This window comes from Cuculus canorus, chromosome 3 (genome assembly GCF_017976375.1).
Source record: "Cuculus canorus isolate bCucCan1 chromosome 3, bCucCan1.pri, whole genome shotgun sequence".
NCBI lineage: Eukaryota > Metazoa > Chordata > Aves > Cuculiformes > Cuculidae > Cuculus > Cuculus canorus.
This window is the reverse complement of record NC_071403.1, coordinates 48,162,832-48,739,547: the sequence shown is the minus strand read 5'-3', so window position 1 is coordinate 48,739,547 and position 576,716 is coordinate 48,162,832. Positions and strand designations below refer to the sequence as shown.

Below are 576,716 nucleotides of genomic sequence, written 5' to 3'. Positions count from 1 at the left end.
CAGAGTGTAAAAGGTAAGGGAAAGCTGCTCCCCTTCCCAGCAGTGCAAAGCGCAACTTCTGCCACAGAATTACCCAAGGGTAAAAGAAAGATTTTGGGGTAAAAAATAATGGGTTAAGAGATCATAGTTCTTCTGCCAATTCTCCAATTCTGCTTTTGACACTTCCAGAAGAAAAAGCAATAGAGAATTTGGTGCAGCCTTTGAACAAAATCCCTTGCCAACTAGTAAGATGTGATTAACATTACCCCAAGTGGCTGCTAGGGAAGGATGAAGAGCATTAAAAATGCCAGCTTTAGGCTCAGCAATACTGAAAAATTTGCAACAGCCTTCTGCTTAACCTCTGTGTGATCTCTAACTTCCCAGTCAGGGTACACACAACCAACCCCTTGCTGAAGCTCTCTCCTTAACAATACAACTCCCCTCCCCAGTGCTACCAAAGCATCACTTACATTTGTTCTACTCTCCTCCACATGGTCCTTGTCTCAACTAAAATATATGCACATCAATGCAAAAATTCAGCTTTTTACCCATAAATACAGCTACTATATGAACATTTCGAGGCATGGCAATATATCAGTAACAAAATAAGAGGCACCAAAGTGAGAACATACACTCATGTCTAGAAGAACTCTTGGTTTCCAGTTCATTCACATGCCTTCCCAGGGTGCACAAAACTGTCCCTCATTCAACTCTTCCACCAGTGCTGCAGATGAAAGGAAGGAGAGCCCAGCACAGCCTGATGCACTGACCTCAGCCACAAGAAAAGTGCCATGGATCCCACCAGGCCAGCAATTCCTTGGTGTGTGGCCCAGAAGCTTGTAGGGCTACCTGCAAGGGGCACATTGGAAGAAGATGCACAGTGGCAGGCTATTTGTCTTCATGGGTGTTTTGCTTACGTTTTTGTGCAGAGGAGTCTCTGGCTTAATGGGTTATTCACAAGTGTTAGCATCCCACATTCATGTCTCTGGAAGAGTGTGACTCAAAAGTGCCATTATACCTTCTCTTCTCCCTTCATAGTTAACTTGAAGACAACAGCTGAATTTCTGCTGGCTGAAAAGCATGGGTTTGTCCACAAATTCCTACAACGCTGGTTCTATTCCTCAGTAGACCAGGCTTTATTCTCTTTAAATATTGCAGTGATAACATTTTAATTGGTAATTACACACAAAACAGTGTCATAAACTCCCTCTAAAGTGAGTCCCTCTGACTGGTACCGAAATAATAGCATACACCTGTGGTATGGGCAAATGTCTCAACTCTACTGTCTCTAAGGTGCTACTTCACAATGTTAAACCTATAAAACTCAATCATACTCTAGCCTGGGAGAAAAATTCTGAAAAAACTCTGGAAGAGCCAATTTATTTGGAAGTTAACCAGACATATTTCAATCTCGATTGGACAACTTGAGACACAACATAAATTTTTATATAGGTTATTTTATTCTCACACCTCATAAATTAAATAGAATGATCTCTGATACATCTAATGCCGGGTGGTAAAACTGTGGAAGGATGGATTTCTGGTACATTTGATTCCAGTGCCCTGCAGTGAGGTCCTTTTGGGCATCAGCTAAGGTTCAGCCTGAAATGAAGGGCAGTGATAAGTGACAGTTTCAAGTCCTGAGTAATTTGCAAAGGAAAGTCAGCTTGCAGGGACCAGCCTACCAGCCCCTCCGCATAGGACAAAGCTATTGGTGAGTCAGGTATTGTTGTCAGACTCTGCTAAAAATTACCCCAAAACCATAGAAAGCCGGAGCTTTACTTGGCAAGTTGAAAGTACATATTCCAGGAAAAAATGTTTTCATAACACAGCTGGATGACTAATTTATTACATTAATTTCTCTCATCCAAAGTCACTCACAACTTTCCATGTATTTGCTGCTTGAGTGAGCCAATACTAAAGTTTTGTTTTAAGCTGCAAATATTGTGAAAATCCAGTTAAATTGTATCTTGCAAATGTCTCTATTGAATATAAAGTGGGCTAGCCATTTAAATCCCATGGTAGGTTTTTATGTCTTTAACCACACAACACAAAGTGATGCATCATGTCACCGTTCAGAATTTGACCTACATTGACTAGCTGCAGGGTTCATCCAGTCAGGAAGAGAAATAATGCTGCTTATGGATTTGTGGTCCATAACCAGACACAACCTGCATGTGACTAATCATGCAAATACATTATTTGTGTATCTGAATGGTTAAAACTATTTTCAGTAAAATCCAAGATAAAGCACAACTTTTATGTAATTCCGCAAGTACAAGTCATGTTCCCAGGAAGCAAATGCCATCAAATGAAAATTGATATGTACTATGGCTACAAATAATTCTTTTAACAGGAAGATTAATTTAACTCAGAAGCAGAAATTTATGGCACTGTGCTACATTAAGTATATAATAGCAGTGATATCTTTTACACAATACCAGAGATATTATGGAGGAAGTTATACTACAATCAGAACAGGCATATGTCTCATATGCAATAACAAGGCTCATAGGTGTCCTGAGCAGTCTCGTAAGTCATACTGATTACCACTAGCAAGACACGTCCCTCTTAAGTATAATATTTTGGCCCTTTATTCACATTTTTTAGGTACTCTCTTACTTTCTCCTACTGTTTCTCATTTTTTTACTTTTTTCCATCCCCTTTCATTTTCCTTGTTTTTGTTCTTCCAGCCCTAATTTTCTTGTTTCTGAATTTGCTTCCCGTCAGCAAGTCCCACTTTTTCCTTTAGCAGTTTCATTTCTTTCTCTACTCGTTATCAAACTAGTCTTGACCAGTCATGTTATAGTAAGGCTATTATAGTGACAGTAGAAAAATGCATTTGTTCATGTCTATTCCAGTCTTACATTTCTTTCTTCTTTGCTAGCTTGTTTGACAAATAATTTTCACAGAGATTTGTGTCATTATTGGCCTTCAGAGTGAACACCTCAGTGCAGTGCAATGCAGTTCAAAAGAGGAAAAAGTGAGAAGGAATTAATTTTTCCCAGAGCTCTCATTTAACATAAAGAAGGTAATTCTTTATCTGTTATGCTTATCTTGCTTTTAAAGGTTGGCTTTGTAGCCAGGTGGGTGAGCAGCATTTTATTTTTAAAGTAAGCATGTTTTCAAGCTTCGTGTGACATATGGCCCACAAAGAAGTACAACTCCAGCCTATGGGCAGGGTGTTCAAGACCTCTGCTCCAGGCAGCTGTGTGCAGTTCTGGATTCTCAGTATGTTTTTTGGAAATGTGTTAATTTTTATGCATTCTAATTTGATTTCAGTTCCTTCCCTTGGCAACTGGTCATTGTCGAACTCTTTTCTGATCAGCAGGAAACTAATACAACCTGGGAGCTACAGCCCAGGCAATGGAAAACATTACAGGTGCAATGGAGGACATATTTGCAAAGAATATCTTCTGCACCTGGACTCTATTTATTATAAAGTTTGCAGAAAGGAGAGCTCCTGCCAAGAAGCCAGACACTCTGACCTTGTTTGAACCTGCCTGCTGAGCAGGATCTGTAGTGAGCGGAGTGAAGGAGGGCCATGGGGCACACTGTTGCTCCCTGGAGACTTGCAGCAATATATGGGGAGTTTATGTTCGCAAAGTGTTTTATTTTCAAAGCCTGTGTTCTTTCATCTCGTCACAGGCTATAACTTTGCTATTGAGCTATATTGCTGTGTCTAGTCAGGGTGTGTGTATGCTGGTGTCAATCATTTCTTTTCATACCCTTCATCGGCTGCAGCTCGTGGAGTGGCAGGTGGTTCTTACTCTCCACTCTATTGATGGTGCTTGGTTTTATTACATCATTTCCCCCCCTCCTCCTCAAGGTTTATAACCTACCAAGGTCTGAAGTCTCTAACAAACAGAAAGTTAAAAGGGGAAAAAAAATATCCTAGCACACAAAGCTAATACAGCTTGGATTCAATACCCAGCTCATCTTCAGCAAGGCTCTAGTTTTCCAACAACGACACAAAACTGAACGTATCCCATAATGTGGTTCTCATTTAGGATTTAAAGATGTTAACATTCCACGCAAGTCTTGATGATCATGCTTGGCTCTCAGACACTGCAGAGATAAGTGTCTTGCAAATAGCTAAGCTGCATAGATAGGATACTGTTTTCCCTAATAAAAGCAAGATCCTCTGAAACAACAAATTACCTAACCAGAGGATTATCTGTCCAAACAAATAAGATATTTACTTTTACAAAAGGGGGAGGAGGGGAGGGAACCCACAAGAACAACAAAAAACCTCTCCTTCCCAGGATAACCGAGTGTCTACTACTTAGAACTGCTCCTTGCAATCTGAAAGCAGCACAGTACTAAAGAGGAAGCTTAATTTGATGTCTGCTGCACAGCTTTATTTAAAACCAGGCATACCCTTAGGCATCGTGCTGACTGGGGACTTTATTCAGTGCATTTAACACCCCAGCCTGGCACATTTTGACTCTTTATAAAGCCACTGCTGGGGCTTTAGCCCACTGGGACTCAGCCACAAGGCTACAGGGGAGAAATAAGTCCAGAGGGGAAGCGGAGATCAGGGGAGCCACAATCCATCCTGGTTGGCAGTGCCTTGGCAGAGGGTGTCAGCGGGTGTCAGTGAGGGTGATGAAGGTATTATTTGTATGAACATCTATCCATTAGTAGGAATAGGGACAAGGAACGTCCCACTAATTTTACACTCCATAACACTGGCAGGTTGCCATCCCAGGCTCTTTGTTACCACTGAACAGGTTTGAATTTTAACAGGTTAGGAGGAAGTGAAGTACTGTCCAGTAATTAGTCTAAACAGGCTTCCAGCTCCAATTGTATCTACTTCAGCTATCTGATACTAACTCATAAAATTTGTACACACTTTTAACTTCAGAAAAGAAAAGCGAAGGAAAACTTGACACATTGTTCAGATGTATAACGACAAAAGAAAACAAAATAGGTTTATTTATTCAGGACTTGCGGTAGGTTAAAAACAGTGTCATTAAGAGCATAGGTAGTTGAACACTCACGCTAGTATGACCTGGAGATGTGGTAGGGAAAAAGCCCTGACATCAGGGGACAGGCTGGTGCCCTGCAGAGTCTCAGGGCTGAGGTCAGCCCCACTCCAGCACTGGTGACTCCCCAGCCACCACAAGGGGTAGCCAGTGGTGGCCAACCTTCCCCAGGGCCATCAGCGGCAGAGGTATTTTCTCTGGGGACCACCCTTCCAGAGCCATTGCTCCAAACCAGCGACCTGCGGCTGCCCCCTTAGTAGAGCATGGCTAGTGCAGGTGAAAGACAGTGATTTCCATCTGCCAGAGGCTGTCAAAAAACTGGTGCCACTCCTCCCGGCATTGCTGGATAAGTGGATGGTTTGCTTTATGAGCATGAAAGGGATAGGGTGCAGGAGAATTTGGTAAACTGATAAGAACAGACTGGAGATCCCACAATAAGTTGACATAACGTTTCCACATTTCTGTTTTGCTATGTTGGTTTAGGCAATAAAACAACCCTCCCAAAAATCCACCAATATCTCAACAAGCTAAAACAACAGCAAGGGATACTTTGTGTTAAGTTGAAGCCAGTCACTGGGTGCATATGCCTTGACTCAGGGCAAGTGGTTTGTTTGTGGTAGGATAGTTGTAATTCTGCTCACACCCATTCCTGGAAAGAAAGAAGCAGAGGAGAAAGATTGCAATGATAGCCCAGCTTCCTACTGTACTGCTTCCAGGAAAATGAGGCAAGATTTAGCCAGTCTGAATGCATTTTTGTGCCCAGAACAGTATTCGATAAAATTTTAAAAACCCTCTCAGTTTACAAAATCCAGCTCATCTTCTTGAACATTATGTCAGCAACCAAAAGATAAAAAAATATGTTAACACGCTGCATAGAACAGGAAGAAGAATTCATAAGTCAAAACAGACCAACAGAATTACTCACAAATGGTAACCGATCTGCTCATTTGAATGCATTCATTAACAAAAGGAAGCCCATTTGATTTTACTGGACTTTCTAGATCATTTTAAAAGATTAAAATTGTGTTCTACTGCAATATAAATATTGCTTTTACTCATTACAACTCAGATACATTTATTTGCATAAGGAAGAAAAGGGTATTGTCTTTTGCTCAGGGAAAATTATGAATAAAATTAAAAATTTATTGAAACAATTCTTCCTAAGTAAACCAGGAAGAAAAATCAGGGGAGGGAATCTGGTAAAATTAAATGTTATTAATCTTTGTTTTCTAATAACAAAAAAAAGGACTCCTTTCTTGCTGAAAATAGGCTTGGGGTAGGGGTATAGCAAAAGATCAATATTCACCACTTTTTAACTTGGAACAGTTCACAATACACAGTGACTGCCAGCCTCTGGCAAAAGATGACAAAGACCTACTAGGCCTGTACACATTACAGATGTTTTAAAATAGTAAAGGTTTCCACCAATGAATACTACTTCTTCCTAAAGCTATAGGGAACACCCAACCCTATCCTTACCATCTGTGTTTCTCCGGTGACTAGTATTTTGTCATAAGCAGTTTGGTTTGATCTCACAAGAAGCAGAAAAATCACAAGCAGCTTTTAAAAATTCAATCATTTTTTTCAAATAAAGCTCAGTGTTCTGTTTCACTGGTGTCCCTGCAGTTTGGCACAACTCTAAGAGCTGTATGATCAGTAATATAAGGAAAAACTTCATAAATATTGGTTAGAACAAAGATCTATAACATTATTAGCACTGTAATGATAACTTCATTCCCAAGCAATAACAAATATTCTGAATGCTTCAGATCGCTACATATAAACTGCAGGCTGCCCAGTTATGGAGCAGGGTTAGTATCACCAAAGTTCAGAGACTATTCCTATGCCATAAATATATACCATCAACTCATTACAGCAACTAATTATTTCATTAACAGTTTATTTATGCCAACAAAAAAAATTAACAAATCTAAACAAATCTCAAAGTCATTTGTGGATAAGCTGTAAGCCAAAAAAAAAAAAAAAAAATTTAGTTCATCAAACAAAACCAGTCCTGGCAAGTAATTCAGGCAGCTCTGCTCAGAGGTCAGGTTTGTTGAGAACAATGCTGTAACACATACAGGTATCCCAGTTAGCAGTCATGGTGATCAGAAGCTGCCGATGCTTTCAGACACTTCAGGCATGCTCAGATTTAAATATGCCCTAGCACAGGCACACCAATTCTCTGTGTCATTTGGTCTGGCACAGTCATTGCCTTTCTCATCTATAACTTCCTAGCTACTCATCTGTCAAGTCTTCATAAAAGAAGTAATGGGGTTTTTTTTGGACTTCATCCTCATGACCAATTATGGCTTTCAGTATTGACTAAGTTTCTTGCAGTATTATATAATTTCTGTTAAAATGGATTTGTTCCAGTTATACGTGTTAGACTGGTATTTGTTCAGTTTTGTGTAACTAAAATCTCTTTGTGAAATCTGTCTTTCTTTAAGGTCATTTTCCTTATTAACAGGGAAGGGAGGAGTTGTCTTCCTCTCTTGCTATGATTTTCCATAGATTCTAACGAGCTCAAAAGCTGCTGAGCATTGAAATTATCTGGCATTATTTACAGCAGGTTTTGTTTGAATTTGAAGGGCAGTTCAGAATAATTTTTATTTTACTTTAATTATTCCTTGTATCACAGCAGATGCACAGTACTTGGATACTATCAAACAAAGATTTCCTTCAAAAACACTCAAAAACATGATAAAGAATTTGAGGGGAAAACTAAGGAACAGAAACAGTGACAGGAAAGATAATTTCTGAGAAGTTCTCAGATCAGTTCTGTCCCTGCTTTAGTCTAGGTTCCAAAAGTGAATTTAAAATTCTGCTCAAAACAAAACCTTAAGGGCAATACTCAGAAGTAATCATCCAAGTCAGTAGGGTTCAGTTTGGCAGAGTAAAACCACTAGAAAATATTTGCATCCTGCAGGTGAAACAGGTTTGAGAGTCTTTCTTGAAGTATGTTTCTGTGCAGTTAAGAAAAGTGAAAACAGGTCTGGAGGAAGAAGGCCAGTAGACTAGACTCAGAAAAAAATAGTATCCACAAATCTAGTAGACAGGTTAATTCTGTATTTACAATATTAGAAAATAAGTATGTTATTGACTAATGATAGTGTTCAGTGAGAGAACTAGCTGATGTGAGTATTAACAAATATCTGTGCTGATAAAAGCAGAGAGTGATACCTGATCCAGAAAGGTGATGTGATATCTACAGACATTCGTTCTAAGTACTTTTTGTGGCAGGAGATGCTGCTGAATTACATGAATTCACCTTCCTAGTGTAAAAACTGTAAGTTTCAATCATCATCTGCAGGTCATTAAGAACACAGATCATTAATACTAGTCCAAATACTCTCTTCCTCAAAGATGAAGGAGAACATCACTGTGTGTTCAGGCCAGCAAGCACAGGGAGAAGAGACCAGGAATCTAGCAGAGCACTTTTGCTTCTGCTTGGAAGGAGGGAAGATTTACAAGCCCAGAAGCAGTAGGGCTCTCTGCTGCCCCACCATGCAGACCAGGCACAGGCAGAGAGCTCCAGTGAGCCTGGGATGGCTCAAGGAGCTAAGCGTGCTTAGGCACACTAACAATGCAAGATTGCCACATAATATGATGCTCCAGAGTTTAAAAAAAAAAAAAAAATACCTAAATTTAGGTGGGTAGAGGCACACCAGATAAAAAAACTAAGTTGCCTAAGCATAGGTGTCTCGCTGTGTGAGCTGACCTTGAGTATTTGACACATCTGTACAGAGCTTGAAAGATGATGCAGGCCTGCAGAATTCCCATACATTTCTCAAGCAGGATATCCCACAAAGCCTAAAATTACCTTAAACATCCTCTATGGCAATGAGATCTCATTGGTGCTACCTTGACTTCCATTGTTGCAGACGGCGAACTAGTCAAGTCATCCAAGAGGAGGAGACCTTAGACACCTAGCACACATGTAAATCCTCGCATAAGGGGTCTCAATCAGCAGCTCAGACTCCTACACCCTATCCCCGTTAGTGACAGCCAGCTTCTTGCATCTCACCATCATCAACCTCCCTGCACCTGCAGCAGCATTGGCATACTCAGTCTGGTATGCAAGTGACATGCCTGTAGCGAGTCTTAATAGTTAGTGTCCATGCCTGGAGAAAACCAAGCACTTTCCAGAGCAAAAATATAGTATAACTAATTAAGTGCGTGTGAGATGTATTTCAAAAAGTATTGAGCAGAAAGCTATGCTACTAAAAAATTTAAAGGGCTGACTTAATTCCCCTAAGGCAACACTTTCAGCTTTGAAAGAATGTAACTTTTTAGTCAATGGGTTCTGAAATACCTCTCAAAGTTACTTAATTAGTAAGTTATAGCTGAATTTAGCTTAAAAGGGGGGCTATGGGTGCAGTCATTGAACAACTATGATAGGCGTGACTATGCAAAAGTAATGCTATAATGCTGATACAGGACAGCCTCCGGCTAGTTTGTGTGTAAATTCTCTAAGCGTGCTTGTAAAGAGCTAGATAGTTTCAGATAGCTAAGAAGAGCTGAGGTTATATTTGCACCTGAGCACTCTAATAAAAATTGTACATTGTCTCTCTTGAAAATCTAAATTCCAAAAACCTGTCAAATGCTACATGGCAGATTCTCATGTGGTGTAAACTAAAGTGGCTTCTTAGCCTGCCACAGAGTTTTCCTAGTTTACATCACCTAAAAGATGTGGTCAAGTGCCAAGACAATTATAAAACAGATTCTTTTCTTCTTCGGTTTCATTTTCATATATCTCTGCACTTCCTTTTCTCAGTTACAGACTAGAAACAGAAGAAACAAAGTGCTCAGGATTAAAATATGCATTTGCCCTATTTCCTCATTAGCAAAGCAGCAGAAATTTTGTGAGCTAGCCAGTCTTCTGAGATTTTCAGCCCAGTTTGGCAAACTCCTGAGGTTTGGATAATAAAATTATGAGACAATTCCCACAGGTATATTTTTCACCTTTTTAATATCTTTTATATGCTCTATTACTTTCATGTGCTGTTTCCCACAGCTCTGCTCTGATGAAATGTAAAAAATACGTTGAGTAACAGTCTCCTTACAAAAGCCAGCACTGGCACAGCGTACATCTGCTAAGGATGAATCTGAGATCATCTTTCATTTAGTAAAACAGTACAGAAATACAAAGTGTCATTTTTAGACTCTACAACCTAAGACTTTGAAAGTCTACATCTTGCCTGCTGGAAACTACTCCGCTGTGGTCTATCTTGCAAACAAGCCTTGAAAAGTCCCAGACCCTGTTCACCAGATATTTACATCAGTATGCACTGGGAACACCTTTGTTGCATTCCTTGACACTAAAGCATGTGGGCTCGGCAGAAGGCCACATCTGAAAAGCTTGATGTTTCCAAAAGAGCAAAGACCTGAGGACTGGTACAAATTCATCTACTTCTGTCAAAGGTATGTGCTAGAATATCAGAATGAAGGAAGACAAACTTATTTCTCAAAACATTCATATATCCTTGCAATGCACACTCTCAAGGTGACCCATCCTAGAGGCAGTCTGCCAGGTTGACATTAGTGTAAGCATTGCATAAGCATGTGGGCAATAGAAAGGGAAACAACACAGCTTGAGTTGTTGCAAAACTAGACAGGAATGTGAGCAAAGGCGCAGCTGGCTAGCTGAAAAGTGAAAAAAAACATAGCTTTTTCTCCCCCTGGCCCTTCAACATAGCTCAGACAATTTTCTACCCAAGACATCTCCAGGAAAAATTAAAAAAAAAAAAGAAAGAGTGACATAAAGCTTACTATTACTTTCTATGAAAGCTTAGAGATCCTCACTCTCATATATGGTCTCCACTTCCCGCACAAGCAAACCTGGGAACGTCATCCTCTATAGCCACCAAGGAAGCAGCAGAGCCGGTAAGGCAAGGCAACACAGGTCATTACTGGAGGTCTTGCAGTGGGGTTGCCTAGTCGGGAGGCATTAGGAGAGCAACAACAGTCTTGGAGAGTGACTTAAAGAGAGGACATGCTTCTGAGAAGTGGGAGAGTAAAGCAGGTTAGTGCATTTGTTCCTCAAATAAAACTAGTAGACGGATAAGAGAGCTAAAAGAAAAGGAAGTTCTATTCAGTTGTGTTGGATTTCCTGCATCTGCCCTTACTCACATGTCCAGATATGCGTAATGTCATATTACAATTCAGCTGACCTATCTATATTCTTCATTTTTCACAAGCAATTTCACTTGTTTCTTCCTGCTCAAATGTGTCTTTAAATAGTTAAGCGAAATGGAGAACATTTTCCAACCTCCAGTGTATAAGTAACCTTTTGCATTAAATTATACTGCCATTAATTATTAAATGAAGATTGTCATTGAATATTACAATGAAGAATATTATCAATATTGCTGTTGTCACAGATGAAAAAGCTACATATATGGATGGATGTAATCTGTTCATTGGTTTATGAACCCAGGGTTCCCTGTAGAGTGTCACTGATGACACAATATTCCCAAATGCGGGATTTTGTATGTGAAGTATCTGAAAGATGTGCAAAAACAGATGTAACCAGACAGCTCCCTTTGGTTACATACACAAGGAAGCTTCACAGAGCAAGTTATTTTAGCTAAGGCTGGCAATAATTTATTCTGAATAAATTGCCTCTATATCTGTTTCAGGCAGCAGCAACATAGGAAGAATGTGAATTTTTTTGTTATATCAACTCATTTTGAGCCAAATTATGCTTCAAGTATCCGTCACTGCAAACATAGAAGACATGTGGATCTAGATATTAGCACCTTCTAAAAGTTGGCTCAATAAAAGCTGTTCAGCGCTTAAACATGGAAGCTGTTGTCAGCTTCACAGATGAGTAACTCATTCCAAGTTTTGGAAATGGAAATTCTGATCTGGTGTATACTTCAGGCTTATTAAGAAACTCTGTTTTCTAGGCCACAATTCAGTTAAAATTAACTTCAGCTCCCACACTGTCACAATCCACACATGATCATGGAAGTCATAAAAAACGAACTTGATGTGGGTCCTTCTACCAGAAAGGGAGGAAAAGACCCTTGCAGTCCAGGCTCTTCATTCCAGTGATGCACGAGACAGAGAGAACAGCTAATCACACTGCCCTTGCTTGGAAATATGATTAAAAAGAAGAATGTGTTACTCTTTGTCCTAAGAAACAACTTTCCTTTTTTTCTGTAATGCCACTGAACACTGCAACAGACATTAATATGGAGACATCATTGTGTGTTTGTTGATTCTGTATTTTTTTCTGTTCTCTAGACTTTAAAAGGGAATCTGAAAGAAGAGAAAAAAAAAACAAGCGCAGTGGACATAGCTTAAATCTAATTCAGATGCTTATTTCTGGGATATTCAACTTGAGAGTCTTTTTAATATAACTTCTTTTCATATAACTTCAATTTTTTTCTTGCCTCTTGAAATCAGGTCTGATGTAATAAAACACATTTAGTAAAACACAGTACAGAAACAAAAGTGTCATTTTTGGTTATTTTGAAAATGCTATTCCTCCCTCCATGTCTTCTATTGGTCCCAAAATCAATTATTTGTACTTTCATGTAATCTTATCACCACTGACACAAGGTATTTTTCCTAGTCACATCAATTGGAACAGTCTTCCTATGTTTCTCTTCAAATCTTCCTCTCTGAAATTCCATCTGCAGAAATGTCTCTCCTGTTAGGTTCTTGTAGTTTAGCTCTACATCTCCTTCCTGTTTTTGAGTTCAATATAATCCTAATGAAGTCAACCAGAAGCCTTTCCTTTGGCTTGAGCTGGACTGTGTAAATTCACACCAAAAACTAAGTTACATTAGTGACTAAGTATTAATAAAATAGTTTTCCACGCTATCAATAATTTATTTATGGCTGCCAATCCCATACTGTTCTGCTAATTTGCTCCAGAACCGTGCACATTTTGGTGGACCAGGGCTAGGACAGAAAACAAAAAAGAACAAAACAAAACCCATCCCTCCTGAACCCTCTGCCCTTTCCCCTCTGAACACAGTCATGGTCCTCTCTCTGCTGGGAATCAATGTTCACAGTGTGACTAAGAAAATTGTTCAGTCCTGAAAACCACCACGTGGTTTAGCAAAAAAAAGGGCTGACCTCCCCAGCAGTGGCAGCAGCAATACCAGCCGCTCTTGAAATGTCTAAAAGGCAAATGCATTAGTATGTTCAGCCACCATGCTGGCTAATGACTAGACATTTTTGAACATATGGGATCATTATTCCAGCATATCATCAGTGAACTTTCCAGAAAAGCTAATTAAAGGGCCCTTTAAATGCTTACCACAAAGTTGGGTTTTATCACAGCTCCTCACTTGCATTTGAAGAATTAGCAGTTTCATCTCCCATGCTCTCACTACCTTTCCATTTCCAGTGATCACTAAAGATGAGTAAACCTAATTAAATGGATCTTTAATTTTTTAATCATAACTTACCTTTCTTTTTATTTCCTATGCAGAAAGATTTCACTTCCCACTGACACAAAAAGGATTTAGAATGCACTGTGGCTAGAGCCCACTGATGGCTCATCTTCTGAGCTACCTTCCTTCTTATACATCTCTTCCATAACTGTTTCTGTTCTTTAATGGTTATTGCAAATGACATCAAAAGGTAATTTATAGATTGCAGGAAAGAAAAGTCATTTTCCTGGCCAATAGCTACTAACAAGGGGTGAATTCTCTGGACTCTTCCTGCTGGTCAGAGTAATTTACTAGGAAATGTGTAGATGACCAAAATCCCCTGCAAGACTGAATGAAGAAACGAGCTTTTTCACTTCCTTGGGAAGCAAATTTGCTTTTAGGGATGTGTCTTCACAAGTAAAAACAACGTGCAAACACAAGGAAGGTGAAAAGACTCTTAACTACTTTGCAAATCTAAATCTGAGACAACTTTAAGGAGAAAAATCTCTCGGGACTTCATACTGTGAATGTAGCATGGCTGGTGTTGTGAGATCTAAGTCTACAGAAAATTCTCATAATGGAAGTGCGAGTTATTTAAGTAAGTAAACCGATAACTTCAGCAGAAGCATATATTCAGTTATTGAGCTTGTTGGATGCCCTGGAAGGCACTAGGGTGGGCTGCACAGAGGATGGCAAGTGTGCCTTCCTCACTATGGTCTCAGGAGAAAGGGCTATCAGGATGACTGATAAAAAAGTTTCAAAAAAACAATATTATTTTAATAGTTCCATCAACATATTTTGATGAGCCTTTCTACATGCTAATAACTGCTTCCTATGATACGCATAATTTGACATGGCTACTCGGTGTAACACAGCAAATTCCAGAGTAAAATCTGAGCTCAATTGCACAAAGAAGAGATTGTGATCCTGGGGTTTCCCACAGCACCCACGTCTGCTGCAGGTGGGTAGTAATGTGTAGCAGGAGGCAACTGCCACCATGTCCTCAGCAGCATGCATAGGCACATCAGGCCATTCGCATTACAAGAACAACTCTGATGCTGATGGTCAGGTCTGGGGACAGTAAGTTCTGTGTCCTGGGAAATAGGCCACGGTATGGTATGGCAATGGCTGGGCTGAACATGGAGGGAGTGTGGCATCAGCAGAGCAACACACAGCTCCCAGGGCACTGCCGCATAACCTCAAACCACAACTGGCATCACCCATGGAGCCACGCTAATGAGTGCACAATGCTTCACAATGGAGTTTCTCCAGCAACAGAAAATGAGATAACAACAGGAACGCTATCTCTCAGAGTAGTGGAGAAGTATACATAATGCTTGCACTCATCATTCAGCTATTAGCAGAGATATAGTTTAAATACCTTGCAGCTAGATCTCTCTCATCACATTTTTTAAGTGGTAATAACTGGGCATATATATTGGAAGTAGAAGTAACCACTAAAATATACAAATATGAATGCTTGAACAAAAAATCAGTTAGCCATTTATCTAACACATTTTCTCTAGATTTTAGTTTTTGACAAATGTAGTAGTTTGGGAAACCCTGATTCTCCAAACATATATATATATATAGAGAGAGAGAGAGTCAGGAAAAACCCACACTTTTTTCTTTAGTAATGCAATTTATATGAATCAATCTATGCACATGCTGAAGTGTTTATGGAACTGGGGACGAGATGTGCTATAAAGAATCCGAAATGGTGGCACATGTGCACCAGAAGATTTCATATGTATTGCATCCTGTGGAATAAACATCTGTGCGAGGCACTGCCTTGCAGAAAGCGGTGCTTGGCTGATGGCAAGTAGACTGGAACATAATTCCCTCATCCCCACCCACATGTGCCTGGTAAAACAACTACACTGGCATCCTTCCTACTTCCACTTCAAATGGCTGTGATTACTCAGTACAAATGTCAGTCTTTTTCCCCTCCAAAAGATCTAGCTGCAGATTGGAAGATATTTTGACAAGAAGTCAAAATAAGTGTAGTACCAGTCATAAAGTAAACACTAGGAAACAAAACCTCTTCCTCCTTGTGTTGCTTCTTTGACTGGTTTGTTTCCCTCCTGTTCTCAGTCCTGTCTGCTATGGCTTAGCCTGTCTCCTCCTGGGGCACAAAGAGCCATGGAGGTCTGCCCCTCTGGTGCTGGAGAGATTATTCTGATGTGCCTGCTCGCCCAATGCCTTTCACATCCCCTCAGCATCAGACATGAACCTGTGTATGTCACTGAAGATGCACAGAAGGCCAAAATGTTTTGCTTCTTGTAAATATAAAAGTATAACCTATTCATGACAGGTCACCTAACAAATGAACGAGCCACAGCAACACTAGGCAATATCAATACAGATCATATGACAGAAAAAAAATTATAGGAAAATACAGAATTCCTCAAATCTGTGCCTGGATATAGATAAACAGAATAATCTCACAGACTCAGCAGTCAGAAAAGACATAATCAAGGGAAATTATTTTCCCTGTGGATTGTCACACATTTTTCTCACCTGTCAAATATCAAATACCTGCTGTTTTCTGATAAGTAGCGAGCACGCTTCCTGATAGGGGTGATGTTAAAATCTCTATTACTTTGCAATGATCTGTGAATAATATGACTTTGCCTCCCAGACCAGAAGATTTGCTCCCACCTGGAAATGGAAACATGGTAATTCCAAACTACCCAGTCCAATTTGGATGCAGGGTAGCTCAGTATTTTTGTACTTTTCAGAGCAGACTTCATCCAAGTTAGAAAAATGCAAAGTTTCTTCAACTTCGCTTACCCGTAATAAGGTTCTAAAACACACATAAACATAAATATAAATAAATGAATTCTGGAAAATATCCTGACAGCTCAGCTCACAGGTCAGGAGGATCCCAATGTGCTGTCCTAGCCTCTACCTTCAGGGAGTTCGCCCTACACACCATTCATAAAAAGCTTCCCATGTCCCTCTGATATTCAGTAGCCAATCAAATATTCATTTGCAAATTAAATGATGGCTTAAAATGTTGGAGCTAATCCAATTCATGCCACCTGAGGACTGTGATCACTAAATGACTGAAAAGCAGGGAAGGGATTAAAACAACAGAAAATCCAGACCATGGATCATGAATGTGAGTGTGGACAGGAGAAGGAACAGGGTGTCTGCAACCACATAGACACCTGAATGCCTTTTTGCCTGAGAGCTCCAAACTAATACACCTACATTTCAGTGTTTATATGAACGGTGCTACAAACACATTATACGCTTGACTGAGTTAATCAAGGACAGGCACTTGGTACCAGTTGAGATGCCTGGAAATATAGGGGCTCCAGCTGGGAGTCCAGAAGGGCAGAGATCTCCTATAGATATGATGGCTGCAGTCTGCAAAGGTCTTAGATACCTAGAGCATTTCAGACCAGTTCAAACTCCAGACCATGAGGAGAGTAGTTACCTCTCAATCTGGATCACCAACATATCTGCCTGTCTGTGTGCCTTTAAGCCAGAAGCATCATCCTGTTGCCTACAGTACATTTGGTGAGAGAATATTAAAATACTCACATTAGGTTTAATGAAGAATGAAAGTCCTGTTACTTTAAGTTGTGTGTATTTGGCAAAAATATCCGCCAGCTATGAGAAACTAGTAAGCTGAGTGACTTCCTTTACATTTGCAATTGTATTCAAGAAAGAAATAGGTCTTCTACCTTTAGGGTGATAGGGTTTTGTAACCAGGATACAAATCCTTAAAACTTTTCCTAAATTCTTAAAATTTAACAGAGAATATGACTATATGAACTTACAGAAAAATAACTAGGTCGATTCATGTCCTACTTATTTTAAGTATATTATGGACATTGTCCTTTGTCTCTATTAATCACCTATAATCAATAACTTCTTTTGCTTAGGGATTTTTACATTGTTGCAGGACAGAAAAGAGATACAGACCCTCAGTAGCATATATATGCTGTTCAAAGCCTTAGGTATCTGAGATATCCACACAGACTCGGCACACATGACACACAACCAATCAGACAGGGAAATGACGATGACATTAGAGGTTAAATTCTGGTTATATTGATTTCAGTGGCAACTCTCACTGACTCTTGGTAAGAATTTCACCAACACAGCTTTAAATGAACACAATTAGTATGGTTAAGGAGCTTCCTCATTTAGTTGACTAGTAGTTATTTTTCACCCTTATGCCATTTACGAGTAAAATTAAAGAAGATCTTTTGCATAACCTTTTTAGTCCTCCAGCAAGGATTCAGAGTCAAAGGATAAAACATTACCATCATGTCCTACTGATCCTCTGGAAACTCTGCAGTGGAGAGAAGGATACATTAGACCATGGGTCTTCAGTGTCCAGCACCTCCTAAGAACTGTCCAATTACTCCGAACACGCATATATGTATATTCACTTGCTGATATAAATAATACCCAGATCAGCAAGTATTTTGAGCAGGATGTTTTGTTAAGCAGTGATTCCAGCATCTGACTGCAGTCCAGCATGCATCTAAGCCTGAAGCGTAAGAAAGAATGGAAAATCAGTAATGAAAACTTTCTTTTAAAGACTGCTCCACCTCTAGTGTGAGGAGAAGGAAGTCTGAGGGGTAGGAAACTATGAGCTAGAAGCAGATACTGCGTGGAGGTCCTCACCAGTTGGCAGGAACAGAACTATTCCATGAGGCACCTGGTGGGGGTTTTTGTTAAGTTTTCACTAAGAAAATTCCCAAGGAGTGCTTTCAAAGGAAAAATGAGGGACAACAGTGCTCAAAATTAAGTACAAAACACAAAGATATTTTCAAAAGCACAAATAAAGTGCTGAATGCAAGCAAGTAGAGGGGGTTGTGCAGCTTACACAGACCACAGTTCCACTGTTGGAGTTCTTGGCCCAAAATCACTTCTATGAGATTTTCAGTGAGAAATTATGCTCACAAACACATCCAAAACAACACAATGTCTCTCATTCATCTGTCCATCTCCTTCTGGTCTATTCTTCTAGTTTCCAGTGAGGCTCTTTCTTCCTATTTTGTTCAATAGAGAATGACCTATGTAGCCAATAACATAATCAGGTAGAGATGAAGCTTATTGTTAATAATGTGGAGGCCAAATTAATATTTAACTTTTAAATATGAACAATACTTGGCACCAAATATCATTTAATCTTCATGGTTATCAATTACGTTTTGTCATTTCTAGACCTGTGAAAATTTCATTTCTCCAAATGAGCTCAATAACTAACCCTCAGCCACTTTAAAAAAAACACAAAATTCTGTTCTCAGGTTTTTTTAATATAGATTATGAGAACATTAGTTCAATGGGATGTATATGGCCTGTTTGACATTCTTTACTGTTTAGTTGGATTTGAGATATTATTCAAAGATGGGGCTCTTTCCAAATGCTAAAATATTTGCTCTCTGAATAAATCACCATATGTGTGAAAAGATCAGACATGGGTACATCTTTTATATAGTAACTGTTCATTTATAATGCTATCAGTCTTGTGTTATATTATTATTATTTTTGTCACAGTGTGCATTTCATTGCTGTGGATGACAGTGCAATGTTTCAATGCAAAGAGACCTCTAGGAAAAGAATGCAAACATTTCTAAATCTTGTACATTCACCGCCAAACACTCAGGAACAGGAATAGTAGAGAATACTGAGCAGATCAGATTCTTCAGGAGGGAGCTTACCTCTTGGAGGAGGTGCTCCACAGGAAGCTCTTTATTAGCCAGGTCCCATTTGCAAGTTGCGTGGAGGAACAGGCTCCTGTAGGTACTCGTATTCTTGCTTAAAGGTTGGCACGAAACCTTGCAAAGGTGATAAACAAGAAGGTCTACAGCATCAGGTTTATACTCTACTCTGATGCAGCCTCTGGCCCAAAAGAAGCAGCAAAAGACCTGTAGCCCTAAAAAGCCTAGGGCAGATCTTAGTTCCCACCATCCCGCCTTGCCCTGCTCTAAGCAGTAGAAGAAATAGCCCTCAGATGCCACGCAATAGCACAAGCTTCTGCAATTTCAGTCCTTGCTGGTTCCTGGCCCTGGCCTGCCCTCCGACTTTTCACTGGGATTGACTTCCCAGTGCAGCTATAGTGTTGGGCTTCCAGTCCCAAGTCCTGATACACACAGTCGGGGTTTCGGACATTTCAGAGGCCCCAGCTGGTGCAGAGAGGCAATGACTGGTTTTTTCCATCCATGGTCTAAATGAGAAGCTCTGAGTGAATAGCCTGTGCAGCAGCTGTGCAGACTGGGCCATCTCACGAGATGCATTTTAATTTCCCCAGTTCCTCTTCATTCCACCCTCTTGGGTTTTATGTGGGTGGAGCTTTATGTCAGCCTAAATGTTTAAATCTGTTGCCTGAGATATAGGTGCAATCTAAGCTCCTTCCTATATTACGTGTTCAAATTGCTGACTGCAAACACAATAGGTTTTGTGGTGTTAAGGGCCACCTGTTGAAAGTGTTCAAAGGTGCAGTCCATTTGCATTTCCCACTGTCTGTTTTCCTGTCTATGACTCAAGTGTCGCTCTCTGAGATACCCACCCAGTGTGCTGGGCTGCAATCATTGCAGCACTGAACTGTTTCAACATCTTGAAAAGCTAATTAACTTCATAAAAATTTCATATAGGCATGCAAATACTGTGGCCCAGATAAATAATTAACTGAACTCTTTCACACCAGCGCCAGAATGCTCCAAGGCTGCCCTCTCTTGCCAGGCCTGCTCAATAATTATTCAAGACATGTGATGTGGACCGCATTTGATGATTCTCTTCAAGGTGTAAACCTACACAGCAGCTTAATAAACAACATACATTGCACAGTCAACATTGATTTACACATCTTCTGAAGAGATGATGCATGAAATTATCAGAAAAGTCAATAATGCAAGCAAAATGTATGGGCTTGACATAAGTAACAGAAAACAAAATCAATGCCTTCCAGCTATTATCATCATGAAGTAGAGTTCATAATAGATAACATTAAGTTTGAACAAGTTGCATCATTCTAATACCTGCAATCAGCTGTCACTTCTGACAATAATTGCCAGAATGGTATTCATGTACATATATGCTAGCTCTACCTCTGGTGTTAAATGCATTTAGCTGAGCAATCAGGGCGAACAACCTGACAACCCAGATATTTTATTATTCTGACATTAAAAAAAGGAGACTGTGGAGCCCATTAATCATGACCTGTATTGCCATGTACGTACAAATATTGCACTGAAGAAAGCCAAAAAGCTTGCTACAGACATACTGAAATATGTATCAAAGGCAGCTGAAGGGATCACCCTATCACCAGTTCTGAGGGATAAAATTCAGCAAAAGGAGTTAGCTGACACTATCAGGGTACCTGAGCAACAACAATTCAGTCACACAGCACAGTCAATGATACACCTCAGCTTTGTATCCAGAGCTTTACATGAGACTTATCATATGTCTTTACATCAAGGATTTCTGATAGCCCCAGGATGCAATCAATAAGAAAGCAACATAAAAGAAAGCCCTGACCACTGAGGGCTTGTCAACAAAGGGAATCTATTGTGAACAACCAGAGGATGGGAATTCAAAGTACAATGGCTCTGACCATTTTGGAAGCTGATAGTCCAACGTGGAGTAAAGTACTTGCACAAGGTAGTCTGAAGGTGGAAGACATTTCTATACAGAGAGCAAGAGTTTAATATCTGTATCACAATACCCTTCAAATCTACCTTTGAAAATATTTCTCATGGTATTTCAGTAGCAGTTCATGTAACCTATGCCACTAAGTAAAACCAGGAGGAGTTGCCTTTGGCATGCGAGAGAGAGGCTTCCAAACACTGCTGGGGTTATTTGTGGAAGAAATCAGTCTGTTGGGTAGAAGGTAATAACAGAGCCCCTTGTCCCCAGTTAGGAGGATGAATTTGACTTCACAATCCAGCTTTGACCAATTGATAATTATTCAATGGCCATAAAAAATACACTAGCAGTCTCAATCCAGCTCCTAACAGAGCTGTAAAGTGCTCACAAAACCATAACAAACAGATTGTGCCCTTTTGTGAGCAACAGAGACACAGCGGGAGATGTGTTCCTCCTGCTTCCTACAAGGCAGAAGCAAAGATAGAGCCTCGCCAGGAGGTGGTGGTGTGGGGAGTCTATATCACCATAACTGCTTCTATATTTCTTTTCTTAGCTTAGGGAGAGAGAAGGAGAATAAGGATGATGAGGTGAAGGGAGCTTTGGGGAAGTTGTGCCCTGAGTTGCAGTCAATGCAGTGGGTTGATGAATGACGATCCCAAAGAATTCATTTTCTAATGGTTTTGATTTGACCCACGGATGAACAGATGGTTTCAGCTGAGTTCTGTTTTGATTTTTCAGGGAACCATTCATCTCCCAAAACTGGGATCCAAGCTCATAAAACACAAACCCACACAAGCTAAAGCCAATCAGTAGCTTCCTCGAACCCCTGCAAAGCCAAACCATTCAGTGCTGCACTGCTCTGCCAATAATAGTAACAAGTAACACTACGCTCAGACTGTAATTTTTCATATCCAGTGTGCTGTTGTCATATGATTTACTGTGCTAACACTGAGAGACATTGCCCAAGCCCTGTCTCTGCACTCCTTCTAATTTACTTAAATCTTTTTACTTTTATCAGCCACAGGGAATGGGGACACTTACATGTAACAACTGACAATTTGAACAGAAAATACAGAGAAAAGATGTGTAAAGCAAGTGGCTGAGATTATAGCTGTTGACTTCTAATATTATTTGACAGATGAGACTACTGCAATTATCCTCTGCTCATGAGTTCCATTACTGGAACAAGAAGCGCACAAAATAAGGGCAATTTCCCAAACAATATATAGGGCCACTTAACTTTGTCAAGAGCCATTTCTGTAAGTGAAGTCCTCCCTGGTTAGAGATACAAAGATAATGTGCTGGCAACTTCACATAAGCATTTAGTACATTCCACGTTAACTGCCTTTTCAGTTGTTCTTATCCTGCTCTGTTTGAACTAAATAGGATATTATTTCTAAAGATATTTGTTTAAAAAATAACATTCTATTTACTGCTGTTCCCTCTCCCGGGAGCCTTTTCTTTTTTAAAAAAGGAAAGCATTTCAGAAAGTTTGCAGCTCATTGAGATCACTCTTGATTTTTGCCAACTCCTGCATCCCCTACATCATCCTGTCCCAGAGCCCCCCCTATCTCCCTGCACTGGGAGAGAAGGTACCAGCCCCCTACAAAGCTTCCTATTTCTCCTTTTCCCTCCTTCTTTCTTTGGATGCTCTTCTCCAGAGGGTTGTCCCAAGTCCCCCACCCATCCTGCAGCCCCCACCATACCCCTGCCCTGCCCCAGCTCACTGCCTCACTCCCTCTGTCTTCCATTAGGCTCCAGTCGTGGCCAGCACAGCTGGTGATGGAGAATGCCCCGTACCACTGGCGGGGGGGAAGCAGCTGATGTGGCCAAGCTACTGGACAGTCATCCTGGAGAAGGGGAATCTCTCATAGAGGCCACTCTATATGCCCAAAATCAAGCAAGTAGCACCCAACACACAAGTATTGGTGCATAAGCAGATCTCGGAAGAAGAGCGCACGTTCAAGGTTTCCTTAAAGAAAGATACAGCAAAGGCAATAGTCCTCGGAAGACCTCCTGTGTCAAATCTGGCTACTGTATCTAATCTATGGAGTGTGAAAGAAGGAACATTAGTCCTGCTTTAAGATCAAACCTCAACACAATCTTAGCAACAGAGTCACTACTGACGTCTCCATAACGTATATTTAAGGTTGCCCCATTGCTTTGAATTGTGGACCTATTTATAGATCAAAAGGAGCTTCTTTCTCCAGGAGGAAAAAAAAGGCAATGAATTTTCTGAAAGCAAAGGTGAAAAAAATGAGAATGAAGAAAAGAGGGAATTACCTGTGGCCTAGCCAGCAGTTATTAATTCTTCCCTCCAAGGCAATCTGCACTGAACCAGAGTGGGAGTGTTTTTTTTCAGCAGCTTTTCCCAATCTCTCACAGTCAGCCCAGTACCTTCTCTCAGACATGCCTGGGACATGGCACTGCAGACTTAGGTGGGAGAACCCCACAGGACATCACTGCACAACCACTTTGGGCTAAGCTGACGTTCCTGATCCAGCTCAACTGGTGCTGACGCCCTTCTTTGGAGGACAAGGGCATTCATCAGTTTGGAGATTTTCTTTTTGTCCTGTTTAATGTAATTCTGAAAGCTCTCATTGAGGAAACAGGCCTGGCTTTTCCTGAAGTATTACCAAACATTGGGTTTCTGCACTGCCTTGTAGCAATGAGTTTCACAGCTCAGTCAACAGCAGAGTCACAGGCAGTGTCAGAAAAGACAGAGCTTGACTACAGACAGTAGTACACAGTGTCTCTCCATGTCCAACAGTATGACCACTCAGGGAAGAGATCCAGTGAGAGGCTAAATGGGACCACCTTCCAAGTCCACTCTGGAAGAAAGGTCAGATCCCCCTCTCCCCAAAACACATCCCTTGACCTTCACTAAGGCCATCCCGAAACCATCCTTCAGGCTGTACATGAAAAACACTCTTAAATGTCTGGGAATAGACAGTATTTTTTAACATGTTTCTATGAGGTGAATAAGATTTGTGTCAATATTAGAGAAGAGAAAAAGAATCCAGAAGTCAATGGGAGAGACAAAGACAAGATGAGAACATTCAAATTCCAAACTCACAGACTCCAGTATCCTCCAGATAATACCATTTTCCTGTTATTAAATTTACTAACTCACATCATCCAGAATCCAAAGAAGAAAATACGTGCTATTTATAGGATTTTTGCCTTTTACTTTCCTTCCTTCTCCACATCACTGCATTTTTCCAAAATGCAAGGTAGTTCTTTCCTGGAAAGTCACCTTTGTTGGAGGGCAAGCAGATGGCACCAGCCACAGACAAGCCCAGTTCTCTTCCTTGACCATGTGTGACTCAAAAGCCTTGAAGACCTCTGTGCTGGAGACCCCAGGTTTCCTCCTGACAGGTTTCCTCCTGAATATGGGTCACTGGCAGCACAAAGCCCTGCTGAAGGCATCCATGTGTGACACAGACCTGCCAAGGACCATTCCTCATCCCAGGAATATAGTAACAGCCAAGTCCGCACTACATAATTACAATAACTTGGGCTTCAGGGGTTTTTTATTATTATTTCTTGTTCAGCCCCTGAAGTCTTGGTCTCTTTAGCAAGGTTCTCACAAAGGCAACCCCAATACCAGAAAGCCTCAGACTGGCCCTCAGCTCTTCTACAGGCATTGATTAGATGCCTTTTTTCTTTTCCCCTTTTTAAAAAAATAAATCAAAAAAGAAAAGAGACATGATTTAGAACTAAAATAGAAGCAAGAGCATTGTACAAAGGATTATTTCAAGTAATTCTCCTTGAAACTGTAACAAAGGAATATTTCCTGGGGATTAAATGGACTGTCAGGTAATCAGAAAAGTTGTTTTAGGTTTTTCTCAAGAAGAAAAGAAGCATTTTGGATGGATTTTGTTTCTGGTGCTTTGTGACACTTTACAGCTTATTCCCTCATGTCACACCAGTTTATTTCATTATTCATAAACATGTTGAATGCCAAAATGATCTGAGAAGCTATGGGGTTCTTACACACTCAACCACTAAGCTGTTTTCTCCTCATCTCTTTGCACATGCAAGGACCTCTTGCTATTCCTCTATGGGGATTTTTTTAACCATTGCAGACCTTGCTGCTTTGCATTTTATGAGGACAGGATTCCTGGTATTTTATACACAGTGCAAGACCCTGAGATGGCCTTGAAGAAGAAACCACGTTCAAGACAGACTGAATTTGTACCTGGGGTTGAAGCACAAAGATCCAGCACCCAACAAACCATCACGGGATCCTCTGCGCACTTGGGGTGCAGTCCTTATTCCTCTGCAAGGTACCTGGAGTGCTAACAGAAAGCCTCCTCTCACCACCAGTAACAGGATGCCTTTCAGGCCAGTTGGAGCCTGCCCACCACACTTCTACCTTGCTTGCTGTTGCAGGGGCAGACTGCCCTTTCTCAGGGCCAGGGCAGATGCACTCTTTTCCAGCACAGTAGGTCTCCCACCAGACAGATGTATGCTCCTGTCTGCCTGACCTGATACATCATTCATAGGGATGATTAAAATAGCCCAGACCTTTCCTCCAGGCCCAGCGCTCACAATTCCTATGAGCCACCATTCCCTAGACGTTCTAGCCCACATCCACACCTGTGAGCTTAGCCCTTTCCTCTCATCCTTCCCAAAGCCTTTGAGGGAGCAAGTGAGACAACCTGAAGTGCAAATATCTCCCACTTCCACCACTCCACATCCAGATCCACATCCTTTTCATACCAAGTGGAAAACTCCATATCCAGCTCCACACATCTTTTTATACCCACTGCTTGGCCAGGAGCATCCAGTTGCTATTTTGGCCCACAGCATCAATGTCCTTTTGGACTACTCAATGCTACTGAGTGCCCAAGCAGTAAAAGACACCCACATCCATCTGTGCTTAAGCAGCCAGTTCCTGCTGTAGCAGTCAGTCTTTGCTGTTGAAAAGGGTGTGGGAAAAGGGGTTTAAAAAATGTTACAGCTGCACCTGGAATAGGGGCAGGGGTGGCTACTGGTCTTGCACTGGCTTTCCAGACACATTTTGTGATGCCAACCCAGAAGCCTGGTACTGCTCCCTACACCACAAACAGCCTCCACTTCCCGTAGGCTTACAGGACAGGACTCTCCACAGCACGTGTTATGCTGATCCTGCTCCAACCTGGAACAATTGCTCCTTCATTTATGTCTTAATTTTATCTCTAAGTAAGAAAGAGGAAGACTTGATGCTGCTAATGGAAAATTATGTAGGGTTTTTTTTTTTTTACTTTTTAAAATCTAAGAACAGGTTTTTCTTTTCCATGAACTGCTTCTTTCTAGAAGAATTTTTATTCCAATTATTCAGACACCTGCTGGTGTCCCAGCAGCCCCGCTGGCAGTAGTGAACCCTCTTGGGCTGAGCAGCCAAAGGAAACAAAGACGAGAACAATGTTGTACAGGAGAAACTGTACCCACACTAGAAAGCTGGGGAGCACAGCAGCAAATGTTTTATTAGTCTGACATCACAAGGGTCTGCTTGTTTGTTTGCTTTCTGCTTTTATATCCCGACTCTCTCTTGCCATGCCACATGTTGAATTTTTCTTGATTAAGTTGAGACTTTATTATGCAGTGTCCCCGGAAGATTTACAGAGGGGAAAGAGAAAACCCAACTGCATATGGCAATAGTAGTGAGACAGATACTGAATTCTTCCAGCTTGAAATGACAGGCAGTACAAATAAAGCTCTTTCGTACCTCCTTTAAGACATAAGGTGTACAAGCCCTTCTCAGCAAATATAACTTGGGAAAAGCCGAAAGCAGGATCAGAGACGCACAGAAAGAGAAATTTTAAAGTTATCAGTGCAAGTCTCTTCAGATGCAATACGTTTGTACAGTACCGAGCACCATGAGATGTTGATTCTGACTACATAGTAATAATAATTTCTTTATTTTTAACTATTATTATTGGTGGTTTTATTATTACATTATGAAAGCATCTCTCCAAGTCTGTAACTTTAAAAGCAATAGTGGCCACTGAAACTATCCAAGGTCCCCTCAGCTCAGTGCACAGTTAATGAAAGGGATGGACCCTCTGTTAGATCATCAAGGCTACATCTTTCAGCCTTGTTTCTCTCATTCCAGTGAGAGTTTAGTTTTGCAAAAGATGACAGGATTTCCTCACTTGGAAACAGGCTTCAAGCAGATCTGTAAACTCTATTCCAGTTTGCTTTATGGTGCCAGAGCAGCATAAAACAGCTCTAGCATCTGGCCTCAGGGGCTCAATCAGTTCTGTCTGAATACTCATATGATGCAGTTATCATTGGCAAAGCTCATAGCTAAGCGTCTTGCTACCAAGTCTCATGGCTTTGATTTAAGGACCTCCCAGTAATCTGGGACACTACAATTAACATATTTAATAGAGCGACTAATGGGAAAGAAAGGGGGAGGGGGTTAACCTGCATATCACAGCTTATGCTGATGCTAGGGTGGGAAAGGAACAAAACCCACAAGTTTCTAACGACAAAAAGGGCACATGGAAACTGGTTAGTTTCTCCATTTTGTTCTGCACAATGTAAGAAAAAGAAATCAAAGAAATTAAGTAACAGTCAGCAATCTCAGACAGATTGGTTTATCTTTTCAAAGGTAACATACCAAATTTAAACTTTCACCTTGGGATGCTTTGACAAGCCTGCTCATCAAAAGGCAGGTGATCTGCACTTTGTGGACACCCAATCCTTCCAGAATGTCTCACATTGTGGCATTCAAATGATACAGATTTAATTTAAGCACATACCTCTGTTCCCTACCTGCAAGAGATCACAAACCCTGCAGCTGGGTTATTAAGAGTTAAGCAGCGACTAAAGTTTAAATAAAGGTATCTGTAGTTGTTCTAGGTAAGATGGTAATGAAATGATCTCAAGGGTCTTTTCCAACCTGGTGTTTCTATGATTCTATAGATGAAGTGCTTAGGGATATGATTTAGTAGTGGATAGGTACGGTTGGGCTTGATTATCTCAAAGGTCTTTTGCAACCTAGGGATTCTATGATTCCACAGAAATTAACCTAATAGGATATAAAGAAAAGTAGAAGCAATCCTCTAGTTATGAACAGACAGTCTTGTTGTAATTGTGATAAATCAAACACAGGTCTTCTGGTCAGTTGGAGACTTACTGGATTGATTTCACTTGGAAACCAAGACCAGCTTCAGCTAGCCTGGAGAAGGAGTCAACAGTTCATCTGATCAATGTCCAGGTAATAATGATTGAGAGCAGACCTGCACAGAAGGGCTTAAGCGTGCTGATTGATGAGAGGCTTGAGTGTGTGCTCAAAGCCCAGAAAGCCAACTGTATCCTAGGCTGCATCAAAAGAAGCACGGCCAGCAGGTCAAGGGAGATGATTCTCCCCCTCTACTCTGCTCTCATGAGACCCCACATGGAGTACTGGGTCCAGTTCTGGAACCTTCAACATAAGAAGGATATGGAGCTGTTGGAGAGAGTCCAGAGAAGGGCTACAAAGATGATCAGAGGGCTGGAGCACCTCCCATACGAGGACAGGCTGAGGGAGTTGGGGTTGTTCAGCCTGGAGAAGAGAAGGCTCCAAGGATACTGTATAGTGATCTTCCAGAGACTGAAGGAGGCTACAGGAAAGCTGGGAAGTGACTTTTTACAAGGGCACGGAGTGATAGGACAAGGGGGAATAGTTTTAAATTTGATGGGGGAAGATTTAGATTAGACATTAGGAAGAAATTCTTCATGATGAGGGTGGTGAAGCACTGGCAGAGGTTGCCCAGGGAAGTTGTGGCTGCCCCATCCTTGGAGATGTTCAAGGCCAGGTTGGATGGGGCCTTGGGCAGCCTGGTCTGGTGGGAGGTGTCCCTGCCTATGGCAGGGAGGTTGGAACAGGATGATCTTTAAAGTCCCTTCCAACCCAAACCATTTTATGATTCTACGATATTACATACCATAATATTGAGTTACAGTATTGCAATGCTTTAATAACTGCCAGACAAAAACTCTGCGAAGACAGCCATATGACTAAATACATATTTATCTTATACAGTGTCTTCTACATGGTTGAGTAATTATCTCCAAATCAAGTATTCTAAACCTAAGAAATAGTTTCAAATTATATTCAAATGGGTACCTAAATAACCTTAATCCTGCCTTGGTTTTACTGTATGCAGTACACCATGCAGCCCATTCATTGCATATGGTTATTATATCCAGTAAACATAAAATTATGACAAAGTCACTGCAGCAATTACAGTGCCAGATTAAATAAAATGACTCTTTGGGCCACATCTTCCATCTTTCCAATATCATGTCTTCAGATTATACCCTACTGGAGAGTGAAGGCAAGCTGTCCTTAGAGAAGAGATTAAGTCATGTTCAAATGACAAAGAGAAGCAGTGGTCGTTTTTGCTTAAAGCACTCCAGAGTTTTATTCCTTCTAGAAACAATAGAGGAAGGAAGTGACTTTGAGGGATGGCAAGTCTTTAAGGAATTTTCTCCAGCAGAACATGATTTTTCAATGTTGGCAAGAAACTATTTTTGGCAAATAATGACACAAAATGGAATATGATCATATTTCTTTAACAATAACCTACAGACAAGAGTTTTTCCATTACTAAAATAGATCAAACATCAGGTGCTTACAGAATCTGCTTATAATCAAGTTAGTTAATGAATTTACTTGTAAACTTGTACATTATATGAACTATTTAAAGGGTAGGTGTAGCACTCATCTGAGCTTAGTTTGGCCATCTAAGTGTGAGTGAGTCGGCTGGGCATTTTGATTCTCTTACAGAGAACAGAAAGAGCAGTTCAGCAGTAGGGAGCTGGTTATTGGAAAGGACTCTTGCTCTACCAACGTGACCAGTGTCCATATACACACCTGGCTTTTAGCAACATTAGATAAATCCCAACACTATTAATTAAGAGAGGATTACGATGTTTCCAATCCTTTAGCAGCAGCATTGGTTAAGAAGTTTTCATCCCTGCCTCGATCAACCCCACTCATCCTGGCAACATCCCATTCCCAAGAAGGGTTTGTTACCCCTCTCTTTTATACCAGCTCAGCTAATACAGAGCTATAAAATTATCTGGTTCTAAAGAAGCACTTTTTTCCTATTATGCATTTATAATTCTATGGACCTTTTGCCGTAATTTATTTTTTTCTTAACCATCTCATTTTCACCAGCCCTGGACACACCAGCAGTGGAACAAGCACAGAGCAGAGGCAGCAGCCCCTCACATGGGGACAGAGAGGGATAGAAGGTATTTTTTTGATCCGCATTGAGCCACACCCTAATTGTCAAGGGGACAACGCATTTTTGTGTTCATTTAGACAAGAGGCTATGTTCAATACTTGACAGTGCCTAGATTACAGACCCACAACATTGCCTTCACAGGAAGAGCAAGTTGATTGGTCTCCTTCTTCAGCATCCCTTTATCCATCACCTTCAAGTGCAAATGCCTAGGAGAGGGGGAGCACAAAGGCTCCTTGTCCAATTTGCCATCAATGACACAAGTTACTATAGTCCTCTGACCTACTCTGCACCATTCCTGTCTTCCCACTGCTCCTCCTCATTTTTATATCTCCCACCATTCTCCTTCAGGTTGCCCATAAAAGCCATGGGGCCAGGACTTGCACATTCTTTAGCCTTTCTCTATTGCTGCCTTGCTCTATCACACACTACCCAGCTTGGAATTGTGCTGTCCCCCAGACCAGAGGAACAGACCTTCCTCTACCCTTCATGAGCACCCTGCCTTGATCAATGGCCTTCCTATTAGTTTTGTGTGGTCTTGTCCCAGAAAGTTTTATCTTAAAGATTCAGTAAAAAGAGCAAAGGATCTCCTTCATACTCCACTGTTAACTTCAACCGAGTGACTCCAAGGATGAGCTGAGTACTCTGGAAGAGGAAAAACTTAAGCAATGTTAAAAAAAAAAAAATTATCTACAGATATTTAGACACACATACAGTGAGATTTTACAGCTTAATTTCCTTGCGAATGGCACTGAACTGATTCACTGTGGTTGCTACAGCACAAGTGTCCCCTAAACAGTAACTCGGTGCACAGAGAATTATGTTCATTTGTGTATCAACATTTTTGAGTTAAGGTAATTCTTTATTCCTAAGATTGTTGATTAGGCCCCTTTCAAACTCAGTATCCGCTGTCTGTGCTTTACATGAATCATGTTCAGCACAGGGCATTGCTGACTCTCTGTCACAAACAACCTAGGAATAAAAGATCAGCATTTCAGTTATTTTTCCTGCATCTTGTTAAAAAACATACTAGGAATTTTGAAGAAACCTAATGCATAAATACATATTTTGTCTGATTCAATAACATATACAATTCAAATGACACCGCATTAGAAAACCAAGGGGCTGCTGTTATTCACCAACACTTTAAAAACGAGCGATTTATTTCTTTACCTTGACATTATTCAGAGGGCCAAATCAGAAAGTGGTGTAACATCACTCAACTGCCTGCCCCACCTGCCCCCAACCAGCAACTAGAAAAGTACTGACCCCTCTAACACAAAATGCTATTTCTTTAATCTTATCAACCATCACCTTTCTGAGCAGCAAGGACAATAACAGATTGCTATTAGCAATCTCAGCCCTTCTCAGACAGTTGGAGGCTTGCATATCTTAACTGATGTGCCTAATTAGATACAGCAGTGATTCAGCCTTCAGCTGCAGTTCTGTGGTTTTGCTTCCAGTGTGCATCAGCATGATTCGCATCACCCCGTGACTGAGGTGTTTACTCTTCATCACAGTCGCTGTTATCTGTCAGAAGTGATACTGGACTGGTTTCCAAAGAACACCGCTCCTTCACTTATTTATTTGGAAGTACTTTCACCAGAAAGCACAAGTTATCTTTGACCAAATGTTATTCTGGTGAAAGATAATAGCCTGGAAATCTCAGTATCTTCCAGCCCTGGACAGAAATGTCTGCTGAGCTTTGCAGAGCTGTCACGGAGGAGTGCTTTGGCACGTTATTCAGCCTCCGTGCCTGTTCACTCTGCTTAGTGATGGAGAAAGGTCCATCTCGGTGGTTGTAGGCTTGTGAAATCTTACCTGCCATCAACTGGATGAAATCTTTTTTTTTTTTTTTATTAGGTGAAATGACTTTCAGTAGCTAGCAGCGTGAACTAGAGATGAACTGCTGCTCTGGAGGTGAAAAGGTCTGTATGTCATTAACCTTGTCACCCTCTGTTGACACAACAGAGAATGTAAGCAAAGAAACATATCCCAGAGAACGAAAAAACTTGATGCTCAATGTTTTCTCAGGCTTTATCCTTAGTAGATTAGAATAGCAAGAATATTCTCCACCAGACTTCAAAAATGTGAAAGCCGTGGTAGATAACACATTATATTTCCAGATTTAAATAGATTTAAACTAACAGTCTACAGCTAAGAACTGAGGAGCCACATCTTCAGCTGGGGTTAAAAAAAGCACAGCTCTGCTGAAGTTAGAAGACAACATCTACTTATATCAGCCAAGGATATTGCTCCTCAGTATCAAACCTTATAATCACTTCTATTTACCTGTCGATTGCTACATTTAGTGCTCTATTTTATATTGCAATACTAGACCCTTAAGCTAGAAGCTAGAAAACACAATTCTCTCTTAGTGATGTTTGAAACTCTAACAGGAGATGTACAAGGCCCTAAACTCAGCTCTTTGCCAATAAAAAGGCTTTTAATTCACCTTTAAGGAAACAATTAGAGATCATCCAGAGCATATAAATTAATCTGGTTTTCCTTTCCCTCTAGTAAAGCTATTACATATCTCTTTTCTTTTTCTTCCAGGTTGGCTTCTATTTTCTCTCAGGTGCAAATGCAGTTTCCTAAGACCATGAACTGAAAAAGAATAAGCAACATCTGGAGTTATCTGTACTTCTGCCAAATAAAATGAATATGTCTAAAGAGGGCAGTTTCTCAGAATGGAAAGGGAAGTGATGACTGAAAAGGAAACGCAATTTACCAAAACATCTCTTTTGGGTTTTTCTTAAATATACCAGCCTTTTAAGCCTCCTCCACCACCTAAAAGTCCTACTTGGATTACACAACAGTAAGTTTTGTCCAGAAAGAACAAATGTTTGGCAGTTTGGTTAGCTGTTTGGAGGTGAATGCAAGTTTAGATGTCACTTGATAGTATCTGATAAACTGTAGACTCTCCATCTGAGTTAACTTCCCTCAACTCCTTTTCACCAATAGAAAGAAATAGGCAAGGTAGGATTTATCACACTTTTAGACAGACATCCAAAGTAGCTCAGTTGTACTGCACCCTAAAAGCTGCAGTTGTTCTCCTTTAGCTAAAAAGGAAGCTCAGGACAACTAGCTCAGCTGTGGCGTCTCTATCTGTAGATGTCTCCTGTTAAATGAGATGAGGGTCACCCCCAAATCTGTCTTGCAGAATCATCCACCTTTGCATTCCTCCCCATCTTAGCTTCTCCTTAATGTGACTGTCACCCTCTTGGAAAGAAGACCATCATCCATGGACAAGAGGGGCTTTTTGTGGTCCTTAATGAAAAGGTCATATAAACAATAAGTATTTACCTGTTACTTAAGTGTATTCAGCTTAACTTTCTTCTCCAAACTTCCAAGCCCTTTCTCTTAGTCCTCTTTCCCATCCTATTTCTTCTTTTCCCACCTTAATCCCATTCTCTAGGAGCCCCCCTTACGCAAGGCCCTCCAAAAAAAATTATTCCTACCTGGATGGCTACAGTAATCCTGACTTAATGTCCTCACAGTTCTGCCCAACGCTTACTATAACCTTCCAAGTGTGCATCTTCCTTAAACAACAATTATGGGATCTTATCACGTACAAATTGTCCTGTCCCGAGTTTCACTTACCACAGTGAATATGGGCTGTGAATCACTTATCACAGTGGATATCCCTCCTAACCATAAGTACTTGGACGAGACACTTACGTTATGTAATCACTCAAGTTAACAAAGCAACAGTCCCCTCCAGAGGGCTGCTCAGATCTTGTACAGTTTTAATTGCCCCATGAACATAGCCACTTCTTTCACTAGTTGCATAAAAGGAGTCCTGAGCAGAAATATCCCTTACTTTGTATAATGCATTAGATGCCAAAAGATAGGCAGGGTGAATCCACATTTACACAATATCTTTTCCTTTTAAACAAATACATCTTAAGCTTTTTTTAATTCTTGGAAATAATAAGTGCAAACAACTACAGAGGCACAGAATTTGAGTTGCTTCAGGGCAATGTGTCTTTTCTGAAGCCTGTTCTTGCCTTAAGTTTGGCGATTCTTCAGCTACTATTGATATTTAGGGGAGTGCAGCATTGGACAAAATTAGGCCTGTTGGCATTACTGATGAACTTCACCAATCATCTCTGCAAAAAAAGGAAAAAAATGTAACAATGGGAAGGAAAAGGGAAATAAAATCAGGCTTTATACCTTTACCAAAAATCTCTAATATCATACATCTGTCACTACAAAAGCCAAAGGATCTTTCAAATCTGGATATACTCTCTGGAGTGCAATTTTCTTTTCTTTGTTGCTACTGATTCCACTTGAAAGCAATCAAACAACAGCACACCCCTCTGTTGGCCTTCAATACAAACAGGAAAGGGAGACAGCCCAGCATAGAAACATGAGGAGTGCCTTGAGCTGCCCCTCTCCTGCTGGCTACCGGGAGACGTGTGCTAAGAGCAGGGAAAGTCATCGCCAAAGGCAGAGGGGGTTCAAAGTGAGGTGGCAGGTCTCAGTGAGCAAGCCGAGGTCATCCTTTGGCAGCACCTCCGTAGGTGAGCAATGAAGAGCACACATCAGTAACCACCATCCTAAAGCAAGTTTCTAGTCAGAAAGAAGAACAGCTTAACAATTTTGCCCTTCCAGTTTTTTTGTCATTTGAGAAATGCACGAGGAAATCACATGATCCACTTAGCCTAACTTGCATAAACTTAGAGAAGCATGCAGCTTGAATTTTATACCCTTTTCTTATCATTAATATTTTTGTTTCAAACCTCCATGTTTTGTTAGGTTCACAGAACAACACCGAGGTTTGTCTTGCAGTTAATTTGAGGCTTGCTGATTCCTTGTGACTGCAAACAAAATCTGTAGCTTACTGGATAAAGTGTCTTCTTTGTATTTCAAAAATAGTCCACACAAATCCAATTAAAAATGTTTCTTTTCTTTCAAATATTATATTGTTCTGAGCGTTTCTGTGTAAGCAGGGAACCCTGGATTACATTCCTCTCCAGGGGATCCTAAATGTTTATACAAATCACAGTAGGCAGCATTACAACACTTCCAACTTTTGCCACATGCACTTTGTCTAAACTCGAACTTGGTCAGAAATCTGTCAGACTGCAAACTGTAAAAAACGATAAATGAAAGAAAACTGTCTTTGTTCCTTTTGAGGATATAATTCTATTAGCAGTTCTGTATGTCTTTTCCCCATCAATTTAATTACAGATTAATTAATTCTTAGCAGTTTTCTAAAGCCCAGCAAAATATCATCTGACCCAAAACATTTCACAGCAGGGAAAAAAGCCAAGTTAGATAAAGAGAAAATCCGTCCTTTGGAAAAAATGGTGTTTAGAAGAACAAGCAAGAGAAGAAAAAGATCAGCTCTCCCTTTTCCTCAGCAAGTGCATGTCACTGAATGTCTCACACATCAGATCTCATTTCTTTCCGTTCCTGTGCATCATGCCCCAGACTGATCTTAACTACAAACTCGTGATATTGTATCCAAGGACTTGCCATTTTATGCTTTTCCTTGCTTGAAAACATCTGCGTCAAAGTGGACGAGGTACAGGCATGGCCATGGCTTTGCTGTTGGTGTTGTGTCACAGACATAGACATCTTTTTAAAAAGGCACACAAATCCTAAACGTGCTTGGAGCTGCAATCTGGGTGATTTAGGTTGTCTCCAAGTCCGGGGCAACCTGGTGAGAAATAGAGGAGTCTACATTAGAAAAAAAACAAGGTTTGGCAAAGATTACATTTATTGATGCCTGAAATAACCGCAGAAAGGGATCGAGTTTGCACCCTTTTCTGTGAGCTTGTGTGTTGCTTCTACCGCACAGGTTTGGACTGCCATCTGCTTACATTTATATTTTTATAGGGCCTTTTATCACAGGGTTCCCAAAGCACTTAACACACTTACACCTTGATTCTCTGTTGTAACAGGAGGTAGGTTTAAATTAAAATAATGTGCAGGTCATAATCTAGGAATTGGGCTTTAGAGCCTCCTTTTTCACCTCTCAAGTGGGGTTGTTACAAAGCAGGTACTAAAAGCCAGAGCCAGACATTTCAAGCCACGCTATGAAAATCAAGGTATTTCTGAGAATGGAAAAAAATGAAAGATGTAGAAAAACAGAAGCCATGTTTTGCACAGATAGGCGATAAATATCACAAAGTAGGAGAGGAGCACATCTACACCTTTGGTCACTGATGTGCAGGGGTGTAGCACTCTGCTTGCCATGAAAAAAAAGAAATATGGCTCAAACAAGCACCTAATGCCTTGTCCTTACATGCAACTATTTGTCAATAACTACTGTATACAACAAAGGAGCTTGAAGGAAGGAGCAGTCTCCTTAGAGCAAAGAGCTGCCCCATTTCAGTGAGAGGGAGTGGATGTTGGCAGCTGTTGCAGAAGGTCATGGTGACAGGCCATGAAAGGCATGAGACACAACCTGTACACACAGCAGGGTATGCGTGACGTTGCTGTTCTGTTCTCCTGAGGAAGGGGACAGAAGCCAGAGTAGCGCAAGAAGATGAATGTGGGAAACACAGGAATGGAGGACAAGAGTTCATCTTTGGAAGTGCTTCCACAGGGTTAGTGAGTTAATTAGTTGCACAGCACGGGCCCAGCCACTGAGCCATGAAGATTTTTTTATTAAATCTGCTTATTTCTGGACCTACTGTTGCTAGTCTGACTGCCCATGGCCAGGCCAAGAAAAGAGAATGTGGAGCTCCTCTGGGCACAGGTAGATACCCACATAGCCAGTGCTTGCAGCTGAGCCACCCACCCTGGCCTCCTTTACAGATAACACAGAGAAACATTTTCCTTAGGGAAACACTTCCTCTTTCCCTGTAATTGATGGAAAATAGGACAAATGCACCAAACAAGTGCTGATTTCACTCCAGCCTGAAGTCAGAAGGAAGGACATTTCTCGTACTCTCCACTCTGCAGAATAGGCGAGTGGATCCTCTCTAGAAGAGCAATTCTGAAAAAAAGCATTTTTTTTTAAATGAAGATTTGAAAAACAAACAACAAAAAAAGGTAAACCCCTGTGAAAATTAGCACTGATCACACACAACTGGGTATTCAACACAGAGTCATATGTATACTCACCGCTAAGAAGCATAAGTAATCAGTTTACAGCACCACACACCAACTTGACTTCCCAGAACAAAGCAGCTGATCCAGACATAAAGGCTCAGAAACAAAAAAAGAGCTGGGAACAGGAGGTGAGAAGATATGGGGTAATGGATGAGGAGAGGCAGGGAGAGGAGTGGAAAAAGAGTAGCATAAATTGAAAGAAAAAATGAAGGTGCAATATTGGAGACTTGGTTCATTATCAACCCCTTCTCTTCCCACCCCAAGTTAAAACTTTTCCCCATCCTCCCTGACCTTCACTTTTGCTCTTCTGTTGCTCAGTTCATGTGCACATTGCAGCTCAGCTCACTCCTTCACCTGCTAAGGCTCATAGCCATCCCAGAATAATCCTCCAAACATCAACCTGGGGTGCGTTCTGGAGTGAAAAGGAGGTCTGCAACAGCTCCTGCTGACATCCTGCCATTGCAGATAAATAACTCGGCAGCTGCTGGAGCTGGGACTGGAGTCCAAGTCCTCTGGCAGTTTTATGAAACTCTAGTTGTTTCTTGCTTGTGCTTTTCAAAAAGTGCACAAAATAAAATGGCTTGTTTTGGGGTAAATGACACAATGGTGCTAAACAGCATGATTTGTTTGTTTGTTTCATCCCAAGAGAGGAAGAGGAGGAAAGGAATGTATATTTGATCTGATCCAAACAATTTTGCTGCTGTTGTTTTTGCTAAACTCACAAAAAAAAATTTAAAAAAAAAAAAAATCAATGACTCAAACTGCCTTAAACAAAAGAATTTTGAGGGTGAAAGAGAGCGATTAGACCTTGTTTCTCTCTCAAGGCTCATTTGACCCTCTGACACCCTAGATTGGGAGAAACTCACTTACAAAACTCAGCATTAAGAAATACATTTAAAAAAATAGCGCAAGTGGTTTATTGACTTTGTTTTCTCTTGCATTGCCTGTGTGCTTGTGTCAGAGCATGCTTGGAATTGCCCACTGACCTACATTCCCGGGGAAGCAGAGCCGTGCGTCCCTGCTCCAGGGCTCACCAGCACCCCTCACCCTGGCCCTGTTCTCTCTCTTTGACATTGCATCATCTCTACCAGTAACACTATGCATAAGTGGATAATGTCTCAGGCCACCAAAGCATGCTTTTAAATGGATAACCAGCCAAGTGTATATTAATTAAACTTAAAAGTTCTATTTATTGCCAAACACAGGGGGATTACGCAGACAACAAGTGGTGGAAAGTACTCCAAAATGTTCTCACCCCTTTAATTACTGTGCTATAGTTAGCCCAGAGAGCTGATGTATAATCAACAGTGCTACACGCACTGTTTCCAGCAAGCACTCAGGAGAAGCAAACTTCTTACTTCACAGCCTCTCTGAGCAGCTGCGGTGTTTGGAGGTACAGGAGAAACACAGAAGGCATGGAAGCACCCTTTTATTTATCTCCTCCTTGCAACGCTGCTTGCCTTCAGCATCCTGCCATGCTCACCAGCCCTGCGGGCCCCAGTGCCAACCCGTGCCCCCCTCATCAGCACTTTCAGTCCATCACACCAAAGCTCCGGTAGTGCCCAATGTGTGTTGAAATAACAGAGCTGCTATCGTGGAAGTTAATTACCATTGCACCACGCTGCTGCTGGCAGTTTTTAGAGCTGAGTATCTTAGGAGCCTGAATTTATTTTATGCTTTGCTGGTTTGTGTGCTTATAGTCCATGCATTTCACAGGCAAACAGAGCAGTCAAGTAAAGAAGCCAGGCAGATCTAGACCCCCAGGAAGCTGATCCTGTTCCCCTGAGTCTGGCACTGGGACCAGCTCCTTGAATTCGTCACAATCAGTACTAGATCCAACAGTGTGATGATGTTTGGTTCCTCTTAGGGCAGCTTGCAAGCCCTCACCAAAACTGTATCTTCTTTATTAAAAATTAAGATGAAAAAAATGGCAAAATATGGTAAAAATTTAATATCTTAGTTTGAAATAGCCCTACTCTCACTCACGCATACAACACAGAGAGTTAATAGCACTGACCTCTGTGCTCCTCTGTTTCCATACCTCCCAGCAGCGCCTTACAAGCAGTAGCGTATCGCTGTCTCCTGCTACTCAACCTGGCTGACTTCAGCACTGGCAGCTCATTTTCTTCCCTTGAATTCTCAAATGCCCAGTCCATTTCCAGGTGTTTTCATTGCAATACCATGAAGAAGGAGATGCATGCACCCATTAGCAAGTCAGCAAAAAGAAAACTTTTCATCCTCTTCCATTTTCATAACTGATCACAATCCAAACAACAACATGCATTTTCCACGTGACCCTGGGCCGGTGTGTCAAGAGTCACACATGCTCCCAAGTGTAATTTCCTGATCTGGATAACCTGAACAATACAAAGAACTGTGAGTAAATGATGTCATGGTAAGCATGTGAAACAGCTGAGTAAATTACCTTACAGCTCCACAAAATACGTCACTACTACCACCCTTCTTACCAGCAGCCTGAGGCACCTTTTACACTTAGTACCTCCACGCTCATACATTTAGCAGCTCTTTGGACAGCACTCATGTTTAACCTTCACTAAAACAGCCCGTTTCTGTCTGCCACTACCTCAAAGTCTCCCTCACCAGGCTCAGGAGGCTGTTCTTCTGCAAGACAGAAAGAGGCAGGCTATAAACACCCCCAGCTTCACTCTTTGGGCTTCATTGTAAGCACGGTAAGGTCTCTCTGACTGGCTACAAACATCACCTGGGGAATCATCTACAAGGCTAGATCTGCCAGAGTAGAGAGTACTTTGGCCATTGTTACTCACCAGCAACACCACCTGTCATACTGTACCTCCAAAGGCTCTGATGCTCAGACAGATACCAGAATGTCTAAGGATTTCAGGGTGATTCCAGAAAGAGGGAATTCAGCAGCCTTCCTATCCCACAAAACGAACAACGCCAAAGCCTTTTGAAGCAAAGCTGTTCAGAAATTTTCTAACAGAAAAATACCAATTTATTTCTTCCCAAATGGTTGCTGCTTTCTCAAGCTCAGCCAACACCTCAGCTCTCTGGGAACCTCACTCCAGTGTTTGGAGCCAAGCCTTGGGACTTGGGGTGCCAGTTCAGCACTCAGAGTCTCCTTACCTGCAGAGTCGCCCTGGAGCCAGGGATCCCTTTAGCCATACGCAGCAGCTCACTGGCAGGGCTGCATTCCACTGTCCTCCCTGTTCATGAGCAGTGGCAGAGCCTGTGGAGCTGCTGGAAATTTCTTCAGTCTTTCTTTGATTTGCTTGCTTTACTACACATCATATTTCAAAACAATGGTATTTCTTTCAAACTGAAATCCCAATTTTTAGCCAGATTTACAGTCAGTGTCTATATTGATAATTTCTGGGCCAAAAGGCAAAAACTATAACCTTCCAAATTACTTTGAGATGTATTAAAAATGCCCTAAGACAAATAGCTAGCAGATCAGCAAAATAAACAACCCCAAATTACACTGAAGTTCATGAGTATGCATGCATGTGCATGTACTGCCTCACAAACTGACAGCAAATGTTCCCTGTCATAGGAACAATATTGCATAAGTGGTTTTAACATGCAGAATTACTTTGTGTGTGCATCTGGCACAGCTTTGGCTGGACAGATGACTCATATTCATTCTGCTCTTAATTGCTGAGTCTTTTGAAGAAAATTCTTACGCTGTTCTTTCTTTCTGTAATGGGTAAAAGAATAATTTCTTTGTATATGGCAGTATGTTTTCACATATCCCACTGCCAGGTGTTGCTGTGAACCAGGTGGCAGTCTGTCCTGCTCTGAATCTTGACTGTGCTTCACAGGTTTGCTAGGACTGTGCCATGAAGGCACTTTAAGATGTCGGAAGCAAAGCAGTTTGCCTGTTCCTTAGAGCAAATAAAAGTGCGGTCCAAAGAGTTACTATACATGTGAGTGGTGCCATGTGCTAAATGTACTCACTTGTCTCAGGTTTGCCCGCAGTGAGGCTGGGTGTTATCAGCCTCAGGATGTGAGCCCCAGACCTTCTTCTGACATACAGAAAGAGGTTTCACTCCTCAGGCACTGAGCCTGGTCAATACGCCAAAGATAGCAGAGAGGCTCTTTATGCCTCATGCAGGTCTTCTCCCAGGCATGGTCCTGGGACCTTCAAACCCTAACACTGCTATGGAGTTACTCAGGCATATGCACACAGCCTTTAGGTCTGCAGCCCTCTTGTTTCCCCAGCAATAACTGCTCCTGCTGGCATCTGGTTCCTTCATAATCCATCCCCTATCTTTTGTATCATCCTCTGTGCTGCTGCATCAGCCGTGGGACAACAGACAGCTCCTTGCAGAGCCACCCCCAGGCCTTGGATGTTGTTCCTCAGGCCATTACAGAATTGTCACCAACTGGACACTGAGTAAGGCAACATGAGTTATGTGGCATCCAGCAGTGATCCAGCAGTTCCTGTGTGAGTGGCTGGGCACTCTACAGTCCAAATAAATGTGTAAATATAACACACAGTAATGCTGCCACTGATTTGCCGGTAAAATAGCAAAAAGCACAGATGAACTTGTTTTGTAAGATTGAGGGGTGGCTTGAAATAAGAATAAGTAGCTGTTTTATTTCTGGCTTCACCCTTAGGACCAGTGCCCCCTGATAGTGATATTTAAAGCGTGCATTCTTCAGCTACAATCCAGGGTGTGTGGTGTGGTGGATTTTTTTTTTCCCTATGCTGGCTTCACACAAGCTGTGGGTGTCTGGGTGGGTGGGTTGAGTGACATATTAGTGAGGAAGCTTCCTCCCCTTTCAGAGCTACACGGAGAAGTCAGAAAGGCATCGTTTGAAAAAGTGACAGGCAGATCATGTCGAACTATTGCTGATGAAAAAGGGTTTAAATCCATCAAAAATCCTGGATTTGGAACTGTACTGCTACAAGTGAGGGGTGAAGTCAACTTCACTAACCTCTATAAATATTATCTGTCTTTTAATTTCAGAATTGCTCCTTGAAAAGCCTTTCAAACGCACACTCCCTCCTTTCAGCTCCTGGCATCCAATCAAACTAGCTATCTAACAACAAGGAGCAGAGGACGTCTGTCCTTCGTCTCCATTTAGAAGTGAAAGATTTACCCTTCCCTCCCTCCCACCCCCACACACTGGCTCTGAAGGTCTTCCAATTATCTCCTTTACCTGCCGCATTAAAAACCAAAGCATATGAGTTGCCAGAGATACAGAGTCTGAGGACAAGCCACTGTGGCAAAGCCATGACATTAGAACAGATGGAAAACTTCTCAGGAACAAAATGTGCACAAAAAAATGGGTTCTGGCTTTGAAGTGCATATTCACGGTGGGTGCTTTCATGTCTTTTGAAAAGCCCTAGCTCAAATCTGACCTACTTAGGCAACATTCTTATTTATGTCTCCAACTAAGGAGCTGTATATTTAGCAAATGAGAGGAAATCATCCCCCTGTCATGTTTATAGATTGGAGCAAACTTTGCTGTTTAATTCCTCAACAGATTTGTCTCCATAAAAGTGGATGTAATTTAAACACTGTTAAAAAAATCAATAAATCCCAAAAACTTTGGATAAATGGAATCATAATTTCAAATATATATATAGATATTATATATGTACAGACATACATACAGAGAAAGAAAGAAAGAAAGAACATTTATTCAGTGGAGTGCAGCTAAACCATATTTATTTAACCGGATCAAGACTAATGGATAAGTCTGAGCAAAGGTGGAGAGCAAATCGTAAGACTGCCATTTTAACTGATGCTAAATGCTAACAATATTCTGTAAGACACTGAGGAACAGAGAAAATCTTAGCTCTTCATAGACAAGGTAGGCTTATCTGGACTAAAATGCAAAGAAATTAAATTTCTAGACTTGCATCACTCTGGACTGATATCTGTCTAACCTCCAGTGGTGGGCATTTGGTAAGCTTCCAAGCAGCCTATTTCCCCATTTTGCCATTATCATAGAAGGATCTTGCTGGCATCTAAGCTATGTGTCTTTCACTGCAGTTAAAGTCCATTACCCCTTATCCCAGCAGACAAAGAGAATAAGATTATTTCTTTCTTCTTTTCAGTCACCTTGCAAGACTTACCATGATCCTTCTTTCCTCTTTATTTTAGGCAACCCAAATTTGTTCGATCTTCTCTCATGGATCATGTTTCTATTTCATCATAAACGTGCAGTTCTATTGAGTCATACCTCATGTGTAACTTATTCTAAGACGATCAACTCCAAGACCGAGATATTCCTCCTCAGGACAGCCGCTTAGCCAGTCACCTCCTATCCTTGCATTAGTGCCGTTAAGTGTTCCTGCCTCAGCAGAGAGCCTTGCAGCTGCCGGTGCCCCAGTCTGTCCAGTCCACTCCTCCAACTTCTCCAAATTGTTTTCCATTCTGAACCCCTTCTCCATCTTGCTCGCAGACATCTTGCAAACTGATCAATAACTCCCTACTTTCCACCAGCCCAGTCATTAGTGAAAGCACCCTGTTCAAGACCTCCTTCCAGTTTCACAGTTAATCATTAATAAATGCTCTCTGACTATAGCTGGTCATCCAGCTGTGCACTGACCTAGGATAACTGTTTTTTCTCATCCTGGTTTTTTTTCCAGGTTGTTTATGACAATATCTTGTAAAATAGCATCAAAAGCCTTATTAAAATCAGAACACGTGACACCCGCTGCCTTTTTCCTACCCGAAAGGTCTGTTGTCTTGCCTCAGAAGGAAAAGAGATTGGTTTCAGATTATTTTCTCCTGACAAATCCTTGCTGGCTGTTATGCTCATATCCTCATTATCCTCGAGGTACTTACGATCGATTGTTTGATTGTTGTTCCATGTATTGGCAGGTGGCTGACTTGACTACAAATCCCTGGATTCAGTTTTTTCTCCTTGTTATGGATAGGTATTATCTCTGTCCTTTTTCTGTCCTCCAGAACCTCTCCTGTCCTCCAGGACTTATGGGGATAAACACTAAACTTTCTGGGACTGTTTCAGCCAGTTCTCTGTCTCTCTCTACCCTGGGCTGAATTTCGTAAGATCCAATGAATTAAAAAAAAAGTTAGTTTTTCTCAGCGGTCTTTAATCTCATTTTTCTCAACAGTAGTGTGAACTATTATCCTGTAGTCACTGGCCGTGGCTGTATTAAGTCACTGTATTAAGCCTCCAACCATAGTTGATCTTCTTAATGAACATTGATTCAGAAGCTGATAACACTATTTATTTCAGATAACACTCTTTCTTTTGAGGGAATAATCTAGTCTTTCACAACTTTTTCAGGCTAAACATTTCAGAAGTTCTCAGGTTGTTTCACAGCCACGTGGTGCTCAAAGGCCCGTTCAGTCTCCTGAATAGAAAGGAATGCTTGCCATCTTTACAAAACCAATCCCCTAGTTGAGGTTCATACTTGGACAGAAATGGGGTATTTCAAGACAACTGTGATTCTTCCTGATCAAAGCTGAAATGAAAATACCATAAGAATACTTAGCTTGTTGCTGTTCCAGATGAATGTAGAAGGGTCATGGTGTGCAGAAATGGAAACACATTCTCAAAACCCTGCAAAACCCTGACCACATTTTCAGTGACAGCTTCAAACCATGCTTCTGCAACCCAACAAACTGGCCTACTTTAAACTCTGCTTAATTCTCCCACCTCATCTTCACAAGTCATAATCTATTTATACGTGTCTCTTTAATACCTGTTTGAGACTACCTACAAATCTACTGATGAAATTTAAAAACCCAAAAGATACACTCTCCCTTAAAATGGATTAAAATAGTGTCAGCTCCCTTGAAGTTAATGAATGAATACTAGTCATCAGAGCTGGTTTTATTCCTTCTGATATCCTAAACGATGCTGAAGCAGAAAGGGTGAAGTAACTGAAATCCAGATATGTTAGTTTCTGCTCCATTAGGAAAAGGAAAAATCAATTTGGAAAAACATAAAAGTAGAAAATCAATAGGAAAAGAATTTTTATTTTCAGTTGAGGATTAAGAATATATTACAAACAATGGTGAGTGAAAATTATTCATTGATTTGTATAACACCTTTTACAAGCCCAAAAAGTGCTCCAAAGAATTATAGATTATTTAAATCTAAGGATCGCTTACCACCAAAATGGACCTATCTCTGTGGTGGAATGCAGCTGCTATGAAATTGCTCTAGCAAACACTATACCACAGCTTTAAGCCACAGATGCTTATCTGAAGATGCATCAAGGGAAGATGAAAATACAGAATTGAATTAACCAGGCTGGATACGACCACACTGCAAATACATCGATTTCAGTTTAAGCTTAAACTCATGGAAGATAGGTCCACCAGCCCATTAAAAAAAACTTTGTCTCATAAAGTCCCTAAAATGCTCTTTGTCAGAAGCTGGGATAATATGCCAGAGAATGGTTCATTTTGTGTTTGCCCTATTCCTTCTGCTCTTTCCCCGGTCACTGTCAGAAACCTGATGACATTGGACTGGATAGACCTTTGATCTGACCTAGCATAGCTGTTCACAGGTCCTGAGCTAATTTGCTGGGCTGTGAGCTGCAGCAGGGCTGAAGCCAGCACACCCTTGCATCTGTTAACTTAGCGGCAGGGCAGTCGTGTCTGGCAGAAGGGCAGGTGGTGCCACAGACAAGGCAGTCTTTTGTATTCTCCAGCATGAATCACCATACTCATCCGGAGGCATGCTAAATCCTCAATGTTAAGCACACATTAAGTTGTTTCAGGATATGGGCCACATTTATAGCACTGTCATTAGTAGCAAGGGCTCGCACTGCATAAAATTACACAAAGTACCTTTTGTACCTCAAGATGTACTTAGCAAGCAAACTCCTAGGGGCAAGGAACGTACAATCTTCTGTTTCTCTAAAGCACCTCATTCAATTACAGCAATAAAAAAATGATTTATAACAATCTATTAAAAATACAGCTCAAATGACTTATCACTTCCAGGGTCCTGGGAATATACTGTAGAATTTACCATTTAATTGTAAATCAAATCTAGTGGCCAGTACCTTACATTTCAGAGAAAGATGAAAACTAGTGATACACCTCACCAATTGCAAGTGCAGCATGTTGGCTGATACAATCTTGAGAAATCACTCAAGATGTGTCTGAGGGGAATACAAAACATAGAAGAATGTTGCAGACATTTCTGCTTCCTACAGTCTGTAATCCAACCAGTTCTTCCACTGATCAGGAAGCTTCCACTAGTCCAGAGGCTACTGCAGGGCATGTGGGCAGGCACACTGAAAACATCTGCCATGACTGTCATCTTCCAGGGTGTGTGTTTCTCCCTCAGCTTTCCCTGGAAAGGCTTCTTGGGAAGACCGAAGTCCAAAATAGCAGCAAGACAGAGTAAACAGCTTGCCTAAAAGGCCACAAGCTGAACTGGAAAGAGATCCACAGAGCACCTTGCACACATAGTCTTGAGCAACCTGCATTGCATAGGATGACCCAGAGCCCCGTGGGACAGCTGAGGCTATGTGTGGGGTAGAAGAACAGCATGTGCTTCAACCCACCCAATTCAACAACCCAAGTCTACCTGTCCCTGTGCTAAAAGAATGTAATAAGAAAAGACTAAGGAAATGTGGTAAGAAAATCTCAGATTAGAAACCTGGCTCCTCTCTTCTTATCTTCAGAACAGACACAAGCTAGTACAGAAGTCTGCATCGGCACTAAAACCAAAACAGACATTAGGTGCATCAGAGGCATGTTCCAGATCTGATAAAGATAATCCTAATTCTTACCATCAGCAGACAGAGATGGAAACTATTTGTACCCTGGGTCTGCCTGTTGTTGATAAAGCATGTTGATAAAGCTATATTCATAGAATGCCCAGGACAGGAACTGACATATTTGGCCAACAAATTCTTTCCTCTGCTTTTCCTGACTGTCGTACCTAGCAGCTCTTCTCATAAGCTGATAAAGCTGTATCTTGAAAGCATGTTGAAGTAGGTGACAGAGGTTTACTCCTTCCTACAAAGCTACTGGGAGCTATCACAGAGCACAAGGTAAAAATCCACAAAGCAGAGCTCATGAGAGATGCACTCACCAATTAAGACTAACCAGGAACATAATACCTAAGGAAAAATATTTTTCATCTTAAGGTTATGTTGAACAGAAATTATAGATATTTCTGCACATGGAAAATGGCAGGGGCCTGTAGGAATACTTAATTCCTCCTTGTTTTCACACTTTCATTCTACCAGCACTCAGCTTCACCTCTTGTTTCTGTCCTCCACTGCTCCTTCTCCCAGTTAATGAGCTTTGTTCCCATAGTGGGGAGAACTCTTAAAATCTTCCCTTCTTAAAGAAGATTCAAAGGTAAAGGTCACTACTAGCATAAAATATGTTTCTTGCATGACAAAATCAGCAATGTGTTGCTTCCTGTGGGTGTCCTTGCCCAGTTCCCTAGGGTTCAGCACAATACCAGTGACAGGGGATGCTCTTCCCACGGTAGGATTTCTGCACAGGATTACTGTGCAGATCCTTTAGAGCCTAACATTGCCTCACATTGTACCTTTTCCTCAGTGAAGGCACAATCTTTTCTAAATAGCTGCCTTTTTTCAGAGAGCTTTATCTCTTCAGACAACCTGCTCTTTGGTTATATTTGGTTGAAGCTGGCCAACCAGTCCAAAAGCCACTGAGAGGGCAGCTACACACTTCACCTCACCCACAGTGCAACACAGGAAAAACAAACAGTGAAGCCAGAATCTTCTGGTCTCTCACTCCCTATGAATCTAATGTTCACCTTTGTTACAACCTCCTTCTGACATGAATTGCCTTTATCTGTATTTTTTAAAAGCTTTGAGCATATTGCCAGCACTTTAATAATAAAATATCATAGAGAACCATATATCTGAATATTATTATGCAGAAAATATGTGCATGTTCACACAGACAGCAGATGTATAAAAAATATTGAATATGTAATTTAAGGCGGTATTTGTATGTAAGTATGTAGGTCAAACGTGGGGCAAAGTCTTTTCTATTTCACACAAAGCATACAAGTACACTGGACCGAAAGAAAGCATATGCACTCCTCTAATTCTGGATGCTAAAAGGTGCAAGTTCTGACTAGCGCTTGGATGGGTGATTTCCCCAGGGAACCCCAGGTGTCCTGGGCACACGCCAAGAAGTTATTGCTGAGCACTGGGGCTGAGGTTCACCTCACCTAACCTTAGCCATCTGTCTCCCTGTGGAGACTTGGGCACCTCCAGAGGGTGATACCTGGGAGGATGGAATGAATCATCGTACCCAAGTCTCATCATCGACTACAGAGGCAGCCCAGCCTACTCACTTAGATAACCATGTAATTTTTTAATAACTACAGTTAGGTGAGACGAACGCCAACCTTGGTGAATATTAGCCCACAAAAAACAAGTGAGTGGGAAGACTTCACATCATGGCTGGATGGGAATAATAAACCCCAAATTCTCAGCTTCTATGTGGAAGCAAGAACTGGTTCACACCGGGAAACTTCTGCAAGTGCATGAAGGAGCCTTCATAAGAACCAGATAAATATGGCTAAGGCGACTAGCATTAGCATTTTTAATGCATTTGCTGACAATGAAAATTTGAAGTATTGTCCCTATAGTTCTCAGTTACTGGAAAATGGCGATTATTGTTGGAAAATAGTGATTATTGTCAGAAAATGGTGATTATTGCCAGAAAATGGCAAAGAGCAATCTCTGCTTCTGTACTGATTTGCATAACTCCCTTTTAGCTACCATGAAAATCAGAATGAAGGCCTAGACGACAAAAACAAACAAATTCACACAACTTGAGCTGGATTCTGCAGCAGAACACTCCAGTTTCTTTACTACCCCCACATCTCAGGCACAAAAAGGGAACACAAAAGACACACTGGGCAGCTGGCTTAAAAATTGCTAGTCATCCACTCATTTCTGCAGTTGAATTTGTTGGCTTTAGATTAATTTTATTGGCTTCTAAGTTCTACTTCCCATTAGTGCTATCGACCATAAGATGTTGTTAGAGGGGTTTTGTGTGCTCTTTTTTTTTTACCTTCGCTGGCTGGAACACAGCTTATCCCCATGTCCATTAAATATACATTTGAACAGCATTTCCACCTGCACTTTGTCACCTCAGGTTCTCAAGGGGTGTACCTCCACTTGGCTCGGAGCTCAAGGGCGCCCTTGATATCAGCCTGAGAGTACCAACAGGCATGCTAATGCTCATTTGAAATAGCTTTTCCTCTGCCTCAGATGTTTCCATGCACTCAATGAATAAAAGTCTCTGCTTCACTCTGGCTGTGGTGCTGTAGGACGACCTTACCTCATTCTCAGTGAGCTACAGTTGCTTTCAGGCATCTCCTAGACTTTACTTCCACTCCTGGAGTCTGTTGTTCCCCCATACTTTAAGATCCAATTTAGCAAAAGACTGCGTGTATTGATCTAAGCTTACTTTCTTGCAGATACTCAGCCCACCGTTAATACTGCATTTCTTTTCAAAATGTCCACGTTCCCTGGAAAATTAGGAACACCCTGTCATTATGACCTGCTTCTGAACAAGAAAGAACATAAATTGCAAAGTGAGAACAAAAAGCTGAATTTTCTGCAAATGAAACTTTGGCAGCAAAGATAATTTGTTCCTCTGTTGTCAGTAAGAGGTGTCTATATGGGTCACAGAAGAGGATTTTTACTGGGAATAAGTTAAATTCAGCATCTACCATCTTGTCCTGTGGGAGAAGCATGCTATCTCAAATACGCAATACAACCCAAATTGGGTGTCATCCTTTTTAAACTTTCCTTTTTTATGAATAACTTCCAAGTCTTGCGTGTAGGACATCACAACAGACAGTTCCTCAACAAAGAACTGACATGAGAACAAAAGCTATTCCTGAAGAGTTCCCAGAATAAAAGTGAGACAGATGAGTGAGGAAAAGTTGTATGGGTGTTTCTTCAAACGAGAACATGGTCAGAAAAGACATATCAGAAAATATAGATTCATTAAAACCAAAATGCCTCACAAAAATGTCAGTTTTGCAGAAATGTGTTTTAGGCAAAAAAAAGACCAAGAAAGCTCCAACACCATGAATGTGCCAGGTTTCGGCACCTTCAGAGTTAACAGTGTCAGTATTTCATGTCAAAATGACTTCTCATTTTAAACATACTTGTATTTCTTTACTTTCTAGTATTGTATTGCATAGCAAAACCAGCACAGTTGAGTCGAAGTGAATCCTTCCTGGAGTCCTCCTCTGTCAGGAGAAATTTCTAAATTTGGGGCTTTCATTCTAAATTGAACTTAGGGTAAATTTCAAAATCTTGAAATCCTTTGGAAAACAGCATTTCCAATCCTTGTCCAACACTGCTTTAAACCTCAGACCTCTTCAACAGCTAAGTCAAGCTTTGGGAGATGCTAGAACCATTTCGAAAAATTGTTCCTGCTCAGCTTTCATTTTCAATGGCATCTGTTGAGGGCTGCCTGGCTATAAATCTAGACAAAAGCTGCTAAGTAGTTGTCCTGAAAAACTACAAATGGTTAAGTACTTGGCCATATTCTGGGCCCAGGGTAATATCTTTCTGTATAATTTTTTCTGCTGTTGTCATTAGCTCTGGCACTCTCACTATTTATTACCATAGGTATTTCGAGACTCATAAAAATGTGATCTTACTCAGGGCTTAAGCAACACATGAAATAAATCAGCAGCACTGAACGTTGGCTGACACTGGATGAAACCTGGCTGGGAACAGCTGGATTGCTCTCTTGACTAAATATTTACAAAAGCCATGATTATATCACTGAGTGACACTGTGTGAATATAACAATTTATCAATCACCATGTTTAACTCAAATCCCTGCAGGAGGGGATGGCATTCTCACTTAACAATAAGTATCTACTGTATGCTAATTAAGTGACTTATTTTGCAGCTAAGGTTACTTCAGGGATATGTGGGCTTTTTAACTACCCATTTCCTAAGTACCTCAATTACTTCAGAGACACAGAGAACACCAAGTCCAGCTGGGCTGTCACGTGCACCAGTACACATCAAGTAACACAGCTGGAATTACGTGGGGCACGCTCTGGAGCAGGGGCGAGCACTAACCGGCGCACAGTTTATTTTGTTTTCCATGCTTCCCTTGCTGTCCTCCTGCCCAGTGCAGGTTTCTTACAGGCAGCAAGTACTGCAGTGGCTACCCTGCCGTCCCTCCTGCCACCTTGGGACCTGCTTCCCTCCAGTCCCATCCAGTTTGGTCTCCTGTTCTTGCATGCCCTCTTCCAAGTAGCTAGCAGGGCTCAAGATGCTGACTGGAAGCCATGCATCCAAGCTGAAATACCTGTGTCCCTAGGAAAGGATTCGTGAATTTTCTCACCCTGCACTTGCCAGGTCGGGCACAGCTGAGTGTTCATTCACGCTGAAACTGCCTGAAGCTTCACCTCATACCGCGAGGCTCTACAGCACCAAACCCAGCCTTGCCGACAGCATCCAGCTGAGTCTGAACAGTGTGTGCAGAACAACCTGTCTCCCTGCCAACAGTGAACCTAGCACTCTTTCCATCAGCACTGCTCAGCACTGACTGGCTAATCCCAAAACTGTATCTCCTGAAAAGATCACTAGCCACCAAATACAAGTCTACCTGCTGCAAGGAGAGAAGGACTAGAACATGAAGAGGTGAGCTTTGCCAAACTGTGGCATTGACAGGGAACATAAAGATCAAGTTCATACGGACCAGAGCAGCAGGGAGATCTGATCAGGGCATTGGGAGGAGAAGGTTTTCTTGAAGACAATGCCAGCACGTGTCACACTTGTAGAAAATGTGTATTTGAGCACCAGAAACCACCACCACATGGCAGGAGCTTTTATAAAATCTTCCACCTTCTGCTTCATGCCAGATTAACTCTCTTGCATCAGCAATGGTGTGAGCAGTCCAGTCACCTTCCTGCCTCCTTCGGAGCATGGGTAGTAGTGCAATGCAAAAGAAAACATGAATCTCTCCTCTGCCAGTCCCACAGTGCAGACACTTTAAAAAGCTTTTCTTCAAATTGTCCAACAGGTACCTGGCGAGTGCAGCAGGTTTGTGTGGATCCTGGGCTAACATTCAAAATGAACAGGTGGCACCCATAGCTCATCTCTGGAAGCTACTTTTAAACCTTGTCTTTCTTTCAGAAATCATTGTTCAAAAAGAAGAAAAAGTTTGGGGTGATGAAGTCTCTGCTCCCTTGAGAGCTTGAGAAAAAACTTTCCCTCATTCGGACCTTAAAGGTGGACTTTTTTCTACCATTTTTTACATGTTGAGAGTCTGCATAATAATTGTATTTTAGCCTTTGGAGCCCATCTGCCACCAAAGGGGAAATTTCCCCTTCTTCTTTCTGCCTACAGAGAGGTTTATAAATCAGTAAGCACACAGACATGGGAGCACAGGACTTGGTCACCCTTCCAGGAGCACTTAATGGCTCAGACAATCACAGCAAGGACTCTTTTCAGAAACACAGGGAGGGAGAGAAGTTACGATAAATTTAGTTTTCTTTTGAAGTTAATAACCTCCTACAAAGGCTTTTGGTAAAACACAGACACCTTAACATTTTTTTCCCTTTCAAACAATTTTTTCCTCTATTTTTTCCTCAGATGGTAAAATCTGAGGAAACCTGTCTCTTCAGAAGTAACTGCTTTGTGTGAATGACATCAGCAGACCACGAGGTTACCACTGGTAAGTCGGCACCCTGAGGGGGATGAAATGAAAACTCTTATCAGCCTACTTGCTCTTCTTCTTTTCCACATTTGGCGCCTTTTGTAATATGCAAAGCAAAGGAAATGTTTTGCTTCCCTTGATTTTTTTTCACTTTCTTTCTTTTCCCCCTCAGGAGAAAAAAAAATGACAATACATGTGACAAGTTTCTCCAAAGTCTCAGCTGCTGCTTCAGGTCTGTTTGGTACCTTATTTATTTATTATTAAATCTAATTATGTAGACTTCCTTTTCTTTCTGCCTCACATCAGACCTTTTCTCACCCACCACTGGCTTCTCCAGAGATTTGTTTCATGCAGTTTGAAATCCCAAGGAAGCTTGGGTCCAAGTTCTACCCAGGGGAAGAGAACCTCCATAAATGGGGCTGATTTTAGCTTTTACAAACTCTTCTCACCAAGACAAAAGCACTTCTGTCCTGACTTCAAAACCATGGCAGATACAACCTCTTAGCAGTTTCCCAGTGTGGGTACCTTGTCACAACTCTTCTCCTTCAGGTCCCTCTCAGGTCAGAAGGTTTCAGAGGCAGAGACTGTGGGTGTGGAAGAAGGAGGAAAAGGAGGACACAATAGGTGAATATATGGAAAAGTGGCTATAGCACAAGAAGAATCCTTTCTTGTTGGGGATTTCCAACAGGTGGAATCAGAATGGCTACCACCTACAAAAATAGGGGACTAACCTAGGACTAACTCCAAGGGAAGACTGTAAGAGGGAAGGACTAGGGTTCATTGTAGGACAACATCTGAACGGATGAACCTACCACAACTCTCTTCACCATGGAGGTATCTCCTGGTTTACCAGCCATTAGCCCCAGGAGAGGAGACGGGAGGTGAGAATTTTCTCTATATGTGTTTTGTAAGTCTCATGTATCCAGTAAGCATATACTCTCCTGCCTCAATGCAAAGTCAAAAGCTTGTTAAAAGAAGCAACAAGGAAAAGCTACACAGTAAGAAACATAAGAGCCCCTGGGGGAAAAAAAAAAGAAGTCTTTCCTGGAGCTGGCTGTCTTCATGCTAACAACAGTTTAATACTTCCTAAGCTAAGTTTAGAAACAAAGATGCTAAATTATTGCAGGATCCTGAGTCTGGAACACAGCAGGGGAGATTGGATGTCACCAGGAGGATTGCTCATATACCGTCACATGCAGCTCCTTGGCAAGTGAGGGAACGCATGGAACCAGGGGGAGAATGCTAGCTGCAAGCGGAGTGGAGGAGAACTTCCAAAAATCTGCAAGGAAAGATTAAAGGTCAAGGGTTAGGACTATGTACACACACCTCTATTGCTTTTACAAACAGCACACATTTATAAACAATGTTTTAAAAAGTGTGTTTTCATTTTTTAATAAAAGAATAAGAACAATGCGTATTTTCCTTTTGAAGAAGCTATTTCTGAATCACTACACCCACCTAACATCACTCGACACTTCTAGAGTAGAAGACACCTGCATCCCTGTGTGCACCCTGAGAATACATGGCAGTTCCCCCAAGGTGAGGCACAGAAAGCAAAGCCTGGTTTAAGAACCGTCAGCTGGTGAAGGACAAGAAAAGGTGTCAGTCACCTTGTAAGTGTGACAAGAGGAGGAAAGTGGGCTGAGAGGCAAATGAGTAACTTCAGCACATGACAGAGACATGATAGAAAAGCATGAAGGATGAGATAGTGAAGACACTGTTTTTTTTGAGGGCTGACACATTTTAAAAGAGAATAAGTTTGGTTAAATGTTTATCGTAGTCTCTCCAGGAACCTCCACTGTTCATGTTTATTAATTTTAATGGGATGGTATCTGCAGCTCTCAGCCAGAACCAAGGCTCCCCTAACACATGCACAACAAGGCACTGGGGCCCTGCCGTGCACAGTATATAGAGAAGGAAGATAAATATTGCACCAAGAATAGAGCAGCAGGATAAAACTATCTACATGAGGTTTGGAGCCTTTGAGAGTCCAAATTTTCTTTTGCAGGAAATTATTCTGTTCCAAAAAAAAACCCAAAAACCTGTCTTCATTCCAAACAAAGCCAAATACCACATTTGAAATTTTCCAAGCAGAATAAAACCACCAGAGTGTTGATTACAAATATAACATCAAACTAAACACTCAAATTGTGTTCGGAGTAGGTTTTGATTAATCCATGCATCCTGGCTCACCTGAGCAGTTCTACGTATACATACACACATCTGCAGTTTTTAAAAATACAGACATCCCCACCTGTCTCTCTGTTTTGTTGCAGCTGTGTTCTCTTCATTTTCCAAAAAAAATTCTATTTTGACACCAAAAAAAAAATATTCCTATACCTAGCAGCCTGCCTTGAGGCTGTAAAGAAACTCAACAGGAATGAAGCTAACAGTATTCTGGAAACAGTTGGGAGAGGGACATAGGACTTAGTCCTAAAACTTGGAGTGTGCAACTCTTGTAAGCACAGACTGTCAGCTGCCCCTGGTGGGTTCTACTATTTCTGACAGCAACATGAAGGAGGACACGAAGATGTGGGACTGATCTCTAGTTTTAACTCCCTGAAAGCTCAGGCAGCCATAATAGAGGAGAGGACTAGTCATCTGGGTTCCCTTTATACTCAGTGGAGAGAGTGATCCCTCCAGAGAGGGATTCATCCCTTCCTAAGACAGATGCCTATGGCAGACAGGATGAATCGCCCTCTGAAGGGTCCTCTTGCTCAATAAACGGAGTCACCCCACCATTACAGAGAGGACTCAGACTACAAGCAGGGATTTGATGCCTGTTACAAGTCAGATGAGAAGAATTCTTCACAAACAGACTCTTTGAAAGCAGTGTCAGTATCATCTAAGGATGACCCACTCAGTCCTCTATTCCGCCTGTCATAAATGAGCTTTGTAGGATAAAATCCATATTTAGATAGAAGTATTATTTACCAGAGTTCAAATGCAAGGTCATGCTATTATTTAATACATGGGAAAAACATACAGAGGAAAAATTAGGTTAGAATCAATTTGGAGTGATTTCCACAGGGACTGGGGATTCAGAAATGTAAGAGAGATCCTGCAGTCAAGTTACAGGGTTCAGAACGGACACTCTTGCTTTCTAAACTCCTTTTCAGAGAGAAGCCTAGAAGTGGCTGGATACAGTCCTAATCCCAGACCTGGTCAACTGTTTACGGGTAAGAGATACAGAGGGTAAGGGATTATACGTGTTTATATCTGACGGATTATATGTGCATTCTCCATGTCACTTAGCTAAGATTTCAAAGTTCTGTCATACGTTTCCAGAATTCACTTACCTTTCATCTGGACATCAGGTGTTTGCTCCAAAGTTCAGAACCAAGGTTTCACGAAGCAGACTCTCAGGCATTGGATCTCCTAAAATAAATCATTTAATGGAAAGATACAGCAGCATGGTCAGCTCCAGAGAGAGAGGTCAGCACAAACAAAGAAATCACTGGGTAATTATAGCCTTACAGACTACTTTGCCACCCCTCATCTGATGGTTCAGTCAAGTAGTAATATTTGAGCCTTGGGTTCTCTTGTTCCTCATTGGATTCCTTTGCTCCCTTTCAAACAGGTCTTTATCTTGCCTTAGTGCAGCTGGTGTTGATAGTCTGTCTCCACGAAGCCTCTGTACCTTCTGGGTCTTGTTGACTCTGGAGACCCTGTTTTGACTAAGCAGGTTGTACACACTGAGAAAGTTTTAAGCGGAAATTCTCAGCTTGTAGCCCAGTGCTTCAGCAAGTCTGGATATTCATGCTAAGAAAGCCAAGCAAATTGCATACTAAATCATGCAATATTGTAACTCTAAATTAATAATTGTATTTAAAATGTTACTTATGGAAGTTAAATAAGTAATCCCTGCTAAAGAGGAGAATTGCATGGCATGCAGTCCAGCTGCCATCCATGGAGGACACAAATAGGGCTCACCAGCAATCCATCATCAGTAAAAGATCTCGTTGCTTCGAGGAACACCCTTGAGAGGTGTCCCAGCACAAGGGGAGATCATGCAGCCACACTGCCTAGCAGGAAGAGCTCAAGGAAAGCTCACTTAGGCTGCCATACTTAGGGGATAAAAGTGTTGGACTTGTAGTCAAATTGCATACAATAGCAGAAGTATGCACAAGGCTCATTAGTCCTACAGTTTATAAGTGTTCACTGTGTAATTTGTGGGGTTCCTGGAGGAGTTCTTGGCCTGGCTATGGGCAGGCCTTTACCTCCTCTGGAACCTGAGCCAAAATGTTGCTGGTTTGGCTAGGGGCAGTTGAGTGCATCCATCACACTGCCATGTGCCATATCTTTCAGCCTCATTTATTTATATCAGCTGTCAGAGAACAGGTTAGTTCACAGCACTGGGAAGTACAGCGCCTTTGTTCAAAAACCACCTGTGCCAAAACTGCACCTTGTTTTCGCAGGATCAACTATTGAGCTTTTTAGTGTCACTCTATCATCAGGAAGTCAAATTCTATCCCAAAACACTCTTCCACTGTTTAAACCTACAAGACAGCTTCCTAGTTTTAACTCCAAAGTCATGCCCAACCTGCTGAGCCTTGAATGCAGTTTCACCACTTATTACTGTATATCAAGCACTGGCAAATCTTTGTGGTAAGAAGCAAAATCATTCACATTTTTCTCCTGTCCTTCACCATAAGTCTGTCATACATTATGAAATGTTGGCAAGGGATCCAGGGTTGCTGTATTTCTTTATACAGCTGTTAGGGATACATTAAATAACCCAACTTAATTTTACAAGCACCTGTCATATTCTTGGATATTTTCCACTTCAGAGATCATCTAGTTTCCTCAAGTCCAGTAAAGTAATTTTTTTTAATCTTTGAGAATGCCAACAGATTAAAAGATGAATTCAGAGATTTAAAGGCAGGTAGGTATAGTGGACACGGCACTAGAAGAAAAGAGCAGCCCTGACAGTGAGCTGCTCTGTGGCCTCGGACAAATCACTCCACCTGTCTTATACTTCTGTTTTCTCATCAATATTTTTGCCTGCTTAAGTGTGCAGTTTCTGGGGCAACACCTGGGGGTCTGGAGAGTGCCTGTCAGTATAGAATTCCAGCATCAGGCGTTGCGACATCATGATACAAATAAAAAGGACAGAAACTTCAGGGAGTAGACGGATTTGAAAGGAAATTTCTGCAATATTTTTTTAAACCTCTGATGCTATTGGGGTCTTCAGATCTCCAGGCTCTGAAGCTGTAGCAGTTTTTTAAAGGAATAAGTGCCTGTTGTAGATCAAAACAGGGAAGAATGTAGATGGCTATGTTTTTATGACTGGCCTCTATTCTGCTTGACTTGGTTATGTTTAATACCTGTGGAGCAGGTAATTTTAATAAATAAAAAAAAAAATAGAAAAGGAGAAAGTGTCAGCATGAGGCTGGGTATGAAGTTATTGAGAACAGGAGCGTAAATGTGTCGAGGAAATCCCCAGTGATCCAAAAGGGAATGCAAGTAGCTTTGCAAGCAGCAGGAGCAAGCTGGAATAATCGTACACGGGTCTTAGCTTTGCAGAAAGATTTTCATTTTTCAAACTGTAAATCAAACCAAATTAAATCAAACCTACATTTCTATAGCACCTTTCATACAGGGGTCCCAAGGCACTTCACACAGAAGGCAAAGCTACTGAAGTGTTTTTAAACTCAGCCGGTCAGAAGAGCATACCTTGAGCCAAGGCGTAAAGGCTGGGAGTGCAGCAGCACCAAGAGATGGTACAGGCTGAGACTGCCCTGTGCCATGGGGCCAGGCTTGGCACTTCCACACCAATGGCTCACAGCACACAAACCTGTGTGTGAGGTGCGAGGCACTCATAAGCCATACCATATGTTCTCAGGGCAAAAGACAAAGTCATAGAATCATGGAATCACTTGGTTGGAAAAGACCTTTGAGATCAAGTCCAACCATATCTTCCACTACTAAACCATATCCTCATAAAAAAATCCCATAAACTCAATTAAGATGATGACAGAAGAGCTGGTTAACTGCTCCATAAGCATGAACACAGAAAGAGAGGAGAGGTATTTCATCCCTCCTCCATTCCTTATCTACAAGCTACAGCATCGATGCAAGAAAAGGATGCCTAAAACTGCACCAGCTCATGCAGCCTAGTGACTGCAGCCAGCAGCTCTCAAGCAGCAGTCAGGTTTTGGGTCACATAATCTCAGACTGCCCACGTGTACAGCCCACTTATCAGAGCAGAAACTCCCCAGCCCTTCCATTGGCACAGGAAAGGCAGCAGGCTGACATGTCCCATCAACCACATTCAGATATAACGACCCAGGCTGGATGGAAGCACAAGTACCACCCAGGCGGTGAAACTTTCAGCTGCTATGAAACAGCTCTCTTTGCTTGAAGATAAAGAACAAAAAAAAAAAAAAAAGCTCTTGAGTGCAAAAACTGCAAAACCACTGAAATCCTTTCACCAGTGACTGTAGGCAGGCTCACCTTTCTAAGGTAAATTTCATCTCTGCTAATCCTATCAGTTAATATTGAAATCAAATACAATATGGTATTTGACATGACAGTCTCCTCCTTATGAAGTCAGCTTCTGCATTTTGTATTTGCATACGATTTAATTACATTTTCATTCCAGGCCTTCCATTTTGTGTATTATGGGCAAAAGCACATGAATTCTGTATGACTGCAATAGTGGGAGATATTATAAAGCTTAGAATAATGCTGCAATGTTTAGAAACAAGGAAGAGGAGTATTGCTGTTTTAGGCATGAGTCTTCAGGATGACTGGTAAAGTGAATAAGCAGCACAGTACTGTTACTGAAAGATACAAAGCAGCATTTCAGTTGCCATTATAATTTTCAAGACGGTCACAGCTTTTTTTCTGTAAGATACTATACCTTGTTTATAGGGTTGATCTAACCCAGTACTTGAGGACAAAACGTTCAAAAAGAGCAGAACAGCAGGTCATCTCAATTCCAGGCAACATAAAACTATGGCACTGCTGGACTTACTTTCTGTTTCCAAGAGGTAGGCTGTGGGTAAGGTGGTATCTCTGCCCTGAGTTCTCCAACACGCATGTTTGCTTTGCAACACTCCTGCTCCCAGATTAATAAGGCACATTGGAAATCATGAAGATGTTTTGCATAGTCAGAATGGAAAAGATAAAGTTCATAATAAAAGGAAACAGCCAAGCAAACAGTTGGATTCTGTGCATCAGTGACCATTATTTACGTTCACTGATTACGAAAACTTTTAAGACCTCTCAGAGCCAAACGCTTATTAGCTGAAGGCACACACACAACATTCTTGTGCAAAGCAGTATCCCAAGTTGCTTGTAAGAGTAGCACATAATGCAGAATAACTTCACTCTTTGTTGCACCTATTGTAGCTATCAATGGGAGCTTGATGGAACAGCTGCAAGAAAGTGGTGATAAGGAGAAGCCCTTAGTTGCTTTGCACACATGAAAAAGGTTTTCTGTAGACTTGGGATAAAAATCAGATTACCAGATTCAGTCACTTATGTCCTCAAATCCTGACATGAAGAGTTAGTACTCAACTATATTTAAAAAAAAAGTTCTAAACTTGTTTTAGGACATAAACGTTTTTCATTTGTCTATTACATCAGAAACAGTGAAGAGAAGAAAAACACTGCATTCTTACATATTCAGTCAATACAGTGGAATGGACAATGGGAAATGTTTCTTGTCTTCTAAGTGCAGAAGACTTTTTCTTGTTCCTGGATTTTGCTCCTAGTTGAGTTTATGATTTCATAGCATTTACTGCCTTAGTTTACCAATCAGGATGGGTATATAATAGTGCTTCTTCTTAATTCAGAATTTATGTTTTCACAGAAGGTCCTTTACAAATGTAAAATACTGATTATTTTTTCCCCCAGTTTGTACAAGGTCTACAACATCTCCTTGAACACAGCATAAATTTCCTTCTTTTCTGTAGCAAAAGGACATTCAGAAAGACAGAGATTTGCAGACAAAACCAATTCAAATAGGACTGCCTGCCTATGAAGAATAGTGATGAAAAGCCAGTTTTGGTTATTTCAGCATTAAAATGTTTCAGCCATGACAATCCTTGACTTACAGGTGATTGCTCAGCACCTGTTGGATGGAATGGCACAATTAATCTTCTGGTTATGTAGGATAGTAGACACAAATATTCGTTGTGATCATGAAATAATAGGAGACACTGTATTCCCTTTACATTTTAGAAAGAATACAGTGTTTCCTACTCTTTCATGATCACAACGAATATTTGTCTCTACTATCCTACATAACCAGAAGGTGAGCTCATAACATCAAATCCCAATTATTCATCCTTGAAAACAACTTTTTATTCATGCCAGAGTTTAAAATTATTTGAAGTCAATGCTGCACTGTGCAAAGCTTTTAGTGTTAACATTTCACTAATGCTACGTTTCTTCCAATGTTGAAATTATGCATACGTGGAAACAGAAAAGCAGGCAGTATTTTTCTCTGGACTGGCTATTCCTATAATGCACATGAAGGCTTTAAAAAGTTCAGGACCAAATTTGGAAAACTGCTGTTTCCTCTGAGGAGAAGGAAAGAACTGATTAAGACAAAAATGTGGAACAATTCCAATTAATATTGTAGTTAAAAGATGTGAATAGATTTCTAAGTGGTAAGCCGTTTTCTTCTTTGGAAAAGAATTAACGGTCTTGTATTTTTTTAGAATCAGTTTTTCTTTCCATTTTGAACACCTTGCTTTTTTCTTTTTTTTTTTTTTGGAGCTATAATTTCTGCCTTCTACAGAGATAATATCAAGAAACTCCTCATTTCAGAGGAGTTACCTCAGTGAGATATATTCACCAAGCAGATACGTGTTAAACACAGGCAAGGCAGCACAGCCCCCTAATGAAAACACATACACACACAGAGAAATGCTTCAATACAAAAAGTAAAAGAAATACTGATTTTACACAATAAGTTGACAGGCTAAACAGTTCATGTTCATTAATACTTGTGAGCTGGTTTTGCACCATAACTGGAGAGATAGGATCACAGCAAAGGAAGAATTAACTAGTTAGGCACTAAGAGAAGAAAAGCAGATAAAGTCTCACATGTATGGACAAGATCAGCCAGCTATATACTTGTGCTTCATTAATAAACCACTGTAAATAATAAGCTGACCTCCATTAAGTAATTATCTTAACCCCTTTTTCCACACAATGATTTTGCCAGATGAAAGCAAATCAGAAGAACTGGATTTTCCCAGAGCTGCTTCTGTCTTATAACAAGGAATGGTTAGTCTCATCTTTCTCTTTCACTGCTTCTCACACCCCATGGCATCTCTGCTTTTTACTCTAATATTGGCAGAGGGGTGTGAGTAGTTCTTGTAATTCAATCATTAAGCTTTAAGACTGCTTCCCAAGGCTAAATGGAAGCCAAATCTCAAAGCTGCATGCATCCCAGCGCCCACTGGGATCTAAATACAACTAATTTCTGCTGGCTGAACTGTAATAATGAAGATTGTGAGTGCTCAGTGATAAAACTGAGGAGGCCTTATTTAAGACTATGGAAGTTATACCATGTGCAAAACCCTATTCCCCAAACCAAGATGGAAACACTGTTGTTGAATGTTGCAAGGATAAGACAGAAGAATATAATTTATGCATTATAATTGAAATCAAGGAAGCATTTCCTGCTAATGCTGTCATGCCTGCTTTGCAAGGCTAACCCTAATGACCACAATTGTGCTTTTTAATACAATTTCCAAAGCAAGTGGTGGCTAGGGAATAGTCCCATCAGAACACACACCACACATGCCTCCTCTACATTTCTTCATGTACAGTTCACAGATGATTGCTTTGCAAGACCGTGGATGCACAACTTACTCTAGAAGAGTGAAGAGTCCCATCAAAGCATTTACTAATAGACTCCCTGGCAGAAAAATCCACCTCAATGCAGTTCCAAGCCACTCTAAACTTTTTTTTTTAATCACCTAATGAACAGTTTCCATGCACAGGCAGTGTTGGGGAAAAAAAAAAAAAAAAAAAAGAATTAATCCAAATCACTGTCAAAAAATGCAGTTGAACTTTTTGTCAGTAGAGAGTAAACAGCCTGTGGCCTTCCAGTTTACACAGGAAGCAGAGAAAATTAACTATTTCTTTGTATTTCTGACCTGGCAAAAAGCCATAAGAAGAAATGCCCTAAGAAAACCATGCTGTCAAGATTTTCAGATCACAGTTTGCAGGTGCTTCAGCTCAAGGCTGAAGATGTTCAGGCAGAATACTTTCCTTAGGGATAATCACATAGAGCACTAAACCCCATCTCTATTTGATGGAGTACTTCTTACAAGTACTAGGGAGGGTAGGTCTAAAGAATGGGCTCATTCAGCTATAACCTGTACAAACCCTTAAATGTCACACAAACGGGGCTAAAACTGTCTTCTCACTCATCTTTCTAATACTTTCAGGATACTACCAACAAGACTACTAGCTAATGTCGGCTGCATTTGCCTGAGCTCAGGCAAGCTCTCCTCTCCAGCAGCAGGGTCAGTCTAAGGAGGTACATTTGGCCACAAGGACTATCACTGGTAAGAGCCACACCCTCAGATTTCCTTCCTTCTAATCATTTCAATTTAGCCCTTTTTTCTTTCTCCAGCATAACTACTTACAGTGAGAGTATTAGCAAATGATATTAGCAAATCAGTGATAAAAGCCACTGGTCATTAAAACAAGGAGGTATCCTGGATTTAAGCACTAAACAGAGGGCATTAGCACTATAATTACTGCCACATTAGTCCACATTAGTACCACATTCATATCAGTGCCAGCCAACTCTTGGAAACACAAGTCTTCTTCGTTAATTGTTTTTCATGATGCTTTTGTCTGTCATGATTCTCCTGACTGCAAGCCTGGTTAGCCAGGCTCCCCCCTCTCCAAGATCTTATATGGAGAACATATTGGCTACCAGCAAAGAGAATGTGCCGAACACACACAAAAATCCTAAATCTTCTTTAGTTCTTATCTGCCTGAAAAAACACACGAAAGATTCATGGATATATCCATACTAGTGTTGACTTACTATAGAACGCAGTAAGACAGCTAAGAAAAAATAGGTTTTATGTAGCTGTGTCTGCCAAAACTAGAATCTTTTCTTCCTCCAGTCACTAAGGGTCCTCCTAGAAGAAAACTCATTTTTTAATCAAACTAGACTGCTTTTGATTTTTTTCAGTCTGGTATAAGATCCTTCTTGCTCCTTAATGTAAAGATACAGGATCAATAATTGCATCATGGCACTAATTTCTACTCTATGTCAGATAGGAATTGTTGACAGATGATGCTCCATCTGTCACAGTATTTTACAGTAACAAGTCGAAACCGCAAAAAAAATATTGTAAACTGTACCGTTAGGAACTGTCGCAACAGAGCATCTTGAGGTTTTTGTAAATAAAATTTATTATAATGAGAAGTCCCAATTCAGAGCTTGGATTCTGGGACAGGTATAGCTATTTAGCATCTTTACACAAAGGGATTGAAAACTAATAGTGCCTAGCAAGGCACTATTTAAAGTAGATTTACATGGACAGATATCCACACACATGCTCTCCTCCCACTTGGAACTGGGCAGTGCTAGCTAGATCCCATCCAGAAGTCATGCCATCACCCTCACTAGGTGGTAAGCCCCAGCTACCACTTTAGTTACGCAATCATATTCCCCTGGACCAACGTCTAAATGGAGCAGTCACATGATGGTCTGTGTCTACTTATTCCACCATGTGCAGGGCTTCAACAGCGTTGCGCCAATAAGTAAGAGGGCTAGGGATGGCAGATGGTATGGAAACAAAGTAAACTTTGGGAGAGCCAGAGATGTGTGATCCCTGCTGGCACCCAATAGCACCCACTGAGGAGGACAGCCTACAGTTCTCACCTTATCTCTTTCTCCTCCTTTTCTCATTAGAATGGTGCAAGCCACAACAGATTCAGCACCTGGTTCCTCTGCAAGGGTGCACTCCTTGAAATGTATGACTCTGTCTAACCTGAAAGTGTGGCCCATCCTTTAATTTCAGTCTCATTCAAGTTTCTAACCTCCACGTGCTTTCCCAAAACATCAGAAGGTTGAAGGCAGGAAAGACAGATGATCCTGCCCTTGAAATGGCACTCGTTCAAGGCAGCTTTCTATCACATGCTCCCTGCTTAAGCTGTTTCCCACTAAAACACTGAGGCAAGGACAGAAACAAAACAAAGTGCCTGATGCAGTAGAATATACTAGAATACAACACACAAAACAATGATCATTTCAAATTTAAAACTTCACGCATGTCCACACAAACCAGAACTATCCAGTCTTGCACGGTCCTCGATGCAGCTCTCTGTACAAAAAGAAACAGAGCAAGACAGAGAGGGGGAAAAAAAAAAAAAAAAACTACATAGAAAAATAAAAAAAAACCCATCAAATTTGATTTATCTTCTGCATTTGCTGGTATACTCTGGGATTAATTCTTCTTGTATCACAACTGCGTTCCTTCTTTCCACCAAGCCCAGACTGAATGGTACAGCTTCCTCAATGTTTTCTCTGTGTTTGCTGGGTGAGCAAAGCCTTTTCATTTCACACATCATTTACAGCTCACTGCTGCGATTTCAGAAAGTCAGTGGGCTTTTACCAAACTAACAAGTGAGATAAACATTTTGTGTGTCTGTTAATTCTTAAAGTTCTGCAGATTTTCTGACAGTAGGCACCCTGAGCAGTCAGGGAAATTCAGTGGTTTCCATTCGATTTGCACCGCATGGCAAACAAGCTTACCCTGAAGTCAGTAAATAAATCAGGAAGAGAGGGAAATAAAGAACAGACTCTTCAGAGTCCTATCCTATTCCTACAATGCAAACCTAATTCCTTTCAACTTTCAATGTATCTGTCTCATGTGCCTCACTATATTCACTCACTCCTGGTTTGAACCAATGGAGGAAAGGTAAAAATGCCTTTCTGTCTTTACTGTTAGTGAGACAGACCTAGACATATTCATAGAATCATAGAATCATAAAATCACCAGGTTGGAAAGGACCTACTGGATCATCGAGTCCAACCATTCCTATCAACCACTAAACCATGTCCCTCATCACCCCATCCACCCATCCTTTAAACGCCTCCAGGGAAGGTGACTCAACCACCACCCTGGGCAGCCTCTGCCAGTGCCCAATGACCCTTTCCGTGAAAAATTTTTTCCTGATGCCAAGCCTGAACCTCCCCTGGCAGAGCTTGAGCCATTCCCTCTTGTCCTGTCCCCTGTCACTTGGGAGAAGAGGCCAGCTCCCTCCTCTCCACAACCTCCTTTCAGGTAGTTGTAGAGAGCAATAAGGTCTCCCCTCAGCCTCCTCTTCTCCAGGCTAAATAACCCCAGCTCTCTCAGCCGCTCCTCGTAAGACTTGTTCTCCAGTCCCTTCACCAGCTTCGTTGCTCTTCTCTGGACACACTCCAGAGCCTCAACATCCTTCTTGTGGTGAAGGGCCCAGAAATGAACACAGTACTCAAGGTGCGGTTTCACCAGTGCCGAGTACGGAGGGAGAATAACCTCCCTGGATCTGCTGGTCACACTGTTTCTGATACAAGCCAAGATGCCATTGGCCTTCTTGGCCACCTGTGCATTCTACTGTTCTAAGAGAATGACTGTTCACTCAGGGACAAATATTGGATAATGCATCCAGCTGCCCAATGCATCCAAGACAAGCTTCTATTTTCAAGACATGAAAAACACAAGAAACTTGATGTCTAAACTGGACATACAGGGTTTTATCTGCTACTGACCAAATGCAATGGCAAAGCTCCTAATTATTTTAAAAGTTCAGAACCAGAGCCTTTATACGTGCATATGAAAGTGGGCGAGTACACGTGCAAATAATAGTATGATTTACACAGATCATCGTTACACAGAATTTCAAATGTAACTTAGGTGTGCTTTTTATGTATGTCCAGCTGTATGTCCAAAGTTTTTTGAAGTGTGGTTCTGTTTGAACAAAGTGAAACACAAAAAGCCAAATAAAACAGAAAAACTGTGAATCTTTCCAGAGTGATTTTTCTTCCTGTGAGACCTGAGTGCATTCTTCTGTGCAACCAAAGATATGATAATTTAAGGTCAATATAACATCCTATGTTAAAATGGAAAAGAAAAAGCATTTTTTAAAAAAAAGGGTGCAAACATTTTGCTGCCTGGTTTGTTGTGGGTTTTATTTTTTCACTCCCTAGTAGCACCCTCCTATGCACAGCGAGCTTTGGCACCGCAAAATGACTAATTCCTTCTGGATTCTTAGAAAGTTGTCACCATCAAACATCAACATCAAAAATATTAAATGAAAAATTAAATGAAATAATTACATGTCATATTTATTAGCAATGAGAGAAGAAAGGGAATGGTGAAGCATTTCAACCTCCATGCCAGTAATAGACAAGCAAAGGGCCTGATTCTGCTACTTTCATTTAACTTTATTTAACAGCATAATAACGTATGATCATAGCTAGCAGAATTGGCAATAAAATGGCTATTCAAATTTAATCAGTATGAGAGAATCTGAGGACTAAAAAAAGGATGAGAGAAAAAATGGATGGATGCCTTCTATCTGGCATCGCAGTCCGGAGAGACTGGAAAGTGATGATTCTCTCATGGTCCTTATTTCACACGGCAATATGTTGTAAAGAGAATGGAACCAGTCACATATGTTCTGGGCCTGGCTGGGATGCGTCTGTTTTTTACAAGCATGAAAAGAATGTTTCTCCACATTAATAAGAACTTAAGGAAATACATAGCTACATCTTCCAAACCAAAGAAGAGAAAGATAGAGTGAAGAAGATGCAACCTTCTGAAGCAAGGTTATGCTTAAGGCAAAACCGCAATAAATTGGAATTGAGAGGCTCCCATTCGGCCTGTCAGTGTTCAGAGAAATACCAATACTGCAAAGGGAAATCTCTTGTATATACACACCCAGAAAACTAAAGATCTAATTTCGGAAGATATTAAAAATCGCAGACTTTACATGTAGGCCCAAATTTAAGCAAGACCTTAAATGTGTTCCTGAAAGAAGCTCTAGCTGTGTAACTGGTATATTTCAGCTATCATCAACCCTGAATAGCTAAAATTTGAACCATCAGCAATTTAGTTATATCACATCAGAGCTAATTTTTAAGTTTGTCTTTTGAAGGATGCTGACTGCTGTATCTAAAACATCCAAGGTCTTTTTCTTTTGGAGAGAGGAAATGTAGCAGATGAGGCAGAAATGCACAGGGGTCTCTGAATATTTTTGCTGTAGATCGCTGTGCAAAACCAATTATTTCATAAATTTGAAAAAAATGCAAAGCAGGATATTTCAAAAAGGAAACAACCAAAGTAGCACTGGTTTTGAGAGAAATAATCATGTTATTGTGGAATACTATCCAAGTGAGCTTCTTTATATTCCAAAATATTGTTTTATATATGGCATTTTGTATTCTTTTTGGTGTGTTTTTTGAAAGGGACACAATATTTAGGAATTGAACTATTAGACCTCAGAAAGGCTGTTATCCCAGGAAGAGAAGGACTCATTGCAAGTACTAGAGAAAGACAACAAAACCATAAACTAAAAAATGCCTCCAGTGCCAAAGATATTTTTAAGATATCATTTAACAATTTTAGCAAAATTAACACTTGTAAGAAAATAGAAAAAGAGTGAGAAGCAGAACTCGGGCAAATACTAATTGGGGAGTTTTTCAACTTCCTGTTCAGAGAGGCAAAACCAAATGCTGAGAGGAGCTCTTCTGGGATTTGGGAGGCAGGAGCTCTCTTCCCAGTCATTGCTGCCTGAATCCCCAGGTGATATTTCGCGTGTAGAGCCGAGACATTCCATGATCTGCAGAACAAGAGCCATGAACTTTATGGAGCGCTTTGAGATCTGCCATTACAAAACTATGGGTCAGGAAGAGGAATCCCAAAATCTGCAATTAGTTATACCAAGGGTGTCACATAAAGCAGATGAGAGGTTTCTACCAACATATTTTCTTTTGAAATCTGTTTAAAATTTAAGTGCGCAAGAGTAAGATGCCTGAGTCTTGTCTCCATTACAGCCTGGAATCAGCAGGAAGTCCTAGTGGTGATTTACTGCCTCTAATTTTTCATTTTAGTGCATACCAAATTCCCCCTATTTCAGTTGTTCTGAAGGCCAATATAATGATGTTTTTTTAAATTACATTTATATGAAGCCTTTTCTCTCCAATTACTTTCCCAGGTACTCACAAGTTGCACCTCACTACATCTTTGGGAGACAAATAATTGCAATGCCCATTAAAGGGGACTGCACAAATTCAAGAGATGCAGCTTGCCTATATCCCCCAAAATGTTGGACAAGGTAGAAAAGGCTTTCAGATCCCTGAAATTTACAGTGAAAGTATTTGTGCAGCAGTACATTGAAAAGGTCTGTGTCTTAGAGGGAAAAAAAAGTCATTGTGGGTAAATTTGAGGTTGCAGCTGTTAATAGTAATAAATTACACAGGCCTTCATTTACACCATGCCGCTGCAGCTCACGACAGTGGAAGCCATCCACATACCTCAAGGACAGACTGATGTAAAACATCACAGCTTCAAACGCAGAGGAGCTGTTACTGGGCTTCTGGTATCCCAACTGGGCACTCATGAAAAAGTTACCCATAACAACATTTCTGCTGATGTACTCCCTTTGTGCTTTTTATTTTTTTTAATGTGGGCACTTCAAACTTCAAGCAAAATGTACAGGTTAATTTTCCTTCTTCTTACTGGGATCTATAGTAGGTAATTTCTGAGAGTTCACAGCAAGGCAGAGAGAGAGAAATGGTAACTTTAACTTGCAGAAGAAACACTATGTCTTATTTCTTAATGTGAATGTGGCCTAAATGGTGATCTTTAGCTTTAGTGAGAAAGGTATTTTAAAGTTGCCTACAAAAATACTCTGCCTCCCTCCCCTATGGTAGTCTCCATCTCCCTCATATCTTTCCAGCTGCACCAAAGTTATGCATATTAGAACAAAGGTACCACTTATTTCTGGACTGAAAATTAATGTGGGCCCTCTCTCACACATTAATTGCCAGGAATGAGATCAGAAAGAAATACTGAGGTGAAGTCTAGATATAAGAGTGCTAACAATAAATATTCCTCAGCTCTTTTGGCCCCAGACATAAGATTAAACGTCCCTATAACTCATGGTCTAACATCTCAGCCAAACCTATAGCACTGCCACAGGTTTATAGTAAAAGTAGGCTTCTTTTTTTAGTTTCTACTCGTTTTCACCACTCATTAGACTTCGGGACTCTGAAATGGCCTTTGTTCCTGCCAGCAATGTTCTCCCATCATCCAGATTAAGGATTCATGCACTTCCTTTACTCTAATGGGACTTTTTATATCCAGAATAACCTTCTCACAATCGTGCACACTTCCTGTAAAGGAGAAGATATTTTCCAACGTCTCTGTTCTATTATTTGTGTCATCTGTAACAAACTATTCCAGTTTAATTGCAGAATTTGTCTCTGTTGTAGTATGGACAAAATAAAACACAACAGAACATTAACTTAAATAGCAAAACTAATGTTCACAGCAACATAAAAAATATTCCAAGGCTGAGGGTGCTTTTTCAATTTGCTCCATTTGATGAGGTGATTCTTTAGAGAAGACCATTAGACTCATAAACCTAATGCACAGAGGGCTTAACAGGGGAACAAACATGAACATTCACACATTCATAAAATAATGGTCTGAATTACAACACAGCAACTAACTCCACATCGAAGGAAAATGTTCAAGGTGGAGTATTAGATGTTCAGCCATGGACAGAGCAATGTTTATATCAAGTGATTTGGCAAAATCAAAAGGGGTGTCTGTCTAGAAGATGGTACAATTTACATGCAGGGCAGTAGTGTGGAGAGGCTAAAACTGCTGTGGTCCCTTTGATTGCAGTGTGCTCGTCTTTCACCTTGAAGTGAAAAAGGCATCATTTCTGCTTTTCTTCTTCTCTCCAACACCGTTACCATGTTTGGAGACTAATTCTATTGTGACTTCAGCCTGATTTTTCAACACTGGTCAATTTAAGTCTCCCATGCCTTCAACAGCAGCTGTAGAGGAGCAAATTTTGACTGCTACAGAACAAAAGGATTGGGCACACAATGCCCCATATTGTTGATGTGCTTGGCAGGTAGTCTAGACAATATTCTATTTTCATGCACGCGCACACACACACACATACGCACACGTTCTGGTCCTCTCCAAATAATAAACGATTAAGATTAAAGAATATACTAAACAGAACAGAGAAAAAGCTTTTGAAAACACTGCCTTAGCTCTTCAGTGCACCTTCTGTTTATAAAATGGCCATAATCCTTGCATCACATTACCTAATTTTACCTAATGCCCCTCCCTGCAATATCCTGCAAGACCCAGGGATGACAGGGCCTATAAAACTATATTGTTAACCATTTCTCCTATTAATGGAATGCCACTTCTTCTGTTTGTTTCACATCAGCAACCCTGCTGTACAATGTCATGTAAAATATATTTCTATAGCATGTTGCTGAGCAGTTCTCTTCCACTGGCTCAGTCTCACTTTGGAAGGAACAACTTGCCAGAAACCGCTAAGACCGTCCATATGAAAAAGCAGAAATTAAGGCTCTGCAGGGGAGCACATCACTGCCTTACAGCAAGGAAATAAGAAGCAGGGCTGTGGCTGCCCAGGAACCAATGATATTTTATCTCAGTTTAGTCGGCTATCATCACAGCAGCTTTCCTACATTTCCTATTCTTTAATTTCCACCCAGTAAAAGGGCTCCCACAGCTGAGGTATAAGATCCTTGACAATCACGTCCTGTTAACACTGTATTGCAGCCCTTCAGAACTACCCATTGAGCATCTTGTCCTCCCACCACTACCAAAGCAGTAATGGTGTCTCTCTCACGTGCATCACCAGCTAAGGTTAACTGTTATATCTGTTTAATATCTCATATTCTTGCTACCCAGGACTCTCCGCTGGCGTCTGGGGATGAACTAAACTCCTCGCTCGTGTCTCCAGTGTGTGTAAATTAGCATCTACATGATATAATTCCCCATCTGCACACACATTAAAGAGATATGTGTTTCAAAGCTGCTCTTACAGGACATATATTGATTCATACTACACAAAGTCACCTCTCAGGGCAAGGGGATTTGATTTACACATGACCCCATGGTGCAGAGGGAGAGGTCAAGCTGCCATGAGCTATGATCCTGCCTGAATCCTCCACGGATCTGGAGGAGAGGTGCTGGCCATTTCCTCCAAGCCCTGCGCCCACAGCCTGCTGACAGGGAGGAGTGCAACCAAGGTCACAGTAACAAAGCCCCTTCAGGGCAATCCTTGCCATTGCATTAAGGGAAATGTCTCCATGCTTCTCCATCTAAGCAATCTACCCCTTTCTGTCAGACAAGGAGTTCCCTGAACTTTGCTTTTCCGACACAGCAACACAAGCTGCTGCATAGGTCAGTCATCACATGCGCTCCTCCAAGCAGAGAGGTTTAATAGTCCTCTCCTGACATCTTCTTTAATAAGCAGCCTGACAGGTTATGCAGCTTCCAGTTGTTTTATTGCTACAAGCTGGGCAAATGCTAGTGGAAGATGGTGGGCGTAACACTTCATCCTTTCATTTAGAATAAATTCAGAGAGGCCATTAAGGTTCTTTATGAAGCCAGATGTTTGAAACAATAATGATCTCCACCCCAAACATAACTACATGCCATCTCCCGAAACAAAGACACATGTGGACAGAGAGGTTTCACAGGCAATTATGTTGTGAGGGATTGTGCGTGACAGAAACAGCAAGACCAGAAAAGCTGAGGAGGAAGACGAAAAAAAGACTCCATCACTATTCTGAGAAAACAAGAAAGAATAAGCATCTGGATGAGTAAGTGCTGGGGCAGAGAGATCTGACCCTGTGTGTAACAAGATTATCTCCTGCCTGACATCCTGTGGGTTCAAGAGAGACGTTCCTCATGTGTTCTTTGTCATAATACAAGATTTCATCAAGACCACCTGATTTCCTCATTCATCTCTCCTCCAAACAAAAGACCCTGAAATTTTGCTAACTTATAAGTTCAGATGTGCATAACACCTAACCTAAGGGACTTTTAGTAACTATGTTCACAGACATCATCTATTGAGTCAATTAAACTCAGATCATATTTGAGGGGTTGGGTTTTTTCAATCACTACACAAGCTGTGCACACTTCCACTGTCTCCACTGTCCTGCACACACAGTTCAGGGAAAGAGCATCTCGCCCTGGAGGAGAATGAAGTCCAACATGGAAACTTTATAAGTGTTTGGTGACCCCGGTTAATTTGCCGTCACAGTAAAATTTTGCAATTGCTTCCTCAAAACCAGTACGTACCTAATGGCTGATCAGGTGTAATGACCATGTTCCCTCGACAGTAATAAGCAAAGTGTTACCATTTATTTGATAGACATTCATAATGATCACGTATACGATTTTAAGGGGAAAATGTGGACAAGAACGGGGATTGCCATTCTGCAAACATAACTGTATGCTCTTCATAAAATAGTTGCTCTGAATGGCAGTATTTTTCTTAGTTCTTGGACAGATCCACTCCTATTCAGAGCCATGATATGACTAGTTTTATTCTTTCTCTTATTACAGCTCAAAAGAGTGCAGTCACAAAAAAGTAGCACTTTTGACCACTTGTACTGATAACAAAAGAGAGAGCATGACCTAGCTTTTGAGCTAATCACATGCAACAACTATTGACAACCTTTCCCCTGTGTCATCATACTAGAACAGCCACCTTGTGAAATTTCTCCTTTGGTTGCCCCAAAGCATCATGTCTTTCTCAGCCTCTCTCCTACATTAGAGCCTCCACTCCTGCCTATCTGCATGTCCTCCACTTTCTCCAAACAGCTCTTAGGAAGAGACAGAAGATCTTGCTGTCCTCCATTTGCATGTCCTCTGTCTCTGACCCCAACCAGGAACAAACCTTAACCCTTTGCCATTCTCCTCAGACCTAAACTAAAGCTTCCCCATCCCAGACACCATTCCCTCCTGAACTCTCCAGTTGTGTGTGTGTGCATCTCACTGGCTCCCTTCCCCAGCTTCTCCAGCTGCAGCCTGTTGAAAAGGAAGCGTAAGATTTTTGTCTGCAATTGATTTTAATTCTTTCCCTCATGCTGCCCTGCAGGCACCAGTTTGCCAGCCCAGCTGTGACACGGAGCTCAATCAGCTCTCCCTCACGCACAGCCTTCCCTCAATGAGCTGTGACTGATCAGAGAGAGGGACAAACGCACATGTACATTCATATTCATTTGTTCACATGCTCTGGAGTTTTCTTACAGTATGACGCCTATCATAAGAAAACATCTGCTTTGTTTGTCTTTAAGGTAATTGTTTCCTCAGCAGTCCTGGAAATGTAAACATCACAGTGCTCAGCCTACTGCAGGAGAGCCAGAAAGGAGCTCCGAACTGAAAGTGAAACGGATGAGAGCAGCTGAAGTTTTCAAGCAAAATGAAAATACAGAAAGCTTGAGAATAGATAAAAAAATGGTAGCAGGGAAGATAACAGATTTTTTAATATTCTTTTTGTAATAAAGCCCTAATGTCTTGCTTTAAGGAGCTGAAAGGGAGGAACCAATGTGAAATTTTCCTTCCCACCATCAACTTTCTAGAAGAGTCGTGATGAAGCACAGTGAATTTGGCTTGAAAAGGCATCTCAGCTTTCTTCTCTCCTAATGGATAACATTCCCCAAGCGCTCTCATTTATCAAGTCACCTAAGGGGTGAGAAATCCATAGTGGTAGACCATACCTTGTAAAACACAATCATCTAGCATGATCATCTGCACAATCAACTCCAGTCACTCTGTTTAATATCAGAGACTCACATTTTGTGACCCCTGCCCCGTGCCAAATGTTCTGACTTTAAGATTCTTACATCCACTAGTAGATGCTTGCAAGGCTCAGCATCAGGAGGCAAGCTGCAAGTTATGCATCACATCTCAAAGGAGTAAGATACAGTAAACAAAACAAAAAAGTCAGTGTTACGTATCATACTCAATACATGAGATTTTACAGTGAAAATTATAACAGTTATGTCTTCTCTAGATAAGATTTCCAGTAACACCAACACTGTACCAGGACCAGAAAAATATAAGTTATAGGATAAACACACGTGCCATTTTGCAATAAAAAATGAAGTTTTTATTATATGAGCATTATCCACGACAGAAGGAAATTGAGGTTAATACAAGGTGAGAACTCCATTACTGAATTTCTGCTCTCTCCCAGAGCCAGTGTAAGTGCTGTGCCCTGGAAGACTTGCCATTTGGGGACTAACCTGCAAGAGAGCAAGAACCAGGAAATGTGTTCAGGAAATACGGGTCCTGCAGTCCTCTGTGAAGCCAGGACTAAAACAAATGAATAGCAAGACAAAGCCTGGACAGCAAACCCATGTGAGAGCAGCTGAAGGACTACATTAAAAAGCTGTGGATAGATGCATGGATTTTGACAACCTCCTATATATTCTAACACATGATACACAGAGAAGAAAGTCTTGTGCCTGGTGACCCTGAAGAGAGGAGGCCAGGAAAGTGAGTGGAATAGGATAGAGCTTTCTTTTAAAAAACTAATTGGACCAGTGGAGTGATGCTGAACCTGCTTTGTGAAGAATGTAATCGCTGTACCTGGATGTGGTAATTCCCTCATGAAAATCTGTGTTCTGTAGAAACTGATGATGCTACCAGAAAAACACTGGTATGACAACCCATCATGTCCTAGATCAGTCCAAGACCTGGTCTTTTGGAAGCAAATCAAGGACATAGTATTAGTATGTCTCTCTTATACGGATGTCACATCTACCTTCACAAGTTGCTAAATGTTCTTATTTACTGTTGAAACAAGGAGAGATCATATGAGTTTGTGGTATTCAGCATGTGCCGTAATGAGGCGTACACATTCTTTCAGCGCAAACAGTGAGGTCTCCAAATAATGAATATGAACAAGTAAATAATCTCATCTAAGAAAGGGGATCCCATGGAAGGAACCTGCCAGGCACCTTATTCAGCAATTTGTCCAAAGACTCTCAAGAACCTGAAGAGCTTTAAAAAAAACCAAAAAACTTTAAGCCTTATTAAGTAGCAACTGTAGTCATCTTGCACTACTCCTTAGATCTTACTGTTTGAGAGAGAAACGGGGGAGGGACAGCAGAAACAACAATTTGCAAATCTTCTTGCTGAAATGTATTTAAATCACAAATGCTGATATTTTACTGAAACTACATTTTTCCACTAGAGGGAATGTAGAAGAAAGGAGGGTTGGCCCTTCCTGTCTTGGATGATAAATATTAAATCTACTTGAACTCTAGTAATTTACATAAGTTAAAGCAGAAAACAGAAAAGGGCTGGCTGAACCTAAAAGAACTGGAACATTTCTTAGTGCTCTGGGAGCCCTTTCTCAATTCAGTGAGACTCGGTGTCCTTGGCTATATTTTCTAGCTTTCTGAAGATGAAATAGGGAAGCTATTCAGCATTTCGCTACAGTTGCAGAAGAACATGGGAAGAAGGCAATTTAAAATACAGGAGTAGAGATGCCTTCTGTTATTATGCTTACATTCTACTGTCATTTATTCCAATTTCAAAGAGCGGCATTTGGAGCTAAAAGGAAAACTCACTCCAGTGCTTAAAACCAATCAGAAATAAACAGTAAAACATTTTGGAGAAATAAATATACAATCTTTATCAGAGGAACAATTGCCAGCCTTAACTGTGAACAGGGAAGACTGATAGCTAACCTCTCAAATAAATGGCCATAAACCTTTCCTCTGCCGGGAACAGCAATGACTGCTTGAATATTAATTAATTCTGTTGCATGAAACTGAATTTCATGTTTACCACTGCCTGAGAATGAAAAGACAATGCGTCCTTAGCATGTTTATCTATGAAGAAACTTCTCTAACTATGAAGAACCACACAGCAAGCTTATAATTATTAAAGCAAAGGACCAAGTGAGGTGTGGAGTAGTTGTCAACCCCACAGCAGCAATTCACACAGCAGTAATTTACTAAGGGGCACTTCTTAAGTCAGCATGTCCTTCAGGATTGGTCTCTGAATTAGGACACAATATCCTGACATCTTCTGCTGAATGGTTCCCAGGCAATTGGAGCACGGGGATATACGTGTGCTAGGGAGGTAGCTGGTGTGGGAGCATCAGCTTGGTATTCCTCAACTGTGGACTGGAAGGACTGGAATAGCAGTCACTGGCTGGCAGGGTAAAGGAATAAGTGCTTACTCAGGCGCTATCCAAACTCTTCATTCTTATTCTACAGTCATAGCATGCCATACAGATCTGCTACAAACACCAATCTTATTTATGACACATTGTACAGCCCTTGCAGTCAGTGAGGTACTCTGGCCCTCAGTGTTTCAAGGAAAACTGTCTTGTGCTGCATTAGCATGCAAAATGAATGAGACAGGGCCCAGCTCCAACACCTCCCCAAAATATTATGCAACAATCTAATTAAACTTTATTGTAACTATACAAGCGAGGAAACAGAATGAAGGCTGGGTAGGTAAGCTTAATTTTGTAATTTCCTTAGCCTTTGAGTGCTTGCAATTTGATAGTCTTGTCATGTCGGATTTTTAATAGAATTTCTTGCATTTTTAGAAAATAAATTAAATTATGAACTTTCATGCTGTTCAGTTTCTGCTAGGCCAGCACACTAGACCAAGGCAAAAACTTGTGCAAACAATTGGGCAAATTCACTGCTTCCTTCTATGTCAACCTTTCTGTTGCAACTGCCTAGTGGTGGAGCTCTTCCTTCTTCCTCAGTGCCTTATTGGTCAAAGAGAGAGAGATTTCCTCTGCTACAAACAAAAGCATGGTACCAGCATTGTTTGGTACCTAGAAAGCAGAGTCTATATACGTGGAAAACACTCTGTGAACACCAGCCAGAAACAACCAATTGCACCAGATACCTCAGAACTAAACACCAATCCATCCCCACATCCATGAGAACTGTAAAAATTACACAGTTGGAAGCATCGTTTTTTTTTAAGACATCTTTGTTCTTGTACCTATCTAGGCTTACACTTTCCAATTAAAAAATTGTTTCTGGGCTTGATATCAAATGCTTGAAAACGCAGCCAGAAACATAAGCAACTCAATATAAGCCCCTTAGAATGGAACATCTTTCATACTGCTATGCCTGGAGAACTCTGCCAATAAGATGCCTCAAAAACAGGGAGAAAAACTCAGGGTGGGAGTGAAAGGAAGGGGAATTAGACTGAAAAGGAATGAAAGGGAAACTAATGAAAGCGAATCCCATAGGGAGGCAGCAGAAAAGTTCCAGACCTTTTGACAGTTCTAAGAGTTCGTTCTAGGTGGCAAAACAGACACTGACTCAAAGGGGGACTCTGATGAGGAAGGGCTGGGGGCTTCAGGGCACAGGCCCTAGGAGACCTGCAGTAACTCTCTGAATCTCTGCTGTATTGTCTGCTACAGCATATGATTAGCTTCCTGTGCTGTAGTGCATTGTAAAGCACTTTATAACGCAATGAATTACACAGCTGAAGTAGAGTAACCACATGCAAGCAAATACAACAACCATTATGCTCTCAGCAACATCCCCCACACCGCCACAAACATTTGCATTAGTGCCAATTAATCTGAGGTGGTACAAACTCAGTGAGGCATAGGATTTGTTCTTTGGTGTGAAGGAGGAAGGGAGGGTAGAAAAATATCCTTTTGTCTTCAGAGAGGAAACATCTGTAGGAGTTTTCAAGGGCTTTGGTGACTTTGTTTAGCGTGGCGCGGGGGAGCGTGCTATTGAGTACTTTGATCTCACCAGCAGGTGACACTGCTGCAAGTGGGAGCAGCTATAAAAAGTTCGAAGCATTCCAGGGACGAGTCGCACAACCAGCAGACAAATGTGTTTTATGCGTGTGACTCACAGTTGCCGAGAAGTGGGAACATGCCACACAAGCTAGTCTTTTCGTTTCAGCTTCACGTTGTGTACTAAGGTCTTCCTTTTCCCCTCACTAACCCCCCACCACTGCTTTCAAACATCAGGGTGAAGCAGAGTCAGGAAGGACGCTGTCTTTTTAACCCTGCTGCAAATGGAAACTCATACAACTAAAGCAACGCCAGGGAAAACTGTTTAAACAGCTCTACCTCTCGCTGAAGTCAGCAGGAGAGCCATATCCTTTAACGTCAGTGCCTAACAACGAGAAGAGTCTACCAAGCACTAAATGTGGGGTTGTGCTTTTCCAGCTCCACGTTTCAACCAGACGTTCTGCAGGAGAAAATGACGATGGTGTTTGTGAAACGCAGGTTCTCCTGTTATGTTTTTTTATTATTATTATTCCTATGGTTAATACAAAAGAAAGAAGATTAAACACTTGAGAATTAACACATTTACCTCTCTTGTGTCTGTGTCATGACTGAAATTACCAGGAGGACTGACCCTATGTAACCCTGTGTCATTAGGGGCTCAGGAAGATAACCTACTCCTATGTGAAGCTCCAGTATCACTAAAGAACAATCTTCCTGCGTTTGGACATTCTAGTGCACAAGTGTTAACCTACTGAGCAAGGCGTGCTCTGCAGAACCTGGTGAGGTCCATGGCTACTATACAGTGCTAAGGGCAGAGTGAAAGGGCTTTTATTTTTTCAGTTAGTAGTTTCTCAGGTGCAAAGGAGATATAGGCATGCCTGCCAAGTTTTGTTCAGCTCCCTGTGTGATATATTGATTTTGTAAATGGGTTAATGAACTTATTTACCATTTCCTAGACAATTTGCATAAAGCCTTCAGTTTTATTTCCCAGACAAGACATCCTGCTCCAAACAGCAGCAAGGATTTGCTCACAAACCCTTGCTGCTGTGCACAGAAGCCAAGAGTCCTTCTGAGAGAGTCTAAACGCTATTCACCAGAGATGATGGGAGGCTGCAGGGCACTGGCAGGCACAGGCAGGTACCCACATTGGCTTTAATGCCAGAAGCATTTGTAACAGCTTGCACTGTCAGTCCTGCCAGTGCATGGCTGCTCTACTCCATGTTTGGTACAGAGAGAGTGGGTACCTGGTGTTGGTCCCTGGCACAAGGCAGCCAAAGTCAATACCTGTTGTCTTTCTGAAGCTCATACGAATGTGTTAAAAAACAGTTGGAATGTGTCAGCCCATCACAGAGGTGCCAAAAACAGGGTGCTGGGCAAGAACCATGGTCACAGGCAGTCCCAAATAGCTCCACAAAGGCCTGACAGAAACACAAGAATTCAAGACTCAAAAAATGTCTCTAAATTGCTTCTACGTAAGCCAGTTAACCAAGGGCCATGAATAGCCTTTCCATGACATTTTACATACATCTTCGGATTTTTTTACTAGTATCTGATCTAGAATGCTGTATAGCATCAAAAAGATGCTCTCTTTGGAGAGGCAAAAGCAATTTTAAATCTAATCACTTAAAATACATTTGCAGAACTACAACCCCACCTGTAAAAAGTAAAAGTAAAAAGCCACACATTGCCTAAAGAGTGACTGTTCTACTGAAGGTGCTCCCTCATTGAATACAAGATACAGTGATGGATTTCAGAATGTTTAGGTTCCATAGTGCAGATGTACCTTGCAATTTCTCATACGTACACTGAAGTAGACAGGTGAGGTTATATAAGCCCGATATCATAGAATGTTTTGAGTTGGAAACGACCTTAAAGATCATCCAGTTTCAACCCCCCTGCCATGGGCAGGTACATCTCCGTAGATCAGGCTGCCCAAGGCCCCATTCAACCTGGCCTTGAACACCTCCAGGGATGGGGCATCCACAGCTTCCCTGGGCAACCTGTGCCAGGGCCTCACCACTTCATGCAGATTAAACTATCAGCATTACAGAACCGCAGTGGAGACTGCCTAGCTTTTGAGTCCCAGAAAGAAAAAGAAAGGGGCAAACAGCAAAGGGGCCAAGCAGTTTTTCTCTTTATCAGTCTCACTTCCTACATGACAGGCTCACTGGCAAAATTTGCTCCTAAATTGTATTTTTTTTGGAACGACACTCTCTGTTCATGTAAGCAACACTTTATTTTTCCATGTGTAGTTATTTAGTTGCTTCACATTTGAATTTTCATGTCACTTCTCTTCCTCTCTGTAGTTTCTGCTTTTTTAAACAGTGTGAACACATTCTGTAATTATTGCTGACAGCCCAATGTTTAATGGTGTTGAGCGTCTTTTAAGGCACAGTCAGACATTTGCTTGGGAGACAGCTGCCTCTGCTTAAAAAGTCACTGCCCCTAAACTATTTATCGTTGCCCCCACAGCTCCTATGTGGCAACTATCCATACCTGCAAAGCTGAAGTAAAGCCCAATTCCCTTCCTGCTGCAACAGCCTGGAAGAGCCCACGGATTCAGTTACTGCACCTCAGCAGAAGGGAGCAGGAACAAATAGCTGATCAAGCAGCAACTTGTTAAACCGCCACAGCTGTTTCTCAAGCAAACATCCGACTGTGCCCTTGGAAGCAGCACAGCGCATGCGGCGCTGGAAGGGAAGAGGTTCCCAAAGCCAGGAGATGCTGTGGGAACCATCCCACATTCCTCCCCTGCCCCAGCTGAAAGCCAACCGCTGTGCTGTGACCACAGCTGCTCTGCACACTCGCCTGCCCTGTCTCCAAGCCTCCTCCTGGCCTTCCATCTTTTTTCCCTGCAAGCACCAGAAGGATCATAGTGTACTTAAAGCTCCCCTGAACTTTTCTAGCTGCTTTTATCCACTGTTTCACAGGAATGCGGTCGATATGGCATGCTTCCCAGCTGTTTTCACAGAAAACTGGCCCAGGCAAGCATGGCTTTAGATAGGCTGGGTGTGACTGATTACCTGGTACACAAGTGAGGCGGTGATTTGATTGGCTCCAGTCCCGAGTAACGTGAAGTAACAGAGAACTCATCTATCACCATGCGGTGCTTACCAGGTGAACCCTTCATGAAGAAAACTTGCCTGACCTGATAATACAGTATTACCCCCAATAATTACATGATTTAACACAAGTGCCAACTACCCACTGAGGAAGGGGAGGGGGGAGGGGGGAGGGCAATTGCAGCCATCTGTGCTTGTTTGCCTGAATGTTCCCATAAAAACGTTCTCAGTACAGCACACTTGTACATGGTAGTCTTGAGAGGGTATCAGGAACTATTCTTTGGGGCAGTGCTTGGCCACTCCATGTGTTGTCAAACTACGCTGTTGATACTGCCGGTTTGCTGAGAGTATCTTGAGATTCTTGAACATATGGAGTGTGCAAGAAACTCAGTCCCTTCCTTTGCTGAACAGAAAACCCTAATCCCTTGCCACTGCCTTTTGTATTACAACAAAAGTAACTAACACATTTTTGTGTTATCTGTTCCCTTGCTCTGCACTTCAGTGAAGTTAGTTCAGAGCAATTAGTGACTTTCCCATACTGTCTGAAAGAGTAGGCACTTTCTAGTCCTCTTTCATCTTACTTACCAGAATTATTTTTTTAATTAATACCTCCATTGTATGTGCACAGTAGCAAATAAGCCCAATACTTTCACCATTTGTAAGTCAGCACATGATTTTATACAATTTATACAATGCCCTAAGAAATGAAAGCATACCTGCTCACGGTACCCTATGCAAACACTTTGCAGGATTTTCCATTATCATTAAGGCCAAAAAGAACCAATGCGAACATCTTATCCAGTCTCAGCTACCATAAAGATGTGACTTCAGTAAAGGAAGTCTTGACCTAAACAACTCTGATGACAGAGAGCCCACCGCATCCACTGCTGTCCCTTAACATTGAAAAGGCATTTCTTCCACCCAACCTAAAGGAGTGGAGAGAGTTCAGGAGCTATGTTTTCTACCCTGGAAATGCTTTATGCAAGATCATCTTTCCTGTGTGGGAACAGAGGAATACAACATTGCAACAAACTCCTCGCTTCCCTTCTCCTCCCCATCACATTTGCCTCCAATCTTGAACTGGAAAGTGTTAAATCCTTAAGAATTATAATGGATTTCTTTTGACTCAATACTGATAAGAGTTTTGCTGTGAAGAAAATATTCAGCTTTTAAGAAATTGCTCCTAAAATACAGAGATATAAATTTACGCTAGTCTCTCCTCATCTGGCTTTGAATCATCCCAGAGGGTTGTATGGTGAAGATGGCATTTTGCTTTTCAATCTGCAGGATTTTTCTATTAAGTTCTATATAAGATTTTCATCAGTTTGCTATAGCTAGAACCAAACTGCACACATTTCTCCCTTCCAAAGCAAGAAATGATTACTTTTGTTTAAAACAAATTGCCAAAGAAGATGCTAGGAATTCCTCTTAAATATGATCAAATGCCCTAATAACATATACATTTTTAACTGACATTCCATTGTGAAATTTAACATTTGGAGACAATATAATTTTAGAAATAAAATCCAGCAGCAGAACTCTGCAACGAATCATCCTGAAAATCCCAACATTGCAAAATGCTCCAGGTAGGGAACTCATGCTTCTGCTATAGCAATACTGTAGGTAGCATGTGGTGTATATTAGTACCATTCTCAGCTGTGCCTGGGTATTTAGGAGTATTATCACAATAAAATTCACCAGCCCCATCACAGTCCTTTCAAAAAGCCATGAGTTTCACAAAGGAAAAGCTAAAAAGCTCCACGGGTATTCAGTTTATTCAGCAGAACAGCTGATAACTGATCCCGCAGTCCTTATTCAGGGAAGAATCTAATTCCTAAGGAGAATTCAAGTGAGCTCCATTAGCTCAAATGCTCTTCACCAAATAACCAGTAGCCCCAGAAGACTGGAGACAGATGAAAATGTTACTTCCTAAACCAAGCTGCTAAATGGAGTCAGCTGAAAATTTTCAAATGGAATTTCAACAAGGGCTTAAAATCAAAGGTATTTTTGTCTTGAGTAGGACAGCAAAACCACATCTCCAGGAAGGCAAAGAGGCATAACAACTTTTAAAGCATTATTATTATCTTTGTGTAAAAATCTCAGTATTGTTCAAGCCATTCCACTTCCACGGAATGAGACTACGTTTTCACAAACTGTTCTTTGCTGGTCTTGGTGCCTGGTCCAGAAACCAAATACCACGCTAGAATAAATAAATTAAAGGCATTTCTTACTGTGTTATAGACAATGTATTTCTGCAACAGAGGGAAAGATGACAGCAACTGTGTTGGAGGGCATTTAGGTTCTAGTATGGTCCACAAGCAGGCAAAAGGAGGCTAAAGTTCAAACAATAAGATGGTGCAGTTAAGGCAGCCTGTTTCCTGCTTTACTGCTGTACTTGCTCTTGCAATTCCCAGTCATGTAGCCAGGCTGCTAATTTCACCAGCACTGAGCAAATGGGTATTGAGCAGTGTTTCCCAAAAAGTTGCAGGATTTAGCCAGAAACCTGTTCTTCTGAGACTAAATGAACTATTTCCTTTTCACCAGTGCATCATCTTCAACGTGAAAATTAGTAGCAAACAGTCACATAGGCCAGTCAGAGATAGGGGAAAAATCTCCAGACCTTAGAAGGGTGTCAAATGCAGTTCACAGAGAGCAAAATTAATGCCACTAGAGGCGGCCAAAGTTCACCTTTGAGCAATTCTCTTATAAGTGAATGCTTCTTCCATTTTGCTTTTGCAAGCTTTAAGGTGCATAGGTAAAACAAGATCACAGAGTGACTGAGATGTTTTTACAAACGTGGACAAAGAAGGTAATTTTAAATCCTTTCTGAGGTGTGTATAATTACAAGTACATTTCAGATGTTGTTAATATGCTTAGGTGCTTAGGGAAAGCAATCTTATATGAAAGATAACCTTTTAATAGATTACTTTATTACAGCAGCACTCAGCTTCACCACTACATTCAGTGTTGAGTTAGCCTCCCTTGTTTTCTAGAGATTTATAACTAAAAAATTTTGAACTGAATATTCATGCCAGCTCATAAAATTTCTATATTAATTGGCAAAAATAAAAAAAATGGTTAATCTTTTACAGATATGAATACCTATTGGCTAAGAATTAAAGAAGCTCTTTTATTTTTCTTTTTTTCTTCATTTTTTGGCAGTCCCCTAACTTCATAACCATTTCTCTATAAGAAATATATTTGGCAAATGATTAACATATATTGATTAGTTATTACACAGGAGAACTGTTATTGCAGAGATTTTGTTTTAAACTTAATCAAAGCTTGCATTAGACAACAGATTGCAAAAGCTCCACAGGAACCATTAATAAAAGCTTTTTCTTTTTTTTAAATAAATTAATTTAGTGCTTATGAAAGCAAGAGATCAGTGGAGTTGGCCACGGCCAGTGATGTGCAGACTTCCTATAAGGCTTTGCCAACACCTTATGGTCTCAGACTAAGACTTCTTACTATTTCAGTCATGAATCCTCTGAGCAGGCACTGCTGTTTGCCACAAACTGCACGGCACAGTCGTGATGTAGGACAAACAGTTTCTAGAATTAAATTCCTAGTCTAGGCACCAGCCCTGCTCACCTTAACCATGCAGTAGTCCTGTGTGATGCCAGCAGATCAACTCACATGACCATGATTTGGCTCTTAACTTTTAGCTATGACTTCAGCTATATCTTGAAGCCAGCTTCCCAGGACAGTTTGGCAAGCATGCATGCAGTAAATCATGTGGATGTTCAGTGGCGCAGCTACAACACTTGATAATTCAGTTTTGCAGAAACATCCTGCTCACCTACCTCTCCAAAGAAGTCTGTTTAAAATCAGTCTGACTGCTGGCACAGGTAAAGTAAGCAGGATTTCCTTCTCAAGTTCCCTGCTTTCTGATGATATGGCTTCTCTTCTGCATTGTGTGAAGGAAACAAAACCCTTAGGACTTTTATTGGAGTGAAAACCACCAAAACAGAGCCACTTAAACACTGGCTCACGAACATATACGTAATCCCCTTGAGATAATACCTTAAATTGCCATCAAAACAGCAGCATTACCTGCCTACACTCAAGTAAATTATGGATAGTCATCTGTTTAATGGCAGTGGTGCACGGTTGGACAGATCTTGAACCCTCTCTTCCATGCGTTATGTCCTGCCTGTACTACATAGTCTCTTTTTTTCCCCCAGTTTCTAAGGTAGGGATGAAAGTAATGTTTCTCTACCTTCCAGAGCCGTTGCCATGACAGATGCAGTAAAACACTATTGTGTGATTCTCAGATCCAACTATGGATACCGGGTAACCATACAAGCACTTTACATAGGCATTTTTTTCCCAGTACCTTTTTAGCCAAAGAATAAGATAGGTACAGCCCTCTGAAGCCTGTCTTTTTGACACCTTGCAAGGTTCTGAAAGAATCACTGCTGAGTAACTTCCTGGTTTCTTTACCTGAAGAAAAATATGCTCATGTGTTCAAGACACAAACCTACCATGCAGGACTTCACACTAAGACTTTTAACATGTATCATTAGTGGCATTGTAAAGTTTCCATGTGAGTAGTGTAATATGTTAAATGGTAATCCAAAGGATCCATTATGTTCCACTGGTACAAATTCACTTTTTACACAAAGGTTTGGCATGATTAATGAACTGTTATGGTCTATTGATTAAATATTACCTGTTACAGAATTGCTTAAATACATATTTACAAGATAAACTGGAACAGCTCACAGTCATTACGGTCTTTGTGGTAATTAATAGGAATGTTATGTAAATACACATTTAAGTGATTTATCTAACAGGGCTCCAAATAAGCTGTTACAATCTATCATGCTGTAATGAATTGGCTCCTTTACTGTAGGAGGTAGGTATCTGACCTCTACTGGAGTACGAAAGACCTGCTTATATGTCTCACTGGTCTCTTCAGTAAGACATAAACAGTGTCTCACTGTTTTCTTCAATAGAAAACAATGCCTGAAAAAGCTGCTACTGGTGAACAAAAAGAGGAAAAACGTGCAGTAGATGTGGTGGTAGTAGTTAAACAGCTCCTAAAATGGTCTGTGGTCTTCTTGGCTAGGGAATGACTTTGAGCCACACTTGCCTTACCTTCAGCAGCAAAGGTCCCAGGAAGGCTGCAGGGAAGAGTAAGCCCACAGGCAAACAGCGTGCTGCATAGGTAGAGGCTGCATCTCCTCCACATGACTGCCTGCCCCTATCCCAGAGCACAATAGTCTCTTGGGAGCAGAGAGACACAAGAATGAACCTGGCCTAAATCTTCTGAGGAGCATGAGGACCATCAAACTGGGCTGGATCTAGAAATTCAAGACAGGCAATTTGCTAGTACTCCATGAGGCACAGGTACGCTGCAGTCCTGATGCTCATAAAGCCAAAGAATGCAGTAGTCAGCACTGTTCCCTCTTAGCTAGTGCCTAATTCAGATACAGGTATCTCACACAGTACTTCTTTGGACTGAGACAAACTATGAGGATTTTCAGTCCCACCCAAAAAAAAGAAATTTGAGGAAATCATTAGACATGACAAAATAGATGCTGGAGTTCATTTTTAAGTATAAAACTTGCCTTCAATTTGTAATTTTTATATCTAATTGTCATTCTCTAGATTTTCAGCATGCCATCAAAGTATTAAGTTACTTCAGGTAGTCTTGCAGTGTCTCCTTCACTTTGGTTTGGGAACACTCGGGCATGCAATGAAACAACTAAATCAGGCTCTCAGTTCTGCTCATAGCTTCATAGAGCTATCTTTTTTGTTTGTTTTGTTCATGAAAGGAAAAATTGTCTACTCTGAGATTGATGTTATCACTTTTAACACTTTCCTCTTCAAAGTGGTCCCCCAACTCATACTACAGACAAAGCAGTCCAGCTTCCTTTGACCTCACAGAGTGTAAACAAAGACTCGATTCAGTTATTACTTACTTTGAAGAGGTTGGTTTTTGTATGCTATTTGACTTCCCAGGCAGTGACTGGAACAAAATCATGAACATTACTTCCTGATGCAAACTGGACTTGGAGGGTCATTAGACATTCTACACAGCTAGAGGTCTCACAGGCACAGGGGATGAAACATAAGCAAGTTTTGGCATCACAGAGACACTCCTTCAGGCCCAAAGACAGTGAACCAAGGCCGTTCACCTGCATGGTAATATGGAAGAAGACCCTGAGAAGGTCTACACATCTTTGGGTGTATGATGGAGCCCCAGTGCCATTTCTGCCTAATGAGAAGAGAGGAGAGATGGCCATTATGACTACATGCATCCTCCAGTCACTGTGGGAGCTCAGAAGACACCTGCTCTTGTCTTAGGGCTCCAGATGCAGCTCTTCAAGCAGCTCTGACAGAGGTGAGGGTGGTCCTTCATACAGCCATTTCTGAACTCATCTGAGCTAACCCTGGTGGGGGCAGGTTTGAGCCCTCAGCCAGTAGGCAGCCACTAATGAAATCCATTAAACTGTCAACATTTAGGGAACACTGTTTTTACAAAACCACTTAAACATACCATGTAACAGACAGCTGAATTAGGCCTGTCTGCCTGTGTGGAGTCAGAAAGAGCCATGTTACTCTTCAGGGGATTGAAAACTACTTTGCAGAGCAGAACCCTGATTTTTTTCACTTTATTTTTAGCAATTATTCAAATGTACCTAAAATGGACAAGAACATTTTTACTCCATTCATAGTAAAAAAAAAAAAAATCCTTCTATCAAAGATAACAAGTACTTTCCAAAAAGAAACAAAACCCCAAGACACTGGTACCAGACGGGCTTTGAAGAGGTGATTTGAAAGCTGGGGGAGAGACACCAGTAACCATGGTAAATGCCTGCATTTTGCTGGCGTTCCATGGCAGGGTGTTTTAAGATGCACAGAAAGAGGTCAGAGCCCATCACAGGTAAAAGGCTGCAATGTAGTCAGCCAGTGTGCCAGAGAAGTGAGGTCAGAAAAAAACTGAGGAATCCAGGTCCCCCAGGCCACTGGCAGCTGCTGTGTGTGCGTGTGTGTGTGTGTGCACGCCACAGGCTGACAGAAGTGACAAATCGAGCTGTTGGAGAGAGACCAGAGCAGCCCAAGTTGCTCTGTAAGAAGCCCAGCAGGGTAAGCAGCAGTGTGCTACTAGGATCTGCTAAAGGAGCAATCCAGCTGCCTCCTGCTTTGCTGGAGGTGAGGGGCTGTGACTTGACCAGCAGGTCACTTTCAGTAGGAGATTTTCGAGGTGTGGGAAATAAGTTTGAGCATAAAGGAAAACAGGTGAAGAAATGCTCACTGTCCTTCTAGTTTCTGCCCAGAAACGTCTGGACATCTCAGATCCACTGTCGGAATACATTAAGGGAAGTTATTTCCCAAAGGCTGTCCGTCTTGTGGTCTATCTTCTACTGGAAAAGATCAGGTGTGAGCACTTTTAAGGAGCTTCCAACGACTCCCGGTATGTTCTGGAAAATATGCCTCATTTAGATAGATCTTTTTGTCTTGTCCCATCCTGTTTCTGTCGCTTCTCATTCGTATAATCCTATATAGCAAAGGAAGATGTTTGTTTTTTTCCTGTACGGTTAATCTCATTACTGCCTATTCCTTTACTCAGAGCCACTGTTTCCCACCCTCCCCAAACTGGACTAGGGGAGTTTCATTTTCCTGAAAGGTTTTCATTTGGGTTGGTAGAGACAGAGATGACTCCTTGGACAAAGAACAGATATGATACAGAAAACACAAGGCAAACCTAAATGTCCTAAATAAGTCTGTGTCCTGACTAAGAATGACAAGGAAACATGGTCTTCCTTGATCAGGAACACTTGGTTATCCACAGTGAAGTTTTCAAGAGAGTGACAATTGTGTGACACATACTGGCCTTTACACATTGGCTTTAGGCTCTTATCCTCTCTCCACACAAGACTGGCAGCCATCAATCAGGAACAACTGGCGGCGCAAAAGAAAGAAGGATTTTATAGTCATCCGCAGTCTCAAAAATTCAGTCTTACAAACAAAAACTTCTGAGACATCACCATCACCTTCCCAGTAATGAATAGTGATGTCACAAGACAAGCATTAAAACTGCAGATATAAAATAAATAGTTAAAGAAGGTAAATGATGAAAAAAACACACCACCAATTTCCATGCAAATTTCCCTAGTTCTAACAAATGAAGGGCAAAAGCAGAAAAATAAACAATGCATCTGCACAATTGTTTCTAAATAGAATATTTTTCAAAGCTCACCAAGAGACATCACCAACTCTTTAACATTTGCTTTGCCACTAATTTGTACCCTGTCAATTTACAAGCTATTTCAAACACCACCTTTATTTAATAAAAATGCAAAGCACAATGGGGAATTTATGTAAACAAGGTTGGCCAAATATCTTTGTAGGACATTCTGGAAGGAGTCAGGAAATGAATGAATGAATGAATGAATGAACATTTTAATAATTTGATGTAACTAGGCTATAATCTAACCAAAACACTAGGCCCAGCCCTTTATTACCATATAAATATCCACGGAAGTGGACTTCGACAGAGGAAAAGAGTTTTGAATCATCTCCCTGGTGGGAAGACACATGACTCCTAGTCCTTTAAAAAAATCTTTTACAACAGCAGTACTAATTATTACTAGACAGTAACATCATAAACAAAATACTTTTGACTCAAAAACTCATTGAGCATTTAACAGAAAGTACAATGATTATTCTTAAGGTATAAGTGAAAGATCATGGTCTAGATTTTGAAAAGGATCTACTGATTTAAAATGTCTTAGCCAAATTAATGTTTAAAGTTAAAATGACCTAACTGGTCACAAGGCTTCTTGGAGTACAATAGAGAAAGAAGAAATATTGGATTTTCTCCATGATGGATGACTGTAGGAAAACCTCATGGGAATTATTGCCTAGTGTTTTTCAAAAGATTTGCTCTTTGATTTCATGATGGTGGACAAAGGAAGGCTATTCAAAGAACCTGCTTCTGTTCTCCGCCTGGTTAAGCTGTCCACAAGACTACAGTGCCCCATTATTTGGGTCTCCAAATTGAGATTCTTGTGCTGGATTGAAGTCAGCCCCAGCTGACTTCAGTCAGCAGCCATTTCAACCAAAGAATCCCTTCTACAAATATACCATGGCCACACATGATGTTCTGGAGATATAGAATTGACAAAGGAACAATACTTTTATGTTACAGAGGTCAAAGGTACCTTACAAATACATGAATGGGTGCATTCTAGGCAATTTTAAGCAGTATTTTTAAAAAAATCTTGTTGGACATTCTAGCAACTGATCAGTCATTTATAGAAAGAGTTACTACTCCTTTACTAGCCTTCAGTAACATTATACATGTAGAGTCCTCATGTAAGCTGTAGCTTATGCAGCTTCAAATTTCAAAATATGAACATCATAAATTCTCTTTCCATCTTTCTTTCCTGTGTTTCATACGCAAAAGATCTCATTTTCCAGATTGCTGAGTAGTCTGTAATTCACTTCACTGGGAGCCACTGTAGACTCAGCATTTTTCCAAAGCAGGCTAATTATTTAGTTGCCCAAACATGATATAAGAAAACTATAACAAAACTAATTCACAGCTACTACAAAAGTAACTGTCTTGCACAAAAGTGGCCAAATCCTGGTTCATCACAGGAGAAGGGAAACAAGAAACCTAGACCTCTGAGGGAAATGGGTATGTTTCAGCTGAGTTGGCAAATAAATTGGCTGGGTTTACTGAGCTCTGTGTTGCCATAGCCAGACTACTCCTTGCACCTGAATTTATTGTTTTAAAGCCAGCTCAGGTGTCTCTATTCTATCACCGCCTGACAGTTCAGCACACTCAGTGAGAGAATACTAGCACCCCTCAAGGGCTACTCTTCTCAAGGGGAACAGTAATGGGAGATGACTTTACTCCCTTCCACATCAGCTGGTGCTGTGCAGGAAGTACATGACTTAACTTCTTAAAGACCGCAGGGGATATTCTTGGTTTGCTCACTCAATCACACCTGTAAGCTGCCTTTCTTCTTCACAGACAAAATACCTTCATATAACCTCTGTTATGCATTTGTATGTTACTGATATTAGTAGGAAGAATTTGGCTCTTCAGTAGGACAGAAGGCATTTCCAAGGGAGAGTTTTCATAGCAAAGTTCTTGAAAGCCATGAAAGGACTGAAAATACCAAGCCTTAGTGCCCTTCAGGTTACTCTGAGACAGTCTCAAAAGAGCTCAAATCTCAGACACCACCAAAATAAGAGATGAGTTTCCAATAAGCTAATTATGCTGAGCTCATTTATAAAACTCCTCATTTAATTCTGTGCCTGAGTTAGAGTCCAGCTCTTTTTGAGAGTACCTGTCAACCAAAGAATTCAGCATGTTATCTGCTTTTCAAGATCTTCCAGGAATCTGGATTCCCTCCCTTATGCTACCATTACTTCTGGCTTTAATGATAGACATGTCATTTCTGGAGAAAGGAAATTCCTCAAATGAGTGGGAAGACTTTTTTTTTCACTAAAACCTAGTGCCATTCATAAAGGTAGAAGATAGCCCAAGCTGTGTCGCATTTGGACCATCTGCCCACACAGCACTGAAGTAAAAGGACATATTTAGTGGATGAGGGACACCTACTCTGCATTTGGGGGAAGAGCTGAGACTTGAGAATGAATTAAATAAGTGATCACATTATATTGCTTTATCTTACACCTAAAGTGTCTGCTGCCTAAGAAAATTCTGAAAATTCTTGCTGGAGCATACACATAGTCAGTTTTAAAATGACTTTTAAAATAAAAGACCTCCTTAACAGTCTTAAGGAAACTAAGCACAGCAAAGTTCCAGATGCTTCTCACAAACATGGGCATTTTTTCCTTCATTCAGTGTCTATTTTAGCACTGAGAGGGCCAATTAAGGTGCGAAACAGTACACTTCCAGCAACAACTTCCATAATATTCAGTTTCCTTTCAATATCTGAAACAATGTGGAGCCCTTACTCTGCACTTTCTCCCATGCTATCTCAGACGACACAAACGGAGTGCACAGAACAGAGCAGCTCAGATAACTGAGATTTTAGATACCTATCAAAGTAGCGTATGGCAGACTGAGACTGCTCAGGAGTACCGACAGCTGGCAAACAGCATGTCAGGCTTTTCATATAGATGCCCAGAAGAAGAGGGAGCCAGCACTACACAAGCCAAGTTCCACCTGCATTTTCCTGTATGCCTATAAACACATGAACCTTGCCACTACCACTGAACTGGGCCTCGGCACCATCCTCGATTACAGTCAAGATCAACCCATAATCAACCATCATCTACAATGTAGACACACATTCTTCTTTATGCACTGGCTCCCAAGCAAACATTGATTTATTCTGCATTCTGCCTGGCTTTGTCTGACTTCTATTTTTGTTAAAGGCAACTGTGGTAGCTTTACCATAGTTTAAGCTAATGGTTAACCAGACAGATGAAATCTCGTGAAATGTTGTTGGACTGACTCACTGAGTCATGAGCAACTTCAGTGAAAGTACTGAGCCTTGAAGAAGACAGAGAAATGCCTTTCTGCCTAACTGTGATTACAAGGAACCTTCCTTCCATGTTTTGCTGCCACTAAACTAATGCTTGCTTACTGAAGTTGACAAGTGAAGACAGAGTATTAATAGAAAATCTCAGAAATCAGTTCATTTATGTTCAAGGCCATAATGTAAACTTAGTTTTTCATACAGGAAAAACTAGCAGCAAGCTCTGTATTCACACCCAGGCAACTGGATTGGCTAAATGCATTAAGGAAACAAGTGCTAACCTAGTCTTAGTGTAATTATGCCTTCATCCGTTTTCCCCCTTTTTAACTGTTTGATATTACGCCGCTTCTTTCTCCTTCTGAGAGGAAACTACTCCAAGCAGGTTTGAAGCGTGATTCATCACAGTTCTCCTGGCTTCAGTGTGATCATGCCACTGTCAAAGTGGAGTAAGTAAGTAGAAAGTCAAAAGTTTTGGATATCTGAGTGTTCCCAAAAATCTGGGCTATTTGGAGAAGACTGCCCATGAATGACTGCAGTAGGACTGGCACGATAAAAGCTTTTTGCATTACTGTAACTTCATATACAACATAAACCCATTCTGCATTATATTTTACAGCCGACGCAACCCATAAAAATAGACTTTGTGAAGAGTCCTTCCAGAATCCAAGCCATAATTAAAACTCTGTCTTCCATGTGAAGGTAAACTAGGCTTGAATCCCAGTGCATTAATGGGAAATGCATCTGAGTACCTCAGAAAGCTCTGGGGTTGGTCAAGTAAGCAGAAGAGGAAGAAGAACCAAGGAAGCCTCAAAGGCAGACTATTCCTATGGCAATTAAAAGAGAATGAAGCTCAGCTCATCCTTTGTTACAGACCCAGGACCTGAATAAAGGAGAAAGATGCCACATGGGAAAAAAAGAATGCCAACTGACTCAATTGTAGCTCCTCTGCCCTAACTGTATGTCCTAATGTGGTCACTCTCTGCCCACATATTTCACTTTGAGCTACATCATACAAAAGCATTTTAATAGATGCTTAGAGAATGACCCAGAAAGTTACCGTAGAGTAAGCTAGGCTTTGCAAATTCATACCTTAGGACATGGCAATCATTCTCCAAGAGAGGTGTACAGTGTGACCTTGGATAGGTTACTTGGTCCATAAGACTCAGCTTCTCATTCATAAAATTGAGATGAGAGTACAATTTCCTTCATCTGATGAGCAGGTTTTTAGCTGCAGAAACCATCGCTTTGCAACATCCTAGAAAAACTGGGGCTCTACCTGCTGCTGCCATACAAATGTCCACAGATATGAGTTTGAAAGAGCTCTTTTATGTTCATGACGAAAGAGTTGACGACAGAATTGTCAGAATAGATGATTTGAGATGAATGTCCTTTGTGTCCACAGCTATCAATTTGCAAAATCAAGTCTAAATGATCCCACTTATTCAAAACCAATCTCATTAATTTTGTTAACTTGGAGTTTTTTTGTATCTTCACTGTCCTACAGGGTTCCAAATAAATTTTAGATCTTTTTTTACTTAATCTGACTTTCAGGCTTTTTTATTTTCTTAATGTACTTTACCAGTTTCCCACTGTTGTTGCTGCTATGCAACCAGTTGCAACAAACTGGGGTGTCAAGACAGCTGTTGGGCTCTGTTTGCTGGCCTGCAGTGTTGCTTGGGCTTCGACAGAGCAAAACATGCTTGCAGTCCACACAGTGATATCAAATATGAACCTCGGCACTAAAGTTTTGACAAGTTACCCGCCCTTGCTCAAGCCCTACGTCTCTGTAAGAACACAACATTGGAACGACGGAGGCAGTCACTTTCTTCCCCCAGGGAATCACCTGTACAATCAGAAGGAATATTTGCCATTACTGTTACTGTACCTTCCACAACACTGACAACCACCATATAACTCCAGCAGAAAAGAGAAAGAAAGGAAAAAGGAAAAAAAAAGAAAGAAATACCACTCTCTAGACAACACAAAAGCTTGAAGTTAGGACCTCAGAACCCAGTAACTGCTGAGCCATTAATTTCTCTGAAATGTCTCTGCGCTACAAAAAAAAACCCATACTCCATACATATATAAGGAAAATATTCCCTGCAAGCTTCCTAAAGGGAAGCTTCTTTTTATTATACCTCTCCACAGTTGCTTTTCTAAAACCTACATTGCAGCCGGAACTCAAAAAATAAAAAAATTTAAAAAAAAAAAGGAGAGAGAATGGCTTTGTTAGTTCAAAAAATACACAAGTTGCTGTTAGCAGGAGAAAAAAAATGTTTCATTCTTGACCTTTACAGAGGTAAGACAAAAAACAACTACTTTTTTTATACTAATAGCATTCTGTGCCTGTCCCTTGTATATTTTCTTTTAAACTTGCCATTTTGCTGTTGCAGCTGGGCTTGTCAGTTTTCAGCACTAATGGGTTGTGATACGGTGTCAGGGGAAGTCAACAATCAATGTTGGAAAAAAGGGCTATCACTGCTGACACAGCCAAGGATGGAAACACAATGGCCTTCATTTTAAGAGAAACAGAAGAAAAATCCTGAGTTATATCTTGCTTTGAAGATTAGTAGAGATTTAGTCTTCACTGACCAAGATATCATTTTCACTCCTTCCTGCCTCACCCTATCCTCCCATTGGCTTCTAAACATTGGTCCACATCTCGCCTGAAAGATAGATTTAATGAAAAAAGTAAAACATTTTGTATCAAGTCTTTTAAAGGACCACAGTTCACATTTTTGTTTACAGCTGTTAGAGTTATTAGCTTTGGAACAAAAAATAAGAAAAAAACAAAAAGGCTGGACTGCACAGTATATGACTATGGAGCAGCTTGGCAGAAAAAAACATTGTTAATGACTTTTCCACTGCCTCAGTGTGAATCAGATCAGTGCTGAGGCCCTCAGCTCCAGCTAAACTCAACACAACCAATGGATGCGCAGCAGCTGTTAAATCAGGTGCCACAGACAGAATTATGAAAGATAGACAGTGTTCAAAGGCATTCAAAAGAATAAAGGCAATATTATTTGTTTCCATAGCTTCATGTCAGAAAACCTAACTAGCTCTAACTCTCCCAGAGTCCTAGAGAGACAGAGAGAGAGAATGATTATTTTAGTTTCCAGATGGGGAAACTGTGACAAGTACATTCTTTAAGATTACACCAGGATCTTACACAGACAGGCAAGAACAGAAATCAGCAGTCATCAGCATAAATATATTACCAGACATCCCAGCTTCCTTCCCTCCAAACTGCAACTGCCCAGTGTCATTACTGATCTTTTAATATCAGCAGATAAAAGGTCAATCATAGACTTTCCTCTTCTTTTAATGAAAGAGACAGAGACTGATCTCAGAAAATCCACCCTCTCCAAAGCAGACAGGACTAACTGAATCTTGCCTCTTCCAGGCCAAGAAATTAGCTTCTCATAGATATTTAGAAGTGCATTACTCCACAGCTAACCCCACAATATCTTTTCCAAGCATCATTCCTTTTTCTAGCAAATCATGGCCCTGAGTGTGGACTCATATTTACTCTTCTTTCAGTCCCAAAATGTAATTCTGGAATCACAGTTTACCTTCACCAAAAGACAGCTGCACACAGGGGTTTCCTTGGGTATGAGGATAGTGCAAAGCCATGGCAATAAAAGCAAAGTGGGAGGAAAGAGTGGCTAAGAACAGAAAAAGAAGGGAAGCAAGCAGCAGAAAGCCAAAGGAATCAGAATAAACTTCAGGAGATGCTGAGGTTTTTAGGGTGATTTGTCCTTAAAGGTGGCATTTTTTTCTATGGCCTTACTTTCTCCATCACTTATCAGACAAAAAGGAGAGCCAGGAAAAGAAACCAGAGACAAAGTATTTTTCACGGTGCTTCTCCTCCTTCCTGCCTCTTGCACCTCCCTTTCCTCCATAACCCTTGCCAAAAACCTGTCTGACCACTAAATGCAGGCAATCACTAGGTGCTAAATTCACAATGGCATTACTAAACCATGCAGCTCTTAAAACATTCCTACCACAGCACAGTTTTGACACCAGCACTTAAATAACAGCGAACCACTGCTGCTTCAGAACACTGTTGGCAACACACATTTGTTTTGTCGAGCTGCTCTGGTGATATACAGAGCAGCACCCGGGAACGTGGCTGCCACCGGAGATCTGGCAGGATGCAGTGGACACTGAAAGCACCACAAAACAAATTATGAATGCCTCCTCTCTCCCTGGGTGTTACGTTGCAGCAGAAAAGTGGGAGCTTAAGGACCTGACCCCAAGTCCACTGACGCGAATGGGTCTCTTCTCACTCCAGTGTGCTTTCAGTCATGTGGCTTGAAGGAGAGGTGACAAGAAAGTGACGTTAGAGGCAGTTTCAAGAACACTCTGTGCTGTGTGGTTTTTCATCATAAAAATACATAGAATAAAAATTAGCTAATTAACATTCAGAGAGTTTATTTTATCTCATAATGGAGACATGGCCAGTCTCTGACGTTCAAAGCTGATTGGGTTCTGCAGAGAAATGAGGAGCACATCATCATAAAGCAAAGTGCTTAACAGATGACCAAAGTAAATAATGGAAATAAGAGTGGTGTTTGCAAACATGAGCCTGAGAGAAGCAACAAAGCTTCACCCATCAGCATACAAGGGAAGAAAGAATATTACAACTTTAAAGTGCATAAATAAAGAAAAAAAAAATGAAGACCAGACACAATTTTGCATTCCAAGTTAATCAGACAAAAGCAGCCATTTCTCTCCACGTTTCACTGTCACATTCATTATTGCTATCTATGGAAACACAGGGAAGGAGCATCAGTCTCACCTGTGCTACAAAGGAAAGGGAGAAAAGGTCATGGAGCTAAATCCTATAAACCACTTTAAAAACTGAAATGAGCCTCTTAAAAAAATCTAATTGAAATTGACTTCAAGCAGAGTCCTGTGACCTGGACAGAAAAGGTGGTCAAAGGACCATATGCAGCAGGTAATGATGAGAGGTGATGTATTGAGCTGGTTTGCTGTAGGGGGATGTTTTTGGTCTGTTCTTATTTAATATCTCAATTAATGATCTGGAAAAGGAGGTAAATAGCACATTAATGAAATTCACAAATGACAATAAACGAGGAGGCTTGCAAACGTCAGAGAAGATAGCAATAATATAAATGGAAGCTAACAAGGTTAGATATGTAGGCAGGCAATAAAATGAGACTCAGTTTGGAAAAATGTAGACTAATACATCGAGGAAAAATAATCAGAAACATGGATAGCCCGTGAGAAAGCAAAACCTGGAAAGCATCTGCACGGAAAGATATCTAGGAGTGACAGTGAAAAACAAATTGAATCCAAGTTCTCAATGAGATATATCAGTTTAAAAGACTGAAGCAATTTGGGCTGCGTATGCAGGGGAATAATGTCAGAAGAAAATTATGGTCTGTGCATCTGGGAAGACTTCTGCTGAATACTGCATCCACTTCTAGATGCCTCCATAACAGAAGGATGACAGCATGCTGGAAAGGGCTTCAGAGAAGAGCAACAATACTCGTTGGACAAGGAAGGGGATTGATTTATTAATCTAGGTGACAAGGGCAAAACGACAACTGTCTAGAAATATATGAAAGATGAACGGAGAGAACAGAGAGGAATTTCTTGAATGCCAACATGCAGTGGTACAGCTAAATGTAATGGGATGAAAGTAAGGAAGAATAAAATTTGGACAAAGTATCAGGTAGTTTCTCAGAAACCCTGTGATTCAGTGTAGCAGGTAATTTTCAAATGGAGAATTAAAAGTCCCACCAAACAAAGCACTTGAAACTTGAGAGGGTAAAGCACTCAAAGGCAAACTGTAGTGAACAATTGTGCAGGAAGTCCAACTAGCTGCCCTAAGGGGTAGTTCCCATGTTTAAATTCCCCGATTCTGTGACTGTCCCAATAACAAAGCCACATGAGTGGGTCTTCTCTGTTACTTGACTTTCACATACTGTGGTATTTTTCAAGGGAATATGCTGGAATATCCTAGTCCAATGCCTAACCGTAGAGCGAAAGCTAACTGACTGCACACATTGACTATTTAAAGTACTCAGAGACAAGCAGATACGTGACCTGTTTTCATACAAAAAGTACTTCTTTTTCTGCAGACATGTTTTTTTAGCTATGTGATCCTCCGGTGTAAAGTTATTTTGTATATTCAAAGGAAAATGTGATTAAGTTATTTATTTGCTTATTCATGCCTATTGCCTTTTTCTTTTTGCCTTTTCCTTACTTTAACATCTTTATTTGTTCTAGTGTAATACACTGGAACTTGCCTAGTTACAGTAGAGGACTATTCACAGTGAAAAAGGAAGCTTTTAATACCGAACTGCACTGTAATGCTCCGAGACCCTGGTGTTAAAAGTAACAGAAGGAAAAAAGGCTGAAAGTGGTATGTAAGTTAAGAAATACATAGACAACATTTTTCTACAAAGGAAAATTTATACTGTACTTCTCGATACAGTGACCCTGTGTGCATGTGTGTTCACATGTACGTACTTCACCAAGTTTCCCATTTTTATACCACCCAGGTATGTCCCCTTTGGATGCCTACCTTGCTCCTTACAAAAACTATTCCCACATTCTGCCACTGAGAACAAAGAGGTGAAAGGTTTTTCGAAGTTTTCCTGTCCTTCTCACTTCCCCTAGGGGTGGATGGAGAGCTGAGGAAGGAGGAAAGCTTATTGAGAAGAAACCTCCTGTTTTACTGTAATAAAAGGTGGCAATCTTATCGTGTATAGACGCTCGAATGATGTATAGACAAAGGATGTTTGCAGTAAAGATTGCCATAGGCAAAACAGCAGATCTAATCAAAAGCTCTACACGCATGGATGTAGTCAGCTGGTGGGAAAGGAAAGCACTTACAGCACAGAATCTGGAATTACTCTTCTTTCTCTCCAGAGCTTTCCCACCGGAGCACAGGAGAAACCAGAAGCCTTGGTACGTCGGACAGAGAGGTGCCCAGCCATCGCACTAACTCCATGTCTGTGTCACAGAAAGCTATTAACATAATAGCAGTTTTCCTTTTTTTTTTTTCATGGAAGCACTCACTGCTAGCTACCTCCTATCAAAAAAAGTCAGTAGAATGAAGTGGTGTTTGCATGAGAAGTGCTGTAAAAATAGTTCTATTGTACTGAATAAATTACAGACCAAATAAATATGTTAAAAAAATATATTTAACCTTTAGAACATTGGATTTTCAAAACTGTCAGACAGGTGAATGTATTTATGTCCTCAGGTTATCAAAGATTACTGAAGGTCAGGACACAAACAAAGAGAAGGAAAGCACTCTCGGCTAAAGCTACTGCAGAGTTCCTCCTTCACTCCACTGTGAGTAACGTGCTAACCTAGGTGTCCCAGAATAGTCAGAGGTATTACATAACCTGTGTGCTCCATGATCTGAGAACAATGACTGAGAACAATGAAGCACAGTGAAACGTGTTAAGGTGCTCTGGCAGACACACCTCGGCATTTTTTTCGGTTAATTTTTCTTAATTTGCCTGGGGGAGGAGCGTGTTTTTATCTAGAAACACAGGCATTTTAAACTGTAATCTTTTCTGGAACTGTCAAAGAACAGACAGTCTATAAGTCAACACATGGGGGGGTTTGTTTGGTGGTTGTTTTGGTTTCTTTTCTGTATGCCGCTGTCTCATGACCTTGCCTGCCTTGTCTATTTAGACTGTAAATTCCTTGGGTGACAGGACACAGCACCACAGTTTACACAGTGCCAGGCACAGTGGGATACAGTTGTTACTGGGCCATGTGAATTGCCATGAAGCAACCAGTAAATATGATAATAACAATAATAATAACTTACCACACATCAGTTTTGCAGAACGCTGCAGAACCCAAGGGCCAGAGACTCCATGGGGACAAGCCGGCAGGAGGAAACCCACACCGCACTCCTCTGCCTGATAGGTGATATTATTTGATTGCAGACACCTCTCCTCCTCCCAGTGTCCTCATTCTTAACATGCAACATAAAACACATCCCTGGGCGCAGACAGCAAAACTAACCCACTGGATCTACCGGTATCGGCTCAATGCGGCAGTAACTCCCACTCATCCAGCCCTCCCAGCCCCTCCAGGTGTCAGCATGAAGAGCTCTGCCGTCTGCCTGGTGCGAGACCCGCAGCAGGATGTTTAATGGTCTATGCTGCCGTCCAAGCCAGACACATGAGCTGAAACTCTATCTCTCAACATGCAACTTGGATATCTGGCAAGTCTCAGTGAGACACGTTTTCCTCTTGGCCTCCTCTCCTTATTTCTAGGCTCAGTGTTTCTATTCATGGGAGGGGAAAAAGGGAGAAGGGAGGTGTGAGGAGAGACACCGAAGAGCTGTAGCCTGCAGAGGCCCAAAGAAACCAGAGGGAAATAAGGCTCCTTTCTCTGAAAATATAAAATATGAGAAAATTTAATTATCTGCAGCATAAAAACAGATTTGGAAGAGTAACGGGGATTGACTAGCACTCAGTATCACATCATCTGAGGGAGGGAAGAGACATCAGGCAGGGGGCTGGGAAGCAGCAACCAGCTGCCCCATATGGTCAGCTCTTGGTAGGCAATTCGATTTTCATTTTCTCCACTGATTGTGCTCATCCCTGTGGTATCTGGATGGAAAAACAATGGTGGAGATAATAGGATGGGATAGCCCAGGGCATTTTTAAGGGCTTGAGAGCCATTCATTCACAGATCAAATCTAGGCCAGAACAGAAGCAGGTAATCTGCTGACTGTTCGTTGGCTTATATGAAATCTTCTAGTGGTATTTCACAAGTATCCACAAAAAAATTGAATAATTCACAACTTTCTTAGCATTCTCAGGAGACAGCTCAGCCTCTGCAGCCTCTCAGGACTCCACAGCCTCCAAGTACTAACAACTTAGCTCTACAAATAAATTTAAGCACACAAGTCTATGCAAGTTCCAGGTGTAACTGTGGTCTATCCCCAAAATGGTTTGAGGCAGTGACGAGTAAGGTAAGGTGTGGGAAAGATCCCATGATTGTACCTGTTCTGAGAATAAAAGAAGCCCTTCATTCTCCTAGGCTACTAATCCGGTACCTTCCATGAGTACTAACCTAGAAGAAGTAATTTAGGTACCTGACTTTCTGTTGTCTTCCATGTGTTTGCAGGGTAATAACTGACGATGGCAGCTCACTATATCTGACGTTCTATTGCAATTTGTCTTGCAGAAACAAGAGACTTAATTATTGTTGTCATCATAATTTTAAAATATTTATATCTAATAGTAGAAGAAATCCTCATACTATTATGAAATAGTCATCCTCAACTTGTCATGTTATCTAACACTGCCTTCCCACCAGCTTTCACCAAAGACCACCAAAGTAAAGATTAACTAATATATGACTGAACATTTATGATAAAAATCCATTAGAAAAAAAAAAAAAACAGACACTAAAACAGTGTTGGTGGACCTTTTCAGTGTCTCCTGCCAGGTGCAAAAGAAAGAACATTAGACAACCTCATGGGTTCCACCCACGTACCTGTCAATGCCAAACATGGTTCTGCTACTTATGGTTCATCATCATTCCTCTAAAGAAAAACTGATCTTGCTGTGACTAGATCTCACAGCAGGGTAAATAAATAATTCATTTAAATGGAGGGAAATTATGATGATTATTTGCCATTTGAACATCTAAAGATGTGCCCACAAACTTTGTATTTTAAACAAAGGTTGGGCAAAAACTATAAAGATGGAAGAAGTGTTTCCCATTTCTCATTCAGGACAGAAATTATCCCTACTACATCAATTCACCTGTTGATAGAGATGTTCAGACACAACATGTTGAGACAATATGGCCTATATTAACCTAGGAGTCAGAAGACCTCTGCAGCCTTAAACAAATCATCCATGCTGTCTCTCTTCCTCCTTTGTCTCCCTATTTGTAAAGTTGTCTGTTAACAAATATCAGCATAAAGCTGGTACCATGGTTCATGCTCAACTTGGGACTTGCAGACACTACTGTAACACGATTAATAGCAATGGTTCTACATTATGCTGGAAGAGCAACAGCTTGGGAGAGCCAGGCCAGAAGGCAGCTACTTGTCACAAAAGCTTGTAGTGATAGGACAAGGCGGAACTGGTATAAACTGGAGAGGGGCAGATTTAGGCTAGACATAAGGAAGAACTTCTTCACCATAAGAGTAGCACAGGTTGCCCAGAAGCTGTGGACACCCCATCCCTGGAGGTGTTGAAGGCCAGACTGGATGGGGCCTTGAGCAGCCTGATCTAATGGGATGTCCCTGCCCATAGCGGGGGGTTGGAACTGGATGATCTTTAAGGTCCCTTCCAACCCAAACCATTCTGTGATACTACGATTTTATGACAGAAGAAAAGGCAACAACAAAAAACTTGAGCTGATACAGAGGTTTCCCATTTGGATAAAAATGTGACCCCCATGCAGCAACAGCGCCTTCTTTCCATGACAGCAGCCAGAGTACGCCCCTGCCAGGAATGGTCAGCCTTTGGAGTGGTGATTGTTCTCCCTGCTCTCCAACTGCAATTCCCATTCATGCATGTGTACACGAGCACAAGAATGGACAAGAGGCCAGATTTTATTGTAACGGGCAAGGCGGGTGATTGAAGTCTTTGTGTAGGAAGTTGACTCACCTCCTGAGCAGAAGAAATGTCCAACACAATTGTAATTCCTTCTTTTTCACGTAAAGCTAGGAAGTGTATACAGAGCCTTCTAGCTCGGTATTTCCTAAGCAGTGAAAACGTGCTTAGAAAGTTTAGCTACAGAACTCCGTGACTGCCACAAAACAGGTTTCCCCCTTCGTGCCGGGTATCACGAATCCCTGTGGCTCAGCAGCAGGTAGGAAAAGAGGAGGAGAAGAGAAAAAAACAAGTTGGCTTGGGGGAAGGGGAACCGTGTTTCGGGTTTATTTAATCATGGACTAGTAAACAGCTCCGGCACCGAAATGTCGTGCAGTAAGAAGCTGGGTTATCCTTTGGAGCCTACTGCTTTAAATTTGCGCGCTGTAGCTTGAAGCATTGCACAAACTCTTGGTCTGCTGACTGCCTCCCTGGAACACAAACACACGGGTGATTGGGAAAGCTGTTTTGCAGCTCGCCCTCCCCCGTTTTTGCTTTTGGTATTTATTTATTTTTTTAAACAAGTCGTGTACGTGAAAAAAAAAAAAGAAAGAATACTAACAAGTAGATAGTGTTTTTAATCAACACCCTATTTCCTTCCAGAACCCTGTGATCCTCTATTGATTCCCATTAAAATGCTTTTCTTTTTCTTTGCCCCCTCTGCTGATCGAATTTCAGATCAGCCAGGATACGCCACTAAACCTTCCGGCACAACCGAACCCGACTGACTCAGGGAGATCAAAAGGCTCTATGCATTCATTAGAATTTCGCACAGCCCGAGCAGGATCTTTAATTCAGGAGCTCCCTTTGCACTGCAATTCGTGTGGGGGAAGAGGAATTCTTAGGTTTTATATTTTTTTTATTTTTTTTTTTTTGCAAATGCTCTTGCTTTTGATTTTTCAAAGTGGGGGGGAGAAGTGGTGGGAGGGAAGGAGAACAAAAGAGAACGATCTTTTTACCCGGGGATGACGTCAGTTTGATTTTACTGACAACTACTGATGCGTGTGGAGCGATCGCGGGCAGACCCGACACCCCCCCCCCCCCCCCAACCCTCCCCGGCGTTTCTCGGGAAAACAGAACCCACCGACAGCCCCGTTCTGCAAACTGAACGCCTCTCCCGGAGCAAAGCCGGGTCACGGCGGGCTGGAGCAGCCCCGGGGCGCGGAGCAGGCGGCTCCCCCCACACCACCACCATGGGGCTCGTTGCGGGGCGCGGGCGGCTCAGCGCATCCCCCGCCCCGCTCCGACCCGCGGCGGCCGGGGAGCCCAGCGGCCCCGGGGCTGCGCGCAAAACCCGGGCTGGATCCACGCGGCGGTGGAGCGGGGGTTCTCTGGGTACTTCAGCTGTCTGCAACACAGGAACATAGAAGGGTTTGAGTTGGAAGGGACCTCAGAGGCATGATCTAATTCCAACCCCCCTGCCATGGGGGCAGGGACACTTCCCACTATGTCAGGCTGCCCCCAAGGTCCCATCCAATCTGGCTTTGAACACTTCCGAGGATGGGGCATCCACAAGCTGGGGAGGGACTGTTTGCAAAGGCTTGTAGTGATAGGACTGGGGGCGATGGGTGTAACTGGGGAGGGGCAGATTTAGACTAGACATAAGGAGGGATTTCTTCACGATGAGGCTGGTGAGGCACTGGCACAGGTTTGCCCAGGGAAGCTGTGGCTGCCCCATCCCTGGAGGTGTTCAAGGCCAGGTTGGATGGGGCCTTGGGCAGCCTGATCCAGTGGGAGGTGTCTCTGCCCATGGCAGGGGAGTTGGAACTGGATGAACTTTAAGTTCCTTTCCAACTCAAAACATTCTATGATTCTGTGATATTGGGCTTATATAACCTCACCGGTCTACTTCAGTGTACATATGAGAAATTGCAAAGTACATCTGCACTATGGAACCTAAACATTCTGAAATCCATCACTGTATCTTGTATTCAATGAGAGAGCACCTTCACTAGCAGAGTCACTCTTTAGGCAACTTGTGGCTTTTTACTTAGTGTCCTCACATATAATGTCTCCAAGGGCAGCCAGATCTAGTAGGAGGTGTCCCTGCCCATGGCAGGGGGGCTGGAACTGGATGGTCTTTAAGGTCCCTTCCAACTTAAACTATTCTGTGAATCTATGATTCTAACTTCCCTGGGCAACCTGTGACAGTGCTTCACCACTCTCATTGTGAAGAAATTCCTCCTTATGTCTAGTCTAAATCTGCCCCTCTCCAATTTAAAGCCATTCTTACAAAAGCAATGCTTTGTAAGTTCAGAACTCATTGCCAAGAAGGTTTAAGAGAGAACAGAGGAATCTGTTTGTGCTGCATAAAGGCTCAGACCCTTTACACCCACGCCTTGGGGGTGTGAGGTTCCAAGGTCCCCCGTTACACAGCCCACTTCAGAAATTGTCCCACAGACCTTCCCTTGGGAGCAGGGGTGAGGCAGTGCCTGCCTTTCCAAGCCTTCAGCTCCTTTCCAAAAATACATGCAAGCGTTCTCCTAAATGCCGTGAAACCCGCCTGAGCCTGCTGAGGCTGGGATCCTGCACAAACTGGCCTGTCAGTTTGGCAGAGCTGAGGAGGCCTATCTTGGGTTTGCTTACAGGATTCCGTGTGAGCCAGCCAAAAGCTGTCCATCTGATGGTCACCACTATCACTCACTGTTTTCCAGGATTTCAATGAAATAGGAGATATTTTTTTGTGGATGTTACCCTTCCCTGAGCCATCTCTCTCCTGTGCAATATGTTTCTTCCGTTACATATTAGATTTCATCCACTAATTGACAAGTACACATCTTACTTGGAGTTCTGCCCATTTTTGACATTGAGCATGTGGCTGTTTTTGAACAAGGTGTAGCTGTGATTTATGCCCATGCGCAATTTTTACTCATTTCATAAATGTGCTGTTCGTAATACATTGTTGTCAGCAATCATGGGTTTTTTTTGTGATGTTGCTGTTCTCTGGTAGCAATTCTGCGAAGCTCCAGTTCCACAAGTTAAATAAGAATTTTTGCTTTCATCTGAAAGGAAAAAAGTCTATTTCTAGTCTTCTTATTTGCAGCAGACAGTCAAGTTGTGTGCTATAGAAGCATTGAGAGCAAAAGGAAAAGAAACAAATGTATTATTATGAGCATCATTGGTATTGTTTTATTTTAGCTCTCTCGATACTTGTGTCCCTGGTTCTTTATAGCCTGACAATACTTCATATGAGATAGGGATAAATAGACTTGTGCAGCTTACACAAGCCCTTGTTTCCCTGCTTGGATACCTCCCATATATTTTAAGGTGAGACAAATAAGCATTACTTATTACTTACACTATTTACTCTTAAAACTGTGACACACACACAGGGGCATGGTGTTTTTCTCTGAGAAATCAAGGTGTGTATCGTTCTTGTCTTGCTTTGAGAAAGTGTAGTTCTGGTAGCTGAGTATATGATTCTATCTGGATGATTACTTTTCTTTAAAAATAAGTAATTTGGGATTTTTACAGGTTAGTATCTCAGTAGAAGACTGTGTTCTGCTAGGAGAGAGGCCGTTTTCTCTAGCTGTAGGTAGCTTACAGTAGCTTTTCAGTCTGCCGTGGGAGAGATCTTCAAGAGTTGTCCAGCCCCTTTTTTAACTCAGACATTTCCATGCAGAATCTACAAGTGGAAGAGATGATTGTTTACAGAGCTTTACTTTGTCTTATCTTAGTTCTCCATCATCATTGGATAGCCTGTTATATCTTTCCATACATATTCAGGAAATTTAGCCTTACTATGTCTTACCATGAGAACAGTCATCTGCCTCTTAACAGTTTCTCTTCTCCTCACCTCGTCATAGGCAGGATAACAATCCCCACCTACACACACACACACACACACACACTCATTCACATACTCCTCACCTTTCAGAAGATACTTGTCACGTGGTTTGAGAAGAGTGGCTATTCTTTCTCAAGGGGCAGCATTGCTAAGATCACTGTTTGAGGCACCCATCCATTGACCACCTGAACCACTCTGCAGTTATATTCCTGTTTCCTACTCCCCTGTGGCCCCTTGTTTGGCTGGTTGCAACATTCACCTCATCATGGGCTCCAAGTTTTGTGGCAGAACCAGAGCAAGGGGTAGGTTTGCTCCATTGCAACCATGGCAACCCTTTCCAAAGATGTCATCTACAGTCCTTGTGAGTTTTCCAGTTTCCCCTGGCAGCCTTGTTTCTCAGAGGCTACATCTACCCCAAGAATAAGCACGTTGCAAAACATGTTAAGTTGCTATTCAGTAAAATGGATCCTTACCATGTACAAAGCTAGCTGAGCTTTTAAGAAGGGTGGAGGATCACATATAATGCTGTGAACTTCATTTAAGAATTGATCAAAAGGGAGAGGTGGAGGGGTTCATTTAGCATCTGTTTCAGAAAGAATCTGTCCTATTAGATCAGCTAAATATTTAAAAAGCCAAAATCTCAATTGCATTCCCACTTATTGTTAAAGTAGCACAGAAAAAAATACTCTTTAGTCTTTATACCGTCTGTTTCCTGAAGATATGTCATTCCCCTGAAGCCTCACAATTAGACACCTGTGGGCCTAGAGATTTGAGAGGTAAGCACTTTGGTTTGCTGTCTTGCTGTACAGAACCAAATTCTCAAATTTAGGGAGCTCCCAAATTTTGAGAATGTTCAGGTGTGACTTGAAAGTTGCCTCTGTATACTTAATAGGGCTTATTATATCATACATTAATACCAGAAATGTCACGAGTTTGAAGTAATGCACACAGAAGGGTGGGACTGAAACATCATGAGCCAAAAATTATATTGTGGAAGAGAGAGATGGTGAGGAGCTCCCACTGCCTGCAGTGGCAGTGGATGCAGGCACCAATATCTGCAGTCAACCCGTAGCCTGAAATAATGTTTGATTCAGCAGCAGCATTTATTTTACAATGCCTGTGTAGATACTCAGTTCTCAAATTTGAGTTCTTGACCCGTATTTCTATCCTGAGTTCCTTCTGAGTTGAGCAATGGAAAGGCAGCCTCTCTTTCCTCCAGTAGGCATCATGCCTGGCTCGTGCAGCAGCACCATGTCGCAAGTTTGTTCCGCAGGTACTACTGAGGTTTATCTGTCTCATAATCAAAGTTGCTTCCACTAGAATATTTCTTAATGGAAACATTTATATCACGGTTAAGTTGGTAACAAGTTATTTGACACAGAGCTTAAATTTTGAGCTAAATATAGCAGGAACCCTTTAAGCTTACTTTATCTCACTTGTTTCTAGTCCTTCAACAGGAGAGATTTCTTTTTCTCTCACTCAGAACTTGTAGATCACCAGTTTGAGAGCGGGAGAAGTCTTTCCACCTCAATAACCCAATGCCATAGCTGTCAAATTAACTGGTACTCTGGTAGTTTTTCCAGTAGCACCTTTTTGTCTAAGATGAAAAAGATCCACTCATCAGTTCTTGGACCAACAGACATCCTCCTGAAGGAGAAATTACCCTTTCAAGATATCCCCAAGAGCTGTATCCAACCACAGCATACTGTAGATGTTACATTTTTTGTACACTGCAGTTTTGCCAATATTTAAATAGAAGCCACATTCAGTGGGAGCATAGCTTCCATTCAGAGACATGCATGCAGGGGTAGCAAGCCAAATTGTAAGCCTTGTCGGTGCCTGTATTTTCACTTTATCGACCACACAGCATACTATGATGCTCCTTATTTAAATCTTCCATGCAGATGTCTACTGGGTTAATTGACAAGCAATTGGATTTGATAATATGTATAGCACTGTAGCAGCCATTGATTCTTCGGGTAGTGTGGATGTGCATGTAGTGTTTTGGGGTTATGATTCTCAGCAGTGAGTCTGGGGGTCACAATGTAAATTTAAGCTGCCGAGGGGTGAACATTAACTTACATGCCGGTTTAGATTGATATAATAATTCTTTATGGGGATGGAGCATGATTGGCTGTAAAAGAGTTGTCCTTGTACCTGAATTGTTTTAGAGAAGCAGAGCTTTATGCTGAGTTAACAGCATGCTGTTAAAAATCAGTACCAATGTAAACACAGAGAATGATGGCTTTATGTTGGCCGTTATGTCATGCAGTATTTCACAGCTGTCGAAATAATTTCATTTTCAACCAGGTTGCTTTGGCTTTGTCAGTCTATCAGCAAAGACTGAGAAAAGTGCGGCACTGAAAATGAAATTAAATTCCCAACTCTCCAGATACATAAGCGATGGCACTTCTGTTGAGCCAGACTTCTGTAACAGTGCTTACTAATTCCAGTTAATATAATACAAAGTCATTTGCCATTTTACTTTTTTCTCTGAAGTTCATCACTACATTGCTAAGCTTTTATATGAACTTATGCCACTCTAAGTCAGAGGGAGCAAGGAAAGGAGGGAAATAAACTAAGAAAAAGAGGAAAACGGGACACAGGGAGAGACCATAATGAGATGAGAATTAAGAAGGAGAAATAGGAGACTTCAGAAGAGCAAAAGATTAAGGAAGAAAGAGAACAGTATATCACTGGAGAGGCAAGAACAAAAACAAAGGACATGTCACAAGTGTGAAATAAAATAGAGGAAATTAATACAGAAGATGGAAAAAAGAAGTCTTTGATTTCTTGCAGGAATATTTTAGGCTCGTCAGTAGCAATCCTACTTGCTGTGGTTCACTGTGTTTGGCTCATACTTCACAAGCCCCCCTCCATATAATGAGTTTCCCCCTTTCATTTTGGCACCTAGCTTGCTCTTGCATAGGACTAGGCCTCCAGAGGTCACCGAGGAGAATTGGTTTCTAATAAAGCTCCTCCATACCAGAGTTCAAAAGCTGTCCCGCAAGGTAATGCACAATGAAAATTGACATCACCAAATGGCTTTCGTTTCCCTCTTTTCTTTTTTCTTTTTTTTTTTTTTTGTTGATGTTATGCACTTTTTTGACATCTGCATATCTGACTTCAATTTTTCTGCTGAATATTTAGCATATGGCATAAAGAAATAAGCTACAACCAAACATATGTGTGTATATATAGATCTATCAAAAACTACAGTGACATAGGTTTTTGTAAGGTGTTCTTTTCTAATTGTGTGAGAATGAGCAGCTGCGAGAAGCTTCCTCTATTATGAACATTTATATGAGCTGTGTGGTCAGAGGTGCTTAGCAGTGAATTTGGCTCAGGGCAAGGGAACAACAGCAGTAATGTGAGGGGTGATTTACTCCTGTTAACACTTTTCAGAATTGGCAATAAAATCAGTTAGGTGCTCTTAAGATGTGAAGGGCTGGGTTTTAAGCAAAATGTGGAAGATATATTATCAACCTGAAAAGCGGTGGAGTGAAAATCTGTTTATTATTATTACTTAAAATAATCCATACATATTTCCAACTAGTGAATGGTAATGAGAGGGCTGCTCCCTTTTCCTAGAAATGATTAAGTTTCCTTTGCTCTTCTGGTTTGGCTGCTTCAAGGCTATTGCTTATTAAAATCGGAACACCTTCTAAGCCTTCGTTTACTAAACAGAATCTCTGGTTTCTGAACCCATGCTACCTAAAGAGGTAAATTTTATCCTGTGTGAGGAGCTATTAATGTGAGCATAATGGAAAGGAGGTGTTCACCAAAACAAAGACACACCTCCAGAAACAACTAAGACAGAAAGTTTGAGTTACTTACATTTGAATTTTCATAGTTGAAAAGCAGAACTCAAACATGGAAAAAAATAATCAGCTTTCACCAGCCCCACAAGTATTTATTTTAACAATTTGTATTTTACTTTTCTCGTTTCTTAACATACCCGCATGGCAGAGTTTGTTGAACAGAGGAGAAGAGTTCTGCTCTGAAATGATAGAATGCTTGTCTGAAAGATCAGCTTCCACAGCTTCCAAAGGTGACAATCTGGGGCCACAGCAGGGATGCTGACTGCTCAGTCCTGAGTGCTCTTAAATGAGAGGGGATTCCCATAGCTGTGAGCCAGCAGTGATGAAGTCATGACCACAACCAGCTGTGCTATCAATAAGATAGGTTGCTCAGCGGCACGGCTATGCCACTGACATGTGAATGCATAGGAGACATGGCAAAGGCCTTAAGGGGCATCCAGGCTTTCAGGCACACTGGTAAATTTATGCTTCGTTCCAAGTTGTGAGAATCTCACCTTCAGTCTGCAGATAAACTCCATGCAAAAAGCAGCTGTTTTATTAGATGGTGGTATCTGTCCACTTATGTGTCATAAAGCAGGCAAATGCCAAAGTGTCTGTATGGACACTGTAATACTGCCCCCTGTAATGGACAGGGGCAGTATTCTGTGACAGCCATCAGCTCGGAGAAGGAACCAGCTTGGTCCCAGGATATATAGACAAAAGTGCAATACCTCCTCCTATAGACACAGATAGTTCATCTTGTCTGTTGTATTAGAACTGCTGAGAATAGCTACAGGCAATGCGTTGCAATACAGGAATGACTCCAAGGAGTTACTGCAGTGGACTTGGACCTACACTGATGCATTAGAAGAGCAAGGCCAAATGAGAGAAAATCCATTGACAGTAGCATACGAGGCTGGACATACTGTTGAACTGTTAGACACAGTTATTTGAAGTATGGTAAATTATTCTCTGTGATCTGCATGTGTAGATGGCATTAGGACAGGACTGCCCAAGAAGAAGTAGAGGTGGAGATAAAATGAATGGGGCAGTTCGTTTTAGATCCTGTGCTTTTGGGGTTGGCAAAGATCCCAAATCATTCCAGTGTAATACATACAGGGTCATCATCAAAACCATGCACCAAGCACATTGAATTGCAGCATATTTGTCCAACTGCAAGCTGTGCAGAGCTCTGCCTACTGATTGAGGGCACAGGGACAGCAATAACTCACTCCCGAGCACTTGTAAGAGCCTCTCTCTGTTTACAGGTGGTAAGGGTTGTGTTACATACTCGGAAGCTACCCACTGGCATTTGCCTGGCAGCTGCGTAGAAGACTGTAGTCGAGTATGTCACAGCAGAGAAATGCCTCCTTCAAGAAGGAATGTCTTTTATGAAATGAGCCATTGGGATGTGCCAGAAATGTGCTTAGCTTAGTCAGGAGGACTGAGCAGGAGCAAAGGGAAAATCAGTAACTTTTCTCAGAAATTATGAGGTAATTGCCTTTTCTCTCTTGAGCCAGGCATGGAAGTCCCTGGCAGGCAGCAATACCTGAGAATGTTTTATGGTGAAAAAGCACTCATATTTCTTCCTGAAAACAAAACAGCTGGGGAAAAAAAAAAGAAAAAGATCAGCAAAAGATGCAAATGTGCAAATATACTTTTCAATTAGACACTTGGAAGGCACCTAACATGGTTGTCTAGAACTCATCTAAGTCAGGGGCAAGGGGCTGCCTGTTCTGTCCATGGCAGAGGAGGGAACTGGAGCTGTCTCATGGGTCATTTGCCAAAATCCAAAAGAGAGCTTTCCTTGTACTCCATGAGGCTAGAGGCCCAGTTAGTTAGAGAATAAACACAGTATTTTGTGTGGTGCCATGTCACACAGAATATATTCTCTCTAGAGAGCTGTGCCTGCTACCTGCATTGTTTTCCTCATTCATCATACACCGGGCGTACATTAGTGACGGCACCATAGGAAATTGTATTCTTCATGCTAAATTGCATACATCTACCTGTCAGAAGCCCACATGTTATCCCTATAAGGGCCAAGGCTTAACTGCCTCTTAGTAGTCTGGTGCAGAAGCGCATATTACACAACTACCCTCTGTGTTCAAACAAGCCAATACCTCAGATAGTAGCTGTTGCAAACCAGGATGGCAGCTGTCTGCAGATATAATCACCACTGAAGACATACTGCCAGGGCTTCTGTGTCCTGGTTGCACAGCTAGGGGCAGAGCACTCAAATATTTCTAAAGCTAGATATGCAAATGCTTCTGGAATGAAGCCTTTTACAGTTCTGCTCTCATTAACCTGATTTGCATATGTAAATGACCTCTTGCCACATGATAATGAGGTCTGCTCATGCAGAGATGTTCAGCATTATATGAGAGAGGGTTTTCAGTGACAACTGGAGCATTTTGGCCAAAGCAGCTGGTACAGAGACAGGACCAAGGAAAAAATAAAGGCAGGATCTAGGGATAGCAGGGCAAAGAAGCAGAAGGAAGCGAAGAAAATCAAGTGTTGCAGATGCCTCTTCCAAATGCTGAAGGCATCTGCAGTTCTAGTGCCTTATTGGAGCAAATTCATAGACCAGCCTGTAAATGAGAGCAGCTGGAATACACTAACAATTGGGAAGACTCACCCAGCTCTCTCAGGTAGGAATACCACTGTCCTTTCAAAGGAGGAAGTAGCTGTGGAGGCCAGGTCTTCTAAGAGCCAACTAGGAGCCAGTGTGGCTGGTAGTCAATACCTGCTATTGCTCACAAAAAAAAAAAAAGTAATTGTGGGCTAACTCGGGGTTTGCCTGCATAAAAGCTTTTGTATGTCCAGTCAGCTGACTTCCAGTTCATATTGGTTGGTCTCTTTTTGTCACAGGAAAAACAGTAGTAGCTGTGATCAAATATCTAGGGCCCTGTTCATAGCTGGAAAGCAACCAAACTGCAGTTAAAAGGAAATATTGTAGGGATGCACATCATAGTCAATAAACAAGAAGCTGTGTTCCTATCTTTGTTAGCTAGCCAGACTTAGCTAAATTAAGTTAAAATAACAGTGAAGGCAAAGCAACTTGAATATTAGATTAATTTAGGAAGTTGAATTTAAGCCTATAGAGGAAGTTAGTTCATCTCATGACTACTTTTGGTTCACTCTCACTTGTACTGAAGAGAAGATAATGCACATGGGAGACCGAGAAACCTGACACATTTGTATTTCATTACCTGTCCATGGCTGACAGAAACATATGCAGTGTGAGTACAAGTGATGTTTAACTTCAGAGGACTAAACATTGATTGACGAACATGCCACATTCTTTCTGCATATCAGTAGGCAGTTCCTGGAACAGCCACTGGCCCAAGCCCAAATCATCTCTGTTCCACCCTTCACAACATGGTCATTACAGGGAGAAATCCCTCCCCATTATGTCCACAGCTTAAACATGAGATTAAATCTTACTGCATTTGCACAGTTGATATTGTATTTCACAGCCAGTACCATCATCCAGATTCATGATTGTCCCTTCCTAAAAAGCTTTCAGGTCTGGATCGTAATTTTCTAAGGTTACCTCCCAAAGCGCTCTCAACGCTCAGTGCTCAGCTTTTAACAAAAGCAACAGTCTTGTGTATCTATGCTAATATTAATTTGTTTGGTGGTTCCAAGGAAAGAGTAATGTGCAGAATGACCTACAAATGAGTAGTGTCTGAAGAGCACAGTCTGGGCCTGGTGGCTTATTCATATAAATAAATCAGAAGGATATGGCAGAGCACACAGGGTCCTCTGGGTGTTTCTGTATTGCCTGTCTGAGCAGCGAGCCCTTAACCACACACTCAAACAGCCTCTGGAAGCTCTCAGTCAATTTGGGCAACTAACAACCTGTCCTAAAACTGAGCCTTCAAGCATTCAGAAAATGCTGTCAGCCACTTAAGCCAAAGGCTTATGGAAATTCTCTGACTTACAAGGTGCCATCTTTAGAACACCTTTTGTTTATTTTTGGTTGTTTAGTAGACAGGCTTTTTTTTTTTATTCCTTGTTTGTAGGGATTTTAATCAGACAAGAATTTTATCAGCTTATTCCAAGAGAAGGCATTTAATTAATTCCAGACTTATTTCTTTCTTCCTCTCTTGTTCAGCTTAGGTATACCATCTACATACCTCATCTACATGAGGTAAAAATCCTATGAGATTTCTAAGAAGTTTGGTTCATCTTTCATTAGATCACAGCAGAACTGAACCCTATCCTCTCATTGCTAGACACTTTTTGAACTAGGCTTTTGCCAGTCTCGATGGAGTATATATGTGAGCTGGAAAGCTTCACAATGCATTAAGATTTCATGAGGGCCTAATTCTGTTCTGTCTTACACTGCCTTGAATCTTCAGTGCACAGCGCTTCCACTTGAGTGTCACATAACTGAGAATACAGTAAGGCTCTGAACAGACAAGCTTTGCTGAACAGACCATCTAAAAACTGGTGTTCTAGCCACGCAATTTGTGATTTTTATCTCAAACAGACAAAAGCTTAGTGTCATTACTTCATTCCTATTAGATAAGTGTTTTGGAGACAGGAAAGACATTTTGGCTTATAGTTAAAAACTTTACTTCCAAATGTATGCTTTTCTTTATTTCAGCGAAAAAAAAAATACGAAGAAAGCATTTTGAGAGATCTTATTTTGTATTAAATGGTCAGTGTCTCTTCATTATTTTGGCAAGACTAGGTTGCACCTGATGCTTCTGTATGAAGTCATGCAAGAAGGCACAAAAGTCTTCTCTTCTTGGTCTGTCCTATTTCAGGATACAATTGCTTTCAATGGGAGATACCATCTCAGAGCACCACCAGGACATCTTGTAGACCTGGTATCAGGAAGGACTTTTGCTCAACATACCATTAGAAGAGTACACAGGACAGAAAATTACATCATAGAATCAGTTCCCTGACCCTGCAAAGAGCTGTGAGGACCTCATTTTCTCCTGTTCCCGTCCGTAGTGTAAAATGTAATTACCAGAAAAATAAGTGCTATGGTTTTAAGTAAAGTAGCAATGAGAAACTAAGTAGGAGGAATTCTTAGTTAAGTAATTAGGCAAATAAGAGGGGAGAGGATTACATGATACAAAATGATGAATAGAATAGAATAGAATAGAATAGAATAGAATAGAATAGAATAGAATAGAATAGAATAGAATAAGTAGGTCAGGAATTTCTGCTCTCCCTGTATTGTGACACAAGAACAATACGACATGTACTGAAGTTCAGAGGTAAGAAATTCAAAGATACTGAGTGAATGATTTCATGTAACCTGTAATTATCTAGTGGAAGCTTTTCACTCCTGAAAGTCTCTCATGCCAAGAGTTTATCAAGTTTAGCATTGAGACTAAACTGTCCAGAGTTATCATAGTTCAAGATAATAATAGCTTTACAAAGCAAATTAAACCTCACTTCTGCTTTTAATCCTGTCTTAACTAGAAAGGTGAACTCCTTCAGCTTTGGCATCTTCCTTTGAGCTATCCGGTAACAGCCACCATCTGAGATAAGTTGGCCATTGGAGCAGAGAGATCTGAGTCAGTGTTGTGGTTCTTGTACTCTTATGCCCATGGAAAAGTCTCCTCTATATTTGGTCTGGGGTGAAGGACAAAGTCCCCTCCCAGGCACCTTTACAGGCTAGGCTTGCTCTGAGAGCTACAGGCCCCTACAAATGAACATAGCAATGAATACAGTTTCTCTGCAGCCATAGGAGATATCCAGCTGGAGGGGGATTCATCCCCTGCAACAAATATCAGCATTCTCAGTCAGATTTTCAGAGGCATCCATGTTACCTGTCTCGGGAAATGGGCCATCTGTCTGCTGATCTTTAAGCTCCTGGGACCCTTCTCATGTCACCAGGAGCTCAAAGATATGAGGCCTCATTATTGCTGCTGTTCCATCGCAGCAGATTTGCTGCAAATGCACATTTTTTCTGCACCTTACATATTATTCCAGACATTCAAAGCCAACTCTCTCAGGCTGACCCAAGTGTATTATGATGTATTTAAATCTGATGTAAATCGTAAATGTGCTGAGGACAAGCTGCTTTATATTTTCAATAAACTTTTGGTTCATGTTTTTTAAGTGTGCTTTGGAGTTTTACACACCTTCATCAAAACCAGATGATTTGATTATTTTCTGTATTCACAGTACACCATTGCTTTGCCTGCATGTTTACAGCAGCTATTAAAAGAGATGAAAGTCACCATGTGCTTCAGAAGGATGGAGGTAATCACATCCACCAGTGAAACATAGTTTTCAGCCCATCCCAGCAAGAGATGCAAGAAGATACGCTTGGGTTACCTGGAGCACAGGGATGGAGGTCTCTTAGAAGCTGGTGGCCTTCCTTGTGACAGAGGTGATGACAGACTGACTTTTTGTCATATTTGAATGAGAGCTACCTGATGAAACTGAGAGCACCAATGTCAGTTCAACTGGCACTTAAATCCAGAGATTATTTCTATGCCTCTAAATAAATATTTTTTTTCCTTCCTCCTGGAAAGAACCTTCCAGGCTTTGCAGGTCCGGGATTTACTTACATAGAGCTTCCTGACACGGGATGCTGAAATGCAGTTACACAGTAGCGGTATCCGCATTCTGTATCAATATGAAAGGGTGTATCTCATCCCACACCAAGAGAGTCTGCTTAAGGCAAACCAGGTTTGAATTTTACTTGAAGATTTTGAAAACATCATCATCTGTCAAAGCTAGCAGAGATTTGGGATTCTCTGTTGCAAGCACACAGTGGTGTTACATACTGAAGATATAAGCTCCCAACTGACAGAGATTACAATCTTGAGTTTACCAGTGTTTTTAAGCCTCTTCCAGCAAGAAATAAAAGAAGGCAATTGACAAACGTTCAAATTACTGGATACAATTACAGCACCTGAAGTGTGGAGATGTGAAACTATGATGATCTCATTACCTATAGGTATCAATTTAGAGTCACTCACAGTAATACCTCACCACCATAACTTTGTTGGCAGAAATGAAAGTTTGGATACATTTTCATGTGAACGTTAATTATTTTCAAAATCAATTCACTTAGGAATAGAGCTCTTAATCACTTTGCCTGGTATCCCTTGTAAGTCCCTGCAGCCCTGGTGAAAGCTCAGACATTTAGGCTCTCTCTCTGCTGAGAAGAAAGTGCTTCACACAACATGTCTCAAAGTCCTGTTTCCACAAGTGTCCAGACCAGAGACCTTGTTGGAGCACATCTGTCTTCTAATTCATACATTCAGACAGACTTCCCTTGAAAATACAGGCATCAAAGTCACAGGAGAGATTCAAAGGGATCTCTCCAAAGGGATCTGAACAGGCTGGACCGATGGTCTGAGACCAATGGCATGAGGCTTAACATGGCCAAATGCCGGGTCCTGCAACCCCTCAGGTGCTCAGGGACATGGTTTAGTGGCACATAGGAATGGTTGGACTCGATGATCTAAGAGGTCTTTTCCAACCTAGTGATTCTATGATTCTATGAAGAGGAAGTGCCTGGTTCGGACTCTGATAAGGAGCCAGGATACAGCTGTAGTGTGCACCTGGCCCTAGCAAGAAGTCCACAACATCTGATACAGCTATTGATGCAAGTCTGGCAGTTTTTCTGATGCTAAAAGACATAGTCCTATCCCCCATTTCCTCACCTCCATTTCTGGCATGTAGTTGCATACTCTACACTGCACTAGCACTTCCAGTCAACTGAGTACCTACTTAATTCATTCAGGTCACTACACTTCTTTTCTTTTTTTCTTCTGCAGTAGTTCTTTGCCACTTTTGTAGTTAGGTGCCTTGCTGACTGGACAGATGAGTGCAGCAGGGTCTCCTGAGAGGGGACAGAACAGGGAACAGGAGGAGAGAGGAAAGGAGTGGGATTTTCCCTCTTGGCAGCAGCAAGCTGTAGATCAGTTCAGCTACAACACGAAACCTCACCCTACTACAGCTTATGCCAAGGGCATGGACAGTGGAAGTGCCTTCTAGTTTCACTTACAACTGTATACCTCTCAGACTTTTCACTTTAGTGTGTTGTAACACAGCCGCTTCATTTAAATCTAAAGGTGTTTCCCCTTCCTAAGTGTGGTGAAGGCTTTGGAAAAACTTGTTTACTGATGGGGAGGAAATATATAAAAAAAAAACAAGCAAGGGATGACATTTGCCTCTAAAGAAGCAAATTATAGATGCTCTCCTTACCCAGTATTCCAGAAAAAATAAGGCCTACTTCTAAAAATAATGTTTAAGGGATCAAAACAGCCCCCAAGCATCTATTAACCTGAGTAATCAGCACTTCCACAGCAGGTCATTAGAGGTCTCCCTGATTTTGGCTGTCTTACGTGAGAGGGAAGGTGCATTTTCACACACTTCTCTCTTCTTCAACAGTTTCTCCAGTATGAGGGAAACCAAACAGGTCTTTCATTAATGGAAGACAAACATGTCTCTCCTTCCCTCTTCTCAGTCTTTTATGGTAATAGTAATTCCTAGCTTTGCACAATGCTTTACATCCCAAAGTGCCTGAAATAACTGTACAATATATTCACAGGAGTCTCTTCACTCACCAGTGAAATACTGCTAGCTCTGCAGCTGAGTGTAACACCGTCTCCTTAACAGCCTTACAGTGGTGTTACACTAAAGTTTAGGCGGTAAAGAGAGAGCCTTGTAGCCAGCTGAAATTGCTGTAAGGATTTACAATAGCTGGGTCATATGAACTGATCTACTCTGCAAATCAGTTAGCACATTGTAGAAAACAGTCCCAGTGGACACAGGATTTTGAAAATTGGCAAGAACATGCTTCATTTGGAAAATGGGAGAAAGGGAAAGCACCATTAGGGGGAGCTCTGTTACATATTCCCAGGCATTACTTTCTTTTCCCAAATATTACCAGTTTTGAGGTGTTTTTTTCATTTTTACACCAAGTATTATAACCTCTAGGTCGACCATTTTAAAAAGATTCAGACCTCCAATTCTCCTCCATTTTAATCAAAGTTAAGCCAATTGGTTTTAAGGGATCAAAACTTCTTAGGCAGCTTAGAAAATCCCAAGGATGATGTATAACAGCTTAATGACATCATTTTGCATATGGGTAAACTGAGTGTTGCCCCAAATGAATGCTACTGCAGGTACAGTCTTACTGATCTTGCAGTTAATTCCTGGAAGAAAGTGGTGAATCTGAGTTTGTAATTAGCTAATAATTGTTTGAAAAAGTTTATTCTTTTGGTTCCTTTGTTGCCATTTCTGGCCCTTGCTGAAGTTACTTAATAGATATCTGCAGGGCTTTTTTTAGTAGCTGCCTGCCTGCAGATTAATCTGTAGAAGTCACTGTTACTCAGGTGATTTTGCTGGTGGAAATGAGGGATCCTTTGTAACTGTGTTACCTAAAATAAGCAATACTTCAGCCATGGGTGCCTGATCTATATAACATGTGCCACTTTGGGGTTTTTTTTTTGTTTTGGGTGGTTTTGGTATACAATAGTAAGCCTAACTGATTCAGTAGGACCCAGTGTGGTGAACACCAAGTTGTACAACAACAATCTGAGTTGGACAGTTCTTGGGATATTTACCGTACAAACATAGATCTACCTTAATAGAGAACAGTGCTGAAAAAACCTTGAAGAAAACCAAATCAAGATAAACCATATGTCAGTAAAAAAGTGTTGTTAAAAGACAATGCCAGAGAGGAAAACAAACAGCAGCACATGATTAGAAGGTCTGTAGCAGTATAAAGAGGGACTCTCACAAGAATGGCAACTGTTGGAGCTCTTCAACTTCATGCAGGCATCGTCTGGCACATATAAAGATGTTAATTTAGCCTACAGGGTGTCAGGCCCTGGTCTTACAGTGAAACAAACATATGCGCTGACTTCTTAATACTTTAGCAGCCAGTTATCTTCATGCAGTTTGTTCTTTCTATGAAGCAAAAATAACTTACTTGGTTACTGTCTTCTGCAATATCACAGGCTTTCACAGGGATGAGCTATAGTTTACAAATAGATTTGTGAAGGAATCCTAGCTAAGCACAACCAGTATACATGGTATATCCCTGAATCCCACCTGGAAGATGCTAAATCCATGAGGTCAGATTTTTATCTGTGCAGCATCATTATAGAGACTAGATTTCAACCACTATATATGCCAACAAGTGTTCCTCTCCATGATGACTTGTTTTTTTCAAACTCTTAGACCACATAGGTAGTTTGTGTAATATGGTTTCCAGCAATTAATTTTAGTTGCAAAATTAAATATAACTTCATTAGTGTAAAGTGATATCTTAAGTAAAATCCAGCCTGCTCTGGAAAAAAGTAAAGGCAACATGCTCTAGGAAAAGAATCTGTGCTTTCTGAAAGTATATGGCAACAAACAGGCACATGTGGTAAACAGAGTGCAATGGCTATCTCCCATAACTCTAAGGTGAATTTTTGCTTTTATGTATCCTCCTGAGTACATATTTGGTGATAACAGCTCTGTAAAATATTTGTAATGTCATTGCTTTGGGCATCACTGATGTTATGCACATAGACAACCATCTGCACCTTTTATTTCACGGAAGGCTCAAAAAAGCTCGTGCCTCTGTTGTGAGTTGTGTTCTTGGTGAACAGCAGACTTCTCTCCAGCCTGGCCATGTATGATTTCTAGTCCACATAGGGTTCATTCATGCTTCCAATATACCTTTGGACTATGTCTATCCCCAGAAATTACTTCAGATGATCAAAATATAGTTTCACAGAATAATTTTTTATCTCAGTTTCTGTTAAGGAATAGGAAGCGATTAAAACGGGAAGGTGATATGGAAGCCACTCTAATCTTCAAATTGTGAGACTTTGGAGACTCATTGGAAAGAAGATGCTTGGAACTGATTAAAATGTATGTGCATCTTAAAAACTTCTGTTAACAACAATTTGAAATACTTCACTAAAACATCATTTTACAGTAGCTTCCTATTGCTCTCTGTCTGTACAAAAATACAAACACAGGGGAAGGGAGAAATCACACTGCAATTTGGGGCGTTAAATTACTCATTCTAGTACACTGCATTCACAATTGTGTCATGAAGTAATACAGTTTTGTAGAATTTCAGTCCTCACCAGTGTTTCCATGTCTTTGAATGAGATTCGCCTACAAGAATATATTTCTAGTTTCTAAGCATGTTTGAGGTAGATTTTTGGAGTGAAGTAAAGAGGCGAGAATATATTTTCTCATATTCACATGTAAGTGCAAAATCAGCTTTTCTCTCAAGCACTGCAAATAATGATGAACAGCTCAAAATTTCATCAATGGGCAAGGGTGGTCCATTACAAGAAAAGCTGAAATGAGGGAGAGAGACATGAGTGGGAGAGGAATGTTTGATGTTGTTTTGTTTTATATTTTATTGCTAGAAACTGCTGTCTCTTTACATTTTCTTCTCCTGAAAAAGAGGTTGCACTCAGTGGCTAAATCTGTCCTCTCAAGGGAACATGCATTGCTACTACAGCAGCAGAGGTGGAGGCAGCCCAGGCCCAGAGTCAGCCTCAGCCAGTAATCATCCCTTTTCTTAATATCAGTTCCAATTTCTGTTTTTATCACTATCTTACAACAAGGAAAAGGGAAAAAAAATAAATGAAGTTACGAGGACTGAATGATAAATTATGATTAAGCATATAAAGCTGAGACAGAAAGAATTACTTATTTAAAAATTTTCTCTGCTCAATGCAGCAGTATTCATGCTGTCTTCTTAAGCTATTTTAACCTTTTGCCCTGGTTCTAGATCTGTCTCTTTGGAGTTTCCACGTTATATCAGTTTTCATTAGGATGTGGTGACAACACCCATATTTCCTTAGCACAGAAATTTCCATCAGTCTTACTCCTTTACTCTTGCCCTATTGCCTTTTTCTTTTGCTGACCTTTCCTACCACTGTAGAAGATCGACAGGGTAATGGGTAGGTGATTTAGAGACAGCTCTGGAATATTCCACACTTCATTTATTAAATGGAGCGAGATATGTAATTAGTTCATCGTAAGTAACCCAGGTGCAGCCTTCATCATTAAGTTTGTCAGCTGTCCACATCTGGAAGAGTACTCTTAATGGTATTGCTTCCAGAGTACACCAGCCCACAATCCATGCCCATTCAGAGGCCTTATGTCTCTGTGCTGGTTCCTCTCCCTCTGTTTCCTTGAAGCTACAATGTAAACATATCCAGGTTTTCCCTTGAACTTAACACAAAGGAGTATTTCCCAGTTGAGAAGAACCCAAGAAACATATTGTAGCCAGAGCTATAGATCTCCATGGACTTAAAATACACAGAAGAAGAAGGAAATCCGAACAGTTCAAAGCCTGAGCACGTACCCCAAAATCCAAAAGAAAATGTTAAGATGAGTCACAGACACAGACTTCCCTGGAAACAGCCATGAGGTCGAACAATACAAGAAACTGGTGAGTGAATGCAGACCACCTCCCAATCCATAATCATTTCATTTAGCTACAAATGCTGTGGCACCCAAGCAGAGTATGATATGATTTAAATAAAAGCCTAGCCTTCGTCCAGTTGATGAACAAATTTTATTGTTAGCTTAGTGTCTTGTGTGCTTAGTCACACACAGTACACATGCATGAGCACAGTCCCAGGACCTGGAGATCTGAAAATCTAGTAAAGTTTCAGACTTTTGGTTTAGATGTTTATGTGAGTGATAAGTCTTTCAGTCTTTTTTTTTTTTTTTTTTTTTTTGTGTGTGCTGGAGGGATCAGAAATATGTTGCAATTCACTATTCTTATTCTGTTTCAGTAGTTGAATTTCCACTATTAGGCAGAACATTTAATTGGGAGCCTGGATGAAGCGACAACACAAAATCTGGATTAGAAAACCCCCACACTGAGGGCAGTGGGTAGAATGGGTGGGCAGGTCTAACAAAAACTGACAGTCAGAACACTGTATGCTGTCTCTCCTACTATCTATTTTCATCACTCTCATAAAATGAGTCTAGCTAGCTCTGGTGATAGTTGGGAAGCCCATCCCACAGGTATGGAAGTCACAGCTATTTAACACAGGCATTTTCTAAGAGTCAGTACAGGGCTTGCATGGTTAAAGTGCAATCTATGTCACACATTCCTGCTAATGACCTAAAGGACTATGCTCTCACAGCAGAAGAAGGGAAAATTAATCTTCACCACAATTGTTCCATTTCTCAAACTTCTTTTCAGCAAAGATATAAATTGTGCCAAATATCTATCAGTTTTATGATGACAAGACCATCAAACTTGTTTCATTAAACACCCTCCCCCCTCTTACAACTGTCTAAACAAGATTTTTCCATTTAGTACCCTATCAATCCAGAGTTATGATTATTCAGTAACTGAGGGGATCTCTTGTATTTAAATATTAATGTTTGTGTAGTTATTAAAGTATTTGATGATTTGTCCAGGGGCACTGTAAAATTAAATATAGCGTGTCATTTATGGTAATACAGAGGAGAATAATAAAAAATCTTTTTCATTCTGGTTTTGTGCCTGGCTCTGCGTGTTACTTTTACTGCTTATTTGATGGTTTGGGGTATTGTGTGTTTTTAAACCCTTTTAAATGCAGGATTTCAGAGCATATTGTTAGGAGCATATAAAAGATTATCTCCCAAGTTATGACTTTGTGTTGCTGTGTATGAACTGTTGTCTGACAGTTATACTGCTAAAGGCGAAGGCAGTTTTCCAAAAAATACTTATCATGTATTGGGTGTAGCAGTACAGTAAGCCCATAAATATTTTGGGAAGCTCACTTTGGTCCATGCTGTATTTGCTTTCAGAAATCACTTCAGCCTACCGGAGCAGAAACGTGTATATGTAATTAGGCTTTTCCACTTATGTATTTAAAGAATGTTTTTTAGGCACTCCACTGTGACTCCTTCATGCTATAAAGAACAAAAGAGAGCAAGTGAGAGGGAAAAAAGCAGAGCAGCTTATTGGAGGCAAACACTTGACTGGCATTTGTATGTGTACAGGTGTGTGACTTCTTCATGCATAGGTTTCTGAGGTGAGATAATGGGGGAAAAAGTGTCTATGTTTGGCCCATTCTGTTAGGAAACATCCTTCTGCCTTTTTAAAAACAATAGTAGATAAAAATGACTTTCATAAGGTCACTTAGAAACAGAGCCAGGGAGAGAAAGCAGGTCATATAAATCCAAGTCAGAGCACTTTCTATGAGACCAGACTGGTATTTCCTGCTGAAAAACATAAAATGGGTTAAAAATCTTAAATTACTACTTTTACTGCACAACAGAGGGGGCTTGATTGAGGTCTGCTTCAGCTTTTTCATATAGATCGTTGTAAAAGGATTCTGTGGCTAATGATGGTCAGCTGACACAGGATGCTTCTCTCCTTGGTAAAAAGGTGTAGCAATCTAGTATATTTTTTAAAACATGCCTAGTAAAATGAATGAAAATAAAGCTGATTGTAACTTTTTGAGTGTTTATATATGTGTGTGTGTGTAATGTGGCAAAATTACAGTAAAGCAGCTTTATTTATAAATTGTAAGCATGCAAAAGTCAGGGCATTCACTTAGTACGAATAATTCACTTTTCTTCTTAATAATCAGTACCGAGAATTGCTGTACCTCATGTTAATTTTGATAGTAAGGTATTGAGTGTATTTTTTTTTCACTGGCTTGACTGGAGACACTTCACAGGAGGTTTGGTATTCTCATTATGTAACAGCAATTTAGAAAATTTTAATTAGGGATGTATATGCATGTGAGACATCCAGATTATGGTTCCAATCCAAAGCCCACTGCAGGCAATGGAAAGACTCACACCAAGTACAATAAATAGCTAGATGAAACGCCAAATGCTTACACTGGAAATAACACACAAATTAGGGTTCCTGCCTTTTTCAAAGGACAGATTAAACTGCACAGACCTCAGTGCTACCACAAAGAGGCTGCTTCCCATTTAAAATCGGCTCGTATATGTTTACATTACAACTTGGTATGCAGTGTGGATACGCTCAACTACCATGCCCAGGCTGCCTGGAAGAGCTGAAATGGCAATATGGCAAAGTATCTGTAGCCTCTGGAGTGCTGTGGGGAGAGGTCTTTACCATGACCAGTGAAGAATGGAGACCATGTGGATCAGAGATGAATGTGGTATGCAAATCTTCACTCCCTCTCTGTGTTTCAACTGGGTCTTAAGGCACATACACAAAAACAGTGAGTGTTTTATCTGAAGACCAAAAAAGAGTGCAAGCCACAGGACTAAAACAGCTGCAAAGCACAGAACTGGTGTCCATTCCATGGAGGCCACATAAAGTCTTAAAAGACTGTCCACACAGTTGTCCACACAACCTTCTGTAGAATAGCCAAGAAACACAGGGCTTTCATCAAAGTCTTTGAAAAACAGAGGCTCTTACAGCCTTAGAACTGCAACAGCTTCTACCAGAGAGCTCTATCAAAACACACCTGTCATCTTATGTCTTGGCACTTCACTCCTGTCACCTCACTTCACTGCCACCACATGCTGCCTATACCTTGCATTTCACTTCAGGCCCAAATTCACTTCAGTTTCTCTCTTCAGCGCTTATCCCTGTCTCATCCATCATGATTTGTATATGGTAAACCAGAATCCTTAGTTCTCACCTCATTTTTTACCAAAGATGAAATGTTTTTCATCTCATTTTCTTATGAAGGTATCTGCTCCACGCCTCTACGTCCACACGCGAAGTGGACTTAAAAAAGTCTGCCTCGTCACTTTGTCATCCTCCTTCAAATCATTCCCTTACTCTCAGTATTGTGATGACTAAAAATTATCTGAGAATGGTTAAACAGCTGGTGTCCTATGACCACCACATCTTATAGTAATTGTAATCCTATCACTGTAACCTCGTGATGTCTCTGTCTTTTTGTTGTATCCATCTGTTGTCTCTTATCATATACTTGGACTGCAAAATATCTGGGATGGAAACCAGCCTTTCTTGTTCACACATACATACACACAGATAAATAAGCTTAGCACCTTGCACTCCAGTATCTCCACCACTACGACTGCTGGGTTCCCTGATTGTTACCTCAAGCACAATTGAATTCTAATGATAATTTTTTTTTGAGAAAATTGTTCGGAAGAGAATTATGTACACATAGGTGATATATATACTCTGCTTTTGTGTAAAAAAATAGTGATTTTAGATTTATGTCAATGTATGATATTGCAGATATACAGAGATATCAGACCCCAGTGCATTGTTAAAAAGCTACAGGAAATCGGTGCACTGTGCACCATTATATATCTCTAGTATTTGGATAATAATTCTCCACCTCACAAGGATGTCGCAAGGATCAGTTGACAAACTAGTATTTATAAAGTGCTTTGAAGATTAAAAGAGCTATCTAAATGTGCATTTTATTATTTTTATTAATAAACCATATTTATTCAAACTTGTCAGAATCACTAAATATGCAAAATCTGTGTTTGCTTGTTAGGTTTGTTTTTTTTCTTTTACTGAAGCAATGGAGCTCTCTGCATGTCAAGGAGGACTATGCAATGGGTTTTTTGGCAAAAATGTTCTCCCAGCAATATATACACCTCCTCCTGCTACTTACAGATATAAGAAATGATCGGTAGGTATATTCAACCTTTACATCTTTATCTTTGTAGCCTCTAGAAATGTCACCATGACCAAAGGTTACCAAAGAAGTACCATCTCCTCTGTTGTAATTCGAGCTGTACTAATCCCAAATTGTGATTCAACAGGTACAGAGGAGATTCATTGTTTCAAGAACTAGGAACGGACAGGCAGAATGGTCACTCCACAGCCCATGCAGAGCAGTCATGAACAGCCTGCATCTACAAGGTGGCACCCTCTGCAGTAATTCAAGTTTAACCATGGGGGAATGGTGGCATTGCAGCGTGCATCATTCTCAGTGGAGGGTAGGTGATATAAAGTTACACAGTCCAAGAAAACCAAAGCAAAACAATTTATAGCAAACCATGCCCCATCTCCAGAGGGAACTGCTCCCTTTTGAGCCCTTTCCACCTTTTGTCTCCTGCACCCTCTGCTGCTGTCCCCCTGCAGCTCCACTGCCTGGAGGGTAACAACACGGATCCGGATCAGATGGATGTGTCGCCAAAGGGCAGTGACCCAGATGAGCTGCCCCTCTGCCTCTTCCATTGTTAAGTTAGGTGTACAGGCACAGGGAGGTTCTGAGTAAAGAACTTGTTTTTCCTGACAAGCAGCATTTCAGCTCTAAACCTGGTACCCAGTTAAGTATCCTTGGTACGTCTGAAAAAGTGCATAGTATGCCACTGTGTAGCTGGGTTAGCAGTTGGTATTATCAGACCTAAGCTGTCTAGACTAAAGCTCACTGATGAAAGAAGCTAATGGAAATAAAATATATTGATTAAAATGACATGTTTTGCCCTACCACCATATTATCATGACAGGAGCACTGTAGTAATTTCCATTCACAGACAGGACACACACATATACATAGTCATAGAGGAAGTTACAATACACACATTGGGTAGGAAGAAATGACTTGATCAAACCAAATGTTGGCATGAGGACAGATCAAATGATGCCACATGGAAAATTATGGTTTGGAATGAAAAAGTCGTCCATTTAACAGTACATAAAGTCTCTGTAATATGCATAAAATCAGCAGCTAGCAGATGTTTTCTGACACAGTGCATCTGCATGAAGCTAAGGCATATTCAATTCCACTGCAGTAGCAATGCACAGAGCAGATTTTGTGGCAGACTCTCCAGACAGATGGACAGCCCTGCCCTTCTTTAATAATAACAATAAATAATATCTTGTATTAATTAGTGATCAGGAATTCAGTGATGGACTCAGATGCAGTTGTGGGAGGTATCATACAGAGGACAAGAGGATAACCTATCGTCCATTGGTAATAGATAGGATGAGGAAAACATTCCGTGACAGCTCCCTGTTTGAAAAGACCCTGCTGAAAATATCACCTTGGGGTTACAACTCTCCATTCATACCTTGTGGCCAAAGGCAACTTTTATTAAATCTCAGGAAAATTTCTTTAGCCATTTTAAGTCTGCAGAAATGCAAACAAAAGGATTTTTTTTCATTTAAAATAATATTGTGCTTTTTATTTCATAGAGGTGGCCGAGTTTTGAGAAAGCATGTGTCCTGAGTGTGACAGTTGATTTAAAGAACTGATACATCAAGGACATTTTTTATTTCCTGAGGTTATTTGTTAGCTGGGAGGTCATGGAGGAAAACACAGTATGGTCCTGTCTCAGCCTTCTCTGTTATCCTAAACAATCATTCGTGCCCATCCATGAAACAATACAGGCCACTCACACTAGGCAGTGCAGGCCTTCACAAATCAATCTTTGTTCTTCAGTGGTTTTACCAGAAGCACTACTTAATGACTGAGAGATTTAAAAAATCAGAATTCATGCTTAACTGGTCATTATTAAAATTATAAAAATATGGAAGATCTCAATACTTTCAGTTATTATTTCAGGCCACCTGCACACTCAGGCAGACCAACGTACCAGCATGATGGAGATTATCTTAGAGTCCACCAGCCTCTGTGACAAACTAATTTATTTCAAATCAACATGTGAAGACTGAAGCCAATTAAACAAAGCGCTGAAGTAATACCCTGAATTGATCAAAGCCAGTCAAGAAGCATCTAGTGTTGTGTACAACACCAGTGTGTCTTGGACAGCCTATGGTCATGTGTTTGTGGCTTCCAAAGATCGTATGCATCAAGGAAGGAGACTTTAAAAGCTTTCATCATGCAAAATACAGTTCTTATACTATGGACTAGAGATTGTGTATCTTCTTAAGCCGCTGTAATTAATGATTTTTAAATTTCTCAGCTATTTTCAAAGCCTTTCGTGGGACAGTTCACAGAGGTAGGAATCTCTTCAGTCTACACTAAGATGAATTCTCAAAGCACCTCTGCAACAACTGTCTGCAACAAGAATGAGAGGTGTCAGTACAGGAAGCAGAAAGCAGAGTATGGAACTATCTATCTCCCTTTTGAGAACAGTCACAGATCTTCCTTCCATGAGACCACTTTTTGTCCAATAGACACAACAGCAATACAATATGATAAATAAACAAATGCAATGCTAACTGCAAGGTATAAATGCAGGGGAGGGAGAAAATACGTACCTCTGTGAATAATTGTTAAAGCATATTAGATATCATGGAGGTAAGTTGGATATAGCTTCCTTAACAGATACCATGGATTAAGTTTTACCTGACAGTTTCAAAGCAACAAAAAGAGAGAAGCTTTAAAACAGAGGACACACACACACACACGAGAAGAAGGTTATCAGAGCTAAAAGTGAAATTAGTATATGTAGAAAGCTCAGCTAAGCTGAGCTTCCTAGTAACTTTGTCTGTTCCAGACAACCCTCTCTTACTTTTCCAGCAGTGTCTGTAGTATTGCCGTAGTTGCACTGGCTGCCAATTGTCAAGAACTTTGGTAATAGAAAATGGAATTATTTTTACTCAGGACTCTTTATTCTTATTGAGTGCGATTTACTGTAGTGTTATTGAGAAGGTCTCATTGTCACCTGATCATATCTTTTCACAACCATTGAGATTACTGTCAGAGAGAAAGCTGCTCATTCCAAGCAACATTTGGTAATAAATTGACTACTGGCTGAATGCTGATACTTTACAAAAGGAGCAATCAATTTAATATCTGCCATTGCTCAAAGAGTCTTGCATTAGAAAGGCACACAAAATAATCACTAAATGATTGCACATGGTGGCTGGACTGGACTGTGTGAAATCAACTTAGACACACACAGGAGAATGAAGTGTTTTTCACACACTTTAAAAGCCACAGTCTAAAAAGCAATGACTGTAGATGACCATGTATAATAACTGAGCTGTGAAGAAGCATCTTGCTCAATCTCACTTTAAGTATGGCATACTTAGTACTGTTTACATTCATACAGTCGTGTTTCTTTTTAAAAATCACTAATGAGCTGAAACATCCCACCCCCCTATTTCACACTTAGTATTCCTTTTCAGATCTACTACCCTACTCCTGTCACAAATTCAGGAGGCCTCTGGGAGACCTCTTCCTTGCCCTGCGACCATGCCTGTAAGACCTGCTGCTGCTACTACTCCTCCCCTGGCACTAATTCCACTGACATCAAGGGACATACACATGGAAATGCATCAGGACATATGCTCCATATCAAGAGATATAAACATGGTGTAAAAGATCTCTTTTCTTACCCCTGCCTCCCTGTCTAAGTAATTGAGAGCTTTGCTCAGATTGAGCCTTCACTCCTGAATGGCGAAACAGGCCATGAGACTGTCTGCCACTCCCGAGACCAGGAGGCAACAAAAAGGGTTCCCTAGTGAACAACCCAGGCATGGATCCACCTGCTGTATCAGGGCAGGAGAGAAAAGACCCATCTCTACCTGCTGTTGTGTGGATTCCTCTGTTAGCACTTTTCTTCCCTTCCTGGATGAAAGACTGCAGAAAAATTCCTTCTTTTCATTCTGGAACTAGGTTGAGAATCTGGGTCTGGCTGGTGCAAGATAAGGCCTCCCAGTCCTCTCTCACTCCATAAGCACCAATTATCAAGGACCAAGAAAAATCCCAGTTGTCATCTGCTGCCAAAACAGGTGACTGCTGAACAAGCCATATTCACCATTGCTACTGTGGCCACAGAAGAGGTTTCATTTTGCATTCTTATTTTCAATTTATTACAGTTACTTTCTTTCCTTTTTTTTCCCAAAATGAAAAATTAAAGATGTTTACTTTTTTAAAAAGTGTCATTGTCCAGTACTGGTGAGACAAATGAAGCCCATAAATCCCCCTCCTCTGTAGGAACAGCAAAACCCATGCTAACTTGAGCATTGATTCATCGTTGCCCAATGTTTAATTCCTCGGTTTTAATAGAACAGTGTAATTAACTTGATTTTTTTTTCCTACTACTTAGTAAAGTTAGCTGACTAACAGCAATTCAGCTGAACAGGGAAAGTTAAAGAAGGTCAGAGGGCTCACCAGTGAAAGGAATAATGCAGAGGGGTTGGGGAGGGATGTGCAGGAGAGGCAAGGGAACACCTGCAGATTGTAATGGTAATACTGCAGGAGAGGCAGGAAACCGAGGGAGGAAAGCTGAGAAGTTAGTTGCAGGGTTAGCAGGAGAGGATGGATTTGAACAGTCATTGAGCTGCAATGAGCACTGAAATACTAGGATGGGTCCTAGTATGCAGTTTGAAGACAGAGAGTACATTCAATTTGTATACACAGCTGTTTCTAACATGCCTCTAAAAAGAGGCAAGAGCAGGGTCAAAAGGTTGATGCAGCTTTTCATAGAGTGTAACCGTTTATTTTAGGCCTAGTTTCCAGAAGTGATTTAACACTCCATTTAAGTGCTAGCTTTTAAACTGTAAATGGAGCACGCCATTCTCCAGTAAAAGAATAATATCAACAAGCAAGGAAGTCTAACACAAGCTCTGATTAGCGGGAACAAGCAGGAAGACAGGGACAATAAGTCCAGTTAAAAGTTACTTGTAAAGACAGTAATGACAGAGCTGTACACATTCACAGGGCAGACAGAAGCAGAGATGAAGAATGAGGGCTAGTCCAAGACGTATCCTTCGAGAAATCTGGAATAATCTTTAAATGACTGATGTATTATTGATCGTGAGCTCTGAGAGCACAATTGTAAATGTTCTAGTAAGAGTAACAGTGATAGTTCCTTTCTTCCAAGCGTTTTCCTTCCAAATGTCCATATAGTATACTGCCCTGATACGCTAGTAGAAATAGGGCATAAAGAGACCAAGGGATTAACCTGGTATCATACATGCCATGAATGGACCCAGGCTTTGATCACTGTACACAGGACTCCGAGTGTCCTCCTCTGTGTGTTTAGCTACACTGCTGCAACATCATGAGTGGCACCGTCTCACAACCCACTGAATATATGCCACGAGGAGTTGTATATGTAAAATTCTGTGAATTTTGAGTTTCTTCCATTTAGAATAAAAGATATCCAGCAAGATTTTACTTCTGCTAGGTAAGGATTTCTTCAAAGTGTCTGCCCTGGATCCAGGAAGTGCTGAAGCAGTAGGTGGTATTTTTCTCAGAAGGAGCTGAAAGTGCTGCATAAGTCTCAGCGGCTGTGGCTACAACACAGTGATACAAAAACCATGTGTCACTTCCAGCTACTTGATGACAGATATTCTCTTGTGTTTGGCCATACACTTACAATACATTTATTCTTAGGATTATGTCATTGAGTATGAGCTGCTTTCAGGCATTAGATCATACACCTGGTCCTTCCTCAAATGCTGTTTTAAACATTTGCTAAAAGCACCAGTTGAAAGGATGATTTGACTAAGTGACTAATTTGACTGAATGCTTATAACACTTACAAACTATTTTTAAGCCATTTAAAGAGCTTTGTCTGATAGATTTGGGCGAAAGCTGCATAAATTGTCGGTCAGCACAAAGCAGCAATTCACAGATGGGCCTTTGTATAAAAACGATCACACTATTTTTGGAGGGTTTTGCTCCTGTACCAACTCAAACTAGTACTATATCTCTTCTTTGCTCTCACGGATAAAGTAGGCAATATTTTCAAAAGTAAATACATTAAAATAAAATAGGTAAGAGAAGAACAGGAGGTTTTCAAAGGCACAAATGTGAGTTAGATGCCCAAGTGGCCTTTATTGGGAATTTAATCTTGCATTCTCTGCTTTTTAACCATTATGCAAATAACATACACAGACACCTGGGTAAAAAATTTGAGTGCTTCCAAGTAACAGCAGTTCCTGTGTATTCACTCATCACTGCTTTTCTTCACCCAAAATAAATTTCACCCCATTTTTAACTTGGGGTAGTCCTATTCTTCCGTTCAAGGGGATATAAAATGCTATCAGTTCAGCATCTGCACTGATTTACATAGATAATATCCAACAGCCTTTTTCCATTGACTCTCTTTGGTTCAGATAACTGCAGGAGATACAGAGTAACAAAGAATCAGGCACTTGGTTTAAAAACAGGCACTCCATTTCTGGCAGCCGGCAGGATAGTAAGAAAGCCTTTAATTTGAGCCTTTGAGTGTATCCATGCAACATAAAGTACAAGCATGAGAGGAACACGCTGATAGTTCTGCATTATCCCTAACAGCACTGAGATGCAACTAGAAAGAAAATCTACGTGCACGCTCCTTTTACTAGAGAACCTTCACATTACAGCCAAATGAGGGTACCATTTTGGATAAGTCAGTCCAGTGTACCCCTTCTGGGTGGTCAGTTTCCATTGTAAGTGAGAACATTTGCTACATGTATTGTGTATTATTTATACCATGGTTGTGCACAAAGGAATTCAGAATGCTTTTACATGCTTGTATATGTAGTAATACCAAGTGACTGAAATGCAGAAATTGATTGTATCACAGAAATAGCAGAGCATAAAATTTAAGAAGTGTCTGTGTTTATGGGCTAGATATGGAACAAGTTACAGATGGATTTAGACAATATGGATTGTGAAGTGACTGCAGAAAATTTCTATGAATTTACTACTATGATCTGCAGAAATAAACTTCCCTACCCAAACTATACAGAGAAGAATAAGCAGATGTATTTAGCTGAGAGTGATGTTCTTATTGAGGAGACCTATGTATTCAAAAAGTAGGGGATGTATCTTAAAGAATCACAGAATTGTTTAGGTTGGAAAACACCTTTTAAGATCATCGAGTCCAACCATAAACCAACACTGCCAAGTCTACCACTAAACCAGCTCCCTAAGTGCCACGTCTACACATCTTTTAAATACCTCCAGGGCTGGTGACTCCAGCACCTCCCTGGGCAGCCCATTTCAGTCCTTGAAAACCCTTTCAGTGAAGCACTACGTCCTAATAGCCAGTCTAAACCTCTCTTGGCACAACTTGAGGCCATTTCCTTCATCCTATCACTTGTCACTTTGGGAAGAGACCAACACACACCTCACCACAACCTCCTTTCAGGTAGCTGTAAAGGGCAATAAGGTCTCCCCTCAGCCTCCTCTTCTCCAGGCTAAACAACTCCAGTTTCTTCAGCTACTCATCATAAGACTTGTGTTCCAGACCCTTCACCAGCTTTGTTGCTCTTCTCTGGACACACCCCAGCAGCTCAATGCCTTTCTTGTAGTGAGGGGCCCAAAACTGAGCGCAGTATCCCAGGTGTGGCATCACCAGGGCAACCGCAGCTCTGTTTTTGTTTTGCTGAATGCAAGCTACAGAGAGCCTTTATTTTTCTATTATTTCAGAAACAATCTAGATTGAAAACAGTAGATTTTGTTCGTTGTGCAAGGGAAACATAGTAAAACCAAGAACCAAGGAGACAGCTTAAAGAGCAGTGTTATTTTCTGAAGTGACTGTTCCTCTCAATCAAGAGACAGGAGAGAAAAAATTGGGTCTTGACAATACATAGAAGTAGATTTCTCAAAGACTTTTCCTTCCAGCACAAATATCTCACAGAACTGGAGAAACACCAGGCTCCACTTGTAAAAAGAAGAAAATAAGAGGCTAATGGATAAAACAGTGACAAAAATTACTTTGAGGCAGTGTCAGAAGACTCAAAACAAGGGGAAGTGTCCCAGGTTAATCCATCCATTATTTTCAAGATTCCACAAGCCCCGAGGTTAAGCAGTTACCCTGTACCAACAGTAAGGAGCAATATTAATTTACCAGCTTCATTTTTCACTCAAACTACTAATCACTACAAACAGCCCTCAAAAATATGGAGGATATAAACAGGAAAACAAGAAGATTGTCTCAGCGTACAAATGATTGCTTGCTGTTTACCTGGCACCCCAGCTCCTTGTTGTATCAGCTGCCTCAGAGAGTAAGTGGGCTTAGATTCTTGATGCAGTTGTACAAATCAGATTTTGTTTTGGTATTGTTTCCAACTGAAAGCCTTTTCTTTATTCTAGTGGTAGGAGACTTTCTTCCTATTAAATGCTTCAATGGTGGATTTAAATATTTAGAGGATCCATATTACAGGAGAACTGTCTGAGAGCATCACAAAGAAACCATTAGTTAAATCCATTAAGGATCTACTTAAGTGGAATTCCCTGCTGTTATCTACATGATAGCCACATAAAAAGACACAGCACAAATAAAATGTTGGGGGAAATATTCCTCCTCGCATACTGGATCTGTGAAAAATGAGTCTTACTAAAGGATTGCTTTTTGACTGTCTCAAAATTTCAACTAAGAATTTATATTATTTCAGCTGAATTAGAGTACGGGGGACAATACGGCTCAGTTTCAGTTGTGCTTTTGCCCCTCTCCTTTTCAAGTACGCTTAGTTCAAACAAAACCTTTTGTTAGAGCAGAAGGTACGGGAATTCTTTCTGTTTTGGATGTGGCATAAACCATCAAAGTTGTAGTCACTGTGCAGCAAGACCCATCAGGAATACACAGAATCTTTGTGTTGTCTATTTTTAAATACATGTAAGTGGTAACAGTACAGATAAGTTGTTCTTTCCTCGAACTCCTAGAGAAAGGCACTTGAGCCATCTGAATTATAAAACTTACACCATCTTTCAGGTTGCTCTTGTTTTCACAAAGGAGAAAAAGCTTGAACTCCAAGAACTTGTTTTTCCATTCTCTACAATCACGGTTTGATACACGACCAAGAAGGCAGCTGTATTCCTCAGAATCTTTCTATTCTTTATCAGTTATGTAACATTTCCTATTTTTGAATGCTCAGGAATCTCTGATGATTTAGGCTTATGGTTAAGATGAAGGCGCTACAGACACTACATACAATGTGTAAACATCCTTACTGGATGTAATGTTTATATCCCAATCTATCTATCTGTATATTGGCATATTATGTCTCTGATCATTGATTTTTTTTTTCCTCTGGCTCCCATTCCGAGTACATTTTATAAAACCCAAGAGAGAAAGCCTTGTTCTCTAGTCAGAGTAGTATAAAGCTACTCTATAGATGTTGGAAATGTCTTTTTAAGACTTTAAACAAAATATTTCTTTTCTGTTGGACGTTAAGTTACTCAGAAGTCTTGGTTCATCTACACAGGTAGATGTATGCATAGATGACCACATAAAACAAGCCCACTTTGTCTTCTTAGTTAGACCGTACCTGAGAGGCCCAACGTAGAAAGGAAAAAGCACCTCAGCAAATCTTTCGGGAATCAGCAGCCTACAGGAGGGAGGAACAGCACATGGGCAGTTTATGAATGGCACAAAGCAAGGACAGAAGTATGAGCCCTGGTGATTTGAAAGAAATGTCCATGCCAGGCACTGGCTCCTGGCTTCAGAAGCCGGGACACTGGAGGGGCTGCAGCATTCTGTGAGGAAAGATACTATCATCAGCTGACCAGGAGCCTTACACCACTATGAGCAGCAGTAGATTCTCACATGCATGACACTCTTGTTCACACACAAAGCTACTATAATAGGATACAGTCCTGTCTTAGGCAGTATTGCAAACCCAGGAATTACAAAGTCAGGAGTCAGACCCCTCCCACAGTCCAGTATTATCTTGATTATCAAACTGAAAAAACCCAAAAAATTACTGCCTGGGTCTTCTGTCATTCTGACTGTTGAAGGGTGTACTTCAGTAGTGTTTCTAACCCTATCACTACACACATGGAATCTTACTTAAAAAATACAAAAAAATTAAGATATTTAATTTTTCAAAAGACTGCAGAACACCAGGTTGCAATGAAAGCATCATCTGTCAACACTATCATAACTTTACAACTAACTTCATAGCATACTGGCAATGCAGTACAACGCTGTCCTGTGGAGCAGTGGTACCACAACTTCATTCTCATCTGCTGCAGAGACCTGCATCGGGAACAAACAATGCTCACCTAATGGGGAATGTAGCAAAGATACATCACAGCCCTTCCACCACATGTTGGGAGAAAATGTTCGTATTTTTGCAAGGACTCACAATATTCTGAGAACTATTATTATATATAACTAAAGATCTTGCTGTACATCTACAAACTGAGCATTCGAGGTGTGATAATACCAATGCTCTTGTTTAATCCCTTTATTGATTTTCCAATAGTACTTGTAACCCTTTGAAAATTTAACTTAGAATCATAGAATGGTTTGAGTTGGAAGAGACCTTAAAGATCATCGAGTTCCAACTCACCTGCAATGAGCAGGGACACCTTCCATTAGATCAGGTTGTTCAAAGCCTCACCCAGCCTGACCTTGAACACCTCCAGCGATGGGGCATCCACGACTTTTCTAGGCAATCTCTTCCAGTGCCTTAGCATCCTCACAGTAAAAAAATTCTTCCTAATACCTAATCTACACCTCCCCTCTTTCAGCTTAAAACTATTACCCCTCATCCCATCACTGCTCTCCCCGACAGAGCCCCTCCCCAGCTCTCCTGCAGCCCACTTCAATACTGGACGGCTGCTATGAGGTCTCCCCAAAGCCTTCTCTTCTCCAGGCTAACAAGCCCAACTCTCTCAGCTTGTCCTTGTATGGGAGGTGCTCCAGCCCTTGCATCATCTTCATGGCCCTTCTGTGCTCTTCGTACCTCAAACAAAAATTTAAGTCTTTTGCTGTTTTCTCCACTTATACTCCTTCAACAGTAACTGTGTGATTGATAACTCCTACAAGCGTTTCTCTACAGACAATAGGTTTGCCACGTCCCACGATGTGGAGCTTAAATCTTTTAGAAAAACACGTTACTTCTGAGTAGAACAAGAGATGCTATGATACTATGCATGCACAGGTACAGGGGGGAAACATTGCTCCCCCAAAAACAACCTGGAAGACAGTGTTACCAGCTCACCAGGAGGCACAAGACACTACATATACCTCCAGCCCTAGTGGCACCCAGCTGCTCAGCAGCAGATGATAGAATCATAGAATGGTTTGGGTTGGAAAGGAACTTAAAAGAATCATCCAGTTTCAACCCCTCTGTCATGAGCAAGGCCACTTCCCACTAGATCAGGCTGCCCAAGGCCCCATCCAACCTGGCCTTGAACACCTCCTCGGATGGGGCAGCCACAGCTTCCCTGGGCAACCTGTGCCAGTGCCTCACCACTCTCATCGTGAATCAATTCCTCTAGCCTAATCCCAGCCCTTTCCAATTTATACCCATTGCCCCCAGTCCTATCACTACAATCCTTTGCAAACACTCCCTCCCCAGCTTTCTTGTAGCCCTTTCGGGTACAGGAAGGTCGCTATAAGGTCTCCTTGGAGCCTTCTCCAGGCTGAACAAGCTCAGCTCTCAGCCTGTCCTCGTATGGGAGGCGAACCTTCCCCCTTCCAATTTACAGCCATTGCCCCTCACCGTATCACTACAAGCCCTTGTAAACAGCCCCTGCCCAGCTTTCCTGCAGCCCCTCCAGGCACTGGAAGCCGCTATAAGGTCTCCCTGGAACAACAGTCTCAAAATACGAAAAGCCGGAAAACAATCCAACACCCACAACGCGCTTCAGAATTTCTGTAGCTTTTCCCTAGCCTGACTGCAGCCGGGCAGCCACGTGCACGAAGGCAACGAACCCTGTCGGGGACGGAAGGAGGACCCACTGCGGCGCCTCCTCCCCTTTGCCCCGCAGAGCGCGACATGGCGGCCGCTCCCGGCAGGCCCCGCGGCCCCCGCGCACACCGGGCGCCGCCGCTGCGGGAAGGGCGGCCGCGAGGTGGCGCCCCGCTTGCCCTCTCCCCTGTCCCCCCCCACCCCCCCGTCGTTCGTGGGTCACAAAACTCAGGACCTGGAGTATGGTGTCCAGTCCTGGGATCCTCAACATAAGAAGGATAGGGAGCGGTTGGAACGGGTCCCGACGAGGGCTACAGAGATAATCCGAGCAGTTCTGGCTGCTCCCCAGGGAGGTGATTCTCCCTCTCTATTCCTCTCTTGTGAGACCTCATCTGGAGTATTGTGTCCAGTTCTGGAATCCTCAGCATAAGAAGGATATGGAGCTGTTGGAACGGGTCCAGAGGAGGGCTGCAAAGATGATCAGAGGGCTGGAGCACCTCCCATACGAAGACAGGCTGAGAGAGTTGGGGTTATTCATCCTGGAGAAGAGAAGGCTCTGAGGAGACCTTACAGCGACCTTCCAGTGCCTGAAGGGGCTACAGGAAAGCTGAGGAGGCACTCTTTTATCAGAGTGCAGTGATAGGACAAGGAGTGATGTTTTTTAAGCTGAGAGAGGGCAGAGATAGATTAGATATTAATAAATGTTTTAATGGCTTAAAAATAAAATAAAAATGGCTTTAAATGGGGGGGGGGGGGGAAGATGGCTTCAATTGGAAGAGGGAAGATTTAGACATAAGGAAGAATTTCTTCACCATGAGGGTGGTGAGACACTGTCACAGGTTGCCCAGGGAATCTGTGGATGCCCCATCCCTGGAGGTGTTCAAGGCCAGGTTGGATGGGGCCTTGGGCAGCCTGATCCAGTGGGAGGTGTCCCTGCCCAATGATTCTACGATTCTATGATTCTATGTAAATATTTATTTCCACATTAAGTGCATTCTGACAATCTGGGATCTATGTTGTTCACATTCCTAATTTTTTGTGTTAAAATGACAACTTTTGTGGAGCGAATCTGCAACACATAGGTCATATCTGAATTCACTGTTTCAGCCATTGTGGCTTTTTGTTTCCTTCTTTTCACTCTCCCTCTCATACACCAGCAGAAGCAAATGCAGCTCAAGAGGAGCAGCACTTCCATCTCTAAAAGAGATTCTTGCAAGTGCCTCCAGAACCATTCCTGGCCTCGTGCCCCAGTGAAGGGTTTGCAGAGCACTTGCAGTCCAGGCAGGAGGCCACTTGCCCCAGGCAGGGGTCATTCAGCACAGCCCTGCCATGTGTCTCCTGCTTTTACTCCAAAGCTTTGGCCCTTCTTGAGACACACTGGGGTTCGTGCTGGGCTTTGGAATCACCTCCAGCTCAGGGTGGGATGCTGGTGCATGCCTTGCTCCGCTCTCATCTGTGCTGGAGAAACTAAGCCAAGCGGGATCTCCCTCCCCTGGTCTGGGTGAAGAAGGTCAGTGGCAGGCAGCACTGAGCATGCCAGGCTGCAGCCCCTGTCACTGCAATGGCCAGCTGCACGTGACTTAGGATCTGCTCTGCTCCTGCCTCCACTGGCAGATGAACCCTTCTCCTCTGCCTGTAGGAGCCCATATCCCCCAGAAAGGGCAAGCAAGAACATGTGGTGGCTGAAGTGAAAAGAACAATTTGCCATTCCCCAGGCTCTTGCTCTTAGCTGTGTTCACTGCTTGTGGTGCTTACATGGTTTTGAACACCTCTTAGAGAAGAAAAGACTACTTGAGTTTCTCTGGGTCTCTTGTGTGCCAGGGCCATCCTTTCTGAGGCACAAGGCCCAACCTTGGAGCAGAGATGATAATGTTTTTTTCCATTTCTCTGCTTCTCCCAGCCTGTGCCCACCCTGAGGTGTGCCTGCACCCCTCCCAGCTTCCTCACCTTCCTGCCTCACTGCTGGAACTCCATGTTTTCCCAAAGAAGGAGTGGAACAAGGCACTGGGCAGTCCTGCGACAAGGTCGGAGCAATGGGAGTGATGGTAGGATGGGTAAGAGAAGAGTCAGAACTGTGATGCTGGAAATAGGGGGAACAAAAGCCCTGTGATGGGTGAGTGTCTGAATGGCACCACAAAGCACAAATGGCATAACAGCACAAAAGAGAGAGACAAGAAGCAGTCAGAGCAGCCAGGGCACTTTACTTCCCTGAAACCTTCACCCCTAGATCCTCACACACTCCCTCCTTGAAAACACATCCCTAACAATCCCTTCCACAGTTGCCTCCATGTTGTTTTTGCATGCCCTGAGGTCCAGCCTCTGAGTCCTGTTCTTGAGTGAGGAAGGAGGCTGAGGTGAGAGTGGTGCAGATGCAGTGAAAGCTCTAGCATGCAGCTAGTCGACATTTTGATCGAGGGAATCATTGCTAAAGCTGCAGAAGCAGTGAAGGAGAAAAGCTATGTCAGAGTATTGGAAAGCTTAAAGAAGTTTATTGGGGGAGGGAGAGACGTGGAATATTGCAAAACTTTATTAAGGTGGAGTAAAGACTGGTTAGTGGTCATGCCCTTCCAAAATATGCAGCACCTAGACATGAACTCTGAAAAGAACTACACTTTTGAGCACCAGCTCTGTAGAGACTGCATCCACTAGGCTCATGCTAAAGTCATGTGCATCCACATCTTGGGAACTCCCTGGAAATGGAGCCTGTGAGCACTACTGAATAAAGAGTAACACCCACACTTTGCCCAGGCAAGGCTTACTAGCAAGTCACATAGTCTGATCAGGGCTGGCACATCTGGCCTACACTTACAGACCAAAGTAGTTCCCTCCTTGTTTCCTCTTCCTGGATTGAGTGCTAACTGTTACCACCCTTCACCCTTTCCCCTAAGGTCTCTCCTTAGAGCTATTTTACACCACAAACGATTTTTCAGTATAGCTGCAATTACTAAGACCATGGGGTTGGTGCTATTTATTCCAGTGTCATTTTTGCCAGTGTTGTTAAACCTTTGCTTCAAATGACAGAAAATATTTTAGAAAAAGGATTTTTTTTTGTAAAGCACTGTTTCTTCCAACTTCGTTCTGCCTGATTTTTTCACATTCTTCCCTGACAAAACTATTTGGCCAACAGATTTAGCCTGGACTTCTCCTGAAACTATCTGTGCTCTCGCCTTATTAGATGCTGTCATGTATGGTATCACAAAGCTGACAGTTGCCAGGGCCAGTTGCATGCCCTTTCTCTGGCAGAGCCAACAAAATTGATTGGTTTAGGAATCATTGAGGGGAATGCTTTGCTGTGAATACTAAAATCCTAAGCAGTTTAGTGTGGATACATCTGTACTAGCAAAAGAGTATTTTCTGCTAGTAGAATAAAATCTCCCACCACTGGCAAAAAATATTTTTGGTAAAAATATATTTTTGCTGGTACAACTGTGCCTCTTCCAGAGGCTTCTAGTGACACAGCTATGCCTGTCAGGGCTGGCATCTCTTTACAGCTATGCTAGCATATGTCAGTCCTGTAAACGTGATCTTGGTCTCTCCAAACACAGGTTCACCTCTTTTCAGCTCACAGTGACACCACCACCCTACAACACCATTCAGTACAGTTACTCTTAAGACAGTAAATGCGAATAAAGATGCAAATACAAGTTGTAATTCAAATCAGTGAAACAACATCCTATTCTGAGATTCCTTCCTTACAGCTACTTAATGCAGATTCATGAAATTTAAGATCAGAAGATACCTTTAGGTCATACAACCTGAGGTATGACATAGGTCAAGCAATTTTATGCAATTAGCCCTCATGATTCATAGATGAGCAAGTATCTTCCAGAAACCAATTTTATGTCAAAGATACCAAGTGAAGAAGTCACCATTTGCCTTACCAGCTTATAACTTTTGCCTGACATTACTGAATCCAGAGCCACAGTGAGGTGTTTTGACCTATGTGGTGCTCTCTTCTGTGTGGATGTTTCTCCTTCCAGTTCTTTCTCTCTCTGATCCTGTCCTCAGTCACTTTTCGACTCCTGCTAGGTACCTTCTCCTAGGTAACACTGTAATCCCTTCTAGAACTACAATCACCCTTCCAGAACAGCATAAGCTATCAGGTGGACACACTAAGACTTGGCCCCCCACACACACACAGTTTCCGGTGTCCTCTGCAGGGAGCAGGAGGACATCCTTGTGAGAGAATCATGCTCAGTGGTTACTGTCAGCTCTGTGAGTGGGGTTGAAATACCATCAACTGAGTGGGGTATATTTTTACTTTATATTTTTTGTCGACCAGTTGTTTGTACTGTACTGATCTCCACGCTCTGCAAAGGTAAAAAGTATGCCTGGGCATTAACTACTCTGCATTTTTTAGGTTTGGGGATATTTCACATATGTAAATCTTAATAAGTTTATCCCAAAATATAGAGAGTAAGGGTTTTGACTGATGTATATTTGTAGGTACAAAGGTACACTTAATAGTAAATTCATATTATTAAAGCCCTTACAAGAGTATCAGCCAAGCAGCAGATGACAAGCTTAAAAGAGATATGATTGTGATTACAGAAAGACAAGAAAAAACAAAGAAAATTCCTCCTTTCATTCTTTCTATCCTATAAAGCGTTTATGAGTAGCTGCGTTTAACTATTCCTGCCTTCACTGAAGTAATCAATAAATGATCACCTTGTATAGAGAAGCATGCATTTTCTGCAGTTATGGCTAAACAGTACAGATTCAAACAAATTCCTAAGGATCCACTTTCATTATTAAAGAAGAGTCTGAATTTTTAGCTCTGCAAATAACCAGCTGAATAGCCTGTAACTCGATTTTTATTAACATCCAGTTGCCTGTCACATACCTCAAAGTCCAAGTGTCCCTATGTACAGTGTTCCTGAGTACTTGACATCAGACAGCTGGCAATTTTCTCAATCTGATGTATAACAAGTGACTTTATTGGAGTAATTTAGGACAGACCCTGTAGAACATGTAAAAGAGTTCCTGGCTGGGAGCTGTTTCTCCAAATCTATCTGAGAAATGGCTTGCAATCTTACTCATCTTCACAGGTGTTTGATGCCATTGATTTACAATTTTATATTGCAGTTCTAACAGGTTAGCTGAAATAGAGCATACATGTATGAAGGACATTATTGAGTCCAATATCTCCAGCTCAAGAGAATGAGATAGTTCCCTTTCCCATTTAATCATAAATGTTTCTTTAGTGGGCAATAAAGAAAAAGCAATGGCTTTATACAATCACCCCACAATGTTCTGAGATTCATTGCTAAGGAATAAGATTTGCTCAGCTAAAAAGGATTCTCTAATACAAGCAGATTTAACATCAGACTGAATAAAGAAACTCCTGAACTGGAAGTAAAGGAGCAAAAAGGGAAGTCTAGCATGTTCCACCTTCTATTTCTAAGTGAAACATGATTTTGTTTTTATTAAAAGAGATGAGATAAATATTCCAAATAATTGAAATCAATGTTTCTGCAGCATTTTGAGAAAAGAGGAGTAAAATATATACTTATAAAACCAGGCACATTGCTTTTAAAGCGGGTACAGACATCGCCCCAGGAACATAGAACTCGAGTTCAGGTCTGTTTTATAAAAACTTCAGTTTTCACACCTGCTAACTCACAATCCCTCTGTTTTGAAAACCTACCTAGAAAATCAGTTCCCCTTAGCTGAGTAATAAGCTGGATTTATACATCTGTAACAGAACCCACCATACTCAAGAGGCTTGCATAGTGCTTTTAATGATTCCCTTTCCTGCCCAAGTAAAGTTAGTAATAAGTCTTTTAAACAGGATGAAGCACTGAATGGGGTGAAGTTCACAATGGAGAACTTCAAAACAGACATAAAATAGAGATCACCTGATTCATTCATGCTGAACCAACCTAATTAATCAGCAGTGCTCTTCAAATACATGGCTCCATTGAGCTCTGCAAATAAGATCCCTGTATAAAAATGATACGTATTAAAATTAAATCGGCAAAGTGCTTAGTACTGGCCTCACTTTGCTCCTACTGAACATTAATTCTTCTGGCACAAGGTACTTTGAAAATTCCCATTCAGTGGGACCAGCCCTTCAGTGAAGAGCTAAAAGGACAAGATGATTTCGATGATTTTACATTATGTGGCCTTTTCCAGAATGAGCGCAGTCCCTGATTTCTAGCTGGTGAGAAGAGAACCACCTTTGAAAGCAGTTCCCAAATTAGGTTCCTTTTTTCTTGGACGTATGCACAGTGAGTTTAGACCTAGCACAGACTGGGGTGGCAATTTAAATGTGGTGAAATGAAAACAACATTTGTCCAGTCCTCTGGAAAAGAAGAAAACAGCTGTAACATGGCAAAAAGATATGCACATATTTCATTTTTTAATGAAACCTGCTGAAAAGACAAAATCAAGATTAGAATAATCTTAATAGTATTTGTGGATTAATTTTTTAAAAAGAGAGAGAACTTGGTATTTTTCTGTTCACTTACAATTTCCCTGAAGTCCACCAAGAGAGATAAAATATTAGGGATGGTCTATTTGGAATGAAAAACAAATAGCAAAAAAGTAATTAGAGTATAAAGCAAGCCTATTGTCAGTCCTTGAATCTTTGCTGCTTCTGACTATAGCATCTGGATTTGTTAATGCACATGGCTCACATTGTTAAGTCTTTGTTAAATAACTAGATGATCTTTTTGATTAATAAAACGGTCATTCCAATTTCGATAAATTTCTTTATAAATTAAAGCAAGAAGAAGCAGGTGTTTTAAACATGCCAGTCCTCACCACATGATTGCTCCTAAAGTCTGTCACAAAGTTTCATGGCTTAACAGGAGCAAGGACTACATGAATTAGTATGCATTTCCAGAATCAGGGCCTAGAATTGTAGCACACTGAGATTTTTTTAGACGTGTGTATCTTGAAGTAGTTTACATCCAAGATGTAAAAAACCCCTTCTCTTAGGTTAGTTTGCCTCTTAGCTTAGCTGAAGCAAGGAACCAGACACAGGGGATGCTTTTCTTGAGAAATACTTTGCCCTCGTAATGAGGATTTGGCTGTGGCTTTGACAATCAGACATGTCGTGGCAGAGAGGATGTGAAAGTGAAGCACCCAAACGGCAGTTGGTGGTGACGTCCTGTTTGCTAAGGACAGGAGCAAGCTCAACACGTCCATAGGGACTGTGTGTGTAACCGACAGCTCCCACACCCCTCAGGAGCACAGCCTTCTCCTTTGCCAGCTCCCTGGGACCAAAGCTGTGGCTGCCCCTTCTCCAGTTGGCATGTGAAACATCTTCATCCAGGTTAACTTTACCTCATGAATCTATAGATCGCAGGCATTTCAGCTGCCGCCTGTGCAAGGAGCATTCCCACCTCGCACACTTATGCAAGAATCACTAGCTCACTTTTGTAGCTTAGAGGCTCCATTGAGTCACTGTTTGAGCAAAGAGGATGGATCAGCAGTCATAATACAAGTTTGGGATTCTGGAGATATACATACAGTTCAGCATATTCTTTACAAGCGAACATCCCCACTATGCAGTAATAGTAAAATAAAAGATGTAAACCCCATACTCTGGAGATTTTACTGCTCTAGGCCAGACATAAAAAAAAAAAAATGGATAAACTCTCTTTACTTACATGTAACTCTCTACACCACCATGGCCAACATTGAGGGCCTAAGTGGATGGACTCCCTCAGTACTTAAGAATTGTGCTAATTGAAGAGGTAACTGCCACCTACCAGCTATTTATTGAACCTCTGCTAGAGTCCACTGTTTCCTCAGATCTGTTGGCTCACTTTTTCCTAATCTTATTTAGACAAATGGGTCTGAGCTAATGCAAATAGTTTAAATGATAAACCTGGTAACCTGGCTCCTTTAATCTGAAAAGGTTTGGGGAACACATCTAAGAGAAACTGTACCAGCAGATGTGAGGAGCATTAATATCTGTCGAGGGTGATGCCGACAAAAAAAATGAGGATGCTAAGTTTTTACACTGGCTCAGCTGGGCTTTGGAAGAGAGCACCTGTTTATTATCTTAGGATGTACAATTCTTTTGGCAGCAGTGCTGGCTAAACAAGTCCTATTCATCTCCCCTTGCCTCCAAAGGTCCTCTTTAGTCAAACAGTAAGAAGTGGGTAACAGCCTCCTGTGCTCTGCCCCTTCTCTTCCCCCCTTCCTGTTATGCCAGCACTACTGGTTGGGCCGTTGGATGAGTCAGTGCAAGGATCTGGATAAAAATAAGTTTTATTTCTCCCCCCTTGGGTTACTGGTACATCATGCAGCTGCACAGACCGTTGCATCAGCACCCCCAAGGTCCATGCCAGGTGGTTATGGCAGTCACCTGGAGCTCCTGGAGCTGGTGCTGCCGCTGAAATAAATGTTCAGGCAGTCATAGCATTCCTCCCTTGTGCCTCATTTCCTTGATGGTGAAGTGGGAGTAACTGGACTTCTCAGTTTACAGGCCTGCTTAAAGGATAAATGTATCAAAGCAACAGCTCTCAAATTAAGACGTTGCCCCTTTGGGAAAGCCCAGCATGTACCAGATTGGGATGGAGAAGGCTCGGGAAAATTTCAGCCACCTCTCTCCTCCCCCATCCTCTTCCAGCCTTCACAGTTCTTCTCTCTTTTCACTGAGAGCATTCACTTTGTGCCCCCTATGCAGAGGGGCTGAAGGCAATTGGCACTGAGGTGAAACTTGCTGGAACTTAGAGGGTAAGATTTACTTGCAGAAAAGCAACAGTGTGAGTGATACTCAGGAGTGATAACAGTATGGCTATGCTTTAGGAGGCTAAGCCAGCTGCAGGTTAGGTTGCAGGAATTTGGGGCTACCCTGAGAGCAAACGTGCACGTACGTGTAAGAGGGTGGGTAATGACAATAAGGTGGAGCAAGGAGGGAATTACAAACTATTACAGCAGAGGAGAAAGGTGGGGCTCTGGCTACAAGACTCAGAGTTGCATTATTAGAGAGATTGTGAATTGTCAAATACCCAGAAATGGGTCAGAAATAGTGCATCAGGCAAAATCGTAAATTTGTTACCCTTGCAAACACTCAGAATTGCCATAGTTACAGAAAAGAAATTCAGTTTGCAATGGAAAACAATTGTGCCATCTCCTATTAAAATCCATGCATTTCTGGCTGTACATAAAATAATCCTACAAATTATTTGTCTCTGCGAAGACATGGAGGCCATGGTAATCTGTTCCTAAGGACAGCAATTGATAAATACTGCAGGCTATAGGTAATATTTGCATTGTGATATTTGAAATGTATAACTATGCAGTGGAAAAAGTTTAGGAAAGAAAACTAGGGCTTTTTTTTTTTTTTTTCTTGGAAGATCCAGCATGTTTACAGCTGAGGTAGTGATTTCGTTTATTTTATGAGTGTGAAAGCTGCATATTGTCAGTTTGACTGTTTCTTTGATGTATCAGTCAACTCTGCATGCTACAGCTGATGACAGAAAGGACCTCCGACCAATGTGTAGCTAATAGCAAATATTTCTTTTAGTTTCCCATGTGTGTCTTGCACATCAGCAAAGAAAAGATTTGTAAGAGGCTGGAGAAGGAGAAGGAATCATCAGCAGACAACTCTGTTATTACTGTTGTACTGAACATCATTCAAGTTTTCTAATTTATAAACGAACAGGACCATAAATAATTCAAAGGAATTTTCCTAGATTTCTCCAAAATGCAATGATGTTCCCTAACAAAGACATGGGATTCAGAAATATTACTGTAATTCAGTTTAAAGGCTCTGATTTCACTGCTGGGTAGACCCCAAAATCAAGAACTCCTGCTATTATTGCCAAGTGGAAGATTTTGTTTTGATTTAGAAAATTGGTTGGGCTGCTATCTCACCAACATACAGACTCAAGAGCTGTTTTTCCTAGACGCCTCAGTCCACAGAAGCACTTAATCAGGGCTTTACTTTAAGGAAGTGAGTGATCTTATTGACTTCAATGGATGATTCGCATTTGTAAAATTGAGGTATTTAAACATTCTATTCAAGTGCTCTAAATCCAGCAAGGGAAAAAAATTGGCAATGTTGCATTTCCATAATAAAATTGTGTATGACATTCTGAAGATGGAGACGGTGATGTTTTGAAGTCCTTTTGTTTACATATTGCCAGAAGAAATTGATTAAATTGCCCAGGATTAGTGGCTGCTAAAGAATGGATTTTAATTAAATGGTAGAATGTGTCACTCTCTACATGTTTTAGGCCACAATCTGTTGGCAGAAACTGTGTTTTTTCAAAGTTCATTATGACCAGCTAAATTAAAATTATTACACTTACCTAAAGGCTTTACACCTAACAGATTCTGGCTTATCAGATGGATATCAACTGCAATAGTTTACATATTACATTTGTGACTGAAATGTAAATATTACATAATAAAGAAAACACTACTACGTTATATTTATATGTTGACCACATACGGGTTGTCTTAAAAGCAACATCCCATTACTATAGCTCCAAATGCCAAGCTAAAGCATAAAACCTAAAGCTATGAGCTGGCTGCTTACTTTTCTGTGATTTGATTTATTTCTTATTGAAATCAACTAAAAGATTTGCACTGACTTCAGAATGATTTTGATTGGATGTTTAACTAGTGAAAGAAGTGATAATTTAATAAAAGCCCACATACTTCTCTCTTTTTTCCTCATTAAATCTATTGCTAATCTAAAAGAAGGAAATTGAGAATTATAGTGAATTTGACAACTGTTTCGAATTGCAGAGTGGATTTAAGCATAAAGCACAACAAAACCCCAACAAAAACGGTGTTTTTGTGAGCAGGGATTTTTCAAACTCTCGTGGGTTCCCAGGTCTGATGCAACAGGTTCTGGAACCTGGATTTTCACCTCACCAAAAAAAAAAAAAAAAAAAAAAAAAAAGTTACAAGATAAGGCTGATTCTCCCAATATCTCTAGAATAACACCTAGAAACTATTACCATATTGGTTTGTTTTCTCTATCTCTCTTTAGTGTTACTCTTTGTATGACTTAAAAGCCACTGCTCTGACCAAAGGGAAGGAGTGCTAATGTTCTCCTGGAAAAGGCGTCTCACTTCCATTGGGTCAAGCTGCAGACGGGTGGCCAAAGGAGTCTGTGCAGATGTCATAGCCAATAGAATAAACCAATTACCAATAGTAAGTTTAGAAAATTATGTTGTTTATCCTGAAAAGGGATCCCAGAGCACTCGAGTTTATAATTTATCAGAAAAAAAATCAAGAGAAAGAAACTATGCTTGGACAACATGCATTTATAGGAAATAATTAAATTGAAGAAACAATGAAAATGGAACCAAAGTTGAAACTGCACACTTGTGATATCAAATATCAATGCAATCATTTTGCAGCAGATAATATGCATGGCAATTAGAGCTTTTTTACATTATATTATAATAAATTCATAATTCATGCATACAACGAGAGCTTTTGGAAAGGAGCTTTTGAATTTAACAAACGCTACCACTCATCATCTGAGCAAAGATGGCAAAAGGAATTTCAACATTATTTGCGATCTAAAAAATTGAACCATCGTTGTTGCTTTGTGTTGTGCTTCCCTTGCACAGACTGCAGTGCCTTCTGTCTGCTTTAGGGTGTGGCATCTGCCATTAGGGAGGAAAAACTGGCATGTGTTGCCTTTTATAGCAGACTGATTTCATTGTGCTGAGGGCCTTTATTTTATAGCCTCTTAGTTCCAATCTTGTGGCTGAGTTGCTGAAACAAATGGGAATAAAAGGAGTTAGTAGTATAAAGTCTTCAGTTTAAAGCCTCATCGTTGGTTTGTTTTTTTTTTTCTTTCCCGGGGAAAACATTTCAAAGTAAATCTATGTTAAACTTTTCATGTTATTTTCCCAATCGGAAAGAGTTGCGGAGCATGTCAGGAAGTCCTGCAATCCGCAGTCAAGGCGCTATCAGTACATTTTATCAGATTTTCAATGCATATATTTGTGCTTCAATATAAATGTCTTGAAGTATAAATGTGTAATTGATTTTATATTTTATTTTAGAGTACACATGTAAATAAATACACACAAGTAGACATCTATACTTGTATTTGCATATGAAAGACTTCAAAAAATCAACTTATGTGGTTTAATGTGTATAATTAGTGTGCATTTGAATATAGAAAAGAAGAAAATCCAGGAGAAAATGTCAAAAAGGCTCACTAACAAAGATGTAGTATTCTCTTGGCAAAAGCAGATGAATGATTTGGCATGAATTCATCTTACAGTTCTGTTATTCTCTCCTACAAAGATGATATACCCCTTTCTAGCAGTTTGCATAGAATTGCAATTTGTTGTTGTTACAGACTGTAATGACCCTTGGGTATGCACCTGATTCCCCCCACTAGAATTACTCACCATGTTTTTCTATGAGCCATATAACATTTTTGCACTTGCAAAGAGTAAAAAAAAAAATAAATAAAAAGAAACATACAATTGTAACAGAAATATTAGCAAGAGCATCGAGACACTTAAAAACTAACTGCGTGATGGAAATCAGAATATTTCTGACTTTTCAGATGGAAATAAAATTAATAGACACTGGAATCACATTGTTCATATGCTTATCAATAATCTTTGTATGTAATTCAATATTATAGCATGAAGCATCTCCTCTTCAACGTTTTCACAGTGGATTCAAGAAAGCCTACCTACACGACAGCATCTTTCTTGATACGCTGCATTTTTCTCCACCGCTATTGAATCTCATATTTATACATTTTGCAATTTGAAAATGTGCTTACATTTAGCAGAGCACATAAATATATTCATTTAAATCAGCGTGATTTAGACCCTTACTATATTGAAAACACTTGCTAATATCCCAGTTCACAATATCCATAGCCAAGTATTTGGTTTGGTATCTCAAATGCTTTTATACCTTGAACGTAGTGTGTTACTGTTACTTTATCTTATATTGGGGTACCAATTGTACTAAGATGGCTGTAAAAACACCTTCAAACTGTTCTGAAAGATGGTTCAAAAATGTAGGTCAGCAGCAGCAGCTTTCGACGTGGAGCAAGAGTTACGTGGATTAAGTATTTTGGGGTTTGTGTTATTATATTTCCGTGTCGCGTGCATACTAGAAATTATATTGTTTGAGGAAACAATTATGAGACCCAAAACGCCTCGCTCTCCTTGATCAACTCCTGTTGATCTCCAAATAAGCGCGCAGAACATATTGAAAACAGCCCGATCCATAAAAGCATCATCACTGCAAATGACTGTCAGAATTTGCAGACAGCTGGACAATGTGGGCAACTGCAAAGATGCTGGAGAATTTTAAGTTCGATTGTAATAACCGTCTGCACTTACAGTATAAATTGGGGGGGTGGGGGGAGAAAGTCTTTATTTTTTTTTGTGACATCCTCAGTGTTTGCCCTGCCCTTGGAATACGTTTTGAGCACGAAGGGGTAGCGATGTGTAAAGTTTGGCCACCCGCACATCTGGACACTGGGCACCGCGCTCCTGCCTGCCCCTTCGCAACCCCCTTTCCCACCCTGGGGGCGCAACTGTGTGTGCGAGTGTGTGTTTGGGGTGGGGGGGGGTGGTGTGAGCGGGAGCCGGAGCGGAGTCCAGTCCGCGTTTTGCGAGTGCGCGGGGGCCGGAGGGGGCGATGGCTGCCGGCGCTGGCTCGCTCGCTCGCTCATGCCATGCTGGGCCGGCGCGGCTCCGCCAGCCGAGTGTTTACCCATATCCGGGTTAGGGAGGAAAGGGGGGAAAGGGAAAGAAAGAAAGAAAAAAAAAAAAGTTTCATTTAATCCTGAACAAGAAAAAAAAAAACCCAAAACAACAACCAACTTTCAACATGAAATCCCACAGCGGGAACGGGCACGGAGCGTGAGGCGTTCTTCCCATCTCTAAGCGCAACCACGGACTCGGGGAGGGAAATTCCTGTAATTGGGAGCGTGCGGAGCGGCCCGCGGGGGATTCGCAGGGAGCAGCCAAGTCCCTTCCCGGCCGCTGCTCCAGCGCCCCGCGCCCGCCCTCCCCCTCCCCGATCGCCCTCCTTTTTCCAGCTTGGGGGGCGAGTAGGTGATTTTTCTTTTTAAATTTTTTTTAACTTTTCCTTATTTTTCCTTTTTTTTTCTTTTCCTTTTTTTTACTTTTCCTTTTTTTGTTTTACTTTTTTTTTCCGTTTTCTTTTCCCTTTTTTTTTTAACTTAGCCTTATTTCTTTTTACTTTTTCTTTTCTGTTTTACTTTTTTCTTTTCACTTGATCTCCTTTTCATTTTCCCCTTTATTTCGCCGTCAGTCCCTGGCGCCAGCGCTCGCTTCGCCGGGCCCGCGATGGGGCGGTGATGATGGCAGCGCAAGTCGCAGCGACTCCGGCGGGTGCGAACAAGAGCAAGGGCAAAGCCCCGAGCCCGGGGGCCGGAGAGGGGAGCCCGGCGGCCGGCAGCGGCGGCGGCGCCGTGAATAATGTAGATCCCCATCTCCACCACCGCCACGGCGCGAACATGGCCAATAACGCGTCTCCCGCCGGTAACAACGGCGCCGGCGGCGGCTCCTCTTCGGAGCCGGCTCTGAAAGAAGGCGGCAGCTCCTCTGCGTTATCTTCTTCGTCTTCTTCTTCCTCCTCCTCCTCCTCCTCCTCCAACCCGGCCATGGAGACGGGGCTGCTCCCCAACCACAAGCTGAAGAGCGTCGGAGGCGATCGCCCCGCCGCGCCGCCCCACCACCACCACCATGCCCACCATCACCATGCCCACCACCACCACCGTGCCCACCACCACCACCACCACCACCACCATGCACTACAGCAGCAGCTAAATCAATTCCCGCCGCCGCCGCCGCCTCAGCACCATCCCGTGCAGAATAACAACAACAGCGGCAGCCTCGGCGGCGGCAACAACAACGGCGGCGGTGGCGGCGCTGCTCAGCCCGGCGCAGACATGGAGCAGCAGCAACATGGAGGCAAAGACAGTGTTTTGGGCGCTCAGGCCGAGCCCCCCCAGCCGCCGCAGCCAGCGCTGAATAAAAGCGCCGACGAGGAGGAGATGCCCGGCAAGATGGGCGAGCCCGGCGGCGGCGGCGGCCGCTACGACCACCCCGGCTTGGGACCCCTGGGCGGACAGCAGCAGCCGCAGCAGCAGCAGCCGCCCCCGAGCGCCGGGAGCGGCGGGGGAGGCGGCGGCGGCCCCTCCGCGGTGGGTGTCTCGGAGTTCAATAGCTATTATGGCAGCGCCGCTGCCCCCGCCGGCAGCGCTGCCGCCGGCCGCGCCGGGCCTTGCTTTGATCAACATGGCGGACAACAAAGCCCCGGGATGGGGATAATGCACCCCGCGGCGGCCCCCAACGCCATGGACCCCCTGCAAAACTCCCACGAAGGGTACCCCAACAGCCAGTACAACCACTACCCGGGCTACGGCCGCGGCGCGGGAGCCGCGGCGGGCGGCGGGGCGGGCGGCGGCTACGGGGGCTCGGCGGCGGGGTACGGGGTGCTGAGCGCCCCGCGGCAGCCGGGCGGCGGCATCATGATGGGCCCCGGCAAGGCGGCCGGCGGAGCGGCGGCCGGCGGCTTCGCGCGGTTCTCCGGGCAGAGCCAGCACCCGTCCGGGGCCACCCCTACCTTGAACCAGCTGCTCACGTCCCCCAGCCCCATGATGCGGAGCTACGGCAGCGGATACCCCGACTACGGCGGCCCCGGCGCCCCGCCGCAGCCCCAGCCGCAGCCCCAGCCCGCGGCGGCCGCCCCGGGCGGACAGCAGGCAGCGGGCATGGGCATGGGCAAGGACATGGGCGCCCAGTACGGAGCGGCGAACCCGGCCTGGGCGGCGGCGCAACAAAGGAACCATCCGGCGATGAGCCCCGGCAGCACCGGCCAGGCCATCGGCAGGACCCAGGTAACCCCCGCGCCCCATTCGCGGCGGCTCCCCGCCTCCCGCACACCCGCCGATGGGGCTCGCTGGCTTTACAATTCACTTTTTTCCTTCCCCTCGACCCGCTCTCTCTTTTATTCCCCCTCTCTGTTCTTTTTTTCTTCTTTTTATTTCCCCTCTCTACTCCCTTCCCCGCCCCCCCCCCCCCGGCCGGTTCCTCTGTGCTTCCCCAGCAAGGGCGAGCGGCGCACAATGCGCGACGCCCGGGATGAGGGGGACTCGCGCTCCCGGTTCTTATTTTTATTCCCCCTCCACTTTGGAACACGGAGGGCCCGGAGGACGAGCGGCTCGGGACGGGGGCGGGGGCTGCATTTGGCGTGCGGGACCCGCGGGGCTCCCGAGGGATCACGTCCATTATCTTCCACGGGGCTTTTTTTTTTTTTTTACTGCTGGTTTCCCCCCCCACCCCTCTTTTTTTCCCTTCTCTGCCTTTTTAACCTGTCATGTTTTTGAACAGAACGAGTCGCACTGTTGCACGCTTTTAGCAAAAATTACTCTCACTGGTGGAGTCACCGCAGTGAGATCCAGGGAACGCGGCCGGGAGCTTGCTTTTTTTTCTTTTTTTTTTTTTCTTTTTTTTTTTTTTAATTTTTTTTCCTTTTTTTTTTTTTTTTTTACCCTTCTTCTTTCCCCTGTGGGATAAAGCGCGCTCCCGCGATTGGGGCCACTGACCCGAAGGGGCCACTTGCCCACCCGCCGAGGCACGCGTGGGTGCGCGCGCGCGCAGCTGCGCTTCTCCCTCCTCCCCCCCCCCCCTTTCCGCCCCCCCTGTTCTTTCTCTACCCATCCTCCCCCAACACACGCGGAAATCCAAACCGGGAAAAGAGGGGGGAGAAAAACCAAAAGGAAAAAAATATATATACGTATAAAATAAATGAAAGGAAAAGTGCTTGGCGTCAGCAAAGGAGCGCGGGCACCGGGCGGGTCTCCCTCCCCGTCCCAGCCCGGTAACCGCGCTGATGGATGGATGGATGAATGGATGGATGGATGGATGGGGCCGTGGCGCGGCGCCTGCCCTCGGGGGCGGTCGCGGTGTTGCGGCTCGGGCATCGCCGTGCGGGAGGGAGGGAAGGAAGAGGAGGGAGGGAGGGCGACCGGTGCCTCGGAGCGACCGGGTCTCCTCCTCCAGGTTCGGAATTTTGAATTGTGGAGGTAAACTGGCTGCAACCGTCTCCAGACAGCTGCCTCCGAGTTGACATCTAATCTGCCATCTGATTGGCTCCCCGCTCGCCATTGGGCACCTCGCGCCGCTGATGTAAATAGCGGAGCGAGCGGCGCAGGCACCGAAACCCCCGCCACAAACACCGCGGGCACGCCCGGGCTCGGCATCGCCGCAGAGCTCCCCGCACCCCCCTTTCCCCCCCGAGTTTGGTCAGATAGCGTGGGGTTTTTCGGCATCGATTTGTTTATTTTTGGGGTTTTTTTTCTTTTTGAATTCTGTGCTAATTGGAGGCGGTAGGGGAGCACCTGGTAGGAACAGCGCTTGGACGAGGATTTGGGATTTCAAGTTGCGCTTGTGCTTCTAGAAACATTTTGTAATGTTGCATCTCATGGATATTATGCAAGGGATTAGAGTCCTCCTTTTTTTAAAAAACAGATTTGATCCAAATACTAATTTCATTACATTTCTATTAGCTTGATGCCTAACCTGTGCGTGCCTCTTAAAAAAAATCGCGTTTGGATGTAGCTGCTGTAGGTGAGAAATCGCCGTGTATGGTACAAAGAAGGGAAAAAGGAGCCGTTCTGTCACAGGCTGCATTGGCTTCGTCGCTGCAACGAATCCAGATATTCGGGGCGAAATGTGCTTTTGCGTTTGATTTGGGGTTAGGGTACTTCAAGAAGCGCCAAGAGTTGTTGATCTCGTTATTTTTTCTCACAGGTGTGAGATTAGGCTTGAATTTTCAGTAGGAAAGGGAATCGTGTTAAATGGAGTAGTGCATTAGAATTTTATGGGTTTCTTTTCCCTTCAACAAGATCTTTCTATTAAGAACTGTTAAATCTTTTAATAGCTTTTAACAACGAGGACTGACAGGAACAAATGCAGGTGTATGCTTTTGAGGTCCTGAAATGGCTGGATCTTTCCATAATGTAATGAACAGAACCTGGAGAAAACATCGCTTAATAGTGCGAACGGTGTATTAATCCTGAAAAAATAATAATAGAAACCCTGGTTGGGCTGGCTGTGTGTGAGTGTGTCTGCTTCCAGCAGACCACTCCTGTCACACTTTTAGTTTTTATTCAATTTCCTTTCTGTTTCTTCCAGGGGAATAACGTATTTTTTCTTTTTTGTGAGTGTTAATTTTACCCTTTCTAATTTGCACTGATAAAAGGGTCACTGGAAGCTGTAAGGTAATGAGGCCTCATATGCATAACCTTTCATAATTAATTAAAAAATATCTGCATCGTCTACTTGCTTTTAAACACAGGTAATTCAGAATTTGTGGCTTTAGAAGCTAGGAAGATTGTCGTCAGATAGGCATAGTGTATGTTAGTTCAGAGTGCTATTTCTTCACAGCAGAAATTGTTGAAATATTTTATTTTTATTGGAGGAGTGCGAGTAAATTCATTATGTCCTCAGTGTGACCCTTAGAAATACTTCCTTGTATTTATGGGTTTATGTCCTCTCTCACATATTTCTCTTCTTTTCTTTTTTTCTTTTCCTTTTTTTTTGGTACCGTAGGAGCTAGGATGCAGCTTAGAAAGAAGAGTCTGGCAAGGGCACAATTTCTTTGAGGCTTTTTTTGGTAATTATTATGATTTCTCCCTCAAAATAATTGTCATAAAGGCAAGTCATCTCTGTACTTTACATTATGATTTTTCCATCTAACCATTGAGTGATTGAGATAAGATATTTTCTTGGATTTTACATTTTTTAATGTATAAAATAGATTGTACCAAATAAAAAATACCTACCGTTAGCTTTCAGAAGACAATATTTTTTGTACATGGTTTTATTTCCCACGTGTTAGTCTCCGTGTATTCTTTATAATAAAGTAGAGAAATAGATTGCTTTGTGAAAGAGAAAAATTGAATATTCAGTCCAGCATTTGAACAGAAGGCTTCTCTTAAATTTTTCTAGTAATCGTGTGTATACTTTCTACATGTGTAACACATGTTAGAATATACTCACTTGTCATGTGTTGTTGCAAAGCAGATGATGATTGGCCCCTACGCCTATAAGAAACTATTGTGCTGCGAACAGAGAGAAAGGACGGTCAGTAGGCTACAACATCGCAAGATACTTGGTCAGGAAATTCTTGCCTCAGCATGGGTAATTTTTGTGATATGCAGAACTGTGATGTCCCACTCTGATCTGACTTCTGTGTGTGTCCAGACTATTAAATTATTTAAGAGAATTTTGCTTCCTTTTCATTTAATTGCCTTGCCCAATTGTTAGATGAGATGTAAGCTTGCAAAAAGAGGCCTCTTGTTTCTGAAGAAACACACATTTTCAAAGCAGACGGATATCGCTCATGCAGATACATTGATTTGATTGTGGAGGAGTTGTGTGATGCTAGTACATTGTTGTTCAGTTATTTTGATTATCGATTAATTCCTTGGCAGTGTACAGATATTTAGAGTCCTGAGGCTCCTTTTATTCTCCACTTCTGATTTTACACTGCAGTAGCTTAACACATTAGCTAGCCTCTGTGTGTGTGCTTTGTATACATCTTTCTCCTTTGTGCACATGTGTAAGATCTACATATGCGTACACACAAAGAGGGAATCTGGGTCTTTTCAGGAGTACTTGTATAGCATAGGGTATATAGCAAGTGTTAGAAAATAATGTGTCGAGCTGCTCTGAGTCTGTGTGTGTTATCTGCCGTTTTGTTTTGCAGCGGAGAAACTTGGAATATGCCTGATTCTGCAGCTCTTTTTATGTCAAATAGATTGCCCATATTGGGAGTTGTGGCGAAGCCAGGGCTGTAGAATCATGTCCTGTTCCTGAAGGCCATTAAACAGCTGTTAGTGTGGTGAATAGATTCTTGATGGCTCGATGGGAGAATAAAATATATTTTTCCCTGTGCATTTTCGAATAAACAGTTTAGTATTCACATAGCTTCTATTTAGAAGAAGCAAATAGCAATATTCTCAGTTAGTAGCATCTATATATATATTACGACCATATATCTGACAATTTGTGGTTTGGTGTTCAGTTATTGGTTTCTGTAGTAGCGCTTATGTCTACATGTTGAACAGCAGGACCCTGTGTACGAGGTACAATAAAGAAAAGAGAGATGCAAAACCGGTGTGCTGTATTACTGCCTCCGTCGTGTAAGGATTCTGCAACTGAGCAGTTGATTACTGTCTTTTTGGCATTTTGATCTGTATCCGTGGGGGTGAGAACTAAGGCATTTAATCCATTGCTAAATTTTCTAGTTACACATGTATCATAAAATTTTTGAAATTAGTAAGTAAGGTCTGTTAGGTGATGCTGTTTTATTCTGACGTAGTATCTTGGTTAAAGCTAGATGAAATTTGTGCAATGAAAACAAGTTTCAATAGCTACTAGTAGGTCTTTATCTTTCTCACTTTTGCACCATAAATATTTTATCATAGGTATTTTGAAATTCTCGTTGTTAACGTGAGAATGGCAGTAGTTGATTTATCCTTATGTCCTTAAGATTGTGCTGGTGTCCTAACTAGTTACATTTCAGTACTTTTTTAAAATGTGCCATTTATCGGGAGGCTTTGAAGATTCTCTGTGGATATGTAAAATAGTGTTGCCACACTCGCTGTGCATGCATGCTCAAGGCTGCAGAATTTCAGTAGCATGTGTTTGTGGTAGGCTAACTTGCTAGAATATATTTTAGAATTGTGATTATTAAGGTACTTGGGAAAAAACTTCTTTTTCTTTCAATTTTGGGGCTATTTACATAGTGCTAAATACATGTTTTGGTAGGATTGAATGAGGACTTTAATTAAACTTAAATTAAAAGTATACCTTAGTGGTTTTCAAGTTTGTTTTGAAAACTGGTAATAGAAAAGTGGTACTAAGCAATGTTGTTTTTGTATTGCTCAGTGCTGAGAGAAGCATATAAATGTAATACTTTAAAATCCTGCGGAGCCAGTGGAGTAAAATTTATTTTAAAGAAGCCTTACCTGTTAATAAGTTGAAATATTATTTTTTTAATTAAACCTGAAAAGTTTGTGTGTCTGATACATGTTTTGCCATTCAGATCATAAGATTACCTTTTGAATTTTTCTGTTATCCAGTCATACCAGTTCATGCTCAGCTTTACACCCAAATGCTGATGCGCTGGCACAGTGCGACAGTGTTTGTGTTGCAGGAGGGCTGGATGATTTCTGTTGTTGTACTTCCGGATTAGAGACTGGCCTCCAGTGGTCCAGGAACGTGCCAGCTCCTGAAGGGCCAAACCCATCCAGGATGGTGTTCCACTGCAGCTTAGGAAGCTTCCTCAGGGGAAAGTGTATCCCAAGATATCTGTGTTAGTTGTGAACAGTCCTTCTGGGGACAGTAGATGGCTAATTGGTACAGGATTACCTTTAGCTACCTTTATTTTCTCAGTAGCAACATTCCAAGCACGTTTGATCTTTACACTGTCTTTCTAGTGTGCCGTGAACTGGAGCGAGAGACGATTCTTCCTGTTGCACAGTGTGGGGAAATTGAGGCACATAACGTACACCTTCCTGCAGGCAGGCACACCTTGACACAACTGAAAACAGAGGTCTCTTAGAAATAAATAGGGGCTTGGTGCCATAACTTTTAGCTTTTGAATACACCCAGTCTTACTGTGAACACATTCTGTTGTGGGAGAATTTAAGCTTTATAGGCATCTATTCAGACAACTGAGAAGACAAATGTCTTGAGTGAAACAAGGGATTTGTCTGCTGTGTCAATATAGTCACCTTATACTAAAAGCACCGTCATCTGAATTTCAAGTATTCCTCGCACTGTTTTATCATTAGGTACTCAATGTCATCTATATAAAGTCATTTGATTTCTCATAGTAATTAAACTCTGAGGAAAATTGAGTTGAACAAGTGCCCAGGAGCTTAGCTGGTGTTGCAGAACTTGACTTCTGATGAATATGATGTAGAGAGCACAAGTACGTGCTGGGGGTGTGTGTGCATGCACAGGCTTCCTTACCACCAAGTCTGATTGCTTCATCTGGCAGATAAATTGTCTTCATTTTTTAAAGTGAACAAATTCCATGCAGAAATCATAAAGTTTGCTTTTCGTGTGGGAATTGTTCTTACCACAAATATAAAGTACCTTTTAGCGAACTTTGTTTTCCCTTCATTGGTAGCTTACTTCATCTGAAGGCACCTGCAACTAGAAAATTGTGTCAGTTAAGATGCTATTATCAAAATGTTTGATTTATGTTTGTTAAAACCAATGTAAAATCTGTGTAAAAGTTTTCAGGGGGTATGATTTGAAAGAATGTTGATACATTATGCACTTATATTCCGTGAATAGTGGAAATGTTAATTTCCTTTTAAACTACCAAACCGAGTCACGAGGCTGCTGAATGTCTGAGTACCCATTCAATTTGTGGATATAAAATGGTGTTTGATGGTTCTGCAGTGTGTAAGGAATTGCTTTCAGTACGGAGCTATCAGTGTTTGATCTACCTGCATATTACTTCTTGCATTTGAGTCATGGTGGGTTTAGTAACTATGTCAGCAGGACTGAGCACGTGTGGAAGTATGTAATGTATTTATTCCTTCCTCCAGTTTCAAGAATTATTAATTTTTGCACCTGAACTTGCCCAGTTGTGAAATGGTGTTCTGCATTTAAGAATTCACTGCTGTGCCCTGTCTTCCCCCTTGCTTTGTTGCCTTCTCTGACTTGAAAAGAGACTGAATTTAGGTTTGTGATCTGATAATAGTTTATGAAGACATCCATGTGAGTGATAGGCCCTCTGACACCTCCATCTGTAGGGCTGTGTCACTGATCTCCCCCTGCCACCCCTAGCAGTTTCTTTCTGACCATTAGTGGGGTAGGGAAGGAATTTTCCGCAAATATTTTATGCTTGGTTTTTGTTTGGTTGGGTTTTTTTTTAAGAAACTAGACATCCACATTATTGTCTGTTACTTATTTTCTTTAGCATGTTTGCTAAATATAATAATAATCAAAATGGAAAAAAACCTTTAATGTGTAAACATCCCCGCTCCTTTTTTTAGGAGGTAGTGTTAGTTCTTTTACTAATAGGGTCTTGTAATCTTTTACTCTAAACTGTCACAATCAGGATTTTTTTTTTCTGTGAGAGCTTTGTTTGGAATTTATTTTAGGTACCTACTTACTCCAAAAAAAAAAAAAAAAATCTTGGGTAGCAGGGATTTCTTTTAGGTGTGAGAAATTTTTTACCTGTTAGCTACAAAATGGTTTTGATTCTGCCAACTTACTGAATTGGTTTATTTGCCCTTTTAAAGACCATGTGGCTAGGTCCACTGTGAAGTTCTGTTATTGCAGCTACATAGTTAGGTTCAGGAATTAATTGCATCCTTGACTAATATGGGTTGTGGCAAACCTTTTTGTGTTTAGCTTACCATTTGGGTGGTACTGTATCTGCACTGACAAAACAACAGCCTTTTCATGTAGTCTCTCCTGAAGGGTTTACAGGTATGGCTGCCAGGATCGAGGTAACTCGATGAGTTTTTCACAAAATAGATAGTTCCACAACATGTTTTGGTCATGTTCTAAAAGTACAAAGCGATCTATGTTATGCAGGAAAGAGAGGGCTGTCTTGCTATAGCAACGGTACAGCTGGCTTTCACAGAAGGACCTGAAGTTTGAGCATCATTGTTTTTTGTTTGCTAGAGTAAAGAAAGAAAATTGGTTCAGAAAATCCCAAAAGGAGAGATTTTGTTTTAAAACATAATTGTAGTCATATGTGCCGTTCCCAGTGTGGACATGCTTTAATTCACAGATTGATTGAAGTGGAATAGTGCCTTCTTTACAAAAGCAGTGAATTCAGCCATTGTAAGTAAATTATGTGACTTCAGGAAAATTATATTAGTACAGGATTGGTGCAGGAATTCTGGATAGCTGTCTGCGTGATCTAAAGGTAGCTGGTTTCACTATTGGGTACCTCAATTTCCGTATGTTAAAGTAAGGATTATATTTGCCTCATTTAATTGTTAAGAGTTTGATGTGCAGTTTTAATTACAGTGTTGTGCAGAATAAATAGGCAGCCTAAATCTGTGTTATGTGTGAAAGTATCCAGTCTGCACTGTACCTTCCTCTGTCTGTTTGGATGGGATCTGAGACTAGGTGTTCCCAACACTGATCATGTTATTTGGTTAGCTTGTCACACTAACTTGTTTGTAAGCAAGATACTCAAAACATCAGCTCTGAAAATGTCTTTTGAAAGCGCAAGGACAGGATTTGTAGTTCTTAAATTTTATTCTTTTAAAGTTAAAAATAAACATAAGGAGGTTTGTTTTGACAGCATCAAAGGAGTATGCTGGTTTATTTGCAGGCTTTGATTTGGGTGGAATGTATGGAGTTCTGTTATTTTTTTGTTTAGCAATTTATGTTGTGAATATTTTGGATATTCTGTTTATATGAAGTGGTGGTATTGATGTCTTACTTTCAGGCAAGATTTATTGAAAATAATTGTGCTTTTTTGTGATTTTTTTTTTTTTAATTCTGTGTTTCTTAGTCGCTTGCAATTTTCAAGTCAGGCAAAACGAAATGGGATTCACCACTTAGAGCTGGTGCTTTAAGACGTTTACAGATGGTCACAGGTAGAGGCTATTTAAAGAAATATTTTGTGAAAAATACAGGCAGGTACGTTTGAGGCCGCTTTGGTTGTGTACCCGCAATAACAAACCAATATTACTTGGCATTTTACTTGGATTTCAAAGCCCGTCCTTCCTTCCTGTGGACAGAAAGGTGGGTTTCTGCGAGGCGAGTGTATTCAGCGGCAATGGAAAATGCCAGAAGTATGTAGATAGCTGTTAGCTGCTTGCCTTCTGCTTTCCGTAATTTGTTTTGAAGCAGAGTTTCGCTCGGCCGAGGGATCTGGGCGCTGCAGGAGCTCTGGCTGCCGGCTGAGGCTTCCCGGGGGCGGAGAGGCGAGCGGGCTGCGTTCTGGGGCCGCTTACAAACGCGGGATTTGTAGCGTCTGTAAAAGTTTCACACATGAAGCAAACTAGTTAGCTTGTATAGCGTCACATGATCAAAATATTTTTCCCCTCGCCGCTGCCAGAAGCTATCTATTGCTTTTCAACAATCCCGCTCGTCGGGCAGCGGGCCAGGGCGTGCGAGGCGGCCCCTTACGTGAGCGGCTCCATTCTTCACCTCCCCGGCTGGAGTGCCCTGACCTTCACATATGCAGATGAGCCATGTGCTCCCTCAATGGGAGCTGCCTGCTCGGGAAGAAAGGGTTGGGTGGGTTGGTGGGGTTTTTTTGGGGTTTTGTTTTGGCTTTTTTTTTTTGTTTTTGGTTTTTTTTTTTTGTTTTTTTTTTTTTTTTTCCCCTTTCTTCTTTTTATTCCTTGGAGAGTTTGACAGCCATTCATCCCTGACCTGGGCAGAGGTAACGCAAGGAAATGGGATTCAGATGGCGTGCGGGCAGCCGCACCTGCCGGCCCGGAGGTGAGGAGCTGCTGCTGCTGCTGGGAAGGGGAGAAGGTCGGGGAATGCTTTGTTTTGAACGGCGGTTCTTGACTGCCTGTCACCGGGCTGGCTGTCGAGGAAGGTTTTCTTCCCGTGTGACCCTTCGCATCTTCGAAACAGTGTTATGCCTGGTGTTTCTAGCGGTTTCATTGAAGCAATGGTTTTGGGTTTTTTTTGCATTTAAAATTGTATTTGTGCTAATAAAGAAATATTGTAGTTGTTTGTCTGACATGTTACGTTTTAATTTACTCTATATATCTATATATTTCTTATAAATCCCGAAGCTAACACGCATCACTTGTGATAGTTCCCCCCAACCTGGCACGAAAGTGTTTTCCTGCTAAAAACTGAAGGAGCTTATACTTTTGTGATATTTTTGAGATTTTTGACTTTGTAAAATACTGCTCTTGTTGTTGAACGTGTGGTATGCAAATACAGGGGAAAATAGTTCTATGAAGTATTTTGTTGTGGTTTTTTTTTAAGTATTAAAAACACATTTTGCTTTTCTAATAAACCCCGTAACCAGACCTTTTAATGTTTTGATATAAATAGCAATTACACTAGCTGAGATCCAACCACAATGAAGAACCATTTAAAATCATTCAGAAGAGAACTTCCCAACTTAATTGAGCTCTTCCTTTGAAGAGGAGGGGCTGATTGGGCAGCATCCGAAGCAAACCGTCTTGTGTTTTAGAACAGTTTTCTTGAAGTACTCAACGTGTTGGCATAACTGCCAACATTTAAAAATAAATAATAAGATTTTTTCCAAGAGTTAGCTAGGGATCCGAGGGCTCCTACAGGCTCAGCTCTCAAGAGTTTTATGTGTGAATGCTGGTGACAATTGGCATGTTTCTTGGATTAACTGAGTCCCTCAAAAAGTGTTAGGTTTAGGTACACGGGTTGGTCGTCTGATATTTGGAGTAGCATTTAAGGATTCAGTTATTCATGAGGAACTTGCCAAATGTGGTGCATCGTGAACAAGCAGTGGGGAGGGATTGCCTGCCCTAGGAAGACTTTGCGTAGTCCTCCATTCCAGTTTCTTATTAGGAGGAGGGTTGGGGCAGGCCTGAGTGAGCTGTTACTTTGCTAGAGTGTGTTTGGCAGAATGGTAGATGTGTTCCTCTACTTCTTCTGGAGATCTTAATGTTATTGTGTGTCAGCTCTGTTGTGGGATATGGTTGCTCAAGGCTTTTCCCTCTGCATTTTCTCTGTCAGAGAGCAAGAGATTTATTTGTGGATTATTTGTTTCTGTCTCACTTCTCTCTTTCCCGAAGTTGTACTGCTTTCCTTTATGCAAACATTGTCATCTTTCTTTGCTCCTTTGTCTTGTGATGCTTCTTTTTCCTTGATTCCGAATTCCTACCCTACTCACTTTCCAAATCATTGGAGTGATGGAAAACACATCCTTATTGTCTTCTGTCATTTTACAGTTGTGCGAGAGTGAGTACTGTGATCATGTGTTCAGGGAGGAAATAACTCTTGAGTGACCCTGGTACCTATCCCTTTCCTCTGAACTTACATTTTCCTCTATTCTGTTCTCCAAGAGATGTGTGCACTAAAGTTGTTGGGGAAGGAGTGACAGCAGGGAGAGTGTCTTTGCTAGCAGCTTCCTGTGAAGGTAATCCTAGTGACTGGAGGTCAAGTGACATTGGGGAAAAAAAAAAAAAAAAGCCACCAAAGAAATAAGCGAGTCCCCAGATCTGGCAAGACTTGCCAGGGTAACAGAAGGAAGCATGTAAATAGTTACTTGTGGGTGATAGTGCCAGCCTTGTTTTTTTTTTAGGTTCCTCTAATGCTAATCATCTAACTAATAGGAGTCTTGGAGAAAACGACAAAAACAAAGGAGACAAAACCAAGCCGGAATGTAAATGTTATGTGCACAGTTTCTTTACTTTTTACCTGGGAGGCAGCTGCAATTAAAAATCTTTCTATATTTGCCCAAAAGATATTTGAAAAGGTGTCAGCATGAAAATCACAGTGTGGTGTTGCTATGTATGTGGAAATGTAGAAAAGACAGGAACTGAGGAGAGGAAACACTTTGCGGTAATTGTCTGTATTAAGTAGTGAATGTGATGGGCTAGATGCAGTCTATGCAATTTTATAGTCTCTGGTATTTAATTTCATAGATTTCTTTTCCTTTTATTTCTCCTCAGAAGAGCTGGGCTGTAGATAGAGGCAATGATGGTTCGTTGTTATTCCACTGTGTCATATTTTCTTTGGGGAGGGGGGGATGTAGCTTGTTCAGATGGTAAACAAAGCTTGTTTAAAAAGTTAGTTAAGATTCTGTTGTTCTAGGAAAATACCTTAGGAATCCAAAGAAGAATAAAGGCTAATATCTTCTTGCATGGCAATCTCCAAATTCTGTCGCTTTACGTCTAGGACAACTTAGATGCTTATTTGCAGCAATTCTTATTCCTTAAAAAAATTCTCAGATTTACCTGTGATTGTTATTTATCTTTTATGTTTGAAAAAGCTGAGTCTGATATACCCTGTTTGTTCCTTCTCTCTACTCCTTTGAAATATCCAATTGAATATTTTCTTTTCTTGGGGTTGATGTCGTCCTTGAAGAGGTGGAGGAAGAAAATAGGTGCCTTTCATTAAGGGCTGCAGCTGGTCGTGGTGTCATAACGGAAGTTTCAAATAATATAATACAATTTCTGATGAACTTTTTACTTTCTTGAAGTCCTTAACTTGCATATGGTTTTCTGTCTTAGTCAAGCAAGTTGTCTCAGCCAGGGTGCCAGGAATGGGTAGAACTGCAGTTTTCATCCCTGGAAGTGGGGTTATATATTCTGTCATCCTGAAGGAGACAATGCTGTTATTGTTCGTATTTTTTTCCCAAATGCTTATCTGATACTCAGTATTCAGTAACATGTTTTGTCTGCCATTTTTAGATTAATGCTTGGGAATAAGCATTTTTTTATATTGAGTTCATTCTTTAGACATTCATTAGAAGTTTCAAGTGGGTATTCCTCAGAAAGGCAGTTTTTATTCTTGGTTTTTGAGGATCAGAGGCTGAAACAATAGAGCAAATTAGCAGGAGAGAGCTTGTAATACATAAATGTATAGGAAAGTATGTGGTGAACTAAATGGATATGTCCCTTCTGTAGATATCAAGTCAGAATTGCATTTTGTTGGGGAAAACTTGAAACCCTAATTTGTTCACCTTCCTACATTTTCCTGTAGCCTTTTGTCACACTCTTTGGATACTCTTCTATTGAGTGTTGTATTGCTAAAAGATCTTACCCAAAGAGTGAGCCTAACGGTTGTCTGAACCTGCTGGAAGACTTCACTTCTGCTGAAAAGACCAGTCCCACCCTTTTATTAGCTCCCTGCTGCTTCCCTTGTGTCATATGGTGAGTCACATCAGCTCCCTGATTTGCTTGAAAACTAATCCTGCCAAACAAAACCTGTGAATGGTTAGCTTTCAGCCTGATCATTGAGCTGATCTGATTTCCTGCACCATCTTTCCAGCACAGGGGTAAGGCAAGGGACAGTTCATCTGGGGGTGGGGGGGAGTCAGGGCAGGACAGTCCCTTTTGGTGGTGGTACAGACTTCTATCAGCTTAAACTCATCGTGAGACTGTATCTCAAGTGTAAAATTACTCTGTAAATAATGGTGGATATTTAATTTCTCAATGTTTCTCTTTATCAGGGAATCATTGTTATCCTGCTTCTGAAAAGGAAAGACCCTGAGGCAGAGAGTAAAAGATTACACTCTCCACCCCTCCGTAGTTGTATAGAATACACTGATTGCAGTGGCCAAATAAGCCTTTAGTATCTTTGAAGTACTAGATTTCAAAGGTGAGACTCATCTAACCATATATATTGTAGGCATTTATACCTGATCTTTTCGTGTGGGCTTTTCTTCTCTTTGGTGTAAAGAAACGTCTTGGTGTGTCTTGGTGTGAATCATGTCATACTAAAGTACTGCAGGTCTAATGAATCATGTTCCTAAAGTTAAATATTTTCCCCCTTGCTCTAAGGAAGTCTAAAATGATAGACTCAGGTGTTGATGGCAAAGGGCAGGTGAAATTCATTCCTTCCGCTATTTATAGTGTTTTCAAATCATACAGGCAAATGACTCCCAACTTCTGTTGGGGTTCTGGCCTAACCTTCCTCTCGTTATCTTGCTAACCCATTAGAACTAATAGTTTTAATGCACATTTCCTCGTAAGCTTGATACATTTCTTTTTTTGTTGTCCTTTTTAATAATACGTATTCAGAGTTCTTCCTGCTGTTGCTTTTCTTTTGATATGTTAAATTTCTGCGTGTAAGAACCGTCAGTGTTTCTTTTCAAGCATATTTGCAGACACAAGGCATGCTGGCAAATTTGAATATACCAGGATGAATTTCCAGATCAGTTGACCTTAACGCTTAGGTACGCGCAATTTCCGTACAGAGATGCAAGCTTTTGATTTGGAAATAGGCAGCAGTTTTGTCACAGAGATGCTGCTTCACAGTCCATTGAAACCTCCTTGCTTATCATTTCAGCTGTGGTGAAATGGGCACTTCTGGTAAGGAGCTGCCGTGGTGGTGGTTCTCCTCGCCCAGCACTGGTGTTCCCTGCAGCTTGGCAGTCCTCCTGCTGGTCTTTCCACTGGGTCTGTGTGTGAGGTATCACACAGGACAGCAAACCTGGTGAATACTTTGGCAGTGCTGAGGCTGTGCTGGGCATGAGGAGGAAGGAAGGGACAGTCTGGTCGAGCGATCTCCTTTACCAAGGGAGCTGTTGACCATGGAAGCAAAAAAGGCATGTTTGGAGTGCTATAGACGTATTCCAAAACCCAAGTGTTGAAACCCGATGTAATGCTGGGGGGTGCAGTTGTTCAGAAGTACAAATGAAAACATGATGATAGGTATCCTGCAAAGAGCAGTTCTTGGCAGTACAGTTTTTTACAAAACAGCTATTGAGGAAGAAACACATTTTGCGAACGAGGCCTACCTACACGTCCTGCAAAATTGTTGCTGTAATCCTCAATTATCTCTAGGGTTACTTAACCTTTCTTACTAGAGTGTTTAAAATGCCCGAACTGAAGTATTATTGCTCTTAATAATTTCGCTGACATCCTTGTAGATGAGTGTCAATGCTTTCTACTTCTTGGAGGCTGACATAACTGGTATTTCTGTTTGCCCCCTTTTAAAGAGAACTTTCTCACAAACAGTGACAATTTATTTGGCTTGAGCTTGGGTTTTCGAGCTCAGTATCCTTAGCAAAGTTGCTTGTTTTCAAAAGATGTTGAAAAGTATTTTTTAGTTTTATAGTTTGTGTATTTTTTATGGTTCCCTTTTGTAGTTCAACTAGTGGCATGCATTTTAGATGTAGTTTTTCCCCAGAGCATGTGTGAGGGCTGGGGGGAAAAGCATGGTTTCCTCAAGGTTGACTGAAATGTTTTAACTTCTATAGCAGATGAGGTGAGAATGAAATTGTCAGGACAGAGACTAAATTATTGAAGCACTTGACTGTTTAAAGTAACGGGAGATGTACTATAAAAGGTGTGAGTCTACCAGTCAAATGTGTAAACAGCACCTTATTCTTTCCTTGTACCTGATTTCACACCACTTGCTTTATATGAGAGCCTAAATCAGTGTGGGAGATATCTCAGCCATTCTCAAAGTGTTAGTTTATGATGCCTTCACCAGAAGAATAATCTATTACCGTATAGGACAGCAGAGAGAAAAGCATTTGCAAGGAAGATTAATTGAAGTAATTCATCACTTTAAAATGAAGAAGGTTCATCAAAGAAAAATAAAAGCTAAGTATTTTATGCGCCTCTATTGGAATTTGATAACCATTTCTTTTTCTAGAAAATGTATGTGGACTGGGCACCTAGTGCTTGTCTACACAAGGACGTTTAACGGTACAACTATGTGCTATAATTACATGCTATAATTATACCAATATAACTCCCTATGAAGACACTCTTGTACCAGAATAAGAGTTTTCATGTTTTGTCTTATTCTGCTTCCAGTGCACGTAAGCTTAAGTGGGAAAGGGTACTCTTATACTGGAGTAAGTTTCCATACTGAGCTAGTTATATTGGTATAATTATGCATTTTTTCCTTCAGTGTAGCCGAGTCCCTAGTGCCTTTTCAGCTTTGAACTTTAGTTAAGAATTTCTTGGTTGTGATAAGTGTCTAAGCACTTTCATAGTATATTTTTATAATGGAACTTGGGTATTTAAACCAATTACTTAGGCCAATTAACAGCTTCCTGGGTTGTGGATAACAATAGGGTATAAAAGGGATCAAAATTCATGTTCCTAGCTGCTTGGATGTGTCTGCATTTTTTTTCCCCCCTCTGTGGTTTTACAAATATCCAGTGTACAACGCAACAGGTGGAATAGTCTGTGGCTGCCTAATGAATTGTGTTGGACTCTTTTTGTCTTTTCTTTCTCATTATTCCTCAAGTTTTGTTGGACTGTGGCTCTAATTGCATGCATCTCTGTGGATCAGAGAAGGAAGCTTCCTTGATGAAGTTGGAAAAAAAAGCTTCCAAAAATATTAATTGTTTGGAGAATTGCTGAAATTTTATTGATCTTCATACAAGACAGTCAGGAGTATAGTTGACTTGATGGGCACAAATTGTACAAAGAGTAACTCAGACTGGCTGCAGAATGAGAGGAGGGTACAGGTACTCTGTCGATATGTGATGCAGTTGGAATAAGGGCAGCGTTGTATAGAATATGTTTGGTAGGGGTGATCTCTCTTGCCAGGTTCAGTGAGAAGTGGGTACTTGGAGAGGTGCACATGGGTGGAGAGGCACACGGATGGTGTTTTGATGTTGGCCGTCTTCTCTGGTTCTCTTCTGCCTGTATTTCCTTTGCGGCTTAGAATATAGGATGTGTCATCCTTACCTTCACATCTCTTCAAAAATAGAAATATGTAAGCATGTCTTCAGAGTATTTTAGCAGTTTCTGCAAATATCAACATAAATTCCTTAGAATAAATTTTTCTTACCTATCTTTTTTACTTCTCATGGAATGAGTAGTTTGGAAAAAACCTCCCTTTTTTTGGTCCTCTTTATTTTCTTTTATCAATATTTCTACTATGTTTGTAGTGTTACAATATGCATGTTGTCTCATTGAGGCGTATGACTTCGAATGAAAAGCAAATTGCAGAAACAGGAGAAGTCTTAAAATAAAATAGGGATGATGTAATGCTGTCCAAATTATAGAAGAGCGAGCCTGGAAGGGAGATTGGGAGGTCATTTAATCCATCCCTCTGCTCTGAGGCAGGATAAGACAGACCTAAACCATTCATGACAGATGTTGCTCTGTCTTGTAGTAGTAAAAAACTGAGCAGGAAGGAATTATTTGTGTGTGTACTTCCTCCCAACCCCAAAGCTGAACTTCGTATAGAGTTGATGTGAGAGGATATATAGATCCATGCAGGATTATATCAAGGACCATAGTTCTAATTTCTGGTTTTTGGAAACTCAGTGCTTTCTGTCAGAATAGTCTAATGCCGTTTGTGTAGTTTTGAGTGTAATGCCCGTTTCTAATTTCCACTGGTAGTCTGTTGTTCAGGTGTATTCCTTCCTGAAGTGATTCTTTTTCTGTGCTAGCTTTGTAACCAGTGTCTCATCTTCCTGGGCATTGAGCAATTTAGTTTAAAAATGTGCAGCGTTTCCTTTTCATCCTTGACAGTGTTTCTGGTGTATAATCAGTTTCAGTTTTCCTTTTTTTATTCAGTTTCTTTTTCTGTGTGAAAGAGCTGAGCAAAAAAAGCTAGGGGTAGGAGTGTAAAGGGAGAAGGGGAAGAATGTATTCAAGAAATCATAGTACTTGGCAGAAGAGCTGAGTTTAGCTGAAATGCCAGGTTAGATATGAAATGAATGATGCGGCTTTAAGAAAAGATATTTTTTCTTTGAAGAATAAATAGAATGTACGTTTCAGAGTTTTAAACATGGTATCTGCAGCTCTTTAATCCTAAATTGAAGTTTGCAAATGACTGTCAGATGAATAACATCTTTCTAAATTGAACAATACCTAAAATTGGAATTGCAGATACTCTGTTGCTAAAATGAGTCTTTCGGCTTGTTTGCTCTATTTTGCCTTTTCGTTATATCAGCTGAGAAGCATCTGTCTTTGCTGCTAAATGACCTCTTCTGACTAAACCAACTGATTTTGACAGTATGAACCGTCTTCTGCCTTCCTCAGCTGCAGGAAGAGGCTACTGTAAGTTACACCTTTGGAGAAGGGAGAAAAATTAGTTGTAATTATACTCAAATTGCTGTTGCCCTCAGACGTAGTTCACTTAGATGTACAGGAAAGATTCCCATACCTGTACTGCCTCCATGTTTATAGAGGCAGTAATTTCTTCTCTTTCTTCTCATTTAATCTGATTGTTTGTTTGAATTCTGTTGTACATATGGTAATTTTAGGAAGTTGGGAATACTGTATTTTTGGTTGTGCCAAAAAGGGGCTCATTAATCCTGCGTATCCTCTCTAACAAATAAATGAGTTCAGTTGAAGTGCTTTTAGGAGAGCTATGTTGGTGTTTCCACATGACGACTGGTGTGGGCTCTTAAGGACTGGCAAATAAGTGGTAGGCATAGAAGTGGAAAGAAGCCAAGAGTTTTCAGGCAGACAGAATTTGAAAAAGATGGTTTCTGCTGTGGGAGAGGGGAGAAAATTCTATGAATATGGCATAGTCAAGTTTCTTGTTAAATGATGGGTTTTGGATGAGAAATATTGAAGAAGTAGATCAGCTTTCTAGGTTTTGTATTTCTCAGACCAGATATGTCTCAAGTGGTGATTTTTAATTTAATTTTAAATAGTGTGATATTAAAAGGGAATCATGATTGCTTATTGAAAGACATGCCTTCTTTGTATAGAAACCAAAAGTTCTGGATAGTAGCTGTACTAAAACCATGCACTTATTTCTGAACATCCCAGATAATTTATTGCAGAGGTGTTTATACTCATGATTAAGCCTACTTTTCTGTTTTTGCTCTTACCCATATGCATGTGTTACATGACTGTGTTTCTTTGTGCTGAGATTCTCTAGGATGCTTCATAGTTTGCTGGTTTTGTGGAATAATTTGTCCCTTTTGGAGTGATAGTGAAAAGAGCAATGAAGACTTAGCAACTTCTGCCTCTTCTGAGCGAGAAGTAGGTGAAAGTGCTAGGGTTAAACCAGAATCTGACTGGTCAGAATTTTTTCCCTGAGTGAGCCATAGGGAACTTTGTATTAATATCCAGGTATGTTTTTAGAGGTCTATTCTGCAGAGTTCTGTGGGAGTCGTTCCCAAATTCTCTGCAACTTTTTAAGTTTGTTTAAAACCTGTGAGTACTGGAGCTGATAATGTTTCCAAATCAGCAGAGCTTTTATTTTTTTTGCTACCATTATTTATCTTGCTTACAGAATATGTTTGTATAAATACATATATGTTGATCTAAAGAGAAGTATCTTTTTTTGCTTGTAGAAATTGAAGTTTAAAGCTGAACAGATAGAGAGTTTTTGACTTGCTCTGTGTGTTTCAGAAGGCTGCTACTTGCTAAGTACAGTAATAGTTCTGTTTGGAATTACCCTGTTGCAGGGTGTTCTCACTACCACCGCTTTTAAAGGGAAATTTACAACTCCTGTAATATTTATCCTTTTAATTCTAAAATCCAGATGAAGCATAATCCCAGGAGTGTTGTTTTGCTGTTGCAGTGTAATCTTTTTCAGATGATGCATGATTTAGTTGGAAACAAATTAGCAGCTATGCATGCCTAAAGAAAGCAATTTAATAAACAAGATTTTTGTAAGACCTAATCAGAATTGTAAAATGATACTTGGGAATCAGCTACATTATACAAAAGAGCTGGTGTAAAAGTAGGCATGTGTGTGAATTCATGGTTTCCAATCACATTGTTCTCTGAAGTAATAAAGGGGCTTTGACCTTCGGTCTAGTGCTTATTCTAACTTATTACTTAACTATTAATTTTTTTTGATCAGTAATGAAAATTTCTACTTAACTGTAGTTTGTTCTGGTTATCGATTTTTTTTTTTTTTATATTAAGTTAAAATTTTTGTTTTAACTACTGGAAAAAGGTGTTTTTCTGATGCTTTAAATCACCTGCTGCTGGTGAATTTTTAGTTCTTTTGCTTCTTCCCAGAAGGCTAATTCCATGCTCCTTACAGTGTCTGTGCTGATGAGGAAGATCATTATGAGTGCAAAATAATCACAGGCAGCTACTTGCCAAAAATCGGTTGCTCCAGCACCACAACGTGGGTGTCTAACCCCAGATTCATTATCTGTATCTGGTTGACCCTTGGACTGAGCTGACGCTGCTGGTATGTCTCTAACTGGGACAGTGGATTTTTATGATGTTAAACCAACATGATACAGGAACCGTTATAGAACAGTCGTTAAAAAAAAGATGAACTGATTAGTTTCCAGGTAACTATTAGTATTTTGCATTATTTACAACAAAGTTTTTTTAGTCTCTACAGGAAACAGTTTTAACATAGAAAGTATGCTACAAGAGGAACAGTTTCTTGGCAGCTGAAGAAGTGACAAGGCTTCTGTTACAGAGCTGAGTTTGCCTTCCAATTATCCTGATCCTAAATATATCTTTTAGGAATTTTGCATATATTGGCTCTAGCTAGGGGCTTTCCCCTGTTTTCTTATTTAAGACCATTGCTTACATAATCGTAATAATGAAGAGAAGTTAGGGTTGAAAAGAGAACACGCTAGATTAATGAGTAAGCTACATGCTGTGAAGCTAGAAACCAACAAATGCAGAAAGTCAGTGCTTTACACTTGCTTTTAATGTCCCAGTCTGTTATCATTTGGTGTGACGTGATTTTTCTCCTTTTTCTGAGCTGCTTTTCTTCCTGCCATGGCAGAGGAATGTGACTCTTAAAGCTATTTGGCAACCATTTCTCAGTGTGGCCAGCACTTTCTGAGCTTCCCTTAGTTGCCATTTCATGCTATGGCTCTGAAAAGGGAAAGCAACTTAGTGCTTTTGTTTTCCCGGTGGAGTTTTCCATTCTGGTATCCCGTTATACCTCTTTATCACAGTATCCTGTCTATTTTGTTGTTTTTTTTTTTTTTTTTTGTTGTTGTTGTTGTTGTATCCCCCTTCCCTGCTCTGATTTTATTCATCATGAAATTGAAGACCTGCAAAAAGAGAAGAAAATTGCATTAGAGTCTTCAAACCAAAGCAACTTATGCTGTGTGCCTGGAAGAGAGTGGCAGCGCACTTTGCAGAAAGGTGTGGAAGACAAAACTTTGACAGAAGTCAGGGATGACAGTAAGAGCTGGAGGGTGGGGGAAGGGAGGAATGGGAGGAAGGAAAGAGGGAGGCTGAGCTTTCTGGAGTATCCTCGAGATTGTAGTGCAGTCTGGACTCTGATTTATTTTGGAATTGTGTTCTGGTAAGGTTCATTACAAATGGCAGCAGTAGGTACAGTTCAGTTTTTGAAGAGTTGTCTTTTGCTTTTTTTGATTATAATAGTATAATCTCAGAACATGGCCTAGAAATTTTAAATATGTTTCATCCAGGAGTACTTGGTGAAATCTAGTGCATAAGGTTGAATTTGAGAAGTAGAGGGGTTTATTTTTGGACTTCTCTTAGAAATAGGTCAGTTTCTCAAAGGCATTAATACTGTTCCAAGTGATCTAGCAGAAACTTAAGGGTTTTTTTGTTTTTTTTTTTGTTTTTTTTTTAATGTTTCTAGACACCTTTTTCCTATTGAAGGTAGGCTTCTGAAAATTTAGAGTACGTTGTTACAGACTACAATGAGACATCTCCTTTTTGAAAGCTTCTAGATTTTTTTCTCCCTTAACCAACTCAGTTCTGACTCCTAGTCCTGTTTCTTGTTGGTAATAACTGACATCAGTCTCTTCAAAGTCTTCACATCTTGTTCCCTGTTAAGAGCGCATATACTGCTTGTTATTAGGAGAGTGAAAACCCAATCACAGAAAGGTGAAGCGTTGCGCTCGTGTTTGCATAGCAGATCAGCTGCTGAGCCAGGAATAGAAGCCCTGTCTTATGACTCAGTACCCTAAATGCTGCTGGCCTGTGCTGCCTCTTCAGAGCACTGTTCTCTTCTGAGAACGTAGTAGCGATGGGTATGGAAGTAGCTACAGCAAGTGTAGGAGCATTGCCTCCAACTCTGACAGGGCTTCCTGGCTTATACATACCATAAAATACTTGCGGAGAAACAAAGTTTTCTAAAGGAGCTCCCAGATAAGTTCTGTTATGTTTTCCTTTGCTCTGCTTAAAACAAACAAAAAAAATCTAGTGAAGAATAGCTTTCCAGAAGGTTGTGAACATGGAAAAAAATTCTGCATATTTGAAAGTCAAACTGTGCTCTACAAATAACCTTAAGAGTGGCCTGTGATTAAGTCTTTTGTATATTCAACAACAAACTCATTTTATGCAGCCGCAACTATGATAAAATTGAATTAAATGAACCTGCCTCTAAGAAAAGAGACTGAATAGCTGAGTAGCACGTTATTGAGTAAATGGAAAACGAGGAGGCTGGCTGAAATGGCTGGGATATGGTTTTAACATTCCATCGGGTGAAAGAACAATTCTGTGAAATCACTGTATTTGTTTCCCCCCTGCCTCCCCGCCCTCAATTTTTAAATAGCAGCGCTCTTCATACTGTCAGAATTCAGTGTTGTGACACCCCTACTCAAAAGTTATGACAGCAGTGTAATGACAGCTACTGCCTCTTGAGAATCAATCAGGCAATTAATTTTGTAAATGAAATGCTGATTATACAAAGCTTCACATGAGAGGCCCAGTGATTAAAATCAATTTAACAAATTGTTTCAGGTGGGGCTTGATTAATAATTTGCTATAAATGCTGAAGATATATGACCAGCATACCTTTGTGTGTGTGTGTGTGTGTTAATATGGAACTATATATAACACTTGGAGTGGAACAAATCTGCAGCTAACTGTATGTACTTCTGGCCTGTGACCTAGCTGTGGTTGGTAACACCTTTTTGTGGGGACACTGTTCTCCCCAGCGTCCATAATGTCACTTGCTCAACTAGTACCCTTTCCAGCAATTAAATACATCTAACCTTTAATTTTATTTGTACTAAGGAAGCCAAGTAACTGAGGAAGTGTATTCAGATCTATAATACTTGCGTCTACTTGAATATTTATCAGGTTTAGGAAGATTCTTCTTTAAAATTTGAAGTGGATGCGGATTGATTTCTTTTATTCCTCTTCCCTCCCCCTCTTTTGTCACTTACTAGTTTTCAGAACTTTCTACATTTCCTTTTACTACTCCAGTACTTCTCTGCAGGGAGCCTTCCTGCAGAGCTCCCCTCATTCCATTTTGAGGCTGCTCTCTGCTGCTTGCCTGACAGACACTATTTTTAGTACATCCTTTTCTGTCCATCTAACCCTGTGTTTGTATAAGAGCTGTACAAAGTAGGTAAGGAAATTTTTTTCAAGTTCCAGATGGCAGCCAGGCACAGTGAGTGAAGGTGTTTACTTGTCTAGGAAGCTGAGAACCTCATTGCCAGACAAAATAGAAGTAACTGGTATTCTGGGTGGGGCTTTTCTTTTTTTAACTTGAGTTTTCAGGGTTTATGAATGGATTTTTCTCTTCCTTGTTGAGCCATGCTATTGGCCAATGAGGAGGCCTTAGGGCTGTGTGACATCCTCTGGTGAATCTATCCTGGGAACTTCAAGAGACTCTTTCCTTGCTTTCTGCCTTGCTCTTCTGCTGATGGTTACTATTTTGGTAGCAGAAATGGCAGACTAAGAACTGTGCCTGTCTCTCGTGTGCTCCTGCACCAAAGCTGTTTTGTTGGTGCAAAAGCCACCCTACATGGATAGTTCTAAGTTCTGATTCTGGACTGTGGATGAAAGTAGCTAAAGCGTGGTCACAGTCTGGCAGCAAGCTGGAGAAGCAGCTGGAATCAGTGATTTGTATGATTGCAGATAGGTTTGCTAGAAGATGTGTAAAAACCCCTAAATTCTGCTGCACTAGAAATTACTTGTAACTTGCTGGGGAGCACTTTTACTAGGAGACTAGGATCTTTGGAGCATCCAAGCTGGAGAAAACAAAAGGCAGAAAGATAATTCCCAAGTACTCCTGGAAGAAGTTTGGAATTAGTAAAGTGCGTTACAGAGGAAGGCTGTTTCAGTGTGATAAGGACAGATGACATATCTTCAGTTGAATACAGAGCAATACGGGTATTACCTGTGTGTCAGTAGTTGGCAGCAGTAAAAGCAACTAACTTGAAAGGCAGCAGTTTCGAGTTGTATAGCCATGTGAACCTGTCAGAAATATAGGATTGTTTTGGCCCTCAGGTGTGATATGTGGATATAGTTGTCTTTTGATGTTGTCTTAACCTTTCCGTGCACTCATAGTGGCAACTGAAGAAGTTAGTTGTGTATACTTCACTAAAAACAGGTTTATTTTCTTCATTGTGTTCATTGTGATTTGTTCCTTTAGTAGTTATTTAGGTTTATTTATCTCCAAAATAACTAGAGGATGACTGACTCACCAACCTTGCAGTTTTCAGGTTGTATTTAAGAGGACCCAGAAGCAGACTTGAAAACAGGCATGTATACATCCTTCTCCTCCACCCCACAGAGACTTTTGCTGTATAATTACTTATAAATGTTCTAGTGCAGTAGCAGTTGATTTTTGATGAGGCATAGCTTTGATTTTTCTCTCCTTCCCCTTTTTCCTTACTTTCTGTTTTTGGTGGGAAATCATCTTTCTAACACCTCCCTGCAACAGACAGTGTACAGAGCCTTTAAGAGAAGTAAAATTGCTATTTTTCTTAAATCTTTGCTAGTATGTGTTTTATTTACTGAACTTCCTTCATCAGGGGCATATATTGAACTCAGCTCTTTGTTTTTGTTTGTTCTTTGTTGTGTTTATGCAACTGACATTTTAATTTAGAATTTAGTAAAGTACAGACATTACATTTTCTGTTTCAATAAAATAGGAAGCATGTTTACCAATCACCTCAGATTTTAATATTAGTGTAAGTCAGAATTTAATGCTCTACTTTAATACTATTTAAATAGTTGATTGCATCTTTCTTAAATGGATATTAGAAACACATATAAGGAGAGTTGTGTTTTGATAGGCTTTTGTTGTGTAAAAACGTTGGCTGAGGAGTCCTTGTACATGTTCATACAAATGGTGGCATTATCTAGGAATGGATTATCTTTTCCCCAGTTGCGTTCTCATGCCAGCTGTGTCATTGTATTATATTGAATACGTGTGATTATCTCTAGCGATAAATTTGTAACTTGATGTCTGACCTAGAGCTGAGAGCTCCATGCCCATCTTTCTTGAAATGTTGGTAACTGATTGTCAGCTGTCTTTATTATGAGGTTTCAAGGCTTTGGTATTAATAAAGAGGCTTTTTTTTTTTTTTTTTTTTTTTAATACGGAGACAGAAGCTTTGGCTGCAGATCAATGAATAAACACAGAGTTATTGTATTCAGTAGCTTTAGGACTTCGAGGGCAAGCCTACTTGAGAATGTTGTGCTTATGTTTGTTATAGGCTAAATGATGTAGCATTAGTTGTTGGGATGTGCTGTGGCTCATAGCCCCTTTAAATTGCAGCATTTGCTGTTGCCAGCCAAACCAATGCTTCTTCCAATTTCTTTTTGTTTACGCAAACAAAAAAGTACACTTTCACTTGAAGAGTAGTTATCTCTCATGTGAATACTCTTGTAGTGAATTATTCTGCGTGCCTTGTATAAGAGAGCTATCATCATATCTGAATCCCACTGTGACCTTTGTAAAGTGTGAAAAGAACCCCACCTCTAACGTCTTGAGGCAGGGAGGAGTGGGAAACAGTCTTTGAAGAACTAAGTCATGTTTTGGGACTGTGACCAGTGCTGTTCATATTCATAAATGTCTTTCAAATGTAGGTTTTGGTGTTAGAAGTGAAACATACATTGATGACTTAAGAGTGCATATATAATGCATATGTAACATCGGTAATGTCCGAAAAGGAAGAGCTGATATATCTTGGTCAGACTGCTACTCAGGTTACGCTGGCATGCACCCCAGCCTCAGGTCTGACTAGAGACATGATATGTAGGAAAACACTGTTTAAATGCCGAGAGAAAATGCTATTTTTTTTTCCCTTTCACTTTAGAAAAGGTAAAATTGAATCTCCAGGTACTTCACAATGAGGTGGTTTATTTGGTTGTATTGGCTAGGAGGATGGTAGAAGTGGTGGTGATACTGAGTTTACAAGTGGGTGTAGAATAATAATTTTTCCACATATAGCAGTGATGCTGAATTTATACATACATCTACATAAAACATTGGAAAAAGGAGCAGGTAACAGAAAAAAAAGTTGTCAGGTACTATTTGTAGACACTGTAGGCTTTTCTGCATCCTACCTTAATGGTTGGACTGTCAATCTAAAGACCAGGACTGAAAACTTGGCCTTGTTGAAATCATTAACAAACTTTCCATTGGGCTGTTTAATGCACTCACAAGGTATGTAATAGGCAAGAACTTTTCCAAAGCCTGATAGTACATGTGCAAATGAATCTGATACTGACACAAGATAGGCATTATAAGAAAGGGGTTATAAATTATAATATTACTGTGGACTGGAGCAGAGGATGAAACTGAGGTATTTGGAGAGACTGCACGTCTGTGCAAAGTTTAAATTAAATGCAGCAACTTGAAGAGGAAGTGCAGAATTGGAAACAAAAGGCTGAATCCATTCAGGCCTGTCTGGCAGAATATAACAGTAAAAACAGTATGAGCAAACACTAGCTGAATTGGTAAAAAGGTAATGTGTATATTGGGAGTAAAATAATGCTAGAGAAAATTTGGACCCTTCTGTAAAGGAAGATAAAGGAAATAATTGGATATTGATGACTACAATGAAACTAAAATAAAACAAAAAAAGTAATTAAGACTTTGTAGTACAGCATATAATAGAATTAAGTAAAGGCATGGAAGGTGCCATCATCCATTCATGGTCAAACATGCCCACTGGGTTTTGGAATTTAATGCAGTTACAGCAATACTGTCATTTTCAATAAGTGTCAGGGAGCAGGTGCAGAGAGATTGGTTGTTGATATCTACAACATGAAGAGGTTGGTACTTGTCATAATCATCCTGTCACCCAAAACTTGCCTTTGAAAGCTGTTGGAACCAATGTTAAAGAAAATATTTGAACTTCACAAATGTTACAGGAAGCTTCACGTAAGGTTATAATACATATTTGTCAACTAAGAAATCTTTCTAAATAACTTTTCAAAACATTGTGGATGAAAGAAGCTCTTGCTATAAATGTGAAACTTTAAAAGAATGCTAAATCTGAAAAATGTGCATGTGTGAAAGCTGGAAAAGTTTGTAATTATTTTACCACCACTGTATAGGATATGCAGTGCTGGGTGAGTAGCTGTTTTTTCTGTTCAGCGTATGGCTCCAGGTCTTTTTTGTTGTATGGTGTTCTGAAGACAATTTGTTTTGTTAGAGAGTCTTCTATTGTATTGATCATGGTCATATTAAATTCTGAAATCACCTCTCTGGTGAAGGTATGATGATTATTTTTTTGATTTCTACAGTTGGGAAACTGAGGCATTGCTGTAGGAAGTTTGAATGGCCTGTTTATGATGACTGTGGGTTAAATATTGAGGAATGTACAGCTTCTGAAAAAACCTTCAAAGCACATCTCTCACAAAATGCCAAAGTAGTTGCAGTTGTAGATAGGCAGCATTTTCTGCTGTTTAAATGCCACGATTTCAAGTCAGAAAACGAGGGATGCATTAAACTGGCAAATTTTTAAATTTTTTTTGTTTTAGTGAAAAATTGTGGCAGATGCAGGGGTAGACTCCAGTTCTGCCTGAGCAGCACACAGCTACCCTCGTGGTAAGACCGTCTCGCAGTTTGTTCCCTACCCATACGATAAGTGAAGCATTTGGTCTTACAGTGCGCAACAAGCCCATCACCTGCTGCTGTCCACTGGTCTGTAGAGCAGGCACATCCGCTGCCTGGAGGACAGAAGTGTGACTGTGTATTTAAAGACTGACACAATTCCATCTATGAAGGAGACACATTTAATGTTGCAAGGGTAAACTTAATTTTAACAGCTCTTGACTTCTGCCATGGTAAAGTTTCTTAAGCCTGGGGAAGAGCTAGCTATTTGGTTTTGTTTTGCTGTCTAGAAAGTTGGTAACAGCCAGAGTCACTGGTAGGTGTCTTACCTGTGCAGCACAGCTAAAGGTGGATTGGAATCTAATCTGAAGGTAGTCAATTGCCATGCTCTGTAGGGACCGGCCAGTACTTGGGATGAGATGTGCTGTCTCGCTGGGTCTGTCTTCTCCAGTCCTAAAGATGAGCAGAGGACACTTCTGTACTGTTTTTTCTTTCCCTGATGCCTTGGAGGGAGAAGGGAACAGGCAGCACTGACAGATAGGGTGGGTATCTCTGGGTTGTCTCAGTAGTTTGCCTGGGGATATTTACTGTTCTCTGTCTGGCCTCTCATAGTCAGTATTGCCAATCATCGATCTTGATGCCTCAAGAAAGTCCACAGTGAGTTCTGAGTACGCCCAGGTCCCTTGTTACCCATGCCCTATGACCACGGCCGCCTCAGTTTCAGCATCACGTGGATCACCTACAGAGTGGGGTTACGGCAGTATCTTGGGCTCTTTATCCTCCCACCTTTCTGAAGTGGAGGGATGTCGTCTGAGGGAAAGGGGAGCAGCTCTCTGGAAGATAATAAGGAGAAGCAAAGAGACAGCAGGCTGGTGAGAAGAAGGGGAGGATGGGTGAAGTGGCAGTGAGGCTCACTCTTCTAACACACAGAGAAAACATACACTGCTTGGAGGCCACTACTCCAGAGGACAGGCTCTTCGGCCTGTATCCATGTCACATCCTGACCTTGTTTCCACCCTTCAACTCTTCCTGCCTCACTTCTGTCTCCACTGCTTTTTTTTGCCCATTGTCCCTGGTTTTGTGTCCGTCAATTTGAGGATGCCTCTGTACCCCTTGTAACTCCTCTGGTGAGGTCTTGCTGTGCTGCTCACATACTCCCGTTTCTTCCTGCCCTACTCCTCATGGCCTGGTGACATTCAGGTGCTCTCTCTTGACAGAGGTGCACGTTTCCCCTTTCCTGAATGTGTAGCATCACCCTAGCAAATTAAAATTCTCTGCCCCAAAGCATGGTATTCAAGAGGTATTTTAAAGTGTTTTATATAAGAACATAAACGATGTATTTTTCTGTGACCTCATTCTAAGACATAGCTGAACTGTTTCTGCTGAATTTTCCAGAGAATTTCAGCCTCAGGCATACATATGGCCTGGAAAATTTCAGCCTAAACGCTTGAAGTTTGGCAAAGTTTCTGTGCACCTGAAAATAGTCTTAATAATGGGAAGTGTCATACTTTCTGGCTGTGTAGTTGTCTGCATTGTTTATAATTATGTTTAAGTATAAGATGCGGAACCAAAAACATTATGCGCAAAATTAATTAAAATTGAATTTGAGTAAATGTTGTTATTGGAGTTGAGACCTGCGAGTATTGCGCTGAAACAGAAGGTAGTTGGGCTTCATGAGAATCTCTTGAAGGAAACTCAAGGCTTGCTTTGAGGAAGGATTTATATTTGAGGTGATGAATATGACAGATGATGCACAGAATGAATGTTAAAACACATAAATAAACATAGGTAAAGTATCTTTGTCTATAGAATGAAACTTAAGTTGTCCCTTCAAACAGTGTAAGAAGGAATCTCTAGTTCATCTGCTGAACCTTTGTGTTGATGTTGTTTTTTGTTAAAAATGTGGTGAGAGTCCATAACGGGGAAAAAAAAAAAAATCAAAAAAATATGAGAGTTGTTATGGGTCAGATGGCCTGAAGTGGTCAGGGAACCATTGCTTTTGAAAAGTGTTAAATATAAATAGTATGACCAGGGACATTTAGTGGTGAAAAATAGAAACTGCTAATCTGGCCACAAAGAAGCTAAAATATAAAGGGAAATCTGCTGAGTAATACTCACCCAAAATTAGAAGTGAGTGTGCAGTTCGCTGTGGTGGCAAAAGAAGGCAGTCCTCTTCTGAAGCAAATGGAGGTGTTGTGTGAGGAGAAGGTTGTCATTTCCACCTCCTCAGGTGTAGTGTGTCCACATTGGGAATACTCTATTTGGCTTTGGTGATGTTCCCGGCAAATAGGTATTAGTAAGCGTGGGGTGAGCCAGTGAAAACAGTGAGAAGGTCTGAGTTATTTATTTGCAGGAAAGAAATAGTAAGAACAACATATAGCAGTTCATTAAGCAGTGACTACTTTGGAGAGCGCAGAGTTTGTGTGTATAGGGGAAAAAGCTGTAGCGTGTTAGTAGTAAAAACAGCAATAATGAGAAGAAACAGGGATCGGAGGGAGGAAGTGTTATTTATTATCATAATAACTATTACATCAAACTGTAATAGTCAAAAAGGACTTGTAGAAGTTGTGTTGCACAGGAGGCTATAAAATGAAACTGGCCAACACTACTCTGTAGGAAAACATGTAAAAATGTGCTAGGCATCCTACTCATTGTGGGAGGGTGGGCTGGCAGGGTGAATTAATAGGTCTTTTTCCTGGGGAGGGAATATGTCTTTTTCATGAAGATGAGATTATGATAGGCTTTTTAAAAGCTTCCCCCCGCCCTTTCTTCCGTGAATATAACCGGCACTCAGCAATTAAAAAATGGATGTCATATTCACAATACAGTGCTTCGCTTGACAAAGTATGATATTTTTTCTAGTTCAGTTAGTCCTCAGTAATAAAACATGAGACTAATACCACACAATGGTTGACACCCATCCTGAAACTGTTACGGTGCTTGGTAAGTGCTGCCAAAAAGTCTAAAAATAAAACTTCCCTCCCTTGCCTCCCCTCCCCCTCTCTTAGTGATTGCAGTTTGGATTTTCTGAGGTCTGTTAAGGAGGCAAATAAACTTTCATGTAAAATGTGAGTTATGACTTGCCTTTTGATCTGGAAACTTATTAATGCACATGATAGCACTGTGAGAATACTGAAATACACGTTCTGTATGCGTTTCACTTCTTGGAAACTTTATTTCTTTCCACTTTCCCATTTTTTAAAGTATGAAAATATACATTTCCTCAAAGTTAAATGGCTTGTCCACTACTTGTGTCTCTCTTGACAGACACGGTTTTATTTAAACATTACAGTCAGTGATGGTAATCGGTCGACGACAACATGCTTAATTATTTCTTAAGCTGAAATTTGTTGGGCGGTTTTTCTGCTTGTTCTGTGGGCAAGAGACAAACTTCAGTTTGAGTGAATAATAATAATAATAATAATGACAACAATAATAATAATAATTGGAAGTCCCAAACTTGCGTGTCAAAAAGTCATCTAATTAAAATGAAAAGCAGCGTATAGTACTTTGCCTGTTTGTATATCAAGTCAATAGTTGATGTATAAAGTATCGAGAAAATACAGGTACAGTTTACCTGCAGCAAGCATGACTATTCTGACTTTTCTCTTTCTGTATCTTAAAAGTATTTCTTCGCTTGTGTTTAATAACAGGGCAGTTCAATGGATCCAATGGTCATGAAGAGACCTCAGTTGTACGGCATGGGCAATAACCCTCACTCTCAGGCGCAGCAGAGCAGCCCCTACCCGGGGCAGTCCTACGGCCCTCCCGGCCCTCAGCGCTATCCCGTGGGAATGCAGGGCCGAGCCCCGGCAGCCATGGGAGGAATGCAGTATCCACAGCAACAGGTTTGTGGAGGATTTTTCTGTGTTGCTTTGGTTTCCCTCCTTTCCCTCTCCCTTTCTGACACTGTGGTAATGCAGGCAAAGAAAAACCAAAAAAACAAACAGAAATATTTCTCGTGCAGATGGGGACAAAGGACTGTTTTAAAAGTTGATAAATTATGTTGACAGTGTGAATGTTTTCTGAAATCCTGTAGAGTCAGGAAAAAGTTTACTTTATTACTGGTAACTTCTTGGAGACAGAAGTATGTCAAACGCCATGCTTTTTTTTTTTTTCCCAGTTCACATAATTGAGCCTTGATTTTTTTTTTTTTTTATTTTTAAAATTTTTTTCTCCTTTTCTCTTTCTTAGATACCTTTAAATATAAGATGAAAACCTAGAGCTGTCATCAGTGCAGCAAGATTAGTGTTGTCCAGTGTTACTTATTTATGTCAGCTGTTGCTCATGTGTTTTGTTTGCTCTTGTTTTTTTTCCCCCTCTCCTCCTTTTGGTAGGAGCCTGTAGCTTTACCTATCTTTTTTTTCCCTCTACTGACTCTTAAAATCAGGATTATTTTTTTATTTTATATCAGAGGACGTAGAAATGCAAGAATCTCCTTTTTTTCTGCTTTGATTTCACTGTTGATGTTGACCTCTTCTGCCTTTTTTATACACTTCTAAAGAAGGTCAATTCCAATGTTTGTACCGTATACTAAAGAAGATACAGTAGTTTTCTAGAGAAGAGGATAAACCAAGGTTATCAATAAGTTGCGTTTTACTATTTTTTTGGTTATAAATTAGGACTGCGAGTGTAGGCAGTGGGAGTTCAGTACTTTGTTGCGAGCAATAACTTGATCATTAATGGGAAAGAACATGTGTTTTGAGCAGTAGACCAGTTGCAAATTAGTGTGTTTTTATTTCATTTATTGATACATGTAGAGAAGGTAAGAACATTTTGGACTCCTGGGACTGGATGTTAATCAGGTGGTTTAATTAAATAAGTTTCAAATATGGTAGTTGAGTGCCATTATTAACGGACTTCATTTTTATTCTTTTCTGTTAAATAGATACTTATTTGTAAGGAAGAATGGATTGTTTGGTTTAGAAATGTCAAACAATGTATTTGGTTGCTGGCTTCAGACAGCAAAGCATTTTGTCAGTCGTAAAAGGAGGAGAAATTGAGAAAAAGAGGCTTTATTTTCGTGTGGCTGTAGCCAAAATGAAGTTATTAAAACATATTTTTAATTTTAAAATGAGTTGTTCTGCGTTATGTGGAGATGAGTGTTAAATTTTCACTTCATTTGCTAATTGCTTGATAATTGTAAATTACCCGCCAGCAGGCAGTGACCTGGCACAGTGATTGGCTGCCGGCCCTATCAGTCTTCTCACAGCATTAATGTAATTGGCTGAGCAGGAGCACAGTTCTGAGCACTAATGCTCTTTGGGGAAAAAGGGAGAGGATAATTATGACATTGGATTTTTATTGAACGGACATCACCACCTAGGCATGATTTTGTTTTGGACAGCCTCCAAAGCTTCATGTGTTTGGTTTGTGAACCTCTAATGATCTGAATCCAGTTCTTTTCATATTGCTCATATATTACCACCTTTCTACAAAGGATTAAAATTCAGGAATGCAGGTTTGTAAATTGAATTGCCAACTTACCAGCTGAGTGGTAAGTTGTCTTTGGCACAGGATGCCACAATTGGATTCCTGGCTGGATTTTTACTCCTGTGACATGAATATTAAATAAGGAGAGCCCAGCTATGCTTGTTAAAATTGGCTGTGTAGCATGTACTTTTATATATAATATATATAAAAAAAAATATTGCTAAAATTTTCAGGAGATTAATCTCAACCCTTTCTGAAAATTGGAGTCCTTTACTGTGTCACATGGAATTTATCAAAAGCACAGAGCTCTTGAAAACTTGATAGGTTAAAAAATACAGGTTCTTAAACACATACAGTGTTCACATTTAAGTTTGTGCAGAGGTAGCATTGGGTAGATGGGTTATGAGGGTGGAAGTGCCACACTGTAGGAAGAGTGGGAAACATTGATGGGAAAGTTTGCTCTTATTTTAAGTTTTAGTCTGCTTTTGCTCAGACAGCAGAAAGTGTCAGTTCACTTTCTTTGGATGAAATGAGCAGGATTTTGTCAGAATGTGAAGATTTCTGAATTTTGAAGAAGACCTTGAAATGTTAGGTCTGGCTCTTCATCAGCGACTGTTGTGGTTTGAGGTTAGAACTATGGGACTTGACAGATTTTAACTTGCAGGCTCTGCTGCAGGATGCTGCAGATAAAGAAATAAAGACGAAAACCAGCATCCTAAAGATCCAGCTAAAATTAATGGAAATGGTAGAAATGAAAATAATTGCCTAGCTGTAGGTAGCTGGTCTATGTTGTGTTGCAGCAGAGAACAGAGTGTTCCAGCTTGCAGCCCAGAGGTAGAGGAGAGAGCTCGTGGGAAGGGAGGCCTCTGGCATAAGCAGTGAAAGATTAAAGATGATGAAAAAGATGAAGTGTTGTCAGGTGCAGTCATTCTACATATCTACAGCATGGGTGTCAAAAACAGCCTGCTAACCTGTTGAAAAAGTGATACCTACGTAATGCTGCAGACATTCTCTTACAAATGCCATTTTGGTCTTGGCATGCTTGATACCAAACAGGAAGGTACAAATGAAACCCCATTTTTTCTTAACGGTCTGTGTGGAAATCACAGGATATTGAAGAGAGTACAGGAAGTGTGGAATGTGTTCTGCATAGGGAACATGTATGAGACATGGCTGCAAAGGATGCTGTGAAGAGAGAAACCAGATATCCTAAGCATTTGAGCTTGGAACTCATCTTTCCTGAGTTACCAATGATGATCCCCAAAGAAAACAATAAACCTTACATAAGGGGTGAAATTTGACATACGATCTTTTTGCAGTACTCACTAATATAAGTAAGGATAAAAGGATTGAGATATGTACCTAGGCACGTAGGGAAGAGGTAAAACTGTGATGAAGCTAATGGTAACGCGAGGTTGACAACAGAGATCCAGATTTCTCATGTGAGGGTGTGTGATAGCTTGTTGCAACAAAATGCTAAGGAATTTGAAGAACGCTGCAGCATTTTGTCAGATTTAAAGGGCATGTCCAGTTAACTTGGTGTGAGTAAAAAAAATACATATTCAGCGCTTGGACTGATTTGGGTAAAATTATCTCAGTTGATCAGGAGATAAAAAACCTAATTTGAACCTGGATTTTTTTATATTTCCCCTTTAAGAGTAACTATAAAAAAGGAAGGTGTTATTAAAAGTCATATACTCAATTTATAGGATTGCAGACTTGACAATTTGTCTGTTTTGTCTCTAGGCATAAATATGGGTGCTGAGTGAATTAATTACTAAGAGATTTTTATGTTGTTAGAAAACTTGGGGATTTTGTCTCTTTCCTGTCCTCTTTCAGTGGGAGGGGAGGGATAGAAGTTAAGGGAAAGCTGGGAGTAAGTTGACATGAGCCTATATTGTCCATTTTGAGTGAATGAAACATGAGTTACAACAAGGCCAATGTTTGCATCCCAAGGTTTTGTAATACTGGTCTTGCATGTAATTCCTAATACTTACATATCGTAGTTTCATGTACTGTCTCTTCTGGTTTGTGTGGGATGAGTGTAATTTTAGGATTATTAGCACTGTTTACCCAGGACCTTAGGGAGACCATAGTATGTATGTAAAAGCAGGAAAACGTAGCTTCAGGTTTAAATTTTGGTTTCTAATCTCTTAGACATTTCTTGGAATTACAAAGAGGTGTTGTCAAAATTGAAAATCCTAATATGCAGGGATACTTAGGGCATGCAAACTTCAGTTTTGATTTTGCAATACATTTCACTATAGAGTGAGTAATAAGATCTGATTATAAAGACAATCATTTCCTTTTCATTTAACTTCGTTTTCTCCCACCATCCTTCTGGACCTTAGTCAAGCAACGATTCCCCAATCACTTTCTAGCTTTCGTTTGATTGCCTTGTCTAAGTGTTTCTGTGCTTTAGTTCTATGTGCTGTACGAAAGCCTTCTGCTACTTTATAAAAACTTAGAAATACCTCAGAGTACCTATTAAAATAAATTGTTCTTTTTCTTCCCTGTAGTTGTCTGATGGTGTTGCTTTTTCATGTTAATAGCATGTAATACTTTTATTTTGTTAAGCTTAAAAATCAGCTCCTTAAAATAGTCCCGTACAGGTCTTGGAATTTTTCGGTGAAGTCTGAAGACATTTATGAATATGCTTGAAAGAATTGAATGGTGTGATATGCCTGTTTAATCAGATGATCATTGCCTAATTGATTTTTTTTTTAGGATGCATTAGAATTCCTTGGCTACTTGATGGACTGGAACAACAACTTATTGTGTAAATAGGATTGTGTTGCTATCATGCGTAGTAAATTCTTTATAAAAGATAGTTGTGTGTATGTACACTAGCCATTCCGAGTAGTTGCTTAAAATGGAGTATTTTGGTACTTTTTTTTGTTTCAATATCAATTGTACAGTTGTCTAAGTCCCTTGAGCCTGTTTGCAGTTAAGTCTGTTGCAAGGCTTGAGCCTCAGTCTATTCTTTCTCCCTTTTTTTGCTATAGAAATACTATAAGATGAAAGGATGCTAATGTCCCTTTAACCTTTTTTTTATATTCTTGATTTGCAGAATTAAAAAATAAACGTTATCAGTGTCCTTGTAGTTTTAAGAGTGGAACTGTAAATATGAAGAGAAATATTTTTTCTCTTTTTTTTGACCTTTTTTCTAATGTACAGATTATTTTGAGGATTAGGGAAAATATGCTGCTTACTTTTTGTGTCTTATGTGGCACGTTTCAACTTGGAGTAACTTATGTTTAAAGGGGCAGAGAAGTTGCAAAACCTCTGGTAATGTGCAGCAAGGATTTATAATGGAAACTCTAAGTAAACCCGAACTCTAGCGGCACTGATGTGATTGAGGAAGGGGTTTGCACTACTTATATTTGGTAATGTCCCAGACTGGAAATGTCGAATTTACGCCAAGGAAATCAGTTGGCTGTTGGTTTGGCAGGTAGATTTTTAAAGCTAGCAAACACAAATGTGTTTATTACTGGGTGGCTGGTTGTGTGTGAGTTACTGTCTGAAAACATTTTAATTCTAGAAGACTGAAGTATGCCAAGAAAGTGAGACTTTCTGTAATGTTTTGCTCTGAGGCATTTACTTAAAGTATAGTGCATGGATGCAGCGAATATTAGTCAAATTTGTTGTCTGCTGTGTGTTTTAACTGCTCCCACCAGTTAGAGAATATTGAATAGATGGCAGTTCTTTGTGCTTTTAAGCAGCTTTTAGCACAGTTGATGTTAGTGTTGGTAAAGAGAGCAGGCAGAAAATAAGCAAGGTTTTCATTTCTTAGCCTATTCATTTTGCAAGAACAGAGAAAGAATCAATATGATTGAATCTCAAAAAAAATAAAAACCAGCAGAGGACAAAACACTGAGATGTGTTGCTTTCTCCTAAAGATTGATAGATGCATTTCATGTGCACACATAAAAAGGAAGTGTGAGGCTTTGATCAGTGTGTGCTTCAGAAGTATGTTTTTTCAGATTTTTGTTTGATTTGCCTTGGGTTTTTTGGGGGGCTTGTTTTTCTTTTGTTTTGGGGTTGTGGGTGTTTGTTTTGTTTTGGGATTTTGTTTGTTTTATTCTATTTGTTTTGTTTCACTTTTTTTTCCTGGGCATTCAGTTGGAGCTCTCACTACTAGGTTATGGACCTCCTTAGAAATTCCTGGATAGGAAAAAGTTTGAAATTCTTTAAGATTAATATTTTCCCAAAATGCTCTTCCTTTAGGAACATGTAAATAATTAGAATGAAAATAATTGCTTCGTAAAATTTTATTTGAAGTATATATCTGCCGTCATGTTGGACTGCTATAAACTTCCAGAAAAAAAGAAAAATCAATAAAATAAGTAGAAGAAACACTTTCTGGAGAATGTAAAGTCTGAATCCTTCCTTTTGTGAATCAGAAAAAGGGACAAGAAGTCAGAGCTATTTGCCTTCCTTGTAAGGTCGGGTTTAAGAATGGATCTTTTGATGTTCAAGTGTTAATAATTGCAAAGGAAAGCTGTTACACTTTGTCATGTAAAGAAATGGGATTTTTAAATTTCAGATTTAGGTAAATGCTAAATGCTATGCTTGTGCAGACTGTAGGAAAATGTTTAGCACTGTTCTTTCTTTCGGGTATACTAAGCCTCATTGACTAAGTTGAAAAAAAAAAAGCCTGCTACTTTAGTTCATGGCAGGGTAGGGCTTTATGTTGTATTGTCTCCTTTAGAATTATCCCTTCTATTGAGAGTAGTTCACTCTATAGAGGGAGGTGAGCACAGATTACAGATAATCATGGAATCAAATTTGACACAACTTTGGGTTCTTTATGGCAGCTTAGCTCTTCATCTTAATGCTGGTCATCTGAGATTGTTTACCTAAGAAAATCCCTAATGTAGTGGAATTGCATTATTATGGTAAATAGAAACATTTCAGTAGCTTCAATAATTTCTTTGAAACTGTGCAGAAAAAATTAGGTTGAAAAGGAAAAAGAACTGAACCTTCAGATGGTGAGAGAAAGCTTGGAGATGAAACAGGGTTGACATTTTTATCTGTTCAATTACTATGTACTGATGTTCAGTAAATGCTAATTTTTACATCCATCCTAGAGTAAATGGCAGTCTACATTTGTATAGAAAGTGCATAAGAATCGTCAACGTACTATGCCAAATAAAATATATTTTCGTTACTGATAAATGGTTGTACTTCACTTGGAATATTTAATAGCTGTAATCACATTTGTTATTCTGTTTGGAAGTGAGGGCACGAGAGAGGAAAACATGCAAACCCTTTGTGTTGGTGTGCTGAAAAAGGTTGCTGTTAGGGAAGCAGCAGTTATTTTGTTGTTGAGATCTCTGTTTGCTAGCATCTTTAGCTGTCAGTCTACACTGGAGTCAGGTAAGAAATAGATTTTGATGATCAGAAGTTGAGAACAGAGGGCCGTTTGCTGCTTCACTGGGAAGATAGAAAATCATTTACTCACGAACAGTTCATTTTACGTGGCAGCAGGAGACATGAGTTTATTTACATTTGAAGTAAAATAAGGATCTTGCTTTAAGAAGAGGCTGTTGCATTACTCTATTCAACAGCTGCCATATAATGACTCTACCAGGAGGGTTTTAAAGAGTAGGTAAGGAGTAATTAACTGTTACTCCTTATACTATAGTCATAGTAGTTTTTCTAATAATAATATTCATCATAGAATAATTGGCGCTCCAAACAACTGAAATGGCATCCAGACCCATCACACGTGCACACATTAGGATTTTTGTAACTCTACTTTCTATACTGTCCCTTGGGGGGGCAGTTTTTTTTTTGAAGTCTCGGTACAAGTTTCTCAGGAGATATTATCCGTTTTCTGTAGATTAGAGCTTACTCAGAAGAAGCATGGGAGGCAATAGGGTTTGCTTTTTTAAAAAATAGGGAGTGTGTTTCCCACAGCTGAAAACAGGGCTGAAGATAAAAAGGTGAACCCTGCATGAAGTCAGTGGGAAATTTGGTGTGACTTCAGTGGAGCTACGGTTGCAATTAGGGGCCACGTTGCTGAGGTTGTGTGGCTCGTCTTTAGTTGATAGCGGTGTAGGCAGAATCAGTCCTCTTAAGTCAATTGAAGAGAATTTTAGAATAAGACAGGTCTGTACCCTTCACTTTGGTGTCCCTGGGACAGAGTCGGGTGGCTTTCTTCTCGGAACAATAGACCTTCCAAGATATATCTGGTGTTTCTGTAACTCAGGTTAGAATCCTATTGCTACCAGCAGCTTATTTTTCTTTGTTGAATGACTAATATTTATGTTGGATTTGGTTTCAGTGAAACTTAAGTAAAAATTAGTTTTACAGTAGCAGAGTAAGTATTGCAAAAAATCAGAAGCATTTTCCACACCTTATAATTGTAGTCACTCTTAAATAACGTGTCTCATGCAGTATAATCAAATGTTGCTCAGTGATCTGCTTCAGTTTTGTATGTTTTATCACCCAAACCATTAAGACCTTTGTGGGAGTGAGTAAGTCCTAAAATCTTTGAAGAAATAAAACCCAATATATATTAAATAAATATATTTAATATATATTCTTTGTAGGTACTTTTTTAATAACTCATCTTTGTTTATATATTGCATTGCTCCGTATAATTATACTAACTGGGTGCATATAAAGATCCTCATCTAAATACTTTAAGCTTTTGGTATTTATTTTGTTTTTCAAGACTGATGAGAGAAAGATTTAAGAACTTAAGGAATAACTTAAACCTACAGCTCATTTAATTTTTGTAGGCTTTTATTCTTCTGTTACCTGGGGTGACTCCAATTTTGGGTGCTTCCCTGATACTTGTGTTTCTTATTCATTGCTTTGCCTAAGGTAGAACAAATGTGTTAAATGCTTGCATCTTTGCTGATGCGTGTTTGATCTCTGAATAGTGTAATGTATTTTGGGGGAGGGGAAGAGGAGGAACCAATGCCTGTTTTATTTCTTTCTATGCTCTGTTCTTTTCCTTCTGTTCTGGACTTTGTTTCTCAGGAGTGCTTTCTGCATTTGTGTGCTAACAAAGACAACAGGAAATAATTTAATGACTGGACAGCATTAGAAAGCTCATTTGAATCCTATATTCAAACACACGTTGCGGAAGGTGGGTGAATTTGGCTTCAGTGTTTATGTCAAAGTGACAAATTACACCTTGCTATTAGCTTGTTTCACAGAACAGGGATGAAGAGATTTCTGTGTGTTTCTTGGCAAACTCTGGTGTACCTTGTCTTTTGAGACAAATATCCAATAAAAATAAATTTTATGTAGCCACTTAGGGAAGATGATGTTCTAGTAATAGAAGTGACATAACCTATCTTGAGTCTATGTACATGTGTGTGTTTTACAGACCACGTTGGTCAATACATGTTTTACAGGACAGGTTAGCAAAACTGCCTCGTTCTTTGTACAGGATTGTCTCTCTCTCTGAACTATTTCGTGCTCTGCATGTGATGCTCAGTAAAAGCAAATAGGTGAGAGTCTGTGCCAAGAACAGATTGAGCCTGAGCACAGAGGAAGCAGGCCGGGCTGCCCAGGGAGGACCTCTGCTTTGAGCTCCTCCTGCCCCTCCTGAGTAGCTCCACTGCTCGGTCTGCTGTCTCTCCTAACTTTCCCAGCTGGCAACACTGAAAACTGGTATGTGTTTTGACTCTTCCACTGTACTGGAGAGTATTTAATAGGATGGATGCATATTGACTGGTTTTGTGATTTTCATTGGTTTTGCTTTATTGCTGGTTGGCAAAACTGAAGAAAATGAGAGGCCAAGATATCCGCTGCAGATTTTGGAAGTGTGAACTTAATAGATTTATGGCCCCTTTATGTTTGGAAAGTTGTCCTAGAGAGGAAACTATTATTTCTAAAATGAACCTTAAGTTCTGTGGAAAATGATACTCTAGACCTTGCGTTCACTGAAGAAAAAGAACATACCTGATGTTGGAGGGAATGCAGGTGGGTTTTCAATCCTCTGAGGCAATGCTACGAGAAATCCCACGTATCCTTCTCAAACTGAAGATTAAGTTTTATGACCTGACTAAATTTGCAGTCTAGCAGCAAGTGGTGAAGTATAGATTCAGTAAACGCCAAAAGGGTGGGGGTACTTGGCCTTCCTTTTTTAATTTCATATATTAGAAGAAAAATAGTGTTTTCTAATATTGCTTTAGGCCTATAATGGAGGGATTACAAAAAGGAGCATAAGCGCAAAAAGTAATTGAAGAATATCCAGGATAAGATCAGGTATACTTTGGGTGCATTGGATGTAGGCTTGTCTTCTTTCTCTTGTGTTTTGTCATCCCGTTTTTGTCTTTCACATATATAGCTATATATTCCTATTCTTGGAACGCATTAAGATCTTGTAGAAGAGAATAAAAATCTGACTGTCAGAGCCCTGTGTACATGTGAATTGCTGTGATTTTGTTAGAGTTGCTTTAGGCTCGCTTGCAGGAACTCTGAAACTTTTGCTTTCTGTAAAGCTGTTGTTATAGCCCAGAGGATTAGTTATTGTTATGAAACCTGGTTGTAAGTCTGAAGAATATGAGAAGATGGATACTGCCTGTACTGTTCTGCTTAGTGAAGAAAACATGTTTTCATTGAAAAGTATTTTTTATATGCGGGCCTGATCATATGTATTCCACTTCCAGCTTTAGGCAGGAATGAGTGTGTCCCAAATTCTTCCGCATAATACATTTAAGTGTTTCCAAGATTTTTACAAAGGGAAAGGACAACACACTTTGGCAGTTGTTAATCCTATACTAAGAAAACGCTGCAAACAATAGCTTTTTTTATTGCGTTGTGGTTTTGTTGGGTATTTTTTACTGTCTTAGAGATGCAAAATTTCACCAGGTTATTTGGCATTTTCACTAGCATCTCTAAAAAAAGGAGGCGCAAAGTCTTAAATAATAGTTTGGTAAAAGGCATGGAAAGGAGCAGGAGACTAATAGAGAAGCAGTATCTGCAGTGCTAGTGCTGATTGTACAAGAAATGATCATCTACTTCCTGCATGTCAATAAAAATGCAGGAGAGCACCTTTCTTGACATTGGGGTTGCTGAAACATCAGTGCTGTCTTTTTTTGTAATACTCCTGTGGATGTTTTTGCACAAAATGGTATCTGTCAGAGCTTGAAATATTCTTGCACAGTTCCCTTTGAACAGGTAGCACAGGACAAGTTCTAGCACATAGCTGCTTGACATGGAGCCGCCTACCACGGGGAAGGAATGCCATGCTTACATATATCTGAGTTGATGTGCTAAGAACTTTGCCAGTCATTTTGCCGATTACATACTGGGCTGTAAATAATTACTGAACTTCCATTTTGAAGGCCTTTTTCATCGTGGCTTTTTTCTTTTTTTTTTTTTTTTTTTTTCCCCTTCCCTATTAAAGGAAGACAATAGCATTGGGAAATATTGAGGATGCTATATAACAGTTTGTGATTTGCCTGGAGACATTTTTACAGTGAATCTAATGCAAATCTGCACATTTTTATTGCTGCGTGGTCTTTGTTTTTGGAATGCAATATTTGCTTTCCCTGTGTGGCTTTGAGTAGTACTGTTCATATAGTAATGCACGTGGTGTGGAGTACATCAAATTACAATTGAAAACAAATATTGTGAATGGCTCACCTTAAGGCTGCAGTAAGAATACTAAGACAAATATTTTCTTTAAAGAGGTACCTCTTGTTCATTATTTTCATACAGTGGCAGGCAATTGTAGCTGATATTTGAACAGCGGTTGAAAAAAAGCACACTCTTGTTTTAGCGCCCTTGCTGGAGTTCTTTATCTATGCTGTTAACATCTTGTTTTGGAAACTGAGATAGTCAAACATCGGAGCATGATATGCTGTGAAAATTCCAATTGTGCTGAAAAAGGCAAAATGAATTGGGCAGTGGTGCCCCTTGAAAGGATGTGAATTCACTCTTGTCCCGTAATTTTTCCTGCAGTTGAAGTCAGTGTAAATGCTTATTGGAGCACGCAATGTTCAACAGTATATTTGCGTGCAGCTGCCTTGAGGGATTTTTTCTCATCTTTTTTCCTCAAGATTCCCTGTCTTGGGGCAGCTTCCTCTGTTTAGCTGCAGGTGAAATGAGCCTTGCAAATAATGTTTGTCAGCTTAGGCAGAGGCGTACATGTTTGCCCTTATTGCTACATTAATATTGTTAGTTACACTAAATTTGCTTATGGAAAAATAAGTGAATAATGGAAGCTTGAAACGTGCTGGGTAGGGGTGTAATGGATGCTGGGTCTGTCTTCTCTTTGCCCTCCCTTCTGGGGGAGGAAACGGTATTGCTGGAAGGCTCCCTTTGAAACCTTGTTTGTGTTCAGGAACACCACCACTAGCCCTTAGCTCTCCTGTTGGTTTACATGATTTTTAGTGAAATTTGCCTGAGGTCATGCTATTCATGTCAGTTTTGCCCTTACAGCTGCAATTTGCAACTGGAGGCACAGGAGGCTTCCTTTTCCAGAGTGGGGTGGGGAGTGGAGAGTGGGAAAGGCTACCAGCTGTTCCCGTGGTCACCTGTCCATTCTTGGGGTTATTTACTGGAAAACATAACAGTGGTTATGACCTGATCTGTCTCAAAGGTCTCCCTTCCACTTGTGACACATTTGAGGTAAAGGCAGTGACTGTAGGGCTGTGGAAAAATCTGGACATGTATTAGGAAAAACAAATCATTTGGATGGAGGTAAGTTTTTGTAACATGAGAGAAAAGAGTTCCCATGTGAAAATAAGAGTGCAAATGCAAATCTTGTAAAAATGATGATAATCTTCCTCCTGAACAAGGCCGGTGATGGTACAGGGCTGGCCACAGCAATTTAGTGTCTTAGCCTGGACTTGACTCCTTGTTATACCTTTGGACACCATAAAGAACCACTGCTTTAGAATATGATGCTTCCTTAAACGATACTGTGTACTGAAGTAGTGGCGGCTTCATTTTCCAGTATAGAACAAAATGTCAGAATTTGTCAGAAATTTCAAGGTAATAGAAATAAATGGACTAAATCCATGCTATGGGATTGGAGGACTTCAGAGCTCTGGTGCTTGAATTGCTCCACTAGCTAGAAAATACACCTAGACCCGCTTTTTCTGGCCTCAGGAAAGGAGAGTCTGGCTCAGTCTCTTGAGGGCGCTGAGAGTCCCAAGAGATGATGTCCAAGGGACATTGCAAAGTGTGAGAACTTCTCATGAGATAGAAGAAAACCCACCTTTGCTAGTTAGTGCAAGAAATCTATTGACCCCCTCTTCACCTTCTCCTGCCCTTGAGCCACATTTGGCTGATCTGTCAGTCAGCTTTGGTGGAAGAATTTACATTAGTAAGGTAGGGGTTTGATGCTAGTTGCAGGGGGCTTTTAAAAGCCTCAGTATCCAGTTGACATGCTCAAAAATCCTTCCTTTCCAAAAAGCAGCATAGAAACAAAGATCATGAAAGTGACCTGCTGGTAGGGAGAATAATTCAGGTTAGAAAGCTTTTGGGGTTTTTGGAGAAGCCGGTTATTGCCTGCGAAGGGAAGGGAGTGTGTTCTTTGGCTGGGCTCCCTCCAGTAGTCAGAGAAGTGATTTGCTGGGAGGGCTGTTTGGCTTGGGGGGGGGGGGTAGATAAGCTCTGAACTGGGACAGTGGTAGTGGCGGGTAAGGTGACAGGAACACCTAAGCAACATGTTGAAATCTATATTATGGTTCTGTGAATAGAAGTGATTAAGGTACCCAGACATGATAGGAGGGGGGAAAAAGCCCAACCCTCTTTAATTGCTTATACTTTAATACTGGCAGCCAGGGCAATAAACAAGAGAAGCTGAAATTTCTCATTTACGATTATAAATTTCATCTACTTGGTATTACTTGAAATCTAGTGGGAAAGTTCACAGGATTGGAATGTTAAAATAAATGGTTATAACCTATTTAGAGAGAATTGAATGGGTAGAAGGGGAGGGAAAGTGGTACTCTTATATCAAGAGCGATATTATGTATTTCTGAATCACTGAGTACTCAAAAGCAATTGATATTAAATGCTTCTGAGTTAGTGTCCTGGCACGGAAGGCAGGAGATGAGGGTGCTAGCTAGTACCTGCTAGATACCACTGAACACCTTCTGGTGACAGTATTGGAACCCTTAGGAATTTCTCTTAAAAAGCAGTTTGTGTGTAAATGCAGGTGACAATTTGTGTGGAAAAACATTGTATCTCGATACGAATGAATTCAAAGGGAGATGAAAATGAACTGGTCACAGAAGTAATTAGTGTTTTTTAGTTATGAAGGCCATAGCTTGTTCTAATTATGTTGTATGCAGAAAGAACTGAGCTCAAATAAGCTAGAACATAAAATCTATGACTATGGATACATATAGATTGGTGGATATATTGTATACACGTATAAGCATGTGTCTGTTACTTTCAGAGGGACAACAGTGCAAACATGGGGATGGTCATAAGCTAAATGAGTTGGGAGGAATTTTTTTTCTATAGATGATGTTTGGAAATGGCTTAAAGGTTTTTTTGCTAAATGCATAATTGAGGAAGAACTTAATTCTCTCCTGCTGTTTCTGTCTCCAGCATCTGTCAGAATTTTAGAACTAGAAGCTTCACTTCTTGAAGCTATTTCTTGTTTTGTTTAATAAGGATATTTTGAATGTGGATCAAGTTTATTTTAAAGTGGTTTCTTTAACTGACTGAGACCCATTTTAAAAGGAGTGAAATTCCTTCGACTATAAATGAGTACTAACTGTGAATTAAAAAAATGATCTGGTAAAAGAGAAATGTTCTGTTTACCATTTTCCTAATGTAATAAGCATGTTAAATTTAAGAACTGAATAAATATTTGCCTAAGTACATAATTACTTAAATAAGTGTGTGTGGACATTTAAATACATTTTTTCTGCTTAGCAAAAAGGCTTGCCAAGTGTAGTGCAAAAGCTGGAGCTAATAATAAGCAAAATGGGATAGTTAACAGTCAGTGAGACTAAACCTTTTTTAAAAGAATTACCGAATATTAATTAATGCAACATAATATTAAACTATATTATTAATACCAAATTTTCCTACTCGCCGATATAAATGACGATAAGACCAGACTAATATACAATACTTTGATTTGACTGAATCTGCTGTGTTCTAGGAACTAAAATACAGGTCTCGCTTATGGGATACCTTTTTCTTCAGGAAAAGTAGTAACAAGAGAAAGTATTGAAGGTCATGGTAGATAATGAGTTCAGTGTAAGTTACTTGTGTAGTCTTGCAGTGTAAAAGCATTAATATGATGCTGGGTGAGTAAAAGAAAGGGACACTGCATCTGGTTTTTGGTCCTCAGAATGGCTAGTGATGATGGAGCTCAGATGAAGAATTGGGAGGCTTCAGTGAACTGGAAAATCATAGAATGGTTTGAGTTGGAAGGGGCCTTCAGAGACCATCCAGTTCCAAACCCTCTTCCCTGGACAGGGACAGTTCACACTAGATCAGGCTGCCCAAGGCCCCATCCGACCTGGCCTTGAACACCTCCAGGGATGGGGCAGCCACAACTTCTCTGGGCAGTATGCTTTCCCAGAACTTAATGTCTATTAGGTTAGATGGAGGCGATTCAGGTCTCTTGGCCTGAGTCTGTGTATAAGTGAATATGTGGAACAAAAATATTAAAAAAGAATTCTTCAGTCCAGCATACAGGTACATGGCATGGGCTGTACTTTCACAGACAAGGAGAGCACATTAATGGGAGAACTGTGGATGCCATGTGTAAAGCTTGCTGACTCCCTCAAGTGTAGCAGAATATCTTCAAACAATCAGAATAACCCCAAAAGAACTGAAAATTAACTTGATATTTAAAGTACTGAGTGACATGAATGTAAAATCACTTTTCTTCTGCGTTATTACAATCAGAATATTTGTTTTTCTTTCTCTAGTGAATCTCATGTTCCAACAGTGCGGTCAATTTATTAAACCTGTAGCACATTGTTGTGCCTTCAGAAACTAGGAACTGTAATTACTAAAAATAATGTAATGTCGTTGTTAGTTTTATGAAAGTGAGCACTTTTTGTGGAGATGGATTCTCTACACATGAGATGTTTGCCATCAGACAGGTAATTTAAATTGCATGAAGGTATGAAAACACCTTGTGGAAACGGAAGGCATTCTTACTTCTCCTAAAACAAGCCAGATAAACTGTAAGAGTCCACAGAAATGCTATTTTGTATCACATTTTGAATCACTAGCAGGAGAATCATAGAAACATAGAATCATTTATGTTAGAAAAGACCTTTAAGATCATAGAGTCCAACAGTAAACCTAACACTGCCAAGTCCACCACTAAGCCATGTCCCTAAGCACCACATCTACGTGTCTTTTAAGTACCTCCAAGGATGATGACTCCACTACTTCCGTGAGCAGCCTGTTCCAATGCTTGACCACCCTTTTGGTGAAGAAATTTTTGTCCCCTGGCACACCTTGAGGCCATTTCCTTGCATTCTGTTACCTGTTACTTGGGGGGGGAAGGCCAACACCCACCTCACTACAACCTCCTTTCAGGGAGCTGTAGAGAGCAATAAGGTCTCCTCCCAGCCTCTTCTTCTCTAAACTGAACAACCCTAAATAAACCAAGTAAATAATACCTGCATCCTCTGGAAATAAACTTACTTTTGAGATGGCAGCAAACTGGTCTGTGGGTTGCTGTGATCTCTGCACTGTGGGTGGGCAGGGCAGCAAGAAGTAATAACCAACTGTAGCTCGTAGGGAGGGCGTCTGGACAGGAAACTTGGTGGATGGGGTACATGTCGTTTTTTTTTTTCTGAGTTTACCTTGGTCCAGTTCTGTTAAGCCCATTCAAACTGTGAAGCACTTATCTTTTTTTTTTTGAGCTGTTCTTTTTTTCTTCCCTAAATATGTCCCACTGAAGACCCTCGAGAGTTTCTCCAAGAAAGAAGGTCAGGTGTGGACTTGTAGGTTTTACTCTATTTGTGAGAGGCACTTCTGGAGAATGATTTTTGTGTTATGTATGTTGGTTAGCCGTGCATCTTACTTCTCACTGCTAGTGAAATCAAAATTGTACAAATAAAGAAAAGCTTACCTTATCAAATTTCCATGCAAGACTGTGTGCAAGCTTACGCATACTAAGCACTCCTGTATCTGTTCTTCTCTATCTTGGCATGCTTTGGGAGTAAGGGTGTTAATACTGTTTGATTAACAGTTTACTTCCAAAATTGACCACAAGGAAGCAAGTTAAACAAATTCATAAACCTGTACAGTAGATTAAACTGTGACTTAATCATATCAGTTTGGTCTGGCTCTATTAATAGCTAATAAATGGCTTTGTAGTTTTTTTAATGCCTGAGAGCCATGTTACAATATACTCATGTTAGTATTTCAGAAAATAACCTCTAGTTCCTTTAGACAATAAATAGATAGTTATTAGTAGTTTTTATATAAAATATAATTCTTTAGAACTTTTTGGAGTATTTTGGAGAATAAATTAAATGGAATACAGAACATATTACAATTTTGTATGTAAGGTTTTTTTGCCTGTAATAGTTCAGTTTTCTTTCAAATTTCTGTAAACCTAATAAAAATGTAACTTTAGTTATATATTTATGATAATTTCATTTGTGTGTGCTTTTAGTAATGCATGTATACTACATACTAATGAGCAAATGAGATAACACATTAGGGTTGGAATATAGAAAGAATCCTGGTAATTGGGATGCTTGGGTACAAATTTTGACTCTGCTGCTAAGCTGTTATGCTAATTTATTATAAAATGCATGATACTTGCAAATAAATGATAAAATACCTACCTGATGCTGCATATTCAGTAGCATTTTATCCAAATAGTGTTTATTGAGCAGAAATTGTGTTCTTGCAAAATATGGAATTGAAATCCAAATTTTATATGTGATGGAGTTCTAGCTCACTTTGAACAAATGTGCTCTTGTACATCAGGTGGAAACACTTGTGCTTTAGATGCAGCAATTAATTGCTTTTATTTCAGGACTTAGTTTGATATTTCTCTGTTTCCCCCTCCCATTAGTACGGTATTGTCTTGAAATCTTTGTAGTCCCAGTTGATGTTGGGTCAAAATGTGCCTTCTTACCACCATGAGAAACTGCTCCACTCCAGCCGTCAGAGTTCTAGATTTGCTTTCAGAGTTAGTAGGGGTTTGCTGTACGGTGTATGAGTTCCTTCGTAAGATGATAGTGTCATAGGGGAAGGTCTGGAGATGAGCTGGGGAGGTCTTTAAAAATAAGGATGAGCGAAGGAAGCAGAAACAGAGACACAAGGGACAGTGTAGACAGCACAGAATCAAGTAGGTATCTGCAGGAGTATAGGACTGTGGGGTAATAAAACTAGTGTGACTGTGCCAGAGAGGAAAGTTGCAGTGACTGTGACATGAACTGACACGGGCATGGGTGAGATAAGTAGCTGTGCAGGTAGAGGAAATTGTTAATTTTAGGTGTTGCTGCTCTGGATGAAGCATCAGGGCTTTGGAATAATTAATGTCGAGATAAGTGAGGTAAGAGGCACGGTTAGTTTTATGTTTTCTTTCACAATTTACTGGCATGGATGTTACTGTAACTCTGGAAGATCAGTGTACTGGAGGGTATCTTGTTAGAACACTGTATCAAAACAGTTTTAGAAGTTCTCTTTAGTTAAGTGGGCAAACTTCTTTGTTTTTCCTTAAAAACACAGCAACCTAATCATAAAACTTGTAACAGTGGTAGGCTGTCATTTGCTCGCTTTTTAAAATAGGTGGCAATCCTGAAAAGATGACCAGCAGAAGGGCATGTTGGCCTACTGTAGAGATGAGAAGAATAGGGAAAGGTGTGGGGCGACATTCCATTCCACCGGCTGTAGTGTGATGAGTAGATTCTTAAGAGCAATTCACCATGTATTTTTATCCTTTCTCTTCGTGTGGTCTCAGGTTTGTTAAATTTTGTCTTTGACATAATATATATACCCACATATACACAGGTATATTACTTATACACATACATACATGTATCTATATGTATCTCCATATCCAGAAACATCCTGATAGTATAGAGTCCTGGGCACTGGTAGGCACCACTCTTAGTAACCACACAGACTGTTTCTGGCTCTGTCAGCCATAGTGATGCTTTAAATCTGGGATTTGCTGCAACAATTAAATACAGATCATCTATAGCTCACAAGTCCACCTCTGCCATGACCCCCGACACTGATTTATTTGATTGGGTAGTTAGAAAACTATTCAGAATTATCTGTGGAGCAAGCAGCATTTTGAATCCAGTCTTTATTAATGTTAAAATGGTTTATTGCTTCTTATCATCTGAAAAATTTGGAATTTAAAGATGCACCTGATGTTGCATAAATTTATAGATAGTGTTGGGTGTTCAAACGAAGTCTGTGCAGTCTACTTATTCAGTTAAAGTTTTCAAAATAAGTGCTTAGGAGCTGCTTTTTTTGAAAGGGCAGTTTTAACAGCTTAGTAGGCTGCAGGTTTAATACCAATGAACTTCAAAGCTTCTGCCAGGACAAGTGTATTCATCTTTGTATTACCCCACAATTTGGTGGTTTAGCTTAGAAATAAATGATAAATGTTAGATCTGAAGAAGGGCTTGTGTGACTGTAAATTAGTGGGTGTGCTGGTGGATTTTTTCCCCCCTGCTATGTTGGTTAGCCTAGTAAGAAATTCTCTCCCCCTACACACGCTTTGCTTTATTTATTCCATGTGTGCTGTTATTTGTTTATTTATGTATTTATTTTTAAGTATCGTTTGTATTCTGATCTAAATGTGCTTGAAAATTACCATCTGCTCTCCTGCTATTTAGATAGGGCATGCTACAACTGAGGTGAAGAGCTGTCACATCAAATATTTTCATTCCAGCTTTCGCACCTTTGATATCGAGTTACATAATTGCAGCACAGGACCATTTCCAGGGATTCCTTATTTTCTTTTTAACCCTCCCATGACTCTCCCCAATCTTTACTGGATTTTGCTGCATTTTGAGAGTGTTTCCAGTGCGGATGGGGGTTTGTGGGTGCTAGGATTTGATGGTTCAGCCCCCTCAAGAAGGGCCTCTCCTTTTGGTTGAATGTTAAATCTTAGCAGAATGAGCAGGAATAGAAAAACAGAAGCATAGAATAGTTTGGGTTGCAAGGCATCCTAAAGATCATCTAGTTCCAATTCCCCTGCCATGGGCAGGGACACCTCCCGCCAGATCAGGCTGCCCAAGGCCCCACGTGTCTATTTATGGTGGAAGACGTTTATATACATAAAATAGTGTAGATTGTGGGGTGGTTTGGGGTTTGGTTGGGTATTTTCAGTTTTCCACAATTCCTTTCTTGTCTTTAAGAAAATAACATATAAATGGGTCAATGATATGTGCAAAATAGATTTCCCATAACATGTTTAATCTACTAGTGTGTTGAGTGGGTTTTTTTCTTTTGCTTGGATTTGTTTAGTCTTTTAAGTTCAAGGAGTAGAGGAGGTGGAAGCTAATCAAAATTAGATGATTATAAAAATGAGCAGATCATCTGTATTCATGGTGACAGTCGCTTTGGGTTGAATGGGAATAAACTGACAGAAGACGGTGTTTGGAAATGAAACATGACGGGAAAGCAGTTAGCGCAAACTGTCCAATAATTTCTCAGAGTCAGGAAACGAGCACCATTAGAGAGCGGGACTGCGTTAATAAAATATCTCTAGGAGAAATTAGGGGTCTTACAGAACCAGGCAGTAAATTTGGTGCGTGTCATCTTCCCCCTCCTCTCTGGTTAATTCGGGCACTGGCACAGGCAGGAAATTCCAGGTGTATGTATCTCCCGTGAGGTGGAGTTAATTATCCAACTTCTTTTCACCTGCTGGGGCTCTGATGGGACAAACTGCTGTTGGTTGCCTCCTGGATGAGACTAGTGGTCCTCTCCAGAATGGCAGATGCCTGTGTACTTCCCAAGTCATATTATCCTTCGCTTTTCCAAAGAGTGACAGTGGTTTTCAGAATGATGTGCATTTTTCCTTGTGCTGCTCAAGTAGTGGATGCAATAAATGTAATTAGTTGCTTTTACTTGATGGTTTGTACATCCTTGTGGCTTACACTGGAGGGATCTTCGCTTTCATTGGTAACTAAGTGCATCTTTTCTAGCACCTTTGGACACCATGGAGGCTTTGGTCGCAGGTTGGAGCTGCTATGGTGCAGGCATCTCTCTGCTCCATCCATTAATGCACCCTTTGACTTACCTGAGCTCCAGGAGTGGGATGAAGGGGCCAGGTGGTGGGACAGAGCTGAGGTTATGAAGCCCAGCTAGACTCTATGATGGGGATAAAACATTTCCCCCCCACTCCTCCCGTCAACCCCCTTTCTTTCCCTCCATTTAATCTTCTGGGAAAAAAACATGCACCAGAAATGTTTCAGCTAAAGTTGTACTCTCTGTTAGTCATAATTGTAGCATGTAGTATCAAACCCTGGTGTGGTAGCTGTGACCTCAGGCCTGGAAAGGATGCACATCTCAGCCGATACCATCCATATGTATGCATGCATATGTGTGCCATGTGCATCCTTTCTTTTACAGCAGTAGTGAGACCTTTTCCCTGTGTGTGGCTCTAGAGCATTGGACCACTGGTGCAGTTGTAAACTTAGAGAGGAGAAATGTGGGTTTGTCCTGGTTTGATCCTATTTTATGAGCCACACCAGGAAATACTGTTCTTGCTCAGAGGTGCTGCTTCATTATTTCAGTTTGAGCTTTGTTTCAGCTGTTTATCAGCTGAAGCATTTTGGGGGTTAGTGGAGTCCCAGTAACACACACTTTTTCTCCGAGGTTGCTGTTTCACTACCACATATGGTTGGGTTGTAGGCATTGCCAAAATCTGTTCTGAAAGTGGTTCTGTATTTGCAATATGACCTTGAGATTGTTCTTTCACAGGAAGTCACAAATATTATTCAGTCTCTGTCAGCTGATTAATTCTGTGTTTCTTTTTCTGCAGGAGGAGTAGAGCATGGGAAAAATACATGCCCAGCCACTAAGGGCTGGGAACTGCACAGCAAAGCTGGGTTTATGTTTTCTTAAAACTAATCTGTCTCCTCTTAGCAAGGATTCATGTACCTGTGGTAATTGAATGGGCTGCAGGATATATTGGGAATTGTAGTTTTGCAGTATTTTGTGCTCTCAAGATTAATAATCTTGCAACCCTCTGAGGGAGATAAAGAGATGATGTTCTCTGACAAACTGTTACCTTGTTTTTCAGAAATGTGCTTTGAGCACTGAGCGTATCTTCAGTTCAGCCCTTCAGTTTTTACCTTGATATCCTTAGTAATGGCAATATTTTAAACATCTAAGCTTGTCTTTCTCCTTCATCCTTCCTTGTTTTCTGCAACTGTTTTGGGTTGTTTCACTTACAAGACAGTTGCATCTTTCACAAAAGTGTTCTTGAAATAAAAAACTTCAGGAAAAAATATTTAAAATGTTATTGTTTGGTTTTGTAACCATCTACACATGCAGAGCTCAGATTGAACAAATAAGATGTGAGCCTTTGATGTCTGAAGAATGCTGGCAATAATAACAGAGGCTTAAAGAATAATTTATATAGTCTCTAACATTCGGATAGCGTTTGGCTTTCGTCTGCTAGTGGTTTCAGTAGTTTCTGTTACAAATATGTTGAGTTTGTTAAATATTGGGTTTGTTTCAGCAGCTGAAGTAAGTTGTTACTTAAGAGCTTAAGTAGGCTAAACACCTGAATTCAGTTACCAGTAAGAAGATGACCGTCTTTCTTCTCATCTGTTACCCTCTGGGTTTACACCAGGGGACTGCAGGGGTTTTCATGGCTTACAGAAAAACTACAAATTCTTTATTGTTTCTGTGCTTTTAACGTACTTAAAAGTGGGTAAGAATACATACAGGTACTTAGAAGAATGTAACTTTAGGCTGGTTAGCTGAACCAAAAACTCTTGCTGCCTTATTTATTCTTTTTAACACCTTTCATCTCCCTCAAGGCATGTTAACGACTTCGATGGATTATATATGTGCATTGACTACCCAAGTGCTTCAAAAACTGCAGTGTGCTATGCACACTATAATGTGTTTGGAAGAAAGGAGATGGGGGAAAAATGTTTAGCAAACTACATCACTAGAAGATAAACAGGCAAAATGTAATTCTGTATAGGGAGAGTTTGTTCTAAAGCGCTTCATCGTTCCGCTATGGACTTGAATGAAAGATTCAATGTGCTGTTCCTACTGAGATGGTATCTGTCAGCTTCACCAATATATTATATATATCATTATGAATGACTTAAGTTTTTTAGATGAAGGAGTAATTACTTACAAAATTCAATGAGAATGTCTGTTAAGTATAGATGTGTATATATGTATTTAATGTCTTGGATGTTGGAGTGATTTCTTTTATGCTTCTGAAATTTTCTTATGCTTTTTATGCTTTGCATGATGCAAAATACAGCATGCATCAATCACATCACTGTTACATGGGGTTTACATGTAACTTTGATACATGTGTTACAAATCTGAGTCAGAATCAGGGGGATATAGGAAACAATTTCCTTAATTTTGGACTGTTTTCTGTTCCCTGTGTCACACTGATTTGGTTTGGATATTGGGTTTTCCCTATGACCCGTTAAAGTGCCTTGCTAATTTTAGTGAAGCTTAGCAGTGATTCACTGAATAGGTGGGAGACTTTAAATTTTTTTTTTTTTTTTTTTTTTTTTTTGCTGTTGTTGGGAAGGAGGGGAGGAGATATAAGTTTTCTGCTGGTTTAGAGCACTGAAATGGCTCAGCTCAGGGCCAGACTGGTGCTGGGGCCATGCAAAAAAATCAAAAATGGGTAGGGCGTGCCCAGAGGATGGAGAGCAAGGTGAATCTCTGGCATTTGGCAGTTAGATCGGCTTGGTTTGCTGTATTGCTTCTGTCAGGACAATTTGAAAATAAGCAGTAATTTGCTAGTTAAGGCTCATGTCGTCGAATAAGACTTCTTGGTGGCTGTGACAGGGTCTGCCAACGCTGTGTGGCGATGCCTTGTGCTCTTCTGTCCAGCAGTTCCATTCTGGACCTAATAAATGTTTAAAAGAAATTGATAAGCTTCCATATTTTCTTCTGGTTTTATAGAACAGCATATTGTCAAGATGCTTTGTCTGGCTTCTCAAATAAGATGTATTCAGGAGGATGACAACTGACTGATCGCTATTGTGAAGTACATTAGCATAGGATTTTTCTTTGACAGTCACATTTGTGAGAAGTAATGAGGTCACTGTACAAGAAGTTTTGGCTTTAATTTGGCATGTTTTGGCAGCCTGTTAGAAAAGCATTGTTTAGGTAGGCACTCGAAGTAAATATTTTCTTTTTTAGTAAATCTTTTTTTGTACAGGGAATGTGCTGTCAGTGTGCTCTTAGCTTGTGAACTTGATCTCTGTGCAGGAGGTCGAATCACCAAAATGCTGTCTGCTGCATCCTGCTATTTGGAATGTTTTTTTCTCCTTAGCTCAGTTAGAGAGAAGAGCCTGTACAACATTGGTCATGAGGGTGAATAACAAGAGTAAAAGGCCTAGCAGCTGGCCCCCTTGCTATCGTCTTTGTAGACGTGTAGTAGCTTTTGTACATGGAAAAGAGAAATTGAAGAAGTCACAGTAACAACAGAGACCTGCGACCAGCATGTAGTTGCTCCTCTGTGTATAACAGCAATAGAAAAACACGGGATCATTTCATTAAATTCATGTATCTACTAATTTTCTTATACTATGTTATATGCACTGGAGTCCAAGTTCATTAAGACTGTTGGGAAGGCTTAATTATTCTTCGCATTTCCTAAATAAGTCTTAAGAATCCAAACATCAGGCAGACTGTTATTCGACGTGAATTTGCTGTCATATTCCAGATCTCCCTTGGATTGTGGCAGAGTTCATTGCATAAAATCTTTCCCTAATTCTCATTTATCTTTATTTTTAAATGGCACTACATCAAATGTTGTCCAAAATATAACTCACTGATGAAGTAAGTCTTCAAAAATGACAGATGGAGAAAGCAAATGTTGTTAAAAAATTTGTCTGAAGTACTGTATCTGTGCTAATAGTCACTTTTTTCATAATTGGTGTACAGCATTTGGTTGTTTTTAAATTAATTTTTTTGTTCTTCACTGTTTCTTAAGGAGAGGTAGCTTACAGTTGTACAATGTTATTTTTTTGGCTATACTGAAACCAGTATGTTCTCACGGAATTTCTTGTCTAAGCAGTGTAAAATGAGAGACTCTGTCTTGTCAGACAATAGATTTAAAAACATTATTCAAAGGGGTTTCTGTTCCTCTGCTAGAATTTTCACCATTTTTTAAAAACTGCAAGCCTGTATAATTGTTTACTGAAAGTTGTGGATATCTTTAAACAGATGTAAAATTTCGTAAGTAAAGCATCTCGTAGATGTACACAGTGTCATTTCTATTAAATTCACAGTGCTGTAGGGAGAAATATGAATGAGAGTTAAAGTGTATGTGAGGGAAACTGGTAAGACTTGTTCTTGTTGCAATTGGTTTATTAGTTTCTCCAAACTCTGTACATATTTGTCTTATTTTATTGATTTTTTAAAGGAAACACACGTAAGATTTTTCTTTTTCCATCCAGATATTGTTTTCAATCAAGAATATTTCACAACTGTGATGTCCTTTTCAATTATAAAGTAGTATTCTCCTTTTATAGCTCAGTATTAAATAAATTTAAAAATAGGATCAGCATGACTGAAATAAGATCATTTTGTCAAGATTTATTTGTGTGCATGCAGAAATACTACATTTCTGAGTACAGCAAATAATATGTCAAATCTGAGCCACAAAATAGGAATGTAGATGGATCCTTGCAGTGCATGTATTTTATTGTTACTTTCATGGTGATTTTTCTTTCATGTATATTGACATAAAGACAAATATGTACTTTCCTTTAGATATTAAACTCACTATCTCACCTGTGAGGGATTGTAAAATTATATCCCTTTAAAAGAGAATACATCAATCTACAAAAAATTGCATCCTCAAGACAAGGTCTTCCTTATTTCTCTGTTCCTAAGCGTATTCCAAAACAAAGAGAAAGCTACAGGATTTAAGAGTGCATCAAATATTAGAAGTCCTAATTTTGCTATGAAGATATGTAGTATATTGACTTTTTTTTCCGCACTCTTCTTTGGGCATGCAGTAAAGAGGCATTTGTTTTGTGAGTATCTGTTCAACAAGTTTTTTGAAAGGACTTATATCAAAGGGTCTTGCCGCAGATTTAAAAGGATATAAAGGTTTCTCTGATACCATTAACAGTATAACAAATAATTTGCTATAGGAGCGCCTTCTAAAATTGAGTCTTTGGAGTGGGGAGAAATGATTAATCTGTGAATATAGCTGGTAGTTCTTAATGGTAATTAGTAGCTATTGAGGTATGAGTTTAGGTAGAACATTAATTAAAATAATTCCATCCAAGCCTTGCAGTAATAGACACTGACTGCCACCTATCCATATGTTGGTTTTTTTTAAATCAGGTCCATCAAACTGTCATTAACTCTCTGCCTAGCCTATATTTTCAGTGTAGTTCTTAATACCTGAAACCTTCCCCCATCTGGGTGAATCTTCCTTGGAGACTTTAGTGTTTCTCTCACTGGCTCTGAAAGCAGAAATGCAAGGTATTTTTCCAAGTATACACTTAATCTGGAAACAGCTTTAAAACTGAATATTGCAGTTTATGATAAATGAAAAAATATTGTTGAAGTACAGGCATCACTGCCTTGTTAATGTTCTTCCTTCTGTCCACCCCCTCTCCAGTCGTTGTCTTTCTGTCATGCCATTAAGTACCCCTCAGTCATCGGTTGAAAAAGCACTGAAGATGGAGTGAGTGAATGCAGTCCTGACTTTTTCTGTGTCTTTGTTCAGCCAGATGAAGGATGAGGAGATCTGTTCATTTTTACAACTGTTCGCAATGGTGGAGCTCTTACCATTTCAATCCATTACACAAATTGCATCAGAGAGTTGAAGGAGGTGCGAGTGCTCAGATATTGTCCTTAAAACTTGAAAAAGAATCCTTCTGGTTTTTGACTGTGTGGTGATGAGTGTTAAATAAGCCGTTTTTTTTTTTTTTATTGTAATACGTATTTGATCAGGCCTTCTGATGTTCACACAGGGGCTTTGCTGCCCTTGAGTGGGAGAAGCAATAGCTTGCGAGGCATTGTTCCTCTTGGAGCTCAGGGTTTGACTGAAATGTCATCTTTGAAAACCCCCTGAGATGTGCAGCCCAAACGTAAAGCATCAAGCTATGTTACTTTCTGACCTAAAAGCATTTACACCAGTGCTGCTGAAGTCTTTGGTGCCAGAGTAATTTTGGGAAATGAAGATACCAAACTGATGTAGTGAAATCGTAACTCTTTTTTCATTAACTTAGTAAGAATGGTTTGTTCATTTTATTGAGATCTAGTTGCTTATGTTCCAAGAAAAAAAGTTTTTAAAAAAGGTCAGTCAGTGCTTTGAAGCTCTGTAGATGGGGACATCATTATTCAGGTTCTCTTAAAGTCTGAGGAAGTCATGTTCCTCTCTGACTCAGTTCAGTGTGTATCTGTCTGCCTGGTATGGACACTACATTAAACAAACTATAATAAATAGTACAAATATAACTCAGTATACTTATCTTTGTGTGCTGCCTAAGTCCATGATAATTTTGTCTCTGTTAGGATGGTATATTGCAATGCATTAGTTTGGATACCTGTAAGCTGTTGGAGGACACTCCAAGTGTAGTTTTCTACGAGGCAATGCATTTCTGTCATAGTTCTTCTTCAAAGGAAAATGGATTTAAAAATAAATATTTGCTGGGAGTTGAAAAGTTCTGTTTATTTTTTGGAATCAAGAATCATGTTTTACAACTGAAAAAATTGTCACTGAATTTATATCTTGTATGTTCTTGACAATTATAGTAAAAAACCAAAGCAAACCACCCCAAACGAACCCTCAAGAGTTTCCACATTTCCATATCGGGCATTGAAATCTGCATTCATGTAATTAAAATTTTTAACTTCCAAGAAAAGGGTATTATTCCCTTTTATTTTGATACATCATAGACATAAGTCTTTTTCCCTTGTCATGCACTTCACTGAACTCTGAAGACCCCGTTAATCTTCAGCCTTATTTTCCACATTTCCTAAGTCTTTTGGAAGCTCTCACATTTTTTAATTCGGAGTTCTATCTCAGTTTGCCAACTTCCCCTAACACGGTAGAGTGGGGAGAGATTCTTTGCCTACGGCTGTGCTTCTTTCTTTTTCCATGTCTGAGGTAGGGTGGACATTGATGGATCTTGTAATATGACTATTGTCTTCCAACACAGAGCATGGAGATGGATTAACCTAGAGGGTATAAGAATCATTCTCTGAGAGGACACATCACTGACAATTCTGCTTCATATCCACTTTTCTCATGGTTTGCCAGCACTGTTCTGTGTGTATATTCATAAATTTGAAATAATTTTCTACTTTAGATGTTAAAATAACTAAGGAATAAGTTAATTGTCTTTGATTCATTTGCTTTTCATCTTATCCAGGTAACATACTGTTTGCTTATATGAAGAACAATTAGGAAAATGTTTAAATGGATTTGTTTGGGATTTTCCCTGATTCAGAGGGGCTTTCTTTTGGTATTTTCATGTACGTTGTCCTGCAGTAGGTTTACTTTTTAACTACAAAAAAGAAGGTGGGAGGATAGTAGTTGCATGTGTTCAGTTGAAAGTCCTGCTGGAATATGACATTCTAAGGCAAAACAAATTCAGAAGTGAAAAGATACTGCTGAGAGAAACCGTGGTGGCAGAGCTTAACCTGTAATAGAGTGTACCAGGATCTGCTAGGTGATGTAGCTGGAGATATTAAACAGAAATAAGAGATGGCAGATAGTGGTGGTGTGGAACTTGTAAGGTCAAAAATGTTTTTGTTGTCCTAAAAAGTCTTTATTTTTTTTCAAGAAAAAGCAAACCAGCCTTTTGCTGATGGAGTACAAATTCAGCCATTTAAAAAATAAATTATCAGTGATTAAATAATTCTTAATAAAGCTTAATATGGATTGCTGCTCTTGTTGAGTAGTTATTTCTTGGTTGGGAAGAGATTAGAATCATACAAGCATTAAGGTTGGAAAAGACTTCTTGATATCATCCATTCCAACTGTCAGCCCAACACTACTGTGCCTACTAAACCATGCCCCAAAGTGCCATGTCTACACGTTTTTTTGACACCTCCAGGGAAGGAGACTCCACCACTTCCCTGGGCAGCCTGTTCCAAGATTGGACGACTGTTTTGGTAAAGAAATTCTTTCTAATATTCAATCGAAACCTCCCCTGGCACAACTTGAGATTGTTGCTGACTTCTGAGTTGCAGTAATTAATCAGGACCCTCGACCTAAACATCTGTTTTGCGTGGATGTCTAATGATAATCTTCCCTCCTGGTCATGTCAGTTGGAGAATGTTGTAGATCTCAGTGAAGTCTCCCAGGTCTTGTGCATAGACACAGTGATGGCAGTTGTACTGAAAGGGTAAAAGAAATGAGAAAGAAATATACAGTACAAACGGAAGAGAATCCTGGTATTATAAAACAAGTCTAAAGAGACCATGTCTAGAGAGAGATCTGTAGAGTGAAAATAGAGCATGGAAAGACTGATGTGAAAATTTGCCTTAAAGTCAGTGGAAGGCTCTGTCGTTGACGCATGCCCTGAGTTGACAGGAGCCTTGGGGAGGCTGCCTGCAGCCAGCTGAGTGTGGGACGAGGGCAGAGACAAAGTTTCCCACTTCTCACCCAAGAAGCTGCCTGTAAACAGCCATAGTCTGTTAGCCTGGGTGCATGGCTTTCTCTGCTCTTGCTTTTGCAGACTGTGCTCTGCAAGGCCAACGTTTCATTATACATGATGATGATGAACTTAAGTTGTATTTATTGACCAAAGCCTGAAAACTGCTAATGGAATTCTGATGTCAGCTCTTGTAAGTCCAAACCTTTCCTGCGGATAGGTGGTGTGGTGTGGCTCACGTACTGCTCCACCGCCACATGCTGGGAGGGGACAGCTAATGTCTTGGGCAGCGTTTGGTGATTTATATGACCTGAGTTGGATTTGTTCACAGAAAGAGGATTTCAGAGGAGGATGAATTGCCAATCAAAATCAGTCCTGCGCTCTTGTGGTGTGCATTCATCTGCAGCTCTTAGGGGGTTATATTTATTTTTTTTGTTTTTTTTCTTCAGTTCCGAGTTGTTCAGTATCATCTCTTTCCTCTTCAACAAGCCAGGCTGAAAGCACTTTTTTTGTTAGTATTACTGAGGTGTTTTACTGTAGCAGTGGCAGTGATTACAAGACTACTAGATTTTGGCTAACAAATGCAATAAATGTGAGAAAATCCCCCTGTGTTTTACATTTCACTGCATATCATGTTTATATAACATGTTAAACACTTCTGTCTGAAGAACAGCTTTCCACAAAGGTAAAATGTGTTTTCCATGTAGCCTTTTAGAATTACTGTGGGAAACGGCAATTCCTCTTTGCTTCTCTCCCCCCTTATACCTCAATCTGCATTTCTCAGGGTTTTAAAGTACACGTTTTCTTATTTTACTGCCAGCCTTTGAAGTGCGATTTTTCAGCATGTCTCAGTTTTATGAGGTGAGGGGCCGTTATCCAGAGGACACGGCTTTCCTGATGCTGGGGACCTGGCGGAGGCGCTGGGCGGGAACAGCCGGGTTGCTGCCAGAGTATGTCGTTGCACAAAGCGCTAATTTGGCTTTTTGTATTCTTGTCCTGTCTGTTTGTGGTATTTAATGTTCTAACATCTCTCTGGTTGGGTGAACCCATATGTCATTCAGATGGGAACCTGTGTCTTTCCATTGGCCTGACAGCCGCTCAGCCATGGAGCACAATGATAAAATTATGAAAACTGTGTCTCTGCTCATTGGACCAGTGGAATTTACAAGCATTTCTCCGCCATGTGCCTAAACACTGTGTAGCTGTCTCTTGGCTCATACAGCAGATATTTCTGGATTGTCAATAGTGGTGAAAGCTCACTTGTGTCTTCCCCCTCTCCCTCCCCTTTTTTTAATATCTTCTTTTATTTGTAGACGTTTGCTCTTTACAGAGAGAATCAAAAGTCAGCTGCCTGAAGGCTTTGATAGTTACAAAAATATTTTGTTTATGTATTTAAAATAAAAGCAGCGATATTTTTACAGTAAGCAACATTTTGTTGCTGCTTAGTTCTGTCAATGTATTTAACAGTCAATATGGAAAATGTTATTTGTATTCAGATTATGTTTACTTCAACTTTATTTATAAAGCAATGTTGTCTGATGGTAAAGCCGTGTCTGTTAAGTCACGGTTTTGCTTCATGTCTCCCTTTTTGTGGTTTGGTGCACATTACAGGTACATAAGTCAAACATAAATGTTATTTGACATAAGGGAATAAAACTATTTTCAGTTCATGAAAAAACCCTGTTAATATAAACTTGAAAAGCTTTCTCAAAGTCACCACTGCCGAACTGATAGCACATTTCAGTTGTAGTGCAGCTTTACTTTTTTTGCATGTGGTTGAAATGTCATGGTAATAATAAATTACCTTAAAAAAGTTAGCAAAGCACACTTGCTAATACTTGGTAGTGAAACCAAACTCCGCAATTGTAATATATTAGTAAGGTATAATTTTGCTGAAATAGCCTTGGCTGCTGCTGTTGTATATCTTGCTTGCTTTGTGTACCTTGTTACTGTTCAGTATAGAAATCCAAGATAACTTTCTCAGTAATTAAAATTATCGAGATTCCCTGTACCCTTATATTATCAGAGAATTGGTGTACTTTCTGCTTATGCAGGGTTAATTTACTGTTCAAGCCTGGAAATAGTGTTGAATGTCTATATATTGAAATACCACAGAAAAATTCACTGCCCAGCTAATTATTGCTTGTTTCTCTGATAGTGAATTTGATAGGGCCTCTGTATGTATTTTTTCCCTTTTTTATTAACGGAATAAACTTAATAGTAGGAAAAATGTGAAGAAGGAGTAGTTGAAGTAGTAGTTTGGGTTTTGTTAGTTTTTTTAAATAGAAGTAGTAAATAAATACTTTACTGGAACTCCTTTGCTTTTGACAGAAGTAGAAAAAGATATATGGGAAATGATAGGAAGGAAAATTGTTTCCTGGTAGGTCTTCCAATTAATTGCTGATTTCTTGTATCACAGGTTGTATAATGCCTTTCCTGACTGTCATCATCAAACAAAAAGGTGGTGGAGATCATTTTAATCTGACACATTGCAGAGCTTTTTCTGTACTTTCTGCTATCCTCTTTTGGGCTCGCTGGTAATAGTGGTGGGGTTATCATTCACGTTTGTGATCTATGAAAATTTTAAAACTGAAATCTTTATTTTCTGTTTACTGGCAAAATTATGTGCTGCTCTGTAAAATGTAGACAAACCCATATTCCTTGCCCAAAGGCTATTGCAGTGTAAATCCCTCTGCTCAGATGTTCATGTGTGCATCGATAGTTACTCTAGTGGCGTTGGTCCTTTTAAGCTCAGTGGCACGGCTCATATGATTAAAATTTAAAAATGCATAGCAGTTTGTAGCGCTGGAGCCTGAAGAACATGTAATGGAAATAAATGAGGACATAGGTGGGAAAGATGTATAGAAAAGGTTGAAGGTTTTGCTGAGTTTGTAGGGCTGCTTTGAAACATATGCATTTCAGCTGGGACTGACTTCATGGTTTTATTTATTATATAAACTTTAATAAATTATAAGACCTATATAGCAAGTACTTTGAATTCATCTGTTTCATGAATCCAGCTGTAATGTGCTTTGTAGGGCTCACATTGTGTGTCTGCCCTGTTCATGTGCAGAATTTCTTTCCTACTCCTTTTATATTACTGCACTTGAGAGAGTTTTCACTTGCTAGTTGGAACAGAAGCTGAAGGGGATCTTTAGGAAAGCACAGTCAAGCAGACATAATAAATTTTGAAAGGCATAAAAAACCTACCTCCCAATTGAGGGAGGTAAAGATTTACAATACATCATAGAAATACTTTGATAGAGCAAAAGTCGTCTGAATTCGCAAAGCTTTTCTTACTGCAAGGCAATGGAAGAGCCACTTGCGATGTAACAAGTTGTTTTCTTTTTGACTCGAAGATGAAATAAGATTATTTTCAGATCAGTTACAGGCAACAAAGTAGAAGAGGTAATGCTTTTAAATAGGTGCTTGTCTAGGTTTTCTGTCTGATGCACAGAACAGTTACGTTGAATACTAATTATTTGATTACATGCATTTTCTTATGGAGAGATACTGAGATACACTACACTGAATCAGCTTGACTTTCCTCAAGGGAGTAGGTCCTTAATAGTGCTTCCCAGGAAGAACAAAAAACACTCATGAAACAAACCAGCATTTAAAGATAGCATCCAGTAGTGTATGCCTTATGTGCCTTATGGTGTGAGGTTATAAAATTAGCTGGTTTTCAGGAGTCCTCACTTGACAGCTGCCTTTAAAAATATCTGAAAAACCAAGCTCCCGCTCCCCCCTCCCCCCCGCTCAAACCCTACCATGTTCAAAAAAGTTTTTTGAACAGTCCCAAATTTCCAGGCTAAATAAAACATATATCATAAAGTTTGAAGACAGCTTCTTCTTTTAGATTGATAGTTTAATGACATTCACCACATATCGGAGCTGTTGAGAGAATCAGATTATAAAGATTTGTAGGTCACTTTTAACAACATAGACTATTAATTTATTTTGCCTTTCTAACATTCCCGTTACTTTGAAATGTTTCTTTTTAAAGAGCTCTTATATTTTGCCATAAAGCATTCCTGCTTTCACTGCAAAAGGGTATTTATTACTGCCTCTCTTCTAGGTGAAAAGCAGTGACATCATCTTCTCCCATCTATTTTAAATGTAGTAAAAGGAGTAGGTTTTGCAAGTACGCTGCTGTATGTGAGGAGAGGAAGAAAATAAATGGACGTTGAAAGTGGTTTATAAAGGGTCTTAGCCAATAGGAACTTCCCTTACTATAATATAGTATAGGAATTTAATTGCCTAAGTGAAAATGGCTAATTTCACCTTTTTAATCCCCAAGTAAGACTTCTAATGCTATTCCCTTCATTGGTAATACATTTTTATAGGCCCTTTGAAGTGGCTACTGTATTTGTGTGGGTTGTTTGGCTATCATTACTGTTTTGGATATTGCTTTTAGTTCTGAATCACAAATGCTTTGCAGCTTTCTTAGCTTACTACATTTCTTCAAACATTGTGATCTTGTTGAGTAAATAGTAGCACATGCCACGGTTCTTTATCTTATCTATTTACTGTAAAATTAAAAGAATCTTGATAATTTTAAACTTGAGGGGATTTAGTTTATTTTTACCTCTTGACATGAAAGAAAAGCTGAGTAGAAGCTGAAGGACTAGACTGAGAATGTAGTTTATTTTACGAGGTTTATTTTGTTATTGTAGTATTTTTTTTTATTATTGCTTTTAATTGCTAGTGCTCCTATTTCTCTCCTTTTCCTCTTCCCTGTTTGACTCCTGCCCCCAAATTTCTGTGATGAATATTTAAACCAGAGGTCAGTTTGGCTCCGTTTGTTTGAAATACACTGCAACTGAACACTGCAACTGAAATGGAACAACAGCATCAGCATAAAATGCAGAGACCATATTAGGTCAGAGAGGATGGATGTGCGCTTAGGTTATCAACAAATACCCAAATCAAAGTGAGCTTACTCTATAGCTATATTTTTTACATTCTGAACTAACAGTGTTTTTGAGCTCCAGTCTCCTTCTCATCACAGAGTAATGATCCCAGTTCGTGCTGTTCGTGTTTTCTCCTTTTCTTTCTTCTAACTCCCATAGCGCAGCTTTTTCAATCCAGCATTCGCTGCACATGTTCCAGTCATGAGGTTACAAAGCTGACATTGCAGTCTCAGCAGAGGTTATCTCTTTAAAATTCCCTAAAATTCCCCTTTGGCACATCCAGTTTGGCAGCTGGGTTTCTGTAGGAAACTGATGGAGCCACCCCGTCCCCTTATGTCCTTTATAAAAATAGAAATCTATTAAACCTCTGGCCAGAAGGGCAGATGGGTAAGTACTCCCTCCAAAGCAGACAGTGCTGCTTCCGAAGCTTTTCTCTCTAGCTTTATACTCTCAAAAAAATCAGATTTATATACTTCAGAGCCAACTAAGTAGTGAAAAATATCTGCTTTTAAAATAAAAACGCAGCTTGCTGGTTGTTCTTCAGGACATGTGAACTCTGTGCTCTGCAGGGTATTTCTCTGAGCTGCTGAGAAATATTGACCTGTTGTTTGAAATATTTTAAATAGTTATGCAACTGCAAAATTAGAAGCTTGGTTTAATCTTAGAAGCTCATGCCTGAACAATGCTGTAGCCAGTCAAGTCCAACTAGTACTTTGAGAAGGATCTGCCCAACCAAATGGAAGGCTTAAATATCTAACTCACAGCGTAGAAGAGTGATCACTGACCTTATGCTATTCAAGAACTAGTCTAAGTAGGCATTGCCCACTTGCATTTTACAGAGTGGCTTTACTTTTATGCAAATAGTGTCCCTGAAATGCATTAATTACTTGTTTCCGCTTCCTGCTAGAAGGAGGGGAGGGGGGATTGTGTGTTCATCCCCCTCCCCGCATTACTACTTTCACCTTGTGTGTCATTATAGGTGAGAGCTGCCATGACTGCTTTCTTGCTTAAAGTGGATTACATTTTCTGGCAGAATTTGTGTTTGAGTTTGAGGAGACCTGAAAAACCAGTGTCCTCCCTAAAAGTCAGTCACAGAGGCTTCTTCTGTAACTTCACTTCAGGGTGCAGCTTTCTCTTGGCACCTGTATCTTAGAGGGCTCTGCATTTCCTCTCTTCTGGACACCTGGTAGTTGTTACTTCAGACATGAGGTGCTTTCTTCAGAAAGAGAGAATTGTGGTTTTGAATTCACAGGGTGAGGAGAGCCTAAGGAAACCAAAACCAAAGGCTCTGCAGTTCAACAGCAGGCAAAGCCAACTCAACTGGTAGCTGCAGTGCTGCTTCTCTTAATGTCACCTCTGGGTTCACAGAATCACAGAATCATTAGGTTGGAAAAGACCTCCAGGATCACTGAGTCCAACCATTCCTATCAACCACTAAACCATGCCCCTGAGCATCTCATCCACCCATCTTTTAAACACCTTCAGGGATGATGACTCAACCACCTCCCTGGGCAGTCTCTGCCAGTGCCCAATGACCCTTTCTGTGAAAATTTTTTTTCTGATGTCCAGCCTGAACCTCCCCTGGTGGAGCTTGAGGCCATTCATCTGACCATGTTGAGTTGTTTTTGTTAGCTAAGCCAGAGAAGGCTGTCTGCTAATTTTCTGTTATTTTTGTGTGATAGAGCAGCTCAGTAGAGGATCACACCGGCTCTAGGATACTGGTAAGTTGGGTGAAGAGAGAAGTCAATGGGACTTCTGGAGAGGCAAATAGATTGGCTTGGAGCTGTAGCCAAGCTATCTTTGTGCTCTAGTCTCTGGAGCATTATACAAAAACTGAATAACCTCCACTTTGTCCTGCTGTCTTTTGAGAAGAGGCAGTCCTGTTTATAGTGGTGCCCGCTATCAGCAGACCCCTTCTTTCTCCAGCCCCTCAGTGTGCAGAGATGGACACAATGCAGTTGTGAGGCAGGAACCCGCTCAGTGGATTAGATGAGGAGCTCAGGAGCGTTTCTGCATGGAGCTTTTCCTGTAGAAGAGCTTTGAATGGCTCCCTCCGGAGAACATGTGCTTTTTGCATCACCCTTGGAAGAGCTTAGCACTCTAGAGAACTGAAACAGCAACTGCTATTTTGACTCAGTCTCCCTGTTGCTTGTGTTCTCTCTTTGAAGACTCTACCTGTAAATAGGCTCTTCTCTTCATTGATGGTCAACAAACAGTGACTACGCGTACCTGAGACCAAATGCCAAATCCTGTGTAAGGTGCACAGGGTATTGCATATTCTCACTTGTAAGCTACCATGTCTGTTTTTTCGTTTTCATTGAGGAAAATCTTTCCTAACAGGGCCTTGCTATTTAACTGTCTTTGAATCAGCCTGAAACCCTTTTCTCTGCCTATTGCTTTTTATTACTCTGAAGTATCGTCTTCTTGTTACACACTTACTATTTAAACAGTTCCAGATTTCCCTGCCTCTTATTTATTAAGAACTTGATAACTGTTTTTCATAGTAAACAACAAAAATAGTTTTTTCCTTATCCTCCTCTATGTCTGCTGGACTGGGGGGGTAAGATAGGGGGAGGAACAAACCAAAAAACTACCACTCAAAATTGTTCTACTAAACTAAACAGTGCAAGAATCAAGTTTGTCACAAATTTGGGTGAAAAAACATCATGCATGTGTGAGAGCTTGTAATCCATTTCAGCACAAAGTCAGATGGGTTAACACAGGTTTCCCTTTTCCACCACATGTGCAGAGAAATATATTTATGTAACAAAAAAATGTTGACAGGCACCTCCTGCAGCCATTTTTTGAAAGGGCTGCTTCTCAGCAGTGTTTTGTAAGGAGAAGTGAGAACAGAGGACTGAATATTCAAAGAGCGTTATGTGGGGAGTTGCAATTACCTTGGGAGTGAAATTGGGAAGGTGTTAAGTCTGAGCCCCTTTTGTGCTCGGTGCTATAAGACAAAAGCTACCTGGGACACCTTTATTACACAGAAGTGAAATGAACTATTCAGTTTCCTGCTTGTCTGTGACTTTTGGCAAAATGCGTGGCACCAGGCAGTTCCCGCAATTCTTTACAGTCTGGGTGTCTTGGAGTAGAAAAACTGAAGTTGATTGGTTTCTTTGTTTTTAAGGGAAAGATTTCCCTGTAATGCAGCTGTTCTGTCAAGACACTCCTCTAGACTTTACAGTTTGGAGGTATTGAATGTTCCTGATGGATCCTTTAAAGTCTTTTAAAGTGTATAATTGGGGCACTTGAGCATAAAACTACAATTATACACTTGTGTGTTAATTTTGTGTACAGATAGATATTACTTCAATCTGGCCATAAATGAGGAGGAAGCATTTTATTCTGAGTGTAAGAGTTTGTTTTGTGAATGCTTAAACAAAATAGGTGTTCAGATAATAGCCTCAAACGACCAGACTTGGAGGGGGAGAGTGGGAGGGGAAGAAAGGAGGTTTAAGCTTTCAAGAAAGGGAAGGAACATGCATGGTTGTACTGGAGATGCTTGGATACTTTGAAAGAATAGTAGGTATTAAAAAGATTAACTGATGGAGCACAATATTTGAGTTAAGATTAGTTGCAATACTGATTAAAAAAGAATGGGAATAGGTTGGCAGAATGAGTGAATGAGCTTGATGGTTCGTGCTTTTTAAGTTTTTAAAGGGGCTATTTTCAATTGATCAAAACAGGTCATTTTTAATAAGTGATATTATGACTATAAAGGTTCTGATTTGTTTTTCTGTTCCGTTTTGAGGATAATGCTACATGAATTGGATTATCTGTATTCAGATACTTACATTTAGCAGATGTTTCTAAGAATTACTTTTGGTAACTGATAGGAGGAATAATTTACAATAATCGTCTTATTTTGAGTATAATAAAGCTATAATTATTTAAGAAATTATGATGTGCTATATAGTTTCAACCATTACTTTATGGGATTGATGTCTTTGATGTTTCTGTCAGGGTTCTTTTGATGTTTTCCAGTCTTAAGTAATAGGCCAAATTAAATAATAGAAACGGTATAATTCAAATATTCCAACTCTGTGACTACGAGGAGGGATTTGAAAGTTTTCTTATAAAACTACCACTTGCAGCAATACTTGAAGTCATAGTTATATTACAATTGTAAGATGTAGCATTCGGACTGTTATGTAAGTACTCTTATTTAAACAGCCAACTTGTTTTTTATCTGTTTCCCAAGAGAGAAAAGGAAAGAAAAGCCAGCACAGAAAAGATTTACATCTTCCTCTGTTTTTCTAATCACTGATGCTGTTTAGTCAAACTCTTCTTAAGAAGGAGGAGTTTGGTTTTTTGTTTTTTTTTTTTTTTTTTATTTTAATGCTGGTCTGGTAAAGACACAATCAAATTTTCTTATCCAGTTGGTCCAGCTAGTCATTCTGTTTGGCTTAGGATTCCTTGCTGCGGGTAATTTTTAGTGTCCAGATGAAAAGTATGATTTTGATCCTGCTGTAGTAGAAGTAAGTAGAATTGGACTGCACGAATGACACATTTGTCACAGAAATTGCTGAACCTAAATGATAGCTGTGGGAGGTCATGCCTTTTTCTCTTGTGTGTTTACCTCCTGTGCTGTGAACAGTACTTAGGGATTGAAATTCATAATGAGAACACAGAGCTGTAAATCTCTTCTCCCACTACATGTGCGTAGCAAGTTTTTCATGATTAGAGGTGTGATATCCCTTAAATAGTGAAGGACTGGAGATGTAGTGCTGTGTGTAACATCAAACTACTACTCTGCTGTTTCAGAGTCAGGCCCAGGAGGCAGGGCTGTAGGGCTTAACTTGAAAGAAGTCATCTCATGAGAGGTGTCCGGGACAAAGCTAGAGGGCTTCTCTGTTAAACATCAGAAATTTGGTGTGCCCTTGGCTGTTAATTTTGTACTAAGATGCTAAATTGAAGTATTTTTAAAACAGCTCCACATTGTTAAATCACAGAATGATTGGGGTTGGAAGTGACTTCTGGAGGTCCTCTAGACCAAGCAGGGCCACCTAGAGCTGGTTGCCCAAGGCTGTGTCCAGATGGCTTTTGTGTATCTCCAAGGATGGAAGCTCCAAAACCTCCCTGTGTTTTTCGCTCACAGTGAAAAGCATTTCCTGACGCTCAGAGGGAACCTCTTGTGTTATAGTTCGTGCCCAGTGCCTCTGATCCTGTCACTGGGCACCTCTGAAAAGAGCCTGGCTCTGTTCTTTCTGCATCTGCCCTGTGGGTATCTATGTACATTGCCAAGATTCCCCTGAGATTCTCTTCTCCAGGCTGAGCATGTCGGGTGCTCCAGTTACTTCATCATCCTTGTGGCACCAGGCAGAGCTCCATATGTTCTGGTTGCTCTCTTACATAAAGGCCTTTCCCATTCTCATTTTCTTGGCCTGTCCTTCTGAAACAGCCTGTGTTCCCTCCACTGTAGCACTCCGGTCATGGGAGCCATCCCACCGCGTCTTTGTCATTGCCGTAAGATCGCAGGCCTGTGCTGCTCTAAACTCATCATTTTTATGCCCGTTCTGTGTGTGTTCGTGTACAGGTGCTTCAGAGATGGCATCTGAGCATGCATTTCCCAGAAGGAGTCTGGGTTGTTTAACCTTCCCATTCACCATATTTGTCGAGGAACTTGTAGCCCAAGGAGGATAGGAGGTATTGAAACTGCAGTTCTGTAACATCAAAAGCTTGGGGTCGTCCATCTCCTTGCACAGGGAGGTGCTGGAATGCCTAAGCAAATACATCTGTTGTCACGGGTAACCTGAAGTGGACCTTTCAGGAGAGGGAAGATGGGACTGAAGAAAGGAGAAGAAAAGCAGATGTTGGGGAGAGTGCGTGCGCTGTAATTGTCTGTGAAGCCCATTTGTCTAGTGGATCTGAACAAGTTTGCGTGAGCAGAGGAGAAAGTCGTAGCTTGCCTAAGAGTACACAGCATCACTCCCTGTGGAAGATACTTTATATTCTTCTCTTGCTATTTTCAAGAGGTACAGTGAAGGACTTTAAATGGTCTCAGATAATTTAGCTATTAAAGCCATCAAACTTAGATATAGTAAAGACAGTCGTCAAAATCAATATCTTTGGAGGAACAGATGAATGAATTAAAAAGGGCCCTTCTCTGTTGTAAGAGATTGGAAGAAGAAAGGAAAACTGAAGGGTGTGTAAGATGTTGGGGAAGCGATGGAAAACAGAGTGTGTGTGCCTTTTCTCACTACTGCAATTAAAGAATAATGTTTGCATTTCTTCCAGCTACTGAGATTGTGTGCCAGAAGGAATGTAAGGTGAAAGCCAGGCTACAGAGGGATTTTTCAGTCTCCAGTAGTTAAGTGTTGGGAGTCTCTCTGTGTATAAATGCATAAAAATGGAGGATTACTCATCCGTATAGATTACTTGCTATTCAGACACAAGCTATACCTCTCATTTGTGTTCGATGTTTTAGAAGATTTGAATGGCACTGCAGAACTTCTCTGAAGAAAAATGTTTGTATCTATGTATTTTCTTAACCATATTTTATTTTAACCACCGTTTGAGAAATAGTGGTCAAAAGTATTGCCAGTCTCCTGGAGAGTAAATGGCAAATACAGGATTTGGGAACTGAATACTGTTGTGTAGTCCATTCATAGATGCACAAGAAGTGCCCCAGGGTAAATGATTTGTTACATGATTAAAAAAATCAGATTAAATACAGACTTTTGCATTTTTCTTTAACGGCTGGCATTTTGTAAGTGAATTTTATCTTATTAGTGCACTGAGGGATGAAGTTTCCTACATTCTTTTTACCGAAGCACCAACCATTGGAGACACCATAGGGATTAGATGCAGCTCACGTTGATTATGGCAGTTCCGATAAGTTTTTTTTTATGTTGGGTGGTAGAATGGAAATCAAGTACTTGAGCAGATTACATGATCCCTTATAATTATTTTGATCACTTACTAAAAAAAAAGGAAGGAAGGTAGGTAGAGTATAAGAATAGATACCTTATCTGACTCATCACTTAAGTATGTGTGTGTATATATAGGCACTATGATTTGTCTGTTTTTAATACAATATAGCAAAACAGCTCTTCTGAAAAAAATTCTATTGAAAATTTTCAGTCTTCTCTGCGGTATTGGTCTGAGGGGATGGATATAACAATATGGAAATCTCTTAATGGAGATTATCATATTTTCATCCCTTAATTTGCAGAAAGGACCAAATGTTGCATTAGTTCAAACTGTAATGCAGCGTACCAATCTAAACTATCAGGCTCTTGTGTAGGAAAAATTTCTTCCTATTGTTCCTAGACTCAGCTGTTTACTTCTCCCTTGAAACTAATTTTAGCTCGTCTAAAACATGCAAATTTTTTATTTTTGTTTGTTTGCTGGTTTTAGGGGAATGTGGGAGTGGGAGGTGGCTGCGATATTGGCATAGATTTAGCATTTACAGCAGAGGTAGTTTTCATCAATTTCTGACAAGGGAGTCAAAGTGTTCTTTTTTGGAAGGAGAGATATTGCTTTTCCTTATAAATGATTGACTATTTTGTGGTAGTACTCTTTATTTATTTGGCTCTCATCATGAAGAATAGCAAACTTATTCAAAATCTCAGTCCATCAAAAATATGTCAATACATAAAACATAAGTACTATTCCATACTACAGTCTATGCAAAAAACTATGTTAATAAGATGTGAAGGTTGCACAGCTAAGAAGTCAGAAAACATAAATGATAAGATTCTAGCAGCCGCATTAACTGAGCCACATTTCACATCCTCTGTGTTTTATGAAATGCCTTTGACAACATAAATCAGAAAGAGAAGGTGCTATATATGTGCAACATGGCTCAGTTAATGTTGCTTTTGGAACCTTAACATCTATATTTTCTGACTGGAGAGTTTTTTAATCATGTAATCTCAGTAGCTTTTTACATTCTATTTTTTTATAGTTTCTCCTTTTTAAAAGAGAGGAAAATTGCCTGTACTAATAATGGGTTAGCTCATGTTGCTTTGATTTAAGCTACAGTAAAAGGCAGTATATAGACAGTACCTTGTGACAGGTACATATTTGATGCCATATACCTTGCACTGACAACAACTGGTGTAATCATGCTGCTGCGCCCCTTTTGAGGAAAAGGGGGACTACAGGCGTGTGTTTGAAGTCCTGTCCTTTCTGTCCTGCATGTTAACAGTGGTACAGAGTATGACTGCATTGCAGACTGCAGCGTGTTGTAAAGATACTTGAGCTACCTTTTAAAATGAACTGGCTTGTGTACAAGAATCAGTCTGCCTACAAGACTGTGTATCTCCCTCTGACCTAATTCACCCTTCTGTAGATGACGGCACATTAGCCTAGCTCGGCTTTTGATGTAGGCTTCTTCCAATATGTAGGCCAGTTTGCAAATCTGTGTACTGCACTGCAGTCTTCAACATAGACATACATTTAATGACTTTGCAAAATCCGCTACCTTGCAAGTTCTGGAATGGGGATTACTGTACTGTGACACAGAAACATGCTTTTTATCCTTTCGCTTCCTTGCTCTGGGTCACAGGGTGGACCAGTATCAGGCCCAGTGTTAATATTTTAAAGGCTTTTAATAAGATTTTAAAGTTCATGCTTCTATGTAAAGGCAGTCAGTCTAGGAAAGACAGTAACAGGTGAACGTTGTGACCAGTGTATTGTCAAAAGGTGAAAGCTAAATGATAAGAAGTAATAGAATTCATGGAACGTATGAATAAAATGCCTTAGCATCAGGATTCCTGATTTACCTCTGATTAATAGCTGTGACATTAACACCCAGCTTTTTACTTGGTTTCTTTCCAGAATTATTTCATCATTTAGTGAGAATGACTTGTAGCCCTTGTTAAGACCGTGTGTGCACAGTACACTGGGCTTCGATGCTGTGGTTTGAGACAGGAGACCATGCTGAATTAAATATGATAGAATCTTCCACTGACTGTGCCAGATTTCTGTATATAAATATACTATATTTTTCTTCTTTCTGTAGTCCAGCTGAACTTGCAGATGAAGACCCAGGCTTACAGGAACACAGAAGTTCTAGATATTAACCAAATTTTTTTTACATATGCAAAAATCCAAAGATTAGCTTTTCCTCATAACTTTCTCTTCAAAAATGTGGAGAAATGCATGGTTTGAATACTTGGGGGGAAATATTTATGTTTTGGCAGAGGTCTGGCTTTGGACATAGAAGACTGAAGCAATAGATGTTTCAGAAAATCACAAGAGTTTTATTTGAAAGTTTGTGAGCTGTGTGACAGCTTTCTTTATAGCTATTACAGGAGTGACCACTGTATAATTAAAATAACTAGAATTAAATGTTGTTTCAATGTTTTGTTGACTGAAAAATGTGCTGGTTTACTCCTGGTGTGAAGTACCAAGTGGTGGGGTTTTTTTTGCCATGGGAATCCCACTCAGTATGCATTTTGTATTCTAATTTCTATGTAATAAAAGTGTTATAGTTGCTAGGAAGGTGGAATGTTACTGATGATTACATTTCTGGAAATGGTACTTGCTTCAGGTTTGTTTCACTGTTTCTCAGCTAAGTAGTCCACTGAATCTCAGGTAGTGTCACCGTTTCTTCTGACTGCCACCCTTGCCTCTGAAGTACAGCTTTTCTTCTCTCTCTGAGTAGGGCTTAATGCTAATCAGGCCAGATAGACCCTTTCCCCCTTGATATCTATACCATGACACTGTGGTTCCAGAATTCTGAACTGTGCTGCTGCCTACTACTGACATTATCCAGGGCACCAAATAGATTGCAGGAAGAAGTAATGACTGGTGTTACCAGGACTTTTTCCCTGTAGTGAGCATGTCATGGTGACTGGCTTGTTTAGGTGGGTCCCAAAGTGACTTGGCAGAGCTTTTTGTATTAATGGACATGTGAAGTTTCTTCCATTATTGACTGGAACTAGCTATTAGGATGGCGTGAAAGTGCAGTAGCTGCATATTTCTGGTATTATTAGTGTACCTATGCTAACACACTTATTCAGTTACATTTTAATTTTAAAAATTATTATAATGACTGTAATGCTGTCTAATGATCCTTCTCCTTTGACACTAGTTATGGATTATGCATGCAAAAATTGCTTAAAACTTCTATTACCATCAAGGTATTACCTGGACAAAGAATGTCTGCCACAAGACCCCTTGTTCAAGCAAGAATTAAAGATAATGGGCTAAGTTATAGGTTTAATTGGATTTCTTCCACCTCTTTATTCTGGCTGCCAATTTTGTTCCTCTTTTATTCACATCCTTTCCTTGTTCGTGTTCAGAGTGGTTTAATCACTGATGGTAAGTCATACTTCTCCCAAAATAATGCTATTTGTACTGTGCAAGTTAGATAGGAGGCAAAGTAATTATTACAATTTCTGTGCTTGCCTAGAAATAGATTCAAACTTGGGTCTGTTCTCCCTTGAACCATCCCAAGAATGTGTGTGTTACCACAGGCATGCTGAAGTTTCCCAAGTTCTCATCTCCTGCTTTGTGTGTCCACAAAGAATGTGAGTGTAAGGGAGAAAGGGAAGGAGGGTTTACCTTATGAAGAAAGAGGATGCTTAGGTCATTCACTCCAAATGTTGTTAAGTAATTGGCTTCAGATTTGTTTTGTTCCAGGGAGATTTTAATTAAGCTTTTTTATATGCTGTTTAATAAACATTTAACCATAAGTGGTATCTTGTGATCCCCATCAGTAAGGCAGGAGGATTAATATGCATGTTTTTGTTTGTTATTTATTTAAATAGCCACAGAAATTATATTGAGTGTTCAGCTAAGATAGCAGCGATGGGTCTCTGCACTGAAGAGTGTAGTGTCAGGATAAGTGTTGCCTGTTTTGTTTTTTTTTTTAAACAGTTTGGATTGGGAGGATATGGAGGAAAATTGCAACTTAACTAACTGATCCATAAGGTCAGAAAAAGAGTCCAGTACCCTGTTTTACATTAGTGTCTGGAAACAAATTGCTAGGGAAAACATTTAAGAAATAGAACCGATCTCCCAGCTTCTAGCAATCAAGGTGTTATTGCCCATTCAGGTTGCCTGCGTATGTTACTTAGTACCTTGCAGACCAAATTTTCATTGCTTTCTCACAGGATACAAATATGTATTGCAAAGAGGTGGTTAGAACATAGGCATGGTGCTGTCAGGTCAGATCAAGGGTTCATGCAGCCCAGTTTCTGGGCTTTAATTAGGTGCATAGAGAAGAAGGGTCTGAACAAAGCAAGCATGTGATACTTCCCCCAGTACCCTTCAAGCCTCCAGCTATTTTCAGTTCAAGGGCTTCCTGCGCCATGTGTGGCTCTATATATTTGATAACCCTAAGAGGATGTATCTTTCATGAAGCTGTCCAGTCTTTGCTTGAGCCCACATAAACATAAGCCCACATAAGTTTTCAAAACATAGTTTGGAAAGGAGTTTCAAACGTCTGCTATCTCTGTGGCTAAAGAGCCTATGTCTCTTGTTTTGAAGTTTACTTCTACCAGCTTCTTGTTGTGTTGAACAAGATGGTTTTGTAGTTTTCCATCATATTCTTGCTTCCTGGTGTCTTTTGCATACTCAAAGGGTTATAATTTCTTTATATGGAAATGGTTCCTTACCCTTGATAATTCTTGTTGTACTTCTCTGAACCTCTGTGTCTTCCTAGTAAAGACCAAAAAGTGGAGATTTTCCTTTGCAGAAGCTGTGTTGGTATTTCGTGATTCTGATTTATCGAGAACAGTGATCAGTCCTCTATAGTCTTAAATTATTGAAATCTCTACTTTATTTTTTTTTTAAAGCCATCCTCCAATTCTCACCTCCCAAGGCAGCTCCAAGTGAGAGCTTCTGTGCCGTCATTAGTAATTTGGCTATTTCAGTCTTGAATTTGTTTAGACCTCTTTATGGTCACAAGCATTTCTTACTGTCCATTTGTCAGTTTGTTCCATGAATAGTCCCATCAGATTCAGGTGCATTCATTGAGTCCCTCATGAAAGAGGACTCCAGCATGGGAACCTCTCAAGATTTTTCCACAGTGCATAGTAGTGCAAAAAATTTATTAAGCTTCTCTGTGATGGCCTTTTTTTCTCTGAATCTCCTTTTATACCTTGATCACCACTTGGCACTTGAAACTCTCTGGCAGATCTCCTGCTCCCAAAGTGTTTGAGGAAATGATTGATTAATCATTTTATTCCCTTTCCTAGCTGTTTCTCCGGGTCTTCCTGGCCTGCCTTATTACATATCAAGTGCTAGAGTTTACAGCCTTTTCTGTTTTTCTCATTTGGACTTGATATTGGCATATTAAAGGATGTGTTTTTGCTTCTAGAGACTTGGTATGAGCCATGTTGATGTCCTGTTGCTCTTCTCTAGTCTTTTTTAATAGGTGGTGAATATTGGTTCCGTGGTTTCCATGTGGTGGTTGTTAAGCAGCTTTGATGCTGCCAGACAGTTTATATTTCTTGTAGTTGTCTGTTAGCGCTTCCTTTTAACAAGCTTTCTCCTTTTTATGTAGTTATACTCTTGAAGTTAAGCACAACAGTAGTAAGTTACTTGATTTTCATTGTTCCTGCACAGGTGCTCAATTTAATTGTGTTATGATCAGCAATGTGAAGTGGTTTTGCAGCAGTAGGATGTAGAAGTAGATGATACCTGCTGCTCAGGACTGAGCTGAAGACAGTTGGCTCCTTGTGCAGGTTCCCTAATCAGCAGCTTCATGGAACAACCTTTGGCAGTTATCTGTTACTTTGGTCTCAGCTTTATGGCTTGCTTTCTCAGTCTACGTGGGAGAAGTTGAAATCTCCCTCTGTACAATCTTGCACTGTGCCTTTGCTGATCTCGCTTGGTGTGCTGCTATCAGTGTTGCTGTAGTCTGGTGGTCCCAGCATTCACTCTGATCTGAAAAAGCTCCAGACCTCTGCTGCTTGGCGAGCTCACCTAGGGTTTTGTTTTGATTTGTTTCTAAACTCTATGTAGCATGTAATGTTACTTAGTCATCAGCTTTCTTCCATATGTATTTGTATCCTGGGATGATGAAAGATAGTGACCCACTAGTTGTATCTCTTCTACCAGATTTCTGACATGTCCCACAGCTACTAGTGCTTTTGTTTGAGGATTGATGTTCTAGTGACCCAGTTTTTCTTTCATTCGCCTGTTGTGTGCAAGGCAATGTATTGCTGGACTTTCTTCTTTCCACCCTATTTATTCTGTGGTCGTCTGTGTGTCTGGTTTCATTCTTTGATTATTCACTCCGAATCTAGAGGTCTTCATTTGTCATAGCAATGCCATCCTTTTGAACCATCTTCTAAACCCTTCTCTTGAGTTCCACATTTCACTTTCTTGATCCTTAGGTACTCTCAACCTAGCTCCTATGTTCAGGTGAGCTCCAGCCCTCCTGTACAAGTATCTTTATTCTAGAAATGCTCCGATTCCTGATGAATCTGATCTCTTGCTTTGTCACCATCCTGTCAGCAGAGCATTCAGATTCTCCTCTGCTTCCTTCCACAAGGCCATATTTTACCGTCAGGAGTTTTTTTTCTTCCTAGTGTTACTGGGACCCAGATGGAGCACAAAATAGGTTTCTCCTCAGTATTTCCTAGGAACCAGTCCAGGCTCTGTGAACTTTGCAGCTAACAGGCAAATCACCATGTGGTCTTCTGCCAGATCTCAGACTCCAGCTGTCTGTTTGCCTGATGATATTCCAACACACCGTTTTGAATTTGCATTGTACCTGCCTCGTTTAGGCATGCACTGGGACAGGGCATTTGTCAGAAAGGGTTACTTCGATCACAGAAACATCTGACTGCCTGCGAAATGATGAAGAAGGAAATTGAAGTGCAGGCGAGGAGAACAAGTGCAGAAGTGTGGTTACAGTGCTGACCTTAGGAGTTAGCAAGAAATAGGACTATCAGTTTCTGGCAGAAGTAACAGGAGCAGATCGAGTTGTGGTAGTAACAACAACCTACACACAAGTTTAAATTTGACTTTACATTATTATCACCTAGCAAATATTACTGTATTGTTGAATTAATGTAGTAAATTAACTTCAGGTAGAACAGATAAGTGTTTACGTATTGAGTAAACAGACTTAACAGTGTATTAGGCATTCAGTGGGAACAATTTAGAGATCAAAGCATTTCAGCTGTGCTTGAGTATCCAAGACGTCTGTTTTGGGCAAGGGTCTCCAATGGGAGGCCCATTCTAGAAGGGAGAAGTCCTGTGTTGCATCTGTCATTCATCTGAAATCATATTCAATACTGGTGTTTGGGATACCTAAAACCAGGGCAATATAGACACAAAATTAGTAGCTTGTTGACAGTGTGCTCTTTCAGATATCTCAAGAAAATGTCAGTGTCTTTTGATAAAGGCTTGCAGAGTGAACTGATGCAGAAAATTTCTCTGACATCATAATTCACTTGCTTTTGGTTATGACTTAAATTCTTGTGTGTATGTGTATGTGTCCTCAGTGCATGATATGTGCTTATTTGTCTATTAATGGGACCCATAACAGGTTATTTTTATTTTTTTGCTTTTGATGTTTTGGTTTGGTTTTTGGTTTGTTTTTTTTTTTTGTTTTTTTTTTTTGTTTTTGTATTTTTTTAAAAGACTTATCTTACTAGGGGGGGAGGAGGGAACTGAGAGCAATTGAACACAACAAAAACAAACCTTCCAAACCCCAAGTTTCTTTGCTTAGAACGTAAACATACATGTATACACAAAGGCTAAAAACTTGAGGTATGTGGCAAAACATTTCACAAAAATGAGTACTTCATTGCTCAAAAAAAGGCATTTCTCTTTCAGTATCTTTTTTAGAGTTGTGCTTTCTTTTGCACAGTTGTACTTTTGGGTCAGCACATCAGAAAGATTCCTCTGTCGATTTGCCTCAGTAGTGTGCCTATGGAGAGCAAACATTTAAAATAATCACTTCTTTAAGTCTGGGCATTATGGGATCATGACATTCAGAAGCATAGCATTTTCCTTAGAAGTGCTTCCTGAAAAGAGTAACTCTACAGAGCACTTGGGATCACTTCTCCTGCTCAGGCAAGAAGATCTAAGGACTTCCATGAACTGCTGAGTGAAAGAGTAGGACTTTGTGTCAAGCGTATAGCCGAGGGTATCACTTATGCTCAGATCGCCATACAGATGTGACATAGCTCAATCATGTCCTCTTGTGCCTCAACTTATATTTTTACTTTGTTTGGGTCTTCCAACAGATACCACCTCAGTATGGTCAGCAAGGTGTAAGTGGCTACTGCCAGCAGGGTCAACAGCCGTACTACAACCAGCAGCCGCAGCCTCAGCATCTGCCACCCCAGGCCCAGTATCTGTCGCAGGCCCAGCAGAGGTACCAGGCTCAGCAGGTAAGCACTGTCTTCCACTGACCGTTGCCCTGGATCTGGAAGCGTAAAACTAATCTGTGTGAAATGAACAAAACTCACCTGACCCCATTTCAAGAGGACACTGTTAAAAACAAAATTAAATGAGCTAGGAATCAGACAACATCCTTCCAATTAGTCTTTGGGAGTGTACACACAAATATCTCTGCACACACTTTCAGGCTTTGATATCAGCTTTTTTCAATAAGACAGTCTATATACCCTAGCAACTATTAATTCTGCTTTTATAAAGAAGTAACAGTTTCTTGATCAGATGGAGGTTTTCCTTGCTTTTGTTTTGTTTTCCCCTCATGAGAGAGACATTGTTGAGAGCTCGTGCATCTAACATGGTCGCTACTATTTTGGTTTTCATGTTATTTCCTTGGAGGATAGATGAGTTCAAGGCATTTTGGAGCTGCTTTGTCAAGGGAGCTTCTTAAGAGATATTTATAATTGATATTACAGCTAGTAATTCGAATGTTGTCAGTTTGCATATCCAGTTAGTGAAACTGCGTAATTCAATATCCATGCAGTCCTTGAATTGTGCTTTATATGTTAGCCATTAAAATGAAATTAAAGTCATTCCGTTTTTAACTAAGATCAGAAGTGATAGAGTATGGGTCTGCTTCCCAGTGCTTGAGAAACACCTGGATTTTAGATACTGAACAAAATGGATGTGCATAGCTGATGCAGCTGAACGTGTAAGCTCCGTTCTGTCTGCAGTCTCAGCTCTGTTAATCACGGAGAGGTGATCTGGAAATGGAAGGATGAAACTAAAGCATACTTGCCATCATGGGAAATATAACAGAAGTGAGTTGCTCAAGACTGGGTATTAGTGGAAGCATCAGCACTTGCTGCAAATCACTGGGGAGTTGTGTCAGGCATGGTTGATTAACATTTTGGGGTAATGCTGGCACCATGTAGAAATCTTAGCTTGAAATAAAAATAGCATGTAAAATAAACTAACAAAAGATGCTGTAAGTAGCAATGATCCAGGAGACTCTCCTCCCTTGATTTTAAAATAAAGCTATGATAATTTCACTGTGTAATTACATGTTAATTTTTCTTCATCTACATTTTAAAATTCCATTGAGAATTAACTTTTTTCATTAAAATGCTGGATGGTTTATGAAATAGAATTCTTAATTGTATCTATGATATTCTTGTAAATGTCACCACTTTCAATCTTTCAGATTATATGTAATGTGACTTTAAAGACTGCAGTTGTGTCTTTAAATTTAATTTTCTCCCTTTTTACTTTGGCATTAAATGCTTGATTTCTCTATGACTTGAAAATACTGTTCATAAGCATCTTGGTAAATTCTTAGCAGATAAAGTCCTAGTAATACAGCCTATGAGATAGAAGAAACAACTGCTACAATGTCTACATATCACAGTCTGTGAAATTGAAATGGTTTTTTGCTGCCTTGGACACCTCATCTTATTTTAAATACTCTCAGTTGAATGCATTGAGTATTCTAGTTTAAAAACGTATAAACCATACCAACTGTACAGGACTTAAGAAATAACAAGATGCTGATCTGTCTTTTGATACATGTTCCAATTACATCAATTGCTATCACAGCCAGTAGAGTGAAGGTTTGTGCAATGAAGTGAGGGGTATCATAGAGGATAAAGGCAAAATGAGAGTAAGCCTTATATATAATATGGACTTCAGAGAACAGGGATGAAGAGAAAGGTAGGGACAGATTCACAAGCCGAAGGTATCAGTCTCAAGGTAGCTAAATGTTTTGGTGATATAGGCATCTCAGGGTCAGGCGTTTTTGCCTGAATCTGCAAATTCAGGTGATACATTAGATCTGCACCAACACAGCCTTGTGATTGGTACTCCTTAGTGTGAAGATCACACCTGAAATTCTTCGTGTTTTGTGAATGGCTGGTTGGTTATCCTGTTCTTCAGTAGCGGTCAGCTTCTTAAGTTTTGAACTCTGATCCCTGGTTCTGAATTATCCAGGCTTTCCCTGTGTGTAGTATGTGTGTAGGTGGGACTGCTTCATTAACACATTGGGGTTTGCTACTTGTCTTTTTCCCATCTCCAGATTGGTTCCATTTTGTCCTTATCTTAAGAAGGGTCATCAGAGGAACACCATCTCTCTAATGTTTCTCTGTAAAACCTCACCGCTGTGTTTTTTGCCATTCTTTGGGAACCGTTAATCTAGAAAACAAATTCCTGGCATAAAAAGTCTATACTTTTGACGCTTCAGCACCGGTGTTCTTTGCTGATGATGCGGTAGTAGAGTTACCATCAAGTGTTAACCAGTGTACAATACAGTAATTAATACTAGGATAACAAAAAAGTTAGGAATGTATGTCAAATTCTGTTGCTGAAACAAAAATGTTAAAAACTGTTCTTATTTAAGCATACATGTTTGCTTATATGAGACTGATTATCTTTTGAAAATAATTTAAAAATTAGAGTTTACTTGATTCAGATTTTAGCAAGAAAAGTGAGAGTAGGTATTGATAGTTTTAGGAGTTTTAAAGGCAGAATTCATTCAATTCGACATATTGGGCAGCCTTACAAAGAGAAAACACAAGGAAGATATTGCTGCTAAATGTTTACAGCTACCAAATGGGAGGATGTGGACACAGTGAAACTCATTTCCAAGGTGCACAGTGGAAGGACAAGAGACAGTTGGGACAGAAGGGAAGTACAAGGGAAGTACAAAAACAACAAACCCACTAAAATGAGGGTTTTCAAACATGGGGAGTAATCTAGAAAGACTGGCATTTCCATCCCTGGAAATGCTCAAAATTCAACTAGACAAGACCTCCAAACACCCTGTTCTTGCTACACTGGCTTTGAACTGGAAATGTGACTACATGACCTGGAGGTCTCTTCAAACCTATGTGATTCTGGGTTGCTGTGATTTAATATTGTTGTTACATATTCTAAATAGAATTTTAAAATGAAATACAAAATCATATAATACAATACCTGTTGCACCAGTTGATGTCTTTCTTATTTCTACTCCTAAAAATATCAGTGCATCCTGTTTATATAATCCTACCAATTAGAAAACTGAGGTAGTCTCAGTCATACAATCTGTCATCCTTTCTGTTTGTCATTCTTAGTCTTGCTCTTTCTTTCCATCTTGCAAATTAATTTCCTACATGTTTTCTATATGCTTCTTTAACCATTTTCTTGTCTTGTTTTATATTGACTTTGTTGCTTTTTGCACTCAACATTGGTGCAAAGCCCTAGTTTTGAACAGTCACAACTTTGAGGAATGTATAAAGTCAATTGTTTGAGGATGCCAGCCTCAGGAAGGGAAGCTGGCCTCTGAAGGTGTTTTTTCTTTATGCTGGCTAGCCAGAATTATGGGAGAACTTTAGACTGTGAGTTTTTTTCCTAGAGGCCACGGCTAGATCATGAAGGAAGAGAAGATCACTCCAATAATATTGAAGTAATTCATGGTACCCCCTGCTGTGGATTAGGGTATTGTTATTGTCGTCCTGCTTCAAGTACATACCAAAAAGGTGGGCTTAGCCCTAAAGAGTTTACAGGCTGCTCTATGCCTGATGGATTGGAATCTGATCTTGCTTGTAGCACGGGAGCAGCTGTGAGATGAAGAAGTTTTATGTTCTGTTTTAGGGTAAATATGGCATCTTCGTGACTGCCGCCTTTGTGGTGTGAGTGTGCTTTGAGTGGTTTTACTTCAGGATGGAGAGGAGAGATGCCAGATGGGACAAAAGGGGCTTCTCAGTAATTTGCTTTCTTTTCCCTATTGTATTTTCTTTATTTCCTTGGTAGATTTATGTCAGTGTACTTGTTTTGGAGATTATCAAGTTTAAAGTAGTGTTTATTCTGGATGGATGATGGACTCTTTCTTGCCACCTGTTTCTTTTTATTTAAAACCGTGTAGTGTGATATACCCAGTATTCTATTATGGGGAGAAAACAGATATGACATTTCATATGGATAATATTTTATTTTTGCTCTTTTAGACATAATGCGAGGGAGCTTCTGCAGTCAAGTATAACTCTCAGTCTTGTATTTTGGAATTCTTACTCATCTTCGTTTCTCATGTATTGCAGAAGCATGAAGCCAATGCTCCTTCTCCTTGACTCGCTTGAGTTCAGTATGTGATCTTGTCATGAAAGAAAAAATAATCAGATAAAATAATTTCTGAGACTCTTCCAGTGACTTGTGACTTTCCATTCTTCTAATACATATACAGAGGAAGTAGGAGAGTGGGATTTATTTGAATGTTTGAACTGTAAGTTGTTTAGATCTTTGTTAAATTGATTGCATGGCGGGCAGAAAGGGTGTTTTGTAAGAGGTGATTTGATAGTAATACAGGCATATTTTACTGTAGAGCCATATTGTAAATGAGCATCAGTCATCCTCTCTTCATAACAGTAGCCTGCTGTGTAAAAACTATTAAAGGAAGAGCTTTGTTTTAAGCAAATTTATTGCAGCAGCAGATTCACTGATCATTAGATATAGCCAGTAGATGTATATATCGCCTTGTGTTTTTTGGGTTTTTAAAACTTCCTTTTACCTTTACTGCTCTTTAAAAGAAAAGAGGAAGATTTGCTGCACTACTGCAGTGTTGCCCTTGGCAGGGTTTTTCATCTTGAAATGGTATATAAATGAACAAATGCTTCAGTTGTTTTTACAGTTTTAAATCTTTAACCATAAGTAGAAGTGATATTTTGCTCAAGAGTGTCATGTAATTGCAAACTTAAACTGTCATCATTAAACATTATTTTGTTAAGATAGTGTGATGTATATTTTGGTTTATTATGCTTTGCAATTGGCTTTTAAACAGCCATGTTTATATGTAGCATGTGTTCATATGTATTGAGAGAGGATCGTGCCTTTGAGGTTTAATGTGTTATTTTGTGAGTTGGGACCATATCACTTTTTGACAGATAAAAATGGATCTGCAAAATAATTATGGTCTTACTCTTAGTTAAAGAAAACCAGTTATTCTGTTCTACGCCTGCTACTGTTATCCTGAAGTAATCTTTTGTTTTAAGTTTTCCTGGAAGCTTTTTGCTTGCAAGTTTCCGGAATACAGTGGGGTTATGCTGATTGCTTTTCTCACGTGCAGACATGATATTAGAAGGGGAAAAAAGTGTCGTAGGTCCTTGATGTGGGGCATGTGTGTGCACTTTTCTGGGGCATTGGCCCCTTTGGTTAACCTTTTGGTGCACGAAAAGGGCTCTGTCTGTGCATGTGTTTTTACACCTATGTGGTTACTATAATTTCTTTTAAATGCATTAAAGAAACAGTCAAGTGGTTCAGGCTCAGTCTTTAGTCTGGTTTTATTTAAGAGCAGAAGATATTTTATAAACAAGCAAACAAACAAGACTCCCTCACTGTCGGGTTTTATTAAACTGTTCTAAAAGCCGGTCAAAACCTTGTTCCCTCTCCACCCCAATATAATATCCTACCTACTGATAAGACGTACTAATCGTGACGAGATTTTTTCCAACTGAAATTGTCATAGGACAAAGAAAGAATAGAGTAACTAGTGAGTTTTTTTCTGAGAGTGGGCTGGAGGATGAATGCAGTTCAGGCCAGTAAGAATTTGTGCACCATTCTAGTAGTCCCAGATAGAAGGGCATCCAAAGCGGGAAGGCAGCATGCATGACACGGTGAGGGGCATTTCTGGTGACGCCTCAGTCGGTCTCTGTAGGACAAGGGCTGGGGATCACTGCCACTCCCGCAAGGGGCTGTGGTTTCTGTCCGGTTCCCTGAACTGGGATCACTGGAGGCCATAAATTCTACGTTTATCCCTGAACTGGTGGCAATGGTTTGAACTAGTCTTGGTTGCAAGCCTGAGATGATGATGCAAATGTTCTTGTGCAGACATCTGTTTCTAGCATTGAGTCAGTGCAAGGTAGGACAGATAAAACATTACCCAATTTGAAACAGTCTTTGAAAATGTGAACAAAATGTGAAACTAATTAATGTGTTTTCATGTCCAAGCTCTATGACTGTCATGAAAACAGAACAAATTGTATTGTGGCAAAATGCATCAGATTATTAAAGTGATTTTGGTACAGTGAGGCTGAAGTCTTGTTTTAAATTCCATGTGAGCTGCTGAAGTTTTTTTAGCAGTGTAAATAAGCAGCACGATAATTAATATTGTCAAGCTGTTTTGGGGTGTAACACTGTAAAAAAATACTGTTGTATGTTAGGAAGAGTTTTGTTACATGCAAATTATCAAATTCATTAGTAAGTAACACAAGCACTCCTTAGTGAGTCCAGATTTAAGTTTTATACCTCAGCACATTTATTCTTTTTCATAAAATCTTCTAGTTCCTAGAAAATGGCACAGAATTAGTAGTCAACTGTACTGTAAATTTAGCCTTAACTCCTGCAGAATTCAATTTAAACCTCTTTTAAAATAAATGGTACCTTGCTAGTAAGGTATAGTTGCCTGTGGCTTAAAGTTGTAATAAAAATCATTTGTCCTTCTGTCCTTTTAACTCTTGTGTCTGTAATCATCTACCACTGGATGAGTGGTTGCACTTAAAATATTTGTTGTGTTATGAAACACAGGAAATCTGGGAAAGAACAAGCTTGTATGTTAATCTGCCGTTTGCTGCCAGGCATACAGGAAAGCATTCTTTGCGGAAGTTGGCTATTACAGTTATATGAGAACTCATAATCAAATTTAATGTTCAGAAGAAATTGTTGCCTGCCATCATCGGCAGTGGCTGACACCACTACTTCTCATGTACTATAAATCCTTCATGGCTTCTGTCGTCTCAGCAACAGAGATGCCTAGTGCCACCTGTATATTCACAGTCTTGAAAAGCTGGGCTTATTTTCAGTTTAGAAGCAGTTACTTTCTTTCCACGGTAAAAAGGTACAAAGGAGAAGTGATTAAACAATGCAATCCCAAATGCACAAAGAACTTTTGCTTCTGATGGGTGCTTGTTGGTTGGCTTTTAGAAACCAGAGCTGCTTGTATGTAATGAGCAGAGAAAAATGCTTAACAACAAAAGGTCTAGGTGGAAAATCTCATACAGTTATAAGTACTTTTGCCAGCTTTTCCAGCCTTCTCTCTGCGGGACCTGAAATTAGAGACAAGAAAAAAACAGTATAACTTTTTATGAGGGTATCCATTTTGGTACACTTGAACCCTTTGTTGCCAACCTACTTCAGAGAGGTCAGATAGATATCAAAAGGCAGAGTGCAACCTTTACAGATTACTTTTTGCATCTGTAGTAAAGATTGGTGGGACCTGGCAGGAGATGGAGAGGGGAACAGGCTTTAACTCACACTCGTCCTGGCTTCTAGGCAAGCCACCAGTGACTAGCACTTCTGAAAGGCAATTGTTACGTTACCTTGCTGAACACTTAAGTGATGTAAAAACTAACAAACTGTTGAAATAGGAGCTACATTGATCTTGTGTGTAAAACTGATTTACCCTTTTTGAGCCTTTCTTAAGCACGTGATGTTTTAAGGAAGGGCAAATAGGGTTTGAGCCTGTGTAGGTTCATTGAACGCTTAACTGTGATTGAAGTCTTTGCCAGTTAGATTTCTGCTTTTATAAAGTCTTAGTTCATAATCGTGATGATGGTATAACAGCAAATAAGTGTTAAGCGTATGGCAATTTATCTGTGTGTTGGAGCTTACTTACTCAGCTCAGGAGTTCAGTGAGACTGTGACTCCTGTTGTGCTACATCTTCTCCCAGTGGTGGGAATAGCTGATTATTGTCCATTTGGGGAATGCTCTGTTTGTTCAGCGTTGCTTATATCATTCCAGGAAATGTGTCAAACCTTTCTCTTTTTCCCCTCAGTGATTTATATCTGTATTTATAAGATTATAATAGGTGCTAGCTTGTCAGACTTGGAGAATGATCTTCCAGAGCCAAGTAGCTAGCAGCAATAGAGTGAGGCAGAAAAAGCAAGGATAATTGTCTGTAAACTCACACCTGAGCACAAACACAAAATTGAGGGCATAGAGTCGAGCAGCGCTCACAGCACAGCAGCACAGGCTTATTTTTGCTGAAGGCATGTTGACCAAACCCAGAAAACTGCATTCAGATTTTGAGAAGACTTTTCTTGGCTCTGTTATTTCTAAAGCAAGCGTTTACAGACATGGTCATCAGTTCAGCCAAATAAAAATCAGCATGAGTCTATTAGGTTTGAAGCATTTAAAGTTAGCATATGTAATTACCCCTTACACATATCTGTAGTAACTTGGATTTGTTAAGTGATAAAAGCAGGAAAGGAAAAGTATTTTATCTTGCAAAGTGGTACTACTGTTTATGTATAGATAGTAGCAAGCATGTTTATGTTTCTGTTTTATTATCTTCCAAAGGGCTGTCAGTGAAAGGATTTGTTTGCCTCTGTTTTCTCCTAACAATTGTATGGCATCTTCAGTTTAAAGTTGCCTTTTTGTAGTTAAACATTTTCCCAGCCTCTCTATTCTTTTGCTGCATTAATCGCTTAATGATTTTCTGCAGAAAGTAGGCTTTTCTGTTTCCAGTTTTGAGGGAGGAATTTTGAAGGTCACCTTTCTTCTCCTGAGAAAGTAGCAAGTGCACCTCTTCAGGCATCTGCTGCTGATGGGAGCTTGATGATATCTGGCGGGATAGTCAGAGGAGATGGTCAGAACACGGTGCAAACCTGTTTGGCAGGAATTTTTGTGACCACCTGTATCCTGCTGGTTTTTAATTTTTATTCCTGAGTTTTTGTGTAACTCTAAACCTTGTAGACATATCACAGCTCTTGAGCTTTTAAGATGAGCCATGCAGAAAGGCCTGAGTCCTAATGAGCTTTTCAAGTACTAAAATGAAGTTAGTATACAGTATCCTAAAGAAACTCTGTCAATAAGAGCCTCTTTGCAGTTAAATTGGAAAGTGAGAAAAAATTTAGTCGAGGAGAGGGGGAGTTTGGGAAGGGAAGTTTTATTTTGCTCCTTTATATCTTAAGTGGTCAGTTGCTTACATGCAATCCATTTGTAGGTTCAGTAGGGAACATCCTACATCTGTAACGGGAATCTCTGCAAAGCATTTTAGTGCAAAAGGTGGGGATGCTGAATTATATTTTCAAACAAAAAATGTCAGTATTTATAAGTAAATAATCCTGAAAGGAAATATTTTTCATCTCAGCTACAAAAACTATGTAAACTCTATTGTGGATTTCATAGGATATGCTTAGAGAAAAATATTTTCAATGATTTTAGAAATACAGTAAGGCTCATGTGTTCAAATGTATTTCTCAAAGTTCTTAAATCAGTGGTTTGGCTTTGATCCACAAAGTATTATTGTTGTTGTTGTTATGATGGTGGTATTTAAAGTTTCTAAATTCTGATTTCTCTCAGTATTTAAATCACACAAGGTTAATTAAAGCAGTTCTTCACTTTGCCATTGCTTGGGTGTATTAACCTCACAAAGCCTGCATTAAATCAGTGAAGTGATAGAATTGCATTTGCTTTATAAAGCAACTCTACAAGAGCAAAGACAAAGCCATTTATAGTTCAGTGCCATTAATTGCTTGGCATTTAGATATTAGCATAGGAGTCTATTAATTAATGTGATAGTAAAACTATTGGTATGCAGGCTGATAAAAACTATTATATTTAGAAGATTAGTGATCATAACCATTGTTACTCCCCTTACCACTCTCCTTATTATCAGTGATGATTTTCTTTTACTGATATTCTGAGAGCAAAATTAATATCCCAGAAATAATTTTATCCATACCTTTGAAAATTAGCAGAATAGTGAGTTTATCACAGGATACCTGATCATGTAATAGTCTTTTACTTTATGATCCGTTAATCTGGTGGCTGTTCATAGACAAAAGTTGTCTACGCAAATCCTGTTTTAAGAAAAAATTCAAAATGCAAATAGTATAGTACTATGAATTAAGTAATAAAGTTGTAAAGCCTGAGAAGTGGTAATAAATCTGAGTGATATGGATTTTTGTTTGTTTTCTGTTGTTTTTTTAGTTCTGTATGAGCAGTATATATTCTGAATTTTAGTGGTCTTGTAAATTACACCTCATGACCAGTTGCAATGCAGTAGTATTCTCCTATGGCTTTTAAATTAACACACGTTATTTTCGTCAGAGGAAGGAAAAATAAGTTTGTTAATATTTCCTGGCATAAAATTTACCACTATATTTTTTTTGGCTGCCCATATGTTCTTTAATAATTGAAGATGTTCAGTGTACGTATATGTAGTTTTATTTTTTGTATTTTGAATTGGTTTGTTTGGTTTTTTTTTTTGTTGAGACAAAGTGTTATTTGAATATAGGTCAATATATATTTCATATGTATTCATCATCTTTTACAGTATCTCCCTTTTACAGCATTTCTTTCCTACTGTGGTAGGATTTAGAATAGATTTTGGAGCACACAGCTTAAATCTTACAGGGTGTTTTAGGTGTTGCAATCAGATATAGACAACAAAAAATGAAATAGCAAATCAAAGTAAGTAAGATACCACTTAAAAGAGAAGTCTACCTTTATATGTTGACAAAACTGCTTGGTGTTTTTGTTGTGGGAGCTGTTGTTTTTGCTGTGTTGGTGTGGTTAGCTGTCCCTCAATAAATCAAGCTCTGCAAGAGCACAGCCTTTCTCTTCATGTCTTCATCGTGCTTCTGCCTCATTGCCAAGTACCCATCTTCCATACCTTCCACATGCGTGGTTTTATGTAGAAAATTAAATAGCTAGGTATATGTGTTTGGGTTTTGTGTGCCTGCCTACAGAATTAATAAAGACTGTGCTCCTTCACCCTTACGGAGAAAGAGAGGTTCATTGTTGCTTTATTGCCTGGCAGTCCTTTACTAGCTTTTAATGAAAGTCCCTGATTGTTCTTTGCTGTATTAAAGAGTAGTCGGTGGTCTGCTCTTAGAGCTTGAAGTTTTCATCACTTCTTTCTGTTTTTCTCCACTTTCCTCCACTCTTTTCCAGCCACTACCAACTCCTTTTGGAAGACTTTCATTCAAAAAAATCACAATTGTGTTGACGGTGGGCAAGACTTTACTACCTCCAAGATTAAAGAAATCATTTGCTGCTGTTGATTTAAGCTGTTGTATTATGAAGTCCGTTGAATGGCTTCTGCTGCTGGGAGCTTTCTTCTGTAAATTATTCTTTTCTTTCTTCAAGTTATTGCTGTCTTTCCACTCCTTTGGTGGATTTAAATGTTTGTTGCACAGATACTCTGTGTCTTCACAGAATGCAGAGAGAGAGGATAGTAATGCAGCTAATTCTCTGCCTGCAGTAGCCCCAAATGTAACACACTAACGCTCTCGCATAGTGAGAAATTAATTTAACCAGAACAGTAGAGTCCTGCTGAAAAAACCCTTCTTTACCAAAATTATTACAGACTTCTTTGCATCTGAACTTCAGTTCCTTCTCTTATGACTCTGCTGTTGATAAGGTAGTAAGTAGGTAGACCTCCATTCAGTCATTTTTTTAAAAGATCTATTAGAGAATAAGTTAACAGGTGTCACTGGACTGTGATATAAATATTTTTTATAGCATAAAATGGCTTTATATTGATGGGGGAGACAAATATACAAAACAAACTTCACCATTGTTTGTTTGTTTTTTTTAATATGATCTCAGTGATGTTTTGGGTGTTGCTTACAACCCTTCGTCACAGATTTGCAGGTTTTCATGAGCCCTTAGATGAAGTCCTGGCGTTTACCTTGAAGCACAGTTACAGTTGTGCCCCTAAGAAAATGTTAAAGAAATGTTTCCCAGTCTCAAGCGAGGAAGTCTCATCCTTGGGTAGCCGGCTCGATCGGCCTAGAGGTAGCAGCTGCTCTTGGTGCAGCTTTTCTCTTTATTCTGTAAGCTGGCTTCAGGCTTTCAGCTCTGCTGTAAGCTGCAGGCAGTGCTCTGACCTCATTTCTGCCAGCGAGCCGTATGCTTGGGAGAGCTTCCTCGGTGGCAGCAGGCAGGCTGGGGCAGGCGGCTGCCCTCCGGGGCATGGAGCCCCCCAGCTCCCCACTTCTACAGCAGCTGAGTTGAAAGAAATGGCAAGTTTTAAATCCTGTCCCTCTCCCGCGTTTTGTTGAGACTAGCTCTCTTTGGGGTGCAAAGCTGTTTATCAGCCCATTCGTGTTTTGGGGTTTGCTGAACAGATGTGTTTTAGAAAGGACTAGTGTGGCAGGGCAGGATGCTGGATGGTACAAAGTCATCGCATTAACGTGATAGTTTGTCCCAAGGACATGTAAAAACTGCCAGGGCTCTTTCTCTTGATTTTCTTTTTTATCTTTTCCTTAAATATAGCTTTGTCCATGAAAGGATGGGCAGGGCGAGGAAGGAATGGGTGTAGAAAATGAAAGCGTGGTTAGACTGCCCAGGCTTGTAGGGTTTTTTAGGAAAAGTCCAGAAAGCTCTATAAACACAGGAAAATTAATGGAAATAAAATGCTTATTTCCAAGTTCTGTGTCTCATATTACTTCTTCAAATTCTCTCTCTTCTTTCACATTGGAACTTTACATCTGTAGTACAAAGAAACAACCCTTTTTGCCTGTAAATGAAGGACTGACAGCTGTTTATCAGGCTGTGCTATGTGCAACAGTCATATTATAATACGTACATCAAACTCTCCTATTTTTTTCATGTGGCATGTCACAAGTATGAGAGAAGAAAACTAGAAGAAATGTCTTGTTTCTGATTAAATCCACTATTGATATGCTCTGTGATCCATGGAATGCAATAGTGGCGGAAAGAGAATAGCAAGGTAAGGGTTTCTGAGAATGATTTCATCTTGGAGCTCTTCCTGCATCGCTTGCTTAACGTGTCTCCTGAAGGCCAAATAGATGAGACACGTGAAAATGGACTAGAGCGTTCAGGAAGAGAGACCCTTCTCTCCTGTTAGTTGGCTCAGGTTACCTGATATGTGCCTGGAAGCTACACTGTGCAAACAACGTTCTTCCTATAAGATATGGGGGACTTTTTTTGACCCTATCTGTGTTTAAAAAGGTTTCAGTGTATACTGCAGGGGAAAACCTTCCACAGTTAGGTCATCTGAGATTCTGATAACTTCCTGAGAGTTTTGATTAACTGATTCTCAATAATATATTTGCTTGCCTAAGTTTTGCATCAGCACCTTCCTGCTGTGCAAGGTATATTTTTTCCTTCCTCCTCTAGTGTCTTAAAACTTAACTTTGATGTCATTCTGTGATAACTGGTATCCTGAAGGGCGAAAATGGTGTGTTCCCATTGTAGATTTATTTTTTTTTAAATTGACCAAAAAATTCCAAATCTAGGAAATAGTAAGTTTTAGAATGAAACTGCAGATATCTTGGAAGGGAAGGTATTAATAATATTGAAGAAGATGAGTTGTCTTACTGACAATGACTGGTCCACACCTGAGGCATCCAAACGGGCAGGTTTTCCAGATTTCTCCAGGTACATGGTAGAATTTTCCTCTGAGGAGTTAGGTGTGATTTTTGGATGAATTATCTCCTTTTGGAAAAAGAAAGGACTATTTTGCTTTGGCACTTTTCTGAATTCCTGGACTCCCTCTAGTACTGTAATGAAGATGAAGACTGAAATTAACTTGGTAAGGCAAATGATCATCTTTGTTTCTGAGGGTACAGTCCTGCCCTGGCTTGACTAGCGGTTGTGCTTGCCAGCCCCACTGAAACATCAGTCAACAAATAACATCAGCATGTTGAGGTAGATGCCAGTCTGTTGCTTGCCGTACTTCAGGACAGTGCTTTCCCTCTCTCAGTTCCAGTGTTCATTGTGGTGGTAAGGGGATGGCTTGAAATGATTTACATGTTCTCATTACAAACAGGGTTTATTCACTTCATCACGTAAACACAGACTAGCATGTTTAAGAGGATTACCAGACTGCACTGGTAATCCACCTCTGGTGGTTAGCACTCTCTTCTTTTTTTCATGGCATAGTAGGTGCTCGGATCTATAAAACTATTTTTTCCTGCAGTCACCTGTAGCCTCTGTGCAGTAAAAGACTCACTTGCCAGTTTATGCACAGTGCTCTCCAGCTGCTAGTTAACATTTTCCTTTTCTTCAAGGCCCAAGTTATTTTGTTTGGTTTGTTTTTTCTGTTTCTGATTCATAAAATTCAAGACGTATATATAAGCATTTCCTCTTGACCCAAGATATTCTGGGAGAGTCCATGTAGATGTTGCATGACCTCTGCAGACCATCTGCCCAGGATTAAAGCAAACCCCTCTGCTCTTTAGCCCTTAGTGGATCGTTCCCCCTAGGGCTGCGTTCTGTTGGCTGCTTGTGTGAGACTAGGTGTTGCCTGTACCCCTGGGCGTAATAGTTTTTTTCTGAGTGCAGCCTTACTTACAATATTCTTCTAACAGGTTGGCTGTTCTTTGTTGTCAGTTTTGTGCTGCCAGAGCCTGGTAGGTGACATGTTAGGTATTAGGATTGGGCTAGAAGTTGGCTGTATGGGGATATGTCACCATTCTGGTAAGTAAGTTTTTTTTGTTGTTGTTGTTGCTTTTTACTTCAGAAGACAAAATGTGTTGATATGTATTTATCTACACAGAACGGACAGATAGTTGGTTAAGTGATAACAAGGAATGTCGTTCTATGGCTCCTGACATATAATTTGTCTTCTCTCTGTTCCACAGTATCCCATCAGAGAGGAGTAAAATAATCTTGTAGCGTAGGGCTGTGCACTCCTCTTGGCTGCTGTTGTGGGTCCTGGCTTCCAGTCTTAAGTGGTCCTGGGGGGGAAAGTAACATTGCCTTTCAATTTTGCTGTTGTCACATTGCTGTTGCATGTGAAGTCTTCTAAGGATCAACCAATTGAATCAAGAACGTGAGCTAAAATAGTTTTTAGTGAGCTTTTCAAATTGAAGTCTAGTATATTATTTTCTATAAATTATTTTCTTTCTGTTTAACCATCACGGTACTTATCTTCCTGGGTGGTCATGCTATCCCTCTGAAATTTGCTGCAGTAGTAGAAGTGGATGAAGTCTGAATATTTCTCACCCAGCCCTTCTTTAAATGTGTTTTTTTCCAAACATTAATGTTTTCCCTATCCTTTCATTTTCAATTAAAAATAATTTAAACTATTTAATAATTAGATCCTATCTTCTTCGGCAGAACTTATAGCAAGCACGCATTTCAACTGCATGGTTTCAAGCATTATCAGAACTATATTCATTCAGGTTTGCAGGCAACATGTAGGTGTAGAAAGATTTGGCCCTTCCTGAGGGCAGTTCTGCTCAGTAATCGTGATAAAGCTGGGTGGGAAGGGGTTACTTGTCTGGCAAGTTTTAAGATGTATCATCTCACAAACTGGTCTAATAAAGACCATTAACACAAACTAAGGGACTTTGTGTCCAAAGGCAAGAACTGGGGAAGGCAGGAACGAGGAGGCTTGGACTTTCCCTGCAGGCTGGTACATTCACTCACTTGGCCACTTTAAAGCTCTGTGTTAGTGAAATCCCACACCAGAATTAGAGACTTTAAAAGTTTGTAAGATGATTAAGAGGGAAGAAAATATTCTGTTTCCTCCTTTACTCCTCAGCCTACACAAATCTTGAACTCCATATACCACAGTCTGGAGAACAAGCTAGAAGCATATGTAAACAGGAGGTAAATAACTTGTCCTGGCTCTGTGGATGATAAACAGTTGATTGTTATTATTACTGCCCTTATATTATTACAATATAAGAATTGTACATGGATTGATTTCTGAACAGCTTACCCAATACATAGGTTTTAGGGTGTGTATGTAGGCATAGTCCTTTCTTTTTTGTTGTTTACCTGTTAACATAGTATATGTGTTTTTTGAAAAGACTTAGAAGTCTGAACTTCAGCAATTTTGAGTATACATTTATGACTTGCAGATTTTTTGTCCGAGAGTTTTTTCTAAAATCTAATGAGGCAAACCCTGCTTTTAGTTATTTTACAACTTTGTTGACAGTTTGTGCTATAACAGCTATGATATGATTGGGTTTGTGCCAAGTTGGGAAGTTCTGAGTGGAAACTTGTAGCCTTCTGTTTATAAAAGTCTGGATTTCTCTCTCTTACACACATGCTCCTCTTCTGTGGGGGGAAGGAATTTCTGTGATTCATAAAAAATCATAAGCTTTGCTTTGAAAAATGATGTCATTGATGAATAAAATACTGGGAGTAAAAAGAAAAGAATCAGGCATCCCAGGGGAAGATTGAGCCCTGATATCAGTGGAGGATGCTTCAGCCATGACAGTGGTGTAACATGTGGTAACATGTTCCTCTTCCCTTTATGTTCCCTGTGTTCAGTCCCCAATGAATCCATTCGTAGATGCTCGAAAGTAAAATGACCTTTCAAAACTGAAAGGGAGAATTTGCCAATTCAGTGCATTTTTTCAGTGATGGACGATTTACCCTAACACTTCTGTCCTTAGTTCTTCCTTATGTCTCAATCTGTTTTATCTGTTTTGTAGTGTTAATGGAATTCCCTAATGCAGAACTGAAGAAAGGCAGTAGGGATTTTCTCTCCTCTGTTTTTCAGTGAAAAGTATTATTTAGGTTATGAAGCCAGCCTCTTAGTGAAATATGCTATTATTTAATTGTCATTACGTTTACTCTGTAAATTGACTGTTTTTATTGGACAATGCATACGTATAAACACATAAAATAATACACCCAGCCCCATGTGTATTTCATCTGGGAGAGTCCCATGCCTGCAACTTATTCAGAGCAATCTGATTCTTCACTTCTCAAGAGCCGCTTTCAAAGTTGAGAGTGATCCAAGTATCTGAATGGCTTTACCGAGAATATAAGAATGGAGTATGTGATATCAGTCCCATTTGCAGTACACAAGTATCCGCACCATAGCAAACACGGATGTCTGCAGTATTTATTTCCAAATCTAATTTAGAGCTGAGCAAAAAAAATTTGATATTTCCACAGTTGAAAGAGAAAGAACTATGAGAATGTTGCATTTAAAAAGACAAAGGGTGTCATGTCTGGGGTTTTTAAATGTACTTTTCAGTGTGTGGAAAGACATTTCATAGATAGTCTTCAAATACACAGGTAAAAGCTAATTCCACTCAACATGCATTATTTCTTGTGAGAAAGCCTGTTGTCTTTTCCCACTCACCCTCTAGCCCCACTGGAAATTTCAATAGGAAACAAGGTTAGAATCTTGCAAATGTGGGAAAAAACATGCTTGGTATTTTGTTGGAATTGATGGCTCTTGATTTTACAAAATATAAAACATATTTTGCTTCACAGAAAAATCCTGTAGTATCTGTTTGGAAGACAGAACAATTGTGCTTTTAAAATGATGTCTCCTAAATTAAATATTCTATTTATCCTTTTTTCACCACTCTTTGTATTTCTGGGTGTTTGTTGTTGTTTTAACAAGTGGTTCTTATTTGGAGCGGATTTTTAAGAATTAGGAAGAAGAGAGTCAAACACTGAACTAGGAGTTGAAATCTGGAGTTGCTTGGTTTGTTACAGATGCCCACACAACCCCTCATGTGTGTGAGTGTGTGTGTGTGTGTGTCTGCATGCGTATTTTGAAATAAAAAGGAAAGCAGAGGTTTGCTCATTTGTTTGCCTATTGTGAAGCTGTCCTGCACCTTTCTACTCCTTTGTACTGGGGTGAAGGCTGCTGAATGGAGGCCTTGTGCCATTTGTTGATTTTAAACCTCGCTGTTAATCCACAGGAACCTGCTGGTGAGCGCAGCAGGAGAGCTGTGTGACAAGTGGAAATCTGGGCGGGGGGGGAGCGTGGGGGGTCACAGGGGATAATAATCATTCAGCCATCAGCCTTTGTCACCCTTAAGCCTAATTGTTACCCTCTGCTGGTAACCACATTGAAGTGCTGGCCTTTTAAGTGTTTCTTGATTTTACTTGGCACGGGCTTACAGATAGGATCGTTTATTGCTGGGTTTACATCATATCAGGTTTTCTGTGGTTTGTTTTATTAGCCCTGCTGAAATTTCTGCATCCCTTAAAATAATTCGGGAGAGTCCAAACTGATGGAAGGGGCTGAACGGAAACAGTACGGTTGTTAACAAATTCCCCTCTGTCAAGAGCAGAGCTAAAATAGCGACAGAAAACTTTCCTCCTCTGCAGACCCACTGCCTCCCGGTGCCTGTGCAGGGACAGTGACTCTGCTGGTGCAGACACTCAGCTGTCAGCCCTTCCTAAGCAGCAGCAAGGTGACATTCAGGCTGTGGTGGGGTAGGGCGGAGGACAGCTTCCCTGCCCCTTCATGCCAGGCGCACATGCATGTTTTCAGGTATGTTTCCAGACTGAAGGTGTGAGGGTGGATGGAGCACACAGAACTGATAGTAAACTTGTCAGGGGGAGAGGAGAATTGAAACATTCAGAAACACCAGAGGAAAACTTCTAAGGTGCAATATCTTTTCTAGCAGTTGGAAACTGGTTCTCCAACTTGCCCTGCCAGTTACACGTGATGAAGTCGGTATTGCACTTTCTGTTGTTTTCCTTGAAGAATTTAGTGTGAAAGTTGTGATAGTGGCCAATATGAAGCCTGATTCTAAGGCTTTACAGTGGGCAAGTATCTGTATGTGTGAAATAAGTCCATGTTTTGAGATGGGGGATGGCAGCTGGGAGATTGTTCCGGTGCTCCCCCTGCTCCTGCGTGGTGGGTGTTGTGTTAGGCCATTACCTAAGGCTGCATGGGCTTGCACAGGGAGGAAAATCCCCAGGTTGCTGGTACAGGCTTTGGAGCTACTTTTGATGAAATGCACTTTCCTTCTAATCCGTCAGACACAATGTGCCTCCAGCAGATGCAGTGAATGCGTTGTGTGCTACAACCTGTTTGAAAGTTGTGCCAGTAGCAGTGATGGTAAATCCAGAGTTGTTACAGGAGTCTGATTACACAGCGTGATTGCAATCTTACTTTCAAGTCAGTTTTCCATCTGGCTCAGTATTTCATCAAAACGCTTGAGAATACATCTCAGAGCAGGTCAATGTTTTGACCACTTTGTGCTTGCTACTCTTTTACAGTAAAAAGGGATTGTTTATTTAGCAGGCTTGGTTTTTTGTATTTCTCTGTGTCCCAGTGCTGCTTGTCAGCATGTCGCTCTGCTCCTTGGATTTCTTTACAAACAGCACAAGTAACAGTAGTACCTGTGTGGGCTTGATATTTCCATCAAGAAGGTTTCACTAGTACAAACTTCTGATGAAACCATCAGCGCTCAGCTGTTGTATTGTCATCCTTCTGTGATGCAGATTTAATTGTAATTACCGAGTCAGGTTAATAATTCTGTTACAACTGTTTTTGCAGGACATGTCTCAGGAAGGCTATGGAACCAGATCTCAACCCCCTATGGCCCCAGGAAAGCCTAACCATGAAGACTTGAATCTAATCCAGCAAGAAAGACCATCGAGCTTACCAGTAAGAAACTGATGTTTGTTTCGATATTTTAAAATGGAAGTACTTTACGTAGGATTTAATTTCATCTAGGATGAGCAGATGAGAAATATTGGAAGAAGAAATATTAAATGAGATTTATCATAAATCGTCTTTAAAAATGTGGTGAGAACAGACATCTTGTATATGAGTGGTCTTAGCTTAGGTTTGTTCTGGTTCAAAATAGCACTATTTATGCACATGCAGGTTTTGTGCTTGTGCACATGTGTACTTGCATAGAGGAAATGGATTGGTTTTTTAGCTTTAGGAGTTCCATACTTTCACAAAATCTGGTGAGGAAGAGACTTTTTTCTGTGCCCTTTTCGAAGGATTTCAGTAGATTCTGCTTTAGAATACTGCCACCAGGATTTATTTGCTCCAACGTGGGGCATCGGTAATGAGTTTGACATGTTAATTCTGTTACTGTCTTTTACTGTGTAAGTGTAGAAGTGGGAATGAAAGTCGTACTTGGGCTAGGCTGATTTTTCAGTTAGGTGGTTATTTCTTAGATTTTCTGAGCTCTGTGCATTTTGCTATGGGGAAACAGCACAAATTAATATACTTTGCAAAGACACTGCGGCTCTGAAGGTCTTTTTTTGAAGGTCTTTTTTGAAGGTCTTTTTTCACTGTAATGAACAAAGTACTCCATGGCCTTCTCTCTGTGCCCATCATGGTTTGGGGATTTCCTTGTTCGTTGGTAGTAAGACAGCATGAATTTAAACCAGCTAGAGAATGTTCAACTTAAATGATGAAAACTGTTTATAAACTATGTGACCTCTGGCTTGGAATAATGTATCATAAACATATGGAATATTTCCTGTAGTTCACTCTGTCTGTAGTCATTTCCAGTTAGTAGAGGGATCTCTCCGAAGTGTTTACCTTATCAAGACACCAAATGTATTTGTGAAATCTGGTAGTATGTTGTATATTTTACCTCTGGCACACGGCACTTTTGTCAACCCCTAAAAATAGGGCAGTGAGCATCTTCACAGCATTTTAAAGTTATATCCTTAGCATCTAGGAGAGTATATGTGCCACAAATTCTTCACATGACATTGGAGATGTGCATGTTTCAGAAGAAGCTATGGAAAATGGTGTGATAAGAGATATCCATTTGGTTTGAACTAGTATTAGTTTGACAGTTTTTTCAAGAAATATTTTTTTAAAAAGACTAAATTTCTCTGCGGGTCTCAAAAATGAATGCTGGTAATTACCTTAGTAGCTACTGTGGACATTGAACTGTTTTGGCCACAGCTACCTACTTTAAAAAGCAACAATATTAAAAAGTACTTATTGCCTCCTATTTTTTTCCATGAATGGTGTTTATTAAGGTAGAGAGAAGTGAAGTTATTTATCAACTAATCTTCTACTAATTCGCCTGTGGTTTCTCTTAAACAGTTGCCCTACTTTTAATCCATACTGTGTCCTACCTCCATCATCGTGATATCTAAGCAGAGTATTGGGTATTATCTGTGTCCCTGAGTGTTTGGTATATTTAGTAGCTCATTATTATTCTAGGAATGAGTAAGCGGTAGTATTAACAGTGAATGTTAACCATTTTGGCCACATAGTTTAAACTCTAAGTTGGTCCCAAATGCTGTTATTGAGATGCTTGATTACTGAAAAGCTTTAATACATAACCAGAGAGCGCTTCATATACTCAAAGCCTCTGCTGTTTGGATGTGGAGGGGAATGGGAGGTATTATAATTTTGTATTTTGTTTTGGTTTCGGTTTGAGGTTTTAGTTTGGGGTTTTTTTGTTTGTTTTCTTTTTCAAATTTAAAAACAACTTTGTATGTGGCAACAATGCTATTTTTTGGTAGCACGAGCGAATTTCCCATCATCTTACTTCAAAGAAACACATCTTAGAAATTAGGAACAATCCATATATTCAAACAACAGTGAACATGATAAATGCTTTAACGTAACTCTGTTTGGGGTATGGATGGCATGCCCATAAACATGTTTTTCTTTTTCTTTTTTTCTCCTGGAGCAGCAGAGTTCTGTATTCGGTTTTGAACTACTTATGAAAACCTGTTATCACTATCCCTTGCACTGTATTCCTAGTTAAAGTGTCATTTTGGGATGCTAAATGTGGCTTCTTCAGCTTCTTCTCAAGATAATGCTGTTCTTGAGGGTAGTCAGTAAGTCATCTTTGTATAGCAAAGCTTGAAATGATAACAGTGTTTTTTTGATTTTAATACAATTTGGTTATGTTTTTTTTCATGGCATTCTAGTATTTATACAATTTGCCTGCGAACGTTTTATTTCTTAAGGGCCTTGTGTAGAGTCACAGCAGCTACATAGCAAGGTTATACAAGCATCTAAAAACAACAAAAGAGTTGTAATACTAGATGGTGAATGGTGTTCTCTGATGTGGCTTTGAAAAAAGAGTTTGCCTTTGATGGGTTTGAAGAGGAGCTGGTCACTTTCTGCAGCACTGAATGCTGGCTTGTGTCATCCTTTGGGGGAGTTTTTTCAGCAGGTTTGTGTCACGGTGAGCACAGCTAAACAGCTCAATAGTTGTTCCGTTTCCTTCACACATTGTATATAAAAGTCCTGGCATGAATGTTCCCATAAAGTTCAAAGCAGACAAATTTGTAATGTGGGTTGGTAACAAATGGCTACAAACAAAATATGGCTTTATTAGCTACTTCTAATGGCCTGTCAGATTCTATACAATGCTTGCTTTCCTTTCTAACTGCCCTGATATCTGGAGGGTTTGACCTGTGGGTCTCTGACCATGTGGAGTCACTGAGAGTCCAAATGAGAATTTGCACGGAATAGTGCTCCGAGCACTTTTGTTGGGGTCACAATTAGAAGGAAATCTCAAGCTTTTGAGAAAACATGGGAGTTAGGTACTCTGTGAAGGAAAGGAAGTCATAAACAGAAACTGTTCCCTATTAGAGTGAGGGAATAAAGGGAGAGAGGGCTGAATGAAATTGTCTGGAGAACAGCTACTACGGAATATATTTATCGAGACTTAAGGGATAATAGCAAAATACACATTTCTGCTATTGTGAGAAAGCTCAAGCAGACTTACAGGAAAAAGCTTCCAAATGATATATCTGCAAATTTGTTGTTGCAGTAAAGGAGCTTGTGTCAGCAGTAGGCTGTGTGTGTCTGTGAAGACTAATCCTTTATTTTGTCTTTAATGAGTAATTTTGTAAATGTTCCCATTGGATTGTGTTGATAGAATGAAGAGCAGAAAACATAAGTGATTTTTTTCTTTTTTATTGGCATGAGTATGAAAGTCATTTCAGATAGGCACTGGCATTTTTGCTGTTATTTTGCTTTGTTTTAATATGGTCTTTTTTTGGCTAGGGTCAAGTATGCTTTTGAAGTGTGAGGTCAAATGGCCTACCTAACATTGCTGTGCTTTTGAAACATGGGTTTCTGCTAATTTTTTCTTGTTGCAACCTATAGGTGAAGTCCTGCAGCTACTTGAGCCGTAGCCAGGGCTGTTGCAGTCCTGCCATGGTCTGTGCCACACAGCGTGCCGGCTGTGCCCGCCTGTCTCTTCCACTGTCACTCCTGGGACTGGCCAGTGGATTTGACTTGGGCAATTGAATGAGCTAAGAAATAATCACTTTCCTAACTTCTGTGTTAGTTTTTGACTGATTCACTCTCTACCTGTGCGGGCACCAGTGGTACCTCAGAAGAGGTGATGGGAATCAGAAGGTGTGATGGGAAAGGGGACAGCAGCAGCTTTGATTTTAGTCATATCCTAGAGGACTTTATGATCTTGCTGGAAGGGCTTAAGATGCTTCATCCTGTCAGCGGAGACATTACGGCACAGCGCTGTTCGCAGTCAGGCCCTACAACAGTCACAGAGCCCCAAACAGACAGAAGGCAGACGGTTCACTTCTCTTTCTAAGGTAAGTCTTCTGCCATTTTACTCTCTGAGCTGCTTTTTACAGCCAGTGAGTGCAAGCCCTGAAGTGTGAGCATGCATGGCTGGAAGCTGTGGGGAAGGTGAGCTTGTGGTGGCCTTCAGCTACATTGGTGTAAACTGTACGGAAATCAGGGCTTTGGTCTTGTAACTTAGCTGAGGTTCAGAATCTTGTGTTTACTGGAGGTCACACAGTGTTGAAGGTGGAAGGTCGTATCTGGAACTGAGAGAATCGTTGCTTTACTAGGTTGCTCAGAATTCTAACTTAATGGATTGACTCCATTACATCACTTACTCAGTGGTTCTTTTCATGGAGTAATTTCTACGCAAAACAAAACAGTAGCCAACAGTGGCGTAGAATGCTGCTTCTCTCTTGTGTGGTTCTGTGACCTCTGAAGTTTGATTGTGGTTGTACAACATCTACAGTTGTGTGCGCTTGATTGTCAGGTAGATCTCAAATAACATGTATTGTTGTTTGGACAGATAAACTTTTAAGGTACCAGTTACCTTGTTTCATTATGCTTGGTACTGTGAAAAACAGTACATCAGCAATCCCTTCCTGATTTTATTAACTGTTTCACAGTTCTGTTTGGTCTTATTTTAATGAGCCTCTAAAGAGTGTTTTGAATGCTGGTCATTCATTTCTCTGGTCAGCACACCTTTTTCATTGTAGAAGGAGGGGGTACTAAATTAGATTTTAAAGGACCTCTGTTGAGAACTGGTAGTGAACTAAATGCAAGAATAGATATACTTGGCTCATGGAACAACATAATTTCAGATGCGTCTTGATAGGGGCAGGCTGTGAGGAAAATACATGAGATGGTTTGAGAATCCACATTCCTTGTCTCACTTCTAGACTGTGAAGTAGCTTGGAAAGCCATCTCAAGCAAAAGTGCTCCCTGAACAAATGCCTTTAACAGCTGACGTCTTAATAGACCAGTAAAACAGTTCCAGCATTATTTGAGAAACTGTGGTTGAGAGTTAGCCAGGCATACCTCTTCTTTTCTCAGAGGTTAAACTGCTGGGATGAGGGACTCTGGTGACATTTATACAGAGCTTAGTCTGGTAAGTGGTAATCATGATCAGAGTTGTGGGCACTACCATAACGTAAATATTAATTACCACTGTACCGCTTCTGGTAAGGACAAAGCAGTACAAAGAAGAGAGAGTGCAGCAACCCTCTTTTTTTTTCTTGTTGGAGTCTTTGCAGGTAAGGAAATTAGGAAGGTTGATCTAAATTTTAGGGATATTTTAAAAATGCAGAATATTGTTTCTGATTTGAGAAAGGAGAAAAAAACTGAGGAGGGAAAAAAAATGTGGAAATGGATTCTTGGTCATTCTTCAGAGGCAAATGTAGTAGCTAGCTGATAGATGCGTGTGCAGTAAGTGATAGTAGTTCTACCCTGTAGTTATTTGCTTCTATTCATCTCTGCATCTGAAAATAACTGTTTGGAAGTATGTTAAAACCATGAACAAGAAGGAAGTGTAAGTATGTAGTATTTGTGAATTAAATTTTCCATTGTTTTTACATCAAGTCGGGTAAGATTGCTGTGTCTCTTTCCAACTTTCTTTTCTTTTTTTCTGCAATGTTGTAAAATTACTGAATGATCTTGTTTTCCTTTGTTTGGGTCAAGAAATTTTAGCTGAAAATTGTTACTCTGTGAAAGAAGATTATTGACTCAACAAGCCTTCAATTTGCAGTGAATAACACTCCCACCCTCTAGCTTCAGGAGCATGTGGTGCATGCATTCTATTTTAAAGTACAGACTGTAATTTAAAACTGAGGCAGTTTGATGCCCCACTGAACTTTGTTTAAGCCTGGGATAAAAAGAAAAAAGCTTCAAGTTGCAAAGAAGTGACTAAGCTTTCTCAAAGGCTTTTCTTAGCCATTATGTGCAGAGCTGGAAAAAGTTGCTATTTTTTCCAGGTTGTTCTAATTCTAGATCAAGTGCAGTTGCTAGCTTTGTTTTTTTTATTATTATTCTCTCCATTCCATGTAATAAACCTGTGGCTAGAACAAGTTTCATACAATACATATGTATAGACTTACGAAATAAATGTATTTCACTGTGTTTCTGAGGATAAAACGTGCTCTGGTTTTGGCTCTGGTGTGTATATGGATTCTGTACGTGGCCTCCTCTTTGTTTCCTGGTGTCAGTTAGAATAGTGGGTCAAATCCAGCACGAGCCACTGCAGCACCACAGAAATCAATGATGTTATCAGGGGAGACGAACTTAAACTTTGTGTGTGTCATTGAAAATCTTAGCCCTGAGAGTGTTCATGCATGTTTTACATTTGACTTCGGTGGAGACAGGATTTAGTGTAGGTGATCAAATCAATTCCTTGTCTGAGCGTGAACTTGTACATTCCGTTTAAGTCCTGTTTTGGTTGAAAAGTACAATTAAAGTAGTGTAGAACAGCCCTGGGCATATGTTATCCATCTAGGGTTAAATTGAAACATTGAAACCAAAACCGTTGATCCTTGAATTAAGTATTCTTGCTACTAAGATGAAAATTTGTACTGTGAAGAGGATGTCCTGTTGTTATTTATTTGTGGTTTGTGCTTTACAGGATTGCTTCATTTGGCTTGATAGATTGATCATATTTATTTAAAAAAACAGCTTTAGGTTGTTATTGAATTATAAAACCTAATTTCAGTAAGTACTGTAAAAAAGATACTTGGCTCTTCCATCACCTTTTCCATTTTCCTTTACAATGTTTACAATATCCTTGTAATAACAAAATTGCTAACTTAGGATCTAAGAAAACGTAGAAATGCAGAAGGACCTTTACATGAAACTTATGTGGGAAACCTGCTAAGGGATTAGAGATCCCAGTAGTGGTTAAAGTTGCAAAAACGTGTATTTAAATAGGCCAATGTTGTCCTAAGTGGAATATTAAAGTATTAGTAGCTTTTTTCCTGCAATGTTACTTGAATCCATAAGGAGTTATGTCAATGTACTTTATACCTCCAAATACCGTGACAGTATCGGTGTCGATTCAAGAATTAAAGAAACTGGATTGAATTGGATGTTTGAAGCATTTTACAGCCACCCACCCCAGCTGTTCCCTCCCTGCTGCTGCCCCCATAGCTGAGGCGACTGAGCTGCGCTTCTGGCAGTTGCACGGCCAAAGTGTGCAGCTCGAAATGAGCAGCAAGCTGAAAGCCGCCAAGGTTACTTTAATATGCAAGGCTGTAAACTATAGTAGTGGGTGCCTCTGCATACGTAGCTCTAATGTGCCTACTGCAGGGACAGTAGCTACACTAGCTGTCCTTTCAATGTGCCTGAATTTCCAAGTCAATGCCTTTAGGTTCTTCATTTGAGAATCTAACTTTAAAATGGTAGATTTTTTGATTTGGGGAATATTTTTAATTTTTGAACATTTTACACAACATGTGTGTAGAAAAACATGCCTGTATTATCTGCTTGGTTATTTGTAAATTCTGAGTTGATAGCATACTATAAATTCCAAAGCTTAATATATTCACTGGTGCGTGTCTTTGTTCATGCCTGTGTGAACATTTGGATTACGACGCAGAAAGTAAGACAAAAGAGTATTACTCACTTGAATACCATTTCAGGAAGTACCTGAGACACTGCAAATGTTTTTTTTTTTTTTCCTTTTATTTTTACCACAAGTATTCCTCTAAGATAGAAATATTTTTTTTCCAGAATGACTCCTTTGCTTGTGCTCAACAGCCATTGTGAAGTGTGACCTCAACTTCATAACCTTGACTAAACACAGTAGCTCATTTTGGTCAGCAACATTTGAAGCCTAGCAGTGGATGCCTTTTTTTTTCTTCTCCCATCCATTCCTGTTTGCTGGGAATGTGTTGACTCCTGGGTGCTTTTGTTGGGGCTTTCATGTTAAAAAAAAAAAATAGTTACTAGCCTTTGATGTGGAGTTCACTTCTGAGTGGTCCTGGTCAGCTTGCTGCTTCTGTGTAAGCAGATGTTTGTGCAGTCACAGTCAATACTGTTAAGATTAGGCCAGGTTTCACAGTGCTTTGTCTGAGTGTTTATGCCATGTCCGTAATTGCTGGGGGTTTTAGGTACCATCATAGTGCAAATGGGAAGTGTTTGTAATGTATTTGTTCTGTAGTACTACTTTGGAATCTAACAAAGTCAGTCCTGCATTATGTGAGACTATTCACATGGTTTGCTTTATTTTTCTGAAGCTTGAAGCAGGTCTTAAAGTTTCTCTGAAATGTGTTTTCTTGAAACCTGATGTCATGCAGTGCTTAAGCCTCTGAAATCTTTCTTTCTTTTCTCCAGCCATACTTCTTAGATTCTCTGTGCTATATTGTTCTGTATGTGAGAAGTACTTCTGAAGTATTTTACATGTAAATAGGCTCCCATTATCCATTTACCTTTAAAAATAAAGTATATATACACACACATACGCACAGTCTCGCTAAATGAGGGGAGGTTTCTGCATTTGTCTTTGGAAGGCACTACACCTAAACTCACTGCATCAGTTTCCCTTAATGTCATGTAGATTATTCTGTGCCGTTTCCCACACAATTCCGAACACAATTCTGCTCCCACAGGACTCTATAAAGAGGGTCCTGTTTGAATTAGCACTATAATTTTAGGGGATGAAGCATCATAGCGTGTTGAAATCAGAATAGAAAAGCTGGTAAGATCAGCAAAAGGCTACTTTCAGTTCCCAGTGTTTAGGCTTTTGATCCTTTTTGCTTACATGCAAACAATGGCACATGACCCTTTTAATCACTTCAACCTGTGAAATGAGACTTACTGTGTTAAATCAGAATTAGGACCTGAATTTTGAAGAACATTTGAATAATTGCATTAGTACAGGAAAATATGTTCTTCTGGGTCATTTATTTCACATCCTATTTAAGTGGCATGAATTTATAATTTAACGTGTGGTGTTGGGCTTGGGGGTCCCCGCCCGCCCCACCTTCAAGGGGGAAATTCATTTAATAGTTAATCTTCCATCATCATATTGAAGTTGTCATTTGGGGAAGTAATGTAGAGATAAGTATACATGAGACTTTGTATTTATATATTTACATGTAGTAATACATTATGCATTAGTAAGCTTTAGTAAGGTTTGCTGAATGCACAGTAGTGGATCTAGTTAAGAGAACAAAGCTCGTTTCATGCCATAGCATAAGGTGTACATTTATAGTATCACAGATGATTAATTTTGCCAATGCATTTTGCACGAAAGACAATGAAAGAAATCTAAATGTTATTATTTTTGTTTCTTAAACTGCCAACTATAAAATAGCCAGTGTTTGTTTTTGAAGTGTGGAAATCAATAAACTGGCAGTGATCTGAGTTTTTTCGACACAATTGTTAAAATCAAAATAACTTAGCAAGATTATATGCATAGATAGAGTGGCGTATGGATTAGGTACAGACTTGTCCTAGTGGATGGGATATAACTTAATGCAAACCGTTACCTTTTGATTTTAGACTTTCATAGTGAGCTGAAAGCCTAGTTTTTTGTATGATACTGCAGTGGAGTTGGAAGAAAAACTTCAGATTATCTGTTTCCCTTATTTAATTTACAGACCACGTCAAGATTTTAATAATAAGGCTTAATGAAAGCTTCATAAAAACCTAATTTTTTCCATCCTGTTTATTGTATCATTAGATGCCTACATGAAAGTAGGAAAAAAGTAAAGTTGTTCAGTGCAATTTTCTTCAGGATTTATTGAAACAAGGCTGTAAAATTTTAAAATCTGTGTTTGGGTTTGGTTTTTTTTAGTAAGTAACATCTCATAGTTGTGGCTTCATTTGGATTCTCTCATAATCCATTTTCTCTCCATCTTCATTCCCTTCCTTTGTTTTGCTTGTGCCTTTAGAGAAGACTTAGGAAGAAGATCATATGTACACACCACTGTTGCTCTTAAACGACTGCTGATTCTTCCTGCATGGCTCGTTAGACAGTTTGCCCTGTTGGAAATCACAGTAACAGCTTTTTTGTTCCTATTCTGAGGTAAAACTAAACACAGGAATATTTTTTGGTTCTGGAAGTCTTTGGCTGCTTCTGGCCAGAGGGTTATTCAGATGCTTAGACCACTCAGATGCTTAGACCATTCAGATGCTCAGCATGAGAGGGGCTATTCCGGCTACCTACAGAGTTGTCTTTCTCTTGTGCGTAGGAACAGAGGTCAGATCAGACCCTAAGAAATGCTGAGAAATGCACCCATACACATACCTCACATACACTTGCAAACATTTTAGCTCTCAGTTTTTGCTGGTTAGAACCAGTGATTTCTAGTGCCTGCTTTTTAATGCCTATATTTCCAGTAATACAAGTCAGGTCAAAGTCAATCCTGTAAATCCTTTACCTTATTTTTGCTAGGAGAACAAACTTTTCCCTCCTGTATGTCGATCACTTGACCTCTCTTTCCATGGAGATGTGATCAGAAGGCTATAGTCAGCTAGCCATGCAGGCCAAGAACTGTCTTTTGTCACATAGCGTGCAATGAAACTACAGATTAAAGGACCTATAGACTGATGTGGCTTTTTCCCCACCACCCACATCCATGAAAAATGTAACTTGGAAACAAAACATGTGATCAACTCTGCAAAGGGTTTTTAAAAAAAAAAAAAAAGTTTATTTAAAAGAGGAACCAAACAACAAAAACCCCAACCTCCTTCTTTAGTCTTTAACTTCTAAAATTATTACTTTTCCAGCAATCCAAGACATTCTGTGTACCCTTCTGTGTATGCTTGAATTTCCCACAGACTCATGCTTCATGTATGCTTAGTTTAGGTGACATGGACTCAGTTTTGCCAAAAGCTCAATTTTCTACCCCACAGAACTCATACATTCATGATGAAATAAGTACAGATAGGGCAGCTAATGTGCCTCCAAGTTCAATATAGGCTTATTGGTTCAGCGTCATGCACAGGATCCAGCCATGCTTGTGAACAGGATGTACCTCCCGGTCTTACTGGGATGAGTGACAAAACCTGACAGCAAGTGCTAGATCATGCTGAATCTTGATCTGGGAGAATGTGGTTCAGGGAGACAGTGTGATGGTGTGTGCTGTTGCTCACCTGGCAGTGCCCATGGCCCAACCAGCTAAAGGACTGACATGTAGGTTTAGAGTGAAGTGTGTGCATGGGTGATGTATTCATGTTTGGTGGTTAACTAGTGTTTCTTGTAGTGCCGTACCTGGGGTTTAGGTCTCTGAACACCTCTGGGCTCTGTCAGGTGGGGAGGTGCCTTTCTGGTGGGGAAGCAAAAGCTCGTGGTACTTCATGACCTGGCCAGAGGGAAGAAAAGTGTCTCTGTTTCTGCAGAACAGGGTTAGTGTTCCTTCAGACTAGGTAATGATTGACTTATGGATGTCACGCCACTTAGACTATGTGTTGGGTTGTTCAAGCATCTTTCTTTTCTGCTGCTCCTCTGTGTCCTCTCTAAGGGGTTCACAGGGTAACTCAGCTGTACGGGAGATATTACTTTTATCTTGGTTTTGGCACATAGCTGTAACACTGTGAGGAACGTGTCACCTGGAGAACAACCGCACTCCCTCCCAAAGACTTGGTGAAGTGGATTAAAAACCCAAAATGCATCTGCACTTCAATTCATGGCTTCCTGGGCAGCACAGGTTGGTTTCGGAGTGGCTATTTCTGTCACACTTAATAGGAGTGCACTGACGAGACAGTGGTGTGTGAGCTAAGCGTGTAGTCTGTGTTTCCTGCACCACTTCCAGGCTTTATTGCTGGTACCCACACAGTGGCAACGCTTGAAAGCGAGCTTTCTCCTTTCCTGCAAGTGTTTTCTCCGCTGCACTCATCTCACAAGCATCCCTGCTTTTTTCACATAGGGCTTTCGTTGCTGTTGGAATGACACCACCTCTGCTGAGGCCGCCTGGGCAGGGAGCACTCACCGCTCCCTCTGGCTGCTGGAAGTCTGAAATTACATCTTTGTCTTTGAAGTCGGGCGCACTGTTAGCGTCGCCATGGCGACGGGGTGGTGATGCCCGAGCTCCGGAGCGGGGACCCCACCATCCCCCCTTATGAAATGTTTGAAAACTGTGTCTCTGCATGGCCTTACCAGATTCATAGTCAGGGTTTATTTCGCTTTAACTACAAGAATAAAAGCATTATTCCATTAAATGGGTGGCTTTTCCCCCCTCTCCTCTGGTTTATGCATTATTAACATGAGCTTTCCTGTTTTGCTTGTAACATTTTATAGGCTCTTTCAAACATGCAGTCGGATTTGCTCGGTTGGTCTTTTATTTTTCAGGGCTTAACCCTTTCTCTCCTTGATTGTGCCTTCAAAACTTGGAGGGAAGCCTTGAGCAATTCTGGCTGCTCCCAAGGGAGATGATTCTCCCCCTCTATTCCTCTCTTGTGAGGAATGAGGAATACTCTCCTCCGGAGTATTGTGTGTAGTTCTGGAATCCTCAGCTTAAGGAGGATATGGAGCTGTTGGAAGGGGTCCAGAGAAGGGCTACAAGGATGATCAGAGGGCTGAAGCGCCTCCCATGTGAGGACAGGCTGAGAGAGCTGGACCTGTTCAGCCTGGAGAAGAGAAGGCTCCGAAGAGACCTTATAATGACCTTCCAGTACCTGAAGGGGCTACAGGAAAGCTGGAGAGGGGCTGTTCACAAAGGCTTGTAGTGATAGAACTGGGAGCAATGGATATAAACTGGAGACGGGCGGATTTAGACTAGGCATAAGAGGAAATTCTTCACTATGAGAGTGGTGAGGCACTGGCACAGGTTGCCCAGGGAAGCTGTGGATGCCCCATCCCTGGAGGTGTTCAAGGCCAGCTTGGATGGGGCCTTAGACAGCCTGGTCTGGTGAGATGTGTCCCTGCCCATGGCAGGGGGGTTGGAAATAGGTGATCTTTAAGATCCCTTCCGACCCAGAATATTCTGTGATTCTATTTAACATGTTTAAAAAAGGCTTTCTTTTTTCTTTTTTAAACTGTTTTTTTTGAAGACTTCTGCCTTTTTTTTTAAGCATTCTACAGAGCAGTTCAGATGGGTCTGTTCTTGTTGTTTAATTGAAGCAGGTGCTGAAGTCAGCACACAAAAGCCTTGGTAGGTTGTGAAGGGTTTGAGTAGAAGAGGTATTTTGGTCTTGCATTTTAATTTGTGTGCCCATCTTCTTTTTTGCGCTTAGTCTTGCTACTCTACTCTCTGTACATGTAGCAGGTTTTTGGCAGCCTTTGACAAAGACGTACCTTGTGGCTGAGGGACCGGGAACCAAAAGATCTAGAATAATCCCGGGGACACAGTATTTACCCCCACCACCTTTTGCTTTAAGACAAGGCCAGCAAAGACATCTAGACAAGTAGAAGTACTGGTATAAACACAAGCTGCAGGCTTTGTTTCACTTTTCCAGTGCCCTGATATATAGCTTTCATTTTAGTCTCTAGTAGGAGGCATATATCCAAGTACAGTCAGGTGCTGTGGATACAGGGATTCAGTTGTCCCTGCCAACACAAGCGGTCTCTCTATTTAAAAACTTGGAGGCTAACAGGCAGACCTGGAATTCGTAATCCTTCCTTCCCTCCCCTCTCTTTTTTTAAACTATGAATTTGTTGTTACCGGGTGCTTACTGGCACCTCACTTTGTCTGTGTCTATCACAGATCCTGCTCTCCTAAACACTTCCGAGGACATCTCAGGAAAAGGCGAAGGTTCCTCAATTTTTGTCCCTTTTTTATTGATGTTGTGTAGTGATGTTGATGTCAGTAGTACCTCTTGTGGGGTGGACTTCCAGCTTCTGGGCAATGGACTGATGTTTTGAGATTTATTTCACCTATCCAGCTGGTCTGTAGACTGTGCACAGGTCTCTGAGAGGAGAGCTTGTGTGTGCAGGGCGCCTATTATTCCCGACACATCCATCTTCAGCGCTCAGTATCTCAAAGCTCTGCATTTGGCGTGACTTCCACAGACACCTTTGGTAAATAATATTGCTTTTAAATCTTGAGTGAAATAAGTTTCCTACCTCAGGAAGGCCCCAAGGTAGATGAAAGATGGCTAGTCAACCCAGCTCCCTGACTACCTGAGACCAGCAAGAGGCACGTCTCCCCTCTTGGCCAGCAGCAGCTGAAGGGCCAGCCTGAAGCTAGTGTATTTTGGCGTTGGTGAATGGCACAAAACATGAAGATTTTTAAACTTTTTCTTTTATATATATATATATAAATATTTATATTTAATTTTGTTTAAATATCAACACACACGTACCCCAGGCTCTGGCAAATCTACTCAAAGTCTGGATACAACACTGTACGACTGCATATATTAAATAGGCTAGACCAGAGGTTTACTCTCATCTCCCGATTTTGTGGGTATGAATTTCATCCTTTGAGTTGCACGCTCCTTAAATCTGCCAGTTCTGGGAAAATCGGACAAAACAGTTTACATTCCATTAATAAGAAATAACTAATTGCTAATAAAACAGGCATATCTTTATCTGCACAGGGCTTTTCAAAGTTGCTGCTTAATCTTTTTTCTTTTTTAGTCACTAAATAAACATGTCTCAGCAGTCGCTGCATGTGAAACCAAAACCTGGGCATGGACAAAAAGCAAACACACTACACTAATTTTCATTAGCATATCCTATCTCGTAGAACATTTATTTTTTCATCTCCCTGTAAATTGATTTTTCGTGTGCTTGTGACTGATATTTGAACTGTGTATTTGTAGTAACTGACTTATGTAAAAGCCAGGTCCTGGATCTCCCAACATGAATATATTATGGAGGAGACCTAGTGGGTCTATAGTTAAGGTTTTCACTTAAAACGTTGTTTAAATCCCTTAATTAAACATCAAAACTCGCATGAATTCTCAAACATGGACTGTTTCAATAAAGAGGATAAACTTTAATTATTTAGGTACTCAATGTTCTTCTTAGTGCTGTATTTGCAGAATTCAGTACACTTAAAATTATTCCTTCCTCAGGTTTTTCTGGAGTTCCTAGTAGTTTCTCTTTCTCTGTTCTTCTTTAAAATCTTTTGACTAAGCCTTTCATTGCTATAAGTTGTCATACCTCTGTGAACTTCATAAAATCTGACAATTTACATAAAATAATTTAACTAAAACAACTTCAGCTTTAATTATAATAGTAAATCATGCAGAAGAACATACAAAAGATGTAAGATGAGAAAGCTCTGTGTATTTTATCACAGCAGTCAAACAGTATATTGATTATTTGTAGTTGATACCAGTCTCTGGCACCAGGGATTTGGAATGAGAAGAAAAGACTAGAGAGCCTGTTTAAGGGAAAATACCACGTGGAAGCAAAATCCAGACTCAAACACCAGTAACGTCTCTTTGTACAGGTGATTATTTCCAAATCAGTCAATGAACAACAGCTACAGGAGTCCCAAATGGGTGTAAACTTCCTTCTGCTTTTCCTCATCACTTTATTGCTTGAGGACTCAGTTCAGACTTCTTGAAAATTGAGTCTTTTCATGGATTTCAGTGAGCTTTGGATTAGGCCAATTGATTCTTATATTCATTCTACCCAATTGCCACCCTGTTCCTCTGTATTAATGTCTGTTACGAGCTGAGCCTTGTTCTTTGGACAGGGTCTGTAAACCTGTTCTGCACAGCTATGTGTGCTGTACCTGTAGCGACTTGCAAATATAACTCTCCTTGGTAACATTTGCAGCCTTCTGTTGAGCTATAATCACATTCTTCAGCACAGGTGGAAGCCTTGCTAAAAGCAGTATATTTGCAAACCATACATAAAATTCCTTTAGAAACCAGTATTATGCTTATAAGTAGCATCTGTATTCAGGCTCCTTGGTCTGGAAGCAGAGACAAAATGGAGGAAGAAAACCCTACTCCTCACTAGGTTATGGTCTGTGGAAATTTTAAGTCTTTTTAGGTTGTGTTCTGCATTTTCCCATCGTTTTCAGCCAACTGCCACTGTGGTCTCGTGTGCTTATTAGTTTGGGTCTTCTGTCCATTGAAACGCCACAGCCAGTACTTCTTAATTACTTTTGAAAAGAATCTTCTGTTGTCATCAGCAGCTAAGATGTACAAAAATACTTACAACTTATATGAAAAGAATTGTCTCAGAGTATATTAGTTCCCAAATTTTTGAAAACAAAACTTACTGTATCTGAGATTGTACACCAATACCATAAAGATTTCAAATTACTTATTAAGAATTATTTATTGCTTTAGACATTGGATGAAGAATGACATTCACAAGAGGTTCTTGTTGTCTCTGACGTATGAGGAGGTTCTTGAGCTCTTCCAGAGCAAGGATTGAAATGTTGGAAGTGAAAAGGCTTGCTGCATTTGCACACTGCAAGATTCATGTAGAAAGGCCTGTGAACGGAAACTACTGCGCCTAAAATGTTCCTTTGGTGGTGACCTTGCATTTTGCTGGCTTTTTGTGCATGTATTTGATCAGTCTGAAACAAAGCATAGTGAGGAGAAATCCTTGAGAACAGCTAGTAGTGAAATAAAGCGGAGAGTCTAATTTATATGGATTGGAATCTTTGGCAATAGTAGTAGGATTTTAATAATTTTTTTTGGACTTACTAGCCTGTGCCGATTCTCTTCATTTTTTTTTTGGGGGGGGAGGGAGGGGAATATTAATAAAACAGATCTAAGCACGGTATATACATTGTGACAGGAAGGGGTTAAAGAGATGTAATTATGCATTCTTCAGTAAGTGTTCTGCAGTCAGCAATCCAGCAAGGATTTTATAGAAGCTGAGTTAAAAAAAAAGATGACAGAGGGAGAATATGGAGAGAAGGTCAGATCCAAGGATTCTCCTAGGGTTTTCTTGTGTTTGCTTTTCCTTTGTGCCTTATTAGACTCTCTCCTGGTAGAAACAGAAGAAAGCATTATGGCCTGTTGGTTCCTCCTCCTGATAATGTACACTTGATCCCTTAGCTTTATGGTAATGATAGGGGTGAATTTATGGATTCAGTTTCTGAAGAGTTCTGAGCCATCCCAGTGCTTGCCATGGTGCTTGTATATTCCCCAGCCCTTAGTTATTGCAGCCCTGTAAGAACTGAGCATTTCAACAAACGCTGTTTCTCAGCTGTGGTTTACCCATTCTGTTTGAGAGGATTTGAATTTCCAGCAAATCCAGCTACTGGAAATAATTTGTTTTGCACCTTTTTGGGTAGATGAATGGAAATTCTTGCACAGTCAGTATTTCAGGCTGACCTGACTGGTGAAGGTAAGCTTTCATCACTGCTGACTAAGGCTTTGACGGACTGGGGAGAAAAGTAGGTGGATTTTTTTCTTTCTTTCTTTTTCCCCTATCCCCTAGCATGATCGTCATGTTGTTCTTCACAGGTGGAATGGGGGCTTGTGGTGTATTGTGGAACAGTTGCAGTAAGCAAAGCAGAGCACGTAGAATGGGCAGGATATTAGGGAAGTTGGCTACCCCCTTACTTCCACCCTGTGAGTTAGCAGGAGGTCCGACTTGCTGAGTCACCCAGTGCACCAGATTCTTCTTTTTTACTGAGCTAATTTAATTTGCAGTTGGATTTCAACATAACAGCAAAGCATTTCAGGGAGATATTTGTGTGTTTGGTTATACAGTAGTCTGAAAAAGTTCTGGGTTCCCTCCCCCCCTTTTGTCTTTCAAAAGATGATACTATTTTCATTTTTTTTCCCTGGGTACTTTCTGTATTTAATTATGTGGAAGGAACTGCAGACAATTAAATGAATGGGATTTCTCCCCTCATCCTTCCATGAAAAAAGAAAATTAAATAGCACCACCCCAAAACAGCTCTCCTTTGGGTTAAAGATCCTTAGGCTTGCCACTGACCTTATGGGGACAGGCTCTTGTCATCTCTGTGGAGAGGGGGGAGGGAGTCTCTGCCAGTTTATGTGCTGGTGTGGAGTTCCTTGCCATAAGAACCTTTATGTTAAGTTAGTTAATTGCACAGGTCTTCTGAAATGCTGCTTTAGTGAACAGTCTATCCCTAAGGACAGCTGAAATTTTTCCTTCCACCGCTGTTAAACATCAGTTTAAAGCTATTGATTTCCTTCCCCTAGAAAAATAAAAGTAAACTCCTGTTGTGCTTCTCTCTTTCTCTGCCTTTTAACTTTCTCCTTTTTTTTTGTCCCTGTGTCTTTATCATTTTAACTTTGCAAATTTCTGGAAGGATTGCTGTGAGGAGGAAGGATAGTCTGATAAGTGTATTTCCTAAAGCTTTCGGCCTTTCAAGGTTTCCCTTATGGTAAGATTGAACTCTGCTGACGATTTGGATTGAGATGACAGGGGAGTAGTATGCAATACTTTCTGCTTCCGATAGCTCTTTGTTGATCTAAGAGAGAGCACTTAGAGAGTGGTAGGTCATTTATGTGATTATGAAGAGCACTTGGTTCTCTCTTATTCAAGATGGAAAAATAATAGTTTTTGAATAAGAGGTCGCTGTCAAGATGACATTGAATGTGACTTCTCTTCCCTCTTCATTCCCTCCCCCACTAGAAGAAAAGCAGCACTGGAACTACTCAGGATAGGCCTGGATTTTTCCTACTCCATGTGACTTTCTCTTTTCTTCTGTTCTTTGTTCGGTTTATCCCTCACCATTTCCTCTGTATGTAATGTTTATACTTCTTGATGGTGTCTGGATATTTATGGTAACTAGAAATATAAAAATAAATGTGATGCCTGTAAGGCTCTATGTGTTGTTTTAAGTCTTGTTTTTCCACTTTGCAGAATTAAGCTGCGAATGTGTGATGTGGTATCTGCTTGGGTGACAGATGTCCATTCCTGAATGATGCTGTGTTCCCTTTTGTGCTTTGTTTATGGAGCGATTTGCTTCTAAAATAATCTCTTAATCTTTTCCAAACTACGTTTCTGTATGTGCTCTTTTTACATATGCCATCATTTAGGGTAACAGAATGAAAACTGAAATTACTTCTAAATGCTTTGTTTCTAAAGCTAATAATAGTGGTATAACACTGTCATTTTTGGTTTGATGTGTCCTTTCAGAACTAGGTTAAGTGTGTAGTTTGGTTTTGCTCTGGTAGTTTTTTTGTGTGTTTGTTTCCTGTAGCACTGCCATAATGAAATTTTGTTTTAATTTCATTCACTTATCAAATGAAAAGACAGCACTAATTTGTCCCTTTTTTATGTTACATTTGCTTTTATACCTCAGAAAAGGAGCTGTTTTCCCCATATTAGGATGCAATTGCTCAGAGTACAGAACATAGTAATGTATTTTACTAAAATAATTAACATTTACTCGAGGGTTAATTTATTTAAACCAGTGTTGAACATCAGTACACAGTAGTTCATCACAAATTTCCTTCTAGTACGCTTTACCAAATGTAGTTTCAGCTTGGGGAAGCACCGACTGATCAGTGGAATATTTATAATACCTTACAGCAGGGTAGACCCAATCTAAAATTAAGACTGTATAAAGTGTGTTGAGATTTTCAGGTGTTTGGCTGTTGACCTCTTGAAAAGAACTCAGCTGGAATTTTGAAATTCTGATTTTTGGAAAACTGGAACTGATTTGTAGCCAGTTTGGGGAGAGACAGCACTGGAGTATTTTGGTTTTTTTCTGAACTCTTTTTTTTACATAATATGTATTTTTAAAAATGCAGGTATTAGAACTGAAGAGTAATTTGAATTTCTGATTGACATACCTCAAAGTTAAATAAGAAATGCTGAGAACTTCCATGATCTGTTAGTCAACCATCCAAAAATCACAGTAAATTCTATGCAAGCCTGGAAAAGCATGGTGTTGCCATTGACTTTCAATTACCAGACAAAAAAGCTGGACTTGGCTTCTCATAGAAAATAATCTTACTTAACTTCAGTCTCGGATTTAGAAATTTTTTGTAGTAGTACTTCGTATTTTCTTTATTACATACACAGCTCTGGATCAGTTGTGGGTACAGATGGTGAGTATTGGGCAATGGCCACTGGACAAGAGTTGTAGTTCTGGCTCTGAACTCTTCCCCGGGGCACTTGCTGTGCTGTGGCCCCTGAAGTCCGTGTTTTTTTTCTGGAAATCTGCTTGAGTACTCTTAGGACCTTACTTCGGAGGAACGCAGCCTTGCTCCATCAGTGGTTTGATGCTGGAGTGGGACTGTATTAACATTTCGGTGCGTATCTGGAGCGGACTTCTGAAGCGACTGTTGAGCCCTGTTACCATACTTTGATTCACATTACCCAGCAGGCGTGGAGCAAGCTGAATTCCTTATGGATGAAACAAAACTGAAAAATGTGCCCTAGGAGCCTGCCTAATACATTCCAGCTGCTAACAGCTACTTGGTCCCCAGGCTAGCCCAAAGGACACCCCTCTGGCAGCGTACAGCATAGACATCGGGTGCACGGCACCGAGCTCTCCTGCCCACGCCGGCTCCTATGCAGCTGCACCACTGGCTCTGGCAGTAACCTTCCCCTCTGATGAGAGATGTTGCTGGGCTGCATCTGGGTGTTTTACATAAGGTCTGGATCCAAAGTCCTTTGATGTCTTTGAATGACTTCCATTGACTTTAACAGCCTTTGTGGCAGGCCCTAATGATTTGGTTGTGATCTGAAAAGGGATGTTCAGAGATTTTTCTATAATGAGAAAACGTTACCTTTAAAGAAGTGAGTTCAAATTGTCTGATCAGTTCTCCAGTGGAAGTGAGCTTTTTGCTATCTCCTGGAATCCTTTTGTCCCTGTTGAAAAAAAAAAATCAGAAAATTAATACTCATTGCTCAAGTAAGGTCCAAGGTTGAAATTAGCAAAGGAGTTTGGGCTCATGGATTGAACTGCACTGACAAGCAGTGGGGAGATTTGCACAGTGCAACTGTCATAGTCCTCTCAAAATTATGCAGTAAGTCCCTCATTCTCACCAACAGTCACTTTGCCCGTGGTTCTGAAGTAAAAAGGCAGGTGAGATGAAGGAAAAACTCAACATAATATTCATTCATACTAACGTTGGTCTGAGGTGAGTGATGCCATAGGTCTAAAACTGGCACTAATTAAAAAAAAATGTCAAGTTTGGTTTTTAAAGGCAGGGCTGGAACAAAAGGGGTTTCACTGTCCTACAAATTGAATAATAAACTTAACAATTATTTCCATTTTCCTGTATCTCATGTGTTACTTTGAAATTTTCCAGCCCTTCCAGAAAAGTTTCTAGATTTATTTTTTGTGTGCAATTACATTTTTTTCACACAAGGTGTTGTCTGATCAGTATCCAGAAAAATTTTCCTTTTCCCTCTTCCTCTGAATCCTTTCATGTGAGCTAGGAAATCAACTTATTGCTTTAATAAATTAATGTGGACAGCTTGGATCTGTTGAAATTCAGATTCTTTATTTACTATGTTATTTTGTTTACTTAGCCTTCATTCTTCATCCTCCCTAAATTAGAAAAATCTCTACTCTTTTTTTTTTCTTTCCAAAACAGGTGTATACTGTAATAATGATGTTTAAACAATTTAGGAACAAAGCGTAGCTCCATTTCACCATTGGACACGGGGATCTTGTAGAATGTGCATTTACAATTATATGTAATTGTCTGTGTCTTCCTGTAATGGTTTGTCTTAATATTTTTATTTGTACATGTGCATGGAAGAGTTCCTCTGAATTTGCTCTGGGACTGATTTATCACAGTTATCCCTGTGTTACATCTGTGTAATTACTTTGAAATTATTGAACTTGTGCTGATACAAAATTGCAGTAGTGGTCCTGCTTTTGATGGTGCTTTTTATTCTGGTTGAAATATTCTGCTGATCCAGGTGAGGATGAAATGTTCTACTAAACTGTGAGACATTTTCCTGTTTGGGTTCATGCTGCTTATCTGCCAGCACTTCTGTTCTTAGGAGCTGTATTAGCACAGTTATTTCTGTGTGCCTTGGAAATGCAAAGGAGTGGGGAGAAAAGTTAAAATCAAAATTCCTCAGTTTTCTAGTATCTATATACATCAGCCATAGCTGAACCAAAGTGATCCTGTGGATATCACACTGTATTTTGGTGAAGGCATTATTCTCTCCTTCATCTTCGAGCACATTAGCTTTAATAAAAGAAGAAAAACAGAGACCTTGTTTAGGCTCTTCTAATTTTCCCCATCTGCTTTGAAGCAATGTATCAGCTGGCTAAAAGGAGAGCATAGGCTGCTGTTACCAAAGGTGGTTTGTGTTATCAGAAGGTGGAGTGTGCTGGTGGCTTTACTTGGACAGGACACGCCTGTGGTTCTATTTCCATCAGCAGTTCACAGTCACCATATTCCTCTCCTTTCTGAAATCCAGCCATTGGAAGTGATGGAAGGAGACCAGCTAGTAGTCCTTAAATAAGCCAGCCCTGTGTATCGTCCTTTTGTTTCATTTTCAGAACCTCCCTCCTCGATCGTCAGGGAGCAGTTGCAGAGCCTGCGTGCTGTCACGCAAATCTAGAGAATGTTGTTTGACACCAGGGCTTGGTGTTGTCATGCTCTTGGACCTGTGGCTTGCTCACTTGTCCCAGGACCTCTGGCTTCCCTGGGTGGGAGATGTCAGGGTGTCAGCCTGATACTGACAGTCTGTATGGCCGGAAGCGGTGCTGCACCACCACTGCATCAGCTTTTTTCCCTCCTTCCCTTCAAGATTAGGAAAGCAGGTGTTAAGTCTCATTTTGAGAATTTATTGTTATCTGTTGCTGACACTTTAGAGACCACTCTGCTTACCCGCCTAATAGCCAAATGCAAGCTAATAGTCTGTACAGGCCATTGAAGCCTAAAATCCTGCTAATTCCTTCCTCTAATGAATAATCCCTGATCTCTGTATGTGCCTTGACTACAGAAGGGCTAATTATGAAATTCATTGTAAGGAAAATTTCGAACTCACGATTTCTGTGCCTGGGATTTGTAAATAAATAATGCGTCTGCATGTATACCGTGTACGAAGTGTAGCTTTCATATGTAAAGTTAAATATCCCTGAAGAAATTTAGCTAAAATAAATGGGATTGTAAAACATTTCTTTTGCTCAGTGGATTAATCGTTCATAGTTTAGGGAATAGGTTGCCTGTTCTGTATGAAAGGTCGTTTGTTTTAACCTTTTGGAGAGGCATCCTATGTTGTGCTGGTGAGTAAAGTTGTCAATAGCTTTCAAGAAAGAAGCTTCTTCCTGCTGCAGAGCAGGAGGTGGGATTCTACACTGGGTCCTGGAGTCCCTGCACTGGGGCCTGGAGAACCTCCTGTTCTCCCTAGCCAGTAATTTGGAGAAAGTGTTACCATTCTGTGCTTGGAAATGTATGGGGATGGTAAATCTGGTTCTTTGGGTTGAAGAAGAATGCTTGTAAGAAACAAGTCTAGTGATCTTTTCAGTTCAGATTTAAAAAAAAAAAAAGAGGAAAATATCTAAGCAACCTAAGTATTGGGTTAGAAATGTTGCATAAATTATAATGAGCACCAGAGGACACAGGATGTGTTCATTCCCAAGCTGCATGATTATTTCGTGTTGTGAAGGGTTAGCTTTTCAATTGCAAAGCTTAATCACTTTTCAAATGAATATTTCATAACAGTTATTTTTTCATCAAATATACAACAGCATGCTTATTTCGTGCCTCATGTGGTAGACATTAGTTTTCAGCAGCTTTAAATTCCTTTTATTTCTCCTGATCTCCTATTCTTGTTCTCAGCCATGGATGGGCAAGAAAATAGTTGCGAATGTTTCCTGACGAGTGGCTAATCTTGTGGCTGAGAGCTAGGAAGAGCCCAGAAGTTTTAGTAAAATTAGTCCCCAAATCTTAAGCATTCTAATTTATTTCATGCTGAGTGCAGCTTACATGACTGATTTAAAATATTTTCAATTTAATTTAAATTGAAACCACAACTGTTAGAGACCTCTGCCACTACTAGTAAACCCTGTTTAGTGATACAGCACAACTGTAGTACTCATTACTTTTTGTTCCTGGGTGATGAAAGTTATCATAAAAATGCAAGTGGTTGATTAATCTTAGAACAGCTTCTTTTTGCTAGAAGAGTTGGGCAAGAGGGATCTATATAGTTGCTTGTATACCTCTAAAGTGATCAGTATAAGTATTTGAGAATTGCCCTGCCTAGGGTGAATTTTGGATAGCAACAAAGTGGTGTAATTGCACTGTTACATATCCTTCAGTCCCTGAATCAGGGAGTTTCTGAAGCACTACTAAGTTGGCTCATGGCTGCTTTCTGATCTCTTGAGCTCTTTGGCAGATGGATGAAAATTAAACAAACTTGAAGGTTTTGAATTGTACTAATAGGCCAAAGTGAAAACAGGAGAAATGCAAAGGTGACCTTAAGGCACCCTCACTTCTTTTTCTTTTCTTGTATTCAAGAATTCCTTTGGTGCTCACCTGTCCAGTCTGTTCAAAATTAAAATTTATTTTTCTTTGAAGCATGCAATAAAAGAGATATTTATAAAAATATCAAGTGTTGTTTTGACTAGACAGACTACTTGATTTTCTTGTCTTTTTTTTTTTCTCATATTTTACAATATATTTTGTAGTGCACTTTGAAGCCTACAGAATATACTATTTGTATTTTTTCCTTCAAAACAAAAATAACAAATCTCTAAAACTCTTCTAATCACACATATAAGGCACAAGGTAGTCTGGAATGCAGAGCAGTGCAGTGCATTGTGCCTGCACCCACTTACACTGAACCACTGGTGTGAATGTAAAAGCATTATATAATTGATGCTCTTTCTAGGAGTACTTTTGTGGGATTTTCCAGCTATATACTAGTCTATTGTGGACTGGAATGTTCAAAATTTGAGCACACCCAAATCTCAAGCAGTCTGTCTGATGGTAGATAGTTACCTGTTGTGTTTGCCCTCTTTTCCTTTCACCATGTAGCAATGCCATATTTGTCAGGATGGCCTACATGTTTGTGTGATTTTTAATCAAGTACAAGATCTATAAGCTCCTTGTGACACAGTTGGTCTTGTCTTGTGTTCCTGTAACTACAAGTCACTTTCTTCTGTCTTTTGTCCATGCAGCTGAAACTGACTGTGGGACCATTTTTAAAAGAAGCAATTTTTCTGTTGTTTAGTTTGTGATTCATAGAGAAACAAACCCAGGAATGCTTGGATACTTTCTGAACAGCATGAAGTCTGTAACTGTTAAACCATTTTAATATATGCCTACTTAGAATTATTTCTTTTTTTCTCTGATTTACAGCATATTTTGTAATATCCACGTCCCTTTTCTTTCTATACGCATGGGAAAAACAATATGTGTATGCCAAATCTGGTTTGGGTCTATAATTTTCTACCTGTATATTATGCCCTCTAGCTCTTCGGTTACTTTTTTTCGCTTTACATTTATTTTTTTAAATCTGTGATTGTCTATATCCTTAAACCGCTTTGAATGTGAAATACAGGTTCCTCTCAGATGCCTCGAACCCAAATACATTTTACTCAAGCATGTAGATGTGTGATAAAGGATTAGGAATTACTGACTTTTTCAGCTTCTTTATTATATGATTGGTGGTCATAAGCTGCAAGTCCATAATACACCATTAGTGTACGCTATCACATGAAGAATTTGTGTTTCTTCAGAGTTTTGGGTTCTTTAGTGCGTAAAACAATCTGCAGAAATGGTTGCCTTGCTGTTAGGAATTAGGTAGCATTGGGCTGCTACTGTTAGTGTTCTGATGGTACAAACAAAATAGAGTTAATCTATGTGACCTAAGAAGGAAGGAGCTGACTTCACAAACATCGGTGAATTTCTTCTCACAACAGTCCTAGGAGGTAGGAAGTTGTATTATTACTATCCCTGCTGGGTATTTGTGGCACAGAAAGATTAATGGATTTGCCCAAGGTCATGGAGGAAGTGAGAGGCAGAGAATTGCATCCAGATATTCTGTATCCCGGTCAGATGCCTTAATCACAGGACCATAACCCCTTAATATCTGTGATTTTGTTTGCTTAACTAAGTGCTCTCTATGTGAAGTCTTAAAAGAGTTATTGTGCTCTTTTACATCCTTAAGCAGTGTGCCTTTTGTCCTGAGTAGAAACTTAGTGAAAAGGATTTTTTAGGGACTTCGAGTCTAAGTGCAATCTGTTCTTTCATATATATTAATTCCAAGATTATAGATAGTTGCACTTCGTTTCATTGAGGAAATCAGAGTGCTGAAAATGCAATATAAGCAAAATATGGTTTTTTTTTAATTAATATATTTTCCCCCAATGTTTTTTGTGGAAGAGAATTCATCACAATAAATGATTAAACTGTCAAAAGAATATTAGCTGTTAGTGGTGTGTTGATTCATTATATGCCTTCGTGTGTCTGGAGTCATTGTGCTCCACAGCGAGCAGGAGATGGGGCTGTCCAGAGGGAGCACTGCAATGACCATTAGCAGTTGATTAAAAGGGAAGTATATGCAGTGAGGAATTGCTCATAAATTATGCCCTTCCAGCTGGAGTTTATCTGTCTAAAAGGAGCTGCCAGCATCCTTATTTGTTCATTTGGCATCTGAAAACGTGCATTAGGTAGTAGCCTGTAATAAATGTCTGTGCACACACTTGCCTTATACAACCATAGGTACATGGACTACTTGTGGGGGACTTCATCCTGCCTTGAGCCCTGTGAGAGATGGAGATATGGAGCAGCTGGAGGGACTGGCCCAGGTACTGGCCTATCCCCGAGCTCTTAACTACTTGTAGGACCATATGGAACATTTGGTCTTTGCAGTCCAGACAGAGAATGATTTGGCTACGAGGAAGTCTACATTCAGTATTTGCAGCTCGTGGTCGAAGTGGGTTTTCAATCACTAGCCCAAGGCGTGCACTTAATATATAGAGTGCCTTGATGTGGTATCCTGCTTTGCCACAGACATGTTTGAACCTCAAAGACATCTCCTACCTCTGTAGATGTTAGAGAACAATAATGGCGAATGATTTTTTCCCCCTTCATTCAGTATTTATATTCGGTTTCCCTTTACACTAAAAAGAAAGTACTGAAAAGTTACATGAAGTGAATTCAAGTCAAAGGTGTTTAACGTATGCAAAGGAAATGAAGCTTAGATTTCAAGCAGTGATCAATGAAGTATAGTATTGTATGATCATTACCGAGCAATAAAGCAGGGAAGGAATTATCACAAGGATGTATGTGCCATTCATCATAGCCTTTTAATGCCTCTCTTTCTTGCTTGCTTTCTTTTTATTGTCTCCTATGTTTTATATTCTTTGATCCTATATATGGGAATGAAGTTCCCTCCTCCTCTCTGACATTTTCACCTACTGTTATACAGTCTCAGCTTAGAAGAGAGAAAAGCACTTTCAGGGAAGAAAGTTTATATATTCTGTGCTTTAAAACACTGAATAGAATTAAAATACCTTATGCTTCAGGTTTTGTAAATTTTGTGAGAAATACTGCTATGTCGCATTTATTCTGAGTACAGTCAGAAAGTCAGTGGCTTTGCTGAATAACAGATGTATTGAAAACTGGAATAAGATGGGAACATTGTATTTTTTATTTTAGATTTGCTGTAAGTGAAAAATATCATAGTATCAAACATATTGTACCTTGCTTGCTGCGAGAGGGCGGTGGTGGGAGACATGAGGGTTTCTTTAATTCATTTTTTCCCTGATTGGAGACCAAGGTTGCCAAATGTTTATCCCCGTATATTAATCAAAAGTAATTCACTACCTGTTGTTGTGTATATAAAAAGGCTTGAGAGCCCGAGATGAAAGAGGCAATGCTATAAATGTCCTCTTACGGCCTCTCAGGCTGACTTTCTCCAAATGTTGGCACACTTTACTGAGATCTGATGTTGGTGTTGTCTGGTGAAACCGGACATCAGTCCCTGAAGTGCTACATCACGACAGTCCTTCTGCAGAGGCAGTGTGGTTAATAATAACAATCAATTTAAGGCTTGCAGCTTAATCTTCAGTAATGCAAACTGAAATGTGAATTATTCAAGTTTCTGTTTGACAGTAAGCAAATGCATAGGCCCATTGTCAGAAGGAAGGGTGACTCAGCCATACTCTTGAATTGATGTATCAGGCTTCAGTGACATCCTAAGATTTGACGACAGGTCTGTTTAGGAGAAAAAACAGTAATTTATAATTTCTGGGATAAATCAGTACTTACTATTATACCCTAGATTTTTTTTTTTTTTTTTGCAGTAAATAGCATTTAAAAGATATATACAGCATCATTTCAAATGAACAGAACTTTGAGGAATCTGCCTTGAAATGTTCTTAATTAAGATGCAAAGAAATTTATCTCAGTGCGCTGCGTAGATATTAATCAGCGTAGGTGGAAAATGGGAACATACATGATTAGTGATAGTATTTTACCTTCAAACCTTGAAAACAGCTTAAAATGAAACACTCTTAAATCCCTTGTCACCCCCAAACAATATAACACACCATTTTGACTCTCTAATTACCAAGCCTAATTTGTTAATTTCAAAGGGGAGCAGAGCAGCCTATAAAGGCTCGCAGGACTCTTTTGAAAAGAGCAATGTGGTATAATTAAAATGATCAAGTGGATCTAATTGGGGGGGGGAGGGAGAAGGATGTCTTCCCTCGTAAGGTTACTTCAAATTGAATTGGAGTTGGCATATATAGCCTTTAATGAGGTAACATCCCCAGATAAAACATCTGACTTGCTGTTTATTTTAATCTACATTTACTTGTAGGCTTTTATAGTAAGAGAGCTCTGTCTAATGGGCTGACCAACCCGAGTGCTGCTTCCAGCATAGCAACTGGCCTGCTGCATGGCTTTGGGAGCGCATTACGCTCTCGATGGTGAAATTGGTTTATGTATGTTTATGATGCATCCATCACCGTGACAATTATGCTTGAGAAAAAGCAAAATGCAGAAGTGATGCTCCTTGTATCCCTTTGCATGGCCAGCGGTGGTCAAAGCATTAAAGAGGACATTTCTTTCTGCTGCTTGCCTCCACAGACTAGCTGTGTTGTAGCCAGAGTTAAGCTTTAGTTGGATTTTGAACAGAATCTCCTAGTAAATATTTTCCAGCCATATTTTTCTGGGCTAATACAGATGTGATTTCCCAGTGGACACTCGTCTTCCAAAATGTTACTGTTCATTCAGGGCTGATATGCCTCGCTGGGGTGTGGGTTTTAGAGATGGGTTTGGTTATGTGTTGGTTGGTTGTGGAGTGGTGAGCTTGGTTTAGCGTGTGTCCTTTCTGTCCTTTCCTCCTTCTGCCCCCAACTTGGGTTAATGAGTAAGCATCGTTCTGGGCTTTAAAATCCTGTATGAATATGGTTCTGTCTGTGTTAAAAAGATAAATACCTAATCTCGGTAACTTCCTAATCAAAACACTTTAGATTGACTATAGTAGGAGATTTCTTGTTTTGTTTTAACTCTTCTGGGTGTTTTATCTTATAAAGCCCTGTAATAATAAAGCCATATGAATCCTCAGCTTATTATTCATGTTCCTCAGTGTGCCACAAAGGAGGCATTATGGAGCCTTGTGTTTTAAAATAAAACGTTCTGTGCAAAGGATGAAGTTTCTCTAGCAAAGAGCTTTGGTGAATGCACATGGCAGGAGGGTGGTGGTGAGAGGAAGGTAGTGGTTTCCCTAGGGGTGAGGTTTGGGGAGCATAGTGCAGCCCTCCTTTTGTTTCTGAGCAGACCTTTACGCTTTTACTCCCATCCTGTTTTGGCCCATCTCCTGGTGGAGCAGATAGGCTGTAATTAACAGATATTTGAGCTTGGAGGAGACAGGAGCGAGTGCCCAACAGGTGCTTCCCTTTTCAGCTTGGTGGTGATTTTGGTGGAAAGGCAGTACTAATTCTGTGACTGTCTGGGATCACCTGGGAGAGCAGAGGTTAATGTTTCAAAGGAGGAGGAAAAGCTGTTTGTATGCAAGTGACATTGAAAGGGGAGATGAATATTTTAATACCCGTGGTCAAGGCCAGTGGGTTGTACTACTTGCACATGTTCCATTTTGGCTGGACCCCTTCTGAGCACCAGTTGTCTGAACTGTGGAAACGTAGCAGAGGTCTGCATTAACAAGGACATTATATTGCTCCTCTTTTCCTTTTCTCATGTACATAGTAAAACTTTTATAAAAGAAGGGACCAGAAAGAATTTGGTAATAATACATGGGTAATGGTAATAATACTGTTGCCTGTGATGTCTAACGTGACTGTGAACAAAACTGTGTATTTCTTATGCAGATCAGCAAATGCACATCAGAATTACCAGTATCTGTAAAGTTTTTTTTTATTATTCCTAATATTTTTTGCTTCTGTTGATCTTGAACAACGTTAGCAGCATTTGCAACAGAAAATAAATCAAGAGTAAGCATGAAAAGGAACCTTCCTGCTTGTGCAGTGTGGGGTTTTTTTTCTCCTCTCTTGGCTTGCTTTTATTGTATTACACTCAAGAAAGACACAGTTAAAGAAATGGTAATTCTGTCCACAGCATTCTGAATTAATTACTTTCCTACTACTGAGTAGAAAACTGAAATAGGTAGCTGCAATAAAACAAAAGTAAGGGGAAAGAATATTAGTAAATGTTTCTAACATGTCAGTCTCACATGCACTGGCTGTTTATTAGAAGCCTTTGATGTCCAGTGTTCTCCAAATCATTTGTATAAAATGTTTGAAAGGACAAGAAGCACAGTTGGAGGGAGATGGAAACTGCAAATTATGAAACAAAAGTATAAAATATGTCTGTATAATTCAGTAGATGTAATATTCAATGAATTTATAATCCATCTGTGGATCTATAATTCAGTGCAATGTAATTATTCTGTGTATTCTGTATTTTTTCATTTCTGGTGTGCAATTGGCTGTAGGTAATAACAAGAGTAATGTTCAGAGCTCTGCGTCTTGATAGTGCAAAGCTGGTACTTGTTGGTAGGAAAAATACCATGTAAAACAAGTGGATTACACTAACATTTGAATTTTTTTTTCTTCCTTGTGTTTCTTTAACATGTCTGGCAACTACTGAGCCAAGTATGTAGGAGCCTTTACCCTCCTAGGTCAGATTCCAGCAAAGCCGCGTTGCTTTTATAGAATAATGCCATACGGCAAACTGACTCAGCTTTAAGCACTGCATATGGTCCCGAGGGGAGAAATTACCCATCCAAATGACGGGTGGATGGCAGGCACGCAAGTTGGGATGTAGCTGCAGTGTGCTCATATTCTGTTTCACTAGGGCTGCAAACATTCAAAATAGCTGCTTGGTGTATTTGAATTTGATCCTCATAACAGTAAGGAGCATGAGGGGATTGGAAATAAAACGAGAACAATAGCTATTTCTCTTCACACTGCTTCTGTAAAGTAGTTCTGATACATTGAAGGGAATTAATGTCTTTTGGCATGGTTTATTTCATTTTCCAGAGTGGATCTGGTAAGTGAATGGGAATCAAATACAATTATAATAGCCCATTTCTCTTTCCTAAATAAAGTTCGGTATGCTCATGTTAACTCATATGTCAGTAGTTGCTTAGTTTTACATGAGTAAAAGTCAGTTTATAATAGCTAGGAATTTGGCTTGATTTTCTTCTACTTAGGGTTTCTTGAGATTCTGTAGCAGTAAAGACTCGTGTTTGGGTTTCAGTCCATATTAAATGAGAAGAATAGCAGAAAGTGAATTTACGTATTCCGTTTTTTGAAAGAAACAAGAAGTACATACCAAGCACTTAATGAGATGTTCCAAAAGAGAGAGAATATTTTGAGAAAATAAAAAAACAGCTGTTTTATTAGTTTGACGCTTCTATAACATGTACTGTAATTACCATGAAATTTAAGTAAGACTAGTAATTGATAAATTCATTGCATTAGTGGTAGCTGCCCTACAGTGGTTTAGTGCTCAAACACTATATAGTTTGTCCTACCTGTTTGTTTGGTTTTTTGTAAATAACTGTTAAACCTTCTTATTGTAAAATTATAATTTGAGTGAGCTGACAAGGGGCTTATTGGCTGTTGTCTGAAGGAAATTATGCTTCAGTGAGTGGCAGAGTCAGTGCTGTCACTGAAAGGGCTGAGACTGGAGTCGAGATGTTTGGTAGAGGGCTGAGACTTCGAGTGTGAAGAAGGCAATGAAGTTCTTCCACAAGGGCTGCTGAGATTTGAGAGGTTCAGTAGCAGCAGAGCAATTTGCTCTCTTCCAACTAATCTCAGTGGCTTTTCTCCTGGCTGGTGCTCTGCAGCCAGCTGCGGGCCAGGGTGCGCGAAGCCTGCTCCTTGGTGCTGGGTTCTAAGAGTCACCAGCTCTCCAGCTCCACTGCCGAGGTCCACTTGTGCCTCGTCCTTGTGGTAATCCTCCATGAAGCTGTGAGACAGATTGTGTCAAGTTTCTTCCTGTCACACACAGGACCAGGTCTTTCCAGTGATCTTTGCCTTGAAGAGCAGTTTACTGAAGAATGGATGTGCTGCTTTGTTTTACTTGTGTGCATTTTAATTTCCCATGCATCCAGCCTTGATTTTTACAACCAGGTATACTGACAAGTGGAACCCTTGGGTCCAGTTGCACGTACAGCAATGTTGACTCCTCCCAAAATCTGGGAAAGTGTAAAAATGGTAGAGTACTCTGTGTATTCTTTTAGCTAAATTTCTAAGAATTTGTCTAGATAAATGAGTAGTGTTGAAATGTTTAAGAATTTACATCACCTATTGAAGGACAGTATATAACGTGCTGTTCACATGGCCTTGTTTTTTTAAATAGAAAAACACTTTTTGCATTCCATGTGTGGTATGATCTTGTCAAATCCTGGAATCAAGAGACATCGAAGATACTTCCATTTCTAAAGATTTATGCTGAAACAAGAAATGTGTAGGGAATTGTACTGTATTGTAGGGAATAACACAGGTTTCAGTGTAAACCATTGTCATTTTCATGGGATTGAGTAAATAACTGAAACATCCTGTAGACTTTGTGACACAATGAATCTAATTGAAAAAGTGTTATGCATTTGGACCAGCTTTCTCAGATTTCCCTATGCATGAAAGCAGCCACCTTCCCCTAAAATTTCATATGCTGTGTTTCCAGTGAAATGAGCAAATTTCAGAAATAATGCCATCATATGCAAAATAGATTTTATAAACATCATTCAGAGGAATGTTATTTATTCAGAGAAATGTTGTTTATTTTAATAAGCAGATTCTTCTGGCTACTGAGGTATTGAATCTAGGCTGTAATAATCATTCAACACCCATCTCCCCCTCCTCCCCCCCCCAGTTGCATGCTGTGTGGTTCTTCCAAGTGCTTGTGGTACATTATTGTTGTGACTGCGAAGTATTTAGATTCTCTCCACAACTGTTGTTGCACTGACCTCCCGTATTATGTGTACCCATTCTTCTTTTGTCAAAAAAATATTCAGTACTCTAATTTCAGTATAGCACCAGCTTGAAGTAGTGTGTTTTCTGGTTATTGAAGTAAGGCTAAAAGCTGATAAGAGAAGTCTTTAAAATCCTATTTTAGACTGAGTGCTAGATTATATGCTTGAAAGGAAGTGAATAGGTATCTTTTACTGATGACAACCAGGACAGATGGAATTCACTTTCTAGGCTAACCTAGTTTTTCAGGTTGCTTTCAAAAAAAGCACTGCACTTGGAACTGTTTGAAGATGTTACTGACCAAATCTATAGAAAGGAAACTATTTTTATAAAAGGCACAACAATAAATAATTGTTTAAAAAGAATCCCCGCCACTTTTTTCTTTTTGTATTTTGTTGTTTTTTTCCTCAGTTTGATTTCATTTACTGCTTAAACTGGCCTCATTGGAACCTAAGAACATCCCTGGACTGTCATGGGCTCTTGAGTATTTTATTTAAATTTCAGACAGATGGTTGAGGGACAAGAGTGAGGCTTTCTATATAAATTACAGAACGAGGTGGAGGAATTTGTTAGTTCTGGTTTAATAGCTGCACTAAAACCTTGTATATTTTGATTTCCAAGCATTATAAATAAAGTTCCATTGTTTTACTTAATATCCAGTACTGATGCTTTCATGTATTCTTAGAGTACTTGATACTTGTGCATAATGGTTGCTATGAACAGTGGGTGACTGGTAAATCCTTCTCTTTCTCACCTTGAGAGCAGACTGGTAATTGTCCAAACTTTTCATTTGCATATTCCTATTTCCAGTCAGGACACACCTAATCAAGATTTTTTTTGTATGCTTGATTTACACACTCCCACAGTTTTGGAAGTCTGGGTACAGTTAGCATGGCACAAAATGCATTTCCTAATTTCCTTCCGGAAAGGGCTGGGGTCTGTTTGAACCCTACCCTACTATGTGGTCCTTCTCTTCAAGGGGTTCACACAAATGCTGGGCAATAGTGCTGCCAGATGTCCATCAGATAATTTCTAGTACGTGTTACCTAGAGGATGGGTTCTTGAGGAGATTGCTTTGATGGTTATGAGAATTACCCTGATTGTCTGGGTCTGGTGGTGGATTCACAAGAAAGTTTTCTTGTGTCTGTTTGTAGGGAGCTCATTTATTACTAATATTAGTACTACCCCTTTGGACAGGCATTACAGCTGTTAACTGAAACACAGACGTGCTTTTCTTTTCTCCTCATGAGCTTTCCAAGCTGTGAAGACTTGGTACCTTTGTCACAGCATTGTCGTGAGGAAGATGAAATAGGGACTAACTGACCTGAGTAACTGACTCTGCAACAGTCATGATGCGGTCCTTGAGTGAGTAGTACGCTTTTATGAACTACACTCTTCTTGCCAGTAGGACTGAGAGAAATTATACCTTGAAATATACATTTTGGGTGCTTATGGTTTACATTTAGCTGACCGGAGATTCAGTTTGAGGGGTTGAAAAGCTGATTTGAGCAAAATTATTACATAGTGTCTTTTCAGCATATGAGGAATCTCTGCTTTGACATTTGAAAGTTCAGTGCTGCTCAGAGGGTCTTCCTCACCATAAAGCATGGATTGCATGAACATCCTCTCTTGCTTCAGTGGGGTGGTAGTGTGTCTGTGCAAAGTAAAAGGAGCAAGAGCCTAAGAGCATCTTTCCTAAGTTGGATTGCTTCTCTGTATTGGACAAATTTGAACTTTCCCATAACATCAAATAAGGTAAACACCTCTTCTAAAACTTAAGTGCTTATATGATGGCGTGTTTGGAAGAGCCAACCACCTCACCCTCCTGACACACACCCCTCAAACTCCGCATCCCAAGGACCAGAAGGAAAGGGAAAGAGGACTGCTTACACAGTCATAAGCAAGATCCTTATTTCCACTGGCACTTGAAGTAACTTGGCTGTTGAATTTGTTTGGGAATGTAGAAAGGTGAAAAGGCCAGGACTGCTAGTAAAATCCTTTTCTCTCTATTGACGTCTTGAAAGAAAGGCATAGTAGGGACTGTTTTGTCTCAGTCCAAAGACAGTCTTCCCGTGCTGTGCCTTAATCCTAATGAAGAGCTCTGACACAATCCCGCGTGCGTAGGGCCCATAAGGCAAACTTACCTAGGATGCTGCAGTAAGGGGGCAAGGGAGGAAGGGAACAAAACACGACACCAGAACCTCCTTTTTCATCCTGTTTTGAATGTTGGGAAAAATCAGAATTTATGTTATTTAAACAGATAGCTCTGCAAACTGCTGGGCCTCCCCTAATATTGTTAACATAGAATACCTATCAGCTGCGTCTACTTCACCTCCTGTAGGCTGATAAAAAAAGGAGAATTCGTAATAAAAATGAGAGCAAAAAATAAATAATAATAAAAATCGCAGAGATGTTTCCACTGGTTGATTTGTGTGTATATTCTATGAGCGCTTGTTAGTGCTGACATTTCCCGTTGCGAAAATTTTGTGGGGGCATTTTACAGTGGCGGATGCTTGACTTTGCTTTCATGCAGTCGGTCCATTTTACCTTTCTCCTCAAGGGGTTATTTTTTCCAAGATAGGAGAATGAACAATACTATTGATGGGTGCACTGGCACTTGGCTTTGCTATGAAGCTAGGAAGGGTTGTAAAAGCTGAGTGTAATCCATGTATCTGCTTTGCTGTTCCCAGCCTCTGTATTTTTAGACTGTGGCTCTCTGCAAATTGCATCTAGGCACTATCACTCAGGGGCAGGACATGAAAAAAGCTTCTTGCCAAATACACTTTCCCCCCCCGCCCCAGACTTCCATTTCCTTCCATCCAAGGTCCTTTTTTTTATGGTCACCAAAACACTGTGAATTTGTGCTAATGCCTGTTATGCCTTTTGTGTTTCAAGATCTTAAGCTGTGGAGTATTTTTAGAATGAAGAGGTGGACAAGAGCTTTGTCTCCTGTTCAAACAGAGAAGTTCAGCATATGGTTTCACTAGTTACATATTTGGCATAGGAAAAGGTAGGTAGGACTAGCAGATCGACTTTAGCATTCTTCTAAGTATTTAGAAAAATAAATGGCAAAAAGGAGGAGGAGATTGAAATTTCTGAGTAGTTGTGACAATTTATATAAGGAAATTTAAACTTCAGAAATGGGAGGAAACACGTGTGTTTGCTAAAGACAATATAAACTGTAGAAGAAGCAGAAATAAATCTTTGAAGTGTAATTGCAAGGCAGTCTTCCCCCATTTAATTGATATTTAAACATTGGCTAACGTGGATCTTTGCCATTTAACTGACTTTAACGACCTTGGTTAACTTGCTTTTGAGCTTTTTATTTTATTACACTGGTTTGTTTGTTTTATGTTAATTTCACATTAGTGCTTGGGTCCTTGTAAAATACAAGTTTTTTCTTTTCAAAAACAAACATCAAACATCCAGAATATCTGTTTTGTTTTAATATTTAAACATTTACACACATCTTGGGCATAATTGTATATGCATTTTACAGCATGAAAAAGCAAACCATATTGATTGTAAATCCTAAACATCTGCACTGCAAACCAAAACCATACATTTTGTGCACCTTGCTTTTTCTGTTTTTCCTCTTATCGTACTTTAAGTATTACACTTTATTAAGTAAATCCCAGCATTACTTTTGGCTTATCCCACACCTTTTTTTACTTCTATTTTATTCCTTTAAACCATTTCACTTTATTCCCCCCATCTGTTCTCTGCATTGACAACTTGTTTGGAATAAACAAACCTTAAAAGAGAATTTTGGACCACAAGTCTGTTGCTGCTACAGTCGTGTAGGTGCAGCAAGTGGTGCACAGCAGCTGATGGAGTTCTACTGGAGCAGAGTAGCCTCTTCAGCATCCGTGCCCTCCCTGCTCCTGCGAGCAGCCACACCACCTTACCGTAAGGCATGAGCTTATGGGTATCCAGACCTGTAGTTACTGTCTGTGGATACGTGGTCATCATCGGTACCTCGCACTGTCACTGTAACCCTCAGAAGAGGAGGATAAATGACTCCTGTGTACGTAGTAACTTGGTTTTGTGTGCTTTGCTTTCCAGGACTGGGCACTGGAATTGGTTTAGGTGTTTTCTAACTGTCTTTGGAATAGGCAGAGAGAGAAGTGCTTTCTGCCCTGAATGCTGTGTGCCACCTATACTGCATTAATGTCAATCAGCTGTCAGTGATAGTGGCAGCTATATTTTAGATGCATTAGAGTACCACTGGCAAAAGGTTCTCCCCCAATGTGAGTCACTATTCTAGTTTTCCTGTAAAGTGATCCATGTGTTTATTTTCCCTGGTTGTAGCAAGCTTTGAGATTGTCACAGTATTTTAATCAACTGAGAAAGTGTTCACTGCAAAGGAAATGGCTGCACGTAAAGCTGCTTCACATCAGCCACAATGTTCTGCTGCCTTAGGACACCTGGCTCTGGTGCTTGTTGGGCTGTCCAGTGGCAAGAAATGTTCCAAAATTTGCCAAGCAGAAGAAACAAAACACAGCCACGTTTCTTTTCTCTCTGTCCAGTTATTGTATTTTAACCTTTGCTAATCTTGACTGAGGTTGAATTTCTGATTACATATTTGCACCTTTATTCAATCTTTTACCATCTGTTTTTCACTCAGGGCATTGGGAGGGTTGAGGTTTGGGTTTTTTTGATGATCATATGTATGAATTCTTGTATACAGCTGTCGTCATAAGAAACAGTGAAGTTACATAGAGAGAGAGAACATCAGAGTGCTGCTGCTGCTCATTTGTTATACAGTTTTGGTTGTGGTGGAACATCTGATGAAGTTGCCACACAACAGAGCAGCTTTAGAGCTGCCTGAAGAAGTTTCATTATCTGTCATTTCTCTTCCTTTCCTCTTTGTGATCTTCCACAAGCTTAGTCTATTAAAATGACACAAAAAGCCTGTTCTGATCCATTTAGACACTCAAGCATGAGGACGTCATGTTTGAACATGTTGAACTAGCTGTTGTAGCAGAAGAGTGATGGAAACCAAAGACCACTGTAGGCAGTTAGATCCTATAGGCCTTTTCGTAGAATGATTGAGCTCGGTCTTAAAACTGGTTGCCTTACCTGCACCTGCTCTGCTCTATTTAGGTAGCTGCTTCAGTGTTTGCCTAAACACATCTCTTCTGTGTTTTTGCGTTTTGTTCTGTACATTTGTCTTTGAAGTAGACTATCTGCAGCTTCCACTGTGAGCTATTGTCTGTCAACATGCGTTAGACTTCTGTAACAAGTAGGAATTAAAGTGCATCTGGACTTTGAGCATTTTAAGTGATGCAACTGTCTTGGTCAACTCTGGGTGTTTGATGTGTCAGTGGGTGAGAGCTACTGTATTTTTTTGTTGTTCCTCTGTCCTTGTTTCTGCATGAAAGGTACCTGTGCTTCCTCTGCTGAATTTGTTGGCTGTATTTTTAGTGCTGCCATCAGACTTAACTAGGTCAGTGTAATACAAACCAACATTACATGGTGTGAAATGTGGATGTACAGATGCCTCCTGCATTTAATACCATCTTTCCTTTCCCGAATCCAGAACAAAACCCCCAAACCCTTTAATTTGAAGTTATTTCCTTGGCAGTATTCCTAAATTCCTTCAATATTGTCTGTGTTGTAGAATTTTAAAAGTGAATGATTGAGATTTACAGATGACACATTTCTTCAGAAATCACTTAGGCATGAGCATTGAGTTCAGTTGCCTATCAGAAACTACACTTCTAAATGACACATTGAATTAGTAAATTTGTGTATAAAACATGGGTTCAGGCTTAACTGATGAAATCTCACAAGTCTAAGTATGGATTCCCAATAACTCTTTACCTTCTTTAACTGCTCTTTGTCTGGTCTAGAGTGTTTTTTAAGTAATTAAAACAAATTCCCTCACTGAATAATGGAAGAACAAAAGTGTCTTGAGAGCACCTCTGTGTTCTGTGATATGGAAGTGTCCGTGTTGCAGCAATGAAATAAAGCAAAGCTTAGGGAGAATACTACTGCTCAAAGGTTTTGGTTGTTTGTTTTTCTGGTAAACACTGTTTTCTGTTGAAAACAATTTTTGAAAAAAGATTTCTTATTATAAATACAGTATTTTCAAATGCTTTAGAGCCCTGTGTTTTTATTTAAGCGTTGCTTTTGATTTTAAATATACTGTAAAGAATTTTGTTGTTTCTGGTCTGAGACATAAAGTTACAATAAATTCTTTCCTCCTTTATCTTGATTTTATGCTTCCTGGAGAAATAGGTTTTATTTTTCAGGAGATGCTTGATAAGTTTTTTGTATTCATTTTGATGTAATTTGCTGAAGCTATGTCGATTTGTCTTTAGAAGTAAGTACTGGCTGCTTTTGCTTATGGAGTTGGACACTGCCTGAATAGTTTTGTAGTCTTGTTTTCAATGTATTTAAGACAGTTATTTAATTTAATTTTTGGAAAATGCATCATAAGAAAGCTGTCCTCAACAGTATTTATAGAGTACAAAAATCACTGTGTTTAAATGTAAATAAAAGAGCCAGTTTTGAGCTGGATGAATAATTTATAAACTATTCTCGACATCTTGACTTAATGAAAGTTCAAACATGTTTCATTGCAGTACTTGTTACAAGCTTTCTTTTTTTTTCATGTTGTATTTTGACTTTTATGCACTAAGTATTTTTTCAAGTTAAGGAAGTTGTGAAATTAGTTTGAAGCTGCGTTAACTGGTTTGGGACTGTAATTTTGGCATCACTGGCAGAAATCAAGAGTGCTAATATAAAGATTTCTTATTGTTATAAGGTGGATTTTGAGTTCTAATAGGAATTCAGCTATGAAAATATAAGTTAAAGGTGCTGCTCCCCATGGTGCACTAGTGCAACTTGTGTAAATAAAATTCTAGATATTTTGTTTGCTCAGAGATAGGCAGCTTTTTTTGAGTTGCAAAATTTTTCTTCTACAGTGAAACAGCTTTAGACTTAGGTTGGGATATACTTTTATGTGACACCTCTTTCAAGAAGCAAGAGAAGGGAAAAATTGAGGCTTTTACATACCAGGCTGGCAAATTGTAGCATTTCTTTCTAAATATTGTTCACATTTATCCTCACAGAGAAAAGAAGTGAATTGTAGACTCATGAGATGTAATATGAGAGAAACTATGTATATTGATATGTAGTGACTGGTACAAAGTCCCTTGCAATGAATGCAAAGGCTGTCATTGACTCCACCAGGCTTTTATTTGGCTATGTAACAATCTGTTAAGAGAGTTTCTTTCTTAAATAGAAGCAAAGGCAATTTGCTTTTTTTATACTGCTGTGCGTAAGTGTAGCACGTACTTCAGTGTGACATAGTGGGATTTTTTCTGGCAGTAATTTGGTATTTTCCTTTTTTAGACAATTTTCCCTTTTTGTGGTTTTAAAGGATGTTTAATTTTCGTGAATACATATTGCAACAATAAAAGTTTTCAATGTTTTTTGTCTTTCTGCAACACTTTGCCTGAGATAAAATACCAAATATTTCTGGAGTAGGCGCATGCTTCATGACTTACAAATCAGATGGACAGTATTTGTCTGGAACATGGAAATTCCAGTTTCTGATGGAGAGATTTGGGGTATGCGGGTTTTTTTTTTCCGATATCTATGACTTTTATATGTACAGATAGCCCAGGAGAAACTTCAGTTAGTTTGAATTATTCTCAGCAGTTTACAGTCTCTTTTGTGTGTCTTTTACTACCATCCTCACATATGCAGTTTTAGCGCCAGCAGATAATTTGGTTCTGGTGGAAGCAAGTGTCATCTGTTAGAAATCTTACCAACTGCAAATTCAAAAAACAGAAGTATTTTCCTGCAAGTAGCTTCACTGCAGTAAACCATCTCACTCATCCAGGGCAACTCGCTTGGTGTTGCTTAACCTAAGCATCATCCTGAACCGGGTGTGTGCATTTTTAAATGTGTGATTGCCCCTCTGTCGTGTTTTGTATCTGCTTTCGTGTCAGCGAGCGTGGGGTGAGCAGAAGGCCGGCGCGCGGGCCACACGGGTGTAGCAGGAGGCTTTTCCGATGGGCTCCCATCTGTCAGGGCTGTGCGCTGATAAAGCTTGCGGCAGCTGGCTTAGCTCGCTGCTAATCCATTCATCCCAGCTATGGATCAGGAGGTGGCCTGTCCTTTCTGTGAGGCTTGTGGACCTCGGAGAGTTGCTGTAGCCCTCGAGTGGTCCCACTGGGCTTGCCAGTAAGTATAATGATAGGGCACACACAACCTGAGTGAGGGGCATGTGTGGCAGCTCTAGGGCATTGTGCCGGGAAGAAAGCTCATTGCTCTCCTCCCACCTGACCTGTTGTGCCTTCATCAGCCACAGTGTGTTCGCAGCTGAAGTGCTCGCTATGGGTGGAAGATTGTTATTAATGTATTACTTGGGAAGGAATAGTGAAGTCCCGAAGTATTTTCCAGCGTATTGTGCAAGTCGTCGCACACACACCGCCGAGCAGAATTAGCTGCTTGGAGCTCCAGATGGCACCGACGACTGTGAGAGACCATGGTTGTACGTGATCTTTCATGCTGCTTTTTGGTGTAGGCGTATTATTGCTGTTACAAATAATTTATGGGTATAGTGGTTATTTAAAACCATGTAGTAGGTTGCTTTTCCCTCCCCAGTCAAGGCTACATAGCTTGTTAACTAACAGAAGTAGCAAGATAATTCCTGCCCTAGAAATTCACAGCCTTTTGTGCACAAAATCTGTCATTGAGCCTGGAAGGTCTGAGAGGAGGATTACTGAGAAAGGGAGACACGGCAGAAGATAAAAAGTTCAGAGAGAGAACAGGAATAGAAACATGATGGAGAGCGTACACATGGCAGAGCAGCATAAGAGCTGAAACACTGTAAAATGGACCGATAAGTAAGACCTTGTAGGTGAGGAATGTGAATCTTCCATCATCTGTTAGAAGTAGTAGCTCTTTCTTACATTAAAGAGGATCTGAATATTTTGGGATGCTGGTGAAACATGGAATGGCCACACACCTGAACAATAGAAATGAAAGATGTAGGCAGGAGTGATTGAGTGCCTTGTCACCTGTCGCGGTTCTCTGGTCAGTAGAAGCTGCACGTCCTCAGCTACTGCGTGTCTCTTGCAACTGCCTCAACAGATGTGTGGCTTTTCTATTTATTTGATGACTTTCCCCCCGCCCCATAAAAAAGCTAAATCCAGGAAGTCACAAGGTAGTTAAACAGCTCAGAAGAGACTGGGTTTATCCAACAAAAGAAGTACCTGAGTGTTTAAAAGAAGCCTGATCTAAAGATTGGCATCATTGCAGCAAACACCTTTGGGGCATTCCAGAAGCAAAATGGACACGCTACTACTGCTTGATTTGATTCCCCACTTGATGGTTGACATGACCTTCAGTGCATATGACATGTTAGAAGATGCAGGACACAGCAATTTGAACTGACGTGGACGATGCAGTGTAAACAAAACAACCCCAAAACTGCTCAGAGCTCTGTCACAAGCTTTTTACACCAAAGTTTTATGGCAGAAAGTTGCAGAGGATACAAGAAAAGCAATATCATATTCAAAACTCTCTTTATTTGAACTGAGGGCTGGCTCATCTTCACACATGAATTGCTTTAAAAGCATCTTTAGATGAATACATATACAATAACAGAGGATGAATGGATTTTGTTCTCCTTTTTATGATGAGACCACTCTTCAGAAGGTATATTATAAATGAATCATTACGTTGAAAACCTCAGGAAAGAAGACTCAGTTGTACAGAAAATATAAACAGAGCAAGCAAAGCAAAATCTCAGAGCAGAAGTTGGGTTAGGAAAATCACATTCACAAGTCAGTGGATTGGGCTCCATGGTTTTGTAGTTCTGCTATGAACCCAGCTCTGCTTTGCTTCAAACATGAAAATCTGTCTAAAGTGCTAGACTACAGTCCAGACGTACATGAACAGTTAAACTCTCAATACCTTAAATACACTGTGGAAACATGGATAGATGAAACTGAATGTTAGATAAAATTGGATTTGGCATAGTAAATTTATATAGACTTTTTAGGCCTGTGCTATTTCTGTGGGATGCTGTTCTGTTTTGAGTCTAATTTTAATTTGGAGAACTCATTTGATTTCCTTTTTTCACATCCATATGTGCTCGTATGGTGAATTTATAGTCTCTTTACTAGGTTTCCATTATGTTAATTCTAATTATTATAGCACTGTGGAAGCAATGCCATAGTTCATACTGAGATCCAAGTTCTTGCATTTAGTGAGTAAAAGTATTTTTTTTGTAGTTAAATGTTCTGGTATCGGGACTTAGGAGTTCAAAACAGTCATTTTTTTGGGGGGGTATGTAAATGGATGCAAGAAGGAAGCACGGTAAAATTTGGTCATAACAGATTTTTTGTTCTACATGAATTAAATAATTTAGAATTTACTGAAATTTACTGAATGTCAAACCTATCACACAAATGGAATTAATATGAATATACTCTGCAGATGCTGAAATACACACTAAGTAAATAATAAGTTTTTAAAAATTCCTGAGAATGGCATCCTAAAAATACGTTATCCTGTTCCCTTTTAGCGATATGATGGCTCCCAGTACATTTTTTTATACGTGTACATGAGGTCTTTCCCATTGGGCATGTCCCTATTTCTTATTTGTCATTATCTTCTGTCTTTAGGGTGAGACTGGAACAGGAGCAGCAGCTCTGACAATGGTTTTTGCTTAGATATCAATGCCAAGGATTAAATTTCAAGTGTTCTGTGAAATGTGATGTTCTGTGGAGAGTCTGTTACGAAAAGTGCAGGATTTATACAAATACAGCTTGACAGTTATGTGTTTCTCTAAAAATACTGGCTACTTTCTCCGTACTTCAGTTGTCTTCCTGGCTCAGTGGTGTTCCCCTCCCCAAGGCATCTGTCTTTGGTGTGAAACACTGTGTTCAAGACGTGTAGATCTCTCTTGGAGAGATGACAGAAGACTGGAAGCGGCTTTCCCAGGAGCACAAGGAAGAAGTTACTGGAGGTGGGGTTAGTACTGGGAGAGGATGGACAGTGAGAAGGTGGGTGGAGAAGCATTCAGGAGACAAGACTGCTGGGGCAGATGAGGGAGCCAATGGTTTTGGCTTTGATGAACTTCAAAGGGCTTCTTGCACAGAAGGGTATGAGCCAAGGTCCAGCAGCAGAAGTTTGTTTAGAAAAAGTAGAGGGTGAAAATGGAGGTGAGGACATGGAAAGGTGTGGTGAAGCACTCTCACTGATCTTGCTGATAAGGGAGAGATGGAAGATGAGGTACCAGTTGATGAAGTTGTCAGGTTGTTTTATTTCTTTCCCATGTTGTGGAAGAATAAATTGCCTGTCTGTTGTTGAGGAATTCTGTATGATTGCTTTCTAATACTGCATAATTCTTCACAATCTCAAGCCTCACAGATGTTTCAGTGAAACCTCCTCTCCCTGTTGTGCAGCCACCCGTGCTTGCATCCCAGAGCTTTTATTGAGTCGTTTCGTGACCTACCTAATAAGCCGGCCGTGTGGCCTGGCAGTGGTCATGTTTGAGTGCTGCATGCCCCCAGGATTCCCGCCAAATGTAGTGTACTGAAGATTGATTTCCGTAAGAAAATGACCATGTTTGCAGTTTGCACCAAGGCAGAAGGTAGTATTTGTCATGTATTTTATAGTGGTGTTTTGATACTCCTGTGTTTGTATGGGCCATTTTTACAGTTAAACTCTGGGATGTGCTGCAGAGGAGCAGTCGTGTTTAGTGCACATCAGTGCCAACATAGTACTCTTTTTCTGACCATACAGTTGCTCCTTTCTCACCTGTATATGAAAAAAGTCTTTTGTCATCAGCTTTTCTTTTGCAATGAAGAAGTAGGTGCAAGGAAATACAACATAATTGCATAACTTAGTGGGCAGGCTTTGACCTGAGCCTAAAGGCTTAAATGACCAGAGAAAACTACCTACTGCCATGTTTGTTTGGTTTTTGATTAAAAGCGTGTGAATGGAAGACGTATCCTATCCTGCTGCATAATTAACAAAATGTGTTTAACCTGGAGTATAACAGACAACATGAATGGCTGAACAGAAGCAGAAACAGCAAGTCTTGCAAGGAAGTCACCCAGGACTTCTGTTGTTTATTGATATTTAAAAGGAAAATGATAGAGTAGAAATAGATTCAGTTTTTAGCCTGAGGCTGAAACACACATCTTTTCACCATTCACAACTTTTCAAGAGGATCTGTTTGTGTCTGCATCATGCCTTTGAGGAAGGATGGGCAGAGTTGTATGTATCGTTTTTATATTAAAAAAAAAATACTTTGTAGATGTATAGGCAGCCATATTCTATTCTGGAAATACTCCTTGTAATTCAGGCTGTGTGTTTTTAGATTTACTTAAAATATATTCTTAGCTTGTGTTTCCTTATTCTTTTTTCTTAGCTGCCTTCTTACCCTTCCACCTCCCCTCCCCAACAAAAAGGGTAAAAGAAGAGAGAAAACTAGAAAGAAACCAAGGAAACACAGTTAATTTGCTAATGCTTGCACATTCACTCTGAAATAAACACTATAACAAGGTCAGCAACACACAGAGGTACTCTCCTTGATGGTGGAATAGCTCTGCATGTGTTACAGATGAGGGACCTTTAAGCTGCAATCACAGAAGATCATACAAGATCTGTTACTTGGTTCTGCACACAGCACATGTGTTCTTTCGCTCCAAATGGGGACCTTCTTTCATTTAATTCCCCAACTGGAAGGTCATGCCATTATTTAGGAACTTTTTCTCACTTCCAGTGTAAGTGCAGTTGCTACTGCGAGTTTTTACCCATTTCTGCCTGTGCCGGATTGCCCTTTCTCTTCTTTAGCTCTTTCCTGTTGTGTTTATCTTCTGATAATTTTAATATAGGTAATTTATTTTACTGTAACTTTTTTCCATATGTATGTTTCATCGGTAACTATTAATAATGTAAATGAAATAGACCAGTCTGATTTTTCTGCAGGTTAGGAGTAGTTCTCTGTATAGTGATCGTTTTGGAAACTGTAATGCAACGTCCAGTATTTCAGAACAGGTCAACTTCTGACATCCCTTTTGCTGTCCTTGATTAATATTTTGTTATTTATAGCATCTGATTTCCAAACTATTACAATTTACTATAACATAGGAAGTGATGTGGATTAAATGTGAATGAATACATTTTTATATATAATCTTCTTTCTTCTCCTGCAGTGATACCATGTAGTAAGTGCATACCACTTTTATCAGTGTAGACTGAGGTAGGTTTGCAAGAAGCACATGCAGCGTCAGACTCGTGGGTCCAGCACACCGTTATCAGAAGTGATTCTGTACGTGTTGTCTGACCTAAACTTTTTTTAACCTTGTTTGATCATTTCATCAGAGTTGCATCACATCAACAAAAAATACCTTTGTGATGCTAGGTGGTTGTATTGCAGATAATTTTCCTACAGTATGAAGTGTGTAAGATACCTAACCCAGGTATTTCATGGAACTGAATAGGAATAGCAGATTTAAATTTGTTCTATATTTAGAAAAGCTAAGGACTGCTATTCACAAGTTCACATTCAGCATAGTGTCCATGGCTGCTCTCGTTGGCTTGTGAGGTAAAAGGGTGGTTCATGTCTTTTGATCTTGAGGTTTCTGGTTTCATATAGCTGTGAGTACATCCCACAGATGTTTTCTTTGTCTTAGGGTGGGCAAGACAATTTATAATTTCAAATTGTGTCCTTGTCTTCTCCAGTGAGCACCTTAACAAAGCTGTTTCTACCTCAGGGCAGTTCACGATCTTCGTCACTTTATCTGAACAACTGCTTGATGAAACGTTCTTACAGCCTTTCTGTAACAGCATTTTATGACTTTAGAGCTGGAGGTATAAAGATGAATGCCAAAAAGCAACAGGTTATTTCCATCCAGGCGTTAGAGATCATTGTAGAGAATCTGGATTCAGTGGCTCAAAGGTCTTTGTGTAGCAGCACAGGTTTTAGACCATGCATTGTTTGTCTTGGCATCCTGACTTTTTTTTTTCCCCCCAATCGATATGGTCCTGTGCAGCCCTTTTAGACCATGTAGCTTCAGAAACGGATGTGAAACCTAAAATCCAGGGTCCAGACTAATTCCTGTTTTGTGAGGAATGATTGGTTCCCTTAGTATGCAGAGAGATCTCAGTTTGTGGACAACTGGTTAGTGTCCCAACAAGGAAATCTGTTCTTCAGAGCTGGACAGCCCTAACACTGAAACCTTCCTCTCTGTCTGGCTGAGATTTGTTGTGACAGATACTTTATTTTTAGTGGGGGAGCACATTTTGACTGTGAGTATACAGGGCTGAGGGAGCAGAATTTTTTCATCCCTGCGCGTGATGTCAGGATCGCATGAAAGGGACAGGCATTTCTAGCTTATTTTAAAAACTATCTTATTTGTGTGGTGATGGATAAATCCACCTCCAGGTACTTCTTTTCACTTCTCTTTGGCTCACCCTTCAACCCACAAGAATCTGTTTCTTCTTTCACCTTACTGTGAAGGTGACATTCCTTTTGCAATAACCTTTTCCAGGAAGGTGGAAGAAATCCAGGCCCTGGTTGCTGATCCTTCCCAGACAGTGCTCTGTGCCCTACTTGGAGTTGCTCTGCAAGGTGTTCTTTTAATTGCTCTTAAACCCAGCTGTCAACATGCTAGTTTTTTAGCCGAACCACTTGCTTCCAGTGCCATGGCCCCACTTCGCATCCTCGATGCCAGAAGGTTCATTCTTCCTATAGTTGCAAAGCAGATCAGTCCCAAAGGATATTTGTAGCAAATAATGAAAGGACAAAGAACATAATCATGTCTGTGCAGAGTCTGTTCAACTGCATAATCAAATGCATTAAAGTCTCTTAAAATACTGTCAGGGTGGAGTTCTCTTTCATCAGAGCATGCTCAAGCTCTGGCCTGGCTGAGGAATGCCACCATTCCCAGCGTTTTCGAAGTACCCACCTGGAACTCTGTCCAAAACATGGAGCTCAGTTCCTGCTGGGCACACAGGGCACTCTGGGAGGAAGGTCCTGCAGCAATTCCTTACCTAAAAGATTCAAGGCCACCACCAGGTTTGTGATTGGGAATAGGCCTTATTCCTGGACCTCTCTGTATTTGCCCTTCACGAATGTAAACCTGGGTCTGAAAACAGGTGTTACTTATTGGTAACTGTTGTCCTTTACAACAGGCGACCCACATGGACATTGACATTTTGCATTCCTCTTCCCCTCCCTTCCCTCTCCTGCCTGAAAGTTCTTTTGAAACTCCTGTCTTGAGGATGGTGCGGTCGGATTGAAAACTAGTGTGGCACAGAGCACACTCCGGGTTTATATGCAGAGAAGAGCAGGTGTAGGGTTGGACCACAGTGGTATGTCAGCCAGGCACTGGTACAGGGCATGCATTCATTCCCGAGTGACAAAGTGTATCTGTACTTGCAATGGGAGTGTACCTGTGAGCTGTGGATACCAAAGAACTGAGGTTGCACTACATAACCTTTTGTCTCCTCTTGAAACCTCATTTTTTGTTTCCCATTATCTTCACTGAATTTTTTCTACACTCGGATTTTATGTCCAGGCAAATCTGTCATCGATTGCTAAAATAACTCAGTAGATTTTAAAGCAGGGTTCTCTCCTGTTCAGAAACACACCGTCCCATTTACTCCCAACATGCCTGGCCCTGTTTTTAAGCTTTGCTCATGTTCTTCTAAATGAAAATGTCACACTTCCATTTTTAGTGAACTTGTGAAACTGGTCAAACTAGACTGACACAGCAGCATAACACTACACTCCTTACTTCTTTAGCTTTGTAGGCAAAATGCAGCCCTAACAATGCCTGCGTCTGGCTTGGGGTAGATTAAAGCATGTGCTTTCTTGTAGGATAAGTGGTGTGGAAATCTAACTCACCTTGATGTGTCTTCTCTGTCTTTTTCTTTCTCTTTTCTTCCCTTTCTCTACTTTTTTCTGCTGCCCCCCCATCTCTTCTGAAAATAGTGGAGACTCATTCAGAGAGATGAGGCTGTCTTTTACCATGTGGACTGAATAAGCGGTGATAGCTGGGAGAATGAAAAGAAGAAAACACAGCTCAGATATTGCAGTTAGGATGGCAGCTTTCTCTTCTCTGAGTTTTTTGAGCCTGCAGAAGATGGGAAAAGATAGCCCATTTCTGGAAGAAAAATCCTTGTATGGGTCACTGGAGACCCAGTGTGCTCTGGAGTGGTTTGTGATCTTCAGATTTGTTGCTTTCTTACTAATGGCATTTACACAATTTTCCTTTCTTACTGCTTAACCCAGGAAGGTGAAGGTCAGAGGAGTGATTATCATCAGTAGCCCCCTCATGTCCCATTTATGGAAAATTGAGCAGAGCAATTCCTGAATTTCAAAAGCTGATACTAACCCCTTCTCAACAATCTGTATTGAATTTCTTCCTAATCTGTCCATTGCCTTCCACTCCCTCCAGGATACTTGTTTAATGTTCTCCTTTGTCCTCTCCTGCCTCATAGAACATATCTTACATGCACATTTGTGTAACGTGACAATATGTTAGAAATACATATTAGTGAAGCAATGATAAAATAAGCTAAGATGGTCCTTCTAATTACAAATATACTCTATAAACTCTTATTTAGGAGTGTCAAAACCTGCTTGCTTAGCTGAAGTATGTGTGAGTGTAGAGATGAATGTTTATAATAATTAAAAAATGGGGGAAGGAAGAAGCAATGTGCAGTTCTGGGGACAGTCTCCAAGACAAGTTTCTGAGTAGAACAGCAGTTTCTCACATGGGGTGATCAAAGTGGCAATTACAGTGACACAATTTACTTTTAATTGTCTGATCCACAAACTGAAGAATGACCATGAAAAATATCTGTTGGGGTTATAAAGCCTACTGTAGATATATTCCTCATATAGATGATAAAGAAAACTGGTAGATTTTGGCCTAATGCTCGACTGCTTTAAAAACAAAGCAAACCAAAACGATGGGCAGATAGGAAAAGTATTGAATGGCAAAACCAGTATATTTATATATTTAAAGTATATGCAAAAAAATACTCTTCCCCCCCTTTTCACTTCAGGGTAATAGTAAATAAAATTATCTCGAGCTTTCAATCCTGTGTTTTAGTTTATTAAAATTTATAAAAGCTAAATAGTGTTTCTTGCTGTTTGTTCCACGTTCCCAGGGCTGGCTTGTTTATCCCCAGGAAGAGGTGGGAGTGTCTCTTGGGATGCTAGCCTCACAGCCTGACTCTGGGAACAAATTCATCTAACACAGCACTCCTAAATTAAAAGAAGAGTTACTGGTTGGTGGTTATGGAAATCTGTTTAGGTGAAGATATACCACAGAATATAAATTTAATTTGGAAATTATTATGGGCAGGGGAGATAGTACTGGTATTTGAGGTGTCTGACATCTCCTGTAAGAAATGCTTGCAGGTAGTTGTAAAAAATGTTGAAAAATTCACAAAACGAGTTCACCTTTTTAAAAAAATCAGTTTAAAGAAAAACTATATTAGAAAGAAAAACCCACACCACAACCCTTGCTTTTTAAACAGACCTCACAGTCCCATTGTTTGCAGCTGAAACCTAAAACCAAGCTGTTGCTGTGCTCGGATTGTGGGATCCGTCACTCACCGCTGGCAGGAATCTGCCCTTGCTACCCACACCTGGAAGGTCTGAGTTCAGAATGGTGCTGGCTCAGTCCAGGAGCTTAGCTGAATTCCTCTCCATTGCTGTGCCTGGCACTGGAGAGAGCAGGCTGCTCAGGAAGTGTAAGACCTGAGCTGAGAATGGGGCATGGTGAGATCCTTAGCAGCTCCAGGAAGGGAGCAAAACGTATTGTGGGCCTGAGAAAAAAGGACGGCTGGCTGGAGGAAAGGGCAGAAGTAGGAGGAAGAAACAGAGATCTGATGAGGAGCCATAGGAAGGCTGGAGCTGTGCCGTGGTAGGGCTGGAAGAAGCAGGAGATAAGCGTTGGAGGTGATGCTAGTGCTAGAGTATGACGGTAAAGCCTGGACGCAGAGAAAGATGAGGATCTGGACCCCTGGGAATGGGCACCGCAGGGAGAGCAAAGGCCTGGAGCTGTGGAAGTAGAATTTCAAGAGGAGAGGGGAGTGAAGCCTCTAGGTCTGGCCTGAGAGTGAGACCAAGAATTTCATGCGGAAAAGGCAGCAGCACAGGACACAAACAGTGGGAGGTGACAGAGAAAGAAGACCACATCTGAGCTGACATCAGCAACCTCAGTTTTCAAATCTTTTGATCCTGTTTTTGTGACCTACTGTAATATTTTAACATACAGGGCTCTGTGCATAGGGGTGTTAAAAATATCCGACCTTGGAAGAACATAGAATGTCCTTACTGTATGAGCATTTGTAAAAGCACAGGCTGTATTTCATGAAGCACATGCTAGAACATCAATGACCTCCAGTGCTCATATTCTAAACAATTGTGACACATCTTGAGATCTGTGTATTTTTTTTTTTTGAGGGAAGGATTCATTGAAATAAGCTGACTGCACTCTGAAGCAAATATATACAAAATTTTCCCTTGTGAGAACTATGCATCATTTTTGTATTGAAACACTTCCATTTTGGTTGGCTGTTTCTTTGAAGGTGCTTCTAAACTGACGTAGAGGCTTAAGTTACAATGAATGGGATTACCAAAAGACTTTTTGGAGGTGGTAAATCTGGTTGTTCGATGTGATTATTAGTCTTATCGCTATTGTTTTCAAAGCTAGCTGTGAATCTTGCTTGGTACCATGCTCCTCTAGTTTTCACTATGACTGGCACATAAATCTTTTGTAAAATAAGTAGGTTTTCATGCAAGCTTTTTTTCCTTCCTTCCAGAGGTTAATATAGCTCCTTCTGCTTCTTAATAAAAATTTTAAATTTCTGAAATATTCCACCAATAGGCTGTTATTCACAGTGGGAGCCAAATTAATCTGCGCTCCTGAAAGCTCATTGAAGCAAATACTTCTATCAGAAATGAATTTGGGCACAAGGGTTAACTGCTGTCTCTGTTAACACCTGTTATATAGAGCAAAGGGAGAAAATTTGATCAGTTTTGACTACAGCCTTTTATATAGCAAGAAACTCTTTGCCTTTCTACAGAGGGTCTTTTTTTTTCTACCTTTAAAGTACCTGACTTTAAAGGGGGTATCCAAATGTCTCTCTGTGGAGACTTAAAACAGCCTTTGTGGAAGTATTTTGAGCGGTGCTAATAACAATGGTTTCTGGCAATTGCAAAATGGGATCTGACCAATTTCAGTAAAATAGCGGCACAAACCCACCGAGCTTGCTTTTGAAATGGTGTTTCAGTTTGAACTGAGTTAAAGTGATGTTTTAAGAAACAGTTTTGCACCTTGCTGGAAATGACAGACAGCTGCTAGACAAGGTAATGATCTGTCTTCAGGTTTGATGCCGCCTTTTATCAGTCTAAGGCTTTTCACTGAGTCAGATCTATTGATTAACATTAGTTTACTTCTCAGGAAGCCTGCTTTGCATTGAAATGTCATGGGCTTGGGATACTAAATGCATGCCAGGCAAGTGCTTGAACTCTGTCTGATGCTGCTGGGTAAATTACATGTTTGCTGAGTGTTTAGCAAGGGTAATAGCTTTGCAGCCCCCCCCAAAATGTTAAATGCGGTCGGTTTTGCCTCTTCTGAGCAAATATCGGGGGAGAAAAAAATGGGGTCATATGGAATTTACCCCATGCTTTGCTTCGCTTTATGGAGCATACGTTTGGAGTTACAGTGTGAGTGGAACTCTAGAACGTTTGGGGTAAAATCTCTGCTTCACAGTAACTGGTATGTCTATATTCAAAAGAATTATAATGAAAGAGTGGGAAGTGAAAGAAGATCTACATCATTACTATTAATGAAATTAACTTACCCTTAACAAAATTTTTTTACAAAAATGAAAAGAACACAGAAGCAACTTGAGGAGACAGGAATTTGGTTGAGTGCAATATTTTCAATCTAAAATACTTGGGGGTTGGTTTTGTTATTCCTAGTTTGCTTGCAGGGTTCCAGGTGCAACACTAAATATATATGGTCACTTTGAAAGCAGAAGCTTAAATATAATGCTGCTCAGTAATTATGTTAACTGCAGTGATGGAGGTTAGCAGAAAGCTAATTGTAACCTTGGGGAGGAGGAAAATAGTCTGGATATATTGAACAGGGTTTTTAACAGCCCATTATATTATTTTTCTTCTAACTTTTTCAATACGTACTGAAAATCTAGAATTTTTCTTGAAGTTTCTGGAAATTTCATTGTTTTAAGAAAGACTGGAATGTAAACATTGATATTCAGATATCACTGCTCCAGCTTTTATTTTATTGTAATTCTCATGTATTTTCTAGCCAGTTCTCCCCATTTACTCTCTCTCTGTGTTTTCCACTCTTTCTTCTTTTTCAAGACAAGTTTTTATATTTCACCATGCTGTGGTAAAAATTAATAGATTGGGTCAGTACCTGATATCTACTTTCTGCACTACTTTTAAATAAGAAACTAACATTTTTCTAACATTTCAGTTTCTTTCATGTTACAAACACAGACCATATTTTGTTTAGTTGGTCATTGTAAGAGATTTATTTGAGATACGCAGTAGGTGATAGTGATTCCTTAAGTTTTCTGGTACTGTCTGATTCCACCCCCGACTCCTCTAATCTGCAGGATTACAATTAGAAACAATTCAGAACACAGGCTGAGGGGGGGAAAAATGCAATTTATGGTAAGAAGATTCTTTAAAATAACATGGCAGTATCCTGTGTGTGCAATCTTTCTTTTACGTGTTTGTATAATGTTTTAAGTCATTTCCAACAATGCTGCATGCAGCACAAATGTGCAGTAATGGCTATACAAAAAATGTTTGCTTCTGAGAAAGGTGGACGTTAATTTCAAAGAGAAGATGTAATCAAAACAGAGGAGAAGCAGGGATGGGAGAGCATCTCAAGATGATTTTTGAAAGAAGATGCATTCCATTCTCTGTGTCTGTAGAGAAGAATGAACTGCAAATGCTGAAATTTGCTAACAGTTTTAAAGTAGAGCTAATGTGTGGCATGTCTTGGCAAGCTGTATCTTGCCAATTTTTCTTCATCCCCTCGAGCATATGCCTCGCTTGCATAACCAGTTTTTTAGCCACATGGATTCAGTGTTCCACACTGCACGGAGGCTGTGCAGATTTATCACTAATACTAAAAGAACATTCATGTTAAGTTGTTTCAAATAGCAAATTTGATCTAAAAAAAATATCCTGGATATTACTTTAAAGCAATGATCTGGTGAACAGTGTGGATGTGCTAGGGTGTGTGTCAGCCATCTCTGCATTCATCAGCTCTGCATTCACACCAAGAGAGATCTTTCCATTGTGGTGAAACTCCCTCCACATCTTAGACTACTCCTAAGTGGTCTTTAGCTTGGCCAGAATACTACAAGCCATATGGTCCTATAACATTTTGTTAATGCTCTTCCAAATCTCAGTAAAAGCCTGTCTTCCCAGCGATGCTAGTCTCTTGCCTGAGAAAAATTAAATTTTAGTTCCTTGAAAGAAAATGTTATCAGCCTTCCTAGCAGCTGTGAGAATTGTGCTATGCTGATTAGATGTGACACATAGAAGAAAAACTGCTCTAGCAAGTGGTATTTGTGATTCAGTAGGTGACACTTCTCTCTAAGCCCATGCTGAATCAATGCCCCAGCAGTGTACCAAGGAACAGTATACCTTTTACTGGTCCTGTCGTTCAGATGAGATGTAAACCTAAAATCCTGGCCACTTCTAGTCACGATGCATTCTGTAGTAAACTAAAACAGAAGACAAGAGGTTGCCACCTCATCCGAGTTTCATTTATGGATGAATAAATGTAATAGGAAACATGCATCATGACAGGTTGGTGTGGTTCTCCTTCTTCCTCCTGCAGGTTGTATGCAGTTACTCTGTGCCACTGGACTCCAGCAGAGGGGTTCCCACCGCAGCGTACCTGGCAATAGCAATGCACATCCCGCTTCCAAGCAGTGTGTTGAGAAATAGGCTACCCAGTGCACTCAGGAAGGGAATTTGTGTTGAAGGAAGAGGCTGGACAGTTTACTTTGTGGTTAGACAGGGGTTGCCCATCCTTCACAGTAAGGATGAAGGTTTTCTGCTCTTAAGCATCAAGAGACTTCTAGGTGCACTAACTAATTTTTCCTATAACCTTTCACTTAAGTTCTTGGTATCTACATTTCCTTATCTGTAGAAAACTTGTGTAAGAATTTAATGTGAGCCTAGGTTATTTTGTATTTATATAATTGTAAAGTATTAATTAATAAAATGGCACGTACAGGAACAATTCTGAAAATCCTTTCTCATGTACTTTAAAATTGATAATAGACTTTGCATAAACTAAAAATTTTTCAAAGCATTATATGGAGTGCCGTGAAACTGTTTTGTCTTTGGGTTTTTTTTTTTTTGACTGGAAAACGTTAAGTATGAGAACGCTAGTAGTTTTTAAGATATTCAAAAATTGTGTACTGAAGAACAGTCGGTAGTGTTTGCAGACGGGCAAAAGAGCTGAATTATGTATTTTGTAGGAAGCTGTTAATCTTCCTTGGGAATACCATACGCAAACAAGAATATTTCTGAAAATTAAACCAAATGTACATACTGTGTAGGCAATACGGGAAGGCTAGTATGAGTTAAAAATCTGTATAATAGCAAAAAGATTCTTACAGAAGATTATATTCTCACGTATTACAACACTTGACTATCTCAAAGATTAAAGCTCATTTTCTGATCTTTAATACAGAGTATATGTGACATACAGTAAGTATAAGTCTGTCAGCCTCTTTAGAAATGTGTGTTTCAAAGAATTTATCAGGCTTGTACTTGAATTTCGAAAGATCTTACTCCTTCCCATCCCACGATTTGATGCCAGTGTACTTTTCCTACCAGTGGAGGATGAGAGGGCTCTGCCCTGAACCCATCACTGCTTTTTTTTGAACTAGGCTTAGATCTGGCAAACAATACAAAAGGCACTTGCTGAGCTGGAAATGAGTTTTTTCTTTTTTGTTTTTTCTTTTTTTTTAAAAAAAAAATATTATTGCAGAGATGTAACTACTTATTAGTGAAAAAACTGAACATTAGAACAGAGAGTGAACCATGGTGAGTGATCTCCTGAGCTGAGCTCTGGTTCCATAGTCACAGAGGTTTTTCAGGTATATTTCTTAAGTCACTTCTGCAAGATGTTATAATAAAGTTTTCAGATTTTGTCAAATCAGACTATTAGGGAGGCATGGAAAGATGGAACAAATGAAAGGGGAGGGGAAGGGAAAGAAGAGAGAGAAAGTGAATTATGCTTTCATGTGAACCAGACCAGACAATTAAATGGCTTTACTCATGCCCAAACGGAAGTTGTTTGTGTTTATTAAAATCTAAAAAGATAAAAGAATCAAAGTATGTCCTTTTTCTTCTTCCACCTGCACACACTTGCATCCAAGTTTATTACCATGGTCACAGTATGGGTTGCTTCATAGTAAGTGGCTAAATAAAAGCATGGTTGCTCTTCCTAGATCAATTTGAAGTCCTAAATTGCTGTCTAATTCTGAACAACGTGCATGCAGTACACACCCTCTTGTCCATGAGAATAACAATGTATTTCAGATGCAGCCAAGCTTCCCATCAGTTTAGTTAAAGCAGCTTGTGCAAATTTATCTAAACCAAGCGTGTGTATAAGCGTGTGCATGTGTGAAAATGAAAAATCTTTTCTCTGAGCAGCTAATCCTCAGTGGTGGGGGACTGAGCACGGTTTCTGTTGTTTTCTTCTATGAAAAATAATCAGTGGTGTTTCCCTGTAGGCCATTTTCCAAATGCTGGGTAAGAAAGGAAACATCATATTCCTTTCCCCACTGTCTCTTCTTTTCTAGTATTTTGTTATTGCTGCTGCTATTGTTAACAAGTGAAAATAACAGTGTTCTACTATTTGGTTGACTTGGCTTTTGAGGAAATCTGCAAATTAAGAATAATCTCTGTTACTGAGCATTAAAAAACAAACAACAAAAAAAACCCAACCCAACAAAAAAATCCAAACCCCAAACAAGCAAACAAAACATTCAGCTTGGTTATCTGTTAATTGCTCTGTTTTTTCCACTGCCTGAAGAAGGCCCCAAGGCAAACAGTGCCACTTATGACCTAACTTACTACTTGCAATATGTATCTTAGAAGCCTGCCTCCGTATTCTCTTTTCATTTTCTTGCCTATTTGCTGATGCAACACAATTGTTGACTTGACTTCTTCCACGGCTGTTCTGTGGGAGACAGCCAAGGTGAGAATTCTGATTGATTTCTTTTTTTTTCTTTTTTTTTTTTTTTCAAGTTACTGGAGTAAGGAATTCAGTTTTTCAGAACACAGTCTGATAAAGGAAAAATAGGCACTTCCCCCCCCCCCGCCATGATTTTTGGAGCATGAAGGCTCTAGAAGCCAAATCATAGCAAGACACTGATTTACATTGGCTCCTTTGTGCAGGATAGACAGAACTGAAGTTGAGAACAGAGCACTCTCCTGAGTCCTCAGCTCAGAAAACAACATCCATTACCGTGACTGGTTCCATAGAAGTTAGTCTGTAGAAGCTGTAGGTAGAAGTCAAAAGTAAGTACTAGTACCATTTAGCCCTAAAGAATTGATTTAATTATTGCTGTACAACAGAATTGTAGAATAGGGCAGGTTTTCAGGCACAGAGATTGTCAAAATACTAAATTATTGGGGAATTGTTGTTCCTTGGGACTTTGGAAAGACTTCTTATGAACTCTGGAAGAGAGTTACTGCCAGCAAGTTTTCATTTACTAATTGTATTTACAGCTTAGATACAGTGCTTATACTGTTTATTCCAAAGACAAACAGAACCATCCAATAGCTGGACATTTTGCACCATAGATAAATATATTTGTCCTTTTCTATTTGTGATTGAGTATATAACTTTTAATATATCCTTGGTTATGGTAATGTATTTTGTAACAAATGCTGCTGAAAAGCGAGCATGAATAAGTTTCAGTCTTCCCTTTAACCTCTTTTCTGTTTTCTTCCTCTCATTAATGGACTGTCTTATTAGGTGCTGCGTGCTTGCTGGTCACTTATGTGCACCAGCTGGGGAGTATGTGAAATGAAAATTGAGATGTTGATGACTTGAAGCAGACTGATCATTAGCAGAAACTTCCCTCCTCGTTTCACTCTTCCTCCAGATGCTCCTGTGAAAGCAGAGGAGGCAAAGATGAAATTTTCTTCAGACTTTAGTCACTGAAACACTGTAACTGTGCAAGCACTGTCAGGGAGGAGGGAGAAGAGAGACTGTGGGCGCCCATGTACACACACAGAACTGGAGAAGAGAGATGGAAAAGTCAGTATCATCTGTCTCACAAAGCTATATTCTGTTGCTTTAATACACACCAAAGCATAAACAATGCAGGTTTTAAGAGATTTAATAATATTAGTGTGTTGCATCTCATTTTGAAAATACCACTTACTTTAAACATAACAGCTTTTGTGAATATTTGTGAAAATCAGTTTTCTCTTATTTATGACTGAAAGCTAACTGGATTATATTATTTGGAGACTTTCAGTTAGTTAGAAATATGTTTTTTTCCTGTATTATGCCAACCAAATATTTTTACAGAAGTTTACCTGAAGATCATAAGATACGAACTCTACAGAAAGCGTGGTGTTTATTTGCTAGGTCTTGTAAAATGCATCAAATCTAATGCAGCTGCCCTAATTTTTCCTACTGAGGAGATGCAGCGTGGAGCACTGTGTGCTGGGACATGCACACCACCTTGCAGGCTACCGCCTGTTTAAGACGATGCTATCTCTGTTGTAGAACTCAGTGGATCTCATTTTGTTTGCTTGTGGTTTTGAGATTTTGCCGTTGTGGTATGGAGGTCAGGATGAATTTTCAGTAAGGTAACGTGGACACAGTTGGTACTGAGAGACACAAGTTTTAGCCCTTGAAGGGTTTGTACATCATCTTGCCTAAGGTCTGGTTGAGGAGAACTACATATGTGGATGTGTGTAAGCATAAAGCTGTTTTACCAATAACCTACCATTTGCTACTGTTTGTGTTCTGACCAAGCTCAGAATTTGCATTGAAACATGGGTGCAGTGAGGCTGGGCAACAAAATGCAGCCAGGCCAAATGGTGTTAATTCCTGTAATCTAGGCTCAAAAAACCTTGTATTTGTAACATTAGTGTCAGCTGCCTTTTGTGAAGACAAGTAAATTATGTGCCCTGTAGAACAGAGATGATTTTCCACTGAAAGGTAGTTTGTGAGATCCAAAGCCAAATTTAATGCAAAACTCCCTCACCTTTATAGTAATTATCCTTCCCTGCCTAAAATAGCCTCCAGCTCATGAAGTGCCTGGAACGGTAGTTTCTGTTATAGAAATGCATTAAGAAATTATTTTTATATGCATATATATAGGCATACACACAGATGCTAATACCGTGGAGGTGAGAAGACATCTGCCTCATAGCTCTGAGCTAGTTGGATTTGAATTAACACTGTTTCTGTAGTAAGTTGTCTTGTACTTTACTCCTGTTTTGAAGAATCTGTCTTCATTATTACCCAAGAAGTCTGGCTGTATACTCCAGTACTTATTTTACCCCTTTAAAATGGGATTAGGTTAAACTTACTGTTTCCATTAGGGACTCCTTCCCTAATGGAACACAAGAAGAAGACAGAACAAGTTCTCTTTTCTTCCTTTTTAATTCGACCTATCGAATTATCAAGTTATCTCAGGTACTCTTGATAAAAGTGTGACTGGAATAGGGGCAGTGAAGTTAGAATAAAAATAATCTTTGTTAACTGTTTATAACAACTTCTATACAACATCTCTCTGTGCCTATGTCTTTTTTCCCCCTTTTAAGATGACGTTAATGGCTTCAGTTTTTCTGAGGGTTTTGTTCTCTGAAAAATGTATTTTGTAGAGGAATTAAACACTGGCAGTCATTCCAAAATTTTGGTAATACTTTAAGAAGAATTTACCTTACCTTACAAATAATGCTGAATTCAAATTCTGATAAATATAAATATTTAAACAGTCAAAGTAAATTGCATTTTGCACTTAAGTTGATTAGTGCACATCTAACCAAGTTATTCCCAACAAACATTTTTCCTCTGGTAAGGTAAGTGTGAATTAGTCAATGTAACAAGTTCTACTAGTTGTTCATTCCTTCTCCTAAGGCAAAAGTTAAGATAGTTGTTTTGTCTCAAATGCAAAGTGACTTAACCTTTCAAACTGTGTTTTCCAAGACTGGAAGGCTGGCTTTTCAGTAAGAGACTTCCTGGACATAGACTCTGGCCAACAAAGAGTGTCATCTTCACACCCCCGTCAAATCCTTGGCAGGCGTTTTGGGCTCCTTCAACTTTAATAGCAGCACCAAAGTGTTGGGGAGACAGTTCCAGTGTTTGCAATTGTTGCTCTGGCCCTGCTCAGTAATGGAAAAAATTGATGGGTGTAGGAACCGTGCTGCACCTGCATTCTGATTTCCACCTAATGTCTGCACAGAAATAGGTCCCCTGCTCATAAAAGGCATCATTCTGTACCTCTGTGTGTGTCCATCCGTGTATCAATATCAGTATTTGGGTGGTGGACTTATAAGAGACATTTTTGAGGGAAGAATATTGAGTGCTTTAGGACTTAGGTTCATGTTCTTGCATTCTGGGACCAAATGTGTATGTGCAGAAGTCATAGCAGAATAAGCACCTGTGAAGTCCCACTCCACTTCTGTCTCCTCCAAAGCCAGGTAGCATGCTGGAAATAAACAAAAAGAGCCAAGTTAAGCTGTAGATATCTTTGCTGCAGGATGTTGCAGATGCCAAGAAAGTACATGGGTTCAAAGTAAAGATTGGACAAATAGTGGAAGAAATCTCCATCAAATGTTATTTAATACAAAGATATGTGACCTCTGGTTAGGCAAGTCTTGAATTACAAATCACTAAAGATTAAGAATATATCTTAAATGGATGTATATAGCCAAATAAACCACATCTTTCAGCTTGGTGGGTGGCTGAAATTGTGAGCGAACCCATATGCACGCACAGAAAGCCAGAAAATTTTATTTCCTCAGCATTATCTGCAGAGAAACAAAACAAACATGACCCTGTTTCAGGTTGTTCTGCCTAGGATTCTGGATTAGTTTCTTGAGCTGAAAAGGAGTGGGCCTCTTGTTAAGCTTGCTCGGGTTGCAGTTGCTCTCCCTCCATGCCTGGAACTCACAAGCAGAGATTTTCTTGGTGCTAATTCATTCCACCCTACAGAGATCACAGAAGGATTCATGTAGTCTGTTCTGTGGCTGAGGAGCAGGTCCTTCAGTGAAATGGCAGTATCAGCCCTACCTTCTGTATTACTCATCCACCTACCCTCTCATTTTTGCAGATAAGCTGGCAGTTGTCTTCATGTCTATATAATGCTGGCCAAAAGGAAAGGAGAGATTCAGGGCCTTGTGGTGGACCCTTGATTAAGTACTTTTCAGGACAAGGTAGCTTCTGGGACACAAGCTAAATTTTCCCCTGAGGCTTTGTCAGAACTCTGTTTGAGTCTCCTTGGCTTATCTGCATTATGTTCTCCTCTGAGGGCTTGAGGTTTCCTTTTATGTCTCACAGGTTTTGTGGTCAAGGCCAAAAAAAAAGGAAAAAAAATCTGTCAGGTGGACTCCTCAGCTTTCTGGATCCATGACTAGAAACTCTTGAGGGCCTCGTGCACGAAACAGAGACTGTCAGTACTTGAATGATGCTGTGAGGGTCAGTTGGGAAAGTGGAAGGCGTGTGCTGACCCAGGCATGCTCCACCATAGCTCAGGCAATGCCAGCAGATCTTCTCTTTCAAGTGTTTTTCAACATACTACCTAGAGGGTTTTTTTCGTGTTTACGAAGTCTTGTGCCCTGTTGAAGCCTGGCTGATTGATGCTGGTTTGGAGAGAGCAAAGCTTTGATCTCCCATGGACTCTGGAAGCCTCCTTTAGGTAGATGGTATTTTTTGGGAAGTACAATTTGGAGCTCACATGGAGAGGCATTTAAAGAAGATGGAAAGGTTATTTACTTGTAGCCATTCTGCCTCTAAGGTGTGTTATTCTCCTATATTTTCACAAACCATCCTGTTATCGTTCTACTTGGAGTCCTTAAGAAAAAAAAAATCTCAGGTTATGAACTGAAGGGGAAGCGCACAAACCATTGATTTTGTAGCTGTATGCAGGGCACATGGAGGAGGTCATGTTTGTCTCCCTGCTCTGCAGATAACTGCTGAGAAAATAAAATTCTTAGGCTTTCTGTGCTTGCATATGGTTTCACTAGCAATGAGAACACATGCCTAGACAATATCTATACAAGAACAGTTACCTCTAACTGTAAAATACAGTTAAAAATAATTATTGAAGACTTCTTTGCTTGAACATTTTCAAATAAAAGCCATGTTTATGAAAGGTTGTGTGAAACCTAATGAAGAATATTTCATTCTGATGGAATAAATTAGCTTTGTTACAGGTTTCTTGTTTCAGAAATTGGTCCCATTGTGCTGTGAAGCATGTAGAGCTCTTTGTAAATCTCTAGATGCATGGTAGTAGAAGATGAGAACTTCAGTAGGTTGTCGAATCACTGTGCTGAAACTTCTTTCACTTTCCTCATAGTGATTAGAGTGCCTGGCTTTTGTACAGTATTATACAATCCCAGTTTTCTCCTTGAAGGAGAATCAACTTCCTCCAATGACCATGAATTCTCACTTTTCCTCATATCTACTATCATAGGTTTCTTTTCAGAGAAACCTTTTTAGGGAGTGTGTGTATTCCACATAAGGATTTTCCTTGTGTACAGTGCATTGGTGTGATGAGCAAGTAAATGTGTTTTGAGGGGTGTTTCCCACCCACACGTGAACAGTGGTGATGACACTGGTTCAGACTGGGGGGGAAGGGAAAATACACAGGAGCAGTGGCAATTTATCTCCAGGTTGGTCTTTTCAAGTGCCCAAGGGTGCATCTGCCAAACCTGTCTACTGCTTGCGTGCTGATCAATCATTACAGAAGAGTTTTGAGAAACTTGAACTGAATTGTATTGTTCTTATGTTTCTACTTTACCCGTACCTTTATCGGAAGTAGATTTTCAATGATCTGTATGGTGAGACAAGTATCTGGGCTTTTTATCTTCCAAGATTCATTGTCCAGTTTGTTATTTTATTAGTTCTGCCACTAGAAGCAGCACCATGCCTTTCGAAGAGTTTTCTTCTGATATGGGTTGCATTTGGAAAACTGCATTAACTGGTTTAGTCTCCTGTTTCAATCTTGCTTTATTAAGTTGATGATATTGGGACTGACACTCTGCTAATGACAATTTCATTTAGTGGTAAAAGGAAGGGAATGGAAAGCAGCACTCATCTAATCATGCAGGCATTCATCTGGGTTGGCTTCTTTCACATTTTCTGTATTTTCATAAGTTTTAAGAGGATTGGACTGGTATGTCAAATATTTATGCATATATACCTTACTTTCCCTTTCAAGTGTTAGTTCCACAGCATTGCAAGAGATGCGAATAATTCCTATGAGGCGATACAGTCTGTCTTAAAAGCATTGTAGTGAGAGAGAGAGAGAGAGAGAGAGAGTGTTTGCGCGCGCGTGTGTGTGTGTTAAATGTTGCTATTGGAAGATGTGGAAATAAAAATCTAGTTACTAGCAAGGGAGTTTTCTTACTTTTCTAGAGTTTTAGAAAAGCTTATTTTCAAGGAATTTGAAACACTTTCTGTTTCACAGACACTGAAAGGAATTACATTTGGTTTTGTATAATTTGTATCTTGTAATGGTCTTGTTGGCAGTTCTGGAAAATCAGACATACAAAGCTTGAGTGTTTTCATTTGAAAAGGTTGTAAGCCAAGATAGTCTTTATATTAGATGCTTAGTTTTTAAAATATAAACAGACTATTTGCTTTCTGTACATGAGTTATAGTTGCTTGATTTGTCAATTGTTGTTACTGTACATATAGTAAAGACTGAAAAAAGTATCTTCTGCCTTAAAGTCACATCTGCTGTTTCTAAGTCATTATATCGGAACTTATTATTGTCCATATTTAAGTACTGATAAAGTGCAGGGGTCCTCTTTGAAAAGATGATGGCCGTTCATTTGCAATCTTCTCCCTACGTCAGAGAAGCTTACTAGATATTTCTTCCTCTACGTATTTCAGTTCCCAAAGCATTTTTCCCCCCTTCCTCCTGGCCCTTAACACTGATCATTGGTTGAGACAGTCTCTCCAGAGCCTGCAGAGGCATATAGTGACAGATCATCATTCCTGCAGGGTCTCCGAAAGCTGTTACAGACAAAGCAAGTACAGAGGGTGAGATTCTGTCTGCACTGTGTCTTTAAGAGCTTGTCATCAAAGAGCAACGTTCTTAGCAAGTTAACTGCCATGAGGTAATATGATGAGGAAGAGATATTTTTGTTTTTTCCAACAATTTAGCAGGTCAAGGTAACCCGTAGGTCCCTCTAACAATTCCAAGTTTGTTAAATCATTTGAGAACTACACGATTGTGGCTAGAAATTTTACCTGACATTGGCCACCCCAAACACAGAGCGCAAATTGCACAACTCCCAACTGCAGCAGGGCTGGGACAGGATTCCTGGAAGAAACCCAAAAATTGTCTGCTGTGATGTCTGCGCCTGTGCTAACAACACAGAGCTCTAGTACTTTTAAAGCCACTGCAGTTGATTTTTCCCTGCATACAGGACCTAGATCAAGCTAAAGATATTACCTAACGATTACAGCAGGGCCCTGTTTTCACCTTTTTGTTGGTGAGCAGAGCAGGAGGAGTGGGGGTGAGTCAGAGGCAGAAGGCTGCCTCCTCTGGGAAGCCTGGCTGCCTGCTCCCAGGGCGTGTTGACTTAGGAGTCTGCTTCAGGGTTTTCATGGGGAGGGTAGAGAAGAAGAGGAGGTGAGGATAGAACAGGGACTGGATTTTTGTTTCTTGGCTGATTTAAAAAAAACCAAACAAGCAACAAAACAACAACAAACCCCTTCAGCCTCTACATTCCAGTGCTTGTAGGGGGCATTTTTTAGCTCTTGTAAAATGGAGGGGAAAGGAAAATAATGATCTTAGGCACTTACTACAGGTTCACAAAATCTAAAGATGCATGAAAAGAATCTAAAGCTTTTTTCCTGAAAGTTTCCTGTTTTGTAATGCATTTTTCCTTGTTTTGGGGCCAAACACAGGATTTTTGAGTGTTTCCGCTTGGTAAAACTGACTCCGGCTCATGAATCAAGAAACATGATTATTTTGGCATTTCTTGAGAATATTTTTTTCCTCTATTTCTAATACTGTTCTTAAGAGCCACCCGTGTGCTTTGACCATACTTAGAGAAAAGTTTATTTCAAATTGTGGAAAAACAGCCCTTTTACAGTTAGAAATTAACAGTCACATTACATTCAGTGAGCTGTATAGGCACATGCAGTCTTTTACCCAGTTTGCCTTTTCTCCCTTTAAAGCAGAGGTGATTTTTTTTTCTTTAATTCCTTGTGGGAAAACGTGGTGCATTAAGTGTGATTAATATGACCAAATGTTTTGGGTCAGTCCTGACAATTTGTAAATGGTGGGCTTTGTTTGCTGTTGGGGTGGGAGTTGTTTACACTAATTTTTTCCACGGCAATAACAGGAACCAGTTTCAGTATCAGATTCAAATAGAGCTTTGAATATCTTTAATGCAATTGTCATGTAGTTTCTGTAGCACTAGATATCATCGCACAATAAATACACATAAGTATGGAGAGCCTAGAAAGGGGATAATGTTAAGTACTTATACAAGTATTTGGTTGCAGAACCTTAAGATTATTTTTTACTGCTTCAGAGATACAACCAAAATTTTCAAACCCAGGTCAAATTTAGAGACGTAATGGCCTAATTTTTCAGAGCTGTGAAATTAATTGAAAATGTGAGTGCTTATCATTTCTGAAAATTAGGCCAATTATTTCAGTGACTAAATATGAACATAGGTACCTAATAATAGGCGATCAAATTTGAAGAATTTGTAACATTAGCTTTTCTAGCTGAGAATCAATTCCTTGCTTGTCTAGGGTGATCTCAAGTGCTAAACATCAGGGAAAATAATTTGTTATGGTGCACGCACAGGAAAATGTTTGGACCCTTTATAAAAATAAACAGCCACGAGGGATTAAAGTCGTATCTCAGATTTAGTATCAGAACTTTCAGTATCTGACGCTTTCAGGATCAGAACAAAGAGCACAAACGTTTCTTTTAGCTTCCTCATTTGCTTATTGCAGTCGATTAGTGCATTATTTACCGAACTTTTCTAACTCTTCCAACGCGCACGGCGGAACCTGATCTCCTCTTTCTTCCCGTCAGAACGGCGGCGGTTCCCACCCTCTGCCCTTTAATTTCTCGTTGTTATGGGGTTTATTGGGGGCGGGGGAACAGGGGAGCTGGAAGACCGGGCTCGTTTTTAACCCGGAACGTTTCATCTTGCCCGGCGCGTCCTTGTTGGCTCCGGCTTTGCTCCGCGGCTTTTACGTGCAATGAATTCCTTGCCTTTCCGCGATCCAACTTGTCCCTCTCCTCCTGAAGAGCCGGGAGGGGACACGGGAGACGGGACAAGGGGATGGGGCAGAGGGACACGAGGCAGGGGGCGGCGGCGCTGCCTGCGGGCGCCTCCCCGCCCGGGCCCCTCGCGTCCCCCTCGCCTCCTCCTTTTTCTCCTCCTCCTCTCCCGCCGCCGGCCTGGGAATGCGGCCGTGGGCGCTGGTTGCCAGGGCCGGGATTTTGAAAAGGGGCTTGGGAAAAGGCGGGGAGGCAGGGCAAAGCCACCCCCGAGCTGGGAATGTGCCGTTGGGTTGGAGAACTGGAGCGGTTCGGGATTGACCTCGTGCCTTTGGGGGGAGGGGGATGGCATGAAAACGTACCCCGCAGGAGCGGGAACCGGGAGGGCTTAAGAAGCTGAGTGGTGCAGTTGCTACAGTGGAAGGATGGGATGTCATCCAGAGGAACCTGGACAGGCTAGGGAAGTGGGCCTGTGAGAACCTCATGAGGTTCAACAAGGCCAAGTGAAAGGTCCTGCACCTGGGTCAGGGCAATCTCCAGTTTCAATACAGGATGGGGATGATGTGATTGAGAGCAGCCCTGCAGAGAAGGACTTTGGGGGTGCTGGTTGATGAGAAGCTCGACATGAGCTGTCAATGTGCGCTCGCAGCCCAGAAGGCCGAATATGCCCTGGGCTGCATCCAAAGCAGTGTGGCCAGCAGGTCGGGGGAGGTGATTGTGCCCTTCTATTCCTCCCTCGTGAGACCTCATCTGGAATACTGTCCAGTTCTGGAATCCTCAGCGTAAGAAGGATATGGAGCTGTTGGAACGGGTCTGAGGAGGGGTACAAAGATGATCAGAGGGCTGGAGCACCTCCCATGTGAGGACAGGCTGAGAGAGTTGGGGTTGTTCATCCCGGAGAAGGCTCTGAGGAGACCTTATAGTGACCTTCCAGTACCTGAAGGGGCTTCAAGAAAGCTGAGGAGAGGCTGTTTACAAAGGCTTGTGGTGATAGGACTGGGGGCAATGGGTATAAACTAGAGAGGGGCAGATTTAGACTAGACATGAGGAAGAATCTCTTCACCATGTGGGTAGTGAGACACTGGCACAGGTTGCCCAGGGAAGCTGTGGATGCCCCATCCCTGGAGGTGTTCAAGGCCAGGCTGGATGGGGCCTTGAGCAGCCTGATCTAGTGGGATGTCCCTGCCCATGGCAGGGGGGTTGGAGCTGGATGGGCTTTAAGGTCCCTTCCAACCCAAAATATTCCATGATTCTAGGATTCTGAGAGAATTCGGCAGGCGGACGCGCCCTCGGCAGTTCCCGGTCCCGGCCAGGGCAGCCGCCACAAAGGCCGAGTGCGAGGCGTGGAGTCTTCCCAGCAGCCCCCGCGCCGCCCCCGCCCCCCCTCACGTAGGCGCTCGGGAAAGGGGGGGGAGGGAGGGAGAAAAGCGCCCTTCCAGCCCGACTAGAAAATCAGCCTTGTTTCCCCCGAAACCGCAGCTGCCGCGAGCAGAGAACACGTCAGGCCGGGCCCGCCGGCGCGCACAGATGCGCCTTTGTAAACCCCCACCCTCCTCCCCCGGTCCCGGTTTGGTTCCCGATAAGCTCGAGGAGCGGCGTGGAAAGCCGAGAGCTCGCAGGGGGATGCTGCACAACGCGGCCTTAGCGGCCTGCTTTACATGTTTTTATCCTTTTTAGATGGTGTGTAAGGAACCCGCCCCAGAGGCACCGATAGTGTTGGGATGGGTCTAGAGGAGGATGATCCGCAGGCTGGAGCACCTCCTGTATGGGCACAGGCTGAGAGTTGGGGCTGTTCAGCCTGGAGAAGGCTCTGGGGACCTTATAGTGACCTTCTAGTACCTGAAGGGGCTACAGGAAAGATGAGGGACTTTTTACAAAAGCATGGAGTGATAGGACGAGGGGGAATAGCTTTAAATTGGAGAGAGGAAGATTTTGAGTGGGTATTAGACTGGCACTGGAGCACCTCCCATATGAGGACAAGTTGAGAGTTGGGGTTGTGCAGCCTGGAGAAGACTCTGAGGAGACCTTACAGCAGCCTTCCAATAGCCAAAGGGGCTACAGGAAAGCTGAGGAGGGGCTCTTATCGAGGAGTGCAGGAATAGGACGAGGAGTAATGTTTTTTAAGCTGATAGAGGGTAGCAACAGAATAGATATTAGGAAGAAATGTTTTAATGGCTTTAAATAGGAAAAAAAATTGGCTTTCAATTGGAAGGGGGAAGATTTAGACATGAAGAAGAATTTCTTTACTATGAGGGTGGTGAGGCCCTGCCACAGGTTGCCCAGGGAAGCTGTGGTTGCCCCATCCCTGGAGGTGTTCAAGGCCAGGTTGGATGCGCTTTTGAGCAACCTTATCCAGCTGGAGGTGTCCCTGCCCTTGGCAGGCGGGCTGGAACTGGATGGGCTTTAAGGTCCCTTCCAACCCAAACTATTCTGTTATCCTGCGAGGACTCGGAGAACGGGAGAAGCTCAGAGTGAGGTTCTTTCCGTTGACCTCGGAGGAAGCTTAAAATAAAATACAGCGCGCTACGAGGCCCCCGAGCGCTGCGACTCCACCCTCGGCCGCGCTGTTCCCAGCTCCCTCCTCTCTCTCTCTCTCTCTCCCTAGTATAACTTTCAGGCTGGATGAGTTGCAACTCGTTCAGCGCCATTAAAATGAGTGGATGATGGTTGAAAAGGGATGGAAAAACCAGGCCGGGGGAGGGGAGGGGCCGGGCGGGCCGGGGCGACGCCGCCGCTGCCGCCGAACAAAAACAGGCGCGGGGGGGGGGGGGGGGGGGGGGGGGGGGGCGCGCGGGCCGCCATTGGCGCGCGCGGGGCGCAGCTGCGGGACCGGGGCGCGCGCCGCCGCTGCCGCCATTTGTTCAGCGGCACCGGGGCGCGCGCGTGCCCGTGGCCGAGTGGCGGGAAAGCGCGCGGACTCCCCGCGAGGGTGGGGGGAACGCACGACACTCTCTGTGCCTTCCCAGGCGCGCACGAACGAGACTCGCGAACATCCCCCCCCCCCAACCCCCATCCCGGCGTTGTTTACTTCCTCCCGTTAACAATGGCCTCGCAGAAACTGGTTCGCGTTATTTCGGTACTTCCTGCGAATGAGCCCGCTGTGCCTTACTCGGAAAAATATTCCTTCCCTTTTAACAAAATCCGAGTATCCCGTGACACACGGGAAGACTGAACCTATTTCAGCGAGCAGTTCTATGTGACGGTTCGGTACTGCTTGGTCTCCCTGGCTTTGCTCTTCAGTGCCCTTTCCTAGGGGTTGGTTCCAGGTTGTCTCCTTTGCTGCGGTCACCGGGGATCCGGAGCTCATTCGGTGTGTCATTCTGTTCACGTTCGTGCAAGGCAGCCTCGTGTGTGAGCTTGGGGTTGTCCCCAACGCGTGAGGAGCTGGGCAAGCAAAGGAGAGGACGTCACACCTGCATAGGCTGCACATGTAGCTTTGTTTCTTTGGCAGAGAGAGAGACCCTGAGCCGGGTTATTAATTAGTGTATAACATTTGGAAAGGCAAAAGTTGCAGGTTTAAAACTTCAAATGCACATTATGCGTCTAATTAGTCTTGAAGCCAGGACCAGTGGTTTTCGAGCTTGTTTATTTTTATAGTACGGAAAAGTAAAGCATTTTATCACTTTGACAGAATGATTTGGTAGACGTTCAAGCAGTTCTTGCTTTCAGGAAGCCATTGCTCGCTCGTACAGAAACAAGTTTTCAGATTGAGCTCTACCAAATGTACTTCCCCCCCCTTTCAGAAAAGACAAGCACAAACTAAAAAAAGAAAACCGGGACTTTTTCTTGCCTCCCCACGTGCTGTACTCCCTTCCCCCTCCTTTAATGAGTAGGAGGGACAGAAGTTGCGACAGGGCAGGTACTGATTAGTTGCTGTCAGTCTGCACAGATTAACACCTATTTTTAGGTTTTTGAACCTCTTGAGTAATACTAGTTAAATTGGCACAGGTTAATAAGTTGGGGTCCACAGAGCCTCTTAACTGTTCACTGTGAAATTTGAATTAAAGAGGCAGTCCCACTTTGTGAAGTCGATGAAAAAGGTTTATATCCCAGACATTTACTGCATGTTCGTGTTTGTGTATGTGTTCATATGCACACAGCACATACATAAGTCTGAAGACAAGAACGGAAATTAATTACTTTGGGCATGTTAACACAAACAGGTACAAAGTTAGAGGATCTTTGCAGACTAAATCTGCAGTGAAATAGGCTCTGTAAGGAACCATCTTCTCTCTTAATTGTTAATATAAATGTGGCATTTAAAAATTAAATCTTTGGGGGTTTTGTGCCTTTTCTCCCCGTCTTCCCCCCATTATACCATTACACTGTTACACTGACACCCACTGGTAAAAGTTGATCTGAGATCATGATTGTAAATCGAGCCTCTTGATGAAGGGACAGCAATTTCTCAGGAATACAAAATAAAATAAAAACCAAATAATAGCAGCTTCTTCATCCTGCCTCCAGGAAAAAAAAAAAAAAAAACCTTGCAATGGTCCTATGTTTTTTGTTTTTTTAGGATTTAGTGTGTAGGTGCTGCAGACACAAGAAGGGAGGCCGCAGTGCTTTTGTCTAAAAATGTAACAAGATAAAAATAACTGCATTGGAAGGAGTTTATTTCTAGGTATTTGTATGTTTGAGGACAGACAACAGGCTGACACAGAGGAGAACAGGAGAAAGTAATTATTATGTTAGTAACTGCTGTGTTTAACGCTGTTTCCCAGGTAAAACAACTTGAAGAAAGCCACAAATAATGGTCACACTAGAAATATATTTGTGTGGGCACTGACCTGATTGTATTAAAGCGGAGATGAATGCCAGTGCTGCACAGGTCTTATTTAGTCTGTTTACCATTTAATTCAAAGTTGTCAGTGGTCTTGAAAGACACTTGTGTTGGAGAAACAAGGCTCATTTTATTGAAATGTACCGCGGCACCAAAATCTGGTTTGTGAGAGTGTCGTTCCATAGCCCTGCCTAGCACAAGAACAATACCACACAATTACGCTGTTTCAGGCTCTGAAATAGGCTTTCTTCCAGAATACCCTCCCCTTATATTATTAGACATGTTCCTATTAATGAAATGACTGATTGAAAATCTTCCTGTATTTACATTGTTCAGGCAGCAGTAGCTTGGATTTCCTCTGTCTAGACTAAAATTGTATCCAGTGGAGATGCATGGGACAGTTGTTTGTAAACTGGGGGTGCGACATAACAAATGAGCTGCAACAAAATGTGTCCGTGACTGGCTTCCCTATAAATACAGCGATATATCCTTTGTTTTAAGGGAGAAGGGGAGCCTTAGGAGAAATCTATACAGAAACAAAATGGACTCCACAAAACATTAAAGTGTTGAAAAGACCTGCCAGGGCTGCGCCAGTTCAGAAATTAAAATTCTAGCCTTTCACCTTTGAGATTGTAGTTCAAGTCTTTCTTTACCTTCTGAGGAAAATGAGCTTAAAAAGAGTATAAAAAGCAGTCTCCGGGGTTGCCAGAGCACTGTTATAATTGATGCAGATAGCGTAATTGGAAAACAGGGTGAGTGCCGGGGTTTAGTTTTTCGGGAAAAGTTACAAGGGAAATCTTTTTGCAGGTGTTAGGCAACCCATGCAATATATATGTGGTTGAAGAAGAAATCTTTACAACAGTCGTTGAAGTCGAGGATTTATACAAGGCTCTCATGCCCGAACATGTACTGCTGCACTATTACCTTATATGCGCACCATTGTACAGAAATGCTAAGTGTAGAAAACAGCACAAGGCTGTTAGCAACTGATTTGTTTTGCTGTTTTACTTTGAATAATAATAATCACATGAATAGGGGGCTTACTTTGAAATTGAGACAGGCTGGAAAAAAATGCTAGCTTGTATCCTGTAATTATCCAGAAGCACCCTTGTAGACCCAGAATAAAACTCACATAACAGGCATAAAGCGCAGTGAAGAATCAGTTTGTGAGGAGGTGGCGTGTCAATAGTCTGCCACATCCTTTTTCTCCTCCTTCCCCAAGAGTTGTTCTTGTTCTGCTTGCATGAAGACACTGCAGCAAACAAATAAGAAGAAGGGGGGGAAGAGCATTTATAGTTCATATTGCATTATTCAAATAAAATACTAAAAATGCTATAAACAGTTTTATAGTCATTGTTTATGGACTCTAGAATTTTTAATATTCTAACATGTAATTGAATTCTGAAGCCAAGATTCTGCAATTAATCAGGCTTTTATAAGGGAGCCACTATTTGCTAGCAGTAACTTTGAGACGAGAACTTGGACTTTTTTTTTTTCCCCCTTGTTTATGGTTATAGCAAAAAAGTGAAATGTGAAATGCTGAAGGGGTCTGCAAAGTCATAGATTGGTGCCCTTGCTTGGGTGAGCAAAAGTCCCACTTTGTGTAAGTAGTTCAACCATTTGAGAAACCTAATTGTTTGATTCCTGAATGCAAATTCAGGCTTTGTGCATGTGAATGGCGGAATGCGTGGTTTTGGAGGACATGTTTTCAGGGCTTGTGTTCACTTTTCTCTGTTGCAAGGGACAGAGAACTCAGGTTACATGGAAAAAAAAACCCCAAACCCTTTGTCAGTTTAACTAGGCTTTTTTTATTACACGCCCTGCTTAGGACTGAAGTGACTCCTAAGCATGTTTGTATTTTTGCCGGCCACATTGAAGTGTTTGGTGTAAAGCCAGAATAAATTTGAGAGATGGTTTTTCCTTTGGTTCTGAGGAAGTGGGTTGCTGTTGGGAGCTGGAAGAGTGTGGAGAAGTTCTGGCACTGGCTGGAGCACTTGTTCTTTCCCAGTCAACTCTTAAATCGTCGTACCAGAAGTCAAAAACTGGCCAGGTGTGACATCTGAATAATATTAAAAGTGATTAATCCAGTCAGGGAGTGTTTATCAATCTTTGCACCTCATGGGCAGGCAGTGGGGACCCGGCCTAAAATAATTAAAGAGAAAAGCTGAGGTTCTTTGCAAAAATAATTCAGTTCGGCTGAGTATTATTCCACAGATATTTACCTTTTCAAGTTACGGTGTGAAATACAGAACACTATGCAGGGGATTCCTCCTATGTGACTTTTTGCCAGGTACGTTGGTACTTCTGTTGTGCAAACCATCCCTTCCAAACCCATGCTCTGGATCTGACAATGCCCAGGTGAATGTCCCGGATGTTGTCAGTGTTAGCGGTTCCCTGTATATGACATGATACTGGTACAGGAGAAGGGAGTGTGATGGAGATCTTTCTGTCTATTCAGAAAGGTAGGGCCTAGGTTCTGGCATCCCGTTACCTGCTGGGAATTGCCTAGGCTATTTCCTCCAGCATGGACCACCGTGGTTCTGTTGTTGATGATATCAAACTCCTATGGCAATGTTAATTTAACTGAATGTGCAATCTCAGACAGGCATTTGGTATGTTTTAATCATCTTCAGAGAAATATGCTTCAGCCTTTTCCTGTATAAAGGTTTAAGACTTTCCATGTTCTTAATTGTTGCTCATCTCCTTTCTGATTTGTTCCTTTTTGTTTTCAATTGAAGATGGAAAGAGTAATATTTGTGTTAACTGGCTGTCTCAAAATCATGCCTTAGAGAATCCTGATTGACCAGTCCTGTGAGGGGAGGTAGGAAAGAGGCTGTGTGTGTACTAAAGAATCAGGTTCTTCTCCTGACTCAGAGCTAGGTTGTGAGCAAGTAGAACCATGTACAATCTAGAAAAAGGTTAATAAGAACATGAGCTGTGTGTAGGGTTATATCTTCTGTTAATAAATTTTGCCTCAGTGTGACTTTGTTTATTGGTGTTTTATTCTCAAACAGTACCACTTTTTTTTTTTTTTTTTTCAGATAAAGCAAAAGGAAAGATGAAACGGTCTTTGTAGGGCAGGGGTGGGAGGTTCTGTGGAGATTGTGCTATATTACGAAAAGGTGCTCAAAGAGATGTTCCTTTTCTGTTGTTTTTGAGGTTCAGCTCGTAAGTTACCCATTCCATTAAAAGTAGGAATAAAGAATGTAGTTTACAGTTGGAATTGGTTGCTAGATGCAGTAAAGGTTTTCAAGTTAAAACCATATTTCTGAAAAAGAATGCTCCCTGCATTCTGTGCCTCCTCACCTAAAATATCTTTTTTAACCCACATACCCAAAATAATGTTGTCTAGGGTTGCAGGAAGCTTTTTCTCATGAGCACAATAGGAATATGTTGAATCTTTTGAAAACAGTTTCTGTTTTTCAAACACCTTTTCTTTTTCAGCATAGATAATTAACGCCTTCATCACAGTGCTTCATGCCCTTGATACATCTGTTACCTTTGACAGATCCTTTCTGTTTGCCACCTCTTCCTAACATGCTTCCAATATTTTCAGCACAAAATAGCTTAGTATCTTTGATGTTCTTTATATACAGGCTCAATTAAATAAGAAAGCTGCTGACAGAACGGTGTAGAGTTGAAACTTGGAGCTTTGTCTCTGTAAAGATTTTGTCCTTGGTCACTTATCTTCAATTTTTGCTGCAAATTGTTTGACTTATTTTAGGCAAGATTGTTAAGGCGTACAGTTTTAGCAAGGACAGTATTTATTTATTTATTTTTCGCTTTTACAGGTGATATGTGCAGGAATTACATTGAGAAGTAGGAAAAAGGAGCAGGGGAGGAATCTGCAGTTGCAGTCTTAAACAGCAAAAATTCTCCCTGCTAGTGAGGGTGGCTTTAATACATGCATTTCTGGAACTTTCTGGAATATTTAAAGGCATTATAGCACTGCAGCTGTTCAGTACCACCATCTTCTATTTACACTAAGTGACCCACTTTGTCTGAAAAGGGCTGCTCGCCTTGTTCCCTTGATCGGGTGGCCTCTTGGCTTGCTGAGCTCCGGCAGTGGGAACCCCCAGCCTTGGCAATAGAGGGCAGTGAGGTTTTAACCCTTTTTGGTGTTTTCCTAGCAGGGTTCCTCTACAGCCTTACAGTGTGATTGCACAAAGGCAGCTGCTCTAGAGACCCTTTGCAGTGGACTGCTGTAGGTTAAGGGTTATGATTCCCGGTTTTGGAAGTGGAGGATGAAAATAAAATTGTGGTCTTGGAACAAGAGAGTAAGAAGTACAAATGGGTTAGCAAAGTTGTAGACACAATTCCTAGATAAAATGGTTACTGGTATCAGCAATTGTTACTGCCTGTGTCACGTGGTAGAATGATAGTTTTTCAGGGTTTCCCATGTGTCACGATGCATGAGAATGAAAGTGTGGAGTTTTGTTTTTATAATATCTACCACTCTTTTTTTAAAGGGAAATTAAATAGTGACTGCTCTGAGATTTTGTTCTAAGTACAACAACCATTTTGGCCTCTACATTGTCAAACAAATAAATAAATGGAAAGCTAATTTTCAGTGCAGGCACTCTGTTTCATGCAGCGTTCTGATGGGAAAGAATTATTGTATCTTACACATCTTTGTGTGTGTATATATATATATATGAAAAACAGTATGACAGAAAAATACAAAATAGTTTGAGCTGTGAATGTGTGCTTACAGAGGGAAAACATGCGTGTGTGTGTGTATATGTATCTTCAATTACAAGAGCAGAAGAAAGTGTTAACTGTCATGAGTTTGCTGCTAATCAACTGTTTATGTGGTACCCATGGAGGAATAAGTTCTCACAGGATTGTGAGGGATGGGAGTGTGCGCACAGACAGTTCTGATAGGTTGCCCTGCAGTGAGCGTGAGTAGAGATGTACACAATCTCAAATGTCAATTTATCTGGGATTTGTAATGGTTGTTTCCATGTGCAGAACTAAGTACGTTGGTACCTTTCTGTCTTTTTGAGGTTATAGGAATTGCCCCATTGCCCCACGGTGCACAATTTTTTTTTTCTGCCAAGTTGCTTCTAATATATGTAATTTTGTTTTAAGTATTATATCTCACAAGGCTGATGGTTATTGCTTTTAGTTAGCTAATATCCGGAGTCTGATTTTTTTTGCTTCTTAGGGATTGGCTTTGTTCCCAGGATTTTGCAAAATATTTGCAATGGGAGACTAAACCAGCAGTTTAGTAAGTAGCACGTCCAAGTATGAATGTTGGGCACAATGTTGAAGATGTGAATGATTTTTTAAAATTATTATTATTGTAAATCTGCTTCCACAAAAACACAGGCATTTTAGGAAAAAATATGAGCAGGATAGATCTGTTCCACTAAACAGCTCGTAAGAACATGAGACATCACTGTGTTTTATCTCGAACACTGGCAGACCAAGTACAGAGCTGCTTCAGTGAGCTGCGTCCTTGAGCCACTGTGTGGTCTCTACATGCTAATAAGGAAAATGAGGAGCATTAATAAGCAATTTGAGCTGCAGCATGGTTTCTTGAAACATCTTTTCAAACCTTTTTAACACAAAGTAGCAGACGAAGTTATTGTTTCATTTAAAACGAGATAATTTTGTTACTTATTTTGTGTTTTTTTTTACATAAAGCTGGTGGCTCCAAAAATTAGAATTCTGATCTTTATTATTGCTAGAGGTGGTGAGCTAAGAGATAAATGACTGATACCACAAAGAACCAGCAAAATAGATTAAAGGGAAGATCAGAGAAAAAGGGGATGCCAAATTTAACGAATAATTGCCTTGAACTGGGTCACGTGTCCAGTTTTTACACAGATCAAACTGTGAAGAGATGGCATTTACTCAACCAAGAGGCCCTGAGTAAGTAGTCTCAATAGATTTTTTGTATAGAAAGTGAGGAAATCTCAGCTTATGTATACTTAATTCTTAAGATTTATACTATGCAACTATCATGCCATCATTTCAGGCATAGATTCAGGGTCATAACAAAGGTATGTATTTGGTGGCTCAAGGATTGCCCAGGGAACATGCCCAGCCCTCACTTGCTACAGACCTGGATCTTAGCCTGAAGTACATACATGATTGCTGTTTAAAATAAACAAAACTGATGGCAGGTAGCAGAGAAAAATGGAAGAAAGAATTGTCACAGTTACCAAAGTTTATTCCTAAAGTTCTGCATGTATTACAAGCTGTGTCCATCCTCAGTAAGTCCTTGACAAACTGCCAGAAACTAGGGTGGGTCATGTAGGGTGGGTCATGCTGCTCCAATCAGAAGAACAACCATCTACAATTGCTGAATCCTACGTTAGATTAAAAGGAAGGCGAAGGGAGGGTGCTGTAGTCAACTTTGAAAGAAACTTTCAAAGGTCTTCGAAAAATGAAAACTGGTTCAACTTCTTGTCACCTTCATTTAAAAAAGAGGAGTTCAGAAGTGGTGTGCAGGCACGTCAGCTGATGGGAAAACCTTAAAAGCTGAGGATTGGTGCTAGAAAAGGATTATGAGGGTATATCTGCAGCAAGCACTACAGCATCCTCCCAAGTTTCACATTGTCCAGGCTGTTTCTTATAGACAGCTCATCAAGATTGGTGTGTGGAAGTCGTACTTGGAGTTACATTTGCATCACACTGTGCCCGGACTAATGAGTCTCATTTATAAGTTGTTGGAACTACAGAGCCTTCGTCCACCAGTCGCTGAGTCCTGTGTAAATGAAAGGGAAGCATGAGCACAACAGCAAACGTTTTATTACTGATCTGGGCGATGTGATGAGGTTTATCTCACTGTGATTGAGCAAGAAGTGCACCCTAACGGTGAGCAGGTGACCTGACAGTAATTCAGGAGAGAGCACCTATATGTCCTCATTCTTTTTGGATTTGGTTATCAGGGGGAAGAGAGTCCTTTCTGATCTGATTGATCTTTACAGAACAGGGAGAACAGAAGTACTGCAAAATGCAAGTATTAACCTATGCACTTGTTTTATTTTGAGCATATTTTAGAAGTGCTGGAGGCATGCCTTTTTACTAAGCACACAGTTGGCATAAACCCTCTAGGTATCACAGAAGCCCTGTGCTATAATTTTCCTAGAATAATAATGTCAGACAAATGACAATAGAAAGCCTATAAAATTTGCAGCCAGCTGGGTAAATTCTCGTGTGTGACCTATGAAAACCGTAAGTGCCCGTGCAGAATATTTTGTCTTGATCAGAAAGAACTGCTCCCAGTCTGCTGTGTTCTTGCCAGAGTAGCTGTAACCTCCTCACCTGCCAGCTGCAAATAGGAGCACCGTGAGATGAACTCTGAGGAGCTCCAGCCCAAGTCTCAGAGCAGCATTAAGTATGTGTTGTACTGGGAATTTTTTCCTGGGTAGTTAAGTGTGGATCAATGACCCTTTTCAGTGTTAACGTTAGCAGGATATTAGATGGGAATTGGCATGCATCAGAAATGATTATTAGTGCTTATTTTCAGATTACCCAAAAAAAGATGGAGAGGTGTTCTGTGACCCATGTCTTTTGGAAGTTAGTGATTTTATCCTTGCATACTTGATACCTCATATTCTGTTTGGATAACAGTCTGGGTATTAGGCGTAGCTGTAATTTCTTATGTTTATGGTATTCCACTTCCCATGGCTCTTGCTCACTTCCAGCTAATCCTATCTCAAACAAAGTCTTGATGAGACAAGAAGGAGCTGGACTGAGCTGAGGACCGAATCGATGCCAAGTACAGCTTTGGAGAAGACCAAATTACAGTAATTCCCTGTGTCATCTGATGCCTAGGTTATACAAGTCTTCCAAAAAGGTGATGTTCAGCATGGCTTCTCAAGGTTTTGATTTGCTTTACGACTCCTTTTCTCTTTAACGGGGCAGTAAAAATTACTCTGTGCATGATTTATTGTAAGACTCTTGATTGCACCGCAATATTATTTGTAGAATTGGAGCCTCACGAGTCCTTTGTTGAAAAGCAAAACTAATACTAAGTCCTATTACTTCTGACAAAAAGAGGCTTAGGGCTACTCTCCAACTTGTTTCAGGATACTCCACACATTATTCATCAAGGATCCTCAAGACCGACGTGAGCACGTTTATGGATTTTCCATCTTGTAAAATAAAAACTGTTCTGTTCTATTCTATTCTATTCTATTCTATTCTATTCTATTCTATTCTATTCTATTCTATTCTATTCTATTCTATTCTATTCCTGCATAAGCAGTAATGGTCTTGTCCACAGCCGCCCATTTTAGAGAACGTGTATGTTATGTAGGAAAGTGGCAAGTTCACCTTGTCATGTACTGGGGAAGACCACCAGGATTTCTTGGCAGCATCCCGTCCAGCCCTGGGGGCTGCCCTCTGCTGGGGGCAGCAGCTGGGAGCAGGCTCTAGGAGGGGGGAATTGCTCCCACAGGACAGGTGTGCTGCTTAAACCACTAGTTGTGTCTCATGTAATTGATCCACAGTGTTTGATTAATACACACACTCTGTAGAATACTGGCCTGTCATTTACCTGTTACCACTTACAATAGCCTTCTAGCCCAGAATTGCAGGATATGGTAGTATCAGTTCAGTTTGTTTATTAGAATCAAAAAGTCTACTTGATACTTTACATAAGCTAGGAGGGAAAAAACCAACAATGAACACTGATTAAAAGTTGCTTTTACATAGATAAAAAAATATGGGGCAGACAAGTCCATTCAGCACTGTACTGTGAGGAGTGGGAAGAAGCAAAGATCCAGAGCAATGTCTCGGGGAAAGCTGCTCTGTCCGATAGAGATGTGTGGAGATACACATACATGAAATCAACAGTGATTCCTTTAAGAACTAAGTCTGCTTTTTTAATGATGCAGTGAATTTTTCACTATAAAACAGCACACACACCCCCTGCCTGAGATAATATATTTACGTACGTAGTCAGAACAGACCACTAAAATAGGAAACATTTTACTGCCACCAGTAAGTATATAATGAGACGTTCTTAATTAATGTCTGATTATCTCGAAGCAATAATGAATCTCTTGTTCATTTTTTTGTTTATTGGAATGAAGTGATATAGTTTGAAGATGATTAAGAGAAAGATGGTTGCCTCATTCTTGAGGAGATTTTCTCTTCTGCCCGGGTGATGTGGGTGCTGATTGAAGTACACTCTCATTCCCACTAGAGGGGGGTCCTCTCAGCCTAGGTTGTAGTGCATTTGAGGCTTGGGGGTTGTTTTTTTTAACCTCATGGTGTCCCACATCTGGTTTCAGCACTTTATGTTGTGTATCTTATGGTGGCAGCAGTGACTTGTCTCTCACTGGTCTTAAATGCCTTTTATTAAAAGAGGTGAAACCCAAAATGAATGGACTAACTGGTAAACACAGTAGTACCAAAGAATACAGAGGGTGTTTTATTGCACCGTATGCAAGGTGAGGACAAATGTTTATCACAGAAGTAGTGTGATCACTCTTAGAAAAACAGAAGTGGCTTTATCAGACTTGTTCAATAACATTTTTAAATTAGAATTGTTATCTACACCAATAGCTGTGCACCAAAACATTTTCTTGTTTCTGTGAGCCCGACGTTTCTAGGCATAAAAGAAAAGATACCTTTGTGGAAAAGCAATGAAAAGTATGTTACATCAGCTTAAATTTTGCTTTACTCTTTGATGTCACAGTTTGTCCATCTTCTCACTTATATGGTGAAAAGAAGGAGGATCAAGTTTTGTAAATGTGCTGGTCATCAAGCTGTGTTAATTTATGTTTTTTTAAACTACAGCGGTCGTGAGCATTCTTTTGGCTTAATTAGCACACCGCATTTGTTGGCTGTACCACTGTACTCTGCAGTGAAGGTCCCGGCATGGTAAGGTGGCCTCTCTGCAGATGAGGTGGAGTGCAGAGCCCAAACAAAGGATGCTCTGCCTGATATGTGCTGGGTCAGCGCAGGAGTTCCATGCTGTCTGTCCACACTTGTGCTCCTGGGGCTGGGAGTGTTGAGGGAGTGCAGGGCAGAGGGCAGGCAGCTCTAGGTGGGCTCTGGGGCTGTTAGCCCAGCTGGGACCCGTTGGGAAGGAGAGGAAAAGGAGGGGACAGCAGGGCAAGGGAAGCAGGGTGTACTGGGGCAAGCAAGGAGTCAGCAGCCCTGCTGGGTTCAAGGAGGGAGTCGGAGGGGATCCAGTAATGCAGGCAAGGCTGCAGTTTTCCTAGTGAATCTGCAACAGAAAGGCGGCAGAACGATTAAGCATTCATGGGTCTGGAGGTAGCATCTAAGGCAAGGTGACCAGCACAATACTGGGTAGAGAAAACCAAATGAGTTCTAAATAAGATTTTTTAAGTCTTGGGGTCTGTCTAGTTAAGGTGGCTGGCTATTGTACCAAAACAATAAGCCTAGTGAAAGTAAGCATTCACGGTTTAGATGGGTACTGCATTAACCCTAGCTGGACTGCTTCTGATATCTGAATGACTTTTTTCAGAAGCCACTCGAGCATCTGAGTGGGACGCTGTATTGTGACAGGCAGTCATACCATTATCTCCAATCCAGTGGCTGATTATTCTCTTTTTGGCCCTGGGCAAGTCACTTAACCCTCTGTCTGTTTCTTCATCTGTAAAATATATTATGGATATTTATCAGTCTCACCAGGACCGATTGTTTAATATTTATAAAGTGCCTAAAGGATTAGAAGCTTAATATAAGTAGCTAATACATATCATTTTAGATTGATTTTATTTACTTGGATTTTTTTTTTCCTGCCTCCTATTGAATGAGATGCTATTTTGTAGCCTCTTACTGCCATTCCTGATCAGCTGGACAGGTTACAATTGGGTAACTTCAGGTTAATTTTCTCCCTTTATTCCTACTTCCTAGAAATGCTTTATCTCCTTCCCTTTTTTCCCCCTCCCTTTTTAATTTAGAGATAAAGAGATGCCATATGTTGCTAGATCATGACATAAATATATTTAAGTGCTGCCATCATTGTTAGTTTATCAGCCTTCCATTATAAACCTTCTTGTTCAGGGGTTTATAACTCTGGCATTATAACGTGCTTCAGGCTGAAACTTGACATTCATTTTTTCCCTCTTGATTTGCTTTAAATCCTTCACTCTTCTTAAGTTAAACTGGAGATTAGATACATTAGTTATAGTTATACTAGTTGTATAAATTATAATGCAACAGTAGGCATTTTAAATAGGATGTAAATCAGAGAAATAGAGAATTTCCTAGTTGTTAAACTGTGAGCCTGGGAGTACAAGTCTGGGGTTCTTCTCCTGAGCATGTCCCTGGCTTTGCACATGACTACTAAGAAGTTATTTAACCTATTCTGCTTCATTCTTCTGCCTGTATATTGGGATGATGATATTCTCTACTTCACTAGTGTATTGGGAAGCTTAATTAATTAGAATTCATAAAAGCACTGAGATTCTCGGGTGAAAGGTGCTAAAGTGTGAAGTATTTTCAAGGAGTCTAATGAAAAATCAGTGCGCCTGCTTTTCTTCATCTGTTGCCTGTTGTCCTAGATTAGCACGTATCCACTCTTAGAGTTGTGTGGTACATGACAACCAGCAAGAAGATGACCTCGCGGCTTACTTTTCTCAAGCTTTCAAACATGCACGGTATCTTGCAGCTCACTAGTCTCAGCCTTTGCCTGGGGAGTTTTTTGTTCCCTGAGTTCTGTTTTTCAAAGAATTCGCTGTGTGCAAGACAGGACAGGAGCCTGGAAGAAAGACTTCTGCTCCAGAGTTTCCCATCAGTGTTGTTAGAGCACTTGGTGCTGATGCAGGAGCACCCAGCCTCGTCAGAAGATAATGGGAGGGGAAGAGTTCAGGTATCTCCAGCCTTTTTTTTTTAGCAAGGAATTGTGATGGCAGATGATTCTAGTTGTGCTTTGGCAGCTTTTTGGTGTAGCTTTAATTCCCATATGGAGAGCAATGTTCCAGCTGGAGTACAGTAAATTTTGGGACACTGACAGATCCTTTTTGTATTGTTTAGGTTGAGAAACCTTCTTTGTGTTGTGAGGGATGCTTTCTGATTTTCCTCTCTTGAGGCTATCTGTTGTCAGCTTTTAGTTCAGCTAGTCCTGTCATACGTAGGTTTTCTAGGACTAACCCAGACCCGTGTCTTCAGTTACAGATCTCCTCTTTGCCTGGACTGCGGTGCTGTGCTCAGGAGAGGGAGACTCTTGGTAGTGGCTAAATTTGAAATGATCTTTCTCCTTATAATTTCAGGTTGAAGTCTTGGCCTCCGAGGATGCTACATTTGGACACAAGGTGTGTAGTCTGATGCAGTTTTGTTATGTAGGTCCCGTCAATTTAAATTGTTGGATGTGATATCACAGAAGACCTCAGTTTTCAACCTGAGAATTGAGGATCCTGTGGCTTACATCCATCAATTCAAATACTTCTGCTTATATGTGGTCATCTGAGAATGACACACAGACTGTCTTAATTTTGTTATTTGGTATAAAATCTATGAGCAAATTTTACTTGTGGAAGCCCATATGGAATGTTGAAATGTCGGCTTTTTAGTAACTCTTAAGATTCCAGTTGCCCAAGTGCTGGATTTGTTCTTGTTTTGCATAGTTTTGCAGCTCAAAAATTGTAGTTGTTTTCTACTTTGCAGTCTGTTGAGTGAGCCACTTTGTTTGCAGTCCTTTTTCACAGTGCATCTCAAGTAGAAGTAGTACACTGAACAGCTGCATCACCCTGTGTTCAACTGTAGATCCACGTGTGGCACGCAGTATGCTTGTTGGAGAGACCACTGTAGACCTGCTCTGCTAAATGGATGGGCTATATCCTAGTTAGCACTTGAGTTTCTTTGGCTGGTGAGCATTATGGTGACAACTGCGGTTTTAATCGCACGCTAATAGCAGATACTTCTAAGCAGGGAAGTTTGTGAGTAGGCTATACCTAGTTAACTATGAAGAGATTTGGAAGGGGAGGGAAAGGAGGAGATTGCCAGAATGGTAAGCTAAATCATGACAATGAAGAGTTTCCTGCTGCTGAAGGCCCACATGCTGTGGTACTACCGCAGGTGAGAAAACAGCAGTGCTATTGCTATCAAGGTAAAAAAAAAAAAATTAAGAAAATATGAAGTAAGTTCTCCAGGTTTATGTAGAATACCATAAACAAAAGTAACCCACAGAAAAAAAAAAAGCTTCAAAAGCACCTAAATATTAATAATGCGAGAATTTACATTGTGTCCGTATTACACATTTTTATGTGATAAAGTGATTTAAATAAATTATTAAAACCAAACAGAGCTACTCCCATATTATTTGAAGTATTTAACATATGGTAGTCTGCAGTATTTTCTGGTTTTTATTTAATACCCAGCATGCATACAGAATATTCATTGAATATTTAATAAACCTAGAGGGTCAGCTCTTGTGAACTCATCTCCATAATCCTTCAGACTAGGTAGGTAAACAGAAGTATTACTGAAGATGATTGTAGCAAATCGCTCTCCCAACTGAGACACTGTGGAAGAGGCTTCTTAATTTTTTTGTATGCCTAGACTTGAAGTGTTTTTCAGTCTTGGAGTCATCTTGATGGGCATCCTCTGAAAGTCCTTTCTGTTACCCGAATTCTTAAGAATTCTCTGTTGCTAAGCTAGAGTTTTACAAAACCAAACCACCAAACCAGTACTGTCACTAACTCTTAGTATCATCCTCTGGAGTCCCAAGCAACTTTTCTGTAAGATTCACCTTCAGAACGAACAGACATTTGACTCTCTTAGAACAATAGCTTTACGTTACATAGTGAACTGCATATGTCTAGGAACGTCATGTACTTTTTATCAATCAAGAAGAAAGGTAAATGTGTCATCCCAAATTCATTAATCCCGGAATTTATCTTAGCTGTCTGTTTATCTGTGCTGTGAAAGCACTTCTTTCCTCCTCTCCCTTAAGAAATACTTCCTTCACTGTCTGTCTTAGTAACAAATAAATGTTAGTGTCTCTGACACATTAACAAATGAGTTGCTGCGCCCAGGGAGAATACAAATAAGCACATTGTTTTAAATGGAAAATAACTTTGGTTTTATGAATCAGAAAATAAGTTGATATGGTGAATACCAGGTAACATAGTCAAGACGGATGTAAGGTTAAGAGTCTGCATGATGTAATGCTTTCCTTGATACCAGCTTTTAGCCTGAATTTCCATCCAGTCTATTGGAGACTGTTCAGGAGGCTACGTTTACAGTTTGGGGTGAAACACCATAGGAGCCCTCTGTATGCATAAGCAGAAACATAATTTGCTGCAGGGGGTGACTCTTCTTTTGGCTGTATCCGTTCCACCCATCCTCACACACTTGCCACTTAGTTTTAGGTTTGTTGACAGGCTGTGTTGCCTGTAGATAGTAGATTTTTTTTTTTCCCCAAAAAATGATAATTCTAGTCTGCTGAAATAGCTTACAATGTTATCTCTTAAGCCTTAAATTCTCTATGAGTTTAGTCTCATGGTAAATATGCATACTGGCAGTGAATGGGGCTGTTACCCAGGAAAAAGCTCTGAATGAGACTGCAGAACATTGTTCAGCTTCACTGTAGTTATCGTTGGTGAAATGAAGATCTGACTGATGTAGCCTGCCCCTTGAATAGTTGTGTCTTTGATGATGATCATAAGTGTGTGTAGGAATCAGCTGCAGGATGCTTTTGTTGCAAGATATGCATATTGATTTGGGCAAAATAATTCTTATTTTATAAATGAAAACTAAAACAAAAGCTATTGTTTCATACTGTCAAAAACCAAGGGAAGATGCACCTTGACGTACCAAATCTTTCCATTGCTCCATAAGCACAGAACAGGTGCAAATTGCAGACCATTAGCATCAGTCCTTCAAAACGTTCCCTCCACCTTACTTTTTAAATAAGAAAATGGTCTGCTCAAAGCAAAGGTAGAACATGAGGCATTTATTGGAGTAAAAAAGTAATTTTAATATTAATTTTTTTCCTTCTGTGTATATGTGAGACTTTAATGGGCTATGAAAATGTAAGCAGTTTTTCAACCAGTTTAAATAAAAGTTGTTGTTTGATAAGTATAAAGATACACAGATTTGACAGCATCGCTGTCCAAACCTTTCTTTCGGTTGAACAGTAGGAAGCAAAACCATTCAGCAGGTAATTTTACAGGAGGGGGAAGTTGTTAGTGTGCTATAACAGCTTTTTCAAAGATGGTACACGTGATATTCAGTTTAATTTACACATGCATTTGTGTGTGTGCTTGTATGCATGTTTATTTCATAAAGAAAAGAAAAGACATCCAGGTTTTGACTGATGCTTCTGTTTCAGTGTTAGGAGGATTGTGATATATGCGTGGTTGTATATGGAAGTGACCACCTGGCAATCACCATAGCTGATAGGTGATCTGGGACAGACTTAGCAGTTATAGGATCATAAAATCCCTAGGTTGGAAAAGGCCTTTGGGGTCAAGTCCAACCATACCTGTCTACTACTAAATCGTATCTCTAAGCATTTCATCTGCCCATCCTTTAAATACCTCCAGGGATGGTGACTCAACCACCTCCCTGGGCAGCCTCTGCCAGTGCTCGATGACCGTTTCACTGAAGGAGTTTTTCGTAAAGTCCAATCTGAACCTGCCCTGGCGCGGCTTGAGGCCATTCCCTCTCATCCTATCACCTATCACTTGGGGGAAGAGACCAACAGCCACCTCTCTACAACCTCCTTTCAGGTAGTTGTAGACAGTGATAAAGTCTCCCCTCAGCCTCCTCTTCTCTAGGATAAACAACCCCAGTTCCCTCTGATGTTTCTTATGTGACTTGTTCTCTAGCCCCTTTACCACCAACCATTCAGATCCCTTTTCAGAGCCTCCCTACCCTCAAGCAGTTCAGTACTTCCTCCCAGCTTAGTGTCATCCACAAACTTAATAAGGGTGCCTATCAATTCAGGTTATTGATAAAGATATTGAACAGAATTGGACCCACCACTGAGCCCTGGGAGACACCACTTGTGACTGGCCTCCAGCTGGATTTAACTCCATTTACCATTGCTCTTTGGGTCCAGCTATCTAGCCAATTCTTAATCCAGTAGAGAGTGCGCCTGTCCAGGCCAGTGGAAGCCAATTTCTGAAGTAGGATGCTGTGAGATACTGTGTCAAAGGTTTTGCTGAAGTCCAGGAGCACTTATGTCTACAGGCTTTCCCTCATCCATTAATCAGGTCACCTTATGATAGAAGGAGATCAGGTTAGTTTGGCAGGACCTGCCTTTCATAAACCTGTGCACTCAAGATGACCCCTTCCATGACCTTCCCTGGCACCAAGGTCAGACTGACAGGCCTGTGGTTCCCTGGATCCTCCCTCCAACCCTTCTTGTAAATGGGTGTAACATCTGCCAGCTTCCAGTCAAGTGGAACCTCCCCAGTCAGCCCGGACTGCTGGCCAATGATGGAGAGGGGATTGGCAAGAACTTCTGCCAGCTCCCTTAATACCCTCAGATGGATCCTATCCAACCTCATAGATTGTGAATGTCTAATTGGCCAAGCAGGTCTTTAACCATTTCTTCATGGATCATGGGAGCTTTGTTCTGCTATCCCTTCCTGTCTTCTAGCTCAAGAGTCTGAGTACCCAGAGAACATCTTACCTTACTATTAAAGACTGAGGCAAAGAAGGCATTAAGTACCTCAGCCTTATCTTGTCCTTCTTCACTAATGCCCCCGCTGCGTCCAGTAAAGGATGGAGATTCTCCTTGGTTCTCCTTTTGCCGTTGATTTATTTTGTAGAAAGACTTTTTATTATCTTTCACAGAATTGGCCAATTTAAGTTCTAGTTGGGCTTTAGCCCTTCTGGTTTTCTCTCTACATGATCTCATTTCATCGCTGTAGTCCTCCCGAAGTGCCTGCCCCTTCTTCCAAAGCTCATAGACTTTCTTCTTTTTTCTGAGATCCACCCAGATCTCTCTGCTCAGCCAAGCTGGTTTGCTCCCCTGCCAGCTCATTTTTTGGCACATGGGGAGGGCCCACCCTTGCACCACCAGGATTTCCTTCTTAAAGACCATACAGCCCCCCTGGGCTCCCTTGCCCTTAAGACTGTCTCCCAAGGAACTTTATCAACCAGACTTCTAAACAGTCCAGAACCTGCCCTCTGGAAGTCCAAGGTGGCCATTCTGCTGACTCCCCTCCTTACTTCTCTTAGAACTGAGAATTCTGTCACCTTGTGATCGCTGTGCCCCAGGTGTCTTCCAGCCGTCACATCTCCCACAAGGCCTTCTTTGTTCACAAACAACAGGTCCATTGGGACACCTTCCCTAGTCGGCTCACTCACTGGTTGTGTCAGGAAGTTGTCATCCACACACATCAGGAACCTTTTAGACTGTTTCCTCTCTGCTGTATTATACTTCCAGCAGGCATCTGGCAAGTTGAGTGCCCCACAAGGACAAGGGCTGGAGATTGCGAGACTTCTCCCAGTTGCTTGTAGAATAACTCGTCAGCCTCTTCTTCCTGTCTGGGTGGTCTCTAGCAGACTCCCACTATTAGTAGGTGGTCCACTGATTTTTACCCATAAGCATTCAACCCTGTCACTACCATCATTAAGCTCTAAGGTATGAAAACACTAACACTGAGGGCTCACCCTGCCACCTCTCCTTCCTCACCCATCTCACCTGAAGAGTTTATAGCCAGCCATAGCAGCACTCCAGTTACGTGAGTCACCCTACCACGTTTCTGTGATGGCAATTACATTGTAGTCTGCTTGCCTTGCAATTCCTTTTAGTTCCTCTTGTTTATTGCCCATGCTGCGTGCATTGGTGTAAATGCATTTCAGCTGGGCTATTGATCCCACTACAGTGGTTCATTCAGATTCTGCTGAACGTAAACGTACATATATAATCCTCTTAAGTTTCTTCAAAACTTTAATTGCCAAGAAATTAATATAGAGTAAGAGTGAATAGATGGAATGGTATCTTCCCAAGTCTGCAGTCAACACACAGGAATGTATTTCAAAATTGGAAACTGCTTTGATCCCATTAATCTTATGAAAGCCTAATGATGACATGTGAAATACTAACAGTACCGATTTATTTTGTGTTTATTTTAGCTGGAATAGGAAGATACATTTTAGCAGATGGGACCAATGTCCCCAGATGGTAGAGAAAATTAGGAGGGATACAAAGATGTGAAAAAAGAAAGAAAAAACCAAGAATAGGTGCACAGAGCAGAAATAAAAGGTAAAAGGTTTAACTATTTTGAGTGATGCTGATTTAAACACCAAGGCAATGAACAAATAAAAATAACAGTGTCTTGGAGTATTTTAAATCCTCCTAAGAGATTTAGATGCTCAATTTCCATTAGAACATTTTAATCCCTGAGGTAGAATTGAAAATCTTAGGCTGAAAGGTTGGTTATTATGTAAAGATTTAACTCGCATTTTATTGTTGTAGGAGCCACATATTGGCATCAGTTGGAATTACGGTGTTGAATGCGGTAGCACATACTCCAGACAGACAGGCTACAAATGATGTCTGGCCCTATCTAGAGAACGAGATGCTTGACTTTTGAAATATTTGTGCTTGGTTTACTCTCCTCTTCTCTCCCTCGTTTTCCCTAAGGCTTTTACTGTCAGCATCTACCTGACCCAAATAAGGTAGGGTAGAGGAGACTTCATTCGGTTAAGCAGGGTGAGATCACCTCATCCACGTGTCTCAACCTGTCTGTCGACGTGTAAAATGCCATAAGCTCTTTTTGCAGAGATGGCCGCAGAGCCCGCCTACCGCAGCTAACGCTGAGGTGCAGTGATCCCAGCTTAGTGCAGCATTAATATAAATAAGTTTGTTAATGGCAGTCTAGCAGCTACATGTCAGAAGGCTCACAACTTTGTGCGACAGGAAAAGAGACACTTATGTTCCCACAGTGGGGGAGCTCCACCAAGAACAGGACTCTCTTATTTGGTAGTGAGCTTTAATCCTTCCATTGTGTGTCGTTTTAAGCTGTGTTGTGATGTAATTGGCTTAATCATTACTATTATGTTCCTTTGCACAAGTTAAGATTGTAATTTGACGTATGGAAATAAATGGCAACTGGATTAGTGATTTGCAGGTGTCATTTAAAAGTGGGGCAGGGAAGAAAACCGTTCATATTTTGCAAGTGGTGTGTTTGCTAAGGTACAGAGGCAGAATTAACTACACAACTGCATCTCAAGTAGGAGCGAGCTTCACCTGTACATTTCTGGGACTGTGGTGCTGGGGTTGAGGGAAGAGAATCTCATTCCCGATGGATGTGTTCACTGTAGGAGTGTTTTTACATTTCCTTTGCGAAAGACAAATACAGGAGAAAAGCTCTCTCTTTGATCGAGGAATCAGCATAATAGAGACACAGCTCTATTAAAGAAATGCAGCAGGGGAGGCATTTCTGATGTGGCTGTGTCTGCGCAGTGGAGCTTTCAGCATTGTTCGTGGAACTAGCTGTATTTTTGTTTTGTGACACAGCATAAAGTGATGACCTCGTCTCCATAATTTAGTAACTCTGGAAGTTGTTGAGAGACTCTTCTGAGTCTTATTTAAGTATATGCTGGTGTGATCCAATTTTTTTAATGCTTTTTCTCTGATAGAGGATGCAATTGTTCTAAGAATCAAATGTACTTAGGACTAAAATATCTTTTCTTCCTAGTTTTCCTTCAGTTTACTATGTTTTTTTTGTTTTTTGTTTTTTTTTTTTTGCTTCACCTTGTAAACAGTGCTTTATTGCAACACTCAGCATATCACAGTGCATCTTCTGATCTTCTGTAGCCCACTTATTTTCACGGTTCCAGATAAGGAGAGATTCAGATCCCAAGGGGAAATCCAGCTACACAGCATAGCTACGTGTCAGCTTCCTGGCTTGAAGCATAGGACACCAAAGAGAATGCATTTGGTGGTAGACTCCTGAGTTATAACTGTGCAAATCTAGAAGGAAACTGTTGTTCTAGCAGTATTCGTAAAACAGAAGCCTTGAGCTACGAGATTCAGTAGAGGTGTCGTTTGAGGAAACGTGTTCTCAAGAGATATTTTCTTTTATTTTCTTTTTAATTTGCGTTTAAAATAGTACTTTCTTCTTGCAAAGAAGGAGAAAAGAAGCCATTGAAGGAGAAGAAAAAGTAGGCATTAAAAATTGTTTTCTTTTAACATAGCCTTGTTTAAGACAGCTTTCTTTTGTTGAAGACTCTGAGCAGCCTCTGCTTCTGCCATCTGGTGGTTGCTAATAAAAGTTGCATCTTCAAAGCCAAATTAAATTGTTTTAAAGCCAATTAATCCTATTCAGAAGAGGATGTTTTCAAGTGTCTGAATTATCTCTGTCTTGATATGTTGACACTTGGAGTGTCTATGTGTGTGCTTAGTATATGGGAAAATATGGAGAAGTGAGCCCTCATTTACATCTGTGTGTGCTCTGTTGACTTTGGTAGGAACCTGGGGGTTGTAAATAAGTTTCTGGATTTGTTTCTGCTTAGAAAAAATAGATATTCACGTTAGCCTTCAGTGACTTCTGTTCTGCTGCTCAGAGCAGACTTAGGATTACGTGTTTCTCCAGTTCTGTTGTTGTTTTATTTGTAGGAGTTGTTTTACCTAAGGTGTTGGAATGACTAAAGGATTTTCCAGCCTTCTTTCTTTGAGTCGTTTTTAAAGCTATGTTTTAGGATTGCTGCAGTCTTCTCAGTGTTCTCTGTGCTGGGTGTTTTCCAAGAGCAGGGAATGGTATTAGAGCAGGGAAAAAGGTGCTCTTTTAATATTCTCAGGCACCCCATATGTGTCAAAGTATTTTGAAGTAGTTGTGACTAAGTAGGTAGCAACAACTTCAACATGTTTCTGCCTGGACCTATGCATATCACTGCTGTCTTATTTGGGACAATCCAAGAACATGCAAAACTGAGCACATGTGGTCATGTTTTAGGAATTTCACCTACATAGTCAATAGCTCCTAATGTTTGGTAAGTTTAGTCTCAATAAATATTTCTGTGATTTGGGGTTTTTTTCTCCTCCAATTTGCTTTATTGAAATTGAGAGGTACACCAAAAGATGTAGATCTGTAAGTTCCTCTCCATCCATTGTGCAGTGGTACAACTTTGTTCTGAGTGCCGCACCTTGAATACTGAGGATGAAATCAGAACACTAGTGCTGTACCCCATCAAAATCCATTTCAAACAACACCTGCGTGTTGTTGTGCTCATCCACCACAGCTCGATTCTGTGACTGATGTGGAAAGAATTTTAAAGCTCTGTGGGAGGACAGAAAAAGTGAGGGCTTCCTAGAGGACCTAATGTCTCTTCGTGCAGTGGAGGTGCATCTGGGCAATTCCAAAACAAACTTGTATGAAGAAGATAAGACTAAGTGATACATAGAATAGGGGGGGAAAAAAAAACGTATGTTAGCTGAGAATCCCTGGGTGTAAGAATGTCAAGATATGCTGGATAGATGGTGTAGTAACAGTTGACTCTTTCCTCTTTGTGCCCTGTCGCTCACTGGACTGTAGTCTCAGGAAAGACAAGATAAGACAAGGAAGGAACTGTCTCTTGAGGTAGTGTCTGTGCAGCTACAGGATGTAGGCTTCCTTGGATATTTCCTTGTTTCTTTTTATGCCAATGACCCAAACTAGTGAGAAGTAGATGTTGAATGCTCCATTACAGTGTGAAGCATCTCATGATACTTGCAGAATAAATGCTGCTGGCCCCAGAGCTAGACTTAGGCAGTCTGCATGGGTATGTGGTAACATTTGTTTTACAAAGCTCCTGAGCACTCTGTGACAAGCTGGTGTGAGCTCAGCTGGTGAACATCATGCCTGTCTTGGCACCCTTGAACATCGCTATTACACGGTTTGCCCAGCGCACTGCAACCGGCTGGGATTAGTGCTAAAAACATGTAAACTGCTAGCTTTCTTCCTACATCATCTCTGCTTTGGTGTATACATAAACCTGATGAACAGCCTTTGTCTCCAGTACTGCATGGTTTGTCTTACCAGGGTGTGGATGGGACCATACTTAGGGGTTTGATACATGTACAAAGCTCCCACTGTTTGTTTGAGAGTACCAGGGAGCAGAAATCAGTGTGCAGTTTTCAGAAGAAGATGCGTATGTGATTCAAGTCAGCTGTTTAGTATTTGCTGAAGTGTCATCTGTAAGTGAGAAGGCTTAGCAACTGGTTCTGCTTTTCTGATTCATGAGTATCCCTCTTCGGTCAGTGTTTCTCCTGCATTTCCTTGCTGATTTAGGTTGCCTCTTTGTTGAAATTAACTGCTACAACCACCCAGTTTTTGTGGCAGCAGCAGCAGTCTATACTTCCCCATGCTGCTTTTTTGAAAACAGGGTCTATAATATGGTTGGCCCTTTCCAAACTTTGTAGAAATGCCAAAAAAAAGTGTCAGGTTTTGTATTGCTTTCATGGTGCATCATCATGAGGGTTTGATTTGCACCTACCATTTGACACCAGTCACTGTGATGCAGCAATAGAAATTACCATTAAAAATAGAATTTATTTTCTCAGTTTTCTTTCTGTTGCTCTCTACATTTTTACCATGCGGGTGCACTTAGGCAGCCTGCATTGACTGGCTGTGATGCTCAGGGTACTCCCTGTGTCAGCTGCCTCCTGTTAAGACAAAACCCCGGTGATGTTTGCCTAACGCGGCAGGTCCTTTACAGTTCTGTGTGGCCCCTTTGATTTATACTGCTGGTTTGAACTTTGAGGGGAGTATCAGATTTACCAAGAAGTCATCTAGCAATCCAATCGGAACATGATGTTTGCTTGTAAATGCCTGCACATTTTAAATAAATGTTGAGGCAGGTGGTCTCTTTGTTTGAGGGTGGAAAGAGGGCAGAACAGAGTATTTGCAAATAGCTTTCTGTTGCTTCTTGATTAAGAGAGCAGGTTAGACCAGATTTCTTTTTCTTCTGTAAATTCTGCCTGACTACACAACTGGTGGTTCCAGAACTGGTCCCTCCAGCTACCAACCCCACCTTGCTACAGGAAGCATGCTCCAATTCGTATCGTGACTTAAAAAACAACAACAAAGAAAACATAAATATTTTTCTAAAACTACTGTTTGCTTCTTTTGTGTAGGATTCTCTTCTAACAGCTTGAAATACATGTATAGAAAAAGATTGAGACTTTTCTGTGTGGCTGCTTCCCCCGATTGCATTGTCGGCTTGTTAAAACTAATGCTAGGTTTGAAGAATAGGAACTGCAAAGAGGAACGTGAGAAAGTTGTTGGGCAGACAGATGTGATTTAGGTTTTCATTTCCCCTTTTATTTTCAGAGACAAGGTCAGGTGTGTATGATGCTTTGGAACTGTGCTTTGCTGAAAAAGGGCTGTTGACGTGTCACAGATTTCAGAGGGAAAAATAATGACAATAATGCAGAGTCTTGGGCTTTTTACTGAACATACATTTCTCTTACAAAAAACCCACAGTTTTATAACTTTGAAGCTTCAATTATTCCATTGTGCGTTTTTTAAGGATTTCTTCTTGAGAGACAGGGTTTTCTATTGAATTGGTTTTTTGATGGGTAATTTTATTGGATTAGAATGACACTGGGAAATCTTGTTTTTCAAGGTCATTTCTTTGATTTTCTTGGTGAACAGTTAATTATATAGGGTCTTAATATTTTCTTCTATAGGAAGATCAAAATTACGGATGCTTCTGTCATGATTTTCATTCTGTTGCAACACTTTAAATTGTTTAACACTGTATGCATGTAGACTAGTGTTACAATCATTCTAGGTGTTTTATGATCTTACTACTGAATCCTTGCTACTGCTTGAAATAGAAAGCAGACAGATTTGCAGTCTTTTTGGTAAAACTTGCCCTAACATTTTAATCTGAAGCAAAATAAGCATCATTCGTACCATTCAATTTAATGTGACTGTCTGTTTTCATTCCACTGCCTGATCCACCCCCCCACCCCAAATTAAGACTTATTTGAATCTCCCTGAGCATCCTGTGAAACCTCCTCTCAGTGTTATTCTGTGTGTCAGAACCGATGTACTGATTACCTCGTAAATGTAATCTATATCTAGAGTGGTTTTACAACTCCAGTCCTTGTGTAAGGGCTGTGCTCCAATGGAGGGATGTACATCGTAAAAACACTTGTGGAAAGAACATTTAGAATACATACTAATTCAGAAATTAATAAATGTATTTCGAGAAGTGTATGCTGTTTATGAAAGAAGGCAATGAAGTGAATCATGTGGAACTGGTTTTTGTCACGTCTAAGTAACCAAATATCATTATAGCACATATGATTGCATACAAAAGCTTTACAGTAATGTAGGTATGACTGTTTATATGCTTATTATCTCATAGTTGTTTAGCTGAGGTGTGTGCAGAATGCTGCCAAGGTCACAGTTGTTAAGCTGCCCTGGATAGTACCGGGGAAGGAGTTACGATAGTTAAAACTTTTTTATTTTTTTAAGTAAACTTTTTTTTACCAGCCATGATGTCAAAAAGGATCTTGAAGGGGAAATTTTGCAGATCCTGGACTTGGAAATAGCATGAAATAAAGGATAGTAATTAGGACTAGAATTGGTGTCTTTGGTGGAACAAATATTGAAGATGGTCACAATACTGATAGGATCCTGTGTGCTGCCTGGCTTAGTTGTTCAGATGCTTGGAAGTGGGAAGGAGAAGTTCAAACATGATACAGTGAGCAAGGGAAAGCTGATGGAGCACATTAAAAATTCAAGCTGACCTAGATATACTGTTGAATGGTGCCATGTGGTGTGTGGCTTTATATGGCAGGCTGCAGCGACTTGTCGACCAGAATAAAGCTAAAAAAGCTGACAATACTGCACTGTTTACCAGTCCACAGAGAAGACAGAAGAATTGGACCATCCTTGTGTTTTATAGGTGATGTTAAGAAAAACAACACTATTAGAGCTTTTTACCTATGAAAGCAGCTATTGATTTCTGTTAAATGTATACAGTGTTTCTTTAAAAAAGAAACACTAAAGAAATTACTTCTGGGCATGATCATTGTGCATGCCCCATTGCCACAAGTGTGTGTCTGCTTTCTGCTCTATTCTGTCTAACCTACTTGTAGACACAACCATGGGAGATAGAAGAAAAAGTAGTAGTATGTTAGTTGATCAGAGCTAAACTCTTTCTGCAATATGATGATAGTGAGAATGGGAAAGAGTAGCAGAATACAACCATTAATTTTAATTCCAGATTAATGTTGAAGAACTATTCTAGGAGGTGTCAAAGTATCAGAAAATGTTAATATGATATTATTTTTCAGATAATGAATATTAAAATAGCTTTTGGGTGCTGTTTGAAAGTTGATGGAAAGTCATTCATTTTGGTATTGAGACAGTTTCAATTTGGAATGATTATCTTAGCTTATTTATAAATACCGAAAAAGCACAGAGAGAAAATGTTGACCTTCTCTCCCCCGCCCTGCCCTTGCATCTGCCTTAGCTTCAGTTGGAACTACATGAATGCAGGCATATATGATTGGGCTATTGTATATTTTTATAGGACTAGAAGGTTTAAAATTGGTGGGTTTTTTTCTAGGGCTGGAAGTTATAATGTCTTTTCAGTTGGTACAATAATAATAAAAAAGGCTTGCATGTACCTGTGATGCATTTGATTCCTCCCTGCAGTGACTCATTGTGGATCTCTCTTACAGCTAAGTGCTTATTCCTTGTGATCAGAGGAAAATGCTACACACCTTCTGCTTCGTGCCTATTAAATTCAAGTTTCCATTGTAGGCAGCATTACACAGCTATCTTTGAGAATTAAAGGGGGAAAAAATCAAGAGCAGTAACTGAAGTGAAAATTTAAAAAGACACTTTGTTCCCCCTCAACCCTAATGTCAATTTTCAGTGCATTTCTGATTTAGAGCTTGCCTCTTCCAAATTTACAATTTTTTCTTTCTTCCCATTCAGAGCACCTGCCCTTGGTACCCTGTTGAAATTAGTGACCGTAATGCCAGTTGCTCTTTCCTCTCTTCTGGAACCTAAATGATGAATATCAATCTTTTTAAATCTTGTTCTATGGAACGTAATATATAGTTCCTTTATCTGGACCAGTATTTTGAGTTGAAGGAGGGATTGTTTTCTCCAATTGTGTTACCATTTTCCCCTCTCACCTTTTTCATTCCCTTAGGGAATGGTCTGGAGAACAAAGTGTCCGTGTTCCTGGGAACAAAAATAGATTGTTCCATTCATAATTTAGTGATCTATTTCTGTGGAGCAAAGTTAAGCACATGCTTAACTTCAGGTCTGTGATTAAATCTCACTGACTCCAGTATGACTTAAACGCTCTGCAGAACTGTGGCTTTTATTCCCGTCTCACCATCACGTCCTTCTGTCTCATTGCTTTTTTTTTGGCCTTTTTTCCATTTTTTTTTTTCATTTTTTTTTTCCTCCTCCTCCTCTGCCGTGCTGCAAGTTGACTGTGCTTAGTGTCAGCAGTTTATGTTCTGCATGTTTAATGAAGGCCATGGCTCAGCTCAGCATAGCCCTTCCCCTTACGCTAACAGAATTTTGATAAATGAGATTTCCTGGTGTGGAGAGCTGAGAGGGGGCTTTGACGGGAAAAGGCAGGGCATGAAATCAGCAGGTGTCAGGGTGCGCACATTATAGGCATTTTAAACCAAAACTGAAATAAAAGGCTTGTTATGACTAACTGTCTTCAAAATGTATATCTTCCTGTGAAACACAAAAAAAGGATTGAACAATATACTAGCAAAACAAAAGTAAGTTCAGTGAGCGTAATCTGAATCAACATATTTCTGCCTTCCTTTTTGCTCCATATTCCCTGTGCCTACCACCTCAATCGTCAAAGTATGTTATATAAGCAATTGAATTACAGTAATCATTGCTGCATTTAGTACGTGGAAATATATTTCAGTTGTGATTTATATCCTGTGTTGATCTAAACCATTAGAAATCCACTATTTTATGCCTACTGAAGTTATTGACTGCACTAGAATAACAGAGAGAACTAGTTGCACAAATGAAAAGAAACTGACAGGAAATATTGTGAGAAAGCTTTTCAACTAAGGTACATTTCTGTGATCTTTCTTTCTTTTTCCATCCTATTTTTATTTTTCTGATACTGCTCACTACATCCCCCTGCCCCCACACTTTCAGCCTTTCTCCTTCATGCAGATTTAGCTCGTTGAGTGACCAATCTCCTATTCAGACCGTATTACTGTCTACTTTAAAAAAATCTTTTCATGTGCTCACATGTGCTAGTGAGGTATTGGGTTGTTGAAATAACATCAAACTCATCACTGGAGATTATAATCTGACACGAATGATTGAAGGCCAGAAATGGATCCTGCAGACCTAAAACTGGAGCTGTTTCATTACCTTATGTAACATTGTGTAGAAGTTTCTGCAGCTGTACTGGATTAGAGATGAATTGTTATTATTGGAGAGATGAAGAGAAAGGACAGTTGGTATGGTTATTATAATTAATAAATAACACAGTTAATTACTGTGCTGGCTCTCCAGTATGTTCAGAGATTAATTTAAATCAATTTGTGCTCACTTCCATTAGAATTTTCAAACCTGTATTTTTATGCACATGCAAAGAAATACAAAATGCATGCACACAGAGCAGTGTGTTTAAATATATATGCATATAATTTTGTTTCTTAAATACCTATATTTACTTACTCTGGGGTTTTTTCTCCTTATTCTTTTTTTGGCCGGATTTTTGCATGGCTTTAAAGCAGGGGTAGTTGCAGATCTTTTAACTTTACCATGAATTGGTTCATACTGTGCCTGTGTACTAAATCTTTCCATGATGTATACAAAAAGTTTCTTAGGATTTTCTGCTCACCTCCAACCACGCTCCTTCCCTCCTCTCAGCCACAGGCTGATGAAGCCCTTCCAGAGTCAGGAACTTGGAGTGGCACATGATCACCTACTGACTTGTTCTAGTGTACAAATTTCCTGTTACAGAGAGTATATTTCTTGTTAATTATTAAGATATGCTCATCACTCTACTTCCTTCTCAGATGTTTCAGAGCAAAGCAACTGCAGTTGCACAGGCAGTGGCTTCCAACAGTGGACCTTAGGCTATGTTGTACCTTTTCCTTATATTTACAGTGTACCTTGTAATACACCCCTTTAAAATCCTGAATTACAATCTCTTATTCCCCTCAGTCACAAAGAGCATTTACCGACATGCACTGGTGCCTGGATGCTGGGCAGGCAGAATTCACGATTCCTGTAAGCTGCAGCCCAAAAAGACTCTTCCAGAACATCTGATCAAGACTTTTGGGCCATTGGGCAACTGTCATGGCAGATGCCATTAGTGTCCCTTGTCTTAAGTTTGTTGTGTTCAAGGCCGAAGTATTTAGGAAGGACAGCAGAGGAGCTGGTTGTGGCTGTGGTGCTCCTCTCTGCAGAGAACCTGTACTGGCCTTAGATGCTTCAGCACCTCTGGACCTTGATTCTGTGCATTTCATTTTTGTGCCAAAGCGGCATTCACGATTTTGAAGTTGAACATAGGAATGAAAAAGTAGTGTGAGCCACATTATCATTAGGCGTATGTGTACACAAACGCACTGGTCCATTTGCTGTTTGAGATGCACAAAACTGTTTGATTGTAAATTACTTGTTCCACAATTCTTCCGTTAGCTTTACTAGGCAGTCAGAGTATTTTAAGTAAGCAGTGGACTCAGGCTTCGTTTCAGACACCGTTTTCTCATGGGAAGTGGGAGCTGGGCTGAAAATTATGTCTCAGTTTGCTGGGACTGTGCAGAGAAGCAAGTTGGTGCTCCATGGCAAGCGAGTAGGGCAGTGCAGGGCAGCCACCTGCTCATGCATCGGCAGCAGATCCGTCTGCAAGGGCCATTACCGTCAGAATTTATGGCAAAATAATTTTTCTACATCACAGGTTTGATTTCAGTGGGACTGAGCTAGGACTTGAATATACACTAAAATACATCTGTCCTAGGGAAGGATGTGCCCTCCTTTGTTTGGACAGTGCTCTTAATATTTGGGGGTTACTGAAGAGAAACTGTGCATGGGTGATGTGCTATGATCTTATCTCCATCAGATTTGAAATAAATGGTTTTAGTTAAACAAACAAAACCAGTGCTAAAAGGGAAGAAAAAAAACCAATGTCCTTTATGAATTTGAGAGTTAGACCCTCTTTATTTTCCCTTAAAATGCAGAGAATTGGGTGAAGAGTGGTTACATTTTAAAAATGAAGAAGGCCTTTTGCTGACTGCTGCTTCCTTCGGACTGCCAGGCAGAAGGAAATCTTGAATCCAGAAGAGAAATGTTTCAGAAGTATATAATACATTGTTTTTGCAAGAATCCCTAAAATATTAGTTTACCTTTTGAAAAACTTAAAGTTAATTAGGAAGAAGAGTTTTTATGGCATCCCCTGGTTCCACAGTTTCTCTGTGTTGATCTTTACTGCGAATACATGTTTTACCAAAGAGCATTGCTCACTGAGATTTGGAGATTAGTTAGTGATATTTTACTCAGCTGTAAAGTAATTATACTCTATGACAGCCATTGTAAATTGGAGATTGCATTCCATACATACCCTTCCATCATGTTCTGGCAAAGATCATCCTTCTGCTAAATCTGATAAAATATAATTTTCAAATCCCAAATGTGCATACACATAAAATACCACCCATACTGAGGATGCCTGTTGCTTTGTAGCATTGGCCAGGATATTGGGTGGTTTACCTTTACATCATCAGGCTGCAGATCATTATGTGATCAACTGCAGCGTTAACCTTACCCCTGGGAGAGCTCTGGCTTCTCCGAGTCCACCCTGCACTCTGCAGATTGGGTGCCACAACTGTGTCGAAGCCAGGGTGCCACACTGGGCAGATTGCTCTTGCTTAACCTTAAATATGTCAACAGCCCTCAGTTAGAGGGATTTTTCGAATGCAGGGTTATGTGGAGCCTTAAGTGTCACCAGAACCGGGGGCCACAGTCTGCAGATATGAAATGGACTTGTGAGGAGGCCCAGATAATTGCTGTGCTTCAGTAAAGGAGAAAGGTTAGCCTGTTTTTTTTTTCCCACTGCCACATCTCTAAGTTAACAAAGCCTATGAGGTCTGGACAGGTTTCCAGATCTTTCTCCCGGTTAAAATTGCCTCCTCTTATTTTTGTCTTGCACTTCCAGTTTTGCTCTGCAGAGTTATTTGAGTTCAGTGTGTTCTAATTTAGAAGTGAAAGATGGTTTTTGCTACACTCAAATACATGTGATCATTGTAGCGCAGTCGTCCTGCATACTTCAGCAGACTTGGACTGTCTCACTCCAGGGCTTGCTTCCCTCGAGGCTCATATCCTCTCCATGTTTTGATAAGGAGATGAAAGGTGCAGAAAAGGGCTGGTGTTGAATGGAAGTTCATTGTCTTGGTCTTTGATTTATCCCTTATCTAGATGTAGAATATCTTATGCCTAAATATTTTAGTAACTTAGAGGAAAGAACTGTGAAGTAATACGTTTTTCTAAATTTAATCTTCCAAAAGCCAACAAGCTCAGTACATTCTGGGACATGTAACCTCAAAGCACAGAGTCTGAGTAAGCCACTCGACTTATGTGAATTGATCAAACATAAGTCAGTAGACTGAAGTGTACATATTTGCATATGTACACTTGTGTATGACACTTGGTCTAGAAGAGAGTCGATCTGCGTGGCTAGAAAGATATTTAGTAAAAGTGAATAAGACCATTTTGACGTCTAGGCTAATCAGTTTAAGAGCAGGTTGCCTTGTTTCTATAATTGGTTTTGCCCCCTTGTCATTTTATTATTAAAAAAAAAAAAAAAACAAAAGCAAGAGGCACCTTCAGGTAACATGGAATATGGTTTGAATGCAGTGTTATCTGTTAATATTTCAAAGTTACGACTCCTCACCATACAATAAAGTTTGTTCTAGGAAGTGTATATGGAAGAGCTAAGTTGTTTTTTCTGTCAATTTTCAGATTTCTTTATGAATACGCTCTGAATTTTTATGCTTCCAGTGAGAAGATCTTGCAAAAGGCTTACATATATAAAGTTCTGGCTGCTCATCTGTAGAACTGTGCATGCTCAGTTGGAAGTACCAAAATTAAAGACTTTCTATACCCTGGGTCCATTTTGTACATGCCAGCCTTATGGAGAGTGGTGATATTAAACTCTTCAGTAAAAATAAAATGAGCCTGAGATTGCCCATTGCAGATTGCCCACAGCTCTGCTTGTTGCTTATGCATCAGTGTTGAGCTTTAGGAAAGAGTATAAAAAATTAAGGACTACTCTTCAGAGTTTCATCTGGTGCAAGCCGCCCTCACAGGGTTGGCACCTGCCATAGCTGAGCAAAGAGAGAAGCTCCCACCTTCAAGTCCTTGTGGAACAATGGAAAGACAAGTTTTTTAAAGTTAATTTGGAAAGTTAGTTTGATATTTTAAGTGTGTCCAGAATTGGGATGTAGTGTTTCTGGGTTCCAAAGTGCTTTATTTTATAAGACTTCATATTTATATTTCCTTAGTGGATCATCATAAAGGAATTATTATTAAAGGGATTATAAATGGTTTCTATTCTTGCATATGTATGATTTTGCAAATCAGAAAGAAATATTTTAAAACAAGCTATTTTAAAGGAGATCTATGTTAGCATTTTTATTCTATAGTTGTGTATCATCATCCCTGACAGAAGAAAATACAGGTTAATACCTGGAACCAGTCTGCAAGGAAATTGTAAGGTAGGTGATACAATGAGCAGGTGTCTTAATTCCAAAATACTATTGGGACATTATCCTGGTTTTGGAATGTTTTTCAGGGAGAGAATCATAAGCTGGTTTTAATAATTCCATTTAGAGACAATTCTATTTGTGACCATTCTCTGAATTCTGTTACTTCATTGATTTGTCTCATTTCTTTAACATTGTTTATAGAAGAAAATAACGGAACTTTGCTAACCTGTCTTTAAGATGATGTAAGTTATTTAATAATGTGGATTTTGACAGTCTTAGACAAGCAAAGATTGCATCATTTCCATGATATCATACAAATTATAAGAAATGAAATAACCATATGTCCCTGCTTTCGTACATGCATGTATAGAAAGGGGATGAGAATAGCTATGTGTAGAACTGATTGCTTTCCATATATTTAGGGAAATTCTTGTGATAAAGGGAACCCTAATGCTGTTTTTGAGACCGTGTATGTTTTTCTTATAGTCTCCCAAGCAGTAACTGAAATGCATAGTATTATATTCTCTAATAAGATCTCAAAATAACTCTGTTTTCTCTTGAATGGAAAATGCTGTTAACTTTGGAGGCACTTGTATCCCCATGTCATAGGTGTGGCTGTGCTGAAAAATCCATGGAAAGAAACAAGCCATTCTTCCCCTTAATGCTATAATCCAGCTAGCATAGGAAGTATTTTAAATTAAAAGAGGTTTCCCTTGTTTCTAACCTTCCTTTCAGATTTGAAGGTTCTGGGACTGGAATATAGTACATGCTTTCCCCATTTTGCTGCCACTTCCCAAAAGAGAATCATGGAATCATAGAATAGTTTGAGTCTGAAGGGACCCTAAAGATCATCTAGTTCCAACCCCACTCCCATGGGCATGGACAACTTCCACTAGATCAGATTAGAAGGAAGAAGAACATTTGTTTAATTTGGAAAACAACATTCTAGGGGAGACATTTATCTCCCCAGCTTTGTCGTGGTCCTTCTGTTTCACTCAGGAAGAGTAGTGACTGAGTGTAGCTGTGATGTTACATCTCTGCAATTTATCAAGGCTTATGGGATTTTTACTTGGGTTACAGAAGGCTCATTAGTCGTCAAGTCAATTGAATATAGGTCATAATTATTACACTATTAGAGTGTTCTTGAAAAAGATAAATAAGCGTTAGGGCTGTGAGATCTGTTAGAATAAAAGGAAAGTATTTTAATAAAAAATGTCAGTATTTTAACATTCCTCAAGTTCCAAAAAAACAAATGTGAACCTGACTTTCAAATAAATAGTAGTACTACAATGATAATAAAAATTCAGTGGTAGAGGAATACTGCTGCATAATTTGTTAAACATAAACCACGGTGGTTTTGAAGGAAGGGACTGCACTTCTGTCTGTTTCTCTAAACTGTCCTTAGTGAGGACATGAAGAGTTTGCATCCAGGCAAGAATTGCTCTGTGACTAAACTTTGCAAATCTGCACACTTTCAGTAGTCGTCAAGGTCTAGTTTGAGTAGTAAGCTATGGTTCCTTACTAACCACTTACTCTAAAGAATACATCTTCCCATCAGTTCTTAGATTTATCTTATGTGCCGTTCCTGCAGATCGTTATTTTGTGTTCAAACACTGTGGTAATGTCCACTACCAGCAGAGTAATGTTCAGAGAAGAAGAAAGTAACCTACAGAATATCTATCGTTGCTATAGACCAGAGGTTGGTGATAGACTCGCGCTTCCCTCCCACTGCTTTTCTGACTATGATGTGTAGTTCATGTCTCTATTTTTATAGTTTGGCAGACAGGCGTTGTCCAAGAGTAGGAGAATGTGTCTCGTAGTGTGCAAAGGCAGCTGCAGCATGTCACGTTTACACTTTCTAAACCTCAACACAGAAATTCCCTTGCTGGATAGAAATTTGCATGCAGCTTGAAGGCATTAAGCTACTGCATCTCTAGGAAATCTTGGTGGAACTTGATCCCTTTGTTGCTTACAGAATCATGGTTGTGGATGAAAGGAAATGTTGTTCCTGACACTCAGTTCCAAATAATGTAGATTTGGAAATTTCTTTTCAAGTTGTTTTTCATTCCGGATGTTGTTGGAGGGGTTTGTATTGCATGTTCTCTTTCCATCTGAAGTGCTGGGACCTTGTCTTGACAGCTACTGTTTGCAGACCCTTTCATATTCCCTATGGAAATTTTTTATTTGCACGTAATTTTGGATGCCGTTACTAGATGAATTATCCTTTTCTCCAAAATAGGAACTGCAATATGTGTCTGGTTGTGCCATCAAGTAACTAAATATGCTAAACTTAGGCTAAGGTTTTGGTGATAATGTGTGGTGAGCCTTCTTTTTGTTTGCTTCCTTGGATTGACTGAGGTCAGCCGTGATGTAACGTTGTAGAATTTGAGTTGTGCGATTTTTAGGATTGTCTCTGCCATAAGGTACCTACTAGGACGTCCTTTGACAGATGTTATTGCAGAAGGTGTTGATTACTCCTAGCCACTTACCAGAAGCTACCAACCTTCCAAGAGGTAGAAATGTATTGCGGTAGTCCAGAGAATCACGGATCATAGTTTAAAGCATGAATTTGGTTTGAGTTTAGGAATCTAGGTGCAAATTTCTATTGATTTTTCTGTAGCATGATTTTTCTGTAACAGCAGAAAAGTGGTGATGTAGACAGATAGAACAGCCGTAGCCTCCCCCAAATGGCCCCTGTAATACACTGCAGGGCTGCTTGCACTGCAAAATACCTCACCGGTTCCTGGGAAAGCTTTCTATCATAGCGTGCCAAATCCTTCACTTTTTGGCTTTCCAGATTTATCCATTGAGAAATTAGGGAAACTTGCATACTTGTGCAAAATAGGATTTGGTCTCAGCCTGCTTCTTCACAGGGAAGTTGTTAATTGCGTAAAGCTGGGTGTTGGTGCTGAGGAGAATGAAAAGATGAAAGGAAGAACAAAAGCAGAGCAGATGCATTTCTTAGCACAGGGCAATGTGAAGGGCAGTGCTGGCAAGGCTCATTCAGTGGTGCTCTGCTTCCCTTATATCGCAGAAATTAGGAAACGTCTTCTCAAAAGCTACTGAACACTTTTTATGAGCAGTAAATACACTGCAGAAAGAAAAGCAGTGTCTGTAGGGGGCTTTATAAAGGCTTGTGTAACAGCATATAACTTAGTGTTTGTTTTCCACCATATAACCTGTTATGACCTAGCTGACCAGCCTTCATTTCGTTTGCTGCGATTTATATGGAACAGGAGGAGTGAAATCAGCAATCGTGGGAGAGGAAAAAAAAAAGTTGGTTTTTTTTTAAAAAAAATTATATATATTTTTTAAAAGTCTATCAGTTCAAAGCCAAGACTTAAAGCCAATTTTAATGGGGTTTTTTTGCCTGTTGATTGGCTTCTTCCCAAGTTACATCATTTGAATCTGTTGAGAGACACACAGTGCCTGATATTATAAGGGGTAATAAGTTGGAATCCAGAAAGAGCCCTCCATCTATTTATATGAGGTAAGCAGGCTTGGAAGGCGATGCAACAGAGTAACGTCAGGATTTTAAAACAGTGAGAATGTTATTTCTATAACTACTCTACACATTTCTTGTTTGTGTTTGTTTTGTTTTTTTTTTTTTTAAGCAAAAGTGGGAGTGAGAACTTACTTAAGATGAAAGGAGTTGGTTTGCTCTGCAGCACTTAGCAGAAGAGAGACAGGCTTTGGCCCTGGTAAGCTTTCGTGGCACAGAGGAATGAAGCAGCGTGGAAAGCTAAATAATTACTGCGTCTTTGTGGACACTCAGCTCTGTTGAGGGGATGGAAAGATGGATCTTCCACTGGCATTTCCAGTGTCAACCAACCTCCAGCCTTGCTTTCCCCTTGTCACTTGTGCTGTGGCTGCAGCAGCTTGTGTATGGAAGAAAGCTGTAGATCAGTAGTGTAGCTCTTGTACAAGCCGTGGGGTAAGGAAGGCATTTGTCATTGCCTTACAAATATACAAGCTTTTATCTTTCCCTCCCTAGCTTTATAACAGTGGTTTGGTACCGAATTGTTCATGTGGTTGCACTGTACAGACCCAGCACACGAAGTTGATGAGATGTTATACAAGATAAATTTTAAAATAATTCAGAAAAAATAAATAATCTGTGTCTTGTTCAGCTCGATTTTGGGAAGCAAAGATGTGAAGATGACCACTGATTAAATGTATTTGGTGTAATTCTGTTGACAACAAAGGAATTACACTGACTTAGAAATTTGAAAGTGGTTTAAAGAAAATGGTAGTTGTGGAGAAGAGGTTAGGAAGAAGATGAAACATTAAAGCTGTTTTTAAATGATGTTGTGTTCTAGCTAAAATAATGAGTGAGGTCTTAACCACGTAGTACAAGGAGGTGAAAATGACCCCCTTTCTTTAGACTGAAACAGGTCTGTAACTTGCCTAAATTTTGCTTCCAGAAAGCCTTAATTTTTCTTGTTTTATGCTATTTCACCTTATAGTGGGTAGAACAACTGGTTATGCATAATCCCATCTAAACAACAGGAATGCACTGCACTGATGGTCTGGTTATCTAATTGCTCTCGTTATTTAGTAGAGTTTCATTCTTTCATTTGGGCTACACTGGTAGGTGACAGAGAAGTTATCTGAGTATGTACAATCAGTCTGCTACCAGTGATGACCACAGCACAAATTTAGTGCACCTCACTTAGAATTTCAAAGGAAGTCATTTGGCTGTTGGGTTTCAGGAGACTTTCCCTGTGTTTGTAATACATTTGAAAATTTCAACTGTGCTGAAGTAGTAATGTCGAAAATTTTCTTTTAAATTTATATCCTGATTTCCCCTGGCACTTCTCATGCCCTGAACTTCCTGCTGTTGAGAAGATCCCAGGTGGTGTAGAGCTGACACTTGCCTGCCCCATAGGGTAGGCAGATCCCAGGAGCACACGTAAGCCTGGGATGGTCCCACCACCAGGCACAAGTAGCTCCTCCCTTAGAGCAAGGCGTGGTTTAACCCCAACCAGCAACTAAGCTCCACACAGCCACTCAGTCACACATACCCCACCCCCCCAGTGGGGTGGAGGAGAGAATCAGAAGGGTAAAAGTGAGAGAACTCCCAGGTAGAGATTAAGATGCTTTAATGGGCATAGCAAAAACTGAGCACACGCAAGCAAAGCAAGGAATTCATTCACTATTTCCCATCAGGAGGCAGGTGTCCAGCCATCTCCAGGAAAGCAGGACATACATAACAGTTACTTTGGAAGGCAAAAGCCATCACTTTGAACATGCCCCCCCTTCCTCCTTCTTCAGCTTTATACACACAATGTCATATGGTGTGGAATATCCCTTTGGTCTGCTGGGAACAGCTGTCCTAGCTGAGTCTCCTCCCAGTTTCTTGTGCACCCCCAGCCTACTTGGTGGTGGGGTGATGTGAGAAACAGAAAAGGCTTGGCACTATGCGAGCACTGCTCAGCAGTAATTGAAACATCTCTATGTTATCAACACTGTTTCCTGCACAAATCCAAACCACAGCCTCTACCAGCTACTATGAAGGAAATTAACCCTATCCCAGCCAAAATCAGCACAGAGCACCCCTCTGAATCCCAGACCAAGGAGGTCTTGGAGCAAGTAGCTTACCTGAGATTAATCCTGCACCACTGTTTTTGAGAGCTTGTGGCTCTTAGGCCTGGTGGCCATGGAAAATTTCAGTTTACTCTCATTTGCTCAGGTTGAGCACAGGAGACAACAGCCTGATGTTAATTTACTTGTGTTTCTTTATTTAACAAATGAAACATTTGTTTCATGTTCATGTAGCTATATATATGTAGGATCTTAATCTAGATGTATTAAATAGACAACAAATAAAGTTTATGCTTTGTGGGCTTCTCACTAGTGTTGAAAAACAGAAGGCTAATGTCTGCAGTAGGCAGTACCATCTAAAGCAGTACCTAACTGTGTTAGATCTCATAAATCCTTTATAGTTAAAGGAAAAGAAATTCTGCTTGCTCTAACATGAAATGTAAAACTTTCTACCTCGAGCAACAAACCCATCTGTCAAAGCTAGTCTGTAAAGCAGAGCCCCGCTGGATGATCTGAAGGGCAGAAAACAGCCGTGCTGTATTCCAGCCTTGCATTTGTTAGCAAACAGTCTTTGGGTAATTTTTATCACAGTGCGTGGTCTTCGTTTAAGAAAACCTAAATGAGTTGCGTGTGTATGTGCTGAGAAGTTTAGCCTTGAAGAACAAGTTTGAAAAGGCAGAAAGGAATGGAGACCTGCCAAGCTTGTTGGCTGGAGTCATGGACAAGAGCAAGGCCTGTCTGAACTGCCACTCAGTTTTTATTCTGTGAGTTTGCAGGGTTGGTGATTAGAGTGGCTTTCGCCCAATTATGCTGTGATTATTCCGCTGCACTGTAATTGACTGGGGAGATATGCTAATACCTGTCATTTGGGATGATAAAAGATGAGCGGAGGACGCAATGCATTATTTAGCTGGCTGTGTGATAGATGAGGGATGCGCAGAGTGCTTTAATTGCTGAGAAGAGAGGTTAAGCTGAACGAACGGATGAATTAGAAATGAGGTTTTTTATGGCTTGTGGAAAAGTGAAATAAAGGGAAATGTGCTTTAAAACTGTAGCAGCAGATAGAAGCAAACACAACAAGACGAGGTCTTTTAGGCAGCTTACTCTCTTAATTTAAATATATAAGACAAAACACGGTTTAGTGTTCAGTGAATAATAATAGCAAAAAAATAGTTGTTAAAGGAGTTGGTTTTATGTGATATTTGATGATTTGGAACCTTTTCAATTTCTGTTGCAGTTCAGACCTATAAACCTTCTTCCTAAGTGCTGTGGTACCACTGCTGAATAGCGGGTTTGGTGTGCGTGGGTCAGATATCGATTTACATAAGTAATATTACGCACACTTATACATATATATGCACGCACACAAAATCTCTTGAGTATATGTGTTATACAGTTAATAAGTGCACACAGAGAGAAGTGAGATAAAATGAATATTCATAGCGGTTGGAGGAGTGTGGCAATACAATTAGCAAGAGTATACAAATAACTCACAAGTGACAAAGCTCTTACCCTTTGGGTGGGAAGGTCATTAGAAACTGTATCTTCCTTTTTTGAAAAAACTACCTAGTGAAAAACAATGAAAGCGACTGGTAATTTTCCTGTTCTGTCATTCTTTGCATTTACACAAGCCTTTGCCCGTGATTTAGAAAAATATTTGCAGTCTGTTTTAGAAGGTGTGCATGGGATAGGTTTTTGGGAAGGACTTCCAGTTTGCAGTTTGTTGTGCAGAGCCTGCTAGCAGGGAGTTTGTCATCGTGGTCCTGGATTTCGATCAAAAGCATGATTTCTCTGTTTGGTGAGAGGATGTGTAAGTTCAGGCTCTGGAAAAATAGTGAGACTGCCAGTAGTGTAGTATAACCAACCCTGCAGATTCATGGACAACATCACCCCATGATCACCCAATTACATTTCAGTGCTGACATTCTAGGAAAACAAAAGGCATCTGTGTGTTTTGCGAATGAACCTTTATAAAATGGAGGTGTGGTTGACTTATCCCCAGACCCATCTAACTTCTGGGAGGCTTCAGTTTGCCCATTGGAATTCCTTTTTTTTTTTTTTCATTTTTTCTACAAAATACTGGCTTTCAAGCCATTATTATTGAACGGTAGTGGATTTTGTCTAGAATATTATGCCTCATGAGCTTGATTGCAGCTTGAGATGAACACAGTACTCTGCCACTGAGGTAGTGTGCAGGGCCCAGTCCTCCCCCAGGTATAATCGTCACCTTGTTCTTTCTGCCATTCACCAAAATTTCTTTATGGCTCCTTTTCATCATCTTAGTCGGACACTGGCAACTTACTTTACAGCGGTGCAGCCCGTTGTTAACTTAATTTTTTTTTTTTCTTAAGTTAGTTTTGAAAGACCAGTTTATAAGGCAGTTTGCTGCTTTTATGGAGCAATTTATATTGCTATGTGCTGGTTAATATAATTTTTGTGAAATGACGACTTGGATTTCAAAATGCGAGTGCTTCTGCTTGCACCTTGGCTCCTTTCCATTAGTTGAATGGATGCAGCTCTCAGAAGAGCTGTGCATCTTTGAAGAAAGAAGCAGTAAAATGCTCTAATGTTATTGTTTTATGGAGTGTTATATAGAAAAGTCTAACTTTTAAAAATCCCTTATTAACCATTTTTAAAGATGTTATAAGAGAAAGTTTATTCTACATGACTTGGTTTGTAATAACATATTTATGTAAAAGAAGTGCCTTTTCCCAACCAGAATGACCCAGTTTTGGTTCTTGAGGTCGGATAGCCCTGATGGCAGCCAGCGTGGGGCAGCGTGGCTGACGGTTGGCACGCTCCTGAGGTCTTTAACATCCGTGCAGAGTCAATGGGAGATAACATTGTAAAAGCATGGTGTAATGTATAAGCTGTGATCCTAGTCTAATGTATAAGCTGTGGTCCTGATCTAGCAGCTCATAGACGAAGAGAGAGGGTTTATGGAAAGGGGCAGGGAGCTGCCGCTCGCCCCTGTACTAGGTGCAAACAAGTCCTTCCTGCAGACATGCAGAAGCAGCAGGATGGACCTGGATGTCTTCTGACACTGCAAATATGGGGTTTTTTTGGTCTAAATCCTTCTGCTGTTTGCTGGTTTGTGGCCTTGTATGGTTTTCTCTCGCTTTCTGGGTTGTACTGAACCCCTGCAATTGGGAAGGGAGTGGGGCCCAGCCACAGGTGTGGGCCTCATCAAATAAAACACGTAAATGTGTGTATATATGTGTGTAACACATGTAAAATGTATGTGTTACATGAACACAGACTCCATACAGTTAATTTCTGTATTGCATTGTGATGCGAATGCCCGTCTATCAGAGAATTTTGTCTTATTCTGCTGTGCCCCAAGAGGTAACTGCAATAGATACAGATGGGAACAAAACAAAAAACAGTATACCTGAACTAAACACCTTGCTTATGATCAGCTGAGATGAATTATAGGAAGGAACTGTGTGTTAGTTGATAGTAGTTAACCTTTGTTATTTTTTGTTAGGTCAGTTGGAAAATATAAGTCCTCAATTGTCACTCAGCTTAGTGATATTTCTTTACATGTAAGTATCTATAATTTAGATTGTGTGGCAAAAATAACTTTATTTTGTTACTGATAAAAGATGAAACGTATTTGACTGACATTGTTGGAAATAAGCGATAAGAAACTTTAACAGATCTATCAATCAAAACAGCAGTTTTATTTCTTGTATTATTAGCTCCTGAGGCTTTGCTGCAGCATGGGAGAGGTAATTTCTTACCGTAGGCTTTTCTTACTCTACACTTGATGTACTTCTGGGGTGGGTGGTGAAAACTGTACATTTTATTTTGTTTTCAGTGTTTCAGTCATAAGGTTTTGATGATCTGAGCTGCTTTCTTCAGTAGTTATGTCTGGGTATGATCTCAGGAATCTTGGGAAACCCACTAAGGCAACAGGAAAGAGGTCAGGAGAGAACGAAGCGATTTTTTAGGCTTAAAAACATTCGGGGCAGGAGAGGGGCAGAACCCTTCTTATAATTCTTTATGAAAGCAAACCAACAACAAATCTTGAGAATTTCAAAGCATCCTTTCCTTGTCATAGTTTTCCATTGGGGCTCTATATGCATTTTACGGCACTGCTTAGGCTCCATTTGTGAAGCGCATTCTGCGTTATATGAGTTACGCTCATAGTGGTTTTCGATCCCTAGATCAATCCCAGTGATGGGAGTTTATTGAAGCCTCCAGTGGGTGAAACACAGGACAAGGCAGCAGAAGTTCCTTTGATTTTGCCTGGGTAGCTCGTTAGAAGAGGCAGCAGTGTCATCCAAAAGAAGCTATTGGGGAACCACAAAGTGCAGTACTAGGGAGAGCACTTTTCTTGACTTATCTGGCACAAACATGGACCTGGTATAGATTTTTATTCAGAAAGAGAAGGAATTCCTCCTGCATCTGATTTTTTTTCCAAATAATTTTAAACAGCATCAGCCCAGATCCCTCCAACTTTGAATTTAAAATTATTCAGCTATTTGAAAATGAATAGATACTGCTGTGTCTAAAGCTAGGCACAATTCCATGGCTTTGATTTGGACAGACACTTCTGTGTTCATGTAACTTTATGTAAACACACACACGTACACAATATACACACAGTAAGAGTTTTCTTATCCCCAGTGGAAAAAGGCTTTTTGTGTTTCCTGAAAGAAAAAAAACTATAAAGTATAAGAGGCTAAGCCTAAGACTTGGGATATTCTGAATTGATAAGAACAATTGTGAATTAGAAAGAAATGTACGGAGAGAGATAAAAATAACCAGCTAACATTTCCAGCTACCAGTACCATTTAAAAATTTGGAATTTAGAGGTCAGTGAAGTATCTTTCTAGCCAGTAAGAGTGGTAAATTGTGAGTGGCTTTGCTTTATGCTTCCTAAAAAATGTGTTTGTTGTTCTGTGTTAAACATTACTTAAGTGATTTGGAATTTACTGAGAAGTGGTCATGAGCAGCAGTTGCTGAGTCATGACACAGAGTTAACATTTCAGTGAGAGACTGAAGGGGGTTATGACCAGCGTTGTATTTTCAGCTTCAAAAAAGATGTTCCAGCAATTCTAAGCAGATGAGCTCTGAGGCTTGGGAGCAGAAAATGCTGCTGTTTGGAGGTCTGGAATTTTGAGTTCTCATTTACTCTAAGTGTTTCAAAGGTAATAAAACACTTTCTAGGAGTCTAAATGAGATGTAATGAATGTGATTTTAGGGGGGAGGAAATTTATTTCTGTGGTTGTTGCTTAATCAACATCTACTCTGCCACTTCACATCAGCTTCTGTCCTTTCCAAGTGAATTAGTTCTTTGGGCAGCACGTTAAGAGGAAGTGTATTGTTCTTGGCAGGGCACTTGAATTTCTAATTACCAGATTCCTGCCTTAATTGCAATTACCTGGACACCCAGGCAGGGTGAACTTTTGGAAAAGAATGTAATTAGTGCAGAAGAAACCTCACTGCCAACTGCTTGTCTGGGTATCTACGCCAAGCAGAACCTTGATAAGTTCACATCTCTGCAGACAAGCTATCAATCCATGGAGCTGCTGCCCAAATGCTTTGCAAGTCTGTTGCAATATGTATGATTGTGGTAGGGCCTTAAAACTGGCGTGAAGTTAAAGACAACTATTGGCTTTTCTGTTCCCACCTGAGTTAGGGAGAGAAAGGAACGTTATGAGAGAAAAGTCTTCGTTTCTTGTAGGTGCTCACCGGTGAGGGGTCATCACATGCAGAATTTGTTTAAATATATGACATTGGTAAATTGTGGTCTGTGTGAGATAAATGAGATGCACACAGAGTAATTTAGTTCAAGTAAAAATAAACAAATTAGATCATTCTTTCCAGTAATGTTTGTAGTAAGCCATTCTTTGCATAGAACTACAAAAGCAAAATGTTGCCAGGCCAGCAGAAATCACACATAGCCACACTTTCGAGGAGATGTGGAATCCTAGTAAAGGTACTTGTGAAAACAGAGTTATAGCATATCCTGATTATAAGCTGAAATCACTTGGCTTGATGGCCTCTGGAAAGGTTTGCTGCATCAGGCTTTTATTGTCAACTCCCTTGTGTTGACTCACAGGAAAATTAAATGTAATTGATGAAAAATAAGGGAAAAGAAAATAAAGAATTACTACTTAAACTTACCGAAAACTGTCTTTCTTTAATTGCAACCTTTTAGTAATTCAGCTCTCAAAGAATGTTGGTGATGAGGAAATTGAAAAACTTCAGTATTAAAATACCTTTTGTACTGCGGCTCGAGTGCTCCGGGTGGCTTTGTTTCTTTTCTTGATTCCTTTTAATAAAAAAACCCAACAACACAGAGACATTGATGCGATTGATTCCTATGAGGTCAGGGACGGACAGATTTTGTCTCCATGGTGGTCGTCAGTTGTAGCATGCTAGTGTCACTTATTGACGGACTGCAAATAAGAGAAGCTCTCAGATAAGTGCCTTCTGGTTGTGTAGAGGGAGTCATAAAACTGCTTTATTCTTTCAGAAACACAGTTAAGAGCACTTCAGATGAGTTGCTCAAGGGCTGGGCTCCCCAAGCTCAGTAATGGTGAAAGCGTTGTGGTGGAAGGGGTGGTGGTGGTTTAAAACTCTTCCAGTTGCTTTGAAACAATGCAGGGATAGAGGAGGTGAAGGAGGTGGGCTGATGAAGCCTTGGTGAATAGTTAACTTGTTTAAATTCACTTACTGGGATGTTCAAGTCGATAACAAGTACACGATATGGTTTTTCTTAACAAAAGTTTTCCTGTCACATATGGTGTGGTTGGCAGCAAGAACAAACCCTCTTCCATCAGATCCCAGGGGTTGTTGCTGGTCCCTCACTTTACCAAAAAAAAAGTGAGAATACTAAAGGCGAGGTAGTTCACAAGATTCAAGGTCAGCAAGCTTGATGGGATCAGCACTGAGTTTCTTACAGAGCATTTAAATTTTTCAGTTGTGAATAAAAGGTGCTTTAAAGACTTTTGACTATCACATTATTTTCATTATATTTTTTTTTCTCCCTGCTGCATGTCTAAATTTAGCTGTTCTCAGTCTTACTAATCATACCTTTATCAGATGTGCATTGTTAGAGAAAGTCACAGTTTGGGTATTTTTCTTTCTCCCTGTTTTAGCCAGACTCATAGATTTATATGCCTCCTGTGCTAGAAAACAATATACAAATAAGAGTATTGGATAGAATAGCGGAGAGAGAGCGATATTCATGCACATAGGCAGACAGAAGTTTCAAAGGCATGTTGTGATATTCAGGTGCTGATATTGAAACAATATCAAGAAGTTCCTTCTTTTCAGGCTTCGTGGAAATCAGTCTTTTTACGGGATCTCAGTCACTGTTGATTTTGAAATGCCTTGGCAAGAGGCACTATAACAAACATACCATTTTGAGCACTGTACAAGCAGTTTTTCCTTGACCTTTGAGAATGGATAGTGAAGGGAAACCTAGATGTATAAAAAGCATAATGTAAAAAGAAGACAATTTGTCGCATAGACTGTTTTCTATGTTTTAATTTTGGTGATCTTATAACCACAATGTTGGAAGAGTTGCCTGTGTGGATAGAGCTACCCTCCCTAGTTGTTACAACTAATCTGAATTCTCTCGAGAGCTCCATGAACGCTAGCCATGGCTGGGGCTTCTGAAAACTGGCATCAGTTGAGCTGTTAACGTGGCCTTGCCTGGTTGCTTCGTGCAAGCTTTTGGACAGCAGAAACCTTTTGAGGGTTTCTGTGCATTCTCATATTTTTTTAATTTTCATGTTCACTGGTAATAAGGGGCATAATTTGTTTTTTCCCCTTCATCTTTCACTAGGAACAAGCACAGGGAGGGTGTGTTTTGTTTTGTTTTATTCAGTATTCATATTTGTTATGCTCTTACTGCATCTCCTTCTCTACCTCTAAATCTATTTCATACCTTTCTTTTTCAAAAAAAGCATATGGTGAATTTCAGTGTTGAAGACCACTGGAAAAGGGGAAATTCACAGCTTCTTTAAATATGCCTGGCAATGGGGGGGGATGGAAAAAAAGTGCTTGTAACTGGTAATTTGGCTTTCCCCTGTAAAAATAAATTAAGGCACAGATTCCAAGAAGTGCAAGTGGATTTGGATAATCATTTTCTTTGTAGTTATAGCAAGGCTTAATATTTATGGTTAGAACTACAATGTGTATCATATTGAAGTGCTAAAATGTACTGAAAGCTTACTTGGAATCAAATAGCGAATCCTTTCAACTTCCTGGTTACTCAGAGTGAGCGAAAAGCCATCTCTTCTGAGCATGAACTCTGCTGTTTGTCCTAGGATGATTGCTGGTTCTGCACCTAGAGTAGAATACAGCTCTTGACGTATCTGTCTGTGTGCTGCTAAAGTGAACAGAGTAGACATAACGATTTGCACTTTGCTTCCTTTTGTTTTGAATTCAAAGGCCATCCCTAATTGATGGAGGTTTCCTTTTACGATGCACTTATTTTCAAATCCATCGTGCGGTGCTTGTGCTGCCCCTTTGCCTTCATGGATGTGCTGGTCTTTGACCCAGAACTGGTAAATGAACCCTGCAGGGAAATCATTAGAGAGTTGGAACGGTTGCAGCAGAGGGACCAAGGGTCAAACCATTACCTCCCCGTAGGACCGTCAGCTTAAATTGGACTTCTTGCTTTTCGGAAGCAGGTCAAGTGTCAGGGACGGCTGAAGTGGTCAGGTACAAACCGATACAGATCATGGACACAGTTTGCGGTTTTTAGCTTAAAAAAATTAAGGCTGGGCAGAATGGATTTAGTGTAATGATGCCTTCTCTGTTTTTCTCCTCTTTTCTCCCTTTAAAAAGCGAAATTAAAATCCTGAGAAGTCAATGGGAGCCAACACTGATATTAAGTTGCTATTTATGATCTTTTGGCACATTCATAGTTTTTTAGTCTGTTCAACCTTTTCAGTCTTTCCTTCCAGTTTTCTTTGATTGAAAGATAACAAACAATATTTCCTAACAAGAAAATACCTCTGTAATTCTTATAAGAAATACACCTCCTCCTCTTTTTTCCCTTCCTTAACTGTTCTTTGCATCATTTTTTCACACTCTTAAAAAACATAAAATTACCTTCTTCAGACTGCACAAAACAAATATTTCTGGCTCCTAGAAGAGAAGCTCCACAGTAGCGCATCTATGGCAATGAAATGTACTGCTGAACACGAGAAAGCATTTAATGATTTAATTTAGAAATCTGAAGCCTTGAAACATTATTATAAAGTTTTATATAATTGCAAGTGCATAACTGTGTAAAATAATTTTAAGATATCAAAAATGCCAAAAAGCTACAGGTGTCCTGCTGTGGAAACAGAACAACAAACACTGAAGAATAAAACAGATAGTACTAAAAACAAGAAGAATAAAAAAGATGTGTCTGTGAAACCTGAAGTTCTTTCCACTGCTATGTCAGAAAATTGCAGAGACCACTTAGAAATGTCCTCTTCAGCTCTGTCCACTGCTGTTCATAGCACATGGCCCTTAGCAGGTCTCATTCTCTTTCTGACTTATGTAAGGAATTCTTGTCTTTTGAGATAATTTACAAGATGCAGAAACTGACACGAATGCACATTTGAGTGAGCGGGCTGAAACTCGGCTCTTCTTTCAAAATCAGTGGCAGAGGAGTGTTTCTACAGAAGTAACTGTTTGGATCAGGGAAGATAAATTAATTGCAATAGTACTATAGTACTGTTTTGATTGGGTATCCTCCTCTCAGAAGTACCCGTTCTTGTGTTCCTCAAGTCAAGAAGACACGGAGAGTTCAGAAATGAACGTTGAGACTGTTCACTGTCTCCAGCTGTAGAGGGACAGATTATGTGAGGAGGACTGTGCTAGATCACAAATGGGCTACTTCATGGTTTGTGATTCACAAAACGGGCTCTTTTCCTGGGTCAGTTGTCTTGTATCTCACTCTGTAGATAAGGAGAAACAAAAATGTTAAGGTTTGTTTGTTTGTTTATCCATTGACTATAGTTTATTGTGGGCAAATTTTTTTTTCCTTAAAAAAACACCTGTGTTTTCTGGGGAGTTCTTGTAGTTGTGATGATTTATGAGTAGGAAGGAAAAGAGAAAATTTGAGTAAGAGAGAAGATTGTATTTTATCAGACAAAAATTCCCTTTCTGCAGGATGTCCAGTGAGTTTGCATGCTGCCTTTGGCCGTGGCCTCCAATGTCTTTGGAGGCTGTGCAGCCCCAAGCACGCTGGCAGCAGAAAGCAGGTAGCCTGCTCATTAGTTGACGAAGCTCTTGGGCCCTCATAATGCTTCCCCAGCACTGGGGTCTCTGCCCGACAGTGGGAAATGCAGGAACTGGAGGCCCAAAGCAAGATGATGGGGAGTCAAGGAAACTCAGCACAGGGAGGAGGCTAGAAATAGAGAAGCTTCTCTGTTTCTGTGCTTGCAGAGCGGGCTGCAGCCTGCCCCGTATCCTGATAATGGCACCTTGCCTACAGATCAAGGGAGACCAAGAAGTGATCAGCTGGAAACTGTTATCCTTTATTCCAGCTCCTTCCACTTCCAGCAGCTCTTTCCTCTTTAGACTGGAACTGAGAAGCACACCGAAGAAAGAAAGTGGCTTCCCTAGCACCTTTGGTGTAATGTCTGGTCAAAGCCAGCTGCATAGGTTCAGTAGTTTGGAAAATAGCACTGTGCTTGCCAGCTGGTGGAAGGGAGAATCTGCTGTCCTCCTGGTGGAGTGGGCTGCGCTGAGAAGGTGCACAAAGCATGGGCAGCGGCCTGCTGACCAAGTACAAGTCCTGCCGCAGCACAGAGGCAAAATGGAGCAGGCAGGCAACCTCTAAAAGTTAAATAGGGACATTTTTCCTTCACAAGACCTACTCCAACAAGTCCTGATATTGATGCTGATGAATGGTGTGTAGTGAAGGGCTGCACAGCTGAGAGACACAGTTCTTTGAAGACGGCTCTTCCTCTATAGCACATCAGGACTAACAACCTGGCTTCCTTTGACAGCAGGTGATGGGATAGGAAGCAAACTGGAAGGAAAGTGATTTGCCTGAGCTTCTGACAGAAAGCATACAAGGCACCAGGGCTTTTGCTTGTCAGTCATGCAATTTGCTTTAAAAGGTGAGAATTTGAGATAACACAGATTATAGTAACGATAATGTTTGTCGCATTTTAGCCCACTAGAAAGATGGATGCGAATGTTTAATGAACCAATACATTAGTGTTCAGTACGGTTCACAGGAGAGAGCAGTGTTCTGGGGAGTTCTGACACATCAGTAATCCTGTTCTCTACCACCTCTATTGTGTTGGAAGGGACAGTGGCAAAGCAGCATTCTTCCCACTGCTAGGCATTCCCTGTTATCTCCTGTATAGAATCGTAGAATGGTTTGGGTTGGAAGAGACTTCAAAGATCGTCTAGTTCCAACCCCCCCTGCCATGGGCAGGGACACCTCCCACCAGATCAGGCTGCCCAAGGACCCATCCAACCTGGCCTTGAACACCTCCAGGGATGGGGCAGCCGCAGCTTCCCTGGGCAACCTGTGCCAGTACCTCACCACTCTCATCATGAAGAATTTCTTCCTAACGTTTTATCTAAATCTTTCTTCTTCCAATTTAAAGCCATTCCCCCTTATCTATAACATAAGGCCTGCTATTTTACTTGTTTTTAATTTAATGGTGGTGTTTTCAAGGTCTTTTGAGCTTTCTTCAAGTCTTTACGTTTTTTTTACTCCAGCATAGAAAACAAAAAATATCCTAGAGATAGCATTACGGGTCTCTAAATTTCTCTTAATATTCTGAAAAGTACTGTGTGATAGCAGTAATTTCTTTAAACTCTGTCTAGTTTTACACAGAGCTCATTTTTCACTCATTTACATAGATATGAGTATAGATAGATAGATAGGTGGGTATGTGTATGGGAGAGGTGAAGTTTTCACATGGCTTTTTGTTAACTTCTGGTAGGAGGTGAAGTACCAGCGCTTGAGATCGTAAGAACTTTTCTCTCCCTTCTTTGCACATTTGCACCCCTACAGTCACTGGTGCTGCCCCCTCTATGTTTCAAAATTCAGTAACAAAAGAAAGTTAACACTAAATGTCATTTTATAATTGCAATAATGATCACACAGCTGTGCTTTCCTGGTGGTATAATGCACGTCAGGATCAGTTTAGGACCTCAGCCTCATTTCCTGCCCAGATGTAATTCTGGTGACCATTATTACAGTCGGAAGGTTCTTCTCATTCATTATGGCCACAGTCTGATGGAGGCCTGCACAGCATAGCAGAGGCCAACGTAGAAGGATATTGCAGCTCTGGGTTGGCTGCGCCTGAGCTTTGGGCCAGTGCAGGAATCGTGCCTGGGGTGCGTATGGACAGGACGACTGCAGACAGCACGAGCAGCTCATACTCATGTGCCCCTGTGTGCATAAAAAATAATAAAAAATAACATAGGTGTGCCTTTCTTTCTTAAGAAATGTTGTCTTTATTTATGAGCATGTGAAATTCTGAGGAGGAGCTCTTACACTTAAATGAACCTGCGAGCAGCCCATAGAAAAGCAAGTGCCTGCAGCGCTAATAATGAGAACTGACAAGGCGATCCTGCTGTGTTTATTTATGACCTTCTGCCTTTGTTAGCTCTTGTGAGAAATTCCTCTCTAACCATAACAATATTGCTGGAGCTTGGCACTGTGCTGAGGAATCCTACAGTGCCCCGAGGCCGCTTACTGGCACGGCTACAGCTTGCAACAGATTGGCACGGTTGTTGAAATTTTCGTATGTTTTCCTTTTATTTATTCCTTTACTTAATTCGTAAGGCTGTTTGTTCCTTTGGTACATTTGTTTGTTACGACGAGCACCCTTCAGAAGTATTTTGGGACTCTGTGAATATCCCAACTTACTGATTTTCTTTTTTTCCTCTTTTTTGGTGGTCTGTCTAATGAATAACTCAGAGGACGAAATGAGCTTTGGTTTGATAGTTCCATAAGGTCGATCTTAGAAGTTGTGAGCTAGGGAGGGTGTTCTGACGAAAGACAGCCTTACATATATACTGGCCCTATTTGTGCTCTTCAGCATAGAAGACTGTAAACAGGGGACTGGGACAAGCACTCGGGCAATGCCGCAGTAAAGCAACAAAGATCTTACAAGCCATTCTTGAGCTATAGTTCTTACAAACCATGCCTTAACGCGTATAGCTGTTTTCCCATCTTTCTGTCACATGCATTACCCTGAAGACCTTTCAACCCTTGTTCCTAAGCTGTGTTACATAGCTCAGACACAGATCTGGAGGATGAAGAGACAGCAGTAGGTAGGGCTGCACCTGAAGATCTGACAGAGCTGAAGTCTCTCTTTGCTTCATCTTGCAAGGACCAGGATGCAGCCACTGACAAGCACTGCAGATCTTCGGGCTGCTACCGGTAATGTGGAGTTTCCATGGGGGATCAGCAGCAGCAGAGAGGAGGGCAAAGGATCACTGCCTTACAAGATCCTGGTAGACCCTCTTTCAAAGAAGCTTCCAGCTGCACCCCTTTTTTTCCACCTCTGTCACATTACCTGACATCTTTCTTCACACCATGTATGAATACTCAAAATGCAGTGCAACTAGAACAGAGATCAGTGGGATAAAATGTTCTCTTTTATTCGATTTGCAAATACTTCATACAAGTGTCTTTCAAATGCAATCTGTGGGCCGTGGTGCTTGCTGGAGGTAGCCACAGCAGGGATATAGCCTAGCAGGTGTTGAGGAGGGACGGTTGGCACCTCAGGTGAAGGCCTGGGTAAAGCACAGTCGTACAACAGGGCACATGGGAGCACTCTGCTCTGTAAGACTCCACCGAGTGTTCAACCATTGTAGCCTGTGCTTTTGCCGATCGCGGTGGCTGTACGCTGAACATTCTACCCATGCTTTTTTGGAATTTTTTTAGAGCATTTTTGTTAGCATTACACTGAATTGATAGTTCTGTGAAATACCAACCTCTTCCGTTCAAGCCAAGGAAATTTTGGAGGAACAACCTTTATGTAAAAGTTCTCAAGTCTCTCTGTCTTCTCTATGATAAGAAAAAGCTCCAAATCTGAAGCATGCTCAGGTACTCAAAAACTCACAGGAAGCTGTCTTTTGCAATTCACCATGGAAGTCTTTCCTTTCTGTGATATATTAATTAAAGTACAGCAGTAACCAGTGTATCTATTTCTGTAGATTGCACACTCTGCATGGTTTAACACTTCCATACTGACTCTTCCATATTTCTTCTCATCTGTTGAATTTCAAGAGTGCACCTAAAATTATGAATCTGTTGGATAAAGATTAGCTTAACGCACACAATGATGGGGACAACCATGTTGTTACCTTACCCTCAGGATACCTGTTCCCACCCCAAAAGCAAAATTTGTAGGCCATGACTGAGACAGCATCCTTAGCTGTAGAAAGGGCTTTTCGGAGCTTTTTCTTAAAGGTTAATTGAAGCACTAGGGTAATCCAGGCATTATTTCAAACGAAATCTGAGGCAAAGACGCTTTACTAGTATTACAAAACCCTTTTGAAATTTATATAGAGGTTTCTGAAATGTGAGTTCTACAGAAGTCTGTTAAAATCCTGTAATCTCAAAATATCATGTTCCCTTGCTGCTCAGTTATGTTGCACAATTGCATGCCCAACCAGCACTGAATTACTGCGAGGAGATGCGAGTTCCAGAACTTGGGGTGATGAAGGAGTCTGGTTCTAGCTGGCATGTGTGAGAAATGATCTGAAAGTTTATTTTCTGCTTTATTACCGTCTTGGATTTCATTTCCCAACCTTTTCCCAGGTTACTGGAAAATGAAGAAGTGGGAGGGGTTGAGTGAACAGCTCTTGAAGCAAAATTGTTTGCTTTTGTTGCTGTGGCCCGTAAACCTCAGAAAGGAGTAAGCAGTTTTGGGGGGGGGACTCAGGGGTGGGATGGTGGTGAAGCAAAGTAAGGCAGAGTCAGAGTGATCACAACCACATTCATTTGTGCTTTACTGGTTGTGAACTACGTGATGCTGGGGTTGCATTTCAGTTGCATTTCATTCAGAAAAAGGAAGGAGAAACAAAGAGGGAAGTGGATGAGAGATTATTCCATGGTGCTGAGAGAATTCAGTCTGATGTGTCAAATTAAGCTGCATTTACTGAAGTAAACATTTTAACACTCATTTCTACCTGGAACCCCAGTATAACACTGCATATCCAGTTTGTTCCAGTTTTGTTACATAGGCTTTATTGATTAATTAGTTTGTTCTCTGAGACAAGTTTCCTTACTCAGTTCCTTGAGAAGGAAGCCTTTCTATGCCTTTCAATATTTATTGCTCTTTTTGGTGTATACATTTTTTTTCTGTTCCTTTAAGCTTCTGATTCAGGAGCAGGAGATGGAAAGGTTTTGAAGCACCTGTGTTTTTGAAGTTTAAGATGCGTCTGTGGCTTATTTGCCATCTCATGGAATTGTGGTGTTTGGTTCCAGGGTGTTATGGGGGAGAGAAGAAAGAGACACAGTATGATGCATGCACAAGCCCTAAGCTACTGAAAAAACACGTTTTGTAGATCCTTATTCTCCGAGTAACCTGCTGGACATCCTTTTTATCAAACCATAACTCTGCGAATGGTCTTAATATGGGAATGAAAAAAAAGGCAAGCGCTGTAGATCAAGAGCTTCTAAACCTTGGGCATACAGGTATATAGGTTCATCAGTTGTTTTAGTCCTTTATCATGGTCCACACATAGGTAGCCATGGGCTGTCAGAACAGCTCGCTTGTTATCAACTTGCCTAATTAATTTACTGTGGGATGAAAAGATCTGCTTTCAGTGATTGGTGGGCCATTGATTGTTGGACCAATGCTTTTTCTGTTCTCTCAAGTGCAGTCTCAAAATCATATAGTATTGTAGGGTCCAGACTTTTTAACAGCACAGCAGATGTGTTCTGAATGCAAGGTGGCATAGTCCAAGAAGCACATGCCAAAAGATGTTAGTTAATAATTGCAAAATAGGTGTGTTGTGACTCAGGGTATGTCTCTAGTAGTCAACAGTAAGGTTCATGAAGCTGTATGAGATTGTGTGGTCATGTTTGAAGAGCTTCTCCTAAGTGAGGTACCCTGCATAGACCTGTTGAGAATTACTGTGGGTGTACTGCAGCATAGATATGGTGTGAATTTTACCACATTTCATATTATGGTATTCTGAAATTGTGTTTGCTCCTTTTTTGCTTGAGCCACACCTGCAAAATCCCAGGTTTTGAATATGTAATCTCAAGATAAATAGTCTTTATCTGACTGCACGTGTTGCAGGTTTCCGAAAGTATGGTAGCTAGAGTAACTGAAATATAGGGAGTAAGCAATAATTTCAAGTTTGTATTGCTGCTGTGCCTGCTAAAAGCTTAGACCTCTCTCAGATCTACTAACCCGTATGTTCTTCAGGTAACATCTTGTTCTTGTTTCTCATATGCTTTTGCCCAAATCCATGTTTGTCTTTCTTGCACTTTAGTACTCCTTTCCTTGCTTAGTTCATCTGATTTCTTTCTACATCTGCTGTGAAAGTAGAACAAGTAGGTAATGGGAGAAGGAATAGCAGGCACATGATATTTTCCTTGTGGCTTAGTGATGCTGGATTCGTCATGGCCAAAGCAGAACTAGGAAAACAGGCTGTGCTGGAGAGCTGGGGGGATATCAAAAATAATTTCTTGCTGCTGAGAGGGAGGAGGGTAGGGCTATTCAAAATAGCAAGCTCCAGAGAGCTTGAAAGCTTCTGGAACAGTGCATGTTTTCATTCAGCTTCCTCTGTATTTTATCCTGCCAGTTGAGTCTGTCTTCACCCTGGGGAGGTAGCTGTAGGCTACATGGTCTGGAAATGGTTGTAATCCAAAGAGACACAAAAGAAGGAAGTTGTTATGTCTCACCTCATTGTTCTTTATATAAAACCTTAAGTTTTATGGAAAGGATTTCATGTTTGGGAAAGGTTAAGATTGGCATTGAGGAATGTGTGGATGAGAAGTAGTATGAGTATAACTAAATTTTATTAGGTTGCTGTTACGTAAACACAACTTTTCTTTCTTCTTCATAGTGGCAATTTGTTGTGGTTTTCATTGATTTAGTTGTTTTAAATGTTGGTGATTTATTGATGATAAATATCTGATGCTGTAGCTACCAGAGTTGATGGCTGAGAATTTTTCTTTGCTACAATACTGAAGACACAAATGACCCCTAAGGGTTCACGGCTTTTTGTTTTTAGATTTTATTTCCAGAAATTCAACATGCTAAGCATTCTGCTTCAGAGATGAACACTGAAGTTTGTGTATTGAGAGATGATGTATTATTGGTTTTCTGTTCTGGAGATTTACTGTTTATTTTTGGTATAAAAAAGTATTGTTGTTAGACAGGCTGTATGTCTTACCTGTTTACAGTCCTTGTTAGACTTTGTCAGTTTGCTTTGACGGCACATGGGTCATTACCATTTATTGTTTTATACATGGGAGTCTATGTTTGTAAACTAGCGACTTCTTTTATGCCATTAAGAGATTTTGTGATGCAGCTGGAGACCTCAGGAGCGCCCTTCCCATTACCTGTGGGGGAGCTGCAGACCTTGTTATGTGTGGCACTCAGCACGGGCAGGGAAGTGTGCACTTGTCTAGGCTTTCATCTGGTTCCTCTAAGCTACCGTGTCACTTTTGAATTTATAATTGTCCTAAGTTGGTTTTGCTGTAAAGCTGTTTTCTGGACAAGCAAATAAGATCCCATTGTGGATCAGTGTAGGCACATAAGTGTGATTACCATCTTAGCAACTTCTCCTCATCCTGTGTCTGACAGATATGAGCATATCATGTTCTGTTCTTGGACACCTGTACCCACAGGTCACCAATTTTAATTTTAGTTAAGGTTGTCTTACAAGCACAGATCCCTTGCCCAGATTCATCATGGACGCTTTGGTGTTCATGTTGCAAGACCAGGAGTTAATCTGAAAAAGGAAAAGAAGCGGGGTAAAAAATATGACTATTTGTTTGGTTCTGACTTTGCAGTTCCCTTACGTTTGGCAGATGAAACTTCCCCGTTAACTGAGAATTTTGACAAAAACTCAAATCACTTTAAGGTCAGCACCAAAATTCATACCAGATTTAGCCAACCTGTTTAAAAAACAAAAAAAGCAAACCTTCCTCTGCTCTTTCGCCAACCTTGGCAAGTATTTATTAGGACTAACACTTTTCTTAGAAACAGTGTTTTCTGTGCACTTGTGATCAGGGATTTTTTAAGACTGCGAATGAATTTCATATCAAATTATGAGTAAGAACTGTCCAGAATAGTCATGTGCTTAGCCATTAGGTAATAAGCTGTGATTTTAATCAGGTTTTCCAAGTTGGATATTTGTAGGTAATTTCTTGAAGGCTGAAGTAATTCCAGGATCCTATAGGTTGAAAAGTCAGCAGGCAGTACACTGGCACTGCATTGTTTGTTTACATTTTTTCCCGGTCGGTTGAGTGACTATAGGGCTTTCGGGGAAGAGATTGTCCCATCTTCAGGGACTTCCCTGTATAACTTCTCGGAGAAAATATTTGATACTGATTGGAGTTGCAACACAGTTCAGTAACTGAGTTATTTTGGGAAGCATGTGAGGTCTGCAGAATGAAGGGAATGTGTTACCCCAGCAAGTGGTGCTTTGTCACTGTGTCTAGTTTAAGAAGCTAGCATTTTTACTGTATATTTAGAATTTCCTTCATCTAGAGTATTGCACGAATAGTTTGCCACATAGAGGTTAAAGTTAAAAATTTGGTTAAAACATCTAGAATTGGAATGAAGTACAGCTGAGAAGTACCATGTCTAACTAAAAAGTACCTCTACCCAAATATTATAAAAGCTTGGGTTTGTCTTGCAAGTAAATTTTTTAGTATGAGACAAATCCCCGCCTAATAATGGCATTTTCTGAGGTAGACCTGTGCCCATCAATAAAAATGTAGCTTTTTCCTCAAAGAGGTGTTTGAAATGGAAGTGATCTTATCTACTTTTCCTTCGCTAAGCCTTGAATTAACAATATTCAGAGAATGAGTCTTGTTTTCTTTCCCGAATTAATTTCAGCAAGGGATGTAAAAGGCACTTTGGCAAAAATGTAAAGGCAACCTTGCTGTCTCCTGTTGAAGAATTTTTTAAGGATGTGCATTAGGTATGTTTGGATTGCTTGGATGAAGGTTGCAACATACCTGGTGTGGAAGGAGGGTGCCTAGTTAGGAGGTAGCAACCTTTTAACACGAAAGGATTTTCCTTGTGGTCCCATTGTTGCTGTTCCCCTGTGTTCTTCTGGTTCCACAGGCTGTTTAGCTTGCTCACTGCCTTGACAATGTGACCAGCAGGGCCTTTGGAAGGCTTCTTGAAACATGCTATTATAGGCTGCTTTGTGATGAAAAGAGGTCTTACAAATATCTTGAAATTTGAACCGAGCTATTGTGGGTTTTTCCTTTGTGTGCGTGTATGTGTTTGTCAGCCAAATGGTTTGTTCAAAGTTAATCTCAATTACAGAGCATATTGTTCATAATCCCCCATGGCTCCAAAACAATAGTAGAGTGAATGTCTGCTTGAATGTATATTTACATACTTACATGTAAAATATGCTTTCGTGTATATATAATTTTAATTCTAAAGTGGTGATTCATGTTAAGGAGATGGATATTTCATGCAGGATCCTGGATTTTGAGCAGCACCATCTTGCATACTGAAAGAATACTGCAGGAAGGCGTGAATGGAGTGAGCAGGCTTTGATCCTGCAGCCAGTTGGTTGTTGCAGTTCCCTACGTGTAGCGCTGGGATTCATACAAGCAAAATGTATGGTAGGGTAGGGTAGGGTCCGAGGTTTAGAGCTTCTTGGACACCGAGAGATTTTGTGTGTCATTAATACCTACAGAATAGCTCTGCTTTTCTTCTACTTCCTGAGTGTAAAGGAACCTGTAGGCAATAGTTGGGGCTTCACACAATCCTTGCAAGAGAGTCCTTAAACTACAGTAACCTGTCAATGAACTTAGGGTGTGATTTAGCAGTGTAGGAGATGAGCTAGCAAGGTGCTCCTCGCTTTTCTTTTTACTGATTTCAGAGAAGGTGCTCATTATTTTTCAACTGTAGGTATTTAGCAAGGGATCCTTTAAGTGAAATCTTATTTGATGTCTGCTGAGACACTCTGGAGCAAAAACGACAGCTGTGTGAAGTGTTTGCTGTGTAAATTTGTGCTCTGTGGTGAATGCTCTAATCGTGTCACACTCTGTCTAAAATTATGGTACCATTATCAAGCTACTGTGGTCTCCTTTTTGCTCATTGCATCTAGGTGTATTCCTTGAGTAAGGATATGTTATGATATGATATGATATGATATGATATGATATGATATGATATGATATGATATATATGTGGGTGTTTGGGGTTTTTTTTTTCCTTGCTCTCTTTCTAAGTAACTTTGAGTTTCGTAACCCTGTATAAGCAGTTTGCTTCTTTCTACCCCTTGCTGGCTGCGTTGCAATAGTAAATTGCTGTGCTGTTTCAAGAGTGTCTCTCCTGTTGGTCTGATAAGATCATACCACCAGGAAGGCATAACATTATAATCCCAAGCACAATGCGATCCTGTTCATTTCAGCTGTTGTACTTGTCAGAGGGACAAGAATAAAGGTTGTACATGGGTGGAAGGTGAGACTAGAAGTGGTGATAGTCAAGAGATAAAACACTTGACTAAAAGATAAATCCTGTGCAGGGACATTTCAGTTTGTAATCAAGGAATTATCTAAAAATGAACTTTGAAAGCTGGCTGGCATGTCCTGAATAATACAGGATGTAAAGCTGACATAGAGAATATAGAACTGTAATATAGTTTTGTGACCAGGGGAAAAAAAAAATTTGTCTCTCATTTTTTCCTTAGATTTGGTGCCACAATTGACATCATAGTCATACCGATACCATAGACAACAACAATAAGATTACTCTGCAAGAAAAAGATCTATGAGAAATCAAGAGATTGCTGGTAATTCTAGACTTGCTAGATTTCACTGGGTGAAAGGAGGCTTTCCAGGAAATGCCTGTGAAAAGAAGCAAAATTTAAGGCATGCCTTAGGGTACAGGGACTTTAGCCCCTTAAAAGAATCCCAGCAATTACCTAACCTGCCAACTTTCCAACAAGATAAATGGAAGCACTGTAGCTTGAAGGTGCCTCGGTTTGAATGAGATGCAGTAAGTAAGGTCTCTCTGTTCTTTACAGGCATCATAGATCTGATAGTACTTATAAAAGAAGAATAGAGTTGGTGCCCTGCTGACTAAATTGTCCTCTAGAGGAGTATTAGTTACAGAGCTTCTTTGTTAACTAGGCTGTATGCTTAAACCACTGTGAATTTCTCTTATTAGGAGGCTTTTTAATAGCTTTACATATGGATATGCTAAGTAAATGCAAGCATATCCATGTAATTTACGTGTATAATGTGTACGTGTACAGTATTTTATATATAAATAAATGTGATGTGGAAATTGCACATGACTTCATTACTGTTCTGTTAAACCAAGGTAAAAGCAAGCATTAAAATACTGGTAATAGGAGGACAGTAAGTCGACTTCTGCTCTTTCTGTCTGGGTGCTTCACATACAGTCTTTCTTCTTCTCTTTAATTTCCCAATTAGCTTTTGTAGATAACAGAGGTGTTCTTTGTATGCTGGAAGTTTCCAGTTGCTCACCTACTCAGGCTTTCTACCACAGAGAACTAGGTAAGGCCACAAAGCATGTATTAACAAAAAATACAAAGTAATGATCTGCAAACCCCTCTGCGCAGAAGGACTGGTTCGTTCTAGCCTGCTGCAACGCAAGGTGAAGGTTGTGTAGCACAGCCCAGGCATCTAGATAGGCAAGAGTCTTTCCTGCCGTCCTGAGAGCAACCTCATTATCAGCTTCCCCAACAGGTCTGATGCCTGAATGCTATCATAGCATCCTCACCAGATGAGTTGGTTGTCAAATTCCCCAGCCTGGGAAGGAAATCCAAGTGCTTACACAGAGCGTGCACGGGGAGCGCATGGCACTACAGGTGTGCTGAGCCCGCCTGGCTGCTCCCCCTGCACATACTGGGGGAAGCCTGTGTGGCTTCACTTTTTAAATAGACTGACATCACGCAAGTTTTCGTATTTCTCTTCCACTTTTGTGAAGGAGTTGCATCAGGTCGGTGAGGAAGTCCCTGGAAAGCAGGCACTTGAGGGAATGCCTGGGACTTGTCAGTCACTCCACCCCCGCAGGAGGCTGGGGAAGTCAGATGCGACCTGATGGGAAAAAGGAACTTCATTCCTGTCCACAGGTTTTTCACCCCATGGGGAGATGCTGTGGGGAGTGGTCAGGTTGTGCCTTAGTCTCTGAACAAGATAATTTCATCACAGGCAGTGTTAACTGCTTCGTGGCTTTTTGTCATTTTGACATGTTTGTTTTTCAAGTACTTCATGGTGTGCCGAAACAAATGAAAGCTTTAATCTACACACTCTTTTAAGATCTTTGTTATTCTAAGCGTAAACCCCTGTGTTTTCTATATCTTCTATCAGTTGGGTGCCTATCTGTGTTTTTACACAGAATTTGTATTCCTTTAGAATAGACTCTATTCTGCTGCATTGGGTTTTCGAGGGTTTATTATATGCTTTTTAGCAGCGTTTGTTTTATCAGTGTTTCTTGCAGCATTTGTTACACATCTCAACAGCAGCGATTTGATTCCATTTAAGAATACAGTATTATGTGTGGTAAGGCAGTAATTGCTCACCTCGTTGCCAAATACATTCTACTGTGAAAAATCTCTAGCATTGCCCTGTAGAGTATCAAACGGTGTTATTTCTTGTTTACATTTTCTACAGTTAATAGTTTTGAAAAAGAAGCAATGGAAATAGTCCATTGCCCATTTCACAATTAGATTTCCATTTGTAGGGATTAGGAAGGCTACTCTTGAGTGAATGCAGAGTCCACACATAGACTGAAGTTTCAAACTTAATTTTTGCTTTTCATGTGCTTAATGAAGTACGCGTACAATTTTGTGCTTGTCAGAAAAAGCAATACTAACCCGTGGTGAGAGTTGTGCTTGAAGTATTTGTGGAAATTTATTGGAAATAAGGTCTGCGAGGTGTCCTGCAGAGAACTAACTTGGATGGGTTGTATTTACTACTTTTATGCACAAGGAGGAGTAAGACATGGCATTCTAGGTGGCTTCTAATGAATGTTACTGGTGTTTAAACTGTTAATCCTACTCTTTCCATGCCTTGGAAGACTGACTCTGTCTGTAGGGGAGACTGGCTGTAAGCCTCCCTCATAATGGAGGTAGTCAGCGTTGGGGAGGACTCTTGCTCTGAATACACCACTTTGCATTTCATCCAAGTGCTGTAACTTCTAAATCTAACTTTATTTTTTGTTATGAAAATTAGGCAGCAGTAAGGCTATGCTGAGCAATGCCCTGGCAGAGCCCAGTTCTTCTTGTGCTACTTGGAGTGACGGGTCCTGTTGTCTACAGTACAACCGCTTGCATGAGCCAGACAAGTGAAGTCAGTATTGGATGAAGTAAGACACTCTGTCAACCTAGTTATTGGAAGCCTCGAAGGTCATTTAATGACCTGTTTTTCATGTGAGGTAGCTCTCTGCCTCTTGCTTGCCCTTTAATTCGCTAACAGGACTACTAAGGTGCTCCTTAGCTTGTGCCATGCCAATAATCAGCTGTCTTTGCACTTTTCAGTTTGTATGAGATTTTTCTGTGATGGCTAGGAATTATCATTTTTCCTGATAGTTAAGGGGCACGCACTTGCTTTGTCACAGCATTCTTGGGGTTTTATATCTGATTTTACAATGATTAAAAAAAACCCTAAATGACTCCCACATATCCAAAGGCCAGTGTAACTCCTGTGTTTCAGCTTTAGGGAGTATGCCTAGCAACTCGCAGTTAGAATTCAGATGCACTTTGAACTACAGAGGAAATTTTTCATTGAGAATGCAGCAGTTACAGGCTGAAATGGAGCAACTCTTTAACCATGTGTTCAAATGAAACTGAAGAGAATCTGGAAGTTGTTTTTTGATGGAAACAGAGAAGCAGCCTTCTTTGCTCCTACATGGCTAGCAGGTCCTGGGCTGCAGCTAAGGGCAGGATCTCTTCTTGTGTCTTCTCTGTAAAGTAAGGGAGCTGCATGTGAGTGTTACAAGGGTTGCTATTTTACAACATTCTTCTCTCCTTTTGGTGGTGGTTTAAAGAGGGAAGTGTATAAGCTGTGATTGTATCAGTTGCAAACCCCAAAATGAAATACTGTGTGTAAGTGAAACTGATGTATCATTTTTATTACTTTTAGTATGCTCAGGCAGAATTTGTGGGATTAATTTTGAAAGCTTAATCCAGATGGAAAAAGTTGAATTCAGCGTTGAGTGAATTTGGTTCCGATTCATTTGTTGCCTTTGCTTGTTCTTTTTCTCAAAAGAATTGGAGATTAAGTGGAGAATTGTACATACTATCCTCGATTTCTGCCATCATTTAACTACATGAAGCAGCACTGAAGACAACCTCTCATCTGCTGCAATAAGTAAACAAATGGACCTCATCACCATGCCATCTCTTGAGTCCTGTGGTGTGAGGTTAGTTTATACAATTACTTATATTCTCTTTTTTCCTTTTTTCCTCAGGATTTATCTGGATCCATTGATGACTTGCCGACTGGAACTGAAGCAACTCTGAGCTCAGCTGTTAGCGCATCAGGCTCTACAAGCAGCCAAGGGGAGCAGAGCAACCCTGCACAGTCTCCGTTCTCCCCTCATGCTTCTCCACATCTCTCTGGCATCCCTGGGGGCCCATCGCCTTCACCTGTAGGCTCTCCTGTTGGAAGCAACCAGTCAAGATCTGGTCCCATTTCTCCGGCGAGTATTCCAGGTAAGTTTGTTCCAACAAACAAAATTAAACTGATAGATTTGTTTATTAAATAAATAAATATTCCCATGTTCCAAATTCATTTATTTTCTGAGAATCCTGCGGTTTCATGGTCTTTTTCTGCAAAAAAAAAAGCATACTGAAAGCAGGAGCAAATTCCATCTAAATATCAGCTGCCAAGCCCTCGGAGTGCTCAAAATTCTGAACTTGACTGCACATACATGTTTGATAAAGTGTCTTTATCATAAACCAATGCGAATACTTGATCATAATTTTTGTATTTGGTTCATGTGTCATCTATCTGTCACCAATTTCTCTATATTATTTACAGGGTGTCTTTTTTGGTTTTACTGTGTATTTTTCTTGGGTTTGGCTCTTGAACTTAACGTGTATGGTGGTTTCAGACCCATAGGATGAGGCAGAGATTTTCCAACCCTGTATTCTGGTAATATAATTTCGGACATGAGTACAGAATATTGTGTAAGCTATTTCTTAATATTTGCAAAGGTCAACAAGTTACCCACCAGTAATAATTGAAATGCCAGTGGTGTGCTTGACCTTGCTCTCTTGTGCCACATAAAGTATGACACACAGTCATTCATGCACATTCAGAAGGTTGTGGAAATCTGTTAAGATACCCAGAATTAAAAAAAGCATGCATTAATTCCAGTTCTTACCTTGTTCCCACCCAGCTGGCGTGTTACTTGCAGGCAGTCAGGCAGCAGTGTGTTTTTGGTATTTGAGATGAGTTTATTCTCTTTCTGATGCTCAAGTTTTTTATTATTTTCTGACATTTTGAATAGTAGGGGAATTCCTAAGAGTAGGAGAGTGCTGACATTACCCCAGGGATAACATCAGTTGCTGACAAAACCACAAAAAAATCAACATGGAGCTCAGTTAAAAGAAACAAAAGCACCGATGCCTTTTCATTACATGTGCTATAAACCACATGCACATTAAAATTCAGTGAGTAGCGTGTGTTTCAGTATTCAATACAAAGGTATCTTTATAAAATGTACGTGCCTGTTTGTATACAGAGGTTAAACTAGATAAGCAAAGGGGAGAGTAAGCTTAGTGCACACAGGAATGTTGCATACTAAATGCGGCCTGAGCATGTCAAGCCCTGATGCAGCGTGTAGTTATTTCTTCCCTCTCCAGCCGCTCTGACTGGCAGCATGTGCTCAGGTGGGGGAGGAATAGCGGAAACGGCAGCAGGGTTGGAGTATTTGGATTATGTGCAGTATGGTAGCTTTGTATTTGCAGCGTATTTCCTAGTACATGGTGCAGAAGCCCATCTCTGTTGTTGAGTAAAACCAAATAGTCTGCCTAGCTGGAAAGGTAATATTTTCCCACAGTGAGATTCAGTCAAGTAAATGGATTGGCATTTTAGCAGCCTGATTGCTGAATAGGGAAAGAATGTTGCGACACTGAAAATAGCTTTATTGTAGCCATGATAGATAAGGATGGGAATGTAATAATTTTTATGAAACCAGTTGATCCCTGTGGAGTAAAAATGGAAGAGGTGTGGGCACATAAGTCAGGGTCAGAGTTGCTTCATCATTTCAGCTGAACCCAAAAGCTCATTTTTGTGTCTGACCTCCTGAAAAGTATTTCCTCTTCATAGAAACTGTGCCACCATTTTGCATGGTGGTTTTCTGGTCTGCTGTGGTAACACAAAAGCAACTCTTCCTCAGGAAGGATTTTTATGAATAGTGCTAAATCAAAATCGCCTGCTGCTGGTTCCCCAGTGTGGGCAAGCTCCCAGTCTCTGCAGCTCTTTCGCTAAAGGTGAACTCCCAGGTGTGAACTGATGCAGCTCTCTCCGGAGGGGAGCTGGGAAGCCACGGTAGTGTTGCTGCTGCTGCTGCTGCTGCTGCATTTCTCAAGCTACAAAATGACATGAGCAAGGCTGCTATTTAAAACGCTGCGACTAGTGGGATGCTGCCGGGTGCTGTGGCTTTCAAGCCGTATGAATTAGACTGTGCTTTCACCTAAATGTATTCCCACTATTGTGCTTCATTACTAGGGCTTTGGTAGCATTTTTCGTCAGCCATATTCACAAGACGCTGCGAAGAAGTAGTACAGAGCTTGTTTGCATTTCTGTGGCTGTTTGCAGCCCTCTGGTTGTGGCTCTTTTTAAATATAGATTGTGTAGTACAGCGTCTCGGCTTTAATAATTTTGTTCGCGGCTATTTTCCTCTCCGTTCTCACCCTACCCTTGTTTGTTCTGACCTCATTCCTCTCCTATTACCTCCTGCAATGTTGTGCCACAGCTTCTCCATGTGACATAGATTGGCTCTTTCAATCATTCTCTCTCCAGCAAGTCATTGTAAAATGAGCAGCTGTTGTGTTGCTGATAGCTATGGCTGGGGAAAGCCAAAATGTTGCAGGGGGTTCTTGGTGGGAAGGCCGTTAAAATAAAGGTGTTGCTTTCCCAGGGTTTACTGAAAGAGAAGCGTCCTTTTCCCGATGCCTCCTTCCCTGCAACAAAATTGACGACTAATTTAACATCAAAAGGGCAGACAAACAAACAGCCCCCTATTAAACCTCCCAAATGGCTGATTCTCTTCCACTGCCTGTTTAAGCTGTCTCCCCACCCTACTGCAAGCCTGCCGCCCTGCATTGCTTTCTGCCACACGCTGTGAATTTCACGGGAATGGACTGGCACAGGCAACACTGACATTGGCATGTCCCTAGCTCAGTGGGCATTTCCTTCCTGTGCTCTCTAAAATACTGGATGGATATTTTGTGTGGTAAGTGGCAAACACATATACCGCCTTTGTTTCCATTTGCATTACTGGAATAGACCAGGGAGATTAACCCCTAAGAACAGAAAAAACAACTTTGGTGGGTTTTGCTGAGAAAAAAAGAGTTTTCTCTCAAAGTGGTAACACTTCTTGCTCAGCTACATATTCATTACAGGACTGAAATTCTAGTCTTTTATGATTTTTAGGGATTCAAAATGGCATTCTGATTTCCCGTTAAGTACATCATTATTCTGCTTTGCCAGAAATCCTGATCTCTTTTATTTTGTGGCCATCTTCATAATTAGGGTTCATGTTCTTCCAAAGAATGAGATGAGATGCCCTGCACTGCTTTGGGTCTTGAACTGTGCCTGATTCAACCCTAAACCATTAGTGAAAGCTGACACAGCACATCATCAAAATGCATTGCTGTTGCCAGAAGATTTAGTGGCTGTTAATTTCACTTTTCTCTCACCCTTTTTTTTTTTTTCCCTCCTGCTCCAGCCATTCCGGTTTACTAACAAAGCAAAAATGTAAATAAGCTAAACTCCCCTTTCTCCCATCCTCAGTTTTGATCTCACTGGCCAAAGGCTTTTGTCAGCTCTTTTGCCCATGCGGTGTAAGCAGCAAAATTTTTTAATATTAAGTGTTCTGTGGAAGATTGCTGATAGGCCAGGAATCCTTTAACCCGTGATGGACAAACAGATTTCATACAAGTTAATAGATTCTATTATTTTTAAAACTCAGCAGAAAATTTTACCTGTGTAGAAGAGAAGGATACACTACACTAATAATGAATAGCAAATGCAGTCTTTAGAAATATGTAGAAGTATTTTTTTCACATATCAGTATTTTGGCTTGCAGTTTTAGTACATGTTGCATTTACTTTCTGAACAAACATGCTTATTTTCACTCTTTTAAGCAGCAACTGTGTTACAGTTTTTCTTACAATGGTATGGATGCTTTCTTTCGCAGAGGAGCTTGGATACAGATGGAGTTACAATTTTGAGGAAGAAACCCATGTGTGGATACTCTTCAGTTATGAATGTTACTGCCAATCATCTTAATTAATGCTAAACAGTGGTCAGCACCCTCCTCTGATTAAAAATATTTAATTCTGATAATTACATGAGTAAATGGATGTATTCCATTCAGTTGTCAGTTTTATCTCTACTCTCTGCAAATCTGAAGGTCTTCCTTTTCTGTATTGATCAGTTAGCTAGGTTGAAATCCAGGATCCATCAGAATTGAAACTAGCAAGCGGGGAATGGGATGTTCAGAGAGATCTTGCCTTATTGTGCCTGTTAGTCAGGTGTGGATAGACTAGAGTGACTAAAAGGTTGAGAGAGGAAAAAAATGAGCATAGTCTGTTGTAGTCCAAAAGGACATTTTGATGCAAAAATCTGAATAGGATTGATGCTTTCTTTCATGCCTTATAAGAGGAGACAACTAAAAGTTGAACTGTTTCCAGAAGTGGCTGCAGTAAGTACAAGCCAATCAGTCAGATCTTGTTTTAAATAGGAATTAGGAAAAGTTTTTGCTTGGGATTGAGCTATTCCCCATGCTTACTGTGTTGACCACCACTACTGGTATGTTATATGCCATGGACTCTTTTCAAAAACATTATTTGAGGGGGAAAAGGCTACCATATGGAAGTGAATTTGTAATACTGTATTTTTTGTTGAAGTTTTACAGACACCCTAAAATAATTTCAAAACAAGAAAGGAGATTATAGTCTTGTAAAATGGATATGATCCCCTGTCCAGAAAGATTATTTTAACACTTCTATCAGTATTTCCCCCTTGGCTTCTCCGGAGGCAAAAATCTTGCAACAGCTTGTTGCAAGGAAGATGCATGCTGTTCATTGGCATCCGGACCAGAAAAAAAAACAAAACATGAAATGCCATTGACGTATCTGTGTCCTTAATCACTGCTAATGCACAAAACACCTATTCAGCAGTTTTGCAAATCTAGAATGCTTACAAATGAAATATGTGAATGTTTCACATAGCAGTAGCTTTAAACCCTTTCCTTTGAAGGGTTTGAACAACATTTAGCGGTTTTCTGTCACTTGACGAGAGGGAAAATAAGCAAATTGTAAGGCGCTCTAGCTCGAGGCATTGCTTCTAGCATATGGAGCATCTAACCTGTGATACGTATTAGAATTCAGCCCATGACATAACTGTTGTCTCAAGGCTTCATGAAATAACTAAATAGTCTCAATCTAGTTTCTTGAGGAGAGCTTGTGTTTAACTAAAGGCACTATCAAAACTGCTGTCGTACTCACAGTCTGGCCGGAGAGATCAGGAAGGTGTTCTCTGCATAGGAAGTCTTCCCAGAACAGGTGCAGGAAATAAAATGAGACAGACATGCCTTTCGATTTCCTCCTGTTAGTTTTTCCTGACCACAGAGGGTTTTGTATTCCAGCACAGTCAACCTGCTGTTTTTCATTAGCTCTTAAGTTAAACATCAGATAGAAAAACAATAAATCACCAAAACCAGCATGTCCTGGGTTTTTTTTTTCCTAGAGGTAATTCGGGTGGTTTAGTTTTAAGTGTTTTCAGTTGCTTGATATCTAGTTTATCAATGTTTATATTTCGTGGTCACACATTTCCGTTTCAGTGTTCAATTGTGTTATAAGCCAGTGATAAACGTTTTTGCCCAGTGGACTGCACATCCTGCAGGGTCCGAGGAGCATGGTACTGAGGTTCATCCAGTACCTTACAAGGGCTTCAAGTAAACCTCTCGTGGAACATCAGACCGGTAGCACCTACATCCGTATAGCTGTGCTCCATACCTGGTTTGCCCTCTTGTTGAATCCTGCCAGGCCTGCCTTTGCCATCCTGGCAATTGCCAGTGCAGCAGGGCACAAGTGCTGTGCCTGCCACGACAGCATGAGTACAGCAGGCCATTTCTTGTAGCTCTGTGAGTCATTGGTATCCCTGTGCTGCTACAAATCCACCTAGAGTATGACGGCTGTTGAAATCCAATTAAAATCTTTGCATAATTATGCATGTGCTCTGGTTCACGTAACAAAATTCAAATATACTTAACCACAGCCACCAAGATTTGACAGGTATGTTTGTTGTTAGTTGTAGATGTATGCTTTAAGGCCATCATTGGACAATTATTGTTTACATTTGAGCATTAACGTGTGCATTTCTTTCTAACTTTTTTGCTCAACTCACTACTGGTTTTGTCAAGAAATTTAATACAGTGTGTATTTGGTTTTGAATGTTGGAGTTTTTTTATTCTGTCGTTATTACATGGCTACACATAGATTCTCTTTCCTTCTTTCTGTTGCCAAATAGAGCATTAATTTTTGTGTTACCATAAATTAAAAGGTTATCCTTAACTCCCCCATCCTTTGCAATACTAAGCAGTGATTGATGAGCACATGAGAAAAGTTTCTCACAGTATGTTTTTGGTGTTGTTGACTAATGGTTGTTATACCTAGATAAAATAGACTGTAAAGGTAGGAGGTGGTTTGGTTTCTGTGATGGGGTAGGCTTGCTGTTTTCAGTTTTTTTGTGGACTGTATATCACTGCCAATAGAGATATTTAAAGCAGTCTTCATGCTTCTTAGTCAGTGTCAGACTTGACTAGACGCTTACATGTTGTGTCCCTTCTCAGAAGGAACATGAACAATTGCAAAGATGGCTTGAATTAATTCTGGGCCAGATAGAAAATAGCTGTTTAGCCTCAATAAAAGAACGTTTCCACTACCTCCAGATAATTTTTTTAAAAATGAATGAAAAGCGAGATATTCTCTCTCCTCCTCAGGGACAGAATTCATGCAGGTTGAGCTGCGGCTTGAAAGATTTGAACAGCCCTTTGACAGCATCTCTCCATAGGTAGATATGGAAGTCAAATTGCAAAGTGGGTTTTTAGAAAGCGAACACAAAAGAACAACTTACTCCCGTGGCGAGCTTTTCTGTTTGTTCCCCATCTCCAGATAACAGTGGACTCAAATTATTGTGATGTGTTGATTGATTACAGCCGTTAAGTTTCTTAGTAATCAGTTTCATCACTTATTCTCAATTCACACTTGCACCTTTGATTTTTCTTCCACAACAGGGTGATGTGGGTTGTCGTTGACTAATGAAGAACAGAATTGGTTTCGGCATGAGACAAACGGAATGCCGACACCAATCCCAAAATGCATTAATCTTTAATAATCCACATCTGCATGTTTATAAATGATATAACCAGGGGTTGCTAATGATACTCCCCCCATCCAAACAGAAGCTGACATAGAAGTTGGCTTTTGCAAACTGCATGAGAGGCACGTGGCCGCGCGTGGTGTGTGTGACCTTGTGGAGGGAGCTTGCCGGATGAAAGTTCTCAGTTGATTAAAAATACATGAAGAGTTGCTCCGCTTCTGCACCAGGCTTTGGAGCTTATTGTTGTCGGGCAAGATGAAATATGGCATGATAGATCTTGTCTTTGGGAAGATCAGACCCACCAAATGGTTTTTGGAAGGGAGTTTGCCTCAAGGTGCTTTTATCCTTTATGCATTCAGCCTACTCTTTTCTCCCCTGTCCCTGAGAAGCATTGAGAACAGAGTTGTATAATGTGCAATTTAATGCGATAAGAAAAAATAGATTATCTAAGAGTTTGTTCCTTTTGAGGCTAGTGTCAATGATAACACGTAGTATTTTGCTACTAAAATGCCTGTTAATCACAAGCAGTGAACTAGTATGAGAAGTAGCAAGCCAGGCTAGCAAAACAATTCATTGCCATATATCAGCGCTGCTTCCATTTCCATGTGCTTGCCTGAACTTGAGAGAGTCAGGAGAAATAGGGAGGAGTAAAACTCCATCACTGCTGGTCTTTCGAGTTAATGCTGCCTTATGATGAATATTTATTCTGAGCAATTCTTACATGTAGCTGGATCAAGGGAAAAGAAATATGGATAAGAAACCACAATTTCATTCTTTCTTTGGTATCTTGCATGTTTTCACACTGCAAATATTATAAATGAAAGTTGATATATAATTTTGTTAAAATTTGGCAGTGTTAAGATTAGTAGTGAAGGTTTTTTAATAGGTGGCAAATACTAGAAGTGTATGTCTGCTACATGTTTTGCTTCTCAGGCTCTTAAAAATAGTAGACACGAAAATGAACTGCTTAGAGAAAACCTGTCCTCATTGTTACAAATGCAGTATAGAGAATGGGCATTGATAATGAAAAATTATTCCCTTTGGAACTTGGATTGACTCCCTAAATGGATTTCTAAAGTTTTAAGTTTCAGGTGTGTGTCAGGGTAAGTTTCATTTGTGGAAGAAAGAATTAAGCCAGATATAAGGAAGGAACTACCCTGTTCTTTTTTTAGGAGTTTTTAGCTATTTAGCACATACATCAATTACAATTTTATATTCTGGTTAATTGACATTTTATAATGAAATTGAGAATGTTTTTTCTCTAGCTGAAGCATATGGTTTTTGCATTAACAACCATGTAATGTCGTGTCCCAAGTAATTACGATGACTAAGTCCATGCAACCCTTTGCAATCTTCTACTTTGGTCTAAATGCAAGCAAAACTATCATTTTTATGAAAGGCTTAAAAGGACAGAATAAAAAAATACAGTATGATTGCAGGGTTTGGACCTTTCTCTAAAGAACAGAGACACTTTTTTCAATGGTTTGCGCAAATTTAAGAGAATATAATTTATGAAATCTAAAGCAATTCAGAGGCCCTGTGGAGGTGTGAGAATGCAAGGCAAGCTGCAGCCACGGCCTCTCCCAGCCCCTCTCATCCCAATTCACGCCATCGCTTTGGAGGGACGCAGTGACACAGAGTGCAAAACATGTGAAGGGGTGGTTAAATAAGACTTTAGAGGGAAAAATAATAAAAAAAAAGAAGTCAGTACCAGAGCTTTGAAGAGGTCTGTCTAGTGCAGAGCAGTGAGCGAGTGGGGAAGAAAGGAGCAAGCGCCTCATCTAATCTTTCTCCTGGGGACCCAGGTGGACAAATTGGCAACCCTGTTCACAGCCCTCCCCCACCCTCTCCTTTGTAGCGCAAGAACTGCTAATCGGATCCATGCTGCTGCAACTGTGGTTAGTTATTAACAGAATAAAAGCAGATTTCTTCAAAAGAACGGGTTGAGGAAAACGGCTATACAAAATTGCAAGGTTGTTAGAATCTTAAATGCACAGCAGTCGGTTTTTCCCTATTCTGAATTAGGCAATGAATACGGCCTTTCATCTGTCACTGTGCCCGTTTCTTCAGAAGGCAGCCAAACATTAAGCTTCTCAAACAACAACAAGAAAAAAAAAGAGTTTGAAAGAGGAAAAATATTGGGGAGAAGGAAAAATAGGAAAATGAGAAGGAGAAATCAGGTTTTGTTTTTGTTAATTTGGCCTGGTGAGAGAAATACGAGCTTGCCTTCTCTGTTCAGTTCCTGCGTGCCAGCTGCTGTGAGCCACCATTTCTGAATGCGGGGATTAGAAGAGATTTAACTGGTTGCTATCCTGGGCTGTGCCATTCTGGACCGGCCTCCAGCAGAAATGCCCTGGGCTGAGAACTCTCCCAAGCTTAATGGAAATAAGGCATTAAATGAACATGGAGTTAGGCAGAGGGGAAAGCAGAAAGAATTTGATCCCTCAAAATGAAACTTCTCATAACTGTAAAGTGAAGTTACAGATCTGGGCTGGGTGTTATTGAGGATAGAGAAGCAGTGATCCTTAGATTTAAACTGACTTATGCCTTCGCTTATAAATAAATAAGTGATGCGTGCTTAATTTTGAGAAGCTCTAGTGCCTTCCTGGTTTGCAGCAGGATTTTGAAATTTGTAGGAGAGGAATAGTCCTCAGGCAGACAGGTACTTGCTGTGGCCTACTGGAAATCCATTCATTATTTGGGTGAGTCCAAGCCTCTTGAAGATTTCCATTGACAGCTTGCTTTGGATTGTTGCCAGAATCTGAGCTAAAAATGCTATGGTTCTTCACTGTGGTTCAAATGCAGAGGTGACTTCTGGGTGGGATGTGGATGAAGCAGACCCTCTTGCGGGGGCTGCTGCTGCTCTCCCATCCCCTCCAAAGCAAAGTGAGTTTGCACCTTCAGACACAATATATTTGCTTTCTCGCCCCTTGCCACTCAGCCCATTGTCAGTTTAGGCAGTACTAACAATGGTTTCACTTAATACTCCTGAATATTTGTTAGAAGTCTTCATTCCTTACTCAGAGGTTACACAGCCTGGGAATAAAACTTTAGATGTCTCAATTTGGCAGAGCCCAGTTTCAGCTTCTCAATTCATTTTCGAAAGAAGTTCGTAATATAATGTATTATTCTGTAGTGAGGGTGACATTTGGATGGTGTTCCATAAGTAATACCTTGGGACTACACGCTGACTAATGAGGATGAAACAAAATATGGAATAGCTACCTCATCCTGTCAGTGTCAACTTTGGTTTGAATTAAATGTTAAATCATGTGAAACAAGTAGCTTCTGGTCATGAAATGAAGATGTTCATAGTATTGCATGTGTGCAGAGAAAAGTCAGAGCTGGGGTTCTGCAGGCTGCCTTGGCTCAGTGTTGCATTTTTTAATGGCGATTTGAGAGCAATTTAGCACTTAGGTTACGGTGACATCTCTGGAACCTGCTCACAACCCGGTACTTGATATAGTAAATGTAACACAAATATGGAAAATAAGATGAAGTGTAAGTTTCAAGGATTAGTAGTCTGAGAATTATATACTTGGATGAAAGGAGAGGTGGATTTTTAACCTTTTGTTGATTTTATATGAAATGTGAGTGATACTCATGGATTTAGTGGGATGTCCCTGCCTATGGCTGGGGGGTTGGTACTAGATGATCTTTTAAGGTCTCTTCCAGCCCTAACTATTCTATGATTCTATGATTTTAGGGAATCTTGTGTCTTTGGAGCATGATGCATTTCTTTTAAGAGGTAATACAGAAAACCAGGTTCAAGCCCAACAACAGTCTTGGTAACTTTTTGTGATGTGGAGCATAGCATGTCTGGCTTAAGTTGGTAATCTGCATGTTTACAGACATTTTGCACCACTGCATCAGAACTAATCAGCCACTTTCAGTCTCACCTTCAGCAAGCCACACAGCCAGCCACCAAAAGCATCCCAAGACAAGAGGGCTGCAGGCTTGCTCCCGAGCTCCCAAGTTGGACAGGTGGAAGTGGTCTCAGTGAGCAGGTGGCAGTGGATTACCAGCACTGCTGTTGTTAGCAAGGGGGCACCAGTTGCATCATGGCACTGAGCAGAGCCCTAAGGCTTGGTTAGATCACGCTTGACTCTGCGTAACCCCCCCAGAGTGATTCAGCAGGGCCATGGCCACTGTATCTGAAAGGGTCCTTATGTCACTGGCCTTTCAGAGCATCTGTGCTCAGATTACTGTATAGATACAAAGAAGGGTTTTATTTTGCACATCTTAATTTGGGGGAATATGCAGGCAACCCTGGGTTCTCCTAGGATGAATAAGTCATTTTAAAAATACTGTGAATGCAACAGGGAGCTTAGCTACAATGCATAAATTAAGGAAGAAAATAATCTTTATTCTTAAGGGGACGTAGGCATTTTAAGATGAAAGAGATAACACAAACCACATGACCAGTTTCCTTTTATGCCACCCATAGAAAAATTTCTTTCCTTTGAGGTCATTTGCACCTCACTTCCAATTTCCTGAAAAGCTCATTTAAAACAATCCCATATAGAAGCCTGTTTATGATCTTTCATTTCTGATGTAGGGGACCCAAGACCCTGAACATCCCTTCCGGTCTGTGAGCCTTTACTGTCACATTGATTGTGTGATATAATCCCATTGTTTTATCAGATTTCATCTTAATCACTAGGTTTCCTGGATCTCATTATTCCTAAAGGGATGTTGTTTCAAATTCCTGTAATGGTTTGATTATCATCCTAAACATCATGCTCTTTTTCTTCCCTGGTATTTAGCTGCAAATATGTTTTTAAAAAGAAGTCAGAAAATCACAGCTTTAGTTTTTGCCATGCTAAATAATACTCGTGCTTTCAGCCTCCTGTCATGTCATGCTGGTAGCTGTTCTTGGTTCCCATTCTGGTTGTCATTAAGCTTCTGGTTTTATCTGTATGAAGGCTCACCGGTGACACGTCAGCAGTGGAGTTGTTTCCTTGTCTCTACTGGAAACAGTTCTCCTAGTTCATCCTAATAATAAATTTGTTTGATTCAGGGTGACATCAAATGGTTAGTTATAACTGCTTGTAGATTATAACCATTTGTGGGTCAACAAATATGGTCAGATTTTCCTTCCTTTCCTTCTCCTGTTTCTAACTGATCACTCTACAGATCTTCAGTTAGAAAAGGCCTATCTCTGGTCTGTGAGTCTAAATGTTTGCATTTTTGTTACTCCAACCCAAAACGTGGTCCAGTTTCTTACATAGTATTTTGATCATCTTCTGTATTGTCATTAATCCAGTCCTAGCTCTTAATTCCTAAATTAGATTGAGAATTGTCCCAGAGACAATTCACAAAATCTTTAACTTCTGCCTTTCCTTCTCCAGCCTAATGTTCCCTTTTCAACACAGGCTGTGATCAGTCCCCTGCCATCCTGTTTCCCAGTTTGTTACGAATCTTAAAATGTCTGTACTGATATCCCTCCTTCCCTCCTTAACTAGTAATTTCCCAGGGGGAACATGTTATCACTGAAGTGCTTTCTTGATTCAATTGTTTAGGCAGAAATCTGTGAGGTATTGTCCAACTGGCGCGGGGTGCCACTGCTGAGCATCCTCCAGTGTCATTACAGTGAAGGTAGCAGAGAGCCTTCAGCGTGTTCAAAATCATTGCTGATTTGGGCTGTAATTCATTGTAGGGACCCCTCCTCAGCAGGATATCAAAGGTCTGTTCTTTCTTTCTGTGTTGGCTCTAAGGAATTTACTCTTTACACTTTAACTGCAGATTTCATGGCTGTAGTCATAATGCAGTTGCCATTTAGTACTTTGCTCAATCCACCTTTTTTAAAGGTGTGATGCAGTCTCTCCTGACTATTTCAAGCACAGATTTTCAAAGTCTCATGCAAAATGTTTAAAAGCATTTCTGACATAATTTTAAAAATTAGAAGACCAGCTTACAACTGTGCTATTAAATGTTTTTAAATTATCTTACCTCTCAACTGACTTTACTTAGTTTTTTAAAAATAGCAGACAAGATATTAGGTAGGCTGCTGGTTTTGGTAAGTTTAACAACTAATTTTACAAGATAGCTATGTAAATTTGAGTATCATTTTGCTCTTCTGTTAAATCTGGGTGAAAGAACTAGTGTGGCAGCATCTATCCTTTTCACATGCATCATTGTCCTTGCTGTGATTTTGCGTAATAAAAACATTATGAAACATTGGTAGTATTCACTTTGCGTAGGTTTTGGCAGGTGGAGTATCTCACCAATGTGGCAACAATACTATACACATCATAGGAAAAAGTTACCCCTGTTTAAACTTGCATCTGTGTATCATTGGGTCAAAGGAGGCAGTAGTCTGCCTGTGAAAGAAATTGTTGAGGTTTTTCCCTCTCTTAAATAGCTGTAGAATTTCTGTTCAAAAAGAAAAAAGGTTGGTTTTCTTTTATAGAACTTTTCCTTCCCCAATAAAATACAAAAGTCTGTTCATGTATTATTTAAAGTGTCTTCCAAGAATCCCAACTACAGTACTGTTTGAAAAAGAGGAGGATTAATATCATTTAAAAGAAAGAAATGGAAAATCTTCAAGATTATTTCTTTTCATGACTAAGAAACTTTAAAAGCACGGCAGACAGAATCTTTAAAGGTTTTTAAAGTCCTGTCATCAGCTCTCAGTCAATAGGAGTTAGATACCCAAATTAAGAGTTCAGTTGGAGTCTTCAAAGGTATTTGGGCACTTAACCTCCTTTTACCATTCACATCACTTCTGAAGATAAAATGGCAGTTGACTGAAAACATTTTGGTGTGATACTTTAATGTCCAGCAGCTGGATAATTTGTAGCATCCACTGATAATTAGCATAATGGCCACTTCTCTTGCACGTTCTTTACTTGTTAGAATATCTGTAGAGTCGGTCTTGTTTATGAAATTGTTTTCATTGGTGAAACAACAATTTTGTTTTGAAGCTTTTCAATACAGAAGAAAATCAGAAATAAACTTAAAACCCGAACTAATAAAAACTTTAATGTTTGCAGAGGCTGATAATTTCAGTATATTTGCAAAACTCCCAAGTCTCTATTCCCTAAGGACACAGATGAAAACAATTTCTTTGTAACATGTCCTGCACGCACTGTTCTACGCTTTAACTTTCCCAGTCCATGCCTGCACATTTGTCTGTGCAGGATAAGGCTTCTGCCTAATAACTGAAGTTATTATCAAAGTAAAAAAATTAAAGGCCATATATAAATATACTCAATCTGTTGCCTAGCATAGATGTTCCATGCACTATTAAATTCTCTCAAAGTTTGCCAAGCCTCCACCTAAAGGGGGTCCCACTGGGAGCTGCACGGTGCAGGCTACCCTTGCCTTCAGTATACTATTTTTCTTTTGTATTTGTAAAAATCTTATATGGTTCAGATCTACTTGAAATGTTCTGTCTGATGGCGGTGCCTCGGGCATACACAGTGAAAGTGGCAATGCCCTGTGTTAACATGGAATTGCTGTTTGTTTACAGTCTTGAGTCACTGAATCCTTCCTGTCAAGCAGAAAGCGTTCATTATAATGCAGGCACTTAACAATCTCCACAGCCTGCTTTTGAGTGACATCAAAACATAAGCTGGAATATTATTGTCATATGCCTTAGAGTTCATGAATGGGCCGTGGATCCTGAAGCCTCAGGCGCTGAGTGGCATGTTTGGTCTTTTGGAGGAGCAATTCTGCCTCTAGTCCAGCATTTGCATCTCTGAGACAGTTGTCACAGCTGCTCCCAGTAATGTTGACTGTCATGTTTTTTAGTGCAAATGCACCTCTTCTGAATAGCTAGGCAGTGGTTACACTCCACATTTTATAGATTTTCTTTTTGTTCTTTATCAATCTGGCGTTGCTTTAGAGTCAGTGCTGAGAGCCGGTTGCTTTGAGGCTGACAAGTGGATAGGGCAGAGCAAACACGTTTGCTTTTACCGCATATACGTCCAGCTTGGGGCCCTTCATCACTCTGAAGAAAGAGCAGCCCCTGCTGCCCCTGTCAGCCCAGCTGCCAGTGCCAGGACCATCCTTGGCATTCTCACTCCCATCACTGTGGAGGGGTGACTGCTGAGCAGGAGGAAATGAGTCTCAGCAGGCACAAATCTATTGCCTGTGTTTTTATTCTTTCCATTTCTTTCAAACAGAAAACAAACTGAGCAGGTTATGAGAATGAGAGATATAAATGTCTGCTGCTCTCTGTACTGTGTTCATCACTACAATGTCTAAATGGTTAAAGTATGTATTTGCTGCCTAACCTGAGATGGTCTTCAAGTCGCTTGAGCTGTCAAGGGAAGGTGTGCCTCACACCAGCAGTTGAGAGGAGTCCCAGGGAATATCCAAGTCTCATTCTTGCTCCTGCTCAGGCTGTGGCAGGTTGGCTGTTTGGCACGAGACCATTGGGACATTGTGCAGCGAGAGGGTGGTAGCATGGACCTCCCTGCTTGATGTAGGGTGGAATGGTGACTCAGAAGAGTGACTGCATCAGTGCAATAGGCACCTGCTATATTATCTAGTATTACTGAAAGGGAATGGTTCATGTCCTGAGCCTCACAGGCAGTACCATGAATGCTGTTCTTCTTTGGGAGGATAAACTATGTGGGTATCTTTTGAATGAGGCCATAAAAATGGGTCTATCTGTTCTGGATGGATATTTTAATTAGCAAATATTGTCCTTTTGCTTTTATTTGAATAGTAAGATAACCCTTCTCTGTCTGATCTCTTTCAGACTTCCTTCACTTTCACCATCTGTACCTACATATTATTCTTTATTCCCCTGTTCTACGTGGAGATTCAAATAATATTAAAACTACTGATTCACTGAAATACTATTTAAACTGTTGTTGTTAGTCATTTTTGTATTGACTGAATTTTTCATTGGTAATATTGTTGGCAGCAGTCCACGTCTGCCTGGCTGGAGGCCAGTTTAAGCTCGGCAGGATGAGTCCTATTGTTCAGCAGACTTGGATTTTGTTAAACTCTCTAAAAGAAATATGTGTCAGGAGATTTGCAGCTATAAATTGGATCATGTCGGTGAGGTTGGGAACTCGCTCAGTACGAAACTGAACATTTCGCCATGCCTATTGCTAAATATGTTTATGAGTATATGTTTATAAAGGGAAAAAGTAGGAAAAGACTGAAAAAAGCTAGATCTGTTCTTGAGCTCTGTCATTACCTTATACAGCTGGCACTTTCTTTGACGTTAAGTGGTTGAAAAATGCAGCAGGTTGGTTTTGTGCATTGCAATGCTAAAAGCAAGTCTATTTTCCCTTTTTTCTCTGTGTGTTACAGGCAGTCAGATGCCACCGCAGCCTCCTGGCAGCCAGTCAGAATCCAGCTCCCACCCTGCCTTGAGCCAGTCACCAATGCCACAGGACCGAGGTTTGTTAGGTGTTGGGGCTTTTTTAGTTGGTGCCAAATGCAGCCTTCATTTTAAGTCACACATTAGCAATGTGAGATTTCCTGGTATTTCTTTTCTTTTCTCAGGGAAAATAATGACAGTCCGCATTGTAAAAGGCTCAGGGGTTTTCTTCTCTGGGGAGAGAGCAATTGAATAGCAGGTTTTATCAAAATGTAATTGGAAACAAGGCTTTCTCAAAATACAGTGAATGCCCACAGTATAAAGGCAGTTTGCTGTAAATACTTGATTCATATCCTAGAGAATTCAACTTCTCGTTGTCTGTCTTGGTATTAAGACGTACAGAAATACTGCAGCAAAGCAGTTTTGTTACTTTAAAATTCTCATCTCTGATATCTTTGCATGGACATTATAGCTAATCCTCTAGCCAGTGCTAGAAATAAAAATATCTTTAAATATAAAGGGAAATCAACTGTTTGGGTCAAATGGTTCAAAGATTTGGAAGTCTTGCAAGGGAAAACCTTGCAGGCAACAGCACTGTTCTGAAAGAGTGCTTCCTAGTAAGTGGTCACAAAATAAATAGCTTTTTTCCCCCCTTGATGTTACCATTTATAAACTTTAAGCCCTCTTCCTTTTGCCTCCTTCCTTCCTAGCTCATTAAACACAGTTGTTACAGCTCTGTTGCGTGGCCATGCGATCAACTGCTGTAAACTGGGCATCCTGTCCATGCAGTGGTTAACATGTGCCAGCGACAAGCTTGCAAAAGAGACATGATAACTGTGATAAACATTGAGTTATTTATGAAATGCCCCTCCTAAAATGTCTTGCTACCAGAAATATTCCAAGAAGCACCATATGGGGATACCATAAATACTAGAAGTTTTCTCACAGCGAAACAAGTTGAACTCACAGAATGGCAAATTTCTGGGATAGCATCCAGGAGGAAAGAACTAAGAGGACTAACAAAAAAGAGGAAAGAGTCTTAATTTTTGCTGATTTTCTGTGCTTGATGTCCCTTCCTCCAGGGATATTGATTAATGAGAACATGAAACACACAATCCCAAACTCAAGTTATTTATTTTGTTACCTTTTCAGGTCGTTCTTTATACACAGTTTACTGCAGGGACTTATTTTCTCCTTAAAAAATTTTTAGAATGAAGTATGTTTGGTGAAAAATGAATGGTCTCAGTACCCAATACAAATACGTGATGTTTTGTGACATGGATGGTCACAAGACTGTGTGAATGGATCAGATTGAGGCTTTGAAGACCCAAGCATCTCAGAAAGATGTTTGTACTTCCTGGCACAACTAGGTCTTGGCACAAACTGTTGCACTGCCCAGCACGAGTTATTTTTGCAGTGTGTGTTCCTCACCTGGCTTTGGGAGATGAGTTAGGCAGGTCTGACCGAGCTGGAAGGACCGAACCTCTGTTGCTGCTGTAGAACAAAACTGGAGGTCATTGTATGGTCAGGAAAGGCAGTGGAGTGCCCAAGAGTCAAAACAGAGAAGACAGCTGCCACAGCTGGGAAGTCAAACAAGTAAATAACAGCGAGAGAAATAAAATTTACAGATTGATTTAGTCTGGTACTTCCTCTGTGCAGGGAGGATGAGAATTATGGGTATGGTCTTGGACAAAGTCAATTTTCTGAAGTTGCAATGTTTGCATTCTTCATATGCAAAATCAGGTTTGATATGCATGATCGTTGTGACCCAGCTTGTACAAGAAGTCCATTTGTTTCATGCAGCAGATATGAAATTTGTAACTAGCTGGGTCATATTGATTTTGCGGAACATGTTCCCCAAAGCTTCTCTAAAGTCTGCGCTATATGCACATAAACATGCATGCATTCCCTTTTGCGCCCTGTCATTGATTAGAGGCTCCTTTGAAATGGAAAATTTCACCTTTTAAAAAGGCTCTTACATTAGTTGATTCCTTTGCTTGCTTGAACTGGTTTCTACTGAACTTGAAGAAAGGAAGGAGGGGGGAGTGTTGGGGACTCAGAGGGAAGGTGCTTGTCATTTACTGATAAAAACCTGAGCAGAAAATCGTTGCTGCTAAGGACACCCGACAGTAATTTAAACTCTTGGCTTACTGATACACTTTCTTCCAAAAGAAAAGAAAAGAAAAGAAAAAAAACCCAAAGAAAACGAAAACAAAAAACCCAGAGACCCTCCATAGGATAAAGTAAAGTTGTTTTGGTTTAGCACTTTGTTTAACACTTCTTCCCTTGTTTAGAGAGAGAATTGAATGAACAAAAGAGCAGAATCCTCCCCTCTCAATACTTGAAAACAAAGTTATTTACCAGATATCATGAGGCTTCATTGATGGGTAGAGTCTGAGCTGTAGCACATCTGGATGCTAAACCGCTACCTGGAACCATTAAGTTTACTCTTATTTATTCTATTATGAAAGTGTTTGATTATATTTTACCCTACTTTCCATGGTTACTCGGCACCCAGCTGGGATTTTTATGTTTGCCTGCCTAAGGCTGTACATCCCCTGTCATACAGTGCAGCATGAAGCAATGAGCATATTTTTACATATACGTTCTGCATGTGGAAGAAGGGGAGTCGTAATGTAGGTGCATATGTACAGCAATAGGAATTTCTTGGGGGATTGGATTTTCTGTGCCCTCAGCTTGTATTCTGTACAGCTTATTCCATATTTTTTGTAATAAGTATAAAAATGCTTACTTTATAAAAATACTTAGAAAATGTGTCCTACTCAAGTTGTAGGATATTTGAACCTGGCTCAGCGTTGGTAGAGTGTACTATTTTCTAGGCAGCCCACTTCTGTTCTTGTCCCAGAATCAGCAACCAGCCACTGTTGTTTATTGTTTATGCAATGACACTTTTTCAGTTCTACCAACACATGTTGTCTACCTAGGCAAGAAGAAATTGCACGTACCTTTGTGTGCATAACTTATGTCTCAGCTGATGTGTCTTTTGAAAGTACTGGGACTTAAAGTCAGTCCCATATACCTTAATGGCCTGTCGGAGCCAGAGAGCTCTGGAGACAGAGAGAGCAGGCCATGCAGGATTTGGTCAGAAGTATTTTGGAGAAGCAGGAGTAGCCACGCCCGCTCAGCTACACGTGCATTTAACTTCCTCTGAACCCCAGCAGTTACCATTACTTGGGGATACCACATGCAATGCTGTAGGCTTGGGAATGAATGGCTTGAAAGCTGCCCAGCAGAAAAGAACGTAGGGACGTTGGTCGATAGCTGGCTGAATATGAGCCAGCAGTGTGCTCAAGTGGCCAAGAAGGCTGGTAGCATCCTGGCCGGTATCAGAAATAGAGTGGCCAACAGGACCAGGCAAGTCATCATCCCCCTGTACTCAGCACTGGTGAGGCTGCATCTCAGATACTGTGTTCAGCTTCTGTCCCCTCAGTACAAGAAGGATATTGAGCTGCTGGAGCGTTTGCAAAGAAGCTGGTGAAGGGTTTGGAGCACAAGTCTTATGAGGAGCGGCTGAGGGAAGTGGGGTTGTTAAGCCTGGAGAAAAGGAGGCTGAGGGGAGACCTTACTGCGCTTTACAACTACCTGAAAGGAGTTTGTGGTGAGGGGAGTGTTGGTCTCTTCTCCCAATTGATAGGATGAGGGGAAATGGCCTCAAATTGCACCAGAGGAGGTTTAAACTGGATATTAGGAAATATTACTTCACCAAAAGGGTTGCCAAATATTGGAATAGGCCGCCCACGGAAGTGGTGGAGTCACCATCCCTGTAGGTGTTTAAAAGATGTGTAGATGTGGTGCTGAGGGGCATGGTTTAGTGATGGACTTGGCTGTGTGGATTCAATGATCTTGAAGATCTTTTCTGACTTAACTGATTCTGGGATTCTGTATGAAAACGTAGTCTAATTAAGCTAGTTGTGGTAACTTGCTGTGCTTTTGTCGGGGGAAGGGAATGCATGTTTCGCTCTTTGTTTCTGATACAGGTGCTCCAGATTTTTCTTCTACTGTGATCAAAAGTAGGGGTTTGATTATTGATAGTTATTGAAGTCAGAGCTTTTTTATAAACTTTAGTTAGATCAGCTCCTAGAGGCAGGGCAGTGGTAATACCATAGCTGTCATAACCATTTGGCAAATAATTAAGGCACACAGTTGGCTGAGTTCCCTGAATTCATCTGGACTAATCTCATATATTTTGGAAATTGCACTTTGAGAATGTCTTTAGTACCAAAACCCCTCAGTGGCTTAGAAGCTATTTGTTAGAATCAAGTAGTAATGCATCATATCCAAATTGAACATCTAAATCAGTTTCTTGAAGCTGCAGAATGAAAAAGAAGCCTTCCATCCTGGCCATTAACTTAGTATACTCCTGCTCTTACTTTTGTAATATAATGGAGATGTCCATCTGCACATATGAATACTCACCTATGCAAACACTATTAGGAGAGTACGTGTCACAACAATGTAGAAATAGGCACTTTATCCCTGCAGACATAAATGGTTACCTAATTTTGAAAAGCCTTAGAAAACTTAGCTACTTTGAAGTTGTGTTTTTCTTGCTTGTGCATTTGGATATGTGCATGTCAGGTTTCAGTCTTGTACTAAAATAGTGAATTGGGAGCTCCTGAAAACCATTGAATTTAATGGAAACAGTTAATGACTTCACGTTATTACTCTAGCAAGCACTCTCATAATGGGGATACTTAAAGAAGCCTTATTTATTAGTGCAAATGTATATGGGTCAGAATTAATTTTTAAAAAATCTTTAATTGTTTTCCCCTTATAATTTTCACAGCGGTACGTAGTTAAATATTCATGATAATGCTGATGATATGCTAAAGGTCTGAAATAGATCTGGAGTCTCAAAATCAACACAGGTTATTTAACCCTTTTCATCTAATGCACCATTGGGGACTTGATCAGTGAAATCCCACAGCACTGGAATAATTAGAAGATAGTAATGAGGATTTAATTAGTCCTTGAGATATGCTGAAATAGGACCACTGAGAACTTTTCTGTTTGGACATGGATTGCAAGCAGAATTGATGCCGTTGCAGCTGCTGTGATGTGCTGGAAAATGTATTCCATTGCTGGAGGCAGTTTCATGGCACCATTCCGTGCCTGTCAGATCTATGTGGAAAGTATCCGGACTAAGCACCTCCAAAATTGCTGAATAGTATCCTTCCTCTTCTCCGACACCTCCTCCTGGTACCTTTTCTTTTTAGTTTTTTTATGTCATTCTTTCCATTGTAGCTTTATTTCATTCTGGTGTTGACATGATCCAGCTTTTGAGGATTGTTGTACAGTTGTGTGGTCTATTAAAAACATATTACAGGCAGGGACAGGACGTAAGAAACTGCCAGCTTGTAGGAGTGCAGGTGTTATACTAAGCAAAATTTGGATCTTTTTGACACAACTGCTTATAAGCTTTATCCTCAGATCTAGTCCTTGTTTAGTATTAGATCTTCACAGAAGTGATATTTATCAGTAGCTGCATCATAGTAAATTTAAATAGGCTTTTTGGCAGCCAAGATGTTATCCAGCAAGAGGTAGTAACAGATGGGATGTGATCAGGCATTTTGATGTTCTCTTTGTGCTTCCCTATAAACACTAAGTAGCAACTGAATTCCTGTAACTACAATTTCCTAATTTGCCCATTAGATTTCATATAGGTATTTTTCTCCCCTTTAACTGTTTTCTGGGCATGCTTGTTTGTACGCAGTCATCACATAAATTCCACTGTCATGTATTTTCTTCTAATAAAATATAAATGTTTTCGCTTGCGTGGAAGACAGAGAATACCAATTGGGTGTTTTGCATTTAAAATTCCTGATCAGATTTATGGCTTAATACTGACATTAGATGGTAGAGATTCTTTTCCCTGAAATCTATTTTCTTCTTAAAAAAAGAAACCAGAAGGAAGAAAATAGATCAAAGAATTCTTATTGCAACAGAAAAGATACTGTAGTTTGCTTTTAGATCTTAAAAAGACTTTTCCCTGAGAAAATGTTTTTTTGCTGTCATTTGGGGATTTGGGATCTATTCAGAGCACTGAGGAGCTAAAGAATAAAATGATTCTTGTCATTAAAATTCTTCTGCTTGCCATGTTAACGATGACACCACTTAAGGTTAAATCAGACTTGGTAATAAGTTTACTTGATGTAGACTGAAGTGTTTCAGGCTCTTAAAGAAAGGTGCTTGAGACATGCACTGAGTGCAAAGCCACAGGTATGTTTGAGTGCCTCTTCTGCACATAGCCTTCTCCAAGTAGGCCAGTACAGAGGAGCCGAGTTCCAGCTGGAATTGCAGGAACTCTGCCCCAGGCTGGAAGGAAATCTTCATGCCCAGAAAACTAGGGTTGGAGAAATTGTGCCTGCAACAGCCAGAAGAGTGTGTCATGTAAGGCGGAAAAGCAGGTTTTAGTTGAAACTGTCACATGTATTTACAAGGAGTTATTTCATTGCAAGGCTAGCTCTATAAAACATCTCTTTTCCCTCTAGAGTCATGGAATAGGAACTCGATGCATAGGAACATACAGAGCTGATCTGTACGTGAAAGCAGAGCTGTGCACTAAACTTCTTTGGTGACTCAAAAAGTTACATTAGTTTCTAAATTTAGTGAGCACTAAAATTATCAACAGTCTTTAAAAAGTGTTGGGCTATTATTGTCTTTTACCACTCTATATTTTTAATTTGATTGTAAAAGTGGAAGTGAAGTGCACTGAAATGTGATATCAGTCTGATGAGCAGGTTTTGGAATGTATACATGCTATTTTTCTTGGCTATTTTCATTGCATTAGCACCCAAGACGCCTATTTTTCTACCTTTTTGTATTGCACTACATCATGTAGCAATGCACAGCAGAAAAAGCTTACAATATGTTACTTTGATTAGCAAACAGGATCTTTGGGATGAAAGGTTACTGGTTTTCACTCTGAGCTGTGTAAATGAATAGTTTTATGTCTGTCTCTCCAGCATTGCAGGAAACCCTGCTTTTCTTGCCTGAAAGTATTAGAAATTATGTTACTCTGCCAAACCAGGTTAATTCTTAAAGAAATCAGTTGCTGTTCAGGATGCTGGTTTCACACTGTACTTGCATTTCAAACCTAGACCAGCCAGTCTCAACTTCACGTTGATCTGATTAGTTGTGGCCTACACTAAAATATACAGCAGTATTGGCCATCTACAAGAATAACCAAAGGAGGGAAGGGTATGATTTACGTGTGATAAGCCACTCTGGGAAGAGAGCAAAATTGCAGAAGTAGGATTTGAGGTAGATAATAACATCTGTACAATCAAAACCCAGAGTCGGGTCTCCCAAGTAAATTTTGTATACTAGCAGCTGGCCATTGCTTTCTTCTTGCTGATGCTAAATCTTGTTATACTTGGGGATGAATCTTTATTTCATTTTTTAAACTAAATTGGGGATTCTCTTTTTGAGATTAGGGAGCAGAATTGAATTATTCTGAGAGAGTTTATACAGTTGCTAGCGGAGAAACTTCTCAGTCGAAAAGTTTCCACTGACTTCATTAGGCAGCCATCAGATTCCCTGCCTCTGGGCTCGGGGAGCGAGATGAGCCACAGCAATCACTGTTGAAGAACTTGACAAAGTGACAGTTGATGTTCTTGTCACCAGACTCAATGTATAGTTACTGGGTATGATCCCTGTCCTTGGGATAGTTTCCCATTGTGGCCTATAAACTGGGAGCTACCTGTGGTCTCCTTGTTCAACAGCACTGTCATTTCCAGCACTCTCTACCCTGTCAGTACCTAAGTTCACCTGTTTGTGAAGCTTCTCTAAAAAATAAAGAACTTCTGTTCTAAGACCTTTTAAGTCTTTTTAAGTTACTACATAAGGCAGTGAGTTGAAGTCTGTATAAAATATATATTAATAGCTAACACTGAATAATTCTTTCCATCCCAAAGGGTTCCAAAAGGCTGTGGACTAAAGACTGGTCAGGGAACAGCTACAAATCAAGGAGGGGAAGAGTCAGTCAAATTATAACTCATGGTAAAATAAAACCAAGATGAAGGCATTTGGGGACTGAGGAGAGCATGATGATTTTGTGTTTTTGAAAAAATATTATTATTTATTTTACACGTGTGTGAGACAGAAAAGACATATTGTGTGTATTTTCGTCTTGTCCACAAATTCCCTATATATCTCATGGTATTCAATATATTTACTTCATGAAAAGGAAGATCTGAGTTGATCCATGGAAGATTTGAACAGGAGTCTCCAGGGAGGGTAAATTTTTCAAACCTGAAATTTAGACCATTAAGCCTGCAGGCCTTGCACATTACAAGTTGAAAAATGCCGTTCCTTCTTTCCTCTCCTGTTCTGTGATTTTCATAAGTATGCATGTTATTAGGGAAACTTAGACAAATGTTGATTATATAAAGCAGATGGACTCCTCTGGTTTTTCATCTTGCTGCTCAGATTAATTTGAGCAGCCCAGGCTACCTACTGAAATTGAGGATTCGCTTCAGGGGCAATTGGGAGGATAGGGTGGGGTGCTTTTGTACTGCATTTCACCATTACCCTCATTTTCCAAGCACCATTGAAAAAGCATCTTGCGTAAAGGCATGTTACAGTAATAAATTATGTGTAAGATGGTGGATGAGCAATGTTTTTCTGTTTTGTCTATGCATCAACATCTCCACAAATGTCTTTCCTTCTCTGGCCTCAGTATAGCACTTAAAATTTACATCAAAGAGCATTACGCAAGGTTTGCATCAGGAAAGGCTGGCTATTTCTTCCCCAGCTACCATCTGGGTAATCTGTCTGATCCTTCACCAGATTCTGATTTATCAGTGATAGATTATATGAATTTCAAGGCTAGGCAGGAGCAGAGGGAGGTTTAGGGGTGGGAAAAATTTAAACACTATTGCGTGCTATACATAGACCTGGTTTTGTAATATGCGAGTGGGAAGCAGAGGAGATTCAGCCAGTTAACCTAATAGTACAGCTGGTAAAACACTAGGGGGTCTAGGTTAAAACCTTAGCTAGGTCATTAGTTTCCATCTTCCCCAAAGCTATTCACATTGTGAAGAGAAGCAGTCAGACAAATAAACAGTGAGGAAACTGTTAAGAGAGATGTTAAAGCATAATAAGACAATACTTTAAAAAAAAAATAAAGCCAGTCCAGTGTTTTTTCTTAAACGGAACATTGATCCTTTTGTGAAAAGGAGAAATACCGCAGTGATCTTTGCAGGAAGATCTTTGCTAAGGTGATGTTTTCCATAACTGCTATTTCATATAAGCAAAGAAACATCCCTTGTTGAATGGATGTGAAGAAATGTGGTTGTTGTTCTGCAGATATTAGCACATGACGGAATAGGAACATCCAAGTGCCAAAGGGAAACCAAATCACTGTTACTCTGGCCCAGAGAACTTTGTATATTTTTAGTGGCACCCTGGTGGACTTGGAGAAGACAGTAAGAGATCAATGCAGAAATTAAATTTATATTTTTTTCATGGTTAATGAGGAAACAATAAAGAACTTTCTCTTAAAAGCTCTTTGGACTTTTTTAAAAAATAGATTGTGATTGGAGAAAGAAACAAGGATTTTTAAAGTTTTTTTTTTAATTTTGTGTGAAGATTAGCCTTCTTGTTAGAGACTAAAGAATAAGCCTCCTTAATTTCTCCTGTGTCCGTGGTCTCAGTGCATTTTTTATGCCATTACCCTTCAGTTGCCCAAGTTACTTGTCAGCAGAAGTGTTCACTCAGTACCAGGAATATTAGCAAAGATTTGGTGGGTTCAGTACATAAGTCTCACCCATGTCAGTGCTGCTGCTTGGGACACACCTAACAGGTTCATACCAGCGCCATTCAAAGATATTGTATTGTAACTTAGCTGTACAAATGTGTATCAGAGTCTTGTTTGCCATCTGTTTGTGAAGGCGTTTTGTGTATTTATTTGGTTTATTTTTTTTTTTACCAGCCTATTAACTGGACAGGAATATTGAGAATTAGTACTTGCATAATCTAAACAAGGTTTACACTGTAAGATGATCTACTCATGCTCTCCAACCCGTCATCCTATTGTGTATATTTCTAAGTCAGATATTACATTTGTCACAAGCATAGGTTTCATATATGCTGTCACCAGCCCAACTGGGCATGTTTTAGTAAGGGTGACTTCTGAGAATAAGAGCTGAAGAAAGTATATTTTACTGAATGTAAGGAAATCTTGTTCCTGTTTGCTCTGGGGCCAGTTTGCTTATGCCACCCACATGGATTCACTTGATTTACTTGGGTTGAATTCTGCTACAAACCTTCCCGAGTTTCTTTATTCCTGTTATTAGACTTGTATAAAATTTTTGTCTGCTTTGATTTTTTCCGGTATCTAAATCTCTCTCACTGTGGCCTTTTTAATGTATAATTTCAGTAGCGCATCAGGGAAGCATCCTGCCATTCTTTGGCACTGACACCAAATAGTTAGTGGCCAGGTAGTGATGGCCTGCGATAAGCAATGGCAGAACAGCATTTTCTTAGCTTCTGCGGTTTATAAGGTACCTGTCTCCAAGTTAGACCACACCATTTGAAGACGTTTATTCCAGTACTGTTGATGGTCTGTGCAGGCAGCCTGGTTGTGTATTTAGGCTCCTGGTAGCTCAGGCTTTTGCAAGAGTAACTGGCTTTTTCAATTGCTAAAACTTCATTAATGTGTGAACCTTATTCCGTTGGAATGTCCCTCATAGTGCTCTGAGGTGCTAACTGTGGGTATGTTTAGCTGCATAAAAACCCAAAGATGGTTCACCAGCCCAAAGACTTCCTGAGCTGTCCTTGCCATCTGAGGTGGGTGGGCTAGGGAGAATTTTGGGCTGACTGTAATCTTCCCAGTCATCCCACTGTGCTAACAGCTTGCCAAATTTTATTACATCCACTGCAGATAATATCGTTTTTCGTTTGTTTAGCTTTACCCTGCCACTTCTGTCTCAGTGTTGTTTATCCAGGGATGAGCTACATTTGTGAGTTGCCACTTCAGCTCTGTCTCTGTTCTGTGGTATTCTCTGGTGAAAATCCTGAGATAGTGAATGCAACCCAAACAGCTGTCTGAGGAAGGGAAGTCTGCCAAAAACTGCGTCATGGGTGTGCAAACATTTGCTCTTTTTTTCTCAGTGGGACTGGCCAGCGCCTTGCTAACATATCAAGCATTGGAAATCTGTGTGATTCATACACACACAAGGTTTTTTTCCTTTATCTCTTATCATGTCTTTAATTTTTTTTCAGCTGATTTGTAAGTGAAGAATTTTATTTTTTCTGCTTTTCTCATTCTGTGATTTTCAGAGTAATAAGCGTGGCTAGCCCCTTCTTTAGCCTTTGCCCTTGAACAAGGAGAACTTACTTATTCCTTACTCAGAAGGGTTCCTCAGTTGTTTCAGTCCCATACTCTTCACTAAGTATGCCTCTCTAGAAGGAGCAATAGGCTGATGGTTTTTTTTTCTTGCATTAAGTTCTGCTGTACAAAGTACCGTTGCAAGTTGTGTCTTTCTTCATTTGTTATTTATCAAGTCTGTAATTTAATGATGTTCTGCTATCGCTGTAAACTCCAAAGTTTTCCTCAGCTTAAAATGAGTAAGTGCTCCACATGTTTTCAGGTTTAATCCATTCATGAAAATGAATGCACAGCTCCTGGCTAAATCAAAAGCCCTCTCACTGACCATGAGTTAACTGTGTGCCAGTGGACAGTTGCTGTCCATCACCTGATGGGCAATAATTTGTTACTTTGCAGTCACTTCCTTGTTTTTGAGCTCCTACTTTCCTGCAAGACTTTTCTTATATTCAAGCCAAGACTATAAAATATCAAAAGAATCCATTGCAAATTTTACAGCAATACCCATTACATTCTGGGGCTGTTTTTCATTGTTAGTGCTAAGGAGACAGTGTTCATCAAACAGATGATTGTGTATTGGTCAGTGTACAAATGTAATTAAGACAACCTTAGTGCATAATTTCATGAAGCTTTAGTAATTTACTGTACATTATCTGTTTTGTGTATACATATGCATAAGGGAAAAAGAAGACTTTAAATGTTTTTACAAAGGCATCATAAATGGTGTTAGCTGTGTGATGCATATTACCAGATGTTAGTACTGTGTAGGACAAGAGAAGCTTAATTTTTATCTTTTCCTTTATCAAAGGAACAGAAACTCTTTCATCACAAGCACTACCTGTTTTTTTTTTCTCTATACTTTGCTTAAAAGAGAGGAAGAATATGCTGCAACCTGACCATTTTTAAGCCGTGTATATTCCATTTGAACATGTGAACATATTTTATTGTAGTTACAGTATGCTAATTGTTAGTAGCATGTTGCTGTTTTATTTAGAACTAAAAAAAATGCAAAGATGACTCTACTTTAAATTGGGTTTTAATAAAGACAGCTGTTCTTTAGGTACATGTGTACATATGTAGTATAAAGGAAAGAACTAAAAAGGAAGAGAATACTTCTAGCAGGGTCACTTTATTCAGCTACTCCTGAAATAGCTTAGTTTGACAAAATCCACTCAAGTGTGTTTTGGGTAGGTAATCTCTTGTTGTGATGGCAAGTAAAGCATCATCTGTACTTCTTTTATCACTACTTTTAAGGAATGGGATTAGCTTTGTTCACTGATGAACATGTTGCCATTGCAATTTTTAAATTCTTAACTCATAGCTGTTCCCTAGCAGTTTATTTAAAAGACAAAAAACACACCTTGTCACAGATGCAGTCTGACTGTTAATGTACTCCACTGTCCTTGCTCCGGTGCAGCTCTAATGTAATCCTACTTCCTCATCTTTACAAAAGCAAACTTTCTCTTAGATCTAATCTTCTGGAAAGAAAATTTATTTATTTTTGTATCAGTTATAAAATAAATTTTAACACTAGGGAAAATGTGTGTAAGTAAGGAAAGATGAATGTATGCCAGCTGCTCCCTTTCATTTCTGATGGGATTTCTAGAATTGATGTTGTTTTCTCTTTATGATGCAAGAATGTTAACATATTGACCAGGAACCCCTTTTCTCTCTTAAGACAGCTAAGCTTTCTGCAAATTTGAAATGCTTAAAACTCATGCAATAATCTCTGAATATTCACTGGACTCTTACAGAGGTAGATGAGGATAGATTCCTCTTTATTGTAATAGAATCCAGACCACAGTAGGGACCTGATCTTTCTTACCTTCTTCTCCACATCACATCTATGGCTGAAATTACTCCTCTGCTCTCTGGAAGGAAGTTGGAGCATGTCCTGTTTTAAGGCCACACTTCACTGTGCCATGCAGACAGTGATAGAAGATAATACGACATAGGTAGTCTTCCTGAGTGTCAGGCTTCCTTTTCCTTAATTCTTTACCTATCCATGCTCAAGAGAAGATAGCAAAGACAACCTCATTTCAGAGGTGTCTCACGCCTTCTGGGATGATAAAACTCATGTCTTATGTCAAAAGCTCTTAAGGAGTCTATTCCATTCTTGTTGTGTTAATCAACATCTCTGTAAACTCAGACCAGGGCACGAGTTTCAGATCTCTGCTGTTGAATTACTGGTGTGCCTCACAGCTTGGTTTTGGCTAATGTCTGTGAGCCGTCGCTGAGCCGCAGCCTAGAGCATGGATGAGGCATCAGAAAGGACTGTGCACAGGAGTCATAACACGTAAGCCTACCACTATTGCGTGGGAGGGTTTAGCTGGATGGATGTGAGCGTGCCGCACCACTTTCCAGGCCAGGGAATGGTTCTGACATGTTTTGTTTATGGCTGTACACATAGACACACAGTCCACTCCACAGCAGCAGAAACTGATTAGGAGAAATTTCCTGTGGAAGAGGTCATTTGAGTGGAAACATTATTTCATTTATTACTCTAGTCGCTTCAGTAGCCCTTTTGACAACAGCAGAGCTGGCTAAAACTGATGTTCTCCATTAGACATTAGACCATGTTCTCCTTTAGGTTCAACAATCAGCAGCCCAGTCCCTGCTGGTTGTCCCAGCATTGCTACGAGCAATCACTACAGCCTGTACAAATGATAGCTTTTCAATGTGTCATCCATCCTTGTGGTGTTAAGAAAAGTACTGCCTGCAATAATAACTGGACTGAAAAACGTTTATCAGTAGCAAAATGTTTGGAAAGTTATCTCGTATAGATTAAAAGGCCCACAGTGAACAGAAAACCCTCACTTCTCTACTAGATACAGGAGTAACTTCACTATCTTTATAATAAAAAACTTGGTGTGACCAGTACAAAATTTTTCATTTAAATGGATCCCAAGAGTGTGATAGAGATGGTGTATGTGTGTCGGGAATGCAACCATTTATTTCGTATAGACATACAATTGTATTAAGTTTCTAAATTAGTTACACAGCACTGTTGGTAGAAGGCATAGGCTTTGTAATAAGATTTGTGTGCAGAGTGGAACTGTTTTAAAAATTAAGGGTCTGTTTCAAAACAAAGTTAGGTGGAGAAGGTCATACAAGCTTTCCTTTGCAGAAATGTGAAGTTTTCCGACCAGTACAGACCAGTTTCTGAGCCACCATATCACCCTCAGTTACTTGCCATGCTGTGTGCTAGTGTGTGTGGTCTGGCGTCCTCCAGAGCGGGCTCCAGCCTCTAACTTTGCAGTGCAGGTGTGATCAAATGTCGTGTCTTGGGGCTTGCAGGAAGGTCAGGAAAACTCTGTGCATGTTCTGCCAGCCCTTGCAGTTGTTAGTTTTACCACGTTATGGGCTGAGCTGTTCATAGCATGAAAAAACTGGGCAGGAGGGGGTGCAAGATTATCTCAGCTCCTGGTTTTTCTCCTTACTACCTGCCAGGGTTTTAGTGGGTGGATAAGTATGCTACATAGCAAAGGTTTGTGGAGGGCTCAAAAACTCTTTACACGTGTTTGGACCAAAGCCTGATCTCTGGGAAAGTACACACCACCTTTCTTTTCCACAATGCAGATACTGTCCCCTTTTGTACAGTGCTTTGTGACAAGTGTACAAACAGGGAGGCTGACACACAGAAAGGTGGGAAGGTCATTCACCCAGTGTCACTTACCACATCAGTAACAGCAGCGCTAGGATGAGAAACTTACTCTTTTGAGTGTTTGGTGTGTGACGTTTGATGCTAACCGGTGGGAGGACACTCTGGCCCTTTGGGAGAGTCATCGTTCTGTCGTCTCTCCCTTCTCCTGTCACCCACTTCTGTCTGCCTTCACAACTTGTCTTTGCTCCTCTCTCTCTCCTTTTTTTTCCTTTTTCTGATCTTCCCTTCAGCATCTTCCATTTGTCCACTCACTGTCAGGGAGTTTTGCTCTTTCAGTTCCTCTGTTCTCTCCCTCTTGTAAGGAAAAGTGTAATTAATGCTGCCGGGTGAGGTGTGTCTTGGCTTTCAAATTCACATCTTCCCACACAAACACCACTAGAATTAGTGTAGGGGAGTGGAAATGGGCACTTTTCATAAAAAAATGCTTCAGCTCTGTAGCCTTCAAGTGTGGGGGCCTGAACTACTTGCAGGATGGGCCAAAATGCAGACTTGCCCATGCTGGGCAGCAGCATACAGTGTCTCCCATCTCGTGTGGCACAGGTGGCAGCAGAGCAAATGCTGCCCTGCAGTACGCTAGCATTTTGCCTCGCATAGAAATATGAAGATGGAATATATAAGTAGGCAAAAAAGAAAAGAAAGTGGATTTTCTACAGAGGTGAGAAAAAGCCCTTGCTGTCTCCTCAGCACATCCTCTTCAGCATTGAAAGCAGCACTAAAACCTTTCAGGGTAAAACATTAGGGAACCAGCGTGCCTGCACAGACATTTCATGGGCAGGATTGCAAGGTTTTTCTCCAGTTCATGAAAACTTAAAAACTCTTTTCCCCTTCTTGCATTTAATAGTCTTAGTTCTGTTCCTTTATATGAAGTTTCTAGATTCTATAGCATTTCACTGGGTCCCTTGCTGCAGCTTTTGGTCCTTAAATTGCATTGATGTTCATTAATACATTTATGAAAGGGGAAAAAAGAGAGAATGCAATACAGGTGTGCTGGGTACAGACCAGAATAAGGATACATCAAAATAACTTTTATATTTTTTGACTAGTCTTCACATAAAGGGAAATTCTAGCTCCTAAAAGTTTGTGGGCAATAGGAGTATTTACGGTTTATTTCTATATGCTGAAGTTATGTATTTTGTTAGCAACATACAGTTTTGGAAGTTAACAACATTCCCCCCCCCCCCCCATAAGCCATCAAACAAATTCCATACTATTTATTAGGTAACACAGATCATTGCCTTTAATTTTTTTTTCTTAGGATTGTTTTTATTTAAAAATCAGCAGCCATTTTTCATTGAGCAAGACTGCCCTGCCCTTTCTTTTTCAAGAAAAAGGTTTTCAGCTTTGTATACAGGTTTTGGTTGTTGAGAGAGCTTTGCTGAGCTGGAAATGTGTTTGTTTCTGTTAGCAGTTTCAGTAGCTAACAGCAGTTTCAGTTTTATGGGTATCTTTAGCCTGAAAATAACTGAAGAGGGTTGGGTTTTTTTCATGTCAAAGATTTCAAAGAACTGTTCAAAGAACAGTTACTTGAATATTAATTTGTGCTTTGGCACTTTTTTCCCTTTAGGTTTTATGGCAGGCATACAGAGGAACCCCCAAATGTCACAGTATGGACCTCAGCAAACTGGACCTTCCATGTCACCACACCCGTCACCTGGAGGCCAAGTGCATCCTGGAATCGGTAGCTTTCAGCAGAGTAATTCAAGTGGTGCTTATGGGCCTCAGATGAGCCAGTATGGACCACAAGGTAAAATACTTGCTACTAATACATCTGATAATTTTTTTATATATATTTGTAAAATATATAGTGTATGTAGGTAGGTATGTGATTTCTTAAAACCAAACCAACAAAGGAAAAAAACACACACACAACACCTTTCCTCCCCAAAAAACTAAACCAAAACTGTCATTCAGAGGGGGAGCTGCATCTTATGGAAGAAGATGTTCTGTTATTAGCACGTTTCTCTGTATAAAAATAGTGACTTTAAATTGGGCAAGGAAATTATGAATCTGTTGCATCACCAAGGCCATTGTTTAGGAGCCCAAGCAAGTCATCTCTGTAATGGGGCCACATTTGACCAAGCACGGAATAAGGGTGACACCACCAATTCCGAAATAGGACATCTCTTAGGTGGAATCCCAAGGCCAGTCTGAAATTGCGTGGTAACTGTGAGGGTTAAAGTCTTCTAACAAGCATAATAGTATGGTGGCTATTGTGGGAATATAATATTGAGCTCCAGTGCATACAGTTTGTGAATCTTAACTAACCCTTCAGACAGAGAGAAACAGTTCCTTTTGTTTTGCTTGTTTGACAGAATTGTTGGAGGACTAAAACAAAAATAGAATACACAATTTCTGCCCCTGGGCATTCAGGGCATGCAACCTTGAACTTGTCTATTGTTTTGCCTTTAGTGGATAACCTTTATAAAGTATGCATCTGTTTAGGGGTTTAACGAACTTGAATTCGAGACAGAATTTATAAGGGGCAGCATATTCTTTAGAGATACATGAAGAAGCTTTTCTATTTCGGCACTTCCAACTATTGCTTTTTTACTTAAAATCCTCAAAAAGGACTGGATCCAGCAATGGGAAATTCTGTAAGGGCTCAGTGGCTTGCCCATGCTGACAGGAGTGGTTATTTTAGTTGCCGGAATTTCTGGGAACTAGTTCTCATGTTTGTTTGCAGGGAGCCTTGCTGCCCTGTGCGATGTTGCTTTCTGTTTCATCTCTAGATCACATTTGTTGTAGTGTTCTGAGCACAGGGCTACAAGCTAGTATTTCCCAGTTTCTAATTTTGGCCTTGCCTTTTAAACCATCTTTCAACTTCGGCAAGTAGATTCATTTCTTTGCTTTGCTTTCCTTAACTGTAAAAGGGGGCTAGTAATGCCTTATAGCCACATGTGAAGATTAATCACCTAACTGCAGTTGACTGGTGCTTTCCTTTTATTTGGAAAGCATTTTGTGGCTATAAAATGCTGTCCAAGTGCTTATTTTTATCTGCACAGTGAGCAACTAGCTTAACTGGTAAAAAAATCCAGTGGATTTATGATGTGTTATCCTGACTTCCAGCTGTACTGCTGCTGCTGAGATTCCGAACCATGGGAATAGTGGGTGTCAAGTGCAGTAAAACATTAGCCATCCAAACTGATTGAATGGGAAGGTTTTTGTACTAAATCAATGCATTTAAGTAACACGCTGAATACTACTTTCTTTTTTGCTTGAGTTCAGCAGTTCTTTTCCTCCCTGTGTAGATGAAAGTGCCTATGTAATGATTTTATGGGTCGCGGTCAGGAAGAAATGGCTATTAAAAAGTGAACTTGAGGGGCAGGAAGAAAAAGAGCATCATTGTCATTAACAGGCGGTTTCAGAAGGGTCTGGTGAATAGTGTGATGGATGAAAAGCGTGTTCTGCCAGCTCTTGGAGAGTCGCAGTGATCCCATGCACTGGTCATCATAAAGTTAGGGCTCTGCAGACTTTAAGCTCTACAGGTAAAAAACAGAGCAGAAGAATGCTGTGTTTTCATCAGGCACGTGTGACTGTTAATAAAATACAGGGATGAAGATAGTCAGATTTCAAAGTCATGTATTTACCTGGATTTTAGTTTTTAATAGCTTTTTTCATTTTTATAATCTGTAATGACATCTTTTAACATACTCTCTTACACAGCGCAATTATATGCCAGCAATGATTAATATTTAATAATCTTCTCCCATTTTTGTGGTTTTGAGCCCTGCAGCTGGCCATAAAGTGCCATGTGACCACTCACTCACTCATCCCCATTCTGAGTCCCACTGGGAGGAGAGAAGAAAGGTGAAACTCATGGGTTGAGATAAGGACAGGGAAGGCTCATTCAATAGTTGTTGCCACCGGCAAAATACAGTAGGCTTGGGGAAAGAAAAATCAATCTATTTTATTACCAGTCAAATCACAACAAGATACTGAGACAAAAATAATATCCCAAAAAGAACGTTTTTCCCCCACTTTTCCATTCTTCCTGGGCTTCACTTTTGACCCTGATTTTCTTTACCTCTTTCCTGCACAGTGGTACAGAGGGATGGTGAATGGGACTTGCAGTCAGTTTATCACATAATGTCTCTGCGGCTTCTTCCTCCTCAGGGAGACAACTCCTCATACTCTTGTCCTGCTTCAGTGCAGGGTCCCTCCTATGAGAGACGGTCCTCCATGGACTTCTCCAACATGAGCCCTTCCCATGGTCTGCTGTCCTGCATGACCTGCTCCTTGCAGGTTTCCACAGCATCAGAGCATCCTTCAGGCACCTGTAGCTGCTCTGGCGCAGGGTTCTCCATGGCCTGCAGGTGGATGTCTCCTCCACTGTTAACCTCCATGGGCTGCAGGGGGACAGCCTGCCTCACCACGTTCTTCGTCATAACCTGCAGGAGAATCTTTGCTCTGACACCTGGAGCACCTCTTCTGCCTCCCTTCTTCATTGACCTTGGTGTTCTCTGCAGTGCTGTTTTCCTTTCACTGACATCTGCATAATTGTTTCTCTTGCATCTGATGCCTGCAGGGCTGTTTCTCCCACATCTCACTTCTCTCCACCGCTGTGTTGGGCCAGACCAGCGCAACTGGTCCATTGAGCCCTGGCAGCCCAGACAGAGGCAGGGGGCTGGGAGGCCCACCTTCCCCCATTCTCCGCTGCTGCTCCCTTGCCATTTGTTCCCCCTTCTTAAATATGCTGTCACAGAGAGATTACCAGTGTCGCTGACTGGCTCTGCCTTGGCGAGCAGCAGGTCCACTCCCCAGCAGGTCCACTCCTGGCTTCTAAGCAGCCTCCAGAAACTTCTAGCAGCTTCTAGCAGAAGCCATCTCTTTAGCCTCCCCCGCTAACAAAACTTTTGCCACACAAACCCAACACACTCATTTGCCTTTTATTGCCAAAATAACAAATACGTTTAAAATTACCTGGGTTGCAACTGAGTTGTTAAATTATTGAACTAAAATAATTCTCAAGGATTTTATTCGCTTTCCATGTTTTGTTCGCATAGGCCTTTCTTCATATTTTTAAGCATAGGCTGAGTTGGACAGAACTGTTCACATTTTTACGTATGTGTCAAAGCATTCTGTGACATTAAGCTTTTAGTTTGAATGCTAGATTTTACTGTGTGCTGTCCTGAAAACAGTTGCTCAAGGCTGGTGTCCTTTCTCTGCAGTGGAATTTCTCACCATAGTGAAGACTACCCCAATAAGTTTTGGGGTGGAAGAATTCCTCAGTTCATGAGAGCAGAATGATCTATTTCATGCATATAGTTGATTTATTTGCTTTTCATGTGTTCACATAACACTTAGATCTATAATAAGAGTAGAATATATTTTCCCAGGAAGCAACTCTGTACTGGGGACGTAGTCCAATCTTGTGAAAGCATTTCCTACAAAAATAAAAAATTCCTTTGGCTTTACGCTTCTTCACGTCTTTGAAACAACACAGGAGGATGCAGTACAGAACATTAGTTTTAATTTTGTATTAAATCCTGGCTTTTTCTTGTCCCCAAGAATAAAAACCAACAAAACAGAGCAAGTATGGAAGTTGTTACCGAAAGAAACAGTCTCTTTGGTTTGTGTTTGGACAGCATCTAGCTTGGGGGCTAATGAAGCTCTGGTCTATGACCCGAGCATGAAACTGCTGCCACAGCAAAATGTCCTTTAAATGCACTCTGGAGAGCAGTCAGATGCTGTAGTCAGTTGGGTCTTTTAAGACTGGGGCAGAGAAAAACTTCCTGTGGATCAGTAAAACATGTCCAAAGTGCATCCCATCTCCCTAACTTTTCCTACTTAATTCAGCAGTAAAACTGTGCTGAGTATAACCAAGAGAGACACCACTACTGAATATGTTTGAACCACAACCCCAGAACTTCACAGTAAGTTTAACCCCCTTTTGTTCATGGTGAAGTAATATGAATTGAGTATTTGTACTTTGTAACCTTGAATGTTGGACTCATTTCACAAAAGCACTTTGCTATCTAGCTCCCACTGATTTTAATCCTAGATTTTAATTAAAGTGGTAACATCTTATGGGTGAGATGGCCTAAGTATCTCGAGAGTCTGGACATCAGAATCCAGACCCACATACAACAACAGACTATGAAGTTAAGGCTTAAATATCAGCTCTATCTACTGAATTCCCTTAGGTAAAATAGTTGCAGAGGAATTCAGAACAATACATGTAAATAGTTTGTACAAAAAAGCCTTTATGATTAAGTGTACATGTAAACCATTCTAAAATGATTTTAAGATAACTGTTTTTATATTGTGAATCTGACCTATGCCTCTAAAGCAGTGAGTAAAACTAACAGCTAGTTCTCAAATTACCCTCTTTTCAGCTTGCCTAGAAATGGCAAGACGTCAGAGCACTTTGTTCAGCAAACCTGGACAAAGTGAACCAGGGTTTCAGCAATAAATATGAACATCTGTCTTTGGCAGGTTGTTAGTAAGCTCGTTTTATATCTTATCTTCATTAGTCTTTTTTTTTTCCTCCTGATTCGAGTTAGTGCTTTTGGTTTTTCTTCCACATTTGAGGTGTCATCTCTCTGAGTACAATTCTTCTCTTCTATGGAGGAGCTAGAATAAAAAATCCCTTGGATATGGAGGGGAGGAGTTATTCAGTAGTATTGTACAGCCGCTGTTGCCAGGCTTGTACCCACTTGAAAAGTGTGGGCTCTTGGACTTGGCTGCCTGACACGTCCAGCTGATGTGGGCTGGCCTCGCATCTGCTGCGTTCATTGTGTTTGGTGCTGCATCCATCTGCTTTCTGTCAAAGCCACTGCCAACAAATTACTAATCTATTAGAGAAACATGGAAATAAGATTGCACTCCTCATTCCTGGCAGTTCCTCTTGTATTTTGTTTGGCTTTTATTTTACCCTTTTCTTTTGTTTTTGTGATCTGGGAAAGGTAGAAGAATAGTTGGTACTTAAGGTATTGAGGAAATGTTTAGGGGACAAAAAGCATGGAAAAAGCATTGAAACTTGTTTTCCTTGCTGAAAAGATAGTTCTTCCCTGTGCTCTTGGACATGTATCCCTGGAGATGAATGATTAGGAGCTATTTTAACTGACACATGTATTTTTATGGAGAAGATTCTACTTTTTTTTCTGTGTTGTGCTTACACTGGAGAATCCAAAACACAAAAGAAGTGATTTTTTTTTTCCCCAATTCAAAATAGCATTAAAACAGCAGTAGTATTTAGCATTGGTATTTGCTCCCCTAAGCATGCTGCTGAACCATACTTTGTAGACCCTAACTGACAAAACAAATTGATATTATTTAAATTGGACTGACAGTAGCTCCCAGTGATTATGGATATCAGATCTGCTAGTCTAGGGAAGGAATTTGCTTCACTTTGGGAAGCAGTGTTACTAAGAGCATCTACAATAAAATGTGTTAACTGGCTGTGTGCAGTCTTTGAGGGCAGATATACACCATCTTGCTACATTACATTTTTCTTATACAAAGCAACTTAGAAACCAAAGTAACATCCGACTTGCGTGTTACACCTTTAACACTAAGCAGCACAGTAGGAAACTAGTGAACCCTTCAGTCTGTTGGTCACTTATGGTGGATCAGAAATGTGGCTTGAGCAGGTCTCAGCAACTGAAACTGGTTGGGGCAATGGCCCGCTGGATGGAAAACAGTCAGCTGCCAGCAGCCGAGCGTAGAGGAAGAGAAGTGACAGGGCAGTTGGAAGTCGGCATAAAGCTGAATCTGGAGCCTTTCATCTTTGTTGAACACACATTTGGGATCCTTCTTTGAAGACCCCCAGGTAGAAATTTGTTTTCTAAAACAGAAGAGGATTATTGCTCTATATTCTTGGGACACATATGACTCTCACGTTCTTGCCGAGGAAAACTTGTAGCAGAATCAGTCAGTTACTGGGTGGAGAGGAGGGGAGGATTAGCCAAAGCACAGTGTCAGGAGCTGTATGAATTAATTATATGTGCATTCAAGTGATGGATGAATATATTTATTTTAAATATAAACAAGAGTTCCACGCCACTGACTTTTCTGCCTGATAACTGAGGCCTGAGGAAGATGTGGCTGATCTCCATGTTCAGAGGAAGAGTCCAAGTGATACTGCCTTTGAACAAGCGTGGGAATATCTGAGAATAGTCAGGGAAAACTGCTCTGTGGCATCCCATAGGGAGGGAACGGGTCGCGTTTCCGCTAATCTCAATGAGATGGAAATAAAGACAAGTCAAAACTGATGACTGAAGTAGTGTAATGTGATCTGTTTCCTAAAATACTTCTTTATCATATTTTTTACCTTTTTTCCCCCCTCTTTCTCATGGTGCCTGGGTTTATTTCTGAATTACTGACTGCTGTATGCTCACAGTCTTGCTTTCTTGAGCTATGAACATCATAGGAAAATCAGCACTCAAATGGGTTAAGCTGCTGCAAGTGGTGCAGTTTGCTCCAGTGACAACACAGATTGGGGTCAGCCGGGTTTTCATGCATTCCTTCACAAGGCACCTGCTTATATTAGCATCTTTGTACTATTGCTGGTGACTCCTGTAATGCTAGTTTTCCCAGAGGAGGTCTGCTGTAAGCTACCACCCCTTCTTTGAACTTAACCAATAAGGTGAGATAGGACAGGAGGACACAGGAATGTTTCTTGGGGTTCGGCCACCATCTTCACCAGTCCATGCCAAAGCATCTCTGACACAAATGGACAGAACAGTTAGGATCAAGAAGCTGTTGAGAATAGCCTGTTGCTGAAATTGCAGAAAGATGAAGAATGAGAACATCAAATTACCAAAATAAGATTCTCCCTTGAGCTTACATAATGGGTTTTTTACATGCCACATTTCTTTTTACTGCATAAGCCATTTTGTACTGTGTGCTACATTGTTAACCTTCTGTAGTCTGTGCTCTGCATGTACTGCTATCCCATGACATATATTAGGCAGAAAATGTTCAAGGGTACGTGAAAATCAGATTAATAGTATCATTCAGGTTGAAAGGGTGCTCAGGAGTTTGGTTTGGCTGATCTTGTGTTCAGATCAGGGTCAGATAGGTCAGAGCAGGTTATTCCTAGCTTTATCCAACAGGGTTTTAAAAACCTCTAAGGAGGGAGTCTGCACAACCTCCTTGGGCAGCTTGTTCCACTGCTTGGCTGTCCTCGTGGTAAAAAAGTTGTTCTGACTTCGAGGTTGGCATAGTTCACTTATTTCACATGTGTAAGTTCTGCAGCTGCTGACTTGCAAATTAAGAACATTTGCTAAAAACTTTAATGTTTTTCTCTGTGCTTTTTATCATTTTATTCAGGAAACTACTCTAGACCACCGACATACAGCGGTGTGCCCAACACAAGTTACAGTGGCCCAGGACCCGGCATGGGTATAAATGCCAACAGTCAGATGCATGGACAGGGGCCAAGCCAGCCTTGTGGTACCATGCCCCTGGGACGGATGCCATCAGCTGGGATGCAGAGCCGACCATTTCCTGGAAATATGAGCAGTATGACCCCAAATTCTCCTGGCATGTCTCAGCAGGGCGGCCCTGGGATGGGCCCACCCATGCCAACTGTGAACCGTAAGGCACAGGAGGCAGCTGCTGCAGTGATGCAGGCTGCTGCAAACTCCGCTCAGAGCAGGTATGCATCCAGGTGAAAGGAGTTTAAACAAGTAGCCTTATTTTTCTTGTCATTTCTGAACTAATAGCACTGTAGAGATGTATGCATATGGATTTATACGTGTTCTGTCTGTGCTTTTATCTGTGGGAGGAGATGGTGTATGAGAAGAATAATTTCCTTAAATGTAAGGGGAAAGCCTGCTATTCTGTGTTCGAATTATGGTCTTGAAAAGCAGCTGTGGCAATGGGGATGACAGCCACTTCTGGTTTGGTTCTTGGCACCATAGGTTCTAGGAAAACCACAGGGTTGCAGTGACATGAAGAGTGGAAAACAAGCCCTCTGCAGCTTCACAGGATCATAGAATGATTTGGGTTGGAAGGGACCTTAAAGCTTATCTAGTACCAACCACCCTGACATGGGCGGGGACAATTCTACTTGACCAGGCTGCTGAAAGCCCCATCCAGCCTGGCTTCGAACACCTCCAGGGCATCCACAACTTCGCTGGGTAACCTGTTTCAGTGCCTCACCACCCTGATAGTGTAGAATTACTTCCTTATATCTAATCTGCATCTACCCTCTTCCAGTTCAATGATATTACCTCTTGTCCTAACACTACATGCCCTTGTAAAAAGTCTTTCCAGCTTTCTTGCAGGCTCACTTTATGTACTGGTAGGCTGCTGTAAGGTCTCTACAGAGCCTTCTCTTCCCCAGGCTGAACAAGCCTGTATTTGTTATTGGGATTGCCTTGACCCATGTGCAGGACCTTGCATTTGGCCTTGTTTAACTTCATGAGATTCACGTAGACCCAGCTCTCAAGACAGTCAAGGTCCCTCTGGGTTACATCCCTTCTCTCCAGCTTGTCAACTGCGCCACTCAGCTTGGTGTCATCAGCAAACTTGCTGAGGCTGCCTTCAATCCCACTGTCCATGTCACCAACAGAAATGTTGAACGGTCCCAATAGTGACCCCTGAGAAATGCCACTTAACTTAAAATTGATTAGCTGGAGATATATATATATATTTATCTCTCAGAGAGAGAGGGCTGATGTGTTCTTGGCAACTTGCCCCTGCCAGGTAGTAAGGAAGCTTATGAAGCAGCCCATCAACTCTTGCATTTACTGACAACATTGTAAATAGCAGCACTGATGGCAGTTCTTTTCTATGGGATGTTCTTGTTCCTGGGCAGACATGCAAACGGGCAGAGGAGGGCAGGCTGAGGGAAGCAGCTGGAGGGGAAAGGCAGAAGGAGGCATAAAAGCAATCTGTAGTTATCTGAAGCTGATAACACACACCCATGCATCTTTAAGAGAGAACCTGCAAACAGGATTGTAAAGGTTGGAGCCATCATCTGTCTTCTTAAATCCCCTTCAGGCAGCGTAACTGCATGTTGCCATTTCTGCTTCAATTTTGGCAAAGGCACTTTTCTGTCCGTGGTTATTCTTAAAATGCTTGAATACTTGTAATGAAATCATATTTTCTGGGAAATTTTTCAGATGAAGTAATTTCCATATTTCCCTGGACTCAAATAACTCTTGGTGTATTTATTATCTTTTTCTGTTACGAGAAGTTCCATTACATTTGAGAATTACATAAAGCTGGTTTCACTGTTCTGGTAAGCATGTTTGTGTGTGTGTGTATGTGTGTGTGTATTAAGTATCTTGCATTGAAGTATGCATACACGTACATAGATGCACCTGTAAGCGTACAGATATTTATCATTCAAGACCAGGGCTTCTGGGCACTAGAGCTGGTGTAATTCTAAGACACAACACAAAACTGGAAATAGGTTGTTAATGCATCGTTGTATCTATTGCTTTCTTATTTTGTGAGTTTGGAAGGCAGACTGCTTTTAGCAATAAGCAATAGCAAACTTTTAAAACAATAACAGTAAATTTAGTGTAGTTCATGCTCAGTAAAATAGAACCACACTCCCTTAAAATAGACCCTACTCCAGCAGATATCTGAAAACCAGCACTCTCTTGTTTGTGTTGGTTGTTTTAACAGACCTGTCTAGTAGGATTTACAGAAGTCTGTTTCTGTCTGTCTGGTTTAGGCTATAAGCTGATAGGTCAAGCAGGAAGGAATAAATGGGCCACTGCTGCAGCTGCAGGAACACTTTCTTTGTAATCATGTAATGAAAAGAAAAGCTCACTTTTGTTGGTCTTTACAGCAAGAAAAGACTTTGTGTTAAGCGGAAAGTACTTGGTTGTGATTCAACTTAGATTTTGGGCAGTGTGTGTGGTGGTTGATCAAAAACTAGGTTAAATGATTACCACTCCTATCTCACACCTTCAGTTTTACGAAACTGCGTTTGACTTTTAGCTTTGCCTGGCAAAACCGCACTGTTTCAGAGCCTTTCCTTCACATATTGTGCATTCTAGTGATCCAGCATCTGTGGAAGGGCTGTACAAGTCATTGGATCTCTATTGCAAATACTGGCAATACGGCTATTTATAAACTGCAAATAGAGCAAATCTTGTCACACCTCTCTGGTGCCAGGGGGTTGCAAGCACACTGTTTTCCTCCTTGATCTGAAGTCAACTGTAGGGCATAAGGAATAGTGGCTTTTGGCTATCCCTGCAAGTCCTCCATACCTTCATGTGGAAGGAACATACTTCACAGTGATTCATGTTTGTGATACAGAGCAAATCCAAAGACACTGTTCTTTTGTTCTGCTTTAGTCTACCATGTATTAGGTTGTCTGCTTATCCCAGACAGTCTGGGGCTGGCAGACACTCCATGGTTTCTTCACAGCACCCCAACTATGGCAATGCTCAGGCTCTCTGAGTGCTCTGGGTGCACCAGCCTGACCAGTGTGGGTAGGTAGCAATGTAAACTGGACTTGCTGGGAAACTGGCAATTTTTTTTCGTGTTTATGAATGTGCCATCTGGCTGCTGAAGGGATATAAAAATCATATGAAAGATACACAAATATTTGCATCATAGAGGGGATTTTAGATTTTCATTTTCTTTTTACAAACACCACTGTGACAGTACAATGAGAATCTGTATGTCACTCGCTCACACACTTGCATGGCTCCTTTTCCTTGTACCTAAAAGGGAAATGAAGAACCTCATCACAGAGAAGGAATGAGATCCCTCCTGATCCAGGCATCATCTTTCTTCCCTCATTTTTGGTGTTCTTGTCTCACAGCAGTGCTGTACAACCCCATTTTCTTGAGTTGGTGGTGGTATTGTCATTGCTGCCTAGGCAATTAGCTGCAACATCCCAAGCATGTTCCCTTTTGGAAAAGTGTACTGCAGGAGTGATGACAGAGTTAATGGGACTTGTGAGAAAGTTTTATTACACTGTAATTGAGTGTGCATGTTTTTGAAAAATTTTGGTTAATCACTAGAACAATTTTAGGAGCACTAAGTATTCAGTGCAAAATGTTTGTCTGAAATGCAGCTACTCCTTTCTCACCAGAGTCCTTTGCACTGTGAATTCTGTAACCATATCATAGATTACAGCACTGTGAAAAAGCATCTACACTGATTCCAAGCCTGTTGCTCCCTCACAAAAAAAGTCCAGCTTTACCTGAGATTTAAGTTTCATGGACTTTCTGCCATCACGTTATTTCAGTTGTTAATTCCATAGGAGAACTACAAATCCCGAGTTACTGCTGCGTTCGTGGTTATTAACAATTTTTAATTACTGATTTTCTGTAACTGCATTTGTTTGGCTGTTTTTTTTCCTTAATAACACCACTCATATGTATGTACAAAGAAGTACAAAGCAAAACAAAGAATTAGAGCACAAGTCTACTAGTTCTTCTGTTCAAATAGCAAAAATTCGTGAAATGGGAGAGCACTCACACCATACCATTCCATGTAACTGGAAAGACACCCACTGTTGTATGCCGAAGTGCATGAATTGTGTCCAGCTTTTTTCTTTGAATGTCTTGAGTTTATAAGATTCGGCTGTGGGGGTTCAAAAACTGTTGGATTTTTATTACTATAAAACACACTTCTCTATGTAGAATTAAGAAGAAAAAGAAGTGGTTGTGTCAGAGTCATGGTTACACAGCGGTGTTTCTGTACAAGTCGGTTGTGATCCCTGTCAAGGTCGACTTGTTGAATCAGTAGCCAGGTATCAATAGGGGAGAGAAATTTACCTTCAGCTATTAATCCGCAGGTTCTATCCTTTTCCAGCTCAGGAGTCTCATTTAGACATAGAATGCGGGTTTGCCTCTGCCTTGCCAAGCCACCCTAAGCAGCTGTGTAAAATGAATTTAAATGGCATTCATCAGAATAAAAACACTTCCACTAGGGCAGAAAATCAATGTTCGTTAACCAGGGCTAGATGATCAAAATCTTAGTGTCAGCCAGTTATACCTAGGTATCATCTTCAGTGCAGACTACCACTCTTTTAATTAGAGAAGATAAAATCATATAAATAAAAGTGGTGGCTCTGTAAGATAGTAGGTTTACACCATTTGAATTAGCCTTTGACCTCACCTTGAGGCCTGCTCTATGTTAAGCTTAGGTTAATTTCTACAGCTACATAATACCTTCCCTGTAGCCTAAAATCTTACAATGTGCTGGTCTGTCTTGTGCACACAAGCCAGTGTTTCGCAAATGATATCTGGCATGTCAGGTCAAGGTAAAGAAAGGCGTCTTTAAAACCTCTTCATTGAACCGGCTAGGATGTTCAAGCTTGGTTTGGGTAACAGTTGGCAGCAATGCTAAATGAAAACAGTATTTTCTGTTTTGCATCTGTCTTGGTCTCAGCACACCTGTTGACTGGTAAGGACTGTATATTGAAGACTTAATATATCCACTGAACTCCAAGGAAAGACTTTTCATTACTTAGGTTGGCATTGCCCAAGACTCCAAAGGCTGGTTCTGCTGCTGAAGGTTAGAACCCAGCGGAGGCCTCTGAAGACCAGATGGCTGCAAGAAATAAGTATTTTATCACACTGTAGTTATTACAACAATACATGTTTTTAATAGTGATAGGCAAGTATTTATGCACGTAAAGACCTGCAACACAGTAAACCGTTGATAAAAGTAAACCATTTTAAGCAAGTGAGATAGCATTTTCTCTGTTGATGTGAAAGACAGGAAGCTTAGCCAGCATCTTCTAGTACCAGCCAGTTTGGAGTTCCTTAGTTTGTAAATACCCAAATTGAAAGTTTTCAGAACTATATGTTCACTGTCTGTGAGCTTTTGTTTCGTATAGTAAGGGCCCAGTCTGCACTTTTGAAAACTGATTGTTAAGCTGACACTTGAAGTCAACAGACACTTTTGAAGCTAGAGGTTTGTCATCATCATTTTCAGCATCTCTTGCGCTAGCAGTGAGTGTCATTCTGAACATGTGTTCATATGTTCTTAGCAGTTGAAGATGTGACTGTAGTATATAGGCAGTTAAAAATGTTGCACAATATCTGGCTGGCTTACTGTTAGCAGGGCAGCCTTAGGAAGACGTAATTCAGTACTAGCTGGCAGTAAGGTATACATCCAACCGGCTGCTAAAATGGGCCTCTTGCTGGTACAACTAAGGTTATCAATACCTGAACTAATTACTGTAAAATTAGTTTCGATGTGCCTACATGAGGAGCAGTCTTATCTTTGAAGGCAGCATCTTTGACCTCAGTATACTGTACCTTTATGTGATTCTTGGGATTGCATGTTGCAATTTTGTAAATTAAAGCAATTTTTTTATAGATTGAATTAATTTAGAATTTAGACTCATTGATTTTAGAAGAGATGATTTAGACGTAGTTTATTGTACTGAGAAATTGGGATGCAGCTTAGCTGTTTTCAACCTCTGACCATTTTAAATCCTGGTCATTGGGTTGCTAAATTGAGGTGGGTATTTATACTATCATCCACTGCTCCCCATGTTACCTGGGAAATGGTGTTCAGCCTGTATAGCAGTGTGTAGTGTTGGGGTGCTTTCGCATACTTTTAGGCACTCTAGAATATGGTTGTGGTTCTAATCTGCTTAGCAGCAGGGTAGATACTACAGCCTCATCATGGTAAGGTTAGAAGAATTTAATGTAAGTTCCCTTTCAGTCCTAAAACTGATCTATAAATCTGCATTGATATTAGAGAATTTCTGTTGTACAGAGAAACAGTTACAATTAGTGTAAATGAGTTTAAAATGTGCATTCTGTATGTCTTTTTAGTCTGTGTGTGTATACATGCACATGCACACTTGTGCACATACAGGCAGACTAGTCTTCCATCAGCATTTCTCTCCTGTTATGTATGTATAATTCATATTCCGTGTCACTGGTGCCAGCAAAGCACTTTTTCCGTATTATTTTCTCCAATGGCAGAGTAGTGCAGCACTGCTGATGGAATGGAAGGTACTGGTGAGGAAATATAGTAATGGACAAGATGCATTAAAATGTCAAAAGGAAAAAGAACGAGACGGAAATGGGGAATAAATTTTTTTTAAAAGAATAATAATATAAATAAAAACCAGAACTCTTTTAGGTGTTTTACATCCTAGTCAGTTTCTAGGCAGTATTTTCCAGCCAGGGTCTTTTGATCTTGAAACTCGGGTTTAAAATTCTAATTGTGATTATAAAAGCTGTGGTTATGTAGCAGGAAGACTTGAAGTGCTACAGTAATACTTACAGTCTCTAATCCCCGAAGAGAGTATATTTTTTCTATTGTTTTCCCTTTTCCCCTTAAGCTTGGAGGTGCTGTTCTTCTCTGCTGGGAAGTGCAGTGGAGTGCAGCAAGGTTAAGTACTCATTCGCGTTTCTTTGCTTATTCAAACCAGGCTACTTCTAGATGAAAGGCTGCCAACTGCGAAATCCCCAAAGTAAACCAGGCTAAGATAGGACTCGTAGCCATAATTGGAGCCAGTGCCGGGGTATGTTATCTGTTGCCTTTGAAATAAGCCCCTAGCAAAAAAGCTCTTTCTGCTGGGTCTTTTATTTAGCATTCAGTCACAGGGAAGAAGTTACTCCTGTTCAAATTCAGGCCATTCACAATTCTCCAGTCTCAAGGTGTCTGTTCATTTCCCCTCTACCCTGCTTCTTAGAACACTCACAGAGTTTGAATTTCCTTTAGGAATCCTGATGGATCACCTTGAAATGAGCCCCACTTTGTGTTCTGTTAGTGCTGTTTGAATATCCAGGTATGGAATATTTCAGTCCATGAAAGAACATTTGGCTTCCAAAATAAAAAGAGACCACATATAGTTTCAGCTGGATGAAGTGATGTTGCTTCTTGGCCTAAATGACTGCATAACATTTCTGTGAAATCCAAATAGCTGCTGTGCTTGCTCCACCCGAGGCTGGCTGGGTTTCAATAGCGGGTGGAATGTTTTCTCTCCACGCCAAGTTTCTTTGTGATTTGAGGGGTTAAAGTCCAAATATTAATGCTTACTGTAACTGTAATTTCTAAGGGAGCTATTAACCAGTATTGATGGATTTTTCTTCAAAAGTACTCACGCTTCTTCCCTCTTCATGAGAAATAGTCAGTTACCAAGCTGATTTTTTATTCTTTCGGGTTTTTTGAAAGGAGCACTTCCTTTCCTCATGTTTTGCTTTTCAGAGCAGAACCATATATGGCTTTTTTCTACAATTTATTAGGAGGGGTGACGTACAACTTAGCTTGTAAGTATTTACTATAGTGAGTGAGGTGAGCTGGAAGTCACACTTTTGTGATTATTTTTTTAAATGGAATTGCATATTATAGATCAGCTCAAAATTGCTGATAAAATCTTTTAAGGATTGAAAGAAACTTTACATGCTGAGCTAACCAAAGCCATTTCTTGTGGGAGACTGAGAGAAATACATTTTTATCTGGTGTTTTGTTTTACTAAAAGGTAAATCCATCATTGTGGAGCCCTGGATGTCACCATGCTGCAGAGCTCGTGCAGGCAACCAGTGATTTGGGGAGGCATTTTTTTGCTTTTTTGGTTACTCATCAATCAAATAGACTGCTGTATGCTGCTCATGCCATTAGAGATTAGCCACAGATCTCAGGAGTCCTACTCCTTCCCTCCTTCAGAGAGCAACCATTCTTAGCTTGCAAAAGCAGGAGTATGTTGCGAAGGTGATTTTCCGAGTCATGAATGAGAATTCATCTTGGAGACAATTCTAGTTTGATTATTATTGTGTCGGCATTATTTTTGGCTTGATTTGGTTATTTAGGAGACCTGTTGCCCTCTATAGAAGTACTAATTATTTTGAAATGAAGTCACAATATAGGACTCAGTGTAGTTCATTAACATTCTGCCTCAGAGTTGGATATTAACACAGGAATTCTGTACCTCAAAGGTGATCTTTAGGGCATTAAGCATGAAGTACTTCATTAATTGTTATTGTATAAAAGTTAAGAAGAAAGGACTTTAGATTGAATAGTTTTCTTGAGTGTCAAGAAATGTTTCAGGTGAGAAAACTGGATTTTCATGCTGTCTTTCTTTTTTAATATTAGCCAGAAGATCTACTAGTTCAAATCACAGCATTAGTCAGAGAAAAAACACAAACCAAAACAGGAGAGTGGCCATCTGTTTAATGGAACTCATGAAGAAAGCTAATTTCATGACTGCTTTTTGTGATTTAACACATACATTGTTCAAGTACAAGACTGTGACTGAACAACCTAAGGTTTTTGTGACAGAAAGGGAGAGACATAAAAATGGTAGGAGGGTTTCAGGTTTTAGAGCAGTTCTAAGGTTTTTGATTGTTTTACAATGATGATAGTTGAGAGAAAATTAAACAATTTATTTTTAGCAATGCTACCTGGGGAAATATGCGTGGGAAGAGCCCTTTATTGATGGGTTCTGAGCAGATGTATAGGTAACCTCATAATAATCATATTAAGTAGTAATGTAACAGCAGTAAGATTTTTTTTTAATGATGGCCAGCAGTCTCACTAACACATTATATACCTTTTGCAGTTGTCACAGTAGGTTTCAGTCATCTTCTGTGCCAATGAAGAAAAGAGCCAGCTGAAACCATGCTGACATATGCACTATATTGCTCTTGTGAAACTGTCTGGAGTGCCAAAGTGCCGAGACCGATGGTAATAGTGGTAGTAATAATATTGGCAAACATATAGCAGCTCCAGGCTATTGGGCAAAGATAGGTAAGTGAAAATACGTCTGCTGGGAAATCCCTCTGGAGAACTTCCTTGCCATGCTGCTGCACATGCACAGTTGTATTCAGTGTGCTGTCAGCCAGATGACATTTTACTATGAAAAGACACACTGAAGAGCTGGCATGAAATGAGCAGGATTTTATTAGATTTTCACTTGGCTGCTATCACAGTGAGCTCCGTGGAGCTGCAGTGGTGCTCAAAAACACTGTGAGGACATCACTGAACGTGGTAAGAATGTGGTGAGAGGTGGCAGGAAGTCTGCATCCCCAAATAGAAAGGAGGGAGCTCGGGTCAAGCCTCTCCTGAGGCAGTGCCCCACCAGAGCAGCTTGAATTAGTGAAACATGCAGTCTGTCCTTAGTTTCCTGTAGCTTTTTAGCACCACACTTTGGTGACCTCCTGGCTCTTCATGTGCTGGGAACAGATTCTTACCCACTTTCAAGTAATCATTCTGAGAAAGAATTGTTAGGCCCTTCCGACTTTTTAGTACAGCTATTTATAAACATGCACAAAAATAGAAGGTTCATAGTGAGAGAGTCATATGAGTCATTCCCATTTTGATATCGAGTCACACTGAGCTAAATCACCCTTCTTGGCGTCCTGGTTCAGATTGACTGCATTACGGCAAACAGGGCAAATTTCTTTTTTCGCTACAAACCCAGTTCATGCATACTCCTGCTTGCTGGACCAGTTACAGCAGCCCTCTTTTACCCATCACACACTCCACTTGGGCTAAGAAATATATCTGCTCAGTGCTCAGATATAATGCCTGATGGGGACATTGTGCAAGCAGCTGCCACTAGAGCTGCTCTTTAAATCCATGCTGTCAGGAAGGTAGGTATGAGTCACGAAGAGCAAAGCTTCAATGGGACTACAAGCCATTTCACTTGGCCTGCTTTTCAGTAGTCCTGTGTTTTCTGTCACGCAGCATTATATTGTGTTTACCCAGAACAGGTTGCACTGAGTACAAAGGGCCTAGTGTGTTCTTACACAAAAAAATTCCAATATTGAGGTCTTGCTGCACTTGTAAGAAAGCTGTGCAGTAAAGGCATTTCAGAGAATACCTGCGGATTTGAAGACTGGTGACCAAATGCTGTGGTCACTGTGAAATTCAGACCAAAAAAACCCTTTAATTAACACAATAGAAGCTTTATAAAAACAAAAATAAATAACTGCAACCTAAAAACCCAACAAAATAACTACAGAAAATCCCAAAGCCAAACAAAGAAACCCTACAGTATTTCACTAAATAACCTTCATATTTTTCAGTCACACCCTTATATCATTAGGATCAAATTAAGTTAAGAATTTATTGTTCTGCAGGCTTGTTCTATGTTTTCCTCACTGTATGTGACTACTTTATTATTATTATGACCATATTTTAGACCATTATTAATCTTGGGTCACTTCCTGAGTTCTTGTTATCTGTAAAGTGGGATTGGGAAATGTATTCTGATCTCAGCATGCATTCACTGAACAATACAATTGTTGTGTAGTTGTGTTGTTACTAGTATCAGTACTCATGAATTACACGTTCCTCTTATGTTGCTCTTCCAGTATTTGATGTGGTGTGATGCTCCTGCTTTTTATTGGTCTTTAAGTGACTACCAAGTAGGTAGCCGTTTGGGCAGATGTTTTCACTGGAAGAATGGTTAATGTGGTGACAATAGCATATAAACAAATAATAAGTTTTTGTGGCTGCTTTTCAGAGGGACTGAGCATTGAGTCGTCCTGGTAGGAACAAATGCTTTTCAAATTTGTTGTTCTTCCTTCATTGTTTCTTAGAGAAATCTAAGTAATGGTGATGATGCTAAAGGCACAAGTATTTGTGTAACTAGGAAGAAAATATATCTAGAAAGTCTATTTGTGTTACTTTTCAAAAAAGTGTCTTACACAATAATCTATAGATCAGCCAGTCGAAAAAAACAATCAGTCTGCTCAGTCAAACTACAATAAATTACAAGGTGATGTGCACCATCACGTAATTATGATGCTAGAAAGTTATTCCCCATTTTACCATTGCTTTTTAGGCCCAGTCATTGGAAAGAATAGTTTGACATCGGTTCTGTGTGCCTGATATGAGCAGACACACACAAACACACACTCTTGTACAAATCCAGATGCTTTTTCATTTATGTTTCTTAGTGTTTTGTTAGTGTCAGTGCTTGTCAGACCTTTGGCCTCCCCTTTTCATGCATGTATACACACAGAACTATAAAATTTTATTTTTCCTTCTAACCTGGAAACTGGAAAAAATCTCCTGGCAGAAATATCACCTGTCACATCACCAACTTTCATGGTTACTTTTTTTAAATGATGTTGTTGTGAGTGGTGAGCTTCCCCACTGAACAGAGGAGAAAATGTAAATCTAGGTTAGTACACGCGTAGTAGCAGCAGTAGCTATCAGATATCGTAGTGTTAAATTTGTTTGTTTTATTTGCATGGGAACTGCCTTTGATGCCATTTTATAGCTGCTCAAGCCAGTACTCAGATTTCATTAGCCTTTGCTAACAGTCCTGACACACCGATGAACTTCCAGTCAGAGCGAAGTAATGTTGGGGTTTATTTTCCCTTGCTCTCTTCTCCCTCCTCGGGTTCTCTCATATCCCCTGACAACAGAAACAGTTTCACTTCTCCAAAGAAACCCATAATGTAGCAAGAAAATCTATAACAAAAGAGCATATGTATCTGCATGCACATGTTTACGTGTAAATTCTCCAGGGAGAAAGCATTCATGGATCTCACTCCTGAATTACTCTCATTATAATAACCCATTTGGTGTCAAAGTATGACAGATTATAAGCGCTTAAGGCTAGTCCTAGCTCAAGACAGATTTAAATAAAGTACTTCTGGTTATTGTGCAGGTCAGTGTGTTTAAATAACAACCCCCCAAATCATACTTTGACATTTAAAAGAGAGAGGAAATATTGTCATGCTGTAGACCTGGCACAGATAAGCACAGGGCAATTTGGTCAGTACACTATGATTTGTGAGTGCAGCCTAACGCAGTCATTTTCACAGTTTGTAATCAAGTAGCCACCTTAGCAGTGTGTCAGCATTAAAAAAAAAAATGTTCCTTTTAAAATGTTTACACAAATTGCTCCCCTGAGGTGCTGCAGTGCATTCGCTGCAAAACTGATGTAGGTTAAAGATCTGGAGCAGAAATGGCAAACTTCCATGAGCTTGTGGGTCATTTGTTTTTTTCACCAGCCAATTGCTTAGGTGGCAAGGTTACAGTAACAGAATAATTTTTTGGGTCCAATGCCTAGAGCTGGATAACTGGGAGGGATCTCTTTATTGTGTGAGTGCTGTGGGAAGTGTCAGGAAGCACAGCACAGAAGTGCTTAAATAATAATTGGTGCAAGCTTGTGGCCACCAAGATGTGTGAGGTGTGACTCACTGACAGCTCTTCCCTACCTGGGCTGTATACTCTATCCTAGCTCCCATCCTTGCAGCACTCCTCGTTCGGCATCGGCATCGCCCCACTGTGCCACACTGCTAGAATGAGGCTCGCCCAGCTCCTGGCCATGGTGGCAGCCTCGGAGCTTGGCCCTGCCTCACAGCAGTGTGCATGAGCAGAGGAGCTGCAGGAAGGCATATCTCTGATAGCATCCTGCTCTTGAGGCTCCCTTGTGCATCCTTCCCTTCAGCCAGGCAGACCTGGCAGACCTGGCTGAGAGGCTCCACATTCACGCTGGAGGGAACTTTCCTCTGTTTACCCTGGGAGTAGCAGCTGTCTCTGTGTTCCTCCCTCCCTGCTCCTCCTCCTGCATCTCTGTTTCGTCTCCCTTTTCCAGAGCACCCATCATCCTCCTGACCCTAAAAACCTATGGATACTTCTAAGCCTTGTTCATTCTTCATTTTTATCTACTCTTCCCTTCATTTCCATCTTTTCTGCCCCAAACTCTCCTCACCTCCAGCCTTCCTAAACACTCCACATCTGAACGTTTCTTCTTTTCCCTACATGTTTCTGTGCTTGGCTCGCTCCTGTGCTCAGGCTGCCACAGGGCTCATTACAAAAGCTGGATCATTTTTCCTGAATGAGCGAACGGCTTTGCTCCAGTGTTACAGATTTAGATTGAGAGGAAAGCACATAATGTCAGGTTCATGCCAGAAAAAACACAGAAAGTTGTGGAACTTGATGCCTCTGCACACAGCAAAAACCATATGAAAAGTTGCGTCTTCATTTCTTGTCCTGCTGAGAAGCTTAATCCACCTTTATCATTGTCCATAGCTAAGCCACACCTACCTCTGGACTCAGTTTTGTAATTAGTTCAAATTTATTCAAATCTGAGGAAGATGACAGTAGAAACACGGAGGAGGTACTATATCACATATGAAGAACTATGAGATGCGAAGGATGCAGAGTGACTTCTGCGTAGCAGTCAGAGACAACACACTAACCTACTGGTGATTTCAGGTCCAATTAAAGGAAGGCATCTCAGTATAAGAGACACTGCTCAGCAGTTGTGATCACTCGTGTACTCCTTTGTGTTGTCAGTGCTCTTATTTTTTGCAGTTTCTTTGTTCTGCTTTTTAACGATGACCAGATCTCGCATGCCCTCTCATACATGGACTTCTGCATTAGCTCAGAAGACACAATTAGATCTGATTCTGCTTGTTTTGCAGAGAAAAGAGATTAAGTGCAGATTAAGCTTCTGGTAAATTGCAAATGAAGGAAAACAAAAGAGCAGAACAACCTTCTTAAAAGGGAATGTTTTGAATTTGACCGGTTGTATTTTGGACCCAGTAGTACACCAAACTCAACAGCATAGTGAACCTGGCAATCTAAGATCGTAGGGTCATTTGAACTGGAAGGAACGTTAAGAGGTCTGTGGTCCAACCTCCGCCTCAGCAGACTCAGCTGAGAGCTCAGGGCTTTATCAAGTTGGGTCTTGAAAACCTCCAAGGACGGAGACTGCACAATCTCTGGGCCACCAGATCCGATGCATGATGTTTTCACTGGGAAAAGGGTTTCCTTACATGCAGCTTGAACTAGCAAAATGAAGAGTCCAGCTTCATTTTTTTGCTGACCTTTTAGGTGCTGGGGCACTGCTGTTCGGTTCCTCTCAAAAGCTGTCTCTGACCCAGACTTAACTACCCCTCATGCTTCAGCCCCTTCAAGGTGAGCGCTCAAGCCCTGACTGTCTAAGCAGCATCTCCTAAGATCACTCCTATTTATCATCATATTTCCTTTACTGTGGGATTCAAAACTGGACATGATACTCTAGGTGGAGTCTGATGAGTGCTAATAATTGGTGCTGATAATTAATTCCTTCCATCTCATAGCTCTTCTCATAGTCACAGAGCATAGGGTGTTGGCCCTTTTCACTGCCAGGGCACTCTGCTGGCTTGTGCTCAACTCTCTGTCTTGCCAAAATGTTCCGTGGCTTTTCAGCAAAGCTGCTCCCCCAGTCAAGCCCCAGCCAGCACCCCTATCTAGGTCCCCCTGGGTGGGAGCCCTTTCCTCGAGCATAATAATTGGCTCTGGCATTATACAAGTGCTGTGGATTACTAATTGTCAACAAAGCAAATAAAGCGCAAAAAACAAGCAGTTTCCCCCCCACCTCCTTCCCATTTTTAATCTTGTCCGTTTGTTGAATACTTGAAGATCTTGTAGCACTAGAGCAGAAAAAAAGAACTGTGTAGGCTTAAGTGTGGTGCTTAAATTGATAGCATAATCCTAAATTTCTATTAGCCCAGCTGCTTTTTTCTTCTTAACAGGAAAAAAATATGTGGTCTGAGATCACAGAATTGGAGGAGTTAGAGCTGGAAAATACCTGACAGGTCATCTGCTTCACATGTAATACAGGATTTTTCTGACCGGTACATTTTCTCATGTGTTGTCTGTGTGCAGAAGTGTCAAGTACTGGGGGTTCCTTCACTCACTTGGAGAGTAGCTGCGTCTCACAATGACGTTTTTCATTATACTCAACATAAGTGTTTCTTTTCTGAATTTCTTCCTATTATTCCTAATTATCATTTGTGTCATCCCTGGTGCTTCTGTGGTAAATATTGTAAAATTGTATACTTAACTGGGCTGGTTCTGCTATAGAATTCATAGCCAGTCAGTTGAATTTTTGCCATTAGATGTCACTACATATACAGCAGACTTTTTAAAAGACTTGATTTTTATTTAGTCTATCAGAAAAACGAAGGAGGGAATTAGGAAATGTATGAGAGAGTCTGGTAGTCTTTGAGACGAACTACTTCTGAAACAGTATGTTGAATATGTCTTTACTAAAAGCAGCACAGAAGGAAACATAAGATTTTTGACTTAACTCCAACAACCAACAGATGATGCTGTGACCTTAAGCATATATAAATATGTTTAGCAGCTGCTGTGTAACATATTTATAAGTGTTTAGTGACCTGGAGGTTAATCAAAATGAGTTTGGTGATCTCAGCTCAGTTCTTAATGGACTCCACTTCATATTATAGTACTGATGCAGCACAATTTGTCACAGTCGGCAGTCTTTACTCAAAGGGTGCCCACTGTGGAGTGAGAATTAAAGGCTGAAGTAATACCTGATTATTTCTCCCTAAAGAAACTTTCCATTCCAAGCCATCATAGAACAGAATAATGTGGAGGAGCTCTGTGCTGCACACTGCACCCAATCTCCGGCTAAAATAAAATTTACGGGATGTTGCCTTTCAGTGTTACTGAATTAGCTCACACATGCTGCAGTCAGTGCTTTAGAAGGGGACCAAGGCAGGACAAAGTTCTGCCAGGGATAATGCTGAGTCTTTTTCACTTGCTGGGCTTTTTCCAGGGATGGAGAGCTGTGTCCCTTCCGAGTGTGGCATTACATGGGAGGATGAGAAGGAAAAATATTGCCTTGTCAGATGAAATTTCAGAATTTCTGGGCACAAAAGCAGTTTTTTAGACTTCACACGTTTTCTTGCCGTCTTGGCCAAAGCTAGTATATTCCTCTTATTTAATTTTCACTCTCCAACTAACTGGAAATAGTTTCCTACTTTTTGATTTGAAGCTGTTGTACAGCAGTTTGCTTTCATGAACTACAGTTGAGATCGATGTCCATAGTGGATAACATGAAATAGGTTGTACCTCAATTTGAGACAGTGAACTGCTCCATAGCTTAGAAGATATACATGGTATAGGAAGTAATGGTATTGAAATATTAGTGGGTCAGGACCAATTTCAGCTTACCTACAGAGTGCATATCTCCTGTGTATTTTTAAAGCAAAAGAAGGACATTTGACAGGTAGGTAACTGCAGAGATTTCTGCCTTTTCCAGATTCCCAGCTTTCCTTTGTAAAAAAATGTTTCAAAATCTATTACTTCTTTTTTAAAGTGAAAAAATGTGTTTGCACACTTTCTTCATCTTCACTAGTATCTTTACGCAGTAGCAGAAAGGATCTCACTTATCCAGCATAGAAAGAACTTTTGAGTTAACTGCATTTGTTGAAATATAGCAATTTTCAGCTAAAAAGGGCGGGGGGGGGGGGGGGGGGGGGGGGGGGGGGGCGGCAGGGGTATTTAAGATTCAGTATTTACATAAGAAAAGCTTGATTCTGTGACTGAAATCTTTTAAGCTGTTGCCAAATGGTCCTGCTCTCCTCTTTTCCTTTTCCCTTTGTAATTTTCCCTTGGAGCTTTGCACCACTGTGCATTTTAAATCTTTTCCCTCCATTACTCATTGCAGGCTTCATCAGGGAAATGACATTGTATGGCAGTTGTCTCCTTCATATCAAAAGAAAGCCTTTGCCTCTTTGCAAGAGTGAAGAGAAGTTTGTCTTCAGAGAGCAAAGGACAAAACTGACTTGGAAAAAGATGCTTTATTTAGATAACACATTCTCTTTTTCTTTGAAGAAATTCACAATCTGTCAAGAAAAATTAGGCCAAATAGTGCTTTAATAGTCTTCCTCCCATATCTCCTAAAAATGAAAACTCTTTCCACCAACTGCTTAAGAATCTGCCATAAGTTTGAGAAAGACAAGGAGCCATTGAAGTTATTCAGCATTGTTAGTTTGGGGTTGTCTGTTCTGTTTGAATACTGTACAGTAATGAAAAGTAGAATTTATACTAAAACTCCCATCTTGCTACCAGGATATGTAGCTTTCCCTGCCTGTAGAATAAAATAAAATGCTCTGCTCTTTCATGAGAATAAAAAGCAGACAGGTACCAAAGCTATGTAAAAGGGTGTTTGCTTACTTTCTTATCTCCTTTATTTGGTAAAACAGCATAAATTGACATGGGGTACATTGCAGAAACAGGTCTGAGTTTTGTATTTTCCTGTGTGGTGTACAAATATACAAGTACGTATATTTTTGCTTGTGTTTTTATTTATACATGTGACTTTATATATATACATCTATATCCACATACATATCATAATATGTATGTGGATATTAAAAACATAAAACAGCTTTCAGTTATACCAAGAGAAGGTAGATAATTGTATTATGGATTAAAAGAATAAAATATTTTTTGATGTTGGATCAAGCATGGATTATTCTGCTTACTTGAATTGGATTGTTTTCTTCATTGTGCCTCAGTTTATGTATAAAATTTACTAAATCAAGTATAAAGTGTACTTAGATACTTTTTAGAATTTAAGAGTAGTTAGGGTTTAGCCTTTGAAGATATTTGTTCTGAAGACCTTCACATCTGAAGATGTGGAGTATTAAGTAAGGGCTTCATTTGAGGCAGTTTTTCAGACAAACTTAAGTCTCAGTTATGAAAGCGTTATATGGATATGTGATGAATTTTCAAAACCAGAATAGTTCTGCTGAGGTTTCTTGCTTCAAGAAAGTGTAGTATGTATGTGTTTTTTTGAGAGGTTGGTCATAGATGACAGGTGCAACAAGATGACCATTTTATTCAATGCTGCAGTCACATCTGTGGTCACTTTAGTGGTGTTTGCTGAATGACTTTGACTTTGGACCCTAGATCAGTATTGGAAATGGGAACATCTGTTTTGTGTTCAGAGGAAGAAGAGAGGCAGGAAGTTACGTGTATATGATTTAATTGGGAGTTGTGCAAATGCTACTTTTGGTCATGAGTTATTCACCAGATAAGTTCTCACATGCAGTTGGATTTCTTCTTTGCACCCTGGGGTTAGAAGTGCCTTATGGGAAACGAGGTGTGTACAATAACATCCGATACAGAAATCTGAAACACATTCTATGGTACACATTTTTCTTCTGGTCATTTTACTCTTTTTTAAGCAGTGGCAGGCAAGGATTTCTATTACATGGTCAAAATTGCAATTCACTGAAATTTTTTATGCCAACCCTAGGTTCTTACTTTGACTCCTGATCACATTGCTGTCTCCTCATAGGATAAATAAGATTAGTTGTATTTTTCTGCTGATTGTTTGTGACATATAAAGACTGTATCATATCTTGAAATTTGCCTTCAGTCCAATTCTGTCTCAGATATATGGTAACTAATTCAAGACTAACAGCTTCCCATGTAGGTAAAATGAACTAATTGCCTGCCTTCTCCTTAGTTATTTGCAAACAATAGGAGATGTACTCTCTGACAAACCACAGCATCTTCAGCAATGAGGTACGTAATGAGACATTGTGTGTGTGTGCTTCTTCTCATAGGCAAGGCAATTTTCCTGCCATGAATCAGAGTGGTATTATGGGATCCAGCTCTCCCTACACTCAGCCGATGAACAACAGCTCTGGCTTGATGAACCCACAGGCTCCTCCTTACAGCATGGCACCTAACATGGTGAACAGTTCGACAGGTAATGGTGGGTAACCTTTCAGCAGTGTCCTTCTTCCATAAATCTGCTTAACGGTACCAGCCCTGGGCTGATGGCAGAGGGATAGCCTTCTTCACTCAATTCACCCCTGTTGGGTAGTTTGGATTCATTCAAAACTAGGCTAAGGTATTCACATGTTTTTGTACAGTAACTCATACATTTTTCATTAAGTACTTTTGCACAGCATGTAGATGAGTACAATGTTTTGAATAGTTCCAGCAACACTCGGACGCAATTTGACATAGCTGTTGACTAGCAAGTATACGTGTATTTGTGTGTGTATATGTGTCTGCAACAGAGGGAAGGAGGAAAACCTCATCTTTTAAGAAGCTGCTGTTGCTTGTCAGTGTTTTACTTACTCAGACTACAATTTCAGATATTTAATGTGGTACCGGTTTAAAAAAAGAGGTGTGCATCTGCTCTGACTTTAAGATGCTATAAGTTGAGCACTTAAAATAATTATCTGTTCTGGAAACATAGGCCATACTTACTGTTTCCAAAATTAATATAACCATATATAGGGTTTCCTCATTTACTTCTTTAAATATCTGTATGTGAATTTTAAGCATAGCTTCCTTTTGCAAAATACCCCAAAACATATTCAGCATAGCTGTTGGGTTTAATCCTTCATATCGTGACCTGTGAATTTAGAATTATTTGCAGCTTTGTACATGACTATGAAGACAGGTGAATGTAATTCCGTGCATATGTGCTTTATAGTCCATATTCTGCTTGAACTCCAAGCAATTTTCTTTCATCAAGATAATACTTCAGTAAAGATCAATTCTTTGACTGGGATGGGTTTGGATAGAGTTTCAGTGACCCTGAAGTGTATCTTTCCAAATGCTTATTTCAGTCATGGAGTTTCTGTGCTTGCTTTACTGATTGCATTAGACCTTTTTGAAACGTTGGGGTTTTCGAAGCTTTTCTGAAAGCTGGGTAGGTTGTGCTAAGGTGATATGATTTTGTTTCTTAATTGTTTTTTGTTTCTTTTTTAGTTTATTTCTTTAGAGATACCTTACTGCTTAAATTGTATCTTACCGAGAGCCTGTGTTTCAGTATCTTCCTCTCTGCCTTGCTTAGCTTGTTTCATTCCTTCATCCTTTGTCTCTGTCTCCTTCCCTGCCTTTTCTCCCTGACAATTTTATACATCCCTGCTTCCTGGGCAGAAAATGGCCACTATAAGATTCTAGTGTCTAGTATGTCTTTTCTGCAGGAGCTCCTGAGACACTTAAAGAGTGTCTTGTATTTCAAAAATACTATGTTACTTTTTTGGTTAGCAGAAGAAGTGGAAGGGAAGCTGTTAATCAGTAAGATTTGGTTTTTAAAGGATATAAAAGAAAAGGAAAGAAAAGAAAAGAAAGTTTTTTCCAGTGCTGTCTTGTAAGCCATTGATTAGTCCAGACAGCACACTTCACCGTCTGAACCAAGAGAGAAAAGCTGTTGAAAAGACCATTAGATAATAGCTTGCTTTTCCCTCACCAAAGCTGTCCCAGGTAATATTATTTTTTGTTTGTGTAGCTATGTGTTTTGTCTGGCTTGCTAAAATAAAATTACTTCCGAGCATTGAAACTGTGCTATAAATTCTGTTTTGCTATTAGCAGAAGTAATTTTTCCCTCTTTTCCTTTGGCCCCCAGAGCTGGAAAAATAACCAACAGCAAACAGATGGCAGAGTGCCCTGCCTAAGAAGATTTATGTATTCCTAAGGAATAACCAGTTTAAAGGAAGATTCACAGAGGTTTTTTTGTTCGGATAATTCAGCCATTCGTTATTTCATACAGTGCAAATCTGTTCAATGCAAGGCCATTTATCCTAGCAGTCTTTTGTATGGGGTAGTCATACTCTTTTTATTGTGTTATGCATTCTGAAATATTGGATTTTTAATAATTTAAACATTTATCTGGATTTTTTCTGCCAGTGCATTTGTGAGGTTTTCTTTTGTTCCAGTTTTATTAATTCAGAGATTACCCAATGGAAAGTAAGTATGAGATGAACTAGAGGAGTTCAGTGCACCTCTTTTCCTCTGTGTGTGAGCAGACATGCGTCTAGATTGCACTATATTGCTTTATGCAGGCAGCCGCCAGGAGTACACAGACTGTGTTGATACAGGGGGAACCAAAAGAGAAAATTAAGTGTGAATGTAGTATTGGGAGCCCATGCAGTGGGAATGCTCCATTTCCCCCTATTCTGACTCATTCTTCTGCCAAGGTCAAAGAAATGAAGGGCTGAGCTTAAGGCAAGTGTAAATACAGCACTTAAAATGATAATGTCTGAGCTGGGGAAGTGCTTCAGGGTCAGCTCTGGCCCTGCATTTGATGAGGTGCATTTGATGAGGTGGAGAACTTCCAGGTGATGCCTACTTAGGAGCTGGAAAATGGCATTTTCTGTGACAAAAAGAGCAGTTCTGCTATCTGCATCTTGAGCCTTTTCCTGCTTTTGGATAAAACAGGATTCAGTCCACATGTTGGGCCAAAACCAAATGCAGATGGAGTAGCTTCTCATGGAGTCAATTGTGGACATAAGTTAATTTGCTCACACGCACTGAGCACCATCAGCTGTGGTTTCAGTTAGTGGCCAATGAAAAACTAAGGTAAACGATAGGAAGAAGTTGGTTACTTTGTTTTGGTCTGTGTTCTGGAGAGTGCAGTTTTGTTGTCCCTTTTGGCTGAGGAAGGTAGGTTTTAGCTATACTCATTTTAATCAAATGCAATTTTAGGTTTTGCCTTCTAAAATAGAGGAAGATTGCCGATGGCATTTGAGTTGTTTTAATATGGTTTTGGAGCTTCAGTACAGCTAAGTATAGCAGTGTTCTGCAACATGTTTTTATTAGCTTTTATAACTCCTTATTACCAGTTGATCCTTTTTATTCTTTAGTTATTTGAATTAATGGCACAATTAAAAGTAAAATAGTGTTGCAGTTCTGCATCCTGGTACATGAACAATGGCTGTGGATCAAACGAGAGATCGCCAGCTTCTGCTGATATAGAACAATTGGGAAACACGGAAATTAGGAGGTCAAGGCAGATAGATCCTTCTGACAGAGTATTCCTTCTGATAGAATATCCCATCCATAACAATACCAAAAGCTTCAAGATAAAGTGCTAGAATCCCTTCACAGTTGTGGAGCAAACTGCCATTCAGAAAAACTATATAACCTCCACTGTGTTCTTGTTATGTGAGTTCACATTTCCCATCTATGTTTTAGATCTTTTTCTCCTGAGGGGTTTTTTTGGGTTTTTTTTTTTTTGTTGTTGTTGGTTTTTTTTTAATTCAGGCTTTAAACACATATATAATAAAAGGAACCTTACAAAACCCAATGTAAATAAAATAATTATTTCATGCTATGAGCCTTGTTAATTCTGGTGAAAATTCCATCAAAAATAAGTAAGACGGAGTTTGGATCTCACAGATTTCCGTATTGTGCTTGCACAGAAAAGGGCACTCTTAATCTCTGCTACCTCTGAAGGTGAACAAAACAATAAGAAGGCTTTAATCACCTTACTGCCACAAGGATCCTTTCCTGATTTCACAACCTCTGTGCTACTGAAACCTTCTATTATGTAGATATTATTATTCCGAAGAATTTTTGACATTGTAGTACTTTACATAAAACATGTAGTTCTAGGAAAAGTTATTTGCACTACAGGAATTAAAAGGATGCTCTTAAAAATAAAAATTTAACATGGATACAATGCTTACCATTTCATCTATGTAATGTATTTTTCACTTTGTATTTGTTTGGGTGAACCTCTGAAAGAAAAAGCAATCATTTGTGAATGTGAAGCATTTTTTTACAGATATTAATTGATTTTCTTTAGTTCACAGCTTGGTTACGTTTTTATTCTTCTGAAAATTGGAAGCGTCCATTTATTTCACTATTTTTTTGCTCTAACACATACCTTCATATGAGCTATTACATAATGTGCATTTAAATAAACTTTCTGGAGGATGTCAGCAGTTGGTAATAGCTGAAGTATCCCATCACCTATAGCCCAAACAAGTGATGACTGGAGTCCTGTGGTCACTGTGTGACTAGATCAAGCCAGCTCCTGGCACAGAGGTGCCTGCGTCTCAAACTACATATATTTGTTATCCCTTGGAGGAGACTTGGTAGGCAGAAAGGAGGTGGGGCACTCAGCTACTTGGTGACCCACTTATGCTTTTCAGATAAGGTGCCGGAGCACCCTGGACTGTGCTCTTCCCCAGAGAGAAATGATTGTTCATGGCAGGACATTAGGCAATGCTATTGTCCCTTCTGTTTTTCCTGTGGACATAAAAAGATCCTCTTGCCAACTCCACAGGAGTCACAAATTCACTGCTTTTTCTTTTTCTTCTTGTTTGGTTTGGAGGGAGAGTGCTCAGGGTGGAAAGGAGGAAAGAATGTCTTACAAAGGATGTAATATTCTGTTTTGTGGTGTGATTTGTTATTGCACTAGCAATAAAGAGAAAAACAATGTTTGTGTATTGCTGCTCCTAGAGTATTTCATCATCTTCTGGGACTGATGGAGCAGCCTTTAGAAAAAAAAATACTTTGCTGCAGTTTTGCTCATGTCAATATCTGCTTTGAGTACATTAAATTCAGCGTGGAATAGTTAATTCAGGACCTTGACCCATACTTGCTTTTTGAAATCATTCTAGCTCTTAAATTCTTATAATAAGCCAGAGGCTAGTACTTGAAACCTATTCACAATGTGCCACAACACTTTTTGAGTCAAGATTTCCCTGTTATCCTCCTCTCTAAAATGTTTTATCCTTTGGTCTGCACTTCACACGCAGAATTATTAGTACCTGTATAGAAAGAGACTGTGTCTTATTTTAGCAGTTTCGTGACAATAACAGTATTTCACTGCTCAGAAAGGGTCAAAACAATGTTCTTGCTGTACCACTTTGCTAAAAAAAAGTGAAGGAATGTCTGCTTGCAAATCGCGAGGGAGTACGTTTGCAAGAAGTTATGAAACAGCATTTCAACAGTGGATAGAAAAGTAGTTGTGGAAACATCTTAGGTAAAAGCTGTAGGGAAACAGACAACCTTGCAATTTGCTAGTAAAATCTTTGCAGGTAGAAAGGTAGAAATAAGGGGTGTAGGTGAAGTAAATAATTATGAAGAGAAGGTGAAACAGAATTTGGGAAACTTTATTATTTTTTTCATAATTGTCTCCAACTCCTGATAGTTATATTTACATGTGGCAACAAGAAATATTCAAAAGCCAAAATAAATCAGGATTTTTACAGTTCTAAACATAATTAATACAGTCGCAATACATGTGGTAACTTGGGTAACTTGCCCTTTACATGAAGTGTTAACTTAAACCTTTCTGGAAAAGAGATTATTTTGTAAAGGAATTCTAATGGAAGCAGGACTGCCAGGAGTGGGCACAATTATTATGTTCTTTGTAATAAAAATATGATGTGTCAGCCTAGGTATCAGTGAGGATTTAGCCATGCAGAATTCTAGTGAAGAAGTGTGATTGATAACTTTGCTTTGTTTGGCCTCTCTAAAACTGCTTTAGTGGGAAGGGTCACCTTTGGTTGCTTTGAAACTAAACCTAAGGCTTCTTTTTTTAGCACTTTGACGGCATTAAGTGAGTTAACATGGATTTTGTGGAATAATTCTGTATCCCAGTTTGAAAACCGACTGAGGCATACATTTGACCATTTTGTACATACATTTTAAAAAATCTTTAATAGGAAAATACTTTTTTTCTTTATGCTGTAGTATTCAAAACTAAAATTGTGTTAGGATGCCATCCTTCAATTCATAAAGGTCACAAGCTGCCCCAAACACTCAAACAGAGTGTAAGGGCAGAATGCATACGAATCAAATGCTTAGTGGATGCTGGCTTTCCAGTATCACATTGCTTGGCTGTTTTGTTGAGGTTTCACACACATACATAAAAATAACTGCATTTTTAGCTGATCCCAATAGATTTTTCTCTGCAGCTGCGTCACTTCAAAAAGGCTTTTTGTTCCAATTCTTGAAGTCTTAAGTATTGCAAGTGATTTTTTTTTTTTTTAAAGTCTCAGTTATGATTTATGTGTGTGATGACTTTAAGGGCTTGATTGGGCTACAAATGCGCTTTGAAAAAAACAAGAAAATGTGCCCATGAAAAACACCGGTAGTTCAAAGCTGAATATTGAGCATACAGTTGTAAACTCACATGGCACATGGCTGGGTAGGTTTTTTGGCAGACCCATAGTCTCAACCTGCAGTGATGCTAAAGATATTAGCAAATTAACACTGCAAAGCTTGCCAGCGTATTCGCCAGAGTCCTGCTCATGCTCTCACTGCTGTAATTAAAACCAATTATTTTCTAAAACATAGTAATACATGAATATGTGCAATAATCATTTTGTAGTGGGCAATCTGTGAAGTATTTTTAAAGCTTCTTTTCCCTCTCCTATCTTTGGCTTGCTATCAGTGTGCCTGCTGCCTAGTGCAAGCCAGCATTGTCGTTTTGCAGAGAGGTGCGCTAGTCTGGTAATGATCAGATTTTTTCTTTTTTTTTAACAATGATGCTTTGCCGATTCTTCAAATTTGTAAGTTTGGGATACGTATTTTTTCCTTTTTATTGCCTTGTAGGTTATTCTGTCCTATGTTTTTCTTATCTCTTATCCTTCTTTGAAAGAAGGGCGTGAGGAGGAGAAAAAAGGGAGAGGAAGGGAAGATAATCTTGTCTTTTGCAAATGCTGTGCACATGGTTTTCTGCAGGGAAAGAATCACCTGGTGTCTTTCTCTTGTTCTGTGGTTATTTGCATTAATTCAGTGTCACGGCACTTCCTAGCATCTGCTCTGCCCACTATTTTCTGCCTATTTATCTGAACGTTTCTTCTTGCATTTTTCCAGAAATCCAGGAACCCAGCAGCTCTGCAGCAATAATACTATACTTAGCACTTGCATCTTCAAATAAAAAAAACCCTTAAACTCCTCACATCCCTGGGAAACAACTGCATGCCATTAACAGAGAAAGACATTTGTGCCTTCATTATAGTCCCACCTCATTGTGGCAGGAGGGGAAGAAGTTGAGTGCTGCTTCTCCAACAGAGCAGGGTTTACCGCTTGCAGTTCTGTAGTTAAGGCTCACAGTGGCTGAGCCATTCATACTGAAGTCGGTAGGGACGGGAGTTATCTGCTGGACAGCAACATTAATGCAGATGTAATTGGGAAATACAGCCTTTTTCTTGGATTCTACATTGCAAGTGAAATGCCCATCATCTTCATTTACCTTTGTGTGTTGCTGAAGGGAAGGTGCAGTAGATATTAAAGTAGATTATTCTGTTAAAATGTAGTGGTCCGATATGGAGACAGTAGAAAACCCGGCAGCATGAAGAATTTATTTTACTCTGTAAAGTGTTTGATGTTGCTGTGGCATGGTGCTTGTTCTTGTTCATTCTCTTCTATTTCCTTGCTTCAACTGAACCAGTTTCTAGGTTTCCGGATGCTAGTATAACAAGACAAAGGTGGGATAACCTCTGCTTCATGTGTCGCCACAATCTTGCAGCAGGAAGCGCATTTTTTTCTGAAAGAGCCAAGCATAATCATGCTTAACTGTTTCTCCTGTTTTCGATTAGCACCTATGGGTCTTGCAGATATGATGACACCCGGTGAGTCCAAACTACCCCTTCCTCTCAAAGCAGATGGCAAAGAAGAAGGACCCCCCCAACCCGAGAGCAAGTCAAAGGTATTTACCACCTCCGCATGTGGTGTTGGTTCAGCCCGCAGAAGTCTGCTGTTTTGTCCTTCATCTTCTGGTTTTGGCCTATCCACTTCTGTTCTTTCCTGCATGCCTTTCCATTCATGTGCAATTTCTTTGTTTGTTTGTTTTCTTTTTTTTGTTTGTTTTTTTTCCCTTCATTGTGTGGATCTGAAAGTTACTAGTTCTTACGGCATTTTAACTTGCGGGGGCAAAGCAACCCAAGCCAAAAGTTGCGTGGGGATTTGGCTGTGCTAGGTGGGTGGGAAAGAAGGGTCTTGCCTGGTTTCAATACTTGCAGCCATTTTTCTCTGCCTTCAGTTATAGCTTCCTGTTTTGGCCGCCTCAGCAGCAGCAACATACTTTAATATTTTGCTTTCCTGCCTTATTTGATTAAAATAAGGTGAACAGCTTGGTTTTTTTCTTTCTTTCATAAGGGGAAACCCATGCTTAGCATTCCATGTGAGCTTGAAATAAGCATGGTGGCTTAGTCACTTTAGCCAAGCATCCAGCAAACTTTCCAAATTATACTAATTAACAATGTTGTTTTAATACCGTTTATATATATATAAATATATTTATATATGTGTGTGTTTTCTGTATGTGTCTCTCTGTTTATATATATTTTATATATAAAAATTGGTCCGTCTGTTAAATTGGATGTATTTTTTGTTTTAATAAAGTTTGCCCTGCCTTTGTCATATTATTTTTTTTTATTCCTCTACCACAGGATAGCTACAGCTCTCAGGGTATTTCTCAGCCCCCAACCCCAGGCAACCTGCCAGTCCCTTCCCCAATGTCCCCAAGCTCTGCTAGCATCTCCTCATTTCATGGAGATGAAAGTGATAGCATTAGCAGCCCAGGCTGGCCAAAGACTCCATCAAGCCCTGTAAGTGGCTCTGGTTTTTTTGGTTTTTGTTTATTTTTTGTAATGAATTATATTTTAATGCTTGCTTGTTTGTTTTGTAAATTCCTTTTCGTCATTGTTTATCCACTAAACAGTTTTCTTTCTTTATAACACTGGGTACAAATTCTGCTCTCGGACACATGACTGTAAGTTCCACTGCCTGGCTTCAGTGGGGCCTGAGCATGCTTATCCCAGGGCAAAATTTGTCCCAACAGTACTTTGAAATAAGAAAGAGTAAAATTGCGTGCATCATGCAAGTGTGCTGTCTGGTAATACAGCAGTTGTTGTGAAGAAAACATCCTTCCTGTAATGCATCAGCTTCCAAGCATGCCGACTGTGTTGTTAAGGACAATTCCATTTCTGTTCCTGGGCCCAAACTCCTTCACACAACTGACTTCACTCTGGTTGCTGCACTTGTCTTTGCTAGGATTATTTAGAAAAAAACAAAACAAAACAAAGTGAGAAATTTTCTCCCCTGTTGAAACTAATATCCATCAAAGATTAACCACGAAAAAGCTGCCACGTATAAGTTTGAAACATTCTGAATTTTGCATTGTGTGTTTGGAAATACAATCATTATGTTATCGGGGCACAGTCTAAAATAAAACTGTTTCTGATTTGCTTCATTCAATTATTTTGAAATAACCTACATTGTGGGTAGAAAAAAACCCTGATGCTTGTATGCTTTTTGGAAAACTATTTTTTAGATGAATAATGTTTATTCATTCTCATACGGGTTGTAAGCAAAAACCTGAGACGTGTGGAGCTAAAAATGGATTTAATCATATATATCTATATATGTACATACGTAGAAAATCTATATGCATATATAGAAAAGACAATGCAGACATAAGCTGATACGGCCTATGGGGAGCAAATGTCTGCTTGGTCATTTTTGCTTTGTTTTTTTGAATTAGAAAAAAAATCTATATTGTTCCTCTTTTCTTTCTTTTTACCAATAGTAATAATGATCATAATTTCTCTGTAGAAAAATACTGAAATATATTCTTGGAAAAAATATAAAGGTTTTTTTTTTCCAATGTTAATATGCATTTAAATTAGTAACAGTTCTTTTATAATGACTTAATTTTCACAAAGTGATATATTGAAGAGTATGTCTAAGGGCAAACAGAGGGAGGCCAATTGGAGGGGAAAAGATCTACTCATACAAAAAACAGACATCTAGTGAAGCCCCTGAGCAAATGGGCACCATGGCATGAAATGCACCACCTTAATATTTTGATGTTTATTTGGCAGCAACTTTGAGTCTCAGAAGGCAGATGGTGTTACTTGTTCCCGCAAAGTCTCATCTTAACAGCGATTCTGAAAGTGTGGCACCAAAAACTGTGTTAGTTTCCTTTGTAGTAATGTTTATAATATTTCTTGTTTGAGCAGTTTTCTGGAGGAAAGCAAAGGAGTGCACAGGCTGTCCAACTCAACGAGTTGTTCTTCTACAAGGCTACCAAATAATAGTGCATTCCTGAGCTCATTGCATAAACTGCCTAACAAATCTTAGAGTCATCGTGAACATATTTGGAGTTTTTTCCATGTAAATATGCCTAAGTACAGTGTTGGAGAAAATAAACAGAGCAACTTTGTGCTTTCAATTTCTTCTGAATGCCCTTCTGTCCAAATGCTGCTGCATCTTTAGCTTCAGTTAGCTTCTTGGTGCACAGATACGGATAAATACAATGCTTTGGAATGACAGAAAAATAAATGCTGTAAATTGGCTGATTCCTTTTGTCCCATGAAGGCCAGTGTATTGGATAACTTCATTGACTTCAACAACAGCCTGACATAGACTGGAACGATTGATTGCAGGCGTTTCATTACACTTGAAAACAGCTTGAATTTGTTCATTTAAATCCCCAAGCTGCTTCATGTGCTACAACTTCTCCATTCCAGCAGAGGATAAAAGCAAGGATGAATGGTCTGTGATTCACTTCACAGTATCCCTGTGATCCTACTAAGTGGATTCTCTCTTTCAGTAGTTTTATGTGGAAGTGAGGCATGAAAAAATGTGGAGAAGGAATAGTTAAATATTATGTTTTGAGGGTTCTTTGGGTACATTAGTAAAAGAACATTTCTGCTATGCTAATTTCAGGTAGTGTACATCCTTGACAGTGGCAAGGTGGCTTTAAAATTCTTTGGAAGAGAAATTTGAAGTTTAGGTGAGAACTATGCAGGGTCACTGCAACATGAATAAAACAGTAGGTTATGAAAACCCCATAAAATGTTGTTCATAGGTACCTGTTCCTAGGGACCTGTGAACATAACCCGTGACTGAACTTTGGCAAGTTTTGCTGCCTGTGTATGCATGCTCTGTTCCGTAGTAAAATAGGTCTATGTAATAAGAGTAATATGGTTAAATTCTTTATTGGAGTAGGGGAAATGAGCAGTAGATAGTTCTATAAATTCAGATTTTTACATATATATGTACAGAAACCACTACCCACTGCCTTAATGTGGGAAGAACTCCTACTGAAATTTGTGTTGCTCTGAAGGATTCTGCAGACTCGCCTTACAAGGGTCTGTATGTAGTACAGTTTTAATAGGTGTGAAAATAAATATTGAAAATAAAGTAAAGGCTTCAGCAGATTTAATGTGGGAATTGGCTTTAGTATCCACGTACTTTGGTGGGTTTTGTTAAATCAGCCATTTAAACATGGTCAGTCATATCATGTGAAGTATGCTGGGGAGTAGGAGCAGAGTAGGCTGCTATTAAATCAGTAAAGGTATGGGCCGAAGGCTTGCACCAGGATTCTTTTACCACCAAAATTATATCAGCAGGCTTTACAGAAGAAAAGCTTGTGATCTGTATTCTTCCAGCATTGCCTGACATGCACACATTTTAGTTAACAGTCCGCTAGTGGGATCATTTTGTAATAAACCCTTCTTTTCTGAGGGATAACATTTACCTATAAGCAAATTCAGGCTTCCAGCTGAACCTGTCCATGTGGAACTGAAGTTTGTTTGTGTGTAGACTTGCTTGCACACATCTGTCATTTTTATATGTTTACATTTATAAAAATAGAGAAGAGGAAAAGATCTTTACTGTTGAGGAATAGCATTCTTCCCTCCCCTGCATTCTTCTGAAGTTAACATTTCATTTCAGAAGAAAATTGCACCCATTTTACAAAGCATGACAACCTGAAAGCTCACACAGTAAGAAACACTTCTTACCTTCTGTAAGCTGTGAAAAGTTTTCAGATTATACTGTCATTTTAGAGCCTGCTACCACACTGCTGAAAAGCTGCATCATTTGAGACATATATTAGAAAAACCCAGAATGGAAAATTCTTCACTGATTTCCGTTCTGCTCTGAATCTGACTTCAAAAAAAGAATCATACCATATAAAAAAATGTAAAACTGGTAAATCTGAACATTCTTAATTGTGAGCTACCATAAAAGTGAAATAGAAAGGATTTTGTTTCCTCATATATTAGAATATAAGCACATGCAAAATTTGCTGGGTAAAACCTGAAGTTTCCCACCTTCGTTATTATTAGAGTTCTGTGGCATTGTAAGTGTTGGATTAAAATTAATGCTTATGAGCAGTAGAATAAATTTGTTCTTGCTGCAGTTGGTAGTGGGCTAGCTCCAGTTTATTCAGTTGTTCAAGACTAGGTGATGATGTATCTGTTCTCTCTACAAAATCAAATTAGTAGCAGCATTACTAGTCTACTTCCCTCTTTACACCCACCCCCAAAAAATCTTCAGTCAAAGTATATTTGTTGAAAAGAGTTAAAACTGATTTTCTTTGACACCCAGATAGATAGCAAGTGATGCTTAGAGTAAGATGGTTGTCATTACAAAATCAGTTTGTGCTTTTATTTCGTAACCAGCAGGACTCATGTCAAAGCACTTTCCTGCCAGCCACTTAGTATCAGTAAAACAAATTCAGCCTGGACTCTCAACTTCAGTAGGAGTTGTAGCACAACTGAATATGGCTCAAATAAATTCAAGAGTGCGCCTCACTGCTAAGTAAGAAAGGTGATAATATCTGTAGGATGGACTACTGTAAAGAAGTTACAGTATCAGGAAGCAAGGCAGAAAACTTTACAGGAGGCTGTTTATTTAATTAAAATGAATATCCATTCATTGGAAAGAACAGCAATGGCTCAAGGAACTGCTGGGTCACCCCCCTTGGCTTCATGTCTCTTTTCTCCTGGCTCTCCTCCAGCATTGCCAAGTTTCAGCTAATGGCTGGAGGAAGATACAGAACCTGACATATTTTCCAGGCTAACATGCAAGATGAATGGTGGCAATGCTTTTAAAGTCATTGGCAGTTGGATGCTACTCCATTGCATCTTTTTTGGTGTTGAGTACCAGTGCTATGTGGGGACATGGACAAAGTAGGTGGTTCTGTAGCATCCGTGAGGGTCGTCTTTAGAGGTGTTCAGCTAGAAATAAGTTCCTGTTTGCTTCAGAATAATGCTGTCTCCTTTTCAAAGCAAAGAAAAGGCAAAGGCGGGAAACAGTGATTGACTAGATTAGTTTAAAGAAATGTCTGCTGCAGTCAACAACAAAGTTTAAGATTTTCCTATACAGACAAAAAGGATATGTTTCCCTTCATGTATTTGGCTCCTTTCCCAAAGCTTTATATCAATCTTTTTCTCTTTAGCTTAATTCTGAACCATTCCCATCTTCCACCGCTGAGCAGATCATTTCACCTTCTGCAGGCAGGAGGATCTTGCTGCAGTAGCAGCAGCCTCACTCTGCTATCAGATCAGAGACACCTTGGATAGGACGTAGTCCATCCACACATGGCACAGAGCCCAGCTCACAGCGTTACATTGCACAGAAAAGATACAGTGAGAAGTTACGGCTTGGGTAGCAGCCTCAGAGCTTTTTGCCTTCTCCACATTGAGAAGAAGAGGATATCAAGATAACATGAGCTTTTATTAGCTGTAAAGCCTGAATAGCAGCATTAGAACAGACTCTCTCCTGCAACTGTGCCGTGCGACAAAGAATTCTGCTCTTTCCACCTCTTTCATTTTTCCTGATAGTGATTCAGCTCTGATTGCTGTGCATCCCTCGTTTTCCCCAGGTCTTAATAAACACAATCTTTGCGAGGGAGGACATGTGAGGTTGCTGTCTTCTGTCCTCTTTCGAGGGAGGAGAGTAGTAGCTATTCATAAGCGTTACTGGTTCAGGCAGCTAATTGACAGTTCACAAAGATTGCCACCAATCTCCTTGTACTGTAGGCGCTCTTGCTTATCCTGCTTTTTGGCCAGCGGTGATGTGAAGAGGTAGTAAAGCATAACCATTTGTGACTTTAAAGAGTGCTACTCCTAAGTGTAGTAGTTCATAATGATTCACACTTTAGGCTACTTTTTTGCAATTCCTTTTCTGGAGAAACACTTTCAGGTTTCCTAGCCCCTTTTTGGGGGCAAAGAGGAGAGGGTTGATTTGGTTTGGTTTTAGGATTATGTAAAATTGTGTGGGACAAACTTATGTTAAATTTTACCCAAACTGTTGCTTGCAAAGCATTTGGAGATACATGGTTGAGAAGCACTACGTGAGAGCTACCTCTTCTTAAAATGATATGAGGCAACATCAGGAACTTGCCTTCTGGGATCCAAAGTTCAAATCAGTGAAAGAAATAGGAAAATGGGGAGTTTGGGCCCTTTATTTAAAAAGTTGAATTTTCCATATATGGACAGAATGTAGTGTTTGTGCCTGAACTAGTAGCCTTCATTCCTGACTGTTGTGTGATAGCCTTAGTTTGTTTGACATCTTCTCTTTTTCAATGTTGTGAGTTTCTTACTTTCTTTTCCCTCCCCCTCCCACCCTTCCCCCAACTCTTTTTTTTCTTCTTGTGATTTAGAAATCAAGTTCCTCTACCACAACTGGAGAGAAGATCACAAAGGTCTATGAACTAGGAAATGAGCCGGAGCGCAAGATGTGGGTAGATCGGTACCTCACGTTCATGGAGGAGAGGGGCACACCTGTGGCCAGTCTGCCAGCTGTAGGCAAGAAGCCTCTGGACCTGTTCAGGCTCTATGTCTGTGTCAAAGAGATTGGAGGTTTAGCACAGGTGAGAAGAAGTGCTTAAAAGTGAACCTTTTGAAAAGATGGCACACATTTTTATCTAGACTATTTTCTGCTGGTTATACTTTTAGCCTTGGCAATGTTGTTGAAGAAAATAGTTTTGTGCTTTAATACTTGTCTGGACTTAATTTTGGGCTGCATAATTGCCCTAAAACTCTGCAGTTTGAATCAAAATAGACCATTGCTATGGACAGGTGAAATTGTCAATAATGCCACTAAGAGAAGAAAAGAGGAAAAGGCCATTGGGTCAAAGTTAGAAACAGGTGATAGAGCAGAAGGAAAAAGGAGATTCTGAAATCCATCCTTCGCAGTCAGGGATACTGCCTTTATGACAAATCAGTTCACCTCTCCAGAGAAGTGGCAGATGTGTTCTTGAAATGCGGCCATTTGTCCCAAACCTTTCATCTCCAAATCTCTCTGTATGGTGCGCGTGTTTCTTAGACACGGACTGTGCTTTCCCTGAGTTTGGAAAATGCTTAGAGGATACTTTAATTTGCCTTACTAACATAATGATTACAAAGAAAAGGTGAATCACTTAATGGAGATTAAGGAAAATGAAAGCAAGAAGATCTGAGAATCAAACTTTCACTGATAGAAGAGAGCTTTGGTTTGTGTTCTCACCAGTTAACTGGAAGTTTCACAAAGAGGTGTTTGGAAATTACGGGTGAGTTCTGTAATACTGACAACCACAGAGCAAAACTCATGGTTCGTTGTCTACCACCACCAAAAGGGAACACAAGAGAAAATGGTCAGTATTTGCAGCCCTAGGTTTGGTATTTGAAGTCTTCTGTCCTTGCCTGATGCTTTTAGAAAGCACTCCTTGTGTCTAGGGTATCACTCTGGTGAGGTGCTAGAAGCTACTGTGAAATGCTGATACCCATAATTTCTGTGGATTTAAGAACACTTCTGGATGCTCACTGCTTTGCAAGATGAGGTGTTAAACCCAGCTATGTTGATAAATATGTATAAACAATATTAAATATAAAATAAATACTTAATATTTAGACAGATATGATTTTACACTAATTAAAAAATCTGAGCTCAAAAATAAGGCAAAAAATTAGATTCTTATCAAGAGAGTACCTTTTAATAATCTATGTTGTTAGCTCAAGAAAGAAATGTCCAACATCGGTTAGTAGTATTTTTAATGCTTTTTTTAATAGTACACCTCACAACATAGGATTTAACTGCAGAATTATATCATTGGCCCTTCAAGTCCAGAGAATTTAGCTGTTCCTGTTATTAAATGAAGGCAGAGAAACCTAATATACTTAACCTTGCCAGTTGTTAAATGCTCTATACAGGTAAGAGATGTTTTCCTGACATCTTTAGAGATCAGTTCATGCCCCTCAGCATCATAAAGATTTGATAACTTTTAGCTCAGAAACTTGTAAATTGTACAGGTAAATTGTATCATGCAGCTGCTCTGCTTCATACAGTGTGATTGTGCTCATAGTATGGCTCTTAGCATCAAAAATTAAGCAAGATGGGAGGCAGATGGGATATTCTAGAGAGTCATTCATGTTTGCTTACTATGGAAATTTATTTTATTTTGGGACACTTAGTGCTGATTTGCAGTGACAGACATTACGTGTTGCCAAAGAATAGGTGCTATTCACTTAGACTGATCTTTGAAAAAGCTTGAGTTACAAATGTGCATGCTTCAATACTGGTAAAAACTGATGGTTAAAGGCTACTGATCTTGCTGGTGTGCTCACAGGAATGATCACCATGCTTATCTGTTTCGGGCTACTGAGAGGTACAGAGCTTTGCTTGCTGAAGTTTATTTAAATGCATCTATGTGATGCTTTCAAAAGCTGTTGCTCCAACTGCTGCACTCTACATCTCCTGATTCTGCCCAGGGAGTGACAAGGAGTAGAGCTGTGCAGCAGCGGTGCATATTCTCCATCTCAATAGTTGCAGTTGATGGGATCCCAACACGAACAGACCAGCTGTTGACAGTCTCATTTTAAACGCCTGGGCATTTAGACATGAATGTTTCTATTTGCTTCATGCAATGTGTTCATTATGCACCGCTTAGCTGTAAGTCAGTAGGCACAAAGGGCTGTGTAACTGGATTTCAAGCCACAACAGGGGCAATTTATGAAAATCTTGTCTCCTTTAACTCCTGGGTTCCTGCAGGATGTACCAGGAAAATAAAAACGTTTCACATAGTCGTGCCAACCTGCTTGCTATTAATGCTATCCTCAAAAGATCTTTGCTGACTGGTAGCAGTTAAGGTGTTATTAAACACTGAGAGAAATGTAACGAATGTTTCCTTTGCTGGCACACAAACGTAGGAACAGTATGGCAAATGATAACCTTTGTGACTGTACAAGTTAAGTTGGAGTCATTAAAATCTCAGGCTTCAGGGCAAGTAGCAGCCTTCATGGTGTGCAAGAATCGGGATTCTTCCCCAACAAAAGCTGAGATGCTCAGACATTTGTGGCTCATTTAGTTCAGTGGTGCTTTCTCTCCTTGGATCATACCTAGCAATTGCACAACTGGTTGAATGAACTTTGGGGCATCAGATATTGCAGCAAAAATACTGGCTGTGATAAGTGGTACAGCTGAGCAAGCCAGTGGCATCATCTCGGATGACAGATGAACTTCGCTGTTATTACAGGTCAGCTGTGTTTGGGGAACTCATGAACAGAGTCTTTCAATATTCTCAGCATTACACTGCAAACAAGTGAAGTTGTATAGTCAGCACTGCATGCTGGACTAGCCCTGTGTGTTTGAAGACTGCCTTAATTAATTAAGGAGCCTCGCTTCGCTCTGCCTCTTATCTTAGCCAAAGGATCATTGATCTGTCTCTGAAAGACGCCCTCAAGTGAAAGGACTTGAACCAGGAATTATAGGCTGAACTGTTTGACAACTGGTGACTGTTTTGGAAAAAAAAATATTTTTCATAGCAATCCTCAAACGCTTAAATTGCAGAATAATGCTGTTATTGCTTTCTAAATTAGTTTTTAGTAGCTGCTTTTTAATTAGGATGGGGTGGGTGCAGGTGAGTGTCAGAGAGGGGGAGGATGAGCATGAATGTGCTTGGAGATGGATTGCTAACTGAAGAGCATAGGCCTGGGAAGAGTGCAAGGCATTTTAAAGATGCACCATGCAGAAGACTCTCCACAAGCAAAGCTTTTTATGTAGCTATCAGCAGGTTTCTTAATGGTTTTATAACTGTAAATGCTGTCTATGCATTACTGTGTGTGGGAGTAATGAGCATTAGTTAAAAGAGGAAAATAAAAAAAAGTAAACCAGGACATTAAGACATTAAGTGCTTTTTTTTTTTCCCGTTTTTTCTTTATTTGTCTCCTGACTGAAACAAACCACATTGCTGCAAACCAATGATTCTGCCATTTATTTTCCTAGGTTAATAAAAACAAGAAGTGGCGTGAACTGGCAACCACCTTGAACGTGGGCACTTCGAGCAGCGCAGCCAGCTCCCTGAAAAAACAATACATTCAGTACCTGTTTGCCTTCGAGTGCAAGACTGAGCGAGGGGAGGAGCCCCCTCCAGAAGTCTTCAGCACTGGAGATACTAAGAAACAACCTAAGATTCAGCCGCCATCTCCTGGTAAGTCAAAAAAACTGCAGCCTCTTATACAACCGTTTTTTTTTTTTAATGCAAAAGATACTAGGTTGCAGTTTATATATTTAGAAGCAGGTATTGCTAATGCCGGACAAAGGACAAGGATACATGTGTTGTTGGCATCTTGTTTTCAAACTTGGAGCTAGCTCTTGAGTCAAGTCAGGTTTAATCTAACTCTGAAGGACCATCCGCAGTCGTGTCTGGTTTGTCATTGCTCATTCTAACCCATAAAGATGTGTGTGCCAGCATACCCTTAACAGTTAGAGTTACGTTGGCATAGTGAAAAGAATAGCATTCTGTGCGGATGGCCTTGCGCTGTAAGACAGGAGGCAGCCGGGACTAAAGGGACCGTCCCTTTGTCTAAAGATCAGATTCTGGTACTTGCTCTGACAAGCTATTCAAGCTAACAAGTTCGTTGCTATGACTCTGAAGCTGCATTTTCAACACAACTGTTGGTCAGTAAAGCTTCAGTTGGAGTCAGAATGGCAGATGCTGGACTGATCAGTGGGTCTCAGATGGTTGCTCTAAAACAGCTCGTGCTGAATGTGTGGCAGATGGAGAGTGTTGAGAGTATGGTGTTTCCCTTGTAGGGAAACTGCCAGACCTCGTAGTTTGGAGGCAGGCTCTCCATCCTTTTGTTGCTAATCCTGTATGTCAGATAAGTCATTAGCATCATTGTCTCTGTCTTCTTGTCTGAAGACTGGACCTGGAAATGCTTGATTTTGGCAGTTCTTTTTGCAGGTACAGTGTGGTGTTTGAAACCACACTGTTTTCTTTCTAAACTAATTCAGTTTGAGACTCTCAAGACCGGGTAGTCATGAGTGATATTCAAGGCAGGAAAATTCTTTAAACCGTAGCATTTTAAGTACATAGGAAAACATGCAGTAAGTATTAGTCTATGTTGACTTCTGGATTACCCATGGAAGATGAACTATTTCCTTTGATTTGCTGGTTATTAGGCTTTTCTGGCCAACAAAATAATTTTTATATTCCAGCCTTCATAATTACTGTTAGGTAGACCGTCTTCTTTAATTGGCAAGAGAATATAATTCCTGGAACGTTGACAGCAGTTTCCTGCGTTAGAAGGCCGTATTTCTGTTAGTGCAGTTCACTGGTTGAAAATGGGAAATGAGGCAAGTCAGGGACTCAGCAACCTCTCCAGGCAGTTTGGAGGCTGCATGGCTCCAGTTTAAGAATTTCTGTTATGAATACCAGAAAATTGCAAAGACCTTTATAATCAAATAATACCATTCTCGCTTTTACAAGATCATTTGTTATGATAGCACTTTGTCAATACAGAAAAAGATTAAGGTAATAAGGCTTAAATCTTTTTCAGCCTGATGTATTCAGTGTAAGGGTTTTGGGGAGTGTTTGGTTAAAATCTTTCTACATACATCTCTTTGTGTAATAACTTAAATATTTCCTTCACCTTGTTAACACTTAGGGTTATCACGTACCCCAGCACTGATTATTTAATAGGATAACTAGGTTATATTGCAAGGCAATTTTAGAAGGCAGGGGAAAAAAACTTGGTACTAGAAGTGAAGTGAAGCCCATAGCCCAGGTGTTTACTTGTCTGAGAAGAGCACAGAGTGTCCTCAACATGCACCACTGCAAAAAATAAAAGATACTGGATGTACCTGTTGGCTAGTGAGGAAAGCTGAAACTGTTGAGGAGGGTGAAGATGAAATTCGTCTGTTTCTAAAACAGCAGTACTAAAAATGAAAGAGTATTTTCTTTGATGTCTCTTCCCTTACCCCCGCTCCTTCCAACACTGCTCTCAGTAGTTGGTTTGGGGATGATCGCTGTGAACTGGCTGAATTTTGAGTTGAAGAATCATTATTTAAACACATTAGCCTGAAACAAAGTAGCAGAAATGTCAGAGGTACCATTTTCAGGGGGTCCTTTTGCATCATGGTGCTGCAGATGAAAATGGTGAAGTCCAAGTTTAAATTTATCATAACATTCAAGCAAGCTGTCTGTGAGGAGAACTGAAACTATTTTTCTAAAATAAAAACACAGCAGGACATAGAGACTAGAAGAGGGGGGAAGGAAGCAAAGATCTCAAGGTTTGTTTTGTTGGCAAGAAAAGAGCTCGTGTCACTGAATGGACTGCACTTCTGTATGGAGAAAGGCTTTCCCAGTGTGTATCAGCTTTAGTACATGAAATCCCGCTGAGGTATAGATGCTGCAGAGAGTACAAGCCTGTTCTCTTTAATAGTCAGCTTTTTTTCCTTGCTCCTTTTCCTTTAGTATATACCAACATTAACATTTTAACTGCACAAAAGAAGTAGAGTTTTGGATGTACTTTAGATAATCTGTTACTCTCTGGCATTCACAGGGAACAGGAGCCCAATACAACAAGAAACAGTAGCCTCCAAAGGTCCTTGCTTTAACCATTAGCCTCTGTTGTGCAGTTAGCTCAGTGTGGGCAGAGCCACTTTGAAGCCAAATCCATTTGCAGAAAACTAGTTACAGTATTAGGACTGAAGTTAATTCTGATAAAAAAGCAGGGGGACTTGTCTCAGGGAGGAGGATGGTATATTTTGTCCACTTCTAACCAGCTTATTCTATGAAAGATTTTAAAAACCAAGTCATCTGCATAAAACTTTTTAAACTAAATATTTCAATTGCTTAGAAGAATATAAAGGTAATGCATATAAGAATGTATATATAATATAAAGGGACTGTCAGCCTTCTTGTTACAGAGAAGAATTCAATTCCTGTGTAGATGTAGTTCCCAGGCAGATGTTGTGCAAGGTGGGAGTATGATGACACACAGTTCAGAGCAAATCAGTTGTTGCAGATGTCCTGCATCCAAGGAGCGATTATGTGACTGCCTCTCAGACGACCTTTGGAATGCAATCATAGAGAGAAGGTTAGGAAACACTACAACAACCGTAGTGATGAGATTCCCATAAAAGAGCTTGATCGAGGAAAGGATGCAATGTACAAGTCAAATTTATGGGGTGCAAGGCAGTGGTCTGAGTCCATTTGCTTGCAGCACTGTGCTTGGGATTCTCCCATCAACTCTGCTTTTTACATCATCATTAGTAAGGTTAATAGTATGTAAAGGAATTAATAATTTAGTGCCCTGTACAGTACAGTTCAGGGTAGTGTCAGTAATTACAAAAAGTTGAAAAAAAATGAGGGTAGAGCAGCAAAGTGACAGGCTGATTGGCTTTGTTCAGTAGGGGTTTGCACAGTAGCGGAGGTGTTAGGGGTAGAATTACCTGCCTATTTTAGTAAATGTTCTGGCTTTATACTACTGTCAGAACCTCTTCTGCTCCGTCTTAAAACTTACAGGAAGAGATAGGAGCCTGAATGTGTTTTAGTGTGGCCTGAACCGCTCTGAGGCTGTGCAAGTTGGAGACATGCGTGTGGTAGGTTCAGGCCTTTGTATCACAGCTGAAATCAGACTAGGTTGAATCGTGCCATCAGCAGTGAAGACCAGCAATAGATGCCTGGTGACAGGCTAGCTATTAGAGGACCACAGCTGGCCTTACGTCCTGATTGCTGGCTCCATGCCAAGGTCCACGTCAACTGTTGACTGCTTTTTTTGCTGCATAGACAATCCCTCATAGAGAGAGAGAAAGGTGCTGCAGGTCCTTCCAGGGCTCAAGTGCTTTTGAGAAGTGAGTGCAAAGACAAAAGGCTCTTCCTGTCATGTGTGTTGGATAGTTCTGACCAAAGTATGCACAAATCATGTGGTGAGTTCTAAGCTTAAAGTAATTTTGGGAACAATTGTGATAAGGGGTAACAGGTGCTGGAGAACAAATTTCAAAAAAGCATCAGAGTGAAGGAGTTCTATTCCATTTCTTTATTCTGGCACTGTAAATTCTTTGCTGCAGTATGCAGTTGTGTATGCGTGACTCTCAGAATTACAGACTAAGCGGTTTATCCTAAACTTAATGAACAGGATGGCCACAGTGATATAGCTGAGGATGCTTCTGAGAACGCTCAGCAGCTGGCCCTGATGCCAATGGAGATTTCATTACAGCAAACCTGGAAAATTGTGTTGGAAAGAGGAAGCAGAGCACACCGAGTGCGTTCCCTGTGTTTCCTTGGCAGCAGAGAAACAAGACAAGGGGAGAGGGATGACAGGGGGTACACGACACACCACCGCACGACACAGCCATTCAATGAATGCATCTGTAACCGAACCCATCCGTCTCTGCTGGCGGGTGGCTGACTGAAATGCTATTATTAGCAGGCAGGTGATGTCATGGAGTGTGTCATGAGGCCAGCCAGGGAATCCCCACGGAAGACCGATGGGTGAGGAGTCGGGAGGGGTGGACTGGAAGACAGGCAGAGGTGCTCTGATGCTTGCACCTACCCCGGGGGGGGGGGCACTGACGTGGCCAGTGGCCTCCAGCCTGGCTGAACTGGGGTACCGGGTTCGTGCTGTGCAAATTATCTGCCCAGCGTGGCGGCTGGCTGCGCACTCTGAAGTATGCGAATGTACTTAACCTTCAGTAACCTTTCCATTGTTTACTTTAGAGTATACATTTGTAGCTTCTGGCAAAAGGTAGGGATATCCTAGAGAGCATGTCAGGCCTCATATTAATGGAGTTTCAAGAGGTTGGGTCGCTTTTTTTCCTGAAAGGAAAAAAATGCTGGTAAGAGAAAGATTTTGTATGGTTTGTTTTTTTTTTAAACTGCGTTCTTCCATTCTGGTAAATAAAGGGTCTTTCCTGAAAGCAGTACTTTCTGCCACGCAGGCTTTGCAAGGAAAAAGCCATACCAGTGCTATAATTCCGTGGTACTAAGAATAACGTGTGCTGTTGAGTAACTGTGGAAGAGTTAGTAGGACCTCACCTTCTCACTGACAAAGATGTTCAGTTTATTTCATTTTGGATGGATTTTCTATTGTTAAAAGCATATTCTTACAAATCTGTTATGACACTTGAAAGACAAGGGTTGCTTAGATGTGGATGTGAGATGAAGAATTCAGTAGCTGTGTACACACAGGTTTTTTCCTGGTCATCCCCAATTCAGCTGCAGAATCATGCAAGCAGAGATTACATATTCTGAAGAACACTGTTGTTTGTCTTCCTTCTTAGTTCTTTGTTTCATACTGAAGCTTATAAAGAACTTTGAAAGATCTGTTTTCTATTTCAGGATGTCTACAATCAAAATTAAATATATACCATAATAAAAACTCCTGCAAGTATAGATGTAAAAATTTCAGCTTAGCAGCTGTAAAATTTAAGGTGCAACATGAAAAAGGAATGTGGTACTTTCTTGCAGAGAAGAGGGTTGTTTTCATATTCTTTAACTAGAAAACACTGTTAAGTAGCAATGTGTGTAAAATGTGTGAGAGAGTGTGTGCGTGCAGGCACCTGTGCGCAAATGCTATATCCAAAACTTGTTTGAAGTATATGCAAAGTCAAGTGCTCGAAGGTTAGGAAGAGCCAAAAGTGAGATATAATCTTTGCAACCAAGCAGTGAATGTATAGAAGAATATACATTCTACATATAAACAGATGTTTCTCACAAATTTATTTGACCAAATCAGAATAAACAGAACAACAAGAGTAGTTTCCCCGTCACAGGCACGTCTGCAACTTTACCACCAAGTCTCCTCTTAAAAGAATGAAGGGACCACTGGTGCTATGTTTATAAAGGTGACCAAATATATACTTGTCTTCGAAGACTCACATAAAAATATTTTTCTTCAACATATATTTTTTGAACCATCTATTTTTTGAAGGCATATTCTTAAAAAAAGCTAGTCAGTTACAGCTGAGAATTTCCAAAACAAAATTAGCTTGAGGGGAGTGTCAGTTGGGATGACTTTCAGGCTGAAGCTTGGCAAAGGTGCTGAAAATCACATCCTACAAGAAAAGCTAAGTTGCTTAAAAAATCGTATCCGCTCTACCAACAGTAACTATTAAGAATACATACTTACCTTACTCTTTCTCAAGGAATGTGCTACCTACATTGATGTTTTTACTAAAATATAGATGAACTGTTCAGTGGCCTGTGAGTATATGACAGAAATAATTGTCTTTGCAGTTGCTTGTAGGTCTTACCCACACTTGGGCTCTTCTTGGTAGCTGATCACCTAATCCAGGGATTGAAACACTTGCAGTTCCTACCTGTAGAAGTGTCCCTGTCCCAATGGAGGCCGAGAGCAAAGCATATTAACAAAGCAGTACCAGAAGCTTTGCACTTCTCAAGATAGCATCTGTCTTATGTTTTTTCAGCTGTTTATAAGCAGTCATTTAGAAAGAGGCAAGGGGAAAATAACCACCCTTAGAGCCACCACCCAGCTGATAGAAATTTGACTTGTAGCTTCTCAGTTTTGTATCTTATTTTTGCTTTTTAAACCTTATGTAAGAAGACTATATAAAACATGTTGTTACTCATAATAAAATTCTGAAAAAAACACTTTACTTCTTTTCTTTAGGTTTACCTTAGCTAAGAATTAAGTTCTTGCTCAGGTAGGACACAGAAGAGCTTAATTGCTGCTTAATAATCCACCATAAAAGAAATATGCTGGGTTAGGCAATATATTTTACAGTAAATATATGGGTACACTAAGATGTTTACTTATGTGGTTCTCATATAACAATATGGTATGTGACAGTGTGTGGCTTAACTCAGAAATGCTTTCAAGCTTTTTGGAAGTACTCTAGAATTGTGTTTAAAGCTCAAGGGTAGGAGAATGATCCTGGCTCACTCAGGGATCATATATACAATGGGCTTGTGTTGTGTGAACGTGGTGATTTTTTTATTGTCATATAGAGGTGTTTCGTTATAGAGTAGAGCCTTCAGTCAGCTGTAACATTCATTGTTGCAAATGGTGCTGCTGTATTAATGCAGTCAGAGAGCTTTTCTTAAACTTTTTTTTGAACCTCATTACTATGTGAGCATAATCCAAACATACCTCAGAAAGCTGAGGACAAGAACAGTGTGGTCTACACAATGTGGATCTACATATGCACTGTCTACTAAGATTGATTTCCAGATAGTGGAACATGTGTTGCAGATATAAATTAAACACATATAAAAAAGGTGTTCAGTTAAAAATGAGTCAAAAATCATGAATATTATAGGATTCTGAGTCAATTATAAACTACTCTGTCTTCTTTCACATACAGAAGAGATGCCCGTACTGCTTGTTCCAGTTTACTCTCTAACAGTAATTTATAAGGTTTTGTTAATTGGTTGTTGAACATAGATAGTCAGGTACTATAAAATGATTACATGACAGTTCATAAAAAAGAAGGACCTCCTAAGACAAAACCATGTCTTTCTGAGTCTATCAAATAGATTTGTGATTTTTTTCTGTTGGTAATTTTTTTCCCAATTGCATCTAAAGATTTGAATAATACAAGTTCTGCTCGGCTAGGATTTCTGCTGCGAGGCCAATCAGATGCAAGGCTTTGACATTGTTACTAATTCCCACTTTCCACCTTCTAAATGGAAAACTACTACCTCAGATCTTTGCAGTTGGGGGTGTTCCTGCTCAGTAGCTATATGAAATCAGTAACTTCAGTATCTGCCTTAAAAGACTGGTCTGGGTGTATTTTATCATTAGCTTATATGATGTATTCATTTAATGCCCTTATTACTGCTCAGTCTCATTGGAATAGAACAGTATGTGCTTTTCTGTGCTTGTTGTCATTTCAAGAGTGTAGCTGTTCACCACATTAAGGAGGACAGTAGTGCAGGTGCTCTGTTGTTTTCTGAGATCTCAACATATAAGTTTTTGTAATTGAAATAGTTGCTTTGCAGAATTGACCTGATCTTGTTACATATGCTCCACAGTGACCCTAACTATAAGGTGCCCATTGCTATTTTTACATTTTTGTTAGGAGTGTTAGCTGTAGCCTCCTGTTCAAATTCTGCTTTCAGCGATGACATTCTTCTTATCCCAGATGGCCTCTTGCATTTCTTAAATACTATCTTTTGCCATGGTGTCTCAAAGATGGCATAGGGTTGCACTGTGCCACTAATAATTTGCCACGTTTCACCATGGAAATGCCTGCCTTTTAGTGGCAGATGAAATAATGAGTTTATAATAATATAGCAGTTCGAATATGTGAGGAAAAGCTTCTGGCTGAAATTTGCCTTATAAACGTATGTGTTGTGATAGTGATTATATAAAGAAGCAGTGCCAAAGAACAACCTTCATTTACTCTGTTGTAAACTACAGACAATTAACTTTGTATCTCTGACCTCTGATTTAAATGATCCTTCATCTAGATGATTTCTATTCATGTTGCTTCAGGCGGCAGATTAAATTCATGGCTGTAGGAAAGATGGTGGCTATTAGTGTGCAGCATATCCTGATCTCAAAGGATCTTGAGGAAGTTATAAAGTACTGAGATGGGTGGTGTAAGCAGACTTGTAGGGGAAAGAAACAGTTTGTTTCCTTGGTTATTATGATTGCCACAGGAATTTCGCTACTACATTTTAATATTTCCTTTTTCTTTAATTTTCCAGCTAATTCTGGTTCCTTGCAAGGCCCACAGACTCCACAGTCTACTGGTAGTAATTCCATGACAGAAGTGCCAGGCGATTTGAAGCCCCCAACACCAGCATCAACACCTCATGGACAGATGACACCTATGCAGGGTGGCAGGTATGGAAAGGGCTTGGCTTCATTTTTTGTTGGACTGTCATTCTACAACAGTTTAAGCCAGTCTTTCCCTTTCGAGCTGCTCAGACACTCATCTCATTATGTGGTGAACCAGTCAAAGCCTTAAAAGCAGCATAGAATTATTTCTTTTGGGAGAGAAGACAGGGAAAGGGAGAAAGGAGTGGGAGCTACGCTAGTTTCTAAACACCAGAGAAGGATCAGACAAGCACCAGTGCAAAGGAGAGCACGTGAATATGTGAAGAGTGGGGAGGAAGGTGGATCCCAGCAACACCAACTTAGACCCAAACCTTCCTTTCCTTGCTTACCCTGTCCTCCTCAAGTGTACATGTCCAGACATTCATGTTCAGGAAGGAGGAATGCGTGGTTTTAAGGTGTTACTTAAATTCATATTATGAGAAGCGTATGTAATACCAGCGGACAAGATAGCAGAGGATTCAACTGGATGGACCAAGAGATGTCTTTCAGTTCTTTGTCCTGTAAGTCACACAGACCAGGTTAATCTGAAGTGGAGCCTTCTCACCATTCATTAAGGATTCATAGCCCACTGAAGTCCAGGAAAAAAAGTTCTTGTTCACTTTAGCAGGAACGTAGCTGAGCTCTGAACCATGTACAGAGTCACTCCAAACTTAAGGTAGTTTGGTTCTTTTTTTCTCCATTTGTAATACTGCAGAAAGGGTAACAAGAACCTTTTTAATCATCTTTAATTTAGATCGAGTTTCCTTTCACTATTAAAAAAAATATTGCATTAAGGATAAATCTGTTAGTTATGAAGAGAAACTCCAATTTCCAAGCCAAATTTTTAAGGGCTTTAGAATAAAGCTGGCTGCAGCTATAAAGGTTAGTGCCTCCCCACAACAGTAAATGGTATTTGGGAGGTAAATCAAGTGTTGGTGTTTAGTTTTTTCTGTAGTAGGAGAGCAATTGGGTGCTTGCTAAATCTGAAAGGTCATAAATATGAAACTGATAAAAAGTAATACTACTTTGACACAGTATATAATTAACCTGTGAAGCTCACGGCCCTGGGGTAGAGAGGCAAACAGCATAGTGAAATTTCAGAAAGGTTTAGACTTTCATATGAGTAATAGCAACATACACAGTTGAATTAGATTAAAATCTAATCTAACCTTAATCTTTAAGGTAAGTAGCTAGACAAGCTGGGGGAAAAGAATTGGTAGATTTTTTAATAACTGTCCATCATGAAAGTTTTTTGCATCTTCCTGAGGTGTACTCTGCGCTGATCACTGCCACAACATCACAGTCTACCTCTATTATAGTCCAGTATGTTTTCAGTTCTTGTGAATACATAATGATATTAATTCCTGCTTTTTCTTATCTGCTAGAAACAGCGCAGTTAGTGTGCATGATCCCTTTTCTGATGTAAGTGATTCAGCATTCCCGAAGAGAAACTCCATGACGCCAAATGCACCGTACCAGCAGGGAATAAACATGCCAGATATGATGGGAAGGATGCCATATGAGCCGAATAAAGATCCTTTCGGTGGAATGAGAAAAGGTACTTTCTTTGTGGGAGCTTCTTCCCTGCTTCTACGTAATCAAGATGTTCTAGTCATCAGAATGAGCTTTTGTACTCTGTTGAGTTTGCCATAGGTGCAGTATTATCCTTGTAGCAAAAGGAGTGGTGCAGTGTGTTTCATTCTGGTCTGGTCATAGTTTCTCCTCTCAGTCACACTGTTTTAGAGTTAACAGAATCCTAAAAATACTTGTAGGAATACATTGCAAGAAATGGCATAAATTCATAGGGTTAAATTTTATGCAACACTGTATGTCTCTTGAAGGTGGTCAGCTACTCTGCAAACCAGGTGCTGGACTTGAGTGTTAGAATGCAAAGCAGTGAAGCAACGTGCCTAGTTGTAGTAAGGCTGAACTGGGAATTCACCATGCAGAACTGAACTAGTCTCCTGGTGCTCTGTCTCAGTTTACATATTTTTCAGAATAGGAAAGCTAATTTTTTTCTCCCTTGGACAGCCCTGACAAAAGCTAATAAACACACTCTAAGTTTGTTTATTTTTAGAAAGCAAAAATTAAAATTAATGTCAAGCCTGACTTACAGATGGTTTTGTGTATATTGTAAAATGTGCTTAAAATGAATCAATCTTGCCTTGTGTATAGGAAAGTGAGAGGAAAGAACACAAGCAGGGCTCACAATGGGTGCTAGGAGAAGAGCAGATGGAGGAGATGAAATTAAGAAAGTGGGAACTGAAAGTGAGCAAAAGGGTTGAGTGGGAAGAAGAGGTCCAGAAATCAGAGGAAGAAAGTTATATGATGAAGTGGGGAGATACTTTAAAAAAGAAAGTTAATCTAATGTGATTTTTTTAAATCCTTCCTTTTAAGTCCTTTTGCCTGGACTGTTGACACTTTGTATAACACAGTTGGAGGATGGGAGAACCTTCTGCCTTAGATTCGCTTTAGGTTTTATATCCATGTGAGATTAAGTGGGTTTGTTGCGATTTGCTGTGCATTTCATACTCATCCTGTTGAAACTAAAATGTCTCTGTTCAGTATCTACTATGAGAGACTAAATGGTAGAATCTCTTCCTCTATTTGCTTGTGGATTTATGTCCAGTAGTAGTGGTCAATGTGCTTTTTCTTGGACCTGTAGAGTATGCCCATCCTGCTTGAGAAGCTACATTAGGATACAGTATCTTTTCCATAACTAAATTGGGGGGGGGGGCTTTATGGGGAAAAGAAGAGCCTGATTCTGACAGCTTTGTAACCCAAACTGTGAGATTTGCTTTCATCTGTTCTATAAGGTTTATGTTTGCATTCATATTTAGCATCTGTGAAGAGAACAAAAGTGAGTTTGTCTTCAGCTATGAAGACCACAGGGCAGAAGCTGCCTGGTGCCTGATGAGTGTAGGATGATATTACTTTCCTCGCTTGCAGCTCCTTAATATTATAACCATCATCTTGGTAGTGGTGCTGCTTTATGTCTTTTCGTCAGGCCCTGGAGAGCTTGTCTGACACCAGCTAATTCTCCTTGGCAGTGTTGGGGATCTGAACATTATTTTAAAATACATCATTTAGTAGGAAGATATCTTCAAACACCCAGAATACTATATTTAATTTCCCTTACTGTTGCAGTGCCTGGAAGCAATGAGCCTTTCATGACCCCTGGACAAATGCCTAACAGTGGAATACAAGATATGTATAACCAGAGTCCATCTGGAGCAATGTCCAACATGAGCATGAGCCAGCGACAGCAATTCTCTTATGGAAGTGGCTATGACAGGAGGTGAGTCATCTTCAGGAAAAAGCAAAGCCCATTAGCGAAAATTATCCTCTCTCTTCCCTTCTCATTTTCACATTGCTTCTTACAGAGAACGTAGCAGCCTACATTTCCTACGACACTGTACTAAATCACTGGGAGTCAAACCACTGGTAATGACTGAGTCTAGCTGTTCACAAAAATTAATAGGGAGGAATTGTCACACCTTAGAAGTAACTCAAGCTGCAGCATAGCAGTGTGTGTCAGCGTTTGACAGCCGCCTTCAGCTGGCAGCTGGGTTGGGCTGTGGTGGCATAAAGTACCACTTGAGTTAGTCTTCTGGCCATGTTTTCACTTAAACAGTTGTTGCTGGGCTTTTTATGAAAAACAAAATGTGCCTAAATATGTCTGGTTTGTGGTCTGTTAGTGAATTGCCTTTGGAGAGTCTGGAGTCTCTTGTCTGAGCTGTAGGGGCATTAGTCTTGCAGTGTGTCCGTGAAAACCCTTGTAAATTTGTCTTTCAGTCATGTACACAAAATAAATTTGGTCCTCTTTTGTTTAATCCAGGAAAGGCTTTAGGGAAAAAAAAAGTATCAGTCAAAACACTGAAGTCTAAGCATTGGTATAGCAAGCAGAATGGTTTGGAAATGTTTGGATTATGTTAGTACTTCATAGGTTTTGCAGCTCCAGCAGTATTCCTACTTTTACTTTGATTAGGCAGTGTACTTCAGCTTCATTTTTCTTTTATAATGGTAGCCGAAGTGGTGCGGTGTGGATCTTTTAAGTGTAACAGTGGAGAAGTTTTCAGTGAGTGGTTTGAAGCAGTAGATGTGTATAGCAACACAAGTGTAATCGTGTTGGTCTACAGGTCAAATTGGTGGGGAGTCAATGAGAGTAAGTTCCAGTGGAAGGTGATAAGTCAAGAGAATCTTTTCTCCAAGGAGTCTTTTGTTTTATTTTGTTGTTGATTTTGGAGAATAAGTGCTTTTTACAGAATGAGGTTTCCTTTGTCATTTTTTAGGTCGGATCATGGGCTGGGTCCTGAAGGCAGTATGGGACCACCTGGTCAAAGCAACATGGTGCCTTCAAACAGTGACCCAAGCATGTACTCTCCTAATCGTTACCCTGGCCAGCAAAGGTGAACCCTGATTTCTCTGTTTGTAATACCTGCAATAACCAGCTAATGAGTGGTAGCAGCCTCTGTGAGAGCACATAGACAGATTATGTGGCCTCTTGGTGTGTTGCTGCTGTTTTATCTGTTCTTATTTAGGCTTTTATAGTTGGTTCAGTTTCTTGAGCGGGGCAGAGGCTTGGCTGAATCAGTTGACTTTGTGTAGCCATAGAATGAGAGGTGGTAGAAAACGAGTACATATCTTGCCTTGTGTATCTTCCTGCTAAGACTGAACTGAGGCCCAAGTTCTGCAGAACAGGATTAAACGACAACAGTTCTGAAGCTTCCAGAATTTCACCTGGCTTGTGATTATCCTGTGGCTAACAAATTGAATGTTTGGAAAGTGTTCCCTTATGTTAAAACATACATGTACCCTTGCTCAGTTTTATCTTATTGCACTACCATCTTGGACAACTGTAGACAATTCCTGTCAGTTACACTGTTCTTTCAATGGGCACTACGTAATTTCTCTTCATCCATGTCATAATTTTAGGGAATGATGAACAGCTACTGCTTTCACCCTGTTTGACTCTCAAAAAATGAGGATTTTCTAAGCCTTTGGAGAAATGGGGTCCTATTATTTCTTTTAACATGTAAGGTTCCCCAGTTCTCCATTTCTCTGACTCTCCCTAATACATTACTTTCATAATTATACTTGAATTGTAGATATGTTCTCACTGGTAGCATACAGAGAGGAATTACTGACATATTGATCTGCAATACAGTGCTATTTATCAGTCTTAATACTTTACAAGTACTTCATTTCAGCAACCTAAATTTCATTCAGGTGTGCTAAAAATATTGCAGTTACACTGTAGTGCTCCACAGAGGTCTTAAAGGCCACAGGTAAGTTTCCAAATGCAACACAACTCTGCCTCCTATCTGTATGCTTCATTATTTACCTTTCATTAAAAATTACGTGAACATGAGCGAAATTAGGAGTACTGTTTTTACTCAGTAATGTTGTATCCTCAGTGTTATATATTGTAATGATGTGTGTACTCACTTCCTGTCACTGCCATCAGACTAATCATGATTTCACTTTAAATCAGCGGTTAACAATTGCTTAGATTCTTAAATAATCCAGAAAGTAGCTTGCTTGGAAACTGACTGCTTAAAACAAGAATTCTGACTTCCAACCTTTGAGCTGTACATCAGACACTTTTCCACCTAAGATGGGTTTCCTGCAGCTGAGCTGCCCTTCTTATCTCTTTGCAGACCATAGCCTGTTCCGATTCCTGACTGCTACCTCTAAATATCTCTGTTGCATCTTCACTGCTCTTTCTTTCTTCTATCTGCTTTATCTCCTTCTCTTCCTGCCAGCTCTAGCAGAGCTTACAACGTCAGGCTCAGGACCACAGCACACTGTACCTTCACCTTGTTTCCAAACAGCAAATATCTTCAAGACTCAAGGTCGTCAGAGCACTTTACTTTTCCTGGTGGCCTGGAAATTCCAGCAGCACTAAGTGTTGATTTGAATGCTTCATTTTAGGCATGAACCATATGGGCAGCAGTATCCAGGACAAGGACCTCCCTCAGGACAGCCACCATATGGAGGACATCAACCTGGAATGTATCCACAGCAGCAGGTAGGAGAGAGGAAAACATCTATATTAATAATACCTGTTTAATAAATGTCACCCCAAAATTTTGTATACATTCAAAAATTTGTTTATACAATATATGTCTTTTGGCACAGAGGAGTACTGTAGCTCTGGTCAAAATCATAGCCCATACAGATAAGCAATGTATATGCAGCTACAGGAAAATGTGTTTATTACATTGGAAGAGTGTAAATTTTAACAGATGTTCTGTGGTTCTGGATGTTTATCAAGCGATTGTCCCATCTAATAACCAGGGAAAGTATAATTCGTAGGCTAGTAAAGTGATGTTGCTTCAGTTCCAGAAACAAATAGGAAAGCTGCTTGGTTGGCAGGTTGAAGGGCCTTAACTTCATGTCACACGGCCAAGCAAATCCAACAGGAAATAGGAACAAAGTAAAATGTGCAGCACCCTCAATTACTTAGAATGCTGTGGTGGGTCATAGGAGACACTCTCTTTAATAGAGGTCAGACTGCACATCCCCCACGTGCTATCTCTAGTACTAATACAGAATAAATATATGGGAAAGAACATTCTTAGTGTTAAAAATAGTTTAAACATTAGTACGTTCCAGTTTCCATAACTGTGTAATAACTTTGAAAATATAAATTATATTCATTAATAAGATTTTTTTTGTTAGATATACCGCGAATAATTTGTGGGCAAAACCCCGTTTAATAATTCAATAGCAAAACTCCACTGACTTCAACAAGATCAGAGTTTCGTTGACGTTAGCTTCCAAAATAGAAAACATTTCCTTGTAATATAGAAATCAAAATGTAAGCTATTTTTCTGCTATTCCTTTTCAGTTTGGGATAGTGTTTTACTAGGAAATTTGGGGAGGTAGTGGGAAAACCTAGAAGAGAAGATCTTAGGTTGCACTGCATTGAAAACGTATATAAATTTCAATTTCCAAATTTCTTGCTTATCTCTTTGCTTCATAACATCTCTAAAGAAGCATAATCAAAATTTTTTTTGTTGTTCTTTTTGATGAGCACGTGCACTCAGTCCAGGTGATCTAGTGGGGTATTCCATGCTAAAATATGCAGGGAATATTTTAACTACATGTTCATTTAAGTAAGGAGATAGCTAGAATTTGTAAAAATATATTTGGCCCTGTCCTTAGTGCTGTTTATGTGCTTTGTACGATGACTCTTGAATGCAAAATTCATTAATGCAAAAAAGCAGTGAAGAATGAAGGAACCTGGCCTTGGCCTCTCCCTCCCAAAGGATTCTTTTTCTTAATTTATCTAGAGATTAGGTTGCCACTAGCTTATTTTCGATTTCCTAAATCTCACTCTATAGCATTACAGAAAGATTGTGAAAAATGGCCCTTTCAAAGGTTTATCTGTGACGTGAAGGCTAGGAAATGACCTGGGAAGGAGATGCTTAGAGCATGAACTCCTGGAGCTAGTGAAGCACTTTGAGCCAAGTTTTTCAATTCCCATATGAGTGCTCATACCCTGAGATCTATTATACAGCAGCAGGTGGCCTGTGTTGGTGTCTTTTTGTCTTCTGCAAGGTCTGAGAATTCCACACACTGTGCAGCCTCACTGTCCTGATGAATCTTTACTCAGGAGGGAGAGTTCAGGTGCATCACCGTCTTCAGCGTCGGGTACGGTTAGGGACATTGCCATGAGTTGTACAAGAGTGCTGAATTGCTTTTCAAAAGGCACGTGCTTCTTTCCCAGGTGTCTACTTTAAGCACTCTTAGTCACTCTGGCAAAACAAACACGGCTTTTTTAGGTGTGGTAACTACCAAGTAAGTTCTTAATGTATAAATTGGCCCCAAGGGTGGAATTTACTACAGCAAGTAGTTTATGTAAGGCTGAAAATAGGTATTTCTCAGATAGCCAGACAGCTCTATAGCAAGTTAAAAAAAAAATACTTTGATGCGATACAGTAGTTGTGGTTTTATGTGCACCAAAGTTGGAAGATGAGTTTATGAATCCCAGAGCTGTTTTAACTGACCCGTATTGAATACAGACAGAATTTTATCTCATCTTAACTCCAGTATATTAGTATACATTGTGCAATGTGACTGAGCTACGGTTTCCGGGGGAGCCGTAACTTTGAATTTACCATAGATCATATATTCAAAAATCAGCCATTTAATTCACATTTTGTGCTTCAGAGCACTCAGTGTGGTTTGAACTGTAGAACAAACTCCCACAGGAACTACGGACTGCTGCAAAGCTTACCACCTTCCCCTCAAACTGCAACATGTCTTTTTTTGTTCTGCTGTCTTAAACATAAATACATACAAGCTTGTGTGATTTAAAAACAACTCGGCTCCCCCCAAGGTAAAACAGCTTACCTTAACACAGCATTCCCCACTCGAGAGGGTGAGAAACAGAGAGGGAATAAACCATAGGTGGCAGCTGTTAGTTTCATTGCTTAATTCATTACTGATCAGCAGGGTAAGAACCTGCTTAGACTAGAACAGAATGTTTGGATGTGACCATTTGCTGTAATAATCTCACAGTAAATTAAATGTGATTAGGATGATTTGGGAAGAGGGATGGTTGCCCAAACAGGACTGTGTTCCTGGGAATTATACGGAGAAACAAATGCAGCAGAATGTTTTCTCCTGCTAATAAATTTACTGTGCGTAACCTATGCCCTGTTGTAAAATCCAGTGTTTCAGACATGCATGCTTGCAGCACATCTTGTTAAGGGTTTATTCAGCGCCTGTCCCTTGAAAAGATTCGCTGAGTGGTTTGAATATTTTAAGGATTTTTCTTCTTAGTACACTAAGCATAAAAAATAAGTGAAAATGTTTTAGTTGGTGAGGACCGTTGCCTTTTCATGCATGTCTGAAATGACCAGTGGAATTTAATCTGACAGACAGGAAAGGAAAGGGAGAGGGACAAAATGAGAGCAAGCATAAGAAAATTTAGCCCAAGGATAAGTTCCCTTTTAGTATTAAGTTATAAGCGCAGCAAAACAGAGTCTTAAAAAGAAAGCACTGAATCAAGCCTAACCACAGCACTGTGTGCCCATCTCTGCAATCGGTATGATCCTTCCAGAGCTAAGTGCCTTCAGGTTTTTAAACAAGCTTTCAGCCAATATATTTATATTGTGTGGGGAGTAAAAATGACACGTCTTCTTTCCACAATTTTTTTTCAGAACTACAAGCGACACATGGATGGCATGTATGGGCCTCCAGCCAAACGCCATGAAGGGGATATGTATAACATGCAGTATGGCAACCAGCAACAGGAAATGTATAACCAGTACAGCAATGCTTACACAGGGCCTGACAGGAGGCCCATGCAGGGACAGTATCCGTATCCATATAACAGGGAGAGGATGCAGGGCCCAGGACAAATGCAGCAGCACGGAATACCTCCCCAGATGATTGGTGGCCCCATGCAGTCATCATCCTCCAGCGAAGGTCCTCAGCAGAATATGTGGCCAACAAGAAATGATATGCCTTATCCTTACCAGAACAGGCAAGGTCCAGGAGGCCCTGCGCAGGCCCCACCGTATCCAGGGATGAATCGCACTGATGATATGATGGTACCTGACCAGAGGATAAACCACGAGAGTCAGTGGCCTTCTCACGTCAACCAACGTCAGCCTTCTTATATGTCATCCTCAGCCTCCATGCAGCCTATCACTAGACCTCCTCAGTCATCCTACCAGACTCCACCCTCTATGCCAAACCACATCTCTAGAGCTCCAAGTCCAGCATCCTTCCAGCGTTCTTTGGAAAACCGTATGTCTCCAAGCAAGTCTCCTTTCCTACCTTCCATGAAGATGCAAAAGGTTATACCCACAGTTCCAGTGTCACAGGTCACAGGACCTCCACCCCAACCACCACCAATTAGGCGAGAAATTACCTTCCCCCCAGGCTCTGTAGAAGCATCCCAACCAGTCTTAAAACCAAGACGAAAGATTACCTCAAAAGATATTGGTAAGCATCAAACCACAATGCAAATACTGAAACGGGTTGAGAGAAAGGGACTTCGATTTTCATTTTCTTTTACATTTTAGACTGTTTTGACGAATAGTTAATGTTGGTAACTATAATGTGATTGTCTTCAATAAAAGTGTAAGAACATATGCATCAGTGAGGATGATAGGTAAAACTCGTCCCAGGCAATCTGACATGAAATGAAAGCAGTATTTTATATGGAGATCTGAGCTCTCCAGTAATCTATTAAAAATTAACTTGTCTTGGATTTCCAAATGATATATGTTGAAAGGTCCTTCAGAATGTCTGTTGAATCACCAATGCAATATTTAGCTGAGCAAAGCTTTCTGTGTTCTTTTTCCATTGAAGCTTATGCAGTTCTGCTGTGTAGGTATAGTCTCTGCCTCCCTTGAAGGGCTCATTTATTCTTTCTGTACTGTTCATCATGTTTGTTTCTCCCCATATTCTTTCTGAAGTATCTTCCTGTCTTGGATTCCTGTTACATTTCATACATTCATGTTCTCCTACTCCAAGTTCCCACACTCTTGACAGAGTATTCTACCTTTATTTACCAATTATTTGGTGTAGTCGGCTTCTTTAAGTTTGTATGACTATTTTGGCTTCAGCAGAGTCAGGAAGAACAGCCCTGTTAAGATATTCTCCAGTATTAAGGCTGAGAATAGTTATAGAAATACTGAACAGTGCTGCGTGGTGAAGCCAGGGTCTTAAGCAGTGTTTCAGTAACTATTTCATTTAAATTCTGCGTGCTCAGAATGTCACAGTTTAATCTTTCAGAACTCATTAACAGTCTCTGAGGATGCACTAATATTGTTTTACTTCTCCTTTCTTTCTCCAGTAACTCCCGAGGCCTGGAGAGTGATGATGTCTCTTAAATCTGGTCTTTTGGCTGAAAGTACCTGGGCGCTAGACACTATTAATATTCTTCTGTATGATGACAGCACTGTCGCTACTTTCAACCTCTCTCAGGTAAGTGGGAAAGCAGTATACTTCTCAGCCTTCCAAGCAAAGAAGACTGAAATAAGATACTTAGAAAAATGCTGAAGTCCTTTAAAATTTATTACAATTGACATACATTTGAACATTGCCAAATTTCCCTTTATTATGATTGGTAACAGTGGGCAACAAGAGATAGCTTTAGGTCAAATAGGGGAACTAATAAGCCTAAAAGAACGGTATCTGTTGTAGAAAGGAGCGTGTAGGAATTGAAGAATTTTAGCTCTGACAGAAGACTAATGTGAAAATTCACGCTCAGGGCAGTACAAGGACAACCCCAGAAAACAGCAATGTGTTAGTAATCTTGCTTAACTTCTGTTTCCATAAAAAGGTTTGCAAAGCTATATTAAATTGATTTAAGGCTGTCTTTTGGTGACTGCTTGTCTTATTCAGTAGTACCATTCGAGGCTGTAGGATTTTAATTGCTTATTTTCCATTTGGTTTGTTCTTGCAGTAAATTAAGTTTGCACAGAAATATCAGAGTGACATTTTAAAGGCTAAAATCCACTGTCTGTCCACAGGATGCAAGTAACACAGGTTTTAACAGTGTATGCTTTTGCCTCACTGCCTCTCAGCATTTTTCAGCCCTGCTCTAACCATTGTCCTGTTAGGTGGTAGTAATAGATGGCACGCTGATAATGCACATCATCTAAAATTTGTACTAATTAAATATTCAGTTTCTCTGCTCTGTTCATTCCTTAGTTACTAATAGTGTAACTCATCATTTTTTAAATATAATGATCTTTTTTTAAAAAAAATACAGACACAAATGGTACATTTCATCCCACCTAACTTTAGAACTAGGGATATCTATAGCATGATTCATCTCATCCTGAAGTAGAGTTCTAAAATAGGTCAAATGAATCATACCCTAGAAATGGCCTGTAAAAGACCAGAGATTATAAAAGGAATCTAGACAGTTAGGTTAGGTGTGTAACTGTTGAGGGTGTTTGAAGTTAAGAGAGGTTAATCTCCTCTGAATGCTATTAAAATCTGCTTTAATGCACCCTGTGCAAGTTGCACAGAATACCAGGCATACTTTATATATATATTTTTTGTTGTTGTTGTTGTTGGTTAACACTTTTGCCTCGGACTCTTGCTTCCAATGGCAGTCAGGACTCTGTATGATGACTGATAATTCCTGCAGTTCATATGCATCAGTTTGGTCTTCATTCTTTGAGAGTCAGGCAGTCATAAAGGAATGCAGAGTGGACAAAAGGGTACATTTTGCTGAAAATCTATTAGCCCATGATTAAAAAAACACATTAAAAGCCAGACAATCAGGCTGATTACGTCATAATAGCAAAGAATTTTTAACAGTAAAGTCACTGAGGGTGAATTAATACCAAGTCCAACTACTGCCTTTCCATAAGAAAGTCATTACAAGTTAATTAAGAAGATTAAACCTAAACGAAAACTGTTTCTGAAGGGTCACTCACAGCACCAAGCTCCAATAGTAGTTTTTAAATATTGCCAGGCAAAAGTTTAACTATTCCAGTAGAGATGGGATATTCATCTAGGATGTCAGTACCTGTACCCTGAACTACAGATTCCTACTGGATAGTCGGTTGTAGAGACCGAGACACAAAGGAGGAGAGGAAGAATTGTAGACTTCAGTTATCTGACAATACTATGAATCAGAAAAAGTGAGTTAGAAACTGAAGTCCTCTGTACAGAAAATGAAGAATACTAAACAACTTCCAAGGAGACAGCGCAGCTAGACTGGATGTCTGTTGTAGCGTAAAGGGGGCGTATGAATCAAGTTCTGTAGTTATCATAGCTGTTTAAGCAAGTGGAGCCGTGATAGTTTGACATAATATACTGTTTGGATGGACGCGAGAATAATTTCCTTTGAGTAACTTTTGCCATGCAGGACCTAGCCACAAGTCCACAGCAGGAGGAGGAAAATATTCACATATCTTTGCATCAGTGTTCCTAACAAAATTCTGTGCAGACAAAAATATTTACCTGATTTTTATGTTCTTTCTTCTCCCTTCAGTTGTCTGGATTTCTTGAGCTTTTAGTAGAATATTTTAGAAAATGCCTGATTGACATTTTTGGAATCCTTATGGAATATGAAGTGGGAGATCCAGGCCACAAAGCACTTGATCACAAAGCAGCCAAGAAAGACGATAGCCAGTCCTTGGCAGAGGATACTGGAAAAGAGAATGATGAATGTATTGACTATTTTGATGAAGATGAGGAGGAGGGGGAGGATGAAAAGCTAGAAGGAGAAGAGAAGAGCATTGTTTTTTCCACTCCTGGTGCCATTGCTGATCCAAGCGAGAGGCCAAAACAAGCCAGTAAATTTGACAAGCTGCCAATAAAGATTGTAAAGAAAAATAATCTATTTGTTGTTGACCGATCTGACAAACTTGGACGTGTTCAGGAATTTGATAGTGGACTTCTCCACTGGCAGCTTGGTGGTGGTGACACAACTGAGCACATCCAGACTCACTTTGAAAGCAAGATGGAGATTCCTCCCCGCAGAAAAGCGCCTCCTCCCTTGAACTCTCCAAGCAAAAAGAAGGACCTCGAGGGGAAAGGTGAATCTGAGGAACAACAAGAAAAAAGTATAACAGCAACCATTGATGATGTCCTCTCAGCTCGGCCAGGAGCACTGCCCGAAGACTCAAACTCTGGTTCCCAAACAGAGAGCAGTAAATTTCCCTTTGGGATCCATCAAGCCAAAAGCCACCGGAATATTAAACTGCTAGAGGATGAGCCAAGGAGCCGGGATGAGACTCCTCTATGCACCATAACTCACTGGCAAGACTCCTTGGCCAAACGCTGCATCTGTGTGTCAAATATCGTCCGTAGCTTGTCTTTTGTGCCTGGCAATGACACCGAAATGTCCAAACATCCAGGCTTGGTGCTGATCCTGGGAAAGTTGATCCTTCTTCACCATGAGCATCCAGAAAGAAAGCGAGCACCGCAGACTTACGAGAAGGAGGAAGAGGAGGACAAAGGGGTGGCCTGCAGCAAGGATGAGTGGTGGTGGGACTGCCTCGAGGTCTTGAGGGATAATACATTGGTCACATTAGCCAACATTTCTGGGCAGCTAGACTTGTCTGCTTACACGGAAAGCATCTGTTTGCCAATTTTGGATGGCTTGCTGCACTGGATGGTGTGCCCGTCTGCGGAGGCACAGGATCCTTTTCCAACCGTGGGGCCCAACTCGGTTCTTTCGCCTCAGAGACTTGTGCTGGAGACCCTGTGTAAGCTCAGTATCCAGGACAATAATGTGGACCTTATCTTGGCCACCCCCCCATTCAGTCGTCAGGAGAAACTCTACGCTACTTTAGTTAGGTACGTTGGGGACCGCAAAAACCCGGTCTGCCGAGAAATGTCCATGGCGCTCTTATCGAACCTTGCCCAGGGGGACACACTAGCAGCAAGGGCAATAGCTGTGCAGAAGGGAAGCATCGGAAACTTGATAAGCTTCCTGGAGGATGGGGTCACTATGGCCCAGTACCAGCAGAGCCAGCATAACCTCATGCACATGCAGCCTCCACCTCTGGAGCCACCTAGCGTAGACATGATGTGCAGGGCAGCCAAGGCCTTGCTGGCCATGGCTAGAGTGGACGAGAACCGCTCAGAGTTCCTTTTGCACGAGGGTCGTTTGCTGGATATCTCAATATCTGCTGTCCTGAACTCTCTGGTTGCATCTGTCATCTGTGATGTACTTTTTCAGATTGGGCAGTTATGACATAAGTGAGAAGCCAAGCATGTGTGAGTGGAGATTAGAGGGTCACATATAACTGGTTGTTTTCTGTTCTTGTTTATCCAACGTAGGAAGAAGGAAAAAAAAAAAAGAATCTTTGCTCCTCTGCCCCATTCACTATTTACCAATTGGGAATTAAAGAAATTATTAATTTGAACAGTTATGAAATTAATATTTGCTGTCTATGTGTATAAGTACATCTTTTTATTTTATTTTTTTTTAACCAAAGTTGCTGTCTAGTACATTCAAAGGTCACACTTTTTTTTTTCCATAGATTATCCTTTTCGATGTTCTTTTCCATGTTTGTATTGCATATTTTTTGGGAAGCAAACTAGTGACTTTTTAAAAAAAATGTTATGGCAAACCATTGTATGATGGAAAGAAAAATCTCACCACTTTGAAACAAAAAGGTGAAAAATAACCAACATACCAAGTTCCTGTGTGTTTTATTTTTTCAAATAAGGAAAAAACAAAAAAAAACTTGTATACCATCACCCAAAGCTCTGTGCAATAGAAGATTCTAGTGATGTAGGTGTAGGGGATCAAGGAGGGTGTCAGTCAGTAGTCAGAATACAAAATGATACTGGTTTCTCCTCAGGAGAGTGGTTACATTAGGCTAGGAGCAAAACTAAACAACAAAAAAAAGTGAAGTTAAAAGATTTTTAAACAAAACCTGATGATAAACATCAATTGCTTCCTCACCAGAACTGTCTTGTCTACATCTGGTGTTTTTGACCTTCCACAATGACAGTTCATCACAGTTCCTTTAATCATTTTTTAAAATATTTTTTTATTGCCTAAGGGCCGTGATGTATATAGAAGTTGTACATTAAACATACCCTCATTTTTTTTTTTTTTTTTAGTACAAAGTTTTAGTTTCTTTTTCATGATGTGGTATCTACAAAGTGATAGTAGAATTATTTTTTCTTTCATTTGGGCCATATCTCCAAAAATAATTAAAAAAAAAAAAGAAAAAAGAAAAAACCCAACACAGAAAACCAACAACTGAGGGTAATGTACAAGTTTCTGTATGTATAAAGTCATGCTCTATTTCGGGAGAGCAGCCGATCACAATTTGCTTTATAAATCAAGGTGTGGAAATGGTTACGTATGGATTGATTTAAGAAAATGGTTACCAGTCTACAGACAAAAAATATATACAGGAAAAAAAAAAAAAAGGAAGAAACACAACTTCAAAGATTTTTCAGTGACAAGAGTCTGCATTTGTATTTCAAGATAATGTAGTTAAAAAAGAAAAAACTTGATGTAAATTCCTCCTTTTCCTCTGGCTTAATGAATTTCATTTATTCAGTATAAAATCTTTATATGTTCCACATGTTAAGAATAAATGTACATTAAATCTTGTTAAGCACTGTGATGGGTGTTCTTGAATAATGTTCTAGTTGCAGTGTGGGATATCGGAAAGCAAACTAATTACAAGAAAGAGCAATAATGATTATTCTCTTTCCCCTGCTTTATTATTATGACCTTCAAAAATATTACACTATTGTATTACAGCAACTTGCTCTCGTTTTAGAAAAGCCTTCGTGCATCACAGAGAAGTGTTTTTAATTATTATTTATAAAACCACGGAGCCTCAAAGGGGAAGACACGGCTGGCAAACGATAGCTCTGACTATGCAGGTACCCAGTCTCCACGCTGTGTTTGGGGGACTGAAGATGGATGTTAGAAAAAGTGACAAAAGATTTTGTTAAAGCAATAACCAACTTGAAGAAATGGATCTGTATTCACTACCTGTAATTCTCTCTGTTGGTTAAAGGTGCGAATACCCCAGTGATGTGGGTATTTAGAATAAACACCCACCCACTTCTCGATACTGTATGTGTCATTGCATACTTACGTGGCCTCTCATTCTGAGAGTACCCCATTAAAGTGGATCAAGCTTTAATAGAGCACATCCATCCTTATAATTGGTGGGAGATGGCCATTTCAGATTCAGGAATTATCTGGTTTCAGATACATCTACTCTCACCTGGTGATACCTTGTTGCTGAATATTGTTCAAGCACTAATTTTTGCTATTTCATCTTGGATCATTGACTTTGTTAGTGTGATCATAAAAAGCTAATAATAATCAATTTCCCTGGAATTGCCACATAATTACACTGTTAGTGGAAATCCTCCTCCCCTCTCCAATAACAGTACAGAGGTACTTGAAAATTACAACCCCCATTGGCATACTGCCCATCTTGTTCATATAGATTGCTATAGCATTAATATGTTTAAGAGAATTTCAGAGACGGGTAAAGTGTATACAATTATAAGCCAAGTTTGAAACACAACTTCCTAGTGTCACGGAAAGTAATTTCTCCTTCTAGCTTTTCTTATTCAGCAATCTCTCCGCTCCCACATCAGCTGCTGCAGTGGACTTTCTTTCTCTTGTGTGTCACTGCAGTCAGAAACGTGGTGAATTATAACCCACTTGTAACTCTTTGTCACAGAAGGAGGCATATTTCAGTGATGGTTTTTACAGCTTAATAGTTGGCAGCATGGAAGTAGTATCCCTTCCTCAACTTATTTTTTAGTAACATTTTACTGCTTGAAATTACCCTACAGATACAAGCAAGCTGTTAAATAAACCCTCTGCTGAGCCCTACTCACTCCTTCCTTGTGAAGGACAGGAAAGGACACCTATTCTCTTTTTCTCTTCAGCATTCAGACTCCAGAGTCCTCTGGGGGAAACTACACCTGTGGCAAAACGCTGTGAGCTGTCAGAGGCAGCACTTTAATGTTATTCAGGACTGCTCCGAGCCTGCTTAAACAATATGCAGGGAAAAAAATACCAGCCCAGCTGGCTGGCCAGCCACACAGTGTCCATGTGTAAGTTCCAGGTGGGCTAAGAACTCGCTGGGGAACTGGAAGGGTGGAAGGGAAAGGTTAGTAATACAGATTCTGCCTGAACATTATTTTATGCTGTTACAGTTGGAGTAAATGACCTAAATTGCTGGTTAGTATTACAGCACATTTATCAGAAGAAAGGCAAAGCAGAAGAACTCCAGTTCCCTGTGTTGTGTGTCGTCTACGTACATTTTCACCTCTCCCACAACGCTGTCTTAAGCCTCTGGAGAAGACCTGCTCATAAGACACGTTAACTTAATGTGTTCTGACTGAATCCTGATCGAGCTTGAGCTGCTGTTGGTATTGGTCCTACAAGAGATATTTTGGGTTTCATTTTTTGGGGTTGTTCTTTTTTTTTTTAATCTGCATTTTTGTGCTAACGTGATCACAGGTATTCTGTAGCGAAGTTCAGACTACTATCAAGAAGAAGGTGCAATATTTGAAATTCTAAAACTGGTGAATTATTTTAAATTCTAAAGCGGTGAATTATTTAGGGGAAAGCAACCAATTAGTATTTTAAGCAATAATCAAACAAATACTTGAGTAATATGTGTATAAGTAAGCAACCTGTTTCTTCGGCAGGGGCAAGCAACTGACTGCTTCTGGGTTGAAAGAGTAGCAATGAGTCCCTGATTCTGACTGACCTTCAGAATCACTCCAGAAATGAAAAGGTGCCTGTCCCCTTTGACAGAAAAAAAAAAAGGAGTTGGTTTCTTTTAGTGTAATTTCCTACACATCCAAAAAAAAAATAAAAACAAAAAAAAAAAAAAACAAAAAAAAAGTCAGAAAGAAAACATGAAAGGAAGGATGAGGTTGCAGGAAAAAAAAAAAATGCCTAAAAGCCTCTTTTTCCTTCTGCTGCTTCACACCACGATCGGTGAACTCTTATACATCACTACTGTCATACATCACTACTGTTAGACCCTTATTTTTTTTGCCTGGATACATACAGAAGAAAGATTTACTTACTCAGAGGAATATTGTAGCAAAAGCACATGCTTGTCTTCTACTTCAATGATTCCTATACAACATTTTTATAGTACAATCAATGCAGGCTACACTTCTTATTTTACAAATAAGGTGAAAATACCTGTTAGTAATAAAAAGTCAAGTGTAACTCATTTGTGAGAAAAACACTTCCATTCAAAAAAAAACCCAGGTATTACAGGGGGTAGGTTCATTTCAACCAGTGTTCTAAGCCGTGCTTCAATCTCATGCTGAAGCTGCTGTTTAATGTTACTTAGCAGCCAGGAAAAAAAAAATCACTGTTATCTGTGTCCCCTGTACAAGAGGAAGAGTTGTAAATATCCATAGTGCCGATACCAAAACTAACTTGAAACTGAACTGGAACATGAGAACTGAGCTGAGGTGGCACACCGCTAGCTCACGCTTCCACGAAGCTGTGAGTGTGTTCCTTACTCTGCAAGTAGCAGTACTGGTGTACCTAAGAAACAATACACACCTATTGCCCGAGCACTGTAACAACACTATCGCTGAAGTCAGTCTTTTCTGTGTTTTAAATATGAGCACAGTCTCAACTTCTGAGACAAATTCTCCAGAGAGAGGTGATTACTTCCATTTTTTTCACTATCAACTTGGTAAGATCAACTATGGGGAAACCACAGTCACATATGAAACCACAAAGCAGCCTCTGCTGCAGAAAGCTTATTTTCCAAGTTGTGAACAAATAACTGCGGGTGGAGACAGATGGGAGAAAATGGAAACAAGAGCAACAGTAAGCTGAAAAGGCTGGTATCACCTAGCAGAGTGGAATTACGCAGCTCTAGAATATGGCCTCATACCACCTGCAAATTTAATTTTCCTCAGGATAATTTGTGAAATTTCTAGGGGCTCCCCCTTCTGTTTTCTCATTATGAAATCTTACACTTCCCATGCCCAATTCCTTTCCCTCCTTCCCTCACAGAGATTTTTTTTTTAATGCCTATTGAGTCAGAAGAAAGGCAAGAGAAAAGTACTGAGTTAGGAAAGGGAGAAGAGACATGGCCATTTGGAGAAGGGAAGCAGAACATGAAGACAGAGCTGAAAGAAAAGCATCCTGTGTCCCTGCTGCATTGCTCTATTTTTACATTTGGGTCATTCCAAGGAAATGAATAATTAAACCAAGCTGGGGGAATTTCTCCTTTCATTTGTGGTTAGTATAAAGAAAAAAAGTAAAAAGAGATGTTAAGAGGTAGGGGAATCAAGGGAAGGGAAAGCAAAGATGAGCCTCCACATGTAAAGTGGGAAATTCAGTTTTTACTTAACTACATTTATCTTTCAAATCCCCAAGACAGCAGAAATGGGGAAGGATTAATATTGTCTTCACTGTTAATGTCACCCCAGATGTTTATTTGTGCACTGTCACAAGTGGGTTTTCAAAGTCTGGCCTTACTTTCTGTGATTGTCAGTTGCTGTGGGTACAGGAGACAGCTGTTCTGCACCGCATACCAAATCCAGCTATTCACATGCCTAAGTGACTTTTTGTGCTTCCAATTACTTATTTTAACAAAAGTTTAAGATCTACTTCATTCAGTGCTGTTGTACAGTGTAAAAAACTAGGTTTAAACTTCATGTTGGTTTTAACTGGCCTAAAATAATGAGATGAAGGAGCAAGATCCTCATCCAATGCCTTCAACAGAGCTGCAACATCTTACCCTGCATTTTTTAATTTACTTGGTCTGTCATTACTTAGTATATACTGCATTTCCATTAATTAAGGATAGTTATTTACACTGAAAGGGTGATGGGGTGGAATTGCCTAGCTAACAGAGCAAATCCCTAATGACTCAGCCATCTCTGCAATGTTTATCCAGGTCTGCAAAGAGACTCTTGAAGGACAAACATTCTGACTTTTGCTCCACTATGGAGTATTTTTAAAAGGCAAGTTTATATATTTTAGTGCCAGGAGAAAGATATATGATTATCTAACATGAAAACTGTTAGACACATGCTTACAGTACTCCGCATGATGCAATTCTACTTTACACGTAGCAATTTGCTTATCAGTTCTACTTATGCATCTGCAACTGAGAAGAACAAAGAAAAATAACTAAATCCAGCATGTTTTATTGTCAATTTTTTTAAAATGAAACACGAAGCCCTGTATAAAATAAAACACTGAAAAATAATGAGATTTAAGCACAAGGCTTCATCAGCAGAACTAGCACTATGCATTTTTTATGCAATTAGGGAGGACAGACTTGTAACAACAAGTTATTTGTTATCCATATTCTCTACACACCTAAAAAAAGTATATATCCCTGTATTTCCATCCATTTTATATAGTCACACATTTCACTAGCATATCTCATAACAGAGAGAAGCAGGAGAAGATGCTCTTCTCTTTTATTCTTTTTTCTTTCCTAGTACTTAGTTCCTAAAGCTCTTATGTTGCTTCCTTCCTTTCCCCTGTGCATTAGTACCAAATGCAGAGTATAACCAATTTTTGAGGCACCAGCATCTCCTACAGGGAAAAGAGACTGCAACAGGCTCCCGGACTCAACAGGAAGGTAGTTGAGATCTGTCGCGAAGGGGTAAAGAAGAGAAAAAGGCTTTGGATTACACATTTGCTATTTCTACACCTCTTCAAAAGATGAGCATAAATAACCAGCCTTTCCAGTCAGGAGCTATAGCCTCCTCAGCTTTTTATGATATAGGGTCTTTTGAGTAAAGAGAATTTTCTTTAAATATCAGTAAAACTGCCCATTTAAAAGCACTTAAGTGCATGGACGGTGTACCTTATGCATTACGGCCTCCATAGCATCAGCTCAGCCACAGCTCATTCTGCATCTCAAGCAGCTCACGCATATTTCTCAGCTTAGCATATGCCAACCTTCCACAACTTGCATATCTTGCCTCAGAAAAGCAACCCACGGAATCAAAACATTGACTAGTGGACTGTCATCTGAGATGGAATTGTCCCTCATATATGGCATAAGGAAGAAAACATACCAATATATGTGTTTGTACAGATAATATCTATTAAACACCTTCTTTTAAACAGGAGACTTTTGAGCTCATTCAATTAGCTCATAAGCATTTAATGCATTCAGGTGTTTGGTTTACTTATTTTTCTACTCGGAGCATTTCGACACCTGCTGTGACCATACACTCACAGTTATTCGCCCATTACTCTACGAACAATGATTCATTGCTGGATGCAAACTCTCTAGAAGCTGGTTGATTCGATTTACCTCCCACAGCACCCCAAAACTTAGTGTAAGAGAAAGCTGACATGTATTGAACCTTCCAGCCAGACGGCACAAAGTGCAGTGCAGCTTCTTTGCCCGGGTACAGGCAGAGGATGTGCTGCCGGAGTGATAGACTCATGCTGAAAGGGCACTACAAAATATACGGATCAATCATTACCTAAGGAGACTGCACAGCTCCTATTAAATTCCTCTGCTAGGCAGCCTAACCTGCACTCTGTTTGCTTGGTTGTTGATGTCTGGGCCTGTCATTTGTGAAACTGTGCCTTCTACCACAAGAACAGAAGAAGGCTTCTCATTTCCCATTCCTCTTGGGCAGGGGAGCAGCCAGCAGGCGATCAGCCCATCACAAAAGGGTTGCGGCACCCAAAGGCCACTCATGTGGTTCTGGGCAGCGGTGCCATCACAGAGCAAGCACAGAAGGAAGCTGGTAATCCCCTCATTTGTTGGAATTGGACTTTTCCTCTCCATCAGCAGCACCCTTTTGCCTTGGGACTGAAAGTGGTGCTGAGGTTTAGAGGGAAGGTTGCTCCCAACCTTCAGTTTTTAATTGGAAAGTTGAGACTCTTCATCAGGGAGCGCAGTGGTAGGACAAGGGATAATGGTTGTAAACTGAAAGAGGGGAGATTTAGATTAGATATTAGGTAGAATATTTTTACTGTGGGGGCGGTGACACACTGAAACAGGTTTCCCAGAGAAGTAGATGACGCATCCCTAGAGTTGTTCAAGGTCATGTTGGATGGGTCTTTGAGCAACCTGACCCAGTGCAAAGTATCCCTCCCCATGGCAGGTGGGTTGGAACTGGGTGATCTTCAAGGTCCCTTCCAACCCAAACTATTCTATGATATTGTGAGTTATTTAGTAGTCAATGAAGCAGGAAACGACAAGGAAACACCCATAGCTCCTCCCAGTCCAACATGCAGACCCATATTCTCTATAGAACCATCCCAAGAGCTCCTTTCAGCCCTGCTCTCCACCCTTCCTCCTGCCCCATGCCTGCCTCTTTGAGTCCCACCAGTTTCCCTCTTCCACACACAACCCAACCCGCCGCTGGGGCTGCAGCTCAGCCTGGAAGCTGCCCCAGTTGCCCTGACAGACCGACCGTGACCCATAGCTGCCAGCACCGCCCTCCGGAGGGCCTGCCTACCTGCCACCCCATCATGCAAGGAGGCCGTTGGAACTCACCCTCCAGAACTTTCTCAGCCCTCAGGTTTGGGTGAGGAAAGTTGGGGTAGCAGGGCTGTCACCCTACATGCAGACCCTCCATGGGCAAGGTGGCATTTTACTTTTGGGAGGCTTTTCAGGGAGCCGCTATTTCCTGCAGCACAGGGTGCATTCCCCTGTGCCCCAGCCTACATTTCAGCTGCACTCAAACACATAATTCAATTATCAGAAGCTTAAATTTATTGTTTAAAATGGTACTTAGTTTTAATGCTTTTCCAGTACTTCTCTGTTGTTTGAAATCTATTCATAAAACTCTTTACACGTACTATTTAAATTAATTTTAATTCGAAGCCTTAGCAGAATCAATATTTAGCAGGTTTGTGCAATCTGTCCGAGTGTATTTACACAGGGAGGGTGCTGCCTGCGCTGTGGTGAGTGAGGCAGGAGGGGAAATCCTGAGCTCCAGGACTCATCTGGATCGCACCAGGCTGCTGCTGTGGGCTCTGCCAGCACCTGCAACAGCCCACCTGGCTTCCTTATCCACAAGTGTCATGCAACCCTTATCCACCTTTTCAATCAAGTGTTGAATAACCTCAGTGATTTCCTGAAAAGTCAGTTTTATTCTATTTTTATCCCCACCGAGAACAGAATCAAGGTAATTTTTGTTTGGCGCACTCAGGATGGAGAGGTTTGTGTATATATTTAGGACCCATGGGAATGGCAGGAATACGTGCCAAGGGAGATTTAGGCTGGACGTTAGAAAAAAGTTCTTCATGCAGAGGGTGATGGGGCATTGGAACAGGCTCCCCAGGGAATCTCATAGCACCAAGCCTAACAATATTCAAGAAGCATTTGGACGATGCCCTCAGACACACGGTGAGAATTTTGGGGTTGTCCTATCCAGGAACAGGATCTGGACTCGATAATCCCTGTGGATCCCTTCCAACTCAGGACATTCTGTGATGATTCTATGATTTGAATTATTTTTTCCCCTTTCACCAGGATGTGTTTATACGAGAGCTCTATTTACAACCAAAGCTGTTGTCATCAGTCTTTGATAACTCAGCAATTAACACACTATATCAAACTTAAGCACATACAAAATCTGATCATTCTAATTCTAATAAATTCTTTTGGCTTATAATAATAGTTGTTCCCTGGAAGAACCACTTTATCATTCTTAAACTACTAAAAATTGTGGTCCTCACCTCATCCTTATAAATTATATCTGGCAATATGTAGCATTTTAAGACCCTTTCAGTGGCATGGTGATGTATTATAGACGTACCCCTTTATTTTCATAGAATCAAATGCTAAAAAAGTATCTTCTGTTCCAAAGTTCTTTGGCTGATAGAGTAACTGACAATTTATTCTGCAACACTCAAGATTAAGCAATGAATTTACTCACAAATTATGAAGAATGCAAGCAGAACTATCACCTAAGCATAATTTTTTATTTTCTAATTCATTTGTAAGCAGTGGTATTTGCTAAAGTTAGGATCAGCGTTATCAGCTGTAGGTAAAAGTGCTTTATATTACTTTATTTTCAAATTTTTTGAAGAACCTTTTTGCAATTTCAGTGCTATTTTGAAAATAAAACAATTAATGACCCGTTCCCTCTTTAACTGTGTAGTAACAAAGAAAGCATTGCAGTAGATTGATATTTCTGTGGTTCTAGGCATCTGGTGGCCACAGACCAAGGAATCAAGCACATCTTGGTTTTTACTTTTTTTACTAGAAACAAGCCAACATAGTTGCAGCATCACACGCAAGATAAAATGATATAATTTTTCTAACTAAAGAGATAAAAACTGGCTAAAATAAAGCTGTCTGTAAGACTCTTAGATCTAAGGGTAGATGAAAAAGCAGACTGACAGCTTTCTAGCTGAACTTCTTCCTCAACAACTTAATTTGAGAGCTCACAAAGTAGCGTGGATCTGTCTTCACACCTCACACTGAAGTTCTGTTTAGATCTTCCCTTTCAGCCCTGAGGCTCTGAATGGACTGGCCTGCCTTGTAATGCTCTTTGTGAGGCATTAAAAGGTTTGCAGCACTCAGCCTTTCCCTAACTCTTCCTTTCTCTAACCTGAAGGAGGGTTGACAAGATTTTTCAAGGGCTATGGGGCACAAGGCCGTCTGTGGCTTGGCAGCTGCCAGTAATTATGGCTGGTTTTGCTCTCAGAATGCTACTTCCATTGTTAGGATAAATATGTGGCATCACCACTGAAGTTCTTCTTTCTGCTTTGAATGAGATAAAGCATCCTTCACTTTAAGAGAACTATGTTTCATTAATTCATCATGAAGTAAGGGAAGGCTGAATCAATCAAACAGCAAGCAGAAATACCTACACCGGATTTTCAGAACAGAAATGTCAATAACTGAGGTTTTCATAACTTGAAGAAAGATTTCTATGTTTCTAACTTTATTTCCCATATTCCAGAGAGTATTTTCAATTGCTGAAGAAAGCCTTGTATAAAGGTAGGGGGTTGTTCTTTGTTAAGACACAGGTTGCAAGGTAGTTCTTAATTTTGAAACACTGAGAAATAAAAGCACATTGCTTCAGTGTTGAATGGTAATAGGTAACCTGTCTCTCACACAATGCTAACTGATATTTAATAGAATACAAAAAGAAGGGAAATTAATAAAAAATCGTATAATTTCATCAAAACTAAATACTTTTGAATGTATTAAACATGATCAAAACAAAACAGTAAATTCAACTGGCTTGCTCTGAGCTTTTCTCCAAATATATATTTGAAAGCAGTAATTTTTTGCAAAATGATTCAATTGCCATTAAAGTTCGGTCCGCGATGGAAAAAGCACAAATTTTCATCTAGAAAAAAAATGTGTTGACTAGCTCTCAGCAGGGACAAGAATAACAGAAGGAGATAAAGGACAGCATGCTGGAAAAGCTGACTAAAAGTGCTGTCATTTGTACTTCCTAAACAGTGATAAATGCTACTTCAAGCAAAGAAAAGGCACATGAATGTTACAATACTCTCAACAGAACTAAGCATGCCATTGCCAAGACATCTGCGTTTTTCTAGGAGTTTCTCATCAGCTGTACGAGTCATACAAGTCACGTTAGCATAGCAGTAGGTAACCAGCCATACCTTTACTTCGCCAAACTGCAGCCTTAGGGAATTCAGAGCTCTACAGTTCTCTGCTAGCAAAGGGATTTTGTCTTATTGGCATATTAACTCAGTTCTGGCCTGCCATATATTTTGGTCTGGCTGACAGCATTCATGCGGCCATAAAATCAATCAATAGCTTCTGATTTTACTGAGGTTATGCTAAAATATGCAACGCACCATTACAAAGCTTGCGATTTGCCACTGCCTTTTACTTATGCTGTAGGAACTCACCTTCACAGCCAAAGGTTACACAGAAACTTCTGCACACCCCTTTCCCCCTGGACTGGAAGCTGCTGGAAAACAACTGCTTTCTGGTTTGCTCACTTTGCTGCTCTGAGGCTGCGATGAGGGGCAGGTGTCCGGCTGCTCTCCTTGGCCTGGGCAATTGCAGCAGGTGAAGCGCATTGAGCCAAACTAGCCCAGTCCCTGATTGGAACAGGATCAGCTGGAGGAATAGTCTCATGGCCAACAGGGAAGGTGAGTTTGGGTGCAGCCAGGCACCCATTAACAAAAAGAAATGCTCCCAAAGGAGCTGGGGGCACCAGGTAGAACCTCTGGTGGCACAGGAGACGGTGGAAGATGGGTGGACTGAGAGCAAAGGTAGGCATGCTTTTCCTACACCGCTGCCCTCCTGAAAGGACTTGTCCCACAAAGGCCCAGAGAACACGTGAGAGGTGCTTGCCAACACTCGTTCTTAAATCTTTTCCACCTGGCAGATCAGGTTTTTCAAAAGGTTAGCGCGTTTAATTGGAATGGAACTTCTCCCAAATGATGATGCCATAAAGAAGCAGAAATTATTTGGAGGTACGGAATGAGCCGGGCAATTATGAAGATCAAAAAAATAATGTTGTGATTATGATTAATGTTGTGATGTGGTTAGTGTTGTTCCGGACCAAGCCAGTTCAGAACAGCACCAAGCCCATGATAAAGTCATATAACTGTAAGTGGAATTTTAGCCTATTTTTTAAAGTTCATTGTGTGTTTAGAGGGCTTCCTGAATTGCCTTACCACACAGAAAATTAAGGAAAAAAAAAATTCCTAGTATTTTTGTGCCATCCCTCTGCCCACAGAAAACAACCATGGCCACTGAACACCTCTAGATACCCTGGCTTTAGAGAGTATTTTCCTTTTTTCTGAAGCTAGTTTTAAATGATGTGACATAATGAAATGGCAAAGTTACGTCAATATGGTTTTTCTCCATTTTTTCAGTTGCTGTTTCTGTTCTTTTTGTGGACTTTTTAGAGTAGCTATATCAAAAGTGTAGAAAGTAGCACAATCTGAATTACTTGCTTCTGGCTTCTTACTTCTGTCTTATTTTTCATTGAAATTCAAGCAAACACAGCCTTCATTTGATAGGAAGTTTACCATATAAAATAATACTAAAATGAAGGGAAAAAATCCTTTGAACCTCCACAGAGGTGAGAACTTGACATTATTTTTGGTTTTGGTTTGAAAAAAAATGTCTTTTAAGGGAGAAGGGATCGTCAAAGGCAACTTTAATTTTTTTTTACAGTATAAAAATTAAGTTTTCAAATTCTTTTCGTTCTCATCTGAGTAATACATTACACTTGTTTAAATAACTAGATGTATAAATAATAAACATTTTCTAAATCTCCTTCTGAAATGGTGATATTGAAGGAAACTCTTTGAAGTGGGGATATTACCCCCCACCTCCCCTTGGCCTCCTCCCTGCGAATCTTCTTCAGATCTTGCAGAACACTTTGCTGATTCCCCAGAGGCACTTTCAGTCCATTGAAGATTCCAGTTAAAGTAAAGTAAGATGTTTAAATGTTTTAACTGAGTTTTTGGGGTAACACTAAATTAAAACTGTACATCTTTCAGTTTCCCAGACTTTCACTGCTCTGTTATTTAAGCTTCAAAGTTCAGTTCACTGAAGAACTATTCATAATTTATAGCTCGACTGAGGATCTCTTTCCCTTATTTGGGTTTTAGTTCTCAGGCAAGTGGAAGAGACAGATGTTATGTGCAGTGTACGTGTATATATTGTTTGTGAAAAACACCCTGAGGCAAGCTATTCAAGCTTGACTTAGGTTAGTGGGCTTCTGCTTTGGAAAGCTTACCTGGAGACATCTGAAATGTGCTTGACCCTTTCGGAAGGTCAACTGCTTTTAAACATTATATATATATGGTATCTAAAAAGCTTCATGAAAATCTTGCCTTCCTGGGGATCTAGTCCCAGCATTTATCCACAGAGCAGAGCCTGAGCACAAAGGTTGCCGCGTTTACTAATGAGCATGCTTCACTCACAGTAGTCTGAGTCAGTCTGTGGGTTAAAAGGGAATTCTTACATCTTTATTTTTCCTAAATTTCCTGAAAACCTCAGCAGTGTAACAGTGTGGGACTGGGGCATGGAGGAGGAAGGAGGTTACGAGATGTGAACTCCTGTTGTTCAGGAACTAAGTTCCAATCATAAAGTTCTTGATTCTTGTGAGTAGGGCAGCTGCCTGCGTAAAGCCCCATTTAAGTTAATGGGATTCTGTATCGGTCGATGAACCTGCATTTGTACATCAATATCATAGGATCAAAGTCTGACATTTCTCCTGGAGAAAAGAAGTTGAGTCACTCTGTAATGCTAACGCTTTTTATTCACTGCTATCTAAGCCTAATTTGATCAAACTGGTGGAAAGAGATACTCTGGGCTATTAAACCTCCTCAGCTACCCAGGCCCAATGACCTGTGCTTTCTTGCACTCACGCAAATATGAACAAGCTGAGCTTTATTATTTGCTGGATTAGAAATAATTAAAAAGAGCAAGAAAATTATTTTTATTTAAAACTGTCAATTTAGGAAGGCTTTTAAAAATAGTGTTTATAGGAAAGAGCAAATGCATAGCCTGTTAGCTTTACTGATTAGTTTAAAACACTGAGTACAATAATCCATTATATTAATTAGTTTTCCCAATTGCTGGCAAAAATAACAGAGAGATGCTGTCTGTGGAGAGGTAAATGCTTCCTTGTAATTGTTTCGGATTTTGCTTTAACCTTTAATGAATTTATTCTTGTAATGACAAGAACATTATTTTTATTCCTGCACTTATGTTTGGGAAGTTCGCACGAAAGAATGAGGCATCTGGGAACTCAGCAGAGTTTTGCTTTGACAAACGACCTCATTGACCACGTTGACAAACATTGACTGTACTGACAAATGACCAAACCACAGCTGTTGGTGTTGCATACAGCTCCGATTTAAGCCATCGCTACCCACCAGTTGCCTGTTGCCACCCCTTTCCCAGGCAATGCGATTGCCACCGCTCTGCTGGAGAGCTGTTTGTATGAGCTCTGCCTCAGCTGCTTTATATAAAATGAGCCAGGAAATATCACGCTGCATATTTCGATGGGTTATAGGAGCCTGGATCATTTTGCCTGAATCGGATGACCCAAGCTCTCATAGAGACGGCTGCAGCAGCAGCAGAATGGCAGTGATCCTTCCAGATTAGGCAGCTGACATACACACGCTGCCAGCCTTGGTGACCATGGTGCCTAAAAGAGATTATTCACTCCCACCTGTTTGTTCTAGTGACAATCCTCTCACTTGCCCGGTAACATTTAAATACCATTCACACTGCCTGCTTCCCTGAGGCAGAAAATCTCAAAACTGCAGGCCATGAACTTTTACAAAGCAGTAGTGATTTGCTCCCTCCTGTTTATTTCCAGTGAATGCGTTCAATGTGAAGGCAACCCTGTGTTAAGTATTGTCCTAATGATTCCTTTAAGCATTTGTTGGTGGTTGCCACAGGGATAGAGACCTGCCAAAGTCGTACCTGCTGAGAGTACAGTGTAACAGCAGGTTACCGCGTGCCTTCCCACAGATCGGTGCGTGTGTGTGTGTACACAGTATAACCTGCAGCTTTACCTCATCGGGAGCATAGGCAGGATTTTTCTGAAGGGAACACGCTTGTCCGGGTAACTTAGAGGGAAAGGAGGCCTGGCCGAGAGAAGTTTCCGCATCACCTGTGGAAGGAGAAAGATGAATGATGAAAAGGGGCACTGGGTCAGCTGAAGGGGGAAGTGGAAGAAGCAGTATGTGAACCAGTATTCTGATCTGAGAAGAGAGGACATTCCAATTTCTACAACTCGTGTCTTCGGTGTTCTACCTCATTGTGTGCACTGCACAGCACTCCCACCTCCTCTGAATATTGATCCTTTGATCCACCAAGGAGACTTACCCAAAGCAAAGGGTAACGGAAGAGAAAAGAGATTGTGGTGCTGTACGAGCTTGTGCTCTCCGGCAGCAGTACACCACTCTCTTTCCTGTTCCGTGACGGGAGGCACCAGCCGCATCACCCTTACAAACCGCAGTGCCTTCACACGTGTCTTGAAAGATGTGAGGAGGGAGAAAGAACATGTGAAAGTTAATGACACCAGGAGGTCATTCCCTGAGACTCCTTTTTTTTGTATAAATACAGGGTTTGTTTTGAAGCAAGGAACACTTTGCTCTGAAAATAAATTCTGAAATTGTCTTGTGCTATGCAAAATGATAGTGTAACTGACATTGGTCTTAATGCAAATTCACTGAAATCTTTGCTGAGTTTCCCAGTTGCTGCTTTATGATAAAGCAAATGGTACAGGGAAAAACCTTTTGATATTCATTTGTGCATTCAGATAAGGAAATGAAAACCAGCTATTCCACAGATTTTCTCAGCTTAAATACAGTGTTGTAAATTTAGGGTTTGGATTTTTTTTCTTTTTTATGTATTCACAAAAATTACAAGTGTTCATTGGTAAGTAGTTCTCATATTAATGCAAATGTTGGTTTGGATTTAAATGTCGTTCTGCAAGTTTCAGAGAGGACTCTGAGTTTTGAGGGGAGGGAGAGAAGAGAGAACTGCTGTTTGCGGGAACGGGAGAGTAGACTTATGATACTGGAGAAGGAACAGAGCTAGAGTGGCTAGGGACAAACAGATAGGAAAATAATGTGTGCATGAGAGAAAAACCTGTTTAATGTTGGTCCTGTTGGTTTTGCCCTGTGTTAAATCTCTGGAGCACTGGCTCTTTCCCATGCTGTTTAAGGCAAAGGCAATGGTTATTAAAGCACTGTATCTATGATTTTCCTGCTATGTCCTCCATTCTCACCTCAGTTTCTGCTCTCTAAACTCTGTTCTACTGCAGCCTCCTGCCTATCTTGTTTGTCCAGTTAATGTTTTAATGCCTGTAGGTGATTCCTGCCCTTCACAGATGGCATGAAGACAATAAATTTTTTCTTTCCCGTTCTTGCTTATTCATGACTTTGCTCAAGCCTTCTGACAATGCTTCAGAATGCATAGTAATAGATCATTACAAGTCTTGAAAACAAAGCATGTCAGAAATTAAATCAATGCAAATAGTGTTTCTGTGGGAATAACTCTTCTCACCTCAAAGCAATTTTCAGCCTTTCTTTGTACTTATTGATTTTTTTCCTTCCACCGTTACTTTGCCCTGTCATAATGTCCTGTTGTTCTTGTACTATGTTTTGACCTAATTTAGGACAATATTCTGGTAGTCTGAATACAGATATTCAGATGTGGTGCTGGAGAGTAGAACTTATTCCTGGTACTACTTATTGCAATGTGTTCTAATGTGCACAGCGTGAAAATAAAGCTTGCTTTGCTTCTTACAAATTGTGTCAGTATTAAGGGTCTGCAACACTGCAATTACTTCAGTGCAGTGTGAATTTCTCTCATATTCCAGGCCCTACAGGATCAAGGGGCAAGGATCCACGTCTTGTTACATGATAGTGAAATATCACGCGCATGTTGTGTAGGTATAAATAATAGATGATAACCCTTCCATGACTTTTTCCCACACTAACTAGGACTGGTCTCTATCTATAGTCACATGTGTCTTCTTTGGTCTCCTTATGGTGACAGAACCACTCGTCTTTTTGGTTCACTAACCTTAATATTATGCAAGGAGACATTTGGAAACATAAGTGTATTTCTAAGCATACACAGCGTATCATTACTCTGAAACTGATTTCACAGAGGATCCATAATGTGTGGTATCACAAATGCTCCACTGAGACAGAGTATTAGAAGAGAAAGAAGGTTTTGCATTGGCATTAACTTGAGGAGAAATGGGAGTCAGAGGAAGGGAAGGGTAATATGAAAACAAAAGGATGAGCTTAGAGACTGCAAATAGATAAGCCTCGTAAAAGGCCAGAGGGAAAATATAGTCCTTCTTCCTCATGTGCAGGCATAATCTGAAAGCAGCCATTAGAACTTTAGTGATCATCAAATGCACAGACAGTAGTCAATAGGAGACTGGAATTGCTGCTTGGTATTGCACAAATTGGCTACTTTTCATTTGAAGGAGCTCCAGAAAAGCTCTGATGGGAACCACTGTTTATCCTAAGGCATTTAGCAAGGGAGGGGCATGTCACTTCCAAACAGTTCCTGATTCTGTACCCTCTGAGCATGAAGAAATGAAATATTGTAAGAATGTGTGGCTCCTGTTGCTTCATTTGCACACTGCTCAGGTCTCAAATCTATTACTACAGCTCCGGGAAATCTTGAATTTCAAATGTCTGACTACATTGAGCTTTGCACTTGACTAATCAAGTCAAACATTGTCTGCTAATCAGATTTACAGGTGTGAACCTGTCAGACGTGGGGATCGGCCACGTAAACATGCAAAGAGATTCAGGTAGCTGCCCAGCAGTATCTGAAATTACAGCCTGACCAAGAGAGCCAAGTATTGGATTCCTAGGCTTCAAACACACTGATACAGGGATTGGGTGAATTATCCACATTTTCTTCCACACACTGTGCTTTTGATAACTGATACTTGAAGACTTTTTTTTTTCAAGGAACAGAATTTTTAAAGTAGTCCATGTTCATGGATAACCCGTACTTCCAAGTGATATGCACAAAATCAGAGGCAAAAGCAGAGAATTATTGGCTAAGGAGGAAGAGGTTATAGGGGATCAAAAGTGAAGCTGCTATTAAAGAAGAGAGACACTGGGATAAACTTCCCCTTATGCTGTCTGCACACAGACACACTACCTATACAGACTAGGGTTCATGGATTTTACAGATAAGCTGAGAGCTATTTGTGTGACAATATGATAACTAATTTCTATCTAGATATTTCCATGCTTCTGTTTCTAGCTGCATCCCATAATAACAAGAGTTTTCTGCAAACGGAATTCATTTTGGTTATATTTTTTGGACACTTAATTGGAGTTTGGCCTAACGACTATGAAATGATACAAAGAAAAAGTCACCATAAAATAATTGAAGGAAATCAAGACATATTTACCTTAAAATACTTACAGAAGCATCCATAAATGGGGTATACCGTAGCATTCCAATTCAGAATCCATCTGTAGTTGTCTTTGATCATATTGTATGATCAAACATATGTGTTTTAATAACTATACATTGTTAAATATCTCATGTATAGTCTGGGGGACAATGTTGCCTTCCTGGTCATTGAGCGCTGGCAGAGGCTGCCCAGGGAGGTGGTTGAGTCACCATCCCTGGAGGTATTTAAAAGACGAGTGGATGAGATACTCGGGGGCATGGTTTAGTGATTGATAGGAATGGTTGGACTCGATGATCCTGGAGGTCTTTTCCAACCTAGTGATTCTGTGATTCTGCTCCAACTGTGTCACAAGTTAACACTTTAGGATGGTTATCTAAGAGAAGTAACAGAAACGTGATTTAATCCGCAAGGCATTGATAAGTGTTTCCCCATCTGTGAACAAAATTAGATGTGGTTCCCTGTAAAATACGTTTCTAGAAAACGCTCCTGAGTGCAGCTGTGATTCTGCTATATGGACAAACCTTACAGATGAGAGAGGATAAAAGACACGTCCTTCATATTTTTCAGAGGTGCAAAGGGTTTAACTATTCTATGCCTACATAGAATAGCACGGCCCACAGTCCACCGTGTTTCACTTTATCCTTTCATTCATTGTAAGGTTGCTTTTCCTGCAGTAAAAGGGAGTCGTTACGCTTAGAACTGACAGCAATATTTGAACAGTGAATTCTTCCAGCAGGCTACCAACAGTTCAGGAAGGTAGCTACGTGTAGAGGCAAGTGCCTGCCAGCGTAGAGATCAAGAGATAAAGACGGTCCTGGGTCAAAACACGTCTCCTTTGCACTGCCTCTTCAAGTCTAGTTTACCACTGGCAGAGGCTGCAGTAGAACAGGGCCACCCTTGGCATGTAAGCTACAGGAAGGTTATCCTACTGCAAACCATAAAATCTGAACATTGTTATTTTCAAGAAGAATTTAAACAGGTGTTTGCCCTCAGTTCCAATGAAATAAGAAGTATATGTTCTCAGGGGACAAGAATAAAACTTTTATGTAAAGGCATTAATGCAGTCTGATAAGATAGTTAATTTTTTTATTGTATAATCACTTGATAGACATTTTTAAGTATAGTTATTTTGTGTTTGAGGAAATTTGTAGAAAACTAGGAGTTGATATTGCCTACATCATATTTCTCCATAACATTGGGCGGGGGAATTAATCAAACCTTATTTCTTTTTTTTCTATTCATAAATCATATAGAGTACAGGTTCACTGCTTTTTCCAGGTTCAGACACAATGGGAGAAAGACCTATACAAATTTGTGGGTAATGATGAATTCTTATTTTAATGCAAATATACTCTGTCTAATACAGAAAATATGTGACTCATTTTGAATATTCATAGTCAGTCATACTCTGCCTTCCAGATTATGCATCTTTATTACTTCAGTAATGTTACAAAAGTCGTAAATAATGGCTTGATTTGACCAAGCAATTCCCACTAAAATAGCTTAGTAATAAGACATGGCTAATTTACGATCAAGAATTACTATGGACTCTGTTAAAATAATGTTTTGTAGAATGGTTTAGTTTGACTATTTAATGGTAAATGTGGCTGGCTAAAATTCTTTGAGGGCTAAAATTTCTTTACAGTGTCTTTCCTTTGTGTTTTGGCGTTTCTTTTTCTGCTCAGTAATGGGATATTTTTGGGTTTTGCCGTTTTTTTTCCAGCATTCCATTCACACTTTGCAGAGATTACCATTTCTTTTTCTGTAAAGACAATTCACTAGACACAAATTCCCCACAGCTACACTTTTCCTCTTGAGCCTGTGAACAAAAAGCACAGTCATTCCAAGAGTGTGTGTTGCCAGTCTCAAAAAAGTCTTTTCTCCTTATTGAAAGGGGAGATAGAAAAGAAAAAAAACGTGAAATATACCTATAAGGTGAATATAAAATCCTGTTACTTAAACTCATATCTGACACTGAACAACCATCCTTGCTTCACTAGTTTCTTGTAAACAGATTAATCTTATACTTTTAATGGCACAAACTGAAAAGTTGAAGCCAAGTGACACTCTGTATGTCTTGGTCCTTGGCTGATATCATAGCGTCATCATCTACAACTACTTTGCTGGTTTTATTATACAATGACTTTTTTTTCCAAACCATAGCTTCTGGCATCAGATACCTTTCTTTTTAAAATTCAACTTTTTCGTCTTGCAGCTGTTGAAAGAACATGAAAACAGAATCCCTACTTTACTAAAAGACTTATCACAAATTATTATTTTTTTTTAACCTAATTATCTGTAATGCAGTTTCATAGTTTCTTAGAACTCATCATTGTGTTAATTTAGTGAATCTAACCAAATGGGCCAAGCAGATGGAGAGAAAAATGAGTACTTGAGGTTGCATCTTAGAATTTTTCTGACTACTAATAAATCTGATATCAGCACAAACTTATAATTCAACTCAGTGTATTTACTGAGAGCCTCCATTGCTGCAAGGACTCTTCACTCTTTTACAAAATATAAGAGGTGGAAAGGCTTGAGGGGAGCACAGAATCATTCATGAGCCTGTAGTCTAGGGTATATGATTACAGGTGAGTGGGGAGCATGGAGGTGCATATCACAGATGGATGTACGCATGATTCTGTGGAGCTGCTAGGCTGGTGGTCATACCCAATGCCGTGCAGTTAACCATGATGTAGGCTGTTTCTCGTGTCTGTGTGCCAATATCTTGGGTCACTCCGACTCCTACGATACAAAGGTGATGATGGCATGCTACCCCTGCCTAATCAGCAGAGCAGGAAAAATGGAGTAGAGTAGCAAGAATGAGCTAAGGTACAGAATGACTTCCAAATGAGAACTGACCAGACTAGGCTGGTTCTGTCTGGGGAAGCAATGACTGAAGATGGTGACAATTCACAGAAACACAAGGAAGTGGACAAGGAATTTGTGCTTTTTTAAATCCAAGGTGTCGAGTACTGCTACTGGAACTATGAAGTAGCTTGTTGAAAGCAACAGGAACAGACACTTTTTAAGAAAATGCTATAATTTAGAGTTCCTCCTCATGCAGAAGTCAGAAGTTTATATGAGTTCCAAAAGCAATTAGCTAGATTCCTACAAGAGCAGTTTGTGATGCTACCTCTGGTTTTTAAAGTACTTGTGTTCTTCTATTACGCTCTAGGCATCTGCTGTTAAGAGACAGCATTGCATGCTAGACAGATTTCTGTTATGTTCTCTCAGTGCTGCTTCTCTTAAGGTGCAATTGTAGCCTGCAGTTCAGATACATGATTGCAGCATGATGGTAACTACAACCTCACAGGGTTTGACATAGGCTGCCGAGCCCATCGGGGATCCTGCATAATATTTGGCAGCTGAAAGCTCTTATCTGCAGGGGTTGCAGTTAAGCCTCTGAATTGTAGTGCGCCCTAGTGAATTCAACAGGCAAGTTGAGGCAGATCTAGCCAAGGAGAGTAGAGCTGGCCTACTCTGCCAGAGGCGGCAGCCCCTGTGGCAGGGGCAGCAGAACAGCATGCGTGTCTGCATCTCAGCCAGCTCAGTTCACAGCTTGCCACTGGAGCACAAACCTCCAGCACAAAGTGCTGAGATGGGCTGAAGTGTGAGGGTGCATTCTGTTCCGTGGCAGAGAAGTGAATCGAGACAAACATTGGGAATAACATCCTAAATTTGCTGCGGCTAGATGTATTAGACTTCATCTGTCAGCTCCCTTGAATGCATGACCTTGGAAGAGTGCTTGTTACAGGAAAAGATCATTACTGATGCAGACTTTCAATCTTGCTTCTCCTGTGGCTTATAAAGTTTCAACTGCTCCAGGAAAAGGGCTAAGTCTTCAGATGATGCAGACTCATTTGTGGTGTTTTTCACGGAACACTGACTTACCCTTAAGTAACATGCTGCTTTTCTTTGTACATTCCTATCCTTCACAGGGAAGAATGCGGAAGGTTTTTTTACAAAAACTCGGTGTATTTAAACTGCCACCTGACCCTCTTGTTCTTGCAGATCAACCATGGCTTTCTTTACCGCATGATATCTGCGGTATTAATGCAGATAGTGCAGGCTATTAATGACTGCAGATTGTATTGTAAGCAGCATATGTGCTTTCAGTTCTTTTGCACGTCACCAGTTTTCATCTTATTCTTGTGAAAATCTGTAATGCAAACATTCACTCGGTTGGGTTTTAACCTCATAAGCTGGTATCTCATTTGAGAGATAAACAGTGCCAGAGCCTCAATACAGAAGCTACTGTATATCTCGCTCTCCAGAATGATACCAGTTTGTTGTGACACAGATTTCTGAAGAGTCTCCGAGTTAATAAAACTTTTAAATGCATTTTAGTAGCCATATTACAGGCTCAACATCAGTGAGAACTCACATTATTAAGGGAAAGACTTAGCTGGCTGAGCACCAAAACATTTCTAGACATGTCTGATGCAGAGACTGTTCCATGTGTTTTTTGCAAGTAAGACAGCAGTTGCTCAGCTGATTGTATTTATGATTCTTAAACTATTCTGTGCGGTGGCAGTGGTGGTGCAGAAGCCTCTGGTCTTTCTATGGACAAAGCCAAACATCCTCATTTTCTGAACTGTCAGTCTCCCAGATCCAGAACCCAAGCCATCAGCTGAGTGCACCACCTTGGACAACAACTTCAATACCATCTTTCTATGTCCCAAATGAGTGTAATAGTAATCTACACAGAATACTCAGTACAAATATGTTGTTACCTGCTCTGTATTTATTTTGTTATTGCAAAAGAGATGACATTAAATTTACGGTGCTCGGAGATAATTTGTACAACTAATTAAAAACTGGGGTGGATTATGCTGCTTTTTTAAATGCTTAATCAGTCACACAAATGCTACCTCCATTCCTGAAAGCAAATGCTAAAATAAATAGCTTCTGATAATTTATGTTTCGAAATAATAAAAATCCCAAAGAAGTTAAGTGTAAGCCTAATGTTAACTTTGAGGATAAAACAGTTTGCTGAAACCAGGAAGCAATTAAAACATACTGTTTTATAGAGTCCTTTATAGCAAGATAGTTTTTATAGATCTACGTCTGCTTTTTTTGAAGGGTGAGCCACAGTTCAGTTTTGCCCAGGAAATAACAAATGGTATTAAGAACACATCAAAAGTGCAGCTGTTTTCGGGAGGTAAGCGTGTGGTAGTGTTTTCTAGGGCGAGGAGGGAGTGAATAAATCCAATGTGCAAATCTTGCCTGTTGGTAATTCATTAAGGAAGGGACTACTCTCCTTTCAGGGCTTCAAATGTATTCCAGTATATACGTAGCTTTCATGCATAGTGGCTCATCCAAAGTTTCCTTCTTGCACAGACATTATGGATTTGAAGTACTGTCCTGCCTCAAAGCTAAGCTCTCACCCTTGTCACTTGGTGCTTAAGAAGTGTTTCTCTTTAGTACTAAAAAATTAAATAATTGTCAGCTGCGCTTCTCAAGAGATACATAAAAATAATGACAAATCTGATTATGCTAATAGATATAAAATCATACATAAGCAGCAGGCTAGATATAATTCCTTTTTATTTTCCTCCTTTAACATGTATCTCTTATCTATGTAGGGAGCCAGTGTTTTCTATGAATTTATACTTTTGGTGTATGCTTTTCTTGATGGAACCCCTGCAGGAACAAAAGGGCTTTGAAATGAAATCATATATGGTGTTGTAGCAGGATACAATATTGCTGTGCTGGTAAGTGTCAGTGGCTGCTGTCAAGTAAGCCTGTGATCTCTAGGCCATGGCAGTTCTAGCTAAAGGTATGATAAACACCCCCAATTCTGGCTAACGAGAAGGCTTAATTAAGCTCCTTTGTACAAATGAAATAGCTGGAAAGAGTGGGAGTTCTCTTCGTTAACAAAAGGTTTCATGTTAGGGTCTGATTCAAGTTTAGGCTGTGTGCCATGAGTTCTCCAACTACAGGTAGGAATACGAGGTGCTTGTTTGCCTTTAACAGGGAACAGAATATAGGAGAGGACTTTCTGGGGCACCAGGCAGACTGGGAAGACAAACTTGACCATTGTGAGCGTGAATATCCTCTAAGTCTGTTCTATGTTTGGAGATCCAGGGTTGCCTGTGTCTTCATTAACTCAGCAAAACTACGTCAGGGAACAGACCGGATTGCATCACTTCTTTCTCCTTTTAACAAAAGTGTTTATTGGTTTCCTCTGGCTGCCAGCACTAACATGGCCATTGGGCCAAACATCATGTGCCAATGGCAGAGCTTGCTTACACTCTTTTATAGTCTGAAAATTTATATCTGAATAAGTTCTGTTAAAATTAATTAGAAATGTGTTTGCTGCTAGCAGTTAGTCTAACGTGAGATTTTTGGGGACTCATAATCTTCATACAGAGCGTTACAGGCTTTCCACACTTTCCCTGCAATTAAAGCTTACAGAATACAGTGCATTGATCATATTTGAGACCCTTGTCTTATTTGGTGGTATAGACTTCTAAAGTTTCCTCTTGCAGAGGTTGGTATACCGTGTACATAAAAAACCTGATCATCTCTCAAAATCATTGCCATCTCCTAGTTTTTCCAACAGGACAGAGACACTTGCCTACGTACTCAGAACAACTTTTCCAAAATGATTGCACCCACTTTTCTCCATGATACATGGATTATATTTCTTCCTAAATAAAGACTAGTGACTGTCCCCATTTTCCTCTTTGTGATGTTTCTCTCCAGCTCGTGGCATCAAAACCTACTGTTATGCTTCCTGAAGTCAACTTTACTTTGCTCTCTTTACTTTGGGGGATGGGGAAGATCACATAGGGTGACCAGGAAGAAAAATAGGAGGCAGTAATCATTTTGAAAGCATCTTTTGGAAAGAAAGCAATTCTTCTTGAGCTTTCCATGTAGAAAAATTTATGAAGCTGAAAACCTGGAACTAGAACATCAAAATTATACTCAGTTTTCTTCCACAATGACAACCTAAAAAAGGAATAAAAGAAACGACTCTTTAAAAAGCTTTCTTTTTAAAAAAAAACCAAACACGAACTCTGATTTAATCCTATGTCTTTGATAAATTTTAATCTTTATCATCAGTATATACTGTCTGGCTTGGTTCTTACTATGTTGATAAATTTTAGAGATATTTCTCATTGCATATTTTCTGTTTAAAAGTTCTGTACTAGGCAATGTAGCCCTGTGCTATTAGATATTGCCTTTCACGTTTGTTCCCTGGGTGCACTAAATCAAAGAGAGGCCTCCTTTTCACCCAAGCCACCATTCCTTCCTACCACTTTAGCTGATTGTTGTCATACACAGACCTGCAAAGAATGAGGTCATTGTGTGGACCTAGTGAAGTCTACTATGAATTTCTGTAGAGGTATTCAGATAAAATTAATAACAGTAGAGAAAACTATGTAGTAAAATTTACTGAGCAACTGAACCTTCTTCCTATGTAATTTCTCAGAGTAACCCAATTGTTACAGAGCAGGATATATTAAAAACCTTACACAGTAAAGATTATTTTCAATTTTTTTGTTTCACACTTGAGGTAACTAGCTCCAACTTAATACATTTGATGATGACGCTCATTTTCTCTTCAATTCCCAGACTGAAGCACAGGCTCCATCCTTTATCACCAAGACTTTTTTTAAGTAATTCCACTTCCAAAATTCCATGCAACTATTATTTAAAATTATAAGCATGGAGAAACGTTAATTTCAGTTTCTTGACTTTCTAGAATACACTTTTTGCAGCCAGCTTATGTATGATAAAGTAGAATCTAAATCTATGGTTTTAAATAGCCATCCCTATCCTACCCCAATAATGCCCCCAACTGACAGTCTGTGTGATTGTCAAAACCTATTAGAGGACATGTTCTTCTAATTTCCATAATTCATAATCTATGATAACCTAACATTACCAAGAGAATGATATAAACTAAATCTTGCCAACGGACTTGTAAATTAAATAGATGCTACCATTCCATGTCTTGCTTACAGGAACTACCATTTAACCCACAACGACAGGAAGGCAGAGGACGGTAAAAGCAGAGTAGACTGGAATTTGTCTCTTTTCAATGAATAATCCCCAACACTGGCCACAAAGACTGAACAGGTGTCAGCATAACCTGTTATGCCCATAATCTCCCTTCATTTCTTCTTAACAATCTAATTCTGTAAATTAGAATGAAGGACAAAAATCAAGGCACAATGAAAAATCAGAACAGCTGGAAGGAGGAGAAGGAGTTTTAAAGAGACTGAGACTGTAATGGAAAAGACTAAGAATGTGCATTAAGCAGGTGTAGTAGAAATTGTTTTTTCTAACTGTGTAAATAATAGGAGCTAGTTAAGTGTGACCAATGAAAGTTTTTCTAATTTTAAATAGAATATTAATAATTAATGTCATAATTTTTACACCTCCATATGGATTGAAAGCATTTTTCAAACATGAAGGAAAAGAGAGACCTTTTACAGCCTCTTGGCACAACATTGCTAATGGCTGGCTTGTCCTAAGAATATGTCCCATTGATTTTAATGGCACTATTTGGATGAAAAGGTTTATATAATGCATGCAGGTTTTTTAATCCGAATCTTAAATTAGAAAAGAACATAACGACATGAACAATGAAGCAAGTTAATGAACATTATGAAGTATTTTAAGTTAATATTTTTTCTCTAATCTTATATTGTAAGAGTAAGAAAGAAATTGTCTGCTCTTCTAGAAATTTCAAACATCCTCTTCTTGAAACAATGCATATGCTGCTATTTAGATTAAAGACTTTTCATACAAGCCAGAAGATTCAATGATCCAGTCATCTCAAGTATTTTGGAAAATATTTGTTTTTTTCTTAGATTTGTAATTCCAACTTTTCATTTGATTGTCTTTCTGTTTTACTCCCAACCTTCTTAATGAAAACAATCAAAAAATATTTGTTTATATTTTAATAACAGCTAGAAATATTTTTTTTCTTGTAAGAAAATTTTGTCCCTAACATCCTTCCTATGGGAACCAAGAGCAAAGGAGAAACTACAGCAGCTATAAATCAGTTTTGTGGTTTTGATAATTTAATACATTTTTCACAGTTTGCTCTCTCTGTTTGGCGTTCTCATAACAACTCAGTTGGCATGCAGCTTTGTAATCAATCTCATCTCTTTCCTCCACCCTCTCTTCCTTTGCAGTATCATATACTTAAAAGGAGTTTACACTTGCCAAGAGTACAATTCAGGTACTCATCTTTTAATCCCTGACATTCTCATGATCTCAATTCTGCAGATTAAAAATTATTTGATTATTTTATTATATGGACAAGGCAATGAATATTGTTGTAGTGTTAGTAACTCTAAGTGGCTATGCTGATGAGCTAACTTAATCCTTTGGTAGGGATAAGAGGGTAATAAAGCACAAAGGAATTATCTTAGTCATATCTCTCTGGTACTCTGGCAATTGCACCCCATTCTAAAGCAGTTTCAAGCAAAACCACCAAAGAAAAAAATGAAAAAAAAATCAGCTGCATGGACGAGGGAAACGTCCGTGGCTGTGTCAGTCATTTTAATGAGTCACAGGCGAAGGGAAAGTGGAGGAACAAATTAAAAACAACGGTATTTTTCTCCCTTCCCCCAGCAGAAGAAAGTGAGAATAGTTGCGATTTCATTTGCTTTTAAAGCACAGCACTTGGGTAATAAACGTCCCCTGCAAATGTGCTGAGCAAACACCTCTGCATTCATCAATATGCGTGAGCTGTTTATTGCTTCATAAACTTGGAAGCAAGTGATATTGTCTCTTAAATCAATGGCTGCATGGACATCCTAGGCACTGTAGGAGAACAGTACATCCAGACAATGCTGATACTTAAATTAATGGTTCTAGTAATGACTGAAAGGTGCTTTGTCACTAATAAAATAGTTAGATATAGATTAAAAGTATGCCTAGGACACAATGTATATCTGTTGTGATAGCAATGTGTGTATGCGTGTGTCTCATTACAGTTTTTATTACTTTGGCATAAAAACCTACTACTCCATGCAGTTTTGATTTAAATGTGGGTTGGGCTGCCAGTAGTAATAGGGTCAAATTCAGTTTAAGCCTATGTTACGCGCAAACCCAGTTTCTAAATCCAGGGAGAAGGTGGCTTGGCTTGTGAAACTATGTTAGCTTTCTCAATTTCAAACTAGATTAAAGAGACAATAATAATCTGAATTCAATGGCATCTGTTAGCTGAAAAATCATTTATAAATACTACAGAATTAGCTGAATTCACACTGTAAGTTTCTTATCCTGCAGAGTCTCAAGCTGATCCTATCTTCTTTGTCTAAAGAGGAGAGTATACACTAGCTGGAGGGCATTGCTTCTGGTCTGTAACCAGTGGTGTTCAGGATAGGAAGTTAGTGTAGGAGAAACTGTGACAAGGATCAAGGAAAGGCTGACTGTTCAAGGACCGTGTTTTGCCTTTGGATACTTGCAGTGTCTATAGTGCAACACGGACAACTAATTGCTTCCTAAGCAACCCTAACTTTAACAACAGCAGTGAAATTCAGTGGTATGTGAATTAGGCTTCGTATAAACTATCCATCTGGCTGTATACCATGGGTCCCAGGCAAATGTGAGTAGCTTATGTTGTTGTCCGTGTTGTTGAGGAAAACTAATTTAGCAGTAGTGTAAGTACATTTACACTTGCTGCTGTCACATCTTCTCAAGGCAATCAAATCCACACTGCTAGACCATTCTTTCTTTTGCAGAGGAGGAGCACAAAGGCAGTGACGGAAAAATATTCCTTTTCAGCTCCTTCTCATCTTTTACCCCGGGGATAATTTACGAATACAAATGAAGTACTAATACTACACTATAGTAGATTCTTCTCACCTGCAGATTTTCCCACACAGATCCTATCTTGTGTATCTGAAGGGAGAACAGTACTCTATTTGAAATTGTTTATATATACACCTATTTCAGGAATGTTTGCTCCTGAGAAGTTGCATTTCTGAGTATTTTATGTAGGTATTTTAGTGCCAGAGCTTTCACTTCTGCAAGCAACCGTGTACTGCTGATGATATCCCAGGAGAGCGCTGTATAAACTCTTTACCAAGCCTATGTACAATTCTGATTTTAGTCCTCTCTAAATTAACCACGTCTATTAGAACATTAGAATTGTTTTCTAATTAGGAGAAGTGTTTCTTTTCTTCAGTTAGTGCAAGATCTTAGTGGGCTTTCTTCAGACTATACAAAGCAAAAACCTGTTTTCAGCAAGCAAAACCATTAGCTGCAAAAAGCATGTATTTTGCTAAGCTTCAGGCCTCTCATAGTAAAACAACTTAAAAATAAAATTTTAATTTCTAGAGAAATTCTACAGTACCTCAATTCAGATTTCAGCTTTTTTAAAAATGATATCGTTACTCGCATTCAAGCAGTGCTCACAAAGAGTGTATACCAGCTGAATACCCTTGTGCCGCTGTCTTCTATATAAAGAGGTAATAGTGAACAGAAAATTAAGCATGCATATGTAACATAACACAGTTGCAATGAAGCGTAGCATAATTTCAGCCTGCATGTGCAAAAGCTATGCATCACTGAGCCCTGTCTTATTAGCCCTGTCTGTGTAGTTCTGCTGTAGCCTGGCTAGAATACTAGGTATGTGTTTGATTTAGTGCGTTGCTGGAGTGCAGCTGCTAAACTAAACTAGATCCAGAGAAGGAGAACAGCAAGATGAACTAGCATGGAAAAAAAATAACACAGTCGAGTATAGGCAGCTTAAGTGAAAGAGTATCTGAGATGAAATGTAAGAAGTTGTAAATGTTTATAGGATGTAAATGCTAAGGAGAAAGAAAAAATTACCTTATTGAAAAGCAAAGACAACATCTAGAAAAACACATCAGGAATAACGGATTTTGCTCCCAGAAGGAGTAGCAGAACACCTATCCATTGGGAATTTAAATTAGTTCTGACTAGACAAGAGAAAATTAACACCAAATATTGTTATCTGTTACCAGGATTTGGTTTTGGTAGTGTAACAGCTTCTCCCTCTTGCTGCCTCTCAGGGAAAGAAATTAGAGCTTTATTAGTGCTTTCTCACTACAGAGAAGAAAATAATGAATTCCTATTGCCTAGTGAAGCAGGAGTCTAATATTTGTATTTCTGCTTGGAGAAGCATTGCAAGATTTTTAACAGGTGAATATACAGCTTTTCACATGAGCAGAGCTGCCCTTGGTGTTGCCTTCTCATTTTGCAGAAGGCAGTCTCCAGGCAAACTTCAGGTATGGCCCCCTTGAAATACAGAAGGTGGGTGCTATGAATGTTGAATATTTAAGAAGTCCATCTGTGTCATGTTTTTTGAAAACAAAATGTATGTTACAGTTACGGAGTAAACAAATGCAAAATGACGGCAATACTGCACCAGGTTCCCAGGCATAAACACAGAATACCTTTCTCTCTTTACAGACACATCTTTAGCCCCACATTTTCCTGTCATGGCCCACAGTTCCTCCCACTTACAGGATCACAGAATGATAGGGCTTGGAAGGGACTTCTGGATATCATCTAAGCCAACCCTCCTGCTAAAGGACTTGGTAGCAAGAACCTCTGCTTTTCTTACAATGAATATGAGTTCTCATAACTTGTATTCTCCTTTACACCTGCAGTCTCTGACAATTTTGCTCCTCATCTGTTCCTTTTATGGTTCTGTCTGGATATACTTTCTCCTTTCATCCTCGGTCCTTTCACGATCTTGCTCTGTCTGTAGTTCCTCAATCACTCCTGTCGTAATATTCATCAACTTTCTATTTTCTCCTCCGGTGTTTTTTAAAACCATCTTATTTATATACATTCACACAGACAGCATTCAGTGAACTCCCTTTTAATTGGAAACTAGCTGCATTTGGTCCCGTAGAAGTTAAGTGGATATATCGCCTTTGATTTCAGTGGGGTCAGGATTTCAAGCTTACACTCCTCACATTTCTTGACTGTCTCAAAAGCAGGAAAGTAGGCAGTACAAGTACAGTTATCTGTGCTGTGCAGAATGTTGCCTAGTTATAACACTACGACTTGCTTGGCTTTTCAATACTACCAGAATAACTTGGCAAGCTTTCTGCTAGGGTTAACAAAAGTTAGATAAATAAGGGCTTGGTGCATTTAGATACTTTATCATTCTCTAAAGTGTCTCACTATGCCTGTGTATTCAGCCAGAAGAATGTTGGCCATGTTCCTGGCTCATTTCTAAATGATGGCAAGCTAACTGTAATCAAGGTATTCCTTTTAACAGGATTGATTTCAGGCTTTCTACTCCTTGCTGCTTCAGGTTGTTCAAAAAGAAGGGAACATTGAACTCGGGAATAAAAGTAGTATCACTGTAGTTTTTCCCCCACTATCCCTATTTTCCATCTTTTTTTCTGTGTTCTTTATGGAAACCTTCCCTCCTCTTCTTTTCATAATTATTACTCTACTTTGTCCTTCCTCATGCTTGAAGGCTCTGTGACACTCAGCCTTTTTCTCCTATTCTCGATGTCTGATTTCTCCTTTCTTTGGTCATAGCTGCCATTATCTTATCTCTTTCTCTAACTTTGAAGGACAGATTTAGGGGGAAGAATAGAGCCAATAGATGATCAATATAAAAACTGAAAAAGAGAGTTTGTGACTTAATCAGAGAAAGAAGAGAACAAGGGAGCATAAAATCAAAGTGGCAGAGAACACCCAGAGAAAGGGGAATAAAAATAACACCTATTGGAAGAAAGCAAAGGGGAACATAAATAAAAAAAAGAAAGGAGAAGTGGTAGAAGTGAGAACTATGACCAATGTTTATACATAAGAAGCAGTCAAACACTATGCCAAAGGAAAACAAACGCTGCAAAATGCAGGAAAATGATGGGGACCCCCTGCTGGACAAAAGAAACGGGGCAGGAGGAAAGAAAGAAAGAGGTAAGGCGATCAAAGTTGTTTTATTGCACTGTTTTTCAGAATTTGATGGAAAATTTATATGCACAAGATCCATACAAGATAAGAGGCATGTATAAAATCATAAAAGATTTAATTATTATTTATGCAAATCACACATATAATTTTGTCCCTTATTCAACATGGCGCTCAAGCACTGGTTTGATTCCCATGAAGTCAAGCAAAACTAAGTGATTTACTCAACATGAGCCTAACCTCCCCCTACATTACTGATGATGTGTCTGTTGAATGCCCTGCACTGAACATTCAGGGTTCACTTTGTTCAAACATGAGAGCCATCTCAAGGCTTCTCAATGATTTTAGCAAAATGAGTAAATAGGAAAAGTCTTGAAGGAAAAGGTAGAGCTGGGCTGGATAATTGAGGGTACAAGCACCACCTTATACTCCAGTGTCTCCTTGGTGGCCAATCTTGCTGTCCAAAATGCTGACATAGTTGAAGATGGCCATTTTACTGCTATACAGTGTCCTCAGCTACCTGCTGCTATAGACCAGTTCTATGCAGTGCTATTGCCTTGGTTTCTGGGGAGCTCCCATCCAGCTTTTGTTCAGTGAGCCAACAGAAGAGCTGTGCGCCAGGTGTGACAGTCCCGGGAAGCACTTACTGCACTGATACAGAATTAGAATTGAAGTTCACTAGATCCTTATCCAGCTGTACACTAACACAGCACTCACTTTCATTTTAATCCTTACAGCAGGTATTATCTTTTCTTTACCCAACAATCTACTGGGGTTGTCATCATCCAATATTCCATCTCTGCATGTGCTCTGGATCTGTCGTGCAGAGAGCAACCAATGAGCTATTTGCTATCCATTGCTATTCTACACATGAAGTCATATTCAGCATTTCAGGAGTTAGTCATGTACCTGGTTTCATCAGGTATGATTTAATTTTTCAGGCTGGGTTGAGCAGAGATGAAACTGGTTTTGGCAGATATGAAGTCACAATCACAATGAAAGAAAATAAATGAAATTCCATCTGTTTATAGCCAAAGAAAAGGACACTAAATAAGGGATTCCACAGGACAGTTCATGCCTCACGTACAAACTCAGCACAAGCAATGCTAAGAAATCTGTAAATTAATTACATAATATAAAGTTCTCGTTGCCACCTGGTCATCCAGTGTTCATATAAACATCCATACAAGTTGAGGGTCACTCTGTCACTGAATATCAAGTCAGTATTTTCTTCCATTTCCAAGTGAAATGAGAGTGTTTGTTTTACCCACTGGTCACTATTTTACTGCCTGGAAAAACCGTAGCTGTCTTGGACTTCTACAGATCAGTAGCTTTCACTTTCAGTTGAGCAGAAAGGAAGTTTTTCAATGGAGAGCAAAACAGATATGAAATCTTCTAATAAAGACTTCAGTTCTCAATGAAACAAGCATACACACAGGCAGGAAGGAGGCTGAAGGCAAACAGGCAGCAGATAAACCCTCCAGCTCCACTTTCCTTATCCCATCTCTGCAACACAATGCATTGAGTTGTCATCTGCCATTTGTGTATTCATTCTAATTCTTTCTGCCTTGTTATTCTGTCAATTTCTTAATCTATTTACACTGACTTTATTTTCAGTGCGTCTGTTGTGACAGCAAATCCTAGAATTGCCTTGGGTGTTGTCTGAAAATGGCCATTATCAAATCATAATGCCTACCCAGATGAGGAACTGTAAAGGCCCTAGGCATCAGTAGGAGTCCTTAACAGCTGCCTGCAGTTTAGACCTGCATATCAATTTCCACCTTGGAGGATCTGCTGCAGTATTATAAGGTGAATAGGCACTGTGTGTATTAAAATTTGGATTAGCGGCTCAATCAAAACGTTCGCGTTCCCTCCCTCTCTTTCTCTCTGTCTCTCTCTCTTTTTTTTCACGTTAATAAACTTGCTATCTCCATCTTTTGTTGGTAAACTATATAAAAATGCAAATGATCCAGAATCCAATTAATTTTTGGAAGGTTGCAGCTGTTTTGGGCCCTATTCACAAAGACATGTGTTGTGCGTGTGTGCGTGTGTGTATGCATGTGTATGCATCTGATTGCTAAGAAAATCAGGCGTCATTATTGAAGCCTTGACTCTCAAAATTTGAGCTATTGTTCATTGCCAGCACTGATGCAAACAGATAATTTCCAAATTGTATTCTACGTTTATTAAAGTGGTAGAAAATGTGGCTAATTTCAGACAAAGCTGTGGAAAGGTGGAGCTTGAGAGCTGAAATAGGAGATCTGGGAAATCTGTTTCTATTACAACAAAGAAAAGTTTATCTAATATCTCAAAAAGCATTAATTACTGTGAGGCACAGGCGAACACATTGTGGATTTCTTCATTCGTTTTGTCATTCTTCATTGCTTTATTCTACTACTGTGAGTTGTTTGGCTTCATTTTGTGGTTGTTTTTTTTTTTTTTTTTTGCTTATATCTAATGTGTAGTTATGAAATTGAGACTATCCTGGGAATATTTTTCATTACCCCAGCTCAGGTTTCGAACAGAAATTTATCTAGACCAGAGAGTTTGAAACAATGTATGTAATTGTTCCCATCATTGGTTGAACTCGGGCAAGACACTCAGGACTGATTCTTTAATCTATATTTTTATATTAAGGGCCTCCATTTATGGCTGCCCGGTTTGCACCTGCAGCTGGAACCACAAACATCAAAGCACACAAAACTAACACTGTGAACACATTGGTCTTCATCTCTTCTGTATCTGTTCCCCTATATTAGTGTGTTATCCATGAGAAACTAAATCAGTGGCATCTAATTTTCCATTATATTTATGTCTTCATATGCTCCGGTTTGCCTCTCTACTGTCTAATATGGGTTAAGCATATTTCTATTAGTGGGATATTAGTAATCTCTCTCCTCTACCTAATTTACCTCAAAGGAGCTTAACATCTGTGACATGTCTTCCACCATGCCCTTCTATCTACTTGTTTAAGTTGGCCAACAGTTCAGAATTTATGCAAGCACAGGGAGACAGAGCTGACGACAGCATGATCATATACCAGGCTGAAAAGGGGATATTTCTCTTAGCTGTAAATAACCTGGGAATCTTATTTCATTTATTCTTAAAATAAGGTTTTGGCATTTTTCTACAGCAGTCACTAAAGAAGCACAGATGCTGATGGCAATGAAAGGTGACTTACAAACATAATTGGCCATTTTTATTGTGCTACAAGCATTTGGTGAAATTTTAGCCACCACAAAAAGCCTACATTTAAGGTACGTAGAAGCCTATTAGACATGTGTAGAACAAGCCCTCCTCAATTTATTACAGTCAGCAGTTTCAGCAGTGGGTGCATACAAGGCTAAATTAAGCCTTGTGCAGAGAGCTCGTGTCAGGTCAGAGCACCACATAAATCCCACTTGAGCTCTAAAAGTAGAATTCCAAAGTAGAATTTAAAGCCCTGTGATAGTTTCTGGTACAGACAAGAATTTAACAAAGAGGAGACAATTTTTGCCAAGATTGCGATACATTTTCTTAATATAGTCTTGCAAGCGACGATCCACAGAGGAAGCAATCAGGCCAGTTTCACCAAGCATGGTTATCCATCGAATAATGCGCTGAGCTGCCTTGATTAATAGAAATAGGCTCTTCTATGGGCAATAACCTGAAGACTGCTCTCTTCCCTGAGAAAAAGCCAAAGCTTTTGATCAGATAACTGAGGTTTTAAGTTTAATATTTTACAGTGAGAGCTTTTATTCTTTTTACTTTGTTGTAACTGATAATGCACAGAGATAATGCATACTGGGAGAGCTGATAACAGAAACAGTAAGCAGATCTATAGAAAGAAAAATGAGAGACTCCCATCTTAAGCACTATTCTGGGAAGACTGGGAGGAGAATTAGAATCGATAAGGTTATGTGTGGATCAGCTGTAACTGCTTGTCTTGCTGCCAAAACAATGTTGGATGTTAGAACCTTGCAGCTTGCCATTACAGGGCCAAATCAGTGTGTCAGACACTGAGTGTAGCTCTTGTGTAGGATACTTTATTTACACTGTTCATGTAGTAGTCTCTGTGAATAAACAGTAGTAAGGATACGGGCAATGTCTTCATTTGGAAACCCTGAGAAAGCACCAAAGAGTTTCCAGAAGAGCAGCTCTGTTAGGGACACTATGACAGAGCAAATTTCCCTGCTACTTGCCATAGTCTGGAGCACAGAAACTATTTCACAAAATTATGCTATATCTATAAGGTCTTAAAAATGAGATGATCCTTGTATGCAAAGAAGGAGAATTTAGAAGAGCTCCTTCTGGTGATACCACCTTTATAGCAATGTATTTAAGTCTTTTATATACTCACATACCGCTCTCCCCTCAGTCTTCTTTCAAATTTAGATCCTTTTTCTTTTTTTCCCGGTTGGCTTAATTATCTGAAATCATTCAGATTTCATTATAGTGAACAAAGTAGCGACTACACTGGAAGATTATGGGAGAGCCTGGCAAATTGTCCCAGATCACTAGATAAGGTGATGTCTGTCATAATTCATTTGAGAGTAGAAGGAGGGAAAGTGTATCTCTCTCACATGAGAAATGTCCTGTTTAAGTAATCAAAGAAAATAAAGAGATTGATTCATGTGAGTTAAGAAGGAACAGGTGAAGCTATATACTTTTCTTAAAAGTGTGGCTTGCCTTCTGCCAGCTACTAGTTCTTTTTAATCTGTTTTTACATAGTTTGAGATACCTACAATTTGTCTGAATTGTATGAGAAGTTTATTATTCATTCCTTCATCTTTCCTCCCTCATCTTAGTCAGCGAACCACACTTTGAATATCCTAGATGCGGCAATCTGTTGTAAGATTGTATTAAGAGTCATTGCTAGTGAGACCAAAGGTCTAATTAGCTGAGCACTTGTCTTTGCATGATACTTGCTCTTGTTGCTCTCCCAGATTCTGGCTATGTTTATCCTAAATCAATGTAGACGCTGTATTTTTGGTAACTCTCAATAGGTGATTGACCTACGTGTATAGTTTCCCCCCTTTAAACCAAGCATCTGCAGCAGCATAAGGCAATGGTTTTCACAGGTCTACCACCTATTGCACAAAGAAGCACTTGTGTTTGTTTCGAATGTAGTTCTTATTATCTTCATTTGATATTCCATAGATCTCATGTGGGAAGGCTCAAGATCCATTCTTTTCATTGTGTTAATGATTCCTCAGACTTCTGTCACATTCTTCTCCACCATCCTTTTTTCAGGACAAAGTATGCTAGCATCACCTGTTGTAGTTGCTGAGTAGCTTTTCTTAATATGAAAGTTGCTCTACAGCTTTGATCATCCCGGTTGCTTTCCTCTAAAACTTTCTGGTTTACCTGTATCCTTTTTGAAAGAAGGCGTCTAGACAGTATTCAGCACACAGTTTTCAATGTGGAGTTGAGTGATGGTTTTCTGTAGCAGCACAGTGATGTTCTCTGTTTTGCTCTCCATTTATTTCCTAATATTTTCTAACATTTGACTTGCCTTCTTGACTGCTATTAAGCACCGGGTTGACATTTTCATAGGACTATCTATCATAACCCCAGATCTATCTCCTAAGTAGTAATGATCAACTCCATCATATTAATACTTGCAGTTAGAATTGTTTTTCCCATGTGCATTGCTTTCCATTTATCTACAGTGAATTTCATTTGTCATCTAATTGCCCAGCCACTAAGCCTCATAAGGTTTCTCTGTAGGGTTTTTGTGATCACTGCTTGTCCTTGTTATCTTAAATAACTCTGTGTCATCATCAAACTTTCTGAACTCCCTACTTACTCATTTTCCAAATAATTTATTTATACATTGACTGTCACAGGTGCCAGCTCAGATCCCACTGGAACTCCAAAGGTGGAAGACACTCTGTTGCAAAAACTATCCATTCACTTTTCCTCTCTGTGTCCTGTCCTTTCACCAGTTACTTACCCATGCAGGGACCTTTCCTTTTCTCTTGTCACTACTGAACTTTCTTAAAACCTTTTGTGAAGGACGTTTTAGAAGTCTTTTGGAAATTAAGTCGACTATGTCAACTGAATGAACACCATCCACATACACGCTGATCTCTTTAGAGAAGTCCTGTGAGATTTGAAAGAAAAGATTCTCCTTTATAAAAGCTATGTTTACTTTCCCAAGTGGATTAAAGTTATTTCCTACTCTTCCTTAGGCTAATTTTCAGTAGACAAATACGATATATTCAGAGTTATCCCAACAAGTATTACTTTAAACTTTATGTGAGAGGTGTTTATATGAATGATTGGACAGGAGGGCTAGGAATACATAGCTTGGTATATATGTTTTTTCCATGTTGAACCCAGTAATCTACTACATTACAGACTCCACAAAGATGGATATTATAGTCAGGGTGAAGGAACTACAGATATATACTACAGCATTCACTGCTTGGGGTCATGCGCATTGGTGATCCCAAGTCAGAGTTGCATGCATCACTACGCACCATGAAGATTGCGTCGTCTCAAATGATTTAGTGACTTCTATTACTGCACAGTTTAGCAATAGGACAGTGGTGCAAAAGGTCATGTAAAAATCTACCTTAAACATTTGTTTGTAATCCATGCACCCCAAGAGTTATGCTAAATATTTCTGAGTATTAAGTACTGTCACTTTGTCTATTTACTTTTTCCGTTTTGCTTAATGCAGCAATAAACTATTGATTTGTCATGCTGTAAGTTTAACACTAGGATTAAGTTCTCTCTGTTAAACCTACCATAATTTTATTCAGCCTGATAGAAAAGACATAGGAACTGAGATGAAGATTGCCAAGAAAAAAAAAAATACAGTTTGGAGGCTTAGTTCTTTTTGTGTGTGTGTATCTGCACACTATTAATGTGCCATCTGCTGCTAGGACATAGATTCATTTACCATTACAGTGTTCTAATATGATTACCTTTTTTTCCCCTCAAAAGCCACAAAAGGGCTAAATATAGATTTACTTAGAATTCTAGGGAAAGAGGTGGACCTTGCCCCAAACACAATTGTTCTCTTGATTTTGAGGGAATTACCACTAGCATTAAATGTAATTTACTTTATCTGATGACAGTGCTGAACAAGATCTTAAATTTTAATAAGATCAGGACATAGATGGTAAGTGGAGAGAAAAGCATTGTGGGTGGAATTCATCCCACCCCATTACCCCTTCCTTAACTAAGAACAAATTGAGCACAAAGAAGAGATTACACTGTCTCCACGAGATGGGCCAACTTAGAGGGCATCAGCACATCCAGTCTGCAGGCTGGAACAGAGCCTGACACCCTGCTGCATTTCCCCTGGTGGGTTGTTGCCCTGCTGTAGTACAGTTGTGAACTCATTACTCAGATATATGCTTCCCTCCTCTCTATTCACCACTGCACTCCTAATTACCCTCTAGTTTATGACAGCTAGTACAGGCTCATGTGGTTGCTCAGGGTACCTGTTCTGTAAGCCATCCATGCTTTACAGAGAACCTTTTTTTTTCTCCCTTATACTATCACAGACAAATTTCATAGTATGATAAAGCCCTTCACCAATCAAAGCATCTACTGTTAGAGGAGAAATTGGTTTCTCATTCAGAGTTATGGGACTATTATGACCTCCCACATTACTGCTGGTTCATTTGCAATCAGCTTTTTCATTATCTTTCAGCTACACCGGACCAGAATTATGTTAATTGCCCATTAACTACAGTTGGGTGATTCATTTATTCTTTTAATTTAGAGTATCGAAAATGGATCTAACCTCTATTTTGCTTTTAAAACTTTCTGATACAATCTGTGCCATTACTGTGGTGAAAGTAAAAACAAGATGTCAATAAAGCCATGTCCTTCACTGGGTATGAAGCCCCTGTGGACAGCATGAGATCATGTATTTTTTGCAGGGTATTCTGCAAAGAAAGGCAAACAAGATTATGAGAAGAGCTGATTTCTTTTTTTCTTTTTTATCCTTTTCTAATGGAGTAGATTTTCTTGCGTATATACTCAAGTTTCTTAATTTTGTTTTACCCTTTGTTATTTTTGCCTTTTGAAAGGATTTGTGCTTCAAGATTTAAAGCATCCTATAACTAGCAAAAAATTTGGATAAGCCTTCTACGCGGCAAGCTTACCAAATATTCAGGGTGTTTTCTGCAGTTGGGATGAGTGACCACTGTCACCCAAAATACCAATTCCAGCATTTCTCTTTGAATTGTTGGGAATCTTGAGCTTTGTGTTCCTTTGCAGGGGTAATTGAATATTTTTCTTTCAGTAATTTTTCCTTGGATGCCTCAGAATTGTGGACCGGGAGCATTCTTATCTCTGTTACCTATAACAAATTGTACATTAACTTACCCCCGTAGCAACACATAGGTGTTTGTGATAATTGTTGAAGGTAGGGTTCTCAGTAGAAATGTAGCTGCAGTCCTACAAATACTTTGGTATAACTTCACTGAAGTGAATTAGCCTAATTTATATGACTCCAGCAGTTATATGAATGAAGGTATCATTTATAAGGATGAATATATTAATCCATAGCTAGCTGTAGATTCTGAAAGACCTTTCTACATTTCCCTAATTTGTACTATCATAATTATTTCTAGAAACATTAGCTAAGGATTCAGATATCACTTGACTCAACGCTGTACAGGTTGGTGAGAAAGAAAGCACACTAAGATACCGAGAGTTGATACTCCAAGTGCGATAGGACAAAGGAGGTGACAGAATAGGTGAAGTGGTTTGGGGAGAGGAGGGGCAGAAGGCAAAAGAAGGCATTTGTACCCTGAGCACTTGAAAGCAGTTGAGAGGGCTCTGGGGTGGGGATCTCCAGAGAATCTAAAAAAGGGTGATAAAGAACAGGAAGAAATCGGATTTGAGGGAAGGCAGGTGCCAGTGTGGGATGGGGCTGTTAGGGCAGGTGGAAGATCTGGGGGAAGTATAAGAAACTTTGAATTGCAGGAGGAGTTAAAAAGGAAGATCACATTGGATCACATGTAGGCAGGGCAAGGTGTAGGCAGGGCAAGGTTTCTATTACTATTTTTATTGTACAAAACCAGATGAGTGTTAGCGGGCACAGGTGCACCTGCAAATTTGAAAAAGCTGACATTTGAGCATGTTGATTTTGAGTTTTTTTAGCTGGACTTCTTGTGCATGGAAAAGTGAGAAGTAAAATGAGGAAGCATTGGAGTATGAAAGAAGCAAATAGGGGTTGTTTTACTTTATCATTCCTGGAGTATTTAAAATTACTTAGATTAATAGATTATAAATACTATACACATAAAACATAATAATTTCCAACAGAAAAATAGAGTTAAATTGAGGTGTTCTTTTGAGTTACATAGATAGATACGTGTATTTATGAAGAATGTCTAAATTTTACAACATAGAAAGTCAAACTTCATCTTTTTCATGTCATCCTTTCTTTTCCTCACCTTTTTAGTAGTGTGTCTTATGCTCTCTTTTTCTTTCTGCATGTTTTTTGAAGCCCATCTTTCTTTAACATCTTTTTTCTTTTCAATTAACTTCTTATTTCCTCTTTCTGTACATCTTCAGGCCCTGGTTCTACGAATCCTTGTACAAGATTGTTCACATTGAAGTCAACAATATTTTTATGGCATGAATACAGTTAGTGTTACAGGATTAGGAACAAAATATCACTGACTCACTATTGAACTCTAGTTTTGCTACAGAATGAACAGTGTTATTCTTTTCTCGGGAAAAAAAAATTGAAAATAAAGTAGAAGTTTGTAGACATTTATTTTTCTGAACAAGGGTTATTTTTCTGAAGGGATACCTACACAGCCAACTGAATTTTTGAACGGTTTTCATGTCACTATATATTTTATGAAAAAGACACAAAGACAAGATATATTTCATGCTCTATTTTCATTTCCATGAAATCATGATTTTGCAGTATGGCAAAATCAACAAGATCAGTAAATCTGATAGTCAATGTCACAAAACCATATATAAAATTCACAAATTTGTTCTCTGCTCGGTCCGCTTCTACCTGTTACCATGAATTAAGTCTGTGAAAAACAGGTGCGCTTCACACAGTTATGGAAGCTCTCAAGAAGTCCAGACATTAATTCAGCATCTTAAAACATGGATACTTTGAGGCATCCTTTTAACATCTGTTTATATAACATCCCTTCCCAAATTTTTGCTTGATCTCCTAATCACAGTTGTCATCTTCTTTGAGAGAGTAGCAGGCCAACAGAGTAATCATTTCTGTATTGTGGCTGGAACATCCAAAACCCTTGCCTGTCTTTTAGCCTCTTTATAGTGAATGGCACCACCTTGTTTATTAAGTTAAGTGCTATCATGCTGTAAAGACATAAATCCAGACAAAAGGACAACTAGAAGCTGGAAGGAAGGAATACCACAGATAAGCAGAGTAGCTCCAGCGTGGTTCAGCCTCTCAACGTGGACAAGTTTCTTGCAGGAACTAGATTAGATTTCTGAAAGAATGAACCTGCAAAGATAAAATTTGGAAAAAAATACGCTTTGAGAATCCTACTAATTTAGCTGCTTTTGCATGGATAGTTTGTGTCACCACTCCATTTTTTTAAAAGCCAAGGGCCTAGAAGTACTTAATACAGCTGAGGTATGTGTCTGCTACAATAGTCGTTGTCTCATTGATTTTATATATACACAGATACACATACACGTATGTTCAACACGTTCTCAGTTGAGGTCCCACTCCCAAGTTGAGATTGATTGATTTAGCTGCTCCTAAATTGTCTATATATAATCATCAAAATAATCAGTGTTATAATACTGTCTGTGTTGTAAAATATGCAAAATGCAAGATATGGAGAGAGTTCAAGTCAGCTTTGCCGCTGAAATCTCTACTATTTCATTGCTGATAATTTTTATTTCAATATGTAATCTTAAATCCTGAGTTAAGATTTTTAATATAATATTTTTATGTATTTTATTAAGTGTTCAGGATTGGATAATTAGTTCACTTACCTATGAAATAAAAAGGAGGGAAAAGGTTGCAATTCCCAGATTTTGTAAAAGATGCAGCCGAAAGTACTAGTTAGAGGCGCAATATTTTTTTCCACATACGAATGCTACCCTCTGCTGGAAAACTAGTATGTTACAGCTTAATTATCCTCAGCATTACTCTTCTGAGCAACTTTTCCCAGGCTGACTGGAAATGACAATAGTATGAATTTACTGTCCTGATTCACAGCTTTACTTGCTCTGAACACCACCTACAGTGTTTCCCTGGCTGCTCTTCCCCTGGAAGATGTGACATCTGAGAGGTATCTCTGACTTCTTTGCAAGGCTCTAAGGACTAAGAAAGACACAGTTACCTCTTGCGCAGGTTTCTGGGGTTCAAGCTCTTTTCCTCTGCTGCTGAGGAGCTTTGTAACGGCAAGTTAGGCTGCTTGTCTGTGAACGCAGAAGAATGTTGAATGAATAAAGCTTAACAGACCATTTTCAAAACCCCAGATAGTATTTGAGATAACATGGCTGCTTGCGTTTTGTCCTGAGGAGGGAGGCTACTCTGTTCCTGTGAGAAGAACCACTATGTGGTGGTGACACCGCACTTTGCCCTTTTTACCTTCATCTCAGCCCTACACTATCAGAAGAAGCTGATCCAAACCCTGACTTTCCTGCATCTTCCTTTATTTGCACGGAAAGTATCTGCTTGATATCGAATTCCACTTCCATTTATCATTCTTTCCCATATGTCTATCCCCAGTCCATCTTCTAGGCACCTACCCTTATTTAGGGTGACAGAATCACCAGGTTGGAAAGGACCCACTGGATCATCGAGTCCAACCATTCCTAACACTCCCTAAACCGTGTCCCTCAGCACTTCATCCACCTGTTCCTTGAACACCTCCAGGGAAGGCGACTCGACCACCTCCCAGGGCAGCCTCTGCCAGTGCCCGATGACTCTTTCTGTGAAGAATTTTTTTCTGATATCCAACCTGAACCTCCCCTGGCGGAGCTTCAGGCCATTCCCTCTTGTCCTGTCCCCTGTCACTTGGGAAAAGGCCAGCTCCCTCCTCTCCACAACCTCCTTTTAGGTAGTTGTAGAGAGTAATAAGGTCTCCCCTCAGCCTCCTCTTCTCCAGGCTAAACAACCCCAGCTCTCTCAGCCGCTCCTTGTAAGACTTGTTCTCCAGCCCCGTCACCAGCTTCATTGTTACTATCTAGTTCAGGAGGAAAATGAGCTGAGTGGACTTTTGTATAAGATTAGTGCCATCCACTGAGATTTCTAGCTCTGACATTCAAAGATTTCACTCTCCCTGAATTAAGTTTAAGAAAGATGACTTTTTAGTCATAGTTTAGACAGTGAGAATAGAGCCCTGAGAGAATGTAACACGATGCAATCAATATGCCAAAGAGCCAAAAGAAAGTGTAATTTATGCCAATTTTCACTACCTTGATGGGTAAGCCCAGCAAAATATATTAACAAATGGTACTTCTGCAGGTTTCTTGTGCCATCTGCTATAATTTAATGTATAATTATGCCTTTAGTACAGAATACTAAAGGATGGTTAAAAACCTATAGAATGTATCTCAGAATTACAGTAATTTCTATTGATCTCAATTATGTCTCATAAAGCGCTGTTGATTTTTTTCTTCCTTAAAGTGTTTTCTTAAAGGAACGTTTCATTCTGGTTTGCAGACTTCATAAGCAGAAGGGCTCATATCATAATCTGCCATATTATCCCTCTACTGCAGTAGGTATTACTCATACTGGGCAGAAATAAAGCAGGATATTTACTGTATGAGGACTTGTTACATGTAAAAGTACAAAATTCAGTTTCACATTTTGTGATAAACACAAAGCAGCCAGATTTCTCACAGGACTCAGACCTGATTTCAAATCAACTTGTTCTATATGAGAGTTTGCCTTGAAGCCCATATAAAGTCTATCATTATAAATGGCAGAAAATACAGAGTTTTTTATTATTTGAGTTTTATGTAAAACTTGATAACGTTTAAATCACAGAAAAAATGTGCTCTGTCATCATTAGAAATAGCATTATTTCTACTGCCCCAAACAAATTTATGTTATTTGGTTTAAAATGTTCTTCTTGTTACCTTTGACAAATTTTCTGGTTTCCTTTTATTTATCAAAATGCTGGAAAAGAAATATTTGAATCTTTCCAAAATGACTAGCACCTGCAAAAAATCAGCAGAATCAAAATCTTTGAGTGGTTGCTTCTAAGATATAAAAGAAGTTTTTGGGCCTTTCAACTGTAGCTTGAAAAAAATTATTCTGAACGTTTTACAGTATTTTGAGCAGCAGTAAATTTTGATCCTTATTGTTTATCTCCAAAGCAAGAAAATAAAACAATGCATTATAATGCCTTATTATCAATTGCATAAAGATATTCTCGAACCTAAAGTATGCACTGGGTAGACAAATATGTTCCACAATACCATTGAAATTTAGAAAGATGGAGTTGATTGATGCAATAATGAACAGAAATGCTACCTTAAGACATAGAGATATAAAGTCATGAAGAGTGAAGAAGTGTTTTTAACATTTATCAGAGGAAATTAGACTAGGAAACCTTTTTTTTTCCAGTCTTCAGGGTTGGTTTTTTTATTGCATTCTGAGAAAAAATGGCAGAAATGGTACCCAAAAGTCTAGCTCTGTGTGTGTTTGCTATGGAAATATTCATAGCCTTTTTATCACAGATATTTGTTTTCATCTAACCTGAAAACAAACACATGATAAGTTTCTTTTAAATTCCTAGGCCATACGCACATGTTAGCATTAAAGTCAGACCAGTTTCTACCAGTAAAGATTCTCATCCTGCTTATGGTATTCTCCTGCTTCATTAGTTTTCGTTGTTAAAATATCTTTTCAAGCAGTATTTTTAGTGAAAGAAAATAAATACATGATACAGAACAGGTTTTAGGGAGTAATAAAACAAAGTCACATTTCAGAATAAGTGACTGAAATATGAATGCATTTAGTTCCCAGTCATAAGGGAAGCCTGTTCTTGAACAGGTTTTCAGTGGGTATAGTGAGAACAGCAGCAACTAAGTCCTTGATTTATGAAGAGGAGAATATAACATGGTCCTTGCAATCACAGGGTCTTGAGAATGCAAGAGGTCTCTTCCTCTGCTGTTTTCCTAGAAATAAGGTGTGCCTTTGTTGTGAAAGCAGTTGGCTCTAAATGGCTATGAAAACTTGGTGAGAGAAAGACGGTTCTAAAATTTAATCCTAGCACAGTATTTCTTAACATCTCCCTTCCTGTGGTTTTCCATATCAACTCTCTTCTCTTAGTAGGATGAGATTAGAACAACTTTCAGGCATCGGAGGATCTTGATGCTCAATCTTAAACCCACAGCTTCAGCTACTGAGTTGTCATATATACACACCACAGCACTTGAACAGCTCCTAATTGCAGAACTTTTCTCTTACTAAAGGCAATTGAAGATTTTCCTCCTAACGCTCATTTCCTGAACTGCAACCCGTAGAAAGAGCTCATTCTTGAGATTTGCCTAGAATAAAATACATGATATTTTGTGACCCCGAAATGTGTCTCCTACTTCCACTGGATTTCCTGTTCACCTCTGAATCTTGGTAGAATGGTTGGGACCCAGATTTGAATCTTTATCTACCAACTTTCCTCTTTCATCTTTTAAAGTACAAAACCTGCAGGACTATGATCAAACCAACTGTTGAGCTAACTTTTTGGTTTTGGAAGGTACTGGAAGAGATCCCTAGGTAAGATGCAGAATAATCCCTGTAAAACCTTAATCTCGATATTAATTTTCTCCTCTGGCCCATTTTATGGTGGCTGCAAGATATAAAAAAGGTGGAGTCTGTCTTTATAATGTCTTTCTTTTTCCCCATCTGCATTCTAGCAGATTTGAGCAGGCCTAAAGGTCATTCTGCACGTAGCTACAGTAGCTCTTTAAAAATCTTTGAATGCTAATCCAGCTCTGAACTGCTTTGCATTTGCATATTTGCTTAATCAGAAGTGTTGTAAGGTCAGCACGGGAGCTTCATTAGGATTTTCATGTCTAAAATTGCTCTCCTCATCACTTCTTTTAGACCATTCAGCCAAGCTCTGCACAGGTTGAATACCTCCCTCACACCCTCACCAGCAGCGACAGCAGGGATAGAAACAGATCCAGAAATAATTGGGGAGGCTGGAATCCTCCAGCGAGTAGAGGGGAGAGGGAGCTTGTGTTATGCCAACCATGGTTTAGGCTGTGCTATTTTAGCTATTGAGAATAACAAAACAAAGCCTATTTGAGAAAGTAGAAGCACAAAGCAGCAAAGATTAGGAATCTAAGAGATGCAGATGGCTGGGAGTGAGTTGTTTTGAAGAAACCTTAATTGTTAGACAGTAACGATGGAAGAATGCAATGCATCTGGGGCCAGGTTCAAATTTATCCCCTAGAATATTCCTTCCAAAGAGGCAGTATTCTTCAGAAATCTGCAGCACTGCTTAATAACTGACTTCCACTTGTGTAGCTGTGGTACTGAACACACCAATATCTCTGATCAGGCAGTGTCATGTGAAACAGCAATATCTGCCCATCTTTCCTTTCAGTGGGTCTTCAAGAAGAGATAGCTGTCTTTGTCTAATGATCTCTCACATTTACTTGCTCCCTTTCTAAAGAATTTCCTCTTACTGGGGTCTTCATGTAATCCATATTCTCCACCTATTGCAAACATCCATTTCTTCTTTCTTCTGTTTCTACCTCTATTTTTCCTTCATTGGTACAAAGCCTAACCGTAAAATTATGTTATAAAATAGGAGAGTAATATTTAGAGGTGGGGAAAAGAAAATGCTAACAGATATATTAAAGGAAACAGGTATGTAGAAAACTGTAGAAAACTTAAAACTTTTGAATGTCAGTGTAAAGACTGACCTTCACTGGCACTTTTTATGTCTTAAATGTTGTCTGAGTGCCAGGCTGACTCTGGGCCCTGAGGGACTTCTCTGCGGTTCCTGGTTCAATGAGAGGGGAAAGAGGTTGCAGCGGTGAGCACTGCCCCTCCTCCCCCCATCTGACTGCCCCGGAACCCTCAGACCTTCCCGAAGGATCTTCTGCGCGCACACAGCAGGACCACCCCTCACATCCTAATGGGGCACAGACTTGCCTTACAAATAGAACTTGCAAGAAGGTATGGCGTGCACACACCACCTCAGTAGAACTGGCCTGGAAGAACTACTGGACCACGTGCTCCTGAAGAATCACTGCTGGAGCTGCTGCCGGATGGATCATCTGTCCCTAAAGAATTGTCGTGCCCTGTTGGAGTAGTGACAAGTTTTTTTCTTTTACCTACCTGCTACCTATTTTTTTGTCCTCTCTTTCTTTTTTACTTATCTTACTGTATTTTCTTTTTTCTGTCCTGGCATTGTGGTGTGTACGTCGGATCAAATCCAAGTTTTGTTTTGTGACCTTGGCTGAGCTCAAGGTATCAGACCGTTATCTGACCAGGCTGAGATCTGGTTTTGCAACTCTGGGAAGCTGCCACTCAGAGAGCACCTGAGTATCTGGATTGTTATTTTGGCTGACACTGCTTCCCTGAGAAATTTTTCAGTCTCCGAGTTGCCACACAGATATCACAAGACCCTCCCTCTTCGACTGTGCAGGTCAGAAGAGGTCCAAACATGATGTTGGGAGCAGCCCCTGACAGTCAGGGAGTAGTTGTGCTGCAATACATAACCTGCACAGGTTTGACCCCTCATACCCCTACCCATCATATGGAAGACATGAATCCTTTATGTTCATTTGGTTAACAGGACACAAAATAGCATTCTGTGATACTTCCCTTACTTGTTTCACATTAATCATGCACATTGACTTCTATTATACAAGACAAAATAGCTAAAAACCTGTATTTCACATAAAGTACGAGGAGTATCAGATGCATATCCCATGCTCGATTTTGTTCCTTACTGTGTGAACATAAAACCCATTTCTTTTATGACAGCTAGGAGTTATAGTAAAGCTACTCAAGGCTTTCCATTTTATATTTCAGAGTGAACAGGGACTACAGAGATTACAGCCACTGCCCTTTAGACTATTTTGTGAGGGTGTTTGAATACTGTTTTCTCTAAGTAGGGAGCTGTCAATAGGTTTCTTTTCAAATTTCAAGAGGGTGCTGCAGACACTGTGGAGGCAATATAGGAAAACTTGTAGTTCTGAGAGTACAAAGCCTATTAGTAGATTTGAGAGGAATTATGAAACATACTTGTAGAAAAACTGAACATCTGCTAAGGAAGAGAATGTTTTTTAAATGGAAGTGGAATAATGCTAACAGATGGCCAGTAGGACAATTAAAAAAAGGAAACGTTAGTTCCAAACATTGTCTTATGAGATGAGATTCTGATTTTTATTACATAATATTTTGTTCAGATTTATTTTTCAAGAGTTTCTAAAAATTACATGTTGTACCTTTGCCATTGCCATGTCTTCTCCCATTCCCTGCCATTCACCCTTCTTCTAAAGCTTTATGTTTCAGCGGACCAAACTTTGCCTGCCTGTCAGTGAGATTTCTTTGCAGGAGTTTTGGTAAAAAAATGATTAAAGCCTGCAGAATTTAGCTCAGTGTGGAAGTAACCATGCAGAGCTGTAATGGGTTTTCCTGTTCATGAAGGTCAAGATTTTTGCAATCAAAGGCTCCATATCTGTCTTCACAGAGATCATGGTTTGCTTGGCATTTCATTGCTGCTCAAAAATAGTCCCCATCTCTTCACTACCCTGGGTACTGTGCCAGCACAAGCTGAGGAGCTGTGGTGCATGAGGTCAGGGAACCATTGCAGCTGGGAAATAGTCGTTTTGGGAAACACTGCCTTTCACCTTGAATCTGCTCCTGATTTGCACTGTCAGTCAGCTGCACAGTTGACGCTGTGATGATGGGATGGCAAAGGATGTGGCTGCAGGAAGAGAAGGCTTGTGGGCTACTTATTCCTGCAGAAATATTCCTTTAAATGAATGTCCCATTAAAGCCTCAAGTGAAGCTAGCAGGAGTTCTAATAGGAATAAGCAAATGATTCAAGGTTGGCATATCACTAGAGACAGGTCATAAGTAGAACTAATACATTTCAAGTCCCCCTGTACTCAGAACTGGTGAGGCTGCACCTCAAATAGCACGCTCTCTTTTGGGCCCCTCACTACAAGAAGGACATTCATGCTCTGGAGTGCGTCCAAAAGAAGGACAATGAAGCTGGTGAGGGGCTTGAGTTACAAGTCTTTTGAGAAGCAGCTGAGGGAAGTGGGGTTGTTTAGCCTGGAGCAGAGGAAGCTGAGGGGAAACCTGATTGCTCTCTACAGCTACCTAAAGGGAGGTTGTAGTGAGGCGGGTTTTGGTCTCTTCTCCCAAATAACAAGTGATAAGATGACAGAGAATGGCCTCAAGTTGTGCCAGGGAGGTTTAGACTGGATATTAGTAAAAATTTCTTCACTGAAAGGGTTGTCAAGCCCTGAACTGGCTGCCCAGGGGGATGGTTGAGTCACCATCCCTGGAGGTGTTTAAAAGACTTGTAGACATGGTGTCTAGGGACGTGGTGTAGTGGCAGACTCGATGATCTTAAAGGTCCTTTCCAACCTAAATAGTTCTATGATTTTATGATTTCATTCTAGTCTAAACTGTATCTTTTGTCAGAGTCTAAACTTGGAAGCAATCTGTTTTCTTAACAACATTTGAAATGATACATAATAGGAAAAAATCGTAGTTCTTGAAGACTATTGCCCTTTCACAGTTCGTGTGATTCTTGCCATTGTTATACTCAGACTGCTTTTGTTATTCAGCCTTAGGTTTGAGTAGCCAAATACCAGCTCTGAATATTAGCTCCTGAACACTGCCTCCCCTACCTGTGAGCAGGGGCAAGTTCTCCACGTCTGACTGCTGAGGCAGACTGGATGAGTTGTTTTTCGTACAATGGGGTCTATGTTCAAGAACCGTTAGTTTTTGATAGAACTGTTACTTTATCATGATGAATTAACAAAGAAAAGCTTTAGAAAGTCTATAGCATAATTTTTTTTCCCCTTAGTTTTCTTGACTATAAAGACAATTCTTACCACGTAACTCAGGGAACTCTGGTGATCAACAAGACATGATGTAACATTCCAAAAAACAGCACACATTTATTATTAAGTTAACAAATTGATAAAAACTGAAATTCTATTGCTATGTGAAATTCTTCGATAGTTGGTTTAAGGTTAAATACACTTTGTTTTCACTTACACAAGGTTGTCCTCATTTTTCTTAGAGGGAATGTGGTCTTCTCTATTAAAAAAAGTGTGGGCAATACTGCAAGAAGCTGCTTGTGTAACAAAGAGTTTTTCAGGAACATGTCTTTAGTTTAATGGTAATAGAGCTTACAGCAGCTAAGGATCTGGCAACTCACAAAGTATTCTGTCTGTCTAGAGCTCAGCAAGGAAGACAGTTCTGAAATAGAAATCTTTTGATCTTAAAATGACAAGATCTGAATAGTAAAACCCCCTCTCATAAGAAACATAGGCTGTAATTATGGCACATCTATTATTTAAAACGTTCTTGAAAATTCACATAAAATCCGTTCAAAACAAAATAAAGCATTAGGTCAGGAAGTGGTCTGTAATACTGGGAATATTTTTTAAATAAATTTCTGCCTTCTTTACTCAAGTAAGCGTTTGCTTGCAGTAATTGCTGTGCATTATATAAAATGCTTGGTCCAAATGGATTGATCCTTCCCCTGCAAAAATAGATTCCAATTTATTCTCTTTTGTTTTGAAGAAGACCCTGTGCATGCATGTGCAAAGTGTCTGACGAGGCTTAAGTTTTTCCCTTCCTGTATAGTGTCCTCCCTAGGCAGCTGAGCTGTATTTGTGCCTGATAGCTAACAAAACTGGCAGAGTCTCTGTTAACATGTTAGCCACAGCTATTATAAACAAAATTCTGCGATGTAACCATCTCACAGCAGACATCAAATAACCTAGGAAATCAAGTGAGCTGGAGTTTAGTCATATTTGATAATTAATGTGTGATGGTTTCCAACCAAAATTAATTTAGTGATGGAGTAAACCATATGGAATAATGCTTAAGCTTACATCAAAGGCAAATATTGAATACATTAGGATACATTATCTCTACTCTTTCTGGAGCACATTATGTTCTATTAAGACGTGATGTTCTGAATTTCTGCCTGGGCTTCTCTGAGAATTTGTGTGATGGCTCACAAATGTGTTCCCCAGTGCCCTCCTCTCTAGCACTCTTCCAATTCTGCTATCATTTTTTTGTTTCAGATGAAGCATTAACACTCATTATCTGTCAGTGGAATAAAAAAAAGAAAACAAAACAAAACCAAAAAGACCCAACAACAGGGTTTTTTAGATGAAACATCCTTCCTGGGTGACACTTCTGATATTATCAGTAGGAAAAGCCTTCAAAGAAAATGGGTATCAAGCCTGAAACGTTACATAATGCTGAGTTGAAAGACAAAGTGTTCTCTGGAATTCTAATTTTTTTTAAAGCAGCTGCCTTTAAGTGAACACAGCCATCACCATTATAAAATATTCAAACCCTCATACATATCAAACAGAGACACAGTTACTAGGGCAAACAATCTCACATATCCATTAAATAAACACTTGGAATTTTTCCTGAGCCCACTGTAGGTCCTTACAATACCTCTAGTTTTAATTGATTTTTAGATGGTATCCATTTGTTCTCTTTTTTTATGTTAATTTTCAACTTTCCAGGTCTCTCTTAGCCTTGTGGGGAAGCAGGTCAGCATGCAGTCATTGGAGCCAGAGATTAAAAGACTTCTCCATGTTAAGACATTAACCATTCCATTTGCTGTACCGTAGCTCATTTTCCCATTCCTAATTGATCACTTCATTGATCAGGCATTATGGAGATGACTTAGTAACCTAAGCCTTAGCTTTGAGCACAGTAGAGATTGCAATTACCTGGAAGTCTTCAAGAGTGCCTGCAATTTTCAGGCAGCTGGAGACACAGTTAATCAAAGATCCCGGCTAGTGGGAAGGAGGGAGAAGAGCTGTTTCAGCTGGGTTCCCTAAGCCAGGATTTTCAAGAGAGATCTGGAGAAGGAACAGAAATGTGAGTACAAAATATTCCTTGCAGAAGTCTTGTGGGTTACCAGTGCATGTTTTGAGGAGATACAGAACCCCTTGTCCTGAAGATAGGGTGGCGTAACTGAGAGCACAAAACACCTCCTGAGCATTCCCCAGTATTATGGGTTGTTGCACCCAGGACTTTGAAATGATTCACAAGAGGCTGTTCTGTCCCTTGTGATCATAGTCTTTCCTCTGCTCACCACCATATCTGTCTTAACACATACTGTCTGCCTTGCAGGGTTGTGAAGGATACAGGGGCAATGGGGTATTTGCTATGCGGAAAGCTGAAGAGACCCGAAGTCTGACATGGACACAGGGCTGGAGAAGCCTGGCCAGTCAATCCCCTGCTGCACACACCTGTGAGATTCAGTCATTACACTGTGCACGTGTGTACTTGTATGTGAAGACACTGATGGGCTCTTCTGCCTTTTTTTCTTGGAATCCTTTACAGGGCAACAGCTTCCAGGGATGCAGTCCCAAGCCGACCACATCACGTGGCTTAACTGGGACTGAGGTAGTGACAAGGACTGAGGTAACATGCTGACAGGCTGCCTTTGTAGTTCCACGACTCCCTTAAAGATGCTTCTCTTTCCAGTTTAGATAAATGTGCTATTAAAAACTGAGGTCATTACTATTTTCTCTGATAGTATAGATCCTGCAAAATCAAGTGTTCTGTATTTACTAATTATTGCCCTATAGCCTGTTAATATACATCACGCTATGGGTCATCACCTACTCTGAAGACTGGTTTTCAGTGGTGTGCACATTGTGGCATGGAGGATAAGACATTTTCCTTTGAAGGCAGTTTATAAATCTTATTGGACTTCTTCATGATGAAAGGCACTATAGATATATAAGAGATCAAAGCTGTGTAAAGATCAGTGGTATTTGTTTGCATGAGGTTTCTCTTTCTGTTTCTTCTGAGGATTTTGAGCTTCAAAGTTCCAGAACTAAAGAAACTCAAACTCCCAAATAAAGCCCTAGCAAAACCCACCATGTTACAGCTGGTTTGAGGCCAGGCCAGTCAAAGGCCACAGAGTGCTGACACTGACTCCAAAGCTCTCCTCCAGCCTTTTTCTGTCTGCCAGCTAAACCTGGTGCAGAAAAAATTTTTGGTCTTTCTAAATGACAGTGAGAGCCCAGAGAAGTGAGTTTTGGAGAGGAAGAATGCTGCTTAACACCAAAGAAGGAAAAACAGCTTAACCCAAAACATGTGTTTCTGTTCTGACTTGTCAGCCTGCTAGCAAAATTATTATGATTTGTGAGTATACAGTAGCAATTGGCCTAAAAATCAGAATAATTTATTATACAGTTTGTGGTATATTTAAAAGTGCACTTTATTTTTCACTTAATGTTTAAATATTAAGAATTTCAGTGTATGCTTCTGCAGATGTCTATAGGAATTGGGAATTGAAATCAATTATGTTCATGAAAAGCACTGGCTGCAGGTAATAGTGGTTTTAACTGCATTGTACTTTAATTTCAGGTTAGTGTTTAGCATTGAGTAAGTCACCTCGACATGTGAGTTTTAGTTTTTCAGTAGGATTGTAGCAGAAAATGTTCTTTACTTTATTGTGTGTTCTCATAAATGACATCAAACTAAACCTGTGACCCATTAAAAATAGCTCTTTATCTTAGAGCCACAGTATGGTCACACAGAAAATATAGAACTATTACATAATGTAGGAAACCAAAATTTTTAAGGAAGGGCAGGTAACCCCCTACGCCTAATCTGAAAATCCTTCTCCATTAGAGCTGCATTGTCTGGCTATCCATCATCAGTAAAGCTTTCACTCTCAGCATACAAAATCCACACATCTAAAACCACTTGTCTTTTTTCCCCCCATTCTTTTTAAAGAAAAAAGATCTAAATGAAAGGAGAAGGAAAAGTGATAAAGAACTGGTATAGACCTGTGTATGTTTCTGTAGAACAATGCAGTATGAAAGCGATGAGCCAGACCCAGATATATGATTGAATCCCAGACTTTTTGCATATCACCTACACTATTCTTGAGATAATAAATAAATAATAAGCCGTGTAACCAAGCAGAGTAGAGAACAATAACATGTCCAGTACACTTTATCATTATGAAGTCATAGCCCAACAGCCAAGGGGAAGGATGGGAATCAGGAATTGAGTTCAATCAGTTGTTATTGCTTGCAAGAACTCCAGAAGCCTTACAGAAGAGATGAATGTAAATTGAGCCCAGTGGTGCAGGATGAAAAAAAGTTCAGTCTTGAAGTAAAAATGTTTCATTCTGGGGAGAATATAGGAAATGTTCCTGTACTGGAAGAATCCAACCAGCCATGAAAGTGAATGTTCCCATTCTGAATTATTTACTCTATATTTTAGTAAGGAAAAAAATATATATGAAGAGCAAAGCAGAAAGCATAAAATTTGAAATCAGTCTTCATGTCCCAGGAGGCTATCCTAGGGCATGTCCCAAGGAGGAGGCATCCCTCTCCACCATCAAAGCTGTCCCCCTTTAAGTTAATTATTATTGAACTTTACCTGTTCCACACTTCACCACAAAATTGCCATATCAGTTTCTCGGGTTTTTTTCTCTCATTCTCTCCAGTGCAATAACCACTATATTATTTACATCAAATGAAACTGCTTGAGCAAGAGCTAATGAAGCAGCTGGCATTCCTGCGTGTTCCTCAACACTACATATGTAATAGAGTTTTCATTTGGGGTACTTTCCTGTGACTGAGAAGACCAGGTTTCAAATTTGTACTGACTGTCAAGCCACATGGCTTTAAAACTGTCATCCCAGTTTAGTATCTTAGCCAGTGGTTATTAAGTTAAATAGAAGAAAAAGTATCTGTCACATTTTGTCTAATGGCTTGTCAAATCCCTCTCAAACTCCCTATACATATAGGCATCCACATGCATGTATGTACACGCGAACACATGTGTGCATACCTATGCAGGTATTCCTGTACTGGCCTTGCTTCCAAAAAATAACTCACTCAGCTTTGCGAAGCCGATCCCACTGGCTTCAGGTTGTCCTGCAGACTTCTCAGGTGCAACTGCTGCACCTCCGCCCCTGTGAGAGGAAAGCCTTGCACCAGCAGGTCAGTTGTACCCATACTTAAATTGTTAATTCTTGACTGGTATCTCCACTCTGCTCTGCTAATGATCAGAATAACACACCAGACTGGAAGAGGAGCAGGATCCCCAGTTGTCAGGCTGATGAATAACTGACCTGGTTCTCCTGAAGCTCCAGTCAACAGTGAAACTTCTTTCATAGAAACAAATGTTTCACCAAATAAAACTGATGATTTTTGGACATGGAGGATTAAAATTTTCTCTTACACTTTCTGATATCAGTCTACAGAAGCTGATTTGTCTATTTCCTTCCAGAATTTCAGGGTTAGTCCTCAAATATGCTTGACTAAAGTTTCTGCAAATAGCTTTATTTAGATGCAAAAGGAAAAATCAACTCATCTTGTTCACTCTATTCTAAGTTTCTAGTGCTCAGCACCCATGAAATGGATTGCTTATGGGAAGAGAACGTCGTTTTTCTTCCAATGCCTGTGGAAAATGTCTTCCTGGTTAATAGGTTGATTAAAACTGTATATGCTCCAGAAGATAAATACAATTATTTATGAAACTTGCCTAAGATAATGACAGTAAAGAAGACAAGGTTGAAAATCTCTATGATTTCCTCTCTTCCACTTTCAGAACATTCAGCACACAATACGCAGATGGCATGTCGCATACAGGATCACATTAACTGCTAAACACTTTTTCTTCCCATTAACTAATTTAACAATGTGTCCCTGTTATTAAAGAAAGAGACAAATTACAGAAAACTTCTGTCAGCTCAATCCCAATTGCTAAAATAGACTATTTGCCCAGATGGGATTATTTTCTGGCCTATCAGGTTCGAAACATCCAGAAAAATCAGCAACCACCAGCCCAGGCTCTCCCAGTGTTGATTCAGCTCTTCATGTAACTCTCTGGAGATTTTTAAATGACAGCCTAAATATCGAAGGCTACTCTGCTCTGCATGTATGTTTGGTGACCTGAATTTTCTACAACGATGGGCCTGGTTTAAATCAGCAGATGACAAAAATCAAAGCGAAATCCAGCTGAGACTTTTTTTGCCAGAGTGGGCAGTGGACCGAATTAAACAAGCATTTCCAGTTTTCCTTTGCCACCTTCTACAGCAAAGACACCGATACTGACCCAGGGGCTGGCAGTACTAGGGAGACTCCGTTGGTAAGCACGAGAATGGTGGAGCAGCCTGTCCATCACTGATTTGTGCACAGCCATACTCATCTCTTTTCTTCACCAATTTCCTATTTCTCTTTTTGCTTCTAAGCAATGTAGCAGTACAGAGGCAGTTCATGTATTATTAAGTATTAGCCTACAGGCTAAATTTAGGAACACGCATGGCCTCCATTACTCCTATAACTAAATGTGACCAGAAAGTAAGGGAAAATTCCATGTATATGGAACACAGAGGTCAGCTGAAAAGTGATTTGAAACAATTTGAAATTCTTTGCAGCTACGCTACATTACCTACTTTGAACAGCAGTGTTGCAAACATCCCCTTATTTTTGTGCAACTCTTTGCACAGGGAAAGTTGATAATGAAAATAACTTCCTCTTCTATGTTTTTCTACTACAGCCCCTTGATGCAGAAAGAGTAAGCAATTTTTTAAATAAAATAAATTAGGGAGCCACTGGACTCACCAACTATTTTGCAAAGACGTGCAAAGTCTGGAAACATTCATATTTTAAATGTGTGTTTTCTGTCATTGGGGTTTTTTTTGCCTGATTTTATTTGCTTAGTTGCAATAAGTACTTACACTATGGTATATGTAGCTGCTGTTGGTGTACTAGGGATGTTTCCATTCTATTTGTTTAGGGTTTTGTTGGGGTTTCCAGTAACTCCAAGTATTTTCATAAAAAGAAAAAAAAATAAGCCATACAAAGCCAGCAGAATGTTCACCAGGTGAAAAGAGCTGCACAGTTCAATAAAGAAAATCCAGGATCTCCCATGTTTTTCGTTTGGATTGAGAGTTCATTTACTTTAACACTATGCTTACACTCTTCTACACAAACCTTTATCTAGAGAAAAAAACTCTTTTCAGTCAAAAGCAGAGAATAAAGCTTGGAATATGATAATCTATGAATCCCCCTCTCTTGGGAAGATGTTTCATTTTCAGCCTTATACCTCAACACGGATTTACTTGATCACTCTCTACTCACCCTCTAAGTATGACCCTATTTTAAAACTATCTGTTTGTAAATTTCACTATGATGGGAATTCTTTAAGAGCATCATCTGGTATGTCCATAGCATTGGGCAGCTCCAGATTTAATTCATCCTATCCATCATATGGGAATTTTTTTATAGTAGTTACACTGATCCAATGCCTAACCATGAGCAGAAGGGACAGCTCTCTTGCGCCAGGAGTAGCACTTAGGTCTAACTCTCAGAACCTTAAAGTGCAAGAAAACCACTCATTTTCTGTCCGATTTTACCCTGAACTATATTCTCACGCAGTCACTGTGCTGACACAAAGGTAAGCAAGAGTAGAAAAGCTCTTTCAAGAGGGAGCCAGCAGGTCATTCAGGTGCTTTGCACAATTCCAGGAGCAGTCATTCATTTTAATACAGGTCACCCTCTGACCAGTCCTGTCTTTCTCCACTGCCTGTGCAGGGAACTTGGATGACTTCACTTAATTCTGATAAAGAGAGATGACCTGCATCCCACCTTAGAAACTAAAGGTAGTCAACTTCAAGGACACAATGGACTTTGCATTTATTTACTTCAGTTTAGTGCTTGACTAATTTTAATGACGCTTCCTTGTTAAACTTGGTAACTCAACATTAATATGCATAAGCATAGGCAATACAGGTATCACCAGGCACACAAACTAACAGAAATACGACAATATTCCCATTTTTCATGTGCATATGATGGCAGTACTCACCACAATTTATTTAATATTGGATTACAAGCATCAAGCTATGGAAAAGATGTCAACTATTACACTTAAATTGCTTTAAAGATACTATTTTAGTGCTGTCATGTTTCATAGGAAAACCATACTTCTTTATTATTCATCTGACATTTAAAGCTTTTTTTTAATGTTCTTTCCTAGGAATATAAAGACTTAATCACAAAAGACAGGTTTTAAGAAGACTTTATTAAATCTGACAACTGACTAATTGGACTGTGTGCAATTAATAAAAAAACTGATAATGGAGCATTCAACAAAGGATTGTTCACTGATAAGAGGGTTTTTTTGTCTCTGCATTTTTACGGATCTACAGTTCTGCAAATACAATGTTTGAGCAAGACATTATTCTTCCTACTTTACGCCCACACTTCATGAGATTACTGCAGTGTGGAAAATCTGACATTGCTTCTCTTTGTAGAAGAGCCACGGGAACCACTGAAATACCAAAGACTTAGCCTTCCCCAAACATTTTCTTAACTGAAAATATTTGTGTAGGACAGACTGGGCATCCTATTTCATACCTTTTTCACTTACAGCTTAAACTGATATACAAATATAGTAGAGACTTCCATGAAAACTATCATATTCACTATTGTGGGATCCAATAAAAAAAAGCTAATACTGAGAAAACAGTAGACTTTGTAAAGACCTCTTCTGATGCTCTCCAGAGTAGCTCAGTAGGTCACTACTTGCATACTGGATGTTCTACATTTTCCCTTCAGACTTAAAAAATAGATCGGTTTAGATACTTTCTCCGTTGCAAATTTAAATATCTCCTTTATTTTTAGAAGAGTGCATTGCTTTACCTTCAGACTCAGTAAGAGAGCTGTTATAATTAACTTGATGGTTATATTCCTAATGGGACAGGTAAATATCGATGGAAGTGATATATTCCTTGTTTCCTAGAGAAATTTCCTAAAATTCCTCTTAAGAGGCACGATGGGTTAAGAGTTTATTGGAGTTTTGTCCTTGTATTGACCACTGAAGATCAGTTTCTTCAAGTCTTCATAAGATACAGACTTTTTTCAAGCTGGATCAAGTTATCTTGGAGGGTTCGTTTCCTCACAAATCCACTATACCAACTGGACTGAAAAGTACAATATAAATCGTTTAGAAATCCCTTGTTTCTCCATGTTAACTGGCATTCCCAGGTTCAGTGAACTCAGCAACTTGCTCAGTCCGAGTTTTCTTCTCTGTTTTTCAGATAGGACACTTCTGCTACTTTCACTCCTGTTCTTGCTGCAAGAGACATCTCCAAATGGCTCTGAGTTTCTCACTTGGATTTAAGTAAATCTTCCCATTCAATGGTGGACTCACTATTTTTAGGAATTGCTGGAAACATTGACTGCATTTTAGTTTGGAATTCTTTCATCTATAAAAGAGATTAAAAAATAAAATCAGTTAACTGTTAATAAGGAGCAAACAAGGCAGAACCATGAACTCAAGGCTTATTCTACAAAGTAAGTTGTGTGAGGTAAAGAAGAGGTAAAGACTTCAAATATAACAGACAGTTAGAACTTTCCCTCTGGTTATGTTGGTTCACTTAACAAAGTGAAAAAAAAAGTATGAAGGGACTCAGAACGATCCCCCTCTTCTAAAGTACCACACTAGGTGCCTAATTTGGACCATTTGCCTGAATGTTTCACTACTGTTACATGAACTACTGTATATATACACACATATTTAAAGTGGTTTTGTTTGGATGAAAATTGCCCCAATAGAACATGACCATATTATGTATGATTGCAGTGCCTTTTTCTACTCTTGTAATAGACTAAAGGCCCAAAAGGTCTGTTCAAAAATTTTCAAATAATGGTTCCACAAAAAATAGCAGTTGGCTCTGACAATTTAGGTTTATCCCACCATATGGATGCAGGTGACGAAACAAAGCCTCATTCAAATTTATACATTATTAAGAAGGAAAACAAGATTCGTAACAATATACAGGATCAAGCTTTTCTTCTACTGTTGTTAAATTAAAACGCTGGGAAAGAGGAATTTTACTAGTTTTATATTCTGTGTGTATCAATACATTACTATCAATTGCCAAATCTATTTTTATGATCATCATTTTATTACCAGTATCTGATTCAATTGTTCTGGCAGGCCAGAAATGAAATTTTTCTTTAAACTCCACTTCCGTTTGAAGATAATATTTAGATTTAGCAAGTTTCTTTCTCCCAAGATTTTTACATATAATATACTTTATATATATTTTAAAAGCATAGGCATGGAAAATCAAATCAGTGAAAATCCGTTACACAAAAAGCAGGATGTATAGGGGGAAGTTTTGGACTGCTATTTTTAGGAAGCTGTACAGAATCAATGACATTCACGCAGAGAAGACAGCACGTGGTATTCAAGCACTGGATGCAATGACCTCTTGAAGACCAGATGCTGTCTCAGTCAGTATGTCTCATGGAGAGGTTCCAGGAAATCTAGATATTCTAAATAGCCACGCAGGCATCTTCTCTAGTATATCTATATTTTGTGTGTTAGGGTCATCAGTTTTTTTAAAAATACCTTTGGGCATTTTCTGTTCAGGTCCTTCTGCATATAAATAAATCTGACAAAGAAGTGGTATTTCTTTGGAGAAATGTTGCTGGAATGCAATTATTCAGCAAATAATTTACAAAGAAATTACCAATCATTTACTATGACAATAACTAACTATGATGGATGAAAGCATTGTAGAACTCAAGTTTTTGTGTAAAAATGCCTGGCTACTGCTAATCAAATAAAACACTTCTTATATAAAGTAGGAGGAAAACTGAGAGCCAAATCATCCGTCTTGTTCTATCCCGATCGTGTTCTTGTGTAAAAACTAATTCACTGTCTGCTTTATATTTTATTCTGATCAGATAACTGTTTTGATTCATTCTTCGTTCTTGGTTTTTAAAAATCTTGGCATCACCCACAACCATTCCTAAACTAATATTTTTGTTTCTTATTTAAAACTAAAAGCTCTCATAGCCAGCTCATATTTCCAAGAATAATAAACACCAGTATCAGAGCTGACATAGGGGAACAGCCCAAATTGCTGACAATTAAATACAAGTATTTACAGTAGGAAATGCTTTAGGAGCTTTGGCATAGCTGTTTTTCCCTGTCCTCTAATTAAGTTACCTTGGTTCTCTGATGTGTTGACAGTATTCAATTTACTTAACATTTTTTACTTCCTGAAGAGCGAACCAACTCTTCTACTGTTTCTTCTCATACTAAGTATTACCCGAGTGTTTGGCAACGCAGGAATGGGCACATCCTAACCTGATGTAAGCTGCTGTAGCTGAGTTGGTATAAATGGAAATAAAACATTTAATACCAGCGGCATTTTATTTCTGACATTTTATATCTGCTGCAACATGGATTTTTTGGCTATTTCTAAACTTAGACTTTTAGATTTCTTTCAATGTCAAATTTAAATGACGCTTTCTTAAGCCCTACAGGACGCCTCTGTTACTCCACTGAAGACACACAGAACCAAAGTAAAACTAAAAACAGTTATGTAAGACCTACAAAAAAAAGGATGGGGGGGAGCCATTCAGAAAATGATAGTGCTTCCTTACTCTAACAGCTACCTAATAATTGCTAACACGCCAAAGCTAAACCCTCAAATGAACAAAGCAGTCTTGTCTGGGAAATAAACCACTACAGCTCTATTCTGAAAGAAAAAAGACATTTATTTACAAAGCACTAAAACACCGGTAGCAGACTTAAGAACATTCTGATTTTTCTCCCCTCAGAATGCTAATGTATGTTTTCCAGGTAATAGCAACTCATTTTCCGGAAAAACAATTTTTCCTTAACACATGGACAAAATCTGAAATATTCAATGCCTTTCTTTTGCTTTTAAGACCCCCAGAGAAATTTCCTCAGCCTTGTCTTCTCAGATTTTGACGAAGACTTGTAAAAGCACTTTGCAAGTGATGCCAGACTCCATGTCTCATTTACTGCTTCCTCTCTTGACAGCATCTATTCCTTTTTCCACAAGTCCCCTCTGCACAAGAATAGTTTTTCACTGCAGTTCACAACTTCAACCATATTTTATGCATTTCCACAAACTTTCATCTTTTGTGATTTCTGGACAGTGAGCTACTTTAATAAATTATAATGCCAAGCTGATCACAACCGTGCATTGTCTTCTGAGTGTCATGCTTTAGGCTGTCAATTATTTAAGTAATTACAGTGACTGGCATGGGTCTCACTGAAATACAGTCTCTTCACAGTACATCTAAACTGGGCAAGTTTCTTCACAATACAAATATCATGCTGCTAACTCCTACTAGAAGTGTTCATTTCCATACAACTTGAAAGATACTGCACCCTGTTATTTCTCTCTACTTTTCTCCACAATGTTTTTTGAGTTCTCACTAATAACACATTAAGCAACCAAATTAGTACTAGTCACGAACTTGTATTTTCCTTGCCCCCATCTTCTCCCAGTAAGAAAGTGCAGTACAGTTATTCCATGAGGACTATGATCTGGACTTCTAAGATATCTCCCCTTTCTCTTCTGTTCCACTAATAACATCACCTTATGAGTTTCCTCCTCCATGTCCACATTTGTGGTCACTGCAATCCTGAGTGTATTTCCAAATCCTAGCGTCTGTCATCCCTGCGCTCAGAACTACACTAAACCTCACTTCCTAAAGCACAGAGAAGACTTTGAAAAATAACTGTTCTCTGACACAATGGAACCAACGTATAGAGCCATAAATAACTATGGAAACTCCATCGCAAATTTCCTATCCCTTCTCTCCTAGAGTCAATGTCTGCTTGCTTATGAACCATTCCACTACCAAATTTCAGGCTGTGACTTCTTTCAGAGACTATGTGCTCAATATCCTGGGCCTTGACTGGCCAAACTCTGTGTAATGTTTCTCTATGTTTAGGACCGAATTTGACCTCCAAAGTAATTCACGCTGGCCTCAGGGTTGTTCTCATTTGCATTTGCTTGACAACCTCGTATCAGACCCATTGCAACTTCAGCGGATCCTTGTAGTGATGGTAAAATCTGTTCACTAAACATGTTCATCAACTGTCTTTCAATGCACTGGGCTTACCCGTGTCCAGTCACCGGCTGCAGTGTGGTGAGCTTCTTGTGAAGATAATGCATCTAGCATTATCTTCTAACAATGTTCTAATAATATTGCACACTTGAGGTGCAAGAACTTGGCAAGAACTTGTGCAAGAACTTGTTTTGCCTGCTTTACCTCTCAGCGGACAAGCACATTTCTTGATGAGGGAAATGCTGCAAATAGGAATCTGCATCTTGCCTTGCCTTTTCTTCTTAGTAGACATGCCACTACAGAGGTCTCTTCTCCCCTCTCCCTCCCTGGAAATCTCCTGTATTTCCTCCAGATTCCACTATACACATGCCAGTGGTCTCAAATTAAAAGGCATTAATTTAATTATGAAAGCTAATGTGCTATATACCAAATAGTGGAGTGTTTTGAAATGATCCACTGAAATGGCTGCCTTTTTATCACTGTCAGCCACACTGACACTGGGGTACTTGGTTCAGCTGTGATAATGTCTTCAATTAATAGCGCAGTAAACTGAGCACTAAAAGCTGAATATATTTTACCTCTTTCTGCTGCCTCCAGTATTACAGGCCACTCTCTCAGCTGCTGCCTCTGAACCTCCTGGTACATGAACGATTTGTAACACATTTCTTGATTTAACATTCCAGCATCTCCATTCCTGGAGGCAACTCTCCAAAGTGGATTTCACTCAAGTGAATTTTATTTTTTTTATCATCACAGACATTGCAAAGCTCGATGCTGGTTTTTTCCTGCCAAATAAATTACAGTAACTGTTCCACCTCTGACTGTCAGGCTTCTTTCTAAAAGGGTATCATCTACCTTACTGCATTAAATAATCTGTAATAGCTACAGATCACTGTTATTTTCTTATCTTAACCTAATGATCTTGCCTCAGATGGCAAAAATATGGGGACCTAAAAGCATCTTCCATTTAATAATCTCTTTTTAATGTACATCATTGACAGAATGTCATGCAAAAATTGGGATAGCATTATTACTGAGAGCACTTATGTGGCCGTTCATATTAAAATGAATGGAAGAGGGGCTAAAAGAGTCTATTTGAACCTTAGAATGAAAGTTTTACAAAGAAATGTCTGACATTCATAATAGGCCAACTCAGATTCTAGGAATTATTAGTGTCCTATTTTAGTACTCGTACCACTAAAAACTGCTTACATTAGCTTCCAAGTGAAATGAGATTAGATGCCTTGAAATGGAATATCGACTGGCAGCAGAATACAGCATGTATATGCCCTGTATCCTCCTCAGCCACCTTCAATGTCATAAGGCATGAAGATAAGATGGGCTGCCCTGGATTCAAAAGTATCAAAGAGGATTGTTCTTGCCATGTTTTCCCAAATCTTAAAATGATTGCTATTGCCCTTGTTAGCAAACAGAAATAGCAAGTTATTTGTAGAAAATGGCAAGCGCTGAGCCCTTACAGCACTCCATGAGCAGAGCAGACAGCCTGCTGGCTGAAGGTGCTTCTCCAATTCTCAGTGTAAAATGGGGAACTCGCTGTGGGCCATCCTGTGTCAGTTTGCATGCTGACCTCTACAACAAGCATGGAAAATAGAGCCCTGGTTGATACTCTTAGGTCCTACACACAAATGGCAAAAGCATTATGAATGTTTGGATTATTCAGAACCATTCAGGTCTATGAAAACAGCCCTCAGAGGGTCAATCCTGGCAGTACACATCCTAATATTTAACTATTTTAAGCTGTACTGCCATAGTACACTGTTCACAACCTGTTCACTGATACCAGTGTTTCATCCTTGCATAGAGAAAAGCAGCAGCAGCATTTTTTGTTAAACCATCTAGAGAAGTCAAGAGCTCATATTAACTCCCTGTCCCATGGAGACTTACACATATGATTACTTACGCAGTGTTGAATATTGTCTTTGAAATCAGAGGGCCATTTACAATGCCTAAAATTAAACAAATGCATAGACAGTTTTCCAGAAACCCAGCCCTATAAATCCTAAGTAATTGGGTAAAACATGCCCTATGCTTTTTAAAAGAAAAATAACATGAAAATAACCTAAGCAAACTTTACAGGAAGGGGATTGTCACCGTTTAGAACAACGCTGTCACAGTTTCCAAATCATTATACATACATAGCAGCCTCCCACAAATACTACATATTCTGTCTCTAATTACTGATGAACTACTGAGAGTTGTGAAGCCACAAGGGTCAGGCTGTCTCTTTTGTGACTGGGTCACGAGGGTCAGGCTGTCTCTTTTGTGACTGGGTCACTTGAAGAGGTAAAACAAATGAAATACTTTCCTCATGTAACTTTTCCAGGTGTGCAGCAGCCAAGTTACTCATTCATAAATGAATGTGTTTTGTAAATGGGAAGAGGATGGGTCTAGCCCCACTTTGTCCAGTTTAATTCCTGGGTGAATTTCACTTAGCTTGTTAACTGGTAGCCTGAAAGAATCTTTCTATACATCTATCATAAAGGGAAGAAGATGCCACTCCAGCAGAAAAGCCTAAAGAAAACAATCCCGTTTAAGACCAGATTATTTTAAATACCCCAAAAAAAGTTACGTTACTAGCTAATTACGATAACGGGAAAGACAGCTGTTGATTTATATACACCAAGACAGTAATTTTGTAAACCACAGTCTGAAAATCAAGTAAATTTGCTAGGCTTAGAGATACAGGAGTATCCTTTAAAATTTTAAACATATTCATGTTGATCTTTCTGAAATTAAATGCCAAAGACTTAAGTTATTGTAGTAGATGATATCTCAAGGTAGATGAGGTCAGTGTCTCATTCTTAGGCCTGTTCTCATTGGTTTCACCGATGCCGCATCAGGCTTCAAAATTACATAATGGTACAAATCTTTAGAGTATACCTTCTTGTTGCAACAGGCTTTCATGCCATGCAGAAAAATGGAATTAAATACTCCTGAAATCACTGTGGAACATGCCATTTATTTCTGCACAATCTTACTTTCAAACCTAGGTGCCTGGAAAGGACATCCATGTGATTAGTCTGTTACGGTGTATTAGTCATTGCTCCTTAGTCAGCCTGGGAAATTTGAAAAATGAATATTAAAGTAAATTGAAATTTAAAATAGTTAAATACCTAAATGTATAAACCAAGTTGGTTAATGGACCCAAAATCTCAGGATGAGCATCCCAACTCTGTAAGCTCTTCAGTGCTGTAATTTGGATTTCTAAATTAAGGTAAAAACATAGATTGTCTGTAAGCAGGCAGATCCTGAAAAGGGCAACATAAATAATTTTGTATCATCCACAACTGAGATCTATGGCTGGGAAAATAACCAACACAAACGTAAAACTTTTCAGCGATATGTAAGCCCCAAAGCCACGACCAGGGCTGAATTCCAGGCAGGAAACCTGTCGGAGCCAGTGTGACCCCCAGAGTTAGGCAGGGATGGCTGTGTACCTCCAGGCAAGCAGAGCAGCTGCAATCTTAGACCACAGAGGGTAAGACAAGCACAGCAATACCACCACACTTAATGAAGCACAGGAAGATCCCACGGGACCAATAATCTGCACCTATAAGATAAGCTCTTACTCAGATTTTAGTTGTATCCGTACAGTTCACAGTGAAGTGCAGCCAGGAAGTGGATCACTCCACTCATCCACTTATGGTGACACAGAACTGCTCCACAGAGACAATTTCAGACCAAAGGCTGAACGTCATTTTATTCTTTCTAGCTTCTTAACAGGTCGGCAGCAGCCAACAGCTACAATCACTTCTAAGACAGAGCAGAGCAATTCCTCAAGACAGCTACAGTTACAGCCCTCCCACATTTTTTAAATACTTACTTACAGCTGTCTCTATTCATAAAGCAGATGTAGCAGCTTTCCAGTAGGAAAATGATGATCTTATTTCTTGAATAAGCATTCTGCCTTATCAAGTGTACTGTGAAGTTCCTAGGTTACTTTTTCTGGTTTTCTTTACTTCTTGGATAAAATACTAGCAGTGTACATATCTGTGGAGGCAAGTCTTCTCCACACCAAACTAACTAGGCAACAAAAGCAGCACAGGAAAACCCTGGACAAACAGGAGGAGGAAGTGTTACTTGTACTCCATCTTCTTCCTAAGAGCTTGAATTTAAATAATTATTGAGGAAAGAAAAGAACATTAGGAAAACAGGCAGACTTGCTTTACATTGAAATACATGATCATGAAATAGCAAGGAAAAGATATGCTTTTATTATGCAATCAAACATAAGCATGATAAGGAACAGAAGCTTCATGAAGAATACTTAGGGGAGGATCAAACACAATGATAATTAAAAACTAATAACAATGAAAAAATCTAGAATGACTCTAGGATGATTCTATGAGATATACTGCTTTTATAGCAACATTAGTTCATTTACAAAATAGCATAAAAATGTCAGCCACCACAATACACTGGTACTTGGTTGAGATGTATAGATCTTAGAGATGCCAAAATCAATAATTTTTGAAGACTATGTCTCCATATTTTCATTTTGCTTTTTAAATTAATACATTCTTAAAGCAAATACTCCTTTGTATTTATACTGTAGTTACGACTACAGTCTCACAAAATTCTATCAAAATAAGCGGGGTGGTTATTATTTTTATTTTTGAAATGGTGATTTCGAGGTCAGATTTCGTCTAGAGAAAAGCTGCCCACCTAAGAAATGACCTTACCAACAAAATCATGGCAAGCATATAGTCTCCATATTATTTTTAACTGTTTTAGATACCTCTTCACAGCTGTGCAATTGTTTTAGATTGTTTATATTTTAAGGGATAAGATCAATGAAAACCAGGATATTTCATTAGGACTCACCGTAAAAAGAATAAATGAATATTTTATAACTATATTAGTCACAATTTACTAGGCAATTCTTCTCCCTATTTTTCCAGCTTTCTGTGAAACAGATGTGAAAGCAACAACAAGAATCTCACAAACCTACACATGAATTATTCTGGCCCTTTTCCTATGGAAGAAAGAATGCTTTTATTTCTGAGGAAATAAAACCCGGTTTACTGAGGGTAAGAAGAGCAAATGTGCTTTTAAAGTGTAACTTCTCTTGTTTCTTAGTTGTTGCATGCTTCATTCTACAAGGGCTGAGGGTATTGTTCTGCTTTTAAAAAAAAGGCTCACAATCTCTAATAGTTAGAAAAAAAAAGACAAAAAAGAACATCAGGCATTCACAGGTATGTTTTAATACCTGTCAAGTATTCTACAGCTACAAGTTTAATCAAAAACAAAAACGTGCTTATTTAAAACATAGGTTTACAATTTAAATGCAACTTATAGAAAATTGTGAAACTAACATTTTTCCAAGTGACAAAAAGGTGTGGTGGATCATAACACCTGTAGAATAGGCAAATAAAATAATAAAGGTTTAATTTTTTTGAACATCCATGAAAATACTTGTTTAGGTCAGCTGTAACAACAGGGATTTTAAAATAATTTTCATTTTTTTACTTTTAAAAATGCTTACTGAGTGAAACACTGTTCATCAACAGAAAATTTAAACTCCATTGCGCATTTCACATGGAGAATGTTGAAATAAGATGTTTCAACTACTATTCAACTTAAAAAAAAATCTAAATGATAAAATGGACAGACCCATTCCTTTCTACAAAATTTATTTTAATACCTCTTGTTTTGCATAAGAAACCTGCCAGCCCACTGCACCAGGAGTGGGCAGCTACAAGGTTCTGAGGTTGCAAGCTCAACACCCTGTAAGATAATGCTATAGAAGATAATGCCATAAAAGATAATGCCATGATGTGGAAAATGCTAAATAGCAAATGCACTTGTTAAAAAAGGTGGTGTCATTTTGTTTCAAACCAGATGTCAATTATTAAGCTTGTGTTTAACATTGCACATGTCCTTCTATTTTGTAATGTGCCTTGGAGAGGAAGGCTGTTGGTGTGTCTGGATGAGGCCTAGGTTCAGATCAGCAGTGCTCTTTGGAAGCGCATCTTCCAGTCATCCATGCTTACTCAGCATGAGTTTGTGTACTGCTGAACAATCTCAAAAAGCATGAATTGGAGGTTTTTAGGGTGATACAAAACTGAAGAAGTATTCTAGGTGTGCACGTAACATACTCCCAACTGCAAGCAGGCACTCAAGCCATGGGGCAAGGCCGGAGCCAGTCCAAACTTTAAAATCCCTTGGAATGGTTGTAGATGTCAGGACCTCAGCCCCCAATTGCTTCACTGCCCCAGTAACTGAACTTGTATGCCCAGAGATAATCAAAGTTGGACTGACTTTAAATATTTTCCTAAGAGATTGCAGGAATCAAGTTTAAAAAGTCTGACTATTACTGACAGCTGCTTGTTTTCTCCAAGAGGTACAATATAAAACTAGACAACTCGATTCTGAAAATGAAGATTTCACTTTTACATTATTGGAAAATGAACTTTAATAAGGGCCTACAAGGAAGATGGAGAGGGATTGTTTCCAAAGGCTTGCAGTGATAGGACTAGCGCAGATTTAGACTAGACATAAGGAGGAATTTCTTCATGATAAGAGTGGTGAGACACTGGCACAGGTTGCCCAGGGAAGTTGTGTCTGCCCCATCCCTCGAGGTGTTCAAGGCCAGGTTGGATGGAGCCTTGGGCAGCCTGGTCTGGTGGAATGTCCCTGCCCATGGCAGGGGGGTTGGAACTAGATGATCTTTAAGGCCCCTTGCAACCCAAAATAGTCTATGATTCTATGATAACCATTATCAAACCAAGTCCTCACTGATCCATCACTTCTCCGTATAGGAATAAGAGTTGAACGGAATTTAGTAGGGATTATTACTTACTAGCCTGCCTTCAGAGTACAACAGCGGTAACTGCAGTCAGAGGATATTAATAACCCAGCCTGAGAAGGCATAAAAACTACTATATCCCTTACCAAGATATAAAGATCTGCTACTTACTATCACCCCTGGGTTTTCAGGCTGGCATAAAATGCAGCAGACTGCAAGGCTATAGGGAACCACCTTTAGCAATAAAGCCATTTATTTGCAGTAGGCACTGCGCAGCACTGTTTTAAGAACCAATAAAACACAAAGATTAAAGAAAAACCTAGCATGACCAAAGCTGGTGCATCACCTGTGTCTGGCACAGATCTTGGCAATGACTTGCTTCTATGGCAAACACAGGCTGTCTCAGAAGGTGTAAGGACAAGACATCCCGAACTGTGGCTTCGATTTCCTTCCATGACACAAATTGCCAACCAATCATAGAAGCATAGAATAGTGGATGGAAGGGACCTTAAAGCTCATGCAGTTCCAACCCCCCTGCCATGGGCAGGGACACCTCCCACTAGACCAGGCTGCTCAAGGACCCATTCAACCTGGCCGTAAACACCTCCACGGATGGGGCATCCACAGCTTCCCTGGGCAACCGATCATTACACTGCTCCAGAATAACGGACACAGATTAATTACAGCAATTACAACTCATCAAGGAAACATCACACTAGTTTGCTCTTGTCATTTCATCTCTGACTTTCTAAGAGAGAACAAGATAATTTAAATAGTCACAAAGCTTAGAGTAATACATATTTTTATCAATCACTCAATGTCAATAATTTATGGTCATAGGAAGCACAGCCCCGAACATTAAAAAGCAAAGCATTTTGGCAGCAATACCAAGCAAAAGCGCTTTTCTGGGCTCTAACTAAATGCAAAGCAACTACTGCAATGCTTGCTCCAAAACCGTGTCGCTATAAAACGAATAAATCCACGCATTCCGTCAGTGTGGGAGAGGGAGAGGAGCCGCTGCTGCCCCCACCGCCGCCGCCAGGTGGCGCTGCGCCCCCGCGCTGCCCAGGGCAGCAAAGCCCGTCCCACCCCAGGACCTGCAGCAGCATCTTGCTGGGTTAGTTCTACGCCTTCAGGGGTGCGGGAGATGCTCACCAGCTCTTCCTGCGGGCACTACTACGACTACGACGGGTGTACAGCAGGCGCGCTGACCAAGGATTCGGGCAACTCGGTCACACAAACTGAATCGTAGAATCATAAAATAGTTTGGGTTGGAAGGACCTCGAAGCCTATCCCGTTCCACCCCACTGCCACGGGCAGGGACCTCCCACTAGATCAGGCTGCCCAAGGCCCCATCCAACCTGGCCTTGAACACCTCCAGGGATGGGGCAACCACAACTTCCCTGGGCAACCTGTGCCAGTGCCTCACCACTGTCACTGTGAAAAAATTCCTCCTTATGTCTAATCTAAATTTGCCTCCTTCCAGTTTACAACCATTGCCCCTAGCCCTATCACTGCAAGCCTTTGCAAAAAGTCCCTCCCTAGCTTTCTTGTAGCCCTTTCAGGTACTGGAAGTTCGCTATAAGATCTCCTCAGAGCCTTCTCTTCTCCAGGCTGAACAACCCCAACTCTCTCAGCCTGTCCTCGTAGGGAGGGTGCTCCAGCCCTCTGATCATTTTTGTAGCCCTCCTCTGGACCCATTCCAACACCTCCATATTCTTCTTATGCTGAGGATTCCAGCACTGGACACAATACTCCAGGTGAGGTCTCACAAGAGAGGAACAGAGGGGCAGAATCAACTCCCTTGACCTGCTGGCCACGTTTCTTTTGATGCAGCCCAGGATACGGTTGGCCTTCTGGGCTGTGAATGCGCCTTGCTGGCTCTTATCGAACTTCTCATCAACCAGCACCCCCAAGTCCTCTGCAGGGCTGCTCTCAAATAGTCCATCCTATCCAACCAGCCCACGGCCAAAAGGAGCAGAGTTCAAAGCACAACAAGCATGAAGCACATCTTCCGCTGCACTTCTTAGAATTCACCGATGAGCTTTACTCTCCTCCTCCTTTAAAGCCAGCCCAAGCTGTGGCTTGCACAGACTTCAGCCACCTCCACGGGCTGGCCGGTCAGGAGTGGAAGTGCTCAACAGCTTTTCTGGCCAATCAGCTATGCCTCAAGATCTCCTAGCTTTCTCCTAGCAAGATTGCTTACTCCTTTGGTGTGATTCCTGCCAACCCATCATGTCTGATTTTCCACTGTGGTGTCTTGTATTTTACTCCTGGAGATGACACGAGCCATTAAACAGCACTTAGCAACTCAGTTTTGCTTGACTCGGCCTTCTCTCCAAGTTCTGCAAGTGAAGGTCAGTCCTTTATTCTCTAAGATCCCACCAAGATAGTCACAAGGACAGAGCTGGCAATGGATCTGAGAAAGCACCGGAGTTAATGTACTCCTTTATGTAATAGAAGCAGCTTTCTTGTTTGCTAACTGAAACACCTGAAGTGTTTACAATCAGCAATTTAGTCTGCTTAACAATTTAATATTGAGAGAAACAATTTAATATCGAGAGACTGTATTAGCTGTCAATAAACTACCAATATCGCCAGCAACTCTTGAACAAATGAAAGTGCTGCCCAGCAATCACAGATCACTAATTAGCAGTAACAGCTGCATGTACGACAGAGCAACTGAAGCCAGAACTTTCAAAACCAAAGACTCAAGTCGTCCTTATTCAGGCAAATCTGTTAAAGCCTGTCTTTAAGATGTTTGACTGAAATTAAAACATTCATTTGAAAATGCTGAGCTTAGTGTAAAATCTATGGTGTCTTCCATGGTCTGAACAGTTTAAGTGGAAAGAAACTTTATTGTACCTAGCAATAACTTAAATAGTTTCCCACAAATAACATTAAATCTATTTTTGTGGCTATCTAATAACTATTATGCACAACATATGCATCTGTGTTCTTAAAAATCAGTATTTTAACTGACTGATTGTTAATCTATTATCCCTGCTTACACCATAGCAATTAAGAATTTTCAAAGTATCACAATGCTTCCCTGAAACAGGAAAATAAATAAAATAAACAGGTCTTTCTTAAAACGAGCATATGTTTTAGACTACAGAACTAAAAATGGATCAGCCAGCTTACAATGCTTATTTAATTTCAACTATTCAGGAAGAAGATCCTTAAGCACAAAAATACTGTCTTTCAACAGTCAGTGTTTGCTCCTGAGTGTTATATTAAAGCAGTATGCAAAACAAATCAACAAAAATCAAAACTCAAATATGACTTATTCTAGAAATATATTTTGAATGCTAATGAACCTGTTCTCCTTGGTCAGAATATTTCACTTTTAACATACTTCTGCTTCTCTACCTCCAGCAATTTTAACATATATTTGATTTTAACAGATACATGGTAAAACAGGAAAAAGAAATGACAGGAAATTTACAAATGCTTATTTTTCATTCTGCAGTAACGACCAGCACTACTGTACATTTCCTTTCCATAACAGGAATTTAGAAGTCCATACTGAATGCAATAAATATGTCAGCAGAGAGCAGAGAAAGAGCTGTACAAAATCATATGCAGACATAGTTTCTTGGCAGAAATCCACTTCCTTCAGTGTCTGCAGTTCTCACTGTGCAATGCAGTGAAACGTAAGCACTCCACAATAGAAACCAATATCAACAAGCATTTGCAAGAGCCTGTTAAGATAAAGTCTCCCCCACCGCCTCTCAACACCAACACAACGCAGAATTTAATAAGGTGCAGCTTTCTAACTAGTAATGCTCAACAAGTCTCCAACATGCCCTGCAGCGTGCTGTGCACTTCTGACACAAGAGCCACTGCTGTCAAGTAGCCAAAAGCCCCCATCAGACTGACACGTGCTGGAGCTTCTGGCCACCTCAAGCTTATGTGGTTGTTCACTGTCAGGCAGTCTCAAGGAAAGCAGCCTCACAGAGAAACCAGGCACATGCAGGCCCAAGGCCAGTACCTCTCAAGGAAGTAAAAATTAAGCTTATCAAGAAACAGTTAACATAGATTGCAGTCTAGGGTCAGATTCTGCTGTCTTTCAGCAGGACCAGAAGTACTCTGATGGAACAAAATGAGAATCGGCAGCATGGTGTGAAATAAACTCTTTTGGCTGATGATATAACTGACAGCAAACTGAGTGGACTGCTGTAGTTCAGTACACAGAGAGTATAAACTGGTACTCCCACACTGTCTCCCCTTTCTCTGCCATTCCACTGCAGCCTCACAAGGAGGATATGAGTTTAAACAAAATGTGTTATAGCTGCTACCTGTGCTTTTTATTGCTGTTCTGCCTTCCTTTACTGGATTCTATCGAGAATCAAGACTGGAAACTAAGGAATAAGAGACTCTGTGGTACCGTATGTTGGGACCCAAATCGTGACCTACAGGATACATCAGCAGAGTAGACAAGAAGTGAGAACTTGATATTGAGAATACTCCTGAGATGAAGTAGTATCTTCTTCCTTTTAGTTCCGGGAGACACTGCTGGCTGCATCTATAAATAATTTGTTGTGGAAGGTAAAGGAAGTCTATTGATGCTTAATCCTAAAGAGTATGCAGATAGTTCTGCCAAACTTATAGCTGCAGGGTACTCTTTAAGTCATGGCTCATTACTAGGGGCAAACAAAAATGCTTACATGAACTTTAGAGTTCACACTCAACACTGTGAAACACTGGAACATAAAGCAATTTACTAAAGATAGCTTTAGCCCCTTGGGACATACCAATGCTTCCCAAGTTCCTTTGCCTTGACGTGGCATGTCATGGACCAGCATTCTATTGCACATGAAACTCAGTCTTCCGCCCCACTGCTCCCTCTAGAAACACACTAGAAAGCAAGCTGGTTTTCTCTCAGTTTTTCTTATGCCTCCAGCATCCCAGTGCAAAAAATGGAACTTGGACAAATAAACAGATTGCTCTAAAGAGCAGGGGGTAGCCTTCAATTCAATAAGCAAAAGACATAAAAATTTTGCAACTATTACTTTAGTCTCTAAATTTGAACACTGGCTCTTCCCCGGAGAATCTGAAACATCTGTGCAAATAAAACATAAGCAGGACATAACCGTTCCTCCCTCAAAATTGTCTCCTCTCACAACATCCCAGTTTTCGCAGGTCTAGGAACACTTTCTCTGTGTGCACATGCTCTGGTTAGTCAGTCACTCTACATATGGTGAATGAAGGTGTAACTCCTAGGCAGTAGAAATAATAGAGATGCCACTCAAACATACAAAACTCAAGGAAAAACACAGTATTTGAGGGGATCATACTTGCTACTCACACTATGCACGCCCAAGGCCTTCCAGATGGCAAAACTGAGCAATCCAACTCCACACCATGCATAGAGTGAGCCCCATCCTAAGGCTCGTAAGGCCAGTGATGAACCACTCTCTGGCAACGCACCTGTCGCAGTAATCCCCTAGAACCAAAAATAAAGTGATCAAGACAGAGTGAACAATAACTGGAAAAAAATATTAATTAAACAAGCTAACTTAGTGATGTAGAATCTCTCCTGACTTGCCAGCTGTATTAGCGTGGCCACAGAAACTCCGTTATGGATGCCAGCAGACCTGAAGAGACAAGCAAGGGGTGGATGACCTGCCTTCCTACCAATACCACTGGAGATGGTTTTTATTACCCAGAAATGCTGAACTCAACTGTTTCATGCACGTAAGAACTGAACACTCAAGTTATCCCACCAGCCAAAACATAAAACTTTTTCAAAACCAGTCAGAAGCCCTCATGCCAGTGACACCAGAACGTAATCACTGTACATCATTGATTCTGGCACTTTTTCTTGAGAGGTATGGGTGAGGTCTTTATCTGCATTTCTGAAACAGCAGATTAGGAAATCAGAGGAACCCGAATAGTTTTCAGCTTGATGCAGAGAGTCTGTAATGGTGACGAAGAGACTAATTTTGAGGAGCTGCAACTCTGAAGGAGCTCTGGAAACCATTTAGGAAAATTCTGTAAAGAGCAAACACCACCACTGAACCCCATCCCTCCACAGAGTTCACCAAGTGGTAACATAGAAAGTGCTTTGCACAAAGAACAGAGCCTCAGATGTGATGGAGTCCCAGCCACAATGAAAACTTTTCTGTCACAGCACATAAATATACATTGCATTTACCAAGGGCACAAGCTACGTGCTGGCTGACTTCAATTGATTCACACTGCACCTTCACTGTTAGCCAAGCTGTTCCCATCTCACAACACCCATCTTACTGCATGTATTTGGTATAGTACAGCTTCAGTATGTGCAGCCTGGAACAGCGGCAAGACAGACTTATTCTTCTTGCTCATAGTAGTAAACATCAGCAAGAGAGGTTTGAAGGATCACTGTTAAATTCTTCACATGGAAAAACAGATTTCAGAAGGTAACTGTTAAAGACTGGCATCTACAGTCCTTAAACAAGTGAACAGTCCTACTTACTAGGTATGTGGGGGAAAAACCAATTATTGCTCAGAGGTAAACAAAAATGAGAGTATAAGAATACAAATATATTAAATAAAGAATTATTTCAGTTATAGTCTAAAATACTTCAATTTTCTATTTATCACAAAAAGTGGGAAAAACTTCTTTTGCATCCTTACTTTAAAAAGGATAATTTTTAATTTAAATTTTTAAATTATCTTATTTTTAAAAATGGTTCTCTTCCTTTTTTGATATAACTAAGCATATGCAGTGTCTACCACTGTGGTATTTCAGCAGTGAAACAGCACCTGTATTTTCCCTCTTTGCATCTATTGAAATGTTAAAATGATCCTCAGATGGTCCTCAGCCTTAATGTTTTTCCCTAGGATACAGCTGTAAGCACAGTCATCCAAGGACAAATACACACTTGCAAAAAGCACAAGCAAAATGTATCTTGAACTTCATTTATTCTGATTTGGACATCCCAAAGTGGAAGCTGTTAAGAAAAACATGCTCTGTAAGCACCTGTGTATACACATATACATATAGAGATCTCTATCACATTACCATACCAGGTCCTACTATTTCCTTACCACAGCTAATAAACTTTCACAAGTCTTTCAGCAGTTTGCTGCTTTCAGTAGTAATTCTACTACTTTGAGTGGATTTAAAATGCTGATCATTACTTCTGATGTTTTTCATGCTTCCACAGTCTAACCATACACAACAACACACAGAAAAATTTATCCCATTCAGAAGATGGGAAATGGATGGACAAAAATATCCTCTACACAGAGTCTTTAAATAGAAGTCATTATCTGTGAAAATTGGTGGCAAAAAAAAGACACATCCAAATGCTATTTAAATGCTTGACTGCCCCAGAAAAAGTGTGGTAAATGGAAACAATTGATCTGGTTTTACTGACAGCAGTCAAACAGCGTTCAGTCACAGCCTGATTCCTCAGGGTATTAAGTACACTGACAAGGATTTCTATAAACAGCACAGTTTGTTATGTGATTATCAGATATGCTGCTCAGAGCATCAAGAAAGCTAATCAGTGAAACACTAAAAAAATTTTAAAAAACAGAGTAGCATGGGAGAAAAAGATGTCACCAACAAAAGAGTATTTTTAAGAGAATGAAGTTTTATTCATGAGCCTGTTATTCTACGCACAGATTGTTTTCTATTCATTACTGCTCCTATATATTTTTTTAAAAAGCAAGAAGTTTGATTTAAAAAATAAGCTATTAAACAACACTAGAATCTTTCTAAAAACCAGGCCAGGAAATTATAGGGCAGAATCAGTTGATTCGGTTAACAAAATATATGCCTCACATTTAATTTTATTTTTTTTCCTAGAGGATAAAAGCAGGAAGTGGGAGGAGAAATGACAGAGTTTTTCAGAGATGGGCCTCAATCCTGTAACTACCCCCTTATGGACAAGAGGGTATCTAAAAGGAAGCAGTGCCTAAGATAAATGGTGTCTTCAACTGATTTGTTTGATTGTATTCACTGTTTTGTATGACCTAACTCACTGTAAAATTAAACACTGGCATAAATGTTGGTAAAACTAGACACTCATCACAAGGAGGCTGCTGCATCCGAGTATTTAATTTTAACACCCTCCCCCAATAATTTCTTAACTGAAGGTCTCTGCAGTGGTTCATCACAAAAGAGGATTACATAATCTCATCTTTGAGCAGTTTGGGCACCGATTCTACAAATGCTTAAAACATTTACTTAACTGCCTTACCACGGAGGGGTTACAATAGGTGCAATTTCAGCTTTATTTCTTGCCAGTAAAGCTGATGCTGATTTGCAACAGTAGGGACTCATAGCCTTGCTTCCTGGAAGTCTGAATGCAGTCATGAAGCCATGACGTTGTGATTCTACAGCTTCCTCTCTGAATTGCTATTTTTTTTTTCTCCCACGAAGGTATTTAAATCTGTCCCAGGCTGCATTACGCTTGCTTCCGGTTTCTACTTTGACTTGCATGCTGCCATGTCACTTACACAAAAACTGGTACAAGTCAGCAAAGACGCTCAAAGAACAGGTCATTAATTCTCATTCCTTTAGAACTTTCCCCAACCCTGTGTCATCACAGTCACTGCAGTCATGCAGTGAAGGGGATCGGAAGACTGGTTTGGACTAAAACTAATGTAGAAAGGAAAAAAAAGCAGAATTAACCAATACCACCTCATAAACCGAGCAGCACAAGTGTGGGTGCCTTTACAGGGGCAGGAATGAATTGCTAGAAACCAAGGATTGGTAGGACAACTTCTTTCAACAGCAATGCCCGCTTATGTTTGCTTCAAGTCAGCCTCACCTTAACACGGATATAAAAACATTTGGGTATTGAATATCTAAGAAGGATACAATCATCTCCAGTTATTCATAGTTACACTTTTATAATTATACATGATGTGTTCTTGAAAATAACAGGCAATGACTTGCAGTAAGTAATGACAGATTTAAGTAAGAATGCTACTGCACAACCATGTACCTCATTGGTGACAAAACCTCAAGAGAGCCTCAACAGACAGCTAAGTCACTCTCAAAGTCTATCTTTCCCTTATGAAACTGCCCACCTTGACAAAAAAGCACCTTTCTATACTTTCCAGTATTTACGTTGAGATGCCCAGGAATCTCAGATTTTTGCTGGCAAACTGTTTGAATTCACGTCCAGACAGTGGCAGATCGAAATTTTCAGCAAAAATTGAAATGGTAGGTATCACTTGGTGCTATTTCCAGAATACATATTCTTAAATGTCAATGTAGTGTCACTCTTGATAAATTTCACACTGGAAACCAGCGAGCTCAGACAGCCAAGAATGTGTGAGAGCTGGAAAAAATGCAATGTTCAGGAAAAAGGAAGTTTAAAAAAAAAAAGACACAAACAAAGATGTTAAAAGAGAGAGAGAGAGAGAAAACTTCCTTATTATAATATATTTCTATAGCCTGTGAAATAATTTCTCTTGGAGTTTTCTATTTTATCTAGTTCAAAAAAGAAACTCATATTTACTGTTGCAGAAAAGGCAGTGGATGAGTTCTGACATGGCAGCAAAACAGAATGGTAAAGGAAGGATCTCATGCTCTTCAATCACAAAAGGAGATTGTGAGTGATCACATATAAAGGCTCTGATAGAAAATGCAATGGAAGATTTTTTTTCCCTCCTGATAGGCATTGTTATTGAATCAACATTTTAAAAATTAGCACAACTGATCAATTCTCAGCTCCCTAAAACCTTCTGTAATATATGTTGTATTTTAAAAGGTTGGTGGAGTAGAGACTGATCAATTTTAAGTGCCTATGTTTGATGATTTTGTCATTAACAAAGCATTAGTGAGGAAAAAGCATTCTTCAAGTAAATATGCTATATTTCAGATTAATATACCACCATGGTATAATTGTTAGCATCACAATTTTTTTCTTCAGAACACTCAGGTGAATCCTGTTACATAATTGCACAAGATGAGACTATTTTTGGCCATCAGATAGCACCAAGCTGCTATGCTCACTCTCATCAGTCCCCTTACACAGTGGGAAGGGAGTGAAGGGCTGCAATTCTATCTACATAATTCCACACTACATATTTCACAGCTTACAGGCTTTCTGCCTCCTCATTCCCATTTTTACTTCAGCTACTTCCCTTCCCAATACGCTATGGCACTGAAGGACTGCATGGTGAACTGGATTACTAGGGCTACTGGCTCCTGACTGAAATGCGTTCACATCACAGAATCAATTATATCACCATCAATTATATTCCATTATATAGCAGTAGTATGATTCCAGCAAATAGTGTAAGCCTTATGTTTTATTTCAACTAATCTAAAGTAATAAAGTATTTAGCAGCCCCAATTCTGAATTGAGTTTTAAATTAATCCTACCCCTATTGACTTCAGTCAAGCCTAGTGCTCTTACCATCAACTTTGTACAGCCAAACTCCACATGGATTGAGAGTAGCCCTGAAGAGAAGGACTTGGGGATGCAGGTGGATAAGCTCAATATGAGCTGGCAATGTGCACTTGCAGCCCAGAAAGCCAACTGTATCCTGGGTTGCATCAGAAGAAGTGTGATCAGCAGGTTGGGGGAGGTGATTCTCCCCCTCTACTCCGCTCTCATGAGACCTCACCTGGAGTACTGCATTCAGTTCTGAACTCCTCAGCACAGGAAGGACACAGATCTCTTAGAGCAAGTCCAGAGGAGGGCTGCAAAGACGATCAGAGGGCTAAAGCACCTCCCATATAAGGAAAGGCTGAGAGAGTTGGACGACTTTAGCCTAGAGAAGAGAAGGCTCTGGGGAGACCTTATAGCAGCCTTCCAGCACTTAAACAGGGGCTATAGGAAACATGAGAAGGGACTCTTTCATTATGGAGTGCAGTGATAGGATGAGGGGTAATGGTTTTAAGCTGGAAGAGGGGAGATTTAGATTAGATTTGAGGAAGAAATTTTTTACTGTGAGAGTGGTGAGGCACTGTAACAGTTTGGCCACAGAAGTTGCGGATGCCCCACCCCCAGAAGTGTTCAAGACCAGGTTGGAATTAGGCTTTGAGCAACCTGACCTAGTGGAAAGTACTCCTGCCCATGGCAGGGGAGGCTGAAACTGGATGATTAAGGTCCCTTCCAATCCAAACCATTCTGTGATTCAAAACACTTGATGCATTCTCCTTTCCTGGGTATTGCAGTTGGAAAATAGTTTAAAAGAACAAACCTTACTGAACCAGTCTGGGTTCTTCTTTTTTGTCATGGCAAGTGTGGTGCCAAAACCTGCTATCATTCCTGCTGTAGCAACAGTACCTAGAAAAATTCCACCTGCCAAGAAAAGTTTAAGAAACAAAAATCAAGATATATTTATTTTTCTAAGGGGGAAAAAACCCAACCCAAACTTATTTTGAAAGTAAAACCTGATAAATTAAGATCTTCAGCGTGTGCTGAAGCAAAAGGAGCACCTGTAAACATTTTTTACATTAACTCAATATGGCAAGCAAGAAAGGATACTTTGAAATGCATTTTCAAAAGCATATGCATTTTCAAACCATGCAAACCAAAAATCACAGATATCCCAGCATGTCTACTCACAGTACTTCCAAATTTCCACTGCTCCTCCAGCAGCCTCTCTCACTCCAGAGCAGGCTACTAAAATCATCTTGTTCTGTGGATAAGCCTCACCCTGCCCCAAAAGGAAGATGTAATTCTTTTTGTTGCACCATCTGTTACTTCAAATGGCCACCTGAAAACCCACCAATACCTCAGAAAACAATGTATTAGTGACAATTCTTCTTCAGCTTTCTCCATTTTGTCTAAGGCTACACCTCAAATCCTGTGTTCAGTTTTGAGCCCCTCACTACAGGAAGGACATTGAGGCACTGGAGCGTGTTCAGAGAAGAGCAACGAAGCTGGTGAAGGGGCTGGAGAACAAGTCTTACGAGGAGTGGCTGAGAGAGCTGGGGTTGTTTAGCCTAGAAAAGAGGAGGCTGAGGGGAGACTATCACTCTCTACAACTACCTGAAGTGAGGTGGACGCGAGGTGGGTGCTGGTCCCTTCTCCCAAGTAACAAGTGATAGGACAAGACGAAACCCTTACTGAAAGGGTTATTGGGCACTATTTGGCACAGGCTGCCCAGGGAAATGGTTGAGTCATCGTCCCTGGAGGTATTTAAAAGGCAGGTATGCTCAGAGATATGGTTTAGCAGCGGACAGACACAGTTGGACTCGATGATCTCAAAAGTCTTTTCCAACCAAATGATTCTATGATTCTGTGTTTTAAGACTGTTTCTTTTTAAAAAAAGAAACCAACACTGGCAGGATGCTTTCCCAACACAGCAAGACAGAAAGCATTCCTTGCTTTTCAGTTCTTTCAGAGTGTTTCTGAAGTCCCTTGGAGTCCCTTGATCCCTTCTAGTTCTCGCATCAGAAAGGCACATGAAGCCAATACCAGACCACTTTTAACAAAGAGGCGTGTCACACTGATTAAGTGCACCATACAAAAACATCTGATTCATATTAAAACTCATATTAATTTATTTTTTTTCAGGGAGTTATAAGTTCTACTTTTCCAACTATTGATACGCAACTCATGCTTCCCTTTTCCAGATGCCAGAAAGGTAAATAAAAACTGTCTGGAATAGGAAGTAAGAAGTAAAACATGCTTATGCTAGGTCTCACTTTTCAAATATTCATTACCCTATTATTGTAAAGGAGAAATTCTCTGTACTCACGCCAATGAGATCCAACAAGCACCTCTTCTGCCTGGGAGCCAGAGGTTGTCGGAACTTTGCATGCATTTTAAATTTCAAGGTCTGTTGAACAACAGCATTTCCCTGATTTCAGAAATGATAACTGGGTTTCCATTAACTTCTCAGAGAGGAGGAGCTCTATGCATGGCCTGCTTGGGAGAGGAAGCAAAGCACTGCAAAGCGTGTGACAACAGGGACTGGTGCCCCTAGCATATCCATATGCCCACAGCATATACCATGTCCATAGAGACGTGATTCTCTTCTGTCTGCAGGGGATACATCCCTCTGATTGTGCTCTGCTTGCCTTCCCAGAGATTTCCCAAGTGGCCGGCACTGGGACAGGGCAGCCTGGGAAGAAGGCGCTCGGGACTCGGGACTCTTGTCCCAAGCCAGCCAGGTGCAGGGCGCCAGCTGATACAAAAAAATCCTGCAAATTAACTCTCCATTGTTGGAGTTTTAGAAAACAAGCATCCTTTAATCAGTCCTAGGCAACGTGAGGGAGCAATCTCTACTGATCACGTGCAGCGAGACGAGCCGGTGACAGAGTGTATTTCCCACTTACAGGCATATGGACAAATTTTCCCAGAAATCTTACGCATGTTCTATTATTTTCTAAGGACTAATTTTTATGTTACTATGAACTGCACAACAGTCAAATCTCTTGCTAATTTTGAGCTTTGGAGCCAGCTCCGTCTGACTTTGCATTTCAGATGGGGAAAGGCCGGAAAAAGAGGTGATTGCTGAAGACACATCTGTTCAGCACAGATCAGACTGAACACAATACATTATCATTTGCAAAAGAACAAAAGAGTGTAACAGTGAAAAACACTACTTGAAAAGTCATATAATCATAGAATAGTTTGGGTTGGAAGGGACCTTAAAGATCATCCATGTCCAACTCCCCTGCCATGGGCAGGGACACCTCCCACTAGGTCAGGCTGACCAAGGCTCCATCCAATCTGGCCCTGAACACCCCCAGGGATGGGGCATCCGCAGCTTCCCTGGGAAACCTGTGCCAGTACCTCACCATTCTCATTGTGAAGAAATTCCTCCTTAGACTAGTCTAAATCTGCCCCTCTCCAATTTATAGTCATTGCCCCTTGTCCTATCACTACACGCCTTTGTAAAAATTCCCTCCCCAGCTTTCCTGTAGCCCCTTTAGGTACTGGAAGGTCGCTATATGGTCTCCCCTGAGCCTTTTCTTCTCCAGGCTAAATAACACCAACCCTCCCAGGCTCTCCTCATAGGAGAGGGTCCCCAGCCCTCTGATCATCTTCATAAACCTTAAAAAAAACATGCTGTCAGAGGGACATTCTGTCTTAACTTTCAAAAAACAGTTACTTGAATGAAAACTTAACTCTACTTTAGCTTAAACCAAAATATTCCACTTTCTGTAAGAGTAACTACTTGCATTCTGGCTATGACCTGCTGGCTTTGCTACGTAACCTTTGCCTTAAGGCTCACACCTAAAGTCCTCGCACCCTGAGTCCCATGGGGACGGGAGACAGAGGGTGCAAGGAAAAGGCATGCAGCTTGTAGGTGTTCCCTGGCTGCATCCAAAAGCTCCTCCCCGGGGACGGGAGATTTGGGCAAGACCAGGCAAAGCGCTTCCACCCACCTGGGCTCCTGCTGCTCCCAAACTGTGCGGACAGAGGAGGAGAGGGAGAAGGAGAGGGAGAGGGAAAGAAATAGGGAGAGAAAGAGGAGAAGGAGAGGAGAAGGAGAAGGAGAAGAGAAGGAGAAGGAGAAGGAGAAGAGAAGGAGAAGGAGAAGGAGGGGAGGAGAGAGATGAGGATGAGAAGAAGAGAGATGGGAGAGGGGGAGAGGGAGAGAGGGGAGAGGAGAGGGAGAGGGAGAAAGGAATGGGGGGATGGGAGAGAGGGAGAGAAGAGGGAGAGATGAGAAGGAGAGCGATGGGAGAGAGATGGGAGAGAGAGGAGAGGGGGAGAGAGGGGAAAGGAGAGGGAGAGACGGAGGAAGAGGGAGCGACGGAGAGGGAACGAGGAGTGGGAGAGGGAGGGGAGGATGGCTTTCCGCACCTTTGATTAAGAAGAGCTTGTCCTGGGTGGCCGCAGGGCTCCCGGACCCGCGGGGCAGGCACAGCCCCCGCCCGGAGTCCTGCGCATCTCCGCCGGCAGCCGCCTCCATGGCCCGGAGAGCGGAGAAAGAGGAGAGAGAGGGGAAAGAGGAGGCGACGGCAGGACACGACCCGGAAGGAAACGGAGCGGGCCGGGACACGCAGCCGCCTTTGCCTCTCCTCGGCTCGGCTGCTCCCCGGGCAGAGCGGCCCGCAGCGCGCAGGGGCAGAGAGGGAAAAGGGGGCCGATCGGCTTTAAGCTCAGGGCTTTTGTCGCAAGTTCATAAGGTTGGCTTTTTTATTGTTTAAGGAAGTCTGTGGGACAGATAGCGCCCTGGAATTTACTTAATAAAACGGGAAAAAACGTGCTTCTCGTGAATTTTACTATAT

General features: G+C 40.2%; 2 protein-coding genes and 1 long non-coding RNA gene across 10 annotated transcripts; 1 reads left to right on the top strand and 2 right to left on the bottom strand.

Annotated features, from left to right (window-relative positions):
- Window positions 1–42,905: 42,905 nt before the first annotated feature.
- LOC128851776 (uncharacterized) lies at window positions 42,906–101,343 on the bottom strand. The gene is made up of 3 exons (XR_008449218.1): window positions 101,021–101,343; window positions 56,180–56,258; window positions 42,906–54,159 (listed from the first exon to the last, which is right to left on the bottom strand). It is a non-coding gene; the product is annotated as an uncharacterized LOC128851776 (long non-coding RNA).
- A 52,686-nt stretch (window positions 101,344–154,029) lies between these two features.
- Window positions 154,030–490,361, top strand: ARID1B (AT-rich interaction domain 1B). 8 transcript variants are annotated; one of them, XM_054061617.1, is made up of 21 exons: window positions 154,031–155,665; window positions 186,782–186,976; window positions 236,355–236,501; window positions 255,714–255,824; window positions 339,386–339,427; window positions 388,923–389,166; window positions 405,344–405,433; window positions 421,932–422,111; window positions 429,641–429,968; window positions 448,588–448,733; window positions 456,322–456,431; window positions 457,174–457,332; window positions 463,182–463,391; window positions 466,781–466,985; window positions 475,455–475,593; window positions 476,952–477,124; window positions 478,714–478,864; window positions 481,501–481,597; window positions 484,740–485,529; window positions 486,386–486,516; window positions 488,543–490,361. In XM_054061617.1, exons 1-21 carry the CDS (start codon window positions 154,121–154,123, stop codon window positions 490,250–490,252), a joined length of 6,903 nt encoding a protein of 2,300 aa, XP_053917592.1. In that variant the 5' UTR covers window positions 154,031–154,120; the 3' UTR covers window positions 490,253–490,361. The 8 variants fall into 8 exon arrangements, with proteins under 8 accessions (XP_053917595.1, XP_053917597.1, XP_053917592.1 ...); XM_054061616.1 differs by having other exon boundaries at window positions 448,588–448,739; XM_054061620.1 differs by lacking the exon at window positions 405,344–405,433 and having other exon boundaries at window positions 154,030–155,665; window positions 448,588–448,739.
- A 59,314-nt stretch (window positions 490,362–549,675) lies between these two features.
- TMEM242 (transmembrane protein 242) lies at window positions 549,676–576,461 on the bottom strand. The gene is made up of 5 exons (XM_009570368.2): window positions 576,289–576,461; window positions 572,726–572,826; window positions 566,877–567,014; window positions 550,594–551,159; window positions 549,676–550,563 (listed from the first exon to the last, which is right to left on the bottom strand). The coding sequence occupies exons 1-4, from the start codon at window positions 576,395–576,397 to the stop codon at window positions 551,061–551,063; spliced, it is 447 nt and encodes a 148-aa protein (XP_009568663.2). The 5' UTR covers window positions 576,398–576,461; the 3' UTR covers window positions 549,676–550,563; window positions 550,594–551,060.
- Window positions 576,462–576,716: the final 255 nt, after the last annotated feature.

Coding starts and splice junctions, on each gene's coding strand:
- TMEM242 (XM_009570368.2), bottom strand. CDS start 576,397: ATGGAGGCGGCTGCCGGCGGAGATGCGCAGGACTCCGGGCGGGGGCTG. Junction 572,827..576,288: donor CAAGCTCTTCTTAATCAAAG/GTGCGGAAAGCC, acceptor TTTTCTTGGCAG/GTGGAATTTTTCTAGGTACT. Junction 567,015..572,725: donor ACCCAGACTGGTTCAGTAAG/GTTTGTTCTTTT, acceptor TTTTGGTTCTAG/GGGATTACTGCGACAGGTGC.
- ARID1B (XM_054061616.1), top strand. CDS start 154,121: ATGATGGCAGCGCAAGTCGCAGCGACTCCGGCGGGTGCGAACAAGAGC. Junction 236,502..255,713: donor AGAGGTACCAGGCTCAGCAG/GTAAGCACTGTC, acceptor CTGTTTTTGCAG/GACATGTCTCAGGAAGGCTA. Junction 486,517..488,542: donor CTACTTTCAACCTCTCTCAG/GTAAGTGGGAAA, acceptor TTCTCCCTTCAG/TTGTCTGGATTTCTTGAGCT.